This window comes from Pelophylax lessonae (assembly GCF_965119305.1).
Source record: "Pelophylax lessonae genome assembly, chromosome: 10".
Lineage (NCBI taxonomy): Eukaryota > Metazoa > Chordata > Amphibia > Anura > Ranidae > Pelophylax > Pelophylax lessonae.
Window position 1 is genome coordinate 138,543,677 of NC_138777.1, and position 576,716 is coordinate 139,120,392.

Genomic DNA, 576,716 nt, shown 5'->3' on the forward strand with positions numbered 1-576,716 from the left:
AGGTCTCCTTCCTTGTTTTAAAGCCCTCAATTGGATATCAGCAGTACTCTGCCTATTGGGGTCTTCATATAAGCTAGCGAGTTCCGCTAGGAATAAGGGATAGGAGTTGAGAAGAGGATCATCTTTCTCAAAGAGAGAGTCTGCCCAGGCCCGTGGATCACCCGTTAAATATGAGATAGTGGTACAGACTTTAATTTGATCAGTAGGGTAAATACGAGGTTTTAGCAAAAAAAGCAATTGACATGCGTTTTTGAATTCACGAAATTTTTTCCGATCACCTGTAAACACTAGAGGAGGGTTTATTTTAGGTTCAGGGGGCTGAGCAGCAGTAAGCTGTGAAAGACGGGTTATCTGCTGTCTCAGAGTCTGATTTTCATCTTTTACTTCAGTAAGAGCAAGTATTAATGCATTTACTTTTTGTGTTAATTGTATCACTTGAGTGGGTAATTCTGCTGAATCCATTTTTTGGGTTCGTTCAATCTGTAACGCTCCTGCATTTTTATAGTAAGCTGGATTTGCAGCTGCAGAATCTCCACTCAGTAGTCATGTAGAGATGAGTTGAATTACCAGATCCAACTCTCCAGACTCATCACTGTGGACCCGCCTGCTTCAGCATACAGATATACACACACTCAATAAGATGTTCCTGGAGTGATAGGATGTATATGACAGTATAGAGGTGATGTGCTGAAGGGACAGGGGTGAGCAGTGATAGCAATGATAAGCACTTGATAGTAATGTTCAGGAGAGTAGTAGACGGTAATAGGTAGGATGCAGATAGGTTAGTAATCATGTATGGTAATAGGTGGTAAGGACAGCAGATGATATACAGGAGAGACTAACCCAGTGCAAGGATAGATGGTAGTAGACTCAAGAGCTAGCAATCTATGTAACAGTGCAGATGATAGAATTAGTAATGCATAGATAGTAACAGTCCTTAATGTGCAGAAGTAGATAGTGTAAGTTTGTTATGGAGGAATCCCCTGTGGGGTACTTATCACTAGTAAGGTTAGTAAGTAGAGGGGTCCGGTAGTGAGGGAGTGATCCGGTAGCGAGATACGGTATCAGTATCGAGGTTCCGGTCTGTTCCAGGTAAAGAGAATAGCTGGAGGCTCTGGCAGCATAAGACAAGGCTTGTAAGCATGCGGTTTGAACGAACAACCTGAGAAAGAAAGCCGGCGATTGAAATAGCCGCTCAGAGCGGCGCTTAGTGATGATGTCATACGGCTTAAAGGTATATGCGTTCCACCTAACTAAAAAGGTGGGACGCAATATGAAAAGGAAAATGGGCAATAAGGGTACCAAAGGTACCAGAATCTTACATGTTTCTTGATTTGGGACTGCGATTTTCCAGCTTGGGTCTCTCAAAATGTCGATGGACATCCAACATCTTTCAGGACCCTGTGTTTGTGTGCCCTACACTGTGTCGTGCTGTACCCTACACTAATACTCCACTAGTGTATGGTAGCGCCCCGATGCAGAGACCAGGTTGGTCAGGACATTTGGGACAATAAAAGCGGGTGTCACGCCTAAATCCGCGCCTGCCACAGACACAACATCTTCTTTGGGGGTATCTTTGGGTAGGAGTACTCGGGACGACATGTGAAAAATGCCTCTCATGCAGCCGGCTCACTGCATCTGGAAGGGGAAGTTGGGCAGGCATGCCTCCTGGGTACAGGTAGGCAAGGATGATCTCTTCCTGGAATTCCCGGAAGGATCCAGTTCGTCCTGACGCCCTGTATAGGACAAAGGCGTTCAGCATAGCCAATTGGAATAAATAAACAGACACTTTTTTGTACCAGGATGTTGGCAAGATTCCAGGTTTAAAACACAGAATCCGAATTTATCTTTTCTTTTTTGTACCAGCGTCTGGTTTTACGGGCAACTAAATATGGCGCCAAAAGCTGGTCGTTAAGGTCCACCCTTCCCATATTAAGGTTATATTCGTGGACACAGAGGGGTTTCTCCATAACGCCAGTTGCCGTAGGGATTTGGATCGTCGTGTCTGCATGAAGGGAGGACAGAACATAAACATCCCGTGTGTCCCTCCACTTCACCGCAAGCAATTTGTCCGTTTTCAAACAGGCTCTCGCCCCCCGACTAAGACGGGATGTTACAAGCCATTGGGGGAAGCCCCGGCGATTAGGTCGCACGGCTCCACATGCGTCAATTTGTAATTCGAGCAGGTGACTAAATAGTGGCACGCTTGTGTAAAAGTTGTCCACGTACAAATGGTACCCCTTTCCGGATAAGGGTGACACCAAGTCCCAAACAATCTTGCCGCTGCTCCCTATGTAGTCTGGGCAGTTGGAGGGCTCCACACAGCTATCTTTTCCCTCATAGACCCGGAAACTAACTGTATAACCTGTGGCCCTGTCACACAGTTTATACAGCTTGACCCCGTACTTGGCACGCTTGCTGGGGAGGTACTGTTTCATAGCAAAGCGGCCAGTAAATTTAATCAGGGACTTGTCAACGCAGACAACTTGTTTGGGGGTGAACAAGGCTGCAAACCGCTGATTGAAGGGGTCTATGAGGGGCCGAATTTTGTGGAGCCGATCATATGCAGGGTCTCTCCGAGGACGACAGATTTCATTGTCGCTGAAATGCATAAATCGCAGAATTTGCTCATATCTCCCCCTGGACATGGAGGCAGAGTACATGCGCATATGGTGAAGTGGGCTAGTGGACCAATATAGCTGCAATTCACTCTGTTTGGTTGTGCCCATGTTGAGAGAAAGGCCCAGAAAGATTTTAAATTCGGAAACCGTTATTGATTTCCAGCCGAATGGTCTGGCAAGGGGCAAATTTGGGTTGGCGGCGATGAATTTGATTGATCCACAATAGATCTGAAAAGATCTTCCATGAAGAACAGCTCAAAAAGTTCAGGGGCGTAAAACCAACTGTCTCCACGTGGATTCCAGGTTGGGCAGTGAATGGGGGAAGTACTGGTGCTGTAGAATCAGTGGGTTTCCAATTGGGATATGCCAGCGCATCAGGGAGGGCACTATGGGCTCTACGGCCTGTCTTCGAAAATGCGGTGGCTGCGGGCCACTACTCGTGCTAGCCACCGCACCAGCTTCAACTGCACTTATGGGACTCGCCACGTCACCAAGTGATACTGCAGTGCTGGTTGTAGTAGGTCCAGGGTGTACTAGGCCGCTGGTGCTTGCCAGGTCACCAGAAGGATGAGCGGCACTAGTAACCACACTCTGCTCCATACGAGCACCCTGCGATTCCTGCATCTCAACAACTCCAGAATGGGGTCGGATACGCCTGGGTCTAACAGGGACCCATCCGTCGTCGGAGCTATTTGTCAGGGAGCTGCTGTCGTCATCTGGTTCGTATACTGATCCTGATTCTGCCAGTGTAGCTTCCCCATCGCTATCATCTGACATGGCCAGTATACTATATACCTCTTCACCACTGTACCAACATTTGGTCATTTTGGTAACTAAATTTACCGGTACAGTAGTGCGACTCACAGGTAGAGCTGCTGATGTTTGAGGAGGACTTCGATTTTGTGGGGATAACAGAGACTTGGTTTTACAGCTCTCATTAACTGGATGGCGACCATTCAGGGGTATTCCCTTTATCGCAGGGATAGAGAGGGTAAAAAAGGGGGAGGGGTATGTCTGTATATTAAGAACAGTATACAGGTAAATATGAGGGATGATATTAATAATGGAGCTATGGATGAGGCAGAATCCCTATGGGTAGAGCTTCAAAGGGAAGGCACGGTGGGGAAGGTAATATTGGGCGTATGCTATAGGCCCCCCAACCAGAGGGAGGAGGGTGAGGCGGACCTCATGTTACAGATAAGATTGGCAGCAAGGATGGGAAATGTCATTATAATGGGGGACTTTAATTATCCAGATATAGACTGGGCAGAAGGAACCGCGCACTCAGCCAAGGCTAGGCAGTTCCTAAATGTTTTGCAGGACAATTTCATGGGTCAGATGGTGAATGCACCGACAAGAAACAATGCGGTACTTGACCTACTGATTACCAACAATACAGACCTGCTCACGGATATAGAAATACGGGACAACTTAGGGAACAGTGACCATAGGTCAATTGGTTTCAGTATTAATTACAGTAATAGGAAACACAAGAGTAATATAAGGACACTGAATTTAAAAAGAGCCAATTTCCCAAAACTGCGCTCGCTGCTAGAAAATATCAAATGGGATAGAACCCTGGGAACAAAGAACACGGAGGAAAAATGGGAGTGCTTCAACAGCATACTTAACAAGGGGGTGGGCCAGTGCATTCCAAAGGGAAATAAATTTAAAAGAGCAAAACTAAACCCTGGGTGGCTAAACTCCAACATAAAAATGTATATTAGAGCTAAAGAAAAGGCCTTCAAAAAATACAAGACTGAGGGGTCATTGGCAGCATTTAAGCACTACAAAGAGTGTAATAAGAAATGTAACAACGAAATCAGGGCGGTGTCACGGAACCATGAACCAGACGTACAACAACAGATAAGTGAAAATAAGAAGGCTTTATTGAAAAACAAGCTGTAAAGCAGAAGTCCAAACGGATGGCGAAACCGAGGCAGAGTCCTTGCGAAGCCAGAGGTCAGGAACCAGGAGGGTAGTCAGACGAAGCCGAGATCAGGAACCAGCAGGGTAGTCAGACGAAGCCAGGATCAGGAACCAGCAGGGTAGTCAGACGAAGCCAGGATCAGGAACCAGCAGGGTAGTCAGACGAAGCCAGGATCAGGAACCAGCAGGGTAGTCAGACGAAGCCAGGATCAGGGACCAGAAGCAGCAGCAGTCTTAGAAGCATGTGAACACAGGAGGACCAAGCAAGGAACTGAAGCCACAGACCTCCTATATATATGAGCTAGGCATCCAGCTCCTCCCAGTGTGAAGGAGGAGCCGCAGGGTGGGAGGCTACAAGAAACCCAGAAACCAAGATGGCCGCCAGCACATGTCAAACGAAGGAGAACAGCAAGAAGGTAAGACCATGACAGGCGGCTAAAATAGAACACGAGAGACATATAGCGGAGGAGAGTAAAAAGAACCCCAAGAAGTTCTTTAAGTATATAAACAGTAGGAAAGCGAGGCCAGAGCACATTGGCCCCATAAAAGATGATAAAGGAAAAATGGCCACTGAGGACAGAGAAAAGGCGGAAGTGTTAAATAATGTATTCTCTTCAGTCTTCACAAAGGAATCGGGGGGGCTACACGAACCTTGCTTGTAAGGCCGAACTAAATTATACACCTCAGGAAGTGCCGCCATGGCTAACAGAGGATAGACTTAGAGCTAAACTAGAGAAACTTAACATAAATAAATCCCCGGAACCGGATGGCTTGCACCCGAGGGTTCTTAATGAGCTCAGCCAGGTGATTGCCAGACCATTATTCTTGATCTTTAAGGATAGTTTACAGACGGGTATGGTGCCAGCTGATTGGAAAAAAGCCAACGTGGTACCAATATTTAAAAAGGGGCCGAGATATATCCCGGGTAACTATAGGCCGGTCAGCCTAACATCAGTAGTCTGCAAAATTTTGGAGGGGATGTTAAGGGACCACATACAAGACGTTAGTAATGAAAACGGTATTATAAGTAGTAATCAGCACGGATTCATGAAAAATCGTTCGTGCCAAACCAATCTATTAACCTTCTACGATGAAGTGAGCTGCCACCTAGATAAAGGAAAGCCTGTGGATGTGGTGTATCTGCACTTTGCAAAGGCCTTTGACACCGTTCCCCACAAACGCTTACTGTACAAACTAAGGAAGGTAGGTATGGACCATAAGGTGAGTACCTGGATAGAGAACTGGCTCCAGGGGAGAGTACAGAGGGTGGTGATTAATGGGGAGTACTCGGATTGGGCGGGTGTGGAAAGTGGGGTCCCCCAGGGTTCTGTCCTGGGACCAATCCTGTTTAATTTATTCATAAATGATCTAGAGGAGGGGATATCCAGTACAATCTCAGTATTTGCGGATGATACTAAATTAGGCATGCCAATATCTTCTATGCAGGATGTGGAAACCTTGCAAACGGACCTGAACAAAATAACGGGGTGGGCAACTACATGGCAGATGAGATTTAATGTTGAAAAATGTAAAGTAATGCACTTGGGGGCCAGAAACCAGAAAGCAAGCTACTCACTAGGGGGGAACCTCTGGGTGAGTCTAGGATGGAAAAGGACTTGGGGGTACTGGTAGACAACAGGCTTGGCAGTGGCATGCAATGCCAAGCCGCCGCAAGCAAAGCCAACAGAATACTGGGATGTATAAAAAAGGGGATTCCCTCCAGAAATAAAGAGATTATTCTCCCGCTCTACAAGACTCTGGTCCGGCCACATCTGGAGTATGCTGTCCAGTTCTGGGCACCGGTCCTCAGGAAGGATGTGCTGGAACTGGAGAAAGTCCAGAGAAGGGCAACAAAAATAATTAGGGGAATGGAGGACATCAGCTATGAGGAAAGACTACAAGCACTGAACCTATTCTCTCTGGAGAAGAGACGATTGAGGGGGGATATGATATCAATGTACAAATACTGTACTGGTGACCCGAGCATAAGGAACAAACTATTCAGAGAAAGGAGATACAATAAGACACGTGGCCACGCACTAAAACTTGAGGAAAGGCGGTTTAACCTTAAAGTGCGTAAGGGGTTCTTCAATGTAAGAGCGGTAAGGATGTGGAATTCTCTTCCACAAGCAGTCGTATCAGCAGGGAGCATTGATAGTTTCAAAAAACTATTAGATGGGCACCTTAAAGACCACAACATACAGGGGTATACAATGTACGGTTAAAAGCAAACACACACACACATCATAGGTTGAACTGGATGGACTGATGTCTTTTTTCAACCTCACTAACTATGTAACTATGTAACTATGTACACTTGCCTGGGTGAAAGGGTTAAACGCAGGTGCTGGCCGGAATCAGTGCTGATTGTGCAAACACCGTGTTTTGGGAACCCTAAACTATGGGGACGCTAGTATAGTTCTGATCAGATCAGATATTGATCTGTTCAAACACTATACTAGTAATGGAAGTGTATGTGAGTGTGTGTGTGTGTGTGTGTGTGTGTGTGTGTGTGTGTGTGTGTGGTAATCAAGGGGTAATTTCTAACTATGCGCCGGGGATCTGCGCTTTTTTAGACTGCCACTAACACTAGCTAATGTCACCTGTGTCACTTATAATAGTGTTCAGAAAAAAAACTGTACACTATAAATGTGACACTGTGACAGGGCACGGAAGGGGTTAACTGAGGGTGATCAGAGGGGGATCAGGGGGTTAAATCTTTATTGGGGGGTGGCGGGGACCCTAAACCTCCTTTGGGATAGAAACTAACTCGCTAGCGCAAACTCAAGTCACAAACACACTAATACAAAATACAGTAAAAACAGTATATTACGTGTGTATTAGTGTGCAATGTGACAGGGAGCAAGGAGTTAACTGGATGTGATCAGAGGGGGATCAGGGGGTTAAATCTTTATTGAGAGGGGGTGGCGGGTATCCTAAGGATAAAAGGAATGGTGGCAAGCGCTAAACCTGGTCACAAGTCACACTTATACGGGTATATAGAAAATGCTATATACTGTATACAGTGGGTGTTGGGACAGGGGGTGTAGGGGTGATCAGGGGGGGATAAGGGGGTTAAATCTTTATTGGGGGGTGGCGGGGACCCTAAACCTCCTTTGGGACAGAAACTAACTCGCTAGCGCTAATTCAGGTCACAAACACACTAATACAAAATACAAAAACACAGTATATTACCTTTGTATTAGTGTGCAATGTGACAGGGGGGAAGGGGTTAACTGGGGGTGATCAGGGGGTGATCAGGGGGGATCAGGGGTTTAAATGTTTATTGCGGGGGTGGCGGGTATTTTAAGTGAAAAAGGGAGGGCCGCAAGCGCTACACCTGTTCACAAATCACACTTATACGGGTATACAGGAAAATGCTATATACTGTATACGGTGTGTGTTGTGACAGGGGGTGTAGGGGTGATCAGGGGGGATCAGGGGGTTAAATCTTAATTGGGGGGGGTGGCGGGGACCATAAACCTCCTTCGGGACAGAAACTAATTCGCTAGCGCTAATTCAGGTCACAAACACACTAATACAAAATACACAGTATATTACCTTTGTATTAGTGTGCAATGTGACAGGGGGGAAGGGGTTAACTGGGGCTGATCAGGGGGGGGTCAGGGGATTAAATCTTTATTGGGGGGTGGCGGGTATTTTAAGTGAAAAAGGGGGGGTCGCAAGCGCTACACCTGGTCACAAATCACACTTATACAGGTATATAGGAAAATGCTATATGCTGTATACAGTGTGTGTTGTGACAGGGGGTGTAGGGGTTAACTGGAGGGGAGGGCAATCGGGGGTTAAATGTGCCTATCTAATTGTAAAAGTGTGTGCTTGCGCAGTTACTCACAGTTAGATGTGCTCTCCTCTCACGCTTGATCCAAAAAGGATCATGGGAGGGGAGGACACATCTTTTCTGAGCCTGTGTTTACATTTAACAGGCTCAGCATGGATTCTAATTGGGCAGGACCAATCTACAGGTCCAGGCTAAAAATTATTGGCCTGGACCTGATGACTGATCGGTTCTGAACCCAATCGAGTCATCAGCGGTGGTGGGGGGTCGCGGGAGCGCGCACAGGAACGGCGGGAAGTGCCGACGTAGACCTACGTTACTCTGCCTGGCCGGGGCTGACTGCCGACGTAGATAGTTGTGCGGCGGTCGGCAAGTGGTTAAGTTAATACTTTGTAGCGCCACCTTTTGCTGCGATTACAGCTGTAAGTCGCTTGGAGTATGTCTCTATCAGTTTTGCACATCGTGAGACAGCAGTTTTCAGTTCTTTCCACAGATTCTCGATTGGATTCAGGTCTGGACTTTGACTTGGCCATTCTTACACCTGGATATGTTTATTTGTGAACCATTCCATTGTAGATTTTGCTTTATGTTTTGGATCATTGTCTTGTTGGAAGACAAATCTCCGTCCCAGTCTCAGGTCTTTTGCAGACTCCATCAGGTTTTCTCCCAGAATGGTCCTGTATTTGGCTCCATCCATCTTCCCATCAATTTGAACCATCTTCCCTGTCCCTGCTGAAGAAAAGCAGGCCCAAACCATGATGCTGCCACCACCATGTTTGACAGTGGGGATTGTGTGTTCAGGGTGATGAGCTGTGTTGCTTTTACACCAAACATAACGTTTTGCATTGTTGCCAAAAAGTTTGATTTTGGTTTCATCTGACCAGAGCACCTTCTTCCACGTTTGGTGTGTCTCCCAGATGGCTTGTGGCAAACTTTAAACAACACTTTTTATGGATATCTTTAAGAAATGGCTTTCTTTTTGCCACTCTTCCATAAAGTCCAGATTTGTGCAGCATACGACTGATTGTTATCCTATTGACAGTCTCCCACCTCAGCTGTAGATCTCTGCATTTCATCCAGAGTGATCATGGGCCTCTTGGCTGCATCTCTGATCAGTCTTCTGCTTGTATGAGCTGAAAGTTTAGAGGGACGGCCAGGTCTTCGTAGATTTGCAGTGGTCTGATACTCCTTCCATTTCAATATTATCGCTTGCACAGTGCTCCTAGGGATGTTTAAAACTTGGGAAGTCTTTTTGTATCCAAATCCGGCTTTAAACTTCTCCACAACAGTATCTCAGGCCTGCCTGGTGTGTTCCTTGTCTTTCATGATGCTCTCTGCGCTTTAAACGGACCTCTGAGACTATCACAGTGCAGGTGCATTTATACAGAGACTTGATTACACACAGGTGGATTCTATTTATCATCATTATTCATTTAGGTCAACATTGGATCATTCAGAGATCCTCACTGAACTTCTGGAGATAGTTTGCTGCACTGAAAGTAAAGGGGTTTAATAATTTTGCACACCCAATTTTTCACTTTTTTATTTGTTAACAAAGTTTGAAATATCCAATAAATTTTCGTTCCACTTCATGATTGTGTCCCACTTGTTGTTGATTCTTCACAAAAAATTACAGTATTATATCTTTATGTTTAAAGCCTGAAATGTGGCAAAAGGTCGCAAAGTTCAAGGGGGCCGAATATTTTCGCAAGTCACTGTATATTAGCTGAAATCTTGCTGTGACTTAGGCTCCATGTACACGGGACGTTGTAAATGGCCGTTTAGGAGCAGTTGGGCATTTTTTTAGAAGCCCCTGAACCCATCTACATTTTATCTTATCTGTCCATGTACACAGGGTCGTTTACAGTCATTTGCAGGCAGTTGAGTTCAGGGACGTTTTTTGGAACGCAATTATTTGCGTTCGAACGTGTGTTTCCCGGCGTTTCAAACGCGGCTGAACATGTCCAAACGTGACCGAACGTGATGAACATACGTTCAGCCACGTTATACGTTTTTTTTGCCTCCATTCAAAATCAATGGTTCCCTATGGGAGCCTATTGATTTGAATGGTAGTCGCACCGCAAGTCGGATCAGGATGATCCAACTTGCGGCGCGACTTGCGCTGTGAGAATCTTAAGGGGGAACTCCACGCCAAAAATGGGAAAAAAACGGCGTGGGGGTCCCCCCCAGGTTCCAAACCAGGCCCTTCGGGTCCGGCATGGAATTTGAGGGTAGCCCCACACCGAAAAAACGGCGTGGGGTCCCCCCCAAAATCCATACCAGACCCTTATCTGAGCATGCAGCCCGGTAGGGCAGGAAGGGGGAGAGGACGAGCGAGCGGCCCCACCCCCCCCTGGACCATACCAGGCCACATGCCCTCAACATGGGGGGGTGTTGGTGCTTTTGGGCAGGGGGAGCTCTGCACCCCCCACCTCAAAGCACCTTACCCCCATGTTGATGAGGACAAGGGCCTCTTCCCCACAACCCTGGCCGGTGGTTGTGGGGGTCTGCGGACAGGGGGCTCATCGGAATCTGGAAGCCCCCTTTAACAAGGGGGCCCCCCAGATCCCGGACGCCCTCCCTATGTGAATGGCTTCTGGTATTGTCTGTCTGCCCGTCTTGTAGCGGTCGGGGGCCTGAGTCTGTGTGTAGTGAGGGGGGCCAAGGGATCTAGGGTAGATGACAGTAAACTGTTGTAGACAGATTTGGCCGTGTTGGGGCAGGAAAGGGATGATATTGTGTTGAAGAGACAACTGTAGCAGAAAAAAGAAGGGTTAAGATTGCAAAGGTTTCTAAGGGTAATTGTTCGGTAGTTGGAAGGTAAGGAGGAGGACAAGGAGAGACTGAAACTAATGAGGTGGTGATCAGAGAGGGGGAATGGAATGTTGGAGAGGTTGCGAGGAGTGCATAGGTAGGAGAACATGAGGTCAAGGCTGTTGCCATTAGAGTGTGTAGAAGCATGTGTCCATTGTTTTAGGTCAAAAGAGGAGGTTAAGCTAAAAGTTTAGAATTCGCAGGAGTGTTAACATTTACAGGGATGTTGAAGACTCCAAGAATGATTGTGGGAATTTCAGAAGAGAGAAAGTAGGGTAGCCAGGCAGAGAAGTCATCAAGGAAGCCTGATACTGGTCCAGGAGGCCAATAGATCACAGCAATTCTCAACGAAACTGGAGAAAATAGACGAATACAGTGCGTTTCACATGAGGAGAGAGACGGGGTGGATGAAGAACCTGAAAAGTGCTTTGAGGGGAAGGCAGAATTCCAACCCCACCTCCTTTCCGTCCACTAGGCCTGGGAGAGTCCACAGGAGGCCACCATGGGAGAGGGCAGCAGGAGAAGGAGAGTCAGATTCTTGAAGCCAGGTCTAAGTAATTGCAAGCAGGTTGAAGGAGTTTGTAATAAATAGGTCATGGACAGAGGTGAGTTTGTTGCAAACAGAGTAGGCATTCCAGAGGGCACGGGAGAAGGGGAGGTTGGCTCTAGGCAGAAGAGGAATAGAAACCAGGTTGTGTGGATTTCAGCTGGTGTCAGAGGATAGGGGGTTACGGTTATGTTTGCCAAAGGTAAATGATGGGGGTCCAGGATTTGGGGAAATATCTCCAGAGGTTAGGAGAAGCAGAAGGGTGAGGGAGGTGATATGGGAGTATGATTTATGAGGGGGGACACATCTCAGTGTCCTATAGGTTTTATATGTGTGTTGGTTTAGAAACAGCAGGAGTTGATGAGTGCAGTATAAAGGTGAGGATAGGAGTGAGGGTGATATATACAAGCTGTGGGGGGGAGAAGAGGGGTAAAGGAGAGAAAGTTTTAGGAGAGAGGATACAAACATGAGAAAGAGAATTAGGGATTGCATAATACAGGGTGGTGAGATTGAGAAGTAGACTGAATGTGAGATGTAAAAGTTGTATAGAGACTCAGGTCACCTGTAGACTGTAGTCTGTTGGCTTGCAGTTGTATGCTTTGTGCATTCGCTGAAGTGCTGAGCCGAAGTGTAATACTTAATCCAATATTAATACTTTATCCAAGATGATAGTTGCCAATGCAATCCCCGCCTGTGCATCCCCTAGAAAGGGCTTAGATTTATACTGAGTTGGGTGGAGGTATTGCCAATTAATCAATTAGGATTGCATAGGAGGGACACGTGGCTAACAGAATAAACTTCTCACACCAAAGACAGACTAAAAGAAATAGCAAGAGAGCAGAATGGCAGAGTAATAAAGATAAGGACAGCTCGTAATTTAGGTATGGACAAGAGAAAGCAAAATAAACATCAGTGTTCTATGGACAGAGGTAAAGATTTTGAAAGCAGCATAGATTACCTGTGGAGGGATAGAGAAGAGCTTTTTAGATAGTGCTGAGCCAAAGTGTAATACTTAATCCAATATTAATACTTTATCCAAGATGATAGTTACCAATGCAATGCCCGCCTGTGCAACCCCCTGCCTGTGCATCACCTAGAAAGGGCTTAGATTTATACTGAGTTGGGTGGAGGTATTGCCAATTAATCAATTAGGATTGCATAGGAGGGACATGTGGCTAGCAGAATAAACTTCTCACACCAAAGACAGACTACAAGAAATAGCAAGAGAGCAGAATGGCAGAGTAATAAAGATAAGGACAGCTCATAATTTAGGAATAGACAAGAGAAAGCAAAATAAACATCAGTGTTCTATGGACAGAGGTAAAGATTTTGAAAGCAGCATAGATTACCTCAGGGGCATACCAAGGGGTTGGCAAGATTGGCGCCCGCCAAGGGCGCAGGCCGAGGGGAGGGGCGCAAAAAAATTGCCAGTGTTAGCAGTGATTTTTGTGCCCTCCACTCGGCCAGGGCCCCCAGGCAACCCTTGAGCCCGTACCACCGCTCAGCACGGTGAGACTCCTTCAACCTCCTCTCCCAGGCAAAGCTGACTGGGGGACCCCCCCCTGTTATGGAAATTTTTCTACTCACCTCACTTATCTACCTAATAATCAGTCTAATAAATCTAATAAGTGATTATAACCTTTTTTGTCTATAAAAGAATCTAGCCAATGCTGTTGAGGCTATTACTATTAGAATAAATAATGAATGATAACTGCTAAAAAATAAAGATCTAATTTATTTTACAGAAAATAAACTTTAGATGAATCAATTATGACATAGATGATAAAATCTTAAAAACAGTGATCTTTACAAATAGTGTTGCAAATGGACAAAGTTACACAGAATAATACACAAGACATAGGCGTCATCTCACACAGAGAAGCTGTACCTTAGGTTACCATCTTGTCCAAAATGTTGGAAGGGCAGGAAGAGAGGATTTTTACCTTACACAGGAACCATACATACCTCCATGTGTCTCGGCCAGATTCAGGAGAAAGAGGCAGAATGAGCCTCCAGCCTGGGCTTATATTGACAGATAACTATCCCTCAGCCAAGATGACCCCCACACTTAGTATACCATTTTTGGTCAAGGATTTCCTGCTCCTCAACCCCCCCCCCCCTGAGCATACCATTTTATGGTCAAGGATTTCCTGCTCCTCAACCCCTCCCTTCCCAATACAGTCAATAAACCAGATGGTCAGTATCTTAAAGAATGTTAATTCGTCTTCCTTTATGGTTCACCCAGCCCCCGGCTAGATTTGATGATGGGGGAAGGAATGGGGAAATTACTTACACTCCTAGTGAAACCAAACCTCCCCTCCCCCTTAGCAAACATATGTTCTCAGTAGAAGAGAATTGGCACAGCTGTGTATGGCATCCATTTTGTGTATCAGAATGTCCACACAGCATTTCACTGTTAGTCATATTAATAATCAGAACAATGTCCATTTCAGGTAAAAAAGAAAACATTAGAATTCAATAATTCTATTACATTTCCCCCTGAAGTTCATAACTTTGAACTTAAAATTTTGTACCCACCCACAACAGCCCAGAAGGTCCAACCACCACTGCGGCCTCCACTTCTTTTCTTGAACACAACAAAACTCTTTATCTGTTCCTATGAACACATCAACATAGACTTGAGACTGAAAAGTCATAGAAATCCTGGTCTCTCTGAGAACTCACATCCGGACCATGAGTGCATGAGCAACGATGTTTACTCACTCCTCTGCCTTGGAAGAGTGGAACTCCAACATCAATGGCGGGATCCTGACATCTTTTTACCCTGTAATAGGGGAATGTTGTGTGATGTTTGCAAAGATTGGCACTTTTCAACATGGTTAAGCAAAGTTCAGTCTTGCACCTTTGTCTCAAGCTATGGCATGGTGATAGTTGTTGCTTCTTCAGGTGTGGTTAGGAAGGCCTCCGGACAGTTGTGCATGAATACAAAAAGGGAGAATGTCAGAATACAGTTATGGGGGGGGTGTCAAGATTGTTGCAGTTGTGTGGCCATTAAGGATTATTTCTTATAAGAAGAGTTGAGCGGACACCTGGATGTCCGTGTTCGGCGGGTTCGGCCGAACTTGAAAAAAAAGTCCGGGTCCGTGTCCCGGACTTTTGCCGAACTTTTCCTGGACACCGAACCCCATTGAAGTCAATGGGGACCCGAACTTTCAGGTACTAAAATGGCTCTAAAACACCAATGGAAAGGGCTAGAGTGCTGCAAATGGCAGCAAAACGTAGTTAAGAGCATGGCAAGTGCTCTGCAAACAAATGTGGATAGGGAAATAACTTAAAACAACAAAAAAAAACAGAAAAAAAAAACAATGTTCTTCATCGGTGAAGGACGAGGCCCATATTGAGTAGGAGGGAGGTTGATGTGGTGGTGGATGTGGCAGTGTCATAGGCGTGCGCACAGGGTGTGCCGGGTGTACCTGGGCACACCCTAATCACCTAGGGCACATTAGCATTATCGCTCTGTTTGCCAGTGAGGAGATGGGAAAGATCTCCCTCGGACCTGCTCTGCTCTATTTCACTTTGCCAGCAGGGAGAGTAATGTATCGGGGCCATGTACATGTAGGCAAACACATGCATGTGTATTTAAACTTTGGGGTGCACACCCTAATGCAATAGGCTGCGCACACCTATGGGCGGTGTAGGTGGAAGCGGCAGTGGAGGAGGACCAGGGCCGAATTAAGAGCATCATGGGCTTGGTGCTGAGGATTTTGAAGGGCCTTAAGGGCCGTGCCTTGGCATGCACCCAGAGGAGGAAGGGTGCAGCCATGCACGCCTAATTCAACATGGGATGCTGTCTCTGAAGCCCATAAACACATCCATGCATCGGCAACTGTCCCTCCTTGTCCGGCCTTCGTGCTGTGTGGGGAGGTTCTGAGGGAGCTGCCTGGGGAAGCGAGCATAGAAGCCAGACTTCTGTGTTTACAAGTGACAGAAGAGCGGTAACAGTGAATATGGCCAACCCGGGGCCTATATTAAGGTAGGGGCCTGGAGCTGCAGCTCCAATAGCCCCTACGTTAATCTGGCCCTGAGGAGGACGAGGTAGCCAACACTGCTTTTTTTCAGAAATTTTAAATGAGGGTACACCCCAAAAGAGTGAGAAAGAGCAAAAATAGAGCAATGGCTGGGTAAGGTCGGTATCCATCGCTATTCTGCACAAGGTACGGAAAAGTCCCGTGGGATCCATGCCTGGTTCATTTTAATGAATGTGAGCTTGTCCACATTGTTTCTGGACAGGCGGCTGCGCTTGTCTGTGATAACGCCCCCAGCCGTGCTAAATACCCGTTCAGATAATACACTGGCTGCAGGGCACGCCAGCACCTCCAAGGCGTAAAGGGCAAGCTCAGGCCATGTGCCCAATTTGGAGACCCAGAAGTTGAAGGGGGCAGACCCGTCATTCACTACATGTAGGCGTGTGCACACATACTGCTCCACCATGTTGGTGAAATGCTGGCTCCTGCTAAGACGTTCCATATGAGCTGCTGGTGCTGCTGTTTGTTGTGGCGTGCTGACAAAGCTTTTCCACATTTCGGCCATGCTAACCCAGCCTTCTGAGGTGCTGGCGGTGCCCTGGTTGCATTGGCGACCTCTTCCTCCTCCTCCTTCTCTGCCTTGTGCTTCCACTGTGGCCCCGCTGTCAGGTGGGAATGCCAGCAGCATCGCGTCTACCAGCGTGCGCTTGTACTCGCGCATCTTGCGATCGCGCTCCAGTGAGTGAATTAAGGACGGTACGTTGTCCTTGTAACGGGGATCCAGCAGCGTGGCCACCCAGTAATCAGCACAAGTTAGAATGTGGGCAACTCGGCGGTCGTTGTGGAGACACTGCAGCATGTAATCGCTCATGTGTGCCAGGCTGCCCAGAGGCAACGAAAGGCTGTCCTCTGTGGGAGGTGTATCGTCTGTGTCCTCTGTATCCCCCCAGCCACGCACCAGTGATGGCCATGAGCTGGCCTGGGTGCCACCCTGCTGTGAACATGGTTCCATCTCCTCCTCCATCTCCTCATCCTCCTCATCCTCCAGAACTGTGCCCCTGCTGGACATTTGTGTCCCTGGTGTTTGTGTGTGCAGGAACCCACCCTCGGAGCCCCTTGCGAATGACTGCCCTGAAAGCCTTGGAAATGTTACCTCTTCTTCCTTCTCCTCCTCCTCCTCATCCTGTGCCACATCCTCTTCCATCATCGCCCGAATTGTTTTTTCAAGGAGGCATAGAAGTGGGATAGTTAAGCTGACAACGGCGTCATCAGCACTGGCCATGTTGGTGGAGTACTCAAAACAGCGCAACAAGGCACACAGGTCTCGCATGGAGGCCCAGTTATTGGTGGTGCTTGCACAGTCTTTCCAGCATGTGCAAGGTGGAGTTCCACCTTGTGGGCACGTCACATATGAGGCGGTGAGCGGAAAGGCCCGAAGTTACGCTGCAGCGCTGACAGGCGAGCAGCAGCAGGGTGGGAACGCCGAAAGTGTGCACAGACGGCCCGCACTTTCTGCAGCAGCTCTGACATATCGGGGTAGTTTTTAAGGAACCTCTGCACCACCAAATTCAGCACATGCGCCAGGCAAGGGATGTGCGTCAAACCGGCTAGGCCCAGAGCTGCTATGAGATTTTGCCCGTTATCGCACACCACCAGGCTGGGCTTGAGGCTCGCTGGCAGCAACCACTCATTTGTCTGCTGTTCCATGCTCCTCCACAACTCCTGCGCGGTGTGTGGTTTTTCCCCCAAACAGGCAAGTTTTAAAACTGCCTGCTGTCGTTTACCCCTGGCCGTGCTGAAGTTGGTGGTGAAGGTGTTACGCTGACTGGATGAGGAGGCGGTAGAGGATGAGGAAGCGGAGTAGGAGGAGTTAGGAACAGGAGGCAAACTGAAGCGCCCTGCAATCCTCGGTGGTGAAAGGACATGCGCCAAATTGCTATCTGCCTCAGGCCCATCCGCCACTGCATTTACCCAGTGTGCTGTTAGGGAGATATAACGCCCCTGACCGTGCTTACTGGTCCACGTATCGGTAGTTAGGTGGACCTTGGCACAGATGGCGTTGCGCAGTGCACACCTGATTTTTTCCCCCACTTGGTTGTGCAGGGAAGGGATGGCTTGCCTGGAAAAGTAGTGGCGGCTGGGCACGACGTACTGTGGGACAGCCACCGACATAAGGTTTTTAAAACTGTGCGTCTCCACCAGACGGAATGACAGCATTTCAAAGGCCAAGAATTTTGAAATGCTGGCATTTAGGGCCAGGGATCACGGGTGGGTAGGGGGGTACTTCCTCTTCCTCTCAAGTGTTTGGTTGATGGAAAGCTGAACGCTTCCACGGGACATTGTGGAGATGGTTGGTGACCCAGGTGGTGGTGTTGCTGACAGATCGTCTGTTTGCGGGGTGGCAGGTGCCGGTATCACTACAGATGTGGATGGAGCGGCCGAGACTGCAGCAGAAGAGGAAGCAGGATGAGCCAGAGACGTTTCTTGGTTTTGAAGGTGTCCACTGCAGCTCGTGCTTTGCACTTAGATGCCTGATCATGCAGGTTGTGCTCAGGTTGAGAAGGTTTATGCCTCGCTTCAGGCTCTGATTGCACAGGGTGCAAACCACTCGTGTCCTGTCATCAGCACATTTTCTAAAGAACTTCCACGCTAGAGAACTCCTTTGAGCTGGCTTTGCTGCGCTCGTTCCCTTGCTGCGTTGGGGAGTAGCAGGCGTAGTGTCTAGGGCACGGCCGCTCCGCTTCTGCACCCTGCTCCCTCTTCTGCTGTGCTGGTGGCTCTGTGCGACCACCGCCTCTTCCTCCAAACTACTCAGGTCACCTGCATGACCTTCATTCCATGTGGGGTCGAGGACCTCATCGTCCTCCACATAATCTTCCACCCAGTCTTCACTCCTGCCCTCCTTGTCGGTCTCAACAATTCTGAACGCCGCAGCAGTTGGCACATGCATTTCGTCATCATCGGAGACGTGCTGCGATGGTCCTTGCATGTACTCATCTTGAGAAATAAGTGGTTGGGCATCGCTGCACTCAATCTCTTCCACTTCTGGGGCAGGGCTAGGTGGATGGCCCTGGGAAACCCTGCTGACAGAGTCCTCAAAAAGAAGAAGAGACTGCTGCATGACTTGGGGCTCAGACTGCTTGCCTGATTTGCAAGGGGGTGAGGTGAAAGACGGTTGGACATCGGCTGCAGGTGCCAACTCTGACCTTTCTGCAGTAGACTGGGTGGGAGACAATGTGAAGGAACTGGAGGCACTGTCAGCAGCAAACCAATCTACTATCGCCTCTACTTCTTCTGGCCTCATCACTTCTAGAGGCGTATGATGCCCTACCAAATACTGCTGCAGGTTCTGTCGCCTACTCACACTTGAGGAAGGTGTTTTACTTGTGTGTGTAGCTGGCACAGATCGACCACGTCCTCTCCTTGCAACAGGAGCTCTACCAGCAGCACCACGACCCAGGCCACGGCCCCTATTTGACGGTCTCCTCATATTTCTGTAATTTATGATCTTGCCCTAGAAAGGTGTTTATTGAATAGCGGAACAAAACAACAACAGTATCGCACGGGTGTATCTCACAGTCAAATATGCAAACTATGCCGCAATTTAATGTTTTTTACCCCAAAAGGGTGTATATTGAATAGCGGAATAGGAAAAAGGATAAAAAACTGTATCTCACACGTACAAACACAGACTAGGCCCCGATTAAAATTTTTTGTTCCCTAAAGGGAGGATGAGGAAGAGGAGTAGGAGGAGTTGGGAACAGGAGGCAAACTGAAGCGCCCTGCAATCCTTGGCGGTGGAAGGAGATGTGCCAAACAAATTTAAAAGGTGTATCTCACACGTACCGATACAGACTATGCCGTAATTTAATTTTTTACACTCCAAAAGGGTGTATATTGAATAGCGGAATAGGAAAACTTTTATAATACGGTGTATCTCACACGTACAAACACAAACTAGGCCACGATTACAATTTTTTGTACCCTAAAGGCAGGATGAGGAAGAGGAGTTGGGAACAGGAGGCAAACTGAAGCGCCCTGCAATCCTCGGCGGTAGAAGGAGATGCGCCAAACAAATTTAAAAAGGGACTTTGAGACTGGGGACAGGAACGGTCGACTGCTGGCCTTCTTGGCCAGCCCCGTTCCGGACCCGGTTGCTATCCCTGTAATTGTTGATCATTTAGGTCAATCCCTCTCGTCCACAGATGCAATTATTGGTGCCTTTCATAGATTTTATTCGGACCTTTATACCTCTTGGGCCCACTATACCCCTCCCGAACTCTATGCCTATGTAGATTCTATTCCTTTTCAAACTCTTAGCGTGGACCAGAGTACTAGTCTTGATGCTCCCTTCACATTGGAAGAGGTGGAGGTGGCCCTTAAGTCCTTTCCGAAGGATAAGACTCCGGGCCCTGATGGCTTCCCAGTGGAATGGTATTTACATCACGGGAGCTGTTATTGCCACGGCTTTTGGTGCTCTTTAAAAAGATATTTGATGGTGGCTCCCTCCCCCCCTCGCTGCGGGAGGCCCTTATAGTCTTAATCCCTAAACCCAACAAGGACCCACTGTATTGTGACTCCTACCGGCCCATAGCGCTTATTAATGTCGAGCTTAAAATCCTTACCAAAATTCTTGCGTTACGGCTTAATAAGGTGATTAGTTCTATAGTGGGGATAGATCAGACCGGTTTTATTCCAGGGCGCTCGGCATACTCGAATATTCATTGGTTGTTTACTAATCTGCAGGCTCCGAATCCTTCTCAGTTGCCTAGGGTGGTTCTCTCACTCGACACACAGAAGCCTTTCGACTCTGTGGAGTGGCCATATCTGTTCTATGTACTTGAGAGATTTGGCTTTGGGAAGAATTTCCTGGCCTGGCTTAGGATCCTATATGCACAACCTCTGGCCCGTATTCGGGTGAACGGGGTGGTGTCTAGTCCCTTGCACATACATAGGGGTACACGGCAGGGCTGCCCATTATCCCCCTTGCTTTTTGCGCTTGCCATAGAACCTTTGGCCCAGCTGTTAAGAACCTCCACGGATATCCGTGGGATGTGTGTGGGGTCCCTGGAGGAGAGAGTCTCTCTTTATGCCGATGACATGTTGTTATATTTAACTGATCCGCAAACGTCTCTTATGAAGGTTCTTCAACTTATCCAACATTACGGTTTTTTCTCTGGTTTTCGGGTCAACTGGTCTAAATCTAGCCTGTTTCTGGTAAATATGGACACTCCTCTCTCTCTGCCGGAGGGCTGCCCCTTAAAATTTACATTTTCCTTCCGATACCTGGGAGTTCAGGTCCAGCAGCCCATATCCTTATTAGTGTTGAGCGAACACGGACTGTATTATTACACGGACTGTACCGGATAATTGGATTTTTGTTACCCGGACACGGACCCGAAAACTTTACTGTATCTTCAGGTTTAAAATCCGTGTTCGGTAATTTTATTTCCTGTTTTGTATGTAATGGCGCGCTTTTAATGGCGGGCTTTCAACAGCCAATCAACAAGTGTTTAACTGGGGTGCGCCATCACAGCCATGCCTACTAATGTATTAGGAGCTGTAATTGGCCATCTGAAGCATGTGACCCATGTCTTTATAAGCTCGAGAGACACAGCGCGGTGCGTCATTCTGCTGTAGTGTAGGTAGAGAGCACACATCATACGTGCTGGCTGCTGCTGATTAGGGACAGGCAGGGAAAAATTGTGCCCAAAAAGAATGCAGGGACAGGTCGGAGTGTAGGCAGGGAAAGATATTTGAGCATTTTAGGGACAGGCTGGAGAGATTAGGCACGGACAGATAGGAGACACAGGACAGAACAATCGTCCGTTAGCGATCAACATCGATTTTGCTGTGTGGGGGGTGGTGCAGTGAACAATCTTTTTGCCCTCACTTGAGCCCACTGAGGAGGAGGAGGAGGAGGGAGAAACAAATATATTTTTATCAGTCTGTTGTGTGCAGCGTTCAGCTATATTTTACTACAGATTGCTGTTCTAATCTGCTATTTAAAAATTACAAATTTAAAGGGGAATTTTTTTAAGAGCACTTGCCATGCTCTTATCTACATTTTGCTGCCATTTGCAGCACTCTAGCCCTTTCCATTGGTTTTTTAGAGCCATTTTAGTGCCTGAAAGTTCGGGTCCCCATTGACTTCAATGGGGTTCGGTGTCCGGGTAAAGTTCGAAAAAAGTCCGGGACACGGACCCGGACTTTTTTTTCAAGTTCGGCCGAACTCGCCGAACACGGACATCCAGGTGTCCGCTCAACTCTAATCCTTTTAAACAATAATCTTCTTCCCTGTCTGAATATGTTTAGGTCTAAGTTGGAACACTGGAAGCATCTGCCACTAACTCTGACCGGTAGGGTTAATTTGTTCAAAATGGTTATGTTACCCAAATTTTTGTACATCTTGGCCAATTCCCCGATATTTGTGCCAAATAAGTTTTTAAGGAACTCGACTCCCTTATTTCAGGTTTCTTGTGGTACCCAAAAGCGCCCAGACTTTCCATTGCTACGTTACAGCAACCGGTAGACTTGGGGGGTCTTGCCCTCCCGAACTTACGCTTATATTACTATGCAGCGCAATTGGTGCACATTTATGGTTGGCTCTTCCCTCAGAGAGGCAGTGCGGCTACAGCTGTCGAAGCTGCGGTGGTTTCCTCATATGAGACACTCGCTAATCTTATTTACAGGCGCAGTGTTGCGACCTCTGAGGGTACAGCTCTTTTGACGTCTTCTTTGAAGATCTATATCAGATGCGAGACACTGTTGGCGGTGTCTCCGGGCCACTTTTCTCCAAATCAGCCCTTGTGGTGTAATCCTAGTTTGGCTCACTTCTCCGCGTCCCAAGATGCGGCGCAGTGGGCGGAGCGGGGCCTGAAGTATGCCCACTAACTGTTTGAAGAGGGGATTTTTAGTTCAATCTGGTTTTATTAAGAAAAAGGAGTTTTACAGAATATGGGTGAAAGCTAAGGAGCAAGGAGCAAACAGAAAAAATTCACAGCCATGTCACACAATGAATTTCAAGTAAGTGCTTAGTACAAACAATATCAATCAGTGTTGAGACGAAACAGAAACTACCAAGTCCATTGGAGTACGATTGTATCGCAACTTGATAAACAGCAGCTTGGTGTAACATGGGTCAACATAAACAAGGGAAAGAGCAAATAAAGGATAACACTGTTAGAGACACCGCCACATCTGGTGTCGCATTAGAAAATGGTGTAAAGTTTGGGAGGCGATAGTAAATACTCAGGTTTTACGCTGCGAAGCACCCAAAAACAACAAGGGAGCACAAAAAGGATAGCCATATGGTGCCAGTGGTATAGCCAAAGAGGTAGAGAGAGGGGAGGTGGGGTAAAGCAGGAGAGCGAAAACAGAGATAAGTCAAGAGGGTGAGGAAGACAGAGAAGATCATGAGGGACCGCCCACGTCCCACTACTGTTCCCCATCACCCGGCATTACAGGCGCTTCTATTCAGGACTGAAAGGCCTCCGAACACCGAAACACGTCCCAAGACATCCATGCAGCAGAGAACCGTTCCTCTTTGCCCCCTTCTCGCGCCAGCAGGTTTTCCATGTCTCTAAGCTTGTCTAGTTCCAAAGCCCACTCAAGTTTAGAAGGCACGTGCTGGGTCCTCCAGTGTCTGGGTATTATTGTCCGTACAGCCGCCAAGAAAAAACGCAGAACGTCTCTCTTGATCGACCGGAAGGAGCCGGGTAACAAGGACAACAAGGCCAACTGCGGTGTCGCGGATACTGTAGTTGCCTGGAGCCTGCAGTAAAGAGCAATAATTCCAGTCCACAATGCATGGATCTGTGGGCATTCCCACCAAATATGAAGGAGCGTCCCCCTAGATGACGTGCATCGCCAGCATTGGTCCGACTGAAGTGGATCAATATAGGTAATCGAGGAAGGGCACCTGTACCATCTGCTCACGAGTTTGAACCCCTTCTCCTGAACTTGCGTAGCAGGAGACAGCGAGTGAGTCAGCGCGAAGCATTTGTACCAGTCGGTAGATGAAAGTGCTCGTCCCAGGTCCCTGTCCCAGGCAGCAGTATAAGTCGGCAGGTCAGGGCGAAGGGCACGTAGGAGTAATGAATATAAGAGAGATACCGTGTGCGTGGGGGGAACATCCTGGAGTAGGATAGAGTCAAACTCCAAAGGGTCTCCCCTAACAGCAGTCAGTGGGGGCAGGGAGCGTATATAGGAGAGAGCCTGGCCACGCTGCAGCCAGCTCACAAGAGCACCGTCGGATGTAGTGGAAGTAGGAGTCGTCAACAAGGACGAGTCAGTTCGGAGAATTTGGGAAACACGTCGATGGTCCGTCGCAGTCCAGGGTCAAAATCTAGAACACGAGGCTGCCGGGGGGAACGCCGGGGTGCCAAAGAAGGGCGTCATGGGGCCCTGAGGACCTGAGAGACGGCCCGATTTATTCAGGCAATCCCAAGTCCGCAGGGTCTGGCCCGTTAACATGTTGAAAGAGGAAACGTGACCACGAAGATGCACCGGAGTCCAGGGAAGTGCCCTGAGATCAAAGGGGGCAAGAAGACGTTCAAGTTGCACCCACAGTTTAGTGGGGGCATTGTAAAACCAATCCACCAAGCGTGTCAGGGTCGCCACGCGGTGGTAGAGAGTGAAGTCCGGGATACGGGTGCCCCCTCTAGACTTCGGAAGGGTGAGAGTCGCATACTTTAGGCGGGGTCGGCTATGAAGCCATACAAATCTCGAAAGCGCTCTACGCAGCTTGTCAAACAAGGAGGCAGGTATGTGAACAGGAAGCGCTTGGAAGAGGTACAAAAAGCGAGGTAGAACATCCATTTTCAGAACATTGATCCTCCCAAACCAAGACAAGTGTTTCATGGAGTAGGTAGACAGGTCAGACAGTGTTTTAGTGAGGAGTGGAACAAAATTGTCAGTGAAGAGGCGCGTCGGGTCAGAAGGCAGATTGACGCCCAAGTAGCGAACGGAGGAGGATCCCGTCTTAAAGGGGTATGTGTCCGAGATACGCTTAAGAGTCGATTTAGGCAGGGAGATATTTAATATCTCCGATTTAGAGTGATTAACTTTAAAGTTGCTCACAAGGCCAAAGTCGCGGAACTCGGCCAAGATCGCAGGGAGGGACTTTTGAGGAGAAGTGACGTAGAGCAGTAAATCATCTGCGAATAGCGCTAGTTTTGAATGTATGGGGCCAATGGTCAGTCCGCAGACATTGGGGTTGTCACGAATAGCAACGGCCAGATGTTCCATTACTAGGACATGGAGGAGCGGAGACAGGGGGCAACCCTGGCGCGTACCGTTGTGGATGCTGAAGGTAGGAGACAAGGAGCCGTTAATCTGGAGCCTAGCGGAAGGTGACTTGTAGAGGGCCATAATTCTAGCCAGCATCAGCAGGCCGAGACCGATTTGTTCCAGGGTAAGACGCAGAAAATGCCAGTCAACACGGTCAAAGGCCTTCTCCGCGTCCACTGTCAGCAGGCACAAAGGTATATCGTGGGAGCGGGCATAATCAGTAAGCAGGAGGGTTTTCAAGGTATTGTCCCTAGCTTCTCGGCCTTGGACAAAGCCCACCTGGTCCATATGAATAAGGTCTGGCAATAACGGTTTCAATCGGGTCGCTAGGATCTTAGCATAAAGTTTAAGGTCGATTCCAATTAAAGAGATAGGTCTGTAATTGGCACACGATGCGGGGTCCCTCCCCGGCTTTGGAATTAGAGATATGTGGGCCTCTAACGTTTGAGGAGGAAAATCCGAGCCGTCAGGAATCGAGTTAAAGACCCGAGCCAGAAAAGGGGCCAGCAGAGTGCTGAACACCTTATAAAATTTGGCAGTAAAGCCGTCGGGACCAGGACTTTTGCCGGAAGGGATAGATGCAATAGCTGCCACAACCTCGTCGACTGAGATCGCCGTTTCCAGGTCCGAGACGGTCTCAGCAGGCAGGCACGGGAGGGCAGTCGCCGACACATACGCAGCTTTGTCCTCGAGGGAGGCTCCCGCGGCACCCTGGGGCAGGGACGCAGACAAATGGTAAAGCGACTGATAGTAAGTCGCAAAGGATTGACCAATCAGCTTCGGGGTCATCACCAGGGACCCTGTTGGGTCACGAATCCGGTCAATAAATGTAGAGGCAGCGCGTGGGTGGAGTGCGCCAGCCAATGGTCGACCACATTTGTCTTGAGACTTGTATCTGTGTAGAGCCAACTTCTGGTCGTACGTGCGGGCGGAGGCCACATATAGGTCTCTAAGTTGGGACCGAGCCGTAGAGAGGTCGGCTAGAGTGGCAGAAGAGGGGGTCCGGCTATGCTTTGTTTCTAGATCGCGTAGCTTTAGAGTCGCGGCCGTGATAGAGGCCGACCTTTCCTTTTTAAGACGGGAACCCATCTGGATAAAGGAACCCCGCAGCACTGCTTTGAGCGCTTCCCATTGCAGAGTGAGGGACGTAGGGTCCTCAGCGTGGTCTAAGTAGAAATTGTTAATGACAGTGGAAATCGCGTCCACGCAGCCCGCAGTCGCCAGTATAGAGTCATTAAGCCTCCAGGTCCATTCTCTCATCGGAGTGTCCGGGGGGGAAAGCGTGAGGAAAATCGGGGAGTGGTCGGACCAGACCAACGTCCCAATGTCTACCTCGGGGGACCAGTCAAGACAGGCATGGTCCACGAAGAAATAGTCTATCCGGCTGTACGACTGATGGGCAGACGAAAAGTGAGTGTAGGTCCTAGAGGTCGGGTGGAGGATTCGCCATACATCAACGATGTGCAAGTCATGAAGGACACGCTTCAGGGCACGCAACTTCGTATAGGAAAGAGCTGAACGAGAGGAAGAGGTATCTAGTGTAGGGTCTAATGGAAGGTTGAAGTCGCCGCCTAGGAGGATCCTCCCCTCCGCAAACCCCGCGAGTAGCTCAAGGTACCGCAAGGCCCAGGCAACCTGATTAGCGTTAGGTAAGTAGAAGTTAGCAACCGTGTATGTCGTCCCCCAGAGAGCAAACTTAACCAGCACGTACCTTCCCTGTGGGTCTGCAACATGGTCAATCATGATGACAGGCAGGGATTTATGAAAGGCCACAGACACCCCTTTGGACTTCTGAAGCAGGTTAGAACTGTGTATCCATCGGTTGTAGTACCTGTTGGAACAAGCAGGGACAGAATCGGAGCAGAAATGCGTCTCTTGGAGTAGCAGGATATTGACATGGCGCTTATGCATATGGTATAGGGTTTGGCCCCTCTTAGAAGCAACATTGAGGCCCTGTACATTATAGGAGCCTAGGATCAAACGGGGGCGAGTACTTATTTTGTGGGCCATAGTAGGACGCGGGCGGGTAGGCAGAGGAGAGGAGGCCTCCAGGGGAATGGAAGCCGCGATCAGAAAGAAGGAAGGACAGCAGAAGAAGAAAAAACAAAGAAGAGAAAAAAAAAAGGGGGGGGAGAAGACACAGGAACAGTGAATATAGAAAGGGAGTGGGAGAGGAAAGAAGAAAAAAAAAAAAAAGGGGGAAGAGCAAGAAAAGAAGAAGTAAAAAGAGAAAAAAAAAGGGGGGAAGGGGGGGGTGTAAGACTAAGTAGTACACTGAGTAGTAGACAAGGGGGACTCCAGGAGGGGAACCAAGGAAACTATGGTGCCTGAGTACAGGACACCGCGCGTAACACACGATACGAGCACAGAACCGTGCTCAACCTATGGGGGGGTGGAAGTGTGAAGAGGGAGATAGAAGCACATGAGCGGGTCCGGCAACCCAGCAGATTTAAACAAAAAATCAATTATGTGTACACCGAAGAAGAACATCCACATTAGAGCTCAATACGGGGATATTGGTAAGGACGCAAAATTGCGACCGTCAGGGGAGAAAGCAATAAAATCATAAAACATGTTAGAACAACAATATAAGAGCAATTGAAACATTAAGCTGTGGGCTAGGATCTATCAGAATCATGGAGCGTCAGGCGACCCCCCCAAACCCCAGCTGGACTGGACAACAGCAAGGGGCAGGGGTAAGGTCACACCGAGCCAGTAAGTACATGAAGCCGTGGGGCAGCGAGCATTAAACAGAGAAAAAGGAAAAATTGTCACGAATTAGAGGAAGCATTAACATTGTATAACAATACCAATAACATGAAACATAAGAGACAACTCAAGAGCTGGCGGACCCCAAAATCTGTGGCGTGAACGGTCACATAGCAACCCCCTCAAACCCCAGCCATTCATAGCAATAGCAAAGGGAAGAAGCAAAGTCAGACCAAGACGGATGAGGCCGGTAGCTGTGGAGAGAAGCATGTTATAGCAGGAGAGGGGAAGCAGGGGGTCAACAAATAGGGTCCGGTCGCACTAGCACAGTCAGCGTGGAGTGCGGTATATGCAGTCATCAAGCTTCCGGAGACTGAGGGCGGCTAGGCCTGTGCCTGGGTAAGGCAGATCTTGAGCGGGAGCGAACAACTTCTCTGAGGAAGGGGACCAGATGACTGTGGTCGCGTCCATTCAACTGGAGGATCCAGCCAATTCGGAATGTCCACCGGAGCATGACCCAGGAAGAAGAAGAAGTCGGGTAGTTGATCAGGATCCGCTAACACGAACTTCCGGGAGTTGAAAGTCACTTTGATGCTGAAGGGGTGCCCCCATGTGTAAGTGGCCCCAATTTGACGTAACAAGTCCAGTAAGGGAAGGACCACTCTTCGCATATGTAGTGTATTGCGGGATAGGTCGGGGTAGAGGTGAATGGAGGAGCCATCGAAGTCAAGAGATCCCAGCTGCCAAGCCTTTCTCATAATTTCTTCCTTTAGGGTATAGTAGTGAACCCTACATAACACATCACGGGGACGGCCTTCTCCCCTACCTCCCGGACCCCCCACTCTGTGCACCCTGTCCAGTTCGATGGCCGTGGTCGGGGCTCTACCGAGAATCTGATTGAGAATGGCAGTCACTGTGGGTTTAAGATCCGTACCAGAGGTGGCCTCAGGGAGGCCCTAAATCCTTATGTTGTTCCTGCGACTCCTGTTTTCGCTGTCATCTATGCGGAGTTGTTGCTGGCGCAGGCGGTGGAGGTGGTCCCGGGAAGCAGTCTCCAAAGCCGTAATGCGGGACTCATGGGCTTCCTGAGTAGCGGTGACAGCGGCAACAGTGGAGTCCGTAGCGGAGACCTGCTGGCGGATCGCATTCAAGTCAGCATGCAGCGAGAGCTCCATTTTAGAGGCCCAGGATTCGAAGTCCGACCGGAAGGCAGAGAGAAGTGAGGCCGCCTCCGACCTGAGGGCTCCCCCACAATCCCTGGAGTCAGGGCCCCCATTCATTGAAGAAGAGCTGGGCAGGGGAGGCGAGGATGAGGATGCTGCTGGAGAAGGAGGCCGCACCGCGCCTCCCGTGGCCCCATCAGGAGGAGTAGGCAGAGATGGCGGAGGGGGAGGTTTGGTTTTACCCACTGTGCGACTGGGCGCCATCTTATCAGGTCTGGGGGAGCAGGGTTCTGGTAGCGCTGTGCGCAGCAGGTAACGTTGTATGGAGCTCTGTTGAAGGTCTGCAGGGTCAGCGAGGTGGGAGCTGCCCGCAGACATGCGTATAGTAGGTGTAATTTGGCTAAAAGGTAACTGCTGGAGCCGGACAGTCCCGTGGCTCAGCACCGCATTACAAGCGTCTTCAAATCAGTTACAAGAAGATGCACATGGGCTGTAAGGTCACGGGCATATAGTGCAAGTTTATTAATGTAGGAAAAAATTTGATCAAAGCAATCCACAGCAAAAAGGGATCAAAAGGACAGGGGAACTGTTGCAGGGATTTGTAATATAGTCAGTGAGGGCCTGGTGCAATACTCTGCAGCTGTGAGTATAGGGATTTGCAAGAAAGTCAGTGAGGGCCTGGAGCAATACTCTGCAGCTATGAGTATGTAGCTGGAAGACTGCACAGCAGCAGACAGGCACTTGGCAGGCTGATGGATATGCTGCAGGAGTTGTGAGGGACACTCAACAGGGCTGAAGGATAGCAGGCAAATAAGGATGGAAGTGGACAGGGGTCAGCCAACAGTCCACAGAACCCCCCAACTCACAGAGTCCGCAAAGCAGCAAAATCAGAGCCCAGACTGTATCCCCCCTCAGCACTGGAGGTCTGTAGCAGCAGAGTATGATCCCAGCAGCTTCCCAAGGAGGATGAGGATGGGACCCCAGATATCCCTCCGTAGCAGGGGGGTACCCCAGGACTCCTAGGTGCAGATGATGGATGCAGGGGGGGCCGGCAAGATGGCGGGCAGCGGCGGCCAGGGGCCCTGGGAAAACGGATGGCGGAGGTCCCCAGACTTAGGGCAGGCCAGGCAGACAGTGAGGGGCGTCCTGGGGGGGGGAGACTGGGAGGATGGAGAGGGCTGTACCGCTTACCGTCCCCGGCGGCAGATCGCAGAGGTCAGCTAGGCCGCAATGGCGCGGGTAGGCCAATATGCGGATGGACGGCTCCCCAGTCACCGGCGGCGGTCAGAGAAGGTGTGGATGCCGCGATCGGGTGGTCAGGAACGGGGATGATGGTGGATTCGGCCGTGTCCCGCACGGAGCTCCCTCTTCATGCGGCCATCTTGGCCAACGTCCGGACACGCCCCCCCTGAAGAGGGGATTTTTAAGACATTCTCCCAGTTCTGGATGGACTTTCGGATACCCGGCTCCTGGCACTATCGTTATCTCCAGTTGCGACATGCGGCCTTAGCCCAATTTGGGCCTGGCACTGTCTCACTCTGCAACTCTCCTATGGAAAAGGAGTTGTTGCGGGATGAGCACACTAAATTAACTAGCTCCTACTATGGTGTTCTCATTGGTAGTGTGCCGTCTCGATTGGAGGCTATCAGGGCCGGGTGGACGAGAGACATCCCGGATCTTTCGGAAGATGACTGGGGGACTGGGGGATTGCTGGAGGTATATTTTAAGACTCCCATATCTGCCAGGGAACGTTTGATACAACTACGCATTTTTCATAGAACGTATTACACACCTTATCGGTTGTTTTTGATGAAACAGAGGTCCACTCCAGAGTGTCACAAATGCAGTGGAGATCGGGGGGATTTACTACATATGCTGTGGAGCTGTCCAACTATCAGACCTTTTTGGCCTCAGGTTACGCACTTCCTCTCGGCATCCCTGGGCCTCCCTAACATCTGCAGCCCTATGCGGTGCGTACTGGGGATTCTCGGGGATGTTGATCTCCGCTCTCACCAAAAGCAGTTTCTTAGACTTTTGTTGTATTATGCCAGGAAAACTGTGGTGATGCAGTGGGTACGTACGGACAGGATTCCACTTGACCTCTGGAAGAATCGAATTAACCAGGTCCTACCTCTATATAAAATGACTTATGAAGCCAGGGGCTGTCCAAAAAAAATTCTGAAGATTTGGGGGGCCTGGGTTGACCTGGCGGACACGTGTGGCTCTACACTGGTCTAATTGTGGGAATGTGCGGGCACGGTGGGGTCCGGTCTGCGACTACACTCCGCTTGGGAGAAGGGATACAACTCTGACCACCATTTGCTCTTACTGCTGAGTTTTTTAGTCTTATGTTGAATAAGCAAAATGTGTTGTAACAATGCTCTTTGCATTCATTTACGCATGTTCATGGATCTGTATTGTCACATTTATTCGTGGTCTACTCTACCTATATTGGATCTATGAGAAATCCTGCAGATATTGTGTACAGTATTTTTCTGTAATGTAACTATGCTGATGTATTACCTTGCTGTTAAATTGATAAAATGAATAAAAAGAAGTTTAAAAAAAAAAAAAAAAAAAAATTACTTTGAACCCCCAAACATTATATATTTCTTTAAAGCAGAGGCCCTATAGAATAAAATGGTGGATATTGCAAATTTTTTTGTCACATGGTATTTGCCCACAGATTTTCCAAACGCAATTTCTGCAAAAAAAATATTTTTTTTTTAACTTGCACAAATACACTATGTAATTCCAATTTGTTTGGTAAAATTTAAAAGATGATCTTATGCCGAGTACATAGATACCAAACATGACATGCTTTAAAAATTGCGCACGCCTGTGCAGCGGCAACAGTGTACGTACATTTTTAAGCCTTTAAAAGTCTTTACAGGTTACCACTTTAGACTTACAGAGGAGGTCTACTACAAGAATTACTGCACTCGACCTGGCGTTCGCGGCGATACCTCACATGCATGCTGCAATTGCGGTTTACATATGACACTAGACCAACGCTTGCGTGCGCCATTGCCCGCAAGCACGGGGGGACAGGGGAGGCTTGATTTTTTTTTTTTTTTGCTTTTTTATGTTATTTTGACACCTTTCCTTTCATTTTTTTTTTTTTTTATAATTTTTATTGTTATCACAGTGAATTTAAATATCCCCTATGATAGCAATCTGTAGTAACAGGTACTCTTTTTTAAAAAAAATTGGGGTCTTTTAGACTCTAGATCTCTCCTCTGACCTTAACGCATCTGACCACACCAAAATTGGTGTGATAAAATACTTTCCCAATTTCCCAATGGCCCTGTTTATTTCTGGCAAAACAGAAGTCATGAAAAGCTCATAGCTTCTGGTATCTTAGGCCATAGAGATGATTGGAGCCATTCTCATCTCCAATTAGCTCTATGGTTAGATAATTGAACCACCGGCTGCACTCTCTGGTTAACCGGTGGGACAGGAGAGCCCGAGAAAAACCACAGAAGGCAGCGGAAGGCGGCGGTGGGGGGGGGAGTCCCTTCCCACTGCATCTAAAAGCAGTCTAGCGGCCAATTATCCACTAGGATTGCTTTTACATGTAAGCCGACCGCTGGCTGTAAAAAACAATACCAAGATGATGCCTAAATCTGCAGGCATCATCCGGGTATAACCACTCAAAGTCCAGCAATGTACCAGTACATTGCTGGTCCTTGTTTGGCATATAAGTGTAGGTTTTTTTTTTTTTCAGGCAGCCTGTGGGCTGAATGAAAAAAAAGAGAACCTATCAAAAATCAGCACAGGAATAATGTGTAGTATTACCCACCATTAACCGCCCAAACATCCACCCACTTAATTTAATGATGGGTATACACGACACTATTCCATGTATACCAAAATAGGATTTTAACTGCAGTGCTGAAATCAGAAAATCACCTCAGCTGCTGCCAGCAAAGGTATCCATATATGCTGAGCGCAAACACTGTTTGTGTCAGAATATATAAAATCAATGTGGCAGCCGACAAGTACCTGCAAGAGAAACAGGTCACAAAAGAATGAAAAACAAAGTACAGTAAAAGTACAGTAGGAAGAGTAGAAGAACATATAAAATGACTGACACAACAACTGTTTTTGGATCCTTTTATTTTTCTTTCTAACTGTTGTTTCTTGATTTGGGACTGCGATTTTCCAGCTTGGGTCTCTCAAAATGTCGATGGACATCCAACATCTTTCGAGACCCTGTGTTTGTGTGCCCTACACTGTGTCGTGCTGTACCCTACACTAATACTCCACTAGTGTATGGTAGCGCCCCGATGCAGAGACCAGGTTGGTCAGGACATTTGGGACAATAGAAGCGGGTGTCACGCCTAAATCCGCGCCTGCCACAGACACGACATCTTCTTTGGGGGTATCTTTGGGTAGGAGTACTCGGGACGACATGTTAAAAATGCCTCTCATGCAGCCGGCTCACTGCATCTGGAAGGGGTAGTTGGGCAGGCATGCCTCCTGGGTACAGGTAGGCAAGGATGATCTCTTCCTGGAATTCCCGGAAGGATCCAGTTCGTCCTGACGCCCTGCATAGGACAAAGGCGTTCAGCATAGCCAATTGGAATAAATAAACAGACACTTTTTTGTACCAGCGTCTGGTTTTACGGGCAACTAAATACGGCGCCAAAAGCTGGTCGTTAAGGTCCACCCCTCCCATATTAAGGTTATATTTGTGGACACAGAGGGGTTTCTCCATAACCCCAGTTGCCGTAGGGATTTGGATCGTCGTGTCTGCATGAAGGGAGGACAGAACATAAACATCCCGTGTGTCCCTCCACTTCACCGCAAGCAATTTGTCCGTTTTCAAGCAGGCTCTCGCCCCCCGACTAAGACGGGATGTTACAAGCCATTGGGGGAAGCCCCGGCGATTAGGTCGCACGGCTCCACATGCGCCAATTTGTAATTCAAGCAGGTGACTAAATAGTGGCCAGCTTGTGTAAAAGTTGTCCACGTACAAATGGTACCCCTTTCCGGATAAGGGTGACACCAAGTCCCAAACAATCTTGCCGCTGCTCCCTATGTAGTCTGGGCAGTTGGGGGGCTCCACACAGCTATCTTTTCCCTCATAGACCCGGAAACTAACTGTATAACCTGTGGCCCTGTCACACAGTTTATACAGCTTGACCCCGTACTTGGCACGCTTGCTGGGGAGGTACTGTTTCATAGCAAAGCGGCCAGTAAATTTAATCAGGGACTTGTCAACGCAGACAACTTGTTCGGGGGTGAACAAGGCTGCAAACCGCTGATTGAAGTGGTCTATGAGGGGCCGAATTTTGTGGAGCCGATCATATGCAGGGTCTCTCCGAGGACGACAGATTTCATTGTCGCTGAAATGCATAAATCGCAGAATTTGCTCATATCTCCCCCTGGACATGGAGGCAGAGTACATGCGCATATGGTGAAGTGGGCTAGTGGACCAATATAGCCGCAAATCACTCTGGTTGTGCCCATGTTGAGAGAAAGGCCCAGAAAGATTTTAAATTCGGAAACCGTTATTGATTTCCAGCCGAATGGTCTGGCAAGGGGCAAATTTGGGTTGGCGGCAATGAATTGTTGTGCATATAAATTTGATTGATCCACAATAGATCATAAAAGATCTTCCGTGAAGAACAGCTCAAAAAGTTCAGGGGCGTAAAACCAACTGTCTCTACGTGGATTCCAGGTTGGGCAGTGAATGGGGGAAGTACTGGTGCTGTAGAATCAGTGGGTTTCCAATTGGGATATGCCAGCGCATCAGGGAGGGCACTATGGGCTCTACGGGCCTGTCTTCGAATACGCAGTGGCTGCGGGCCACTACTCGTGCTAGCCACCGCACCAGCTTCAACTGCACTTATGGGACTCGCCACGTCACCAAGGGATACTGCAGTGCTGGTTGTAGTAGGTCCAGGGTGTACTAGGCCGCTGGTGCTTGCCAGGTGTAAGATTCCGGTACCTCCGGTACCCTTAATCACCACTTTCCTTTGTAATGCGTCCCACCTTTCTCTTCAGGTGGTACGCATATACCTTTAAGAACGATGATGTCACTGCTGAGCGCCGCAGAGCGGCTATTTCAACCGCCGGCGGTCTCACTCACATTGTTCGTTCAACCTGCCTTGCTATCCACATGCTTTCAAGCGTGTCTCTCGATCGGAACCTCCAGCTATTCCCTTTACCTGGAGCAGACCGTAACCTCGCTACTGATCCCTGTATCTCGCTACCGGATCATTCCCCATCTACGGGACCTCTCTAAATTACTAACATTACAAGTGATAAGTTCCCCGCAGGGGAACCCTTCATAACCTTATTGCACTATCTACCTATGCACATTAAGGACTGTTACTACCTATCCATACTATCTTATCATCTGCACTGTTACATAGATTGCTAGCTCTTGAGCCTACTACCATCTATCATCTGCACTGCTGCATAGATTGCTAGCTCTCCTGTCTACTACTATCTATCCTTGCACTGGGTTAGTCTATCCTGTATTTGTCATCTGCTGTCCTCACCACCTGTTAGCATACTCGATACTAACCTATCTGCACTCCTAAATACCATCTTGAACTCTCCTATACAAACCTATCAAGTGATTACCATCCTTGTCACTGTTCACACCTGTCCCTTCAGCACATTAACATCATACTATCATATACATTCTATCACTCCAGGAACATCTCATTGAGTGTGTATATATCTGTATGTTGAAGCTGACAGGCCCACGGTGATGAGTCCTGGAGAGTTGGATCTGGTATTCAACACATCTCTACATGACTACTGAGTGGAGATTTTGCAGCTGCAAATCCAGCCTATACTAAAAACGCAGGAGCGTTACAGATTGAACGAACCTTAAAAATGGATTCAGCAGAATTACCCACTCAAGTGACACAATTAATACAACAAGTAAAAGCGTTAATACTTGCTCTGACTGACGTACAAGAAAAGAATCAGACTCTGACACAGCAGGTAACCCAGCTCCTCTAGTGTTTACAGGTGATCGGAAAAAATTTTGTGAATTCAAAAACGCATGTCAATTGCTTTTTTTGTTAAAACCTCGTACATACCCCACTGATCAAATAAAAGTCTGTAGCGTTATTTCATACCTGACGGGTGATCCACGGGCCTGGGCAGACTCTCTCTTTGAGAGTAATGATCAGATTCTCAACACCTATTCCTTATTCCTAGCGGAACTCGCTAGTTTATACGATGACCCCAATAGGCAGAGTACTGCTGATATTCAGTTGAGGGCCTTAAAACAAGGAAGGAGACCTGTAGAAGACTTTGTATCTGAGTTCAAAAGATGGACCCTTGATTCAGGGTGGAATGACACATCTTTGCGAACTCAATTCAGACTCGGGTTATCGGAAGCTGTTAAAGACGAGCTCGCCCGAGCGGATTTACCTGGCACCTTGGAGGCCTTGATACAACTTAGTATCAACATCGACAGACGACTGCGAGAAAGAAGGGCTGAAAAGATGGGAATGCTATTGTCTAGTCCTTCTCAGATTTCGGCCGTTGACCCTACTCCCATGGATGTAGGAACCATACGCCCACCTTTAACGACTACTGAACGAGCTAGAAGAACATCCAGAAATCTCTGCATGTACTGCGCATCCTCGGATCATTTCATAAACACCTGTCCCCTTGTCCGCAAAAAAGAGGGTGAGTGTTCACATGTCTTGCTGGGAGGATTAACGACTTCCTTCTCTAACCCCTATCTTTTTGTTAATTTAATATTACAGTGGGACCAAACTAGGTTTACCACCAAGGCTATGGTCGACACTGGATCTTGTGGAAACTATATTGATACACGCTTTGTTACCTTAAATAAAATACCTATTATTTCAAAATCTAAGCCTGTTTCTGTTAGTTTCATTAATGGTATTCCACTGTCTTCTGGTCCAATCACCAACCAGACTCAGGCACTCCTTGCCACTACCAACGAATCACATGTGGAGACCATCACCTTTGACATACTATCCTCACCCCATTTTCCTATTATTTTGGGACTTCCCTGGTTACACACACACCAACCAATCATAGATTGGAAAAAACGGACTTTGGTTTTCCCTTCTCACTATTGTGAGAATACGTGTAACCTCCCATCTTATGGGGAGATTCTATCTGTGGTGTCAGATGAAATTCCACCACTATGCTATCAGGATCTGTCCGAAGTGTTCCTTGAGAAAAATGCTCAAGTGTTGCCTCCCCATAGGGATTACGATTGCACTATCGATCTACTCCCTAACAGCAAATTGCCTTTCGGTCATGTTTATACCCTTTCACAGGATGAACTTTCTCATCTCAAGGAATACTTCTTCCACTGCTGCAGGACTTTTCTTTGTCCGCAATAAGGATTCCAGTCTCAGGCCTATTATCGATTATAGGCAATTAAACACGATTACGATAAAGGATCGCTATCCTTTGCCGCTCATCCCTGAACTTATTGAACAGGTGCGTGGGGCTAGTTATTTCACCAAATTAGACCTGAAAGGGGCATACAACCTAATCTGAATCCGTGACGGGGATGAGTGGAACACAGCATTCAGAACCAGATGCGGACTATTCGAATACCTTGTGATGCCATTCGGGCTATGTAATGCTCCCGCAGCTTTCCAAAGATTCATAAACGACATCTTTAGAGACTTACTTGATGTCTGTGTTGTAGTATACCTAGACAATATACTTATTTATTCTCGATCTATGCCTGAACACATAAAACATGTAAGACTTGTCTTGTCCAGAGTGCTCTCACACAGACTATATGTGAAATTAAAAAAATGTCTATTTCATAAAGAAGAAAAATTATTTCTAGGATACTTCATATCCAAAACTGGAATTAAGATGGATATGAGTAAGATATCCTGTATTCTAGACTGGCCTATACCAACAACTCGTAAGGCCCTACAGCGATTCCTTGGATTCTCGAACTTCTATAGGAAGTTCATCAAGAACTTCTCCGCTATTGTGAGACCTCTCACACAACTGACAAGTATAAAAAAAACATTCAAATGGTCAGAAGAAGCAAATCAAGCTTTCTGCTTGTTAAAATCAAGCTTTACTTCTGCTCCCATACTACGCCATCCAGACCCATCCCTCCAATATATTCTAGAGGTAGATGCGTCAAATATGGCAGTAGGAGCAGTTCTCTCCCAACGACCAACAAACACTTCATCACTCCACCCAGTTGCTTTCTTTTCAAAATCACTAAGCAGCCCAGAGGTGAATTACTCAGTGGGTGAAAAGGAGTTGCTTGCCATAAAACTGGCACTGGAGAATTGGCGACATCTGCTCGAAGGTACCCAGTTACCAATACTCATATATACAGATCATAAAAACCTTCAATACCTCCAGACAGTGGCGTAGCGTGGGGGGTGCAGGGGGGGGCCAGCCGCACCGGGCGCAACATCTGGGGGGGCGCATCTGCAGTGTCACTCTGTCTGTCTGACTTTGACATACACAGTTCACACACTGTCTGCGGCTGCCTCCTTCTTTAGGCTGGGAGATGTCCAGAGCGGCCGCCCTATGGCTGAAAATGGCGGGTCGGGCGGGGCTGGACTGTGCCCCGCCTATGCCGCCTCTCCTCACTGCTCAGTCAGTTTAGCAGCGAGTGAGTCAGCAGCCTGGCGCTGGTCTGTCTGCATTGAAAGGGGGCACGATGATCTCTCTGCATTGAAGGGGGGCATGCTGGTCATTCTGCATTGAAATGGGGCACGCTGGTCATTCTGCATTGAAAGGGGGCACGCTAGTCACTCTGCATTGAAAGGGGGCACGCTGGTCACTCTGCATTGAAATAGGGCACACTTGTCTCTCTGCATTGAAAGGAGGCACGCTGGTCATTCTGCATTGAAAGGGGGCACGCTGGTCTCTCTGTATTGAGGGGGGCACGCTGGTCATTCAAACTTGTATTCAGATGCATTTTACTTTAATTACATCAGTATTTTCATAACAAACAATACATGTGGTTAGGGGGTAAGGTTTTTTTAACTAATCTAGTGGAAGAGACTCGAGTGCTAAAATCCCACAAGTTAGGGGGCGCAAATTACTTGCCCTGCCCCGGGTGCTGACAACCCACGCTACGCCACTGCCTCCAGACTAACAAGACTCTCTCCCACCGGCAGGTACGATGGTCATTATTCTTTTTAAGATTTAATTTCCTAGTGACCTACACGCCTGCAGACAAAAATAAAAAAGCGGATGCGCTATCACGATTAACCGAAGATAACTGCGCCGAAATCCCTTCCATTCCCATAATACCCTATGAACGCATTATTGGTGTTGTCCGTTCCTTGAAGGAACAGATTTTGCACAGTATAAGAATGGATTCACCTCCACCACAACTAAGTACTGATGCAGAAGGCTTCCTCTATTACAATGACAAATTCTACATACCCCCTACTATGCGCACCAAGATTTTGGAGTTATCGCATGATGTGCCCATGGCAGGACATATGGGTATAACGAAAACCTTTAATTTGCTCACCAGGCAGTTTTGGTGGCCTGATATGAAGACGTCTGTACAAAAATTTGTTTCTTCATGTGACATCTGTGCAAGGTCCAAAATTGACACTACAAAACCATCTGGACTACTTTGCAGTCTACCAATACCCCAGGTTCCATGGGAAGTTGTATCCTTAGATTTCATAGTAGAACTACCACCCTCTAAAGGATTTAATACCATCCTAGTGTCAGTGGACCACTTGACAAAGATGGCACATTTCATTGCTATCCGTAGACTACCTTCATCTAAACAAACAGCAGAACTACTGATGAAACATGTGTTTAAGTTGCATGGAATTCCAAAAACTCTTTTGTCCGACCGTGGTTCACAATTCATCTCTAAATTTTGGCAAGCACTTTGTTAAATTTTACGCATTGAGCGAAAGCTCACTTCTCCCTACCATCCTCAGACCAACGGACAGACTGAAAGAGTCAACCAGTGCATTGAGCAATATCTACGTTGCTACACATCATACTTGCAGGATGATTGGGTGGATCTCCTTCCTCTAGCAGAATTTGCTTACAACAACGCAACCCACAGTACCACGAAGCAAAGTCCGTTCTACTTGAACTATGGGTTTCATCCAACTCTTCTTCCACCACGCATCCTGCCCTCGAGTAACCCAGTAGCCTCGGATTACCTTACCCAAATAAAAGACTCTTTGGGCTTACTCAATACCACAATATCACACGCTCACAGTCAACAAAAAAAGTACTACCACCTTCGTAGAAGACCTTCTCCTCAGTATGCTATTGGGGACCTTGTTTGGCTATCGACAAAGAACTTAAGATTAAAAATCCCTAGCAAGAAGCTTGGACCTTTATTTTTGGGACCCTTCCCAATTAAAAAACTTATCGGAAAAGCTGCAATACAGCTCACCCTACCAGCAGATCTCAAGATCCATCCCATCTTCCATGTGTCGCTACGGAAGCCCCATGTTCCTAACCAAGGAATAAGGCCTACCATCTTGCCTCCACCTCCAATACAAGTTGAAGGCGGAGAAGAGTATGAGATCAAGGAAATTTTGGATTCTCGCATCCATAGAGGAAGACTCCAGTATCTCATAAGATGGAAGAACTATGGACCCCAAGACGACACCTGGCTAGATACCCCTGATATTCATGCGCCTAGACTTATACGGAACTTTCACTCGAAACACCCAGAGAAACCTGTCCTATAGGCCTTCCGGAGCCGGCCTTAAGGGGGGGGTACTGTAAGATTCCGGTACCTCCGGTACCCTTAATCACCACTTTCCTCTGTAATGCGTCCCACCTTTCTCTTCAGGTGGTACGCATATACCTTTAAGAACGATGATGTCACTGCTGAGCGCCGCATAGCGGCTATTTCAACCGCCGGCGGTCTCACTCACATTGTTCGTTCAACCTGCCTTGCTATCCACATGCTTTCAAGCCTGTCTCTCGATCGGAACCTCCAGCTATTCCCTTTACCTGGAGCAGACCGGAACCTCGCTACTGATCCCTGTATCTCGCTACCGGATCATTCCCTATCTACTGGACCTCTCTAAACTACTAACATTACAAGTGATAAGTACCCTGCAGGGGAACCCTTCATAACCTTATTGCACTATCTACCTATGCACATTAAGGACTGTTACTACCTATCCATACTATCTTATCATCTGCACTGTTACATAGATTGCTAGCTCTTCAGCCTACTACCATCTATCATTTGCACTGCTGCATAGATTGCTAGCTCTCCTGTCTACTACTATCTATCCTTGCACTGGGTTAGTCTATCCTGTATTTGTCATCTGCTGTCCTCACCACCTGTTAGCATACTCGATACTAACCTATCTGCACTCCTAAATACCATCTTGAACTCTCCTATACAAACCTATCAAGTGATTACCATCCTTGTCACTGTTCACACCTGTCCCTTCAGCACATCACCTTCTTACTATCATATACATCCTATCACTCCAGGAACATCTCATTGAGTGTGTATATATCTGTATGTTGAAGCTGACAGGCCCACGGTGATGAGTCCTGGAGAGTTGGATCTGGTATTCAACACATCTCTACATGACTACTGAGTGGAGATTTTGCAGCTGCAAATACAGCCTATACTAAAAACGCAGGAGCGTTACACCAGGTCACCAGAAGGATGAGCGGCACTAGTAACCACACTCTGCTCCATACGAGCACCCTGCGATTCCTGCATCTCAACAACTCCAGAATGGGGTCGGGTACGCCTGGGTCTAACAGGGACCCATCCGTCGTCGGAGCTATTTGTCAGGGAGCTGCTGCCGTCATCTGGTTCGTATACTGAACCTGATTCTGCCAGTGTAGCTTCGCCATCGCTATCATCTGACATGGCCAGTATACTATATACCTCTTCACCACTGTACCAACATCTGGTCATTTTGGTAACTAAATTTACCGGTACAGTAGTGCGACTCACAGGTAATAAAAGCACCTGGTTATCAAGGAATATTTCAAGTTCTACCAAAAAGAAAAAAAACTGCTAATGCTAGCAGTGATCAGGCCTGACTCTGCTAACACAGCGGTTTTGTGTGTTGTGTTTTTTTGTAAGTGATTGATTACTACACTTGCCTGGGTGAAAGGGTTAAACGCAGGTGCTGGCCGGAATCAGTGCTGATTGTGCAAACACCGCGTTTTGGGTACCCTAAACTATGGGGACGCTAGTATAGTTCAGATCAGATATTGATCTGTTCAAACACTATACCAGTAATGGAAGTGTATGTGAGTGTGTGTGTGTGTGGTAATCAAGGGGTTATTTCTAACTATGCGCCGGGGATCTGCCACTAACACTAGCTAATGTCACCTGTGTCACTTATAATAGTGATCAGAAAAAAAACTGTACACTATAAAAGTGACACTGTGACAGGGCACGGAAGGGGTTAACTGAAGGTGATCAGAGGGGGATCAGGGGGTTAAATCTTTATTGGGGGGGGAGTGGCGGGGACCCTAAATCTCCTTTGGGATAGAAACTAACTCGCTAGCGCAAACTCAAGTCACAATCACACTAATACAAAATACAGTAAAAACAGTATATTACGTGTGTATTAGTGTGAAATGTGACAGGGGGGAAGGAGTTAACTGGATGTGATCAGGGGGGATCAGGGGGTTAAATCTTTATTGGGAGGGGTGGCGGGTATCCTAAGGATAAAAGGAATGGTGGCAAGCGCTAAACCTGGTCACAAGTCACACTTATACGGGTATATAGAAAATGCTATATACTGTATACAGTGGGTGTTGGGACAGGGGGTGTAGGGGTGATCAGGGGGGGATCAGGGGGTTAAATCTTTATTGGGGGGTGGCGGGGACCCTAAACCTCCTTTGGGACAGAAACTAACTCGCTAGCGCTAATTCAGGTTTACAAACACACTAATACAAAATACAAAAACACAGTATATTACAGTTGTATTAGTGTGCAATGTGACAGGGGGGAAGGGGTTAACTGGGGGTGATCAGGGGGTGATCAGGGGGGATCAGGGGTTTAAATGTTTATTGGGGGGGTGGCGGGTATTTTAAGTGAAAAAGGGAGGGCCGCAAGCGCTACACCTGTTCACAAATCACACTTATACGGGTATACAGGAAAATGCTATATACTGTATACGGTGTGTGTTGTGACAGGGGGTGTAGGGGTAATCAGGGGGGATCAGGGGGTTAGATCTTTATTGGGGGGTGGCGGGGACCATAAACCTCCTTCGGGACAGAAACTAAGTCGCTAGCGCTAATTCAGGTCACAAACACACTAATACAAAATACAAAGACACAGTATATTACCTTTGTATTAGTGTGCAATGTGACAGGGGGGAAGGGGTTAACTGGGGCTGATCAGGGGAGGATCAGGGGGTTAAATCTTTATTGGGGGGTGGCGGGTATTTTAAGTGAAAAAGGGGGGGTCGCAAGCGCTACACCTGGTCACAAATCACACTTATACAGGTATATAAGGAAAATGCTATATGCTGTATACAGTGTGTGTTGTGACAGGGGTGTAGGGGTTAACTGGGGGGAGGGCAATCGGGGGTTGAATGTGCCTATCTAATTGTAAAAGTGTGTGCTTGCGCAGTTACTCACAGTTAGATGTGCTCTCCTCTCACGCTGGATCCAAAAAGGATCCTGGGAAGGGAGGACACATCTTTTCTGAGCCTGTGTTTACATTTAACAGGCTCAGCATGGATTCTAATTGGGCAGGACCGATCTACAGGTCCAGGCTAAAAATTATTGGCCTGGACCTGATGACTGATCGGTTCTGAACCCAATCGAGTCATCAGCGGTGGCGGGGGTCGCGGGAGCGTGCACAGGAACGGCGGGAAGTGCCGACGTAGACCTACGTTACTCTGCCTGGCCGGGGCTGACTGCCGACGTAGATAGTCGTGCGGCGGTCGGCAAGTGGTTAAATTAATACTTTGTAGCACCACCTTTTGCTGCGATTACAGCTGTAAGTCGCTTGGGGTATGTCTATATCAGTTTTGCACATCGTGAGACAGCAGTTTTCAGTTCTTTCCACAGATTCTCGATTGGATTCAGGTCTGGACTTTGACTTGGCCATTCTAACACCTGGATTTGTTTATTTGTGAACCATTCCATTGTAGATTTTGCTTTATGTTTTGGATCATTGTCTTGTTGGAAGACAAATCTCCGTCCCAGTCTCAGGTCTTTTGCAGACTCCATCAGGTTTTCTCCAAGAATGGTCCTGTATTTGGCTCCATCCATCTTCCCATCAATTTGAACCATCTTCCCTGTCCCTGCTGAAGAAAAGCAGGCCCAAACCATGATGCTGCCACCACCATGTTTGACAGTGGGGATGGTGTGTTCAGGGTGATGAGCTGTGTTGCTTTTACGCCAAACATAACGTTTTGCATTGTTGCCAAAAAGTTCGATTTTGGTTTCATCTAACCAGAGCACCTTCTTCCACGTTTGGTGTGTCTCCCAGGTGGCTTGTGGCAAACTTTAAACAACACTTTTTATGGATATCTTTAAGAAATAGCTTTCTTTTTGCCACTCTTCCATAAAGGCCAGATTTGTGCAGCATACGACTGATTGTTGTCCTATGGACAGTCTCCCACCTCAGCTGTAGATCTCTGCATTTCATCCAGAGTGATCATGGGCCTCTTGGCTGCATCTCTGATCAGTCTTCTGCTTGTATGAGCTGAAAGTTTAGAGGGACGGCCAGGTCTTCGTAGATTTGCAGTGGTCTGATACTCCTTCCATTTCAATATTATCGCTTGCACAGTGCTCCTTGGGATGTTTAAAACTTCTGTAACTTTTTGTATCCAAATCCGGCTTTAAACTTCTCCACAACAGTATCTCAGGCCTGCCTGGTGTGTTCCTTGTCCTTCATGATGCTCTCTGCACTTTAAACAGACCTCTGAGACTATCACAGTGCAGGTGCATTTATACAGAGACTTGATTACACACAGGTGGATTCTATTTATCATCATTAGTCATTTAGGTCAACATTGGATCATTCAGAGATCCTCACTGAACTTCTGGAGATAGTTTGCTGCACTAAAAGTAAAGGGGTTTAATAATTTTGCACGCCCAATTTTTCACTTTTTTATTTGTTAACAAAGTTTGAAATATCCAATAAATTTTCGTTCCACTTCATGATTGTGTCCCACTTGTTGTTGTTTCTTAACAAAAAATTACAGTATTATATCTTTATGTTTGAAGCCTGAAATGTGGCAAAAGGTCGCAAAGTTCAAGGGGGACGAATATTTTCGCAAGGCACTGTATATTAGCTGAAATCTTGCTGTGACTTAGGCTCCATGTACATGGGACGTTGTAAATGGCCGTTTAGGAGCAGTTGGGCATTTTTTTTAGAAGCCCCTGAACCCATCTACATTTTATCTTATCTGTCCATGTACACAGGGTCGTTTACAGTCATTTGCAGGCAGTTGAGTTCAGGGACGTTTTTTGGAACGCAATTATTTGCGTTTGAACGTGTGTTTTCCGGCGTTTCAAACGCAGAAACGCGGCTGAACATGACCAAACGTGACCGAACGTGATGAACATACGTTCAGCCACGTTATGCGTTTTTTCTGCCTCCATTCAAAATCAATGGTTCCCTATGGGAGCCTATTGATTTGAATGGAAGTCGCACCGCAAGTCGGATCGGGATGATCCAACTTGCGGCGCGACTTGCGCTGTGAGAATCTTAAGGGGGAACTCCACGCCAAAAATGGGAAAAAACGGTGTGGGGGTCCCCCCCAGGTTCCAAACCAGGCCCTTCGGGTCCGGCATGGAATTTGAGGGTAGCCCCACACCGAAAAAACGGCGTGGGGTCCCCCCCAAAATCCATACCAGACCCTTATCCGAGCATGCAGCCCGGTAGGGCAGGAAGGGGGAGAGGACGAGCGAGCGGCCCCACCCCCCCCTGGACCATACCAGGCCACATGCCCTCAACATGGGGGGGGTGTTGGTGCTTTTGGGCAGGGGGAGCTCTGCACCCCCCACCTCAAAGCACCTTAACCCCATGTTGATGAGGACAAGGGCCTCTTCCCCACAACCCTGGCCGGTGGTTGTGGGGGTCTGCGGACAGGGGGCTCATCGGAATCTGGAAGCCCCCTTTAACAAGGGGGCCCCCCAGATCCCAGACCCCCTCCCTATGTGAATGGCTTCTGGTATTGTCTGTCTGCCAGTCTTGTAGCGGTCGGGGGCCTGAGTCTGTGTGTAGTGAGGGGGGCCAAGGGATCTAGGGTAGATGACAATGAACTGTTGTAGACAGAAGTGGCCGTGTTGGGGCAGGAAAGGGATGATATTGTGTTGAAGAGACAATCTGTAGCAGAAAAAAGAAGGGTTAAGATTGCAAAGGTTTCTAAGGGTAATTGTTCGGTAGTTGGAAGGTAAGGAGGAGGACAAGGAGAGACTGAAACTAATGAGGTGGTGATCAGAGAGGGGGAATGGAATGTTGGAGAGGTTGCGAGGAGTGCATAGGTAGGAGAACATGAGGTCAAGGCTGTTGCCATTAGAGTGTGTAGAAGCATGTGTCCATTGTTTTAGGTCAAAAGAGGAGGTTAAGCTCAAAAGTTTAGAATTCGCAGGAGTGTTAACATTTACAGGGATGTTGAAGACTCCAAGAATGATTGTGGGAATTTCAGAAGAGAGAAAGTAGGGTAGTGTAACGCTCCTGCGTTTTTAGTATAGGCTGGATTTGCAGCTGCAAAATCTCCACTCAGTAGTCATGTAGAGATGTGTTGAATACCAGATCCAACTCTCCAGGACTCATCACCGTGGGCCTGTCAGCTTCAACATACAGATATATACACACTCAATGAGATGTTCCTGGAGTGATAGGATGTATATGATAGTATGAAGGTGATGTGCTGAAGGGACAGGTGTGAACAGTGACAAGGATGGTAATCACTTGATAGGTTTGTATAGGAGAGTTCAAGATGGTATTTAGGAGTGCAGATAGGTTAGTATCGAGTATGCTAACAGGTGGTGAGGACAGCAGATGACAAATACAGGATAGACTAACCCAATGCAAGGATAGATAGTAGTAGACAGGAGAGCTAGCAATCTATGCAGCAGTGCAGATGATAGATGGTAGTAGGCTCAAGAGCTAGCAATCTATGTAACAGTGCAGATGATAGGATAGTATAGATAGGTAGTAACAGTCCTTAATGTGCATAGGTAGATAGTGCAATAAGGTTATGGAAGGTTCCCCTGCGGGGTACTTATCACTTGTAATGTTAGTAGTTTAGAGAGGTCCAGTAGATAAGGAATGATCCGGTAGCGAGATACAGGGATCAGTAGCGAGGTTCCGGTCTGCTCCAGGTAAAGGGAATAGCTGGAGGTTCCGATCGAGAGACAGGCTTGAAAGCATGTGGATAGCAAGGCAGGTTGAACGAACAATGTGAGTGAGACCGCCGGCGGTTGAAATAGCCGCTCTGCGGCGCTCAGCAGTGACATCATCGTTCTTGAAGGTATATGCGTACCACCTGAAGAGAAAGGTGGGACGCATTACAGAGAAAAGTGGTGATTAAGGGTACCGGAGGTACCGGAATCTTACAGTACCCCCCCCTTAAGGCCGGCTCCGGAAGGCCTATAGGACAGGTTTCTCTGGGTGTTTCGAGTGAAAGTTCCATATAAGTCTAGGCGCATGAATATCAGAGGTATCTAGCCAGGTGTCGTCTTGGGGTCCATAGTTCTTCCATCTTATGAGATACTGGAGTCTTCCTCTATGGATGCGAGAATCCAAAATTTCCTTGATCTCATACTCTTCTCCGCCTTAAACTTGTATTGGAGGTGGAGGCAAGATGGTAGACCTTATTCCTTGGTTAGGAACATGGGGCTTCAGTAGCGACACATGGAAGATGGGATGGATCTTGAGATCTGCTGGTAGGGTGAGCTGTACTGCAGCTTTTCCGATAAGTTTTTTAATTGGGAAGGGTCCCAAAAATAAAGGTCCAAGCTTTTTGCTAGGGATTTTTAATCTTAAGTTCTTTGTCGATAGCCAAACAAGGTCCCCAATAGCATACTGAGGAGAAGGTCTTCTACGAAGGTCGTAGTACTTTTGTTGACTGTGAGCGTGTGATATAGTGGTATTGAGTAAGCCCAAAGAGTCTTTTATTTGGGTAAGGTAATCCGAGGCTACTGGGTTACTCGATGGCAGGATGCGTGGTGGGAGAAGAGTGGGATGAAACCCATAGTTCAAGTAGAACAGACTTTGCTTCGTGGTACTGTGGGTTGCGTTGTTGTAAGCAAATTCTGCTAGAGGAAGGTGATCCACCCAATCATCCTGCAAGTATGATGTGTAGCAACGTAGATATTGCTCAATGCACTGGTTGACTCTTTCAGTCTGTCCGTTGGTCTGAGGATGGTAGGGAGAAGTGAGCTTTCGCTCAATGCGTAAAATTTGACAAAGTGCTTGCCAAAATTTAGAGATGAATTGTGAACCACGGTCGGACAAAAGAGTTTTTGGAATTCCATGCAGCTTAAACACATGTTTCATCAGTAGTTCTGCTGTTTGTTTAGATGAAGGTAGTCTACAGATAGCAATGAAATGTGCCATCTTTGTCAAGTGGTCCACTGACACTAGGATGGTATTAAATCCTTTAGAGGGTGGTAGTTCTACTATGAAATCTAAGGATACAACTTCCCATGGAACCCGGGGTATTGGTAGACTACAAAGTAGTCCAGATGGTTTTGTAGTGTCAATTTTGGACCTTGCACAGATGTCACATGAAGAAACAAATTTTTGTACAGACGTCTTCATATCAGGCCACCAAAACTGCCTGGTGAGCAAATTAAAGGTTTTCGTTATACCCATATGTCCTGCCATGGGCACATCATGCGATAACTCCAAAATCTTGGTGCGCATAGTAGGGGGTATGTAGAGTTTGTCATTGTAATAGAGGAAGCCTTCTGCATCAGTACTTAGTTGTGGTGGAGGTGAATCCATTCTTATACTGTGCAAAATCTGTTCCTTCAAGGAACGGACAACACCAATAATGCGTTCATAGGGTATTATGGGAATGGAAGGGATTTCGGCGCAGTTATCTTCGGTTAATCGAAGCATCCGCTTTTTTATTTTTGTCTGCAGGCGTGTAGGTCACTAGGAAATTAAATCTTAAAAAGAATAATGACCATCGTACCTGCCGGTGGGAGAGAGTCTTGTTAGTCTGGAGGTATTGAAGGTTTTTATGATCTGTATATATGAGTATTGGTAACTGGGTACCTTCGAGCAGATGTCGCCAATTCTCCAGTGCCAGTTTTATGGCAAGCAACTCCTTTTCACCCACTGGGTAATTTACCTCTGGGCTGCTTAGTGATTTTGAAAAGAAAGCAACTGGGTGGAGTGATGAAGTGTTTGTTGGTCGTTGGGAGAGAACTGCTCCTACTGCCATATTTGACGCATCTACCTCTAGAATATATTGGAGGGATGGGTCTGGATGGCGTAGTATGGGAGCAGAAGTAAAGCTTGATTTTAACAAGCAGAAAGCTTGATTTGCTTCTTCTGACCATTTGAATGTTTTTTTTATACTTGTCAGTTGTGTGAGAGGTCTCACAATAGCGGAAAAGTTCTTGATGAACTTCCTATAGAAGTTCGAGAATCCAAGGAATCGCTGTAGGGCCTTACGAGTTGTTGGTATAGGCCAGTCTAGAATACAGGATATTTTACTCATATCCATCTTAATTCCAGTTTTGGATATGAAGTATCCTAGAAATAATATTTCTTCTTTATGAAATAGACATTTTTTTAATTTCACATATAATCTGTGTGAGAGCAGTCTGGACAACACAAGTCTTACATGTTTTATATGTTCAGGCATAGATCGAGAATAAATAAGTATATCGTCTAGGTATACTACAACACAGACATCAAGTAAGTCTCTAAAGATGTTTTTTATGAATCTTTGGAAAGCTGCGGGAGCATTACATAGACCGAATGGCATCACAAGGTATTCGAATAGTCCGTATCTGGTTCTGAATGCTGTTTTCCACTCATCCCCGTCACGGATTCGGATTAGGTTGTATGCCCCTTTCAGGTCTAATTTGGTGAAATAAGTAGCCCCACGCACCTGTTCAATAAGTTCAGGGATGAGCGGCAAAGGATAGCGATCCTTTATCGTAATCGTGTTTAATTGCCTATAATCGATAATAGGCCTGAGACTGGAATCCTTATTGCGGACAAAGAAAAGTCCTGCAGCAGTGGAAGAAGTAGAGGGTCTAATGAACCCTTTTGTCAAATTCTCATCCAAGTATTCCTTGAGATGAGAAAGTTCATCCTGTGAAAGGGGATAAACATGACCGAAAGGCAATTTGCTGTTAGGGAGTAGATCGATAGTGCAATCGTAATCCCTATGGGGAGGCAACACTTGAGCATTTTTCTCAAGGAACACTTCGGACAGATCCTGATAGCATAGTGGTGCAATTTCATCTGACACCACAGACAGAATCTTCCCATAAGATGGGAGGTTACACGTATTCTCACAATAGTGAGAAGGGAAAACCAAAGTCAGTTTTTTCCAATCTATGATTGGTTGGTGTGTGTGTAACCAGGGAAGTCCCAAAATAATAGGAAAATGGGGTGAGGATAGTATGTCAAAGGTGATGGTCTCCACATGTGATTCGTTGGTAGTGGCAAGGAGTGCCTGAGTCTGGTTGGTGATTGGACCAGAAGACAGTGGAATACCATTAATGAAACTAACAGAAACAGGCTTAGATTTTGAAATAATAGGTATTTTATTTAAGGTAACAAAGCGTGTATCAATATAGTTTCCACAAGATCCAGTGTCGACCATAGCCTTGGTGGTGATCCTAGTTTGGTCCCACTGTAATATTAAATGAACAAAAAGATAGGGGTTAGAAAAGGAAGTCGTTAATCCTCCCAGCAAGACATGTGAACACTCACCCTCTTTTTTGCGGACAAGGGGACAGGTGTTTATGAAATGATCCGAGGATGCGCAGTACATGCAGAGATTTCTGGATGTTCTTCTAGCTCGTTCATTAGTCGTTAAAGGTGGGCGTATGGTTCCTACATCCATGGGAGTAGGGTCAACGGCCGAAATCTGAGAAGGACTAGACAATGGCATTCCCATCTTTTCAGCCCTTCTTTCTCGCAGTTGTCTGTCGATGTTGATACTAAGTTGTATCAAGGCCTCCAAGGTGCCAGGTAAATCCGCTCGGGCGAGCTCATCTTTAACAGCTTCAGATAACCCGAGTCTGAATTGAGTTCGCAAAGATGTGTCATTCCACCCTGAATCAAGGGTCCATCTTTTGAACTCAGATACAAAGTCTTCTACAGGTCTCCTTCCTTGTTTTAAGGCCCTCAACTGAATATCAGCAGTACTCTGCCTATTGGGGTCATCGTATAACTTAGCGAGTTCCGCTAGGAATAAGGAATAAGTGTTGAGAATCTGATCATTTTTCTCAAAGAGAGAGTCTGCCCAGGCCCGTGGATCACCCATCAAGTATGAAATAACGGTACAGACTTTTATTTGATCAGTGGGGTATGTACGAGGTTTTAACAAAAAAAGCAATTGACATGCGTTTTTGAATTCACAAATTTTTTTCCGATCACCTGTAAACACTAGAGGAGGGTTTATTTTAGGTTCAGGAGGCTGAACAGCAGTAAGCCGTGAGAGCTGGGTTACCTGCTGTGTCAGAGTCTGATTCTTTTCTTGTACGTCAGTCAGAGCAAGTATTAACACTTTTACTTGTTGTGTTAATTGTGTCACTTGAGTGGGTAATTCTGCTGAATCCATTTTTATGGTTCGTTCAATCTGTAACGCTCCTGCGTTTTTAGTATAGGCTGGATTTGCAGCTGCAAAATCTCCACTCAGTAGTCATGTAGAGATGTGTTGAATACCAGATCCAACTCTCCAGGACTCATCACCGTGGGCCTGTCAGCTTCAACATACAGCTATATACACACTCAATGAGATGTTCCTGGAGTGATAGGATGTATATGATAGTATGAAGGTGATTGTAACGCTCCTGCGTTTTATGTATAATGTGGATTTACAGCTGCAGAAATATTCCACTTCAGTAGTCATGTAGAGAAACGCTGAGACACCAATCCCAACTCCCAAGACTCATCATGTGTGGATAGTCTCAATTCAGCAAGTAAATACACACACTCAATAAGATGTTCCTAGAGTGACTTATATGTATAGTAATATAGTGATGATAGGCTGAAGAGACAGGTTGGGTAGAGATGGTAGATGACAGACACTTGAAAGGAATGTTCTTGAAAGTAAGATAGTAGCAGATGGGATGCAGATAGGTTTAGCAATCATGTATGGTAGCAGATGATAGAGTAGCAGGTGAACATACAGGATAGACCAACCCAGTGCAAGAGCAGTGTAATGTTCCGGTACCTTTGGTACCCTAAATTACACTTTCCACAAGTGTATGCGCCCCACCATTTACTTTTGGAAAGGTGCGCATACACCTTTAAGACTGGAGCTGTCATCACCCAGCGCCGGACTAGATGGCTATTTAAAGCGCCGGTTCTCACTCACATGTGTTCGTTCAAACACCTTTACCTGGATGCTAACCTTGCTTGAAGCTTCCATGCTTGCAAGCTTACTTCGCTGACGGAACCTCGCTGCGCTGATCCCTGTATCCCGCTACTGGATCATCCGCCTCTCCTGAAACACCCTTCGGCTGTATCGCTAATAGTGCTAAGTACCCCGCAGGGGAATTCTCTATAAACTTATACTAAGCTTACACTATCTAGCTCTGCATAGTAAAGACTGTTTATCACATCTGCATAACTAGATTGCTAGCTCTTGAGACTACTGCTACTTTTCTGCACTGGGTTGATCTCTTTTGTATGTCCACCTGCTATTCTGTCATCTGCTACCATACAACATTGCTAAACCTTCCTGCATCCATCTGCTACTGTCTCACCTTCAAGTGTCTATCACCTACCACCTCCACTCAACCTATCCCTCAACCTTCATCATTGTGTTACCACATACATAAAGTCATTCTAGGAACCAGCTTGCTAATTGTGTGTATTTACTGGCTGAAATAAGACCTTCCACACATGATGAGTCATTGAGGTTGGTAATGGTATCTCAGCATATCTCTTACATGACTACTGACGTGGAACTATTTCTGCAGCTGAAAATCCACACCATATAAGAAACGCAGAATCGTTACAGATTGAATGAACCCAAAAATGGATTCAGCAGAAATAACCACTCAGGTGACACAATTAAAACAGCAAGTATCTGCGTTAATACACGTACTTGCTGAATTAAAAGAAGACAATCAGGCTCTGTCGCAGCAGGTAATTAGACTGACACAACTTACCTCTGCTCAGTCCCCTGAACCCAAGATAAATCCCCCTTTGGTATTTACAGGCGATCGCAAAAAAATTCGCGAATTTAAAAACGCATGTGAGTTAATTTTTTTGCTAAAACCTCGTACCTACCTTACTGATCACATTAAGGTTTGTACTATTATTTCTTACCTATCAAGCGATCCTCGAGCCTTGGCAGATTCTCTTTTTGAGAAAAACGACCAGCTTCTCAACTCCTATGCCTTGTTCCTGGCAGAGCTCACTAGCCTATATGATGACCCCAATAGGCAGAGTACTGCTGATCTTCAGTTAAGATCCTTGAAACAAGGAAGGAGGCCTGTGGAAGACTTTGTCGCAGAGTTCAAGAGATGGACCCTTGATTCAGAATGGAATGATGCATCTCTGAAAACCCAATTTAGGCTTGGCCTATCAGAAGCCGTTAAGGACGAGCTCGCCCGAGCGGATCTGCCAAAAACCCTGGATGCATTAATACAACTCAGTATTACCATAGATAGAAGACTACGAGAAAGAAAGGCTGAAAAGATGGGAATGCCATTATCCGTTTCCTCTCGGAGTCTGGCCGTTCCTATGGAGGTAGGAACCATACGCCCACTGCTATCAACTATGGAAAAAGCCAAAAGACGAAATGAAAATCTCTGCTTGTACTGTGCATCCCCGGATCACAAGATAAACGTCTGTCCCCTAGACTACAAAAAGAAGGGTGAGTGTTCACATGTCTCTCTAGGAGGATTGACAACTTCATTCACTAACCCCTACATTTCTGTTTTTTTGACATTACAGTGGGACCAGAACAGGATTACTACTAAGGCCATGATTGACACAGGATCTTGTGGAAATTATATGGATATATGTTTTGCTGCTTTAAATAAAATTCCTATTATTTCTAAACTCAAACCTGTCTCAGTAAGTCTTATTACCGGTGTTCCGTTATCCTCTGGTCCGATCACCGATCAGACACAAGCACTTCTAGTCACTATTAACGAGTCTCATAGGGAGACTTCTACCTTTGATTTAATACCATCACCCCACTTTCCCATTGTGTTGGGACTTCCCTGGTTGCACACACACCAACCAACCATAGATTGGAAGAAACGGTCCTTGACCTTCCCTTCTTGTTATTGCGAGGAAACGTGTAACCTCCCGTTTTCCGGGAAGATTCTGTCTGTGGTGACAGATGAGATTGCACCACTATGTTATCAGGATCTTTCTGAGGTTTTTCTTGAGAAAAATGCTCAAGCATTACCTCCTCATCGAGACTATGATTGTAGCATTGATCTACTCCCAAATAGCAAATTGCCGTTCGGTCATGTTTATCCTCTTTCACAGGATGAACTTGCCCATCTCAAAACCTATTTGGATGAGAACTTGGAAAAAGGTTTTATTAGACCTTCCACTTCTTCCACAGCAGCAGGACTCTTTTTTGTTCGCAATAAAGATTCAAGTCTCAGACCTATCATCGACTACAGGAAATTGAATGCTATCACAATAAAAGATCGCTATCCTCTACCGCTTATCCCTGAGCTCATTGAGCAGGTGCGTGGAGCTATCTATTTTTCAAAATTAGACCTGAAAGGAGCATACAATCTCATTCGAATCCGTGATGGACACGAGTGGAAGACTGCATTCAGAACTAGATACGGATTGTTCGAATATCTTGTGATGCCATTTGGCCTATGCAATGCCCCTGCAGTTTTCCAACGATTTATAAACGATATTTTTAAAGACTTACTAGATGTCTGTGTTGTGGTATATCTGGACGATATACTTATATATTCACGGACCCTGTCTGAACACATAAGACATGTAAGACTTGTATTATCGAGATTGCTTGCACATAATCTTTATGTGAAGCTGAAGAAATGCTTGTTCCATAAAGATGAGGTACTCTTTCTAGGCTACATCATATCCAAAACAGGAATCGAGATGGACATGAGTAAAATATCCTGCATTCAGGATTGGCCTACACCAACTACACGCAAGGCGCTACAGCGATTCCTGGGATTTTCAAATTTCTACAGGAAGTTCATAAAAAACTTTTCTGCTTTTGTGAGACCCCTCACACAGCTCACTAGCATAAAAATACCATTTAAATGGTCAGAAGAAGCAAATAAGGCTTTCCACTTGTTAAAGACAAGGTTTACTTCCGCTCCCATATTACGCCATCCAGACCCATCCCTCCAATACATTCTGGAGGTAGATGCGTCAAACATGGCAGTAGGAGCAATACTCTCCCACCGACCTACCCACACTTCACCACTTCATCCAGTCGCTTTTTTTTCTAAATCCCTGAGCAGTCCCGAGATAAATTACCCCGTGGGTGAAAAGGAACTGCTTGCTATAAAATTGGCTCTGGAGAATTGGCGACATTTACTCGAAGGCACCCAACTACCAATAATTATATACACGGACCATAAAAACCTCCAATATCTTCAGACTAGCAAAACTCTCTCGCATCGACAGGTACGATGGTCACTATTCTTTCTAAGGTTTAACTTCCTTGTGACCTACACACCTGCAGATAAGAACAAAAAGGCGGATGCACTATCACGACTAACTGAAGAAAACTACTTTGAAATCCCTTCCGTTCCTATAATACCTCACAAACGCATTATTGGAGTTGTCCGTTCCTTAAAGGAAGAGGTTCTGCATGGTATAAGTTTGGATTCACCCCCACCACAACTAAATACTGATGCAGAAGGCTTCCTCTACTACAACGACAAACTTTACATACCACCTACCCTACGCACCAAGATCTTGGAATTATCGCATGATGTGCCTATGGCAGGACATATGGGTATGACAAAGACTTTCAATTTGATTTCTCGACAATTCTGGTGGCCTGACATGAAAACATCTATACAAAAATTCGTCTCTTCATGCAATGTCTTTGCCAGGTCCAAAATTGACACTACGAGACCATCCGGTCTACTATGCAGTCTACCAATACCCCAAACTCCATGGGAGGTTCTGTCATTGGACTTCATCGTAGAATTGCCTCCTTCCAAAGGATTTAATACCATCTTGGTGTCAGTGGACCATCTGACAAAGATGGCACATTTGATTGCTATTCGCAGACTACCTTCGTCCAAACAAACGGCAGAACTCCTGATGAAACATGTCTTCAGATTACATGGTATCCCAAAAACTCTTTTGTCTGACCGTGGATCCCAATTTATTTCTAAATTCTGGCAAGAACTATGTCACATACTACGGATTGAGCGGAAGCTCACTTCTCCTTACCATCCGCAGACCAACGGACAGACTGAAAGAGTCAACCAATGCATCGAGCAGTATTTACGTTGTTACACTTCTTACCAACAGGATGATTGGTTGGATCTTCTCCCCCTGGCAGAATTTGCCTACAACAACGCAACTCACAGTACAACCAAGCAGAGTCCGTTCTACTTGAACTATGGGTTCCATCCCTCTATTCTCCCTCCACGCATCCTTCCTTCAAATAACCCAGTAGCCTCAGACTATCTTACCCAAATAAAGGATTCTCTGGGTTTACTAAATACTACCATTGCACACGCTCACAGTCAACAAAAGAAGTACTATGATCTTCGTAGAAGACCTTCTCCACAGTATACTATCGGGGACTGAAGATCCCTAGCAAAAAGCTTGGACCTCTGTTCTTGGGACCTTTCCCAATCAAGAAACTTATTGGAAAAGCTGCAGTGCAGCTTACATTGCCAATGGACCTAAAAATCCATCCCATTTTCCATGTGTCGCTACTAAAACCCCATGTTCCGAACCAAGGAATAAGGCCTAATATTCCACCTCCCCCTCCTGTACAAGTTGAAGGTGGAGAAGAATACGAGATAAAAGAGATTCTGGATTCTCGTATCTACAGAAGAAGACTTCAGTACTTGGTTAGATGGAAGAACTATGGGCCCCAAGACGACACCTGGCTAAACACCTCTGACATACATGCCCCTAGATTAATCCGCAATTTTCATGCGAGATACCCAGACAAACCAGCTCCAGAGGCCTTCAGGAGCAGGCCTTAAGGGGGGGGGTATTGTAATGTTCCGGTACCTTTGGTACCCTAAATTACACTTTCCACAAGTGTATGCGCCCCACCATTTACTTTTGGAAAGGTGCGCATACACCTTTAAGACTGGAGCTGTCATCACCCAGCGCCGGACTAGATGGCTATTTAAAGCGCCGGTTCTCACTCACATGTGTTCGTTCAAACACCTTTACCTGGATGCTAACCTTGCTTGAAGCTTCCCTGCTTGCAAGCTTACTTCGCTGACGGAACCTCGCTGCGCTGATCCCTGTATCCCGCTACTGGATCATCCGCCTCTCCTGAAACACCCTTCGGCTGTATCGCTAATAGTGCTAAGTACCCCGCAGGGGAATTCTCTATAAACTTATACTAAGCTTACACTATCTAGCTCTGCATAGTAAAGACTGTTTATCACATCTGCATAACTAGATTGCTAGCTCTTGAGACTACTGCTACTTTTCTGCACTGGGTTGATCTCTTTTGTATGTCCACCTGCTATTCTGTCATCTGCTACCATACAACATTGCTAAACCTTCCTGCATCCATCTGCTACTGTCTCACCTTCAAGTGTCTATCACCTACCACCTCCACTCAACCTATCCCTCAACCTTCATCATTGTGTTACCACATACATAAAGTCATTCTAGGAACCAGCTTGCTAATTGTGTGTATTTACTGGCTGAAATAAGACCTTCCACACATGAGTCATTGAGGTTGGGAATGGTATCTCAGCATATCTCTTACATGACTACTGACGTGGAACTATTTCTGCAGCTGAAAATCCACACCATATAAGAAACGCAGAAGCGTTACAAGCAGATGGTATTAGGCTCAAGAGCTAGCAATCTTAGTTAATGCAGATGTAGTAATAGTCCTTAGTATGCAGAGCTAGATAGTGTAAGCTTTAGTATGAAGGTTATAGAGGTTTCCCCTGTGGGGTACTTATCACTAGTAGCAATGTAGTAGAGGAGAGGTTCGGCAAGAGCGGATGATCCGGTAACGGGATACAGGGATCAGCAGCGTGGTTCCGATAGCGAGGTATGCTTGCAAGCATGAGAGCTTCAAGACAGATTATGCGGCGTTGAACGAACATGTGAGTGAGACCGCCGGAGGTTGAAATAGCCGCTCCAGCGGCGCTCAGTGATGACAGCATCGGTCTTAAAGGTGTATGCTCACCTTACCAAAAGAGAATGGTGGGGCGCATACACTTAGGAAAAGTGGAATTAGGGTACCAAAGGTACCAGAACATTACAGTGATGTGCTGAAGGGACAGGTGTGAACAGTGACAAGGATGGTAATCACTTGATAGGTTTGTATAGGAGAGTTCAAGATGGTATTTAGGAGTGCAGATAGGTTAGTATCGAGTATGCTAACAGGTGGTGAGGACAGCAGATGACAAATACAGGATAGACTAACCCAGTGCAAGGATAGATAGTAGTAGACAGGAGAGCTAGCAATCTATGCAGCAGTGCAGATGATAGATGGTAGTAGGCTCAAGAGCTAGCAATCTATGTAACAGTGCAGATGATAGGATAGTATGGATAGGTAGTAACAGTCCTTAATGTGCATAGGTAGATAGTGCAATAAGGTTATGGAAGGTTCCCCTGCGGTGTACTTATCACTTGTAATGTTAGTAGTTTAGAGAGGTCCAGTAGATAAGGAATGATCCGGTAGCGAGATACAGGGATCAGTAGTGAGGTTCCGGTCTGCTCCAGGTAAAGGGAATAGCTGGAGGTTCCGATCGAGAGACAGGCTTGAAAGCATGTGGATAGCAAGGCAGGTTGAACGAACAATGTGAGTGAGACCGCCGGCGGTTGAAATAGCCGCTCTGCGGCGCTCAGCAGTGACATCATCGTTCTTAAAGGTATATGCGTACCACCTGAAGAGAAAGGTGGGACGCATTACAGAGAAAAGTGGTGATTAAGGGTACCGGAGGTACCGGAATCTTACAGGTAGCCAGGCAGAGAAGTCATCAAGGAAGCCTGATACTGGTCCAGGAGGCCGATAGATCACAGCAATTCTCAACGAAACTGGAGAAAATACACGAATACAGTGCGCTTCAAATGAGGAGAGAGACAGAGAAGGGGTGGATGAAGAACCTGAAAAGTTGCTTTGAGGGGAAGGCAGAATTCCAACCCCACCTCCTTTCCGTCCACTAGGCCTGGAAGAGTGAGTCCACAGGAGGCCACCATGGGAGAGGGCAGCAGGAGAAGGACAGTCAGATTCTTGAAGCCAGGTCTAAGTAATTGCAAACAGGTTGAAGGAGTTTGTAATAAATAGGTCATGGACAGAGGTGAGTTTGTTGCAAACAGAGTAGGCATTCCAGAGGGCACAGGAGAAGGGGAGGTTGGCTCTAGGCAGAAGAGGAATAGCCAGATTGTGTGGATTTCGGCTGGTGTCAGAGGATAGGGGGTGACGGTTATGTTTGCCAAAGGTAAATGATGGGGGTCCAGGATTTGGGGAAATATCTCCAGAGGTTAGGAGAAGCAGAAGGGTGAGGGAGGTGATATAGGAGTATGATTTATGAGGGGGGACACATCTCAGTGTCCTATAGGTTTTATATGTGTGTTGGTTCAGAAACAGCAGGAGTTGATGAGTGCAGTATAAAGGTGAGGATAGGAGTGAGGGTGATATATATACAAGCTGTGGGGGGGGGGAGAAGAGAGGTAAAGGAGAGAAAGTTTTAGGAGAGAGGATACAAACATGAGAAGGAGAATTAGGGATTGCATAATACAGGGTGGTGAGATTGAGAAGTAGACTGAATGTGAGTGGTAAAAGTTGTATAGAGACTCAGGTCACCTGTAGACTGTAGTCTGTTGGCTTGCAGTTGTATGCTTTGTGCATTCGCTGAAGTGCTGAGCCGAAGTGTAATACTTAATTCAATATTAATACTTTATCCAAGATGATAGTTGCCAATGCAATCCCCGCCTGTGCATCCCCTAGAAAGGGCTTAGATTTATACTGAGTTTGGTGGAGGTATTGCCAATTAATCAATTAGGATTGCATAGGAGGGACACGTGGCTAACAGAATAAACTTCTCACACCAAAGACAGACTACAAAAAATAGCAAGAGAGCAGAATGGCAGAGTAATAAAGATAAGGACAGCTCATAATTTGGGTATAGACAAGAGAAAGAAAAATAAACATCAGTGTTCTATGGACAGAGGTAAAGATTTTGAAGGCAGCATAGATTACCTGTGGAGGGATAGAGAAGAGCTTTTTAGATAGTGCTGAGCCTGAAGTGTAATACTTAATCCAATATTAATACTTTATCCAAGATGATAGTTGCCAATGCAATCCCCGCCTGTGCAACCCATTGCCTGTGCATCCCCTAGAAAGGGCTTAGATTTATACTGAGTTGGGTGGAGGTATTGCCAATTAATCAATTAGGATTGCATAGGAGGGACACGTGGCTAACAGAATAAACTTCTCACACCAAAGACAGACTAAAAGAAATAGCAAGAGAGCAGAATGGCAGAGTAATAAAGATAAGGACAGCTCGTAATTTAGGTATGGACAAGAGAAAGCAAAATAAACTACAGTGTTCTATGGACAGAGGTAAAGATTTTGAAAGCAGCATAGATTACCTGTGGAGGGATAGAGAAGAGCTTTTTAGATAGTGCTAAGCCAAAGTGTAATACTTAATCCAATATTAATACTTTATCCAAGATGATAGTTACCAATGCAATGCCCGCCTGTGCAACCCCCTGCCTGTGCATCACCTAGAAAGGGCTTAGATTTATACTGAGTTGGGTGGAGGTATTGCCAATTAATCAATTAGGATTGCATAGGAGGGACATGTGGCTAACAGAATAAACTTCTCACACCAAAGACAGACTACAAGAAATAGCAAGAGAGCAGAATGGCAGAGTAATAAAGATAAGGACAGCTCATAATTTAGGAATAGACAAGAGAAAGCAAAATAAACATCAGTGTTCTATGGACAGAGGTAAAGATTTTGAAAGCAGCATAGATTACCTGTGGAGGGATAGAGAAGAGCTTTTTAGATAGTGCTGCGCCAAAGTGTAATACTTAATCCAATATTAATACTTTATCCAAGATGATAGTTACCAATGCAATGCCCGCCTGTGCAACCCCCTGCCTGTGCATCACCTAGAAAGGGCTTAGATTTATACTGAGTTGGGTGGAGGTATTGCCAATTAATCAATTAGGATTGCATAGGATGGACATGTGGCTAACAGAATAAACTTCTCACACCAAAGACAGACTACAAAAAATAGCAAGAGAGCAGAATGGCAGAGTAATAAAGATAAGGACAGCTCATAATTTGGGTATAGACAAGAGAAAGATAAATAAACATCAGTGTTCTATGGACAGAGGTAAAGATTTTGAAGGCAGCATAGATTACCAGTGGAGGGATAGAGAAGAGCTTTTTAGATAGTGCTGAGCCAAATTGTAATACTTAATCCAATATTAATACTTTATCCAAGATGATAGTTACCAATGCAATGCCCGCCTGTGCAACCCCCTGCCTGTGCATCACCTAGAAAGGGCTTAGATTTATTCTGAGTTGGGTGGAGGTATTGCCAATTAATCAATTAGGATTGCATAGGAGGGACACGTGGCTAACAGAATAAACTTCTCACACCAAAGACAGACTAAAAGAAATAGCAAGAGAGCAGAATGGCAGAGTAATAAAGATAAGGACAGCTCGTAATTTAGGTATGGACAAGAGAAAGCAAAATAAACTACAGTGTTCTATGGACAGAGGTAAAGATTTTGAAAGCAGCATAGATTACCTGTGGAGGGATAGAGAAGAGCTTTTTAGATAGTGCTGAGCCAAAGTGTAATACTTAATCCAATATTAATACTTTATCCAAGATGATAGTTACCAATGCAATGCCCGCCTGTGCAACCCCCTGCCTGTGCATCACCTAGAAAGGGCTTAGATTTATACTGAGTTGGGTGGAGGTATTGCCAAGTAATCAATTAGGATTGCATAGGAGGGATACGTGGCTAACAGAATAAACTTCTCACACCAAAGACAGACTACAAGAAATAGCAAGAGAGCAGAATGGCAGAGTAATAAAGATAAGGACAGCTCATAATTTAGGAATAGACAAGAGAAAGCAAAATAAACATCAGTGTTCTATGGACAGAGGTAAAGATTTTGAAAGCAGCATAGATTACCTCAAGGGCATACCAAGGGGTTGGCAAGATTGGCGCCCGCCAAGGGCGCAGGCCGAGGGGAGGGGCGCAAAAAAATTGCCAGTGTTAGCAGTGATTTTTGTGCCCTCCACTCAGCCAGGGCCCCCAGGCAGCATGCGGCTCCAACCCTTGAGCCCTTACCACCACTCAGCACGGTGAGACTCCTTCAACCTCCTCTCCCAGGCAAAGCTGACTGGGGGACCCCCCCTGTTAGGGAAATTTTTCTACTCACCTCACTTATCTACCTAATAATCAGTCTAATAAATCTAATAAGTGATTATAACCTTTTTTGTCTATAAAAGAATCTAGCCAATGCTGTTGAGGCTATTACTATTAGAATAAATAATGAATGATAACTGCTAAAAAATAAAGATCTAATTTATTTTACAGAAAATAAACTTTAGATGAATTAATTATGACATAGATGATAAAATCTTAAAAACAGTGATCTTTACAAATAGTGTTGCAAATGGACAAAGTTACACAGAATAATACACAAGACATAGGCGTCATCTCACACAGAGAAGCTGTACCTTAGGTTACCATCTTGTCCAAAATGTTGGAAGGGCAGGAAGAGAGGATTTTTACCTTACACAGGAACCATACATACCTCCATGTGTCTTGGCCAGATTCAGGAGAAAGAGGCAGAATGAGCCTCCAGCCTGGGCTTATATTGACAGATAACTATCCCTCAGCCAAGAAGACCCCCACCCTTAAGTATACCATTTTTGGTCAAGGATTTCATGCTCCTCAACCCCCCCCCCTTGAGCATACCATTTTATGGTCAAGGATTTCCTGCTCCTCAACCCCTCCCTTCCCAATACAGTCAATAAAACAGATGGTCAGCATCTTAAAGAATGTTAATTCGTCTTCCTTTATGATTAACACAGCCCCCAGCTAGGTTTGATGATGGGGGAAGGAATGGGGAAATTACTTGGTCAATACATTTTAAACACTCCTAGTGAAACCAAACCTCCCCTCCCCCTTAGCAAACATATGTTCTAAGTAGAAGAGAATTGGCACAGCTGTGTATGGCATCCATTTTGTGTATCAGAATGTCCACATAGCATTTCACTGTTAGTCATATTAATAATCAGAATAATGTCCATTTCAGGTCAAAAAAAAACATTAGAATTCAATAATTCTATTACATTTCCCCCTGAAGTTCATAAATTTGAACTTAAAATTTTGTACCCACCCACAACAGCCCAGAAGGTCCAACCCCCCCACCACCACCAGTGCGGCCTCCACTTCTTTTCTTGAACACAACAAAACTCTTTATCTGTTCCTATGAACACATCAACATAGACTTGAGACTGAAAAGTCATAGAAATCCTGGTCTCTCTGAGAACTCACATCCGGACCATGAGTGCATGAGCAACGATGTTTACTCACTCCTCTGCCTTGGAAGAGTGGAACTTCAACATCGATGGCGGGATCCTGACATCTTTTAACCCTGTAATAGGGGAATGTTGTGTGATGTTTGCAAAGATTGGATCGGACCGCGAGATGGCACTTTTCAACATGGTTAAACAAAGTTCAGTCTTGCACCTTTGTCTCAAGCTATGGCATGGTGATAGTTGTTGCTTCTTCAGGTGTGGTAGGGAAGGCCTCCGGACAGTTGTGCATGAATACAAAAAGGGAGAATGTCAGAATACAGTTATGGGGGGGGGGGTGTTAGGATTGTTGCAGTTGTGTGGCCATTAAGGATTATTTCTTATAAGTAGAGTTTAGAGCGGACACCTGGATGTCCGTGTTCGGCGGGTTCGGCCGAACTTGAAAAAAAAGTCCGGGTCCGTGTCCTGGACTTTTGCCGAACTTTTCCCGGACACCGAACCCCATTGAAGTCAATGGGGACCCGAACTTTCAGGCACTAAAATGGCTCTAAAACACCAATGGAAAGGGCTAGAGTGCTGCAAATGGCAGCAAAACGTAGTTAAGAGCATGGCAAGTGCTCTGCAAACAAATGTGGATAGGGAAATAACTTAAAACAACAAAAAAAAACAGAAAAATAAAACATTGTTCTTCATCTGTGAAGGACGAGGCCCATATGGAGTAGGAGGGAGGTTGAGGTGGTGGTGGATGTGGCGGTGTCATAGGTGTGCGCACAGGGTGTGCCGGTTGTACCTGGGCACACCCTAATCACCTAGGGCACATTAGCATTATCGCTCTGTTTGCCAGTGAGGAGATGGGAAAGATCTCCCTCGGACCTGCTCTGCTCTATTTCACTTTGCCAGCAGGGAGAGTAATGTATCGGGGCCATGTACATGTAGGCAAACACATGCATGTGTATTTAAACTTTGGGGTGCACACCCTAATGCAATAGGCTGCGCACACCTATGGGCGGTGTAGGTGGAAGCGGCAGTGGAGGAGGACCAGGGCCGGATTAAGAGCATCATGGGCTTGGTGCTGAGGATTTTGAAGGGCCTTAAGGGCCGTGCCTTGGCATGCACCCAGAGGAGGAAGGGTGCAGCCATGCATGCCTAATTCAACATGGGATGCTGTCTCTGAAGCCCATAAACACATCCATGCATCGGCAACTGTCCCTCCTTGTCCGGCCTTCGTGCTGTGTGGGGAGGTTCTGAGGGAGCTGCCTGGGGAAGCGAGCATAGAAGCCAGACTTCTGTGTTTACAAGTGACAGAAGAGCGGTAACAGTGAATATGGCCAACCCGGGGCCTATATTAAGGTAGGGGCCTGGAGCTGCAGCTCCAATAGCCCCTACGTTGATCTGGCCCTGAGGAGGACGAGGTAGCCAACACTGCTTTTTTTCAGAAATTTTAAATGAGGGTACACCCCAAAAGAGTGAGAAAGAGCAAAAATAGAACAATGGCTGGGTAAGGTCGGTATCCATCGCTATTCTGCACAAGGTACGGAAAAGTCCCGTGGGATCCATGCCTGGTTCATTTTAATGAACGTGAGCTTGTCCACATTGTCTCTGGACAGGCGGCTGTGCTTGTCTGTGATAACGCCCCCAGCTAAATACCCGTTCAGATAATACACTGGCTGCAGGGCACTCCAGCACCTCCAAGGCGTAAAGGGCAAGCTCAGGCCATGTGCCCAATTTGGAGACCCAGAAGTTGAAGGGGGCAGACCCGTCAGTCACTACATGTAGGTGTGTGCACACATACTGCTCCACCATGTTGGTGAAATGCTGGCTCCTGCTAAGACGTTCCATATGAGCTGCTGGTGCTGATCTTTGTTGTGGTGTGCTGACAAATCTTTTCCACATTTCGGCCATGCTAACCCTGCCTTCTGAGGTGCTGGCGGTGCCCTGGTTGCGTTGGTGACCTCTTCCTCCTCCTCCTCCTCCTCCTCCTCCTCTGCCTTGTGCTTCCACTGTGGCCCCGCTGTCAGGTGGGAATGCCAGCAGCATCGCGTCTACCAGCGTGCGCTTGTACTCGCGCATCTTGCGATCGCGCTCCAGTGAGTGAATTAAGGACGGTACGTTGTCCTTGTAACGGGGATCCAGCAGCGTGGCCACCCAGTAATCAGCACAAGTTAGAATGTGGGCAAATCGGCGGTCGTTGTGGAGACACTGCAGCATGTAATCGCTCATGTGTGCCAGGCTGCCCAGAGGCAACGAAAGGCTGTCCTCTGTGGGAGGTGTATCGTCTGTGTCCTCTGTATCCCCCCAGCCACGCACCAGTGATGGCCATGAGCTGGCCTGGGTGCCACCCTGCTGTGAACATGGTTCCATCTCCTCCTCCATCTCCTCCTTCTCATCCTCCTCATCCTCCAGAACTGTGCCCCTGCTGGACAATTGTGTCCCTGGCGTTTGTGTGTGCAGGAACCCACCCTCGGAGCCCCTTGCGAATGACTGCCCTGAAAGCCTTGGAAATGTTACCTCTTCATCCTCCTCCTCCTCCTCCTTATCCTGTGCCACATCCTCTTCCATCATCGCCCGAATTGTTTTTTCAAGGAGGCATAGAAGTGGGATAGTTAAGCTGACAACGGCGTCATCGGCACTGGCCATGTTGGTGGAGTACTCAAAACAGCGCAACAAGGCACACAGGTCTCGCATGGAGGCCCAGTTATTGGTGGTGAAGTGGTGCTGTTCCGCAGAGCGACTCACGCGTGCATGCTGCAGCTGAAACTCCACTATGGCCTGCTGCTGCTCGCACAGTCTTTCCAGCATGTGCAAGGTGGAGTTCCACCTTGTGGGCACGTCACATATGAGGCGGTGAGCGGGAAGGCCCGAGGTTAAGCTGCCGCGCTGACAGGCGAGCAGCAGCAGGGGGAGAACGCCAAAATTGTGCACAGACGGCCCGCACTTTCTGCAGCAGCTCTGACATATCGGGGTAGTTTTTAAGGAACCTCTGCACCACCAAATTCAGCACATGCGCCAGGCAAGGGATGTGCGTCAAACCGGCTAGGCCCAGAGCTGCTATGAGATTTCGCCCGTTATCGCACACCACCAGGCCGGGCTTGAGGCTCGCTGGCAGCAACCACTTATTTGTCTGCTGTTCCATGCTCCTCCACAACTCCTGCGCGGTGTGTGGTTTTTCCCCCAAACAGGCAAGTTTTAAAACTGCCTGCTGTCGTTTACCCCTGGCCGTGCTGAAGTTGGTGGTGAAGGTGTTACGCTGACCGGATGAGGAGGCGGTAGAGGATGAGGAAGCGGAGTAGGAGGAGTTAGGAACAGGCGGCAAACTGAAGCGCCCTGCAATCCTCGGTGGTGGAAGGACATGCGCCAAATTGCTATCCGCCTCAGGCCCATCCGCCACTGCATTTACCCAGTGTGCCGTTAGGGAGATATAATGCCCCGGACCGTGCTTACTGGTCCACGTATCGGTAGTTAGGTGGACCTTGGCACAGATGGCGTTGCGCAGTGCACACCTGATTTTTTCCCCCACTTGGTTGTGCAGGGAAGGGATGGCTTGCCTGGAAAAGTAGTGGCGGCTGGGCACGACGTACTGTGGGACAGCCACCGACATAAGGTTTTTAAAACTGTGCGTCACCACCAGACGGAATGACAGCATTTCAAAGAATTTTGAAATGCTGGCATTCAGGGCCAGGGATCATGGGTGGGTAGGGGGGTACTACCTCTTCCTCTCAAGTGTTTGGTTGATGGAAAGCTGAACGTTTCCACGAGACATTGTGGAGATGGTTGGTGACCCAGGTGGTGGTGTTGCTGACAGATCGTCTGTTTGCGGGGTGGCAGGTGCCGGTATCACTACAGATGTGGATGGAGCGGCCGAGACTGCAGCAGAAGAGGAAGCAGGATGTTTCTTGGTTTTGAAGGTGTCTACTCCACTGCAGCTCATGCTTTGCACTTAGATGCCTGATCATGCAGGTTGTGCTCAGGTTGAGAAGGTTTATGCCTCGCTTCAGGCTCTGATTGCACAGGGTGCAAACCACTCGTGTCCTGTCATCAGCACATTTTCTAAAGAACTTCCACGCTAGAGAACTCCTTTGAGCTGGCTTTGCTGCGCTCGTTCCCTTGCTGCATTGGGCAGTAGCAGGCGTAGTGTCTAGGGCACGGCCGCTCCGCTTCTGCACCCTGCTCCCTCTTCTGCTGTGCTGGTGGCACTGTGCGACCACCGCCTCTTCCTCCAAACTACTCAGGTCACCTGCATGACCTTCATTCCATGTGGGGTCGAGGACCTCATCGTCCTCCACATCATCTTCCACCCAGTCTTCACCCCTGCCCTCCTTGTCTGTCTCCACAATTCTGAGTGCCGCAGCAGTTGGCACCTGCGTTTCGTCATCATCTGAGACGTGCTGCGATGGTCCTTGCATGTACTCATCTTGAGAAATAAGTGGTTGGGCATCGCTGCACTCAATCTCTTCCACTTCTGGGGCAGGGCTAGGTGGATGGCCCTGGGAAACCCTGCTGACAGAGTCCTCAAAAAGAAGAAGAGACTGCTGCATGACTTGGGGCTCAGACTGCTTGCCTGATTTGCAAGGGGGTGAGGTGAAAGACGGTTGGACATCGGCTGCAGGTGCCAACTCTGACCTTTCTGCAGTAGACTGGGTGGGAGACAATGTGAAGGAACTGGAGGCACTGTCAGCAGCAAACCAATCTACTATCGCCTCTACTTCTTCTGGCCTCATCACTTCTAGAGGCGTATGGTGCCCTACCAAATACTGCTGCAGGTTCTGTCACCTACTCACACTTGAGGAAGGTGTTTCACTTGTGCGTGTAGCTGGCACAGATCGACCATGTCCTCTCCTTGCAACAGGAGCTCTACCAGCAGCACCACGACCCAGGCCACGGCCCCTATTTGACGGTCTCCTCATATTTCTGTAATTTATGATCTTGCCCTAGAAAGGTGTTTATTGAATAGCGGAACAAAACAACAACAGTATCGCACGGGTGTATCTCACAGTCAAATATGCAAACTATGCCGCAATTTAATATTTTTTACCCCAAAAGGGTGTATATTGAATAGCGAAAAAGGATAAAAAAACGGTGTATCTCACACGTACAAACACAGACTAGGCCCCGATTAAAATTTTTTGTACCCTAAAGGGAGGATGAGGAAGAGGAGTAGGAGGAGTTGGGAACAGGAGGCAAACTGAAGCGCCCTGCAATCCTTGGCGGTGGAAGGAGATGCGCCAAACAAATTTAAAAGGCGTATCTCACACGTACCAATACAGACTATGCTGTAATTTAATTTTTTACACTCCAAAAGGGTGTATATTGAATAGCGGAATAGGAAAACTTTTATAATACGGTGTATCTCACACGTACAAACACAGACTAGGCCCCGATTACAATTTTTTGTACCCTAAAGGCAGGATGAGGAAGAGGAGAAGGAGGAGTTGGGAACAGGAGGCAAACTGAAGCACCCTGCAATCCTCTGCGGTAGAAGGAGATGCGCCAAACAAATTTAAAAAGGTGTATCTCACATGTACCGATACAGACTATCCCGCAATTTAATTTTTTACACTCAAACAGGGTGTATATTGAATAGCAGAATAGGACAAATTTTACAAAACTGTGTATCTCACACGTACAAACACAAACTAAGCCCCGATTACAATTTTTGTACCCTAAAGGCAGGATGAGGAAGAGGAGTAGGAGGAGTTGGGAACAGGAGGCAAACTGAAGCGCCCTGCAATCCTCGGCGGTAGAAGGAGATGCGCCAAACAAATTTAATAAGGTGTATCTCACATGTACCGATACAGACTATCACGCAATTTAATTTTTTACACTCAAACAGCGTGTATATTGAATAGCGGAATAGGACAAATTTTACAAAATGGTGTATCTCACACGTACAAACACAAACTAGGCCCCGATTACTATTTTTTGTACCCTAAAGGCAGGATGAGGAGTAGGAGGAGTTCGGAACAGGCAGGAGGCAGACTGAAGCACCCTCAAATCCTCGGCAGTATGAGATGCGCCCCAAAAATTGGAAAGGTGTATCTCACACGTACCGACACAGACTATCCCGCAATTTAATTGTTTATGCCCAAAGGTTTTGATTGAATAGCGGAATAGAAAATATGATATTAAAAGGTGTATGTATCTCACACGTACCAACACAGACTATCCCGCAATTTAATTGTTTTTACCCAAAGGTGTAGATTAAATAGCGGAATAGAAAATATTGTCAAAAAAAAGGTGTATGTATCTCACACGTACAGAACCAGACTAGGCCCCGATTACTATTTTTTGTACCCCCAAAGGCAGGATGAGGAGTAGGAGGAGTTCGGAACAGGCAGCACCCTCAAATCCTTGGCAGTATGAGATGCGCCCCAAAAATTGGAAAGGTGTATCTCACGCGTACCGACACAGACTATCCCACAATTTAATTGTTTATACCCAAAGGTGTCGATTGAATAGCGGAATAGAAAATATTATCAAAAAAAAGGTGTATGTATCTCACACGTACAGAACCAGACTAGGCCCCAATTACTATATTTTGTACCCCCAAAGGCAGGATGAGGAGTAGGAGGAGTTCGGAACAGGCAGCACCCTCAAATCCTCTGAAGTATGAGATGCACCCCAAAAATTGGAAAGGTGTATCTCACATGTACCGACACAGACTATCCCGCAATTTAATTGTTTATACCCAAAGGTTTTGATTGAATAGCGGAATAGAAAATATGATATCAAAAGGTGTATGTATCTCACACGTACAGACCCAGACTAGGCCCAAATTACAGTTTTTTGTACCCCCAAAGGCAGGATGAGGAGTAGGAGGAGTTCGGAACAGGCAGCACCCTCAAATCCTCGGAAGTATGAGATGCACCCCAAAAATTGGAAAGGTGTATCTCACACGTACCGACACAGACTATCCCGCAATTTAATTGTTTATACCCAAAGGTTTTGATTGAATAGCGGAATAGAAAATATGATACACAAAATTGGCCAGGGATATAACTGCACAGCATGAAGCAGATATCCTACAGAATGACCTGGACAAAATTACGGAGTGGGCAACGACATGGCAAATGAGGTTTAATGTGGAGAAGTGTAAGGTTTTGCACTTGGGAACCAAAAACATAAAAACACAATACACGTTAGGAGGGGAACCCTTGGGGGAATCAAAAATGGAGAAGGATCTTGGAGTCTTAGTTGATGATAGATTAGGCAACAGCATGCAATGCCAAGCGGCAGCTTCCAAAGCCAACAGAATATTAGCATGCATAAAGAAAGGGATGTATTCCAGAGATAAGACTATAATCCTTCCACTTTATAAAACTCTGGTCCGACCGCATCTGGAGTATTCTGTCCAGTTCTGGTCGCCAGTCCTCAGGAGGGATGTGTTGGAGCTGGAGAAAGTCCAGAGAAGGGCAACTAAACTGATTAGGGGGTTGGAGGACCTTACCTATGAAGAGCGGCTGCAATCGCTCGATTTATTTTCCCTGGAGAAAAGACGTCTGAGAGGGGACATGATAGCAATTTATAAATATCTTAATGGGGATCTCAGCTTAGAAGAAAAGCTGTTCATTCGAAGGAATTGCATGAGGACTCGAGGACATACAATGCGATTAGAGGAGAAGCGTTTTAACCTCAGGCAACGTGGGGGGTTCTTTACTGTTAGGGCTACAAGATTGTGGAATTGTCTACCACAAGAGGTGGTTTCTGCGGGTAGTATGGTGACTTTCAAAAGACTCTTAGACTTACATCTCAAGGATCAGGAGATTGAGGGCTATGTTAGATGATTACAGTCACACACACCTACACAGGTTGAACTGGATGGACTATTGTCTTTATTCAACCTCACCTACTATGTAACTATGTATGTAAAAGGTGTATGTATCTCACACGTACAGACCCAGACTAGGCCCAAATTACTATTTTTTGTACCCCCAAAGGCAGGATGAGGAGTAGGAGGAGTTCGGAACAGGCAGCACCCTCAAATCCTTGGAAGTATGAGATGCGCCCCAAAAATTGGAAAGGTGTATCTCACACGTACCGACACAGACTATCCCGCAATTTAATTGTTTATACCCAATGGTTTTGATTGAATAGCGAAATAGAAAATATTATCAAAAAAAAAAGGTGTATGTACTCACACGTACAGAACCAGACTAGAGCCCAATTACTATTTTTTGTACCCCTAAAGGCAGGATGAGGAGTAGGAGGAGTTTGGAACAGGCAGCACCCTCAAATCCTCGGAAGTATGAGATGCACCCCAAAAATTGGAAAGGTGTATCTCACACGTACCGACACAGACTATCCCGCAATTTAATTGTTTATACCCAAAGGTTTTGATTGAATAGCGGAATAGAAAATATGATGTCAAAAGGTGTATGTATCTCACACGTACAGACCCAGACTAGGCCCCAATTACTATTTTTTGTACCCCCAAAGGCAGGATGAGGAGTAGGAGGAGTTCGGAACAGGCAGCACCCTCAAATCCTCGGCAGTATGAGATGCGCCCCAAAAATTGGAAAGGTGTATCTCACACGTACCGACACAGACTATCCCGCAATTTAATTGTTTATACCCAAAGGTGTAGATTGAATAGCGGAATAGAAAATATTATAAAAAAAAAAGGTGTATGTATCTCACACGTACAGAACCAGACTATGCCCCAATTACTATTTTTTGTACCCCCAAAGGCAGGATGAGGAGTAGGAGGAGTTCGGAACAGGCAGCACCCTCAAATCCTCGGAAGTATGAGATGCACCCCAAAAATTGGAAAGGTGTATCTCACACGTACCGACACAGACTATCCCGCAATTTAATTGTTTATACCCAAAGGTTTTGATTGAATAGCGGAATAGAAAATATGATATCAAAAGGTGTATGTATCTCACACGTACAGACCCAGACTAGGCCCAAATTACTATTTTTTGTACCCCCAAAGGCAGGATGAGGAGTAGGAGGAGTTCGGAACAGGCAGCACCCTCAAATCCTTGGAAGTATGAGATGCGCCTCAAAAATTGGAAAGGTGTATCTCACACGTACCGACACAGACTATCCCGCAATTTAATTGTTTATACCCAATGGTTTTGATTGAATAGCGGAATAGAAAATATTATCAAAAAAAAAGGTGTATGTACTCACACGTACAGAACCAGACTAGGCCCCAATTACTATTTTTTGTACCCCTAAAGGCAGGATGAGGAGTAGGAGGAGTTTGGAACAGGCAGCACCCTCAAATCCTCGGAAGTATGAGATGCACCCCAAAAATTGGAAAGGTGTATCTCACACGTACCGACACAGAATATCCCGCAATTTAATTGTTTATACCCAAAGGTTTTGATTGAATAGCGGAATAGAAAATATGATGTCAAAAGGTGTATGTATCTCACACGTACAGACCCAGACTAGGCCCCAATTACTATTTTTTGTACCCCCAAAGGCAGGATGAGGAGTAGGAGGAGTTCGGAACAGGCAGCACCCTCAAATCCTCGGCAGTATGAGATGCGCCCCAAAAATTGGAAAGGTGTATCTCACACGTACCGACACAGACTATCCCGCAATTTAATTGTTTATACCCAAAGGTGTAGATTGAATAGCGGAATAGAAAATATTATAAAAAAAAAAAGGTGTATGTATCTCACACGTACAGAACCAGACTATGCCCCAATTACTATTTTTTGTACCCCCAAAGGCAGGATGAGGAGTAGGAGGAGTTCGGAACAGGCAGCACCCTCAAATCCTCTGAAGTATGAGATGCACCCCAAAAATTGGAAAGGTGTATCTCACACGTACCGACACAGACTATCCCGCAATTTAATTGTTTATACCCAAAGGTTTTGATTGAATAGCGGAATAGAAAATATGATATCAAAAGGTGTATGTATCTCACACGTACAGACCCAAACTAGGCCCAAATTACAATTTTTTGTACCCCCAAAGGCAGGATGAGGAGTAGGAGGAGTTCAGAAAAGGCAGCACCCTCAAATCCTCGGCAGTATGAGATGCACCCCAAAAATTGGAAAGGTGTATCTCACACTTACCGACACAGACTATCCCGCAATTTAATTGTTTATACCCAAAGGTTTTGATTGAATAGCGGAATAGAAAATATGATATCAAAAGGTGTATGTATCTCACACGTAGAGACCCAGACTAGGCCCCAATTACTATTTTTTGTACCCCCAAAGGCAGGATGAGGAGTAGGAGGAGTTCGGAACAGGCAGCACCCTCAAATCCTCGGCAGTATGAGATGCGCCCCAAAAATTGGAAAGGTGTATCTCACACGTACCGACACAGACTATCCCGCAATTTAATTGTTTATACCCAAAGGTGTAGATTGAATAGCGGAATAGAAAATATTATAAAAAAAAAAGGTGTATGTATCTCACACGTACAGAACCAGACTATGCCCCAATTACTATTTTTTGTACCCCCAAAGGCAGGATGAGGAGTAGGAGGAGTTCGGAACAGGCAGCACCCTCAAATCCTCTGAAGTATGAGATGCACCCCAAAAATTGGAAAGGTGTATCTCACACGTACCGACACAGACTATCCCGCAATTTAATTGTTTATACCCAAAGGTTTTGATTGAATAGCGGAATAGAAAATATGATATCAAAAGGTGTATGTATCTCACACGTACAGACCCAGACTAGGCCCAAATTACAATTTTTTGTACCCCCAAAGGCAGGATGAGGAGTAGGAGGAGTTCAGAAAAGGCAGCACCCTCAAATCCTCGGCAGTATGAGATGCACCCCAAAAATTGGAAAGGTGTATCTCACACTTACCGACACAGACTATCCCGCAATTTAATTGTTTATACCCAAAGGTTTTGATTGAATAGCGGAATAGAAAATATGATATCAAAAGGTGTATGTATCTCACACGTAGAGACCCAGACTAGGCCCAAATTACTATTTTTTGTATCCCCAAAGGCAGGATGAGGAGTAGGAGGAGTTCGGAACAGGCAGCACCCTCAAATCCTCGGCAGTATGAGATGCGCCCCAAAAATTGGAAAGGTGTATCTCACACGTACCGACACAGACTATCCCGCAATTTAATTGTTTATACCCAAAGGTGTAGATTGAATAGCGGAATAGAAAATATTATATTATCAAAAAAAAGGTGTATGTATCTCACACGTACAGAACCAGACTAGGCCCCAATTACTATTTTTTGTACCACCAAAGGCAGGATGAGGAGTAGGAGGAGTTCGGAACAGGCAGCACCCTCAAATACTCGGCAGTATGAGATGCACCCCAAAAATTGGAAAGGTGTATCTCACACGTACCGACACAGACTATCCCGCAATTTAATTGTTTATACCCAAAGATTTTTATTGAATAGCGGAATAGAAAATATGATATCAAAAGGTGTATGTATCTCACACGTAGAGACCCAGACTAGGCCCAAATTACTATTTTTTGTACCCCCAAAGGCAGGATGAGGAGTAGGAGGAGTTCGGAACAGGCAGCACCCTCAAATCCTCGGCAGTATGAGATGCACCCCAAAAATTGGAAAGGTGTATCTCACACGTACCGACACAGACTATCCCGCAATTTAATTGTTTATACCCAAAGGTTTTGATTGAATAGCGGAATAGAAAATATTATCAAAAAAAGGTGTATGTATCTCAAACGTACAGAACCAGACTAGGCCCCAATTACTATTTTTTGTACACCCAAAGGCAGGATGAAGAGTAGGAGGAGTTCGGAACAGGCAGCACCCTCAAATCCTCGGAAGTATGAGATTCCCCCCAAAAATTGGAAAGGTGTATCTGTCGGGGTTATTGGGGGTTGATTCAAATAATAATAGGTAAAAAGAAAAATGATTTTAAAAGCCATGTATATTTCATATTATGCATATAAGAGATTATGAACAGGATGGCGTCCATCTTGTTTTTAAGGTGAAACAAAGTTCATATATACTTGTTAAACAAAATGTCTCTCACAGGCTTACAAAGGGTCTATGGTTTCAACAGAGATCTTTGTACTTTTTATGTAATCGTAAATAATATTTCTTTTGACATATTTATCAGATAAGACTCAGTCAGTCTGACGCTATGTTAAGGGGGGATATCTCAGTCTGTCTATAAGTATATAACAATGGACAATACCCCAGTATATTCTAGCAGACCATATAAGTTTTAGAAAACATCATCATATGTAAGATGTATATTAACGATAATACATTGTATTCTTATTAATATAGAAGTGTGAACTTGATACTAATATAATATTAGATATATAATATATATATATATATAAGTATACTTTTCTATGATGTATAAGGACTTGTGCGTCCTAAAAACCAATTACTTCATTTTAAGGTATGTGGTAGGAGTGTTTATATAAGCGTTGTTTTAGAATAGACTAAGTAATAGATCTTCCAACCTAGACTAGATTTCTGACAGTCTTTGGCATGGTCAAATAAGCAATGGCTTCTCACTAGCTAGAGGTCAGTAGGTCATCAGATAACATGGTGGAAATTATGCCGAATACAAAATCTAATGAACGGTACGATACTGCCCTCTGGAGGCGAAATACCAGATGCAGTCTTGAGATAATTTCAGATTTCCCATATAAAAATATTATATTGTGTTAAATAATATAATTATTGAAATGGCATTACTTGCCAAGGTGAATGATGGAGATACAGGTGGACATTTATGTATGTACTGGGAGTCTGGACAAAGTTTTATGTTGTGTTATATGATTAATCTCACATATAGAGAAATCATCATTTAATTTTATTATCCAAGGTATAGGGTTAATTATTTAAAGAGGTGTGTCTCTGACCTCACCAGTTTAGGTATAGAATATCCCATCCAATAGGGATAATGTTTCATCCCTCTGGGTTTAACTTATGGTAATTTTTATAGCTCTTTGTTCTTACCATATAAAAGACCAACCCAGATGAGAGAGAGACACATTACACTGCCCATCAGACAATACACTTACATCACACACACTATTACATTCCTCAATAGACTCATCCAGACATACTCCATATTTGTCCATCATTCATCTGAAACTTGAAGGGAATCCACCATCTTAAGAAAGGCGTCCATCTTAGGACTTTGGTAACGCCCAATTGAAGCCAGCGGCCATCTTAAGTGTGGTAATTATGCCTTGCTGTATTATTTGATTTTATTCAACTATTGTTTATTCTTTCCTTATAAGTTTTATATTGCATATTTAAGGGTAATGAGATTACAATTCCAGCCATATAAGCCATGGTAGATTTTTCTCTAAAAAGCTGATTTTTGTTTTTATACATTTTTATTAATATCAGATTCAGTGCATTATTTGCAATTTTAAGTCTTCCGTTTTGCATGGCTTATTCTCACTCATCTGCAGTGACGTGACTTTCGGCTATGCATTGCGCAGACCATTGTAGTCTGATTATATAGAACATTTATTTATGGCTTATGCTATACCTGGGAAGAAATGGTAATCTTGCTTTCGTTTTACTTTCACTTTCACTTTGTTTCAGTTTCACTTTCATTATTGAGCTAAACATCACATTGCATTGATTATTTGAAGTTAGTATTTTTTCTGTAGAGTTATCTTTTTGTGTCATTTCTTGTTTGATCATATATTGTGTTTACATGTCTTGAGAATAAATATTTTATATATATTCCACACTGTAGACTGTACTCACTAAGATTAATATATGCTTTTAAAAAGAAATTAATCAATTAAAAAGAATTCACGACATTGATTTATGGCAATAGGTGAAGACTCTCCTTTTTCACAGATCTTTGCTTATTAACCATAAATAAATACACTGCTATATTCAGAGCAGTATAAATATTCTGACATAAGTACGAGCGCGAGATATTTATTATTAAATATTCTTACATATAATGGAGGCACTGCTGAGATAATTATTGATTTCTTACATATGCCAATCATAAATATTGATCAGGTGACATAATCAATAACTTTGAAAAAAAAAAATTTAATTTTTTATTTTATTAATTGTGAATGTGATAGAAATGCTTTAAAAATGTCCACAGCAGGTAAATGTTCACGCTGCCAACTCTGGCAAGGTGTCAGTCCCTAGTGGTAATGCCACAACCCCAGTAGATTTGGCACAGATCATAAATGTGTGGAAACACCTCTCTGAGTCTGAAATGATGGAATATGTAAATGCTGGTTTGAGTCATATATCAAAATCCTTAAACGTCGGGCCAAATATGGGCATCTGACATGGGTAGAGGACAACCTGTATGTATGAACTCTCCAATAGCTTATCTAACACCAAAAGACGTCGGGAAGTGTAATTACATACTTTTGGTTATGGCCAATCTTACTGTATCTTTATGAGGAACTGCACCAGAAGGCTCAGCAAAAAGGAGTTTAGTAAAGTTCCAATCTCAACTCCAAATAAATGAGAGAATGAGATTAGGAACCTCCTTGAGCAGGTAAAATTAACCTCTATTGGGACACATGAGTTAAGAGAATGTAGCGTGAAACTGCAAAATAAAGTAGAACTGTGGCAGAAGTTTTATAAAAAGTAAACTGTAATGAAAGTAACCATTTGAAAGTGAAATGTAAATGATTAATGTAATAATTAGGAAGTTTTAAGCAAGGAAAAATGTTTTTCTAGCAAAAAGTTGCAGAGTAACCAGCAGTGGAAAATAAATTAAAAAAATAAATAAATAAATAAAAATGTAACAGTTCAAGTCATGACAGGAACTCATAAGTAAATACCTAGCAGAGTTCCAAAAGGTCATGGTGTAAATGCATAAGGGTAATGCTAAATTAGTCCTGCATTATAAATATGAAATAATTATTCATAGACCCAGATATGATTCCCAGTCTGTTGGTTATGACCCAGACAAGGGGGGGAATCAGGCAAAGAGTCCATGTCCTACCCCAGCCACATTCCTAATATAGGAGGGCAGAAATTGGGCAGCCATGTATAAATAGGTATGAGTCATATCAGGTCACTGCAAAAAGACTAGCACCCCTAAAAAGACACCATGCACCTCCAGTTTTTTTTTGTTTTTTTTTTAAGTTTTTTAAAAAGAGTACTGTCCTGATTTTGTCATGAAAAGATCCTTAGATATTATTGATCATCCTGAGGCCTATGAAAACAACTGTCTGTGCTGTGCCTGCAGGATGTCATTTAAAAATACAGCCCATACAAAAACTTTACTGCTGCTAGAGCTGTTATCTACAATTTAAAATGTACACAACACCAAAGCCCCATTGAATTTTTTTTGCTGTACTCAAAAGTGCTTAACACCCTTCAATGAAGGAGCTGAGTACAACCATCAGGAATTTAATCCCTGTGCTTTGAGGCATTGCCCATGTACATAAAAATAATAGGTTTGGCAAAGGAGCAAGATTTAAATTAAGTTAGTAACAGGTGATATGCCACCTAGGCCCCAAGGGGACACCGGATACCTTAAGGAGGACACCGGACATCCTATTAACAAGGGGGGGGGACACCCACAAATAAATAGGGATTTGCCCCATCCTAGGGCTCCCCAAAATCCTCTGAAAAATTAAGTGACGTTAAGGCCCAGACCTCACGCCAGAACAGAATAAATGGTTCTGATGGGGATCTGTCCCATATGTCTGTACCCGAGAGACATAGGCACCGCAGGAGGCGGGGCCAATAATTCAATTCTGTAAATAAGTTTTCAACATAATAAAAGCCAAATTGATCAGCTGATCACTTGGTTCACTCAGGGCACTGTAGCCCAGAACTAACACAATTCCTCTTTAGGAACAAATTCTATGGCCAGCCAAAGGCGATAAAATCTTTAAATGCCCAAATGGCAGGAATCAGAAGGGATACACTGAATAGAGGTATAGGATACAGAGGTTCTAACACCATTTTATTCCAGATCACAGCATTGAGGATCCTGAAATCCCTGTCAGGGGGGATCTTGGTTGTAACTTCATCCCTCTGACTCAAACAGGTCGCTTAAAGCGGACACATTTTCAAATCAATCGCCAATGACGGTGATACCAAGGAGGATCAAACCCTTATGACGTAATGCAGTCAAGAGGTTAAAGGTTGTATACGGTAACCAAGAAGGAATCCTCAATGCCAGGTAGTTTGTTGCCTACAATAAATTGCATTGATGCCCCATAGGGGGAGATATATTTTTTTTTCTCCTAAGTAGTAGGTAAATTGTAAACAAAATATTGTATCATTGTACAATTGTCCAATGCTTAGTATCCATGACAATAAATACAATCCCCATGTTAATAAGCCCCAGAAGTCAGTCGCCCTAGGAAAGGTCGCATATATAGTCTCACCTTCCCTGGTGTCATATAAAAGGACTGATCATACGGTGGATTAAAGGAGAACTCTGAGAAAGCTTAGGGTACCTACATCGCATTGAAATGTCAATTGATAAGAATGTATATTCATACTATATATTTCATCTAATAGGAAGAGATTAACATTCCATGCCAGGTCGTTGATTGGTACAGACGATGATGTTTGCCAAAGACACAGCGATCGGGTGGATCATCTCTCCTTAAAGCCCAGCTCTGGATGGAACACCTCATTGAATTGGGTCCCTCTTCAGGAATCAAGCTGCGAGACGCCCCAGATTCTTGTTGACGGAGAGGAAGATTTGTTTCAACAGATCTTTGTGCATTTGATCCGAGGAAATCCATTGAGAGGAATCGCACTACCTCCTGTTTTCAATTGAAGGAGCTGTGAGAATGGTGCATTGCACATGTGAGCAAACCTTATTCTGGGTGTATGACACTCTAGACCATGCTGAAACCATTCATTATCCAACCAATATCCAAGGTTGAACGTCCAAACAGATTTCTCAGATTCCTGATTGCAAACATTGTTTTACTGCACTTTGAATGGTAGTTGCCAATGCCATTGCAGCAGTTAATTTCTGTCTCCATTAAGACTTTACAAGCTGATGTTGCAGATTTTCAGGAACATTTGTGTTTCTTTACCAGGAGATCAGAATTTAAAGAGACTAATAAGGAACAGTTTGTGACATAGCTAACACTAGCAAAGTCGCTACGAACTGACATTTTGAACTGATTTTTTTTTTCTCATTTCTCATTTTTTTTACCGCTGTACTTAAGAGTTATGAACAATTCCCAATATGAACTTTTCTCTTACAAAAAGAGAACAAGACATTTTTTTTCCACTACTCCTTAAAAAGCTTTCTTTCCAGATAGGCCTAAGTTGCTCACTTGTCTACTGGGAAGAAAGGGGGGGATATGTCGGGGTTATTGGGGGTTGATTAAAATAATAATAGGTAAAAAGAAAAATGATTTTAAAAGCCATGTATATTTCATATTATGCATATAAGAGATTCTGAACAGGATGGCGTCCATCTTGTTTTTAAGGTGAAACAAAGTTCATATATACTTGTTAAACAAAATGTCTCTCACAGGCTTACAAAGGGTCTATGGTTTCAACAGAGATCTTTGTATTTTTTATGTAATCGTAAATAATATTTCTTTTGACATATTTATCAGATAAGACTCAGTCAGTCTGACGCTATGTTAAGGGGGGATATCTCAGTCTGTCTATAAGTATATAACAATGGACAATACCCCAGTATATTCTAGCAGACATTTAAAGATGAACTATATAAGTTTTAGAAAACATCATCATATGTAAGATGTATATTAATGATAATACATTGTATTCTTATTAATATAGAAGTGTGAACTTGATACTTATATAATATTAGATATATAATATATATATATAAGTATACTTTTCTATGATGTGTAAGGACTTGTGCGTCTTAAAAACCAATTACTTCATTTTAAGGTATGTGGTAGGAGTGTTTATATAAGCGTTGTTTTAGAATAGACTAAGTAATAGATCTTCCAACCTAGACTAGATTTCTGACAGTCTTTGGCATGGTCAAATAAGCAATGGCTTCTCACTAGCTAGAGGTCAGTAGGTCATCAGATAACATGGTGGAAATTATGCCGAATACAAAATCTAATGAACGGTACGATACTGCCCTCTGGAGGCGAAATACCAGATGCAGTCTTGAGATAATTTCAGATTTCCCATATAAAAATATTATATTGTGTTAAATAATATAATTATTGAAATGGCATTACTTGCCAAGGTGAATGATGGAGATACAGGTGGACATTTATGTATGTACTGGGAGTCTGGACAAAGTTTTATGTTGTGTTATATGATTAATCTCACATATAGAGAAATCATCATTTAATTTTATTATCCAAGGTATAGGGTTAATTATTTAAAGAGGTGTGTCTCTGACCTCACCAGTTTAGGTATAGAATATCCCATCCAATAGGGATAATGTTTCATCCCTCTGGGTTTAACTTATGGTAATTTTTATAGCTCTTTGTTCTTACCATATAAAAGACCAACCCAGATGAGAGAGAGACACATTACACTGCCCATCAGACAATACACTTACATCACACACACTATTACATTCCTCAATAGACTCATCCAGACATACTCCATATTTGTCCATCATTCATCTGAAACTTGAAGGGAATCCACCATCTTAAGAAAGGCGTCCATCTTAGGACTTTGGTAACGCCCAATTGAAGCCAGCGGCCATCTTAAGTGTGGTTATTATGCCTTGCTGTATTATTTGATTTTATTCAACTATTGTTTATTCTTTCCTTATATGTTTTATATTGCATATTTAAGGGTAATGAGATTACAATTCCAGCCGTATAAGCCATGGTAGATTTTTCTCTAAAAAGCTGATTTTTGTTTTTATACATTTTTATTAATATCAGATTCAGTGCATTATTTGCAATTTTAAGTCTTCCGTTTTGCATGGCTTATTCTCACTCATCTGCAGTGACGTGACTTTCGGCTATGCATTGCGCAGACTATTGTAGTCTGATTATATAGAACATTTATTTATGGCTTATGCTATACCTGGGAAGAAATGGTAATCTTGCTTTCGTTTTACTTTCACTTTCACTTTGTTTCAGTTTCACTTTCATTATTGAGCTAAACATCACATTGCATTGATTATTTGAAGTTAGTATTTTTTCTGTAGAGTTATCTTTTTGTGTCATTTCTTGTTTGATCATATATTGTGTTTACATGTCTTGAGAATAAATATTTTATATATATTCCACACTGTAGACTGTACTCACTAAGATTAATATATGCTTTTAAAAAGAAATTAATCAATTAAAAAGAATTCACGACATTGATTTATGGCAATAGGTGAAGACTCTCCTTTTTCACAGATCTTTGCTTATTAACCATAAATAAATACACTGCTATATTCAGAGCAGTATAAATATTCTGACATAAGTACGAGCGCAAGATATTTATTATTAAATATTCTTACATATCTCACACGTACCGACACAGACTATCCAGCAATTTAATTGTTTATACCCAAAGGTTTTGATTGAATAGTGGAATAGAAAATATTATCAAAAAAAAGGTGTATGTATCTCACACGTACAGACCCAGACTAGGCCCAAATTACTATTTTTTGTACCCCCAAAGGCAGGATGAGGAGTAGGAGGAGTTCGGAACAGGCAGCACCCTCAAATCCTCGGAAGTATGAGATGCACCCCAAAAATTGGAAAGGTGTATCTCACACGTACCGACACAGACTATCCCGCAATTTAATTGTTTATACCCAAAGGTTTTGATTGAATAGCGGAATAGAAAATATGATATCAAAAGGTGTATGTATCTCACACGTACAGACCCAGACTAGGCCCCAATTACAATTTTTTGTACCCCCAAAGGCAGGATGAGGAGTAGGAGGAGTTCGGAACAGGCAGCACCCTCAAATCCTCGGCAGTTTGAGATGCGCCCCAAAAATTGGAAAGGTGTATCTCACACGTACCGACACAGACTATCCGGCAATTTAATTGTTTATACCCAATGGTGTAGATTGAATAGCGGAATAGAAAAATTATCAAAAAAAAAGGTGTATGTATCTCACACGTACAGAACCAGACTAGGCCCCAATTACTATTTTTTGTACCCCTAAAGGCAGGATGAGGAGTAAGAGGAGTTCGGAACAGGCAGCACCCTCAAATCCTCGGCAGTATGAGATGCACCCCAAAAATTGGAAAGGTGTATCTCACACGTACCGACACAGACTATACCGCAATTTAATTGTTTATACCAAAAGGTTTTTATTGAATTGCGGAATAGAAAATATGATATCAAAAGGTGTATGTATCTCACACGTAGAGACCCAGACTAGGCCCAAATTACTATTTTTTGTACGACCCAAAGGCAGGATGAGGAGTAGGAGGAGTTCGGAACAGGCAGCACCCTCAAATCCTCGGCAGTATGAGATGCGCCCCAAAAATTGGAAAGGTGTATCTCACACGTACCGACACAGACTATCCCGCAATTTAATTGTTTATACCCAAAGGTTTTGATTGAATAGCGGAATAGAAAATATTATCAAAAAAAAGGTGTATGTATCTCACACGTACAGAACCAGACTAGGCCCCAATTACTATTTTTTGTACCCCCAAAGGCAGGATGAGGAGAAGGAGGAGTTCGGAACAGGCAGCACCCACAAATCCTCGGAAGTATGAGATGCACCACAAAAATTGGAAAGGTGTATCTCACACGTACCGACACAGACTATCCCGCAATTTAATTGTTTATACCCAAAGGTGTAGATTGAATAGCGGAATAGAAAATATTATCAAAAAAAAGGTGTATGTATCTCACACGTACAGAACCAGACTAGGCCCCAATTACTATTTTTTGTACCCCCAAAGGCAGGATGAGGAGAAGGAGGAGTTCGGAACAGGCAGCACCCACAAATCCTCGGAAGTATGAGATGCACCACAAAAATTGGAAAGGTGTATCTCACACGTACCGACACAGACTATCCCGCAATTTATTTGTTTATACCCAAAGGTTTTGATTGAATAGCGGAATAGAAAATATGATATCAAAAGGTGTATGTATCTCACACGTACAGACCCAGACTAGGGCCAAATTACTATTTTTTGTACCACCAAAGGCAGGATGAGGAGTAGGAGGAGTTCGGAACAGGCAGCACCCTCAAATCCTCGGAAGTATGAGATGCACCCCAAAAAATTGGAAAGGTGTATTTCACACGTACCGACACAGACTATCCCGCAATTGAATTGTTTATACCCAAAGGTTTTGATTGAATAGCGGAATAGAAAATATTATAAAAAAAAAGGTGTATGTATCTCACACGTACAGAACCAGACTAGGCCCCAATTACTATTTTTTGTACCCCCAAAGGCAGGATGAGGAGTAGGAGGAGTTCGGAACAGGCAGCACCCTCAAATCCTCGGAAGTATGAGATTCCCCCCAAAAATTGGAAAGGTGTATCTCACACGTACCGACACAGACTATCCAGCAATTTAATTGTTTATACCCAAAGGTTTTTATTGAATAGTGGAAATGAAAATATTATCAAAAAAAAGGTGTATGTATCTCACACATACAGACCCAGACTAGGCCCAAATTACTATTTTCTGTACCCCCAAAGGCAGGATGAGCAGTAGGAGGAGTTCGGAACAGGCAGCACCCTCAAATCCTCGGAAGTATGAGATGCACCCCAAAAATTGGAAAGGTGTATCTCACACGTACTGACACAGACTATCCCGCAATTTAATTGTTTATACCCAAAGGCTTTGATTGAATAGCGGAATAGAAAATATGATATCAAAAGGTGTATGTATCTCACACGTAGAGACCCAGACTAGGCCCCAATTACTATTTTTTGTACCCCCAAAGGCAGGATGAGGAGTAGGAGGAGTTCGGAACAGGCAGCACCCTCAAATCCTCGGAAGTATGAGATGCACCCCAAAAATTGGAAAGGTGTATCTCACACGTACCGACACAGACTATCCCGCAATTTAATTGTTTATACCCAAACGTTTTGATTGAATAGCGGAATAGAAAATATGATATCAAAAGGTGTATGTATCTCACACGTACAGACCCAGACTAGGCCCCAATTACTATTTTTTGTACCCCCAAAGGCAGGATGAGGAGTAGGAGGAGTTCGGAACAGGCAGCACCCTCAAATCCTCGGAAGTATGAGATGCACCCCAAAAATTGGAAAGGTGTATCTCACACATACCTACACAGACTATCCCGCAATTTAATTGTTTATACCCAAAGGTTTTGATTGAATATCAAAATAGAAAATATGATATCAAAAGGTATCTCACACGTACAGACCCAGACTAGGCCCAAATTACTATTTTTTGTACCCCCAAAGGCAGGATGAGGAGTAGGAGGAGTTCGGAACAGGCAGCACCCTCAAATCCTCGGAAGTATGAGCTGCGCCCCAAAAATTGGAAAGTTGTATCTCACACGTACCGACAGAGACTATCCCGCAATTTAATTGTTTAGACCCAAAGGTTTTGATTGAATAGCGGAATAGAAAATATTATCCAAAAAAAAGGTGTATGTATCTCACACGTACAGAACCAGACTAGGCCCAAATTACTATTTTTTGTACCCCCAAAGGCAGGATGAGGAGTAGGAGGAGTTCGGAACAGGCTAGCACCCTCAAATCCTCGGAAGTATGAGATGCACCCCAAAAACTGGAAAGGTGTATCTCACACAACCGACACAGACTATCCCGCAATTTAATTGTTTATACCCAAAGGTTTTGATTGAATAGAGGAATAGAAAATATGATATCAAAAGGTGTGTGTATCTCACACGTACAGACCCAGACTAGGCCCAAATTACTAGTTTTTTGTACCCCCAAAGGCAGGATGAGGAGTAGGAGGAGTTCGGAACAGGCAGCACCCTCAAATCCTCGGAAGTATGAGATGCACCCCAAAAATTGGAAAGGTGTATCTCACACGTACCGACACAGACTATCCCGCAATTTAATTGTTTATACCCAAAGGCTTTGATTGAATAGCGGAATAGAAAATATGATATCAAAAGGTGTATGTATCTCACACGTAGAGACCCAGACTAGGCCCCAATTACTATTTTTTGTACCACCAAAGGCAGGATGAGGAGAAGGAGGAGTTCGGAACAGGCAGCACCCACAAATCCTCGGAAGTATGAGATGCACCACAAAAATTGGAAAGGTGTATCTCACACGTACCGACACAGACTATCCCGCAATTTAATTGTTTATACCCAAAGGTTTTGATTGAATAGTGGAATAGAAAATATTATCAAAAAAAAGGTGTATGTATCTCACACGTACAGACCCAGACTAGGCCCAAATTACTATTTTTTGTACCCCCAAAGGCAGGATGAGGAGTAGGAGGAGTTCGGAACAGGCAGCACCCTCAAATCCTCGGAAGTATGAGATGCACCCCAAAAATTGGAAAGGTGTATCTCACACGTACCGACACAGACTATCCCGCAATTTAATTGTTTATACCCAAAGGTTTTGATTGAATAGCGGAATAGAAAATATGATATCAAAAGGTGTATGTATCTCACACGTACAGACCCAGACTAGGCCCCAATTACAATTTTTTGTACCCCCAAAGGCAGGATGAGGAGTAGGAGGAGTTCGGAACAGGCAGCACCCTCAAATCCTCGGCAGTTTGAGATGCGCCCCAAAAATTGGAAAGGTGTATCTCACACGTACCGACACAGACTATCCGGCAATTTAATTGTTTATACCCAATGGTGTAGATTGAATAGCGGAATAGAAAAATTATCAAAAAAAAAGGTGTATGTATCTCACACGTACAGAACCAGACTAGGCCCCAATTACTATTTTTTGTACCCCTAAAGGCAGGATGAGGAGTAAGAGGAGTTCGGAACAGGCAGCACCCTCAAATCCTCGGCAGTATGAGATGCACCCCAAAAATTGGAAAGGTGTATCTCACACGTACCGACACAGACTATACCGCAATTTAATTGTTTATACCAAAAGGTTTTTATTGAATTGCGGAATAGAAAATATGATATCAAAAGGTGTATGTATCTCACACGTAGAGACCCAGACTAGGCCCAAATTACTATTTTTTGTACGACCCAAAGGCAGGATGAGGAGTAGGAGGAGTTCGGAACAGGCAGCACCCTCAAATCCTCGGCAGTATGAGATGCGCCCCAAAAATTGGAAAGGTGTATCTCACACGTACCGACACAGACTATCCCGCAATTTAATTGTTTATACCCAAAGGTTTTGATTGAATAGCGGAATAGAAAATATTATCAAAAAAAAGGTGTATGTATCTCACACGTACAGAACCAGACTAGGCCCCAATTACTATTTTTTGTACCCCCAAAGGCAGGATGAGGAGAAGGAGGAGTTCGGAACAGGCAGCACCCACAAATCCTCGGAAGTATGAGATGCACCACAAAAATTGGAAAGGTGTATCTCACACGTACCGACACAGACTATCCCGCAATTTAATTGTTTATACCCAAAGGTGTAGATTGAATAGCGGAATAGAAAATATTATCAAAAAAAAGGTGTATGTATCTCACACGTACAGAACCAGACTAGGCCCCAATTACTATTTTTTGTACCCCCAAAGGCAGGATGAGGAGAAGGAGGAGTTCGGAACAGGCAGCACCCACAAATCCTCGGAAGTATGAGATGCACCACAAAAATTGGAAAGGTGTATCTCACACGTACCGACACAGACTATCCCGCAATTTATTTGTTTATACCCAAAGGTTTTGATTGAATAGCGGAATAGAAAATATGATATCAAAAGGTGTATGTATCTCACACGTACAGACCCAGACTAGGGCCAAATTACTATTTTTTGTACCACCAAAGGCAGGATGAGGAGTAGGAGGAGTTCGGAACAGGCAGCACCCTCAAATCCTCGGAAGTATGAGATGCACCCCAAAAAATTGGAAAGGTGTATTTCACACGTACCGACACAGACTATCCCGCAATTGAATTGTTTATACCCAAAGGTTTTGATTGAATAGCGGAATAGAAAATATTATAAAAAAAAAGGTGTATGTATCTCACACGTACAGAACCAGACTAGGCCCCAATTACTATTTTTTGTACCCCCAAAGGCAGGATGAGGAGTAGGAGGAGTTCGGAACAGGCAGCACCCTCAAATCCTCGGAAGTATGAGATTCCCCCCAAAAATTGGAAAGGTGTATCTCACACGTACCGACACAGACTATCCAGCAATTTAATTGTTTATACCCAAAGGTTTTTATTGAATAGTGGAAATGAAAATATTATCAAAAAAAAGGTGTATGTATCTCACACATACAGACCCAGACTAGGCCCAAATTACTATTTTCTGTACCCCCAAAGGCAGGATGAGCAGTAGGAGGAGTTCGGAACAGGCAGCACCCTCAAATCCTCGGAAGTATGAGATGCACCCCAAAAATTGGAAAGGTGTATCTCACACGTACTGACACAGACTATCCCGCAATTTAATTGTTTATACCCAAAGGCTTTGATTGAATAGCGGAATAGAAAATATGATATCAAAAGGTGTATGTATCTCACACGTAGAGACCCAGACTAGGCCCCAATTACTATTTTTTGTACCCCCAAAGGCAGGATGAGGAGTAGGAGGAGTTCGGAACAGGCAGCACCCTCAAATCCTCGGAAGTATGAGATGCACCCCAAAAATTGGAAAGGTGTATCTCACACGTACCGACACAGACTATCCCGCAATTTAATTGTTTATACCCAAACGTTTTGATTGAATAGCGGAATAGAAAATATGATATCAAAAGGTGTATGTATCTCACACGTACAGACCCAGACTAGGCCCCAATTACTATTTTTTGTACCCCCAAAGGCAGGATGAGGAGTAGGAGGAGTTCGGAACAGGCAGCACCCTCAAATCCTCGGAAGTATGAGATGCACCCCAAAAATTGGAAAGGTGTATCTCACACATACCTACACAGACTATCCCGCAATTTAATTGTTTATACCCAAAGGTTTTGATTGAATATCAAAATAGAAAATATGATATCAAAAGGTATCTCACACGTACAGACCCAGACTAGGCCCAAATTACTATTTTTTGTACCCCCAAAGGCAGGATGAGGAGTAGGAGGAGTTCGGAACAGGCAGCACCCTCAAATCCTCGGAAGTATGAGCTGCGCCCCAAAAATTGGAAAGTTGTATCTCACACGTACCGACAGAGACTATCCCGCAATTTAATTGTTTAGACCCAAAGGTTTTGATTGAATAGCGGAATAGAAAATATTATCCAAAAAAAAGGTGTATGTATCTCACACGTACAGAACCAGACTAGGCCCAAATTACTATTTTTTGTACCCCCAAAGGCAGGATGAGGAGTAGGAGGAGTTCGGAACAGGCTAGCACCCTCAAATCCTCGGAAGTATGAGATGCACCCCAAAAACTGGAAAGGTGTATCTCACACAACCGACACAGACTATCCCGCAATTTAATTGTTTATACCCAAAGGTTTTGATTGAATAGAGGAATAGAAAATATGATATCAAAAGGTGTGTGTATCTCACACGTACAGACCCAGACTAGGCCCAAATTACTAGTTTTTTGTACCCCCAAAGGCAGGATGAGGAGTAGGAGGAGTTCGGAACAGGCAGCACCCTCAAATCCTCGGAAGTATGAGATGCACCCCAAAAATTGGAAAGGTGTATCTCACACGTACCGACACAGACTATCCCGCAATTTAATTGTTTATACCCAAAGGCTTTGATTGAATAGCGGAATAGAAAATATGATATCAAAAGGTGTATGTATCTCACACGTAGAGACCCAGACTAGGCCCCAATTACTATTTTTTGTACCACCAAAGGCAGGATGAGGAGAAGGAGGAGTTCGGAACAGGCAGCACCCACAAATCCTCGGAAGTATGAGATGCACCACAAAAATTGGAAAGGTGTATCTCACACGTACCGACACAGACTATCCCGCAATTTAATTGTTTATACCCAAAGGTGTAGATTGAATAGCGGAATAGAAAATATTATCAAAAAAAAGGTGTATGTATCTCACACGTACAGAACCAGACTAGGCCCCAATTACTATTTTTTGTACCCCCAAAGGCAGGATGAGGAGAAGGAGGAGTTCGGAACAGGCAGCACCCACAAATCCTCGGAAGTATGAGATGCACCACAAAAATTGGAAAGGTGTATCTCACACGTACCAACACAGACTATCCCGCAATTTATTTGTTTATACCCAAAGGTTTTGATTGAATAGCGGAATAGAAAATATGATATCAAAAGGTGTATGTATCTCACACGTACAGACCCAGACTAGGGCCAAATTACTATTTTTTGTACCACCAAAGGCAGGATGAGGAGTAGGAGGAGTTCGGAACAGGCAGCACCCTCAAATCCTCGGAAGTATGAGATGCACCCCAAAAAATTGGAAAGGTGTATTTCACACGTACCGACACAGACTATCCCGCAATTGAATTGTTTATACCCAAAGGTTTTGATTGAATAGCGGAATAGAAAATATTATAAAAAAAAAGGTGTATGTATCTCACACGTACAGAACCAGACTAGGCCCCAATTACTATTTTTTGTACCCCCAAAGGCAGGATGAGGAGTAGGAGGAGTTCGGAACAGGCAGCACCCTCAAATCCTCGGAAGTATGAGATTCCCCCCAAAAATTGGAAAGGTGTATCTCACACGTACCGACACAGACTATCCAGCAATTTAATTGTTTATACCCAAAGGTTTTTATTGAATAGTGGAAATGAAAATATTATCAAAAAAAAGGTGTATGTATCTCACACATACAGACCCAGACTAGGCCCAAATTACTATTTTCTGTACCCCCAAAGGCAGGATGAGCAGTAGGAGGAGTTCGGAACAGGCAGCACCCTCAAATCCTCGGAAGTATGAGATGCACCCCAAAAATTGGAAAGGTGTATCTCACACGTACTGACACAGACTATCCCGCAATTTAATTGTTTATACCCAAAGGCTTTGATTGAATAGCGGAATAGAAAATATGATATCAAAAGGTGTATGTATCTCACACGTAGAGACCCAGACTAGGCCCCAATTACTATTTTTTGTACCCCCAAAGGCAGGATGAGGAGTAGGAGGAGTTCGGAACAGGCAGCACCCTCAAATCCTCGGAAGTATGAGATGCACCCCAAAAATTGGAAAGGTGTATCTCACACGTACCGACACAGACTATCCCGCAATTTAATTGTTTATACCCAAACGTTTTGATTGAATAGCGGAATAGAAAATATGATATCAAAAGGTGTATGTATCTCACACGTACAGACCCAGACTAGGCCCCAATTACTATTTTTTGTACCCCCAAAGGCAGGATGAGGAGTAGGAGGAGTTCGGAACAGGCAGCACCCTCAAATCCTCGGAAGTATGAGATGCACCCCAAAAATTGGAAAGGTGTATCTCACACATACCTACACAGACTATCCCGCAATTTAATTGTTTATACCCAAAGGTTTTGATTGAATATCAAAATAGAAAATATGATATCAAAAGGTATCTCACACGTACAGACCCAGACTAGGCCCAAATTACTATTTTTTGTACCCCCAAAGGCAGGATGAGGAGTAGGAGGAGTTCGGAACAGGCAGCACCCTCAAATCCTCGGAAGTATGAGCTGCGCCCCAAAAATTGGAAAGTTGTATCTCACACGTACCGACAGAGACTATCCCGCAATTTAATTGTTTAGACCCAAAGGTTTTGATTGAATAGCGGAATAGAAAATATTATCCAAAAAAAAGGTGTATGTATCTCACACGTACAGAACCAGACTAGGCCCAAATTACTATTTTTTGTACCCCCAAAGGCAGGATGAGGAGTAGGAGGAGTTCGGAACAGGCTAGCACCCTCAAATCCTCGGAAGTATGAGATGCACCCCAAAAACTGGAAAGGTGTATCTCACACAACCGACACAGACTATCCCGCAATTTAATTGTTTATACCCAAAGGTTTTGATTGAATAGCGGAATAGAAAATATGATATCAAAAGGTGTATGTATCTCACACGTACAGACCCAGACTAGGCCCCAATTACTATTTTTTGTACCCCCAAAGGCAGGATGAGGAGTAGGAGGAGTTCGGAACAGGCAGCACCCTCAAATCCTCGGAAGTATGAGATGCACCCCAAAAATTGGAAAGGTGTATCTCACACATACCGACACAGACTATCCCACAATTTAATTGTTTATACCCAAAGGTTTTGATTGAATAGCGGAATAGAAAATATTATAAAAAAAAGGTGTATGTATCTCACACGTACAGAACCAGATTAGGCCCCAATTACTATTTTTTTGTACCCCCAAAGGCAGGATGAGGAGTAGGAGGAGTTCGGAACAGGCAGCACCCTCAAATCCTCGGAAGTATGAGATGCCCCCCAAAAATTGGAAAGGTGTATCTCACACGTACCGACACAGACTATCCCGCAATTTAATTGTTTATACTCAAAGGTTTTGATTGAATAGCGGAATAGAAAATATTATCAAAAAAAAGGTGTATGTATCTCACACGTACAGAACCAGACTAGGCCCCAATTACTATTTTTTGTACCCCCAAAGGCAGGATGAGGAGTAGGAGGTGTTCGGAACAGGCAGCACCCTCAAATCCTCGGAAGTATGAGATGCACCCCAAAAATTGGAAAGGTGTATCTCACACGTACCGACACAGACTATCCCGCAATTTAATTGTTTATACCCAAAGGTTTTGATTGAATAGCGGAATAGAAAATATGATATCAAAAGGTGTATGTATCTCACATGTACAGACCCAGACTAGGCCCAAATTACTATTTTTTGTACCCCCAAAGGCAGGATGAGGAGTAGGAGGAGTTCGGAACAGGCAGCACCCTCAAATCCTCGGAAGTATGAGATGCGTCCCAAAAATTGGAAAGGTGTATCTCACACGTACCGACACAGACTATCCCACAATTTAATTGTTTATACCCAAAGGTTTTGATTGAATAGCGGAATAGAAAATATTATCAAAAAAAAGGTGTATGTATCTCACACGTACAGAACCAAACTAGGCCCCAATTACTATTTTTTTGTACCCCCAAAGACAGGATGAGGAGTAGGAGGAGTTCGGAACAGGCAGCACCCTCAAATCCTCGGAAGTATGAGATGCACCCCAAAAATTGGAAAGGTGTATCTCACACGTACCGACACAGACTATCCCACAATTTAATTGTTTATACCCAAAGGTTTTGATTGAATAGCGGAATAGAAAATATTATCAAAAAAAAGGTGTATGTATCTCACACGTACAGAACCAAACTAGGCCCCAATTACTATTTTTTTGTACCCCCAAAGACAGGATGAGGAGTAGGAGGAGTTCGGAACAGGCAGCACCCTCAAATCCTCGGAAGTATGAGATGCACCCCAAAAATTGGAAAGGTGTATCTCACACGTACCGACACAGACTATCCCGCAAATTAATTGTTTATACCCAAAGGTTTTGATTGAATAGCGGAATAGAAAATATGATATCAAAAGGTGTATGTATCTCACACGTACAGACCCAGACTAGGCCCCAATTACTATTTTTTGTACCCCCAAAGGCAGGATGAGGAGTAGGAGGAGTTCGGAACAGGCAGCACCCTCAAATCCTCGGAAGTATGAGATGCACCCCAAAAATTGGAAAGGTGTATCTCACACATACCGACACAGACTATCCCACAATTTAATTGTTTATACCCAAAGGTTTTGATTGAATAGCGGAATAGAAAATATTATAAAAAAAAGGTGTATGTATCTCACACGTACAGAACCAGATTAGGCCCCAATTACTATTTTTTTGTACCCCCAAAGGCAGGATGAGGAGTAGGAGGAGTTCGGAACAGGCAGCACCCTCAAATCCTCGGAAGTATGAGATGCCCCCCAAAAATTGGAAAGGTGTATCTCACACGTACCGACACAGACTATCCCGCAATTTAATTGTTTATACTCAAAGGTTTTGATTGAATAGCGGAATAGAAAATATTATCAAAAAAAAGGTGTATGTATCTCACACGTACAGAACCAGACTAGGCCCCAATTACTATTTTTTGTACCCCCAAAGGCAGGATGAGGAGTAGGAGGTGTTCGGAACAGGCAGCACCCTCAAATCCTCGGAAGTATGAGATGCACCCCAAAAATTGGAAAGGTGTATCTCACACGTACCGACACAGACTATCCCGCAATTTAATTGTTTATACCCAAAGGTTTTGATTGAATAGCGGAATAGAAAATATGATATCAAAAGGTGTATGTATCTCACATGTACAGACCCAGACTAGGCCCAAATTACTATTTTTTGTACCCCCAAAGGCAGGATGAGGAGTAGGAGGAGTTCGGAACAGGCAGCACCCTCAAATCCTCGGAAGTATGAGATGCGTCCCAAAAATTGGAAAGGTGTATCTCACACGTACCGACACAGACTATCCCACAATTTAATTGTTTATACCCAAAGGTTTTGATTGAATAGCGGAATAGAAAATATTATCAAAAAAAAGGTGTATGTATCTCACACGTACAGAACCAAACTAGGCCCCAATTACTATTTTTTTGTACCCCCAAAGACAGGATGAGGAGTAGGAAGAGTTCGGAACAGGCAGCACCCTCAAATCCTCGGAAGTATGAGATGCACCCCAAAAATTGGAAAGGTGTATCTCACACGTACCGACACAGACTATCCCACAATTTAATTGTTTATACCCAAAGGTTTTGATTGAATAGCGGAATAGAAAATATTATCAAAAAAAAGGTGTATGTATCTCACACGTACAGAACCAAACTAGGCCCCAATTACTATTTTTTTGTACCCCCAAAGACAGGATGAGGAGTAGGAGGAGTTCGGAACAGGCAGCACCCTCAAATCCTCGGAAGTATGAGATGCACCCCAAAAATTGGAAAGGTGTATCTCACACGTACCGACACAGACTATCCCGCAAATTAATTGTTTATACCCAAAGGTTTTGATTGAATAGCGGAATAGAAAATATGATATCAAAAGGTGTATGTATCTCACACGTACAGACCAAGACTAGGCCCAAATTACTATTTTTTGTACCCCCAAAGGCAGGATGAGGAGTAGGAGGAGTTCGGAACAGGCAGCACCCTCAAATCCTCGGAAGTATGAGATGCGCCCCAAAAATTGGAAAGGTGTATCTCACACGTACCGACACAGACTATCCCGCAATTTAATTGTTTATACCCAAAGGTTTTGATTGAATAGCGGAATGGAAAATATTATCAAAAAAAGGTGTATGTATCTCACACGTACAGAACCAGACTAGGCCCCAATTACTATTTTTTGTACGCCCAAAGGCAGGATGAGGAGTAGGAGGAGTTCGGAACAGGCAGCACCCTCAAATCCTCGGAAGTATGAGATGCACCCCAAAAATTGGAAAGGTGTATCTCACACGTACCGACACAGACTATCCCGCAATTTAATTGTTTATACCCAAAGGTTTTGATTGAATAGAGGAATAGAAAATATGATATCAAAAGGTGTGTGTATCTCACACGTACAGACCCAGACTAGGCCCAAATTACTAGTTTTTTGTACCCCCAAAGGCAGGATGAGGAGTAGGAGGAGTTCGGAACAGGCAGCACCCTCAAATCCTCGGAAGTATGAGATGCACCCCAAAAATTGGAAAGGTGTATCTCACACGTACCGACACAGACTATCCCGCAATTTAATTGTTTATACCCAAAGGCTTTGATTGAATAGCGGAATAGAAAATATGATATCAAAAGGTGTATGTATCTCACACGTAGAGACCCAGACTAGGCCCCAATTACTATTTTTTGTACCACCAAAGGCAGGATGAGGAGTAGGAGGAGTTCGGAACAGGCAGCACCCTCAAATCCTCGGAAGTATGAGATGCACCCCAAAAATTGGAAAGGTGTATCTCACACATACCGACACAGACTATCCCGCAATTTAATTGTTTATACCCAAAGGTTTTGATTGAATATCAAAATAGAAAATATGATATCAAAAGGTATCTCACACGTACAGACCCAGACTAGGCCCAAATTACTATTTTTTGTACCCCCAAAGGCAGGATGAGGAGTAGGAGGAGTTCGGAACAGGCAGCATCCTCAAATCCTCGGAAGTATGAGCTGCGCCCCAAAAGTTGGAAAAGGTGTATCTCACACGTACCGACACAGACTATCCCGCAATTTAATTGTTTATACCCAAAGGTTTTGATTGAATAGCGGAATAGAAAATATTATCCAAAAAAAAGGTGTATGTATCTCACACGTACAGAACCAGACTAGGCCCCAATTACTATTTTTTGTACCCCCAAAGGCAGGATGAGGAGTAGGAGGAGTTCGGAAAAGGCAGCACCGTCAAAACCTCGGAAGTATGAGATGCCCCCCAAAAATTGGAAAGGTGTATCTCACACGTACCGACACAGACTATCCCGCAATTTAATTGTTTATACCCAAAGGTTTTGATTGAATAGCGGAATAGAAAATATTATCAAAAAAAAGGTGTATGTATCTCACACGTACAGACCCAGACTAGGCCCAAATTACTATTTTTTGTACCCCCAAAGGCAGGATTAGGAGTAGGAGTTCGGAACAGGCAGCACCCTCAAATCCTCGGAAGTATGAGATGCACCCCAAAAATTGGAAAGGTGTATCTGACACGTACCGACACAGACTATCCCGCAATTTAATTGTTTATACCCAAAGGTTTTGATTGAATAGCGGAATAGAAAATATGATATAAAATTGGTGATTTATCAATAGCACATGTGAACAGCAGTGTATTATATCAGTCAGGTCTGCTGCAGGCTATGGAGGGGAAAAAAAAAATTCCCCTTTTAAGTTTGTAATTTTTAACTAGATTAGTACAGACTATGCCACAATTTAATATTTTTTAACCCAAGGGTGTATATTGAATAGTGGAATAGAAAAAAGTGTATAACTTTTGAAATCACTTAATAATAGCACATGTGAACACAGCAGTGTATTATCACAGTCAGCACAGCAGCACTGAAGGAAAAACGCTACACACAGTGACTGATAAAAAAGACTTTTCTCCCTCCTCCTCAATGGGCAAAAAAGATTGTGTTCACTGCACCCCACACACAGCAAAATCGATGTGGACCAGCTCTGCTGCAGGCTATGGAGGGAAAAAAAAGAAATTCCCCTTTTAAGTTTGTAATTTTTAACTAGATTAGTACAGACTATGCCACAATTTAATTTTTTTAACCCAAGGGTGTGTATTGAATAGTGGAATAGAAAAAAGTGTATAACTTTTGAAATCACTCAATAATCACTGCACCCCACACACAGCAAAATCCATGTGGACCACTGACACCTGCCTATCTCCAGCCTGTCCCTAAAAGGATTGATAAGATCGGTCACTGCAAACCCCTCCCTCCTCCCCACACAGCAAAATCGATTGTAGAACACTGACCCTAAAAATCAGCAGCCTCGCCCTAAAATGCCCTACAACTCGCCCTGCCTAAAACACTCTGACCTGTCCCTCAATTCTATTCGGACACAAATGATTTTTGCCTGTCTGTCCCTAATCAGCAGCCAGCACGTATGATGTGTGCTCTGTCCCTGAACTACAGCATAATGACGCAGCGGCGCTCCGTCTCAAACTTGTAAAGACTTGGTCACATGCTTCAGATGGTCAATCACAGCTACTAGTACATTTGTAGGCATGGCTGGGATGGCTTAAGGCACACCAGTTAAAGGCTTGTTGATTGGCTGTTGAAATCCCACCATGAAAAGCGCGCCAATGCATACAAAACCCGGAAATAAAATGACCGAACACGGATTTTTACCCGAACATACAGTAAAGTTTTCGGGTCCGTGTTCGGGTAACAAAAATCCAATTATTCGGTACGAATAATACGAATAATACAGTCCATGTTCGCTCAACCCTACTTATAAGGACTATGATGTTAACAGGTAAAGCTCAGACTAAAGCAGTAGGCAGGTTGAGGATGTAAAATATAATAACATAAGACCTGGATTTACAGGGATACTCTTTTTTCATTGGTTGTTAAATATGGTTCTGTGGGTTCCCACCTTACTCTTGAAGCTGAGTCAGGAAGAATGTCATAATTCACATCAAAAAAATTATATGACTGGTGTCTTATTATCTAAGAGAATAGAAGATAGAAACCAAAAGAACAATTTAGAGAGCATAATATTAAACTAGGAAAGGGAAGAAAGATAGGCAAGTAATGAAAAATGAGTAAAAAGGATGAAGGGAAGAAAGATATGTAAGTAATAAAAAATTAGCAAAAAGGATAATACAAATAAAAATAAAAAATAAAAATAAAAAATATGTAAAAACTACAGATTTTATGCTGCTCCAACTAAGATTTTTATTTACCACATTCAACTTTGGATAGTTACAGAGCATTGAATCTGTATTAAAAGAAAAAAAGGAATTCACTAATACATAGTTGCCCTGAAATCTATTGTTGACTGCACTGAAAAAGGAGAAAAAAAACGAAAAACAAAAAGCATTGCAGCAACTACTATACAAAAAGGGCAACTCCTTTCCCTCACTAGTGATCAGCAGTGTGAATTTGCAGGTCAGGTACACAGATAGTAAGGAGAGAGTAACAAAAAGTTGATCAAAAAACTTTTAGAATTTAGGTAAACCTGACTGCACTTAATTACTCCAATTTAGAGGCTTCTCCCAAAAACAAAAATTCAAAAATGTAGTTTGTTTTTTTTCCCTGTAACTTTATATTGTTTTAGGGTCCTCTATTAAATTCCCACAATACCCCACATCGGTCTCCTAATAGTTACCCAAATCAGGACAGCAAAAGGGTGGAGTTCACTAAAGCTGTGGCCCTAGGACTGTATATACCCATTAAAAAACTTAACCTGAGATATTTGGAATTATCTATTTTGATCTCAAGATATCACCCAAATCATCCACTCCTCCTAAGGCATCCTGATCTCCAGCTCCCTTGTTACCTCCTCCCAGGCTCACTATCAGGACTGCTCCAGAATCTATATAACTCCATACTCCAGTATGTCCAGCCAGCTCCTACCCCCGTCCACCACTAGGTGATCCCTGAAAACTCATTTATTCAGGGAAGCCTACTCTGCTTCCACCAAGAACTTTACCTCAGCCAACTCCATCTGATCATTTCCCCCTGCAGCTATTATCTTTTTGTACAACCGCCTCCCCTTGGATCATTAACCCCTTAAGTAGGGCCCTTCTAATAATGCATGGCAGAAACTGCGGGCGCTATTCAAATCTTGTTGCCCAAAGTCTAACTACCAAACTTTTAACTCTGCCCCAAATCCCAAAGGCAGTTTCTGTAAGTGTAAAGGGGTGTCATGTTTGATATAATAAAAAATTCTCTGGGGTAAGAGGGGTACGTCCTGGTGTTCCTGCTATATCCATGCCAAGGACAAGAGAGAAGATGTGCAATAGATCCCCGAGGTAGTGTACCCCGCTGAGTACAATTTAACCTGATGCTGAACACAGTGCATCACTAGACATTTGATAGCAGTACCAGTGCAATGATCTCCAATAATTTTAACTTTGTTTAGGGCAGGTTGGGACAATACCTTGGCATCCATGACACATGACCCCTTCCTTTTCCAGCATTGCTGACTCATGATTCTGTCCTATTTCTTTTGACATAACACAACACTTTCCTTTCTCCAGCACCCGTCAACATCAATCATCTGAGGTTGTCCAGACTCATAAACCATCAGAACATAATGGACTCTGGGGTGTAACACTGTGGAGTCAGATAGGATAGTACCCAAATTGACCAAGGTATACGCACGATGTTCAGTCCCCGCAATCAGGGACAAGAACAGTGCAAATCTGGTTTTGACATCCACCAATCCATATGACTCATAGTAAACTTGGATACTGCCTGTCTTTGCAAAGTGGAAATTGTCCCACTGAGGAAGAGGCAAACACTTTTCCTGGGGTCCTGGAACACCTCTCATTGTACCTGGGTGCTGGACAGAGTAAGTGGGATTTCCTAACCCCTTCACCAACATGTAGCTCCAGACTCCCCAATGTGTTCCTGAGTACCTTCTGGTCGATAGTGTTTAAAGCACCTAGTGCCATGCCTCCAGCTCCTGCAGTCTCCATTAAACCTCTCTTTAACCAAACTATGGGAATAGTCTGACTACCCAGATTGAAATTAACATTTCAACATGTACACCTGATTCTTTACAAAGGCTGTACACCTTGTGACCCATTTGTCAATCTGGTAATCAGACAATGTTATCCTTCACCCATACAACATAAACTGCGTACACTATTCTGATAGGACTCATATGGAATGCAGGAGCATAGTACAGCACTGGGGCACTGGTCTTACTGGCATGCAGGACACAGAATACTAGTTAAGGTACACAAGGAGTCTAGGACAGGAAGGACACCTATGGGCCCCCCACTAGGGAGAATACAGCATGCCCACACATATAACAAAAGTGAGGGCCCTTTGAACGGTCAATGCACAAAGTCCGAAGCTGGCAACACACCATACAATTCGCATACAATTTTCCCATACAATGCTTCTTCAGAGTCATCAAAACCATACAATATGAGGCCAGACCTAAACACTCTCAAATTGGATGCAACCAGGCAGGCCCTTGTACCACATATCCAAAGGTAAATCTAAAGGAAACTGAACAAAAAAAATTGCATAATGTGTATCCAGCTCAAGGAACTTCTGCTACTGGGCACAAACGACCAAAAGCCACATAAAAACAAACACACAGGAAACTTTAAGAGCAGATAGTTGCATGGTGTCACTGGGCAGGAAATAACCTTGAAATACACTTGGGGACACACAGAGAGACTGCTAGGAATACAAAATTACATTAGCCCTGAGGCAATGAGATAAGTTTGAAAAGAAAGGACTGGCTGGGTGTGTAACTAATTCAATTAACAGCAGGATGTGAACCAGTCTTAACCACTTGCCGACTGCCTAACGGCGATTTATGTCGGCAGTCAGCCCCTCACAGGCAAAGTGACATAGATCTACGTCGCTAGCCTGTGAGGGTCTAGGAAGCGAGCGCGCGCCCCCGGAGGCACGCTCCCGCTCCCGCGTGGTCACGGACCCTCCCGAGCGTGTGACCGTCGGACCCGATGTCCGCCGGTCACTCTGCGATCGCCGCGGCAGAGGGAGAAAGTCAGGTGGCTAGTGTAAACAAGCCGCCTGTCATTCTCCCCTGTGTAGAAACAATGATCACACGGTTCTACTATGTAGGACCATTGATCATTGTTCCTACAGCCCAAGCCACAGCCAATCACAGTTAGAATCACGCCCCTAGGGACACACACAGCCCCTCCCTCTCAAAAAAGTTAACCCCTTCACTGCCAGTAATTTTACAGTAATTTTACAGTAACAGTGCATATGTATAGCACTGATTACTGTAGAAATGTCACTGGTAACCCCAAAAGTGTCAAAAATGTCAGTCAAGGGTCCAATCTGTCCGCCCCAATGTTGCAGTCCCGCAAAATAATCGCAGGTCGCCGCCATTACGCGTTAAAAAAAAACAACAAAAATGACAAATATCTTTCCCTTTGTTAGTAAACGCGATAACTTTTGCGCAAACCAATCAAAATACGCTTTTTGCGATTTTTTTTTTTACCAAACATATGTAGCATAAAACAAATTGGCCAAAAATGTTAAAAAATTTTGATTTTTACATTTTTTTTGGGGAATTTCATATAAAAAAATGTGAAAAATATTGCTATTTTTGCAAAATTGACGCTCATTTTTTGTTTATAGCGCATGATCAAAAAATCGCACAGGTGATCAAATACCACCAAAAGAAAGCTCTGTTTGTGGGAAAAAAAGGACGTCAAATTAGTTCAGGTACATCATCGCACGACCGTGCAATTGTCCGTTAAAGTCACGCAGTGCCGAATCGCAAAATACCCCCTGGTCAGGAAGGGGGTAAAATCTTCCGGGGCTTAACTGGTTAAACACAAGTATATCAGGTATAACAGCAGACCCTTACAAGTTAGATCCATGGAGCTACAAGTACCAGCATAGCTACTGATCTTTGGGCATAGAGGAAACATATCTGTAACAGATCTATTCAAACTCTGGACAATTCCAAAATACCCTTACCAATAAATGCAGTAACACTGACAGATATTCATAACACTTCTTCAACCTAATATAGGTGTTTAGAGCAGGGCCGGCGCTACCTATAGGCAAGGTAGGCGGCGGCCTAGAGCGCACATCCCTCTTTGCCTTCCTCGCTCTCCTCTCTCTCCCCCTCTCTGCCTTCCGCACTTGTGGAGAAGGAGCAGCATACCTTGAATCCCAAGCCAGCGGAGTGGAGGTGGAGCTGGCTGTCAAATTGATGCTGTGATGTCGGGAAGGGCGGGGCCAATATGCGGGGCTCCACCCGTTTGTCCCCTGTATAGTCTAGACAAAACAGCGGTGGGTGGTTGGTGGGCGGAGAAGAAGGTGGCCTGGAGCTGTCAAATGCACTCTCTGATGTCAGGAAGGGTGGGGCCGATATGTGGGGCTCCGCCCCTTTGTCCCCTGCAACAGTGGTTGGTGGGTGGTTGGTGGGAGGAGAAGAAGGTGGAGGGGGCGGGTCCAACTACTGCCTATGCATCTATAGCTGTGTATAATTTGCTGGTGAAGGGGCGTGGTTTGTGAGTGAGTGGCGTGCTGAAGAGAGAAGTCAGTGTATAGTCAGAGCAGCCACGTGACTTGTAGCCGAGTGTGTCACCTGTTTGACCCTCACCGCCAGGAGCCGACTACCATCTACTACAACTTCCCCGTCTGCAGTAAATACCATAGGGGAGCTCTCAGCATGGTCTTGCCTTGGGTTTAAAGATATTTAGCTGGCAGACTGCAATGCCCAGCGTGCCCACTGTAGTGATCCTGAAGAACTGCAATGTCCAGCATGCCCACTGTTGTGATCCTGAGGAACTGCAATGCCCAGCATGTCCACTGTAGGGATCCTGAGAAACTGCAATGCCCAGCATGCCCACGACAGTGATCCTGAGGAACTGCAATGCCCAGCATGATGCTGGGCATTGCAGGCTGATTGCATGGCTGATCGTTAATGGACAATTACTTAAGTGCACATCCAGCCCCCTAGTAACTAGCTCTGATGAAACCGATGTAAGGTCGGTGAAACTAGTCAGCGGCAGCGTCAGATGGATTTCCTCAACTGAACCTACCTCCCTGGTACACTCCAGACCCCCAAACACCGGCTTAACCTCGGCTTTCTTTGCATACTGCTCGCCATACCGGATTTGACGTGGGGCCGGCATACACAGACCCACACATCGCTACTCTGAAGGAGGCTTGAGACACGCATTGAATGAAAGTGCCGACGGAGGACTGTAAGAGCCGGCGGGGTCATGTTACCCAGTATCGAGGTATGAACTTTGTTTTCACCTAGCCCGCACTCACCACGGTGCACGCCGCCCCTCCTGCCCAGCACGGATGAGTACATCTTGTTACATCTTATTACATCCCTGCATACTTCTGTGGCTCGGCATCTAATGACTCTGCGGACAGGCTGCATTACATTTATTTTCAATAGCGGTTTTCCCTGTAAGGGAGTGCACTTTCCACGGGCCGGTGGCACCCTCAAGTAACACCATCATCAATTGTACTTCCACCATCATTCCTGGAAATTTCCTTTTATCAAGTTACAATCATACAAGCCTATTACCGGATAACCAGACATTCTTCATTTATATTCCGGATTTTTCCCAAGTGGAGTTCACATTACTTTCCAGGCCTGTTGATCCTGCCATTGCATTCCAGTCTTATGTCCTTTCACTCACAGGATAATTATCTGCTGTGCCATTGACCACCTCAGGACCTGAGAATTGTTCCATCGTCCATTCTACATGATAGGTTTGCTTCATGTGGCGCACCGCATGATTCCTTATATGTTCACGGTTCAGTTGATGTTTATCCACTGTTTCATGTGTTTTTAATTGATTTTATTATGTCTTGTTTTCACTCATGTGATATGTTCCTTCACCAGGCATAAGTGCCCAATAAACACAATTCTATTTTTTCACCAATTCTTTGTATCTCTGTCATTATCATTGTATATCTGGGGTACCTATATTTGATCACCCTTTCTTGTGAACTGGTTTAGGATCCACTTCTTTGGGTCCATCCAATTCACAACCCCTGATTTTTTCAGATAGCGCACCCCACAACCCTGCACTCCCCTGCATTCTGTGCATTACACACTTCTGATCCCTGCCACCTACACCGTATACATGGGCAGGGGAAAGGGGGTTCAGTCAGGGGCAGAGACAAGGGGGGAGGGGGGCGGCAAAATTAGATTTTGCCTAGGGTGTCAAAAGTCCTTGCACCGGCCCTGGTTTAGAGTGACAATTATCCACTGCAGTCCTAATCAAATTCTCATCTATAGAAACTAAGTAAGACTGAAGATGACCAATCATATTGTCAGAGGAAATATGGGATAGCAGACTTGAACTAGTTGGTTTTGCTTATCAGTTGAGGAAAGAAACTCATTAATACCAGCCCCATCTAAATAAACCTAAAAAAAACAAAAACTTATTTTTATATAAAGTTGTCTCTGAAGGCTGTGATCTCCTTTGGTTATGAAAGCCATGAAACCCAATTATTGAATCTGAAGGATAAAACACCAATAATTTAGAACTACAAATAAAAATTACATTTTTTCTTCCTCCTAAAAATAAACTGATGGTTAAGTACATGTGACAAAAAATTAGCATATGAAACACCCAATTATACAATACATTACATTCCGTAAAGAAAGACCTAAGTTGTTTTGGAACAGTGCACTTTTTCAAATACCAAAAATTGTTGAGCTGAAACGAATTACCACGTGGATTTTGTTTATGGTATACCATTAATTCCCCAAAAAAAAATTTTTCACCATGGTCAAAAATGAGCAGCTCGTTAAAAAAAATTTAGGTGGTACCATTTATTCACAAATCATAATACCTCACCACAATGACACTCTTTAGAACTGTCTCTCTGGAAAACAAAACACATGTTAGTGAATACACATCTCCATTCACTATTACAGAGATCTCACCTTTTACTTTAATGCAGTTAATTTACATGACAATACACTCACAGATCTATCCAGAAAGGAGGGGGTTGTGGGCTGTCAGCAGCTGTGATAACAAACTTCAGGGACATCTCTCCCTTTTTGTCAGCTGCTGAAAGGTGACAATTCAGATCAGCGCTTGAACACTTTGCTGACAAGGACTGGGCAATTGCAAGACAAGGCCCAAGTCCTAACAATTGCTTATTGTCCCCCTGTTCATAACTACCTCAACTTTGGGGTTGTGACTTGTGTGACAGTTTCTGCTTGTCCCTACATTGGAGTGTTGCTTGGAAAGATTTCTCAGCAAAAAAACATTCACTTGCTCTGCCCTGTTCACTGACTCTAGCATCCATATACTCCAAGCATCTCTTTCATTTGGGCATGTCATCTTTTTATGATGAGCATACCACAGCTCCAATTTAGCCAATTTCAATGGATACTGAGGTAACCTAGGGAAGATAGCATCTGGTTTTAGTTTTATCTTAACAGGGGGGCCAGTGGATCATAATTTCCGTGTTCTCCTCTTTAGATTTGTGTTTTTGGATAAATCACTGGGCAAGCTCTCTGCAAAACTTGTGTCTGGTTCCAATTTACATAGGGCGATGATGCTATCCCAGGTTTCTACCATTTGGTGTTGGTCAGGATCTGAAGGGATATTTACTTCCACTCCATCCTCAGTAAATTGTATTTGTGCTTTCATTTGGGAGAGCAAATCTTTTCCTTGTGTAGCGGGGTTAAAAATGCTTAAAGATACTGTTTGATATGTGAGAAGGAACTAGGCTCCCTCTAGTGGTAGCTGCATGGAATTTCCCGGGCTGTGACTTCCTTTTGGTGAGATGAAGAAACTACATCTCCCATGCTGCTTTGCAAGATCCAGGGTGCACGGTTGCACCACACGGCACTATGGGGGAAGTTATTTAAAAGAAGAGAGAGGCTAAGCCAGGGGGGGCGCCTTTCTGCGCTGGACTCTGAGGAACCAGCGAGCGAGAGTGGAGGACGGATGCTGGATATTGGGCCAAAGCCTCTTAGCCTGGAGGGACGACGTTGAACCGTCCCATCTCAAGCACGAGGCACATTCCTGGAGGTCATACTGCTGTTTGCAGAGACCGGAAGTCATCCGTCAGAAAGACCTCACGCGGCTGGCATATAGCCAAAGGACTGAGACCGCAGTGGAGCGCGCGAAGGAGAAACTTCTGTTGGTGAGAGGGCACATGCCCAATAACTGACTTTATCTGCCAAAGAGATAGCCTTATCTACAGATAGCGGTAGCGCAACAGGAGGTGATAAACCCTGGGGTTTATCAGTAGGAGACTCATAGACAAACAATAATATCTAAAAAGGAGTCGCCAGAGGCTTACCGCTTTCGCAGAAGCTATTGTTCAGTTACACAGACACCCTGCGGTGACAACTAACAGCTTGCTGTTTTTTTTCTCTCTCTCTTGATCTTCATTCCTAATTTGGATTACAAATGAGCTCTATTCAATAACCTTGCTAGCGAAGATCAACAAGAAAGAAGAGAACTCTGGGGGAGGGACTCAGATAGGCCTACCTATCTGGTACTGTGTCTAGCCTTAATGAAGGAGGAGTGTGGGGGTATTTATTTTATCTTTTTAAAGTTGTTTTAAGTAACCTTTTATGGGCTTGTATGGTATTGTATCTCCCTTACTCAATTTGATACATAGTAAACTAAGTTTTGATTAATTACAATCCTGTGTGTTGTTCCATTGTGTCACCCAGAAGAACTACTGTTAAAGAAGGTAACAAGGTACTGTTGCATATTGAAGTATTGTATTCCAATCTGTGTATCCATTTGATAGTCCAGTCCTATTCTGGGTCAGTTGTGCCTGAGGAGGGATCGAGCCAATTTGATTGGGTTGTTAGGCAGGGAGTAGACCCAATAACATAATCAGCAGCTCCTGCGGGGGTGGTGCTACACGTGGGGGCTCGTCCGGGATTTCTACAGTCCTGCAACACAACCCTCTCAGCCACACAATCCCCTCCCACGCAGAAATGGATCCTGCCGCTGCTGCTGAGTGGTGCAAGGAAGAGAATGTCATAGTGGAAAATGGCCTGGTGGTTGAAATCAAGGGAGAAGCCTGGACTGAAGAAAAGCTCCTCCCTGTTTTAAGGGCACTATCCACAGACAGGAAATTCTGGGTGATTGACATAAAAACCGACACCACTGTCCCACACACGTATGCACTGTGTGAGTGGAGGAAAGGGGTCCCTGATTATTTCAACGGAAACAGTGTAAAAACTACTGACCAAACAGAACTTTTCCTGATACATCCAGGAGTTCCTACTGCGGGTCCCTCATCCACCACTCCTGGGGTATCCAGCCAAGAAAAAGGTGTCCAAGAAGGGCATCCTGAGTCATCACCTTTGTCGACTTTTAGCTCAGAACTGTGTGCTGTTCTTGGGGAGATTGTAGCAAAATGTAGTAGGGACTCCTCGAGCTATCTGATGACTGGATATAGGAAGCTCCGGACATTCTCTGGGAAACAGCCTGTGCCTTCAGCAGAAGATGGGTTCGAAGAGTGGTTAGATACCGCCACTCAGGCTTTGGAGGAATGGGAGGTACCAGAACAGCACAAGAAGCAGAGAATCACAGAGAGTTTAAGGGGACCTGCATTAGAGGCTGTACGTAATCTAAAGCTTAGCAAGAAGAACTGCACTGCACAGGATTATTTGGACATTCTGCAAGATGTGTTTGGTCGGACGGAGAACACGGCTAAACTTCTCTACCAGTTGGACCACTGTTATCAAGAAGAGGGGGAGAAGTTGTCCGAATTCATTAAACGTCTGGATAGGATTATCCACCAGATCCTGTTAAAGAAAGGAATAGACCCCCGGAAAATAGATGAGACTCGTGCACGACAGGTTCTGAAAGGGGCTCAACCTTTAGATCCCATTGCCATACTGTTACGAACTCGTCAAGATGGCGTCATTCTAGAATACCCCGACCTGATTCGAATGGTCAGAGAGGAAGAGGTCATGTTGGACAACAAGAAGAAAAGTCGGCAGTTTGACTCAACTGCCCGGGTTGGAGTGATAAGTGTGGAAGAGGGTGACTCTCAAGTTGAACTCCTAAAGACCCAAGTGTCTCAGTTGATAGAAATGGTGTCCATCCTGACTGGTCAGGTATCCACTCTACCCAAGGGGAGTATATCGGAGAGGCCAGATGAACCTGTTAGTCTCAGCACAGATCCAGAGCCACGGCCTGCAAGATTGTTAACTTGTTTCAACTGCGGGGGAGTTGGGCATGTTAGAAGGGTATGTCCCAGCTCAGGAAAGGTTGCCACGAAACCTCGCGAGCCAGAGGGAAACTTCAGAGGACACCGGTGAAGGAGTCAACCGGGTGTCCGCCAGTTTTAAGGGACTCCAGGAGTGGTGCAGGATCAGGGAAACCGAGTCAGGGGGTCAGGCCCAAATACAACATCCCCAGTTCTAGACTCCGGGTTACTGAGGGAAGGAAAATCAATGCACACCAGGTTCAGCGGGGGCCCAGATCAAGGAAGAAAAAGGAGAAGAGGGCCAGGGTACAGAGGACTGAATCAGACAACAAGGCTACATCAAGAGAATTCCCAACTAACTTGGTCGGGCCCTCCCCAGTGGTCTCGGTTCAGGTAGAAGGAATTTACACAAGAGCCCTCCTTGACACAAGGGCCCAGGTGACTCTTTTGTATAGAGACTTCTATGATAAACATCTTACCCATCTACCTTTGCAGAAGTTGGAAGATCTGGAGATATGGGGTATCGGGACCCAAAGTTTTCCCTATGACGGGTATCTGCCAATCAAGTTGACCTTTGATCCATCAGTGGCTGGTGAAGCGGAAACCTTCGACACCTTAGCGGTGGTCTGTCCTCGTCCACCAGGGGCCAACAAAAGCTCTCTCATCGTAGGAACAAACACTGACCTGGTAAGGCGCCTTCTGATACAACTGGTCCAGGGACAAGATGCTCAGGCGCCAAGGATCCATCCCATGCTACGGCAGGCCTACCAACGATTAGTGTTGGAGCAAGAGACCCCCGCAGAAGGAGTTGGACGACTCTGGAAGCTGGACAGAGCGGAAAAGGTCTTACAGCCAGGAGAGGTGGCCTGTTTTAAGGCTTCTGTTAAACTCACATGGCAACAGCGGGGTCCTTTCATTATCTTTGAATCAGGTCAAAAGGAGAGACAGAGAGGGATAGAAGTGATCCCTGAGGTGATCCCTTTGAAGGTGTTACAGGAAAACCGTGGAAGGGTTTTAGTGAGTGTCAGAAACACCTCTATTACACCGGTGAAGGTACCGGCCAGAGTGCTCCTGGGCCAAGTCAACCCGGCTACCCCAGTTGCCCCCATTGATTTCAAAGAAAAGGAACAGGGTGAAGCGGTTATAGAGGAGCTCTGCTCTGGAAATGCTGCCCTCCCGCCGGAATGGGTGAAGAGGGCCAAGGCACAACTTGCTCGATGGAGGGAAATATTCTCTAAGGACGAGTTTGACGTGGGATGTGCCAGGAGTGCCACTCATAAGATCCGCCTGAGTGAGGACAAGCCTTTCAGGGAGAGAGTCCGGCGAGTCCCCTTAGGTGACTTAGAAGATCTACGTCAACAGCTGGCAGAGCTCAAAAAGATCGGGATTATCCGAGAATCCAGGAGCCCGTATGCTTCCCCGATAGTGGTAGTCCGGAAGAAAAATGGATCTCTGAGGCTTTGTATCGACTACCGAACGCTGAACAGAAGAACCATCCCAGACCAGTATACCACTCCTCGAATCGAAGATGCCCTACAGAGTCTGTCAGGGGCGAAGTGGTTCAGTGTGATGGACTTAAAGAGTGGGTATTATCAGATCCCCATGCACCCTGAAGATCGGGAGAAAACAGCCTTCATCACCCCTGTGGGGTTCTTTGAGTTCAATCGCATGCCTCAGGGGTTGTCCGGGGCCCCTGCTACCTTCCAAAGGCTGATGGAAAGGACCGTTGGAGATATGAATTTGATAGAGGTACTGGTATACTTGGATGATGTTATCGTGTTTGGCAGAACTTTGGAAGAACACGAGGAGAGGTTGGAAAAGGTCTTGAAGAGGCTACATGAAGAAGGTCTGAAACTTTCTCCTGAGAAGTGCTAATTCTATCAGTCCTCGGTCCATTACCTGGGCCATATCGTGTCTGAAGAAGGGGTGGCCACTGACCCGGACAAGCTGGATGCTGTTGCTTCCTGGCCGAGACCCACAAATGTGACCGAACTCCGGTCATTCTTGGGCTTTTGCTCCTATTACAGGAGGTTTGTGGAGGGGTTCGCCCAGATTGCCCGACCCCTAAATGAGCTCCTGAAGAATGAAGAAGATGATGTCCCTGAGTTGGTAAAGCCAGTGAAGTCCACCATGGGACCCCGGAAGGCTAAGGAATCCATCCAGGATCAGTGGACCCCGGAATGCGAAGGGGCCTTTGTCCAGCTGAAGAAAACCCTAACCACTGCCCCTGTGTTGGCCTATGCGGACCCCACAAAACCATATGAACTGCATGTTGATGCCAGCCGAGATGGGCTGGGGGGGGTACTTTATCAGGAGCATGAGGGTCATCTGCGACCTGTTGCCTATGTGAGCAGAAGCCTACTGCCTGCTGAAAGGAATTATCCTACCCACAAACTTGAATTCTTGGCCTTGAAGTGGGCAGTGGTTGACAAATTGAAAGACTACCTGTACGGAGCTGAATTCATTGTCAAGACAGATAATAATCCCCTCACCTATCTGTTGACTACGGCCAAGCTGGATGCAACAGGACACCGATGGTTGGCTGCCCTCTCTAGCTTCAATTTTAGCCTGAAGTATCGGCCAGGAATCGGAAATAGGGATGCAGATGCCCTATCCAGAAGGTTGCATGCTCCACAGGAACCTGCGGAAGAATGGACTCATTTGGCTCCAGAAGGGGTGCGTGCCTTATATCAGGGAACTGAATTTCGATCCCGAGGAGGGTCAAGAGCAGAAGAGATTGGGGTTTCGGCTATCGGAGTACCCAAATGCTACTGTCAGGTGACCCAGGTTGAAGGGGAGGGTTTGCCCCGGCTGTCCAAAAGGGACTTGCGGAAGGAGCAGTTGGAAGACCCTTTGGGAAAACTTCTCTTGGAAGCCTTGGAGATCCAGAGCCTTGAGTTGCTTCTAACTGACTCCCCTCAGGGGGCCCGTCTGTTACATAGAGAGTGGACCCGGTTACAGATCAGAGAAGGAGTGGCCTACCGGAGAGGTCCATCTGAAGATCTGGAGGAGAAGTGGCAACTGTTCTTACCAGTTAAATACAGAGAGGGAGTTCTGGCCGCTCTTCATGATAGTCATGGCCATCTGGGGCCCGAAAGAACCTTTCAGCTTGTCAGGGACAGGTTCTACTGGCCTTGTATGAGGGCCGAAGTTGAAGGATACTGTCATTCTTGTGTCCGGTGCATACAGAGGAAGACTCTGCCACGTCAAGCAGCCCCAATGGGCCATCTACAAAGTCAGGGACCCATGGAGCTGGTGTGCATTGATTTCCTTTGCTTAGAGCCTGATATGAGTGGCCAGGGGAATGTCCTTGTGGTAACAGACCATTTTACCAGATATGCTCAAGCATTCCCAACAAGGGATCAGAAGGCCTCAACGGTAGCCAAAGTTCTTGTAGAGAAGTTCTTTGTACATTATGGGTTACCACAACGCCTCCATTCTGATCTGGGAAGGGACTTCGAAAGCAGACTGATCAAGAGACTGTTAGATATGTTAGGCATTCAAAAGACTAGAACCACTCCCTACCATCCACAGGGGGATGCCCAGCCTGAACGATTTAACAGGACTCTTTTGGATATGTTGGGGACTTTGAGCTCAGAGAAGAAACAGCATTGGGGCAAGCATGTAGCTGCCATTGTGCATGCCTACAACAGCACTGTCAGTGATGCTACTGGATATTCCCCTTATCGGCTGATGTTTGGAAGGGAGGCTCGGTTGCCAGTGGATTTGGCCTTTGGCATTTCGCCTGATCATACCTCTTCAGCATCGCATAGAGGATATGTGGACCGACTGCGGAAGAGTCTGAAAGCGGCCTATGACAAGGCTCAGGCCACATCTGATCAACGTGGACTGCGGAATAAAAGAAATTTCGACCTAAAGGTTCGGATCCATGACCTGCAACCAGGGGACAGGGTTTTGTTGAGAAACTTGGGTGTCCCGGGAAAACACAAGTTGGCAGACCGCTGGAAGTCCCAACCTTATGTTATCTGCAAGCAACTGCCAAACCTTCCTGTGTATCAAATTCGGCCTGAAGGAAGTGTGGGTCCATTGAAGGCTTGGCATCGGAACCATTTGCTGCCTCTCTCTGAAGCGGTTCGTATGCCCCCTGTGGAAGACTTGTCAGAGGCCCCTTCGACTTCTCGCCGGTCCAGACCAGTTACCAGATCTCAGACGACGCTCCCAGATGAGGGAGAGGGAAGTTCTCCATCTGAAGATTTGGAAGATGAAGAGGAGGTACCCGACTGGTTGTGGTCATCTCAGTTGCCAGAACCCACACCTGCCTCCCTGTCTTCATCTGACTTGGCTGATAGAGGAGCCCTTCGGGCAGAAGCCCCTGAATTCATACCCTTTCATATGCTTCCAGAAGAAGCAGCTGAGGATGAAGATCCTGAGGAGGAGGTTGCACCCTTCTCTGAAGAAGAACTGACCGCTCTTGAACCATCAGGTTCCTCTGTGTTGGAACATGAGGAGGTGGACATTGAAGAATCCTCAGAAGTGCCTGATCCTAGTACCTCTGAGAGCATGCCTCCACGGAAACAGAGGGAAAGGAGAGTCATTCACCCACCTAAGAGACTGACCTATGATCAATTGGGTGAATGTTCGGAAGAAGCTGTTTTTACCTCCAAAAGATCTCCTGACCAGCCTAGCTCTTCCACTGTAGATTTGGTGGGGGACAACCCTAGCTCACCCCCAGGCACATCTGTACAAGCCACCCAAGTTTCGGGGGTCTATGAGAGATCATGAGAACAAAGTATTGAAGTAGAAAACGTTTGCATTTAAGTTTGTACATAAGGATATTGGGTTTGGCCATTATAATAAGCACAGTTTTTGATGTTCACAGTTTGGTTTACTTTGTGAGTTAATGTTTGTGCACATTTTGTTGCTCTGACCTCACTATATGTTTTTTTTTTTCCTTTTCTCACCTTTTGATTTTTTTTTTTATTTACAACACAAACTTTAAGATGTAAGTGTTTAAGAAATTGCAAATGCACATGTGCTTTTTAAAGGAGCACTATATAAAAGCACTAGAAATTAGCACTATATTAACACTGTAGAAATCACCTATTTGTTTATTAATTGCACTTTATTGTTTTACTGTTTGCACTATTTACAGAATACAAACTTGGAAATATTCAGATTGATTTATTTCAGCGAAATGTTAATGTTTTGTTGTATAATGCCAACCTATGCACTAGGGTACATACTGTTGACCTCTTTGGGGACCAAAGTTTCTCAAGTGGGGGGAGTGTGTAGCGGGGTTAAAAATGCTTAAAGATACTGTTTGATATGTGAGAAGGAACTAGGCTCCCTCTAGTGGTAGCTGCATGGAATTTCCCGGGCTGTGACTTCCTTTTGGTGAGATGAAGAAACTACATCTCGCATGCTGCTTTGCAAGATCCAGGGTGCACGGTTGCACCACACGGCACTATGGGGGAAGTTATTTAAAGGAAGAGAGAGGCTAAGCCAGGGGGGGGCGCCTTTCTGCGCTGGACTCTGAGGAACCAGCGAGCGAGAGTGGAGGACGGATGCTGGATATTGGGCCAAAGCCTCTTAGCCTGGAGGGACGACGTTGAACCGTCCCATCTCAAGCACGAGGCACATTCCTGGAGGTCATACTGCTGTTTGCAGAGACCGGAAGTCATCCGTCAGAAAGACCTCGCGCGGCTGGCATATAGCCAAAGGACTGAGACCGCAGTGGAGCGCGCGAAGGAGAAACTTCTGTTGGTGAGAGGGCACATGCCCAATAACTGACTTTATCTGCCAAAGAGATAGCCTTATCTACAGATAGCGGTAGCGCAACAGGAGGTGATAAACCCTGGGGTTTATCAGTAGGAGACTCATAGACAAACAATAATATCTAAAAAGGAGTCGCCAGAGGCTTACCGCTTTCGCAGAAGCTATTGTTCAGTTACACAGACACCCTGCGGTGACAACTAACAGCTTGCTGTTTTTTTTCTCTCTCTCTTGATCTTCATTCCTAATTTGGATTACAAATGAGCTCTATTCAATAACCTTGCTAGCGAAGATCAACAAGAAAGAAGAGAACTCTGGGGGAGGGACTCAGATAGGCCTACCTATCTGGTACTGTGTCTAGCCTTAATGAAGGAGGAGTGTGGGGGTATTTATTTTATCTTTTTAAAGTTGTTTTAAGTAACCTTTTATGGGCTTGTATGGTATTGTATCTCCCTTACTCAATTTGATACATAGTAAACTAAGTTTTGATTAATTACAATCCTGTGTGTTGTTCCATTGTGTCACCCAGAAGAACTACTGTTAAAGAAGGTAACAAGGTACTGTTGCATATTGAAGTATTGTATTCCAATCTGTGTATCCATTTGATAGTCCAGTCCTATTCTGGGTCAGTTGTGCCTGAGGAGGGATCGAGCCAATTTGATTGGGTTGTTAGGCAGGGAGTAGACCCAATAACATAATCAGCAGCTCCTGCGGGGGTGGTGCTACACTAGAAAATTGCAAGGAACTGAATCGCTCAAGAGCAGGGAGGCTTCAGTTTGAAAGGATCCAATTCGAACTTTGGTGGGAGTGGTTTCCAGTAGGGGATATGATATACCCCCTAGACCAAAGTATCAAAATAGAGATAGCCTTAGTGGGTGTGATAACAGGAGGCCTCCAATCCTAAATAGATAGATAAAAGAACCAAGGAACCTGATCCCCAACCTCAAGGGTAAGAGGATACTGGTAACTGGGAATAAAATTAGTGGATATGTTGAGGAGGACTCCTGGTAGGTGAGCATAAAACAGTTACTACATATGTAGAAAAAACATCATTTATTAAATTTACAAGTCATAAACAAACATAAAATGAACAGGCATATAAAAAGGAAACACCATTTCTATGATACATTCAGTGCAACAGTCCAAATAGGTCTCACATGTGCCCTGGGACAGGGCTGACGCGTTTCGCCCTTGGGTGGGCTTTCTCAAAGACCATAGCCAGTCCCGGGTGGACTAATACAAAGAGACAAAAATGTAACATTAAGTTTACCATTATAGCAACATCCTATTATCTCAGTACTCAAGTACCTACTAATCATCACTTTTATTACATCAAAAGTACAATGTATGCTCACCACATGAATAGAGAAAATTGAGGATAGTTGCTGGCGACCAGGGGGTTCCACATACAGCCCGATGCACGGCCCCACACTCGCGTACAAAAGAGGCAGCAAACTGGGTATCTCCAGCCCCGAAAGGGGCAAGGAAAATTGTCCCAAAAGATGGGGTGTCGAGCCCCGCCCCTTAATCTGGAGGAGATCAAAGATTATGACCTCGGGGGAAGGAGGCCAGCCAACAAAGGGTTACAGTTATCCCCTGTAGAACAACGGGGTGGCTCAATGGGCTCTGAAAAATAAAGAATAAACATGCCATAGTAGGTCTAATATTGACCAAAAGTTCCCCTCCTCACCCTCATTACACTCTGTCCGACCATGCGGTAAAGGTGAAGAGATGGAAAGCAGTATCCCATAAGTGATGAACAAGTGAGACACCAACAGGACAAGCCATATGCCTCAGAGCACGTCCAAACCATTGGATCCCAACTAGGGAAACAGGGTCCGTCTCTATCAAAGGTTTCAGTAGTGTGCCTGTCTCACTCCTTCACCACAGAGCATATCACAAGTTGCCAGAAAAGAAAAGAGGCCCGCCAGTGTGAATAGATCAGAAAGAATGGAGGGGGGGATAGAAATACACCAATATAAGTGAAGAGACCATCTCCATAGAGCAGCAAAAGGGGGAAGAAGAAAACCAGGCAAGCATGTCCATCTAACCAATCACCAGAAGGGGGAGAGAGAGAGCAGAGACAGCATATAGATACCACAATCGAGACCCAAGGAGCATACTGCAACCAAGCCAAAATCCGATGCCCAAAGGGAGCCCTGAGCAGAGATGACACCAGTCCCCACTTACCTGTTAGCACGCACGGCCAAACCAAGACGCCACCACCGCCGCATACAAGCGGAGGCTAGAGCACCGTGGCCCGACCGTGCGTACCCTCCTCCTAAAGTAGGCCGGGCTCCACCGGAAGTGATCACTGCCACTTCCGGTGCGGGCGCTGAGTGATGGACAGGCGCGCTGCGCGTGACGTAATCACGCACCGCGCGCCACCATCGTCACAGGCCGACGGCCGGCCTGGAAGTGGAGGGTCACGGGGACATCCCACTACCCGGGCTTTGCGCCCGAGCAACCCACCGCTCAAGGGACCTCCCACCGCCGCCCCACAGGCAGCAAGGCGGTGATCCGCACCAGCCGCAGCATAGAATCCCCAGGCATCCAGCGAATCCATCCTCAATTATAGCAGCCCAGGGGAGGTGTGCGCCCCCAGGGTATTAAAAAAAGCATCAGAATACATATTAAAGGCCAATCAATACGACCACATAAATACATAATTATAAGGAAACAAAACCTCAATAATTATAATAAGTAACAAGCATCAAAAATACCATGAACATAAACAGAAACAATATATTAGGGAATTTGGAGTATAAACACCATACCTGCCCCCAATGGTTGGAGTGACCCTGAAAGAGATTTAGGGGGCATCAAAAGAGCTCAGTAAGAAAGATATACGGGCACTTTTAGAGGGGATCCTGAGCATATGGGTAAATTCACAATCACAGATCAAGTAAGGAAAGGTTGATAAGAAATGGAGGAGTTAAGTCCTGGGGGCTGAGTAGCTCGCAGGTCATAAATCCATCTCGCCTCACATTGGAGGACCTTCTGATCAATGTTGCCCCCCCCCGAACATTTGGTTTAATGACCTCCAGTACAGAGAATTTGATTACCTCTGGGTTAAAATTGTGATACACCCCCACATGTTTACATATGGGGGTATAAACCAACCCCACGTCCAGATAGTAAAGGTGGTCTCCAATGCGGGAAGACAAAGGACGTTTCATCTTCCCCACATAGAAGGAGCCACATATACAAAATGCAATATAGACCACTGCTTCTGTCTCACAATTTGCAAACCCCCTCAGTCTATGCTCGGATCCATTAGGGAGCCTACATGTAGGTCCCTCCAGGATCCATGGGCACACGTCACATCTCCCACAGGGATAGGTACCCCACCGACGGTGGTCCTCCATCCCCCGCGTTTCGTCATAGTGACTGTGGACCATGGAATCTCTCAGTGACCTCGACCTTCTATAGACTATCTCAGGGTAATGCCGCACATATTTCGAGACAGTCCTGTCCTCAGTCAGGAAGTGCCAGTTCTGTGAGATAATAGATCTTATAGCCATGTGGTGACTGTGGTAGTTAGTGACTAACTTAGTTGTTCCTTCCCTAGACCAACTCCTCTAATTGTATTTTGAATGGGAAGATTTACCTCACTGGATTTCAAAACTGAACGAGCTGGCCCGGTGTCTACTAAACAATTTAGGGTCTGATTATTTAATGGCATTTGTACATAAGCACTTCCTTTCTCATTTGTTGAGATTACAGGTAACACCAGGAGCTCTCCACATCACTTAGGGTCTCTTACAGATTCCCTTTTAGGTCGTGGTGGCCTAATTTGTCTTGGAGCTCTACACTCCCTCTTCAAGTGTCCGGGTCTGTTGCAGTTGAAGCAGACAGGCTTCCTTTTTGGTTTTAGGCCGAGATCTGCACTGTTCAATTGATCAGTGACAATGCAGATCCTTTGAGGTTTCAGTGACTCCCAATCAGCTATATTTCTTTCAATAGCAGTTGCAAGTGACAACAAAGAGGAGAGGGGCTTATCTCTCCAGTCTGAATCAGTTTTTGAGTACTTTGCTAATAAGGCCTGGGCGATAGCATAAGGCCCCAATCCTGACAATTCCGCATCTTCTCCCTGTTTATTACTCTCACTACTCTGGGCATTTGGCTCTAGTAGCTTCTCCTGCCTGTCGCTATTCCTCAGCGCCATTTGGTCTGCTTTTTTTCTTAACTCCCACAGTAAAATATTCACATCATCAGCCCTGTTCATGGATTCTACCATCCATGCACTCCAAGCATCCCTTTCATTTGGGCATATCATCTTCCTGTGGTGACTATGCCCCAAGGCCTCCCAGGCTTTAGGCTTAAAAGTCCCTCTTTTAGAATACTTCTTCCCAGTCCAGCGATCCCAATCTTGAATATATTTTACAACCCAAGGCCCATATTTATCAATCATCTCTTCCTTCGGGGTCAAGTGGTAGGGTTCACCACAGTTAGACGCCCTCTTTGAAGCAATTTTATTACCCATCCTTATGGATTATGGACCCTGAGTTGATTTCCCAACCTTAAGCGGTTGCCCCCCAGAGGTAGCTAATCTCTGGCCAATGATTGGGTTGACAGGTTCCGCCCCTGTCACCGTTGCCGATTTTTCACTACTTGCCAGAACAGAAATTTCCCTATCCTAACTATAGTCCTTCAAACCGACCTGGAGACTCCCCGAACTCGTTAATAGTTCAAATCTCCCCTGTGGACTTTTCCGAAGTATTAAAAAAAAATGCTTAGGACACTGGGTTGGCCGGAAGCGGTCATGTGAGGCTGTGCTCTGAGAGCCTCGCAAGAAAACTCCCTCCCTATCATGGTACCCATCCGAGAGCCGGGCAGGAGAACGGCATGCTAAGGCGGCGGTGAGATGTGAATGCCGCGGACCCGCTACCCTACACTCCCGCTAGCTGAGCCGAGTGACCGGGCAACTCATAGACTCAGAAACATACCTGCCCACCCACAGGCTACCCGCTAGCGGCCAAAGCGAGATCGGAGCCGCAGGACGAGTGGCTTGGCTGGCGTTCCGAGGTGCAGGGCAGCGTGATACACGGGAGCCGGCACCTGTCAGACTTAGAGACAGCGGTGATTCAGATTGGTGCATGCGGGTCTGCCTTCCCGAGTACCGGGTGCACTGTCAGTGGAGCCGCTGATCTGAAACACTCCCCGGCCCCGTTCTGGTTCGACTACTGCTGAGGATTGCGGGAGCTGGAGGGAGTCTGTGGAGTGACCCATAGCAGGAACAGCGTGCTAAAAAAGAGTGCTTAGAGTGAGCCCCAGGAGGAAGCCCAACGGTGGGCTGGTGCAGGGGAAGGAGGAAGGTAGCCGCATTGCCTTACCTCTGCTCTCTAAGTCTCCCGACCGCCCGACCTATAAAAAGGAGCCGGTAAGGAATACATATACAGAAATAGAGGATCCCCAGAAGAGCAATATCGGAGGAGAGACCCTCTGCTGGAACCGTGAGTGAATACCTTCTATTGCCATTTAAGTCCATATACATCAGTAATAACTGACTGATAGAGATATATCCAGTGCCATACAGATATACGGACATATTGGGGACAAAAGCGGGAAAGGGATAGAAGAGGAGGAGACTGGTGATCCGGGAAATAAAATCAATTCCCCTTACCAGCGGAGGAGTGCGGGAGAGCAAAGGAGGAAAGTTATCATGGGAGTGACAAAGTGGAGTTGGGGAGCATAAAGTGTGGAGGTTGGAGGCATATACAGCTGGATAGAGGACCCCAGAAGACTGAAGGAGCCCAGGGGGGCCAGTTAGCTACAGACCATATCACTGACGCCCAAAGGATTTGGAGTTAGTATGACCCTTACAAAAAAACGGAAGGTTAAAAAAAATACTGGGAAAACACAAGGGAAACCAGAGGGAGAGATTAGGAAATTTCTCTCTGCTAGCCTAAAAACAACAATAGCAAGTAGTATGGTGGAGCCAGTGGACACACAGACAGACTGGGACTCGAGTGACATCATAGACTCTGGGGCTACGTCACCCCTAGAAGAGAGAGCCCAGGGCGTTAACTCTAATTCCCAGAAAGAGCAGACTGTGCATAACCAGAATGCCCAATGGGCAGGGCAAATGGCGGAATTTAGAGCTATGCTTAGTACGCTCCCAACCAAAAAGGACATGGAACAACTAGTAAGCCGAGTAGAGGAGACCCATAAAAAGGAAATTCTGCTTATTAAAAACGAGATCCCAGTACTATCCACTAATCAAAGAAAAGAAGCTTAGTACGCTCCCAACCAAAAAGGACATGGAACAACTAGTAAGCCGAGTAGAGGAGACCCATAAAAAGGAAATTCTGCTTATTAAAAACGAGATCCCAGTACTATCCACTAATCAAAGAAAAGAAGAGGTAGAAATTGCTGCAATAAAGGAACGGCTAACAGTTTTGGAGAGGAATGCAGAGCAACAGGAGGAAAAAGAGGCTAGGTTACAGTTACAGATCGAAGATATGGAAAATCGAAGTCGTCGCAATAACTTAAGAATCCGAGGTCTAACAGAATCACTCAAAAATACACAGCTGGAAGAATCAGTAAACAATCTATTTAAGGATATTCTGGGGGCAAGTTATCCTGGTAAAATAGAATTTGACAGAATACATAGGGTTCCCGGCCCAATGAAGAGAGATCAGGAAAGACCAAGGGATGTAATATGCAAATTGCATTATTATGCTCAAAAAGACCTAATACTGAGATCGGCTCGGGACACCAGAGAATGGAAAATGGAAGGAATGACCATTCAGGTCTTTTCAGATATCTCCAAAGGGACTCTAAAAAGAAGAGCCATACTGAAACCCATTTTGGAAGTGGCTAAGCGAAAGGGATGTACTTATAGATGGGGTTTCCCCTTCACAGTAACATTTAACAGAGAGGGCCGCTTCTTCACGCTACGTAATTTTCAAGACAGGACGGCTTTCTTTGACTTTCTGGGGATCCCGGCGATAGAGATCCCAAACTGGCTGGGGAAAATTAACGGAAAACCGCTCAGAGATCTAACACAATTCCGGGAGGTAGAGGGGAGGAGAGAGGGCAGGGATTAGAATCTTGGGGATTTAGCTTGGAGATGGGGGTGATCAGGACCTTTGGGGGGTCCTAGAGATTAATAAGGATGAAGGACGCAACCCTGTTGGTATGTGGGAAGGGCTGGGGATGAAGGGAAAAGGTCTCTACATCTAAGCCCCTCTCTGTACACCATGTGGTGACGAGGTTTCCCCTTTCTTTTTTTTTTTTTTTTTCTTCACTAAGAGCACAGTGAAATTTAGGGGTATAATCTCCCCTACTGAAGGAATTTACTCACCGGAGTTTTAACAGAAATGTGTAACGCACAATTTTTTTTTTTTTTTTTCTTTTTTTTTTTTTTTTTGCACTAAGAGCACAGGGAAATTTAGGGGCATAATACCCCCTACTGAATGAACCCACATGTGTAACACACAATTTTTTTTTTTCTTTCTTTTCTATCGCACGGTGAAGTTTAGGAGTAAAATACACCAGACTAAGTTAAGACACTTAAAATGTTGATTCTAAATTTGTATTTATGGTTTGTGGTCCTGGTTTTTTTTTTTTTTTTTTGAGTTTTAGGGGATAGTGAAGTACTGAACCCAACATAGAACATGCCAATAGGGATGGAAGGAAACATCAGAGACCTGAGACTTCAAACTATCTCCCCAGGTTTTTTTAGACCCTGGAAGCTCAGCAGAACTTAGCAGGAAAGGGGGGACAGAGAGACCCAGTAATATAATGAGAAAATAAGAGTGGGTTAGTAAGGTTAAAGGTGAAAAACATACATGAGGTATGCTATACTCTGCATGGCCCCCCTACTCCTCCAGTTTTTAATATTTTATCCCCTTTTATAAAATTTTTTTTTTTTTTTTTCTCACGATGAAATTTAAAGGGTATAATACCCCATACTAGGAATTTTTCCTTCTTTTTTTTTCTCCCTCTTTTTTTCTCTCTCTTGCACGGTGAAGTTTAGGAGTAAAATACACCCGACTAAGCTAAGACACTTAAAATGTTGATTGTAAAATTGTATTTATGGTTTGTGGTCTGGGTTTTTTTTTTTTTTTTTTCTTCTTTGCACGATGAAATTTAAAGGGTATAATAACCCATACTAGGAATTTTTCCTTCTTTTTTTCTCCCTCTTTTTTTTTTTTTTTTCCTCTCTCATGCACGGTGAAGTTTAGGAGTAAAATACACCCGACTAAGCTAAGACACTTAAAATGTTGATTGTAAAATTGTATTTATGGTTTGTGGTCTGGGTTTTTTTTTTTTTTTTCTTCTTTGCACGATGAAATTTAAAGGGTATAATACCCCATACTAGGAATTTTTCCTTCTTTTTTTTCTCCCTCTTTTTTTTTTTTTTTTCTCTCTCTTGCACGTGAAGTTTAGGAGTAAAATACACCCGACTAAGCTAAGACACTTAAAATGTTGATTGTAAAATTGTATTTATGGTTTGTGGTCTAGGTTTTTTTTTTTTTTTTTTTATTATTTTATTTTAGGGGAAGGTATGGTTAGACATCAAGGCTCTAAGATACTCATAGAGATGTAGGAGAGGAGTATCTCAGGGCACTATAAAGCTAGGGGTTAGATATATAGAGGAGATAGAGAAGGTTGAGAGAACCGGAAGAAAGGGATGGGAAAAGAAAGCATAAGTATACAAAAAAGAATAGGGAGGGAGAAGCGGGGTCAGAGGGGAGTGCCTCAGGTAATTCCCTGTAAAAAGTTTAGAACACACAGGTGGCAGTAAAATGCCGTGTGTTGGAAGGATTTAATAATCCGACCTGGGGATCCGACCGGGAAGAGCTATTAGTTCTATCTGGCAAGGAGTGATCCACAGGGAAGGGCACAGGAGTGAATGAAATAGTGTGAGGTGTCTGGATAAAAGAGTGAGTAAGTGATTAGTGAGTATTGAGAGTGGGCTACGGAAGTGTCGGTTTTTTCCTTTTTTTTTTTTTTTTCTCCTCTCTTCCCCCCTACCCCCCTCATAAGCCTCCGCTCACGCAGAGTACGTTTATAGCTGTAAATGGAGAATATAAAGATCGTTTCAATTAATGCAAAGGGCCTAAATACGCCCGAAAAAAGGCGAATATTAATATCAGAACTTAAAAGAGCGAAGACGAATATAGTGTTTATACAGGAGACGCACTTTAAATCGGAGAATTTACCTTATTTAAAAAATAATGCATTTCCATATATATACCATTCAACGTATATACAGTCAAAGTCAAGAGGGGTATCAATTTCAATTGATAGTAAGACTCCCTGGCAGCTGGAAGAGAAGCTTTGTGACGACAGTGGCAGATTTCTATTTTTAAAAGGGAAAATAGGAGAAATGCAGATGACACTGGCAACTCTATACTCTCCCAATAAGCAACAAGATAGATTTGTTGCCAAAACATTGAAGGCACTTAGAGAATTTACTCAAGGCCAATTGATATTGGGAGGAGATTTCAACACACCACTGTCTCCACTGGTGGATGCCTCCAGATCCAAGCCTACCTCCTCTGCAGGGATGTGCCGGCGGATGAGGAAGAACATACATATGGAACAATTGATAAATGTCTGGCGCCTCCAGCATCCAACTGAAAAGGAGTACATATTTTTTTCGTACCCGCACGGGACTTACTCGAGAATAGATTTTTTCCTAGTACCACATGCCCATCTCCTGGCGGTAAAACACACCGACATCGATAACATCTCATGGTCAGACCATGCAATGGTGTCGATGATCTATAATATATCTACAGTTAAATCAACTAAACAAAGATTCTGGAAATTAAATGAAAGTCTGTTACAGATAGAGGATATAAGGTCAGAGGTACAAAAAGAACTTAAAGATTACTTTGAACTTAATGATCTACCCGGCTGTGCGATAAGCACATTATGGGAAGCACATAAATCAGTGATAAGAGGAACCCTAATTAAGCACGGTGCAAGACTAAAAAGGGAAAGGAATAAACAATTACTAGCATTACTAGAGAAACTTAAAATATTGGAAACAGAACATAAAAAAAGAAAGGAAAATATAGTAGAAGGGGAGTTGACTCTGGTAAGAAAGCAAATACGTGACTTAATGCATTTCAAAGCTAAAGCCGCGATTCAAATATCAAAGAAAACCATGTAAGAATCAGGGAACAAATGTGGAAAAGTTCTAGCAAGATCGGTCCACACTCAAAAAGTAAGATCTTATATCCCACAAATTGTCTCTCCAGAAGGAGTTAAAAAAATATTGCCGGATCAAATAACGGAAGAATTCAGGAATTTTTACTCATTGCTATATAATTTGCCGGAAATAGGAAAATCGCAAAAGGAAATGGATGATTATATGGTACAATCAGGATTACCGAAGCTGTTTGAAGAAGATAAAGAGGACCTGGAAAGGCATATCTCACAGAAGGAAATAGAACAGATTATAAAAAGTATGAAAAGTGGTAAAGCGCCAGGTCCAGATGGCTTGACACCACAGTATTTCCATGTATTGGCCCCCATTTTGGGGCCATACATGGAGAGACTGTTTAATGAGAGAGGCCCAGAGGGGACGTTTTCCAGGGATACACTAACGGCTTATATAACGTTAATATTGAAAGAGGGTAAAGACCCTTCGAACTGCGGAAGTTACAGGCCCATTTCGCTCCTGAATACGGACTTAAAAATTTTTACAAAAATCTTAGCGGTAAGGATGGCAAAGGTACTCCCTAAAATAATACACTTAGATCAAGTTGGCTTCATGGCGGCGAGGGAAGCAAAAGACAGCACTACAAGAGTCCTTAATTTAATTCATATAGTTACCAAAGCAGAAACACCCTGCATCATACTGAGCACCGACGCAGAAAAGGCCTTTGACAGAGTTGAATGGACCTTTATGCAGTCGGTGCTCAAGTATATAGGAGTAGGCGAAATAATGCGGGAAAGAATATTTAGGGTTTACTCTAACCCTACCGCAAGAGTAAAAGCAAATGGGGTGTTGTCAGAACCCTTGAATATAAAAAATGGCACAAGACAGGGGTGTCCATTATCCCCCCTGTTATTTGTGCTGACACTAGAACCTTTCCTGAATAAAGTCAGACTGAATCAGGATATAAAAGGAGTCATGGTAGGTAAGGAACATTATAAGACTGCAGCATACGCAGATGATTTATTGTTCACATTGATAGAACCAGAAATATCGCTGCCAGTACTCCTAGAGGAAATTAAACAGCATGGAGTACTATCAAATTTTAAAATAAACTATAGGAAATCTGAAGCAATGGGTGTGGGAATATCAAAAGCAAAAAAGGATAGAATAAAGAGCAATTTTGGATTTTCATGGGTGGAGAAAGCAGTGAAATATCTAGGGACTTACATATCCGTAAATTTAGCCCAGATCTATGAACTGAATTTCACCCCCCTGATTGGAGAGACAAAGAAAATTTTGGAACAATGGAGGGGAGGGCTTCAGTCATGGTTTGGAAGAGGAAATTTAATTAAAATGAATATCCTGCCGAAATTTTTATATATTATGAGAGCGCTACCAGTCAAAATCCCTAATAGTTTTTTTAAAACAGTGCAGGGTGTGTTTGGTGGATATATCTGGGCGGGTAAAAAACCACGTATAGCACGTAACACCCTAACACTTCCCAAAAATATGGGTGGATTAGGTGTACCTGACCTGCGCAGATACTACCATGCCATCCATTTAAATAGAATATTGGACTGGTGGCAACATCGGGAAACGAAAAGATGGGTCCAATTGGAACAAGCACAAACGATGGTCTCACTAAAGAGAGCAATCTGGTGCTATAAGATACTCCCTAAACCCTTGAAGATACACCCCTTGATAGGGAACACAATAAGAATAGGGTTTCAACAGACAATGAGACAAAACTTAACTTCAACGGAATCCCCATTGTATCCGATCCTGGGAAACCCCAAATTCCCACCAGGCTTAGAGAGACAGCACTTTAAAAAACTATGGGAAACAGGACAAGATGGTATTAAAACTTTTGCGAGCCAACAGGTGTGGCCTTCAATCGGGAGACTAACAGATGAGGAGGGACCATATAGGCTACTCCTATGGGAGGCACTCCAATTGCGACACTTTTTGGAGTCGCTGCCGGAGTTAACAAAATTTAAGAAACCACTGACACATTTTGAAAAACTATGTGAGAAAGTAGGAGGCATAGATCGCCCATTATCCATTTTATACAAAATGTTAAATACTCCATTGGACCAACCGAATCTGAAATGGTTGGAAAAATGGAAGGTGGATCTAAATATTGATATAACGGACACACAGAAACAGAGGATGTTCAGGGCAATATTTGGACCAACTAAATGCACTAAAATCCAGGAAATAAATTATAAAATCTTGACTAGGTGGTATAATACACCAGACAAGCTGCATAGGTGGTACATCCAAGAATCAGATAGGTGCTGGAGATGTGGAGAAGGGGAAGGCACAATATACCACATCTTCTGGAATTGCCCAGAGATAAAGAAATTTTGGCTAGAGATTGGTGATATAGTCCAAAAAGTAACAGACTTTAAAATTGAGGGAGAAGCCGCCTTTTGTCTCTTACAAATAGTAGGGCAGACAGAGAGGAAATACACAAGATCAGTACTGCCACATATGATGAATGCTGCAAGAGCATGCATTCCCCAATATTGGAGAAAAAGACAAGCCCCTTCGGTGGTTGAGTGGGTAAGAAAATTAGAACACATTAATAAAATGGAGGATCTAGTGCTCTCCGCACAACATAAACAGGAACAATATAAAAAGACATGGGGAACATGGAACTTATTTATATCCTCGGAGGCGGGCAAACAACTGTGGGCACCATTATCTCAGAACGCGGAAGTTACGTGAGAGGGAAGGCGTCCTCTACTCTGTTGAGGGGGGAGGAGATGTGAGGGAGGGGAGGAGAACTATTTGGAATGTTCCCCTCCGGGTCCTTTTTTTTTTTTTTTTTTTGTTGTTTTTGTTTTTGTTTTTTGGTTGTTGTGGGGTATGTGTGGTGTTTGATAGCAAGTATGAATGAGGGGTGAATGGGGGAAGGGGGGGGGTATTATAGAAAAGTGGAGGGACAAGGAAGGGAATGAACAGATAGGAAGAAGAAGGGGGAACAAGGCAAGATCCGGAGCTAAGGGTCATTTAAATTAAAAAAGCATAACGAAGTAAAGGGAGGTAAGGATTGAACGAGTAGGAATGGAGAAAGGGACTTGCTGTCTTAACAATATCTTGCCTTAGTTGAAGATTGGATAAATGACTATATATTAATGAATTGGAAATCTCTAGAGGATTCTAGTAGACCTCAGTGATGATAAAATTGATGTGGATAATGTCTTTGTAACCCACTGATTTAATATGGTGTTATATATGCTGTAATGAGTTCTCTGAAAATGCAAAATAAAATGATAAATATAAAAAAAAAAAAAAAATGCTTAATGTACAACTATTATTTTGGTTATCTCAAGAAAGGTTAGTATAAACTTGGATAATCAGAACCCTTTGAGTGCTTGGAGAACATAGGGTAGTTAATAAGGGCACAATTATTTTCAAAAATTATTTGAGGCAGTTATGATATAAACAGTTTTCACAGGTCTAATTACAAAGCTTACAATCCCCAATTAGTAGATTACAAGGAAAGATAGTTTCATACACATCAAGATCAGTGTGACTTAGGCCCACAGTTGCATTTCAATCACGAAGATTGGGAAGCGTCTTGACCTAATCTCATTCAAGGCTCAACTGAAACTGCTTTTTTGGCAGAAAAACACAGATTGTATAGCCACTGCCTCCAAGCGTCCAATCCGAACCCTTATCATTCACACTTGCACCCTCCTGCAATGAGGCGCAACTGAGCAGTTAGGATGTTTTCTCATTCACTCTCAGTACAATTTTATTTTAATTATACTGTTCATATCAGTCTCATCAAGGTATTAGTACAGACAATAGGAGAAAAAAAGAAAGGCAAAAAAAAATGAAAGTTCTTTTAAGAGCTTGCTACTAGTCTGACACAGAGGTGACAAACAAAGACAATTAGCACTTCATAGATCAGCTCTGTTTTCCATATAAATATTTACTTCAAGCTCCTCACACTGGGCACCATCTGTTATGGAAAATTTTCTACTCACCTCATTTATCTACTTAATAATCAGTCTAATAAATCTAATAAGTGATTATAACCTTTTTTGTCTATAAAATAATGTAGCCAATGCTGTTGAGGCTATTACTATTAGAATAAATAATACATGATAACTGCTAAAAAATAAAGATCTAATTTATTTTACAGAAAAGAAACTTTAGATGAATCAATTACGACATAGATGATAAAATCTTAAAAACAGTGATCTTTACAAATAGTGTTGCAAATGGACAAAGTTACACAGAATAATACACAAGACATAGGCATCATCTCACACAGAGAAGCTGTACCTTAGGTTACCATCTTGTCCAAAATGTTGGAAGGGCAGGAAGAGAGGATTTTTACCTTACACAGGAACCATACATACCACTATGTGTCTCGGTCAGATTCAGGAGAAAGAGGCAGAATGAGCCTCCAGCCTGGGCTTATATTGACAGATAACTATCCCTCAGTCAAGACGACCCTCACCATTAGTATACGATTTATGGTCAAGGATTTCCTGCTCCTCAACCCCCCCCCCCCCCCTGAGCATACCATTTTATGATCAAGGATTTCCTGCTCCTCAACCCCTCCCTTCCCAATACAGTCAATAAACCAGATGGTCAGCATCTTAAAGAATGTTTATTCGTCTTCCTTTATGGTTCACCCAGCCCCCGGCTAGGTTTGATGATGGGGGAAGGAATGGGGAAATTACTTGGTCAATACATTTTAAACACTCCTAGTGAAACCAAACCCCCCTCCCCCTTAGCAAACATATGTTCTCAGTAGAAGAGGAATTGGCACAGCTGTGTATGGCATCCATTTTGTGTATCAGAATGTCCACACAGCATTTCACTGTTAGTCATATTAATAATCAGAATAATGTCCATTTCAGGTAAAAAAAACATTAGAATTCAATAATTCTATTACACCCCTCTCTCTCTCTGTCACCCCCTTCTCTCTCTCTCTGTCACTCCCCTCTCTATCTCTCTGTCACCCCCTCTCTCTCTCTCTCTCTCTCTGTCACCCCCTCTTCCTCTGTCACATTCACTCTCTCTCTCTATCTCTCTATCACCCCCTCTCTCTTTGTCACCCCCTCTCTCTTTCTGTCACCCCCCTCTTTCTCTCTCTGTCACGCCCTCTCTTCCTCTCTCTGTCACCCCCCTCTCTGTCTCTGTCACCCCCCCTCTGTCTCTGACACCCCCTCTCTCTCGGTCACCCCCTCGCTCTCTGTCACCCTCTCACTTTCTTTCTGTCACCCCCTCTCTTTCTCTCTGTCACCCCTTCTCTCTCTCTCTGTCACCCCCCTCTCTCTCACTCTGTCACCCCACTCTCTCTCTCCGTCACCCCCTCTCTCTCTGTCATCCCCTCTCTCTCTCTGCCACCCCTCTCTCTCTATGTCACCCCCCCTCTCTCTCTCTCTGTCTCCCCCCTCTCTCTCTCTGTCACCCCCCTCTCTTACTCTTTCTGTCACACCCCCGCTCTCTCTCTGTCACCCCCTCTTTCTCTCTCTCTGTCATCCCCTCTCTCTCTTTAACCCCCCTCTCGCTGTCACTCTCTCTCTGTCTCTCTGTCACCCCACCCCCTCTCTCTCTCTCTCTCTCTCTCTCTGTCACCCCTCTCTCTCTCTCTACATTATCCTCTACATTATCTATCCTGTTTGCCAATGTCCTGTAGCTCCCTGGAGAGTGCCAAAACTATGGAAGCTGCTATCTCCTGTAGGTCATGCTTAGTGGGAAAGTCAGCCATCATGTCACGTACAGCCCCCTCCTTTGCGGCTGTCCGGGCCCTGAGGCACCGCTGACCATAATTGGGAGTCCACCTGAGGTAGCTATCTGGGGATATAATCGGGGATACAGGTCGAGGGGGCCGCCTCTGTTGTGTCCCCAGCAGATGAGGCTTGCGGCAGAGCGACCGTCTTTGTTGAGGCCTGGCCGGCAGAGTTAGTGCGCGATGGTGCTATCTTGGAGATCGCCGCCAGAGACTGGCCGGGTGCCAGCGGAGAAAACAGTGGGTAATATCGCTCTGAGGGATGTTGCGGTCTCCCAGCATGAACAATGGGCAGCTCGGCTGGTGGTTATAGGTAGTTCCCTGTCTCGATCCATGCAGAGCTCCTGTAACAGCGTATTCACTCCGCCATTGCTAGGACACGCCCCCATCCCCAGTCTTTCTAATGAAGACTGGGATGAAGCATGCTCCTCCTATCTTTATGCATCCCCTGCTGTTAATAATAAATTGACTCAATTATATAGAATTTATCAGTCCTACTTGACCCCAGTCAGATTACATGCAATGCATCGTATACCTTCCTCAAACTGTATGAGATGTAATTGTCCCAATTCAGATTTTACTCATGTTATCTGGATATGCCCAGTGATAGCCCACTACTGGTGAAAGATTACAGATATCTTGTCTAAAATACTGTCTATACCAATACCTTTAACCCCCGAGGTATAACTCCTAGGTATCCTTGATAAGAAACTTTGGCCAGGGTATACAAGAATATTCCTGAGAGAAACACTCTTTCTGGCCCGCAAGGCCATAGTAATTAAATTGATACAACAGAAACCTCCCTCAGTGAAGCACTGGATACAGTCTGTAAACCAGATTCTTCCATACAAAAAATTGTTGTTTGAACACAGAGAATGTCCAAAAAAATATAACAAAATCGGGGATATTTGGAGCACTTGTACCTTGACTGTATAGAAAAATATTGCATTGGAAAGTAATTACTCTACCCTGGCCCTGTACCTGATAATGACTTGAATACATTTATTTGACTATATTTGCATCTACTGCCTTATGATGTTCACATGTCTGATCCACTTACTGTTTGTTTGGTCTTGACGGTTGCGAGACAAGAGTTCACTGCTACAACACAATGTAATACAGAATTCTACGTAACTGCTTTTGCATATTACTTTACCTAGTAATGTTGTGTATACATCTCTTGCAATAAAAAGTGTTAAAAAAAATAAAAATATTTGTGTCATTCTCAAAACTTTTGGCCACGGCTGTACTATTATAGCTGGGATGCTAAACCTTTTAAAGAGCAAGGGTCACTTAAGAGATTTGGTAACAAGTGAGCCACAATGAAATTAAATAGTTCAGAATTAAGATTTTTTTATTTTGAATAGCATACTGAATATTATCCTCCTGCAACTGCTGAATGTTGGCAGGAGGGAGAGGAGGAGAAATCCTGCTTCGAGCAGTTGCAGGAGGAAAATGATTCCTGTAAATACCGTCCCCCCTGGCAGGGTGCACCAAACCCGCAGGATATAATGAAGGTCTAACCCGTAGGAAAGCTACACGTGCACTGCTCTGCACCCACGGATCAGTGTAACAGCAGCCTAATAGTTGTTAATGTAGAACTATAGGCAAAAATGTTTTTTTTTTTTCATTTTGGATAGAGTAGGGAGGGTTATAACTCCTGTCAGATTTTTTCCCCCCATCTGTGTCTCTTCCCCCCCCCCTCTTTCTTTCTCTCTCCCTCCATTACTTTTTATTTATTTCCTTCTTTCTCCCTCCATCCCTCTTTGTTCTCTCCCCCACCTCTTTCTCTTTCCATCCCTCTTTTTCCCTCCCTCCCCCCTTCTTTCTCTCTCAACCTCTGTCCCTCTTTCTTTCCTTCTCTTTTGCTTTCTCTCTCTCTCTCTCTCCATCCCTTTTTCTTTCTCCCTCCATCTTTTTTTTTCTCCCTCCACCCCTCTTTTTTTTATCTCTCTCTTCCTCCCTATTTCTTCTTTCATTCCCTTTGCCTTTCTATTCTCTTTCTTTCTGACAGTTTTTTTCATAGTAGAGATGGTAAAATGGGGACATACTAAAAGGAATGACAGAAGGGAATGCCCATACAAATGGGAAGCAAAATATAAACTCATTTGCAGGCAAATATGAGAAGCTCAGAAATGTATTCTTTCCCACAGGTGTTCCCCCACGTAGAGTAGCAGATTGTAAGATTAAAATTATTTGGGATTATAGCTGTTTTCTATGGAATGACATATAAATGATAGTATGGAATGCCCTTAGAGCAGGGGTCCTCAAACTTTTTAAACAGGGGGCCAGTTCACTGTCCCACGGACACTGTTGGGGGCCGGACTATAAATTGAAAAAAATATGAACAAATTCCTATGCACATGTTTTATTTGTAGTGCACAAAAAACAGGAAAAACAATACAATATTTAAAACCATGGCCTCAGGAACTAATGTGCAAGCAGTGGCATGGGGATTTCACACCCCGGACCGGTAAAGCCATGACCCGATGTCCCACAACGGGTGATCGCAGGACTCCGGGGTCAGTGGGACTGGGGGGGGGGGTGTAAGATCACCTAACAGATTTTCAGTAAAGTTGAACTTACACTTACCTGTGGACATGGTACAGGGGTTGTCAGAGGCTGTGGACATGGTACAGGGGGGAGATGGTTAGAGGCTGCGGACATGGTACAGGGGGGAGATGGTTAGAGGCTGTGGACATGGTACAGGGGTTGTCAGAGGCTGTGGACATGGTACAGGGGGAGATGGTTAGAGGCTGCGGACATGGTACAGGGGGAGATGGTCAGAGGCTGCGGACATGGTACAGGGGGAGATGGTCAGAGGCTGCGGACATGGTACAGGGGGGAGATGTCTGAGGCTGCGGACATGGTACACGGGGGAGATGTCTGAGGCTGCGGACATGGTACAGGGGGGAGATGTCTGAGGCTGCGGACATGGTACAGGGGGAGATGGTCAGAGGCTGCGGACATGGTACAGGGGGAGATGGTCAGAGGCTGCGGACATGGTACAGGGGGGAGATGGTCAGAGGCTGTGGACATGGTACAGGGGGAGATTGTCAGAGGCTGCGGACATGGTACAGGGGGCAGATGGTCAGAGGCTGTGGACATGGTACAGGGGGAGATGGTCAGAGGGTGCGGACATGGTACAGGGGGAGATGGTTAGAGGCTGCGGACATGGTACAGGGGGGGAGATGATCAGAGGCTGCGGACATGGTACAGGGGGAGATGGTCAGAGGCTGCGGACATGGTACAGGGGGAGACGGTCAGAGGCTGCGGACATGGTACAGGGGGAGATGGTCAGAGGCTGCGGACATGGTACAGGGGGAGACGGTCAGAGGCTGCGGACATGGTACAGGGGGAGATGGTCAGAGGCTGCGGACATGGTACAGGGGGAGATGGTTAGAGGCTGCGGACATGGTACAGGGGGGAGATGGTTAGAGGCTGTGGACATGGTACAGGGGTTGTCAGAGGCTGTGGACATGGTACAGGGGGAGATGGTTAGAGGCTGCGGACATGGTACAGGGGGAGATGGTCAGAGGCTGCGGACATGGTACAGGGGGAGATGGTCAGAGGCTGCGGACATGGTACAGGGGGGAGATGTCTGAGGCTGCGGACATGGTACACGGGGGAGATGTCTGAGGCTGCGGACATGGTACAGGGGGGAGATGTCTGAGGCTGCGGACATGGTACAGGGGGAGATGGTCAGAGGCTGCGGACATGGTACAGGGGGAGATGGTCAGAGGCTGCGGACATGGTACAGGGGGGAGATGGTCAGAGGCTGTGGACATGGTACAGGGGGAGATTGTCAGAGGCTGCGGACATGGTACAGGGGGCAGATGGTCAGAGTCTGTGGACATGGTACAGGGGGAGATGGTCAGAGGCTGCGGACATGGTACAGGGGGAGATGGTTAGAGGCTGCGGACATGGTACAGGGGGGGAGATGATCAGAGGCTGCGGACATGGTACAGGGGGAGATGGTCAGAGGCTGCGGACATGGTACAGGGGGAGATGGTCAGAGGCTGCGGACATGGTACAGGGGGAGACGGTCAGAGGCTGCGGACATGGTACAGGGGGAGATGGTCAGAGGCTGCGGACATGGTACAGGGGGAGATGGTCAGAGGCTGCGGACATGGTACAGGGGGAGATGGTTAGAGGCTGCAGACATGGTACAGGGGGAGATGGTTAGAGGCTGCGGACATGGTATAGGGGGAGATGGTCAGATGCTGCGGACATGGTAAAGGGGGAGATGGTCAGAGGCTGCAGACATGGTACAGGGGGAGATGGTCAGAGGCTGCGGACATGGTACAGGGGGAGATGGTCAGAGGCTGCGGACATGGTACAGGGGGAGATGGTCAGAGGCTGTGGACATGGTACAGGGGGAGATGGTCAGAGGCTGCGGACATGTTACAGGGGGAGATGGTCAGAGGCTGCGGACATGGTACAGGGGGAGATGGTCAGAGGCTGCGGACATGGTACAGGGGGAGGTGGTCAGAGGCTGTGGAGGGGTCTTACCTGGCCGTGATGAGAGGCACGCGCCACTGCTGGGCCACTGCAGTTCTTTACTTCAGATTTAAAAATGGCGCCCCGCCGGCGCCATTACGTCACTGCTGACAGGAGGAGGCAGGACCGATTACTTGCCGAGAAGAGACAGGACGGAGAGGAGGCGGGGCGGAGGCGGGAAGAAGTGCTTAGCTGGGAGGAGGCAGGACGGAGAGAAGACATCCTCGGGTCTGAGAGGAGGCAGGGCGGAGGCGGGACGAACTGCTTAGCTGGGAGGAGGCGGGACGGAGGTCGAGCATAATTGTAATAATGCAGAGCTGGCTGATTAAATTTTTTCTCTACCTCCGTTCCGTCTCCTCCCAGCTAAGCAATCTGTCCCGCCTCCTCTCAGACCCGAGGATGTCTTCTCTCCGTCCTGCCTCCTCTCAGCTAAGGAGCCGATTTCCTGCACTCGCAAAAAAAAAGCAGAGAGCGGCCATTTTGATCATAGGTTAGGCAGCCTCGGCGGGCCGGGTTCCGGACCCTGGCGGGCCGTATGCGGCCCGCGGGCCGTAGTTTGAGGACCCCTGCCTTAGAGTATAATGAGAAGCAAGTTGTGACCTGGAGTTAAAATTGTTAGACATATCAAACCAATCCTTGATAGGACATTCTCTCCACGTTTAGAGATTATGATTAATTTTGAGATGAAGTGGGATTAGCATTGTTTTCTATGGAATGACAAAGGTGAATGACAGAATGGAATGCCCATAGAGTATAATGGGGAGCATAATATGAACTAATTTGCAGGCAAATCTGAGAAGGACAGCAATTTCACCTTTCCCACAGGTGTTCCCCAAGTAGAGTAGCAGATAGTAAGATTGACATTATTTGGGATTATAGCTGTTTTCTATGGAACGACAGATAAATAGTAAAAAGGAATGCCCATAGAGTATTATTGGGAAGCAAGGTGTGACCTGGAGTCAGAACCATTAGACATATCAGAACAATATTTAGCAGACATACTCTCCACACTCAGTGGTGATGTTCAAAAGGGGGATAAACAGGGATTATCATTGTTTTCTATGGCATGGAAGCGGTGAATGACAGAAGAGAATGCCCATAGAGTATAATGGGAAGCAAAATATGAACTCATTTGCAGGCAAATCTGGGAAGCTCAGCAATATCACCTTTCCCACAGGTATTCCTCGGGTAGAGTAGCAGTTTGTAAGATTAAAGTTATTTGGGATTATAGCTGTTTTCTATGGAATGACAGATAAATGATAGAATGGAATGCCCTTTGAGAATAATGGAAAGAAAGATATGACCTGGAGTCAAAACCGTTAGACATATCAAACCAATCTTTAGCAGACATTCACTCCACATTCAAAGATTATGATTAATTTTGAAGCGAAGTGGGATTTTTATTGTTTTATTGTTTTCTACTCTCCACACTCTATTATTTGGGATTATAGCTGTTTTCTATAGAACGACAGATAAATAGTAAAAAGGAATGCCCATAGAGTATTATTGGGAAGCAAGGTGTGACCTGGAGTCAGAACCATTAGACATATCAGAACAATATTTAGCAGACATACTCTCCACACTCAGTGGTGATGTTCAAAAGGGGGATAAACAGGGATTATCATTGTTTTTTATGGAATGGAAGCGGTGAATGACAGAAGAGAATGCCCATAGAGCAGTGATGGCAAACCTTGGCACCCCAGATGTTTTGGAACTACATTTCCCATAATGCCCAACTACACTGCAGAGTGCATGAGCATCATGGGAAATGTAGTTCCAAAACATCTGGGGTGCCAAGGTTTGCCATCACTGCCATAGAGTATAATGGGAAGCAAAATATGAACTCATTTGCAGGCAAATCTGGGAAGCTCAGCAATATCACCTTTCCCACAGGTATTCCTTGGGTAGAGTAGCAGTTTGTAAGATTAAAGTTATTTGGGATTATAGCTGTTTTCTATGGAATGACAGATATATGATAGAATGGAATGCCCTTTGAGAATAATGGAAAGAAAGATGTGACCTGGAGTCAAAACCGTTAGACATATCAAACCAATCTTTAGCAGACATTCACTCCACATTCAGAGATTATGATTAATTTTGAAGCGAAGTGGGATTTTTATTGTTTTCTATGGAATGGCAAGGGTAAATGACAGAAGGGAATGCCCATAGTGTATAATGGGGAGCAAAATATGAACTAATTTGCATGCAAATCTGAGAAGCACAGCAAATTCACATTTCCCACAGGTGTTCCAAAAGTAGAGTAGCAGATCGTAAGATTGACATTATTTGGGATTATAGCTGTTTTCTAAGGAATGACATAAAAATGATAGAAAGGAATGCCCATAGAGTATAATGGGAAACAAGGTGTGACCTAGAGTCAAAACCATCAGACATATCCGATCAATCTCTAGCAGAAACACTCTCCACGTTCAATGGTGATGTTGAGGAGGCGGGCCGGAGGCGGGACGAAGTGCTTAGCTGGGAGGAGGCAGGACGGAGAGAAGACATCCTCGGGTCTGAGAGGAGGCAGGGCGGAGGCGGGACGAACTGCTTAGCTGGGAGGAGGCGGGACGGAGGTCGAGCATAATTGTAATAATGCAGAGCTGGCTGATTAATTTTTTTCTCTACCTCCGTTCCGTCTCCTCCCAGCTAAGCAATCCGTCCCGCCTCCTCTCAGACCCGAGGATGTCTTCTCTCCGTCCCGCCTCCTCTCAGCTAAGGAGCCGATTTCCTGCACTCGCAAAAAAAAAAGCAGAGAGCGGTCGTTTTGATCATAGGTTAGGCAGCCTCAGCGGGCCGGGTTCCAGACCCTGGGGGGCCGTATGCGGCCCGCCGGCCGTAGTTTGAGGACCCCTGCCTTAGAGTATAATGAGAAGCAAGTTGTGACCTGGAGTCAAAATTGTTAGACATATCAAACCAATCCTTGATAGGACATTCTCTCCACGTTTAGAGATTATGATTAATTTTGAGATGAAGTGGGATTAGCATTGTTTTCTATGGAATGACAAAGGTGAATGACAGAATGGAATGCCCATAGAGTATAATGGGGAGCATAATATGAACTAATTTGCAGGCAAATCTGAGAAGGACAGCAATATCACCTTTCCCACAGGTGTTCCCCAAGTAGAGTAGCAGATAGTAAGATTGTGTAAGATTCTGGTACCTTCGGTACCCTTATAGGTCATTTCCTTCTTCATATTGCATCCCACCTTTTCAGCTAGGTGGAACGCATATACCTTTAAGCCGCATGACGTCATCACTAAGCGCCGCTCTGAGCGGCTATTTCAATCGCCGGCTTCTCTCTCACAAATTGTTCGTTCAAACCGCATGGTATACAGCCTTGTCTTACGCTGCCGGAGCCTCCAGCTATTGCCATACCTGGATAGACCGGAACCTCGCTATTGATCCCGTATCTCGCTACCTGATCATTCACTCATTACCGGACCCTTCAGCTTACTAATCTAACTAGTGATAAGTACCCCACAGGGGATTCCTTCCTATCAAACTTACACTATCTACTTCTGCATACTAAGGACTGTTACTATCTATGCATTACTATTCCTATCATCTGCACTGTTACATAGATTGCTAGCTCTTGAGTCTACTACCATCTATATCCTTGCACTAAGTTAGCCTCTCTTGTACACTCCATCTGCTGTCCCCTACCACCTGTTATTGCACATGATTGCTAACCTATCTACCATCATCTACTACTCTCCTGAACATTACTATTGAGTACTCATCATTGCTATCACAACTCACGCCTGTCCTTTCAGCACATCACCTCTATACTATCATATACAACCTATCACTCCAGGAACATCTTATTGAGTGTTTGTATATTGTATGCTGAAGCAGGCTGGCCACAATGATGAGTCTGGAGAGTTGGACATGGTGATTCAACACATCTCTACATGACTACTGAGTGGAGATTCTGCAGCTGCAAATCCAACTCTCTAAACAAACGCTAGAGCGTTACAGATTGAACGAACCTTTAAAAAATGGATTCAGCAGAATTAGCCACTCAAGTGATACAATTAACACAAAAGGTAGATGCAATAATCCTTGCTCTTGCTGAAGTAAAAAATGAAAATCAGACTTTAAGACAGCAGATAGCCCGTGTTTCACAACTCACTGCTGCTCAACCTCGTGAGCCTAAAATAAACCCTCCTCTAGTGTTTACAGGTGATCGGAAAAAATTTCATGAATTTAAAAACGCATGTCAATTGCTTTTTAATTTAAAACCTCGTACTTATACTACAGACCAAATTAAAGTCTGTACTACTATTTCATATTTATCGGCTGATCCACGGGCTTGGGCAGACTCTCTCTTTGAGAAAGAGGACCCTCTTCTCAACTCCTATCCTTTGTTCATAGCGGAACTCGCTAGCTTATATGAAGACCCCAATAGGCAGAGTACTGCTGATAGCCAATTGAGGGCTTTAAAACAAGGAAGGAGACCTGTTGAAGACTTCATAGCAGAGTTCAAAAGATGGACCCTTGATTCTGGGTGGAATGATGCATCTCTGCGAACTCAGTTCAGACTCGGGTTATCAGAAGCCGTTAAAGACGAGCTCGCCCGAGCGGATTTACCTGGCACTTTGGATGCCTTAATACAGCTCAGCATCAATATTGACAGGCGACTGTGAGAAAGAAAGGCTGAGAAGATGGGAATGCCATTGTCCAGTCCTTCTCGGGTTTCGCCCGTTGACCCTACTCCTATGGAGGTAGGAACGATACGCCCACCTTTATCGACTACTGAACGAGCCAGGAGAAGATCCGAAAACCTCTGCATGTACTGCGCCTCCTCGGATCATTTGATAAGCGTCTGTCCCCTTGTCCGCAAAAAAGACGGTGAGTGTTCACATGTCTTGCTGGGGGGTTTAACGACTTCCTTTTCTAATCCCTATCTCTTTATTCATTTGACACTACAGTGGGACCAAATTAGGATCACCACCAAGGCTATGATCGACACAGGATCTTGTGGGAACTACATCAATACTCGTTTTGTTACCTTAAATAAAATACCTATTATTTCAAAACCTAAACCTGTCTCTGTTAGTTTCATTAATGGTATCCCGTTATCTTCTGGTCCAATCACCAATCAGACACAAGCACTCCTTGTTACTGCTAACGAGTCTCATGCGGAGACAACCACTTTTGATGTATTACCTTCACCACATTTTCCCATTATTTTGGGACTTCCCTGGTTACACATACATCAACCAACCATTGATTGGAAGACACGGACTCTAACCTTCCCTTCTCACTATTGCGAGATCACGTGTAACCTCCAATCATATAAAAAAATCCTGTCTATGGTGTCAGATGAAATTACACCACCACCATGCTACCAGGATCTGTCAGAAGTCTTCCTTGAGAAAAACACTCAAGTGTTGCCTCCCCATAGGGACTATGATTGTTCTATTGATCTACTCCCTAATAGCAAATTACCTTTCGGTCATGTTTATCCTCTTTCTCAGGATGAACTTTCTCATCTCAAGGAATACTTGGATGAGAATTTAGCGAAAGGGTTCATCAGACCCTCTACTTCTTCCACAGCTGCAGGACTTTTCTTTGTCCGCAATAAGGATTCAAGTCTTAAGCCTATTATTGACTATAGGCAATTAAATACCATTATGATAAAGGATCGCTATCCTTTACCTCTCATTCCTGAACTCATTGAACAAGTGCGCGGAGCAACCTACTTCTCTAAATTGGACCTAAAAGGGGCATACAACCTAATCCGAATCCGTTACGGGGATGAGTGGAAAACAGCATTCAGAACCAGATACGGATTATTCGAATATCTTGTGATGCCTTTCGGGTTGTGTAATGCTCCCGCAGCTTTTCAGCGGTTCATAAATGACATCTTCAGAGACTTACTTGATGTTTGTGTTGTGGTATATCTGGATGATATACTCATTTATTCTCAATCTTTGTCTGAACATATAAAACATGTAAGACTTGTGTTGTCCAGATTACTCGCACACAATTTATACGTAAAATTAAAAAAATGCCTATTTCATAAAGAAGAAGTACTATTCCTAGGATACATCATATCTAAGAATGCAATCAAAATGGATATGAGCAAGATATCGTGTATTCTGGATTGGCCTGTACCAACAACTCGTAAAGCATTACAACGATTCCTTGGATTCTCAAACTTCTATAGGAAGTTCATCAAGAACATCTCTGCTATTGTGAGACCTCTCACACAACTTACAAGTGTAAAGAAACCATTTAAATGGTCTGAAGAAGCCAATGGAGCTTTCCGCTTGTTAAAATCAAGCTTCACTTCCGCTCCCATACTACGCCATCCAGACCCATCCCTCCAATATGTACTGGAGGTAGATGCGTCAAATATGGCAGTAGGAGCAGTTCTCTCCCAACGACCAACAAATACTTCACCACTTCACCCAGTTGCTTTCTTCTCTAAATCATTAAGCAACCCAGAGGTGAATTACCCAGTGGGTGAAAAAGAGTTGCTTGCCATAAAACTGGCACTAGAGAATTGGTGACATCTACTTGAAGGTACTCGATTGCCAATACTCATATATACAGATCATAAAAATCTCCAATACCTTCAGACTAACAAGACCCTTTCCCACCGGCAGGTACGTTGGTCACTATTCTTCCTAGGATTCAACTTCCTAGTGACCTACACGCCTGCAGACAAAAACAAAAAAGCGGATGCGCTATCACGATTAACCGAAGATAACTGCGCCGAAATCCCTTCATTTCCTATAATACCCTATGATCGTATTGTTGGTGTTGTTCGCTCCCTGAAGGAAGAGATTCTGCACAGTATAGGACTGGATTCACCTCCACCACAACTAAGTGCTGATGCAGAAGGCTTCCTCTACTTTAACGACAAACTCTACATACCTCCTAGTATGCGTACCAAGATCTTGGAATTATCACATGACGTACCTATGGCAGGACATATGGGTATGACTAAGACATTTAATTTGCTCACCAGGCAGTTTTGGTGGCCTGATATGAAAACGTCTGTACAAAAGTTTGTTTCCTCATGTGACATCTGTGCAAGGTCCAAAATTGACACTACAAAACCATCTGGTCTACTTTGCAGTCTACCAATACCCCAGGTTCCATGGGAAGTTGTATCCTTGGACTTTATAGTAGAATTACCACCTTCCAGGGGATTTAATACCATTCTAGTGTCAGTGGACCATCTGACAAAGATGGCACATTTCATTTCTATTCGCAGACTACCTTCATCTAAACAAACAGCGGAATTACTAGTGAAACATGTGTTCAAGCTACATGGAATTCCAAAGACTCTTCTATCTGACCGAGGTTCACAGTTCATCTCCAAGTTCTGGCAAGCTCTATGTCATATACTACGTATTGAGCGAAAACTCACTTCTCCTTACCATCCTCAGACCAACGGACAAACTGAAAGAGTCAACCAGTGCATTGAACAATACCTAAGTTGCTACACCTCATACCTACAGGATGATTGGGTGGACCTCCTCCCTCTGGCAGAATTTGCTTATAACAATGCAACCCACAGTACTACTAAGCAGAGTCCGTTCTACTTAAACTATGGGTTTCATCCAACACTTCTTCCACCACGCATCCTTCCATCAAGTAACCCAGTAGCCTCAGATTATCTTACCCAAATAAAAGACTCTCTGGGTTTACTTAACACCACCATCTCACATGCTCATAGCCAACAAAAAAGGTATTACGACCTTCGTAGAAAACCTTCTCCTCAATACGCTATTGGGGATCTCGTTTGGCTATCTACAAAAAATTTGAGGTTAAAGATACCCAGTAAAAAGCTTGGACCTCTATTTCTCGGACCTTTTCCAATTAAAAAGCTCATTGGAAGAGCTGCAGTGCAACTCACTTTACCGGCAGATCTTAGAATACATCCCATCTTTCACGTGTCGTTACTGAAACCACATGTTCCCAACCAAGGAATAAGGCCTACCATCTCGCCTCCACCTCCAGTACAAGTTGAAGGCGGAGAGGAATTTGAGATTAGGGAGATTTTGGATTCTCGTATCCACAGAGGAAAACTCCAATATCTCATAAGATGGAAGAACTATGGACCCCAAGACGACACCTGGTTGGATACTTCTGACGTTCACGCACCCAGGCTTATACGAAGGTTTCACTCCAAATACCCGGAGAGACCAGTGCTATAGGCCTTCCGGAGCCGGCCTTAAGGGGGGGGGGTACTGTAAGATTCTGGTACCTTCGGTACCCTTATAGGTCATTTCCTTCTTCATATTGCGTCCCACCTTTTCAGCTAGTTGGAACGCATATACCTTTAAGCCGCATGACGTCATCACTAAGCGCCGCTCTGAGCGGCTATTTCAATCACCGGCTTCTCTCTCACAAATTGTTCGTTCAAACCGTATGGTATACAGCCTTGTCTTACGCTGCCGGAGCCTCCAGCTATTGCCATACCTGGATAGACCGGAACCTCGCTATTGATCCCGTATCTCGCTACCCGATCATTCACTCATTACCGGACCCTTCAGCTTACTAATCTAACTAGTGATAAGTACCCCACAGGGGATTCCTTCCTATCAAACTTACACTATCTACTTCTGCATACTAAGGACTGTTACTATCTATGCATTACTATTCCTATCATCTGCACTGTTACATAGATTGCTAGCTCTTGAGTCTACTACCATCTATATCCTTGCACTAAGTTAGCCTCTCTTGTACACTCCATCTGCTGTCCCCTACCACCTGTTATTGCACATGATTGCTAACCTATCTACCATCATCTACTACTCTCCTGAACATTACTATTGAGTACTCATCATTGCTATCACAACTCACGCCTGTCCTTTCAGCACATCACCTCTATACTATCATATACAACCTATCACTCCAGGAACATCTTATTGAGTGTTTGTATATTGTATGCTGAAGCAGGCTGGCCACAATGATGAGTCTGGAGAGTTGGACATGGTGATTCAACACATCTCTACATGACTACTGAGTGGAGATTCTGCAGCCGCAAATCCAACTCTCTAAACAAACACTAGAGCGTTACAGATTGACATTATTTGGGATTATAGCTGTTTTCTATAGAACGACAGATAAATAGTAAAAAGGAATGCCCATAGAGTATTATTGGGAAGCAAGGTGTGACCTGGAGTCAGAACCATTAGACATATCAGAACAATATTTAGCAGACATACTCTCCACACTCAGTGGTGATGTTCAAAAGGGGGATAAACAGGGATTATCATTGTTTTCTATGGAATGGAAGCGGTGAATGACAGAAGAGAATGCCCATAGAGTATAATGGGAAGCAAAATATGAACTCATTTGCAGGCAAATCTGGGAAGCTCAGCAATATCACCTTTCCCACAGGTATTCCTCGGGTAGAGTAGCAGTTTGTAAGAATAAAGTTATTTGGGATTATAGCTGTTTTCTATGGAATGACAGATAAATGATAGAATGGAATGTCCTTTGAGAATAATGGAAAGAAAGATGTGACCTGGAGTCAAAACCGTTAGACATATCAAACCAATCTTTAGCAGACATTCACTCCACATTCAGAGATTATGATTAATTTTGAAGCGAAGTGGGATTTTTATTGTTTTCTATGGAATGGCAAGGGTAAATGACAGAAGGGAATGCCCATAGTGTATAATGGGGAGCAAAATATGAACTAATTTGCATGCAAATCTGAGAAGCACAGGAAATTCACATTTCCCACAGGTGTTCCCCAAGTAGAGTAGCAGATCGTAAGATTGACATTATTTGGGATTATAGCTGTTTTCTAATGAATGACATAAAAATGATAGAAAGGAATGCCCATAGAGTATAATGGGAAACAAGGTGTGACCTAGAGTCAAAACCATTAGACATATCCGATCAATCTTTAGCAGAAACACTCTCCACGTTCAATGGTGATGTTTAATATTGAGATGAAGTGGGATTATCATTGTTTTCTATGGAATGACAAAAGTGAATGACCAAAGGGAATGGCCATAGAGTATAATGGGAAAAAAGATGTATCCTGGAGTCAAAACCATTAGACATATCGGATCAATCCTTAGCAGAAATACTCTCTGCGTTCAGTGGTGATGTTTAATATTGAGATGAAGTGGGATTAGCATTGCTTTCTATGGAATGACAAGGGTGAAGGACAGAAGAGAATGCCCATTGAGTATAATGGGAAACAAAATATAAATTTCACCTTTCCCACAGGTATTCCTCAAGTAGAGTAGTAAATTATAAAATGGAAATAATATCGTATTATTATTGTTTTCTATGGAATGACAAAGGTGAATGTCAAAGGGGAATGACCATAGAGCATATTGCGAACCAAGATTTGACCTTGAGTCAGAACCATTCAACGTACCAAATAAATTCTTGGCACACGTATTCTCCACTTTTAGTGGAGATGTTTAATAATGAGATGAAGGCGGGATTATTATTGTTTTCTATGGAATGACAAGGATGAATGACAGAAGGGAATGCCCATAGAGTATAATGGGAAGAAAGATGTCACCTGGAGTCAAGACCATTACACATATCAGATCAGTCCTTAGCAGAAATACTCTCCACCTTCAGTAGTGATGTTTAATATTGAGATCAAGATTAGCATTGCTTTCTATGGAATGACAAGGGTGAATGACAGATGGGAATGCCCATAGAGTATAATAGGAAGCAAATATGAACTAGATTTCAGGCAAATCTGAGAAGCACATCAATTTCACCTTTCCCACAGGTGTTCCCCAAGTACAGTAGTAGATTATGAAATGGAAATAATATTGGATTATTATTGTTTTCTATGGAATGACAAGGGTGAATGACAGAAGGGAATGCCCATAGGGTATAATGGGAAGCAAAATATAAACAAATTTTCAGGCAAATCTGGGAAGCACAGCAATTTCCCCTTTCCCGCAGGTGTTCCCCAAGTAGAGTAGCAGATAGTAAGATTGACATTATTTGGAATTTTAGCTGTTTTCTAAGGAATTACATAAAAATGATCGAAAGGAATGCCCATAGAGTATAATGGGAAACAAAGTGTGAACTGGAGTCAGAACCATTACACATATCCAATCCAATCTTTAGCAGATATACTCTCCACAATGAGTGGTGATGTTAAAAAGGGAGATTAAGAGGGATTATGATTGTTTTCTATGGAATGACAAAAGTGAATGCCAAAAAGGAAATGCCCATAGAGTATAATGGGAACCAAGATGTGACCTGGAGTCAGAACCATTCAATGTACCAAATAAATTCTTGGCAGACGTATTCTTCACTTTCAGTGGAGAGGTTTAATAATGAGATGAAGGTGGGATTATTATTGTTTTCTAGGGAATGACAAGGATGAATGACAGAAGGGAATGCCCTTAGAGTATTATGGGAAGCAAAATATGAACTAATTTGCAGTCCAAGCTCAGCAATTTCACCTTTCCCACAGGTGTTCCTCAGGTAGAGTAGCAGATTGTAAAATTGACATTATTTGGGATTATAGTTGTTTTCTAAGGAATGTCAGATAAATGATAGTATGGAATGCCCATAGAGAATAAATGGGAAGCAAGTTGTGACCTGGAGTCAAAACCGTTAGATGTATCAGACCAATCTTTAGCAGACATTCACTCCACATTCAGAGATTATGATTAATTTTGAAGTGAAGTGGAATTAGCATTGTTTTCTATGGAATGGCAAGGGTGAATTACTGAAGGGAATGCCCATGGAGTATAATGGGGAGCAAAATACAAAATAATATGCAGGCAAATCTGAGAAGCACAGCAATTTCTCCTTTCCCACAGGTGTACCCCAAGTAGAGTAGCAGATTGTAAGATTGACATTATTTGGGATTATAGCTGTTTTCTAAGGAATTACATAAAAATGTTAGAAAGGAATGCCCATTGAGTATAATGGAAAGCAAGATGTGACCTGATGTCAAAACCGTTAGACATATCAAGCCAGTCTTTAGCAGACATTCTCTCTATGTTCAGAGATTATGATTAATTTTGAAGTGAAGTGGGATTATTATTGTTTTCTATGGAATAGCAAGGATGAATGACAGAAGGGGATGCCTATAGAGTATAATGGGAAGCAAGGTGTGACCTGGAGTCAGAACCATTAGACATATCAGATCAATCTTTAGCAGACATTCTCTCCACACTCAGTGATGATGTTCAAAAGGGAGATTAAAAGGGATTATTATTGTTTTCACCACTTCACCTCAAAATTAATCATAATCTCTGAATGTGGAGAGAATGTCTGCTAAAGATTGGTTTGATATATCTAATGGTTTTGACTCCAGGTAACAGCTTGCTTCCCATTATTCTCTATGGGCATTCCATACTATCATTTATCTGTCTTGCCATAGAAAACAGCTATAATCCCAATCTTACAATCTGCTACTCTACTTGGTGAACACCTGTGGGGAAGGTGAAGTTGCTGAGCTTCCCAGATTTGCCTACAAATTAGTTCATATTTTGCTTCCCATTATACTGTATGGGCATTCCTCTTTGCCATTCACCTTTGTCATTCCATAGAAAAAAATAATAATCCAATATTATTTCCATTTTATAATCTACTACTGTACTTGGGGAACACCTGTGGGAAAGGTAAAAATTGCTGTGCTTCTCAGATTTGCCTGAAATCTAGTTCATATTTTGCTTCCTATTATAGTCTATGGACATTCCCTTCTGTCATTCACCCTTATCATTACATTAGAAAGCAATGCTAACCCACTTCATCTCAATATTAAACATCACCACTGAATGTGGAGAGTATTTCTGCTAAGGATTGATCTGATAGGTCTAATGTTTTTAATTTCCAATAATTTTTATTAAGGTTTTATGAAAGAGTAAACAAAATTCACAACAGTGCAAAGTATGCCCACAGGGCTCGATCAAACATAACGAAAACGGCTTAGCAATTGCAAGACATGGATTAGAGAAATACAAATATATACATTGCAAAGTATAAAAAATATCAATTAACCAAGGTATTGGAAGATTGGAAAAGAAAGAAATTTGGACTTTATTGGCACCAGTATTAAAAATGTATATTTTTATTGGGAAATTACAGGAAACATTTTTATCAAAGACAGAAAAGGAATATAAAAAATAACAGACATACAATTTACATACAATAAAATCAGGCGGCAAAGCCTCAAAACGCTGTGCAATAAAATCGCACAGCCTACTAGGTAATTTATAATTGTAACAACAATCACATATATCACAAAGTAACCTGTATTCATAAGTCGGCCATAGAGAGGGATGGTAACCGTCTCTGGAGGTCGTCTGTACAATATAAATAAACAGATGTTGAGTTAAATCCCAGTTGCCCTACATGTTTCGCTTAAAGCGGAGTTCCAGCCATTTACTCACCTGTCCAACGGTCCAGCGATGCGGCCGCCGGAAGCCTCAATCCTCTCCCTCGGCGCCGGCATCACTGCTGTGGGCACCCGGCTGTTACAGTTTGCGGCTTCACAGCCGGGTACCCACTGCCCATGCGCGAGTCGCGCTGCGCACCGTGATTGGCCGGCAATCTTCTGGGACCTCTGACGTGTCCCTGAAGATTGCAGGGAGGGAGGGGGAGAGGAGAACTTCCGCTCAGGGCGCCGCGGCGCTCCGAGTGGAAGTGGGAGCGGGTACCTGTCAAAACTAGGTACCCCCCCCCCCCCCAAAAAATGACATGCCAAATGTGGCATGTCGGGGGGTCAGGACTCCCTAAAGCGGAAGTTCCACTTTTGGGTGGAACTCCGCTTTAACATAGTAAGCTTCCTCTGGAGCACGTGGTGTAAGCAAACATCTGAAAGGAGGTTCAGGTGATAAAACTTTATAATGGACTGAGCCTGGTAGGCTACAAAGAATAACGAGGGGGTAGGTACGTTGTAGTTGGAGCAAACTGCCTAATACATATGCCAAGAATAACATGGAATTTAGTTCATCATATGACATTTGCAGACATTTGCTCCAGGCCCAACGACCACAAATATCCCCCCCGGATGGCGGCAAATGTCTGCCTGTACATACCAGGGTCTATAGGCATATGAGGTGTACCCACCTCGCCTTCCTCTGTTTGGACTTGAAGGCCTCTGGGTCTTCTCCCATCTGGCCCTTCTATTATTTCGTTATTGGGTGTCCGTGATTCTACCAGGATCTATGTCATATGATGAACTAAATTCCATGTTATTCTTGGCATATGTATTAGGCAGTTTGCTCCAACTACAATGTACCTACCCCCTCGTTATTCTTTGTAGCCTACCAGGCTCAGTCCATTATAAAGTTTTATCACCTGAACCTCCTTTCAGATGTTTGCTTACACCACGTGCTCCAGAGGAAGCTTACTATGTTAAGCGAAACATGTAGGGCAACTGGGATTTAACTCAACATCTGTTTATTTATATTGTACAGACGACCTCCAGAGACGGTTACCATCCCTCTCTATGGCCGACTTATGAATACAGGTTACTTTGTGATATATGTGATTGTTGTTACAATTATAAATTACCTAGTAGGCTGTGCGATTTTATTGCACAGCGTTTTGAGGCTTTGCCGCCTGATTTTATTGTATGTAAATTGTATGTCTGTTATTTTTTATATTCCTTTTCTGTCTTTGATAAAAATGTTTCCTGTGATTTCCCAATAAAAATATACATTTTTAATACTGGTGCCAATAAAGTCCAAATTTCTTTCTTTTCCAATCTTCCAATCCCATTATTAAGGATGTGGCACCCGTAATTATCCCTTTGCGCCTAGGCACCCTGCGACCTAGGAGCGCATATATAAACTATTTGATAATTAACCAAGGTAATCCATAGAATGGTGACTCAAGTCAGAATAGGTATGCTGCCTCCAATCCGCCACACCGGTGGGCAACGGGCCCGGCTCCCCCCCCCACCCGGCGCCCCTCACGGGAACACACTGCGCCTGGGAAGGAAGCGGCCCCCACCCATTTGCCATCGGTCAGTGCACTGAGAAGAGTAGAAGTTTCAAAGGGAGAATAAGGAGAGAAAAGAGAAAAAAATAAATAAATTAAAAGAAAGGGAAAGGAAAAGAAGAAAATAGAGAAAGAAGAAAAAGGAAAAAGATCAGTAGCGGCATATATAAAGGGGTCAGCATTCAGGTTCGTCCCCCCTCCCCCCCAATCAGGGGCACTAGCAATCCCCATCGCCCGACACGGGCAACGACACTCCTCTGTCATGGAGAGCCGGCCAGATATCGAAGCCAAGGGTCCCAGGTCTTATCAAACATACGCATCTTGTCATTAAGCAGCGCCACCATCCGTTCATTTATCATGATCCAGGTCAGCTTGGCTTTGAGCAGCTCAAGTGGTATAACAGGAGTGCGCCAGGAGCGAGCGATAGCAATTTTAGCGGCTGTGAATATAAAAGCTATAAGGCGTTTAGTATGTTTAGACTCCCCCTCTATCTGTCCTCCTAAATGAGCTTGTTGGGGAGATTTCACCAGGTTAACCTGGTTTGTAGGTGCAAATCCAAAAACGTCTCACTTTTGGGCAGGTCCACCAGGTGTGGATTACAGTGCCCGCTTGTCCGCACCCCCTGAAACAACTGGGGGACGCTGTAGGAACCGCCGCCGCCAACCTGACCGGGACCATGTACCATCGGAGGAACACCTTGTAATTAGCTTCTATTAGGGAAGTATTGAGTATAGACTTATGCCTCGTACACACGTACCGATTGTCGGCCGTAAATATTCGGCCGACGACCGATCGGCCGATTGTATGCTTGTTAGTATGATGCTTCCGACAGCGCATTTTCGGCCAAACAGAATCTGTCGTGCAGGCATTAAAATTTTTGTTGGCCAACACCAGAACGGCCGATTGTTCGCCAGTCAGTACAGAATTCATCCGACACACATCTCCAAATCGGAACACGCATGATCGGAACCAAATAACGTCCCGGAAGAATATTCTCAAGTAAACTAAACATTTTATCCAGAAAGAACTTTCGGCTCGCGGCAGTCCAAAAAATATGTGAAATGCGGAGCACATGCTCATCTTGATAAATGTGAGAAGAAGGAAGATGCTGCAATACTTTACAAATAAAAAGGCATGTGTTCTGTTATGATGAAGATAATGCTTTGTCTATTCTATATGTTGTATCAAATTTTAGAATTAAATATTTTAAACTCTTCACCATTATCTTTGTATTTTGACTGCAAAGATCTAACTATTGATATGTCCCTTTATTCTTTTATGAATTAATGTATAAAACATATATTGCTGGTTATGCACAATATTCAACATGTTAGCAAATTAAGATATGCCATTTTTAAATTTCAATCTTATTTATTTTTGTAAATCAGAAAAAACAAACAGAAAACATTAAGGCTTGGTTTCCACTAGTGCGACTTGCGGTGCGACTTGACACATGTCAAGTCGCACAGCAAGTCAAAACCCATTGTTTTCAATGGGGCCGTTTCCACTGCCGCGACTTCAGTTGCGGCGACTTCAAAAGTAGATCGTGCACTACTTTTGAGCCGCCTTCAATGCGACTTCCCTCTATATATGAGGGACAAGTCTCACTGAAGCCGCAGTTTACTTTCGCTACAAAGTCGTGCTAGAAGTAGCACGACTTCGTAGCCTCACTAGTGGAAACCGAGGCTAATACTCTCCGTATTATAAAAATAAACATAAAAAAGGTCCATTTGGACTAATATAACTTATTAAATTAGAAACGGGTAAAATAAATAACAGGGTACAAAAATTATAATTGACTATAAGTATAGTCATGCTGCCATGAGGGCATGTTGGCATCATGTTGCCCATATTGCCACTGACTGCCATGTGGCAGTTGGCGAGGTGGTGGCTGGTGTTGTGGAGGTGGAGGTGGAGGGCATGGGTGCTCATCGCACACGTGTGTGTGCTCCTTCAGGCAGCCCCTTTCGGCCTTATGCAGCACCTCCAATATGAGTTTTTGAGCGAATTGGCGCTGTAGTAACTCCACTTGCCCTAATGTTTTGCCTGTCAAATTCCCGAAGGATTCATGGGCTTCAGGCTTTGTTCGGAGGGCTATGGTGGCCTCACTTATAAATTGGGTGGTGATCTCATCAACATGTTTTTTTTTTTTGCCTCCGTTTGGCAGGAGGTTGAAATGAAACCGAGGGCTCCACAGCCTCCTGGCTGCCACCTGCCTCCTCCTCAGTGATACTTCCCTGTTGATGAAATGAACAATTGATTAGAATGTTATAGTGTATATAAAAATTCATGTTTGTTATATTATTGTGAACAAATAGCAGACTTTACATACAGTGGCGTATCTAGGGTCTCCAGTGCCCTTGTTGAGGAGCTGTATTTGGCAACAACCCCCCCCCCCCCCCCCGCCCCCAAGATCAATGTAAAAATGTAACCACCAAAAAAAATCTAAAAGGGAATAAAAAGTTTCTGATTTGTCCCTTGTTTGCCCAGTGTAGAGCTCTCTAGTGGGCAATCATTGTCTCAGGTGTGAACAACAAGAAAGAGAGGGGTGAGAGATAGAGAGAGGGAGAGAAAGAGGGGGTGTGAGAGAGAGAGGAGGGGGGTTGCAGAGAGAGAGGGGCCTGAACTTGCAGAGGGCTTGATGTATGGCATTGAGGGTGAAGCGGTGCAGGGAAACAGGAATAAGGAAGCCACCTGCCTTGCTGACCCGGAGTGAGAGACCAGAGACATGGAAGCAAGGATGGATGTATCATTTGCAGGAGCTGTTCGTTTGTTAGATTTCCAAAAAAAAGGTTGAGCCGGAGGAATGCTGAGGCTACAGCAGTGTTTGTAAGACCGGATGTGTGCTGGGGATGCAGCAGTGTTTGTAAGACCGGAGGTGTGCTGAGGCTACAGCAGTGTTTGTTAAGACCGGAGGTGTGCTGGGGATGCAGTGAGAGGCAGTCTCAGTCTCCTGGTCTGTTGGCTCAGCTGCTCTCAATGTTTTACACCTGCATGAAGCTGCTCTCAATGTTTTACACCTGCATGAAGCTGCTCTCAATGTTTTACACCTGCATGAAGCAGCTCTCAATGTTTTACACCTGGATGAAGCTGCTCTCAATGTTTTAAACCTGGATGAAGCCGCATGCAAACTGGGGGTTCTGGGGTGTGCAGGCAGAGTGGAGTTTTTAAAAATCACTAAAACAATGGCAATGTTTTTGCGCCCCCCCCCCCTTGGCCTGCGCCCCTGGCGGTTGCCTGTCTTGCCAACCCCTTGCTATGCCCCTGTTTACATAAAGGGTCAATTATGGTTTTGCTTATAATTTTGTTACATGATTACATTTTTAGCAGACAATATATTGTGAAATGCCATACCTGAGTCAAAGTCTCCTCCAGGATATCTTCCTCCTGGCTGGGCTCAACTGAGGCCTCTGCCGATGTAGAAGGTAGCGTTCAAAGGGATTCCTCCGTGTCTGCCAGAAATCGCAGGTTTTCAAAGTACCACAGCCGTGGTACAAGGACATCCTCTGCAGCAGCTCCAGACCTTGTGGCTTTGTCAATTTTGTTAAGCTCACGTCTGTAAGCAGTCCTAATACTGTTTATTTTTTTTTTTTGATGTACACTATATCTGCCTTGGGATATACGGGCTTGTAGAAGGCCACTAGGTGTTGATAGGCCTCTTCCTTAATGTGCCTATTTTTGTAGGCTTTGGATTTTACTTGCCACAAACAGGGCAGTTGTCTGTACTCCTCGATGAACTGTTGCAAAAAGTCGTGGCTGGTGAAATTGTCCACCATAATGCAGTACAGTACATGCCTGCAAGACACAACACAACACAAAACATAGTAAAAGAGCATGTATTTTGGGACATAATAAAGATATTCCCAATAAAAGCTGTATAGGGCCAAAAACACACACTTTTGAATCAATAGTCGTACCTTTGTTTGCGGTGAAGAGTCGTGATTCGCCGATCGCTCGTGCTCCAACAAACGATATGTCTGATAGCGAATCGTTGACCGAAAGATCTGGCGTCCTTTAAATACAGCGCATGCGTCAACTCCCCCTCCAGTGGCGGGCTTGTGCAGGGGCGTGTACGTGCCGAAGATCAGGCTGCATGCGACACACACACCTGAGGTGGTGGAACAATCTTTGCCAAGAAACATGTCTCAAAGATCTGAGAGTTCAACAAGTGTGGGCCGAAGTGGTTGGGCCACCAAAAAAAACAAAGCTACACCCATTACCAAGGGGGAAATGGTGGAGATGGTTGGAATACTTGAAAGGCAGGACTATGATGGCAGGTTGGATAATTATGAGAGGCCCAATGCCAGAAAAGACCGCATTCTGGACAAGGTGGTGGCCTGTTTAAAGAGAAAGTACGGTGTGGAGCGATCCAAAGACCAAATCAGGAAAAGATGGTCTGATCTAAAACATCGTGAGCAAGAACAGCTTGGGCACATACATCGTAGTCTTAAAAAAAGTAAGTATTTTTTTTGAACATGCAATATGTTTTGGGTCAATTTGGTGTATGTTGTATTAACATGTCTAGATTCTAATGTCTATATAAAAAGTACTATTACTAATTTTATTGGTCATGTCGTGATTAGATCGATCTATTGATGATTTTTTGGTATATTACATTAAAAGACAGGAAGCCATAGTTAAAAATATATGCATTGTATTGCAACGAATGTTCTTTCTTGGCACTAATTTTCTCTGCAAACATTCCTATTATTCCCATATTATTATTCTAACCTTTAAATAGGAGAAAAAAGAAAATTAAAAGCTAAAGAATGGGAAAGGAGGAGGAGAGGTGCAGCGACTTTGGCAGCTCCATCTACAGTGGAGGAAGAAGCAGAGGACATGGGCCCAGATGCTGGCACACATTCTCCAAAAGGTAATTGGTTCCTATGCACAGTCAAACATTAATGTACCATATTTTTCAGAGATAACCATGTACATGTGTTAATATTTGTTAATAAAATAGCTATCAAGCAGGGCACCATGTCCTATCAAATTTACCGTATTTTTCGCCGTATAAGAAGCACTTTTTCTTCCCCAAAACTGGGGGGAAAAGTTGGTGCGTCTTATACGGCAAATGAACATTTTTCCTGCTGCCTGTGCTGAGTCCTGACGTCCAATGGGGGCGGTGCCGGTGCGTGCGTCAGTCACGCACCGTCACCGCCCGATCTCCTTCTCCTCTTCCCGGACCGAGAGAGCCGCCGATAGAGCCGCCGAGAGAGCCGCAGAGAGAGCCGCCGTCAAAGAACGAAGACAGAAGAGGACGAGAGGAGCAGCGCCGTGGACGGTTCCAGGAATCCCGCCGCCGTCAGAAGAAGAGGACGAGAGGAGCAGCGCAGGCAGCCCAGGAGAGCAGGTAAGTGAGCCGACCTGTGCCATGCCTGTACCACCACCTGTGCCATGCCTAAACCACACCTGTGCCATGCTTAAACCACCACCTGTGCCATGCCTAAACCACCACCTGTGCCATGCCTAAACCACCACCTGTGCCATGCTTAAACCACCACCTGTGCCATGCCTAAACCACCACCTGTGCCATGCCTAAACCACCACCTGTGCCATGCTTAAACCACCACCTGTGCCATGCCTAAACCACCACCTGTGCCATGCCTAAACCACCACCTATGCCAAGCCTAAACCACCACCTGTGCCAAGCCTAAACAACCACCTGTGTCATGCCTAAACCACCACCCGTGCCATGCCTAAACCACCACCTGTGCCATGCCTAAAACATCACACCTGTGCCATGCCTAAACCACCACCTGTGCCATGCCTAAACCACCACCTGTGCCAAGCCTAAACCACCACCTGTGCCATCCCTAAACCACCACCTGTGCCATGCCTAAACCACCACCTGTGCCATGCCTAAACCACCACCTGTGCCATCCCTAAAACATCACCTGTGCCATGCCTAAACCACCACCTATGCCAAGCCTAAACCACCACCTGTGCCAAGCCTAAACCACCACCTGTGCCATCCCTAAATCACCACCTGTGCCATGCCTAAACCACCACCTGTGCCATCCCTAAACCACCACCTGTGCCATGCCTAAACCACCACCTGTGCCATGCCTAAACCACCACCTGTGCCATGCCTAAAAAATCACCTGTGCCATGCCTAAACCACCACCTGTGCCATGCCTAAACCACCACCTGTGCCAAGCCTAAACCACCACCTGTGCCATGCCTAAACCACCACCTGTGCCATCCCTAAAACATCACCTGTGCCATGCCTAAACCACCACCTATGCCAAGCCTAAACCACCACCTGTGCCAAGCCTAAACCACCACCTGTGCCATCCCTAAACCACCACCTGTGCCATGCCTAAACCACCACCTGTGCCATGCCTAAAACATCACCTGTGCCATGCCTAAACCACCACCTATGCCAAGCCTAAACCACCACCTGTGCCAAGCCTAAACCACCACCTGTGCCATCCCTAAACCACCACCTGTGCCATGCCTAAACCACCACCTGTGCCATCCCTAAAACATCACCTGTACCATGCCTAAACCACCACCTATGCCAAGCCTAAACCACCACCTGTGCCAAGCCTAAACCACCACCTGTGCCATCCCTAAACCACCACCTGTGCCATGCCTAAACCACCACCTGTGCCATCCCTAAACCACCACCTGTGCCATGCCTAAACCACCACCTGTTCTATGCCTAAAACATCACCTGTGCCATGCCTAAACCACCACCTGTGCCATGCCTAAACCACCACCTATGCCAAGCCTAAACCACCACCTGTGCCAAGCCTAAACCACCACCTGTGCCATCCCTAAACCACCACCTGTGCCATGCCTAAACCACCACCTGTGCCATGCCTAAAACATCACCTGTGCCATGCCTAAACCACCACCTATGCCAAGCCTAAACCACCACCTGTGCCAAGCCTAAACCACCACCTGTGCCATCCCTAAACCACCACCTGTGCCATGCCTAAACCACCACCTGTGCCATGCCTAAACCACCACCTATGCCAAGCCTAAACCACCACCTGTGCCAAGCCTAAACCACCACCTGTGCCATGCCTAAACCACCACCTGTGCCATGCCTAAACCACCACCTGTGCCATGCCTAAAACATCACCTGTGCCATGCCTAAACCACCACCTGTGCCATGCCTAAACCACCACCTGTGCCATGCCTAAACCACCACCTATGCCAAGCCTATACCACCACCTGTGCCAAGCCTAAACCACCACCTGTGCCATCCCTAAACCACCACCTGTGCCATGCCTAAAACATCACCTGTGCCATGCCTAAACCACCACCTGTGCCATGCCTAAACCACCACCTGTGCCATGCCTATACCCTCACCTGTGCCATGCCTGTACCCTCACCTGTGCCATGCCTGTACCCACACCTGTGCCATGCCTGTACCATGCCTATGCCATGCCTATACCATCACCTGTTGATATAAAATATTTTACTGCAGTATTTGGTTCAGAATCTTTTTTTTCTAGATTTTCCTCCTTTAAAATTGGGTGCGTCTTATATGCCGGTGCGTCTTATACGGCGAAAAATACAGTACCTCTTGTGACTTTTATTATATGCCAAATTTTTTGTATTATGTAGATCAAGACATTCTTCCAGAGTGCATAATGGTGGAGCCAACAAGTGTGCAGCCACCACAGCAACATGAAGGTTGGTAGGCACAGATTTTTGGGTAGTGGGATAATAGAAATAGTTTTGCGCACCTGATTCACATTTTACCTAAAACATATGTTTTTGATGTTTGCAGGTTTCTAGGCCCCTTGCACACGGGGCATGAGCTAAAACATGTGTCAAAGATTGTTTGGACGCCAGAAAAACCAGCTGTAAATACGTGCTTTCAGTAGTTTGTAGAATTAGCGTAATCACACGTTTTGCCATGTTGCTTTTTTCAGCGTTATTTTCAGCCTCCATTTCTAAACAATAGTTCCCTATGGGAGCCTCTTTATTTGAATGGAAGTCGCACCGTAAGTGGGATCAGGATGAGCTGAGATTATTGAGATGTGAGATTATTGAGGGGGAACTACACTCAAAAATTAGATAAACCGCCGTGGGTGTCCCCCCCCCAAGTTCCCAAGCAGGCCCTTTGTGTGTGGTATGGAGTTTGAGGGTAGGCCCACACCAAAAAGATGGTGTGGGTTACCCCCAAAATCCATACAAGACCCTTATCCAAGCATGCAGCTTGGCAGGCCAGGAAAGCGGAGGGGACGAGCAAGCGGACCAAAACCCCCCTGGACCACACCAGGCCACATGCCCTCAACATGGGGGGTCTTGTTGCTTTGGGCCAGGGGGGGGCTCTGCACCCCACACCCAAAAGCACCTTGCTCCCATGTTGATGAGGACAAGGGCCTCATCCCCACAACCCTGTCTGGTGGTTCTGGGCCATGCGGCCAGGAGGTTCATAGGAATTTGGAAGCACACTTTAACAAGGGGTGGCCCCCAGATCCCGGACCCCACTCCCTATGTGAATGGGTATGGGGTACATAGTACCCCTACACATTCACCCCATAAAAGGAAGTGTATGTGAATAACGACAGGAGATGTTTCTGAAATGTTCTTAAATATCTTCATCCGGTCTTCTCCACTCTGCTCTATAGATCTTCTCCTCTCCACTCTTCTGCTGTCCAATCTTCTGCTCTTATGTTGTCTGCTATTTTGCCTTAGGCTCTTCTTCTTCCTCCTGTCCTCCTCCGATGCTGTTGCCGTTGATTCTGCCCGTCTCTGGTCTCTGCAGCTTAATATATATACATTACGGCCATGACCTCTCAATGACGTCATCATGCGTTCACACCCCTAATGAATATATAGTAAGCTCCGGAGACCGGCAGAATCATCGGCAACAGCATCGGAGGAGGACAGGAGGAAGAAGAAGAGCCTAGGGCAAAAGAGCATAAGAACAGGGTAGGTATTAACTCGAGAGTAATTTAAGATAAACTGGACACCAAATGTTTCTATATTATGACCTCATCTAGGTGATTCACATTTGCAATGTTTTTTTTTTTTTTTATACAGATCATGTTTTACATAGTTGCACTCTTGCAAAATTGACAACTGAGGCTCTACAATGCTGCTCAGAGCTTGAAAAAATTAAGGAGACTGCAACAGCATTACAGAATAAAATGCGAGACTTCGTGGACATGATTAGCAAATTTAAAAAAAAATATTTTAAACGTTTTATGTGTTTTTATTGGAATGTTCCTGTTTTTACCCATTTCGTATTGTATTTTATGGCATATTTATTGCACTCAGCTGTTAAGGGTGTACCCAAGTTTTGTAAAAGCACTTTACAACACCCTAACCCTAACCCTAACCCTGTGAATGTTTTTTACTAAAAAATGTTTACATTCAACAATGTGTGTTAGATTCTTTATTTGACTTTCGTTGGGGGGGCCCAGGTCTAAAGCTGTGTAAAGAAGCACAAAATGTATGATGGCTGTCCTAGTCACATATTTGCATGTTAATGAAAGCAGTTTTGACACTGCCATATGCGAGATGCTGGGGGTGTCAATGAAATGTTAAAGACCCCCCCAGTTTTATCGCATATCACAGTGCGATCTGACATTTCGCACAGGATCGGATCACACAAGTGTGAACGCCTATGCGATCCAATCCTGATGCGGCTGAATAAATGCATCATGTGCGACTTTTGTGCGAGTGCAGTGCGAATTTAGCCATACAAACTGTATGCCTGATTTTGCCCAGAACATCCAATCGCATGTATAAAGGAGCAGTGCGCTCCGATATTACATGCGATCAGATGTGCAGTGTGAATTGAGCCATACACTTTGTATGGCTACATTCGCACTGAACCCGCACACAAGTCGCACATGACCAGTTATTTCTGCTGTATCTGGATTGGATCGCACAGTGCTTCACACTTGTGGAATACAATCCTGTGCAAAATGTAAGTGGCGGGTCACCCTTATGCGATGCAGGAAGGCTGCAAAGTCGCAGCCTTCCCGCATCGCATAAGTGTGACTCAACACTCAAGGTACTAGCAGTCCTAGGATTCAATATGGCATTGATATTGCCAGTAGCAATCAGTGTAGGGAGATCAGTGTAATCTATAGTGTATTGCTGGTTCTTTGGTCTAGTTCCCTTTACATTACCTATATATAACACTTTGAGCTCAACAATGAGCAAGTTTCACATAACACTGACATATCCTAACATTGGTGGGCAGTGAGAAGGATGTCATAAATGAACACAACATAACAGGTGTAGGTACGTTGTTAATACCCTAATGTATTATAAGAAATATATAGTATGGGCACCTTCTGGACAATGACCACCAATGTAAGCTGACATTAGATGAACCTTGGGTGTGACCTAGTTCTCAATGTGAGAGGGTTTGTGGAAATTTAATGGGGTGCAGAAGGCCCTTGTATTTAAACCACTGGGTAAAAAATAACACATGGCCATCATCACTTTGGATCAGCTGGGGAGAGACTACAGTAAAGAAAAACACTGATAAATGTATTAACCCTTCTAAAGTCACACATATATAACACATGATTAACCCAAAAAATGATGTTTGGGATATGTGCCCAAATGATTAGAATACACAATACAGAATCATTGCAATTTTGGTTTAATTTGTAGAAAAATATTATATGTCTGACATTTATCTTGTGTCTGGCAGATATTATAACATTAATGGGTGTCTGGCAGTGATTCCTGCCAGGACACAGCTCCTCTCCCCACAAAAAATTCCAGATATTCCTGGCGGATCTGACGGGCTCTTTGTGATGCCAATCCGGAACGTCCAACTTCCATTGAGGTCATGGACTCCACTTGCTCACGGGGTTGTGCCTCTCCACTTGTCCCTGGCATAGCAGGGTCAGTATCCAGTTGCTGCATTCCTGCGTAGAAAGTTGTGTAAAATGCAGCAACAGAGGACCACGTGATCTACTTTGTAGAGTGCCAGGTGTATGGACGTCAGGAATATCCGGGAAACGGTTGGCCATTATCCCGAAGGCATTCTCCACAACTCTGCGAGCTCTGGACAACCGGTAGTTGTAGATCCTTTGCCCGGGGGTGAGGTTCCTCTGAGGGTAGGGCTTCATTCCCAAGCGCAAAAGCATCATCTGCTATAAAAACAAAGCTCATGCCCTCAATGGTTTGCTCCCTGGATGGCAAGTTCAGAGTGCCGTTATGAAGACGACGAGCGAACTCCATCTGCTCAATAGCTCCCCCATCTGAATTGCGGCCATTTTTGCCAATATCCAAAAAGATAAACTCATAGTTAGCATTAACTATGGCTAGCATGACAATACTAAAAAAACCTTTATAATTATAAAAAAAATGCGCCGGAATTCGGAGGGGGGACAATGCGGACATGCTTCCCATCTATAGCACCCCCACAATTGGGAAAATTCCACTTTTCCAGAAATTGAGCAGAAATCTCCAGCCATTGCTCTGCGTTTGAAGGAAACTGTGGGGGGAACAAAAAACAAGATTTAGTGCTTGAGCACATCACATTATTAATTACACACACAGTTGTCTGTTAAATGCTTATGCAACTTTAATAAGATATAAACAACAGGAAGCCAATTGTTTGGATTTGGGGATGTAACATCTACATACATTTATTTTACACCTCCTAATGTTATTATATTGTAACTCACTAGCTAGAGCAAGGATTCTCAAACTACGGTCCTCCAGCTGTTGCAGAACTACACATCCCATGAGGCATTGTAAATCGCTGACATTCACAGACATGACTAGGCATGATGGGAATTGTAGTTCCTGAACAACTGGAGGGCCATAGTTTGAAGACCTCTGAGCTAGAGCTTTGGTATATGCTGACTTTTAGATTTAGCATGTGGGTTGGGGGATGGGTAAGTAAAACTATGCATTTATACATCAATAAGGGCTTGTGGTCAGTGAAGGTTTTAACATCATTACATAAACATACACAATCATAGGTGGGAATGGATGGACTGATGTGTTTAAGATAAATCATAAACTAGGTACTAAAACATTGGCCAAGAAATAATTGTTTCAGGGAAAGTCATAAAATGACACAGATTCAATATACTGTTAACAGGCAATGCGTTTAGGGACACATAGGAGAGAATGCTGGGGTGGTTAGTGGGTAATTTTACAAATGGTTAAGATAATATACATCTTTACTACTATGTGCATGTGGACAGAGGGTAGTTACAAAATAATGGCCTCTGTAAATTGCTGTACATCCAAAAACATCATAATTCGGGTGAGATGACTAATACATGTAATGTAATGTAAAAAATGAAACGTACCTTGATATAGTCCTTCTGCAAGAACTTGATGATAGCAGAGCAGGTCTCAGGGATGATGATACCAAGAGCTTGGGGGGAGATGCCTGTGGTGAACTTGAGATCCTGCAGGCTTCTCCCTGTTGCAAGATATCTCAAAGTCGCAATTAACCTTTGCTCAGGAGTAATTGCAACCCGCATACACGTATCCTGCTTGATAATATAGGGGGACACCAGGGCAAGAAGATGGTGAAAGATGGGATCTGTCATCCTCAAATAATTCCTGAAGTCATCAGGATTATTTTCCTGGAGCTCCCTCAGCAAGGACATGTGGGAAAATTGATCACGGTTAAGCAACCAATTTTTCGTCCAGGAGGTCCGCTTCTTCTTCCTCTTGCTCATAACTCGCCTCAGAGCCAAAACTCCAACACTAACTACAGCAAGGGTCGAATCCTCGGTCTACATAATTAATTCTCGAACGATGTCTCGGAAAATAGCGAAATGTCGTCAACCAAACAAATGCTACCGAAATCAGCGCGAGATGCCCAGAAGGGTCACGGCAAAACACTCACTTCCTCTTTTGTAGCGGCGGACGTGCGTCGAACGTGCGTTGAACGTAGTGACGTCATTTTCTGTCGGCCGACAAAAGTCTAGGGCAAGTCTAGAGCACTTTTCAACAGACAACAACAGACACGACAGCCCTGGACAAAAGACGGCCGATCGGTCGGGCAACGATCGGTACGTGTGTACGAGGCATTAGAGTTGTATTGTGCTAAGGAATTCCATTCAGTGCGCTCCAAGTTCTCATTTAGGTCCTCCTCCCAGCGGAGCATATATGGAAGTTTAGTATCATCGCCATGCAGTACGTTGTAAATCGTGGATATATAAATTTTTTGCTTATCCACCGTACGACAGAGGAACTCCATTTGTGTGGAGGTAGTGATGTCGCTCATGCGCTTGAGGGAGGCTACAAAATGAGAAATCTGGGTATAGAGGTAAAATTCCCGGTCTGGGAGGGAATACTTCTCCTGCAGCTGGGGTCTGGTAAGCAATCCACGGTGATCGCACAAATCAGCCAGCCGGAGAAGTCCCTTATTCGTCCACCATTCGAATGCAGAGGGACAGAGGCCCGGGGGAAACAATGGATTGCCCAGTAGGGGCGCCAAGGGCACGTGGGGGGATTTAAAATTGTGGCTTCTAGAAAGCCTATCCCATATACCTAAGGAAAAGGACAATGTAGGACAAAGTATACCCGGCCTGTCCTTGGCCCATAACCACATCACGTGGTGTATCGGGGCCTGCAAATGGGCCGATTCCAATCGCATTCAGATGGGGGGAGGATCTCGGGAGTGAAAACGGACTAGATGGGCGAGTTGTGCCGCATAATAATATTTGCCCAAATCCGGGACCCCCAGGCCCCCTCTAAGCTTCGGGGTGAAAAGGGTACGTCTGTCCCCCCACACAAAGCTGACAATCGCCCCCTGAAAATCCCTAAGATCCGACATGTTGAGCATTACAGGTAAAGTGCGAAACAAATATAACAGTCTAGGCAATACATTCATTTTGACCAAATTCAACCTACCGAACCCCAACGGGGATTAGCCGTCCAACGAGCAAGGTCCTCCCGCAGTTTTTTGTATAAAGGTGGGTAGTTGTGTGTGTAGAGAGTAGCAATGGATGTCGTGAGATGAATCCCAAGATATGGTAGCAACCGTTCCTGCCAGGTGAAGGCAAAGTTAGCCTTCAGAGCCAAGTGTGTGGCTTCATCCAGTGTCAAGTTCAAAGCCTGGGACTTAGAGGGATTAACCCTAAGACCAGAGAGAGATGCGAACACCTCTAAATCTCTAAGCAGGTTAGGGATAGTTATCAACGGGGACGAAATGTACATCAAGATATCGTCTGCAAAAAGGGCACACTTGTGCTCCAGCTCCACTCCTCCACACGGTATGCCCCGGATATTTGGATTGAGACGAATCTTGATGGCCAGCGGCTCTAAGGCCAAAATGAAGAGGAGAGGTGACAAGGGGCACCCCTGGCGCGTGCCCCTACGAATCGACAGGAAGTCAGATCCGTAGCCCTTTATAGACAACCTTGCAATAGGGTCATCATACAACGTTCGAACAAGGGTGAGGAAGTTGCGTCCGAAGCCAAATTGCTCCAAAGTCTGCAAAAGGTAATCCCAGGACAGGGAGTCAAACGCCTTGTGTAAGTCCAAGGACAACAGCATGCCCTTCCTACGTCTCATGCCATCCCAATTAGATTTAAGGGCCGAAATAACATTGATTGCACGTCTAGTTTGGTCTGGCGCTTGCCAGTGTTGGGGGTAACTAGTTACAAAGTAACTAATTACAGTAACTACATTACTTTTTTTGGTAACTAAGTAAAGTAACTAGTTACAATACTAATATTGGTATTTAAAAAAGAATAGCGCGCAAATGCAAAAGAAATTACTACCAAATCTGAAGACAATCCATAAATAAAAATGGGGATTTGGTCCCACCATATGGCCATATCGTGCTCAAGCCCATTACTGCGTCAAAGTACCCCATTATCAGTGGGTCCTACACTATCCATGAAAAAGAGATGAATCCAGCCTTTCTAACCCTTGGAGATAATACTCCTTGCTGGGAAAGATGTGCAAATGCACTACAGGGGACTCCTCCTATATCCACTTGATGGTGGACACTGATTGAGTACAGGTGTGTGGGGGGGGGGGTGGGGAGGGTTGCTCAACCTCGATAGTCTGGTCAGACCGAATACATAATAAACAGGCAAAAAATTTGGGGGAGCATACCCATGTATTTCTAAAGCTGCTGCAGCTATGAACCAAAAGACATGTATATTTAAAAAAGAATAGCGCGCAAATGCAAAATAAATTACTACCAAATCTGAAGACATTTGCACATCTTTACCAGCAAGGAGTATTATCTCCAAGGGTTAGAAAGGCTGGATTCATCTCTTTTTCATGGATAGTGTAGGACCCACTGATAATGGGGTACTTTGACGCAGTAGTGGGCTTGAGCACGATATGGCCATATGGTGGGACCAAATCCCCATTTTTATTTATGGATTGTCTTCAGATTTGGTAGTAATTTCTTTTGCATTTGCGCGCTATTCTTTTTTAAATATACATGTCTTTTGGTTCATAGCTGCAGCAGCTTTAGAAATACATGGGTATGCTCCCCCAAATTTTTTGCCTGTTTACTAATATTGGTAACTACACTACTTTACTAGGCTATAGAAAGTAACTACACTACTTTACTAGGCTATAGGAAGTAACTACACTACTTTACTAGACTATAGGAACGCGCTTTCCTGCGTTACCCAAGCCGTGCGATACAATCGTTATTTCGAAGAATAGAGAGGGATGAAGTTTATGACTTTTTGTTGCACTTGATGTTTTATTCTGTTTTTTCAGGTTTTGTTCTCATGTTTCCCAAAGCCTGTGTTTATACAATAAACTCTATGCAGAAAGAGTGTCATGTATCTTCTTCTACACGGTCAATTAAGAAAGAGGAAAGTAAAGTAATAAGTAGTGAAGTTACTTTTCAAATGCAGTAACTAGTAAAGTAATCTCATTACAATTTACAGAAGTAACTAGTAACTAGTTACATTTTTTGAGTAACTACCCCAACACTGGCGCTTGCCTACCAGGGACAAAACCGGTTTGGTCAGGGTGTATATAATCCACCAAGAAGGAATTTAATCTAGTGGCCAGCACTTTTGTCATAATCTTGAGATCCACATTGATAAGCGAGATAGGCCTATAATTAAGACAATCTAGTTTGGTCTGGCGCTTGCCTACCAGGGACAAAACCGCTTTGGTCAGGGTGTATATAATCCGCCAAGAAGGAATTTAATCTAGTCGCCAGCACTTTCGTCATAATCTTGAGATCCACATTGAGAAGCGAGATAGGCCTATAATTACGACAATCTCCGTGGTCCCTGCCCGGTTTAGGGATAACATGGATATACGCGTTATTTTCATATTAAGGAATTGATACCCCTTTCCTAATGGAGTTGAAGTAAGCACAGAGATGGGGGGCGAAGGAACTCGTTAAACTTTTCATAGTAGTGTTCGGAAAACCCGTCGGGACCGGGCGCCTTAGTAGGGTTAATGGTTTTAATAGCAGCCAATACCTCAGAGTCCGAGAACTCCCTTTCCATAATATCCACATGGGGGGAGGACAGCCGAGGTAAAGGGATATCCCGAAAAAAGTCGTCGAATAGGGACTGGCGAAGCGGTTGCGGTTGAGAGTAGAGTTTGGAGTAAAAATTATAAAATTCAAGGTCTAATGTTTTTAAATCCAGGTCACATCTTTCTTCCCATTATACTCTATGGCATTCCCTTCTGTCATTCATCCTTGTCATTCCATAGAAAACAATAATAATCCCGCATTCATCTCATTATTAAACATCTCCACTGAAAGTGGAGAATACATCTGCCAATAATTTTTTTGGTACATTAAATGGTTCTGACTCCAGGTCACATCTTGGTTCCCATTATACTCTATGGGCATTCCCTTTTTGTCATTCACTTTTGTCATTCCATAGAAAACAATGATAATCCCTCTTAATGTCCCTTTTTAACATCACCACTCATTGTGGAGAGTATATCTGCGAAAGATTGGATTTGATATGTGTAATGGTACCGACTTCAGGTCACACCTTGTTTCCCATTATACTCTATGGGAATTCCGTTCTATAATTTTTATGTCATTCAGTGCTGGGACAAGGTCATCCAGTGCCCAGGGCGAACATGCCAGACTGCGCCCCCCCGGGTTGTGCATGACCAATCATTTTACCCATGCCTGATAACCACACCTGATAATTACACCTATGTATAGAGTGCAAAGGTCAGGACTGAATAATTTACCCCTATGAGGCATTTCATATATGCATGCATACATACATACATACATACATACATACATACAAACACTCAATATATACATTAAACCACCAACTTATGTACCTGTCTGACCCAAATGTCTTCCCTGAAATTTTTCCATAATAAACGTTTAAAACTCAACTTCAGGAAAAAAACAAAAAATCAACCCTTGCAATAGGGCCTGAAAAGTCCTAGTATATTTTTAAGACTAGCATGTAAAAAAAAAAATGGTTTGATATTCTCATTGTGTGTATGGGACTTTTTTATTCTAGGAGCAGAGGATTAGGGTAAAACAACTTAGTCCCTGTTCACACTGGTGTGATGCGGGAAACCTTGCTATTCAGTGCCGGTTCCCACATTGCACCAGAATTGCACAGTGGTTTACACTGAGATCTGCAAATCTCTGGGGGGTGTCAATGTAAAGGTAATGATGACACTTTCAGATTGGTTCGCAGATCGCAGTGTGAAATGGTGCAGGAATTGGATCACATAGGTGTGAACACCCATGCAATTCGATTCCAATGCTAACCAAAAAAAGGGCCCTGCTCCATTTTTGTGCAAATGGGATGCGATTTCAGCCAAAAAGTTTGTATGGCTGAAATCACATTGCACAGACATCGCATATGATCTGCACAACAATGTGGTGCAAATCACATGCAATGTCTGGCATTGCAATAGTGTGATTCGGCACTTAAACTGGCACACATGCATAGGTTTTCAGTGGGCTGAATTGAAAAAAAAAACACTTACAGATTCATCCATCCACACAAGAGGTGGATGAAGAAATCCCCTCCACGAGACGTATTCTGACGCTGGGGACTCTTCTCTGTCAGAATACACTGATCAGCATTGCAGCTGATTGGCTGCAAGCTGCTGATCGAACAAGGTTTTCCAGCAGGCTCCCATTCTACAGAAGCTCCCATTCTGACAGGTGGCTTTTGTCTAACAGGCAAGGCCACACATAGATCATAATTCAGCTGGTCCCTGCTGAACCGTTCAAATTTTGATCCATGTGTACCCAGCTTTACCTTACTCCTTGCTCCAGTAGGCTCTCTCCAGTGCTGTGACTGGTCCTCGGGAGCTCCTGAGTAAACTGTGACTGGCTGTGGTCACACTCCAGTCTCATCATACCATACAGGGTTAATGTTCCTGTATGGTATGTGATGAGACTTTGGGTAGTAGAGGAGAGCACTGCAGCTGGCTGGAGAAAGTATACATGAGGCTATTTCCCCCAGCACTGCTGGAGTTGGGCTGCACCACATCACTTGTTTATGATAAAATCTTTCAGTGGCGGCTGGTGAATTGGGGGTGCAGGGGCGCGGCCCCCCCATCCATGCATCCGGCCCCCTAATCTACATGCGGGGCGCCGGACGCATAAAGTTCAGTGGGGCATGTTTTTTAAACATGTGACTAGAGCCAGAGGCTCTCACAGGCTAAAAAAAAAGGGTGGGCTCGGAGCGCAGAGCCCACCCACTTGTGTGACAATAGCGAATGAATATTCGCTATTGTCACACTGATCCGCGGGTCCTGAGACCTGTTTCCTGATTGGCTAAAAGTAGAAGCCGTGCCATTGGGCATGGGGGAGGAGACACATCTACTGAGGGGAAAGAAGCCGAAGCTGAAGCTGCCGCTGAGAGTGAGTGAGCCGTGGGGGGGTCTGGGGTCCTGGTGTGGTCCTGGTGTGCGGCCTGGTGGGGGCCGGGGAGGGGGGTGTATGGTGCAGTCCTTCTGCCGCCCCCTGGCCCAAGGAGCATCAGCCGCCACTGAAATCTTTGAATAGGTTATGAATATACTGGGACTTTTCAGGCTCTAAATACTGTAGATGTATTCCCCATACACACTATATCTTATTAACCACTTAAGCCCCGGAAGATTTTACCCCCTTCCTGACCAGACCCCTTTTTTCAACTTGGCACTTTGTGACTTTAACTGACAGTTCTGCGGTCATGCGATGTGGTACCCAAACGAAATTTATGTCCTTTTTTTCCCACAAACAGAGCTTTCTTTTGGTGGTATTTGATCACCTCTGCGCTTTTTATTTTTTGCGATATTAATAAAAAAAGAGCGAAAATTTTGCAAAAAAATTACATTTTCAACTTTGTCTTTTAAAAAATATCCAATATACTCAATTTATGTCTTTTTTTTTTTTTGGCCAAAATATATTTAGCTACATGTCTTTGACAAAAAAAAATTCAATGAGCGTATTTTTATTGGTTTGCGCAAAAGTTATAGCGTCTACAAACTATGGTGTAAATACTGAAATTTACGCAGCTTTAATTTCTGACTGCCTATCTCATTTCATGAAGTGCTAAAATGGCAGGGCAGTACAAACCCCCCACCCCCCAAACTACCACTTTTTGGAAAGTAGACATCCTAAGGAATGTTCTGAGAGGCATGTTGAGCTCATTGAATATTTCATTTTTTTTGTCACAGGTGTTTGAAAAATGACTAAAAAAAAAATATTTTTTTTTTTTTTTACACAAAGTTGTCATTGAAATGATATATTGCTCACACATGCCATGGGAATATGTGTAATTACACCCCAAAATATATTCTGCTGCTTCTCCTGAGTACAGGGATACCACATATGTGAGACTTTTTGGGAGCCTAGCTGTGTACGGGAGCCCGAAAACAAATCACCACCATCAGAATTTCAAAGGGCGTACATTTTTCATTGCATTTTCTCACTACCTATAACGGTTTAGGAGGCCCTGAAATGTCAAGATACCACAAAACCCCCCCAAATGACCCCATTTTGGAAAGTAGACACCCCAAGCTGTTTGCTGAGAGGCATGATGAGTCCATGGAATATTTTATATTTTGCCACAAGTTTTGGAAATATTAAAATTTTTTTTTTTTTATTTATTTTTTTTACACGTTGTCACTAAAAGATAAATTTCTCACACATGACATGGGTATATGTGGAATGACACCCCAAAATACATTCTGCCGCTTCTCCTGAGTATGGAGATGCCCCATGTGTGAGACTTTTTGGGAGCCTAGCTGTGTACAGGACCGCAAAAACCAATCAACACTCTCAGGTTTTCTAATGGCGTAAATTGTGCATGTCACCTCTGCACTACCTGTCACAGTTTCGGAGGCCCTAAAATTCCAAGATAGCACAAACCCCCCCCCAAATGACCCCATTTTGGAAAGTAGACACCCCAAGCTATTTGCTGAGAGGCATGGTGAGTCCATGGAATATTTTATATTTTGCCACAAGTTCCGGGAAATATATATATATATATATATATATATATATATATATATATATATATATATATATATTTTTCTTTTTACACAAAGTTGTCAGTAAATGATATATAGCCATGGGTATATGTGAAATGACACCCCAAAATACATTCTGCTGCTTCTCCAGAGTACAGGGATACCCCATGTGTGAGACTTTTTTGCAGTCTAGCCGAGTACAGGACCCCGAAAACCAATCTCCACTTTCCAAGGGCGTAAATTGTTGATTTCACTCCTGACTACCTATCACAGTTACGGAGGCCATGAAATGCCAAGACAGCACAACCCCCCCCCCCCCCAAATGACCCCTTTTCGGAAAGTAGACACCCTAAGCTATTTGCAGAGAGGCATGTTGAGTGTTTTGCAGATCTCACTTTTTGTCACAAAGTTTTGGAATTTGAAAAAAGAGGAAAAAAAATGCATTTTCCTGTTTTTTCTCCATTTTCCAAAAAAAAAATGAGAGCTGCAAAATACTCACCATGCCTCTCAGCAAATAGATTGTCTACTTTGCAAAATGGGGTCATTTGGGGGGGGGGGGGGGGGTTTGTGCCATCTTGGCTTTTTATGGACTTCAAAAGTGTGATAGGTAGTAAGGAGTGAGATCAACAATTTATGCCCTTAGAAAGCCAGAAGGTGCGGATTGGTTTTCCGGGTCCTGTACGCAGCTAGACTGCCAAAAAGTCTCACACATGGGGTATCCCTGTACTCAGGAGAAGCAGCAGAATGTACTTTGGGGTGTCATTTCACATATACCCATGGCATGTGTGAGCATTATATCATTTACTGACAACTTTGTGTAAAAAAACAAAAAAAACAAAAATAATAATAATTTTCCCGAAACTTGTGGCAAAATATAAACTATTCCATGGACTCACTATGCTTCTCAGCCAATAGCTTGAAGTGTCTACTTTTCAAAATGGGGTCATTTGGGGGGGTTTTGTGCTATCTTGAAATTTCAGGGCCTCTGAAACTGTGACAGGTAGTCAGGGGTAAAATCAGCAATTTACGCCATTAGAAAACCTGAAGATGGGGATTGGTTTTTGGGGTCGCGTACACAGCTAGGCTGCCAAAAAGTCTCACACATGTGGTATCCCTGTACTCAGGAGAAGCAAACTAATGTATTTTGGGGTGTCATTTCACATATTCCCATGGCATGCGTGAGCAATATATCATTTAGTGACTACTTTCTGTAAAAAACAACAACAAAAAAAAAATAATTTTCCCGAAACTTGTGGCAAAATATAAAATACTCCATGGACTCCCCATGCCTCTCAGCAAATAGCTTTGGGTGTCTACTCTTCGAAAAGGGGTCATTTGGGGGGTGTTTGAACTGTCCCGGCATTTTATGCTCAATCTTATCCACACATCACCCACTCTTCTAACCACTTGAAAACCAAGCCTTTTCTGTGCCTTTTTGTTTACATGAAAAAATATTTTTTTTTTACTAGAAAATTACTTTGAACCCCCAAACATTTTATATTTCTTTAAAGCAGAGGCCCTATAGAATAAAATGGTGGATGTTGCAAATTTTTCACACAGTATTCACACAGTATTTGCGCACAGATTTTCCAAACTCAATTTTTGCGAAAAAAATACATTTTTTTTTAATTTATTGCACAAATACACTATATAATTCCAATTTTTTTGGTAAAATTTAAAAGATGATCTTATGCCGAGTACATAGATACCAAACATGACATGCTTTAAAAATTGCGCACGCCTGCGCAGCAGCAACAAAGAACGTACATTTTTAAAAACCTTTAAAAGTCTCTACAGACTCACTGAATTTAATGATGGGTATACACGACACTATCCACGTATACCAAAATAGGATTTTAACTGCAGTGCTGAAATCAGAAAATCACCACAGCTGCTGCCAGCAAAGGTATCCATATACCTGCAAGAGAAACAGGTCACAAAAGAATGAAAAAAAAAACATAGTTCATTAAAAGTACAGTAGGAAGAGTAGAAGAACATATAAAATGACTGACACCACAACAGTTTTTGGATCCTTTTATTTTTTTTTTCTAACTGTTTCTTGATTTGGGACTGCGATCTTCCAGCTTGGGTCTCTCAAAATGTCGATGGACATCCAACATCTTTCGAGACCCTGTGTCGTGCTGTACCCTACATTAATACTCCACTAGTGTATGGTAGCGCTCGAAACATTCCCCGATGCAGAGTCCAGGTTGGTCAGGACATTTGGGACAATAATAGCGGGTGTCACGCCTACATCCGCACCTGCTAAAGACACGACATCTTTTTTGGGGGTATCTTTGGGTAGGGGTACTCGGGAGGACATAAGAAAAATGTCTCTCATGCAGCCGGCTCACTGCATCTGGAAGGGGAAGTTGGGCAGACATGCCTCCTGGGTACAGGTAGGCAAGGATGATCGCTTCCTGGAATTCCCGGAAGCATCCAGTTCGTCCTGACGCCCTGTATAGGACAAAGGCGTTCAGCGTCTGGCTTTACGGGCAACTAAATACGGCGCCAAAAGCTGGTCGTTAAGGTCCACACCTCCCATATTAAGGTTATATTCGTGGACACAGAGGGGTTTCTCCATAACGCCAGTTGCCGTAGGGATTTGGATCATCGTGTCTGCGTGAAGGGAGGACAGAACATAAACATCCCGTGTATCCTTCCACTTCACCGCAAGCAATTTGTCCGTTTTCAAGCAGGCTCTCGCCCCCCCGACTAAGACGGGAATTTACAAGCCGTTGGGGGAAGCCCCGGCGATTAGGTCGCACGTTGCCACATGCGCCAATTTGTAAATCGAGAAGGTGACTAAATAGTGGCACGCTTGTGTAAAAGTTGTCCACGTACAAATAGTAGCCCCTTTCCGGATAAGGGTGACACCAAGTCCCAAACAATCTTACCGCTGCTCCCTATGTAGTCCCTATGTATCTTCCATATCCGCTGCGAGGATCAGTGAGAGGTCGAGCCGGATTTGTATGGTGTTGCTGCATACGATTTCCATTGGTGTTGGTGCATAGTGTAGCTTCCTGCTGTGCTAGAGTGGTTACGGGACCAGCTGGGATGAGGTGCCAGTCTCTCGAGTGCATCCACCGTTGAATATCTTTGATTTATGCCTACACTATACTGAGCTCTGGTAAGCCTGGTGTGAGCCCTTTGCATGTAGCACTTAATGTGGTTACAGACACATTGATTTGGTGGAGGATTCCTTTCTACACTGGACACTTTCTGCCTGCTCACTATTACTCTATTGGGACATTATTGTCAGATGGACTTATATTGAATGTCATTATTCTTTTGGCTCATTATTTTTTATTTATTTGATATCATATCAAGCAGTATCAATTTAGCGCAGCTCTTTTCTATTTATTGATCTGATATGTCTAATGGTTTTGACTCCAGGTCACATCTTTCTTCCCATTATACTGTATGGGCATTCCCTTCTGTCATTTATCCGTAATTCCTTGAAAAACGGCTATAATCGCAAATGATCTCAATGTTACAATCTACTACTCTATCTGAGGAACATCTGTGGGAAAAGATAGCTTGCCATGTTTTTCAGATTTTTCTGCAAATGAGTTCATATTTTGCTTCCCATTATACTCTATGGGCATTCCCTTCTGCAATTCAGCTTTGTCATTCCATAAAAAACAATAATAATCCAACCTAATCTGAATTTTATACATCGCCAATGATATTAAAAAGTATGTTTGTTCACATCTTTTGGAATTGCCCAGAGATGAAGAAATTTTGGTCAGAGATTGGGGAAATAGTCCAAGAAGTAACAGACTTTAAAATCGAGGGAGAGGCCGCCTTCTGCCTTTTACAGATATCTGGGCAGACAGAGAGGAAATACGCAAGATCAGTATTACCACACATGATGATGCTGCGAGAGCATGCATTCCCCAACATTGGAGAAAAAAACAAGCCCCTTCATTGCTTGAATGGGTAAGAAAACTAGAGCACATTAATAAAATGGAGGACCTAGTGCTTTCTTCACAACACAAAAAGGAGCAATATAAAAAGACTTGGAGAACATGGAATTTATTTATAGCTTCGGATAGAGGCAAACAATTGCTGGTACCATCATCTCAAAATGTAGAAGGAGTCCCTGGTTCCAGTTGAGGGAGAGGGGAGATGTAGGGGAGGGGAGAAGAATTAAGTTATATGTCTCTGCCTTCTTTTTTTTTTTTTCTCGTTGTGGTTGATGTTGGTATGGGAGTGCGAGATGAGTGATAGGGGGTATGAATGGGGGGTTTGAGGGAGGGGGGGTAAATTAGATAAATAAAAGGGGCAAGGAAGAGAATGAACAGATAGAAAGAAGAAAGGGAAACAAGGACAAGAGCAAAGGCTAAGGGTCCCTTAAATAAAAGCATAATGAAGTAAAGAAAGGGCAAGGATTGAATAAGTGGGAACAGAGAGGGAGACTTGATGTTTTAACAATATCTTGCCTTAGCGGATTATGTGACAAAGGACCATATACTAATAGTTGTAAATCTCGGGAGGATTCTATTAGACCCAGGAGATGAGAAAACTGCTGTGGATAATGTCTTTGTAAATTTAAGATGGTGTTATATACTCTGTAATGACTTCTTTAAAAACTTAAATAAAACGATAAATAAAAAAAAAAAAAATAAAAAAGTATGTTTGTTAAAGATGTATTTGATATGTCTAAATGTTCTGTCACTAATTGAAATTTTTTTTACCATTGTTGTCTATGGGCCAGGGCCGGATTAAGAGCATCATGGGCTTGGTGCTGAGGATTTTGAAGGGCCTTAAGGGCCGTGCCTTGGCATGCACCCAGAGGCGGAAGGGTGCAGCCATGCATGCCTAATTCAACATGGGATGCTGTCTCTGAAGCCCGTAAACACATCCATGCATCGGCAACTTTCCCTCCTTGTCCGGCCTTCATGCTGTGTGGGGAGGTTCTGAGGGAGCTGCCTGGGGAAGCGAGCATAGAAGCCAGACTTCTGTGTTTACAAGTGACAGAGAGCGGTAACAGTGAATATGGCCAACCCGGGGCCTATATTAAGGTAGGGTCCTGGAGCTGCAGCTCCAATAGCCCCTATGTTAATCTGGCCCTGCTATGGGCATTCCATTTTGTTCCATTATTCTCTATGGACATTCCATCTCCATGTTAAAGTCCATGGGCATTCCTTTCTGTCATTCCTTTTAGTATGTCCCTTAAAATGGCATTATATGTGGAAGACAGATAGCGCTGAAGGTCTCTACTACAGTTCAAAGATAGTTGTTTCAATTTGACATAGATGGCCCCTTTAATTGTTATTGCAAACCAACTGTTCTGTCTGCAACCCCATTGTGTTAATTTGATTAATTAAATAAATTAATTTATTAATTAACACAGTGGGGTTGCAGATAGAACAGACCCGTGACCAGTGGCGCCAGACGCATGGAGTTCAATGGGGCTTTTTTTTTTAGCATCACCTGATTAGAGCCAGAGGCTCTAATAGGGCGATGCAAACGGGTGGACCCGGGGCGCAGAGCCTGGCCAATGAGGGAGCTACAGTCACTACATTGAAAGGGGCATGTATGCTGGTCACTACATTGAAAGGGGCATGTATTCTGGTCACTACATTGAAAGGGGCATGTACGCTGGTCACTACATTGGAATGGGCATGTACGCTGGTCACTACATTGAAAGGGGGCATGTACGCTGGTCACTACATTGAAAGGGGGCATGTATGCTGGTCACTGCATTGAAGGGGGCATGTACGCTGGTCACTGCATTGAAGGGGGCATGTACGCTGGTCACTGCATTGAAGGGGGCATGTACGCTGGTCACTGCATTGAAAGGGGGCATGTACGCTGGTCTCTGCATTGAAGGGGGCATGTGTGCTGGTCACTGCATTGAAAGGGGGCATGTACGCTGGTCACTGCATTGAAAGGGGGCATGCACGCTGGTCACTTTATTGAAAGGGGGCATGCACGCTGGTCACTGCATTAAAAAGGGGGCATGTACGCTGGTCACTGCATTGAAAGGGGCATGTACGCTGGTCTCTGCATTGAAAGGGGGCATGTATGCTGGTCACTGCATTGAAGGGGGCATGTACGCTGGTCACTGCATTGAAAGGGGCATGTACACTGGTCACTACATTGAAAGGGGCATGTATGCTGGTCACTGTTTTGAAGGGGGCACGCTGGTCACTGTTTTGAAGGGGGCACACTGGTCACTGTGCATTGAAAGGGGGCACGCTGGTCACTGTGCATTGAAAGGGGGGTCACTGTGCATTGAAAGGGGGCATGCTGGTCTCTGCATTGAAAGGGGGCACGCTGGTCTCTCTGCATTGAAAGGGGGCACGCTGGTCTCTCTGCATTGAAAGGGCGCATGCTGGTCTCTCTGCATTGAAAGGGGGCACGCTGGTCTCTCTGCATTGAAAGGGGGCATGCTGGTCTCTCTGCATTGAAAGGGGGCACACTGGTCTCTCTGCATTGAAAGGGGGCACACTATACCCTTTTACACTTTTGCGACCTCAAAGTCACGCAATTTTTTACAGCGTTTTTTGACGCAAAGCAATGCCTATTACATTTTTCTGTTTGCGCCCCCCCCCAAAAAAAATTTTGAGCACCAGCCGCCACTGCCCATGACCCTACTTTCATATTTCTTTGATTCTTCCCTCTCTCCTGTCAATATAAATATTGGCAATAAAAGCCTAAACGTCAGGGCCTGAGTGCTCTCTCTCTGTAATCCTAGTTCGTCAGAAGTAGGCAAGGACAGAGCAAGAAAAATACATTTTGGACGTTTCTTTAAATTAAATAATTATACTGTGACCACCCTTTGTTTTAAAAATTGGCGCTCCTATAGTCAAACCACGTTGCCGCCCGTATAGAACGTAAACTACAATTCCCAACAGCCACTTGGCTCCGCCCGCGCATGCGCTTTTCATGCAGATCCCGCCATTTTGTGAAACAGTGGGTAGGAGAGATTAAGCGGTGAGCTGGATATTGCAAGGCGTGTATGTTCTAAAGTCTCTTCTCTGCCGTTTGTCTTGGGTCGGTCGAATTTGACTAGAAGCCAGAAAAAAAGAGAGAAAAAGTCGCTCTAGGGAGGTAAGGCGAGCATGATAGTCAATTTGCAGGAGCTTTCTCCGGCCTCTAGGTGTCACGATGGGGCTCCGGTTCGGGCGGCTGACGGAGATGTTTGTCTCCCTCTATCGTTATTGTAATTTGGCAAAAAATATCTGGAGCTCAAGTCGGGGAATACTTTCTCTGGAACTGACCGTTCCGGCTTATGAATAGGTTGCTGTGGGACCGTTTCGGTTTGGGCGGGACGGACAAGAATCGGCCACTGCTGTAGGCCTGTCCTCCATTTTCTGTACAGACGCTTCGTCTAACAGTTTCATTAGATTGTCGTGGACTAAATTCTGATTGTTTCCGTACATTCTCGGACATATAAGTTTGGTTTTCTTATTGCCATCTCTTTGTAAGTGGGTGTAATGTGGATTCCGGACTGTCTTCCCGCTTCTTTTCTATCTATGTGATTCTATGCAGTGCGTGTGTTCAGATAAACAAAAAAGTAATCTCGAGCATAGATTTTAATATTGTATAATATAAAAAGTAGAGCCAGTGTAGTAGCAAAATATATATATTTGGCAACTTTAACATTGCATAGTTTTCTTAGTGTTGTATATGTTTAAACTCGTGTTTGGTGTTTTAGGAACATAAAAAATGTGCACATTTTATTCGTTGCTTGTATGTAATTTGTGGTTACAAGAATATAGACTCCTGTGTGAAAAACGAACATGGGTATATTTTTTTTCTTGTTGAGGCTTGCTCATATTGGCCATCCAAAAGTAAAGATTAATTCTAGGTATGGAAATTGTTTTTATAGTTAAAGTGATTGTAAAGTCTTGTTTGTTTTTTTTTTTTATAAAAAAAAAAAAAAAAACTTACATGCTCTGTGCAGTAATTTTGCAGCCTAGATTCTCTTCTCGGGTAACTCTTAAGCTCTCCTAGCCTCTCCCTCCTGTTAAGTGCCCCCAAAGCAAGCAGCTTGCTATGGGGCAGCCATGTCGCTGCTCCATGTATCTATTTAAACACAGTGCCCCGGCCCAATGTTCTGTTGAAATAGCCAACTCTTTGAAATCCTCCAATTACATCACTTCCGGTGACTCTCCAGCAGCAGCTTTTGACGAGTTGGCTCTACTGCCCATGCGCACGCTTGTACCCTACAGAATAACCGTAATCCTGTTGGATCTTCCAATCACCATGCTGGTGGCTGTTGGAGAACTTGACAAGTTCTTGCGCATGCACACTGCGGCCATTGAAAGATCCAACAGGGTTTCTGTTCTGTTGGGTATAAGTACACGCATGGGCAGTAGAGACAACTCGTCAAAAATCAGCTGCTGGAGGCTCCAGAAGTGACATAATTGGATATTTCGAATTGGCTATTTCAACAGAACATCAGCCCTGCCCTCCTCTCCCTCTCTCCCTCTCCTGTTTGACAGACTTTGACAGCAGTGAGAGCCAATGGCACCGCTGCTGTGCCTCAGCCAATCAGGAGGTATAGTTCCAGACGGCTGAGGCACTCATGGACATCGCTGGATAGTGGGGGTTCAGGTAAGTGTTAGGGGGCTGGTGCAGATTTTTTATTTTTTTTTTTTAATCTGAATGCATAGGATGCAATAAAGTGGATGTAAATCATTACATATACCCAGTGAAGTGAACAACCCCAGATGAGGCAAATCTCCCAACATAAGTTTTTTTTTTTTTTTTTTTTTATATATATATATATATATATATATATATATATATATATCTGCTGTCTTCAGCTTTCTATATTCTTTAGAAGGTGCACATTGTGTTGCCAAATTTTGTTTCCTCATTCAGCAGTAGGATGGAGTCTAGGCATACACTGTGTGGAAGCTGATTGGAGGAAAGGCCCACACCACCTCTACATAGAGGAGTGAAGAAACTTGCAGAGCTGTACTGTGAAGAGACAAGCTGTTAGCTTATCTGTCTCTTAACCACTTGCCGAACGCCGCCCGACTATATACGGCGGCGGTCAGCCCCTCCCAGGCAAAGTGACGTAACGGTACGTCACTAGCCTGGGAGCCAATAGGGGGCAAGCGTGCGCCGCCGGAAGGCGCGCCCCCGCTCGTTCCCTAAGCAGCCCACGCGTGTGACCTGCTGACCCGATGTCCGCTGGTCACTCGCGATCGTCGGGTGGAGAGGGAGAAAGGCAGACGGCTAATGTAAACAAAGCAGCCTGTCATTCTCCCCTGTGTAAAAGCACAGATCATACGGTCCTGCTATGTAGGACCATTGATCTCTGCTGTTACACACAGCCACATCCAATCACAGTTAGAAGCTTACACACTTAACCCCTCCCTCTCCAAAAAGTTAACCTCTTCCCTCCCAGTGTCATTTTTACAGTAACAGTGCATATGTATAGTGTCCATGTCAGTCAAGGGTCCGATCTGTCCGCCGCAATGTCGCAGTCTAGCAAAAAAATCGCAGATCGCCGCCATTACTCGTAAAAAAAAAAATAAAAATAAAAATGACAAAAATCTTTCCCTTAGTAAACGCAATAACTTTTGCGCAAACCAATCAAAATACGCTTTCTGCGTTTTTTTTTTTTTTTACCCAAACATGTAGCAGAAAACAAATTGGCCTAAAATGTTAAAAAATATTGATTTTTTTCTTTACATTTTTTGGGGGGAATTTCATATAAAAAAAAATGTGAAAAATAGTTATTTTTGCAAAATTGTCGCTCTTTTTTCGTTTATAGCGCATGATCAAAAAATCGCACAGATGATCAAATACCACCAAAAGAAAGCTCTGTTCGTGGGGAAAAAAAGGATGTCAATTTCATTTGGGTACAGCATCGCACGACTGTGCAATTGTCCGTTAAAGTCACGCAGTGCCAAATCGCAAAATAGGCCCTGGTCAGGAAGGGGGTAAAATCTTCCGGGGCTTAAGTGGTTAAGTCCCTTCCCTGATATAAATATTCAGCAGATTTTATCTCCTGTGTTGGAGAGCTTGTCCGAAGTTATCCTGCTGGTAAAAGAGCAGCAGAAAGACACTGACTTGGGGATTTTGAGAGAGATAGGTAAACACTACAGATATGCAAAGTTTACATCCACTTTAACCACTTGCCTACAATGCACTTTCACCCCCTTCCTGCCCAGACCGATTTTCAGCTTTCAGCGCTCTCACACTTTGACAATTACTCAGTCATGCAACACTGTACACATAAAAAATTTGTGTCCTTTTCTTTACACAAATAGAACTTTCTTTTGATGGTATTTAATCACTACTGGGTTTTTTATTTTTTGTGCTATAAATAAAAAAAGACTGAAAATATCGTGAAAAAACACATTTTTCTTTGTTTTTGTCATAAAATTTTGCAAATTTAGTAATTTTTCTTCACAAATTTTGGCCAAAATTTATACTGCTACTTATCTTTGGTAAAAATAACCCAAATAAGTATATATTATTTGGTCTTTGTGAAAGTTATAGAGTCCACAAGCTATGGTGCTATTCATTGAAAATTGATCACACTTGATCACACCTGATGTATTGAAGGCCTATCATTTCTTGTGACACTAAAAGGTCAGGAAAGTACAAATACCCCCCAAATGACCCCTTTTTGGAAAGTAGACATTCCAAGGTATTTAATAAGGGGCATGGTGAGTTTTTTGAAGTTGTAATTTTTTCCCACAATTCTTTGCAAAATGATTTTTTTTTTTTTTTTTTTTACAAATTGACGTATTAACAGGTTATTTCTCTCACACAGCATATGTATACTTGGAACTACACCCCAAAACACATTCTACTACTCCTCCTGAGTATGGCGATACCACATGTGAGACTTTTTCACAGCCTGGCCACATACAGAGGCCTAATATCCAAGTAGCACCGTCCGGCATTCTAGGAGCATAAATTACACATATTTCCTGACAACCTATCACACTTTTGAAGGCCCTGGAGCACCAGTACAATGGAAACCCCCATAAAATGACCCCATTTTGGAAAGCAAACACCCCAACGTATAATTTTTGAGGCATAATGAGTCTTTTGAACGTGTCATTTTTTTCCCACAAGTTTTTGGAAAATGTGGAAAGAAAATGAAAATGCATTTTTTTTTTTTTACACAAAGTTGTCCATTTATGAAATATTTCCAACACATAGCATGTACATAGCAAAAATTGCACCCCAAAATACATTCTGCTATTCCTCCCAAGTATGGCGATACCACATGTGTAACACTTTTACACAGCCTAGCCACATACAGAGTCCTAACATCCAAGTAGCACTTTACACAAAGTTGTCCATTTATCCACTTTAAGACTGGGCCTATTTTTGACACTTGGTGTTTACAAGCTATAATCATTTTTTTTGCTGGAAAACTACTTAGAACCCCCAAACATTATATATTTTTTTTTAGCAGAGACCCTAGAGAATTAAATGTAGATTGTTGTAATATTTTTCATCACACCATATTTGAGCAACAGTCTTCCAAATGCAATTTTTTTGAAAAATATTCACTTTTTTGAATTAAAATATAAGAAAACAGTAAATTTAGCCCGATTTTTTTTTTTTTTTTTTTTCCATAATGTGAAAGATAATGTTACGCCGAGTAATTAGATACCCAACATGTCATGCTTCAAAATTGCGCACGCTCACGGAATGGCGCCAAACATTGGTACTTAAAAATCCCCATAGGCAACATTTTAAAAATTTCTACAGGTTACTAGCTTAGAGTTACAGAGGAGGTCTAGGGCTCAAATTATTGCTCTCGCTCGAACGATCGCGGCAATACCTCACATGTGTGGTTTGAACACTGTTTACATATGTGGGCGGGACTTGTGTATGCATTTGCTTCTGCGCGTGAGCTAACGGGGACAGGGCGCTTTCATTTTTTTTTTTCCTATTTATTTTATTTATTATTTTATTTTACATAGTTTAAAAAAAGTTTTGATCATTTTTATTCCTATTACAAGGAATGTAAACATCCCTTGTAATAGAAATAGGCATGACAGGTCCTCTTTGTTGTGAGATCTGGGGTCAAAAAGACCTCACAACTACACTAAAAAAGAAAAAAAAAAATTGTTGTAAAAGTAAAAAACAAAAACAAAAAAAAACGTCCTTTTAAACTGGTTGCTAGGCAACGACTTTTGACGTAGCCATCTTGCCCTCACTCGACTTCCTTTCTCTGAGGATCCGGGACCGGATAGTTTTCCCTGCTGCCGGAGGGGCTTGTGGGCTCCTCTATTGTGATCAGCTGTGTCTTGGGAACACAGCCGATCACGTGGGAAACAGCCATGTCCATTGGCTGTTTCCCCCCTGCCGGTGACGGGCTGTGTCCTGGGGGCAGTGCAGGGCGGCGCGCACACGATCGCGCGCCTGCCCTGCTGAAAGTGCCGCCGTCGTATGACGGCGGTCCAGAACAATGGTCGCACCGCCGTAATATGACGGCGGGCGGCAAGCGGTTAAGAAAAAAAAAACAGGATGGAGTGGAGAGGGATTAGGACACCTGTCAGGTTTTATAGCTGCCTGTCTACCCCCCCCCCCCCCCTCATAGGGAAGATTCATCATCTGTTTTGGTTTATCATTATAATAGTGCAAGTAAGAAAATCCCACATTTTGGGTTGCTCCCAGAAAAGTAATAGAGGGGATATCTTGGATATCTTCCACTAGTTCTGGCGACCTGGTGGTCCCCTTTAATTTGTAGTGTTTTCCTCTCATTTCCTGTTTTGGCTATGGGGCAGGAAGAGGAGTTAAATCTTCCCACTGAAACAGAGGGCAAACAGAAATCTTACAGGGGTTATAACCCTCCCTTACTCTTTCCAAAATTAAGGAAAAAAAGTTTTGCCTATAGTTTTACTTTAAGAATGCAGAATGTCAGCCAGTCAGCACAGAGACCTAGAAGCAAGTGGAGATCACTGGAGTAGCGGTGTTTACTGCATTGATTTCCAGCGGCATCGGCTAGGTGGGGAATATACTTAATGTTGCTGTATAAGATTAAAAGCTATGTATGTATAATGTGCATAAAATATCCATACCTGCAATTCATTTTTTTTTTTTTTTTTCAAATATAAATTTTATTAACATCCAGAGAATGGGCACATCATTACAGAAATCAACAAATAAAATAATCAGCAATGATAGACACCTTCCAACTCTCAGATTACATACAACTTTCACACAACTGGGTGAGAAAGGAAAAACGCCCCAAATAGTCAATAGGAGGAGCCCACTCCGGATCATTTTGTTAAGAAGACAAATCTGAAGGTGAAGGTAGGAGTATACAGAAAGTTAAGTACGGGAGAGAGAGGAAAAAAAATGGGGGTGGGGGGGTGGAGGAGGGAAAGGGTAAGAAGCTACAGAGCTGAAGGCCCCTGTCTACGGTCTCAACTACAGGCGATATCGCTGGATCCAAAGAACCCCAACTGTCAGGGTACAGAGCTATGTACTAAGCAGGGCGATTCCCTCCCTAGAGGCAATAAACAAATCCCAAAGTCTCCATCTCTCCGCATGTTTATCGCTTTTGTGCTGAGCTGTCGCAGTAAGATCCTCCATTTTGTTAATTTCCTCATCTTTTCGGAGCCAGAGAGCCATTTTTGGGGAGGCAGTTTTCTTCCAATAAAGGGGTATGCATGCCCTAGCAGTGTTCAACATATGGTGGATAATTGACTTTGTATGTACTAACCGGGACATTCGAAACGTAATAGAAAGAAGACCGGGTCGTCTGGGATTACCTGCTCCGTGAACATTGAAATAATCGTTCATGCATGAAGAAAGGGATGTATTCCAGAGATAAGACTATAATCCTTCCACTTTATAAAACTCTGGTCCGAACGCATCTGGAGTATTCTGTCCAGTTCTGGTCGTCAGTCCTCAAAAGGGATGTGTTGGAGCTGGAGAGGGTCCAGAGAAGGGCAACTAAACTAATTAGGGGATTGGAGGACCTTGATTATGAGGAGCGTCTGCAATCGCTTGATTTATTCTCCCTGGAGAAGAGACGCCTGAGGGGGGACATGATAGCAATTTTTAAATATCTCAATGGGGATCTAGGCTTAGAAAAAAAGCTGTTCAGTCGAAGGGATTGCATGAGGACTCGGGGGCATACAATGTGATTAGAGGAGAAGCGTTTTAACCTCAGGCAACGTGGGGGGTTCTTTACTGTTAGGGCTACAAGATTGTGGAATTCTCTACCACAAGAGGTGGTTTCTGCATGTAGTATGGTGGCTTTCAAAAGACTATTAGACGTACATCTCAAGGATCAGAACATTCAGGGGTATGTGAGATGATTACAGCCACACACACCTACACAGGTTGAACTGGATGGACTATTGTCTTTATTCAACCTCACCTACTATGTAACTATGTAACTTAGTTCCAAAAGTGCGTCAGTTTGGGACAAGACCAGAATACTTGGGGCATTGTGACCCTGGCTCCTTTGGCATCTCCAGTACCTGTCCGATGTGTCACGGAAGAAGTCATGTAATGCACTAGGAGTAAAATAAAAAATAAAAAAATACAGAGGGCGCACCACCTAGAAACTGTTTTTCTTAAAAACTGTATATTGTTAAAAACATGTATACGTCGTACTCACAAAAATGGATGGAACATTGGCATAAAATAGAGATAGTGAATCCACCAAGGAGGTCCACTGGGTATGCAGGTACAGACCGTATAGAGATGTGGAACCTCTAAGCCCCGGTTCACACTTATGCGATGCGGGAAGGCTGCGAATCCGCAGCCTGTTCCCGCGTAGCAAACGCACCCCCAGCAGTTCACACTGCCATATGCGATACGCTGGGGGTGTCAATGTAATCTTAATGACACCCCAGTTTGATTGCATGTCGCTGTGCGATCCGATCCTGATGCGGCTGCAAAAAAGGGTCCTGTGCGGGTTTGCTGCGGGTGCGGTGCGAATTTAGCCATACAAAGTGTATGGCTAAACTTGCACCGCACAGCCGATCGCATGTAATGAAGGAGCAGTGCGCTCCGACATTACATGCAAACGCCGCAGCCGCATGAGTGTGAACCGGCTCTAAATGCGGCTTACCCCCTTTCTCAGCTCTGACCTCAGCTTAACTATTCATGCACAGCTTGCTTTTTGGTTATGATCTCTGATATGCAAAGATAATCATATGGTACAGGTAGCCAGGTACCATGTGATTCCTTTGGGCCAATCTCAGATCACAACAATAAGCAAGCTTTTCGTGAATGAAAAGCTAATCATGACATGTTTACATTGGTCATAGCGATCATATGATACCAATTATAGCAATCACATACAATTACTGGTAACTTTAATCCGCTGTGACCGGTGAACACAGTGGTCACAGGATGGGCCAGCTGCGTGCTCATAACCTGGAGCAAGCACAATCCTGTACATGTGATGATGCCTACCTGTGCCGGCCTGCTGGGGTATAATTACTGTGGCGGGTCAAGAAGTGGTTAAACGAAATGTTCAGCATTCTGAATGTTTGTTTTTTTTTCGTCACCTAGAAAAACATTTGTTATAACCAGAATATAAGCAAATGGTCCTAAAATTAGTCTGGGTTATAAGAGGCTGTTGGTTAACCAGACCTTTTGCTGCTCCATCATACTGCTGAAGTTTACTTGCTCGTTACCCTCAGAGCCCATTCACACTAGCACGACTTGTGAGGCGACTTGTGTAGCCCCAGGTCGCTTGACATAACAAAAGCAATGTTAATCAATCAGTGCCGTCTTAATTGGCACTACTGAAGTCGCTCCAACTTCAGAAAAGGGTCTTGTACTACTTTGAGGCGACCTGTGATCCGACTGTCCCATATACTTCAATGGGAGTCGCCTCCTTATCTTAATTGAAGCGACTTGTTATCAGACTTTCCAGTAAGAAGAAAGAGATTAGCCAGGCATTCCCCACAGACAAAGTCGCCTGTCTCTTCAAAGTAGTGCACAAGTCTCTTTCAAGTCACGGGGCGACTTTCTGGTCGTGGTAGTGTGAACCGGCTCTCAAACTACAGAAACAAAGATTCTATTTTCTTTTTTTTGATGTTTGGAAGAGTTATGTACACAAAGCTTCATGTTTTATTAGGTGGTTTCACGGTGTTTAGTCATCCTGTTTTTTTGTTGTGCACTTCTGTGCCTGTATGGTGTAGACTTCCTTAAAAAAACAAGCATTAAATAAACCTTATGAGATGATGGGATGCTTGTGCTGTTTAAGTGTTTGCAAGTAGCTTTTAGGTAATTATCCACACATTCCAGTTTGTTTCCCAAGCTCTTAAAGGTTGAGGCTGATCTCCAGCTTTACTGTCTCTTTAAAAAGTTTGTTTGAGCCAAGCTGGCTGAAACAAACTGTTTCCTACAGTTAGTCTGGGTACACACGGGCCGAAAACAGTCAGTTAACCACTTCAATACAGGGCACTTTCCTCCCTTCCTGCCCAGGCCAATTTTCCCCTTTTAGCGCTTTTGCATTTTGAATGACAATTGCGCGGTCATGCAACACTGTACCTACACCAAATTTGTCATTTTCCCCCCACAAATAGAGCTTTCTTTTGGTGGTATTTGATCACCTCTGGGTTTTTTCCTTTTTGCTAAACAAATAAAAAAAGACCGAAAAGTTTGAAGAAGAAAAAAAATTTTTTTGTTTGTTATACAATTTTGTAAATACGTTTTTTCCTGCACTGATGGGGCAGCACTGATGGGCGGATGGGCAATAATGGGCACTGGTGGGCGACACTGAAAGATGGCAATGATGGGCACTGGTGGGCGACACTGAAAGATGGCAATGATGGGCACTTGTGGGCAGCACTGATAGGGAGGGCACTGGCGGGCAGCACTGATGGGGAGGGCAATGGGGGGCTCCCTGAGCCCTGATTGCCATCCCTGGTGGGCATCCCTGGTGGCCATAGTGGGCATCCCTGGGGTCATAGTGGGTCATCAATGATCTGATTACCAGTGCCGAAACCCCCCCCCCCCCGTCAGGGGAGCCGCCGATCAGCGCTCCTTTACTCGTGCCTGTCAGGCACGAACTAAGGAAAGCCGATCAACGGCTGTTCCTGTTTACTATGTGACCAGCCGTGATTGGACACGGCTGGTCACATGGTAAAGAGCTATGTTAGTAGTCTCTTTACCGAGATCGGAGATGCAGGGTGTCAGGCTGACACCTCGTATCGCCGCTCTGCGTGCCCCCGGGGGGCGCCCAGAGCTGTATTATCCTGCCGACGTCATATGACGTCCGGTCAGTATAATACAACCACATTCCCGCCGTCAATCTGCTATAGGGCGGGCGGGAAGTGGTTAAGGAAGAGAGCCAACCTCCATCCCACTGTCCTCAAAGAAGCCTGTTTTGCTGGCCCGAGCATGCTGGAAACCAGCATCCGATCAGCACTCTCAGCCAGCTGTAATTGCTACTCAGTGTTTTTTCCTGGGGGGTACAGTCCCCAGGAAGTCCCCGTCAGAATACAATAGCTCAGAGGGGCAGGCCGCTGCACTACCATCCCTTGTGTTGGTACGGCAATCTGTTTTTTTTTTTTTTTTTCCTGTCATTCAGACCGTTGATTTGAACAAAAAAAAAAACACCTTAGGTGCACCCACTGAACTCTCTCTGTAAACTATGTAACCTTAACAGTATACAGTCTTGTGTTCTGGATGTGGACTTCCCCTTTCTGCACCCCATTTTGCAGCCTTTCATATGCAACTTTTGTATTCTCTGAATACAAAGCTTTCCATAATTGGTTGAGGCGGAGATGACGTAACCCACCTGCCTCAGCCAATAAGAAGAAAGCTTTGTATTCAGGGGATACAAAGTTATCTATGAATGGCTAAGCACTGCTCAACCTAACAGTTTTGTTCTAGGTGTGGAATGAGATGCTCATGTCCTACAAGGTACGTGATTTTGTGGCCCCGGCGACCTGTTCCCACTGTGAATTAACACGGCAGGATCTGGCAATTATTCCCGACACGCAGAAAGGTGGTCTGCCAATGTAAACAAGGCAGATCACCATTCTGTTAGTAGGGAAGACAGAGATCCTGTGATTTTTCTAAGTTTCAATACATGCTTATTGAGATTTTTTTTTTTTTTACCAAAAAATATATAGCAGAATACATATTGGCCTAAAGTTATGAAAAAAATTTGATTTCGTTCATTATCGAACACAGCTCCTCATCTTCATGACTGTATGGGTTATACTGCCCCCTACAGGAGTAGAACACTAGGCAGACAAAAACTTAACTACGCATATGGGACAGTCCCAGGGGGTATACTCTCACTCTCTGCTATAGATATTCAGTTTTTCTCAAATCGCCTTTCAGGACAGCACCTGGAGATCGTAGCTCCACCCAAACCCCAGAAAGCACTGCAGTCTTTAAATCCCTCCTCTTCCGCCATGCCTTAAGTTATTGTGTTTCCTCTGCCATGGTGGAAGTGCTGCAGGAACCAGTTAGGGGGGCTGCGCTCTCTCCAGATGGAGAAAGGGTTGGCTTTTTTTTTTTCTCTGTGATGACCATCCCAGCACCCCCACCCAGGGGAGAGAGGTCCTACGGAGTCCCCGGCTCTTCCATCTCAGGCGAGCAGTACCGCTTCAGGGGTCCCGCCTGTGAGCCCAGGTTCTGTGGGTTTGGCTGGCTAGGCAGTCCAGGCGGGGAGCTGTTTCGGTGCCCCCGTATGTCAGTCCTGGGTCCCGGCCGGCGAGCGTGTTGTTCTCAGTAGGCGAGACTTCTGGCGGGGGCGTGGCGGCTGTGGTTTCCGGCCGCTGGAAGCAGGGGGCAGGTCGAGCGGTCGGTGCTTCCAGTCTCGCGGCGAAGGGACGTTTGAAGCGGGAATCTTGAATAGACAGTTTCTGTCCCTTTTTTTTTTTTTTACTGCACACTCTTAACGACAAGGAGGGGAGGGCTGCAGCATTGGCGGAAGCAGGTGCCATGAGCATCGGCCAGTGCCAGGTAAGGGGGAAACAACGGTGCCTCTATCTTCACTATTGGCCTTTTTTGTTGTGTATTGTTGATCCTCCTGTGGGAGTCCTGCGCTGTAAGTGCTGGGATTACAGGTCTCGGCTTAAAGCTTAGACTGGGGGAGTTTCTGTTGTATGGTGTTTGCTGGCACAGGTGAAGGTGGTGGTAGTCTGTTCACTGTTGATTTCTATTCGGCAGCTGTTAGGTGACTGTTTGGTTTTTTTATTTAGTCCTGATTTTAGGTCAAGGCCACAGTTAAAATGAAGGGGTCTCCATCAGTACAAAGGAAGTATCCTGCTTGTAAAAACCCCCTGAGAGACTCTTGGCCAAAGCCACTGTGTAACAGTGTTAATTTCATCAACTAAAACGTTTTCGTCGACTAAATTAACACAATTTTAGTCGACTAAAATACGATTAAAACTAAATTCAGATGACTAAAATACGACTAAAATTAAAATGGCATTTTAGTCAAAAGACTATAACTAAAACTAAATCGAAATTTGCTGCCAAAATTAACACTGGTGCATGCTCAAAGCTTAATACCATAAATAATAACATATTAGATTTTTAACTCCAGGACCAGCAGTAGTATAAAATGAGTTTGGAAATTGTAGAGAAATGCTTAAATAATGCATTACAAATTACAATTGAACTACACCCATTCGATTATAGATGACTAAAATGAGTTTTAGTCGACTAAAATGTAGGACATTTTAGTCTACTAAATACGACTAAAACGAAAACACTTGCAGAAGACTAAAATGGGACTAAAACTAAAATGCCATTTTAGTCCTAAGACTAAAACTAAATTGAAAATTGCTGCCAAAATTAACACTGCTGTGTAAAGCTTTTTTATATATTCTGACACAGCGTTTTGCGCTCAGCCTATATGGATACCTCTGATGGCAGCGCTGTGGTAGGTTGATTTCACAGCTGCAGCTAAAATACCTTTTAGGTATTTGTGGAATATTGTCATGTATACCCACCATTAAAGCGGAGTTCCACCCTAAAATTATACTTCCATCTCCCATCCGGGTCACCTGAAAAACAAATGGATAATCGCAATTTTTTTTTTTTTACTTTGTTTAGAAGAAAATATACTCGCCTTACTTCCTCTTCCTCCCCTCAGCGGCCACGGCGATTTGTCACTTCCTGGCTTGCAATGATTCCTGGGAGCTGAACGTCATCGCTCCCAGAAATCAATGCGCTTGCACCGGCCCCAACGTCCGTTCCGGTGCAGGCGCCGTCATACCTTGCTAAACAGCTTCTGGGCATGCCCAGAAGCTGTGCAGGGATGACGCTGTGGCACCAGAAGTGGCGGCGGGGCCGGTGCAGTGCATTGTGGGACCGAAGACGGAAGAGGACACAGAAGAGGATCGCGCTGGCTTCAAGCTGCCCACACCTGAGATGGCAGCGCTGGACAGTACATTTTCAAGGTAAGTATTTATTCTAAAAGGTAAGTGCAACCCAGGACAGATCAGAGGCTAGCCATTGTGGAATGCACTAGCCCTGACTGTCCCGGGGTAATTTTTATAAAAAAAAAACTTTCCCAGGGTGGAACTCCGCTTTAAATAAGTGAGTTTGGATGTTTGGGCGGTAAATGGTGTGTATGCTACACAATTTTCCTGTGGTGATTTCTGTTAGGTTCTCTTTTTTTTTTCGTTCAGCCCACAGGCTGCATGAAAGAAAAAAAAAAACTTACACTATATGCCAACCAAGGACCAGCAATGTACTGGTATGTTGCTGGACTTTGAGTGGTTATACCAGGATGATGCCTGCAGATTTAGGCATCATCTTCGTATCATTTTTTACAGCCAGCGGTTGGCTTGCATGTAAAAGCAATCCTAGCAGATAATTGTCCGCTAGACTGCTTTTACATGCAGTGGGAGGGGACTCCCAATCCCCCTCCCCTCCTCATTCTAGGGGATATTTAAATTCACTGTGATAAAAATAAAAATGATTAAAAAAAAAAAAGTGAAAGCAAAGGTGTCAAAATAACATAAAAAAGCAAAAAAAAAAAAAAAAATCAAGTCCCCCCAGTGCTTGCGCGCAAATGCGCACGTAAGCATTGGTCTGCCATATGTAAACCACAATTGCGCCATGTATGTGAGGTATCGCAGCGAACGCCAGGTCGAGGGCAGGAATTCTTGCAGTAGACGTCCTCTGTAAGTCCAAAGTGGTAACCTGTAAAGGCTTTTAAAACCGTACGTAGTTTGTTGCGCAGTGTCGAGTTGAAAAAAGTGGCCTGGTCATTAAGCATCCCGGAGTCCCTGTGATGCTTGTGCAACGTTTTGGGGGTACAGACATGCTTGTGGGGGCCGCAATCGGTGTAAAACCGCGGGGCCGCCATTTCAGGTGTGGACAGCCTGTTTGACCTCATTGTAAGGGCAGCAACCATCTTCTGTAATGCTTAGGCGCCCTTCGTGCGCCATCTTTAGTGTGGGCAATGTGTTTCCTCAATGTGCTCAGCGGCCATTTTCTCTGAGCCTCCCCCATAGACTTACATTGGCAACCATTTTCTTGTGGCTCAGAACTATGTTCTGCCTCTAGTGGCGTGACATAATTTCCTTCTCCTGGCACACAGATCGAGCTGGTAGCGTGGGTACAGTATAGCACACTTCTGGGGAATTTTTTGCTGTTTTTTCTGGTTTATATCTCTGCTGGCAGTTATTATTTTTCAGTGCTTAGTAGCACGTGCTAGTTATTCATTGCAGTGCATTGCGGTGGGAACCGCAGTTATCGCCGATTTAAAGGGCCAGCGCCATTTAATCTCCAAGTGTTCTGATGGAGTCCCAGGATAGCAAATTCCCCCAGCTCTGGTGGAGGGTTCAGGTACTCCTGAATCCTCTGCAATAGTCTAACTTACTGCTGCACTTACGACTTTAGCTTCCAAAGTGGATCTGTTGATGTCTGAGCGGGCTTCTAAGAAAAGGCCCAGGCTTTCTCAGTCTTCTGATTCAGAGCCAGATATGGTTGCCACGGACAGTGTACCCCCTGAAGGGTCTCAGTCCTCTGTCGGATGGGGAGGTGGAGAATTCCCCCTCCTGGTCCGCAAGAGAACACGCTGCGATGTCTGCGCTCATTAGCTCTTTTAAAGACACGCTACATTTAGAAGGTGAGCCCAACCTGCCGGGTAAGCTGTCTTCCTTTGGGACCCGCAAAGCACAGAAGTCGGTTCAGGTGTTTCCCTGTCCCGCTGAGTTTCACTAAACCGTGAATGAACAATGGCGCAATTTAAAGCACAATTTTGTGGTTCCTAAGCGGTTTCAGTACCGTTATCCCTTTGCGTCTCCAGTGGATTTGCGCTGGACTGTGACCACACTGTGTCCAGGTTAAATAAAGCCACTTTGATGCCCGTGGAGGATTCTCCGGTGTTTTGAGATACGGCGGATAGGCGGGTGCAGTCTCTTACCCGCCACTCCTATATGGTAGCAGGTTCTTGATGAAACCCGTGTTCGCCTCAGTAATGGTCTCTCGGGCTGTGGTGGAGTGGACTAAGGTGCTAAGACGCACCCTTGTGGCTGATTCCTCCCCTCCTGCTACTCTGGAGATGGTGGACCAAATTATTCAGTCGCAGTGACGATCCGTCGCATTGTGTGGTTGAAAAGCTGGTTTGCCGACCAGTCTTCCAAGAATCTGACATCCCTTATGCAGGGAATCGCCTTTTTGGGGACTCCCTGGACGAATTGGTGAAGGGGGTCACTGGGGGTAAAAGCACGCTGCTGCCCCAGGTGTACAGGGGCAAGTCTTTCCACGGTAAACGGGGCCCTTCCTTTAAACCTAACCAGGGGTCCTTTCGTGCCTTCAATGCACAAGACAAGGGCAAATCCTTCCAAGGCCTCTGGTGGCCAGAAGAAGCCTTGGGCGGGCAAGTCAAAAGCCGCCCACACTGGCACATCGGCCCAGTCCGCCTCGACCCAAAGGGGCACCCTCACCCGTTTCAGGGGTGGGGAGACGTCTGCGCTGTTTTCCCGAACCTTGGCTGGCTAAGATTCAGGACAAATGGGTTCAGGAACTCATTTGTTCAGGGTACAAGATCGATCACGCCCAGCAGACATATTCTTTCCCTCAAACATTTGACCCCAGATCGTTTCCAAGATCTCCAATGGGCGGTTCGGGATCTCCTCGCCCAGGGGGTGATCGTCCCGGTGCCACATCGGGACAAGTTTCGAGGGTTTTTACTCGAATCTGTTCACCGTGCCAAGAAAGGAGGGCAAGGTGCGTCCAATTCTGGACCTAAAGTTTCTGAACCGCTTTGTGCGGGTTCAAAAGTTCCACATGGAATCCCTCGGTGGTGGCTTCCCTGAGTCCAGGAGATTTCCTAGCTTCCATCGACCTCAAGGATGCATATTTACACATCCCCATCTACGTAGGTCATCAGAGGTACCTCCGATTCGCAATCGCAGAGGAGCACTATCAGTTTGTGGTGTTGCCTTTCATTCTCGCTTCGGCTCCAAGGGTGTTTACCAAAGTGTTGGCTCCTGTCTTGGCCCTGTTGCGGGCGCAGGGGATTGCAATCCTTGGGTATCTGGACGATCTCCTGTTAAGGTCGAGTTCCCAGTGCCGCTCTGTTGCGCGATCTGTCAACCACGGTTCAGATGCTCCAGGAGTTCGGGTGGACCATCAATTTTCAGAAGTCTACATTGTCTCCTTCTGTTCGCCTCCCTTACCTGGGGATGGTTCTGGCCCAGGCAAAAGTCTTCCTGCCGGAGGACAAACTCCGGACTCTACAGAATGAGGTCGGGTCCCTCCGGGACAACGAGTCCTCATCGCTCAGGACCTGCATGCGGTCCCTGGGATTGGTGGTGTCAGCCTTCGAGGCGATACCATTTGCACAGTTCCACGCACGATCTCTGCAAGCGGAGATTCTGGCCAGGTGGGACAGATGTCCTCATTCCTCGGAAAGGAGGATCTCTTTGAGCCACCAAGTCAGAACGGATCTTCTGTGGTGGCTCCAGTCTCTGGCTCTGACCGAAGGGAAATCCTTCCGTGCCTTGGAATCGGTATCGCCTGATTTATGCCTCCCCCCCGATTCAGTTGTTGTCCGGGTTCCTTCGCAGGTTGGTCTCGGAAACAGAGGTTGGTGATTCTAGTGGCCCCTGGACTGGCCGCGCCGGTCTTGGTACGCGGACATCATGCAACTGGTCGTCGAGCCTCCCTTGCGGCTCCTGTTACAAGGCGATCTGCTGTCTCAGGGGCCGATCTTCCATCCTGCTTTACAGTCACTGACTTTAACGGCATGGCTGTTGAAAGCCAGGTCTTGAGAGACCGGGGTCTCTCGTCGGCGGTCATTCCTACCCTACTCAAGGCTAGGAAGGCCTCGTCCGGTAAGATTCATTATCGTACCTGGAAGGCTTATTTCGCCTGGTGTGAATAGCAGGGTGTCCATCCTTGCTCCTTTTCGTTGGCGAGGGTGTTAGCCTTCCTGCAATCTGGTGTGGACCAGCGTCTTGTGTTGACAACTATTAGGGTCAGTTATCTGTGCTGGCCATTCTTTTCCAGCGCCCATTGGCGTCAAATTCCTTGATCCGCACCTTTTCAAACGGGTGCGTCATCTGGCTCCCCCTAGGAGGACACCCTTGCCTCCTTGGGACTTGCATTTGATTCTGTCCGTTTTGCAACGTCCTCCATTCGAGAACATCCGGGAGATTCCTCTGCCTGCGCTGTCACGGAAGGTCTCCTTTCTGGTGGCGATCACATCTGCTTGCAGAGTGTCGGAGTTGGCGGCCCCGTCTTGCCGCTCCCCCTACCTGGTTGTTCATAGGGATAAGGTGGTCTTGCGACCTCATCAATCTTTCCTTCCAAAGGTGGAGTCCGATTTTCATCTCAACGAGGACATTGTCTTGCCTTCGCTGTGTGCGAATCCTAAGCATCCTAAAGAGTTTGCCTTGCATTCCTTGGATATAGTCCGGGCGATCAGGGTTTTCCCTTTCGTCTACTGAATCCTTCAGAAAGTCGGATTCTCTTTGTCCTTCCTGAGGGACCTCGGAAGGGTATGGCTGCGTCTGCGGCAACCATTTCTAAATGGATCAGACAGACGATAGCACAGGCTTATTCGCTTAGGGAACTGGTTCCGCCATTCCCTGTCACGGCGCACTCTACCAGAGTGGTGAGTGCGTCTCTTGGGCCTCCTGCCATCAGGCGTCGGTGTCCCAGGTGTGCAAAGCGGCAACCTGGTCGTCCGTGCACACCTTTTACAAAATTTTACAAACTTGATGTTTTGGCATCGGCAGATGCCTCCTTTGGCTGCAAAGTTCTGAGTGTGGCAGTGCCTTAAGGGGAGACATGGCATTTTTTTCGCCTGTACCCTCCTGTTGGGGTTTTTTACCCCTTGGTTATTTTGCTTTCCTGGGTTTGTTCGCTCCTGTTGAGCTTTCCTGTTACCCAGTGTTTTAACTTTCTGGTTCAGATAAGGTTCTTTTCTCTGACCTGGGTGCTGCGTTGCCTTTTTTAGATGGTTGTTTCCCACCCCTCACATCTACACTGCTTTGGGACATCCCAGTAGTGAAGACTGTGTATGAGTGGGCGGCGACTGTCAGAGGACGTAAGAGAAAATAGAATTTTTGTAAGCACTTACTGTAAAATTATTTTCTGAGTCCTCGGACAGTCGCCGCCCCCCACCCCTCTTTTGGGGTTCATGGACTATCTACTGCTTGCTACCAAACTGAATTTGGAATGCTGCTAGCAGGGGGTATTGGACCAGAGGGGCAGCCCCCTGTAGGTGTGTCTATGCAAAGTTTTTGTGAATGTTTCCAACAAAATCTTCTGCCTAGCTTGCTCCTGTGGATAAGACCAATACCCAGTAGTGAAGACTGTATGAGTGGGTGGCGACTGTCAGAGGACTCAGAATATAATTTTACGGTAAGTTCTTACAAAAATTCTATTTTTCTCTTTTATTCATTGACGGACACAGCACCCACCCCTTCTGTGGATTTGGCTTTCTTCTAATTCTGCTTGACTTTCTTCTGACACTGCTTGTAACAACGGAAAGTGTCAATAGCTGAGAGTGGGTGTATATCCCCTGGGACTCCGCATAGGCATAGTCAAGCTTTTTCCTGCCTAGTGTCCTACTCTGACTCAGGAGCTGTGTCTGTCAATGAACATCAGAGAAATGGATTTTAAAGTAAGTCAAAAATTCCTTTTGTTTTAGTAAAAATAAACTGCTAAATATCTTTCTCAGCAGTATATAGCAGTCTTGTAAAACAAAGCAGAGAAGATGGCGCTTCTAAGTGCAGTAGTAAAACACTTTACCACTTCCTGCAAACCGGCGTACCTGTACGTCGGCTTGAAGTGGTTATACCATACCATTTTTTTTTTTTTAATTTTTTTTTTTATAGAGCAAGCGGTCGACTTTCTGGTGATAACCGATGCGGGTTATCCCAGCGAGCTGGAGGAGACGTCCCCACCGCTGCTCTGCCCGGGTCTCCAGTCCCTCCGGGAAACCCGAGCAAACAGCCATCACCTCGCCGGCTGATTAGAGTCTGGTCTCTAATCATGTAACATGGAAACAACGTCACTTCCGGTTTATTCTGCTGCCAACGGTGCCAATTTAAAAAAACTGACAATATTCAAAAATGCAGATTTGGGCGTTTTTAAAATACTTTGAAGAGCAGTGGAGGGGTTTAAGATCCCTCCATAATGAGTACTTGTCACTGCTATTTATTGTCACAAGGGATGTAAAGTTTAAATTCCTTGTGACAGCAAAAAATGTGATCAAATGTATTTATTTTTAAGGAAGTGTTAAAAATAAAAAAAATAGGGAAACAATAAATTTTAAAGCATCCCCGTGAGCTTGCGCACATGAGAACGCATACATAAGTTGTGCCCGCAAATGTAAAATGTGTTCAAATCACACATGTGAGGTATCGTCAGAGCGAGAGCAATAATTCTAGCAAAAGACCTCTGTAACTCTAAACTGTTAACCCTTAAAAATGTTTAAAGCGTCGCGTATGGAGATTTTTAAGTACCGTAGTTTGTCAACATTCCACGAGTGTGCGCAATTTTAAACCATAACATGTTTGGGTATCTATTTACTCGGCGTGACTATCTTTTACAATATACAGAAAAATTGGGCTAAATTTACTGTTTTTTAGTTTTTTCAAATTCGGTGAAGTGTATTTTTTCCAAAATTGCGTTGGAAAGACTGCGGCGCAAATACTGCGTGATAAATTTTTTTTAACACTGCCATTTTTAACACTTTGCTAAAAAAATATGTATAATGTTTGGGGGTTCTAAGTAATTTTCTAGAGAAAAATACTGATTTTAACTTGTAAACAACACGTTAGAAATCGGCCTGGTCCTTAAGTGGTTAATGTGCCAGCGGTTTAGACATTAATGGCTGTGTGTAGAGCTACTTTGAGGGGATGGCAAATTTGCACGGTTATCCAAGCTGTACACTCACTACTTTACATTTAACCCCCTGATCCCCCCTGATCACCCCTACACCCCCTGCCACAACGCACACTGTATACAGTATATAGCATTTTCTATATACCCGTATAAATGTGACTTGTGACCAGGTTTAGCGCTTGCCACCGTTCCTTTTATCCTTAGGATACCCGCCAGCCCCTTCCAATAAAGATTTAACCCCCTGATCCCCCCCCCGATCACATCCAGTTAACCCCTTCCCCCCTGTCACATTGCACACTAATACACACATAATATACTGTTTTTACTGTATTTTGTATTAGTGGGATTGTGACTTGAGGTTGCGCTAGCGAGTTTCTATCCCTAAGGAGGTTTAGGGTCCCCGGCTCATAGTTAGAAGTAACCCCTTGATTACCACACACACACGCGCACACACACACACTTCCATTACTAGTATAGTGTTTGAACAGATCAATATCTGATCTGATCAGAACTATACTAGCGCCCCCATAGTTTAGGGTTCCCAAAACGCAGTTTGCACGGTCAGCACTGATTCCTGCCAGCACCTGCTTTTAACCCTTTCACCCAGTAATCAATAGGCCTGATCCCTGCTAGCATTAGCAGTTTTTTTTGGTAGCGCTTGAAATAGTCCTTGACAACCAGGTGCTTTTATTACCTGTGAGTCAACACCACTGTACAGGTAAATTTAGTTACCAAAATGACCAAACGTTGGTACAGTGGTGAAGAGGCTTCTAGTATGCTGGCGGTGTCATCTGATAGCGATGGGGAAGCTACAATGATCAAATTAGTGTCAGTATACGAACCAGATGACAGCAGCGGCTCCCTGACAGATACCTCAGACGACAGATGGGTCCCTGTTAGACCCAGGCGTACCCGACCCCCATTCTGGAGTTGTTGAGATGCAGGAATTGCAGGGTGCTCGTATGGAGCAGAGTGTGGTTACTTGTGCCGCTCATTTTTCTGGCGACCTGGCAAGCGCCAGCTGCCTAGTACACCCTGGACCTAGTACAACCAGCACTGCAGTAACACCTGGTGACGTGGCGAGTCCCCTAAGTGCAGTTGAAGCTGGTGCGGTGGCTAGCACGAGTAGTGGCCCGCAGCCACCGCGTATTCGAAAACAGGCCCGTAGAGCCCATAGTGCCCTCCCTGATGCGCTGGCATATCCCAATTGGCAACCCACTGATTCTACAGCGCCAGTACTTCCCCCATTCACCGCCCAACCTGGAATCCACGTGGAGACAGCTGGTTTTACGCCCCTGAACTTTTTTGAGCTGTTCTTCACGGAAGATCTTTACAGATCTATTGTGGATCAATCAAATTTATATGCACAACAATTCCTCGCCGCCAACCCAAATTCGCCCCTTGCCAGACCATTGGGCTGGAAACCTATAACGGTTCCCGATTTTAAAATCTTTCTGGGCCTTTCCCTCCACATGGGCATAACTAAACAGAGTGAATTGCGGCTATATTGGTCCACTAGCCCAGTTCACCATATGCGCATGTACTCTGCCTCCATGTCCAGGGCGAGATACGAGCAAATTCTGCGATTTATGCATTTCAGCGACAATGAACTCTGTCGTCCTCGGAGAGACCCTGAATATGATCGGCTCCACAAAATTCGGCCCCTCATAGAACACTTCAATCAGCGGTTTACAGCCTTGTTTACCCCCGAACAAGTTGTCTGCGTTGACGAGTCCCTGATTAAATTTACTGGCCGCCTTGCTATGAAACAGTACCTCCCCAGCAAGCGTGCCAAGTACAGGGGGCAAACTGTATAAATTGTGTGACAGGGCCACAGGTTATACAGTTAGTTTCCGGGTCTATGAGGGAAAAGATGATTATAACAAAAAAAAAAATTAAAGAATAGTGTCCAACTGAATGGAAAAACTATTAATCACAATAGTGAAAGGGAAGATAGTGTCCAATTGATAAAGTCCCAAAAACAGATTGATCTGAAATCAAATCCAAAATCATGCAAGATGATCCAAAAGGGGGGGGGGGGGTTTCTTCCCATGACACCAAGGGTATGTGAAGGAAGGGGCACACCTCAGTGATGAAATAAAAGCAGCAGCTTACCAGATTTCCATGGCTGATCAACTTAATGACTCAGCCTCTCCCAGCTATATAATCAAGGCCACTGGAGATCTGATGTTACATGGATGCTTTATTCCAAAATAAACCACTTCTCAGGATTCATGGGATCAAAGCAGGAAAGGAGCACTTCTCAGTATTTCTCATCGATCATAAATTGAAATATGAAAGGAAAAAGAAAGCGAGGCCCATAGCGTGATCCCGTTTAAAAATAACAATCTTGTTTAATAAAAAAGGTACTCACAATATAACATAGGCTTCCAGGCATGTATACAATAGTTGTACAAGGGATGGATATGCAGCGTCCCGCAGACTGTCCCAGGTAGCACAGTAGTAGAGGCCGGCGAAAGATTCAAGGGGCGTGTGGACGTTGCGTCTGGAGTCGCCAACGTTTCGTCTCAATAGACTTCGTCTGGGCGTGACCCCAGACGCAACTCACACGCCTAAATACCCCAAAGTTTCAACTTACTGGCCGTGAGGTCCGCGGTAGAGAGTCCGCCATTGGTCGTGGCAAACGAGCGTCTCCTAATCCTCAACAGGTGGACTCGACGCTCGTCAGCCAATCAGGGAGTCTCCCAATCCGCGATGAGCGGATGAGACGCCCGTCTGCCAATCCGGGATCGGCGGAAGTGACATTCGTCACCCCCGGCAGAAGTGACGCGTCACCCGCCGGCCAATCAAAGACCGGCGGAAGTGACGCCTGCCCCCTCCGGCTGGGTGCCATGGTGACGGGCATACCACGGAAGCCAGACGACCAGGAAGTGGAGACAGGACATGCAATACATCGCTCCTACGTCTATAAAAACAGATTCCACTTAAAAACTCAAAGCATTCCCGCAACTATAGATCTCTCTTAGCGTGGGACTACAATAATGCAATGACATACAAAAAAGGGGGGGTGCGCACATTTAGTGATTCATAAAAGGTCCCAGCAGCATGATTGTTGAATCATACCACAAAAAAGAATACAACAATAAAATAAAATTATTCTCATAATAAAATCACATGTTTCATAATAATTGATTATAATGAAATAAAAAGGTAATGTGTCCATTTGATGATGATTGTAATTAGAAATAAGGATAATGTGTCTATTTACATCCAGCTGTAAGAGGTGCCATCTAGTGGTCAAAAAAGAGTGTGACATTTAAACACCCAAATATAAACTAAAAACTTGTGATCAAAAAAATTAAAATTCACAAAAATATATAAGGGAATAAACCTTATAAAAAAGAATAATTTATATGATAAAAAAGTGAAAATGAATTACCAAAAGTGAGATATAAACAAGATCAGTGACGATCACACAAAAGAGCCATATAAAATGCTACGTGGAGAGTGGCCAGTGACGGCCTAATCATATAAAGTGCGAATGTGCAGAAAAAATAAATACAGTTGGATGTATGTCATTATAATAGTGACATATAGACACAAGATCATAAAGATCAAATGGCAAAAATACTTTTTTAGGCATTTAAATATAGACAATTTTAAACATAAAAAATTAGAAATTAAAAAGATAAATTATATTAAAAATCAGCTATTGTTGATAAAAGCATTAACATCCCATTCCACATTCAACCCATAGGGAGTATAAGTTTTGAGGATATATATCCAGCGAGTCTCCATTTTTGATATCTCTCGCCTAATGTTGGATCCTCTCCAATGAGGTAGAAACTTGTCTATCCCTATAAATAGTGTATTTTTAGGGTTGTTGTGGTGACACTGGTCATAGTGTTTGGATACACTATGACCTGGGAAGCCCTTCCTAATATTGCCAGCATGTTCTCCCAGCCTCACTTGCAATTTCCTCGTGGTGCGGCCTACGTACTGTTGTCCACACTTGCATTGAAGCATATAAACAACATTAGTGGACGAGCAAGTAATAAGTGACTCAATCTTATATTCTCGTCCTGTTGCCGAGGATGTAAATTTCTCAATTTTCCTTCCCTTGAACGAATTGAGCGTGCAAATTTTGCATCTGTGGCACGGATAGAAACCTTTGAAGTCGCCAAAGAAAGTGGGTTGGATAGGTCTTTCGATAACATTTTGGGCTATTTTGTGTCTCAAGGAAGGTACACCCCTGAAAATAATCTTGGGATGTTCAGATAGTAAAGGGCCCAGAATCCGGTCATTTTTTAAAACCGGCCAGTGTTTTTTGATGATTTTCTTAATAAGAAAATGTTGGGTAGAGTAGGAAGTGACAAACGAATTCTTGAAACCTTCCCTGTCATTTCCCTTCAATTTTGGGCGCAGTAAGGATGCCCTGTCTACAGCTACTACATCTTTGATGGTAGTATCCAATTGGTTGGCATCATATCCCTTTTCTATAAATTTAGCCTTAAGGGAATTAGCTTGAAGTAGGAAGTCCTCCTGTCGGGTACAGTTTCTGCGTAACCGCAGAAACTGGCCTTTTGGGACTGCGTTAAGCCATGCTTGATGGTGGCAGCTGTCACGTGGAATGAAGCTGTTCCGATCTGTTTTCTTGAAATGAGTGGTGGTTATAATTTTGTCACCCTGTACCACTAAATTCAAGTCAAGAAATGTAATGTTAGTAGAGCTACTGGTATGATCCAGTTTGATGCCTCTATTATTAACATTTAAACAAGCAATAAAGGAGTCAAGTGATAGGGCACTGCCATCCCATAGGAGGAGGATGTCGTCAATATACCTCCGCCACAGAATTAGCTGCGGCGGTCGGTTCGCATGGACGACATCCTCCTCCCACTTGGCCATAAAGAGATTGGCCAAGCTGGGGGCAAATTTAGCCCCCATCGCGACTCCCCTATTCTGTAAATAGAAGGTGTTATTGAACCAGAAGAGGTTATGTGACATAGCGAACTTAATCATGTCAATCACAAAGCTCTTTTGTTCCTGAAGCAAAGGGCTCCAAAGATCCAAATAATATTTTACAGCTTCTAGTCCCTGTTCGTGGTCTATTATGGTATATAGCGACGCTACGTCGGCTGTAGCCATAATGTACCCTTCTTTCCAGGAGACTTCCTGCAAAATGTTTAATACATGAGTGGTGTCCTTGAGATAAGATGGAATCTGTTTAACCAAGGGCTGTAAAAACTCGTCTGCGTATTTGCCAATCCTGGAGCACAGGGAATCGATCCCGCTAATTATGGGGCGTCCTGGAGGCTTAGTAGGGTTTTTATGTACCTTGGGTAAAAAATAAATAACGGGCAAACGAGGGGCTGAAGGGATTAAAAATAATTTCTCCTTTTTAGTCAGAATCCCCTCCTCATGTGCTTTATTCACCAAAGATTGTAGTTCTTTTTTGTATCTTATAGTAGGATTGGAGGCAAGGACCTTGTAGGTGTCACTATCATTTAAGATATTCCTCATCTCAGAGATATAGTCATCTTTATCCAAAACGACTATGCCGCCCCCCTTGTCGGCGGGGCGGATAACAATATCTTTATTATTACAGAGGGTTTGAAGTCCTAGGTGGAATTCATTCCTATTTGGGGGTCTTTTAACTCTGATCTTCTCTATATCCTTAGAGACCAAATCTTTAAAGACCTGAACAGAGGGGGCAATTTTACCAGGAGGGTTGAATAAGGACGCATTGGCCAAGGATGTATGCACATACCTATGGTCAGTGTTATTTAAAGTACGGGTGGGATTGGAGATAATATATCTCTGAATGTTCAGTTTCCTGACATATTTTTGCACGTCCATGAATGCGCTAAATTTATTCAGCGCCTTTGGAGGTGCAAACTTTAATCAGCGATGGAGGACGGCTTGTTCCTTGTCAGAGAACTGAGCCTTAGAAAGATTAAATATACCAGGATCTTTTATATTCTCCTCCTCCTTTTTCTTCCTTGTCCTCCTCCCCCCTCTGGTCCCTCTCTTTGTTCTATATATCTCTTGTTTCCACCTCCCCTGTGAAAATCCCCTTGTTGGTAGTTATCCTCCCGTGGGAGGTCAAACGACGGATAGTTAGACCGGGGGGTGTTTCTAGATGGATAATACCCATTAGAGGGTCTTCTGTCTGACCACCCGTTATTAGGGGTCTCACTAGGGTGGTGGGTGATGACCCTTTCTCCAGTGTTTACAGGGGAATCCCAACCTCCATTATCCAACGGGGTAAACCGGTTATGAAGGGGGATTTCGGACCTCCTTGGTGTTATATAATCTGCATTAGGCCCTCTGTAGTAATAATTATTACCATTGCCTCCCCTGTTATGGGGTGGGTTTCTGGGTGTTGCAAAATCTCCATGGGACCCTCTATAGTTGGTATTATTACCACCTCTATTATGAGGTGGATTTCTGAGGGGTTGTTGAAAATTACTTGAATTGTTCCCTCTTTGTTTAGGGGGTCCCTGTTTTGCCTGAGGAGGTTTTTTTCCCCTACCCCCTTGTTGTGGCCTGGGGGGAGGGGGAAGGGGGGCTGAAGGAATGGAATACTCTGTTTGTATTTCCATTTCTTCCTCTGGGGAATTGGTATTCCCAGAGCCCTCAAGATTTCTCAGTGTTTGCCACTTAAAAACAGTATTATTTTTATAATCCTGTAAATCCCTATTGTATTCTTTTCTTTTTGTTTTTTTGTTCAATCGTTTTTTTCTAGATGTTTTTTGAGTGTTTCAGATCTCTTCTTATATTCCTCATCTGTTTTAAGATCAGCGAGGGACGTTTTTAAAGTCTCTATTTCCTCATTGATCTTAACTAGTTTGCATTTCTTTCTACTGACGAAGAATTGGATAAATCTGACTCCTGCCTCATTAAAGTATTGAAACCAGCCATCAATGTCTGGTTCATCACTTTGGGGGTTGACCTCCCATCTGAGGCTACGGGGGACCATCTTATCCACCACGTACTTCTCTAGAAATGCGATATCCCAATTAGTGTGGGTTTCTGCGGTCATTAGATTTTTTAGACTTAAAAAACGTCCAGCAAGGTCATCTGAAACGACCCCGCTACCGTCAAAAACATCGCCCACATCTAGAACATACTTACTCCTATAATCAAAAATGTCTGAGTCAACAGCCATTATATAGGGGATATAAATGATAAGCAGCAGAAATAGGTGTCAGTAATACCAAAATATAAATCAAATACAAGAAAAATTTCCGCGCTAATGAAATGAAAAAAAATTGATAAATGTTAGCAGCCAACACAAAATCAACCAACAATGACTCAAATAGATATTAAAACATAAAGTGTAGCGCTAAAAACAATAAATGATTATAACAAAAAAAAAATTAAATTATTAATGTATGTAGGAGTGACACCCGTCATTGTCCCAAATGTCCTGACCAACCTGGTCTCTGCATCGGGGGATGTTTTGAGCGCTACCATACACTAGTGGAGTATTAGTGTAGGGTACAGCACGTCACAGTGTAGGGCACACAAACACAGGGTCTCGAAAGATGTTGGATGTCCATCGACATTTTGAGAGACCCAAGCTGGAAGATCGCAGTCCCAAATCAAGACATCAAGAAACAGAAAAATAAAAGGATCAAAAAACTGTTGTCAGTCATTTTATATGTTCTTCTACTCTTCCTACTGTACTTTTTTAAATGTACTTTTTGTTTTTTCATTCTTTTGTGATCTGTTTCTCTTGCAGGTACTCGTCGGCTACCACGCATTGATTTTATATATTCTGACACAAACAGTGTTTGCGCTCAGCATATATGGATACCTTTGCTGATAGCAGCTGTGGTGATTTTCTGATTTCAGCACTGCAGTTAAAATCCTATTTTGGTATACGCGGATAGTGTCGCGTATACCCATCATTAAATTCAGTGGGTGGTTGTTTGGGCGGTTAATGAGTAATACTACGCATTATTCCTGTGCTGATTTCTGATAGGTTCTCTTTTTTCCGTTCAGCCCACAGGCTGCATGAGAAAAAAAAAAACCTATATGCCAAACAAGGACCAGCAATGTACTGGTACGTTGCTGGACTTTGAGTGGTTATACCAGGATGATGCCTGCAGATTTAGGCATCATCTTGGTATCGTTTTTTACAGCCAGAGGTCGGCTTACATGTAAAAGCAATCCTAGCAGGTAATTGGCCGCTAGACTGCTTTTACATGCAGTGGGAGGGGCCTCTCCCCCCACCGCCGCCTTCCGCAGCCTTCCATGGTTTTTCTCGGGCTCTCCTGTCCTACCGGTTAACCCGAGAGTGGAGCCGGTGGTTCAATTATCTAACCATAGAGCTAATTGGAGATTAGAATGGCTCCAATCATCTCTATGGCCTAAGATACCGGAAGCTACAAGCATTTCATGACTTCTTTTTCGCCAGAAATAAACAGGGCCATTGGGAAAGTATTTTATCACACCAATTTTGGTGTGGTCAGATGCGTTAAGGTCAGAGGAGAGATCTAGAGTCTAAAAGACCCCAATTTTTAAAAAGAGTGCCTGTCACTACAGATTGCTATCATAGGGGATATTTAAATTCACTGTGATAACAATAAAAATGATTTAAAAAAAAAAAATTAAAGGAAAGGTGTCAAAATAATATAAAGCAAAAAAAAAAAATTGAGCCCCCCCCCCTTTCCCCCCGTGCTTGCGCGCAATGGCACACGCAAGCGTTGGTCTAGTGTCATATGTAAACAGCAATTGCAGCATGCATGTGAGGTATCGCCGCGATCGCCAGATCGAGTGCAGTAATTCTTGCAGTAGACCTCCTCTGTAAGTCTAAAGTGGTAACCTGTAGAGACTTTTAAAGGTTTCTAAAAATGTACGTACTTTGTTGCCGCTGCGCAATTTTTAAAGCCTGTCATGTTTGGTGTCTATGTACTCGGCATAAGATCATCTTTTAAATTTTACCAAAAAAATTGGAATTATATAGTGCAATAAATGTAAAAAAAATTTATTTTTTTTGCAAAAATTGCGTTTGGAAAATCTGTGCGCAAATACCGTGTGACAAAAAAATTTGCAACATCCACCATTTTATTCTATAGGGCCTCTGCTTTAAGGAAATATATAATGTTTGGGGGTTCAAAGTAATTTTCTAGTAAAAAAATTTTTTTTCATTTAAACAAAAAGGCACAGAAAAGGCTTGGTTTTCAAGTGGTTAGAAGAGTGGGTGATGTGTGGATAAGATTGAGCATAAAATGCCGGGACAGTTCAAACACCCCCCAAATGACCCCTTTTTGAAAAGTAGACACCCAAAGCTATTTTCTGAGAGGCATGGTGAGTCCATGGAGTATTTTATATTTTGCCACAAGTTTCGGGAAAATTATTTATTTATTTATTTTTTTTTGTTTTTTTACAGAAAGTTGTCACTAAATGATATATTGCTCACGCATGCCATGGGAATATGTGAAATGACACCCCAAAATACATTCTTTTGCTTCTCCTGAGTACAGGGATAACACATGTGAGACTTTTTGGGAGCCTAGCTGTGTACGCGACCCCGAAAACCAGTCCACATCTTCAGGTTTTCTAATGGCGTAAATTGCTGATTTTTTCACTGCGCTACCTGTCACAGTTTCAGAGGCCCTGAAATTTCAAGATAGCACAAACCCCCCCCCAAATGACCCCATTTTGCAAAGTAGACACTCCAAGCTATTGGCTGAGAAGCACCTTCTGGCTTTCTAAGAGCGTAAATTTTTGATCTCACTCCTTACTACCTATTACACTTTTGAAGTCCATAAAAAGCCAAGATGGCACAAAACCCCCCCCAAATGACCCAATTTTGCGGAAAATGAAGAAAAACAGGAAAATGCATTTTTTTCCCTCTTTTTTTTCAATTTCCAAAACTTTGTGACAAAAAGTGAGATCTGCAAAACGCTCAACATGCCTCTCTGTAAATAGCTTAGGGTGTCTACTTTCCGAAAAGGGGTCATTTTGGAGGGGGGGGGGGGCGGTTGTGCTGTCTTGGCATTTCATGGCCTCCAAAACTGTGATAGGTAGTCAGGAGTGAAATCAACAATTTACGCCCTTGGAAAGCCTGAAAGTGGAGGTTGGTTTTCGGGGTCCTGTACTCGGCAAGACTGCAAAAAAGTCTCACACATGGGGTATCCCTGTACTCAGGAGAAGCAGCAGAATGTATTTTGGGGTGTCATTCCACATATACCCATGTCATGTGTGAGAAATTTTATCTTTTAGTGACAACGTTGTGTAAAAAAATAAAATAAAAAAAAATAAAATTGTAATTTTCCCAAAACTTGTGGCAAAATATAAAATATTCCATGGACTCACCATGCCTCTCAGCAAACAGCTTGGGGTGTCTACTTTCCAAAATGGGGTCAGTTGGGGGGCTTTTGTGGTATCTTGACATTTCAGGGCCTCCTAAACCGTTATGGTTAGATTAGAAAATGCAATGAAAAATGTACGCCCTTTGAAATTCTGATGGTGGTGATTTGTTTTCGGGGTCCCGTACACAGCTAGGCTCCCAAAAAGTCTCACATATGTGGTATCCCTGTACTCAGGAGAAGCAGCAGAATATATTTTGGGGTGTAATTACACATATACCCATGGCATGTGTGAGCAATATATCATTTCAATGACAACTTTGTGTAAAAAAAAAAAAAAAAGAAAAAAAAATTTTTTTTAGTCATTTTTCAAACACCTGTGACAAAAAAATGAAATATTCAATGAGCTCAACATGCCTCTCAGAACATTCCTTAGGATGTCTACTAGAGCTGCACGATTCTGGCCAAAATGAGAATCACGATTTTTTAGCTTGGAATAAAGATCACGATTCTCTCACGATTCTCTGTGTAACAAAAAAAATTGGGATAACTTTACTGTTACGTTTTTTTTTTTTTTTTTTTATTCATTAAAGTCTATTAATTGCGTTTGAAAGACTGCTGCGCAAATACAGTGTGACATAAAATATTACAACAATCGCCATTTTATTCTGTAGGGTCTCTGCTAAAAAAATATATAAAATGTTTGGGGGTTCTAAGTACTTTTCTAGCAAAAAAACTGATTTTAACTTGCAAGCAACAATTGTCAGAAAAAGGTCTAGTCTTTAAGAGGTTAAACTTCCTTTCTCCCTGGCAGAGGGAAGGAAAAGATACAATGTAATCATTTTGTTTATAGTTACTGGGAGACTGCTGATATGTTTGCCAGGAGGCTTTTTTTATTTTTTTCCACAGCTGTTCTCTCTGCTATGTAGCTATGCAAAGAATCGAGCTAATGTCAGGTTTAGATCGTCGGGGGGGTGAATCGAGATCGCGATTTTCATACGATTAATCGTGCAGCTCTAATGTCTACTTTCCAAAAAGTGGTAGTTTGAGGGTGTTTTGTACTGCCCTGCCATTTTAGCACTTCATGAAATGAGATAGGCAGTCAGAAATTAAAGCCACGTAAATTTCAGTATTTACACCATAGTTTGTAGACGCTATAACTTTTGCGCAAACCAATAAAAATACGCTCATTGATTTTTTTTTTTTTTTTTTTGTCAGACATGTAGCTAAATATATTTTGGCCAAAAAAATGACAAATTGAGTATATTGGATATTTTTTAAAAGACAAAGTTGAAAATTGTCATTTTTTTGCAAAATTTTCGCTCTTTTTTTATTAATATCGCTAAAAATAAAAAGCGCAGAGGCGATCAAATACCTCCAAAAGAAAGCTCTGTCTGTGGGGAAAAAAAGGACGTAAATTTCGTTTAGGTACAGCATTGCATGACCGCGTAATTATCAGTTAAAGTCACGAAGTGCCAAGTTGAAAAAAGGGGTCTGGTCTTTAAGCTGCAAAATCCTCCGGTGGTAAAGTGGTTAAGTAGCAGAGCTGTTAATCAGTTTCTGCTGCTTTGGTGTTAACCACTTCTGAACCGAAAGATTTTCGCCCTTAATGACCAGGCCATTTTTTGCGATTCGGCACTGCGTTACTTTGACAGACAATTGCGCTGTTTTGCGACGCCGTACCCAAATAAAATTGATGTCCTTTTTCTCTTACGTCCTCCGACAGTCGCTGCCCATTCACACAGTCTTCACTAATGGGGTATTGCTTCCTCTCCACAGGAGTTTCTAGGCATAAAACTTGTAAAATAACAATTTATCTACATAGTCACACCCATGGGGGCTGTCCTTCTAGTCCAATACCCCCCCCTGCAATAGCCATCCCAATTCAGTTTGTCTTCTGCCTAGCTTAGGAGTGGATAGGCTTCCCTGTGCTGAGGCTACAGTCTCAGCCTTCCTCTTTTTTTCTTTTATGATTTTATTTTCTGAAAATGTAATTTTTCTTTAAATTGCTAGCTGTTTATTTTTCAGCGCTAGTTAGTTGGATCTTCGGAGTCTTGGTTCTCCAGGACAGAGGGTCATATGGAATCCCAGCCCGCCATCGAGCGTTTCGCAGGCTATGTGTTCGCCCTGGCCTCGCAAACGACCCATCCCTGTCCATCAGGGATGCAGCCATGTGAGGTGGCTACCTCACTGGACACAGCATAGGTTTGTCCATGCACTACTAGTGTCCTGCGTTTCTGGCTGGTGGCACTCCCCTGCCATCTGGGGGTGGGAGGTTTCCCGCTTGTTATGAGGCACCCCACGCCATCGGGTACAGGTAAGTACATTCTGTGTGGGGCCTCTGTCTGGGGTCGGCAGTCCTGTGTCTGTGGTGTCCCCTATGTCTGTGCATTTTGGGCTTTCTTTTCCCGGTCCCTGCGGTGGTTTTTATTTTCTCACAGCAGCGCTGTGTGGGGGATTGGGGGGTCCCTCTCCTAAGGTCACTTTAGGGTGCTGGAGGTGCAGACACATGCGGTGACCGCTGCGGGGTTAAAAAACCGCTGGTCCGCCATTTTAAGTGTGGGCAGCATGTCTGGCTTCATTATGGGCGTTCATGCAGCATGCTATGTAGTGATTTTGGCGCCTTGCGGCGCCATCTTGCGTGTTGCATGCGATCGTTTCAGAGCACATGTCGGCGGCCATCTTGCCAAAGCCTCCCATTAGTTTTCAATAGGCATCCATTTTCCCTTGAGAAGAATGAATAGTGCGCTAACCTAATATATGAATGAAAATCAATAAACATAACATTTAGTTATTAGCACGTATCAAAATAAGTGCAAAACATATGAAATCTTGTGAATAAGTCTGTGTTGATCAATAGAACAATACTGAGAAAAAAACACAAGTCTCTCAAAAATTGTGAGGTGTAATAAACTTCAAAGCTGAAAAAGGTGTTCTGTGCCAAATAAACGTGCCACTCTGTAAACGTGATCGTATTCTCATATAGGATCCTTAACTTTTGTCAAGGTGGCCCCTTACCGCAGAAAACCTTTAAAGAAAGCTTCCAAGTAATGGACTTTCTATGGCGTTGATGTGATGACACTTTATGGTAAAGATGGGTGCTTACCAGAAATCAGGGAGACTTGAGCATGGACTGCTGTAGAACAGGGAATTCCGCGAGGAAGCCTGAAAGCTGGTCCGCTTTGCAGTAGTGAGATTCCAGCAATGTGAGGAGCAGGTTCCACAGAACAGGTACCCAATGTAAAGAAAAGGGACTGATAGTGCATTACCTTCAATACTTTTTATTGAGAAAAATGATGGCTACTTACATCAATCAGGACGAACAAATGCAAAACAAGCTCAAGAGCATGCACGGCCGCCTGCAGAACGGTCCGTGACGTGGGATGTCGCAGCTAGCCCCCTCCGACGCGTTTCCACTTAGGAGTGATATTCCGCTGTTTTAACCGATCCTGGGAGACCCACAAGGGTATGAAGGAGGAGGAAGGGATTAACCACTTTACCACCGGAGGATTTTGCTGTCTTCCGTCCAGGCCACTTTTTGCGATTCGGCGCTGTGCGACTTTAACTGGCAATTGCGCGGTCGTGCGACGCCGTACCCAAACAAAATTTACGTCCTTTTTTTCCCACAAACAGAGCTTTCTTTTGGTGGTATTTGATCACTTGTGCGATTTTTACTTTTTGCGCTATAAACAAAAAAAGAGCGTTTATTTTGAAATAATAACAATATTTTTCACATTTTTATATGAAATTCCCCCCAAAAAAAATGTAAAAATCAAAATTTTTTTAAATTTTTGGCCAATTTGTTTTATGCTACCTATGTTTAGTAAAAAAAATCGCAATAAGCATATTTTGATTGGTTTGCGCAAAAGTTATTGCGTTTACTAACTAAGGGAAAGATTTCTGTCATTTTTGGTGTTTTTTTTTAACGCGTAATGGCGGTGATCTGCGATTTTTTTTTTTTTTTTTTTTTTTTTTGCGGGACTGCGACATTGCGGCGGACAGATCGGACCCTTGACTTACATTTTTGACACTTTTGGGGGTACCAGTGACATTTCTACAGTAATCAGTGCTATATATATATATATGCACTGTTACTGTAAAAATGACACTGGCAGGGAAGGGGTTAATTTTATTGGAGAGGGAGGGGTTAATGTATGCCTGGTGCTTACTGACGTGTGGGGGGGGGGGTTGACTGTGTGACAGAAGGACAGATCGGATGTCCAGCTATGCTGAACACTCCGATCTGTCAGTCCCTGTCACTATGGAGATCCGCCCGCTGTGTTTACACACAGCGGGCGGATCTCCAGACTCGATCCCCGACGATCGGGGCAGAGCAGCGGCAATCGCCGCTGCTCCTCCCCTGGCCCGACTCCCGCTGTGAATGAACACATCGGGAGCGAGCCTCCGGCGGCGCGCGAGCGCCGCCCACAAGGGGCGGAGTCCAGCGACGTAGGTCTACGTCGCTGGACGGGATCGCGGCACTTTGCCGCAGTAGCCTCCATGTGAGCGGGGCTAAAGTGGTTAAACGGCAAAAAAAGGAGGGAAGAAAAACTCCCCTCTGTATTAGAGCGCCTCGCATTTCCTTACTCTTATTCTGGAATTCCTGTATACATCCTGCCGTTCGTACTGCGGAACTCAAGGCACAGGAACTAAGTGTTCCCCAGCCTGGGGAATCATTCATAGGACAAACCAGCTCACTCAAGCTGATTGGATGAATAACCAAGCTAATAGGAAGACCAGAAAAACGGACTAAGAAAAATCTATGAAAAAAACACCTACCCTGGGCGCTATTTGCTGCATCCTTCTTATAACAAATGCTAGTTAAATGTGCAAAACAAATACAGTGACAGCATAAATTTAATATAATAAAATGTGTATCTAAAAAATATTAAACATTTTTGGATTATGTTAAAAGATTAAAATATAGGTAGATAAAAAGGATCAAGCCCTTATCTAATAAAATGGCGACAGAAAATGCCCATTCTCAAATTCTATTAATTTCACAATTAAAAACAGATCTACCATAATTTATTATAAAATGTTAAAAGCAAGGTTAAAATTAATACTTAATGGATAGAGGAAATTCAGGAAAATGGGTGCGTTAAGAATGTATCTACTCTTTATTGGTTATTAATGTGGGCATTAATGTCCCAGTCTATGTTCATTCCCCATGGTTGATGACCCTTCAATTCGTGGATCCAGAAAGTTTATCTCCTTGAGATACTCCTTTTTAAATTGCTACCTCTCCAACGTGGAGAGTAGCTTTCAATGGCTATAATCTCCAATTTTGAATGGTTTCTTCTGTGACAGCGGTCATGATGCAGAGACAAACTATGATTTGGGAATCCATTATGGATGTTTGTAAGGTGTTCCCCAATTCTGATGCTGGGAGTACGAATAGTTCTCCCAACGTATTATAGGCCACATTCACAAGTAAGGAGATAAATCACTCCTTTGGTGTGACATGTTATGCAGCTTTTTATGGGGTAACTCCTCTGTGTGACCTTTGAGGTGAAGGTTTTTGTTCTTATGGTTTTTGCTTCTTTGCAAACCCGACACCTTTTGCATGGAAAAAACTTTTCAGATTTTCAAACATTTTAGGAACAATTGGTTTCTCAATTGGATTGGGAGCTATCATATCCTTCAGATTCTTGGTCCTTTGGAAAATGATTGGAGGTTTTTCGGGGAGTGAGGGTCCCAGCAATTTGTCCCCCCTTAATATGTCCCAATATTTCCGAAAAGTTCGGTTAATCCATCTGTAACCAGTCGAAAAGGTGGTAATAACGCAAGATCCAAGTTTGAATATGCCTTTATCTTCCTTCTGTTTAGGGACAATCAAATCTTTTTGTTGGAGGGAACTAGCTTGTTCAATTTCCTTATCTAAAGTTTTGGAATTAAAATCTTTTTCCAGAAATCCTTTCTTTAAGGATTTTGCTTTGTGTATGGTAATCTTTGATATCTGTGCAATTGCGGCGGATTCTTTTAAACTGGCTCTTGGGAACGGCTGAAATCCAGGTTGGATGATGGCAACTATCTAAAGCAGTGTTTCTCAACTCCGTTCCTCAGGGCACACGAACAGGCCAGGTTTGCAAGAAAACTGAAATACATCACAGGTGATATAATTTGCTGCTCAGTGATTGCAGTATTCTAGTCTGCATCTCCCCAAGGTAATACCTAAAATCTGGACTGTTAGTGTGCCCTGAGGACCGGAGTTGAGAAACACTGATCTAAAGATATGAAGCCATTCTTGTCCGTGGATTTAAAATGTGTTTTGGTAAAAAATTTTGACCCATTCCTAAAAATAACCAGATCTAAAAAATTGATGGATTCTGAACTGAATTGATATGTCAAACGGGACACAGTGTTCCTAGAAAAGTACATCGAAAAAAGGATGGTACCCAGGAGTCTAAGATGGAACATAAGCCCAGACCAAGGAGACAATGAACTTCTTGAATGGTCCCAATTTTTCAATGGGGCAGGCCTTAGCCTTCTTAATTTTCTCATTGATAAGAAAAGGAGAAAAACGATTAGGCTAAATAAAGAAATTTTAGAAATTAAAGAAAAATTAGCCCCTTCCACCCAAGAAGAGGCGTACAAAGTATACACACAGGAATTAAGAGAAATTCTTGCGATGGAGGAGGAAGAGCAAAAGATCAAAAAAAGAAAAAAATACTTTCGGGACTTGGAAGACTACAAGTCCACACACATCTTTAAAATGGCAATTAAACTCTGGAGATAACTCTAGTCCAACGTTGAATGGATCTACCACCCCAAAGGGGGAGACCGTAACCGAAGGGTCCTCTCAAGAGAGTCAAGTGGACACACAAAGACCTCAACAGTACAAACAAGGGGGTCATAACACCAAAACGAGGGGTTCACACCAAAAATTCAAACCTGTTATGTTTATTGATTTTCATTCATATATTAGGTTAGCGCACTATTCATTCTTCTCATTTACCAATATTCAATTATCTAGTGCTGCTTTCCGTCTTTAGCACCTATAATTTGCGCCCCTTTCACTTTTACCATTAATCCATTTTCCCTTGGCCTGCAGCCTAATTCAGCCTCCAGCGGTGACATCACTTCCTTCTTTCTCACAGAGGCAACCGAAGGAGCTGGTAACACACTGTGGGGTTCTGTCCTGCTGTTCTTTTCCTGTCCTTCTTTGTGCAATCTTCCTGGTCAGTTTTTGTCCCTGCGGGAGGTCTGTGTCTCAGTCTTTACAGCGGTGCGCTGCGGGGTCCGCAGTGCTCTTAAAGGGCCAGTTTACAAAAAAAAAAAAACTTTTTTTATTTCTGTTATGGAATCCCAGGACAGCAAATTCCCTCCAGCTTTGGTGGGGGATTCAGTATCCTCTGAATCCTCTAACCAGATTAATTTAGCGGCTATTGTGGCAACTTTGGTGTCAAAAATAGATGTGCTGATGCCTGAACGTGCTGCTAGGAAAAGGCCTAGGATTTCCTTTTCTTCTGATTCTGAGTGTGACATGGTTGCTGTAGGTAGCGTGGCCCTTTCGGGGTCTCGCTCTTCTCAGGACCCGCAAGAGTCTGAGGGGGAGGCGGAGGTCGCAGGGGTGGATGACCCCCCCCCCCCCCCCCCCCGGGGTCGCCCGAGGAACGCTCAGCTATGTATGAGTTGATCCTAGCAGTAAAGGAAACACTACATTTGGAGGATGAGCCCACCCCTCTGGGCGTTGTGTCCTCTTTTGGTACATACAGGACCCGCAAGATGGTGCAGGTTTTTCCTTGCCCCGCAGAATTTCACCATAAGGTGAATGAGCTATGGCGTATCTTAAAACACACCTTCGTGGTGCCTAAGAAGTTTCAACTTCTCTACCCTTTTGCGGCCACTACGGCTGCGCGCTGGTGTGTGCCTCCTCAAGTGGATCACACGGTGGCCAGATTGAACAAGGCTACCTTGGTCCCCACCGAGGACTCCCCGGTGTTTAGGGACCCTACTGATAGGAGGCTGGAATCTCTTGCCCGACATTCCTACATGGTGGCGGGTTCCATGCTCAAGCCTATTTCTCTTACGTCCTCCGACAGTCGCCACCTCCTCTAAGTCATCACTATTGGGTATTGACTTCCGCTCCGCAGGAGTAGCTAGGCATAAGACTTAGTCAAAAAGAACAAAGGCATTTGCATATACACACCCATGGGGGCTGTCCCACTAGGTCAATACCCTCCTGCAGTGACCACTCCCAACTCAGTTTCTTTCTGCCTAGCGTCAGGAGTAGTTAGGCTTTCCTGTGCTGGGGCTACAGTCTCAGCCTATCTAATCCTTTTTTTATTTGATTTTCTTTTGAAAATGTCAGTTTTTTTCTTACTTTACTAGCTGTTTATTTTGTCAGCTTTAGCTTTAGTCGATTCTTCGGATGAAGATGGATTCATGCGGTGCTGGGATTCGGACTGAACACCCTGGTTCTCCAGGGCAGAGGGTCAGATGGACCCCCAGCCCGCCATTGAGCGTTCAGCCCTGGTTCGTCCTGGCATTATGAACGACCCATCCCTGCTCTCAGCAGGGATGCAGCCGTGAGGTGGATACCTCACTGGACACATCTGCGATACTGCAGTGTAATGTACCTGGCGAACGGCACTCCGTCAGATGAGGACAGCGGCTTTCCGTTCTGAGAGGCTCCCCACGCCATCTGGTACAGGTAAGTACTTCTGTGTGGGGTGGCAGTCCTGTGTTGCTGTGTGTCCCCCATGTCTGTGCTTGTGTGACTCCCTGATGCGGTCCCTGCGGGGATCGCTTGTACATGCACTGCGGTGCTGTGTGTTTTTGGGGGTCCCCTTCCCTGTGTCCCTTCGGTGCTTGTGGGGGTGCAGACTGTGTGCGTGGTGGCCGCAGCGGGGTAAAACCGCGCGGTCTGCCATTTTAGGTATGGGCAAGCACGTTTGCCTTCACTATGGGCAATACTACATGCTGTTTTGGCGCCATCCGACACCATTTTGCGGTGGCAGAACGATCGTTCCGACCGCATGTTTGGCGGCCATTTTGCCGGAGCCTTCCTTTCAGTCCTATGGGGCAGCCATTTTACCTGAGTCATGCAGCTTATAGTTCAGCCTACTCTGACAGCACTTCCTTTTCCTCTGAAGCAGGAAATCAGTGGTAACTCTCTGCAGGGCTCTGCAGGCTATCTCTCTCATTACCTTCTGTATTATCATTTCTGGCTCAGTTTTCTTCTCCTGTTTGGGGGTCTTTGTCACTGTATCTGTAGTGGTGGGCTGTGCACTCCGCAGCGGTCTTAAAGGGGCAGTACCGAATTTATTGCACGGTTTTCTCCTACGAGCAATGGATTCTCAGGACAGCAAATTCCCCCCAGCTCTGGTAGAGGACCCCAAGTCTCCTTTGGCCCCTCTAAAACCTGATTTGGCCGCTGTAGTGGCGACCTTGGTGTCAAATATGGAAATGCTGATGGCTGAACGTGCTGCTAGAAAGAGGCCCAGGTTGTCTCTCTCTTCGGATTCAGATGGTGATATGGCTGCTGCAGCGAGCGTGCCCTTTTCAGGGTCTCGCTCATCCTTAGACCCGCTGGGGTCTGAGGGGGAGGTGGAGGGGGTTGATACCTCCTCCCCGGGGTCGCCTGAAGAGCGCGTGACCATGGATGAATTGATAGTTTCTGTAAAGGAAGCACTACATTTGGAGGATGAGCCCAGTCCTCCGGCTATCGTGTCCTCATTTGGGACACACAGGACCCGCAAGTCGGCGCAGGTTTTTCCCTGCCCTGCTGAGTTTCATTACACTGTTAATGAAATGTGGCGCACTTTAAAACGTCCATTCCCGGTACCTAGTCGGTTCAAATTGCTTCATCCCTTTGCACCGGCTATGGAATCACGATGGTGTGTGCCTCCACAGGTGGATCACACTGTGGCCGTGTAAACAAGGCTACCTTGGTTCCTTCTGAGGATACCCCAGTTTTTTGGGATCCCACGGACCGGCGGTTGGAGTCTCTAGCCCGCCATTCCTATATGGTGGCGGGCTCGTTGCTCAGACCCATTTTCGCGTCCGTATTGGTGGCTCAGGCGGTGGCTGATTGGACTAAGGTGCTTAGGAGCAACCTCTTGTCTGATGCTGTTCCGCCTGCCCGGCTGGATATGGTGGATCAAATTCACCATGGAATCATGTATCTGTGTGATGCGGCCTTAAATGAGGCCCCTTTTAGTAGCGCGCCTATCTAGTGTATCTGTGCTTAACCGGCGACTGATATGGCTGAAGAGCTGGTCGGCTGACCAGTCCTTGCGGAAAACAGTTGCTGATTTTCCCTATGCTGGCTCTCGCCTTTTTGGCGAGGCGTTGGATACCCTGGTAAAAGGCGTCACAGGGGGCAAGAGCACTTTGCTGCCCCAGAACCCGAAGAACAAGTCCTTTCGAGGCAAGCGGGGTTCTGCGCCTAGATCCACTCAGGGGTCCTTTCGTGCCTTTTGGAACCAATCCAAGGGCAAGCCCTTCAAGGCCCAGGGCAGTCAGAAGAAGCCCTGAGCGGGCAAGCAGAAGTCAGGCAATGCCGGCTCGGCGGGTCAGTCCGCCTCTGCCTGAAGGGGCGCCCTCACCCATTTCAGGAGTCGGGGGACGTTTGCGCGGTTTCCTCCAACCTTGGCTGCTCCGGATTTCGGACAGATGGGTTCTGGAAATCATTCGATTGGGGTACAAGATCGAATTCCTTTCCCGGCCGGCGAACAGATTCTTTCCCTCAAATCTTCATTTGCCTCCGGGGCGTTTGCAGGACCTGCTCCAAGCGGTACAGGACCTTCTTGCTCAGGGGGTGATTGTCCCGGTGCCTCATCGGGACAGGTTTCAAGGGTTTTATTCAAATCTGTTCACTGTGCCCAGAAAGGAGGGCAAAGTGCGTCCTATTCTGGACCTGAAAGCGCTGAACCGCTTCGTGCGCGTTCGGAAGTTCCGTATGGAGTCTCTCCGTTCGGTGGTGGCCTCCTTGAGTCCAGGAGAATTCCTGGCCTCAATAAATCTAAAAGATGCGTACCTGCACATCCCCATTTTCGAGGGTCATCATCGGTACCTTCGTTTTGCTATCGCAGAGGAACACTACCAGTTTGTGGCGTTACCTTTCGGTCTCGCTTCGGCACCAAGAGTTTTTACCAAAGTGTTGGCGCCGGTTCTGGGCCTGCTGAGGGCCCAAGGTATTGCGGTCTTGGGTTACCTGCACGATCTACTTCTGAGATCACGTGCCAGCCAGGACCTTGTGCGCGATCTGTCCACCGCGGTACAGACGCTCCAGGAGTTTGGATGGACCATCAACGTTCAGAAATCGACGTCTCCATCGCTTCGTCTTCCCTATCTGGGAATGATTCTGGACTCTGCTCAGGCAAAGGTGTTCTTGCCGGAGGACAAGCTCCGGACCCTGCAGGACGGGATCAGGTCCCTCATGGACAACCCGTCCTCGTCACTCGGGACCTGCATGCGGGGCCTGGGGTTGATGGTATCGGCCTTCGAGGCGATACCCTTTGCTCAGTTTCACACGCGGGCTCTCCAGGCGGAGATCCTGGCCAGGTGGGACAGACTGCCTCAGTCTCTGGATCTGAGTGTCTCCTTGAGTCGTCAGACCAGATTGGCTCTTCTGTGGTGGCTCCAGTCCCCGTCGGTGGCGGAAGGCAAGTCCTTCCGTCCGTTGGTGTGGACGGTGATTACCACGGATGCCAGCCTGTCGGGCTGGGGTGGAATCCTGAGCAACCTTTCTGCCCAGGGCACGTGGTCGGAGGAGGAGTCCTCCCTCCCGATAAATGTGCTGGAATTGCGAGCGATCAAACTGTCTCTTCCAGTGGTCGGACCGTCTTCGGGGCCGTCCTGTCCGGGTACAGACGGACAATGCTACCGCGGTGGCTTACATCAACCACCAAGGGGGCACCAGGAGTGCCCAGGCAGCCCGGGAGGTGACCGACATTCTGTCTTGGGCCGAGATTCATGTCCCGGCGATCTCAGCAGTTCACATTCCGGGTGTGGAGAATTGGCAGGCCGACTATCTGAGCCGCCAGACCCTGGATCAGGGGGAATGGTCCCTACACCCGGAGGTCTTCCAAATGCTGTGTGCGAGGTGGGGATCCTCGGACGTGGATCTGTTCGCATCTCGACTAAATCGAAAGGTGGAAAGGTTCGTGGCAAGAACGCGCGATCTGCTGGTGGACGCCTCGGATGCGTTGGTAGCCCCTTGGCATCAGTATCGTCTGTATGCCTTTCCTCCGATTCAGTTGCTCTCCAGGTTCCTCCGCAGGTAACCCTCGGAACCGCACCTGGTGATTCTGGTGGCGCCGGACTGGCCACGCCGGTCCTGGTACGCCGACGTTGTTCACCTGGCAGTGGCGCCTCCGTGGCGACTGCCAATGTGGGAAGATCTCCTATCTCAGGGTCCGATCTTCCATCCTGCTTTACAGTCGCTGGCTTTAACGGCTTGGCTGTTGATACCCAGGTCCTGAAGGACAGGGGTCTCTCCCCTGAGGTCATCCCTACCCTTGTCAAGGCTAGGAAAACTTCCTCTGGTAAAATCTATTACCGTACTTGGAAGGCCTATTTCGCCTGGTGTGAGTCCAGGGGGTTCTCCCCTCGCTCATACTCTGTGTCGAGAGTGTTGGCCTTCCTCCAGTCTGGTGTGGACCAGCGCCTGGCGCTGGCCACGATCAAGGGCCAGGTGTCCGCACTGGCTATTCTTTTCCAACGCCCTGTGGCGTCCCGTTCTCTGGTTCGCACCTTCATTCAAGGTGTGCGACATTTGGCTCCTCCCAGGAAGGAGCCCTTACCTCCATGGGACTTGAACTTGGTTCTGTCCGTGTTACAGCGTGCTCCCTTTGAAAACATCCAGGAGATGTCGTTGCCTCTGCTGTCTAAGAAGGTTGCCTTTTTGGCGGCGATCACTTCGGCTCGCAGGGTGTCAAAACTGGCAGCGTTATCTTGCCGTTCTCCGTACTTGGTGATTCACCGGGATAAGGTGGTCTTGCGTCCGCATCCCTCCTTTCTTCCTAAGGTGGTCTCTGAGTTCCACCTTAATGAGGACATTGTCCTGCCTTCGCTTTGTACGAAGCCTAAGCATCCTAAGGAGGTTGCTCTGCATTCCTTGGATGTTGTCAGGGCGATCAGGGTTTACCTGTCGTCTACGGAATCTTTTCGAAAGACGGATTCCCTCTTTGTCCTTCCTGAGGGACCTCGGAAGGGTATGGCTGCATCTGCAGCAACTATTGCCAAATGGATCAGACGGACCTTTGAACAGGCTTATGCCTTGAAGGAACGGGTTCCACCCTTCCCTGTTAAGGCACACTCTACCAGATCTGTGAGTGCGTCCTGGGCCTATTGGCATTGGGCCTCGGTGGCCCAGGTGTGCAAGGCTGCGACTTGGTCGTCGGTGCACACTTTTTCCAAATTCTACAAAGTAGATGTTCTGGTATCAGCTGATGCCTCCTTTGGCCGCAAGGTTCTCAGTAAGGCAGTGCCATGAAGGACCCTTGTTTTGTTATGGGTTCCTGGCTGCTGGTATTTGCTTTCCTGGGCTGTTGCTCCTGTTGAGCATTGTTTTCTGTTGCCCAGCAGGTTCTCTTACTGTGCATGTAAGGTTCCTTTCTCTGATGTGGGTACTGCGTTGCCTTTTCTACGGTTGCGTCTCCCACCCCTCATGTCTATACTGCTTTGGGACATCCCAACAGTGATGACTTAGAGGCGGCGGCGACGACTATTCGAGGACGTAAGGGAAAACTGAATTTTTGTAAAATTCCTTTCTCTGAGTCCTCCGACAGTTGCCGCCCCGCCCCTCTTTTGGGGTTCTTGTTACCTACTGCTATGCTACCAAACTGAGTTGGGAGTGTCTGCAGGGGGGTATTGACCAGATGGGACAGCTCCCATGGGTGTGTATATGCAAATGCCTTTGTTCTTTTGACTAAGTCTTTATGCCTAGCTACTCCTGCGGAGCGGAAGTCAATACCCAACAGTGATGACTTGGAGGCGGCGACGACTGTCGGAGGACTCAGAGAGGAATTTTACAGGTAAGATTTTACAAAAATTCAGTTTTTGCCTGGTGTGAGTCCAGGGGTTTCTCTCCCCGCTCATACTCAGTGGCGAGAGTTTTGGCTTTCCTTCAATCGGGTGTAGACCAGCACCTTGCGTTGGCCACGTTTTAAGGGCCAGGTATCTGCACTGGCTGTTCTTTTCCAGCGCCCTGTGGCGTCTAATTCCTTGATTCGCACCTTTATTCAGGGTGTGCATCACTTGGACCCTCCCAGAAGGGAGCCCTTTCCTCCATGGGACTTGAACTTGGTTCTGTCCATGTTGCAACTCTCCCTGTTTGAAAACATCAGGGAGATCTCGTTACCTCTGCTGTCTAAAAAGGTTGCTTTTTTTGTGGCGATCACTTCGGCTCGCAGAGTGTCTGAGTTGGCGGCGGCGTCCTTCCGTTCCCCTTACCTGGTGGTTCATAGGGATAAGGTGGTCTTGCGACCTAATCAGTCTTTTCTTCCAAAGGTGGTTTCGGATTTTCACCTCAATGAGGACATTGTCTTGCCTTCGCTTTGTGCGAACCCTAAACATCCAAAAGAGGTTGCTTTGCATTGGTTAAAATGCTGGTCTGCAGATCAGACCTCGAAGGCCTTTTTTGATCTACCTTTTCAAGGTGATCGCCTGTTTGGGGCTACCCTTGATGACATTATCAAAGGTCTTACAGGGGGTAAGAGTACCTTTCTCCCACAGGTTAACAAGGGTAAGGACACTCGTCGTAGATGGGGTCCCTCCCTTTTCAGCACAGTTTTTTTTTTCGTCCCTCAGGGTCAATTGATAAGGGATTGAAGTCTTTCAAGGCCCCCTCGGGGAGCTCCAAGCGACCTTGGTCTGGAAAACAGAAGTCTGGTTTCTCCAGACCTGCAGATAAGACTCCTTTGGTTTGAAGCTGCACCCTAACCTGTATCTGTGGTGGTGGGGGGGGGGGGGGGGGCGTCTTTTTCGGTTTCTAGACCTGTGGCTATCCCGGATACAAGACGTGGTTTTCAGGAGGTCATTCTGTCCGGTTACAAGATCGTGTTTCGATCCGTCCCTCCGGTAAGTTCTTTGCTTCCAGTGTGCTCTTACAGGACCTGTTACAACAAGGAGTAATAGTTCCAACTTCGGAACGTTTTCAGGGCTTTTACTCAATCCTATTTATGGTCGCCAGGAAGGAAGGCAAGGTGCGTCCAGTGCTGGACTTAAAGGCACTGAATTGCTTTGTGCGAGTTCAGAAATTCAAGATTAAATCCATTCACACGGTGGTGGCTTCCCTACATCAGGGGGATTTCCTGGCCTCCATAGTAATCGGAGATGCCTACCTTCACATCCCAATTTGTCCAAGACATCAACAGTTTCTGCGTTTTGCCGTGGGAGAGGATCACTTTTAGTTTGTGGTGTTAACCTTTGGTCTTGCCTTGGCTCCTTGGGTTTTCACAAAGGTGTTGGCTCCAGTCCTGGTGGTGTTAAGCCAGAGGGGGATATTAGTCCTGGGTTACCTGGACGATCTAAAGGAGAGAAAAGGAAGCGCCTTCTAAGTGCAGCTGAACAATCTTTTTAATGGGGTAATAAAAACACTCACAAGGTAAGCTTATTTAATAAAAGCATGTAGAGACATGTCTCCTGGGGGTTCTGGATGGCGGTATTCACGCTGGTCCTATAGGCTTCAGCGTTCCTCAGTGCTAATCGAAGCTTCCGCAGTCCGTGGAACGTACAGGGACACCGCTCAGGTTGACACTGACGTCGCCTCCGAAACGCCGTATAGAGAGCATGGAAAACGGCAACACGTTTACGGAGCTACGCTCCTTTTTCAGGCCGTGTGGCGCCATGACAGAGTTGGGCTTATACGCCCAGTGTGGAGGGAAAAAACTGGTGGCTGGTGAGGTCCAAAAAAAAAAAAAAACGGTCGCTGTTAGAGTCCAAAAAACTTTGCTCATAAGAAGTGAAGATCTTTTGAGGAATAACTATACATAGACAAATGTGTATGAGATGGATAAGTGAAATGATGGCTATATTTAAGACTGTTTGTATATAGAAATAAAATAAAAATGTATGCAGTTGTAAATATAAATATCCAGCTATTTAGTTGGATATGTAATCCACTCTGAGACAGATATGTGTTAGAGTTTTAAATGTGGTACAAATCAGACTCCGAGATCAATATTTTTAAAAGACCTAAAACACTGTTTTGCAAATCTTCAGACCGGATTGGTATATAATATTCATGATAGACTTCCTTATTAATAGGCAGGTAGCTTGATACAAGCGCCCTGTGCCTGCTGTCACTTATGCTGGCCATACACAAACTAAATTTTTTTTAGAAAATTTTTAAAAACATTCATCCGATTTCCTCATTCATTCATTAGTGGGGTCTGTTCGGTGTTCGTTGTCAACCACAGGGACAGGAAAATTTGAAGGAGCAGAATAGAAAACTTTTCCATTAAACGAATCTTCAAATAGTGTATGTGGTTTTTGCTCAGAAGTTATATTCATTTTAAAATTGAATGTTAAAAGCAAATGGAATTTTCATTATTCAATGAATATACAAATTTTGTACAAATATAGATGCAAACATTTTTGTCCAAAAATCCAATACATGTATGGGCAGCAGAAGACATTTAGTAGCAGCAGCATGCTTTTTTTTTTAATCCTGTCATGAAGGGGTTAAAAAAAAAATAGCCCTTTATAGTAAAAAAAAAACAGCAGATAATTGCTACTGTAATATAATTAGAATTTCTACTGTGAAACAGTGAAAGTTTTCTCTTGTATCATGTGTATGTATATGTAATAAATATGCCCAGAAGTCGGATATGCAGGATATTTTAACTGGGAGTCAGAAATGAAGCTATATGAAGGGTGGAGGGGGGAAAATAACATTTTTATATTTAAAGAAGTACTAAAAGCTGAGACTTTTTTTTTTTTCATGGATATAATAATTTAAAATCTAATGCACAATACTAGTATACTAGTAAACTTTTTATTTCAATGTAATTGTAATACCTTATATTAGGGATGCACCGAATAATCGGCGGCCGAACATTATTCGGCCGAAAATAGAAAAAATAGCACTTTCGGTGTTCGGCCGAATAAGTCAAAAGGCCGAATAATTTTGTGCCGAATAATAGGGCTGAACGATAGTCGATATGATATTGACTATCGTTCTGTGGCCGTAGGCGATATTCATATCGCCGAGGTCACGATATTTACAGGGGGAAGGGACTCGGAGGAGGACAGGAGGACTCTCAGACTTCCGTGAAGCCGGGACACTTCAGCGGTGAGCATACATTACATTAATCACTCGTGTACTGCAGCCCGCCCCACACATTCAGTGAGTCTTACTCTCCTCCCTAGTTTTTTCAATGGCACATTCAGGAAGCCAATCACGCCGTGATTAGCTGCACAGCGAACCAATCACGCGTTCCTGCACACCTGATTGGTTCCGCTGTGCCGCTACTCACGGCGTGATTGGCTTCCTGAATGTGCCATTGAGAAAACTAGGGAGGAGAGTAAGACTCACTGAATGTGTGGGGCGGGCTGCAGTGCACGAGTGAGTAATGTATGTATGCGGCTGTGCTCCTTTCCAGGCTACTACTAGTCCACCTTCAGCCTCCTACTACCACCACTATGAGAGACTGTCTGTCACGGTATAATCTGATCGAGTCCACACTGACACTGACTGACTGTCACTGAGTAATTGATGTTACCACATTAACCCTGACCTGCCCAGCGCCCTGTATCTGCAATTAAAATTTATAAGGCTGCCTGCATGCTTCCTGATTTCCATTCCCAGCATCCTTCCCAATCCCTACAGTGTCACTAACATTAACCCTATGGTACAAGGCTGCAGTGTGCACTGAATCCCATTCCCTACAGTAACATTTAGGGAGAGAGAGAGAGAGAGGACAAGAGAGAGAGACATGAGAGGACAAAAGAGAGAGAGGACAAGAGAGGGAGAGAGAGAGACACGAGAGGACAAGAGAGAGGACAAAAAATTGGAAAAATAAATGGAAAAAATGCAAAACACCGCGTTCGGTATTCGGCCTTCAGCCTTCGGCCAAACATTTTATTATTATTCGGCTTCGGCCAAGAATTTCATTTCGGTGCATCCCTACCTTATATCGCCTCTAGTCTATCGGCCTCCACCTTCTGGGTTCAAATGCTCATCTTCCCTTCACAGAGCTCTTAAAGTGTAAACGCTGGATTATTATTTATTATTATTATTTTTTTAACAATCTTGTGATACTTGCCCTCTCTGTGTAATGATTTTGCACAAAGCAGCACTTCTGCGCCCCCCCCACGGCACTTCTGGCCCCTCCTGCCTTTAAAGTGCCCCTAAAGGAAGCAGCAAAGTATAGTACTGTACAGAGTGTCCCTATAGCATGGTAAAAAAAATCTGTCTTTAGAATCACTTGGTTCCTTCTCTTGCCCAGGACAGGACTACATTTCCCATTAGGCATTGCTCCTCACACATTCACAAGTTCTCTGCCATCTACATACAGTGCTTTGCGAAAGTATTTGGCCCCCTTGAACTTTTCGACCTTTTGCCACATTTTAGGCTTTAAACAAAGATATATAAAACTGTAATTTTTTGTGAAGAATCAACAAGTGGGACACAATCATGAAGTGGAACGAAATTTATTGGATATTTCAAACTTTTTTAACAAATAAAAAACGGAAAAAATTGGGCGTGCAAAATTATTCAGCCCCCTTAAGTTAATACTTTGTAGCGCCACCTTTTGCTGCGATTACAGCTGTAAGTTGCTTGGGGTTTGTCTCCATCAGTTTTGCTCATCGAGAGACTGAAATTTTTGCCCATTCCTCCTTGAAAAACAGCTCAAGCTCAGTGAGGTTGGATGGAGAGCGTTTGTGAACAGCAGTTTTCAGTTCTTTCCACAGATTCTCGATTGGATTCAGGTCTGGACTTTGACTTGGCCATTCGAACACCTGGATATGTTTATTTGTGAACCATTCCATTGTAGATTTTGCTTTGTTTTGGATCATTGTCTTGTTGGAAGACAAATCTCCGTCCCAGTCTCAGGTCTTTTGCAGACTCCATCAGGTTTTCTTCCAGAATGGTCCTGTATTTGGCTCCATCCATCTTCCCATCAATTTTAACCATCTTCCCTGTCCCTGCTGAAGAAAAACGGGCCCAAACCATGATGCTGCCACCACCATGTTTGACAGTGGGGATGGTGTGTTCAGGGTGATGAGCTGTGTTGCTTTTACGCCAAACATAACGTTTTGCATTGTTGCCAAAATGTTTGATTTTGGTTTCATCTGACCAGAGCACCTTCTTCCACGTGTTTGGTGCGTCTCCCAGGTGGCTTGTGGCAAACTTTAAACGACACTTTTTATGGATTTCTTTAAAAAATGGCTTTCTTCTTGCCACTCTTCCATAAAGGCCAGATTTGTGCAGTATACGACTGATTGTTGTCCTATGGACAGAGTCTACCACCTCCAGCTTTAGATCTCTGCAGTTCATCCAGAGTGATCATGGGCCACTTGGCTGCATCTCTGATCAGTCTTCTCCTTGTATGAGCTGAAAGTTTAGAGGGACGGCCAGGTCTTCGTAGATTTGCAGTAGTCTGATACTCCTATTTCAATATTATCGCTTGCACAGTGCTCCTTGGGATTTTGTATCCAAATCTGGCTTTAAACTTCTCCCCAACAGTATCACGGACCTGCCTGGTGTGTTCCTTGTTCTTCATGATGCTCTCTGCGCTTTAACCACTTCCCGCCCGCCCTATAGGCAATTGACGGCGGGAATGTGGTTGTATTATCCTGACCGGACGTCATATGACGTCGGCAGGATAATATAGCTCTGGGCGCAGAGCGGCGATCGGGGATGCGAGGTGTCAGCCTGACACCCTGCATCTCCGATCTCAGTAAAGGGACTACTGACGTAGCTCTTTTCCATGTGACTAGCCGCATCATCTATGGCCTGGTCACATAGTAAACAGGAACAGCCGTTGATCGGCTTTCCTTAGTTCGTGCCTGACAGGCACGAGTAAAGGAACGCCGATCGGCGGCGGCACTGGTAATCGGATCATTGATTACCAGTGCAGACCCTCGGGGGGGGGGGGTGCCACTATGGCCACCAGGGATGCCCACTATGGCCACCAGGGATGCCCACTATGGCCACCAGGGATGGCAATCAGGTGTATTCTATTTATTATCATTAGTCATTTAGGTCAACATTGGATCATTCAGAGATCCTCTCTGAACTTCTGGAGAGAGTTTGCTGCACTGAAAGTAAAGGGGCTGAATAATTTTGCACGCCCAATTTTTCATTTTTTTTAACAAAGTTTGAAATATCCAATAAATTTCGTTCCACTTGTTTATTCTTCACAAAAAATTAGTTTTATATCTTTGTTTGAAGCCTAGAATGTGGCAAAAGGTCGCAAAGTTCAAGGGGGCCGAATACTTCTGCAAGGCACTGTACATGTATGGATGGTGTACTGAGCTGTATGTGCGTTGCACTGTAGTTTCTGATATATAAACAAATGCATTCTGTATGCAGGACAACTAATCCGCTGACCGATTACGAAAATAGTTGACAACTATTTTCATAATCGATTAGTTGTTGATTAATCAATGAGTTGTTTTAGCCCTAAAAATGATTAAAAATAAAAGAATATAATAACCGAGATATAGATAAAATAGATCATGAATGGCAAAAAACGAAAAATAAGAAAGAATTGAAAATATTAATGATGATGTATAGGTGGCAAGTACGCCTGTTTACCAACCATCAGCTGTGGTGGCAGCAATATATTTAGTTTTATTATTTTTTAATGAGTAATACAATGCTTGCTGACTATATATAGCAGAAGCATTATTGTCACCTTAGATTGCTTATTACCTACTTTATAATGAACTACAGGCAGAGGAATGTAAATCCAAAGAATAAGGCAGGCCATAGATGATGCACTTTTTTCAACCTTCTACTGAGTTATTGTGTTCTGACAGAGGGGAGTGTTCTTTGCCATCAGAATACAATGATCAGTGTTGCCAGCTATAGCTGTCAGCACTGAACCAGTGAAAAAAGAGGGCAGGCTGGTTGAACAGAGTTCAATCAAGAGATCATCTTTTGTAGAACTAGCCTGCCCTGTAGATGGATCAAAATTCGGATGGTCCCTATTGAACCAGATCAAATTCAGTCCATCTATTGCTGGCTTTAGCCTACTGGACGAAGCCCGCCTAATTTGTAAGGGACATATTTTAAAATGAAAAGCTTTAGTGGAAGTAAAAAGGGGAAAGAAAATTCCTACTTGCAGCCGGTAAATTTATAATGAAAAGTTCATTTTTAATTGCCTTTCTTTTGAATAAGTAATTTTTTTGTCTTGCAGTTGGTAAAAATGGAAGGAGATTTGGCAGAAGCCATTGTTGAAGACTCTGAGACATTCATGAAAAGAAAGGAAACAAAGACTTATCAGAGGCGACGAGATGGTGTTGCTGATGATGATGGCTGTGTTATAGTGCATAGCCAGTCAGATGGAAGTGAAATACCCCATGATGTTAATAGCAATGTTCAAATGGTTATGATGGAGCAACTTGATCCTGCAATTCTTCAGATGAAAACAGAAGTAATGGAAGGTGTAGTGTCTCAAGAAGGGGAAGCTACTGTAGATGATACACAAATTATAACTTTGCAAGTTGTAAATATGGAGGAACAGCCAATAAATCTAGGAGAACTTCAGCTTGTGCAGGTACCTGTAGCTGTTCCCGTTGCTGCCACCTCTGTTGGGGAACTTCATGCCGCTTATGAAAATGAGGTAGCTAAAGAAGGCCTTCAAGAAGGGGAACCTATGATCTGTCACACGTTGCCTCTTCCAGAAGGTTTCCAAGTTGTTAAGGTTGGGGCAAATGGTGAAGTGGAAACGCTTGAACAGGCTGAGCTTCAGCCACAGGAAGAATCTACCTGGCAGAAGGATCCAGATTATGCACCACCTGTCAAAAAGACCAAGAAGATGAAGAAAAGTAAACTTCGATATACAGAAGAAGGAAAGGATGTTGATGTGTCTGTTTATGATTTTGAAGAAGAACAACAGGAGGGTTTGCTCTCAGATGTTAATGCTGAAAAAGTGGTTGGAAATATGAAGCCTCCAAAACCAACAAAAATTAAAAAGAAAGGTACTTGGATTATTATGACTTGAAAATTCTTACTATGTTTTGGTAAACATCCTAACTATAGCTAGAAGTCCTGACGACTTTGCTGGTGGGTGCTTGTAGGTTTGGAGGTAAAGTACAACGGAGCACTTGAGCGCTATGATCGTTCATTGAGTCTTCCTGTCAGTGTGAAACTGTTTGGCAGTATGATGTAAGGCCAGATAGCGCACACTGACAGTCTGCAGGAGACCTGCATGGCTTCAGCGATCTGCGGATCGCTGGTGCAATGCTTTCTAGACTCCTTAAAAACCTGGTAATCTCAAACCATGCAGAGCATATTAATAATGTTCATATAAAAGAACATCTGGGTAGCAGTGACCATAATATGATTTCATTTAATGTTGGCTGTATGCAAAAAACGCATACAAAAAAAATAAAATCACTTAACTTTTAAGAGAGCAAATTTTCCAAGGATGAGGGCTGCTCTCCGGGACTTAGACTGGGAGTGTGAATATTGACATCGATGAACACAGAACAGAAATGGGAATTTTTCAAAAAGACTATGCAAACTCACTTCAAAGTATATTCCCATGGGCCCTCCCGCTCCTCCCGCTCCTGGTAATGACAGCCCAGCTGCTTCTCAGCTGCATCGGTTGTCTTTACAAGTCAGCCGGACCGTCGGCTATGTACACTGGTACCAGGGTGATGCCTCTAGCTGCAGAGATCACCATGGTACAAGCACTTTCCCTAAATAGAAGTGGACCGGCTCGCTGGGACGTGACGACCTGGCACGCCCTGAGTAGCAACATTTCCCGTGGCTGGCAGCACCCCCCTGCGGCGTTCCTTTGGGGGGGGGTGTAACTGTCCTGGTGGGGTCTTTTGTTAACCACTTTACTACCAGTCACGTAACCTCTACGTGATCAGACTTTGCGGGGTTATACCGGGATGATGCCTCTAGCTAGAGGCATCATCCCGGTACCGTTGTTTGAAGCCGACGGTCGGCTTTCCGTCGGTAACGATCGATGCGGCTCGGGAGCCGCTCGATCGTTACCCGGGGGGGCGGGAGGGGACGTCCCCCCCCTCCCGCCGCCTTCCGCGGCTTTGCTCGGGGCTACCGTCCCACTGGGAGCCCCGAGCACCCAGCCGGCACGTCCGCCGGCTGGATGGAGTCCCGATGAATGCCGGAAACGGCATCGATCGGGTCTCCGATGACGTAACCCGGAGGCGGCGTCCATGACGTCACGTCCGGGTTACTGTGCTGCAAAAGGCGGCAGATTTGAAAAACGGCTGTATGCAAAAATGCCGTTTTCGGCGTTTTGCATACAGGGAAGTGTAGTGGAGGGGTCTAGGGTCTTTTAGACCCTCGATCCCTCCATAAAGAGTACCTGTCACGACATATTGCTGTCACCAGGGATGTTTACATTGCTTGTGACAGCAATAAAAGTGATCAGATTTTTTTTTTTTTAAAAACCTGTAATAAAGTTTAAAAAAAAAGAAAAAATAAATAGGAAAAAAAAAAAAAAAAAAAATTTAGCCGTCCCCGTTAGCTCGCGCACAAAAAAAAACGTATACGCAAGTCGAGCCGCAAATGAAATCGCTGTTCAAACCACACATGTGAGGTATCGCCGCGATCGCCAGAGCGTGGGCAATAATTAAAAAAAAAGAGCTACACTCTAACTCTAAACTGGTAACCGTTAAATAAATTTAAAGCGTCGCAGATTGAGATCTCTATTGACCGTAGTTTGTCGCCATCCCACGGGGGGGCGCAATTTTAAACCGTAACATGTTTGGTATCTATTTACTCGGCGTGACATCATCTTTCACAATATACAAAAAAAATGGGCTAACTTTACTGTTTAGTATTTTTTAAATGCAGTGAAATGTGATTTTTCAAATTTTTTCCAAAAAAATGGCGTTTTAAAGACCGCTGCGCAAATACCGCGTGACAAAAAATTTTGCAATGACCGACATTTTATTCTCCAGAGTCTTTGCTAAAAAAATATATATAATGTTTGGGGGTTCTAAGTAGTTTTCTAGGAAAAAATACTGGTTTTAACTTGTGAACAAAAAGTGTCCGAAATAGGGCTGGGGCTAAAGTGGTTAAGGACCTTCAGGTGCCACTTGTCTGGGGATCGCCATTTTGCTGTAGATTCGTGCTCCTTATTTTCCATTGACAAAGTATGGGCAGCCATTTTCTGTTCCCCGTAGGAATTCATGAGGCGGCCATTTTCTTGTAGTCCAGATGGCTGGACAGGCAGCAAGCATTGCACTTTTGATCTAGCAATTACCCAGGCATTTCTTTCCCGTTTCCTGTGTCAGAACTTTCTTTGTTTCACAGAACGTTCCTGCAAGCCTCCTAAGCGGTTGGGTGAGTAATGTTTTTGAGGTTCCCTGTAGGTTTTCTGTACTCTATAAGATTTTACTGGATTGGGATTTGTGATACTGCTAGTGTGACGGTGGGACCGTGATTTGCGATCTTTTTAAAGTGACACTGCCATTATTTTTAATCAGTTAAAAATAGAGTCCCAGGACAATGTTTCACCTGCAGACCCACTCAGTGTGGCTGCAGGACCCTCTGGGTTGCAGTCTGTATGCTTTTACAGCAATCCTGGAAAGCCTGGTGTCAAAGGTAGATTTTGCGTTCAAAAGTATTGATTGCCGCAAACTTCCGTTGCCTTCACTTCCATTGGTGGTATCCTCAGATTCTGGGGCAGATATGGCCGCCACAGATGTTCCCCATCCTGATGGATCTGTGTCCTCGCATTCAGGTGGAGGACCTGTCCTCTTCATCCGTCGTGCGGGAAACTTTAAAAAATGGCAGATGCATCTACAGCGTCGGGTACACAGGTGTCTTTTGGCTCCTGCAAAGCCCAGAAGTCAGGCAAGGTGTTTCCTTGTCCGGAGCTCTTTGACGATATTGTAAATGAACAATGGCAGCGCATCAAGCACATACTAGTAGTGCCCAAGCACTTTAAATACTGTTACCCCTTTGCGGAGGCAGTTTCACTCGATGGACCGTGCCACCAAAGGTGGATCACCCAGTTTCCAGATTGAATAAGTCTGTTTCCGGTGGAGGTATCCCCGATTTTTACAGACCCAGTGGATAGACGGGTGGAGTCTGTCCCGCCATCTACATGTTTGCGGGTCCATACTAAAACCAATCTTTGTGAACGTTCTGGTGTCAGACTGTCACTGAGTGGGTGAAGTTACTTAAGGTGAGCTTAGAATCTGAACAGCTCCCCCTGGCGCTGATTGAACTCCTGGACCAATTGGCTCAAGCCATTGTGCTCATGTGAGTGGTCAGGGTGTCTGCAGTGGGGATTGCCATTAGACGCATGGTGTGATTAAAAAGCTGGTTGGCGGACCAGACCCCTAAGAAGGCATTGACTGACCTTCCCTTTACGGGAGAGAGGTTGTTTGGATCTTCTCTGGATGAACTGATCAAAGGGCTTACGGGTGGGAAGAGTACTCTTTGCCCTCAATCCTCTAAGGGCAAGGCACCATGTCATAGGCGGGGACCTTCTTCACTGCTCATAGGCTGCTTTTTCATACCTCCAGGTCTCAAGAAAAAGGAAAGCCGTTCAGGTCTAATGGGGGTTCCAAGAAGCCATGGTCAGGTAAAATAAAGACCGGCCAGTCCGGTTCTGCAGACAAATAGATTGGGGGGACGTCTTTGCTTCTTTGCGGAACCATGGACTTCCCTAATTCAGGACAAATGGGTTCACAAACTGATACGATTAGGGTACAAGATTGAATTCCGGTCTCGACCGTCGGACAGGTTTTCCCCGTCCAATCTGCATCTTTCTCCAGACTGGTTAAGGGATCTACGAGAGGTGGAACAAGATCTGCTTTCACAAAGTGTGATTGTGCCAGTTCCCTCTCAGGAACGCTTTCAAGGGTTTTATTCAAACCTGTTTACTGTGCCCAGAAAAGAGGGCAAGGTGCATCCAATCCTGGATCTCAAGGCTCTTAACCGCTTTGTGCGGGTTCAGAAGTTTGGATGAAATACATCTGCATGGTGCTGGTGTCCCTAAACCAGGGAGAATTCGTGGCCTCCATAGATATTAAGGATGCATGTCTACACATCCCTATCTACGCTGGGCATCAGCGGTTTCTACGCTTTGCCATAGCAGAGGAGCATTATCAATTTGTGGTGTTACCCTTTGGTCTTGCCTCCGCTCCCAGGATTTTTACCAAGGTATTGTCCCTGGTGATGGCATTGCTTGGCCAACGGGGGATTGTGGTACTGAGGTATCTGCACGATCTCCTATTGAGAGCGGACTCTCATTCAGCTCTGTTGGGCGATCTGTCGATCACTGTTGGAACCCTGCAAGAGTTCGGGTGCAATATCAATTTCAAGAAATCTGCCCTGATAACTTCATGGAGACTGGATTATCTGAGCCTGACTCTGGATTCTGCCTTGGCGAGGGTTTTTCTTCCCCCTGGACAAGCTGCAGAAGTTGCAGGGGGATATTCGGTTGCTGTTGCCAAACAATCTGTGTCTCCAGATTTGCATGCGGGCCTTGGGTCTGATGGTATCAACCTTTGAGGTGGTTAATTTTGCTCAGTTTCACACAAGACCTTTACAAAGGGAGATTCTTGGCAAATGGAACACGGATACGAAGTTCTTGGACAATTTTTTCGGTTGAGCCACAACAGTCTTCTCTGTTGTGGCTTCAGTCGCCAGCACTAAGCCAGGGCAAGTCCTTTCTGCCATTGTTTTGGACGGTAGTGACCACGAACGCCAGCCTGTCAGGCTGGGGCGAGGTGCCTGAAAGCTCTGTGCCCAGGGAACCTGGACGGTAGAAGAGTCAAAACTACCGATCAATGTTTTGGAGCTCAGCACAATAAAGCTTTGTCTGAGCCAATGGTCGACTCGTCTGCAAGATTGTCCGGTTCGGATTCAATCAGACAACACCACAGCTGTGGCTTGCATCAATCATTGGGACACCAAGAGTGTCTTGGTGGCCAGGGAGGTGGCCAAGATTCTAGCTTGAGCAGAAAAGTTTGTTCCAGCCCTCTCTCCATTCCAGGTGTGGAGAACTGGCAAGCGGATTACCCGAGTCGTCAGGTGTTGGATCAAGGGGAATAGTCCCTACACCCGGAGGTGTTTCATCTCCTGTGTGTCCAGTGGGGGAACCCCCGAGGTCGATCTGTTTGCTTCTCGTCTCAACAGGAAGGTTGAGAGGTTCGTAGCCAGGTCTCGGGATCCTCCTGGCAGATGCCACAGACGCACTGGTGGCATCTTGGGGTTAATATTGGCTGATTTACGCCTTCCCTCTGCTGAAAGGCAAGGCTTCTACGCTGGATAGAGGTGGAAGGGATTCCGGTTGTTCTGGTGACCCCAGACTGGCCTCACCGGTCTTGGTACACAGACCTAGTAAGGTTGGTCGCCGATGCTCCGTGGAGACTTCTTTCAGGGAGGATCTGCTGTCTCAAGGCCTGATCTTCCATCCTACTTTTACAGTTGCTGGCTTTAACGGCATGGCTGTTGAAAGCCAGGTGTAGAGAGAGAGAGAGGTCTTTCTTACTCTGTGATTCCTACACCATTGAAGGTCAGGAAGTCTACTTCCAGAAAAAGATCTATCCTCGAACATGGAAATTGTGCATTTCATGGTGTGAATCGCTGGAGGTGCACCCTCGCTTGTTCTCAGTAGCTAGGGTCTTGGCCTTTCTACTAAAAGGGGTTGAACAGCGGTTGGCTTTGGGCACCATCAAAGGTCAAGTGTCGGCTTTGGCTATTTATTTTCAATGCCCACTAGCTACGCATGCCTTGATTTACACTTTCATTCAGGAAGAAGCCATATTGCTCCTCTGAGACTATCTCTGCTTCCTCCATGGGATCTGAATTTGGTATTATCTGTTCTTCAAAGGCCTCCTATTGAGAACATTAGGGAGATTTCTCTGCTTTCTTTGTCTCAGAAGGTTGCCTTTTTGGTGGCTATCGCTTCTGCCCACAGAGTGTCTGAATTGGCGGCGTTGTCATGCCGTTCACCATATTTGGTGTTCCACAAAGATAAGGTGGTACTCCGACCTATCAGTCTTTTTTTTTCCTAAGATGGTTTCTGATTTTTCATTTGCATGAATACATTGTGCTGCCTAACCTCCTTTCCCAAGCATCCCAAGGAAATTGCCTTGAATTCTTTGGATGTGGTTTGGGCGATCAGGGTTTACCTGGCAGCTACTGAGTCTTTCAGAAAATCAGATGCTCTTTTTTTTGTCCTTACCGAGGGACCTCGTAAAGGATTGGCTGCATCTGCTGCGACCATATCCAGATGGATCAGGCAGACGGTTGTTCAGGCTTATTCATTGAAGGGTCAGGTTCCTGCTTTCCCTTTTTTGAAGGCACATTCTACTAGGGTGCTGATTGCCTCTTGGGCTTTTCGCCATCAGGCGTCAAGAGTTGCAAGTTTGCAAGGCGGCAATTTGCAGCATTACTCTTTGGTCTAGCCTCCACCCCCAGGGTCTTTACCAAGGTGCTGGCCCCAGTGTTGGCCCTACTGTGCCAATGGGGGATTTTGGTGCCGGGGTACCTGGATGATCTCCCATTGAGGGCGTACTCTCATTCAGCGCTGTTGGGCGACTTGACGATCACTGTCCGAAGACTGCAAAAGTTCGGTTGGGACATCCATTTGAAAAAAATCTGCCCTCATACCTTCATTGAGACTGGATTATCTGGGCCAGAGTCGAGATTCCATTTTGGCGAGGGTCTTTTTTCCCCCCGGACAAGTTGCAAAAGTTGCAGGGGGCAATCTGTTTGCTGTTGGCAAACTGTCCTCTCTGCGGACTTGCATGCGGGCCTTGGGTCTGATGGTATCAACCTTCAAGGCAGTTCAGTTTGCTCAGTTCCACACGAGACCCTTACAAAGGGAGATTCTTGTCAAGTGGAACAAGGATCCAAAATCATTGGACACTTTGATTTGGTTGAGTCACAACACAGTCTGCTCTCTTATGGTGGCTTTACTCATCAGCACTACGCCAAGGCAAGTCCTTCCTTCCGTTGTTTCGAATGGTGGTAACCACGGATGCCAGCCTGTTAGGCTGAGGAGGCTCTGGGCCCAGGGCTCCTGGACAGTGGAAGAGTCCAAGCTGCCGATAAATATCTTCGAGCTCGGGGCGTGGCCTGGATGTGAGACTGAGAGAACTTGCTGTGCTCCTGACTTTATCCTGCCAGTTATTTGGGCTCCCTTTTCGTTCCTCTGCACCCTTTTTTTTTTTATCACCCTGGGTTCCAGAAAGGCCAGCGGTACCCCTCGGGCTCCTCCGCAGTCACCCGGGAAGCTGCATTCCTCCAAGTCTCCCACAGGCACCCACTGTCCTCCAGGTCCATCGGTGGCCATCTTGGACACAAGACCCTCTATACTCACCATGTCTGCCGGCACACAGACAGATGCGGGATCGTGTGGGTCGGCGGATCCATCTCCATCGGACATCCTGGGGGCGATTAAAGCCTGCAAAGACACCCTCACCGTCAAAATGGATTACCTGGCCACTGCATTGGCCTCATCAGGCATGATCTGGACAAATTCAGATCACGGATAGAGGCGAAAAGGCCGCATCTCACAACTAGAAGACACCTCCAGATTGGACTCCAGGGACCTGCATGCTCTGTAGATACAGGTTAAAGCGCTCCAGGAGAAAAACATTGACACAGAGAAACTGCCTCCAGCGGAACAATATCCGCATTCTGGGCCTGCCAGAGTGGGCAGACGGTGCCAGGCCTGCAGAGTTCAAGGTAACTTTCCTGACCACCCTGCTGGAACTTCCCGCTATGCCTCCCACCTTTTGTGGTGGAAAGGGCCCACAGGATCCCCCTGGCAGGCCTTTCCTCCTCAAATTACTTAATTACCGGGACTGCATCCTGGCAGCAGCATGGGCAAAGCAAGACCTCTGCTATGAGAATGCCAAGAGCCTCCTGTTCCCCGATTATTCGCTGGAGGTTCAGCAGAGGTGCCACTCTTTCACGGATGTCCGTAAGAGACTTCAGGATCAAGGCCTCAAATTTAGCCTCTTGTACGCTAACAAACTCTGAGTGGTCAACGGTGACCGACCCAAATTCTTTAACATCCCCGGAGTCTGCGGCCTCTTGGCTGGATGGTTGCTGAGTCCCCCCTCTACAGTGGAGTCTCCTGCCTGCATGGAGCCTCCGGTCGGGTCACAGCAAGTATGAGGGCATAGCCCCATGTTCTCCAGTTTTCTTTTTCTTTTTAATTTTCCAGCCTTTCTCTTTCTATTTTGTTTATTGATGCTCTGACCTCCTGTCTATTGGACCTATAGCCTCTAAGTGGCACTATGCCCCCAGTACATACCCTGGATTTAGATTATCTAATGCCGTACACTTTTCCAGCCTATACCATTGGGTGCTCACTACACTGGAGCCAAGCTGTGAAGCCAAGCCCACAGTGTATTTCCCCTCTTATTTTTGCTTCCGGACTACCTTGTGCTAAGCACTTCCCAGTTTTCATTGGCTTCCCCCCCATTCTTTCTTGCCCCTACCTTTAATACTCTTCACTCTGACACGTGCCTGTGAGAACTGAGACCATTTACCCATGGGCGCATTTTCCTGGTTTACATAGTTTTACATAGTCTGGTTGAAAAAAGACACAAGTCCATCCGCTTCAACCAAAAAAAAAAAAATATTGAAAACCCAACCATACAATCCCATATACACAATCCTATACCTGCTGTTGATCCAGAGGAAGGCGAAAATAAACCCCAGCAAAGCATGATCCAATTTGCTACAGCAGGGGAAAAAAAAATCCTTCCTGATGCCCCCGAGATGCAATCCGATATTCTCTGGATCAAATTTACCTAAAAAAAAATGTAATACCCATTTACAGTATTCTGTCCAGTTCTGGTTGCCAGTCCTCATGAGGGATGTGTTGGAGCTGGAGAGAGTCCAGAGAAGGGCAACTAAACTAATTAGGGGATTGGAGGACCTTAATTATGAAGAGTGTCTGCAATCGCTTGATTTATTCTCCCTGGAGAAGAGACGCCTGAGAGGGGACATGATGGCAATTTATAAATCTCAATGGTGATCTCGGGATAGAAAAAAAGCTATTCAGTCGAAGGGATTGCGTGAGGACTCGAGGGCATACAATGCGATTAGAGGAGAAGCGTTTTAACCTCAGTCAACGTGGGGGGTTCTTTACTGTTAAGGCTACAAGATTGTGGAATTCTCTACCACAAGAGGTGGTTTCTGTGGGAAGTATGGTGGCTTTCAAAAGACTCTTAGACTTGCATCTCAAGGATCAGAACATCCAGGGGTATGAGAGATGATTACGGCCACACACACCTTCACAGGTTGAACTGGATGGACTATTGTCTTTATTCAACATCACCTACTATGTAACTATATGATGTACACCTAGGAAAGAATCCAGACCTTTTTTTAAAGCAATCTAGTGAGCTAGCCTGAACCACCTCTGGAGGGAGTCTATTCCACATTTTCACAGCTCTTACGGTGAAGAAACCTTCCCATATTTGGAGACGAAATCTGTTTTCCTCTAGACGTAAAGCGTGCCCCCTTGTCCTCTGTGTTGACCTTAAAGTAAACAACTCAACACAGTTCACTATATGGACCATTTATTTATACATGTTGATCATATCCCCCCCCCCTTAATCTCCTCTTCTCAAGAGTGAATACATTCAGTTCCTCTAATCTTTTCTCATAGCTGAGGTCCTCCATGCATCTTATCAGTTTGGTTGCCCTTCTCTGCACTTTCTCCAGTTCCCTTATATCCTTTTTAAGAACTGGTGCCAAAAACTGAACTGCATATTCCAGATGAGGTCTTATTAATGAGTTGTACAGGGGCAAAATAATGCCTCTGTTAATACAAGAAAGGACTTTGCTTGCTTTGGAAACCGCAGCTGGGCATTGCATGCTATTATTAAGCTTATGATCTACCAGAACACCCAGATCCTTCTCCGCTATGGATTCCCCCTGTTCCACTTCACCTAGTATGTATGATGCATGCATATTCTTAGCCCAAAATTGCATAACTTTACATTTATCAACCTTAAACCTCATTTGCCACATAGTTGCCCAATGAAACAGTGCATTGAGGTCAGCTTGTAAATTGGACACATCCTGTAAAGAAGTTAATCCACTGCAAAGCTTGGTGTCCTCTGCAAAGACTGAAATGCTACTTTTAATCCCAGACCCTATATCCTTTTATAAAGATATTAAAAAGTAAGGGTCCCAACACTGAACCTTGGGGTACGCCACTGATAACTTTAGACCATTCAGAGTAAGAATCATTAACCACTACTCTCTGAATTCTATCTTTTAGCCAATTTTCTATCCAATTACAAACTGATCTTTCCAAGCCAGTAGACTTTACCTTACATATTAGCCGTGTGTGGGGAACTGTGTCAAACGCTTTTGCAAAATCCAAGTATTCTACGTCCACAGCCCACCCCTCTGTCCAATGTTTTACTTACCACCTCATAAAAGTAATCAGGTGTGTTTGACAACTTCTGTCTCTCATGAATCCATGCTGTCTGTTGCTTAAAATATTTTTTTTCCAGCAAGAACTCATCTATGTGGTCTTTTATTAAACTCTCCAATATCTTCCCGACTATAAAAGTTAAACTAACAGGTCTATAGTTACTTGGGAAAGACTTTGATATCTTTTTAAATATAGGCACCACATTGGCCCTACGCCAATCAAGTGGTACTATTCCAGTCCTTAACCAGTCCCAAAAATTAGAAACAAAGGCTTTGAAATAAACAGAGCTCAGTTCTTAGGATGCATGGGTGGATGCCATCTGGTCCAGGCCCTTTATGCAACCGTATTCTGTCTAAATATTTCTGGACCATATCACTTTTGAGCCATTGTGGATCATTTGGGGCTGTGTCAATACCGTCCTCATTATGGTCATGAGCTCCCCCATGCTCCTTTGTATATACAGAGCTGAAGAAAGTATTTAATAAATGTGCCTTCTCTTTGTCCCCAGTCACCCACTCCTGATTATTTTGTAAAGGGCCTACATGCTCAGACCTAAACTTTTTACTGTTAATATATTTGAACAATTTTTTGGGGTTTGTCCTATCTTTTGCAATCTGTCATTCATTTAGAAATTTTGCATCCATGATTTCCTTTTTACATCTTCTGTTATATTCTTTGTAACAATTAAACAATGATGGTGTCCCCTCATTTTGATATATTTTTTAAAAGCTCCTTTCTTTTTATCTATAGCTTTTTTAACTTTGGCTGTGAGCCACATAGGTTTTATTTTTAGCCTTTTAAACTTATTACCCATGGGAATATATTTTGCAGTGAGTTTGCATAGTCTTTTTGAAAAATTCCCATTTCTGTTCTGTGCTCATCGATGCCAATATTCCCTCCCAGTCTAAATCCTGGAGAGCAGCCCTCATCCTTGGAAAATTGCTCTCTTAAAGTTAAGTGTTTTTGTATTTCCTGTATGCATTTTTTGCTTACAGCGAACATTAAATGAAATCATGTTATGGTCACTGCTACCCAGATGTTTTTATATGAACATGAATAAGCTCTGCATGGTTTGAAATTACCAGGTCCAACAGAGCATAATTTCTAGTGGGGGCCTCAATAAACTGCAACATAAAATTGTCTTGTAATGGGTTTATAAATTTGTACCCTTTAACTGTTCCAGCAGTGCCATTACTCCAGTCAATGTCTGAGTAGTTAAATCCCCCATTATTAACACTGTCCCAGCCCTTGCAGCCCTTTCTATCTGTCCCAGGAGCTGAGTCTCCACCTCCTCATTAATACTGGGAGGTCTATAACAAACTCCAATGATAATCTTTGTTTTACGCAGACCCATGTATATTTCAACCCATACTGCTTCAGATTCAGCACACTCTCTCCATCAACTAGGTCATCTTTAACACTCTCACTTTGAGATCACTTCTCACATAGAGACAAACGCCACCACCCCTCCGTTTTACCCTGTCTTTCCGAAAGCGAGCATAGCCAGGAATATTAATAGCCCAGTCATGTGAAGAATGAAGCCAAGATTCAGCAATACCAATTAAGTCCTAGTTCTCCTCGTGCACCAGAGCTTATTTTGCTTGGCAGACATCTGGCATTGGTGAACAAACACTTAAGATCATTGTCCCATTTTGCACACTTATTTTGAACATTTTTAATTTTGGTAGAAATAGTACAATTTTCAATGTTTTTTTGTAACATGGGAACCTTCTTATCCTCTGCCATAACTCTCCCCCCATCTTTCCCCATTACACCTACCAATAGGGGCTGACCCCTGTCTGACCTGTCTGCCCCATTATTATCCAATTCACCCTCCCCCCCCTCAATCCTAGTTTTAAACTCTTCCAGCCTTCCCATAAACCTCTCCCCCAGCACAACAGACCCCCTTCCATTTAGGTGCAAACCATCTTTAGCATATAGGTTGCACCTCAATTACCCAAATCCCTCCTTCTTACACCAGGTCTTTAGCCATGCATTCAGCTCTCTAATCCTCCCCCTGCCTTTCCTGTGTTGCGCATGGCACAGGCAATATTTCAGAGACTATCACCTTGGAGGTCCTTCCCTTCAACTTGCAGCCTAGTTCATTAAATTGGTTCTTAGGGAGCCTCCACCTTCCATATATTCTGTCATTGGTTCCAATGTGGACCAAGACAGCTGGGTCATGCCCAGCCCCTCCCATTAATTTATCAACCTGGTCCACCACATGCCGAACCCTGGCTCCAGGGAGACAGCAGACCATTTGGTTGAGGCGATCCTGGCGACAAATTATTCTATCAGTCAAAAAATATCCTGTAAGATGAAACCCAAGGAAGGGCCTCCTACACGGAAAAAGCGGGGGAATGGGATGTTTCTGATGCTCTTATGTAAACAGTACAGACATGTAGTCAAATGTTAAAGTAAAGCAGAAGATGTAGATGGATTAAAAAGATATATCCTTTATTAACACATATAGATCACATATAAAATTTACAAAATTGTATACGGCATATATACATTTCTCCAGATGCCTGCTAAAGAAAAAAGAGCAGATCAAACTTCAATTTGTGCCATGCACATGTGCTGGGGAACTGAAACTTAGACCCAAATACCCCTACGCGTTTCGACTAAGTCGTCTTCCTCAGGGGGAAAGATGGTCCAGAGTTCCTCAGAACATATATCTAAACATACGATGTAGAAAAGAGATTTACATTAACTGGCATATTAAGTATCAAAATTATGTAAAAAGGCCATTATGTATTATACACTTACATTTAGTATTGGTAATTGCACTTAGAAGGTCTGCACATGTAGCATATTCTGCAGGTCTCCCCTCAAGGACCCCCAAGAAGGGAAAGAGCCAGATCCAAATCAGGAGACCACAAGGGGCAGGAGCAATGAAAGGCCGAAGCCGAGCCTGGTGGAGACATGGCAGGGTGGCAAGGGAGAGGGGAGAAGGGGAAAGAGAGAAAGATGAAGTGAAAAGAAAAGGAAAATAAAAAAAGAAAGAATAAGTAGGAGAAAAGGGAAAAATGTATATTAGACTATACAGAGAGAAAAAAAAAAAATCCAAATTTTTTCCAAAAATAGTTCGCCGGAAGTGACCTCATCACAGGAGCCGGAAATGGTCCGGCGGCCATCTTGGAACGGGGCAAACCAGTGGAAAGAATGCCACGCCGACACAGTATCCGGTGTGTGACCACCGGAAAAGAGGGACCCAACCCCAAAGGGGGGAACCCCCGACACCTCCCGAAGGAGGGCGGGGCCACATGTGTCGGGTGGTCCCTAGAATGGAGGAGGAAATCCCAAGAAGAAGATCCGAGAGCGGGAGAGTGCAGACATGCGCAGTCCATAATCTGATACTAAGAGACTCGTACAGAGGAATCTGGATGAACAGGGAAAAGAAAATAAATAAAATAAAAAAAATAATAGTACATAATGAATAAATGCACAAATTACAATGAACACAAACAAAAAATGGGACACTTGCAATGGACACAGGGGAAAAACCTAAAAAGGAAAAGATGTATTTCTGAAATAACTAAAAATACATGGGTACAGATAAATACATATGAAGGGGAGAAAGAGGGAGAAACATGGTCATTGTACAATTACATGAGATGTTCAGATCGGCCAGATACAAAACCATCTAGAAAAGGTTTAAAGCTGATGATTTCATTCAGCCCGGGAATGTGTTAGCCTTTAAAGAGTGTATCCATCGCGCTTCTTTTTGTAGGAGCGACTTGTTCCAGTCGCCCCCCCCTTTCAATTTGTTCAGGTGTCATAGCCTCAAGTGCCCAAAAAGTAAGTTTAGGCATATGGTAGCCATGATTATTAGCAATATGTTTACCTATAGTGGTGTATGGGTCCCCTATCTCCGCAGAAGTCACATGTTCTTTTATCCTTCTCCAAAATTCCCTTTTTGTCTTGCCTATGTAGAAGGCTCCACATGGGCAATTTAAAAGGTAAATAATGCCTACTGAGGGGCAGTTGACATGATGTTTCAAACTGTGTTTTTGACCATTGGGTAATATGTGAGATCTGGAATTTTTGAGAAAGGGGCACCATTGACACCCACCACAGGGATATGTTCCCTTAGCCTTCCCTATATCTTCTACCGAGATGAAAGAGGAAAAGGAACTTGAAACTAGTTTATCTCTCAGATGTAGGTCTTCTGAACGTTATTAGTGGCTTGGGGGGTAACAGTTGTGCGATTTTTTTTTTTTATCGGCTTGCAAAAGATGCCAAAAATTAGAAAGGTGCTTACGAATGATATTGTGTTGAGAATTGTAAGTAGTGATAAAACGCAAAGGTTGCTTAATGGTCATGTTGTCCATTGCCCTATTTTTTAAAAGAGAGGGTCTATCCTTGGAGGCCGCCTTATTGTTAGCCTTGCGTAAACAGTTTTTTGAATAACTATGTAGTAGGCGGTTTCGTAGCTGAAAAGCTGCCTGTCTGAATTTGTCATTGTCACTGCAATTACGACGCAGCCTCAGAAACTGTGAGTAAGGTATAGACTGAGAGGTTTGGGATGAAAACTGTCCGCTCTCAGAATAGTGTTGCCTGCCGACGGTTTTCTGAACAGATCACTGGTCAGAAAACCATCGGGGGCAACTTCTATCATTACATCCAAAAAAAGATATTTTTTCCAAACTATATGACATGGTAAATGACAAATTGAAGTGATTTGAGTTCATGGCAGTAAGACATTCCTGGAGAAGGGGGAGTGGTCCATCCCACAAAACAAAAACGTCATCTATGTAACGCAACCATAAAATAAAATGTTGGGAAAAACGAGAAAACTCATCCGAGTGGAGGAGCTGACATTCCCACTCCCCCAGGTACAAATTGGCGTAGGATGGGGCACAACAATTCCCCATCGCTACGCCCTGTACCTGGAGGAAGTGGGAACCATCAAAAGAAAAAACATTGTGGGAAAGGATGTAACGTAATAAATCCAAAACAAACTGGAATTCACCGACAGGGTGAGTGGTGCTTTGACTGAAGAAGTCTCGAATGACCTCGAGGCCCTTGGAGTGGGGGATGGAAGAATATAGGGCCTCCACGTCGAAGGAGACCAGATGGGTACCCCTAGAGACGTGGAGGCCATCTATACAGGATAAGAAGTGACCCGTGTCCTTGACATAGGAAGGAAGACCTATGACAAAGGGGCGGAGGAATGAATCCACATAAATGCTGGCATTTTCGAATATACTCGAATTGCCCGAAATAATAGGTCTGCCTGTAGGAGAAGTGAGAGACTTATGAACTTTAGGAAGTGCATAAAAACACGGTAGTCTAGGATGTCGATTATTGATGAAATCATATGTGTCCTTGGTAATTACTCTATTTGATAAACCTTTCTCTATTATTTTATACAATTTGTTATAGAAGTGTGTGATTAAATCCATACTAATAGAGCAATACCATTCTTGATTGTTTAGTATTTTAAGACACATAGTTTTATACTGTTCCACATCCATGACCACCGTGTTTCCGCCCTTGTCTGCTGGTTTTATAATTATAGACTTGTCTTTAGCCAAAGAATCGAGAGCCTGATGATGTTCAAGGGGCATGTTCAAATCTGATGTTGAAGTTTTTATTGCCTCAATAGCTTTAGTTACACACTGAAGGAAGGCCGCTACATTTGGATTGGAGTAAACAGAAGGAAATTTCTGTGACTTCCTTTTTAGAGGATTTTTGACCTGTTCCAAAGACACGGATGTGGAAGGGATATCCAGGAGACCCTCAAGGTCAATACGGTCTATGAGGTCCCGTGGATCACCCTCCTCATGTAATAATGTTAGATCTCTCAGGGCTCGCTTCTCCTGAGCAGTGAGACGCTCAGGGGAAGCGTCCCGAGTTTCCGAAGTTTTGGTGTATGGTAATTGTAAAATGATCTTACGAGCAAAAAGTTGCAAATCCTTGATAACTGAAAATTTGTCAATATTCTGCGATGTACAGAAATTAAGTCCCAAGGACAAAACAGAGATCTCCTCAGTCGTCAATTCCCGTGTAGAAAGATTAATTACCTTTTAGTCTTTTCCCATGGTAGAGCTTATCTCTGGAACATACAAGAGATGAAAACAAATATGAGGCCAGAGGCAGGATCCTTTGGTCACACCTTCCTCATCTTTTTCCTCACAAAAACACCGTCCCAATGTGAATGAATCCACAAATCGTAAAAGGGGTCTTTATCACTTGGAGTCCTCTCTTGACTCTAGTTTCAAGAGACGGACCACTGACCCAGACAATTCTCACTCTCTTTTAACTTATGACACATCTAATATACCTAATGTAGGTTCCACAAATGCACTTACACAAGTTTCTTCATCAGAAGCACAACTTCTTGGTTCCCGTGACTTGGGAGCAACCCCCAAAATACGGGTAGACACCCCAGCACCTTCCCTTATGTCCACACCGGCTTTTTCCCACCTCACCACTGCGCACAAGCCTCACAAAGGACACAGGCAAATAGATACATATATGATACAGACACAACAGAACAAGAAAGACTAAAGGTAATTAATCTTTCTACACGGGAATTGACGACTGAGGAGATCTGTTTTGTCCTTGGGACTTAATTTCTGTACATCGCAGAATATTGACAAATTTTCAGTTATCAAGGATTTGCAACTTTTTGCTCGTAAGATCATTTTACAATTACCATACACCAAAACTTCGGAAACTCGGGACGCTTCCCCTGAGCGTCTCACTGCTCAGGAGAAGCGAGCCCTGAGAGATCTAACATTATTACATGAGGAGGGTGATCCACGGGACCTCATAGACCGTATTGACCTTGAGGGTCTCCTGGATATCCCTTCCACATCCGTGTCTTTGGAACAGGTCAAAAATCCTCTAAAAAGGAAGTCACAGAAATTTCCTTCTGTTTACTCCAATCCAAATGTAGCGGCCTTCCTTCAGTGTGTAACTAAAGCTATTGAGGCAATAAAATCTTCCTCAACATCAGATTTGAACATGCCCCTTGAACATCATCAGGCTCTCGATTCTTTGGCTAGAGACAAGTCTATAATTATAAAACCAGCAGACAAGGGCGGAAACACGGTGGTCATGGATGTGGAACAGTATAAAACTATGTGTCTTAAAATACTAAACAATCAAGAATGGTATTGCTCTATTAGTATGGATTTAATCACACACTTCTATAACAAATTGTATAAAATAATAGAGAAAGGTTTATCAAATGGAGTAATTACCAAGGACACATATGATTTCATCAATAATCGACATCCTAGACTACCGTGTTTTTATGCACTTCCTAAAGTTCATAAGTCTCTCACTTCTCCTACAGGCAGACCTATTATTTCGGGCAATTCGAGTATATTCGAAAATGCCAGCATTTATGTGGATTCATTCCTCCGCCCCTTTGTCATAGGTCTTCCTTCCTATGTCAAGGACACGGGTCACTTCTTATCCTGTATAGATGGCCTCCACGTCTCTAGGGGTACCTATCTGGTCTCCTTCGACGTGGAGGCCCTATATTCTTCCATCGCCCACTCCAAGGGCCTCGAGGTCATTCGAGACTTCTTCAGTCAAAGCACCACTCACCCTGTCGGTGAATTCCAGTTTGTTTTGGATTTATTACGTTACATCCTTTCCCACAATGTTTTTTCTTTTGATGGTTCCCACTTCCTCCAGGTACAAGGCGTAGCGATGGGGACTTGTTGTGCCCCATCCTACGCCAATTTTTACCTGGGGGAGTGGGAACGTCAGCTCCTCCACTCGGATGAGTTTTCTCGTTTTTTTCCCAACATTTTATTTTATGGTTGCGTTACATAGATGACGTTATTGTTTTGTGGGATGGACCACTCCCCCTTCTCCAGGAATGTCTTACTGCCATGAACTCAAATCACTTCAATTTCATTTACCATGTCATATAGTTTGGAAAAAATATCTTTTTTGGATGTAATGATAGAAGTTGCCCCCGATGGTTTTCTGACCAGTGATCTGTTCAGAAAACCGTCGGCAGGCAACACTATTCTGAGAGCGGACAGTTTTCATCCCAAACCTCTCATTCAATCTATACCTTACTCACAGTTTCTGAGGCTGTGTCGTAATTGCAGTGACAATGACAAATTCAGACAGGCAGCTTTTCAGCTACGAAACCGCCTACTACATAGGGGTTATTCAAAAAACTGTTTACGCAAGGCTAACAATAAGGCGGCCTCCAAGGATAGACCCTCTCTTTTAAAAAATGGGGCAATGGACAACATGACCATTAAGCAACCTTTGCGTTTTATCACTACTTACAATTCTCAACACAATATCATTCGTAAGCACCTTTCTAATTTTTGGCATCTTTTGCAAGCCGATAAAAAAAAATCGCACAACTGTTACCCCCCAAGCCACTAATAACGTTCAGAAGACCTACATCTCTGAGAGATAAACTAGTTTCAAGTTCCTTTTCCTCTTCCATCTCGGTGGAAGATATAGGGAAGGCTAAGGGAACATATCCCTGTGGTGGGTGTCAATGGTGCCCCTTTCTCAAAAATTCCAGATCTCACATATTACCCAATGGTCAAAAACACAGTTTGAAACATCATGTCAATTGCCTCTCAGTAGGCATTATTTACCTTTTAAATTGCCCATGTGGAGCCTTCTACATAGGCAAGACAAAAAGGGAATTTTTGGAGAAGGATAAAAGAACATGTGACTTCTGCGGAGATAGGGGACCCATACACCACTATAGGTAAACATATTGCTAATAATCATGGCTACCTTATGCCTAAACTTACTTTTTGGGCACTTGAGGCTATGACACCTGAACAAATTGAAAGGGGGGGGCGACTGGAACAAGTCGCTCCTACAAAAAGAAGCGCGATGGATACACTCTTTAAAGGCTAACACATTCCCCGGGCTGAATGAAATCATCAGCTTTAAACCTTTTCTAGATGGTTTTGTATCTGGCCGATCTGAACATCTCATGTAATTGTACAATGACCATGTTTCTCCCTCTTTCTCCCCTTCATATGTATTTATCTGTACCCTTGTATTTTTAGTTATTTCAGCAATACATCTTCTTTTCCTTTTTATGTTTTTCCCCTGTGTCCATTGCAAGTGTCCCATTTTTTGTTTGTGTTCATTGTAATTTGTGCATTTATTCATTATGTACTATTTTTTTATTTTATTTATTTTCTTTTCCCTGTTCATCCAGATTCCTCTGTACGAGTCTTAGTATCAGATTATGGACTGCGCATGTCTGCACTCTCCCGCTCTCGGATCTTCTTCTTGGGATTTCCTCCTCCATTCTAGGGACCACCCGGCACATGTGGCCCCGCCCTCCTTCGGGGGGTGTCGGGGCTAGGAGGTTCCCCCCTTTGGGGTTGGGTCCCTCTTTTCCGGTGGTCACACACAGGATACTGTGTCAGCGTGGCATTCTTTCCCCTGGTTTGCCCCGTTCCAAGATGGCCGCCGGACCATTTCCGGCTCCTGTGATGAGGTCACTTCCGGCCTGCCGGGCCGGATGTGTACCTCCGCCATGATGGGGACTCCATCGGAGACCAGCTAGCCCCGTTGTCGGTAACACATGACCGCCTCGGCTCGGAGCGATCCGGGGGATGTCTGCTACGGGGGGCAGGTGGGGTTTTCTCCACCAGTGGGCGATGGCTGAAGGCGTTCACCTTGGTGGCGGCATGGCGGGATTGGTATACTGCAGCGAGAGGTGGGTCCCTTTTTTCCCTTATATACCTGACTTCTCGGCTCAGGTGCTCATTCCCTACTTTCTGTGGGGAGGTACATTTGTCGAGCTCCAAAAGCAGGTATGTTTTATTTTGATCTTTTGTTCTATTTATTTATGCTGATCTTGGCAATTCTAAATACACATATATATATTTTTCCCTTGTTGACTTACCCCCTCTTTGCATCTACTTCCCTCTTCATTCAATCCTTTTTTTTTTTTTCCGATCTCTCCCTAGTTTGGAGATCGATGTTACTGTTACTTTTTCTTGAGGAGTGATTTTTCCTCCTCTTGCTTTTTAACATTTTTTTGTTTGGCTTCTTTTCTTCTACATACAGTCATCCCCTTGTCCTTTTCTGTGCTCGGGACTATTGACTGACAACTGAAGCAGGTATTTGGACCTACAAGTCCTATATATTCATATTTTCCTCTTAAATATATATATATATATATATATATATATATATATATATATATATATATAATATATTTTTGAACTATTTTTGGAAAAAAATTTGGATTTTTTTTTTTTTTTCCTCTGTATAGTCTAATATACATTTTTCCCTTTTCTCCTACTTATTCTTTCTTTTTCTTTTTTATTTTCCTTTTCTTTTCCTTTCCTTTTCACTTCATCTTTCTCTCTTTCCCCTTCTCCCCTCTCCCTTGCCACCCCGCCATGTCTCCACCAGGCTCGGCTTCGGCCTTTCATTGCTCCTGCCCCTTGTGGTCTCCTGATTTGGATCTGGCTCTTTCCCTTCTTGGGGGTCCTTGAGGGGAGACCTGCAGAATATGCTACATGTGCAGACCTTCTAAGTGCAATTACCAATACTAAATGTAAGTGTATAATACATAATGGCCTTTTTACATAATTTTGATACTTAATATGCCAGTTAATGTAAATCTCTTTTCTACATCATATGTTTAGATATATGTTCTGAGGAACTCTGGACCATCTTTCCCCCTGAGGAAGACGACTTAGTCGAAACGCGTAGGGGTATTTGGGTCTAAGTTTCAGTTCCCCAGCACATGTGCATGGCACAAATTGAAGTTTGATCTGCTCTTTTGTCTTTTGCAGGCATCTGGAGAAATGTATATATGCCGTATACAATTTTGTAAATTTTATGTGATCTATATGTGTTAATAAAGGAGATATCTTTTTAATCCATCTACATCTTCTGCTTTACTTTAACATTTGACTACATGTCTGTACTGTTTACGTAAGAGCATCAGAAACATCCCATTCCCCCGCTTTTTCCGTGTAGGAGGCCCTTCCTTGGGTTTCATCTTACAGGATATTTTTTGTGAAACAATTTCGGGATGGATGCACCCCCACCACTTATACCTTTTTTACTGAGCTTTTCTTCTTTATTCTATCAGTCCTTCTGATTATAGAACCCCCCCATTTACCCCACTAGCCACCTGCTCTGTTAGCAGAGGACCCCCTTCAAGGTTGTCAGTTCTGCCCAGTGTTGCAATTTGCTCCTCCAGATCTCTAATGCGAGTTTCCAGAAGGACAACCTGCTCACAACTGTCGTAGCGGTATCCATCCTGGAGAGGTTGCTCCTTTATTGTATAAATGCGGCACACTGTGCACTGCACAAAACCTTCAATCTTGCTAGCACACATTTTCCCAGTTACAACAATAATAAAACTAACTGAAAATTTTCAGATGTTACTTACAGGTCTGAAGACTCCTGTTCAAATCTCCTGTTTAAACTCTGGCTTTTAACTCACCACTTAGTCAAGTTCCACTTGTCAGAGTTCCAGCAAGCAAAAAGGTGACAAGCTAAAGGATGAGCAAGCTCAAATGAGTCCAGCAGAAATTTAAATAGCACCTGTGACCAATTAACCACTCCCCTTAATTAGTAGTCTGAAGGAAAGAAAGGGAGAGAAAAAAAGGCTATTTAAAAAAAAAAAAAAAAGTGACAGAAAAAAGAGTAACAAAAAAAGGGAACCCCCCCCCCAAAAAAAAAACTGCAAGGAAAGAGCCCCTTAAAATGCAAACAGTCACCAGCAGTCAAAATCAAAACTGTTTATCACTCTCCACTCAAATTTCTCACTCTTCAGCCTCCAAACAGCAAATCCGCGAAGCTGGTGTACTTTGATGCCTATTCACCCTTGTACACGAATTGGGGACAACGATGTCCTCCTCAGGTGAAGAGTGAACCGTGACTGGAGGCTAGGTGGATTTTGTAGTACATCCTGCCCTGCAGGTTTAGCTCATAGCTTCTATTTGTTTTGGGTATAGACCGCTTCCTGGTCTCCCTCATGTGTTTCTGGGGGGCACCAGGAAATAGTAGGGTAAGCACGTTTTCTTAAGTCGTTGATTCTGCAAGAGACTCATCTGGTGGGCAGCAAGCTGCAATCCTTGAAAAAACCTTGGGTACAGAGAGGGCGTTTCTAACTATGCTAGGGGTTTTTCAATATTAATACACAAATCGCTCCCGTGCAAGGTGGTGGTAGTCCACATGGACCCTCAGGGCAGGTATGTGGTATTGGTACTTTATGGCAGCGGAAATACCAAAAATTTATTGTGGTTGGTGTTTGTTCCCCCGCCCTTTAAACTTGGTCCTATATGCTATCTTGGAGAGGATTTCCCCTTATTGTCCTGAAAAAATAATCATGCTGGGTTATTTTAATGCCATCCTCTCTCCAGATCTGGATAGGCCTATGCCTCCCAAATCCTTTACTGGAGAGCTGCTCAACTGGGCACTGGCGGTGGGTGTGGCAGAGGTCTGGAGATGGAAAATACCCCTCTAAGAAAGCTTTCTCCTGCTTCTCCACCTCCAAGACGTCCTCCAGAATAGATTACTTATTTGCTAACCCTGCTCTGCTGGCTGATTTAGAGGACGTCGGGTACCTGCCCAAGTGACCTTTCTGATCATAGCCCCTTGTTTGTCAACGCTGCGCTCTGGCTGTTCTCGCAGCGGCTCCATGTGGCGTCTAGGTTCCCACTGGATCTCACAACCTGACATCTCTGTTCAAACTCCACCAGTGCTGAAGGAATTCTGGGACCCTAATGTTGGGATAGCCTCTCCCGGTATGGTCTGGGATGCTTTCAAGGCCTTCACAAGAGGTCATTTTATGTCTGCAATTAGGGCGGTCAGGGTGCAGCAGACCGCTAACCACGGCCGCTTTGGAAAAGGTAATTGAGGATGCTTCTGCCCAGTATGGGTTGGACCCCTCTGTTGCTAATTTTGAAGGGTTGCAGGCTTAAAAGCGTGATTTGCACATGCATTTGGCTGAGGTCCCACGCTTGGCGCTATATCATGCAAAATAAAATGTCTTTGACCAGGGTGGCCAGAATGGCAGGTTGCTGGTGATAATATCTCAGCATGATGTACCTCTTACTCCAATCCCGGAACAAACTTCTCCCACGGGGGGGGGGCATCACTTCTCCAGTGGCGATACTCGATGCATTCCGAGACTACTATTGCAACTTGTATACCACTACACTTCCCTCTGACCACTGTCCCGAGAGTCTACGGTCCTTCCTTGATCCGATAGCCCTGGGCTGGCTCTCTGACCTAGAGATATCCTGCCTGGTCCGCCCGATCACCACTGACGAGGTCCTTGCTTTGCTTACTTCAATATCTGGGGGGTAAGGCTCCTGGTCCCATTGATGGCCTCCTTGTATATTATATACTAATCTTCAAGCACAGCATGCTAACCATGGCACTAGGGTGGTCGCTTCTCTCAATATTGAGAAGGCATTTGACTCGGTGGAATGGCCCTTCCTGTGGGAGATTCTTAGGAGGATGGGATTCCCTCTGTTAGTTATTCGCTAGCTGCAGACGATATATAGTTCGCCGACGGCTGACATTCGTCTGGTGGGGGGTTTGTCTAATGCTTTTGCCCTTTCTCGGGGTACGTGAAGGTTGCCCACTCTCTCTGGCTCTTTTGCCATTGCCATGGAACCGGTGGCTGAGGCACTTTGCGTCTTGCCACACATTAAAGGATTACAAATGGCATGGCTGGAGGAGAGGGTAGCCCTGTATGCAGACAATCTCCTGCTGTTTTTAATGCTGACTCCTCCCTCAAAGGTGCAGTGTAGACCCTAGATTAATTTTTGAGAGTGATGGGACTAAGGGTCAACTGGTCCAAGTCAGTTGTTCGCGATTGACCTGGAGGCCCGACGGGTAGCACCACCGGTTCGGTTGCAGTGGGTGGACAAGTTCACCTATCTTGGGTTATGCATTTCACGGGAAGTGTCGGAATTTATCCCTCTCAATCTAGATCCGGTTGTCGCGGCTGTGAAGGCATGGGAGAGCCTACCGCTTTCTCTTCTAGGACGCATTAATCTACTCAAAATGAAGATATTGCCAAAATGTACTTACCTATTGCGTAATTCACCACAGTGGATACTGAAGTCATTCTTCTCCAACCTAAATATAATTTCTCTTCCTTTTTGTGGGACCCATGTCCTCCCAGATATAGATTCTCCACTCTCATGCGCCCCTCTTCACAGGGTGGCTTGGCGCACAGACTGCCAAAAATATTTTATACCATCTCAATTGGTCACCGCCACTTGGTGGCTTGCACCTGATGTTTCCAAGTCTGCGGTGGTTGTGGAGGCCGCGGTGCTGGGGTCCATGGCGGCGTTGTCGAAGTTGCTTTTTCACGGTCCCAAGGCTCCGTATGCCTTGACTCCCTCCATGAAAACGACCCTGCGAGCCTGGAAATTTTGACTACTGCTTGAAGCGTACCCAGGCACTGCAGTCTCCCCCAATGCCCCCTTATGGTATAATCCCACCTCGCCACATTTATTTAAAATTCCAGACCTTGTGTGAAACAACTATAGTATTAAAAGGGTCTCGGATGTCACCTTGGATCTCTCTCATTTATTTAGATATTTACAGTTGTCCCATGGGGAGACGCAGATGGTGCAGCCAGGTCTTGAAAGGGTATTAAGCTATGAGTGCTCGGAGCGGTCGGTTTCCATTCTGTATGCACATCTCCTCCGAGTTTCATCTCCTGAGCTCTCTGACCTGTGCCAACGTTGGGTCGGGGATGTTCCGGATTTGGATTCGGAGGACTGGGTGAACGTGTGGGACTTCCCATTCAAAATTCTTGTTTCTCTCAGAGACCACCTCATACAGTATAAGATTGCCCATGGGGTGTACCTTACCCCCTACCGTCTTTATAAAATGCATGCCTCTTTCCTCGGAATGCTGGAGATGTGGCCAGGACCCGGTGATTTCCTCCACATTTTTTTGGGCCTGCTCGGGGCTTACCACATACTGGTCACAAGTAATTTCGGTGATAAATGATGTTTCTCTGTCACTCATTGACAGACGCAGGATTCATATCTTGATATCTGTAGGGTATTGCTGCCCCTTACAGGAGTAAGACACTAGGCAGAAAAAAAAGTTCTGGCTACACCTATGGGCAGTCCCAGGGGGTATACCCTCTCTCTCCCTGCTAAAGGGATGTACGTTTTTTTTTGCCTAGTCAGGAGTAAGGACCTAAGTTCCTTGCTGGGATCTCTGGTCCTGGCAAGCTTTTTAGATAATTCTTTTTTAGCTAGCTTTTTTCTCCGGTTTATTCCTGTGAGATCTACAAGCAATTATGCCGGATCTGGGCGACAAGCTGGATGTTGAGATCCAGTGGTCACCCCAGTCGGCCTTCGAGCGCGTGCAGGCCCTAGCTCCGTGCTGGGTCGGCCGCGACAGTCCCACTGAACAGGGACTGGCCCGCAAGTTAAACGTCCCGCCAGGTCACATACGACCGGTCTGCGACCGAGTCGCAGCGTTCCTATTGGCCGACATACCCTGGGACGGTCGAACCCCCATTTCTCTGGGTTCCCCTGTGCACCCCCCCACCTGTGGTGCCCCTCTTCCTCCCCCACCCTCCAACCCTTCCCCCCTCGGGGGGGGGTGTTATCTGTCGCAAAGTGTGGGGTGGCTGGCTGCTCATGCAGGCGGCTAAGGGGGTGGGGGGTCCCGACGGTGCGGACGGCTGTTGTGCGGGGAGGGGGTTCCCTCCTGGCTCCCCGGGGCCTACCTGCCGATCTATCGCCATTTTCTTGTAGCCTCCTCGTGTTGTACAGAGCGGCGGCCATCTTGGTACACCCAGCTCATTTTTTTCCTCAGCTGGGCTTCAGTGGGAGTTCCTGGAGGCGTGTGAGGGGGTGGAGCCCCTCCCTAGACCCGGGCACATCGCTCTAAATGCATTTCTATTGGTGAAGACCAGTGTTAATTTTGGCAGCAAATTTCAATTTAGTTTTAGTCTTAGGACTAAAATGGCATTTTAGGTTTAGTCCCATTTTAGTCTTCTGCAAGTGTTTTAGTTTTAGTCGTATTTAGTCGGCTAAAAATCCAGTACATTTTAGCCGATTAACACATCTTACATTTTAGTCAAAACATGGACCATCAACGTACAGAAGTCGACCTTGTCTCCTTCGGTTCGTCTTCCCTATCTGGGAATGGTTCTGGACTCTGCTCAAGCAAAGGTGTTCTTGCCGGGGGACAAGCTCCGGACTTTGCAGGGCGAGATCAGGTCCCTCAGGGACAGGCCGTCCTCGTCACTCAGGACCTGCATGCGGTCCCTGGGGTTGGTGTCAGCCTTCGAGGCAATACCTTTTGCGAAGTTCCACACACGGTCTCTTCAAGCGGAGATCCTGGCCAGGTGGGACAGACTACCTCAGTCCTTGGATCTGAGTGTCTCATTGAGTCGCCGGACCAGAATGAATCTTCTGTGGTGGCTTCAGTCCCCGGCTGTGTCGGAAGGAAAATCCTTCCGTCCGCTGCTGTGGACGGTGATTACCATGGATGCCAGCCTGTCGGGCTGGGGTGGAGTCCTGGGCACCCTGTCTGCCCAGGGCACTTGGTCGGGGGAGGAATCCTCCCTCCCGATCAACATATTGGAATTAAGAGCGATCAAACTCTGTCTGTTCCAGTGGTCGGATCGACTTCGGGGCCGTCCGGTTCGGGTACAGACGGACAATGCTACCGCGGTAACTTACATCAACCACCAAGGGGGCAACAGGAGTGCCCGGGCGGCCCGGGAGGTGACCGACATTCTGTCTTGGGCCGAGACTCACATTCCGGGTGTGGAGAATTGGCAGGCCGATTACCTGAGCCGCCAGACCCTGGATCAGGGGGAATGGTCCCTACACCCGGGGGTCTTCCAAATGCTGTGTGCGAAGTGGGGATCCCCGGACGTGGATCTGTTCGTGTCTCGGCTGAACCACAAGGTGGAAAGGTTCGTGGCAAGAACGCGCGATCCTCTGGCAGACGCCTCGGGTGCGTTGGTGGCCCCTTGGCATCAGTATCGTCTGATGTATGCCTTTCCTCCGATTCAGTTGTTGTCCAGGTTCCTTCGCAGGTTAGCCTCGGAACCGCACCTGGTGATTCTGGTGGCGCCGGACTGGCAACGCCGGTCCGGGTACGCCGATGTTGTTCACCTGGCAGTGGCGCCTCCTTGGAGGCTGCCCATGCGGGAAGATCTACTGTCTCAGGGTGCGATCTTCCATCCTGCTTTACAGTCGCTGGCTTTAACGGCCTGGCTGTTGAAACCCAGGTCCTGAGAGACAGGGGTCTCTCCCCTGAGGTCATTCATACTCTGATCAAGGCCAGGAAAACCTCCTCTGGTAAAATCTATTACCGTACCTGGAAAGCTTATTTCGCCTGGTGTAAGTCCAGGGGGTTCTCCCCTCGCTCGTACTCGGTTTTCGAGAGTGTTGGCTTTCCTCCAGTCTGGGGTGGACCAGCGCCTGGCGCTGGCCACGATAAAGGGCCAGGTGTCTGCTCTGGCTATTCTTTTCCAACGCCCTGTGGCGTCTCATTCCTTAATTCGCACCTTCATTCAAGGTGTGCAACATTTGGCTCCTCCCAGGAGGGAGCCTTTACCTCCATGGGACTTGAACTTGGTTCTGTCCGTGTTACAGCGTTCTCCCTTTGAAAACATCCGGGAGATATCGTTGTCTCTGCTGTCTAAGAAGGTTGCCTTTGTAGTGGCAATCACTTCGGCTCAAAGAGTATCGGAAACTGGCGGTGTTGTCTTGCCGCCCTCCTTACTTGGTAATTCACAAGGATAAGGTGGTCTTGCGACCACATCCATATTTTCTTCCTAAGGTGGTATCTGAGTTTCACCTTAATGAAGACATTGTCCTGCCTTCGCTTTGTACGCAGCCTAAGCATCCCAAGGAGGTTGCATTGCATTCCTTGGATGTTGTCAGGGTGATCAGGGTTTACCTGTCGTCCACTGAATCCTTTCGGAAGACGGATTTCCTCTTTGTCCTTCCTGAGGGACCTCGGAAGGGCATGGCTGCGTCTGCAGCGACCATTGCCAAATGGATCAGACAGACCATTGAACAGGCCTATGCTTTGAAGGAACGGGTTCCACCCTTCCCTGTTAAGGCGCACTCTACCAGATCTTTGAGTGCGTCCTGGGCCTACTGGCATCGAGCCTCGGTGGCCCAGGTGTGCAAGGCTTCGTTGTCGGTGCACACCTTTTCCAAATTCTATAAGGTGGATGTTCTGGCATCAGCTGATGCCTCCTTTGGCCGCAAAGTTCTCAGTGTGGCAGTGCCATGAGGGACCCTTGTTTTTGTTGTGGGTCCCTGACTGTTGGGGTTGTTATCCCCTGGGTTATTTGCTTTCCTGTGTGGTTGCTCCTGTTGAGCCTTTTCTGTTGCCCATAAGGTTCTCTTACGCACAGTGTAAGGTTCCTTTCTCTGATGTGGGTACTGGTGTTGCATTTTCTACGGTTGCGTCTCCCACCCCTCATGTCTACACTGCTTTGGGACATCCCAATAGTGATGACTTAGAGGTGGCTGCGACTGTCGGAGGACGTAAGAGAAAACTGAATTTTTGTAAAATCTTACCTGTTAAATTCCTTTCTCTGAGTCCTCCGACAGTCGCCGCCCCCGCCCCTCTTTTGGGGTTTTTTCTTGTACACTTACTGCTATGCTACCAAACTGAGTTGGGAGTGTCTGCAGGGGGGTATTGACCAGTGGGACAGCCCCCATGGGTGTGTATATGCAAATGTCTTTGTTCTTTTGACTAAGTCTTATGCCTAGCTATTCCTGCAGAGCGGAAGTCAATACTCAATAGTGATGACTTAGAGGTGGCGGCGACTGTCGGAGGACTCAGAGAAAGGAATTTTATAGGTAAGATTTTACAAAAATTCATTTTTTTGTCTTACCTTAAAATCCATTTCTCTGTTCATTGACGAACACAGTACCCGCCCCTCTTTGGAGTTGGGTTGTTTTTTCTTCTGACACTGCTTGTTACAAAACTGAATACCTATAGCGGGAAGTGTATACCCCCAGAGACTGCCCCATAGGCTTACCCAAGCTTTTCTCTGGCTAATGTCCTACTCCTGTAGGGGGCAGCATAACATATGTTCGTGAAGATGAAGAGCTGTGTCCGTCAATGAACATCTGAGAAATTGATTTTACGGTAAGTCAAAAATCCCATTTCTTTTCAGCGGCAGGAACTGGGAGAGTAGTCATCTTGAGTGGCCCTGCCAGAGCCCAGACTTAAACCCGATTGAACATCCCTGGAGAGATCTGAAAATGGCTGTGCAACAACACTTCCCATCCAACCTGATGGAGCTTGAGAGGTCCTGCAAAGAAGAATGGGAGAAACTGGGCATAATGGGTGTGCCACGCTTATAGCACCATATTCAAAAAGACTTGAGGCTGTAATTGGTGCCAAAGATGCTATAACTAAGTATTGCGCAAAGGCTGTGATTACTTATGTGAATTTTTTTTTTTTTTTTTTTTTTCTCTTACGTCCTCTGACAGATGCAGCCACTTCATAGTTTCCTCACAAATGGACAATGTGCCCTCTACAGGAGTAAGACTAGGCATTGAAACTCGTAGAAAAACTTTTCACTAGATGCCCTCTTAGGGGCTTTACTTTCAGACATTACCCCAGACACATCGTGCTTACTAATCAGTGTCTTGCTGCCTAGTGTTAGGAGTAGGACCTAAGTTTCCCTGCTGGGACTCCGGTCTCAGTTTTTTATTGGTTTAGGTTTATTTTTCTTTACTCACTATCGCTAGCTAGTGTCAGGGGGATCCTCCTGGTGAACTACAAACAGCTGGCCTGGGGTTTCGCACTGGATAATCTAGATCCCTATGGTCTCCCAGCCTGGCCAACGAGCGTGAGCAGGTTGTGGTCCGCCCAGGCCTCGCAACTACGGTGCCCCGATGGGTGGGGATGAGCCTGCGAACAGAGGCTTTCGCTGGGACGCATCACCCTGGAACGCCCTGAGTGCAGCGTATCCTTCTTGGCTGGCTGCACCCCCACTCAGGGTGGGAAGCGAGCTGCCTCGGAGCGGAGCCTGCAGTCCATGGTATAATGAGTAATACAACCCCTGGGACAGTCATCTGTGGGGGAGATCTGGGCCAACTCCTGGAGATGGCAGAGCTGCGGTCTCTGTAAGATCCCACTCTCCTGTCAGTACGGGTCCTGCCCTCCCTGCTCCTGATGGGGGTGCTATAGCGGCGTCTAAAGCCTGGGGGGAGGGGTATATAGCTACTACTACCTTTTCCTAGGGGGTTCCCTGTGATGGATTCCCATGGTGGCCTTGTTCCCTGGGCTCCTGATCGCTGGCGCTGTTCGGCCGCCATTTTGGGTGTGGGCAGCCAGGTTGCATCATTGTAAGGGCAGCAGCCATTTTCTGCTTTTCTGTGTGTTGGTGCCGTTTTCGGGCGCCACCTTGGATGTGGGCAGGCTGCCCTGTATGGGCAGCGGCCTTTTTCCTTGTGCCTTTCCTATGGAACCATGTTGTTGTGGTTCAGGGGGGTTCAGCCTCTAGTGATTTTGGTCCCAGCATTTTTTCACTGCCTGCATACAGCGTGGAGAGCGGTAGCTGATTCAGTTCTCTGGCACAGTAAGGGGGTCTTTGGTTCTATTGGAGCATTCTTCAGACACATTTAGCTTCTATCAGTGTGCCTGCTAGCTAAAGGTGGACTCCAGCGGTAGCGTGATATAGCAGTGCGGACTGCACTCAAGGATTTAAAGGGCCAGTATATGCCTATATGGAGTCCCAGAGTAAAAATTCCCCTACTAATCTTGTTTGTGCATCTGGGACGTCCGGATCGCCTTCCCTAGCCTCTGTCTGCAGCCATAGATACTCTGGCATCCAAAGTAGATCTTGTCATGTCACAAGTTGCTATTCAAACAAGGCCAATGCCCTCAGTCTTCTGATTCAGTGCCTGATGTGGTTGCCACAGACACTGCCCTTCCTGAGGGGTCCCTGTCCTCACACTCAGACGGTGAGGAGGATGAGTCCTCTGGTCCAGCTGCGGCATGGGACTGCGCTCTGGTAGATGCACTGGTTCGCTCAGTCAGGGAGACTTTGCAAATTGATGAGCCCATAGAGTCAGGTAAGCAGGTTGTCTTTGGCTCCCGCAAAGCCCAGAAGTTGGGTCAGGTTTTTCCCCTTGTCTCGAGGCGTTTCACGATATTGTGAATGAGCAATGGCGGCGTATTAAGCACTTGCTGGCGGTGCCAAAGTGCTTTCAACGCCGTTACCCCTTCGCAGACTGTTTCCAATTGCTGGACAGTGTCCCCTAAGGTAGACCACACTTTCCCGGTTGAATAAGTCCACGGTAGTGCCCATGGAGGACTCCCCGGTGTTTAAGGACCCGGTGGACAGGTGCATGAATCGCTTTCCTGCCACCTACACTTGGTGGTGGGCTCGCTCCTCAAGCCTGTGTTCGCCTCTGTACTGGTTTCTCAGACTGTTGTGAAATGGATTAAGGTGCTTAAAAGGCAACTTGCTGGCTGAGTCAGTTCCTCCAACTCTCATTGAGCTCACGGACCAGATGGTTCAGGCCATGGTCTATCGGTGTGATGCGGCCCTGGACAAGGCTCCCCTGGTCGCTAGAGTGTCTGTGGTGGGGATTGCCTTTCGTCGCATGGTGTGGCTAAAGAGCTGGTTGGCGGATCAGGCTTCTAAGAAGGCCGTGTCTGATCTTCCCTTTTTGGGGGAACACCCTTTTTGGTGACTCCTTGGATGAGTTAATCAAGGGTCTAACTGGGGGTAAGAGTACTCTTCTCCCCCAGTCTGCAAATAAGGCACCCCAAGGTAAGCGGGGACCTTCCTTCAAGGCTCACTGGGGGCTTTTTTGTGCCTCAGGGGCACAGGAAAAGAACACTGTTAAGAGCCTCCGGAGGGGACAAGAAGGCTTGGTCAGATGAGCCTGAGACTAGCCAGTCCAGTTCGGCGGACGATTCCTCCTTTGCCTGAAGGGTCACCCTCAACCATTTCGGGGGTGGGGGGACATCTGCGTTGCCTTCCGGAGCCCTGGACGTCTCTGGTTCAGGACTCATGGGTTCACAAACTAATTAGTTCAGGGTTCCAGACTGTATCTCGCTCTCGCCCTCGAGTGATTCTTTCCACCATGTCTCCGTTTATCTCCGGATCATTTGCGGGATCCCATGGAGGTGGTGCAGGCTCCACTTGCGCAGGCAGTGGTGGTGTTGGTTCCTCGGCAGAAAAGGTTTTCGGGTTTTTTTTATTCACCCTGGTTTCCGGTGTCCGGGAATCATGAATCTTCACCGAGGTTTTGACCTGGGTGTTAGACTTGTTCCCGCACAAAGGGATTGCGATCCTCGGGTATATGGACGATTTCCTGTTGAGAGCGGGTTTTCACCCGACCCTGTTAGGCAATCTGTCGATCTCAGTGTCCTTGAGCTTGGGGCGTTCCTGCTCTGCCTGCTCCATTGGACGCCTCGGCTGCACGGTCTCCTGTTTCAGGTGCAGTCCCGACGCTGCCACGGCTGTGGCTTTCATCGGTCGTCAATGGGCACCATGAGTGCCCAGGCGGCCAGGGAGGTGGCCAAGGCACACGTTTCGGCTCTCTCCGTGGTTCACATTCCAAGAGTGGTGAACTGGCTGGCAGATTACCTGAGTCGTCGGGTTTTGGATCAGGAGGAATGGTACCTGTTTCCGGCTGTTTTTCGCTTCCTATGTGCCCGATGGGGCACTCCGGAGGTGGATCTGTTCGCTTCTCGTCTAAACAGCAAGGTAGACAGGTTTGTGGCCAGGGCTCGAGATCCTCTGGCCGTCGCCTCAGATGCACTGGTAGTGCCTTGATGCATTCTCACTCCTTTCGGTGGCGGGGTTTTAGCTTTCTGCTGATAGGGAGTGGCGCAACGTTTTGGCTTTTGGCTCAGTAAAAGGTCAGGTGTCGACCTTAGCCTTTTACTTCCAAACGACCCTTGGCGACTAACTCCTTCTCACCTTTTTCCGAGGGGTGCGTCATCTGGCTCCACAGAGGGGATCCCCTTTACCTCTGTGGGATCTTTTCTTCGGTTTTGTCTGTTCTCCTCCGACCTCCCTTTGATCATATCAGAGATAGCTCTCTGCCTTAGCCACCAGAAAGGCAACCTTCTGGGACAGCAATCACCTCTGCTCGCGGGGTGTCTTAGTTGGCGGCTGTCTTGCTGTTCGCCTTCTCTGGCCATTCATAGGGATTAGGTTGTTCTGCCACCCAATCAATCTTCCCCCCTATGGTGGTGTCTGCCTTCCACCTCGTTGAAGGTGTTGTTTTGCCTTCGCTTTTGCCAAGCATTCCTAGGAATTTGCTTTGCAATCACTGGATATGGTTCGGGCGATCAGGGTTTACCTGTCTGTCACGGAATCTTTCTGCCACGGACGTCTGATTCCCTGTATGTCCTTCCTGAGGGGCCTCGTAAGGGTGTGGCTGAGTCTGCTGCAACCATTTTCAAATCGATCAGGCAGACTTTTGTTCAGGCCTATTCACTACAAGGTCAGGTACCTCCTTTCCCGGTGAGGGCACATTCTACTACTAGAGCTTTGAGTGTCTCTTGGGCGTTTGTTGGTTGCGTTTCTTGCCACCCCTCATGCCTACACTGCTTTGGGATGTCCCATTTGTGAGGAAACTATGAAGTGGCTGTGTCTGTCAGAGGACGTAAGAAAATAGAATTTTTGTAATAACTTACCGTAAAATTATTTTCTCTGAGTCCTCTGACAGATGCAGCCCCCGCCCCTCTATTTTTGGGTTGGTTGTCTTTTCACTGCTTGCTACGAAACTGATTAGTAAGCACAATGTGTCTGTGGTAATGTCTGAAGGGACAGCCCCTAAGGGTGTGTCTAGTGAAAAGACACATCCTATGAGTTTCACGGCCATGTCTTACTCCTGTAGAGGGCGCATTGCCCATTTGTTAGGAAACTATGAAGTGGCTGCGTCTGTCAAAGTTTTATGGTAAGTTCTTACAAAAATTATATATTTTTTTTTTTTTTTTTTAATAAATTTGCAAAGATTTCAAACAAACTTCTTTCACGTTGTCATTATGGGTATTGTTTGTAGAATTTTAAAGAAAATAATGAATTTAATATATTTTGGATTAAGGCTTTAGCATAACAAAATGTGGAAAAAGTGAAGCGCTGTGAATGCTTTCCGGATTCACTGTAAGTATGCATCTTAAAGTCAGGTAAGGGCCCTTTCACACTGGTGTGCTTAGTGCGTTTTCAATGTGTTTTTGGTGCATTTTCTGGATTCCTGACTCCCAGTGAAACTTGTACATATTACTCAAAGAACGTACCAAAAATGCAGGTGTTTTTGTTGCATTCCTATTAAATTACAACGGAAGAGGCTGCATGCAGGACTTTTCAAATCGCAGTGCACCGATGTGAACCGTTGCGTAAGATTAAAGGAATAATTTTGATGCATTAGTAGCTATGTTGCGTTGGAAAGGTGCATTTTAGCATGGCAATGGTGTACAGGTGTAAAAGGGCCCAAAATCCTAAAGTCTTATCTGAAATTACTGTTTCAGGAACTGTTCTTTTAATACCTTCTGCCAATTTATAGTAGTAAAAGTATAGTTGGAAGGGTCTGCTTTTGCTTGTGTCTATTTCCTTTAAATCCTTTTGCTGTGGATGATAGTTTTTCATCAAACTGGCAATTTGTGGATCATCATTCGGCTGGTTCAGTAGCGACCTGCCGAATTTCAATCCTTGTATGGGGGGGGGACAAGTTGTACAGAAGTCGATCAATCAGCATCAGTTGGATACAATCAGCATGTTGGATAAATGCCACTTTATCGGTGCTGCTGGCAGTGCTGATCAGTTTATTATGACGGTGGGGAAGTCTCTCTACCGTCGGAACACAATAGCTTCGCAGGGAGGATTCCTATATCTGCATCAAGTGTGTGGATGGGGGAATCTGGGCATTTTTTTTTTTTTTTTGCTGCTAAAACCATCTATGGACTACTTTTAGTTTGATTCAACAAAAAGCTGTCTAGGTTTGATTTACAGGTCTTTAGCAAATTGCTGAATATAAATATGGTCTACTATAAAGAGTAAACCCTTTATTCCTAAAGTAATAAAATTGAATAAAGTGTTTTTGTGAGATAGACAGCAAACTACAGTGGATGTCATTTTCTTATTTGTTATTCAGGTGTTAAGAAAACCTTCCAATGTGAACTGTGTAGCTATACTTGCCCCAGACGCTCAAATCTTGATCGCCACATGAAGAGTCATACTGATGAGCGACCTCATAAGTGCCACCTTTGTGGAAGAGCTTTCAGGACTGTTACTTTGCTTAGAAACCACCTGAATACTCACACAGGTTAGTTTCTGGATTGGTATTCATCACACTGAAGTGACGCTTAATTGTTTGTTTTCTGATTTATGTGTATTCCGACTGATTTGTGTATTTTATGTGTCGCATTTATCTATTTTGTTTTTTTATGCTGTTAAAAAAATTGAACAGTAATTTTGTCAGCCATGTAAATTTTATTTTCTTTTTGCATAAACTTTAATATTACCCCCCCCCCCCAAAGTTACGTTATGAATTTTTGAATTGTTCTGTTTTTATAAAATCAAACTTTCCATTAAAATTAAAGTTCTGCTTTTTGCCATTTTCTGCTCCCCAAATACAAATGACTTTAAAAAAAGCTATTAATCAATAAATGGTTACTCCCCAAAAATAGATTACCTTGGCCTTGGCTTTCAACTCTTTCGGTAGGCACAGGTGACCAGAATACAACCCATTGCAGGAGTTCACTTCCCCCTTGATTTTTTAATAGTAATGAGTTTGGGCGTGTTCATACCAGGATCCAAAATCATGTGTATTCATTCACCAGGAAGCAATCACACGTAGGGGGCAGTCCTCTGCTGCCAGGTTGTTCTAAACCCCACAGCTTCATGTATGTGTGGCTGCAGGGCAGGGAATGCCCTGACAGCACATAAATGACTTGTATGGGTGACTGCTCCCGAACAGGCTCACATGTGTGGGTTCTGATCCAGTCTGAACACTGTAAAGAAATAAAGGGTATGTCGCCTCTCCTTACTTGGTCAGGGTTCCCTATGTACAGCTGCCTTCAATTCAAGTAAATACTTAAATAGAATGAAGATGTATATAGTGAGGCGCTGCTACTTGTTAATGCACCAAAATAAAAACTGCACTAAATGTTGCTGCATACAATCATACAATATAAAATAAATGTAAATGGAATAATATATATATATATATATATATTTAAAGTGCTTGTGATCAAAGATCTTAACGTAACATCAAGGTGATAGTAATACTGTGCAATGTATACTAAATGTATACATATGATGTGCAACAAACCATATATACAATAATAAACGTAGTGCTATATAAAGGTGCAGATAAATTGATGTAAGTGCTCAGTGTTTCTTCAAAATAATAATAAAAATAAACAATAGATGATCAATTTATGTCCATAAAACAGTTGTGCCAAGTGATGTGTGTTCTTAATTTCCACGCTGGTGCAAATGTTGCTGATCCACCACCTAGTGAACATTTGGCCACTTGCCTAATAATCCTGGCCTACCCTTAGGAGGAATTGCTTTCCAAAGTGAGGAATACTACAGGCACTATAGATCCTAAGCGGCCTGAGTGCTTCTGTTCACTAGGTGGTGGATGAACAACATTTGCACCAGCATGGAAATTAAGAACACACATTACTTGGCACAACTGTTTTATGGACATAAATTATTGATCATCTATTGTTTTAATATTATTGTGAAGAAACACTGAGCACTTGCATCACTCTGTAATAGTGATATTGGGCGGTATATGTAATTTATCTGCAACTTTATATAGCACTACATTATTGTATATTTGTTGCACATCATATGTATACATTTAGTATTTACATATTGTACGTCTAGTATACGTTGTATTACTATCACCTTGATGTTACGTTAATATCTTTTGATCACACTGAATTCAGTACTGATTGCACTATATATATATATATATATATATATATATATATATATATATATATATATAATTTTATATGATTGTATGCAGCAACATTTAGCACAGTTTTTATTTTGGTGCATTAACAAGTAGCAGGGCCTCACTTTATACATCTTCACCTTAGTCCGAACACGCCTGAGCTCAACACAGATTTGTGAGTACTCGGGTCTGTGTGGAGACAAAAAGAAATAGAGTAACTGTGCCTTCTTGAAGTGTTGGGAGCCAGGGCTGGTTTCCTAATCATTGGCCTTTTTACAGCCATTTAAGTTTGGAGGGTAGGGGGCTGCCAAAAAGAGCAGACCTTTCATTTTCCATGAAAGATCCACTTAATTCCATAATTGCATAAATCTCATGGTTATTACTGTCCTGTGTGACTGTTTTTTGCTTGGTTTTGTCATTGCATGGTTAAAAAACTTATGGTAACTTATTTATATATTAAAGGTACCAGGCCTCATAAATGCCCAGATTGTGATATGGCCTTTGTAACCAGTGGTGAATTAGTCAGACATCGCCGTTATAAGCATACACATGAGAAGCCATTTAAGTGTTCCATGTGTGATTATGCCAGTGTTGAGGTAAGTAGAAATATTTTTTCCGCTTAGGTGACTAGCATTATTAACTAATATAATTTGGAGTTGAACTTTATCACAGTGGTCACAGTAACTTCCATAGTTATTGTCAATGTTGTTACAAGAAACTTCATTGTACCTGTGTGAATAAAGCTTTCTGCACAGTAATTATTCTTGGACAATCAATGCTGAATATTCTCTAAAGTATTGCATCTGGAAATGTGCAAATTAGGAGTTTAATTGTTGCATATAGTGATGCACTCCGATGCTTTATCCAGGGCTGAAACAACTAATAGATTAATCGGCAACTAATTGATTATGAAAATAGTTGTCAACTATTTTTGTAATTGATTAATCGGTCAGCCGATTAGTTGTCCTGCATACAGAATGGATTATTTTTTTTTACATATCGGAAAATACAGTTCAACGCACATACAGCTCAGTACACCGTCCGTACATGTATGTAGATGGCTGAGAACTTGTGAATGTGTGAGGAGCAATACCTCATGGGAAATGTAGTCCTGGGCAAGAGAAGGAACCAAGTGATTCTAAAGGCAGAGTTTTTTTTACCTTGCTATAGGGACACTATACAGTACTATACTTTGCTGCTTTCTATAGAGGCACTTTGAAGGCAGGAGGGACCAGGAGTGCCATTGGGGGGGGGGGGGGTGCAGAAGAAGAGAATCAGTGCTGCTCTGTGCAAAATCATTACACAGAGAGGGTAAGGCTCCATGTACACGGGACGTTGTTAAAAGTCCCTTTGAATGCTGGAATTTTTAGGACGTTTGACACGTCCGTTCGGTCGCGTTTAGCGGGCGTTTGCGTTTAGAAGCGTTCCTAGAGGTCAAAAAAATTATTCCCCTTTAAAATGGAAAAACGCTAAACGCGGGTCATCGCGTTCGGACGCGTTCAGACGCGTTTGTGCGTTTGAAACGCCGGGAAACACACGTTCGAACGCAAATAATTGTGTTCTAAAAACAGTCCCTGAACGCAACTGCCTGCAAATGACTGTAAACGACCTGGTGTACATGGACAGATAAGATAAAATGTAGATGGGTTCAGGGGCTTCTGAAAAAAACGCCCAACTGCTCTAAAACGGCCATTTCCAGCGTCCCGTGTACATGGAGCCGAAGTATGACAAGATTGTTTAAAAAGAAATCCAACGTTTGCAATCACTTTAAGGGCTCTGTGCAGGGAAGATGAGCATCTGAACCCAGAGAAGGTGGAGGCCAATAGACTAGAGGTGATATAAGGCATTACAATTACATTTAAAGTAAAAGTTTACTAGTATTGTGCATTATATTTAAAATTATTATATCCATGAATAAAAAAGTCTCAGCTTTTAGTACTACTTTAGTATAAAAATGTTAATTTCTCTTACGTCCTCCGACAGTCGCCGCCCCTCATATAGTCATCACCAATGGGTATTGACTTTCGCTCCGCAGGAGTAGCTAGGCATAAGACATGTTAAAAAACAAAAGCATTTAACATAGACACACCCATAGGGGCTGTCCCACTGGTCAATACCCCCCTGCAGTAAGCCATCCCAACTCAGTTTGTCTCTGCCTAGCGTTAGGAGTAGATAGGCTTCCCTGTGCTGGGGCTACAGTCTCAGCCTTCTAATCTTTTCTTTTGATTTTTATTTGTAAGAATGTCATTTTTTTCTTTGCTTTACTAGCTGTTTCTTTTGTCAGCTTTAGTCGGATCTTCGGATGAAGATGGATTTTGCGGAGCTGGGAATCGGACAGGCCGCCCTGGCTCCCCAGGGCCCTGATGGATCCCCAGCCCGCCATCGAGCGTTCAGCTATGTGTTCGCCCTGGCACTAAGAACGACACATCCCTGTTCGCAGCAGGAATGCAGCCTGTGAGGTGGCTACCTCACTGGACACATCTGCGGTTCATTGCTGCAGTGTCCTGCGTTTGGCTGACGGCATTCCTTGTCATCTGAGGACAGAGGCTTTCCTTTTCATAGAGGCACCCCACGCCATCCGGTACAGGTAAGTACTTTCTGTGTGGGGCCTCTGTCTGGAGTGGCAGTCCTGTGTTGATGTGTGTTCCCCCATGTCTGTGCGTTTGTGGGACTCCCTGATGCGATCCCTGCGGGGGTCTTTTTTACTGCACTGCTGGCGCGGTGTGGGTTTGGGGGCCCCTCTCCTGTGTCACTTCGGTGTGTTGGAGGTGCAGACTGTGTGTGCGGCGGCCGCAGCGGGTAAAAACCGCGCAGTCCGCCATTTTAGGTGTGGGCAGCATGTCTGGCTTCACTGTGGGCTTTTGCAACAGCTTGCTATGTAGTGGTTTTGGCGCCATACGGCGCGTGGCAGAACGATCGTTCCGAGCACATGTCGGCGCCCAGCTTGCCGAAGCCTCCCATTGATTCCTATGGGCAGCCATTTTCCCTTAGCCTTGCAGCATATAGTTCAGCCTCTGGTGACCTCACTTCCTTTTTCTCTGGAGCAGCGATCGTTGTGGTAACACTCTGTGGGGCTCTGCAGACTCTCTCTCATATTTCTGTTTTATCCCTTCTGGCTCAGTTTTGTCCCTTTTGGGGGGTCTGTGTACACAGTGTGTCCGCAGCGCTCTTAAAGGGCCAGTACCTTTTTATTCAGTAATGGAATCTCAGGACAGCAAATTCCTACCAGCCTTGGTGGGGGACCCCAGTTCTGCTGAACCCCCTGTTATACCTAATTTGGCCGCTGTGGTGGCGACTTAAGTGTCCAAAATGGAGGTGCTGATGGCTGAACGAGCTGCTAGAAAAAGGCCTAGAATATCTTTCTCCTCTGATTCCGATGGTGATGTGGCTGGCGGGCCCTTTTTAGGGTCTCGCTTGTCCCTGGACCCGCTGGGGTCTTAGGGGGAGGCAGAGGTGGAGGGGGTAGATGATTCTCCCCCGGGGCCGCCTGAAGAACGCGCAGCTATGGATGCGTTGTTAAAGAAACACTACATTTGGAGGATGAGCCCAATCCTCCGGGCATTGTGTCCTCTTTTGGTACACATAGGACCCGCAAGTCGGCGCAGGTTTTTTCCCTGCCCCGCTGAGTTTCATCACACGGTAAATGAACAATGGCGCAGTTTGAAACGCCCCTTCACGGTGCCTAAACGGTTTCAACTGCTCTACCCCTTTGTGCCTTCTACGGATTCACACTGGTGTGTGGCTCCCCAGGTGGATCACACTGTGGCCGTGTTAAACAAGGCTACTTTGGTTCCCACTGAGGATACCCCAGTGTTCCGGGATCCTACGGACAGGAGGTTGGAGTCTCTTGCCCGCCATGCCTACATGGTGGCGGGTTCCATGCTAAAACCTATTTTCACTGCTCAGGCGGTGGCGGATTGGACTAAGGTGCTTAGACGCACACTAGTGTCTGAGTCTGCCCCACCTGCTACGCTGGACATGGTGGACCAAATTCATCAAGGGGTCATGTATTTGTGCGATGCGGCCTTGAATGAGGCCCTTTGGCTGCACGCCTGTCTAGTGTCGCAGTACTTAATCGTCGACTGATCTGGCTGAAGAGCTGGTCGGCTGACCAGACGTCACGGAAAACGGAGGCTGATTTTCCCTGTGCAGGGTCTCGCCTTTTTGGCGAGGCTTTAGATACTTTGGTGAAAGGAGTCACTGGGGGCAAAAGCACTCTGCTGCCCCAGAATCCGAAGAACAAGCCTTTTCGTGGCAAGCGGGGTCCCGCCTTTAGTCCCAATCAGGGGTCCTTTCCTGCCTTCAAGCCACAAAACAAGGGCAAACCTTTCAAGGGCCAAGGTGGCCAGAAAAAAGCCCTGGGCAGGCAAGCAGAAGTCTGGCCATGCCAGTGCTCAATCCGTCTCTGCCTGAAGGGACGTCCTCACCCGTTTCAGGGGTGGGGGGACGTTTGCGCGGTTTCCTCCAACCTTGGCTGATCCGGACAGGTGGGTTCAGGAAATCATTCGATCAGGATACAAGATCGAATTCCTTTCACGGCCGGCGGACAGATTATTTCCCTCAAATCTTCATTTGACCCCAGGGCGCCTACAGCACCTTCATCATGCGGTGCAGGTCCTCCTTGCCCAGGGGGTGATTGTCCCAGTGCCTCATCGGGACAGGTTTCGGGGGTTTTACTTGAATCTGTTCACTTTTCCCAGAAAGGAGGGCAAGGTGCGTCCGATCCTGGACTTGAAAGCTCTGAACCGCTTTGTGCGCGTTCGGAAGTTCCGTATGGAATCCCTCCGCTCGGTGGTGGCCTCCCTGAGTCCAGGGGAATTCCTGGCCTTTATCGACCTAAAGGATGCGTATCTGCACATCCCCATTTTCGAGGGTCATCAGAGGTACCTCCGGTTTGCCATAGCGGAGGACCACTATCAGTTCGTAGCGTTACCTTTCGGTCTCGCTTCGGCTCCAAGGGTCTTTACCAAAGTGCTGGTGCCTGTTGAGGGCACAGGGTATTGCGGTCTTGGGATATCTGGACGATCTCCTGTTAAGATCGAGTGCCAGTCAGAGCCTGTTGCGCGATCTTTCGACTACGGTACAGACGCTCCAGGAGTTCAGTTGGACCATCAACGTTGAGAAGTCGACTTTGTCTCCTTCGGTTCGTCTTCCCTATTTGGGAATGGTTCTGGACTCTGCTCAAGCGAAGGTATTTCTGCCGGAGGACAAGCTCCGGACCCTTCAGAACGGGATCAGGTCCCTCAGGGACAATGACTCCTCATTGCTCAGGGCCTGTATGCGGTGCCTGGGGTTTATGGTGGCAGCCTTCGAGGCAATACCATTTGCTCAGTTTCACACACAGTCTCTCCAAGTGGAGATCCTGGCCAGGTGGGACAACTACCTCAGTCCTTGGATCTGAGTGTCTCGTTGAGTCGCCGGACCAGAATGGATCTTCTGTGGTGGCTTCAGTCCCCGGCTGTGTCGGAAGGGAAGTCCTTCCGTCTGTTACTGTGGACAGTGATTACCACGGATGCCAGCCTGTCGGGCTGGGGTGGAGTCCTGGGCAACCTGTCTGCCCGGGGCACTTGGTCGGAGGAGGAGTCCTCCCTTCCAATCAACATCTTGGAATTGAGAGCGATCAAACTGTGTCTCTTCCAGTGGTCGGATCGACTTCAGGGCCGTCCTGTACGGGTACAGATGGACAATGCTACCGCGGTGGCTTACATCAACCACCAAGGGGGCACCAGGAGGGCCCGGGAGGTGACCGACATTCTGTCTTGGGCCGAGGCTCTTGTCCCAGCGATTTCGGCAGTTCACATTCCGGGTGTGGAGAATTGGCAGGCAGATTATCTGAGCCGCCAGACCCTGGACCAGGGGTAATGGTCCCTACACCCGGAGGTCTTCCAAATGCTGTGTGCGAAGTGGGGATCCCCGGACGTGGATCTGTTCGCGTCTCGGCTAAACCACAAGGTGGAAAGGAACGCGCGATCCTCTGGCGGACGCCTCGGATGCGCTGGTGGCCCCTTGGCATCAGTATCGTCTGATGTATGCCTTTCCTCCGATTCAGTTGTTGTCCAGGTTCCTTCGCAGGTTGGCCTCGGAACCGAACTTGGTGATTCTGGTGGCACCGGACTGGCCATGCCGGTCCTGGTACGCGGACATCGTTCACCTAGCAGTCGCCCCTCCTTGGCGGCTGCCAATGCGAGAATATCTACTGTCTCAGGGACCGATCTTCCATCCTGCTTTACATTCACTGGTTTTAACGGCCTGGCTGTTGAAAGCCAGGTCCTGAGAGACCGGGGTCTCTCCCCAGAGGTCATTCCTACCTTAATCAAGGCTAGAAAAGCCTCTTCTGGTAAATTATTACCGTACCTGGAAAGCTTGCTTTGCCTGGTGTGAGTCCAGGGGGTTTCTCCTCGCTCATACTCTGTGACGAGAGTGTTGGCTTTCCTCCAGTCTGGTGTGGACCAGCGCCTGGCGCTGGCCACGATAAAGGGCCAGGTATCTGCACTGGCTGTTCTTTTTCAACGCCCTGGCGTCTCATTCCTTAATTCGCACCTTCATTCAAGGTGTGCGACATTTGGTCCCTCCCCGGAGGGAGCCTTTACCTCCATGGGACTTGAACTTGGTTCTGTCCGTGTTGCAGCGTTCTCCCTTTGAAAACATCCGGGAGATGTCGTTGCCTCTGCTGTCTACGAAGGTTGCCTTTTTAGTGGCGATCACTTTGGCTCGCAGAGTGTCGGAGTTGGCGGCGTTGTCTTGCCGCTCTCCTTACCTGGTGGTTCATAAGGATAAGGTGGTCTTGCAACCTAACTCGTCATTTCTACCTAAGGTGGTGTCTGACTTTCACCTTAATGAGGACATTGTTTTGCCTTCGCTCTGTGCGAAGCCTAAGCATCCTAAGGAGGTTGCCTTGCATTCCTTGGATGTTGTCCGGGCGATCAAGGTTTACCTGTCGTCCACTGAATCCTTTCGGAAATCGGATTCCCTTTTTTTGTCCTTCCTGAGGGACCTCGGAAGGGCATGGCTGCGTCTGCGGCGACCATTGCCAAATTGGATCAGACAGACGATTGTTCAGGCCTATGCTTTGTTAAGTCGCACTCTACCAGATCTAAGAGTACGTCCTGGGCCTACCCCGGCATCAGGCTTCAGTGGCCCAGGTGTGCAAGGCTGCGACTTGGTCGTCGGTGCACACCTTTTCAAAATTCTATAAGATTCATGTTCTGGCATCAGCTGATGCCTCCTTTGGCCGCAAAGTTCTCTGTGCGGCAGTGCCATAGGGGACACCTGTTTTTTTTGTGGGTCCCTGGCTGTTGGGGTTGTTTTTCCCCTGCGTTATTTGTTTTCCTGGGTTGTTGCTCCTGTTGAGCCTTTTCTGTTGCCCAGATGGTTCTCTAACGGTGCGTGTAAGGTTCCTTTCTCTGATGTGGGTACTGTTGCCTTTTATACGGTTGCGTCTCCCACCCCTCATGTCTTCACTGCTTTGGTACTTCCCATCGGTGATGACTATATGAGGGGCGGCGACTGCCGGAGGACGTAAGAGAAAAGTGAATTTTTGTAAAATCTTACCGTAAAATTCCTTTCTCTGAGTCCTCCGACAGTCGCCGACAGTCGCCGCCCCGCCCCTCTTTTGGGGTTTTCTTGTACACTTACTGCTATGCTACCAAACTGAGTTGGGATGGCTTACTGCAGGGGGGTATTGACCAGTGGGACAGCCCCCATGGGTGTGTCTGTTAAATGCTTTTGTTTTTTAACAAATCTTATGCCTAGCTACTCCTGCGGAGCGGAAGTCAATACCCATTGGTGATGACTATATGAGGGGCGGCGACTGTCGGAGGACTCAGAGAAAGGAATTTTACGGTAAGATTTTACAAAAATTCTGTTTCCCCCCCCCTCAACCCTTTATATAGATTCATGTCTGACTCCAAGTTAAAATATCCTGTATACCCGACTTCTGAGCATATTTTTTTTATATACATACACATGATACAAGATATAATACTTTCACTGTTTCACAGTAGAAATTATAATTATTACAGTAGCGATATCTAATTTTTTTTTTACTATAAAGGGCTATTTTATTTATTTTTGAACCCCATCACGACAGGTGATAAAAAAAATAAAAGCATGCTGCTGCTACTAAATGTCTTCTGCTGCCCATACATCTGTTGAATGTTTGGGCAAAAATATTTCCATCTATATTTTTACAAAAATATGTATATTCGTTGAATGGACGAATGTTGTTTGAAAATTCCACTTGCTTTTAACATTAAATTTTAAAATGAATATAACTTCTGAGCAAAAACCACATACACTATTTGAAGATTTGTTTGATCAAGAAGTTTTCTATTCTGCTCCTTCAAATTTTCTTGTCACTGTGGTTGACGAGGAACCCCGAATAGACCCCACTAATGGTTAGAAATATCGGATGAATATCTTAAAAATTTTTAAAAAAATTTAGTTTCTGTATGGCCATCATAAGGGTCCTTTCACACAGTGCGGTCCATTCTCTGCTCAGCGGGCGATTGATCCGCCGATCCCCGCTGATGAGGCGGATGACAGCTCAGTTTCCGCTCTGTGTGCAGAGATGGAGCTGTCAGATCCCTGCTGTCCTCTATGGGGGAATCAGATGAGAACGGACCGCCTATCTGTTCTCATCCGATCTGAACAGATGGAAAATAGGATTTCCATCCATCTGGATTTCACGGATAGGATCGGAATCGGATAGCAGCGGTGTCAGCGGAGATGTCCCTGCTGACATCCACTGCCCTATAGGGATGCATGGAGCATCCAATCAGGTCCGCTGAAAAACTGACAGGCGGATCTAAACGGATCTTTCGTGTGAAAGGATCCTTAGTGACAGCAGGCGCTGGGACTTGTATCATGAATATTATATACCAATCCAGTCTGAAAATTTGCAAAACAGTGTTTTAGGTTTTTTAAAAATATTGATCTCCAAGGATGATATGTACCACATTTAAACCTCTAGTAATACATATATCTGTCTCAGAGTGGATTAAATATCCAACTATATAGCTGGACATTTATTTTTACCACTGCATATACGTAGATATTCAAGAATATTAACTAAATTATACACCAAACTTTTTTTTTTTTTTTTTTTTAGGTTTTTATCCAATTAGTAGATTAATCGAAACAATAATCGACCAACTAAATGAAAATAAAATCGTTAGTTGCAGCCCTAGCTTTATCAATATTTTACAATGGTAATCCAACATGTGTGACCACATCTATAAAAGAGGCTCCCCTGTCTGCTGTGTTCTATGTGTGGAATACTTTATGAGCTGTAGGACTTCCAACAGTTCAGATATATCTCAGATCTTCATGTACAGTGAGGGGAAAAAGTATTTGATCCCCTGCTGATTTTGTATCTTTGCCCACTGACAAATGATCAGTCTGTAAATTTTAACTGTAGGTTTAACTGTGAGAAACCGAATAACAAAAATATCCAGAAAAAACGCATTTCAAAAAAGTTTTAACCACTTGCCGACTGGTCACGTTGACTATACAGCTGCAAAGTGGCTCGATACCGTCCAGCGACGTAGACCTACGTCGCTGGACTCCTCCCTTTGGGGGCGGCGCGCGCACCGCAGTAGGCTCGCTCCCGCTGTATTCAGTCAAAGCGGGAGTCGGGCCAGGGGAGGAGCAGCGGTGGTCACCGCCGCTCTTCCCCGATCGTCGGGGATCGAGTGTGGAGATCCGCCCGCTTGTGTAAAAGTGACAAACAGTGACAGATTGCAGGATTCAGCATAGCTGAACCTGCGATCTGTGCCTGTGTCACACAGTCCCCCCCCCCCCCCCCCCACAAACGTTAGTAAGCACCAGGCATACATTAACCCCTCCCTGTAAGTTAACCCCTTCCCTGCCAGAGTCATTTTTACAGTAACAGTGCATATTTATAGCACTAATTACTGTAGTAATGTCACTGGTACCCCCAAAAGTGTAAAAAATGTCAGTTAGGGGTCCGATCTGTCCGCCGCAATGTCGAGTGCCGCAAAAAAAAAAAAAAAAACGCAGATCGCCGCCATTACTAGTTAAAAGAAAAAACCAATAAAAATTACATACATTTCCCGTAGTTAGTAGCTGCGATAACTTTTGCGCAAACCAATCAAAACACGCAAATTGGCCTAAAATGTTAAATTTTGATTTTTACAATTTTTTGGGGGGAATTTCATATAAAAAAATGTGAAAAATATTGTTTTTTCAAAATTGTTGCTCTGTTTTTGTTTATAGCACAAAAAGTAAAAATCACACAGGGGATCAAATACCACCAAAAGAAAGCTCTATTTGTGGGGAAAAAAAGGCATAAATTTAATTTGGGTACAGCATCGCACGGCCGCGCAATTGTCCGTTAAAGTAATGCAGTGCCGAATCGCAAAATATGGCCTGGTCAGGAATGGGGTAAAATCTTCTGGTCTTAAAGCGGTTAAAAATACGCTCATTGAGAATTTTTTTGTCAAAGACATGTAGCTAAATACATTTTGGCCTAAATGACAAAAATGTAATGGATATTTTTTAACTGTCAAAGTAGAAAAATATTATTTTTTTCAAAATTGACGCTTTTTTTATTAATATCGCAAAAAATGAAAATCGCACAGGTGATCAAATACCACCAAAAGAAAGCTGTTTGTGGGAAAAAAGGATGTAAATTTCGTTTGGGTATGGCGTTGCATGACCGCGCAATTGTCAGTTAAAGTCGCACAGTGCCGAATCGCAAAAAGTGGCCTGGACGCAGGACAGCAAAATCCTCCAGTGGTAAAGTGGTTAAATTGATTTGCATTTTAATGAGTGAAAAAGGGTATTTGATCCAATATCGGTCAACGAGATTTCTGGCTCCCAGGTGTCTTCTATACAGGTAACGATCTGAGATTAGGAACACTCTCTTAAAGGGAGTGCTCCTAATCTCAGCTTGTTACCTGTATAAAAGACACCTGTCCACATAAGCAATAAATCAATCGGATTACAATCTTTTTACCATGGTCAAGACCAAAGAGCTGTCCAAGGATGTCAGGGATAAGATTTTAGACCTACACAAGGCTGGAATGGGCTACAAGACCATTCCCAAACAGCTTGGTTAGAGGGTGACAACATTTGGTGCGATCATTTTTGCAAATGGAATAAACCCAAAATAACTGTCAATCTCCCTCCGGTTTGGGGCTCCATGCAAGATCTCACCTTGTGGGGAGTTTCAATGATCATGAGAACAGTGAGGAATCAGCCCAGAACTACACAGGAGAATCTTGCCAATGCTCTCAAGGCCAAGCTAGGACAATAGTCACCAAGAAAACAATTGGTAACGCTCTACGCCGTGAAGGAATGAAATCCTGCAGTGCCTGCAAGATCCCCCTGCTCAATAAAGCACATGTACAGGCCCGTTTGAAGTTTGCTAATGAACATCTGAATGATTCAGAGGAGAACTGGGTAGAAGTGTTGTCAGATGAGACCAAAATCAAGCTCTTTGGCATTAACTCAACTCAGTGTTTGGAGGAGGAGGAATGCTGCCTAAAATGGAGGTTGGAAACATTATGCTTTGGGGGTGTTTTTCTGTTAAGGAGACAGGACAACTTCAATGCATCAAAAGGACGATGGATGTGGCCATGTACTATCAAATCTTGGGTGAGAACCTCCTTCCCTCAGCCAGGGCATTGAAAAAGGGGTCGTGAATGGGTATTCAGCATGACAATGACCCAAATCACATGACCAACGCAACAAAGGAGTGGCTCAAGAAGAAGCACATTAACCAATTACAGACTGCCTACCGCAGATTTACTGCGGCAAGCTGCCGCTCCTGGGCAAAGCAACGTAGGTATACGTCACTTGCTCTCAGGAGTCTAGGGAGCGAGCGCGCGTCACCAGAGGCATGCTCCCGGTTGTCATCGGGGAAGCCCATGCGTGTGTCAGACGGCTCCGATTGCCGCCTGACACCCGCAATTATTCCCCGCTGAGAGAGGGCGGTCAGCTGTTGTAACCACAGCCTACCGTCCTTCTCCCTGCAATGATCATAGAGCCCATGTGATCCTTCTCTATAGGATCACATGTCTCTATGGTCATTTCAGAAGCCCCACAGTTAGAATCACTCCCCTAGGCTCACATTTAACCCCTTGATCACCCTTAATGTTAACCCCTTCCCTGCCAGTGTCATTATATTAACGGTGCATATTTTTAGAACTGATTACTGTAGTAATGTCACTGTTCCCTCCAAAAGTGTCAAAAATATCAGTCAGGGGTCCGATCTGTGCGCCGCAATGTCGCAGTCCCACAATCAATCGCAGATTGCTGCCATTACTAGTATAAATAAATAAATAAATAAATGAATAAAAGTGACATGTATAGCAGAATGTGAAAATGTTTTTTTTTTTTTTTTTTCAAAATTGTCACACTTTTTTTGTTTATAACGCAAAAAAAGGTTATTAAATACCACCAAAAGAAAGCTCTATTTGTGGGGAAAAAAGACGACAATTTTATTTGGGTACAGCGTCGCACGACCGCGCAATTGTCTGTTAAAGTAACGCAGTGCCGAATCGCAAAATAGGGCCTGGTCATTAAGGGGGCAATTCCTTCCGGCCTTAAAGTGGTTAATGCCCTGGAGTGACCTAGCCAGTCTCCAGACCTTAATCCCATACAAAATATGTGGAGGGAGCTGAGGGTTCAAGTTACCAAACGTCAGCCTCAAAACCTTAATGACTATAGGAGTGGGATAAAATCCCTCCTGAGATGTGTGCAAACCTGGTGGCCAACTACAAGAAATGTCTGACCTCTGTGATTGCCAACAAGGGTTTTGCCACCAAGTACTTAGTCATGTTTTGCGAAAGGACCTATTTTACTCCTTAAAATGCAAAACGATTTGTAACTTTTTTTAAATGCATTTTTCTGGATATTTTTGTTCTGTCTCTCACTGTTAAAAATAAAACCTACCAATAAAATTATAGAATGATCATTTCTTTGTCAGTAGGAAAATGTACAAAATCAGCAGGGGATCAAATTACTTTTTTCCTTCACTGTTTTGACCTAACAGCTCCTCTCTGCATGCAGTGATTGGCAATCACTTGACACGGTTTCTGGTGGTATGCAACTCATAACGTCCATGGCATATAGTTTATGCACCTGCCAATATACAATGAGAGATCTATCTCTCTGTAAGAAGATTGGGTGATTTACACAAATAATACGGACATTAAAGCGGAGTTCCGGCCACAAAATCGAAATAACCCCCCATCTGCCTCCCACGCCTCCACATACACTGGGGCTGTTTGCGTGGTCTGGTCACCTGCCTGGGAATGGGGGCAGGGCACTAACTGGCGATGGGGGCCCCAGGGGGTGCGCCGCGGGCGATCGGACGATTGACTATGCGGGGGGGGGGGGGGTGGGGGTTGTATCTGGTGGGGACTCCTGCCAGGGCCCCCCATCCTGCCTAGATCTGTCTTGGGGCCTAGTCTCCCGATTCTGGGTCCCTGCATGCCCCGTGGTGCTGCCGTATTGTTGTAGCCTGTGTATTCCTATACACGGTTGCCATGTTTGTGTAGTCCGCCGGCCATTTTCTTGTGGTTTGCCATTGCAAATAGCGGGGGCTATGACAGTGAAGCCCTGTAGGCAGCAAGTGAATTGTTCACCGGTGGTGGACCCGCCTGTTTCCAGATTAAACAAGGCAATCATTATTTCGGTTGAGGAGTCCTGTTAATGACCCGGCTGCCTGAAGGGTGGAGGCTGTGTCCCGCACGATGTACACTTTAGCTGGTTTGGCAATGAGGCCGGTATTCACTATTGCCCTAGTGTCACAAACTCTGACCAAGTAAGCTAAGCTCCTACGCCGTGACCTCGAGGGAGAACAGCTCCTCCCTGCCTTTGACAAGCTGGCGGACCAGCTGGTCCAGGGGCTGCAATTTCTGTAATGCCTCTTTGGATGCAGCTCCTCTGATGGCTTGTCCCTCTGCTTTGGTGCTTGTCCTTCGGTGGGTCTTTTGGCTCAAATACTGGTCTGCGCACCAGACTTCTAAGGCCTTGACTGATCTTCCCTTTCAAGGCAATCGCGTGTTTGGAGCTACCCTGGATGACCTCATTAAAGGTCTCACAGGGAGGAAGAGTACCTTTCTTCTGCAGGTTTCTAAGGGCAAGGAGTCTCGTTGTAGATGTGGACCTTCTTGGCTCATAAGTTTTCTCTATCGTTCATTGGCAGACGCAGCTCCATATCTTCTTGACCATTGGGTTATGCTGCTCCCTACAGGAGTAGGACAATATGCAGGAAAAAACTTTACCACTCCAATGGGGCAGTCCATGCAGGCATACACCCAACACACTCTGCTATAGCCCTCGGTTTGCTTCGTCCTAGTTTAGGAGTAGGACCTAGTTCCCTGCTGGGACTTCGGTCTTAGCTGTTTGTTTTTTGGAACTTTTTTTGTAAGACTTTATTTTTTAGTTGGTGTTCCTGAGAGAACTACAAGCAACAGTCAGCTTGGTTTCGGACTGGATATCCTAGATCCTTACGGTCTCCCAGCCTGGCCAGTAAGCGTGAGCAGGTTAAAGTCCAGCACTAGGCCTCGCCACGACAGAGCCCCGATGGACGGGGGCGGGCCGGAGAGTGAAACACCTCACTGGGACGCACACGACTTGGGATGCCCGGAGTCCCAGCATACCCCTGGCCGTCAGCACCCCCACCCCGGGTGGAGAGGTAGTCTGTTCAGAGTGGCGCCCACCTGATGCCGTGGTATGGTAAGCTTTCCTCCAATTCTGTGGTGGATGTAGGCCCCCCTCCCTTAAAAAGTTGGACCCTCGGCTCCCCTGGCCTCTCGGTGATACCAGGCCCCCCTCGGTTGTCCCCTCCCAACATAAGTTCCTGCTTCTGGGGGGCGGATGTATTGTGGCCGCTGCTGCAGTTCTGGGAGGGAGCGAGGGAGTCCTGGTGGGGTCTTCTCCTGGGGGGGACCCCCCCGATGTCTTCTGTCGACCCCCATGGGGGTCCTGGAGACCGCATGGCACGTGGGGGCTGCCATTTTGCTTTAGGCTTCCTGCTCTGCATCAATGTAAAACGTTTTCTCATTGAGATGCATGGGCGGCCATGTTTTGGTAGTTCCTTATAGGAATGCATAGGGCGGCCATTTTCTTGAAGTCCTTGATTGCTGGACAGCAAGGGAGAAGCTAGGGGCTCTAGGCATGACCCAGGTGCTTTTCTGTTTCCTGTGTTAGATCGTTTCTATTCTCTGCACAGAACGTTCCTGAAGCCTCCAGACTGGTGGTATGTTCCTGGGGTCCCTATAGGTATTCCTCACCCTGCTGTAGGCTGTGATAGGGCTGGGACTTGTGGTACCACTGGTGCAGCGGTGCAGATCTTGTGTTTTGCGACTTTTCTTAAAGTGACACTGCTTTTTTTATACTCAGTGCTAATGGAGTCCCAGGACCAAATCTTGCCTACAGACACCCTCGGTGCAGTTGTGGGACCCTCCAGGTCGCAGCCCCTGTCTGCTTTTACAGCAGTTTTTGAAAGCTTCGTGTCCAAAAGTGGACTTATTTTTCAAAGATGCCTCTAGCCAAAAGTGCCCTTTGCCTTCACCTCCCTCTGTAGTATCTTCAGATTCTGAGGTAGATGTGGCCGCCGCAGACGAATACCATCCTGGTGGATCTGTGTCTTGTAGTGTCGGTGCGTGAAACCTTAAAAATGGCAGATGAGTCTACAGTGTCTGGCAGGCAAATATCTTTTGGCACCCGCAAATCCCAGAAGTCGGGCAAGGTGTTTTCTTGTCCGGAACTTTTTGATAACATTGTCAATGAACAGTGGGGGCGCATTAAACGTTGGTGGTGCCTAAGCGCTTTAAAAGGCGTTACCCATTCGTGGATGCGGTTTCCACTAGGTGGACCGTGCCACCGAAGGTGGGATCATCCAGTACTTTGGTCCCGGTGGAAAAGTTCCGGTATTTAAAGTCCCAGTGGATAGACGGATTGAGTCTCTGTCCCGCCATTTGCATGTGTTAGCGTGCTCAATACTGAAACCGGTCTTTGTGATCACTCTGGTGTCACAGACCGTCACAGAATGGGCAATGTTACTAAAAGGTGACATGGAAATGGAGCAGCTCTCACCGGGCCTGATGGAGCGAACGGACCAAAGAGTGTCTGCGGTGGGGATTGCTAGGAGACTCATGGTGTGGCTGAAAAGCTGCACTGCGGACCAGGCTTCCAAAAAGGCTCTTTCTGACCTTCCCTTTACGGGGGACAGGTTGTTTTGGATCATCCCTGGTTGATGTACTATAAATATAACCGCGCTAATAAACGAAAAACGAAGCTGCAGCTAAAAGTGGGGTAACACCTGGGCAAGAATAAACAAAGTAAAATCTGCGCTATTAATTACTAAATGTATAAATATACAACCAATACGTGAGTGTCCACACTTAATAAACAATATAGTGCCAAAACCAAATGAATATGTAAAAATAAATATATAAACATATGTGCACACTAATAATGAAACAGTAAAGTGACAAAGTCAAAGAAGTTAATAATAAAAAAATATAACACAAAATAACACAAAATGATTAAGGGTAATGAAAGTCCCAAAAACACTCAGTGTATAAAGATATAAAGTCCTCCACCACAGCGATAGGTTAAGGTTCTCCTCTACAGTGCATCTGTCAATAAGGCATGCCAGTGCGCTTACCAGATAATGGTAATAAATACACCAATCAGCATGATACACCAATCCGCATAAATTTCAGATGGGTCCAAATGGAGGAGCCGGGATGGGTCAGGTAAAGCCAGGGACCGTCACTGGGTTCCACCATATGCCACATTTAGACCATATATGGCATAAGCAGCAACCATCCAGGGGTTAAAATAGAAGGAATAAAAGAGCTAGAAAATGTGCATCTGCTCACCGATGAAGTATTTCACAGAACTTTCAGGACCACTCAAGCAGGGCTTCAGAATTCACGAACCAGCGCAAATCTTGTCCACAGCATAGGAATGCTTTCAGTTCTGGGTTTCTTGTAGAGGACTTGTATCTAGATATCCATCCTCGGGGTTCGATAACTTTCGGTTGGTCTCAAGCGCCCAAAAGGGCCCAAGTTAATAAAAGGCCTTACGGGTGGGAAGAGTACTCTTCTACCCCAATCCACCAAGGGCAAGGCACCGCGTAATAGATGGGGGCCTTCATGTACTGCTCATAGGTGGCCCTTTTGTACCTCCGGGTTGCAGGAGAACAGGCCTATCAAATCCTCGTCTGCATGAAGGGACGCCCTTACCTGTTTCTGGGGTGGGGGGACGTTTTCGCTTCTTTCCAGAACCATGGACTTCCTTGATTCAGGACAAATGGGTCCAAGAACTGATCCGATTGGCTTACAAGATCAATACCGGTCTCGACCGTTAAGACAGGTTCTTCCCGTCCAATCTATGCCTATCTCCAGACCGGTTAAGGGATTAAGAGTGGCGGTACAAGATCTGCTGTCGCAAGGGGCGATTGTGCCGATTCCTTCTCGGGAACGCTTTTAGGGGTTCTATTCAAACATATTTACTGTGCCCAGGAAAGAAGGCAAAGTATGTCCAATCCTAGACCTCAAGGCTCTGAACCACTTTGTGCTGGTGCAGAAGTTTCGAATGGAGGCCATTCGCACAGTAGTGACGTGTCTACACCAAGGAGACTTTTTGGCCTCCATAGATATCAAGGACACATACCTACACATCCCTATTTATGCTGGACACCAGTGTTTTTTCGCTTCGCTGTAGGCGAGGAGCATTTTCAATTCGTGACGTTACCCTTTGGTCTCTCCTCCACCCCCCCCAGGGTCTTCACCAAAGTGTTGACTCTGGTATTGGCATTACTGCGACAACTGGGGATTATGGTACTGGGGTACCTGGATGATCTCCTATTAAGAGCAGACTCTCATTCAGCCCTGTTGGGCGACTTGATAATTACTGTACGGACTGATCCTTGTGGTACCTCAGCGGTAGCGAGGTGCAAGGGGTTTTTTTCTTTAAAAAAAAGAAACTTATTACAGTGGAGCTCCGATTTAACCATGGAGCCCCTGGAACGTGTTTCAACGCCTGACCCACTCTTTGAAGCCCTCTGGGTCTCAGTCTGCCCTGGTGGCCAGGACGGCGGACCTGCAGTCACTTGTCAAAGGTTTATATGGCCCTGCAAAGGTGTCTTAACAAGAAGCGCCCCCCACCTTCACCTGTATCCTCTGCCTCCTCAGAGTCTGAGGTGGATTTGCCTGCCGCGGACGCGAGTCCACCCACTGGGTCTACGCCCACGCACCTGGAGTGCTCTAACAGTGAGGATGAATCCTCTTCAACTGCAGCCGCGCATGAAAAGGCGCTGGTGGAGGCACTGATTGTGTCAGTGAGGGAAACTTTAAAGTTGGAGGACTCGGCTAATGCGGAGTCGGCGACGCCGGTGCAGTTTGGCACCTGCAGATCTTCCAAGGTAACTAAGGTGTTCCCCTTTGCTGCCTATTTTGACCAGATTGTCGCTAGTCAATGGGGAATCCCTAAAACGCATGGTTGGAATACCTAAGCGTTTCGCTAGGCCATACCCTTTTGAGGAATTTCTCCTGAAGAAGCTGACGGTTCCACTGCGGGTGGACTCTATCTGGTTTCCAGGTTAAAGGGCCTTACAGGAGGTAAGAGTACTTTACTTCCGCAGGGTACTAGGGGAAAGGAACCTCGTTGTATACATAGTCCTTTTTTCTCGGCTCACAAGCAGCCCTTTCGTCCGACTGGATCTCAGGGAAAGGGTTCAAGACCCACCCGTACTTTAGTGAGCAGTTCCAAGAGACCTTGCAATGGGAAGTCAAAAGCGGGCCCTATTGGTTCCGCCGACAAGCCTTCCTCAGCCTGAAGGGACACCCTTACCCGTATCTAGGGTGCGGGGGGGGGGGGGGGGCGTCTTTGGTTCTTTACGGACCCGTGGACCCTGCTCATTCAGGACAAATGGGTCCACGAGTTGATTTGGTTCATTTACAAGATCAAGTTTCGGTCCTTGCCTCCGACAAGGTTCTTTCCTTTCAAATTACGCCTGTCTCACAATCAGCTGTAGGGCCTCTACGGGGCAGTGCTGGACTTGTTAGCACAAGGAGTCATTGTGTCGGTTCCAGAGTCTGAACATTTTCAAGGTTTTTATTGAAATCGGTTTACTGTTCCCAGGAAGGAAGGCAAGGTCTGCCTGATTTTAGATCTCAAGGCTCTGAACCACTTTGTGCGGGTTCAGAAATTTTGCATGGAGTCCATTCACACAGTAGTGGCATCCCTACATCAAGGGGATTGTTTGGCCTCTCTCGATATCAAGGACGCTTACCTTCATATTCCAATATATGTCGGGCACCAGCGTTTTCCTCGCTTTGCAGTGGGCGAGTAGCACTATCAGTTTGTGGCATTACCCTGTGGTCCCGCCTCAGCTCCTCGGGTGTTCACAAAAGTGTTGGCCTTGCTCAGGCAGAAGGGAGATAGCAGTACTAGGCTACCTAGACGATCTGCTTCTGCATGCAGAGTCTTCATCGTCTCTAGAAGTCGATTTGGACATCACTGTGCAAACTCTATAAGCGTTTTGATGCTGAATTTTTAAAAAATCGGCTCTGACTCCGTCCACCAAGCTGGACTACTTGGGTCTGACGCTGGATTCAGCCTCGGCCCAGGTGTTTTTTCCACAGGTGAAACTACTGAAGTTGCAGGATGCGGTTCGGCTTCTGTTGTCCAATCTTCAGTCGTCGCTCAGGACTTTCATGCAAGTGCTTGGTCTGATGGTCTCCACCTACAAAGCGGTTCCATTTGCTCAGTTCCCTACCAGACCTCTGTAAAGAGAGATTCTTGCCAAATGGAAAAAGGATCCGCAGTTGCTAGACAATCTACTGTTGAGCCGGCGTACGATAGAGTCTCTGATATGGTGGCTCCACTCTCCGGTGCTTCGCCTGGGGAAGTCCTTTCTTCCCCTGTATTGGACAGTGATTTCCGCGGATGCCAGTCTGTCCGTGTGGGGAGGTGTCTTGTGAGTATACTCGGTTCAGGGTTTTTCGACTCGAGAGGAGCCCAGTCTGTCGATCAACATCCTGGTGATTTGGGCGATCGGGCTTTGTCTGGACAGATCACCTGCAGGGATACCGGGTGAGGTTACAATCAGACGATGCTATGACTGTGGCATATGTCAATCATGTCAATCATTAAGGGGGCACAAGAAGTGCCTTGGCGGCCCGGGAAGTAGCTGGCATCCTAAGGTGGGCAAAACTATATGTTCCGGCACATTCTGGGGGTAGAGAATTGGCAAAATCTCAGTTGGCAGTGGGTACTGCATAAGCCTCCTTTTGTAAATATTCGCAAACTTCATATGCTCACTTTGTCGCAGAAAGTGGCCTTTTTGGTCGCTAATACTTCTGCGCGTAGGGTGTCGGAATTGGCTACGTTGTCCTGTCTGTCGCCTTACTTGGTGCTTCACAGGGTCAAAGGGGTGTTACGACCCTGTCAGGCTTTCCTAAGGTTGTCTCTGGGTTTCATTTGAATGAAGATATTGTGTTGCCGTCTTTCTGTCCTAAGCCGAAAGACCCTAAGGGAATTGCTCTACACTCCCTGGATTTAGTTAGTCACCGCCAGGTACACCCGAATTGCCCTAAGTCGATTTGGAAATACGATTTGGTTTGTTCTTACAGATGGATCTCATAAGGGGCAGGCCGCACCTGCTGCGACTTTCAGATGGATCAGGCAGATAGTGTTGTAGGCCTATTCCATTAAGGGTGAGGTTCCTACTTTCCTGGTGAAGGCGCATTCTACGAGAGCGCTGAGTGCCTCTTGGACTTTTCGTCCATCAGGCGTCGCTGCTGCCAGTTTGCAAGGCGGCAAATTGGTCGTCTGTGCATATGTTTAAAAAATTCTACAAAGTAGATGTGTTGACATCTTCAGATGCTTCCTTTTGGCTGCAAGGTTTTGCAGGCTGCTGTTTAAGACAACTGTTTTTTTTTTTTAGGTTTCTCTTCGAGGGTGTGTTGTGTTTTCAGGGTGAGCTCCAGTTGTTCCGGATTGAGCTCCATGTAACCTGGTAGGCTACTTTTATGCTTTGGGGAGTTACGTTTGCGTTGTCTTCCCACCCCTCATAAATGTACTGCTTTGGGACATCCCTATAGTCTCTGACTAGGTGGAGCTGCGTCTGTCGATGAACGATAGAGAGAACTGGATTTTTGTAAGAACTTATCGTAAAATCCTTTTCTCTAAAGTTCGATAGACTGGGCACCCACCCCTCTACTTCTGAGTGAATGGGGTTTTTTTCTATTCTAAACACTGCTTGCAACTAAGCTGTTTGATGAAAGCAGGGTGTGTGGAGAGCCCCCATAGGTGTAGTTAAGCTTTTTTCCTGCCTAGTGGCTATACCTGATAGGAGAAGCATAACCCCATAGTCTGACTAGATGGAGCTGTTTCTGTCGAACTTCAGAACCCCTGCCAGTGTTAAGTGTTTTTTCTCATGCATGTAAGCTGATACATTCTGCTGGAGAGTTTGTGTTGTAAAAAACAAGATTTGCTGGCTGGATTACCAGATGAGAATTGGAGAGCCTTGAGAGAGAAACTAATGCAGCCATCATATATAAGAATTGGTAAGCTGCAATATAATGTTGCCTTATGGGTGTAATAAAGCTTCAAGACCAACCTACTCGCTGAAGCCTTAACTTACAATATGCATGTACACATTATGTACAATAAATATTTCTACTGTAACACTGCTTGTTCCATGTCAGTGATTCAAAAATTTAGGAGAGTGTAAGGATTATAACCCCAGAGCAAACACTTTCAGAAACAAATCTTTAATGGCACCTCCAGTATTTCTAGCTTGTCTGTTTCCTTAAGCAAATGTATTACCTTAAATCTGTATGTGCATGAACATTTGGATAATTTAAATGCCTTGAGAGGATGCATTAGGTTTGTCATTTTGTTTTTGTTTTTTTTAGGTAAGCAAGCTGAAAAGACACATCCGTTCACACACTGGGGAGCGTCCTTTTCAATGCAGCCTGTGCAGCTATGCTAGCAGGGACACCTACAAACTGAAGAGGCACATGAGAACTCATTCTGGTATTTTCTTTATTTTTGCTTTAACTGGTTTGAATTTAAGGTAAAGTGAATTTATGCTCTGCCTGCACACTTAGAGGTTGTACACCTCAGGGAAAAAAAAAAAAAAAAAAAACCCTGAAAGACAAAGGCATAATGAGCTAGTATGCATTGCATACTAGCTCATTATGTAATACCTTAGAACGAAGCCTCCGCAGCCCCGCACGCTCACCGGTGACAAGGCCCACAGCCATCTTCCAGGTTCTCGTCCTCCGGCCATGTGATTGGCCAGAAGTGCCATGACGTCGCTCCCACGCATGTGTACAAGAGCTGCCGTGCTCTGCACAGGGCACTGAAGGAACGGCACAGGCGGCTGTTCCTTCAGAGCGCATGCGCCAATGATGTCACTGGCTGCATGCAAAGTAAATATCTCCTAAACGGTGCATGTTTAGGAGATATTTACAGTACCTATAGATACAAGTTACAGAGGAAGCTTTACTTCCTCTTTAAGTATTTACATATTTTGACCAAGCAGTAAAAGCAGCATAAAGGCCACTTTTACCTTTACCTATAGGCCTCATGGAGAGAATAGTCTGTTATAGGTAACAGAGGCAAAGAGACTTATCTCTAATCATCTTCCAGGATAGCTACCTAAGAGATATGTGCTCCCTTCAACAGAAAACACAAGTCAAGAGGTTAAATGCCTCTTCCACATCCTTCACCCTTGGTTTCATTGTGTTTCTGAATGTCCATCGAAATTTTTTCTTTTGTTTCCCAGGGTCTGACAATTGTGGTTATCGCCCGCATCCTTTCCTCAGTGTGGTCAAATCCCATTCTCTCAGCGTTGTCCTGCCTCTTTGCCTGAGGGCTTCCTTTCTGCTAAACTGGACCTTGTCCCTTATGAAGTGTTGGGGTCAACTCTGGTGGCATGCTGGCTTTTCATCTGCATGTTCCTTTTCACTACACTGCAGCTCTCCCTGTATTCCGACCATGAATAAAGAAGGCAATCATTTTTACAAGTAAGATCTGGATTGTCCTTCGCTACTGGGTCTTTGCAGTCAGCGGTAAACCTAGACCTTTTGAGTGCATGTTGGGTTATGCCTGTGAAGGGTTTATCACTTGTGTTTAGTTTAACTACTTTCTGTTTCTAGTTCTTACCTGTATGTCCTAGGGAATAAGTGGTTAGCTGCACCCATAATCCTTTTTTTTTCTCCCCGGTTTGCAAAGTCAGTGATGTTCTTGTGTAAAACTGATCGAGCGACTATACAGTCACCTGATCAATTTTACATGGCGTGTAAGGCCCACCGCCATTCCTGAGCCATTGGGGAGCCCGGAAACCAGACCACCACATGAAGATGCAAGTAAAATAAAGCAGTTTATTAGGGCAACAACAATAAACTCACAGCTGGAGTGAGGAGTGAAATCAGGAACAGCTAGGGTTAAGTCCAGAAGCAGGTAGTCATCCAACCCAGGGTTGAGTCCCAGTAGCAGGTAGTCTGCTGATGTTGGGTCATCTGCCGGTGCAGGATCGAGGTCAGGAAAGTCATCAGCCAAGCCAGGTCATGCATGGAGGAACTCTGAGAACAGAGGACTTCTAGCAGGTGATGCAACTTTGAGCACAAACACAAGGGCAAGGACTGCAAGCTTTCAGGTGATTACATATATATATATATATATATATATATATATATATATATATATTTATTCAGGTGCGCAAAATCATCCCTGAGCGACGCCCAGGCAGCAGGCAAGTGATGATGCAACAGAGTTTATAAGAGACAGAAGTCTGCACATGTCCAACAGGAAGACAAGGGTAAGACCTTGACACTGTTACACTAGCTTAGGCCAACTGAATACAGATGAAAAGTAGGAACATCCTTTCCCTCACCACCTCTGTGACAAATGAAGCCGAAAGTGACATGTGTTGCATCAATTTGCTTGTTTACTAGCAATTACCGGCTAGGCAGGCATCTAATCAAATTGATTTGCCATTGATCAACTGCTTATGGACAGACAAGAGACCAGAGGTTTAATCGAAGCCAGATCTCTAAGTAAAGAGTACCTATCACTGCCCATGCTGTAACAATAAATGTTTATCCCTTATAGCCAAAAAACAAAAATCCAAGAAGTATTTAAGCGTTTTACCCCCAACACTTCATAACTCTATATATATATATATATATATATATATATATATATATATATATATATATATATATATATATATATATATGTGTGTATATATATATATATATATATATATATATATATGTATATATATAACAGTATATTCTCGAGTATAAGCCGAGGCCCCTAATTTTACCACAAAAAAATGAGAAAAATGATTGACTTGAGTATAAGCCTAGGGTGGGAAATGCAGCAGCTACTGGATCACCACGAGACCCCAAACAGGGGCTGCGGGCATGGTACAGGGCTGTGGGCATGGTACAGGAGAATGCAGCGCTGCGGGCATGGTACAGGAGAATGCAGGGCTGCGGGCATCGTACAGGTGTAACATGCCCGCAGCACTGCATCTCTTGTAGTATGCCCGCAGCCCCGCATAATGGCAGGTAGTGTGGCTGTGGAGGAATCTCTCCTGTTCCAGAGGCGCCTTAGATTTAAAAATGGCGCCACCTGGGAATAGCCAAATGTGTATGGCCTTTCCCGAGCGGCGCATGCGCGGTGACATGTTGGTGCCGGGCAGCGCCATTTTTAAATCTAAGGCGCCTCGGAACACGTCGGGCCAGCCAGGGACATTTTTTTTTTTTTTTTTTTAATGACTCCAGTATAAGCCAAGGGACGTTTTCAGCACAAAAAAATGTGCTAAAAAACTCGGCTTATATTTGAGTATATACGGTGTGTGTATGTATATGTGTATATAATACACACACAGGGCTTTTTTTCCTCATAAAAGGTGCAGGAACTCACCCCCCCCCCCCCCCCACATCTTTCTAGGTCACGCCCCTACCGCCCCCCAGGACCGCCCTTTTAGAGAGCAGGGAACCAAGTATAATTTAGGGGCTATACAAGTTATTTGTATGGAATTTAAATAAAAAGCAATGCAGTAAAATGTGCATAAAACTAGAAAACGATAGAAGTCCTCCCAACTTGTGATCTGGAGTATCCCACTATTCCCTTCTCCCATCCCTTATTTATACAATAAAATATAAATCTACAAACCCCTGGATTGATTGACGGAGCCAAGAAGTATAGTGATGGACTGTGAATGTCAAAGTTGCTAATGGTAACCGGGGTGGACCCGAAAGTGTACAAATCAGCAATCCTTAAGGGGGCAGTGCTACAAAAGTTTTGCACACCTGTTGTTGCAGGGTTCACACGATAAGCAGAACATACGCGGCGGTTGCTGGCGGACAGAGACTGTAGGGTGGCCTCCAGTGATAGAGATCCTGAAAGAAAAGAACTGACCAGGCCCAAATACTGCACCTTTAAAAAAAAAAAGTTTTACATGCCTGTTGCAGGGTTCACACGATGAGCAGAACACATATGACAGTTGCAGGCAGACAGACTGTAGGGGGCCTCCAATTATAGAGATTCTGAAAGAAACGGCAAAAAAATATTACTAACTCACTCTTCACTTTCTAAACTCAGACCAGATAAAATAAAATAAAAAAGTGTAAAAGTTTTACATACCTGTTGCAGGGTTCAACACGATGAGCAGAAAGAACACTTACGACAGTTGCTGGCGGACAGACTGTAGGGGGGCCTCCAATTCTGGAGATCCTGGAAGAAACCAAAAATATTAATTGCAGAGCTGACTTTTCCACATAGCCCTACAGCATGACATAACTTCTGATCAGCCCCCAAACCCTGCAGCTCCAGAATTCTGGCCAGGCCCAAACACTGCCACAGTCCAATCCAGCAAAGAGACAGCCGTAATCCAGTCCATCAAAGAGACAGCCCAGATCGGTCCAGGAAAGAGACAGCCCAGTCCAACAGTTAACAGGAGGCTAGTAAGGATACAGCCTGGCTATAGCTGCACAAACCATCCACGATCACCCTGTGGCCCACCACACCGATGCTGGCTCACACATGGAGTTGAATGGCACCAAAACGAGCTTCTGGTCAGTCTGCAATGAGGCGCGGGGCGGAGTACAGTTACCTGGGGCCGAGGCACGGGCCTATAGTTACCCGGGATATATCTCGGCCCTTTTTTAAATATTGGTACCACTTTGGCTTTTTTTCCAATCAGCTGACACCATACCCGTCTGTAGACTATCCTTAAAGATCAGGAATAATGGCCCTGGCTGAGCTCTTTAAGAACCCTCGGGTGCAAGCCATCCAGTCCCGGTGATTTATTTTATGTTCAGTTTCTCTAGTTTAGTTCTAAGTCTATCTTCTGTTAGCCATGGTGATACTTCCTGAGGTGTATTCTTTAGTTTAGCCTTACAAGCTGGGTTAGTGTAGCCCCCCGATTCTTTTGTGAAGACTGAAGAGAAGAAATTATTTAACACTTCGGCCTTTTCTCTGTCCTCTGTGGCATATTTCCCTTGTCGTCTTTTATGGGGCCAATGTGTTCTGGCCTCGCTTTCTTACTGTTTATATACCTAAAGAATTTCTTGGGGTTCTTTTTTACTCTCTTCTGCTATATGTCTCTCGTGTTCTATTTTAGCCGCCTTGATTTCGTTCTTTACATTTCTTATTACACTCTTTGTAATGCTTGAATGCTGCCAATGACCCCTCAGTCTTGTATTTTTTTAAGGCCTTTTCTTTAGTATTAATATGCATTTTTATGTTGGAGTTTAGCCACCCAGGGTTTAGTTTTGCTCTTTTAAATTTATTTCCCTTTGGAATGCACTGGCCAATCCCTTTGTTTAGTATGCTCTTGAAGCACTCCCATTTTTCCTCCATGTTCTTTGTTCCCAGGGTTCTATCCCATTTGATATTTTCTAGCAGAGAGCACAGTTTTGGGAAATTGGTACTTTTGAAATTCAGTGTCCTTATATTACCCTTGTGTTTCCTATTACTATGATAAATACTGAATCTAATTGACCTGTGGTCACTGTTTCCTAAGTGGCCCGTATTTCTATATCCATGATCAGGTCTGTATTGTTGGTAATCAGTAGGTCAAAACAGCATTGTTTCTTGTCGGTGCGTGCGGCCACTACACACTTTAGAGCATCAAGATTGGGAAATTTACCTGTTGGTCTACCCCATTTTTTTCCGCATCAGATCTTGGACATTATTGTGGAATTTTATGCTTTGTAGGAGTGGACAATTTTTTATATTTTTATTACATACATTGGATTGATTGGGACATACATAGTGCAATATGATTGATTCCATCTGTATAATAGGATTGATTTGTTTCACATCAGTTTCTATCCTTCTTATTTATGTCACTGGGATATTATATTTTGGATTTATTGAAATTGATTATTGTGGCATTTTTATGTTTATAAGAGTGGATACATTTTTTTGCACAGTTATTTTTACGCATAATAGTAACAAATTTTGGATTAATTGGGATATTCACAGTTCAGCACGATTTATTTTTCACATTATTGAGACATTTTGCAATATATTTATTTGTTTCACATTTGCATCCAATTAAAATATATATATATATATATATATATATATATATATATATATATATATTGGGACATCTTGCAATATATTTGTTTCACATTTTAATTTATATATATATATATATATATATATATATATATATATATATATATATATATATAATATATATATATTGGGACACTCTTTATATATCTGGACTTATTTGAAATTGATTTTTAGCATTTTCTTCACCTTGTCGATACATGATTTTTTTTAGGAATAATAGAAGTGTTCCTTCCAACTATTCAAAATTATTATCCACTTGTTTATTTTGACGACATTGAAACATTTTGTCACATATTGAGACATTTGTTTTTCATTATCACTACATATATCAACACTTGCACCTATTATAGAAAATTCTATAAATCTTAACACATTCAGCATCATTTGGAGCCATTAATTTTACTATACAACACAACATATAGATTTGTCCATCTGCACGGGTGTAGTTTTATCGTTTTAAGAATTAGCGTTGAATATTGTTTCACTATCACTACACAGTTTTAGTCAGTAATATTCACCATTCTTAACCCATTCAGCTTTCATTGGAATATTATATATATTTTTTATTTTTTGTCCATCTGTACGGATGCAGTTCATCGATTTTTATGAATTAGCGCCAATTTTTTTTAGGTTTTTTTGTATCCTGTGTGGCTGTTTCCTAGCTTCCTATCTCTACTTTCTCACCCTCTGGTACTCCGCGACACTCACTGACAATCCCAGACACTCGCAGGTTCTCGCAGACGCTCGCAGGTACTCATAGACCCATAGGAAGGGCTGCTTGCGTCTGCTCTGACTATTTCTAGATGGATGAGACAGACAGTGGTGCAGGCTTATTCAATTAAGGGTCAGGTTCCACCTTTCCCTGTTAAGGCGCATTCTACTCGGGCGCTTAGTGTTTCCTGGGCTTTTCGCCATTAGGCATCTGTGCTATAGGTTTGCAAGGCGGCTACCTGGTCCTCTGTTCACACTTTCACAAAGTTTTACCAGATGGCTGTGCTGGCATCTGCAGATGCCTCTTTTGGCCGCAAAGTTATGCAGGCTGCAGTGTAACGGTGTTTTGGTCTCCCTTGAGGGTGTTTTTAATGTTTTTCAGGTGGCTCTTATCTTGTTGTTCTGATGAGTCCTATGTTGCCTGGTTGGCTATAGTTTAACCTTGGGACTTATTTTTCAGCTGTTCCCACCCCTCTTTTTATGGCACTGCTTTGGGACGTCCCTACTGATATGAAGATCAGAAACTGCATCCGTCAAGGAACGAAAATTGTATTTTTTTTTTCTTACCATATAATCCCCTTCTCTTAACCACTGCCCGTCAATCAACGTAGCCCTACGTCGGCTGCAAGAAGTGGTACTGGGGTAATGCCTGCAGCTAGAAGCATCATCCCGGTACCATTTATTTTAGTGCCGGCGGTTGGCTTTCTGGTGATAAAGGCCGATGCTGCTCGGGAGAGCCGCTCAGTCATTACCACAGCGAGCAAGAGGGGACACCCCCCACCCCTGCTGCCTTCCGCAACTCTGCCCGGGTCTCCTGTCCTACCGGGAGATCCGAGCAACCAGGCGGCACCTCCTCTGGCTGGTTGGAGTCCCGAACGAAGCCGCAAAGGCTTTGACACCGTTAGGGGGGCGGGGTCCCTGGGTTATTACCCCTGGCCTCACGGTTGCATCTTCAGTTTTAGCTACCTGGTCTTAAGCCTCGTACCCACGCTACGAATTTCCGCCGACCGGTCATCCGTCTTTTGTCCAGAGTGCGTGTCCGTTGGTTGGAATGTGCTCTAGACTGCACACGAATTTTCCCGTACGACAGAATTCTACTTCAGAAGTGATGTAATTTTTTGGATTGCTTTGTATGTGTTCTTTCTCTCTGAGCATGCCTAGTCTTGCTCATAAGATTTTTCCAGGGTCTAAATCTGTACTAATGAGACAAAAATCGGACGTGTGTTGACGGAGGACAAAAATTTTATAGCCTGCACATCAGGATTTTGTCAGCCGAAAAGTCTGAGTCGACTGTCGAAAGCACCATACTAACAATCCGAAAATCGGCAGATCGGTCGTTGGACGAATTTTCCCTTCCGAATTTCTTATCGTGTATACGGGGCTTTAGGAGTGGCCACACAGCTCCCTGCTGGGACCCTTGGTCCTAACTTTTAAACGTCTTAAAGGGAAGCTTTTTATTTTTTGTTGTTGCTGAATCCAGTTCCTGTGGAATGCCGGCTGGGTTTCGGACTGGCTATAAAAGAGCCTTATGGCTCCCAGTTTGTGCCAGCGAGCGCTTGTAGACCGTAGCTCTGCGCTGGGTCTCCATAGCCACTACAGTCCCACGGATGGGGATTGGCCTGTGGGTGAAACACCCCGCTGGGACGCACAAACCTTTCATTCCGGCATTGCAGCGTGCCCCTTGGCCGACAGCGCCCTCACTGCGGTGCTGAGGCAGTCCGTCAGACCTCTTCCTACCCTGGACTCCGGACCCCCCGTACACTTTTAGTGGGGGGGGGGTGGAGGGAAAGGGGTGATTCCCCCCCTCCTCCCCCCTCCCCTTTGTAAGTGACCTCCGGTGCTATACCGGGTAGTGGGGGGGGGGTACATGGTTGCGCCTCCTACTGGTAACTTTTACGGGGGGTTTCATCTGCCGGGATGACCTTCGCCAGGGCCCCCAGGCCTGTAACTAGGGTAGGCCTCACTAGGCCCGAGATCACGTGCTCATTGGCGTGAAGCTGCCATTTTGCCGTGGCCTGCAGCCTTAACAGGCCTCAGCAGCCTGCCTGGGTATCCCTATCACTGTAATGCCGGTGGCCATTTTGCTGCAGCCTGAGACAAAACAGCACAATAGCTTCTGGCTCTTGTGGGCGGGGGGGCGTTTCCTTCTACTTTCATTTCTCCATGCTGCTGATGAACCTTGCTGTGTTCTCCATGTGGTAACTACTCTAAAGGAGTTTCATTACCCTGGCCTTCACCTTTTCATCTTTAGAGGGGTTTCAGGCTTTTAAGGGGCTTAGGTTTATCCCCCGGAGTAGCGCTGCGTGCATCGCGATCGCCTCTTAAAGGCACAGTGCACGCCAGTAGTGGCGGATTTGCTCTGACCTGTGGTGCCTTTGTAACCTCACTTAGCCTCAGGGGCGTTAATATTTGGCGATTGGGCACGGATTGCTCCCTCTTAGGCCATTGCTGCTGTTTTTAGGAGAAGCTTCTGTTTAACCCTTTGCGGTGCAGGTTCCAGTGTTTCCCTGTCAGCTGCTTACATTCCTACTGTGCAATCCTACTGACATGGATTCCCCAAGTTTGTCTGCGACCCCCGATATATCGTTGGGGCCCGCTTCTAATGCTCATGATGTGACTGGTGAACCAAAATCCTCTGCCCCCAGCACCTCCAAGCAGACCCCTTCTGCTTGAATGGGCGCCCCCACCCACTTCAGGGGTGGGGGGACGTCTCAGTTTCTTCCCGAATCCTTGGACCTCACTGTTGCACTACAGGTGGGTCCACGAGGTAATTCTGTCCGGGGACAAGATGGTTTCGTTCCCGTTCGCCAGATAGATTTTTTCCCTCCAATCTTCAGCTGTCCCCAGACCACCTTGCGGGTCTGCAGGAAGCGGTTTCGGGATATGCTGTCACAAGGTGTCATTGTACCAGTTCCTTATCTGGAATGCTTTTGAGGGTTCTATTCAAACCTGTTTACCGTTCCACGGAAGGAGGGAAAATTACGTCCAATTTTGGACCTCAAAACTTTGAACTGCTTTGTGCGCGTCCAGAACCTTTGCATGGAGTCCCTGCGGTCAGTGGTAACGTTCTTGCATCAGGGGGTCCTACTGGCCTCGATCGATATCAAGGATGCCTATCTCCAGGTACCTGTTTGCCAGGGTCATCGATTCCTCCGCTTCGCGGTGGGCAAGGACCATTTTCAATTTGTGACGTTACCATTTGGTCTCGCCTCTGCTCCCAGGGTCTTCCCCAAGGTGTTAGCCCCTATCCTGGCTCTGCTACGACAGAGAGGAATAGAAATTCCTGGGGTACCTGGATGATCTTCCCTGAACTGACTTGTCTGTGACATTGGAACAGGATTTAGAGGTGACCATTCACACTCTAAAGCAGTTCGGTTGGAATCTCAACCTTCAGAAATCTTCCCTGGTTCCAACAACCAGACTGGAGTATCTAGGGATGATCCGAGATTCAGCTTCGGCAAAGGTATTTCTACCTCATGTGGAGTTACAGAAGTTAAGGGAAGCGATTCTGTCGCTGCTGGCTTGCGGCCCGGTGTCTCTCAGATCATCTATGCAGGTGCTGAATTTTTTAGAGATGACCTTTCTCCTGGACTGAGATTATGATGTATATATTGTTGGGATGGGGTGGACGGTAAGCATAATTTTTTGAACTCTGAGAAAACTACACGATAAAAGGCTTCCAAATATGGTCCTTTGGAGTGAGAGGGATAAAAGACAGATGGAGGCTGAAAGGGACGTATGTTGTATAGAGGGAAACGTGTACATACTGGGTAAGTAATAAGAGATCCATGTCAGAATCCAAGTCTGAGATGGGAAAAAGTATCTTCGTATACACTAAAACTATCATATAATGAAGGAATATGAGATGGCTGCAAACAATTATCAGACTGGTTGGAGGAAATTAATGGTGGGGGAAGAGGGTCTACGTGTTTCCTTGTTTACCCAATCCTACACTTGAAAAAAGAGCGTGCATGCCCTCTGTGAGCTTGGCGCATGCTCTGAAGCGCGTCGTGTCATCTCCAAGCTCCGGTGACGTCACAGTGCGTACGCTGCGTTCCATCTTGGTTCCCGCACATCAGCCGAACCTGGAAGACGCCCGGCCGGCCTTCCCGGCTCCATCTCTTCGGCCGCTACCATCCTTCTTGGGACACTGGACCCTACAGCCTATTTCCGCTGACCACCGGAGTGATTTTAAGCCTTTGATTCTCTACTATGCGAGTTACTAATAGTGTGCTTTCCTTTAATACATCAATACTGCACTTAGAGGTGCTCCGTGTGTCCTTTTATCTGCTCTCTCCCACAGAACTGATTTCCCTGTGTTGCGGAGCTAGCCCTTAATGCAGTCCTAGATATCAGCCCTACTAGCACACGGATTCCTTTTTTGGACTTATATTTATCACTATGGACTTGAATACCTCTTACAGTTTTTCATGTATATGATTGTTACTTAAACTCCACCTTTGTAATTTGTATTTAGTATTTATTATCCTATTGTCCGATTTATATATTGATCATATCCGACCCCCCGGCAGAGCTACCCCAGAGCGCTTGCTTTCTTTTCTACCATCTATGCAGGTGCTGGCCCTGATAGTGTCCGCCTTCGAGGCCGTACCATAAGCTCAGACCCACACAAGACTTTTGCAACAGGAGATCCTTGTCAAATGGGATAAGTATCCTCTATCCCTGGACAGTCTGATTTGTTTGAGTCAGAGATCCAAGGACTCCCTGTATTGGTGGCTCAGCTCTCTGAATCTTCTCCACAGAAAATCCTTCCTTCGAGTATTCTGGACGGTGGTGACGACAGATGCCTGTCTGACCGTTTGGGGGGGAGGGCAGGGCACCCTGAATGTTCAAGGGACCTGAACGTTAGAGTCCAAGCTCCCGACCAAAGTTCTGGAACTGAGAGCAATCAAGTTGAGCCTGTTCCACTGGACGGACAATCTCAAGGGGTGTCCCGTCAGAGTCCAGTCCGACAATGTCACGGCCGTGGCCTATGTCAATCATCAAGGGGGCACCAGGAGTGCCCTGGCGGCTCTGGAGGTAGCTGAGATCCTGCGCTGGGCAGAGGACTATGTCCTAGCCCTATCCGCCGTGTACATTCCCGGCGTAGACAATTGGCAGGCGGACTACCTGAGTCGCCAAACCCTGGATCAGGGAGAGTGGTCCCTGCATCCACACGTGTTCCACCAGCTGTGTCTCCGGTGGGGGACCCCGGATGTGGACCTGTTTGTCTCCAGACAAAATAGAAAAGTTTCAAAGTTTGTGGCTCGGTCCAGAGATCCTCTGGCCGATGCAGTAAACACCCTGGTGGCTCCCTGGAGCCAGTATGGGCTAATTTATGCGTTCTTCCGCTGAAACTTTTATCTCGCCTGCTACGCAGGGTCGAGTTGGAGGGGATTCCGGTAATTCTGGTGGCTCCAGATTGGCCCCAGAGATCCTGGTACGCCGACGTGATTTGGCTGAATGTCGCAGGTCCGTGGACACTTCCTCTGCGGGAAGATCTTCTGTCTCAGGGTCTGATCTTCCATCCTGCTTTACAGTTGCTGGCTTTAACGGCTTGGCTGTTGAGAGCAAGGTGTTAAAGGATCGGGGTCTGTCCGATTTGGTGATCCCTACCTTACTCAAGGCTAGGAAGTCCTCTTCTCGGAAGATTTATGATCGTACGTGGAAAGCGTACATTGCTTGGTGCGAATCGCTGAAGCTACATTCTAGATCATTTGCTATCAGCAGGATCCTGACCTTTCTACATATAGGGGGTTGAAAGTGTCGGATCTTGGCCTTGGCTGTGTACTTCCAGCGCCCTTTGGCTACGCACTCTTTGATACGTACGTTTCTTCAGGGAGATCGCCATTTGGGAGGGCTCAGTTACCTCCTTGGGACCTTAATTTGGTTCTATCGGTCCTTCAGAAATCTTCTTTCGAGAACATAAGACACATTTCCTTGCTCGCCTTGTCACAGAAAGTTGCCTTTTTGGTGGCTATCACCTCTGCGTGCAGGGTTTCTGGACTAGTGCCGCTATCTTGCCACTCTCCTTATCTGGTAATACACAGGGATAAGGTAGTGTTAATCCGTCGTTTCTTCCTAAGTTGGACTCTGTTTGTGAATACGGATGGACCCCGTAGGGCAGGGGTCTTCAAACTTTGTCCCTCCAGTTGTTCAGGAACTACAATTCCCATCGTGCCTAGTCACGTCTGTGAATGTCAGAGTTTTACAATGCCTCAAGGGATGTGTAGTTCCACAACAGCTGCAGGGCCGTAGTTTGAGGACCCCTGCAGTAGGGGGTCAGGCTGCGTCTGCGGCGACCATCTCTCGATGGATCAGACAAACTGTGGTGAAGGCGTATTCTCTTAAGGGCAAGGTTCCTCCTTTAACCTGTCACGGCTCACTCTACGCGTGCTTTGAGTACCTCTTGGGCTTTCCGCCATTAGGCGTCAGTGATGCAGGTTTGCAAGGCGGCCACTTGGTCGCCTGTACATACGTTCACCAAGTTTTACAGAGTGGATGTGTTTGCAAGGTTTTGCAGGCCGCCATTTAGGGAGTCTACTTTTCCTTCCCCTTTTATGGTTTTGTTACAATTTTACAAAGTTGTTGCTTGTTGGGCTCCATGTTATATAGTTGGCTATGTTAGCCGTGGGAATTGCATTCTTTTAAGTTTGACCTTTCCCCACCCCTCAGTGGCTACTGCTTTTGGACGTCCCATCAGTCTATGATTTAAAGCAGCAGCTACGTCCGTCGGTGGACGAAAGAGAAAATGGGATTTTTTACTTACCGTAAAATCCATTTCTCTGAGTCCACCAACGGACGTAGCTCCCACCCCTCTTTTCTCTGAAGAGTTGGGTTTTGGTTATTATTCACTGCTTGCAACTAAACTGAAGATGCAACGGTGAGGCCAGGAGTAATAACCCAGGGACCCCGCCCCCCTGGGCATGTCAAAGCCTTTGGCTCTACCTGGTCACTCCTGGTGGGAGGGGCTTATTACCCATCTTTCTATGATTTAAAGCAGCAGCTACGTTCGTTGGACTTTGGAGTTTATAAGTTCTTAGAAAAATAAATTTTTTTCCAAGAAAGGCATTTGAAAGACCGCTGCGCAAATAGCGCGTGACAAAAAATATTGCAACGACCACCATTTTATGAGTCTTTGCTAAAAATAAAAAATAAAAATATATATGTTTGGGGGTCGTAAGTAATTAGCTAAAAATACAGATTTTAACCACTTTACCACCGGAGGATTTTGCTGTCTTACGTCCAGGCCACTTTTTGCGATTCGGCACTGTGCGCCTTTAACTGACAATTACGCGGTCGTGCGACGCCGTACCCAAACGAAATTTACGTCCTTTTTTTCCCACAAACAGAGGTTTCTTTTGGTGGTATTTGATCACCTGTGCGATTTTTTTTATTTTTTTTTTTTTTTTTTACTTTTTGCGCTATAAACAAAAAAAAGAGCGTAAATTTTGAAAAAATTAACTATTTGTCACATTTTTTTTATATGAAATCCCCCCCCCCCAAAAAAAAATGTAAAAATCTAAATTTTTTTTAAATTTTTGGCCAGTTTTTCTGCTACCTATGTTTGGTAAAAAAAAAAATCACAATAAGCGTATTTTGATTGGTCTGCGCAAAAGTTATTACGTTTACTATGGGTAAGATTTCTGTCATTTTTGGTGTTTTTTTTTTTTTTTTAACGAGTAATGGCGGCGATTTTTTTTTTTTTGGGAGGGACTGCGACATTGCGACGGACCGATCAGACCCTTTACTGACATTTTTGACACTTTTAGGGGTACCAGTGACATTTCTATAGTAATCAGTGCTATAAATATGCACTGTTACTGTAAAAATGACACTGGCAGGGAATGGGGTTAATTTTATTGGAGAGGGAGGGGTTAATGTATGCCTGGTGCTTACTGACGTGTGTGGGGGAAGGTGACTGAGTGACACAGGACAGATCGCCGTGTGTGGGGGGAGGTGACTGAGTGACACAGGACAGATCGCATGTTCAGCTATGCTGAACCCTGCAATCTGTCACTGTTTGTCACTTAGATCCGCCCGCTTTGTTTACACAAGCGGGCGGATCTCCAGACTCGATTCCCCGACAATCGGGGAAGAGCGGCGGTGATCACCACTGGCCTGACTCCCGCTGTTTTCAGTCGCAAAAATCATTCGCCAGTGTTAGCAGATTTGTGCGCCCATCCGCTCAACCTGCGCCCCTGGCACCCCCAGGCAGCGCGCGGCTCCATCAAGGAACCGCACGCACAGTACACAGGACAGGGGAGCACCTCCCCCTCGCGGTCTCCCCTGGCTTACGGTTGGGATAGCTATGTAGAGTCCGTACCTTCAGCCTTCTGCCATCTAGTTCCCCAGCTCCGCCCCTCCAGCCAGTCAGAGATCCGTACATCCAGCCTTCTGCCATCTAGTTCCCCAGCTCTGCCCCTCCAGCCAGTCAGAGATCCGTACATCCCGCCTTCTGCCATCTAGTTTCCCAGCTCCGCCCCTCCAGCCAGTCCGAGATCCGTACATCCAGCCTTCTGCCATCTAGTTCCCCAGCTCCGCCCCTCCAGCCAGTCAGAGATCCGTACATCCAGCCTTCTGCCATCTAGTTCCCCAGCTCCGCCCCTCCAGCCAGTCAGAGATCCGTACATCCCGCCTTCTGCCATCTAGTTCCCCAGCTCCGCCCCTCCAGCCAGTTAGAGATCCGTACATCCAGCCTTCTGCAATCTAGTTCCCCAGCTCCACCCCGCCAGCCATTCGGAACTCTGCCCCTCCTGAAATCTACCTCCTCCTAACTCCGCCCCTCCAGCCTTTTGCAATCGACCTCCTCCTAACCCCGCCCCTCCAACCGCTTGGAACTCTGCCCATCCAGCCTTCTGCAATCCAGCTCCGCCTCTCCAGCCGATCAGAACTCCCCTCCAGCTTTCTCTGCTCCAGTGCCTCCCATTCTCCCTCCATGGAATCAGGGCTGGCCCATTAATTACAGGTTCTGGTAAGTGTATTCTAAAATTGTTTTTTTAATTTTACTAAATACTCACTGCCAGAGATAGAGAGACATATAAATCTATTTATCACAGACTTATAAATGTAGTTATTAATAAGTCACTGATCTGACAAACTTTTTTTTATACAACTATTTAAAATGATATTTATGTGTAAATTTTGTCCTGCTATAACCGAGACAGACATTGTACAACATGATTTAATCTGTGAGCTCTGGAAAAATCAGCCCCGCAGTGAATATGAGAAGCACCATAGGAAAGTATTGAGCGTAATCCGCTTCCATCTTTTCTGCTGATGGAGCTGTAATATCACAATCTACTGGGCACAGAGCGAGGGGAAGAATATGAAAAAGTACATCAGGACTATCTATCAGGTGGGGCAGCAGGGGCGTACCAAGGGGTTGGCGAGACCAGTGCCCACCAGGGGCGCAGGCCGAGGGGGGGGGGGGGGGAATCAATTGGCAGTGTTAGCAGATTTTTGCGCCCTCTGCTCAGCCTGCATCCCTGGCACCCTCAGGCAGCGTGCGGCTCCATCAAGGAACCGCACGCACAGTACACGGGGAGCACCTCCCCCTTTGCGGTCTGCATACACTCCGTACGTAGCGCATCTCGCAACCCTGCACTCTTTATGTAGTAAAAGGACCCCAAGACCCCTCCTCTGCACTTAAAAGCATTCAAAACGCCAAGTTTTGGCTGTTTTGAATATTATCATTTTTTTTCAAATCTAGGGACTTTAAGGCTTCAGTAACCGGAAGTGATTTCATGACATTGCTTTCAGGTTTCTACATGGAAGACCCGATCAGAGCCGAATCCAGCTGTGTTTGGGCCTTTGGCGCATACTCCTCACCTCCATACACTCCGCACTCCTCTCCTGCACATTCTACCCACCTCCATACACTCCATACTCCTCTCCTGTACATACTACCCACCTCCATACACTCCATACTCCTCTCCTGTACATACTTCCCACCTCCATACACTCTGCACTCCTCTCCTGCACATACTACCCACCTCCATACACTCCATACTCCTCTCCTGTACATACTACCCACCTCCATACACTCCGCACTCCTCTCCTGTACATACTACCCACCTCCATACACTCCACACTCCTCTCCTGTACATACTACCCACCTCCATACACTCCACACTCCTCTCCTGTACATACTACCCACCTCCATACACTGTGTACTCCTCTCCTGTATATACTACCTACCTCCATACACTCCTCTCCTGTACATACTACCCACCTCCATACACTCCGCACTCCTCTCCTGTACATACTACCCACCTCCATACACACCGCACTCCTCTCCTGCACATACTACCCACCTCCATACACTGTGTACTCCTCTCCTGTATATACTACCTACCTCCATACACTCTGCACTCCTCTCCTGTATATACTACCTACCTCCATACACTCTGCACTCCTCTCCTGTATATACTACCTACCTCCATACACTCTGCACTCCTCTCCTGTACATACTACCGACCTCCATACACTCCGCACTCCTCTCCTGTACATACTACCCACCTCCATACACACCGCACTCCTCTCCTGCATATACTACCCACCTCCATACACTGTGTACTCCTCTCCTGTATATACTACCTACCTCCATACACTCTGCACTCCTCTCCTGTACATACTACCCACCTCCATACACTCCGCACTCCTCTCCTGTACATACTACCCACCTCCATACACTCCACACCCCTCTCCTGTACATACTACCAACCTCTTTACACTCCACACCCCTCTCCTGTACAGACTACCCACCTCCATGCACTCCTCTCCTGTACATACTCCCCACCTCCATACACTCCTCTCCTGTACATACTCCCCACCTTCATACACTCCACACTTCTCTCCTGTACATACTACCCACCTCCATACACTCCACACTCCTCTCCTGTACATACTCCCCACCTTCATACACTACACACTCCTCTCCTGTAAATACTACCCACCTCCATACACTCTCCACTCCTCTCCTGTACATACTACCCACCACCATACACTCCACACTCCTTTCCTGTACATACTATCCACCACCATACACTCCACACTCCTCTCCCGTACATACTCCCCACCTTCATACACTACACACTCCTCTCCTGCACATACTACCCACCTCCATACACTCCACACCCCTCTCCTGCACAATATGCCCACCGCCGTACACTCCGCACTCTACACTCCCTATTCAACATTGACGCATTCTGCACTATGTAAGGCATCTCAGACTCTATTAAGTTATACCCCTTTAAGCCACGCCCAATGTTTAGTGCAATTTAAGCCACACCCACTTTTCCCCGTGGGGGGGGGGGAGCGCCAATACAGCTCCTCGCCAAGGGCACTGGAGACCCTAGGTACGCCTCCGCACCCCAATCCTGGGATTTCCCATCATTCATTTAATTTTCTGGGTTCTCATACTTGCACCACCTGGACATACTTTGATACACAATATCCTCTGATTATGTCATTACCCTTGCTACTAGCACATACAATTTTATACTCTGACATATCAGTTATATAGTTCTCAGTTGCAATGGTAGAACCCAGTGAAATACATTTCCTTCCCCTACCTTTTCATCTTCCATACATCGTTGTTGCCCCTCTTTTATTATTCGATCACATTAAGACAAGCACATTTTGTCACCTTTTTCTAGGTTTGGACTGGCTATTATTAATTGATACATTGTATCTCCCACACTCTGATACTCGTTTACCTTTCTAGCTTCCTCACTTCGCGGTCATCCCTTTTGGATCACTCTGATCACATTCATACAAGCACATTCTGCGATTTTAGTTCACTTTCTTTTGGGTTTGGCTTGGTCTTTACACTAGCCTTGTGCTATACATTCATATCCTTTCTGACTACTACTAAGTGATACTTATACTCTGATATAAAATACCTACGGTACATCTTTCTATTCAGTGCTGCGTTATGAAACATGCTCAGACATTATTTACCACAAGTGTCCTCGCCTGGCTTCCCGTCTCATTGCCGTGGACTCATGTTCCTTCAGCTCCCGGGTCAGACAATTAGCGCCCCCAACAAATAGCAATGTTGCTTTCACCAGTGAAATATGGCTCCATGTAAGTATGGTTTCCCCACTTGTGTCATACAATTGTTGAAAATCCATACTTGCTGATTTATCCCCAACATCTATTGGTTTTTGACATTACATACAAGTCTTTTATTCCTTTGACAGGTTCACCTGTATATACTCCTGATGAGTGGGCTACAGCTCGAGTTTTCTACTATGTTGTACATTATATTTAAGACAATTTTGTGTGTATCCTGCTCGCTCCATGATATGATTTTTTATATCAATATTGCTGTTGGAATCTTGCCATGCCATATTTTGTACTCTATCTGTTGGTCAATGCATGTTTTTGCTTACATGTTTTTTACTCATTAAAATCTACTTTTATGCATCAGTGACACATGCATCCACTTCAATTAAAGTCCCATCTAGGCCATTTTTCTTGCTTGATTTAGGGATAGAAGTGGATGTAATGGACAACATCAGACCATTTCCCAGTTTTTACAGGGGAGGGTATTGCATCTGACACTGCTTTGATACAAAAATGACATCCTATAGCAGGGAGAGAAGGGGTATACCCCCTGGGACTGCCCATAGGCGTAGCAGGAACTTTTTTCTGCCTAGTGTTCTACTTCTGTAGGGGGCAGTATAACCCTACTAATATGAAGATCAGAAACTGTGTCCGTCAATGAACTTAAGAGAATATGATTTTACAGTAATACAAAAATACAAACTTTTTATTTTTGTTTTAATTATGTGCTAGTTCCTTATCTAGATTTTCAAAGGGTTAGTTCACCTTTAAAAAAACGTACTATGTTCCAGTTACATGGGTCCATATTAACAAATGTGCAGTACCTTTCATTTTCTTTAGTCCCTGCAAAGCTTTTCCTATTGATCACCAGTACTTCAAAATCTGCATTTCGATTTCGGTTATCTGTACCTCTTACACTAGGTACAGATACAATTCTCCTCTGTGTGTCTTCCTGAATCACAGGATGCCTTGTCCTGTTATCTCGTGCTCTCTCCCTGTGTGCTTTGCACTCCTCTGTGACGCCCTCCACCCCTCCAGCACCAGAATAGCAAGGCTTGTTCACAAAGTACATAACACTGTTTCGCTCCTTTCCTACACCTCTGTAATGCCCCCCTCCTTCCCCCTAGGCATTGGAAGGAGCTGCCCTGTGTGTTTACTTGCTTTTCTACACAGGCAATTACAAAGTCATTTTACAATGTGAAGTAGTAGTGGTGAGAAACAGGGAAGAAAAAGAAGAGGATAGAACAAAAACACATACAGGTGTATGTATATATCATAGATGCATACATACATACATACATACATACATACATACATTTAGAGAGCGAGCTATATACTGCAAAAAAAATAAAGGAACACTTTGAAAACACATCAGATCTCAATGGGGAAACATATCATGCTGGATATCTATACTGATATGGACTGGGTAATGTGTTAAGAATAAAAGGATGACACATGGAAATTAAAATGATCAACCTACAGAGGGCTGAATTCAAAGACATCTCGAACATAAGAGAAAAAATGATGCAGCAGGCTAGTCAATTTTGCTGAAATCTACGGCAACTCAAAATGATACTCAGTAGTTTGTTTGGCCCCCTATGTGCTTGTATGCATGCCTGACAACATTGGGCATGTTCCTAATGAGAGGACATTCCTAATGAGAGGACTGATAGTGTCCTACGTTATTTCCTCCCAGATCGGGACCAGGGCATCACTAAGCTCCTGAACAGACTAAGGTGCAACCTGGCAGCGTCGGATGGACTGAAACAATGTCCCAGAGGTGTTTTATTGGATTTGGGTCAGGCATGTTTGGGGGCCATTCAATGGTATTCCTTCATCCTCCAGGAACTGCCTGCATTCTCTCACCACATGAGGCTGGGCATTGTCGTTCACCAGGAGGAACACAGGACCCACTGCACCAGTGTAGGGGCTGACAATGGGTCCAAAGATTTCACCCTGTTACCTAATGGCAGTTAGGGTGCCCTTGTCTAGCCTGTAGAGGCCCATGCTTTAAAGCAACATGGGTTAGAAGAGACAAGAAAAAAAAAAACAAATCCCATGTGTTTTAAGTGTATACGTAGGCAGGGGCGAACTGACTGATTGGACACTTGGGTCGTGGTCCAAGGGCCCGGCTAAAGAAGGGGACCCGCTGCCTGCTGGAACGAAGGGTCCTTGCTTTATTGGTCCCGGGGGTCAATGTAGCGTGGAAGGGGCTGTAATAAGACCTCTCATGGTGCGCTGTTCCTCGCTGGCCCCTCTAGTCTACCCCAGATGCTTGTACATGACATCTGGGACGGCGGAGAAGAAAGGAGGGGCCAGCGGGGAGCAGCGTGCCATGAGAGTAGGGATGCAGTAGGGAAAATTAGCCTATCCCATTTCGGCCGATAATGTGTTAACATTGCCGAAATGAATATGGCTGCCGTGAGGAAGGAGGAGGGCGCAGGGCAGGTTTTAAAAGTCCCGCCTCTGGCCGGCCGCCCGCCTCTCAATGACGTCCCTACTACTACGATCTGTGTATGAATAAAGGGACATACCAGGCGGGAGGGCGGGGCGAGCGACCGCTAATAGATATAACTATGTGATTCTTCCCTTCACTTCCCTGTCAGCGGGACTGTGTGTGAATGAGAACTGACCTGACACCGGGCGGGGGGAGCGGCCGCTAATAGCTTTAACTATGTGAGCCGTCACTTCCCTGTCAGGCATGTATCTCCGCTGACAGGGAAGTGAAGGCTCACACAGTTATAGTTATTAGCGGCCGCTCCCCCCGCCCGGTGTCCGGTCAGTTCTCATTCACACACAGTCCCGCTGACTGGGAAGTGAAGGGAAGAATCACATAGTTATATCTATTAGCTGCCACTCGCCCCGCCCTCCCGCCCGGTGTGTCACTTCAATCATACACAGATCGTAGTAGTGACATCACCGGGAGGTGGGCCGCCGGCCAGAGGCGCTTCTTTTGAATGAAGGACACCCGAGGAGGGACGCTGAGCCAGAGAGAGGGAGGGTGTACGGCCGAGGGGGACGCTGAGGCAGTGGGGGGGGGGAGATGGGGGGAGAGCTGAGGCAGCTTACCAATGGTATTTGCATTATGAAGCATGAGGGGTTAATGTATTGTCACTGCTGGTCATTGATGCATTAGTGACCGACCAGTGGCAGTTAATTAACCCCTTTGTGCTGCATTAGTGCACCCAGTATCAGTGTTAACCACTTAAGCCCCGGAAGATTTTACCCCCTTCCTGACCAGGGGGTATTTTGCGATTCGGCACTGCGTGACTTTAACGGACAATTGCGCGGTCGTACGACGCTGTACCTAAACGAATTTGACGTCCTTTTTTTCCCACAAACAGAGCTTTCTTTTGGTGGTATTTGATCACCTGTGCGATTTTTTGATCACGCACTATAAACAAAAAAAGAGCGTCAATTTTGCAAAAATAACAATATTTTTCACATTTTTTTATATGAAATTCCCCCCCAAAAAAAAGTAAAAATCAAAATTACTTAAAATTTTCGGCCAATTTGTTTTATGCTACATATGTTTGGTAAAAAAAATCGCAAAAAGCGTATTTTGATTGGTTTGCTCAAAAGTTATCGCGTTTACTAACAAAGGGAAAGATTTTTGTCATTTTTGTTGTTTTTTTTTTAACGCGTAATGGCGGCGATCTGCGATTTTTTTTTTTTTTTGCGGTACTGCGACATTGGGGCGGACAGATCGGACCCTTGACTGACATTTGTGACACTTTTGGGGTTACCAGTGACATTTCTACAGTAATCAGTGCTATACATATGCACTTTTACTGTAAAAATACACTGGTTGTGAAGGGGTTAACTTTATTTGGAAGGGAGGGGCTGTGTGTATCCCTAGGGGCGTGCTTTCTACTGTGATTGGCTGTGGCTTGAGCTGTAAGGACACTGATCAACGGATCTACATACTAGATCCGTTTTATCAGTGTCTTTACAGCGAGGAGAATGACAGGCAGCTTGTTTACACAAGCTGCCTGACATTCTCCCTCTCCCCCGCCGATCGCCGAGTGACCGGCGGACATCGGGTCCGCTGGTCACACGCGCGGGGGGGTCCGTGACCACGCCTCCGGGGGTGCGCGCTCGCTCCCTAGACCCTCACAAGCTAGTGACGTAGCCCTACGTCACTTTGCCTGTGAGGGGCTGACTGCCGACGTAGATCGGCGTTAGGCAGTCGGCAAGTGGTTAATTAACACTGGTTGCACTGATACTGGGTGCACTAATGCAGCACAAAGGGGTTAATTAACTGCCACTAATAGATGAGTGACCAGCAGTGGCAATACATTAACCCCCTCATGCTGCATAATACAAATACCATTGGTAATTAAATTAACCTCTTGCCAACCCATCATATACTGTGACAGGGTGGCAGCGACAGGTGTACGTCGCTACCTGTTTTTGGTGTATGCCGCTCTTCTATCTATTTTAAAAAAATTTTGGGGAAAAAGTCATTTTTGGTTTCGGTTTTTGGCCAAGGGCATCCTGCATTTTCGGTTTCGGCCCAGAATTTTCAATTTGCGGTGCATCCTTACGTGAGAGGTCTCATTTTTACAGGCATATCGAGAGAGAGGAGTCTAGAGATGCAGTGCTAATTCTGGAGGATCACAATGTTTGGATCTTCTATCCTGCTTTACAGTTGCTGGCTTTGACTGTTGAAATCCGGGTGCTGAAAGATAGAGGTTTGCCTGGGTCGGGGATCCCGACACTGCTGAAGGCTACCTTTTAGAAAGATTTACAATCGTACGTGGAAAGCGTTAATTTCGTGATAGGAGTCTATCGGGGTTCACTTTGTTCCTTTTCGGTGCCTTGGATTTTGACCTTCCTTCAGCGAGGTAGTGAGCAAAAGTTGGCCTTGAGTATCAAGTGCCAGGTGTCTGCCTTGGTCTTCTTTCAGAGACCCCCTAGCCACGCATTCATTGGTGCGTAGTTTAAATTAGGGGTTTGGCACCTGACTCTGCCAGTGCGGGGTCCTCTACCTCCGTGAGATTTTACCTTGGTGCCCGCAGCTCTCCAAAAGCCTCCCTTTTAAAATATTCGGGAGATTCCCCTGCTTATGCGGTCTCAGACGGTAGATTTTTTGGTGGCCATTACCTCTGCTCTCGGTGTCAGAACTGGCTGCCTTATCTTGTCGTACCCTTTATCTGGTAGCCCACAAAGATAAGGTGCTTCTTCGTCCATGCTCGTCATTCCTGCCTAAGGTGGTCTCTGACTTCCATTTGAATGAAGACATTGCGTTGCCTTCCCTTTGTCCCAAGCCCACTCATCCCAGGTAATTTGAATTGCATACCCTGGATGTGGTTTGTGCGATTTGGGTGTATCTGGCGGCTATGGAGTCTTTTCAGAGGTCAGACTCACTGTTTGTAATCATGGGTGCGTCATGTAATCATGGACGCGTCAAGAAAAGGGCTGTCTGCGTCTTCTGCGACCATTTCCAGATGGATCAGACAGGGACTATTCTATCAAGGGTCTGGTTCCTCCTTTCCTTGTAACAGTGCACTCTACTCGGGCATTTAGTGCTTCTTAGTCATTCCGTCATCAGGCGTCAGTGGCCCAGGTTTGCTAGGTGGCCACTTAGTCATTGGTTCACACTTTCACTAAATTATAGAAAGTGGGTGATTTTGCATCTGCGGATGCTTTCTTTGGCTTGCAAGGTTTTACGGGCTGATGTTCAGAGGCTCTGTTCCTCTTTGGGCATGTATTGTTCAGGTTGGGCTCCAGTTTTTTTGTTGCGCTCCTGTTACCTGGTTGGCTCCTTGTGTTTAGCCTTGGGATTTTTGTTGCCCCCAACCCTCCTGTTTGGTGCTGCTTGGGGACGTCCCTATAGTTCTGAATATGGAGCGCTATGTCCGCCAGTGAATGAAAGAGAAAATTGGATTTTTGTACTTACCGTAAAATCCATTTTTCTGAGTTCATTGATGGACCCTGCACCCACCCCTCTATGGCGTTTTTATACTTTTGACAGGCCTTTAGCATACTAAACTGAAGGCCTATAGCAGAGAGGGGGATGTATACCAGCTAGGAATGCCCAAAGGCGTAGCCGTCTTTTTTTTTTTTTTTTTTTTTCCTGCCTAGTGTCCTCCTTCTGTAGGGGGCATTATAACCCTATGGTTCTGAATATGGAGCGCTGTTTCGGTCAATGAACTCAGAGAAATTGATTTTTATGGCAAGTACAAAAAATCCTATTTTTTTTTTAAGTGTAAATTGGATATCTGAGGTATTTTTAACCCCAGATCTCACATTTAAGATGCCCTGTCATGCTTATTTCTATTACAAGGGATGTTTGCAATCCTTGTATTAGGAATAAAAGTGATCAAAAAATATTTTTTTTAAAGGGACAGTGTAAAATAACGAAAAATAACAATAAAAAATGAAAGAGCCCCATCCCTCCGGGCTCATGCGCAGAAGCGAATACACGAGTTGCTCCCATATATGTAAACAGTGTTCAAATCACACGTGTGAATTTTGGCTGCGATTGTTGGAGCGAGAGCAATAATTCTAGCACAAGACCTCCTGTGTAACTCTAGAAACCTGTAAACAATTTGAAAGCATCGCCTATGAAGATTTTTAAGTACCTTAGTTTGTCCTTTTTCCGTGAGCGGGCGCAATTTTTAAGCATGACATGTGGGGTATCAATGTACTTAGCATAACATCTTTCATGTTATACAAAAAAATTGGGAAACTTTAGTGTTTTTTAATTCAACAAAGTGTATTTTTTTCAAAACAAATTGCGTTTTTAAGACCGCTGCAGAAATATGGTGTGATACTAAGTATTGCAGTGATCTCCAATGCAATAATGCAACAATGCAAAAAAAGATATATGTTTGGGGGGGGGGTTGTTCTAGCAAAAAATACTGATTTGAACTAACTGGTCCTTAAGTGATTAATAAACCGTTGAACAAATATTGTATGGCATAAAAAATTGCAGCAGCTATTTTATTCTCCAGTGACTTTGCTTTAAAAAAATTATATAGTAGTATGTTTAGAAGTTCTTAGCAATTTTCTAGCAAAAGTTGATTTTTACATGTATAGTATGTAAGAAATGTCACAATTTGCCTGTGTTTGAACTGATTAAATAGAATATGTCCCAGGAGTCACTAGCTGCTGCAACAGTTTGTCTAAGATTTGTGATACCAGTGGTAATGACACATTTTTACTGCATTTTTTATTTATTTATTTTGTGCAGGCGAGAAGCCATATGAATGCTACATTTGTCATGCTCGCTTTACACAGAGTGGAACAATGAAAATGCATATATTGCAGAAACATACTGAGAATGTAGCCAAATTTCACTGTCCTCATTGTGATACAGTTATTGCAAGAAAAAGTGATTTAGGTGAGTAATTCTTTAGTGATCTTGTTTTTGAGGATTTTGTGTGTTTTGCGTTTCATGGATTAATTATTAAATTGTGTAGTTTGTTAAACGAGAAGGCTTGGGCCCCTTTCTCACTTGTGCAACCTGAAAGTCGCGAGACTTTGATGCAATGCCTGTGTAATCTTGAGGTCTATGGACTTCAAAGCAATGCCTGTGTAATCTTGAGGTCTATGGACTTCAAAACCGTCGGACCAAAGTAATGCAGGGACTACTTTGAAATCGCACAGACATGAACTGTACTCATTGGAAATCATTGGATACGACTTGTCTTGCGACTTTGCAGTCACAGGACAAGTCGCACAAGTGTGAAAGGGACCTTAAGCAAATTGTTTTTTAAATATTTATTATTTAATTTCTTAACAGTTGGTATAAATATTTTAGAACACACGTAGATTTTTCACAGCTGAACTGCATGCAGATATAAAAGACACAATTCCAGTTCTGTATTGAACCACTCCAGCTCAGATTTTACCCCCTTAATGACAAGGCCATTTTTTGAGATTCAGGACTGCGTTAATTTAACGAAAAATTGCAGTCGTGCGACGTTGTACCCAAATACAATTGATGCCCTTTTTTTCCCACATATATAGCTTTCTTATGGTGGTGTTTGATCACCTCTGCGGTTTTTAGATTTTGCGCTATAAACAAAAAAGTGCGACAATTTTGGAAAGAAAAAACACAATTGTTTACTTTCTGCTATTAAACATTCCCAAAAAAATTAAAAAATCACATTTTTCAGTTTAGGCCAATTTGTATTCTGCTACATATTTTTGGTAAAAAATTTCCCAAAACGCGTATTTTAATTGTTTTGCACAAAAGTAATAACGTTTACAAACTACTGTATAGATTTTTGGACTTTTTTTTTTTTTTTAACGGGACTGCGACATTGCGGCGGACAGATCGGACCCCTAACTGACATTTTTGACACTTTTTGGGGACCAGTGACTATTAATGTAATCATTGCTAAATATTATGCACTGTTACTGTATAAATGACACTGGCAGGGAAGGGATTAATACTGGGGATGGTCAAAGGGGTTAATGTATGCCTAAAAAATGCTTACTGACTGGGGGGGGGGGGGGGGAGGGCTCTGTGACAGGCACAGAGAGATTGGGGTTTCAGCTTACCTGAAACTCCTGATCTCTCTCTGCCTGTGTGACAGAAGACCTGCCTGCTTTGTTTACATCTCTCTGACGATCGTGGGAGGCTGGCGGCGATAACTAGAAAGTTAAGTCTGATGTAATAAGCAGACTCCTTTCCACCATTGCAAAATTACTTAGGTTCATATTAGAAAACAAACTGCGCGCGGACTAAAGCTGACCATAGATTATCCAATTTTCTTTAGTTGCCTTTAGTTTTACTGTCAAATACAGTTGTATTCAAAATTATTCAACTCCCAATGCTGTAAAGGGTTTTAGGGAATTTAGTGTACATTTGTAATTGTATTCAGAATGAAATCCTGCAAGGACTTCTTAACCACTTCCATACAGAGCAGTTGGACACCCTTCCTGCCCAGACCAATTTTCAGCTTTCAGCACTCTCACACTTTGAATGACAATTGCTCAGTCATGCTACACTGTAACCAAACAAAATTTTTATCATTTTTTTCACACAAATAGAGCTTTCTTTTGGTGGTATTTGATCACAACTGGGGTTTTTTTTTTTTTCGTGATATATGCAAAAAAGAGCAAAAATTTTGGAAAAAACACTTTTTTTAGTTTCAATTATAAAATTTTGCAAAAAATAAATTTTTCTTCATACATTTGGGCCAAAATGTATACTGCTACATGTCTCTGGTAAAATTAACCCAAATTAGTGTATATTATTTAGTCTGTGTGAAAGTTATTGAGTCTAGAAGCTATGGTACCAATTACTGAAAATTGATCACACCAGATGTACTGACTGCCTATCTCCTTTCTTGAGGCCCTGAAATGTGAGGACAGTACAAATACCCCCCAAATGACCCCTTTTTGTAAAGTAGACAGTCCAAGGTATTTAGTAAGAGGCATGGTGGGTTTTTTGAAGTTGTAATTTTTTCCCACAATTCTTGGGAAAATGAAGAAAACATTTTTTTTTCTTTTTTTCCCCACAAAGTTGTCAATTTATAAGCTATTTCTAACACATAGCATGTACACAGCAAAAATTACACCCAAAAATACATTCTGCTACTCCTTCCGAGTATGGTGATACCACATGTGTGAGACTTTTACACAGCCTGGCCACAAAAAGACTCCACGTCCAAGAAGCACCTTCAGGCGTTCTAGGAGCATAAATACACATAAAACTTTCTTACTACCTATCACACTTTTCAAGGCCCTAGAGCACCAATACAATGGAAAAGTCCACAAAATTACCCCATTTTGGAAAGAAAACACTCCAACGTATATTCTATGAGGCATTATGGGTCGTTTGAACGTGTCATTTTTTTCCACAAGTTTTTGGAAAATGTGGGAAACAAATGAAAACCTTTTTTTTTTTTTTTTTTTTTTTTTACACAAAGTTGTCAATTTATAGGATATTTCTAACACATAGCATGTAAATAGCAAAAATTACACCCCAAAATACATTCTGCCACTCCTCCTGAGTATGGCAATACCACATGTGTGAGACTTTTTCACAGCCTAGCCATATAGAGGGGCCTAACATCCAAGGAGCATCATCATGCATCCTAGCCACTTGCCTAGGCCTATTTTTGACATTTGGTGTTTACAAGCTAAAATCAGTTGTTTTGCTAGAAAACTGCTTAGAACCCCCAAACATATATTTTTTTTTAGCAGAGACCCTAGAGAATAAAATGGAGATTATTGCAATATTTTTTATTACACCGTATTTGCGCAGCGGTCTTCCAAACGCAATTTTTTGGGAAAAAATTCACTTTTTTTAATTAAAAAATAAGAAACCAGTAAAGTTAGCCCAATTTTTTTCCATAATGTGAAAGATAATGTTACGCCGAGTAAATAGATACCCAGCATGTCATGTTTCAAAATTGCGCACGCTCACGGAATGGCGACAAACTTTGGTACTTAAAAATCCCCATAGGCGACAATTTAAAAATTTCTACAGGTTGCCATCTTTGAGTTACAGAGGAGGTCTAGGGCTCAAATTATTCCCCTTGCTCTAACGATCGCGGCGATACCTCACGTGTGGTTTGAACACCGTTTACATATGTGGGCGGGGTTTCTGTATGCGTTTGCTTCTGCGCGCGAGCTCACGGGGACAGGGCGCTTTAATTTTTTTTTTTTTTTTACTATTTTATTTATTATTTTTTATTTTTACACCGTTTAAAAAAAAAAAAAAATCATTTTTATTTCTATTAAAAGGAATGCTAACATTCCTCGTAATAGAAATAGGCATGCCAGGACCTCTTTTTTGTGAGATCTGGGGTCAAAAAGTCCTCAGATCTCACAAGTACACTAAAAGATAGAAAAAAAAAAAATGATTATATAAAATGAAATTAAAGAAAAAAAAAAAAAGGACCTTTAAACCGGTTGCTAGGCAACAACATTTTCCATAGCTCCGGTCCTCCAAGACCATAGAGTCAAGTGAGGGCAAGCTTGCCCTCACTCGACATCCTGTCTGTGAGGATCTGGGACCGGATCGTTTTCCCCGCTGCCGGCGGGTCCGGTAAGCGGGGAAAAGGACCTGAACGCGGCGGGAGGGGGGGGGGGGGGGGGCGCCTCTTCCGCCATCCCGGAAGGGTGATCCCACGGTGAATCCGCTGCTGGGACCACCCTTATCGGAAAGCCAACCGTCCACCGTTTAAAAAAATACCAGGGTTATGGCAGCTATCTGCTGCCATAACCCCGGTATTTAGGTTTAAACGGAGGACGTATATAAGCCTTTTTGGACTTGGACATGGTGGCTGTATGAAGGGTGACAGGTACTCGGGTACTTTGTTGGGCAGGTGACAGGTACTCTGGTACTGATGAGCAGGTGGCAGGTACTCGGGTACTCCGATAGGCAGGTGACAGGTACTCGGGTACTCTGATGGGCAGGTGACAGGCAGGTGATAGGTACTGATGAGTAGTACTGATACGGATAGGTGATACTGTACTGATGGGTACTGATGATCAGTACTGATACGTGATGGGTACTGATGAGTAGTGATGGGTACTGATGAGCAGGCGGCAAGTACTCGGGTACTTCAGGCGTCAGGTACTCTGAGCAGGTGGAAGGTACTCCGATGGGTAGGTGACAGGTACTCAGGTACTCTGATGACGGGTACTCCGTTGACAGGTACTCAAAGTACCCGAGTACCCGTCATTAGAGTACCCGAGTACCCGTCATTAGAGTACCCGAGTACCCGTGATCAGAGTACCCGAGTACCCGTCATCTGAGTACCTGATGGGCTGGTGACAGGTACTCGGGTACTTTGATGGGCTAGTGACAGGTTCTCTTTATTGGGGGGGGGCAATCAGTGTGTTTGGGGTGCACTGTAATTGGTAACTAGCTGTTACCACACTCTCTTCCTCACACAGGATCAGTGTGTGAGGAGGAGAACACGGTGACAGCTAGTTACCGTGATCTCTGTTGACATTTGTGACCGGCTGTGATTGGACATAGCCGGTCACGTGGTAAAGAGCCAATTTCATTGGCTCTTTACCTAGATCGGGGATCGTCTCTGTCCGAGGGACGAGCCTCGTCCCCGATCGCTGCTCTGCGCGCCCCCGGGGGCGTGCATTGCAGAGAGAACGAGCGGCTCTTGCTGGAGCCGCTCATGTGATCGGCTGTGATTGACACAGCCGATCACATGGTAAACAGCCAATTTCTATTGGCTGTTTACCTTGATCAGGGATGGGCTATGTCCGAGGGACGAGCCTCACCCCCGATCGCCGCGCTGCGCGCCCCCGGGGGCGCGCAGTAGAGGGGAGATCCGGGCGGCGTCATATGACGGCGGCCCGGATCCTTACAACCACTTTGCCGATGTCATTTTACATGACTCTGTATGGAAGTGGTTAAAGAACCATATGCAACAAAAATTACATCAATTGGTTTTGTAATACAGTAGTAAATGTTTCTTTTGTGAATTCTTCATTGACACAATTATTCAACCCCTTAAAGACTACCACTCTGAAGAACAGAGGTTCATTGAAGTGTTTTCAATCAGGTATTGAAAACACCTGTGGATGTCAGGGAGCAGCAATAAAGCCTAATGAGCACCAATTATGCAGCTTTAAAATGACTGTGATACTCAGCTCCTTCTAGACATTTACTGGTGTGGCTGCAAACATGGTGAAGTCAAGAGAATGGTCCAGGAAGACAAGAGAAGAGGTGATTACTCTTCACAGGAAGGGCAATGGCTATAAGAAGATTGCAAAGATGTTAAACATACCAAGAGACACCATAGAAAGCATCATTCGCAAATTCAAGGCAAAGGGCACTGTTGAAACGCTACCTGGTCGTGGCAGAAAGAAGATGCTGACTTCGACTGCCGTGCGCTACCTGAAGCGTAGAGTGGAAAAAAGTCCCCGTGTGACTGCTGAGGAACTGAGAAAAGATTTGTCAGATGTGGGTACTGAAGTTTCTGCTCAGACAATACGGCGCACACTGCGTAATGAAGGCCTCCATGCCAGAACTCCCAGGCGCACCCCCTTGCTGTCTCCAAAGAATAAGAAGAGTCGACTGCAGTATGCCAAAAGTCATGTGGACAAACCACAGAAGTTTTGGGATAGTGTTCTGTGGACTGATGAAACAAAATTAGAACTGTTTGGGCCCATGGATCAACGCTATGTTTGGAGGAGGAAGAACAAGGCCTATGAAGAAAAGAACACCTTGCCTACTGTGAAGCATGGCGGGGGGGTCAATCATGCTTTGGGGCTGTTTTGCTTCTGCAGGTACAGGGAAGCTTCAGCGTGTGCAAGGTACCATGAATTCTCTTCAGTACCACGAGATATTGGATGACCATGTGATGCAGTCCGTCACAAACCTGAGGCTTGGGAGACGTTAGACCTTTCAACAGGACAATGATCCCAAGCATACCTCCAAGTCCACTAGAGCATGGTTGCCGATTAAAGGCTGGAACATTTTGGAGTGGCCATCAGGCACCAGACTTAAATCTGATTAAGAACCTCTGGTGGGACTTAAAGAAAGCAGTTGCAGTGCACAAGCCTAAGAATGTGACTGAACTGGAGGCTTTTGTCCATGACGAATGGGCGAAGATACCCGTAGATCGCTGCAAGACACTTGTGTCAAGCTATGCTTCACGTTTAAAAGCTGTTATAACTGTAAAAGGATGTTGTACTAAGTACTAAGATTGAATGTCACTTGGGGGTTGAATAAAACTGATAATGTGAGCACAGAAAAGACATTTTGTGGTTATTTCATTATAAATGTTATGTTATATTTGTCTGACCTACACGTGCCTCTTTGATTTAATTGTAAGCAGGATGACTGAATGATCAAAATCAATGTCAAACTGGCCAAAACAATCAATTTCAGTGGGGGTTGAATCATTTTGAACACAACTGTATGTAGTGCGAAGCCTGTCTGATTGCATAAAGTTTTTAGGTTTGACCTCATATTGTATGGTTTTGGTAAACCTAAAGTAAAATTGTACAAGAAGATTATAGAATATATGGCCAGCCTGAGTGTAATACATGTTACAAAATGTATTGAAACAATGACATTTAGCAACTCGCATAAGGATAAATGTAAAATGCTTTTCTCTATTGTCCATTGACAGACGCAGATCATATGCTTCTTCGCTATTGGGTTATTCGCCATCTACACGAGTAGACTAGGCAGTGAAAAGTTTTCACTTGACACGCCTATAGGGGCTATCCCTTAGGACATAACCCCAGACACACTGTGCTCTTAAATCCGTTTTCTTGCTGCCTAGTGGAGGAGTAGGACCTAGGTTTCCTGCTGGGACTACAGTCTCAGTCTTTATATTCTTTTCAGAATGTTTATTTTTATTTCTCTTTACTCACTATTGCTAGCTAGTGTCAGGGGGATCCTCCTGGTGAACTACAAGCGACAGCCGGCTGCAGTTTCACACTGGATAATCTAGATCCTTATGGTCTCCCAGCCTATCCAACGAGCGTGAGCAGGTTGTGGTCCATCCAGGCCTCGCCACAAGGGAGCCCCGGTGGATGGGGTGAGCCTGCGAGCGGATGCATCGCTGGGACGCATCGACCTGGAACGCCCTTAAGCTGGATACACACTATCCAACTTTTGTGGTTAGATTTTCTTCAGATTTACCTTTTCTATGTAGTGCAAGGGCCTGCCAGATTGCATACAAATTGAAAGTGTTTAGGTTTGACCTCATAATATGGTTTTGGTAAGTCTAAAGGAAAAAGTCTTCAGAAAATCTTATAGTGTGTATGGACCTTTAGTTGCAGCGTACCTCTTTTGGCTGGCAGCACCCCCCACTAAGGGTGGGAGGTGAGCTGCTCGGAGCAGAGTCCACCTGGTATGGTGAGTGATGCAACGCCCCCCGTGTCCCTGAAGCAGACCTCTGAGGGGGTAATGTGGGGCCATTCCTGAGGAACAGGGCTGTGTGTGAAAGATCCCCCAGGCCTATCCGGACAGGCCCTGCCCTCCCTGCTCCCGCTGGGGGCGCTATTGTCGAAGTCTGACGCCTGGGGGGGGGGGGGGTTAATGTTACCTTGTCCTGGGGGGGGGGGTCCCTTTAGGGGGATTCCCGAGGTGGCCTGGGTCCTGAGCGCATGGCAGCGCTGTCGGCCGCCATTTTAAGTCTGAGCATAGGCTCTCTCTGTGTAAGGGCAGTGGCCATTTTCCCTTAGCTTCCTATAATTTACTATTGGCACTATTTTATTGTAGCCTGAGGCTACATAGGCAGTGTGCGGCCTCTAGTGAAGATATGTCACTTCTTGTCAGACGTTTTCATACTGAAGATTACACTGCAGAAAAGCTACTTCTCAGAGGTGGTAAAGTTAGGGGTTTTGTTCCTTTGGGCATTTCTCAGGCAAAGGAGCAGTGCACTCTTTTTTTTCTAAAACTGATAAATGAAGTTCCAAAGTGAAAATTCCCCCTAAGACTTTTTTTAGTGCACGTGCCGGACCGTCCGGATCGCAGTCTCTCATGTCTCTGTTGGCAGCTTTGAAATATCTGGTGTCAAAGGTGGACTTTGTGATAGAACAAGTCGCTAACCAGGAAGGGCCACTGCCTTCTCAGTCCTCTGATTCAGAGCCTGATATAGTCGCCACATACAATCCCACCCCTGAGGGATCCCTGTCCTCGCAGTCAGATGGTAAGGAGGATATGTCCTCCTTGGCTGCAGCGCGGGAATGCGCTGGGGTGGAAGCACGGATTCATTCAGTAAGGGAAACATTGCAAATGGATATTGAGCCCACACAGTCAGGACAGCGGGTAGTTTTTTGTCCCCTGCAAAGCCCAGAGGTCGGGTCGTCCCTTGTCCCAAAGACTTTCACGATATTGTGAATGAGCAATGGTGGCGCATTAAGCACGTGCTAGTGGTGCAAAAGCGCTTTAAACGCAGTTATCCCTTTGCGGACTCAGTCTCAATTAAGGTGGATCACCCTGTTTCCAGAACAAATCTACTGTGGTACCTGTGGAAGACTCCCCAGTGTTTACAGACCCGGTGGACAGATGGGTGGAATCCCTTTCCCGCCACCTGCATTTGCAGGCGGGCTCGATACTTAAACCTGTATTTGCATCCGTCCTGGTTTCTCAGACGGTTACAGGATGGGTTGAAGTGCTTAGGGGTAACTTGAACGCTGAGACAGTTCCCCCGACTCTTGAGATTGTGTACCTGTTTGCTGCCGCTCTGGACGTGGCTCCTCTGGTGCCAGAGTGTCAGCGGTGGGGATTGCCATGCATGTACTGTGTGGCTGCGGAGCTGGTCGGCAGATCAGGCGTATAAGAAGGCCTTAACTGATCTCCCATTTTTGGGTGAACGCCTGTTTGGGTACTCCTTGGGTGAGTTAATCAAAGGGCTAATGGGGGTAAGAGTTCTCTGCTACCCCAATCCTCTGCTACCCCAATCCTCAAAAGGCAAGGCACCTCACAGTAAGAGGGGACCCTCTTTCACGACTCACAGGCAGTTTTTTCGTGCCTCAAGGGCGCAAGAAAAAAGGTATACCGTTCAGAGCCTCTGGAGGAGACAGGAAGGCTTGGTCGGGTAAGCCCAAAGACTAGCCAGTCTGGTTCGGCGGACAAATCCTCTTCTGCATGAAGGGGCGTCCTCCCCCGATTCTGGGGGGGGAGGGGGTTACATCTGCGTTACTTTCAGGAACCCTGGAGGTTTGATCAGGGCAAATGGGTTCACAAACTGATGTGTTCAGGGTACAAGATCGAATTTCAGTCTCATCCAGCAGGCAGATTGTTTCCATCAAATCTCCGTCTGTCTCCAGAACGATTGAAGGATCTCAGGGAGGCAGTGTAGGCTCTCCTTGCACAGGGAGTGATTGTGCCGTCCCATTAGCAGGACAGTTTTCGGGGTTTTTATTGCTTGAGGTAATTGTAGCCGTATTAGTGCACTTGCGACAGAGACAATTGAGTACTGTCCGTGATACTTTTTTTTATTTGCACGAACATACAATTTTTCTTCAAACCTGTTCAAAGTGCCCAGAAAGAAGGGCAAGGTGCATCCAATTCTGGACTTCAGACCACTGCACCGCTTTGTGCGGGTGCAGAAATTTCAGATGGAAGCCATTTGGTCGGTGGTAGCATCTTTACATCCAGGGGACTTTCGGGCCTCCGTCGATATAAAAGATGCACATCCCCATCTACTGGCGTCATCAGGGCAAGTTCTCGTCAGACCCTGTTGGGCGACCTGTCTGTCACGGTTCAGACCCTTCAGGAGTTCAGGTGAACCATCAACTTCAAAAAGTCTGCGCTGACCCCGTCAGTGCGCTTGAATTACCTGGGCATGATTTTGGTCTCCTCTCTGACCAGGGAAAAAAACTTCAGACTTTGCAGAGCAAAATCAGGTTGCTGATGGACACTGATCTCTCCTCCCTGCAGACTTGTATGAGGTCTCTGGGGCTGAAGGTGTTGACCTTCGAGGCGGTCCCGTTTGCTCAATTTTACACAAGACCTCTACAAAAAGAGATTCTTGTCAAGTGAGGCAAGGATCCGCAGTCCTTAGACATATAGTTCATGATATGTCTAAGCTGTCTCCTGAGGTCGGAGCTCTCGTGGTGGTTTCAGTCACCCGCTCTGAGCCAGGGCAGGTCCTTTCTACCACTGCTGTGGACGGTGGTCACCACGGGTGCCAGCCTGTTGAGCTGGGGTGGTGTGCTGGACAACCTCTGTGCCCAGGGCAGCTGGTCAACGGAGGAATCCTTCATACCAATAAATGTCCTGGAGTCGTCCAATGGAAAAGGCTCAAGCTCTGCCTGTTCCATTGGACGACTCGGCTGCACGGTCTTACGGTTTGGGTACAATCAGACAATTCCACGGCCGTGGCTTATATCAATCATCAAGGGGGCACCAAGGGTGTCCGGGCAGCCAGGGAAGTGGCCGAGGTTCTGACTTGGGCCGAGGACCATTTTCCGGCTCTTTCCACGGTTCACATTCCCGTTGTGGAGAATTGGCAGGCGGATTTCCTGAGTCGTCAGGTTCTGGATCAGGGAGAATGGTCCCTGCATCTGGAGGTTTTTCACCTCCTGTGTGCCCAATGGGGAACTCAGGAGGTGGATCTATCTGTGTCTCGTCTGAACAAAAAGGTACAGAGGTTTGTGGCCAGGGCTCGAGACCCGCTGGCCGACGCCACAGACGTATTGGTGGTACCTTGGCGCCAATATCGGCTGATTTATGCCTTTCCTCCGATACATGTTGCCGAGGTTCCTCCGCAGGTTGGCGGTGGAAAAGGTGACGGGGATTCTGGTAGCTCCAGACTGGCCTCGCCGGTCTTGGTACACAGATCTGGTAAGATGGTCGTCGAGCCTCCTTGGCGGCTTCCTCTGAGAGAGGATCTGCTGTCTCAAGGGTTGATCTTCCATCCTGCTTTACGGTCGCTGGCTTTAATGGCATGGCTTTTGAAGGCCAGGTTTTGAGACAGAGAGGTCTCTCTGATTCTGTGATTCCTACCCTGTTGAGGGGTAGAAAGGCGACTTCCAGGAAGATTTCTCATCGTACTTAGATGATGTATATTTCCTGGTTCGAATCGCAAAAATTGCATCCTCGTTGGTTTTTGGTGTCAAGGGTTTTGGCTTTCTTGCAGAAAGAAGTTGAGCAACGTTTCACTTTAGGCACGATTAAAGGACAAGTGTCGGCCTTAGCCATTTATGTTTAACGCCTGTTTGCGACTAATTGCTTGGTCCGCACCTTTATTCAAGGGGTGCGTCATCTGGCTCCTCCAAGAAGATCCCCCTTTGCCTCCATGGGATCTGAATTTGGTTTTGTCTGTTCAACAGCCTCCTTTTGAAAATATTAGGGACATATTTCTGCCTTTGTTGTCTCAGAAGGTCAACTTACTGGTGGCTATCACTTCTGCCCGCAGAGTGTCTGAGTTGGCGGCGCTTTCCTGTCCACCTTATTTGGTCGTTCATAGAGATAAGGTTGTTCTCCGACCTAATCAATGTTTTTTTCTAAGGTGGTGTCTGCTTTCCACCTCAACAAAGATATATTGTTTTTCCTTTGCTCTGTCCTACGCCTAAGCATCCCAAGTAATTTACTTACATTCTCTGGATGTGGTTTGGGCGATCAGGGATTACCTGTCAGCCACAGAGCCTTTTAGGACATTGGATTCTCTGTTTGTCTTTACTGTGGGATATCGTAAGTGTTCGGCTGCTGCGATCATATCCATTTGGGTCAGGCAGACAGTGGTTCAGGCCTATTCATTGAAGGGTCAGGTTCCTCCTTTCCCTGTGAAGGTGCATTCAACTAGAGTGCTGAGTGCCTCTTAGGCTTTTCGCCATCAGGCATCTGTTGATCAAGTGTGTAGAGCGGTGGCTTGGTCATCTGTACATACTCTTACAAATTTCTACAAAGTTAATTTGATGCCTTCCTCAGATGCCTCCTTTGGCCGCAAGGTTTTGCAGGCTGCTGTTTTAAGCGACTTGTTTTTTCTCCTTTACAGGGTTAAATTTTTGTTTTGGGGGTAAGCACCTGTTGGTACGGTTTGAGCTTTTGTAACCCAGTTGGCTAAGTTTTTAGCCTTGGAAACAGTTTTGATTGTGTTCTTCCCACCCCTCATGGCTATACTGCTTTGGGACGTCCCAATAGTGAAGAAGCATACGATCTGCGTCTGTCAATGGACGATAGAGAAAACTGGATTTTTGTAAGAACTTAATGTAAAATCCTTCTCTGTAGTCCCTTGACAGACGCAGAACCCGCCCCTCTATTTTGGGGATGGTTGTTTCGTTTTTTCACTGCTTGCTACGAAAGATTTGAGAGCACAGTGTGTCTGGGGTTATGTCATGAGGGACAGCCCCTATAGGCGTGTCGAGTGAAAACTTTTCACTGCCTAGTCTACTCCTGTAGATGGCGCAGAACCCAATAGTGAAGAAGCATACAATCTGGCACTGTCAATGGACTTTAGAGAAAAGGATTTTATGGTAAGTTCTTAAAAAAATCCAGTTTTCATCACAATCAGGGAAGGGGTCTCATCCATAAGGGGCATCGGTGAATAAGTGGAGTAGGAACAATGACAGGATTGACAGCTATAGTACTTGGGAAGATGGCAAGAGGGTGCCAATCGAAGTGCAGAGGATAAAGGAAGTAAATTTACACAAAGGAACTGGCAACTCGGATAGTATAAAGATCATTTGTATATAGTCCTATGAAAGTTTTTTTCTCGGGTCAGTCTGCCGCTGTAGCTTATTGATCCAAGGGGCTAGTACTGCAGCAGGGAAGTGGTGCTTTGGTGTCATAGGAGACCAGGCAGCCTTGGGGAGGAACCAGTAAGCAGCACGCAAGGGCTGGTGGAGTGCACCTGAAGCTGGGTTTGGAAAAAGGCAGGAAATGCCTCAAAAGATGTAGCCCCGCCCACTTATGTCACTTCCGGTTCATTTCCCTTGGTTTCAGGTTTGCTCCACCAATGTCTGTGTGCTTTTTTCTGGTTCTTTCCCAAGGCTGCCTGGTCTCCTTGGACACCATACCACCATTTCCTAGCGACGGTGTTAACCCCTTGGATCTGGAAACTTCAGCGGTAGATCTACCCGAGACAAAACCTCCATAGGAATATGTACAAGCAATCTTTGAACTATCCTAGTGAGTTCCCATTTAGTTTGTGTGAATTTGCCTCCTTTTCCCACTCTACTGCACTTACACTGGCATCCTCTTGTTATCTTCCCAGTTATTACAGGTCTCTCTCCTTCCAATGTTTCTACTCCACCTGTTCACTAATATCCCTGGATGAGACCCCTCCCTGAGAGTGATGGAAGGCATTTTACATTCATCCTAATGCGAGTTGCTGATTTCCATTGTGTTTTTTTTTCCCCCCCTAATATTTCTATTTATAATTTGTAATTTACAAACCTCAAACAGAAACTGAAATGGGTAGATTTGCAAAGCTTGTATCTAGCCCATTACCAATGTTTCCTTTTACTGCGTTGAAAGGTTTTTGTACTGAATATCATGCAGTTTTAATCACAAATTAAAAACCGGGGTTATGGCTGCAGCTAGATGCCATAACCCCGGTATTGTGTTTCCCCTTATTCTGCCAGCTTTCCAATAAAAGTGATCCCAGCAGCGGAGTAAGGACCTCCCAAAGGGTTGTCCACTTCTTCTTCTGCAACCATTTCCAGATGGATCAGACTTTCGTTCAGGTTTATTGTATTAGGGGTCAGGTTCCTCCTTTCCCGGTTTAGGCGCACTCTTCTAGGGCACTTAGTGTCTCCTGGGCTTTTCGTCAAGTGTCAGTGACGCAGGTCTGCAAGGCGGCCACCTGGTCCTCGGTGCACACTTTTACAATGTTTTTGAGGGTGTATTGTTTTTCAGGTAAGCTCCAGTGGTTTATGGTTGTGTTGTTACCTGGTTTGCTATGGTTAGCCTTGGGAATTTGTTTTTCTTTTTTGTTTTCCCACCCCTCATGTTTAACCACTTCCATACCAAGCCAATTCTGGCACTCCGCTCTTGAATCACTCCAGGCAAGGTGACCTGCCTGGAGTGAACCCTGCAGAGTTTCAGATGGTTAATGTTAGATCCTCCTGGGGTCAGTGGTCTCAGTGATGCTCTGCCTTCCCCCAATCTTTGCTCATCACTAGGGAGGGCTCTTCCCCCCTCGACCTTGTGGAGTGTCCAGGGGTGGTTAATTTAAACTGGCAGGTCACCTAATTGAGGTGAGGTGATTGGCACAGGTGGGGTGTAATGGCTAGTCACCATGTATCTGTGCAGCTGGGCGTCAGCCTGGGAGTGTTGTGTGTCATGGGGGGGGGGGGGTAGAGTCCCCAGCAGGCTCCTTGATATCCAGAGCCTCCTTCACCATGATGTGGACAGTGGTGACCACGGACGCCAGCCTGTCCAGGTGGGGGTCCTGGGCACTGATTCAGCCCAGGGGTTTTGGTCCCTGGAGGAGTCCAGTCTGCCGATCAACTTCCTGGAAATTCGAGCAATCAGGCTTTGCCTGTCTGATAGAGGAATTGTCTGCAGGGGTCTCCGGTAAGGATTCAATCGGACAACGGCACAACTGTGGCATATATCAATCATCAAGGGGGCTCCAGAAATGGCCCAGCAGCAAAAGAAGTGGCTGGTATTCTACAGTGGGCGGAATGCTTTGTTCCGGCGCTATTGGCAGTGCACAGTCCAGTGGTGGAAAATTGGCAGGCGGACTAACTCAATCATCAGGCACTGTCTGGGCGTCCCTACACCCTGAAGTTTTCCAGCAATTGTGCCTTCGGTGGGGTCCATCAGATGTGCCTCTCGCCTCAACCAGAAATTTCCGAGATTCGTTGCAAGGTTTTGGGATCCTCTGGCAGATGCTCTGGTGGCCCCTTGGGGCAGGTATCGTCTGATTTATGCATTTACTCCAATACAACTTCTGCCGAGACTTCTGCGCAGAATCAAGGCATTAGGGATTCCAGTGATTCTGGTGGGCCTTGTACGTGGGCCTTGTAAGAGTGGTAGCCGATGCCCCTTGGCGGCTTCCTCTCAGGGAAGATCTTCTGTCTCAAGGACCGATCTTCCATCCTGCTTTATAGTTGCTGGCTTTAACGGCCTAGCCATTGAAAGCCAGGTACTGAAGGATAAGGCTTTGTCAGAATTAGTGATTCCTACCCTGTTAAAAGCTACTTCTCGAAAAATATACCATTTCGTTTGGAAATCGTGTATTACTTGGTGAGAGTCTCAGGGGATTTTTCCCCGCTTCTTTTTGGTATCCCATCTTCTGGAGCTTCTACAAAAATACATTTGGCAACTAATTTCTTGGTTCACACATTCGTACAGGGAGCTTGCCATTTGGCTCCTCCGGTGCGGTCCCTAGTTCCTCCATGGGACCTTACCTAGTATGGTCAGGCCTTACAAAGACAGCCTTTTGAGAATATTTGTGAAATTCCTTTACTTATCTTGTCACAGAAAGTGGCTTTCTTGGTGGCTATTATTTCTGCACGCAGGGTCTCAGCTGGCTGCGTTGGTGGTTCACAGGGACAAAGTGGTGCTTCGCCGCCTTCCTAAGGTAATGTCAGGGTTTCACTTGAATGAGGACATTGTGTTGCCTTCGTTATGCCCTAAGCCAAAGCACCCGAAGACGCTTGGTATGTATTCTTTGGACGTGGTTCGGGGCCATCAGGGTGTTCCTGATGGTGACTGAGTCCATTCGGAAATCACGTCACATTTCTTGTTTATTCTTACGGAAGGTCCTCGTAAGGGACAGGCTGCGTCTGCAGCGATCATTTCCAGATGGATCAGGCGGGCGGTGGTGCAGACCTATTCAATTAAGGGTCAGGTTCCTCCTATCCCTGTTAAGGCACATTCCACGAGGGCGCTCAGTGCCTCCTGGGCCTTCCGTCATCAGGCGTCGGTGGTTCAGGTTTGCAAAGCGGCCACCTGGGCGTCTGTACACGCATACACGAAGTTTTATAAAGTGGATATTTTTGCATCTGCAGATGCTGCAAGGTTTTGCAGGCTGCTGTGGCAGAGACTTCTGCCACTTGAGGGTGTTTTTTTTTTTTCTGGTAGGTAAGCTCTGGTTATTCCTGGTTGAGCTTCTGGTTTACCTGGTTAGCTAAGTTTAGCCCTGTTGGGAATAGTTTACTGCTGTGTTTGTTTCCCACCCCTCATGCTGATACTGCTTTGGGACGTCCCATCCGGCAAATAAAGATCTGATGCTGTGTCCGTCAATGAACGAAAGAAAACTGGATTTCTCTTACGTCCTCCGACAGTCGCCGCCTCTTCATATTCGTCACATATGGGGTATTAGAATTTGCTCCGAAGGAGTAGCTAGGCAACAGAATATGTTAACAATAAAGCTTTAACATATCCCACCCTCAAGGGGTGGTCCCCTCAGTCAATACCCTCCTACTTCCTGCAACCATATCTCAGTTTTAATGTCTAGCTTGTCAGGAGTGGCTGGCTCTCTCTGTGCTGGGACTTTTTGTCCCAGACTCTTTCTTCTTTTTGATATTTTGTTTGAGTTTTCTCTCTACCTTTACTTAGCTGTTCTTTTTGTCAGCATTAGTTAGTTCTTCGGACGAAGAGGATCATGCGGACTGGGTCTCGGGCTGATCCCCCTGGTCGCAGGTCGTGGGTCAGTGGCTTCCCAGTCTGCCATCGAGCGTTCAGCCAGGTAACGCTCCTGGCACGGTGAACGACCCATCCCTGTTCGGTGCAGGGATGATTGGTGAGGTGGCTACCTCACCGGACGCTGTGCGGTTTCTGAACCGCCATTGTGTGCGTCTTGAATTGCGACTCTCCCTGCCTCATGTGCAGCGGCTTGTTCGCCTGTGCGGGTTCCCCACGCCATGTGAGGTAAGTGTATCTATGTGGGGACCTGTCTGTCTGGGGGGGGTCTCAGTCTGGGACTGTGTAACCTGCCTTTAATCACACTGCTTGTCTCCCTATCTCTCGGCTGCATGCTGTGGGCTGCAAGGGGGGGGGAGCTGTATGACACTGAGTATGTCAGGCTGGGCAGTGTGAGGAGCTGTGTGCTGTGGGGCATGTTTTTAATGGCATGTTGGGGCATATACAGCGATCGCTGCGGCGATCTAACATGTATCCATGTAATGGGATAATATTGTGTGTGATTTTATGCACTGTGGAGCGGCGATTTCGGCGCCAAACGACGCCATTTTACCGGCGCCCGCTCCGGCCGCATGGTTTACATGCACGGCGGCCATTTTCTTGTAGCCTCCATAGGCTTACATAGAGCGCCCTGGCAGCATCACTTCCTCTCTCCTGGAAGCACCGATCGAGGCAGCAGCAGCAGCGGAGTCTCCTCAGGTTTTATCCTTCTATTCCTGTGTTCCATTGCCTGTATTCAGTCTGTATATTCCCTGTGGGGGTCTCATTGTGCCTGAGTGTGGTGCGGTGGGCTGCGCTTGCCGCGCTTGCTGTAAGGGGGCAGTTAACCCTTGGTTGTCTGGCATACAGGGGCAATGGATTCTCAGGAGGGCAAGTTCCCCACAGTATTGGTGGAAAGCCAGGGGACCGCTGTTTTCCCCCCCAGGGGGGGATTTAGCCACTATTGTGGCTGGCCTTGCTGCACAGGTGCAAATGCTGGTGGCTGCTCAATCTACTAAACGGCCCAGAGTTGCTCTGTCCTCTGATTCTGAGGGTGAAGGTGATGGGGCTGTTCTGGCGGGGACCCCCCTATCGGGGTCCCGCTCCTCTCTTGATCTAGTGGGGTCTGAGGTAGAGGCTGAAGTTGAGGGGGTTGATAATTCTCCCCCTGGCTCGCCTGAAGAGCTTGCAATCATGGATGAGTTGATTGCTTCCATTAAGCAGACGCTACGTTTGCAGGACGAGGTGTGTCCCCCAGCTGCCTTGGCGGCTTATGGGACGCAGAGAAAACGCAGGACGCCGCAGGTTTTTCCCTGCAATGCTGATTTTCAGCGCGCTGTTAAGGACCAATGGCGCGATTTGCGCAAGCCTTTTGCGGTACCAAGTAAATTTAAGCTGCGTTATCCTTTCTCGCCTGCCACTGATGAACGGTGGTGTGTGCCTCCGCCAGTGGATCATGCTATTGCGGTTTTGAACAAAGCCACTGCGATCCCTGCAGAGGGATCCCCTGTTTTCCGTGATGCCACGGATAGGAGACTGGAGTCTCTTGCCCGTCATACTTATTCTGTTACGGGTTCTATGCTTAAGGCTCTGTTTGCTTCTCTCATGGCGGCCCAGGCGATCGCAAGTTGGACGCAGATGCTTAGGCGCGTCCTAGTGGCCGATTCGGCCTCGGCGGCGACCCTGGATATGGTGGATCAGATCCACCAGGGTGTCATGTATCTGTGTGATGCGGACCTGGACCTGATTCCGTTGGCCGCGCGTGTGCACAGCGTGGCGGTGTTGTCTCGCCGCCTGGTTTGGTTGAAATGTTGGTCGGTGGACCAATCTTCACGTAAAACCTTAGCCAATCTGCCTTATGATGGGTCTCGCCTTTTTGGGGAGTCCCTGGATGTGTTGATTAAGGGGATTACCGGGGGTAAGAGCACTCTCTTGCCCCATTTCCCCAAGGCTAAGGGGGCTTCTGGGAAGAAGCATGCTCATTTTCGGCCCCCTCAGGGGTCCTTTCGTGCCTTTCGGCCGCACTACAAGGGAAAACCGTTCAAGGGCCAGGGCTCTCAGAAGAAACCCTGGTCTGGGAAACAGAAGTCCGGCCAATCCGGACCTGCGGCCCATAACAGTTCGGCCTGAAGGGGCGCCCTCACCCAGTTTTGGGGTGGGGGGACGCTTGCTCGGTTTTCTTCAGCCCTGGTTGGCCCGTGTGCGGGACAGATGGGTTCTGGAAATCGTTCGATCTGGTTACAAGATCGAGTTTCTCTCTCGGCCAGAGAGCAGATTTTTTCCCTCAAATCTACAACTGTCTCCAGAGCGCCTGCGGGATCTGCACCTGGCGGTGCGGGACCTGAGGGCTCAGGGAGTGGTGGTTCCGGTGCCTCATCGGGACAGATTTCGGGGGTTTTATTCCAATCTGTTCACCGTGCCCAGAAAGGAGGGCAAGGTTCGTCCAATTCTGGACTTGAAAGCTCTGAACCGCTCTGTGCGGGTTCGCAAGTTCCGCATGGAATCCCTGCGCTCGGTGGTGGCTGCCCTGGTTCCGGGGGAATTCATGGCCTCCATCGATTTGAAGGATGCGTATCTTCACATCCCCATATTCGAGGGTCATCAGAGATACCTTCGATTTGCCATTGCGGAGGATCACTACCAGTTCGTGGCGTTGCCCTTTGGGCTCGCCTCGGCTCCGCGGGTCTTCACCAAGGTGCTTGCACCGGTTCTGGCATTATTGAGAACCCAGGGCATTTCTGTCCTGGGGTATCTGGACGACATTCTGATTCGGTCTGCGACCAGTCATGGTCTGGAGAAGGACCTGTCTGTCACGATGCAAACTCTGCAGGAGTTCGGTTGGACGATAAATGTTCCAAAGTCGACACTGAGTCCGTCGGTTCGTCTTCCCTATCTGGGAATGATACTGGACTCGGTGCAGGCGAAGGTCTTCCTGCCGGAAGACAATCTCAGGACTCTTCAGGAGGAAGTCAGGTCCCTCAGGGACGTTCCGAACTTGTCTCTGCAGACGTGTATGAGATGTCTGGGATTGATGGTCTCGGCTTTCGAGGCGATTCCTTTCGCGCAGTTTCACACGCGGGGTCTCCAGGCGGAGATCTTGTCCAAGTGGGACGGGCGACCTCAATCTCTGGATCTTCAGATCTCGTTGAGTCATCGCACCAGGGAAAACCTTCTGTGGTGGCTCCAGTCCCCGTTGGTGTCCGGGGGCAAGTCGTTTCGTCCGATCTCGTGGACGATAATCACCACGGATGCCAGCCTGTCGGGCTGGGGTGGTGTTCTGGGCGTTCTGTCCGCCCAGGGGACCTGGTCGGAGGGGGAGTCTTCCCTCCCGATCAACATTCTGGAATTGCGTGCGATAAGGCTCTGTCTTCATCGCTGGACGGACCGGCTGCAGGGCTGCCCGGTTCGGGTGCAGACGGACAATGCCACGGCGGTGGCCTACATCAACCACCAAGGGGGCACCAGGAGTGCCCGAGCGGCTCGAGAAGTGGCCGACATTCTGTCTTGGGCCGAGACTCATGTCCCGGCGATAACGGCGGTTCACATTCCGGGAGTGGAGAACTGGCAGGCGGACTATCTGAGTCGCCAGACCCTGGATCAGGGGGAATGGTCTCTCCACCCGGCTGTCTTCCAGATGTTGTGCGCGAAGTGGGGTCTTCCGGATGTGGACCTGTTCGCGTCTCGCCTCAGCTACAAGGTGAAGAGGTTCGTGGCAAGGACGCGCGACCCTCGGGCAGACGCGTCGGACGCGTTAGTGGCCCCGTGGCATCAGTACAGGCTGATGTACGCGTTTCCACCGATTCAGTTGCTGTCCCGGTTCCTTCGCAGGTTACACTCGGAACGCAGCACGGTGATTCTTGTGGCACCGGACTGGCCTCGCCGGTCCTGGTACGCAGACCTCGTGAATCTGGCGGTCGACGCCCCCTGGCGTCTGCCTCTTCGGGACGATCTACTGTCTCAAGGACCGATTTACCATCCTGCTTTACAGTCGCTGGCTTTGACGGCCTGGCTGTTGAGACCGAGGTCCTGAAGGAGAAGGGTCTCTCTCCAGAGGTTGTTCATACCTTGATCAACGCGAGGAAGTCTTCCTCGGGAAAGGTTTATTACCGTACTTGGAAGGCCTATTTTGCCTGGTGTGAGTCCAGGGGGTTTTCACCCCGCACGTACTCGGTTTCCCGTGTGCTGTCTTTCCTTCAGACGGGTGTCGATCAGCGTTTGGCGCTGGCTACGATAAAGGGTCAGGTGTCTGCGCTGGCCGTTCTGTTTCAACGTCCCGTGGCTTCCAACTCCTTGGTTGGCACTTTTATTCAGGGTGTGCGGCATCTGGTTCCTCCTAGGAGGGATCCTTTGCCCCCTTGGGACTTGAATCTAGTCCTGTCTGTGTTACAACGTGCTCCTTTTGAACAGATCAGGGAGATCTCGTTGTCTATGTTGTCCAAAAAGGTCGCCTTTTTGGTGGCGATCACTTCGGCTCGCAGAGTGTCGGAGCTGGCGGCTTTGTCCTGCAAGTCTCCGTATCTGGTTGTTCATTTGGATAAGGTGGTCTTGCGACCTAATCCTTCTTTTCTGCCGAAACGAGTTTCGGAATTCCATCTTAACGAGGATATTGTTTTGCCTTCGTTGTGCACGAAGCCTAAACATCCAAAGGAGGTGAGATTGCATTCTCTGGATGTTGTTCGGGCGATTAGGGTTTACCTTAAATCGACTGAGTCTTTTCGAAAGACGGACTCCTTGTTTGTTCTTCCAGAGGGTCCTCGGAAGGGCATGGCGGCTTCCGCCTCTACCATTGCCAAATGGATCAGGCAGACCATTGAACAGGCCTATGCCTTGCAGGGGAAGGTTCCCCCTGTGCCTGTGAAGGCGCACTCTACTAGATCTCTGAGTACGTCTTGGGCCTGTCGTCATGGGGCTTCTGTAGCCCAGGTGTGTAAGGCGGCGACTTGGTCGACCGTACACACTTTCACAAAATTCTACAAAGTAGATGTTCAGGCATCGGCGGATGCTTCCTTTGGCCGCAAGGTTCTTAGTGCGGCTGTTCCCTAGGGTCCCTTGTTGGGGACTCCTGGCTGTTGGGATAAGTTTTGTATCCCCTGGTTTTTTGTCTTTTCCTGGGTTGTTGCTCCTGTTGAGCACTTATTTTTGCTGTTGCCCAGCTGGTTTCCTTCCTTTGGTAAGGTTCCTTTCTTTGATGTGGAGACTGCGTTGCCTTTCGGCGCGGATGCGTTTCCCACCCCTCATGTTTGCACTGCTTTGGGACGTCCCCATATGTGACGAATATGAAGAGGCGGCGACTGTCGGAGGACGTAAGAGAAAACGGAATTTTTGTAAAATCTTACCTGTAAAATTCCTTTCTCTGAGTCCTCCGACAGTCGCCGCCCCCGCCCCTCTTTTGGGGTTTGAATGTATACTCTACTGCTATTCCACTAAAACTGAGATATGGTTGCAGGAAGTAGGAGGGTATTGACTGAGGGGACCACCCCTTGAGGGTGGGATATGTTAAAGCTTTATTGTTAACATATTCTGTTGCCTAGCTACTCCTTCGGAGCAAAGTCTAATACCCCATATGTGACGAATATGAAGAGGCGGCGACTGTCGGAGGACTCAGAGAAAGGAATTTTACAGGTAAGATTTTACAAAAATTCCGTTTTTTGTCTTACCGTAAAATCCTTTTTCTCTGATGATCATTGACGGACACAGCGCCCACTCCTCTGTGGAGTTGGGTTATGTGTTCTTCTGACACTGCTTATTACAAAACTGAGATCCTAGAGCAGGGGTCTGCCCCATAGGTGTAGCTAAGCTTTGTTGACCCTTTTCCGCCTAGTGTCCTACTCCTAGAAAGAGCAGCTTAACCCATCCATCAAATTAAGTTATGACGCTGTGTCCGTCAATGAACATCCGAGAAAAGGATTGTACGGTAAAACAAAAATCCAGTTTCTCTTACGTCCTCCGACAGTCGCCGCCACCTCTAAGTCATCACTATTGGGTATTGACTTCCGCTCCGCAGGAGTAGCTAGGCATAAGACTTGGTCAAAAGAACAAAGACATTTGCATATACACACCCATGGGGGCTGTCCCACTGGTCAATACCCCCCCTGCAGTGAACACTCCCAACTCAGTTTGTTTCTGCCTAGCGTCAGGAGTGGCTACCTCACTGGACACATCTGCAATATGGCAGTGTAATGTCCTTGACAAAACGGCATTCCCTGTCAGATGAGGACAGCGGCTTTCCGTTCTGAGAGGCACCTCACGCCATCTGGTACAGGTAAGTACTTCTTCTGTGTGATGCCTCTGTCTGGGGTGGCAGTCCTGTGCTGCTGTGTCCCCCATGTCTGTGCCGGTGTGGGGTTCCCTGTTGCGATCCCTGTGGGGGTCGTCTTTATACATGCGCTGCGGTATATATTTGGGGGCCCCTTCCCGTGAGTCACTTCGGTGTGTGTTTGGGGGTGCAAACGTGTGTGTGGCGGCCGCAGCGGGGAAAAACCGCGCGGTCCGCCATCTTTACTTTGGGCAAGCATGTTTTGGCTTCACTGTGGACTGATTTACATGCTTTTTGGCGCCATCTTGCGTGTGGCAGAACGCTCATTCCATGCACATGTCGGCGGCCATTTTCCCAGAAGTCTCCCATTCAGTTCTATGGGCAGCCATTTTCCCTGGGTTATTTGCAGCTTATAGTTCAGCCTCTTATGACCTCACTTCCTTTTCCTCTGAAGCAGCGATCTATGTGGTAACACTCTGTGGGGCTCTGCAGACTGTCTCTTCCATAACCTTCTGTTTTGTCATTTCTGGATCAGTTTTCTTCTCCTTTTGGGGTAGTTTGTCACTGTACATATAGCGTTGGGCTGCGCACTCCGCATCGGTTTTAAAGGGACAGTACCCTTTTATTGCACTGTTATTTTTACCTTGGGCAATGGAATCTCAGGACAGTAAATTCCCTACAGATCTGGTGGGGAACCCCAGTCCTGCTGTGGCCCCTGTTATGCCTGATTTGGCCGCTGTAGTGGCGTCTTTAGTGTCCAAATTGGAGGTGCTGATGGCTGAACGTGCTGCTAGGAAGAGGCCCAGATTATCTCTCTCCTCTGATTCAGATGGTGATGTGGCTGCTGCGGCGGGCGTGCCCTTTTCAGGTTCTCGCTCATCCGTAGACCCTCTGGGGTCTGAGGGGAGGTGGAGGGGGTTGACGATTCTCCCCCGGGGTCGCCTGAAGAACACTGTTACACTGTTAATGAATTGTGGCGCACTTTAAAACGTCCATTTATGGTACCTAGTCGGTTTAAGTGACTTTATCCCTTTGCACCGGCTACGGAATCTCAATGGTGTGTGCCTCCACAGGTGGATCACACTGTGGCCGTATTGAACAAGGCTACCTTGATTCCAACTGAGGAGACCCCGGTTTTTCGGGATCCCACGGACAGAAGGTTGGAGTCTCTAGCCCGCCATTCCTATACGGTGGCGGGTTCCTTGCTCAAACCTGTTTTCGCGTCCGTTCTGGTGGCTCAGGCGGTGGCTGATTGGACTAAGGTGCCAAGGGCAAGCCCTTCAAGGGCCAAGGTAGCCAGAAGAAGCCCTGGACAGGCAAACAGAAGTCTGGCAGTGCTGGTGTGGCGGGTCAATCCGTCTCTGCCTGGAGGGGCGCCCTCACCCCTTTCAGGGGTGGGGGGACGTTTGCGCGGTTTCCTCCAACCTTGGCTGCTCCGAATTCCGGACAGGTGGGTTCAGGAAATCATACGATCAGGGTACAAGATCGAATTCCTTTCCCGGCCAGCGGACAGATTTTTCCCCCTCAAATCTTCGTTTGTCCCCATGGCGACTGCAGGGCCTGCATCGAGCGGTGCAGGACCTCCTTGCCCAGGGGGTGATTGTCCCGGTGCCTCATCAGGACAGGTTTCGGGGGTTTTATTCCAATCTGTTCACTGTGCCCAGAAAGGAGGGCAAGGTGCGTCCTATTCTGGACCTGAAAGCACTGAACCGCTTCATGCACGTTCGAAAGTTCCGTATGGAATCTCTCCGTTCGGTGGGGAATTCCTGACCTCTATAGACCTGAAGGATGCGTACCTACACATCCCCATTTTCGAGGGTCACCAGAGGTATCTTCGGTTCGCAATAGCGGAGGACCACTATCAGTTTGTGGCGTTACCTTTTGGTCTCGCTTCGGCTCCAAGGGTCTTTACCAAAGTGTTGGCACCTGTTCTGGGCCTGCTAAGGGCACAGGGCATTGCGGACTATGGATATCTGGACGATCTCCTGTTACGATTGAGTGTCATCCAGGACCTATTGCGCGATCTGTCCACCACGGTACAGACGCTTCAGGAGTTCGGATGGACCATCAACGTTCAGAAGTTGACCTTGTCTCCTTCGGTTTGTCTTCCCTATCTGGGAATGGTTCTGGACTCTGCTCAAGCAAAGGTGTTCTTGCCGGAGGACAAGCTCCAAACTTTGCAGGACGAGATCAGGTCCCTCAGGGACAGGCCGTCCTCGTCACTCAGGACCTGCATGCGGTCCCTGGGTTTGGTGTCAGCCTTCGAGGCGATACCTTTTGCTCAGTTCCACACACGGTCTCTTCAAGCGGAGATCCTGGCCAGGTGGGACAGACTACCTCAGTCCTTGGATCTGAGTGTCTCATTGAGTCGCCGGACCAGAATGGATCTTCTGTGGTGGCTTCAGTCCCTGGCTGTGTCAGAAGGAAAATCCTTCCATCCGCTGCTGTGGACGGCGATTACCACCGATGCCAGCCTGTCGGGCTGGGGTGGAGTCCTGGTCACCCTGTCTGCCCAGGGCACATGTCTGGGGAAGAATCCTCCCTTCCGATCAGCATATTGGAATGGAGAGCGATCATACTCTCTCTTCCAGTGGTCGGATCGACTTCGGGGCGGTCCGGTTTGGGTACAGACGGACAATGCTACCGCGGTGGCTTACATCAACCATCAAGGGGGCACCGGGCGGCCCGGGAGGTGACCGACATTCTGTCTTGGGCCGCGACTCATGTCCCGGCGATTTCAGTGGTTCACATGCCGGGTGTGGAGAATTGGCAGGCCGATTACCTGAGCCGCCAGACCCTGGATCAGGGGGAATGGTCCCTACACCCGGAGGTCTTCCAAATGCTGTGTGCGAAGTGGGGATCCCCGGACGTGGATCTGTTCGCGTCTCGGCTAAACCACAAGGTGGGAAGGTTCGTGGCAAGAACGCGCGATCCTCTGGCAGACGCCTCGGATGCGTTGGTGGCCCCTTGGCATCATTATCGTCTGATGTATGTCTTTCCTCCGATTCAGTTGTTGTCCAGGCTCCTTCGCAGGTTAGCCTCGGAACCGCACCTGGTGATTCTGGTGGCGCTGGACTGGCCATGCCGGTCCTGGTACGTCGACGTTGTTCACCTGGCAGTGGCGCCTCCTTGGAGGCTGCCAATGCGGGAAGATCTACTGTCTCAGGGTCCGATCTTCATCCTGCTTTACAGTCGCTGGCTTTAACGGCCTGGCTGTTGAAACCCAGGTCCTGAGAGACAGGGGTCTCTCCCCTGAGGTCATTCCTACTCTGATCAAGGCCAGGAAAACCTCCTCTGGTAAATTCTATTACCGTACCTGGAAAGCTTATTTCGCCTGGTGTGAGTCCAGGGGGTTCTCCCCTCGCTCGTACTCTGTGTCGAGAGTGTTGGCTTTTCTCCAGTCTGGGGTTGACCAGCGCTGGCCACGATAAAGGGCCAGGTGTCTGCACTGGCTATTCTTTTCCAACGCCCTGTGGCGTCTCATTCCTTAATTCGCATTTTCATTCAAGGTGTGCGACATTTGGCTCCTAACAGGAGGGAGCCTTTACCTCCATGGGACTTGAACTTGGTTCTGTCCATGTTACAGCGTTCTCCCTTTGAAAACATCCGGGAGATATCGTTGTCTCTGCTGTCTAAGAAGGTTGCCTTTTTAGTGGCGATCACTTCCGCTCGCAGAGTATCGGAACTGGCGGTGTTGTCTTGCCGCTCTCCTTACTTGGTAATTCACAAGGATAAGGTGGTCTTGCGACCACATCCATCTTTTCTTCCTAAGGTGGTATCGGAGTTTCACCTTAATGAGGACATTGTCCTGCCTTCGCTTTGTACGAAGCCGAAGCATCCCAAGGAGGTTGCATTGCATTCATTGGATGTTGTCAGGGCGATCAGGGTTTACCTGTCGTCCACTGAATCCATTCGGAAAACGGATTCCCTTTTTGTCCTTCCTGAGGGACCTCGGAAGGGCATGGCTGCGTCTGCAGCGACCATTGCCAAATGGATCAGACAGACCATTGAACAGGCCTATGCTTTGAAGGAACGAGTTCCACCCTTCCCTGTTAAGGCGCACTCTACCAGATCTTTGAGTGCGTCCTGGGCCTACTGGCATCGACCCTCTTGGCCCAGGTGTGCAAGGCTGCGTATTGGTCGTCGGTGAACACCTTTTCCAAATTCTATAAGGTGGGTGTTCTGGCATCAGCTGATGCCTCCTTTGGCCGCAAGGTTCTCAGTGCGGCAGTGCCATAAGGGACCCTTGTTTTTTTGTGGGTGCCTGACTGTTGGGGTTGTTTATCCCCCGGGTTATTTGCTTTCCTGGGCTGTTGCTCCTGTTGAGCTTTTTCTGTTGCCCAGAAGGTTCTCTTACTGTGCGTGTAAGGTTCCTTTCTCTGATGTGGGTACTGCATTGCCTTTTCTACAGTTGCGTCTCCCACCCCTCATGTCTACACTGCTTTGGGACATCCCAATAGTGATGACTTAGAGGTGGCGGCGACTGTCGGAGGACGTAAGAGATAACGGAATTTTTGTAAAATCTTACCTGTAAAATTCCTTTCTCTGAGTCCTCCGACAGTCACCGCCCCGCCCCTCTTTTGGGGTTTTTTCTTGTACACTTACTGCTATGCTACCAAACTGAGTTGGGAGTGTTCACTGCAGGGGGGTATTGACCAGTGGGACAGCCCCCATGGGTGTGTATATGCAAATGTCTTTGTTCTTGTGACTAAGTCTTATGCCTAGCTACTCCTGCGGAGCGGAAGTCAATACCCAATAGTGATGGCTTGGAGGTGGCGGCGGCTGTCGGAGGACTCGGAGAAAGGAATTTTACAGGTAAGATTTAACACAAATTCAGTTTTTCTCTATCGTTCATTGACAGACGCAGCTCCATATCTTCTTGACCATTGGGTTATGCTTCCCCCTTACAGGAGTAGAACACTAGGCAGGAAAAAACCTTACCACACCTATGGGGCAGTCCCTGCAGGCATACACCCACACACTCTGCTATAGCCTTCAGTTTGTTTCTGCTTAGTTTAGGAGTAGGGCCCAGTTCCCTGCTGGGACTTCGGTTTTAGCTGTTTGTTTTTAGGAACCTTTTTTGTATGACTTTATTTTTTTAGTTAGTGTTCCTGGTAGAACTACAAGCAACAGCCGGCTGGGTTTAGGACTGGATATCCTAGATCCTTAAAGCGGAGTTCTGGCCACAAAAACATTTTTTACCTAAAAGTGCCCCCCCAATCCTAAGCTATCCCCAATAACACTAATACTATTCCCAGAGTACAGTAAATGAATATAGATAAAATGTTACCTTTTAAAATTGTTTGAAGAGCACAGCCATCTCTGGTGTAGGCGTCTGAAGCCGCTGTTTCCACCGCGGTGTCCTTCTTTCTGGTTTCAGCTACCCAGAATGCCCATCGCAATCTCGCGCATGCAGAGTAGCGACCGGCCATTCCCATTGCAATCTCCACTGGGATTGATGACGCTCCTCTCCCAGCCAGGACCCAATGCAAAGGAGGAAGTGACGTCGGGGGCCGCGGCCACATGAGGAGGAAGAGGAAGGAAGGTAAGTTAATTTTCATTGAAAACCAGGTAAGTGAAACAAAACAAATATATTATCCAGTTCTTTTTCAGTTTTTTTTTTTACTCTACCTGATGCTGCAAGTGAAACTCCTCGCTGGGATGCACACGACCTGGGATGCCCTGAGTCGCAGCGTACCCCCTGGCCGTTACCACCCCCACCCCAGGTGGAGAGGTAGTCTGTTCAGAGTGGCGCCCACCTGATGCTGTGCTATGGGAAGTGTCCCCCCAATTCTCTGGTGGTCTCAGGGTGGACGTGGCCCCCTCCCTGGGAAAGTCGGACCCTCAGGTATCCTTCGGTTCCCTTAGCCTCTCGGTGATACCAGGCCCCCCTTGGCTGTCCCCTCCCCCCACAAGCAGGTTCCTTCCTCTGGTGGGCGGATGTATTGCGGCCGTTCTGCAGGGGGGGGGGCGGTTTGTCCTGGTGGGGTCTCCTCCTGGGGGCCCCCCCCGATGCCTTCTGTTTGACCCCTCTGGGGGTCCTGAAGACCGCATGGCATGCCGTGGGGGCTGCCATTGTGCTGTAGTCTTTCTGCTCTGCATCAATCTAAAACGTTCTCATTGAAATGCGTGGGCAGCCATGTTTTGGTAGTTCCCCCATAGGAATGCATGGGGCGGACATTTTCTTGAAATCCACGATCGCTGGACAGCAAGGGAGAAGCTAGGGGCTCGAGGCATGACCCAGGTGCTTTTCTGTTTCCTGTGTCAGATCGTTTTTATTTTCTGCACAGAGCGTTCCTGAAGCCTCTTTGGTGGTATGTCCCTGGGGTCCCTGTAGGTATTCCTCACCCTGCTGAAGGCTGTGTTAGGGCTGGGACTTGTGGTACCGCTGGTGAAGCAGTGTGGATCGTGTTTTTTATTTTTTTTTTTTGTGACCTGCTTTTTTTTTTATACTCCTACTCAGTGCTAATGGAGTCCCAGGACCAAATCTCACCTACAAGACCCCCTCAGTGTGGTTGCGGCACCCTCCAGGTCACAGCCCCTGTCTGCTTTTACAGCAGTTTTGGAAAGCCTGGTGTCAAGTGGATTTAGTTTTAAAAAAAATGCCACTAGCCGAAAGCTCTCTATGCCTTCTGCAGTATCCTCAAATTCTGAGGTAGATGTGGCCGCCGCGGATGCATACCATCCTGGTGGATCTGTGTCTTTGCATTCTGACGGCCAGGAGGACATTTCCTCATCAGCTGCCATGCGGGAAAGCGCGCTAGTGGAGGCACTTAGTGTCAGTGCGGGAAACCTTAAAAATGGTGCATGAGTCTACAGCGTGAGGGACACGGGTTTCTTTTGGCACCCGCAAATTCCAAAAGTCGGGCAAGGTTTTTCCATGTCCAGAACTTTTTGACAACATTTTCAATGAACAGTGGGGGCGCATCAAAGAAATGTTAGTGGTGCCTAAGTGCTTTTAAAGGAGTTACCCCTACGCGGATGCGGTTTCTACTAGGTAAACAGTGCCACCAAAGGTGGATCATCCAGTTTCCAGACTAAACAAGTCTACTGTGGTCCCGATGAAGGATTCCCCGGTATTTACAGACCCCCGTGGATAGACGGATTGAGTCTCTGTCCCGCCATTTGCATGTGTTAGCAGGCTCCATACTAAAACTGGTCTTTGTGATCATTCTGGTGTCACAGAATGGGTGAAGTTGCTAAAAGGTGACTTGGAAACGGAGCTTCTCTCACCGGGCCGGATAGAGCTAACGGAGCAATTGGTTCAAGACTGTCTGTATATATGTGATGTGTCGCTGGATGTGGCTGCACTGATAACCAGAGTGTCTGCAGTGGGGATTGGTATTAGACGCACGGTGTAGCTGAGAAGCTGGTCTGTGGACCATGCTTCCAAAAAGTCTTTCTGACCTTCCCTTTATGGGGGGACAGGTTGTTTGGATCCTCACTGGACACCCGTAAAAAGAGTACTCTTTTACCCCAATCCACCAATGGCAAGGCACCGCGTAATAGACGGGGGCCTTCGTTTACTGCTTATAGGCGGCCTTTCATGCCTCAGATTTGCAGGAGAAAGGAGCTAAGCAATTCAGGTCTTCTGGGGGTTCCATGAAGACTTGGTCAGATAAGCCGAAAACAGACTAATCTGGATCTGCTGACAAATTCTCATCTACATGAAGGGACGCCCTCACCCATTTCTGGGGTGGGGGGGACATCTTGGCTTCTTTCTGGAACCATGGTCTTCTTGATTCAGAAGAAATTGGTCCAGGAACTGATCTGATCAGGTTACAAGATTGAATTCCAGTCCTGACCGCCGGACAGGTTCGTCCTGTCCAATCTACGCCCATCTCCAGACCGGTTAAGGGATCTAAGAGAGGCGGTACAAGATCTGCTGTCGCAAGGGGTTATTGTGCCGGTTCCTTCTCGGGAAGGCTTTCGGGGGTTCTATTCAAACCTGTTTACTGTGCACAGGAAAGAAGGCAAAGTACGTCCAATCCTGGACCTCCTCTGAACCGCTTTGTGCAGGTATAGAAGTTTTGAATGCAGCCCATTCGCACGGTAGTGGCTTCTCTACACCAAGGAGACTGTTTGGCTTCCATAGATATCAAGGACGCATATCTACACATCCTATTTACGCTGGACACCAGCGTTTTCTTCGCTTTGCTGTAGGTAAAGAGCATTATCAATTTGTGGCATTACTCTTTGGATTTTGTCTCCACCCCCAGCGTCTTCACCAAAGTGGTGGCATTTCTGCGACAACAGGGGATTACGGTACTGGGGTACCTACCTGGATGATCTTTTAAGAGCAGACTCCCATTCAGCCCTGTTGGGCAACTTGACAGTTACTGTACGGGCTCTGCAAGAGTTCGGTTGGAACATCAATTTGAAAAAATCGGCCCTGATACCATCCTTAAGACTGGATTATCTGGGCCTGACTCTGTTAGCCAGCAACCTCTCTGCAGACTTGCATGCGTGCCTTGGGTCTGATGTGGTCAACCTTCGAGGTGGTTCAGTTTGCTCCGTTCCACAGGAGACCCTTACAAACAAAAATTCTTCTCAAATGGAACAAAGACCTTGGACACTATGATTCAAAAGCACAAGGACTGCCTTATTATGGTTATTCACTCGTTAGCACTACGACAGGGCAAGTCCTTTCTTCCACTGTATTGGACTGTGGTAACCACTGTCCGGCTGGAAGGAGTGCTGGGGAAGCTCTGTGTCCAGGTATCCATGTATCCTGGACCATAGAAGAGTCCAGACTTCCGATCAATATTCTGGAGCTCAGAGCGATAAAGCTTTACCTGAGTCACTGGACAACTCCTTTACAGGGTTGTCAAGTTCAGATTCAATCGGACAAAGCCATGGCTGTGGCTTACATCATTCATCAAGTGGGCACCAAGAGTGTCTTGGCGGCCCAAGAGGTGGCCCGAGATGCTGGATTGGGCAGAAAAGTTTGTTCCAGCTCCTTCTGCAGTACACATACCAGGTGTGGAAAACTTGCGAACGGATTACCGGAGTCGTCAGGTGTTGGATCAGGGGGAGTGGTCCCTGCACCCGAAGGTGTTTCACCTCCTGTGTGTCTGGTGGGGGACACCCGATGTCAACCTGTTTGCTTCTCGACTCAACAAGAAGGTTCAGAAGTTTGTAGCCAGGTCGAGGGATCCTCTGGCCAACACCATGGACCCACTGGTGGTTCCTTGGGGTCAGTATTGGCTGATATATGCTTGTCCTCCACTAAAACTCATGCGGAGGCTTCTGCGCCGAATAGAAGTAGAAGGAATTTCAGTCATTCTGGTGGCCCCAACCTGGCCTTGCCGGTCTTGGTACGCAGATCTGGTAAGGTTGGTCGCCGATGCTCCTTGGAGACTTCCTCTCAGGAAAGATCTGCTGTCTCAAGAGTCGATCTTCCATCCTGCTTTGCAGTCGCTGGCTTTAACGGCGTTGCTGTTGAAAGCCAAGTATTGAAGGACAGAGGTCTTTCTGGTTCTATGATTTCTACACCGTTGAAGGCCAGGAAGTCTACTTCCAGGAAGATTTATCATCGTACATGGAAATCGTACATCTCATGGTGTGAATCGCTGAAGTTGCATCCTGTTTTCGGTGCCTAGGATTTTGACCTCTCTTCAAAATGGGGTTGAACAGCGGTTGGCTTTGGGCACTATCAAAGGCGAAGTGTCAGCTTTGGCTGTATTCTTCCAACGCCCTTTAGCAAGGCATGCCTTGATTTGCACTTTTATACAAGGGGTTCGCCATATGGCTCCTCCGAGGCGAGGCGTTCCACGCTACTTTCGTGGGACCCTAATTTGGGAGATTCCTCTGCTTACGCTGTCACAGAAGGTTGCTTTTTTGGTGGATATTACTTCTGCCAGCAGAGTATCTGAATTGGCGGCTCTGTCCTGCCGTTCGCCTTATTTGGTGGTCCACAGAGATACAGGGGTACTTCGACTTCATCAGTCGTTTCTTCCTAAGGTGGTTTCTGATTTTTCATCTGAATGAAGACATTGTGCTGCCTTCAACCTGTCCTAAGCCCAAGCATCCCAAGGAAATTGCTTTGCATTCTTTGGATGTGGTTCAGGCAATTAGTTTTCCTGGCGGCTACTGAATCTTTCAGGAAATCAGACTTTATCCTCACCAAAGGACCTCAAAAAGGATTGGCTGCATCTGCTGCGACCATATCCAGATGGATCAGGCAGACGGTGGGTCAGGCTTATTCGCTGAAGGGTCAAGTTCCTCCTTTCCCTGTGAAGGCGCCTTCTACTAGGGCGCTGCGTGTTTCTTGGTCTTTTCGCCATCTGGCGTCAGTGATGCAAGTTTGCAAGGCGGCAACTTGGTCATCAGTGCACACGTTCACAAAATTCTACAAGGTGGATTTGTTGGCATCCTCAAATTCCTCTTTTGGCCGCAAGGTATTGCAGACTGCTGTTTAAAATAGAAACCATTCTCTTGAGGGTGTATGTTGTTTTTAGGTGAGCTCTGTTTGTTCCTGGTTGAGCTCCATGTTACCTGGTTGGCTAAGTTTAGCCTTTGGGGGAATTACGTTCGTTCTTTGCTTTTTTCCCACAAACAATAGAGAACTAGATTTGTCTTACTGTAAAATCCTTTTCTCTGTAGTTCATTGACAGACGCAGCACCGCCCCTATTATTATAAGTGGCATGGGTTTTTTTCTTGTAAACGCTGCTTGCAACAAAACTGAGGGCTATAGCAGAGTGTGTGGGTGTATGCCTGTAGGGACTGCCCCATAGGCATGGTAAAGTTTTTTTTTTCCTGCCTAGTGTCCTACTCCTGTTGGGGGCAACAAAACCCAATGGTCAAGAAGATATGGAGCTGCGTCTGTCAATGAACTTCAGAGAAGGATTTTACAGTAAGACAAAACAATTTTTTTTGCTTGAAAATTACTCATAACCCCCAAATATATATATAATATTTTTTTTAGCCAAGACCCTAGAGAATAAAATGGCGGTCATTGCAACTTTTTATGTCGCAACGTCACATTTGCACAGCAAATTTTTTTGGCACGTTTTATGTCACATTTGCGCAGCAATTTTTCAAACGTGTACGTTTTATGAATTAAAAAAAAAAAACACTAAAGTTAGCCAATTTTTTTTGTATATTGTGATGATTCGCCGAGTAAATAGATAACGACCAACATGTCACGCTTTAAAATTGCACACACTCGTGGAATAGCGCTAAACCTCCGTACTTAAACTCCATAGGCAACACTTTAACATTTTTGATAGGTTACCAGATTAAAGTTACGAAGGAGGCCTTGGACTTGAATTTTCTCTCGATCTAACGTTTGGGGCGATACTTCACATGTATGGATTGAACACCATTTACATATGTGGTTGTGATGTACGTATGCGTTTCCTTCTGTGTGCGGGGAAGGGGGCACTTTAATTTTTTGTTTTATTTATTACTTTCCCTTTTTAATCACTTTTTTCCCTATTACATGGAATGTAAACATCCCTTGTAATAGGAATAGTGCATGACAGGTCCTCTTTATGGAGAGATCTGGGGTCCATAAGACCTCAGATCTCTCCTACAGGCTGGAAAGCCTGAAATAAAAGAAAAAGAAAAAAAAAATCGGCTATCCAGCCGAGATAACAGCAGTATTCCCAACTGCCAGGTCGGACGTGACATTAAAACGTTGTGCCAGGGCCTTCGAGAGTCAGAGACTGCAGGGGACCATCTGGTCCTCGGTATTCCCTATGGTCTACTTCTGCCGCTGGCGGATTCCTTCTTCGGCTTGCCGATCGTATGGGCGAATCAGTAGAAGCATCAGAGGGTGCTGGGTGGGGACGTAAGAACGATCAAGCGTCTTAACAGCCACTATGATTGTTCTTACTGTGTGGGGAATCGCTGGCTAGAAAAATGGATATCTAAATGCTATACTAGATATGCGAGTAAAATCAGGGCAACACTGTGGATATATAAACTAAATTTTTTGTGCCGTGAGAACACAATTTAAAAAAAAAAAAAGTAATAATGTGCAAAAATTGTGCTAATTAAAGTGCAAAAATTGAATATTGAGTGTTTTGATTAAATCAAGCGGCTGCTAGCACTATAAATGCTTCCACTTCACATCTAAGATCAATAGTAAAGAGAAGTGCAGCACCACTTAAAAATATATGAATGTTAAATGTGCAACCTTAGTAAGTGCAAATAAAGTATGAAAGTGCCATACATCGATATACACAATCACAATTCATATGAATATTAATCGTGCATAAAAATATTGTTCCTTAAAATCGCACAAGATAGATATGTAAAACGCCAATTCGAATATTCAAGCTTATGTAAAAATACCAAAACCTCAAATATATAAAATTAAATGTGCAAAAATGTCAAGATGTGGACTACAAAAGACAGAAAGTGCTGGTGCTTGAGAATGAAACTTTAGAATTCAAAAATCCTCCACCACATACAATTGACCGATCACCTCATGTTCTGACCCGTGTTATCAGTGGGTCAGAACAAGCTGTTCCCAGAAAGGGATATAATCTTGTGGATGATAATCAGCCAGTATCTTGTGAAATGCGATCCTCCGCACTCACTGTCCTTAGCGATTTCTCCAATTGGAGACAAAAAATAGGGACAAATCTAGTGCTTTCTGTATATTTAGCTTTATAGGGGCAAAAATACAATAGATATCCAACTCACATTTTCAGGTACAATCAGCTGTGCCGGCTTGATAATACGATCCTCTCAATACTGAGATGCAGAGGGAGGAGACATCTGATAGCAGGCTCCAACCCCCTACATGCTTTACGTCATGTGATTGACTTCATCAGTAGGGGTGGAGTCCAGGGAGCTGGAGGGGTGCCTTCGGGGGCTCCCAGAAGCTCCACACCCACCATTTTCTTGTAGCCCATGTGCTGCATAGGATCAGCGGCCATGTTTCTGTAGCCCGGCAGCTATTTTGAGATCAATCCCCATTAAAATCAATAGCGGCCATGATTTTGGAGTCCCTAGAGGCGTGGAGCCCCTTCCTATTCCCTAGTGCTTTTTTCTTCTGATCGAGATCGCTGCAGACACGTGCTATACAGACATCCTGGGCCTTCCTGGTGCATCTTTGGCTTGGGTGGTGAGTCTGGGGTGGGGGGTGTCTCTCTCTGCTGAGGGTCTTCAGTGCTTTGTGCCTGACCTCTTGGGGGTGCCGCTTTAGCGCAGCGGGACGTTCCTTAACCACTTGCTTACAGTGCACCTTCACCCCCTTCCTGCCCAGGCCAATTTTCAACTTTCAGCGCTCTCACACTTTGACAATTGCGCGGTTATGCTACACTGTACCCATATGAAATTTTTATCGTTTTTTTTTCCATCCAAATAGAGCTTTCTTTTGGTGGTACTTAATCACCTCTGGGTTTTTTATTTGTTACAAAGAAAAAAGAAAAGACAGAAAATTTTGAAGAAAAAAAAGTTTTTCTTTTTTTCTGTGAGTAAATTTTGAAAATACATTTTTCTCCTTCACTGAGGTTGCACTGATGAGGTGGCACTGATGAGGTGGCACTGATGAGGTGGCACTGAGGTGGCACTGATGGGCGGCACTGATGGGCACTGAGGTGGTACTGATGAGGTACTAATATGCCGCACTGATAGGCGGCACTGATGGGCACTGAGAGGTGGCACTGGTGGGCACTGAGGGGCGGCACTGACGGGCAGCACTGATGGGTAGCCACATCAGTGCCCATAGTGCTGCCAGTCAGTGCCCATCAATGCCTAGATGAGCAGACACTAATGGGCACTGACTGGCAGCACTATGGGCACTGATGGCGGGCACTGATATGGCACTTTATTTCACGTTTGTACAATCAGGGTACTGGTGATCAGTACCCTGATTTCTTTTCCCTGTGTACCCTATGAAGAGGAGCCGCTGATTGGCTCTCCTCGCCTCACACACAGACAGTGTGAACCTGAGGAGAGCCGAATAACGTCACTTCCTTATTTACATGTGACCAGCTGTGATTGGACACAGCCGATCACATGGGTAAAGAGTCACTTTTTTTTTAAACTTTTTTTTTTTTTTTCTGCGGGTTCCCCTGGTGCAACATGGACCCTGTGGAACACGTTTCCCCACCTGATGCCCTATGTCGGCGGTCCTGGAATCCTTTGTGTCTCGGGTGGAGGCGGCCTTTAGGGGGCGAAGTACTAAAAAAATGCCCCCTGTCTACCCATGCCTCAACTGATTGGTCAGATACTGAATCTGGTTCAGCCACCGCAGACGTGGGTCTCTTTACCAGGTCTACTGCCTTGCGCCCTTTCTCCTCTGATAGTGAGGATGACACCTCTCCCTCCGCCAAGAAAAGGCGCTGGTGGATGCACTAGTTGTATCTGTGTGTGAGACCCTAAAAATAGAGGACGCATCTGCGACTGACTTATGTTTGGCACTCACAAGCCATCCAGAGCTGCAATGGTTTTCCCCTTTCCCGCTTATTTTGACAACATGGTCAAAAAAGAGTGGGGCTGCCCAAAGCGTCCCCCCTGGGGTGCCCAAGCGGATTGCTACACACTACCCTTTTGAGGAGTCCCTTTATAAAGAAGTGAACTGTGCCACTTAAGGTGGACCCTCTGGTCTCCAGACTGAATAAAGCTACTGTGATTCCAGTGGAGGATTCCCCGTCCTTTAAGGATCTGGCGGATAGAAAGGCGGAGTCTGTGGCTCGCAATATGTACTCTCTGGCGGGGTCTGCACTCAGACCGGTGTTTACTATTGCCCTTGTGTCACAAACCTTGACTGAATGGGCTAGGTTACTACGCCTTGACCTGGACGGGGAACATCTTCCCCCTGTCTTTGCGGAGCTGGCGGACCAGTTGATTCAGGGGCTGCAATTTTTGTGATGCCTCGCTGGATGTGGCTCCACTATTGGCGCAAATATCGGTGTCGTCGGTGGTCATTCGGTGTATTCTTCTGTCAATGTTTTTTTGCTGCTGTGATGAGCTAAGGAGGAGGTAGAATCCCTATGGGTAGAACTTCAGAGAAGGCACTATGGGGACAGTAATATTGGGCGTATGTTATAGGCCCCCCAACCAGAGGGAGGAGGGGGAGGCGGACCTCCTTTCACAGATTGGATTAGCAGCAAGGATGTTAAATGTAATTATAATAGGGGAATTTAATTATCCAGATATATAGACTGGGAAGAAGGAACCACGCATTCATCCAAGGCTCGGCAGTTTCTAAATGTTTTGCAGGATAATTTCATGGGTCAGATGGTGAACGCACCGACAAACCATGCGGTACTTAACCTACTGATTACCAACAATACAGACCTGATCACGGATATAGAAATACGGGCAACTTGGGAAACAGTGACCATAGGTCAATTAGTTTCAGTATTAATCATAGTTATAAGAAACACATGGGTAATATAGGGACACTGAATTTCAAAATAGCCAACTTCCCAAAACTGTGCTCTTTGCTAGAAAATATCAAATGGGATAGAACCCTAGAAACAAAGAACACGGAGGAAAAGTGGGAGTGCTTCAAGAACATACTAAACAAAGGGATTGGCCAGTGAACTCCAAAAGGGAATACATATAAAAGATCAAAAGCAAACCCTGGGTGGCTAAACAGGCATATTAATACCAAATCAAAGGCTTTCAAAAAATACAAGGCTGAGGGGTCATTGGCAGCATTCCAACAGTATAAAGAGTGCAATAAGAAATGTAAAGGCGAATACAAGGTGGCTAAAATAGAACACAAGAGACATATAGCAGAATAGAGTAAAAAAAAAAAACCCAAGAAATTCCAATCTATTAACCTTTTACGATTTAAGTGAGTTGCCATCTAGATAAAGGAAGGCCTGTGGATGTGGTGTATCTGGACTTTGCAAAGGCATTTGACACAGTTTCCCACAAACGCTTACTGTACAAACTAAGGTACGTAGGTATGGACCATTGGGTAATTACCTAAATAGAGAACTGGCTCCAGGGGAGAGTCCAGAGGGTGGTGATAAATGGGGAATATTCTAATTGGGCAGGTGTGGAAAGGGGGGTCCCCCAAGGATTTGTCCTGGGACCAATCCTGTTTAATTTATTCATAAATTATCTAGAGGAGGGGATATCTAGCACAATCTCGGTATTTGCGAATGATACTAAACTAAGTAGGGCAATAACTTTTATACATGATGTGGAGACCTTACAAGCAGACCTGAACAAAATAATGGGGTGGGCAACCACATGGCAGGTGAGGTTTAATGTTGAAAAATGTAAGGTAATGCACTTGGGCATCAGAAACACGGACACAAGCTACTTACTAGGGGGGGTACCTCTGGGTGAATCTAAGATGGAAAAGGACCTGGGGGTCCTAGTGGACATGCAAAGCCAATGGAATACTGGCATGTGTAAAAAAGGGGATTCACTCCAGAAAGAGATTATTCTCCCATTCTACAAGACTCTGGTACTGCCACATCTGGAGTATGTCGTCCAGTTCTGGGCACCGGTCCTCAGAAAGAATGCGCTGGTACTGGAGAGAGTCCAGAGAAGGGCAACAAAAATAATTAGAGGAATGGAGGCTCTAAGCTATGAGGAAAGACTGCAAGCATTGAACTTATTTTCTCTGGAACAGAGATGCTTGAGAGGGGATACGATATCAATGTACAAATACTGTACTGGTGACCCTAGCATAAGGAACTAATTTTTCAGAGAAAGGGAATACAATAAGACATGTGGCCACTCACTAAAACTAGAGGAAAAACCTTTTAACCTTAAAATATGTGGGGGTTCTTTATCTTCAGAGCAGTGGGGATGTGGAACTCTCTTCCACAAGCAGTGGTATCAGCAGGGAGCATCGATTTGTTTCAAAAAATTATTAGTTACCTTAAAGACCCCAACATACAGGAGTATACAATGTACGGTTAACATCAAACACACACACACATCATAGGTTGAACTGGATGGACTAAAGTCTTTTTTCAACCTCACTATGTAACTACAGTTGTGTTCAAAATTATTCAACCCCCAATGCTGTAAAGGGTTTTAGGGAATTTAGTGTACATTTGTAATTGTATTCAGAATGAAATCCTACAAGGACTTCTTAAAGAACCATATGCAACTAAAATGACATCAATTGGTTTTGTAATACAGTAATAAATGTTTCTTTTGTGAATTCATCATTGACACAATTATACAACCCCTTAAAGACTACCACTCTGAAGAACAGAGGTTCATTGAAGTGTTTTCAATCAGGTATTGAAAACACCTGTGGATGTCAGGGAGCAGCAATAAAGCCTAATAAGCACCAATTAGGCAGCTTTAAAATGACTGTGATACTCAGCTCCTTCTAGACATTTACTGGTGTGGTTACAAACATGGTGAAGTCAAGAGAATGGTCCAGGAAGACAAGAGAAGAGGTGATTACTCTTCACAGGAAGGGCAATGGCTATAAGAAGATTACAAAGATGTTAAACATACCAAGAGACACCATAGGAAGCATCATTCGCAAATTCAAGGCAAAGGGCACTGTTGAAACGCTACCTGGTCGTGGCAGAAAGAAGATGCTGACTTTGACTGCTGTGCGCTACCTGAAGCGTAGAGTGGAGAAAAGTCCCCGTGTGACTGCTGAGGAACTGAGAAAAGATTTGTCAGATGTGGGTACTGAAGTTTCTGCTCAGACAATAGGGCGCACACTGCGTAATGAAAGCCTCCATGCCAGAACTCCCAGGCGCACCCCCTTGCTGTCTCCAAAGAATAAGAAGAGTCGACTGCAGTATGCCAAGTCATGTGGACAAACCACAGAAGTTTTGGGATAGTGTTCTGTGGACTGATGAAACAAAATTAGAACTGTTTGGGCCCATGGATCAACGCTATGTTTGGAGGAGGAACAAGAAGGCCTATGAAGAAAATAACATCTTGCCTACTGTGAGGCATGGCGGGGGGGGGGGGGGGGGTCAATCATGCTTTGGGGCTGTTTTGCTTCTGCAGGTACAGGGAAGCTTCAGCGTGTGCAAGGTACCATGAATTCTCTTCAGTACCAGGAGATATTGGATGACAATGTGATGCAGTCCATCACAAACCTGAGGCTTGGGAGACGTTGGACCTTTCAACTGGACAATGATCCCAAGCATACCTCCAAGTCCACTAGAGCATGGATGCAGATTAAAGGCTGGAACATTTTGGAGTGGCCATCAGTCACCAGACTTAAATCCGATTGAGAACCTCTGGTGGGACTTAAAGAAAGCAGTTGCAGTGCACAAGCCTAAGAATGTGACTGAACTGGAGGCTTTTGCCCATGACGAATGGGCGAAGATACCCATAGATCGCTGCAAGACACTTTAGTTTAAAAGCTGTTATAACTGTAAAAGGATGTTGTACTAAGATTGAATGTCACTTGGGGGTTGAATAAAACTGATAATGATGTGAGCACAGAAAAGACATTTGTGGTTATTTCATTATAAATGTTATGTTATATTTGTCTGACCTACACGTGCCTCTTTGATTTAATTGTAAGTAGGATGACTGAATGATCAAAATCAATGTCAAACTGGCCAAAACATTCAATTTCATTGGGGGTTGAATAATTTTGAACACAACTGTATGTGTAACTATAAACCATGTCTATGCAAATAGGCAAGGATAAGTAAGGAAATTCTCAACTTCCATAAATCAACAAACACTCAAGATCGTTTATTGACGCTAACCTGAAGATACGAGTAATACAATTTGTGCAAAAATATATATATGTATTTAATAAAAATAAGTGCAGAATGTCAAAAATATAACTGGTAATAAACCCAAAATGTGGAACAAAATTCAATAATATGTATCATACAGGTAATATGAGAAATGCAATCAAAGGATATTATTACAGAATATCAAAGTAACCAAAACCCATAATTTCTGGAATGCGATTATCGGCAACACCTATATCAGGGGCCGATATGCACTTTCCCCGATATATCGGAATAGGCCTTTTGATTTGCCGATATTTTCGTGACGTCATTGCGTATGTTGCGCCTCCACGCTGGACATCTCTTAGGCCGCCTCCCTCTGCCTCCTTAGTGTCTTACCCGCTGCGGCCTGGGGTTATTTCTCTTATCCATCGCCAGGAAAATCAGTAGCACTGTGCAGCACATGCAAAAACAATGTGAGCATGGGATCAATAACTGCAAAAATCAAAAATACGTTTAATCTTTGGGCCCATCCAAGAGTTCATCATATTGAATTGTATCATTCAGGACAGAAAAAAAACAAAATGAATCACAAGGTGAATCATCCCTATCCCAGGCAACAATAACAGATATGTTTCATAAAAAAAAAACAGGTGGCAAAAATCTGATGGAAGATCACAACTGCTGGACAGAGTAATCACAGATGATGGTCACTGATAACCAGCCAATTACAATAGTGTCTGACTCTGAATTTAAGCGGTTGATGTCCATAGTTGAGCCAAGGTAAACACTGAAGAGTGAAAAGTTTTCTCGAACTGAAATGCTGCAAAAGATTCACCAAAAGGTCGTTTACAAAGTTAATACTATGCTGCAACCAGAGAATGCTGGCAACTCACTCTCATTCACGACGGACTGCTGGTCAGGACAAACCGAATCACTAATGAGTCTTACATGCCACTACATTGACAGCGGATGGACAAGAAGGCATTTGGTGTTGAATGCAAAAGTGATGCAAGGATCCCACACTGGGGAGTACATTAAAGAAATGTTTCTAGGCATGCTAGAAGAATGGGGAATCGGCAAAGACCGAGTGATGCTTCTGCTGCGAAACAGTGGAGCGAACATGGTTAAAGGTATAAGACTTACTGAAGTGTCAGACCTCAGTTGCATGGCACACACCCTCCAACTGGTGGTAAATGATGGTCTGTCACACCAGAAAGCTTTACTGGACATTATTACCATGCTGAAGAAGTGCGCAGGCCATTTCCACCATTCTGTTCTTGCCAAGCAGCGACGGGTGCATTCAGGAAGGCCTTGGCCTACCCAAAAACAACCTGATACAGGCTGTTCCAACACGATGGAACTCAATGCTACACATGTAGCAGAAGCGAGCTCTCACTATATATTCTGGTGAATATGGACTTTGAGGACATTCTTGCCCTACTGCAGATCAGTGGGACATAGTAGGCAACATTATAGACGCTCGTTCCCATTGAGAAAGTGACACTGGCGGTGAGTCATTACGACTCATCTGTTTCATAGTTACATATTACATAGTAGGTGAGGTTGAATAAAGACAATAGTCCATCCAGTTCAACCTGTTTAGGTGTGTGTGACTGTAATCATCTAACATAGCCCTCAATCTCCTGATCCTTGAGATGTAAGTCTAAGAGTCTTTTGAAAGTCACCATACTACCCGCAGAAACCACCTCTTGTGGTAGACAATTCCACAATCTTGTAGCCCTAACAGTAAAGAACCCCCCACGTTGCCTGAGGTTAAAACGCTTCTCCTCTAATCGCATTGTATGTCCTCGAGTCCTCATGCAATTCCTTCGAATGAACAGCTTTTCTTCTAAGCTGAGATCCCCATTAAGATATTTATAAATTGCTATCATGTCCCCTCTCAGACGTCTTTTCTCCAGGGAAAATAAATCGAGCGATTGCAGCCGCTCTTCATAGGTAAGGTCCTCCAACCCCCTAATCAGTTTAGTTGCCCTTCTCTGGACTTTCTCCAGCTCCAACACATCCCTCCTGAGGACTGGCGACCAGAACTGGACAGAATACTCCAGATGCGGTCGGACCAGAGTTTTATAAAGTGGAAGGATTATAGTCTTATCTCTGGAATACATCCCTTTCTTTATGCATGCTAATATTCTGTTGGCTTTGGAAGCTGCCGCTTGGCATTGCATGCTGTTGCCTAATCTATCATCAACTAAGACTCCCAGATCTTTCTCCATTTTTGATTCCCATGTGATCCCATGTGTGAGAGTCCTGAAGATGCTTCTTCATCAGAATGAATGAATCAACACGTGGCATCAAAGCATGTAGGCAGGCCATGAGGGACAGCCTCACCAAAAGGTTTGAGAAGCATGAGGAGAATAAAATTGTTGTGCTTCCATGTCTTTTGGATCCTCTATACAAGAACCATCCTTTCTCTTTTGATAATGCATTGGCTAAGGCAAAGCAATGGCTGACAGAAGATATTCAACAGGAGGTGCAGGCGGTTCCTCCTGACGAAAAGAAAAGTCAAGGACAAGAAGAGAAGGTTTCTGATGTGGAAGAGCAGGATGCAGGCGAAAAATGTCCCAAAAGACAGAAGAGAAAATTCATTGTGGTCAAATAGATGCAATGTTCAGCGTTTTATTGGGGCCTCATGCAGAGGATTCATCAGAATCGGCAATAATGAGCCTGGATGATGAACTTCATTTCTATTTGGAGGAACCAGTAGTTGACAGAAGAAGTGATCCTCTTCAGTGGTGGAAAGAAAATGAGGCACACTACAAAAGACTTGCTTCTCATGCTAGAAGATACCTTTCTGCTCCTCCTTCCTCGGTACCAAGTGAGCGTGTGTTTAGTGAAGTGGCAGCAATTTATGAAAAGAAAAGCCGTTTAACTGGTGAACATACTAAAAAGTTATGCTTTCTGCACTATAATCTACTTAACTGGGAGTATTGATTTGAAAGTGTAGCTAGTCTATAGTAGTGTCTGTCCATCAGTCCACTGAGTCTGTCCAATCCACTGTCTAGCTTGTGTCTATTTTTTTTTTTTTTTCTAACAGTTTTGCAATGACTGCGCTGCAGTCAGTGCAAAAGTGATAGAAAAAAATAGACATAGACAGTGGATTGGAGTCAGTGCCAGTGGATACTGCTGCAGTAGAACGCCAGTCACTGCTGCAATAATTTTAAATCACTACTGCAGTAGTGATTTAAAATTATTCCAGTGAGTGAGTGCCCTACTGCAGCAGTAGTACACAGTCCAATCCACTGTGTAGCTGTTGCCTTGCTTTTCTTGTAGCAGTATTGCACTGACTGCAGTAGTTGCAGTGCGTGCCATACTGCAGTGAGTCCTTCACTGACTCCAGTGCAATCCACTGTGACATGTGTAGCTTTTGCCTTGCTTTTCTTCTAACAGTATTGCACTGACTGCAGTAGTTGCAGTGAGTGCCATACTGAAGTGCAGATAGTAGTCGTCTGACTCCAGTTCAATCCACTGTGACGTGTAGCTGCCTTGCTTTTCTTCTAGCAGTATTGCACTGACTGCACTGCAGTAGTTGTAGTGAGTGCCATACTGCACACAGAGGTAGTCCTCCACTGACTCCAGTCCACTGTGACGTGTAGCTGTGGCCTTGCTCTTTTTATAGCAGTTGTGAAGTGTGTATGTGTATTTTATCATGTAGCTGTTGCCTATTTTTTTCCTAGCAGTTTTGCGCTAACTGCACTGCAGTAGTGAATTAAAATTTTTATATTGCAGAGAGTCCACTACTGCAGCCTTTTATTATACATAATGCACAATCAAATGATGTGAAATGCTAATGCCCAACTCCTTACAATTGAAGTTTTCCTGTCAGTTTTTATGCAGTTAAGGTGTGAAGAACGAGCACTTAATGTTAAAAATGTTTATAAATAAAGATTAACATGTTAGTTAAGAGATCTGTGTCGAAATTTTTTTTTGGGAAACTTTTACTTGTGTGAAAATATCGGCCGATACCGAAATGCGATCAGCAAAATATTGATATCGACAACAAAAAAACGGTATCGGTCACTCGCTAATAAATACCCAATATTAGAAAATAGACCGATCATACTGCAGTTAGAACGATCTAAATTCAAATCTTGATGCTATAAGGATAGTAATGGTTGAGTCCGATGCATATGGCAAGCAAATTGCCTATAGAAAATATAGAAATGTATACTTTACCAAACACTTCTATGTCTGTTGCCTTAGATGTCATTTTTTAATAGTCTGCCTCAGCTTCAAATTTCTCCCATCAGTGTGTCAGAACCTCATCCGATCATCCTACTTCCTTCCTGATCTTTTCCAGTTCTATCTCGTCTCTGACTTACATTAAACTTTTATCCAATGGAAATGTACGCGTGGATTTTGGTTTCCACATGAAAATACATCAGATAGGGCCTCATCCTCTATATGGCTCTACCTTGCCATTATCAATAGGGGGCACTGTTTGTATAATAATTTGGGGAAAATAGTTTAACCACTTGCCGACCGTTTGCCGCATATATACTGAGGCAGGGTGGCTCTCCTGTGCAAACCGACATAGGGGTACATCTGTCGCGCGCGGGAAGCTAGGGGGTGAGCGTGCGCCTGAGCAATCCCGCCCCTACTCGGCAGCGGGGAAGCTGATGCATGTGTCAGACGGCTCAGATTGCCGTCTGACACCCGCGATCGCTCCCCGCTGAGAGAAAAGGACGGTTGGCAGTTGTAAACACAGCCGACCGTCCTTCTCCCTGAAAGGATCAGAGCTCATGTGATCCTTCTATATAGGATCACATGTCTCTATGGTCATTTCACAAGCCACGCCTCCCCACAGTTAGAATCACTCAGGCTCACATTTAACCCATTGATCACCCATCGGGTTAACCCCTTCCCTGCCAGTGTCGTCATTACAGTAACCGTGCACATTTTTAGTACTGATTACGTCACTGGTACCCCCAAAAGTGTCAATGTCAGGGGTCCGATCTGTCCGACCCAATGTCGCAGTCCCGCAAAAAATCGCAGATTGCTGTCATTACTAGTAAAAAAAATAAAATAAGAAAATGACCTAAATCTTTCTCGTAGTTAGTAGACTCGATAACTTTTGCGCAAACCAATCAAAAGACACTTATTGCGATATTTTTTTTTTTTTTAACAAAAAATTTGTAATGGAAAACGAATGGGCCTGAAATGTTAAATTTAGATTTATTTATTTATTTTTTTTTTTAATGAGAATGTCATATAGCAGAATGTGAAAAATATAATTTTTTTTTTCTCAAAATTATCGCTTTTTTTCTTTATAGCTCAAAAAATTAAATTCGCACAGGTGATCAAATACCACCAAACGAAAGCTCTATTTGTGGGGGAAAAAAGGACATCGATTTTATTTGGGTACAGCGTCGCACGACCGCGCAATTGTCCGTTAAAGTAATGCAGTGCAGAATCGCAAAATATGGCCTGGTCATTAAGGGGGCAAATCCTTCTAGTCTTAAAGTGGTTAGTTCAACTATTTTTTTCAAAGATAACCTTCTGACCTAAGTCTTGGAGAAAAACTTAAATACTAGTATGTTATCTACTATGTCTCTTCCGGTCAAGAATAGGTCTCTTGTATAATCTATATTGCCTGTAAAGGATTTAAAACCACTGCAATTAACATTCCTTGTAAGTGAAGCAACTTAAAAATGGAATTCATATACCACTCAGCTCTTTCCACAAAAAAAAAAAAAAAAAGTTATACATATCACCCTACTCTATATATTTAAAGCTTATACCTACTATATCAATGGTAACACACATATAATTCAAGGAGTATCTCCCCCCAATATATAATGAATATCGGTTGAATATTATAACAGTATATGTATAAAAAATTCCTAGAACTTATTCAATTAAGTAGGCCTATGTATATGCTTCATATAATACGACGTACTGTATTTTCCGGCGTATAAGACGACCCCCCTAATTTTCAAGTTAAAACATAGGTTTTGGGCTATACTTGCCGTATAAGACTACCCCCCCCCTTCCGAAACAAGGCAACACCATTGAGAAACGTCAGATTTCTCATAGATCTCCAAGGTACCCCAAGTACTGTAATACATATAATCTCTCATAATATCTCCAAGGTACCCCAAGTATAAGTATTACCAGTAGATGTAATGTCAAGACCTGTAATGTCAAGACCTGTTTAACCTGGAAAGGAGCTTGGACATTACCCATCAGGCGCTGGCAGGGGCCAGCATAGAGGACGGAGGAATAGAGGAGACACAAGCAGCAGAGGCACGCAGCACGCAGCTGTTAGGAATGTTAGTGGGAGGAGTGTCAGGGAGGCCAGTCCTGAGTTGGTACACCCTAACATGTTTGCCGAGTTGCAGGTTGAGGGGATATCAACTCAGGGATGGCGGTGCTGGAGCATGCGCCCTCCCCCGGCTGCCAGGGGAGGGACGGCTCCAGGAAGAAGGGGGGCCGTAAATCAGGTAAGGTTAGAAAGGTTGTGGTAGTTTGGGACTCAATTAGCAAGAGGACAGAGAGGGCAATCTGTAGAAAAGATCTCGTTAACCGAACAGTTGTTTACCGGGCGCCCGCGTTCGGCATATCGCAGATCTGGCAGACAGATTGTTGTGCGGGGCTGGGGATGACCCAGCGGTCATGGTGCATGTGGGCACTAATGACAAAGTTAAAGGTAGGTGGAGGATCTGTTAGCTCACATCTTGTCAGGAGGCAATCACGATATTACAGCCCTTCAGTTGCTAACCCCCCTTTCTAGATAGTGAATTCACCCCCGTCTGGCCGGGAGTTATGACGACACACAGCACTCAAACTTAGCGCAGTCACAACTAATTTTATTGCAGGTGAAGCTCATATTTAAAGCATGCTTGAGCGGGAAAAAACTGATCCAAACTGGTTTACAATTCATCAGTCAATAGTACATATCAGACAGAATAGTACATAAAAGGGCCTTTGCTTTCGCCATGCATTTGTGTCAATATGAGGTGTTCCCATATCTGAATTTGTGTCCTGTGAGAGTCGCCCCGTCTGCATTCAGTTGTCATGTGTTATTGTAAGCAATTGTTTATGGTGGTGTCAGTCTCTATGCAAAATGTCTTGTAATCTAAATGCTAAGCCTTAACTCGTTAAGTGTCTGAATGAATGGAAAAGTGTTGAACATGTCAATGTCTTTTCATCTATATGCAAAATACAGCTGTCTGCTGTCCAAGGTTGTTATGAATAGGTGCTAGTCTGGCTTGTTAAATCTGTAATTGCAGGGGGCCACAGTCTATCGTAGAATGAGCATAAACTGAAATATATATCTGAAATATCATAAGGCATATTAATACAATCTTTCAGGATCCTAAAGAATGATTTCAGGGACTTGGGTAATTGAGGAAAAGGACCTCCAAGGTGGTTTTCTCTGAAATACTGCATGTACCTCGAGCCACACAGGAGAGGCAGGAGATTAGGGAACTTAACAAGTGACTGAGGAATTGGTGTAGGAAGGAGGGGTTTGGGTTCCTGGAGAACTGGGCTGACTTCTCAGTCGGCTACCGGCTCTTTAGTAAGGATGGGCTGCACCTTAATGGGGGCGGTACAGCTCTTTTGGGGAGAAAGATGGCCACCATGTTGGAGGAGCTTTTAAACTAGGAGACGGGGGGGAGGGCTCAGAAGTAGAATCAGTCAGGAGGGAACAAAGGACTGAAGACAGTTGTAGGGTCAGCAGCGACAGTAGGTCCACAACATCAATCAGTAGGTCTGTGCGGGAGACCCGCAGACCAAGCAGGAATAAACATAACCACCAATCACGTTTAACTTCCGTAAAACTAAGAGGTGTATATGCTAAGCCAGGAGCCTAGCTAATAAAATGGATGAGTTGGAAATGTTCGTACATGAGGAGGACATAGACCTAGTGGGAATAACGGAGACTTGGTTCGACCCCTCACATGACTGGCTGGCAAATATCCAAGGGTATTCAGTGTACCGGAAGGACAGGGTAGGAAAAAGAGGGGGAGGGGTATGTCTCTGTCAAGAACAATGTAAAGGTGATAGAGAGGAGTGACATTACGGAAGGGATGAGTATGGAGTTAGAATCCGTATGGGTAGAACTCCATAGGGAAGGAGAAAAGGGAAAAGTAATTGTGGGGGTTTGCTATAGGCCACCTAAACAAGGGGAGGAGGTAGAGCAGGAAATTTTAGCACTTTTGGGTAAAGTGGCAAAGCTAGGATCAGTCATCATATTGGGGGACTTCAATTATCCCGACATTGACTGGGGAGAGGGGACTACCCACTCACATAAGGGCCGTCTATTCACGGAAACCTTACAGGATAATTACATGTCACAGTTGGTGGATTCTCCTACTAGAGAAAACGCAATCCTGGATCTATTGATCACTAATGACCCAGACCTAATTTTGGAGGTAGGGGTCCAGGACAACCTGGGCTCTAGCGATCACAGGATGATCACATTTAGCATAAATAACAATATAGCAAGGCAAGTGGGGAGCATAAGAACCCTTAACTTCAGAAGGGCAGACTTTCCAAAATTGTACTCGTTGATGGAAAGGATAAACTGGGACCGAACCCTGGGATCCCTGACCACAGAGGAAAAATGGGAATGCTTTAGGAACATATTAAGCAAAGGCATCTTGCAGTGCATTCCTGTGGGAAATAAATTAAGAGACAAAGCCAAACCTGGCTGGCTAAACCGTAATGTTAAAAAACTTATTAGGGGAAAAAAATTGTCCTTCAGGAAATATAAATCGGAAGGCACAGTATTGGCTTTCGACCAATACAAGGAGGCAAATAAGAAGTGTAAACACGAAATCAAGATGGCTAAAATAGACTTTGAGAGACAAATAGCGGAGAATAGTAAAAAAAACCCAAAGAAATTCTTTAAGTATATCAACAGCAAAAAAACTAGGGCAGAGCATATTGCACACATAATTAACGATGATGGGAGGATGGTTACTGAGGACACTGAAAAAGCAACCGTGCTGAATGCTTTTTTCTCGTCAGTCTTTACACAAGAAACGGAGGGGTCCACTGACCATGACTGTATGGTTAGTAGTAATACACAGGACTTGCCACTATGGCTAACAGAGGGTGAAATCAGGGAAAGGCTGGATAAACTTAACACAAACAAATCACCAGGCCCGGATGGCGTACATCCGAGAATTCTCAAGGAACTCAGTAAGGTTATATCCAGACCACTGTTCCTGATCTTTGCGGACAGTATTAGGACAGGAGATGTACCAGGGGAGTGGAGGAAAGCAAACGTGATTCCGATATTCAAAAAGGGTCAGAGGCATATACCGGGAAATTATAGGCCTGTCAGTCTGACATCAGTAGTATGTAAACTTCTGGAGGGGATGATAAGGGACTATATCGTAGAGTTTGCTAAGGACAACAGCATCATCAGTAGTAACCAGCACGGGTTTACAAATGGGCGCTCTTGTCAAACCAATCTCAACATTCTACGAGGAGGTGAGCTGTGAGCTAGATAGGGGCAGACCAGTGGATGTGGTGTACCTAGATTTTGCTAAGGCATTTGATACAGTTCCCCATAGGCGCGTAATTTATAAAATAAGGTCTGCAGGTATCGACAGCAGGGTTTGCTCTTGGATACGGAACTGGCTAAAAGGGCGTGTCCAAAGGGTGGTAATAAACAGCGCATACTCAGACTGGTCTGAGGTAGTAAGCGGGGTCCCCCAAGGATCAGTCCTAGGACCAACCTTGTTCAATTTATTCATAAACAGCATTGAGGACGGGATCAGTAGTTCAATATCAGTTTTTGCAGATGACAGAAAATTAGGCAGGGCAATAACAGCACAGCATGAAGCAGATATCCTACAGAATGACCTAGACAAAATAACGGAATGGGCAATGACTTGGCAAATGAGGTTTAACGTGGAGAAGTGTAAGGTTTTGCACTTGGGGACTAGAAACATAAAAGCACAATACACGTTAGGAGGGGAACCCCTGGGAGAATCAAAAATGGAGAAGGATCTGGGAGTCTTGGTTGATGATAGACTATGCAACAGCATGCAATGTCAAGAGGCAGCTGCCAAGGCTAGCAGAATATTAGCATGCATAAAGAAAGGGATGTATTCCAGAGATCTGGTCGCCAGTCCTCAGATGGGATGTGTTTGAGCTGGAGAGGGTCCAGAGAAGGGCAACTAAACTAATTAGGGGATTGGAGGACCTTGATTATGAGGAGCGTCTGCAATCGCTTGATTTATTCTCCCTGGAGAAGAGACGCCTGAGGGGGGCCATGATAGCAATTTTTAAATATCTCAACAGGGAGCTAGGCTTAGAAAAAAAGCTGTTCAGTCGAAGGGATTGCATGAGGACTCGGGGACATACAATGCGATTAGAGGAGAAGCGTTTTAACCTCAGGCAACGTGGGGGGTTCTTTACTGTTAGGGCTACAAGATTGTGGAATTCTCTACCACAAGAGGTGGTTTCTGCAGGTAGTATGGTGGCTTTCAAAAGACTACTAGACGTACATCTCAAGGATCAGAACATTCAGGGGTATGCGAGATGATTACAGCCACACACACCTACACAGGTTGAACTGGATGGACTATTGTCTTTATTCAACCTCACTTACTATGTAACTATGTAAGACGCTGGCTGTGTGGGAATCCTTTACCGGTATACCGTATGTACCGTAGCTTTGGCTACATACAGTATACCACGCTGAGCCAATCACAGTGAGTGATGTATTCTATTATTGAATGCAAAGCCTACTCGGATTGGCAGAGTCAGAGAGGCGGGCTGTTAGTCCGCCAATCCGAGCAGGCTTTGCATTCAATAATAGAATACATCGATCTCCCTGATTGGCTCAGCGCTGTACACTGTATGTAGCCTGAGCTACGGTACATATGGTATACCGGTACAGGATTCCCACACAGCCAGCGTCTTGAGAGATTACATCTACCATTAATACTTAGAGATATTCTACTCGGCGTATAAGGCGACCCTATTTTTGGGAGATTTTTTTGAGGTTCAAAAGTAGTCTTATACTCCAGAAAATACAGTAATAATAATTTTGCTAATATAATTACAACAAATAGTAATGTTTCCTCAAGCAGATTTTTAAGGCTACATGGAGTACACGGGACGTTGTAAATGGCCGTTTAGGAGCAGTTGGGCATTTTTTTCAGAAGCCCCTGAACCCACCTGCATGTTATCTTATCTGTCCATGTACACAGGGTCGTTTACAGTCATTTGCAGGCAGTTGAGTTCAGGGACGTTTTTTGGAAAGCAATTATTTGCGTTCGAACGTCTGTTTCCCGGCGTTTCAAATGCAAAAACGGGACCGAACGCGACTAAACGCGATTAAGTACTTTCAGCCACGTTATAAGTTTTTCTTTTCTTCCATTCAAAATCAATGGTTCCCTATGGGAGCCTATTGATTTGAATGGAAGTCGCACCGCAAGTCGGATCAGGATGATCCGACTTGCGGTGCGACTTGTGCTGTGAGAATCTTGAGGGGGAACTCCACGCTAAAAAATGGGAAAAAAAAAGACCAGAGCAGGGGGAGAAGACTGGATGAAGATTTTTTAATAAACGTGCCAAAACGTCTCCTGTCGTTTACATACACTGCCTTTTATGGGGTGAATGGGTAGGGGTACAGTGTACCCCATACCCATTCACATAGGGAGGAGGTCCGGGATCTGGGGGGCCCCCTTGTTAAAGGGGGCTTCCAGATTCCGATGAGCCCCCTGCCCGCAGACCCCCACAACCACCGGCCAGGGTTGTGGGGATGAGGCCCTTGTCCTCATCAACATGGGGGCAAGGTGCTTTGGGGTGGGGGGTGCAGAGCTCCCCCTGCCCCAAAGCACCAACACCCCACCATGTTGAGGGCATGTGGCCTGGTATGGTGCAGGGGGGGTGGGGCCGCTCGCTCGTCCCCTCCCTCTTCCTGCCCTACTGGGCCGCTCGCTCGGATAAGGGTCTGGTATGGATTTTTTTTTCGACGATGGGCTACCCTCAAATTCCATACCAGACCCGAAGGGCCTGGTTTGGAACCTGGGGGGGACCCCCACGCTGTTTTTTTGCCATTTTTGGCATGGAGTTCCCCCTTAAGATTCTCACAGCGCAAGTCGCATCATCCTGATCCGACTTGCGGTGCCACTTCCATTCAAATCAATAGGGTCCCATAGGGAACCATTGATTTTGAATGGAGGCAGAAAAAATGCTGCTAAAAGCAACGTGGTCAAACGTGCAATAACTCAAATGGGAAAAGCTACTGAAAGCATGTTTTAACAGCTGCTTTTTCCCGGCGTCAGAACTAGCTTTGCAGCACATTTTTTCTAACGTCCCGTGTACATGGAGCCTAAATGAGCCCTAAAAAAAGAAACATTTCTGATCGCTTGTTCATTGCTTAAATCCAGACAAGAATGACATCACTCTTATATCCCAGCCTTGCACCATGGCTAGTCCTGATCTTGGCGTGTTGTCTGGGCCCCTTTAATTTATTGGCCCGAGAAGGTCTTTGCTAAGCCTCTAAAACTCTCTAAGAATCTTTACCCAAGGACAATGAACTCACATTCACCTCATGACAAAATGGCTGCCCAATATAACAATATGTATAAAATAATATGTATTGGCCTCATACGATTCTTTTTAGCCCCAATAGTTCTGACACTTGGCTAAAATGCTGGTCTGCGGATCAGACTTCCATGAAGGCCTTGTCTGATCTACCTTTTTAAGGTGATCGCTTGTTTGGGGACACCCTTGATGACATCAAAGGTCTTCCAAGGGGTAAGAGTATCTTTCTCCCACAGGCTAACAAGGGTAAGGACCCTCGTCGTAGATGGGGTCCCTCCTTTTCAGCACATAATTTTTTCATTCCTCAGGGTCAAGTGATAATGGATCAAGGGCCTTTAAGGCTTCCTTGGGTGGCTCCAAGCGACCCTGGTCTGGCAAATCGAAATCGGTTTTCTCTAGACCTGCGGGAAAGACCCCTTTGGCCTGAAGGTGCGTCCTCACCCGTATCTGGGGTGGGGGGACGCCTTTGCCAGTTCCCGGAACCTGTGACTATCCCGGATACACGACAAGTGGGTACATGAGGTCATACGGTCGGGTTACAAGATTTCTATCTGTCCCTCTGGTAAGGTTCTTCCCTTCCAATGTACGACTGTCCCCGGATCGCTTGCAGGCTCTCTTTGGGGCGGTACAGGGCCTGTTACAACAAGGTTCCGAATTCAGAACGTTTTCAGGGCTTTAACACAATCCTGTTTACGGTCCCCAAGAAAGAAGGCAAGGTGCATCCACTTCTGGACTTACAGTGCCTTGCGAAAGTATTCGGCCCCCTTGAACTTTGCGACCTTTTGCCACATTTCAAGCTTCAAACATAAAGATATAAAACAGTAATTTTTTGTGAAGAATGAACAAGTGGGAAACAATCATGAAGTGGAACGAAATTTATTGGATATTTCAAACTTTGTTAACAAATACAAAACTGAAAAATTGGGCGTGCAAAATTATTCAGCCCCTTTACTTTCAGTGCAGCAAACTCTCTCCAGAAGTTCAGTGAGGATCTCTGAATGATCCAATGTTGACCTAAATGACTAATGATGATAAATAGAATCCACCTGTGTGTAATCAAGTCTCTGTATAAATGCACCTGCACTGTGATAGTCTCAGAGGTCCGTTTAAAGCGCAGAGAGCATCATGAAGAACATGGAACACACCAAGCAGGTTCGAGATACTGTTGTGGAGAAGTTTAAAGCCGGATTTGGATACAAAAAGATTTCCCAAGCTTTAAACATCCCAAGGAGCACTGTGCAAGCGATAATATTGAAATGAAAGGAGTATCAGACCACTGCAAATCTACGAAGACCTGTCCGTCCCTCTAAACTTTCAGCTCATACAAGGAGAAGACTGATCAGAGATGCAGCCAAGAGGCCCATGATCACTCTGGATGAACTGCAGAGATCTACAGCAGAGGTGGGAGACTCTGTCCATAGGACAACAGTCGTATGCTGCACAAATCTGGCCTTTATGGAAGAGTGGCAAGAAGAAAGCCATTTCTTAAAGATATCCATAAAAAGTGTCGTTTAAAGTTTGCCACAAGCCACCTGGGAGACACACCATACGTGGAAGAAGGTGCTCTGGTCAGATGAAACCAAAATCGAACTTTTTGACAACAATGCAAAACGTTTTGTTTGGCGTAAAAGCAACACAGCTCATCACCCTGAGCACACCATCCCCACTGTCAAACATGGTGGTGGCAGCATCATGGTTTTGGCCTGCTTTTCTTCAGCAGGGACAGGGAAGATGGTTAAAATTGATGGGAAGATGGATGGAGCCAAATACAGGACCATTCTGGAAGAAAACCCGATGGAGTCTGCAAAAGACCTAAGACTGGGACGGAGATTTCTCTTCCAACAAGACAATGATCCAAAACATAAAGCAAAATCTACAATGGAATGATTCACAAACATATCCAGGTGTTAGAATGGCCAAGTCAAAGTCCAGACCTGAATCCAATCGAGAATCTGTGGAAAGAACTGAAAACTGCTGTTCACAAACGCTCTCCATCCAACCTCACTGAGCTCGAGCTTTTTTGCAAGGAGGAATGGGCAAAAATTAGTCTTTCGATGTGCAAAACTGATAGACACATACCCCAAGCGACTTACAGCTGTAATCGCAGCCAAAGGTGGCGCTACCAAGTATTAACTTAAGGAGGCTGAATAATTTTGCATGCCCAATTTTTCAGTTTTTTTATTTGTTAAAGTTTAAAATATCAAAAAAAAAAATTCGTTCCACTTCATGATTGTATCCCACTTGTTGATTCTTCACAAAAAATTACAGTTTTATATCTTTGTTTAAAGCCTAAAATGTGACAAAAGGTCGCAAAGTTCAAGGGGGCCGAATACTTTTGCATGGCACTCTAAAAGCATTAAATTCCTTCATGCGAATTCAAAAATTTAAGATGGAATCAGATCGCACGGTGGTGGCTTCCTACATCAGGGGGAATTCCTGGCCTCCATAGACATCAAAGATGCCTACCTCCACATCCCAATATGTGCAGGACATCAACGGCTTCTGCATTTTGCCTTGGGAGAGGATCCCTATCAGTTTGTGGCGTTACTCTATGGTCTCGGCTCTGCTCCTTGGGTCTTCACAAAGGTCTTGGCTCCAGTGCTGGGATTGTTACGCAAGCGGGGGATATCGGTTCTGGGTTACCTGGACTATCTACTTCTCCATGCAGAGTCTCCCTCAGCGTTGGTGACAAACTTGGAGGTCACCATGAGAACTCTGGAGGAATTGGGTGGATTCTGAACCTTCAGAAGTCGTCCCTGGTCCCTTCCATGAGACTGGATTATCTGGGCCTGACTTTGGACTCGTCCACAGCCAGTGTGTTTCTTCCTCTGGACAAACTCCAGACTGCAATTCAGCTATTGCTGTCCAGCAAATGGTCGTCCCTTCATACTTGTATGAGAGTTCTGGGACTGATGGTGTCGTCCTTCGAGGCGGTCTCTTTTGCTCTGTTCCACATGCGAATCCTCCAGAATGAAATCCTTCTCAAATGGAACAAAGATCCAAATTCCCTGGACAACCGGATCCAGCTGAGCCAGATGACCAGGGGGTCTCTGATATGGTGGCTTTGGTCCCCGGCGCTCAAACTAGGAAAATCCTTCCTCCCCCTATATTGGACAATTGTCACCATGGATGCCAATCTGTCCATTTGGGGAGGTGTTCTCGGCAAGCTTTCTGCTTAAGGAGTCTGGTCCCTGGACCCAGGTTACCGATCAATGTTCTGGAGCTGACAGCGATCAGGCTTTGCCTAATCCACTGGACGGAGTACCTTTGGGGCAGTGCAGTGCGCATTCAATCGGACAATGCCACGGCCGTGGCTTATATCAATCACCAAGGGGGCACCAGAAGTGTCCTTGCGGCCTTGGAGGTGGCAGGCATCCTTCGATGGGCAGAACGCTTTGTTCCGGCTCTCTCCGCTGTTCACATTTCAGGAGTGGAAAATTGGCAGGCGGATTACCTCCGTCGACAGACTTTGGATCAAGGGGAATAGTCTCTCCATCCAGAGGTGTTCCAGAAGTTGTGCTTTAGTTGCGACACTCCCGAAGTAGATCTGTTGGTGTCTCGGATCAACAGGAAAGTGCAGAGGTTTGTGGCCCGCTCTCGTGACCCTCTGGCAGATGCCACAAATGCACTGGTGGCTCTGTGGGATTGGTATCAGCTGATGTATGCTTTTCCTCATCTCAAGATGCTGCCAAAGCTTCTTCGTAGGATCGAGGCGGAAGGGATTCCGGTCATCCTTGTGGCTCCGGACTGGCCTCGCCGAGCTTGGTACACCGACCTTGTCAGGCTAGTCGCAGTCGTTCCTTGGATACTTCCTCTCTCAGGGAGGATCTACTGTCTTAAGGGCCAATCTTCCATCCTGCTTTACAGTCGCTGGCTTTGACGACTTGGCTGTTGAAAGCCAGGGGCTGAAGGATAGGGGATTGTCTGCTTCAGTGATTCCCCACTCTGCTTAAAGCGAGAAAAGCGACTTCTAGAAAGATCTCTCATCGTACGTCGAAGTCATATTTTGCGTGGTGTGAGTTTCTTGGGGTTCCCCCTCGCTCTTACTCGGTGGCTCGGATCTTAGCCTTCCTTTGACGGGGAGTTGATCAAAAATTGTCCTTTGGCACAATCAAGGGTCAGGTCTCGGCCTTGGCATTTTTCTTCCAAAGGCTGTTGGCCACCTATTCCCTGGTACCTAACTTTATCCAGGAGGTGCGACACTTGGCACCTCCGGTGCCACCACCGTTGCCACCGTGGGACCTTAATTTGGTGCTGGCGGTTCTCCAGAAACATTCTTTTGAAAAAATTTGAGAGACTCCCTTGCTTACCTTATCCCAGAAGGTGGCTATTTCTTCTGCATGCAGGGTGTCTGAACTGGCGGCGTTGTCCTGTCATCTTCCCTATGTGGTGGTTCACAGGGATAAAGTGGTGCTTCGTCCGGATCCGTCCTTCCTTCCGAAGGTGGTTTCCAGTTTCCACCTAAATGAGGATATTGTGCTACCTCCTTGTGTCCTAAACTTAAACATCCTAAGGAATTTGCACTATATACTTTGGATGTGGTTCGGGCAATCAGGGTGTACTTGGGTGACTACGGAGTCTTTCCGAAAGTCAGATTCACTTTGTTCTCACAGATGGACCAAAGAAAGGGCTGCCTGCGTCTGCTGCAACTATTTCAAGATTGATTAGACAAACTGTTGTGCAGGCTTATTCAATTAAGAGTCAGGTTCCACCTTTCCCTGTTTGGGCGCATTCTACTCGGGCGCTTAGTGCTTCCTGGGCCTTTCGCCATCAGGCATCTGTGGTTCAGGTTTGCAAGGCGGCTACCGGGTCGTCTGTTCATACATTCACAAAGTTTTACAAGGTGGATGTGCTGGCATATGCGGATGCCCCTTTTGGCCACAAAGTTTTGCAGGCTGCCGTTTTAAAGGGTGTTTTTTAGTCTCCCTTGAGGGTGTTGAATGTTTTTTTTCAGGTGGGTTTCTTGTTGTTCTGAGTCCTATGTTGCCTGGTTGGCTATGGTTCAGCTTTGGGGAATTGTTTTTCTGCTGTTCCCACCCCTCATTTCTCTTACGTCCTCCGACAGTCGCCACCCACTCATACAGTCTTCACCAATGGGGTATTGACTTCATCTCCACAGGAGTAACTAGGCGTAAGATTTGTTAAAAAAAACAAAGCATTTACATAGACACACCTATGGGGGCAGTCCCACTGGTCCAATACCCCCCTGCAATCAGCCATCCCAACTCAGTTTGTCTTCTACCTAGTTGAGGAGTAAGATAGCCTTCCCTGTGCTGGGGCTACAGTCTCAGCCTTCTTCTATTTTATGATTTTATTTACTGCAAATGTGTTTTTTTCTTTGCATTACTAGCTTTTTATTTTGTCAGCGTGCGTTAGTCAGATCTTCAGATGAAGACATCGTTTTGAGGCGCTGGGAGTCGGACTAGTCGTCCTGCTTCTCCAGGACAGAGGGCCAGATGGAATCCCAGCCCGCCATCGAGCGTTTAGCAGGCTATGTGTTTGCCCTGGCCTCGCAAATGACCCATGCCTGTCCTCAGACCAAAAAAGGAAAGGGGTTCCCCTAGGGGTGGGACTTTTTAGGCACCAAAGTATAAGACAATCAATTATATAAAATCAATTCTTTATTTTATTAGATCATACAAAAAAATATAAAAACATAGGGCAAGCTATAGAATACTTCACAGCTAACAGTCGGATTAAAGACCACACGACCCCTGGGTTTGAACCCGACGCGTTTCGGAGTCTCTTGGAACTCCTTCCTCAGGGGTACCCTTGGAGGGTGGTCTGTGGGTGATCAATACAAGACAAATTAGTTTAAATATTTAACATATAAGTCTATACATACATTAAGCAAAGTGTTTTAACAATGACTTACATAATCCACTGTGGTGGTAAGTATGAATGGCCTGCCTGCACAGTTTAAAAACAAATGGTCAGCATATCACTGTTGTCCATAGAGAGTGCCGTTTTTAAGATGAAAAAGGTTTTTGCCAGGATCCTAGGTATTCAGAGTTTATGTGCCAACCAGTCTCAGTTGGAGGCTGGGTAGGAGTAGCTGGAACCCCAAAAAGACAGCAGATCTGCTGAATAGAGATCGCATGATTATTGCAAAGGTTAGTTTAAAGAATAGGCATGTATATTACGCCGGCAGAAACAACGGGGGGGGGGGGGGGGAGGGGAAAGGGGGAAGGAATAGACAAATAACCTCCAGCCTTATCTGCTTTCAATAGGGCATATCAAGACATAAAAATAAGTATGAAATTGTATGGAACAAAATCAAAATAGATATAAGCAGTATATATATATATATATATATAGTGCCAAGTGGTAGGACACTAACCATGGGGAGATTCCAATTAGTTAAAAGGAGGCTGGAGGGTTCCATTAAGCGCAATATACATAGCCAATTTTAAACAAGCTGATAAAGATGAATCAGCGGTATCTAGATAGACCTAATAAAGATGGGGTTTCTTTCTTACCTTTGGTAGAGCAGAAAAACGTTCACAGAGGGAGGGAGTCCCTCACAAGACCTGTGTGTCCGGCAAAAAGAGCAAGCAGCTCTGATGGCAGGTACACAGGGCTTAAATAGCGTGGTAATCAGCTGAAACATATTTCAGCTCGATTACACGCATCCAGCTGAGCGCCGTCAGGGTTCCCTGGAACGTAGGGGCCGGACACGCCCCCTGCCGGATATCTGGCGGAAGCGTGAGCGGCCGATGCGTTCCACCGACACGGAACACTACCCATCTGCGTGGACCGCAGATCAGTGTGTTAGGCGTGCATCGCTAACCTCATATGGAGGTAGAGATGGAATGATGAACGTCTAATGTGCGGGCGCCACTAGGTGGCGACCGCCTTGCCGTGCCGGGCTATTCCTAACGCACATCTAGAGACAATCATTGTCTCAGACATTTAAACTCTGAATCCTAGTGGAAAAAATTGGTTATATTATTGAAAAAAAGAGAAACAATTTATATATACACAGACTGCCTTGGAGTTTATAAACCTTATAATTGGATACATATTTTATTAATACACAAAAAACGGACTTAACTCCTGATTGGACAATTCATGAATATACTGCAACATTTGTGTACAATAGCGCTAGGGTATAGGAGCAGAGTATTTACAAAGCGCATGTATATAAATTAAACATTTATATACAAGAAATTACAAAAACATTCTTTAAAGTAAAAACAAAGAACAATAACAAAGAATTAATAAAGTAGACATAGTGGTAGGGGAATGAAGAGAGAAAAGAGCGGAAAACGCATAATTATAGTGATGATGATCACTAATGTGTAAATAAGAAAAAAAGGAAAAAATATGAAAACAATATCATGGGATATATAAGGTGCAGTTGGTCTAGTTGCCTGTCCTCAGGGATGCAGCCTGTGAGGTGGCTACCTCACTCGGAAGTCTCATCCATGGTTCTCCGTGTACTGTTAGCGTCCTGCGTTTTTTGGCTGACGGCACCCGTGCCATCTGAGGGTGGGCGGTTTCCCGTGCAATGTGAGGCACCCCACGCCATCGAGTACAGGTAAGTACATTCTGTGTGGGGCCTCTGTCTGGGGCTGGCAGTCCTGTGTGTCTGTGTTATCCCCTTTAGTCGACTCTTCGGACGAAGATGGTCATGCGGTGCTGGGATTCGGACTGGCCGCCCTGGTTCACCAGGGCACAGAGGGTCAGATGGACCCCCAGCCCGCCATCGAGCGTTCAGCTATGGTTCGCCCTGGCATTATGAACGACCCATCCCTGTTCGCTACAAGGATGCAGCTATGAGGTGGCTACCTCACCGGACGCATGTGCGGCTCACCAGTGCAATGTCCCTAGCAAACGGCACTCCCTGTCAGATGAGGACAGTGGCTTTCCGTTCTGTGAGGCTCCTCACGCCATCGGGTGCAGGTAAGTGCTTCTGTGTGGGGTGGCAGTCCTGGTTGCTGTGTCCCCCATGTCTGTGCCTTGTGTGACCCCCTGCTGCGATCCCTGCGGGGTTCGTTTGTACATGCGCTGCGGCGCTGTGTGTGTTGAGGGGTCCCCTTCCCTGGGTCACTTAAGTGTTTGGGGGTGCAGACTGTGTATGGGCCGCGGCGGGGTAACTCCGCGCGGTCCGCCATTTTTTACACACTGGGCAAGCATGTGAGCTCCTCTATGGGTGCATCTACATGCTGAATTGGTGCCAATCGCCGCCATTTTTGCGGTGACCGGTCGGTCCGGCCGCATGTCGACGTCCATGTTGGTGGAGCCTCCCATACGTTTTCTATGGGGCAGCCATTTTCCCTGGGTCATGCAGCAGATTAGTTCAGCCTACTTTCACAGCACTTCCTCTTTCCTCTGAAGCAGGACAGCGGTGGCAACGCTCTGCGGGGGCTCTGCAGGTTATTGCTCTCAATATTTCTCTGTACTGTCGCTTCTGGCTCAGTTTTGTCTCCTTCCTGTTTGGGGGTCTTTTTTCTCTTTTATAGCTGGAGCGGTGGGCTGCGTACTCGCAGCGCTTTTAAGGGGACAGCACCTTATTCTTGCACTGTCCTATTTTTTCTCACCTGAGCATGGATTCTCAGGATAGCAAATTTCCACCAGCCCTGGTGGAGGCCCCCAGTTCTCCTGTGCCCCCTCTGAGACCTGATTTAGCCACTGCAGTGGCGACTTTAGTGTCCAATAGGAAAGTGCTGATGGCTGAACGTGCTGCTCGTCAGGATCCCAGATGGTCCCTCTCCTCTGATTCAGATGGTGATATGGCCGCTGCGGCTGCGGGCGTGCCCTTTTCAGGGTCCCGCTCATGCTTGGACCCCTTGGGGTCTGAGGGGGAAGCGTTGATGGAAAGGGTTGTTGTCCCCCTCCCCTGTCCAGAAGAATTCCATGACACTGTTAATGCACAGTGGTGCACGTTACAACGTCCATTCCTGGTACCTAGTCGGTTTGGGTTGCGCTATCCCTTTGATCAGGCTACGGAATCACGATGGTGTGTGCCACCACGGGTGGATCACGCTGTGGCCGTGCTGAACGCATCTACCTTAGTCCCTGGTGAGGATGCCCCGGTTTTCCGGGATCCCACAGACCGGCGGTTGGAGTCCCTATCTCGCCATCCCTATACGGTGGCGGGTTCGTTGCTCAAACCTGTTTTCGCGTCCGTTCTGGTGGCTCAGGCGCTGCTGATTGGACTAAGATGCTTAAGCGCAATCTTGTGTCTGCTGGTGTTGCACCTGCCCGGCTGGAATTGGTGGATCAAATCCTCAGAGGTATAATGTACTTGTGTGATGCAGCCTTGGCTGAGGCCCCCCTTGGTGGCTCGCCTCTCTAGTGTCGCGGTGCTTCAACGGCGACTGTTATGGCTGCAGGGCTGGTCGCCCAACCAGGCCTCGAGGGTAACGGTTGCTGACCTTCCCTATGCTGGCTCTCGCCTTTTTGGCGAGGCTTTGGACACCGTTTTCAGACGTCTCGGGGGGGCATGAGCTCTATGCTGCCCCAGAACCTGATGTCCAAGTCCTTTCGAGGCAGGCGGGGTTCTGCGTCTGGTTCTACTAGGGGGTCCTTTCGTGCCTTTCGGGCCCATCCCAAGGGCAGGACCTTCCAGGCCCAGGGCACCCGGAAGAAGCCCTGGGCAGGTGAGCAGGAGTCCGGCAACGCCGGCTCGGCGGGTCCGTCCGCTTCTACCTGAAGGGGCGCCCTCACCCGTTTTCAGGGGTGGGGGGACGTTTGCACGATTTCCTCTGGCCTTGGCTGATCCGGCTATCGGACTGGTGGGTCTAGGAAATTGTTCGATTGGGTTTCCGGATCGAATTCCTTTCCCGGCCGGGGGACAGATTTCTTCCCTCCTATCTTCCTCTGCTGCAGGACTTGCATAAAACGGTGTTGGCCCTGCTTGCTCAGGGGTTGTTTGTCCCGGTACCTCATCTGGACGGGTTTCGGGGGGTTTATTGGAATCTGTTCACTGTGCCCAAGAAGGAGGGCAAAGTGCGTCCTGTTCTGGAGAGCGCTGAAGTTCGGAAGTTTCAATTGGAGTCTCTCCGTTCGGTTGTGGTCTCCTTGGGCCCAGGCGAATTCCTGGTTTCAATGGAGCTGCAGGATGCGTGCCTGGGCATCCCTATTTTCGAGGTACATCAGGGGTACGATCAGAGACACATTGTCATCCCTGCTGAGGAAGTCCACGCCCATCTCGGACGTAACGTGTACAGGGATTGGTCTATCTGATCCATGGCCTTAACCAGGAAGTAATACAGCACGGTCCCAGCACGCTGCAGGCTCTGCATACTGTTACTCGCTTTTATATGTCGGATATCATGTAAGTGCGATTCTTTTGCTTATGAGCTAATTAAATGATACATACAGAGAGCACTAGATCCCTTTTTCTTTTATTTCATGGCTTGGGGGATGCACCCCGGATTGGTGCTTATCCTTGACATTATACTGCGGTAAAGGATTGCTTCTGCGGCATCTGATGTTTGAGACCTTGGAGCTGTGTTCCCTGATTCTTTTGAGAGATATGTGTTTTGACCCTGTAGGGTCGCGTTAAGGTGAGAGGCAGAGATTGCTTGGTGGAGGGAAGCTGCAAGCACGGAAGTCACATTTACTGTGCGTTTTTTCACCGAACCACAAGTGGACTACCTTTCCTTTCTTGCATATCTTCAAACTATGGACTGTCTCTCGCAATACTTATATCAATATCATTGTGCATTTTTATGTTGATTTGGTCTCTGTGGAATATCTATCAGAGGATTTTAGACTGCGCTGCACTACTATTTTATACATCAGTGGTACCTTCGGTTTGCTGTCACAGGGGATCACTACCTGTTTGTGGCGTTACCCTTCGGTCTCATTTCGACACCCAGGGTGTTTACCAGGATGTTGGCTCCGGTCCTGGGTCTACTGGATCTGCTTCTGGAATCGCGTGCCAGTCTGACCCTTGTGCGCGGTCTGTTCTTCGCGGTGCAAACGCTCCAGCTCCAGGGGTTTGAATGGGTCGTCAATGTTCAAAATTCAACATTGTCTCCGCCGCTTCGCCTTCCCTAGCGGAAAATGGTTCTGACCTCTGCTCAGGTACAGGTGTTCTTGCCGGAGGCCTAGCTCCGGATTTTGCGGGACGGACTCAGGTCCCTCAGGGACAGTCCGTCCTCGTCACTCAGGACCTACATGCGGGGCCTGGGGTTGATGATGTCGGCCTTCAGGGCGATTCCCTTTGCCCTGTTCCAAGCACGGGCTCTCCAGTCGGAGATCCTGGCCAGGTGGGACAGACTTCCTCAGTCTTTGGATCTGGGTGTCTCCCTGTGTCGCCAGATCAGATTGGCTCTTCTATGGTGGATCCAGTCCCCGTTGGTGGCGGAAGGCAAGCCTTTCCATCCGTTGGTGCGGACAGTGGTTGCCACGGACGCCGGCCTGTCGGGCTGGGGTGGAGTCCTGGGCAACCTGTCTGCCCGGGGCACTTGGTCGGAGGAGGAGTCCTTCCTCCCGATGGCTGTGCTGGAGCTACGAGCGTTAAAACTTGTCTCTTCCAGTGGTCGGAGCGTCTCCGGGGCCTTCCTGTCTGCGTACAGACGGACGATGTTACCGCGGTGGCTTACATCAGCCACCAGGGGGGCACCAATTTCCTCGGCGGCCCGGGGGGTAACCGACATTCTGTGTGGGGCCGAGGATCGTGTCCTGGCGATCTCGGCAATTCACACTCCGGGTGTGCGATTTTGGCAGGCCGACTGTCTGAGCCGCCAGACCCTGGACCAGGGGGTATGGTCCCTACACCCGGAGGTCTTTCAGATGCTGTGTGCGAGGTGGGGATCCCCAGATGTGGATCTGTTCGCATCCCGGCTAAGTCGAAGGGTGAAAAGGTTCGTGGCAAGAACGCGCAATGCGTTGGCAGTTGCCTCGGATGCGTTGGTGGCCCCTTGGCGTCAGTGTCGTCTGATGTACGCCTTTCCTCCGATTCAGTTGTTATCCCGGTTCCTTCACGGATTGGTCTCGGAACCGCACATGGTGATTCTGGTGGCGCCGGACTGGTCTCACCGGTCCTGGTGCGCCGACGTTGTTCACCTGGCTGTGGTGCCTTCGCGGTGTCTGCCCATGCGGGGAGATCTCCTGTCTCAAGGTCCGATCTTCCATCTTGCTTACAGTAGCTGGCTTGACGGCCTGGCTGTTGAGACCCATGTCTTGAAGGACAAGGGTCTATCCCCTGAGGTTACCCTTATCAAGGCTGGGAAATCCTCCTCTGGTTAGATCTATTACTGTGCCTGGAAAGCTTTTTTCGCCTGGTGCGATTCCAGGGGGTTCTCCCCTCGTTCTTGATCTATGTCGAATATTGGCTTTCCTCCAGTCTGGAGTGGATCAGCGCTTGGCCACGATAAAGGGCCAGGTGTCTGCACTGGCTGTCTTTTTCCAGCGCCCTGTGGCGTCTAATTCCTTGATTCGCACCTTCATTCAAGGTGTGTGGCATTTGGCTCCTCCCCAGGAAGGAGCCTTTACCTCCATGGGATTTGAACTTGGTTCTGTCTGTGTTTCAATGGGCTCCCTTTGAAAGTATCAGGGAGATCTCTTTGACTCTGCTGTCAAGAAGGTCGTCTTTTTGGTGGCGATCACTTTGGCTCGCAGGGTGTCGGAGCTGGCGGCGTTGTCTTGCCGCTCCCCTTACTTGGTGATCCATGGGAAAAGGTGGTGTTGAGAACACCTCCGTCTTTTCTTCCCAAGGTGGTCCCTGAATTTCACCTTGATGTAAACATTTTTCTGCCTTCGCTTTGCGCGAAGCCTATGCATCCGAAGGAGATTGCCTTGCAGTCTTTGGATGTTGTCCGGGCGATCAGGGTTTACCTGTCGTCTACAGAATCCTTTCGTAAGACGGATTCCCAGTTTGTTCTTCCTGAGGGATCTCGGGAGGGCATGGCTGCGTCCGCAGCAACTATTGCCTAATGGATCTGACAGACCATTGAGCAGGCTTGTGCTTGAAGGGTTGGGTTCCACCCTTCCCTGTTAAGGCGTACTCTACTAGATCTGTGAGCACATTCTGTGCTTGTTGGCATAGGGCCTCGGTGGCCCTGGTGTCCTAGTCTGCGACTTGGTCGCTGGTGCACACATTCTCAAATTTCTACAAAGTAGACGTTCTGGCATCAGCTGATGCTTCCTTGGCCGCAAAGTTCTCAGTGCGGCAGTGCCATGTAGGACCCTTGTTTTTTTATGGGTCCCTGGCTGTTGGTATTTGCTTTCCTGGGCGGTTGTTCCTGTTGAGCATTGTTTTTTTTCTGTTTCCCAGTGGGTTCTCTTACAGTGTTTTTAAGGTTCCTTTCTCTGATATGGGTACGGCGTTGCCTCTTCTACGGTTGCGTTTCCCACCCCTCATGTCTATACTGCTTTGGGACATCCCAATAGTGATGACTTGGAGGAGGCGGCGACTGACGGAGGACGTAAGAGAAAACTGAATTTTTGTAAAATCTTACCTGTAAAATTCCTTTCTCTGAGTCCTCCGACAGTCGCCGCCCCCGCCCCTCTATGGGGTTCTTGTTACTTACTGCTATGCTACCAAACTAAGTTGGGAGTGGACACTGCAGGGGGTATTGACCAGATGGGACAGCCCCCAGGGGTGTATACATGCAAATGCCTTTTGTTTTTAACGAAGTCTATATGCCTAGCTACTCCTGCGGAGCAGATGACAATACCCAATAGTGATGACTTAGAGGAGGCGGCGACTGTCGGAGGACTCAGAGAAAGGAATTTTACAGGTAAGATTTTACAAAAATTCCGTTTTTTTTTTTTACATGCATTCTCAGGACAACAAATTTCCCACAGCCCTGGTGGGGGATTCAGATTCCCCTGAATCCTCCGCTCTGTCTACTTTGTCTGCTGCAGTAGCGACTTTGGTGTCCAAAGTGCAGATTCTGATGACTGAACGTGCAGCCAGAAAAAGGCCTCGTTTTTCCTTGTCTTCTGAATCTGATATGTTTGCCGTAGGTGGCATGCCCCTTGAAAGGTCTCGCTCTTCTCAGTCTGAGGGGGAGGCGGAGGTTGCAGGGGTGGATGATTCCCACACTGGGGCGGCCGAGGACCGCACAGCTATGGATGCGCTAATTCTTGCCATTAAAGAAACACTACATTTAGAGGATGAGCCCAATCCTCCGAGCATTGTGTCCTCTTTTGGTACACACAGGACCCGCAAGGCGGCGCGGGTGTTCCCTTGCCCCGCTGAGTTTCACGCTACTGTGAATGATCAATGGCGTCATTTCAAACGCACCTTTGTGGTGCCAAAGAGGTTTCAACTCCTTTATCCCTTTGCATCTCTTACGGATTCGCGCTGGTGTGTGGCCCCTCAGGTGGATCACACTGTGGCCAGATTGAACAAGGCCACTCTGGTACCCACCGAAGATTCTCCGGTGTTTAGGGATCCTACGGATAGGAGAATGGAATCCCTTGCCCGCCATGCCTACATGGTGGCGGGTTCCCTGCTAAAGCCTATTTTCGCCTCTGTCATGGCGGCTCAGGCTGTGGCAGACTGGACCAAGGTGCTAAGACGCAGCCTCGTGGCTGATTCCGCTCCTCCTACTACCGTGGCGATGGTGGACCAGATCTATCAAAGAGTCATGTATTTGTGTGATGCTGCCTTGAATGAGGCCCCATTAGCTGCACGCCTGTCCAGTGTCGCGGTGATTAACTGTCGCCTGATATGGTTGAAAAGCTGGTCGGCTGACCAGACTTCGAGAAAAATGGTGGCTGACATCCCCTATGCGGGGTCTCGTCTGTTTGGGGAATCCCTGGATGAATTTGTTAAAGGGGTCACTGGGGGCAAGAGCACTCTGCTGCCCCAGAATCCTAAAGGCAAGTTTTTCCGCGGTAAGCGGGGCCCCTCCTTTAAACCAAATCAGGGGTCCCAGTCTGCCTCTGCCTGATGGGGCGCCCTCACCCGTTTCAGGGGTGGGGGGACGTTTGCGCGGTTTCCTCCAACCTTGGCTGCTCCGAATTCCGGACAGGTGGGTTCAGGACATCATTAGATCGGGTTACAAGATCGAATTCCTTTCGCAGCCGGCGGACAGATTCTTTCCCTCATATCTTCATTTGATCCCAGGGCGGTTACAGGACCTGCATCAGGCGGTGCAAGATCATCTCGCCCAGGGGGTGGTCGTCCCGATGCCTCATCAGGACAGATTTCCGGGGTTTTACTCGAATCTGTTCACCGTGCCCAGATAGGAGCGCAAGGTGCGTCCTATTCTGGACTTAAAAGCTCTGAACCGCTTTGTACGCGTTCGGAAGTTCAGCATGAAATTGCTCCGCTCGGTGTTAGCCTCCCTGAGTCCAGGCTAGTTCCTGGCCTCCATCGACCTGAAGGATGCGTATCTACACATCCCCATTTTCGAGGGTCATCAGAGGTACCTCCGATTCGCTATCGCGTAGGAATACTATCAGTTTGTGGCGTTACCTTTCGGTCTTGCTTCGGCTCCAAGGGTGTTTACCAAAGTGCTGTCTCCCGTTCTGGGCCTGTTGCGGGCTCAGGGCATTGCGGTCTTTGGACATCTGGATGATCTCCTGTTAAGATCGAGTGCCAGCCAGAGCCTGCTGCGCGATCTGTCCATTACGGTGCAGACGCTTCAGGAGTTCGGATGGACCATCAACGTTCAGAAGTCGACCTTGTCTCCTTCGGTTCGTCTCCCATATTTGGCAATGGTTCTGGACTCTGCTCAAGTGAAGGTGTTTCTGCCGGAGGACAAGCTCCGGGCCCTACAGAACGAGGTCAGAGCCCTCCGGGACAACGAATCCTCGTCACTCAGGACCTGTATGTGGGCCCTGGGGTTGATGGTGTCAGCCTTCGAGGTGATACCGTTCGCACAGTTTCACACAAGGTCTCTCCAAGCTGAGATCCTGAACAGATGGGACAGACTCCCGCAGTCCTTGGATCTGAGAGTGTCTCTGTGTCACCAAACCAGAGTGGATCTTCTGTGGTGGCTTCAGTCCCCGGCGGTGGCGGACGAAAAATCCTTCCGGCCGTTACTGTGGACGGTACTTACCACAGATGCCAGCCTATCGGGCTGGGGTGGAGTCCTGGGCAACCTGTCTGCCCAGGGCACTTGGTCGGTGGGGGTGGGAGTCCTCCCTACCCATAAACATATTGGAATTGAGAGCGATCAGGCTGTGTCTGCTCCATTGGTCGGATCGTCTTCAGGGCCGTCCTGTACGGGTGCAGACGGACTATGCCACTGCGGTGGCTTACATCAATCACCAAGGGGGCACCAGGAGTGCCCGGGCGGCCCAGGAAGTGACCAGTATTCTGTCTTGGGCCGAGACTCATGTCCCGGCAATATCGGCAGTTCACATTCCGGGTGTAGAGAATTGGCAAGCCGATTATCTGAGCCGCCAGACCCTGGACCAGGGGGAATGGTCCCTGCACCCGCAGGTGTTTCAAATGCTGTGTGCGAAGTGGGGATCCCCAGATGTTGATCTGTTTGCATCTCGGCTAAACCACAAGGTGGAAAGTTTCGTGGCAAGAATGCGCGATCCTCTGGCAGACGCCTCGGATGCGCTGGTGGTGCCTTGGCGTCAGTATTTGATATATGCCTTTCCTTCCGATTCAGTTGTTCAGGTTCCTTCGCAGGTTAGCCTCGGAACCGCACTTGGTGATTCTGGTACGCGGACATCGTTCACCTGGCCGTCGAGCCTCCATGGCGGCTGCCAATGCAAGAAGATCTACTGTCTCAGGGGCCGATCTTCCATCCTGCTTTACAGTCGCTGGCTTTAACGGCATGGCTGTTGAAAGCCAGGTCCTGAGAGACAGGGGTCTCTCCTCGGAGGTCATTCCTACCTTGATCAAGGCTAGAAAAGCCTCGTCTGGTAAGATTTATTACCGTACATGGAAAGATTATTTTGCCTGGTGTAAGTCCAGGGGCTTCTCTCCTCGTTCATACTCGGTGGCGAGAGTGTTGGCTTTCCTTCAGTCTGGTGTGGACCAGCGCCTTGCGTTGGCCACAATTAAGGGCCAGGTATCTGCACTGGCTGTCCTTTTTCAGCGCCCCGTGGCGTCTGATTCCTTGATTCGCACCTTCCTTCAAGGTGTGTGTCACTTGGCCCCTCCTCAAAGGGAGCCCTTACCTCCATTGGACTTGAACTTGGTTCTGTCCATGTTACAACTTTCCCCCGTTTGAAAACATCAGGGAAATCTCGTTAACCCTGCTGTCTAACAAGGTTGCCTTTCTTGTGGCGCTCACTTCTGCTCGCAGGGTGTCGGAGTCAGCAGCCTTGTCTTGCCGCTCCCTTTACCTGGTAGTTCATAGTGATAAGGTGGTCTTGCGACCTAACCCGTCCTTTCTTCCAAAGGTGGTTTCTGATTTTCACCTTAATGAGGACATTGTTTTGCCTTCGCTCTGTGCGAATCCTAAGCATCCTAAGGAGGTTGCTTTGCATTCCTTGGATGTTGTCAGGGCGATCATGGTTTACCTGTTGTCGACTGAATCCTTTTCGGAAATCGGATTCTCTTTGTTCTTCCTGAGGGACCTCAGAAGGGTATGACTGCGTCTGCGGCGATCATTTCAAAATGGATCAGACAGACAATTGTACAGGCCTATTCGGTTAAGGAACGGGTACCGCCCTTCCTGGTCAAGGCGCACTCTACCAGGGCGGTGAGTGCGTCCTGGGCTTTCCGACGTCAGGCTTCGTTAGTCCAGGTGTGCAAGGCTGCGACTTGGTCGTCAGTGCACACTTTTTCCATATTCTACAAAATTGATGTTCTGGCATCAGCTGATGCCTCCTTTGGCCGCAAGGTTCTCAGTGACGTAAAGGGACCCTAGTTTTGTTTCGGGTCTCTGGCTGTTGGGGTTGTTTATCCCCTTGGTTATTTGCTTTCCTGGGTTGTTGCTCCTGTTGAGCTTTTTCTGTTACCCAGAAGGTTACCTTTCTGTTCACGTAAGGTTCCTTTCTCTGACGTGGGTACTGCGTTGCCTTTCTGACGGTTGTGTTTCCCACCCCCTCATGTCTACACTGCTTTGGGACATCCCCATTGGTGAAGACTGTATGAGTGGGCGGCGACTGTCGGAGGACGTAAGAGAAAACTGAATTTTTGTAAAATCTTACCGTAAAATTCCTTTCTCTGAGTCCTCCGACAGTCGCCGGCCCTCTATTGGGGTTTTTATACACTTAACTGCTTGCTACCAAACTGAGTTGGGATAGCTGATTGCAGGGGGGTATTGGACCAGTGGGACAGCCCCCATAGGTGTGTCTATGTAAATGCTTTGTTTTTTAACAAGTTTTATGCCTAGTTACTCCTGTGGAGATGAAGTCAATACCCCATTGGTGAAGACTGTGTGAGTGGGTGGCGACTGTCGGAGGACTCAGAGAAAGGAATTTTACGGTAAGATTTTACAAAATCTTGGGTCTTCCCTACTGTTAAGAAGAACAGAGACTGCGTCTGTCAAATGAACGATAGAGAAAATGGGATTTTTGTCTTACCGTAAAATCCTTTTCTCTGATGCTCATTGACGGATGCAGTACCCGTCCCTCTATTTTTTTAGTTGGGTTGGTATTTTTTTTCTCTGACACTGCTTTGTTACAAAACTGACATCCTATAGCAGGAAGGGGGGGAGAGTATATCGCCTGGGACTGCCCAAAGGCATAGCCAGAATTTTTTTTCTGCCTAGTGTCCTACTGTAGGGGTCAGTATAACCCTACTGTTATGAAGAACAGAGACTGCGTCTGTCAATGAACTTTAGAGAAATTTTACGGTAATACAAAAATCCAATTTTTACTCCTACATCCTGTTTATCAGTAATAAAAAGGGATTCAATTGGGCTTTAACTCTGTGTTAAACCCAAAACCATACTCTTTATTATGTGTAGCTCACCAATTCTAACATGTTTTGGCTTCATATACATATATAATATATATATATATATATATATATATATATATATATATATATATATTTTTTTTTTAGGCTTTCTATTTTCACCTGGTGATCCTGCCAGTATTAACTGTTGTTTTTCAGAAAGACAAGCTGTCCAGCAGTAGTGTCAGTTAAAGGTTTCTTACAAACCATTTACCACTGACAAGGATGCTTATAGTGTTCATCTTTCATTTGTATATTTAAAACCAAAAGGAACTGTTGCTGTAACAGCATAAAAAAGGGTGAGCTGGAGTCTCGCTTCAGCTTGTTTAGTTTATGTAACCCTGTTAGTGCATCAAACACTCCCCTCCCCCATAGTACATGCTGTGGCTGTCAATCACAGGCTGTGTGCAGGAGTAGTCTTCTCTCATCAATTCTCTTGTTAAGATAACATTGGAACAAGAGAGAAATCCTACTCAGTGCTTTGGATCGACACATAGTACATAGTATAGAACAGTGATTCTTAGCCTGGGTTCAATCGAACCCCAGGGGTTCGGTGGGTCAGTCTCGAGGGTTCGCAACACCCTCCACTAGTACCACTTTGCTGTCAGGGACTATTTCTCCAGATTCGGGCATGTCCTTCCGCTCCTGCTCTGCTCACACTCGCAGCTCTCTCTGCCCCTGTCTCACTCTCACTGCTGGCTGTGCAGCTTGGCTCTCGGCCGAATCCAATCCAGTCGGAGCCGGCGTCGCCCACTGTGGAGTGGTGGGGGGAGGGCGAGACAGGCCAGGCGTGCGGTGCGGAGAGTGACTGTCTGTGGGAGGGACTAACCCGTGCGGCCGCCCAGCACAGCGCGGGAGAGAACCACCAGGCCAGGCAGCAGCAGAAGAAGCCGGCAGGGGAGAGGCCAGAGAGCCAGTGGTGACGGTGGTGCTGCAGCCTGCAGGAGGAAAACCTAGCCTTTGATCGGGAGTCGGGACACAGGTGAAAAAAAGGTAGGACTGGAGTAGTACTGGCTGTACTAGTCTAGTGACTGACTGTCTGACTGACTGTGTAAGAACACTGAGAATACTATGTAAAGGGGATCTATTTTATGGGGAACCTGGCCTGCTGTAAGGGGGGAGATCTAAATGGGGGACTGGGCCTCACCTCACCCTGGCCTGCTGTAAGGGGGATCTATATGGGGGACATGATCCCCCATATAGATCCCCCCTTACAGTAGGCCAGGGTGAGGTGAGGTCCCCCATATAGATCCCCCCTACAACAGGCCAGGGTGAGGTTAGGTCACTCTGGGGTCCCCCATATAGATCCCCCCCTTACAGCAGGCCAGGGTGAGGTTAGGTCACTCTGGGGTCCCCCATATAGATCCCCCCCCTACAGCAGGCCAGGGTCTGGACCTCACCCTGGCCTGCTGTAAGGGGGGATCTATATGGGGGACCTGGGATCTATATGGGGGACCTCACCCTGGCCTGCTGTAAGGGGGGATCTATATGGGGGACCTGGGATCTATATGGGGGACCTCACCCTGGCCTGCTGAAAGGGGGGATCTATATGGGGGACCAGGGTCCCAGGGCCAGGGTGAGGTCCCGTCCCCCATATAGATCTCCCCCCTTACAGCAGGCCAGGGTGAGGTGAGGTCCTGTCCCCCATATAGATCCCCCCTTACAGCAGGCCAGGGTGAGGTGACATGAGACATGATAATGACATGAGTGGCACTTGCCAAGATAAAGCCACGCATTTCTGAACTGGCCAAAAGTAATGGAACAATTGGCTGTTCAGCTGTTCCATGGCCAGGTGTATTTTATTCCCTCATTATCCCATTTACAAGGAGCAGATAAAAGGTCTAGAGTCCATTTCAAGTGTGCTATTTGCATTTGGAATCTGTTGCTTTCAACTCTCAATATGAGATCCAAAGAGCTGTCACTATCAGTGAAGCAAGACATCATTAGGCTGAAAAAACAAAACAAACCCATCAGAGAGATAGCAAAAACATTAGGTGTAGCCAAATCAACTGTTTGGAACATCCTTAAAAAGAAAGAACGCACCAGTGAGCTCAGCAACAACAAAAGACCACGGAAAACAACTGTGGTGGATGACCAAAGAATTCTTTCCCTGGTGAAGAAAACACCCTTCACAACAGTTGGCCAGATCAAGAACACTCTCCAGGAGGTAGGTGTATGTGTGTCAAAGTCAACAATCAAGAGAAGACTTCACCAGAGTGAATACAGAGGGTTCACCACAAGATGTAAACCATTGGTGAGCCTCAAAAACAGGAAGGCCAGATTAGAGTTTGCCAAACAACATCTAAAAAAGCCTTCACAGTTCTGGAACAACATCCTATGGACAGATGAGACCAAGATTAACTTGTACCAGAGTAATGGGAAGAGAAGAGTATGGAGAAGGAACAGAACTGCTCATGATCCAAAGCATACCACCTCATCAGTGAAGCATGGTGGTGGTAGTGTCATGGCGTGGGCATGTATGGCTGCCAATGGAACTGGTTCTCTTGTATTTATTGATGATATGACTGCTGACAAAAGCAGCAGGATGAATTCTGAAGTGTTTCGGGCAATATTATCTGCTCATATTCAGCCAAATGCTTCAGAACTCATTGGACGGCACTTCACAGTGCAGATGGACAATGACCAGAAGCATACTGCAAAAGCAACCAAAGAGTTTAAGGTAAAAAAGAGGAATGCTATGCAATGGCCAAGTCAATCACCTGACCTGAATCCGAATGAGCATGCATTTCACCTGCTGAAGACAAAACTGAGAGAAAATGCCCCAAGAACAAGCAGGAACTGAAGACAGTTGCAGTAGAGGCCTGGCAGAGCATCACCAGGGATGAAACTCCGCTTCTGGTGATATCTATGCGTTCCAGACTTCAGGCTGTAATTGACTGCAAAGGATTTGCAACCAAGTATTAAAAAGTGAGTTTGATTTATGATTGTTAATCTGTCCCATTACTTTTGGTCCCTTAAAAAGTGGGAGGCACATGTACAAACTGTTGTAATTCCTACACCGTTCACTTGATTTGGATGTAAATACCCTCAAATTAAATCTGAAAGTCTGCAGTTAAAGCACATGTTGTTTCATTTCAAATGCATTGTGGTGGTGTATAGAGCCAAAAAGATTAGAATTGTGTCCATGTCCCAATATTTATGGACCTGACTGTACCTATGTTTTGAATTTGAAAAAATCATATTTTATTTTTCCAATTAAGAAGGGTTCGGTGAATGCGCATATGAAACTGGTGGGGTTCAGTACCCCCCAACAAGGTTAAGAACCACTGGTATAGAAGGATGTACTTTGTGTTTTTATATCGAAGGTTTACAGACCTACGAAAAAAAAAAGCACAGGAGCCAAAGTGCACTTTACAACTATATTTTGGCTTGAGTTGTGCATTCATCTGTATATTTGGGTATGGACACTGTACAGTGGAATTGTATAAATAGATACATTAAAATAGGGTGCTTCACATTTATCCATTGCAGAGTAAAACAATATTTGTTTTCATAGTTTAGAAATTACTCATTTGATTAAACAGGGTTTAAGTATTCATTTAATTCTTGTTAGGCTCCTTGTACACTAGGCGTAAAAAAAAAAAAAAATAGTCCATGTGGAAGAAGAAAAATGCTCACAGAGCGTTTTTTTGTACATAGTTTAGAAGAATTTAGTGGGTTTTTTTTCTGCCAGAAAACTCCAATGAAATGCAAACCAAATGTTTTTTTTTTTTTTTGTGTTTTTTTTTTTTTTTTTTGTTTTTTTTCCTGCCTCTTAACGTTAAGCTTAAAATATGCCTGTAATCATCCAAATGTGCATGGACGCATAGGATTACATTGAGATGCTTCTACAGGCAAAACACAACTCCTGTAGAGGCAGCGATTTTAGTTTAGTGTGCATGGACCCTCAATGAAAAGTGTATAAGGGTAATATAAAGGCTGCTCTTGTCTGGCTGTCTTTTGGTTGCAGTTTTGGGCGATTAACCCAGATTAGAAAGTCAGTTAAATCAACAAAAAAGTCAGCATGAATTCAGGATTCCTGATCCTTCTACTTGTAGTGACTTACTGATCGATTTTTTAGGATAGGTTGGAAATAACCTCTATATTCTACCATTACTGGTTTCCTTTAAAATTAAGTAGTTAATTTTGTGTTTAATGTATTTATGTGATGCCATGTGGATATAATTCGATTAGTATTTTAATATATATATATATATATATATTTATATATTTTTTTTTTTTTTTTGTTCATGAAAGGGGTTCACTTGAGAAAACAACATTCTTTTATTGAGCAAGGCAAGAAGTGTCGCTACTGTGATACAGTCTTTCATGAGCGATATGCCCTGATTCAACACCAGAAGTCTCACAAAAATGAAAAGCGATTCAAATGCGACCAGTGTGAATATGCTTGCAGACAGGTAACACCCTCTTGTTGTTGAAAGCTGTGAATCCTAAACTTTATTCCAAAATTCTTGGACTCTAGTTTTGGAACTGAAAATAACACACTTTGATCCTTCAGTGCACAGCAAATGGTTATATTAAGCAGTTTATGTGATGGTATGTTCACAATAGATGACTGCATTTCTGCCCATTCAACATTTCTACTTTTAAAGTGATTCTAAAGGTGGTATTTAAAGAAAAAAAAAAAAGGTATGCTTACCTGCTCTGTGCAATGAGTTGTGCAGAGCAGCCCATCCTCTTCTTTTGTTTGTTCCCCCCTGTCAAGTGCCTGCAATAGCATTCTTTTTGCTATGGAGGTACTCGAGCAGGCTCACTCCCCTAGACACACATCTGTGAATGAACGTTATCCATTGACCCACAGAACGTGTCTCGGCCCGCCACCCCCAAGTTTTCTTGTCATTGGCTCATTGGCTCATTGGCTTTCATTGACCACAGCAGGAGCCAGCGACTCCCGCTGCTATGTAAGCCAATGAGGAGAGAGACACCTGGGGGAGATGCTGCTCTCAAGTACATTGCTATATCAGGGTCAGGTAAGTATAAGGGGGGCTGCACACAAGTTTTCTGTATCGTTCTTCGACAGACGCAGCTCCATCTAGTCAGACTATAGGGTTATGCTCCTATCAGGAGTAGGCACTAGGCAGGAAAAAAAGCTTAACCACACCTATGGGGGTTGTACCTGCAGGCATAACCCCACATACCCTGCTATCATCAGTTTGTTTCTGCTTAGTTTAAGGAATAGGACCTAGCTTTCTGCTGGGACTTCGGTCTTTGCTATTACAGGAAAGTTTGTTAGTTTGTGATTTCTTTTTATTTTTTTTTTTATTTTCACAAATTCGTTCCTGAGGACCAAGAACCAGAGGAACTACAAGCAACAGCCGGCTGAGGTTTTGCACTGGATAATCTAGGGGCCCCTGGGCAGGGACCTTCCAATGTGGGGGTCCTGGAAGACCGCAATGGCGAGCCCTGGGGGCTGCCATTTTGCTGTGGATCATGATTTTTATATTTCCATTAGTTTATATGGGCAGCCATTTTTTAGAATTCCCCATTGAGAATGCATGAGCGGCCATTTTCCTGAGGTCCATAGGCTGGACAGGCATGCGGCATGGTTGTTTAAAATATAGAGCCTGAGTTTTCTCTTCCTCTTCCTGTACAGTTAGTGTCAGTTTCGTTTTTGCACATATCGTGCTGAAAGTCTCCTCTGTGGTCTGGTAATGTTTTCCTTGGGTTCGCTGTGGGTGTTTCTTTATTCACTCTATTATCTTATAATAACCAAGGATTGTGAGCCTGCACTTAAAGCAATGGGACCACGATTTTGGAGGTCTTAAAAAGAGACACTGCCCAATTAGTTTAAAAAGTGTAACATGGAGTCCCAGGATAATATTTCTTTATCGTTCATTGACGGACACAGTTCTCTCTGATTCATATCAGTAGGGTTATACTGCCCCCTACGGGAGAAGGACACTAGGCAGGAAAAAGTTCTGGCTACGCCCATGGCCAGTCCAGGAGGGTACACTCTCTCTTCCTGCATAGGATGTCCGTTTTAATCTGCCTAGTCAGGAGTAAGGGCCTAGTTCCTTGCTGGGATCTCTGGTCCTGGCATATAAAGTATTTTTTTAGCTAGCCTTTTTTTCTCTGGAACTTTTTTCCCTGTGAGATCTTCAAGCAATTATGCCGGGCTGGACAACAGACTGGACCCCCATATCCAGTGGTCACCTCAGTCTGGCCAGCGAGCACATGCAGGCCTTAGCTCTGCGCTGGTTCGGCCGCGACATAGTCCCACTGGACAGGGACTTGCTCTGTGAGTTAAACGTCTCACTAGGACGCACACGACAGGGTCTAGGCTGATGTCGCAGCGTTCCTATTTGGCCAACAGCCCCCCTACTCCGGTGGTGTGGGGTCCTGTCAAGAGATGGCACCCGCCTGTGTTCCCTGTATGGTGAGTAAATGCCCCCCCCGGCGGATTTTGGGGTGGACTGCGGCCCTCTCCCTGGGGTGGTCGGACCCCCCGCACTCCTGGGTTTCCCTCTGCCCTATTGTGACCCCTCTCTTTTACATCCCCCCCTGCCCCCCCACGTGGGGGACTGTTTGGGCCTAGTGTGCAGGCCGCATGGGGGGCCAGGCGAGTGTGCGCTGTCCACGGTGCCCAATGATCATGCGGGGGGGCCTTGCTGGGGTTCTTCTGAAGTGGATGGTGCGGATGGGCATTTGGGGGCCCTGAATACCGCGATTTTTGTGTGGGGGCCGCCATTTTGTTGTAGCCTCTGTCTGCTTCTATGGAGGCAGCCATCTTGGTACACCCATTTTCGGCCATTTTGCTGGAGATATTTTTTGCAGTGAAGGCCGGTGGAAGTGCCTGAAGTACAGTGAGTCTTGAGGGTGGTCTCTCCCTCTCAGTGGGGGTTCGTTAGCACATGCCTGACCTCCGGGGGGGCGCTGTGGGGCCGTTTAAAAAAAAAAAAAAAGTTGCTGGCAGGTTCAGTATGGACCCTGCGGCCATTTTTTCCCACCTGACCCCCTCACGGAGGCCGCAGGGCCTTCCGGATTTCCACTGTCCGTCTATGCCTTTTCGGCAGTTCGGGACGCATTTGGGCCCGGGGGGTGGTGTTAGGTGCGCTAAAACGTTTCTTCACCTACCCCTGCCTCTTCTGATGTCTCGGAGTCTGAGTCTGGCTCAGGCGCCGCAGGCGTGGGCCTGACGTGGGCCTCCTTGCCGTGTCTGTTACCTCGCGCCCTTTCTCCTCGGATGATAATGACATCACCTCCCCTGCCGCGTCAGGCGCTGGTGGACGCACTGGCTGTTTTCGATGCGTGGCACCCTGCAATTTGGGGGTCAAAGCGACGGCTGCGCCTAGGGCGCAGGTGGCATCTGGCACTCACATGCCACCCGGAGCTGCTCATGTTGTTGGCTGCTCATGTAGGAGTGGAACCGTCTGAGACGTTCCCCTGGGGTGTCTAAGCGGCCATTAGCTGTTGCCCTTTTGGGGGACGTACAATCACTAGCTGAATGGGACTACCGTTGTTCCGGTGGAGGAATTCCCATCCTTTAAGGACTGCACTGGGAACAGTGTTAATGTTTGCCCTTGCCACGCAGACTCTGCCTGATGGACGGAGTCCCAACACCGCAATTTGGTGTGGGGCATGTCCTTCTTGCTCTGCGGGAGCTGTTGGACCAGGACCAGCTGGCGCAGGGGCTGCATTTTTTTTGCGATGCCGCGCTGGTCGAGGCTCCCTTGTATAACACCTTGTCGTTTTTGGCGGTGATTGACCGGAGTCTACTTGACCAGAGTGTTGGTCTGCGGATCAAACTTCTAAGAAGGTCTTAATGGATCTCCCTTTTCAGGGGGATCGCCTGTTTGGTGCTGCCCTGGATGACACAGGCTGTCAGGGGTGAGGGCCTTTGTTGCAGTCGGGGTTCCCTTTCGGCTCAAACAGTTTCTTCGTCCCTCCGGGACGGTCGATGTGGCGAAGTCCTTCCAGACTTCCGCGTGGGTTCCAGACGACCCTGGTCTGGCGTACATGGGTTTGGTTTTTTCCAAACCTGCTGCCAAGGCCTACGTGGCCTGAAGGTGCTTCCTCTCCCATCTAGTGGGTTGAGGACCTGCAGCTGGCCCGCATCCCAGGCTGACTGGGTTCATGAGGTCATGCGGTCCAGTTGCAAGATCGAGTTTCGATCCGGTTATTTCCGGTAAGGTTTTTTTCCCTTCCAATGTGCAGCTGTCTGTGGGGCAGTTCAGGCTCTGGTTCAACAAGCTGGACCTTCTGGTCTTTTGTTGGTTTCGTGCAGATCACAAATTCAAGTTGGTATTGGTTCGCACTGTGGTGGCTTCTCTACATAAGGGGGCTTCCTGGCCTACATAGACATCAAGGCGCCTACCTTCACGTCCCGTTATGTTCTGGACAGCTACGTTTTCTCCGTTTTTTGCAGTGGGGAAGGATCTCTTGGTTTGTGGCATTACCCTTTGGTCTCGCTTATGCTGCTAGGGTCTTCACGGCGGTGTTGGCTCCGGCCCTGGTGCTGTTGCAGCAGCGGGGCGTATCGGCCCTGGTTTCCTGGCCGCTCTGCTTCTCCGTTTGGAGTCCCCTACGGTGCTGACAACAAAGTTGGTTGCCACCGTGGGAACTCTGGTGGAGTTCAGGTGGGTTCTGAGCCTTCAGAAATCATCCCTGGTCCTTTCCATGAGACTGGATTTTCTGAGTCTGACTTTGGACTTGTCCTCAGTCAGGGTGTTTCTCCCTCCGGGGTCAAAACTCTTGGCACTTTAGACTGCAGTCGACTGCTGCTGTTCCACACATGGTGTTCTCTTTGGACCTGCATGCGAGTTCTGGGACTGATGGTGTGTTTTTCAAGACTGTCCCTTTTGCTCAATCCCTCTGGGGATCCCCCAGGAGGCACTCTTTCTCGAAGGCGACTGGAGTCCAAACTCTCTGGACTTGCGGATTTGGCTGGGCCGGGTGCCCGGGGAGTCTTGCTCTGGAATCCTTCCTCGTCAGGTTTTCTGCTTCGGGAGTATGGTCCCTGGAGGATCCAGGTTACCACTTATTGTCCTGGGGCTGAGAGCGTTCCAGCTTTGTCTAGTTCACTGAATCAGGCACCTGCAGCTGTCCGGTGCACTTTCAATTGACTACGCCGCGACCGTGGCTTGTGCCATTCACCATGGGGGCACCATAAGTGCCCTTGCTGCCTTAGAAGTGATGTTTCTTTGTTCAGCAGAGCGCCTTGTTCCGGCTCTATCCGCTGTTCCCTTTCCAGGGGGGAAATAACACAATTGGTAGGCGGTTTGCCTCAGTCGACTAGCCCTGGATGCAGGGCAATGGTCCCTTCGTCTGGATTCGTTCCAGCAGTTGTGCCTTCGTTTGGGGGCACTCCGGACATGGGCCTGTTGGCATCGCATCTACAGGATAGTGCAGAGGTCGTGGCCCGCTCCCGGGTGCAATGGTGGCCTCATGGGTTATGTCATGGGCAAGAACATTCGCTAGGTTCAACATGTTCAATGCTGAGATGTTTGACGTGGTCACCTCTGCAAGGCTGACGCCGGCATGGTCGTGCAAGAGTGCTCGCGGATGGGCCAGGTCAGTGTCAGCTGCTGTCTGCCTTTCCTCCTCTCCTGTTGCTGCTGGCAGGATTTCGGTCATTCTCATGGCTCCGGACTTGGCTCGCCGAGCTTGGTACGCCGACCTGGTCAGGCTTGCCGATGACGCTCCTTGGGTTTTCTTCTCTCCGGGGCCGATCTCCCTCCCGGCTTTACGTTCGACAGCTTGCGGGCTTGGCTGTTGTAAGCCAGGTGTCAAAGGACGGGGGGTTTTCTGCTTCAGTGATTCCCACCCTGCGTAAAGCTTTGAAAGCGTCTTCTATGATGATTTTTTTTCATCATATGAGAAAGTCGCATATTGCGTGGTGTGAGTCTTCTTGGGCTCACTCTTGCTCAGTGGCTTCCTTCAACGGATTGATCAAAAGTTGGCCTTGAGTACTGTCCAAGGGTCAGGTTTCGGTTCTGATAATTTTTATCCCACAGGCCGTTGGCCGCCCGTTCCCTGGTACGTAACTTTTTCCAGGGGGTGCGACACTTGGTTCTTTCGGTGCGACCTCCGTCGCCAACTGGGGACCTTGGTTGGTGCAGTCGGTTCTTCCAGACCCTCCTTTGCGAGTATCGTGGGTATCCCCTGCTTACCTTATTGTAGAAGGTGGCCTTGGTTGCTGTCACTCTGCACACGGGGTGTCAGCACTGGAGACATTGTCCTGTCATTCTCCCTATCCGTTGGTTCATGGGGCCAGGTGGTACTTCGTCCGGATCCATCCTTCCCTCCGAAGGTGGTTTCTAGTATTCACTTGCACAGGGCCATTGTGTTGCCATCTTGTGTCCTGAGCCCCCTCATCCTACAGAATGTGCGCTGCATACTCTGGATGGAGTTCGGCACTCGAGGGGTACTTGGCCACTACTGAGTCTTCCCGTAGTCAGGTTTGCTCTCTGTGCTCATGGATGGCCCAAGGACAGGACTGCCTGTGTCTGCTGCGACTATTTCCATGTGAATCGGACAGTGGGTGGTGTAGGCTTCTTTATTTATGGGTCAGGTCCTACCTTTCCCTGTTTTGGCGCTTTCTACTTGGGCGCCTAGTGCTTCCTGGGCTTTTTGCCATACAGGCATCTGTGCTTCAGGTTGTAAGACTACCTGGTCGTTTGTTTACACCTTTGCTACGTTTTATGAGGTGGATGTGTTGGCATCTGCAGATGCCTCTTTTCGGGCCGCAAGGTTTTTTGCTGGCTTCTGTTTGGAGGGCTTTTGGCCATCCTTGAGGGCTTTTACTGTTTGTTTTCAGGTGGGCCTCATCTTTTGTTCTGATGAGTCCTGTGTTGCCTGGTTGGCTGTTCTTGGCCTTGGGGACTTGTTCTTTTCTGCTTTTCCCACCCCTCATTTTATGGCACTGCTTTGGGACGTCCCTACTGATATGAATCGGAGAGAACTGCGTCCGTCAATGAACGATAGAGAAAACTGGGTTTTTGACTTACCGTAAAATCCTTTTCTCTTGTTCATTGACGGACGCAGTACCCGCCCCTCTATTTTGAGTTGGGTTGGTGTTACTTTCTGACACTGCTTTGATACAGAAAGAGAGAGGGTGTACCCTCCGGGACTGCCCATAGGCGTAGCCAGAACTTTTTCCTGCCTAGTGTCCTACTCCTGTAGGGGGCAGTATAACCCTACTGATATGAATCGGAGAACTGCGTCCGTCAATGAACTTAAGAGAAAAAGATTTTCTCTTAAGTTCGTTCAGGTCTTCTGGGGGTTCCAAGAAGCTGTGGTCGGGAAAAGCAAAGACTGGCCAATCTGGACCTGCAGACAAGTCCTCGTCTACATGAAGGGGCGCCCTCACCCAATTATGGGGTGGGGGGATGTCTTTGTTTCTTTCTCGAACCCTGGACTTCATTGATTCAGGACAAATGGGTTCAGGAACTGATCCGATCTGGGTACAAGATCGAATCAGGTCTCGCCCGTTGGACAGGTTCTTTCCGTCCAATCTTTGACTATCCCCAGTCCGGTTAAAGGACTTGTGAGGGGCAGTACACAATTTTCTGTTGCAAGGAGTGATTGTACCGGTTCCTTTTCAGGAACGTTTTCAAGGGTTTTATTCAAACTTCTTCACCGTGCTCAGGAAGGAAGGCAATGTGCGTCCCATCCTGGATCTCAAGGACCTGAACCGCTTTGTGCGGGTACAAAAGTTTCAGATGGAATCCATCCGCACTGTGGTGGCGTTGCTGAACCAGGGAGACTTCTTAGCCTCCATAGATATCAAGGACGCATATCTACACATCCCTATTTACACTGGACACCAGCGTTTTTTTCACTTTGCGGTTGCAGAGGAGCATTATCAATTTGTGTAGGTACCCTTTGGTCTTGCCTAAGCTCCCAGAGTGTTTACCAAAGTCTTAGCGCCGGTATTGGCATTGCTGCGCCAGCGGGGGATTGCGGTACTGGGGTACCTAGAAGATCTCCTTTTGAGAGCGTACTCTCCTTCAGTCTTGTTGGGGGGATCGGACGGTCACTGTCGGAACTCTGCAGGATTTCGGTTGGAACATCAATTTCAAGAAATCCACGCAGACACCTGTCTAGATACTGGATTATCTGGGCTTGACTCTGGATTCAGCCCTGGCCAAGGTGTTTCTTCCCCACGGATAAGCTGCAAAAGTTGTAGGAGGCGATTCGGTGGTTGTTGGCGAATCTGTCCTCTCTTCATACCAGACCTTTGCAAAGGAGGATTCTTGTCAAATGGAACAAGGATCCAAAGTCCTTTGGGGTCTTTGATTCGGTTAAGCCACAACACAAGGTCTGCTCTGTTGTGGTGGATCCAGTTTTCAGCATTATGCCAGGGCAAGTCCTTCCTTCCATTGTTTTGGACGGTGGTGACCACGGACGCCAGGCTATCGTGCTCGGTGGGGCAGGGTTCTAGGGAAGCTCTGTGCCCAGGGTACCTGGACGAAGGAAGAGTCGAAACTACGATAAATGTTTTGGAGCTCAGAGCAATAAAGCCTTGTCTGAGCCATTGGATGGCTCTTCTGCAAGATTGTCCGGTTCGGATTCAATCAGACAACACCACAGCTGTGGCTTACATCAATCACAAGAGGGGCACCAAGTGTCTTGTCAGCCGAAGAGGTGGCAGAGATTCTATCCTGGGCAGAAAAGTTTATTTCAGCCTTCTCTGCTGTACACATTCCAGATGTGGAGAACTGGCAAGCAAGATTACCCGAGTCGTCAGGTGTTGGATCAAGGGGAGTGGTCCCTGTACCCGGAGGCATTTCATCTCCTGTGTGTTTGGTGGGGGGACTCCCGAGGTAGATCTGTTTTGCTTTTCACCTAAACAAGAAGGTTCAGAGATTTGTAGCCAGGTCTCGAAATCTTCTGGTCGATGTCACTGTTGCTCTGGAGGCCCCTTGGGGTCTATATCGGCTAATTTATGCCTTTCCTCCCTCAAAACTCCTGCCGAGGCTTCTGTGCAGGATAGAGGTGGTAGGGATGGCTCCAGACTCTGGTGTCTCCGGACTGGCCTCGCTGGTCTTGGTATGCAGACCTAGTAAGGTTAGTCGCCGATTCTCCTTGGAGACTTCCTCTCAGGGAAGATCCGTTGTCTCAAGGTCCAATCTTTAATCCTGCTTTCCAGTCGCTGGCTTTTAACGGCATGGCTGTTGAAAGTCAGGTGTTGAGAGATAGAGGTCTTTCTGATTCTGTGATTCCTACTCTGTTGAAGGCTAGGAAGTAGACTTCAAGGAAAATACATCATCGTACTTGGAAATCGTATATTTCATGGTGTGAATCACTGAAGGTGCACCCTTGCTTGTTTTTGATATCTAGGGTCTTGGCCTTTTTGCAGAAAGGAGTTGAACAGCACTTGTCTTTGGGCACTATCAAAGGCCTAGTGGTCGGCTTTGGTTATATATTTCCAACTCCTGTTAGCTAAGCATACTTTGATTCGTACCTTTATACAGGGAGTGCGCCATATGGCTCTCCTGACAAGGTCCCCCCTTCCTCCGTGGGATCTCAATTTGGTATTATCTGTTCTTCAAAAGCCTCCTTTTGAGAACATTCTGGAGATTTCTCTGCTTTTGTTGTTCCAGAAGGTTGCTTTCTTGGTGGCTATCACTTCTGCTCGCAGAGTATTTGAACTGGCGGCATTGTCCTGCCGGTCACCTCTAAGGAATGTGCATTGCACTCTTTGGATGTGGTTCGGGCAATCAGAGTCTATCTGGAGACCACTGAGTCTCTTAGAAGATCAGATGCTCTTTTTTTATCCTTACTGAAGGATCTAGTAAGGGATTGGCTGCGTCTGAGGCCACCATATCCAGATGAATCAGGCAGACGGTAGTTCAGGCTTATTCACTGAAGGGTGAGGTTCCTCCTTTCCCGGTGAAGCAGCATTCTACGAGAGTGCTGAATGCCTCTTGGGCTTTTCGCCATCAGGCGTAGGTGCTGCAAGTCTGCAAGGCGGCAACTTGGTCGTCTGTGTATATGTTTACAAAATTCAACAAAGTAGATTTGTTGGCCTCTTTGGATGCTTCCTTTGGCCACAAAGTTTTGCAGGCTGCTGTTTAAAGAGAACTGTTTTTGTTTTTGTTTTTTTCTTGAGGGTGTATTGTGTTTTCAGGGTGAGCTCCAGTTGTTCCTCGTTGAGCTCCATGTTACCTGGTTGGCTAAGTTTAGCCTTTGAGGAGTTACGTTTCCACGTGTGTTGTTTTCCCACCAGTCATGAATATACTGCTTTGGGACATCCCTATAGTCTGACTAGATGGAGCTGCGTCTGTCGATGGACGATAGAGAAAACTGGATTTTTGTAAGAGCGTACTGTAAAATCCTTTTCTCTGAGTTCGACAGACGCAGCACCTGCCCCTCTTCTAAGTGAATGGGTTTTTTTCTATTCTAAACACTGCTTGCAACTAAACTGTTTGATAGCAGGGTGTGTGGGGTTATGCCTGCAGGTACAGCCCCCATTGGTGTGGTTAAGCTTTTTACCTGCCTAGTACCAATCCCTGATAGGAGGAGCATAACCCTATAGTCTGACTAGATGGAGCTGTGTCTGTCGATGAACTTGAACAAAAAGTCCTTTTTTGTTTCCTTTTAAAGCGGTTGTAAACCCTAAAAAATAAAAAAAAAAACCTGCAAGACAAAGGCATAATGGGCTAGTATGCATCGCATACTAGCCCATTATGTGTAACTTGCCTTAGAACGGACCCCCGGACATCGCTGCAGGCACTGCCATGATCCCTCGCCGTCTCTTCCGGGTTCGGCGGCTCCAGCGCGGTGATTGGCCGGAAGAGACGGCTCCGGCGCGATGATTGGCCGGAGCCGCGGGAGTGATTTTCCGGCCAGCTCCCGGCAAATTAATTGACGGTCCCCCCGGACCTTCAGAGCGCATGCGCCGCTTGCACGAGCGGCTGCATGCACTGTAAATATCTCCTAAACCATGCCGGTTTAGGAGATATTATTTGTAGCTACAGGTAAGCCTTATTATAGGCTTACCTGTAGGTAAAAGTGTCAAAAAGCGGGATACTACCGCTTTAATGCATAGAATGAATTGAGATTAAAAAAAAAAATGCCTTTAGAGGTAAAATATGTTAATTTTCATAGGAGAAGAAAGGTACATATCAATGCAATCAGACTGAATGAACAGTGCCTTAGTAAGGAAAATTGAGGATGGCAGAAAGCTAAGCAGCGTGACATGGGCGCAAGTTACAAAGAGTATGGACAAGCCCATACAGACAAACCTATGATCTAAAAAAAAAAAAAAAAAAAAGTAAGCGCTGAATAACTTTAGAAGCGGCTAGCATAAGCAAAGCTGAATATACAGCCTCCAAAAAAACATAAAATGGCAAGTAGTGTGCCGCGCTTCACAGTGATAAATGAATGTCCGTGTATTAAATAAGTGAAGTCCCATTAGTGATCAATTGATGTGACCAGGAAGGTCCTTTGAGACTGAAGGACCTACTATGAAAGTGCAGTGTGCCAAACCACTCACCAGAGAGTGAGTGAAATACAGCATTCAGTCACACAGACCTAAAGTGCTCCATGTTGCTCATACTCCGTGGTGCCCCTCAACCATTTAATGCACTTACCAGAGGGCAAGTAATCCCAAGCCTTGAAATGCTGTTATGAGGTTAGGTGATATCCTATCCAGAACTGTAGACGACTAAGTCACAACAAATGGTCTTGATCGTAGATATAGTTGCCTCAATGCCTTTAGTACCACTTTAATGTGATAAAAACATGGGGAAAATGTGCATGTATTACATGTGGGGGTTCCCCCCCGGCATACACATTACCAACCAAGCCCACACTTTTAGTAGGTGTGATGTAATTGAAGTGCAAAACATTTTTGTCTTGCATTTTATTTGGAATTTCTTGTTTTAATTACATTTGTTTAAATCCTGCAGGAGCGTCATATGATCATGCATAAACGAACCCACACTGGAGAGAAACCTTATGCTTGTAGCCATTGTGATAAAACATTCCGCCAGAAACAGCTCCTGGACATGCACTTTAAAAGATATCATGACCCCAGCTTTGTTCCTGCTGCATTTGTTTGTTCTAAGTGTGGTAAAACATTTACACGTAGGGTAAGTTTGTTTTTGCTTTATCCCCATCACAATGTTTAAACGTTTGAATCTGCTTTTAGCTAACCGAAATTTATGCTGCTTTACTGAATAGTTTTATTTTTATAGAAAAAAAAGTGTGCACTGTGAAAGGACTGCTCTTTACAGTAACAAACACATGCAAACTCGTAGAGAAATGGAGGCATTTGATATTTACCCGCTTGCCGCCAGACTATATTAAATTGGTGCCTAGGCAGGAGCTCTTTCTCTCGTACAGGGTGGACGTCATTCGACGTCCTCCCAGGATAACGCCTTGCGTGTACCCCACGGGATGACTGATCAATGTACCTGTCCACTGCCGGTACTAGGCTTGTGACGGTATCAGATTTTCATGCTGCGATTAATTGATTAAGGTTTTGCCACGGTATACGGTATTATCACGGTATTCAATTATTAAACTTAAATTATTAAATTTCTACCTCACTTGAATTTCATTGCTAAATTTAGGGACTTTGGTTCACTTATGCACATTATTATATAGTCAGTAAGTACAGACTCTGTGAACCAGGCCTAAAATAAGCCATCAAGCAGTGTCTAGCCTACGTGGTGATGACTGGTCCTGGCGCTCCGCTCCGATCCAATGGCCTGGTCATTAAGGTGGCAAATCCTTGTGGTCAAGAAGTGGTTAAACTTGGAGGACCGGTGTTATTTATAAATTACTTTACTATTGCTTTAGGCCTGGTTCACATGTATGCGGGTTGGCGGTTCACATGTTTGCGGGTTGGCGGCCCACATTTGCACAGGCATAGCAGCCCATTGATTTGAACGGGCTGCTATGCCTTCATTTTCCGCAGAAAAAAGGTGCATGCAGCATTTTTCTAATATTCAGTGGCCTTGAAATCCATCCTGTTTTTGCACCATGTGACTAACTTGCAGTTCCTGCTCTGGCAAGCTTTCTGCGTTTTTTTATATACGTGGGCCCAGCATTTAAAAACACAGTTTGCGTGTGCAGCAACTGCAGGTAAGTCGCATGGTGCAAAAGGATAGATTTCACGGCCACTGCATTTTTTAAAATTCTGCATGCACCTTTTTTCAGCCGAAAACACAGGCATAGCAGTTTAAGCCCATTCTAATCAATGGGCTGCTATGCCTGTGCAAATGTGGTGCCCCAACCCGCATACATGTGAACCAGGCCTAAAGCAATAGTAAAGTCATTTATGGATAAAAACACTGGTCCTCCTGCAGGTTTAACCACTTCTGGACCGCAAGGATTTGCCCCCTTAATGACCAGGCCATCGGATCAGAGCGCCAGGACCAGTCATCACCAGGTAGGCCAGACACTGCTTGATGGCTATATAATAATGTAATGTGGGCTGCTATGGCTGTGTGTGTGTGTGTATGTATGTGGGTGTGTGTGTATATGTATATTTATATATATATATATTATGCTGCTATGCCCATGTATGTATGCATGTTTGTGTGTGTGTGTATATCTCTATCATATATATATATATATATATATATAATATCTATCTAGATTTATCGATCTAATTCTATCTATCTTATTCTATCTGCAGAGACTTGCTTGTATTAGGCAGTGTTTGTTTCTGTCTGTGTCTGAGCCCTGGAAGAAGCATGTGGGTGTGTGCTGGGAGCTGTCTGATTGGTTACAGGGAGGAGCTAAGTCTCTCACTCTAGGATCCTGTTACCAGAGCTGTTTCTATTGAGTGAGTGAACTGTTGAGTGAGTGAATGAGTAATCCAGCTCACTGAAATGTATCAATTCAAAAGTCAGACTTGATGAGCAGATAAACACAGTATTTTAAAAATGCCACAATAACAATACCGGGGGTATGCAATACCGCGATATATCGAATTACCGAAAACCGGCATATCTCTAGCCGGTACCATGTGATCGCTGTTACCAATCACAACAGATCCAATGACCATTTTGAATGGCTTCCATTCAGGCCATTTATTGTGTTCTATTGTGTTGATCTCTGTGATTGGTCACAGTGATCACATGGCGCTTACTGGGCCAGTCACAGGCCATGCGGTTATTCTGTTGTGGATGGCTGTTATGCAGCCTCAGTGGCTATGTTTTTGGAGTTTCCCTTTGAAGTCAATACTGCTGCCATTTTCTTGTAGCCTGTTGGAGAAGGTGATGGGGCGGTGGGCCTCTAGTGGCAGTGACAGCTCTTCCTTTCTGATCGCAGCATGGAAAGCAGCTTGGCGCTCTGTATTCTGCTCGGAGTAGGAGGCAGACATGGGAGTAAGTCACACATGTGCAAGTCCCAAGCAAGTTTCAAGTCTTAACCTTCAAGTCTCAAGCAAGTCCCAAGTTACTGTGGTGAAAAGAAAGCAAGCCACGTCGAGTCCCTGCTAGAAGTCAAGCCAAGTCATTTATTTTGGTCAAGTCACAAATCAAGTCAAAATACTGATCCACCCCAATTTTCACCTTTAAAGCGAAGTTCCAGGCCTCAGAAAAGTTCATTTCATAATGGATAGCCTCTGAACTGTCCCAGGTCGCACTAACCTTTTAGAAGTAATACTTAACGTTGAAAATTTCTTGTTCAGCGCTGCCATCTCAGGTGTGGGCAGCTGAAGCCAGGGCGTCCTCTTCGGTGTCCTCTTAGTCCCAGAATGCGCCTGCACTGGTCCCGGTCGTCAGTTCCGGTGCAGGCGCGTCATTCCTGCACAGCTTCTGGGCATGCCCAGAAGCTGTGCAGGCGCGTCATTCCTGCACAGCTTCTGAGCATGCCCAGAAGCTGTTTAGCAGGGAATGGTGCAGGTGCATTGACTCCTGGGAGCGCAGAGAGAGGAAGTAGAAGGAAGGTAAGTATACTTTCTTCAAAAACAAGGTAAGTAAAGAAAAAAAATCTGGACTATCCATTTCTTTGCAGGTGAATGTCAGCAAGCGGATGGCCCAAAGTCGTTTTTGAGGCCGGAACTCCACTTTAAATCGGTTAATAGTCAGTGGTCAGGAAAGGTTTTGTTTTATTTTCAACATTAACAAAACTGCTTAGTGCTTTTTTCTTGGCATATTAAAAAAAAAACTTTGAATGCCCAAACAGCTCAAAATCCTTCGTCCGGTCATGTTTCAACACCACAGTCACTAAAAACATGTTAAGTATTTCCATTGTTAAACAGCCAGTGTCCTAAAAATCAGAACACACTGAGGTGTTTTAAGTGACTGTGGTGTCATAACCGGCACATTACTTTTGCTTTAACACATCTTGAGAAAAATGCAAATATTTAATAACTTAAAGTAAAGTCATTTCGAGTCATATGTCTCAAGTCAAAGTTAAGTCTCAAGTCATGAATACCAAGTCAAAGTCAAGTCGAGTCTTTTATTAATTTTAGTCAAGCAAGTCTCAAGTCCTCAAACTGGTGACTTAAGTCTGACTTAAGTCAAGTCATGTGACTCAAGTCCCCCACCTCTGGCAGGTGGTGGTGAGTCCCTGCAGGTATAGAACTCCTTAATCTGCCATAGCAGCGCCGCTGGTGTGCTGGGACTTGCAGTACCACAGTGTTAGCGGTTTAAGGGGGGTTTTTCATGACAATTTTTTCCATATTAAGGGTGGCCTCCAGATTTACCATGGAGTCCCTGGAGCAGGTATCGCCACTCGATCCTCTCTCAGAAGCTTCAGAACCCTTTGGTTCTCAGTCTACCCTTGTGGCCATGACGGCGGTCCTACATTCACTTGTGTCAAAGGGATTGATATAGTTACATAGTTAATCAGGTTGAAAAAAGTCCATCTTGCTCAACCAATAAAAAAAAAAAAAAAAAAAACAGTAATGGAAACACAACCATACAATCTCATATACACAATCCTATACCCGCAGTTGATCCAGAGGAAGGCAGAAAAAAACCCCAGCAAAGCATGATCCAATTTGCTACAGCAGGGGAAACCAATTCCTTCCTGATCACCCGAGTGGCAATCTGATATTCCCTGGATTAACTTAACCTATAAATATTAGTGCCCACTTAAATTAAGTCCACACAGGAAAGAATCCAGGCCTTTTTTAAAGCAATCTAGTGAGCTAGCCAGAACCACCTCTGGAGGGAGTCTATTCCACATTTTCACAGCTCTTACGGTGAAGAAACCTTTCCGTATTTGGAGACGAAATCTGTTTTCCTCTAGTTGTAAAGAGTGCCCCCTTGTCCTCTGTGTTGACTTTAAAGTTAACAACTCAACACCATGGCCTTTAAAAAGCGGCCTAGCAATATGCGCCCCCCCGCCTTCACCTGTATCTTCTGCCTCCACAAACTCTGAGGTGAATTTGGTTGCCGTGGACGCGAGTCAACCCACTAGGTTGGTGTCCATGCACCCTGAAGGCTCCTGACAGTGAGGATGGTTCCTCTTCCACTACGTCCGCACATGAAAAGGCACTTGTGGAGGCACTGATTGTATCCGTATGAGAAACTTTCAAATTGAAGGACACAGCTGATGCTGCATCGTTTGAGCCAGTGCAATTTGGCACCCGTAGACCATCCAAGCTTACTAAGGTGTTCCCTTTTGCTGCCTATTTTGAGGAGATTGTCGCTAGTCAGTGGGGATCCCCAAAACGCAGGGTTGGAATACCTAAGTGCCTATCACTAGGCGATATCCCTTTGGGGAGTCTCTTGAAGAAGCTGATGGTTCCACCGGCAGTGGATTCTTATGTATCCAGATTGAATAAGACCACGTTTCTTCCAGTTGAAGATTCCCTGTCTTTTAAGGACCCTGTGGAAAAGAGAGCCTGAGGCTTTGGTCTGATACCTTTTCACCGTGGGGGGTTCAATTTTGAGGCCAGTGTTTGCTATAACCTTGGTCTCCCAGGCCTTAACGGAATGGGCAAAACACTTCCCCCGGGATATGGAAGGGGGTCAACATCCTCCGGAGATGGCTGATCAGTTGATACAGAGAATACAGTACACCTGTGATGCATTCTTGGATGCGGACCTTTTGGCTGGCAGAGTTTCTGTGACTGCGGTGATCCTCCCCTGCTTGATTTGGTTGACCAGGCTTCCGAAAAGGTGCTGACTGATCTACCGTTTGTAAGAGACTGTTTGTTTGTTCGGTGCTTCTATGGAAAAGATCATTGAAGGTCTTACGGAGGGTAAGAGTACTCTGCTTCCACAGGTTGCCAAGAGCATCGAGCCTCGTCGTAAACGTCCCTACTTCTCGGCTCATAAATGGCCCTTTGATCCTGCGGGCTCGTAGGACAAGGGACAAAAGTCTACCCGTCACTTTGCGGGGTGCTGCAAGAGGCCCTGGGCTTGCAAATCAAAAGCGGGTTCCACTAGTTTCGCAGACAAGCCCTCCTCTGCCTTAAGAGGCGCCCTCACCCGTGTCTGGGATGAGGGGACATCTTTGCTTCTTTCCAAACCCGTGGACCGCTCATTCAAGACAAATGGATCCACGAGTTCGGTTACAAGATCGAGTTTCGGTCCTTGTCTCTGGCAAGGTTATTTTGTCTGTCCCCGAATCTGCTGCAGGGCCTTTACGGTGCAGGATCTGCTTTCACAGAGACTAATTGTCCCGTTTTTAAGGGATTTTATTCAAATCTATTTACTTTTCCCAGGAAGGAAGGGCAAGGTTTGTCCGATCTTGAATCTCAAGGACCTGAATCGCTTTGTGTGGGTTCAGAAATTTTGGATGGTGGCATCCCTTCATCAAGGGGATTTCTGTATCATCCATTGACAGACGCAGCTCTTATGCTTCTTTACCCTTGGGTTATGCGCCATCTACAGGATTAGATTAGGCATTGAAGAAAATTTCACCTGACACGGCCATAGGGGCTGTCCCCCACGACATAACACTAGACACACGGTGCTCTCAAACCAGTTTCTTACTGCCTAATGAAAGAGTAGGACCTAGGTTTCCTGCTAGGACTTCGGTCTCAGTTTTTTATTCTTTTACGTCCTCCGACAGTCGCCGCCGCCTCTAAGTCATCACTGTTGGGTATTAACTTCCGCTCCGCAGGAGTAGCTTGGCATAAAGACTTAGTCAGAAAAACAAAGGCATTTGCATATACACACCCATGGGGGCTGTCCCATCTGGTCAATACCCCCCTGCAGTGACCACTCCCAACTCCGTTTCTTTCTGCCTAGCGTCAGGAGTAGTTAGGATTCCCTGTGCTGGGGCTATAGTCTCAGCCTAACTTATCTTTTCTTTGATTTTCTTTGAAAATGTCAGTTTTTTCTTACTTTACTAGCTGTTAATTTTGTCAGCTTTTAGTTTTTAGTCGACTCTTTGGAAGAAAATGAATCATGGGGTGCTGGGATTCTGACTGACCGCCCTGGATCTCCAGGGCAGAGGGTCAGATGGACCCCCAGCCCGCCATCGAGCGTTCAGCCGTGGTTCATCCTGGCACTATGAACAACCCATCCCTGCTCGCAGCATGGATGCAGCCGTGAGGTGGCTACCTCACAGGACACATCTGCGATGCTGCAGTGTCATGTCCCTGGCTAACGGCACTCCCTGTCAGATGAGGACAGCGGCTTTCCGTTCTGAGAGGCGCCCCACGCCATCTGGTACAGGTAAGTACTTCTGTGTGGGACCTCTGTCTGGGATGGCAGTCCTGTGTTGCTGTGTCCCCCATGTCTGTGCCTGTGTGACTCCCTGATGCGGTCCCTGCGGGGATCGCTTGTGCATGCTCTGCGGTATGTTTTTGGGGGTCCCCTTCCCTGTGTCACTTCGGTGCTTGTTGAGGGTGCAGACTGTGTGTGTGGCGGCCGCAGCGGGGTAAAACCGTGCGGTCCGCCATTTTAGGAGTGGCAGGCATGTTTGGCTTCTCTATGGGCAAAACTACATGCTGTTTTTGGCGCCACCCGGCGCCATTATGCGTTGACAGAACGATCGTTCCGACCGCATGTCCGGCGACCATTTTGCCGGAGCCTGCCATGCAATCCTATGGGGCAGCCATTTTCTCTGAGTCATGCAGCCTATAAGTACTCTGACAGCACTTCCTTTTCCACTGAAGCAGGACATCGGTGCAACACTCTGCGGGGCTCTGCAGGTTATCTCTCTCAATATTTTTCTGTAATTGTCGCTTCTGGCCCAGTTTTTTCTTCTCCTGTTTGGGGGTCTTTGTCGCTGTAGCGGTGGGCTGTGCACTCCGCAGCGGTCTTACAGGGGCAGTACCAATTTTCTTGCACTGTTTTGTGACCTTGAGCAATGGATTCTCAGGACAGCAAATTCCCCCCAGCTCTGGTGGGGGTCCCCAGTTCCCCTGTGGCCCCTCTGAGACCTGATTTGGCCGCTGTAGTGGCGACCTTGGTGTCAAATATGGAAATGCTGATGGCTGAACGTGCTGCTAAAAGAGGCCCAGATTGTCTCTCTCCTCTGATTCAGATGGTGATATGGCTGCTGCGAGCGTGCCTTTTTCAGGGTCTCGCTCATCCTTGGACCCGCTGGGGTCTGAGGGGGAGGCAGAAGTGGAAGGGGTTGATACCTCCTCCCCGGGGTCACCTGAAGAGCGGGCAACCATGGATGAACTAATTGTTACTGTTAAGGAAACACTGCATTTAGAGGATGAGCCCAGTCCTCCGGGCATTGTGTCCTCTTTTGGGACACACAGGACCCGCAAGTCGGCGCAGGTTTTTCCCTGCCCCGCTGAGTTTCATTACACTGTAAATGAAATGTGGCGCACGTTAAAACATCCATTCCTGGTGCCTAGTCGGGTTCAAATTGCTTTATCCCTTTGCTCCGGCTACAGCAAAAGAAAGGGGTTCCCCTAAGGGGTTGGGACTTTTAAGGCACTCAAGGTAGTATGAAAAGAATGAGTATAGAATTTTTTAAGAAAAAATATCAAAATTTTTTATTAAATAACAATAGGAGTCTAAAAACAACAAATATTGAACACATACATAGAATGTACACGGGCAGAAAATGCAATACAGTACAGCTATAGAGACGTGCAATAGGGTTCACGAGCAAATACCCAACGCGTTTCGAACCTATTCGCTTCTTCTTCAGGGGTAATATGAAAAATTGCACACGAATTTTTGCATAGTCCTCTGTCTGTATGTGAACAATTCTGCATGCATAAATTAAAACCAATTCGGCAGACTCGGCACTCTCCCTGTGTGTCCACTAGGTGGTATATGTGGTGAACGGGTTTCTGTAAGGTCAGAGAGACCTGTATCTAGAGGGGTAGACCACTCTCAGTTTGCATAGAACTCACAAGGTCCCATCCATAGGAAACTGTGTGTGGCTGGAGTCCAAACAACAGGCTCAGGTATCAATGAAAAATGGGAAGGCTGTTGCCTACACCATTAAACAGGGATCCAGGAGAGCCGAGCCGAAGTATGACCGTGTCAGAGGCACGGTGGAGTAGGAGTTTGCTCCGGCTACGGAATCGCGATGGAGTGTGCCTCCACAGGTGGACCACACTGTGGCCGTGTTAAACAAGGCTACCTTGGTTCCTTCTGAGGATACCCCGGTTTTTCGGGATCCCACGGACCGGCGGTTGGAGTCTCTAGCCCGCCATTCCTATACGGTGGCGGGCTCGTTGCTCAGACCCATTTTCACGTCCGTTTTGGTGGCTCAGGCGGTGGCTGATTGGATTAAGGTGCTTAGGAGCAACCTCGTGTCTGATGATGTTCCGCCTGCCCGGCTGGAAATGGTTGATTAAATCCATCAAGGAATCATGTATCTGTGTGATGCGGCCTTAAATGAGGCCCCTTTAGTAGCACGCCTATCTAGTGTCTCGGTACTTAACCGGCAACTGATTTGGCTGAAGAGCTGGTCGGCTGACCAGTCCTCGCGGAAAACAGTTGCTGATTTTCCCTATGCTGGTTCTCGCCTTTTTGGCGAGGCGTTGGATACCCTGGTGAAAGGAGTCACGGGGGGCAAGAGGACTTTGCTGCCCCAGAACCCGAAGAACAAGTCCTTTCGTGGCAAGCGGGGTTCTGCGCCTAGATCCACTCAGTGGTCCTTTCGTGCCTTTCGGAACCAATCTAAGGGCAAGCCCTTCAAGGCCCAGGGCGCCCAGAAGAAGCCCTGGGCGGGCAAGCAGAAGTCAGGCAATGCTGGCTCGGCGCGTCAGTCCGCCTCTGCCTGAAGGGGCGCCCTCACCCATTTCAGGGTGGGGGGACGTTTGCGTGGTTTCCTCCAACCTTGGCTGCTCCGGATTTCGGACAGGTGGGTTCTGGAAATCATTCGATCGGGGTACAAGATCGAATTCCTTTCCCGGCCGGCGGACAGATTCTTTCCCTCAAATCTTCATTTGCCTCCGGGGCGTCTGCAGGACCTGCACCAAGCGGTACAGGACCTGCTTGCTCAGGGGGTGATTGTCCCGGTGCCTCATCGGGACAGGTTTCGGGGTTTTTATTCAAATCTGTTCACTGTGCCCAGAAAGGAGGGCAAAGTGCGTTCTATTCTGGACCTGAAAGCGCTGAACCGCTTCATGCGCGTTCGGAAGTTCCGTATAGAGTCTCTCCGTTCGGTGGTGGCCTCCTTGAGCCCAGGGGAATTCCTGGCCTCGATAGATCTGAAAGATGCATACCTGCACATCCCCATTTTCGAGGGTCATCAGCGGTACCTTCGGTTTGCTATCGCAGAAAACTACTATCAGTTTGTGGCGTTACCTTTCGGTCTCGCTTCGGCTCCAAGGGTCTTTACCAAAGTGCTGGCGCCGGTTCTGGGCCTACTAAGGGCACAGGGCATTGCGGTCTTGGGTTACCTGGACGATCTACTTCTGGGATTGAGTGTCCGCCAGGACCTAGTGTGCGATCTGTCTACCACAGTGCAGATGCTGCAGGAGTTCGGATGGACCATCAATGTTCAGAAATCGACGTCTCCATCGCTTCGTCTTCCCTATCTGGGAATGATTCTGGACTCTGCTCAGACAAAGGTGTTCTTGCCAGAGGACAAGCTTCGGACCTTGCAGGACGAGCTCAGGTCCCTCAGGGACAACCCGTCCTGGGGTTGATGGTTTCGGCCTTCGAGGCGATACCCTTTGCCCAGTTTCACACGCGGTCTCTCCAGGCGGAGATCCTGGCTAGGTGGGACAGACTGCCTCAGTCCCTGGATCTGAGTGTCTCATTGAGTCGTCAGACCAGATTGGCTCTTCTGTGGTGGCTCCAGTCCTCGACGGTGGTGGAAGGCAAGTCCTTCCGTCCGTTGTTGTGGACGGTGATTAACACGGATGCCAGCCTGTCGGGCTGGGGTGGAGTCCTGGGCAACCTTTCTGCCCAGGGCACTTGGTCGGAGGAGGAATCCTCCCTCCCGATTAAATGTGCTGGAATTGCGAGCGATAAAACTCTGTCTCTTCCAGTGGTCAGACCGTCTTGGGGGCTGTCCTGTTCGGGTACAGACGGACAATGCTACCGCGGTGGCTTAAATCAACCACCAAGGGGGCACCGGTAGGGCCCGGGAGGTGACCGACATTCTGTCTTGGGCCGAGACTCATGTCCCCGCAATCTCGGCGGCTCACATTCCGGGTGTGGAGAATAGGCAGGCCGACTATCTGAGCCGCCAGACCCTGGACCAGGGGGAATGGTCCCTACACCCGGAGATCTTCCAAAGGCTGTGTGCGAAGTGGGAATCCTCGGACGTGAATCTGTTCGCATCTCGGCTAAACCACAAGGTGGAAAGGTTTGTGGCAAGAACGCGCGATCCTCTGGCGGACGCCTCGGATGCGTTGGTGGCCCCTTGGCATCAGTATCGTCTGATGTATGCCTTTCCTCCGATTCAGTTGCTATCCAGGTTCCGCCGCAGGTTAACCTCGGAACCGCACCTGGTGATTCTGGTGGCGCCAGACTGGCCACGCTGGTCCTGGTACGCCGACATTGTTCACCTGGCAGTGGCGCCTCCGTGGCGGCTGCCAATGCGGGAAGATCTCCTATCTCAGGGTCCGATCTTCCATCCTGCTTTACAGTCGCTGGCTTTAATGGCTTGGCTCTTGAGACCCAGGTCCTGAAGGACAGGGGTCTCTCCCCTGAGGTCATCCCTACCCTTGTCAAGGCGAGGAAAACTTCCTCTGGTAAAATCTATTACCGTACTTGGAAGGCCTATTTAGCCTGGTGTGAGTCCAGGGGGTTCTCCCCTCGCTCGTACTCGGTGTCGAGAGTGTTGGCCTTCCTCCAGTCGGGGGTGGACCAGCGCCTGTCGCTGGCCACGATAAAAGGCCAGGTGTCTGCACTAGTTATTCTTTTCCAACGCCCTGTGGCGTCTCATTCCCTGGTTCGCACCTTCATTCAAGGTGTGCGACATTTGGCTCCTCCCAGGAAGGAGCCCTTACCTCCATGGGACTTGAACTTGGTTCTGTCCGTGTTACAGCGTGCTACCTTTGAAAACATAAGGGAGATAACGTTGCCTCTGCTGTCTAAAAAGGTTGCCTTTTTTGGTGGCGATCACTTCAGCTCGCAGGGTATCGGAACTGGCAGCGTTTTCTTGCCGTTCTCCGTATTTGGTGATTCACAAGGATAAGGTGGTTTTGCGTCCGCATCCCTCCTTCCTTCCCAAGGTGGTCTCTGAGTTCCACCTTAATGAGGACATTGTCCTGCCTTCGCTTTGTACGAAGCCTAAGCATCCTAAGGAGGTTGCTCGGCATTCCTTGGATGTTTTCAGGGCGATCAGGGTTTACCTGTCTACGGAATCCTTTCGGAAGACGGATTCCCTCTTTGTCCTTCCTGAGGGACCTCGGAAGGGCATGGCTGTATCTGCAGCAACTATTGCCAAATGGATCAGACGGACCTTTGAACAGGCTTATGCCTTGAAGGAACGGGTTCCACCCTTCCCTGTTAAGGCGCACTCTACCAGATCTGTGAGTGCGTCCTGGGCCTATTGGCAGCGGGCCTCGGTGGCCCAGGTGTGCAAGGCTGCGACTTGGTTGTTGGTGCACACTTTTTCCAAATTCTACAAAGTAGATGTTTTAGCATCAGCTGATGCCTCTTTTGGCCGCAAGGTTCTCAGTGCGGCAGTGCCATGAAGGACCCTTGTTTTTTTTATGGGTCCATGGCTGTTGGTATTTGCTTTCCTGGGCTTTTGCTCCTGTTGAGCATTGTTTTCTGTTGCCCAGCAGGTTCTCTTACTGTGCATGTAAGGTTCCTTTCTCTGATGTGGGTACTGCGTTGCCTTTTCTACGGTTGCGTCTCCCACCCCTCTTGTCTATACTGCTTTGGGACATCCCAACAGTGATGACTTGGAGGAGGCGGCGACTGTCGGAGGACGTAAGAGAAAACGTAATTTTTGTAAAATCTTACCTGTAAAATTCCTTTCTCTGAGTCCGCCGACAGTCGCCGCCCCCGCCCCTCTTTTGGGGTTCTTATTACCTACTGCTATGCTACCAAACTGAGTTGGGAGTGGTCACTGCAGGGGGGTATTGACCGGATGGGACAGCCCCCATGGGTGTGTATATGCAAATGCCTTTGTTCTTTTGACTAAGTCTTTATGCCTAGCTACTCCTGCGGAGCGGAAGTCAATACCCAACAGTGATGACTTAGAGGCGGCGGTGACTGTCGGAGGACTCAGAGAAAGGAATTTTACAGGTAAGATTTTACAAAAATTCAGTTTTTTCCTGCACTCACTATCGCTAGCTAGTGACAGTGGGATCCTCCTGGTGAACTACAAGCGATAGCCGACTGCGGTTTTGCACTGGATAATCTAGATCCTTACGGTCTCCCAGCCTGGCCAATGAGCGTGAGCAGGTTATGGTCCGCCCAGGCCTCGCCACGACGGAGGCTCGTGGATGGGGACGAGCCTACGAGCGGATGCCTCGCCGGGACGCATCGACCTGGAACGTCCTCAGTCGCAGCGTACCACTTTTGGCTGGCAGCACCCCCACTCAGGGTGGGAGCCCGGACACGGATATTTTGCCTTCTACCCCTGTTATCCAAGTCCTCAAAATGTCTGTTCATGTGTATGAGGTGGAGGGCATGGGATGATAAGTTTCAATGTGTTCCACTGCTCTGTCTCTCTTACCATCGGCCCTTTCATTTTCAGTGGTCCTATCAGATAATGTTAGAATTTCAGCCTTAAGGTCTGTAATGGCCAGGGAAAACTTATTTTTCATGTCTGCAGCAATTTTGTGCATTTCAAATAGCTGTAGGGGATGATTCTCCTGCTCAGTATCCCTTACCAGATCCTCGGATTTGGGGAGAGAGTCCTCACTGTGTTCCCCCTTGTGTCTCGCCGGCGCCATCTTGGGAAACGGCCCGCTCTGAGGCTGAGAGCGCAAGATGTCCGAGTTACGACGGGATCCGGGGGCTGAAGAGGACCGGCTGCCATTTTTCTGTCCCTTCAGAAAATGTAGTAAACCTTAGAGAATGAAATGAATGCAATCCTTCACATTTTAAGGACTGATAAGCTGCAATATATATTTATTTTATTTCTTTGGATGGTTTGGATGGGTGTGGTTAGATATGCTTTAAATCCAGGTACCCCACATATAAATATAAAACATCATCTCACACTTGTTCTTCATATATCCTTAAGTTTGTATTTAGGTAAGTTTTTATACTTATCTTTCATTGTATTTTGTATGCATATATTGCATGTATTCTTGTATTTAAAGTTATTTTAAGAAAGGTTGTTCTACAATATATATTTTTTTTTCTGTAGAATACAATGTCAAGACATTCAGATAATTGCACTGGCCCTGATGGTACTGAAGGTGAAAATGGAGGAGATGGGGAGTCAATGCACAAGAAAGGGAAACGTGGGCGAAAAAGGAAAATGCGTTCCAAGAAAGAAGGTTCAACTGATAGTGGTAAGAATAAGTCGCGCCAATTTATATGGATTCCACGTTTAAATATGGTGAAGGTCATGTAAGGTTTATTCACTGTAACCAAGCAAACTTTAGTTTTTATCTGGTGAGCAACTCACGTCTAACTATTTGGTTGGTATGTAATTGCCAACGTTATAGGACTGCAATTTGAAAAAAATACTTGTTTAAATACTAATATTTCATAGATTAACCACTTTAAGACCAGAAGGATTTGCCCCCTTAATGACCAGTCACTATTTTGTGATTAAAAAAAAAAAAAAAAAAAAAAAAAATTTTTACATTCTGCTGACATTCTCAAAAAAAAAGGAAAAAATTCAAAATTTTTAATATTGTAGGCCAATTTGTTTTCTGCTACATATTTGAGATAAAAATCGCAATAAGCGTATTTTGATTGGTTTGCGCAAAAGTTATCGCGTCTACTAACTACGGGAAAGATTTGTCATTTTTATTTATTTTTTTTTGTTTTGTTTTTTTTTTTTTTTTACTAATGGCGGCAATCTGCGATTTTTTTTTTTTTTTTTTTTTTCACGAGACTGCGACATTGCAGGGGACAGATCAGACCTTTGACTGATATTTTTGACACTTTTTGGGGGACCAGTGACATTATTACAGTAGTTAGTGCTAAAAATATGCACTGTTATTGTAATAATGACACTGGCAGGGAAGGGGTTAACATTATGGGTGATTAAGTGGTTAAATGTGAGCCTAGAGGAGTGATTTTAACGGGGGGGGGCTTCTGAAATGACTACAGAGACATGTGATCCTATATAGAAGGATCACATGGGCTCTATGGTCATTGCAGGGAGAAGAACGGTCATCTGTGTTTACAACAGCTGACCGTTCTTCTCTCTCAAGCTGGGAACGATTGCGGGTGTCAGGCGGCAATCGGAGCCGTCTGACACACACATCGGCTTACCCGCCTCCTGAGAGTGAGCGATGTAGACCTATGTCGCTTCGCCCAGAAGCGGCTGCCTGCCGCAGTAAATCTGCGGTAGGTGGCCGTAAAGTGGTTAATTACATGCAGTTATAAGAAGAGTGTGGCTTCCCTTTCAAGCTCTTCGGCCTTTACGTATGTTGCACTTTATGGAAATTTACTTGCGTTACTATGCATTGAGAGGTGTTTTGAAGTACAGAGGTCTCATACGACTGGACCTTGGCTCGAGTAGCAGTGGTTCCGTCTGGAGTCGTACCCCCCTTGTTCCTGGTATGGTTCACACACTTTTCCCGTTGTTGTGCCATATTTTTTGGGGGGGCCTGTGTGAATCTCTATACCAGAAGCCATGTTTGTGTAGTCTGTGCAGCCAGGTTTGGTTGGTATGGCGTGCATTAGGAGCAGCAGCCATGACAGTGGAACCTCTAGGCTGGGTGGCGATTTTGGCTGTGGGGGCTCCTTCTTTTTCCCTCGGGGTTGACTCCTGGGTTTCCTTTTCCCCTGGATGCAGCACGTGGATACTGGCAATCTTTGGTGCAGACCTGTGCTAGTCTGGTGGGCTACTCAGCCTTTTCCCCTGGCGTTAACTCCTGGGTTTTCTATTCCCTTGGATGCCGCATGTGGATGCTGAGCTATTTCTGGTGCAGACCAGTGCTACTTTGGTGGGGTGGTGAGTCTGTTGGGGTTTTTCCCCCTCTTTCTGCTACAGATTGTGGGGTGCTCTGCTTTCTGGTGCCTGACGGTCTTACCGTTGCGGTAGGGGTATCCCATAGCGGTGCTAGACACTTTTTGTGGTGGTTTCCCCCCTTTTACTTTATGGAGTCTCAGGAGCATGTTTCCCCACCTAACCCCCCTCACGAAGGCAGCAGGTCCAGTGGGGTCCCAGCCATCCATTGATGCACTGACTGCTGTCCTGGGGTCCTTTGTTTCTTGGAAGAAGGTGGCCTTTGGGCGGCGGGCTATCAAAAAGCAGCTCCCGCTCTCTCCTGCCTCATCTGTCTCGTCATATCCTGAATCTGACTCTGCCGCCACAGACGTGGCCCACCCTGTGGGGTTTGTAGCAATGCTCCCTGATTTTATCAGATAGAGGGAATGATTTCCTCTACATCTGTAGCTGCGCACGAGAAGGTGCTAGTTGACGCAGTGATTACATCTGTGCAGGAAATTTAAAAATAGAGCCTGCAGATGAGATTGCGATGGAGGTGCCTGTTCCCTTTGGCACCTACAAGCCATATCCGCACGTCAAGTGTTCTTATTCCCCCTATTTTGACAAGCTTGTCTATAAAGATTGGGAGTGTCCAAAATGCCCCTTTGTGGTTCCTAAGCACTTTGAGGTGATGTTCCCCTTTGAAGAGTCCCTTCTCAAGAAGATGAGATTGTCAAGGCTCCTCCAGCATGAAGGTGCGCCCTAACACACGTCTAGGGTGGAAGGAAAGTCTTTGCTTGTTTCTCAACCCGTGGACTATCTTAGTAAACACCACATGGATCCAGGAAGTGGTACTCTCCGGTTACAAGATAGTTTCGTTCTTTCCGTCCAATGTGCGTCTGTCCCCAGACCAAGTGCAAGCTTTCTTTGGGGCGGTGCAGGCCCTGTTGCTTTAGAGAGTGATTGTCCTGGTTCTGGCATCGGGGATTTTCTAGCCTCTATCGACATCCGATAATTGCACATTCCAATATGTGCCCGACACCAGCATTTCCCCTGCTTTGCTGTGGGAGAGGAGCACTATCAGTTTGTGGCCTTTTGTCTCGCCTATCTCCTGGGGTCTTCATGAAGGTGTTGGCCCCAGTTCAGGCATTGCTACGTCAGCGGGGGATTGCTGTGCTACCTGGATGACCTCGTTCATTAACGGACATAGCTCTTCATCTTCTTGACTACGGGGGTTATATTGCCCCCTACAGGAGTAAGACACTAGGCAGGAAAGATCTTGACCACGCCAATGGGGCAGTCCCAGGGGGTATACTCCTACACTCTGCAATAAGTATTCAGTTTTCTCTTACGTCCTCCCACAGTCGCCGCCCATTCACACAGTCTTCACTTATGGGGTATTGAGTTCATCTCCACAGGAGTTTCTAGGCGTAAGACTTGTAAAAACAATAAATCTACATAGTCACACCCATGGGGGCTGTCCTTCTATTCCAATACCCCCCTGCAATAGCCAACCCAATTCAGTTTTTCTTCTACCTAGATTAGGAGTGGATAGGCTTCCCTGTGCTGGGGCTACAGTCTCAGCCTTCCTCTTTTTCGTTATGATTTATTTTCTGGAAATGTCATTTTTCTTTACATTGCTAGCTGTTTCTTTTGTCAGCGATAGTTTAGTTAGATCTTCGTTTGAAGACGGCGTTGCGGAGCTGGGAATCGGACTGACCGTCCTGGTTCTCCAGGACAGAGGGTCGGATGGAATCCCAGCCCGCCATCGAGCGTTTCGCGGTCTATGTGTTCACCCTGGCCTCAAACGACCCATCCCTGTCCGTCCGGGATGCAGCCATGTGAGGTGGCTACCTCACTGGACACAGCATAGGTTCGTCCGTGCATTCATAGTGTCCTGCGTTTTTGGCTGGCGGCACTCCCCTGCCATCTGAGGGTGGGCGGTTTCCTGCTTGATCTGAGGCACCCCACGCCATCGGTACGGGTAAGTACACTCTATGTGGGGCCTCAGTCTGGGGTCGGCAGTCCATGTGTGTCTGTGGTGTTCCCTGTGTCTGTGCCTTTTTTGGGCTCCCTGTTCCAGTCCCTGCGGGGGCGCTTTTCTCTCACAGCTGCGCTGTGTGGGGTTTTTGGGGGTCCCTATCCTACATATCACTTTGGGTGCTTGAGGATGCAGACATTGGCGGCGACCGCTGCGTGGTAACGCACCGCCGGTCCGCCATTTTTTAATGTGGGCAGCATGTCTGGCTTTGCTGTGGGCACTCTTGCAGCATGCTATGTAGTGTATTTTCGCGCCATCTTGTGTGTAGCAATGCGATCGTTCCGAGCACATGTCGGCGGCCATCTTCCCGAAGCCTCCCATTAGTTTACATAGGCATCCATTTACCCTTGGCCTGCAGCCTGGCTCAGCCTCCAGCGGTGACATCCTTTTTCACAGGAGAGTCGGAAGGAGCTGGTAACACGTTGTGGGGTTCTGTCCTGCGTTTCTTTTTCCTGCCTTGCCTTGTGTGCCTTGCCTGGTCAGTTTTGTCCCTGTGGGGGTTCTGTATATCACAGTCTTATAGCCGTGTGCTGGGGAGGGCTCCGCAGCGCACTTAAAGGGCCAGGTTCAAAAAAACAAACAAAAAACTTTTTCTTTTCTGCTATGGAATCACAGGACAGCAAATTCCCGCCAGCCTTGGTGGGGGATTCAGGGTCATCTGCGTCCTCTAACCAGACTAATTTGGCTGCTATTGTGGCAACTTTGGCGCCAAAAATGGATGTGCTGATGTCTGAACGTGCTGCTAGGAAAAGGCCTAGGATTTCCTTTTCTTCTGATTCTGAGTGTGACATGGTTGCTGTAGGTAGCGTGGCCCTTTCAGGGTCTCGCTCTTCTCAGGACCCGCAAGAGTCTGAGGGGGAGGCAGGGGACGCAGGGGTGGATAACTCCCCACCCCCCCCCCCCCGGGTCACCCGAGGAACGCGCAGCTATGGATGAGTTTATCCTAGCAGTGAAGGAAACACTACATTTGGAGGATGAGCCTACTCCTCCGGGCGTTGTGTCCTCTTTTGGAACACACAGGGACCCGCAAGACGGCACAAATTTTTCCTTGCCCCGCGGAATTTCATAAGGTGACTGAGCTATGGCGTAATTTGAGCTATGGCGTAATTTGAAGCACAACTTCATGGTGCCTAAGAAGTTTCAACTTCTCTAACCTTTTGCGGCTACTACGGCTGCGCGCTGGTGTGTGCCTTCTCAAGTGGATCACACGGTGGCCAGGTTGAACAAGTCTACCCTGTTGCCCACTGAGGACTCCCCGGTGTTTCGGGATCCTACTGATAGGAGACTGGAGTCTCTTGCCCGTCATTCCTACACGGTGGCGGGTTCCATGCTCAAGCCGATTTTTGCCTCTGTGATGGTGGCTCAGGCTGTGGCGGATTGGACCACGGTACTCAAGCGCACCCTCGTGGCCGACTCTGCCCCTGCCACTACTGTGGTCATGGTGGAGCAGATTCATCATGGGGTCATGTATTTGTGCGATGCGGCTCTGAATGAGGCCCCATTGGCAATACGCCTGTCCAGTGTCGCTGTGGTTAACCGTCGATTAATCTGGTTGAAGTGCTGGTCGGCTGACCAGAAGTCCAGGAAGACGGTGGCTGACATCCCCTATGCGGGGTCTTGCCTTTTTGGGGAATCCTTGGACGAATTGGTTAAGGGTGTCCCTGGGGGTAAGAGCACTCTGCTGCCCCAGAATCTCAAGGGCAAGTTTTTCCGTGGTAAGCGGGGCCCATCCTTTAAACCTACTCAAGGGTCCTTTCATGCCTTCAGGGCGCAGGACAAGGGGAAAGCCTTCAAGGGCCAAGGTGGCCAGAAGCCCTGGTTGGGTAAACAAAAATCCGGCCAGGCCGGTGCGGCGGCTCAGTCCGCCTCTGCCTGAAGGGGCGCCCTCTTTTCTACAACCTTGGCTGCTCCGAATCGCGGACACTTGGGTTCAGGAAATCATTCGGTCAGGGTACAAGATCGAATTTCTTTCAAGGCCGGCAAACAGATTCTTTCTCTCAAATCTTCATTTGACCCCAGGGCGGTTACAGGATCTGCATCAGGTGGTGCAGGATCTTCTCGCTCAGGGGGTGGTTGTCCCGGTGCCTCATCGGGACAGGTTTCGGGGTTACTATTCGAATCTGTTCACTGTGCCCAGAAAGGAGGGCAAAGTGCGTCCGATTGTGGACTTAAAATCGCTGAACCGCTTCGTGTGCGTTAAAAAAATTCCGCATGGAATCACTCCGTTCAGTGGTGGCCTCCCTGAATTCGGGAGAGTTCCTGGCTTCCATAGACCTGAAGGATGCGTATCTGCATATCCCCAATTTCGAGGGTCATCAGAGGTACCTCCGCTTTGCTATCGCGGAGGACCATTATCAGTTTGTGGCGTTGCCTTTCGGTCTCGCTTCGGCTCCAAGGGTCTTTACCAAGTCTTGGCGCCTGTTGCGGGCACAGGGCATCGCGGTCTTGGGATATCTGGCCGATCTCCTTTTAAGATCGAGTGCCAGTCAGGACCTGCTGCGTGATCTGTCCACTACGGTCCAGGCGCTTCAGGAGTTCGGTTGGACGATCAACGTTCAGAAGTCGACCTTGTCGCCTTTGGTTCGTCTCCAGTATCTGGGGATGTTTCTGGACTCTGCTCAAGCAAAGGTGTTCTTGCCGGAGGACAAGCTCCGGACTCTGCAGAACGAGGTCCGGTCCCTCAGGGACAACGACTCCTCGTCACTCAGGACCTGTATGCGGTCCCTGGGGTTGATGGTGTCAGCCTTCGAGGAGATACCATTTGCCCAGTTTCACACGAGATCTCTCCAGGCGGAGATCCTCGCCAGGTAGGACAGACTGCCTCAGTCCTTGGACCTGAGGGTGTCTCTGAGTCACCAGACCAGGATGGATCTCTTGTGGTGGCTTCAGTCCCCGGCGGTGTCGGACAGGAAAATCCTTCTGGCCAATTCTGTGGACGGTAGTGACCACGGATGCCAGCCTGTCGGGCTGGAGAGGCATCCTGGGCAACCTGTCTGCCCAGGGCACCTGGTCGAAGGAGTAATCCTCCCTTCCGATAAACATTTTGGAATTGAGAGCAATCAGGCTGTGCCTGCTCCATTGGTCGGAACGCCTCAAGGGCCGTCCTGTGCGGGTTCAGACGGACAATGCCACTGCGGTGGCTTACATCAACCACCAAGGGGGCACCAGGAGTGCCCGGGCGGCCCAGGAGGTAACCGGTTTTCGGTCTTGGGCCGAGACTCATGTCCCGGCGTTGTCGGCAGTTCACATTCCGGGTGTGGAGAACTGGCAGGCCGACTATCTGAGCCACCAGACCTTGGACCAGGGGGAATGGTCCCTACACCCCGAGGGGTTTTGAATGCTGTGTGCGAAGTGGGGATCCCCGGATGTGGATCTGTTAGTCTCGGCTGAACCACAAGGTGGAAAGGTTCGTGGCAAGAACGCGCGATCCTCTGGCAGACGCCTCGGATGCGCTGGTGGTGCCCCGGCGTCAGTATCGTCTGATATATGCCTTTCCTCCGATTCAGTTGTCCAGGTTCCTTTGCAGGTTGGCCTCGGAAACCAGCAGTGGTGATTCTGGTGGCGCCGGACTGGCCACGCCGATCCTGGTACGCAGACATCGTTCACCTGACCGTGGAGCCTCTGTGGCGGCTGCCAATGCGAGAAGATCTGCTGTCCCAGGGACCGATCTTCCATTCTGCTTTACAGTCGCTGGCTTTAACGGCCTGGCTGTTGAAAGCCAGGTCCTGAGATACAGGGGTCTCTCCTCAGAGGTTATTCCTACTTTGATCAAGGCTAGGAAAGCCTCTTCTGGTAGGATTTATTACCGTACTTGGAAAGCTTATTTTGCCTGGTGTGAGTCCAGGGGTTTATCTCCTCATTCTTACTCGGTGTCGAGTGTTAGCTTTCCTCCAGACTGGGGTGGACCAGCGCCTTGCGCTGGCCACGATTAAAGGTCAGGTCTCTGCCCTGGCTGTTCTTTTCCAGCGCCCTGTGGCGTCTCATTCCTTAATTCGCACCTTTATTCAAGGTGTGCGGCACTTGGCCCCTCCTAGGAAGGAGCCTTTACCTCCATGGGACTTGAACTTGGTTCTGTCCGTGTTACAGAGTTCCCCGTTTGAAAACATCAGGGAAATCTCGGTTGCCTATGCTATCAAAAAAGGTGGCTTTCTTGGTGGTGATCACCTCTGCTCGCAGGGTGTCAGAGTTGGCGGCCTTGTCTTGCCGCTCACCTTACCTGGTGGTTCATAGGGATAGGGTGGTCTTGCGACCTAACCCGTCCTTTCTTCCAAAGGTGGTTTCGGATTTTCACCTCAATGAGGACATTGTTTTACCTTCGCTTTGCGCGTATCCCAAGCATCCTAAGGAGGTTGCTTTGCATGCCTTGGATGTTGTCCAGGCGATCAGGGTCTACCTGTCGTCGACTGAATCCTTTCGGAAATCAGATTCTTTGTTTGTCCTTCCTGAGGGACCTCGGAAGGGTTTGGCTGCATCTGCAGCAACCATTGCCAAATGGATAAGACAGACCATTATACAGGCCTATTAGTTGCGGGAACGGGTTCCTCCCTTCCCTGTCAAGGCGCACTCTACAAGGTCGATGAGTATGTCTTGGGCCTATCGGCATCAGGCCTCGGTGTGCAAGGCTGCAACTTGGTCGTCGGCGCACACTTTCTCAAAATTCTACAAAATTGATGTTCTGGCATCAGCTGATGTATCTTTTGGCCACAAAGTGCTCTGTTCCTTAGGGAACCCTAGTTTTATCCGGGTTCCTGGCTGTTGGGGTTTTTTCCCCTTTGGTTATTTGTTTTCCTGGGTTGTTGCTCATGTTGAGCCTTTGTATTTGTTACCCAGAAGGTTACCTTCTTGTACATGTAAGGTTCCTTTCTCTGACGTGGGTACTACGTTGCCTTTCTGGCGGTTGCGTTGCCCACCCCTCATGTCTACACTGCTTTGGGACATCCCCATAAGTGAAGACTGTGTGAATGGGCGGTGACTGTCAGAGGACGTAAGAGAAAACTGAATTTTTGTAAAATCTTACCGTAAAATTCCTTTCTCTGAGTCCTCCGACAGTCGCCTCCCCCGCCCCTCTTTTTGGGGTCTTTTTTATACACTTTCACTGCTTGCGACCAAACTGAATTGGGTTGGCTATTGCAGGGGGGTATTGGACTAGTAGGACAGCCCCCATGGGTGTGACTATGTAGATTTATTGTTCTTTTACCAGTCTTATGCCTAGAAACTCCTGTGGAGATGAAGTCAATACCCCATAAGTGAAGACTGTGTGAATGGGCGGCGACTGTCGGACTCAGAGAAAGGAATTTTATGGTAAGATTTTATAAAAATTCCGTTTTTTTTTTTCCTGCCCAGTCAGGAGTAAGGACCTAGTTCCTTGCTGGGATCTCTGATCCTGGCAATGTTTTCTTTTTAAATGGAATTTCTCTTTCGCTCATTGACGAGCACCGCTCCAGAATCTTCTTAACCACGGGGTTATGCTGCCCCCTTCCGAAGTAGGACACTAAGCAGGAAAAAACTTTACCACGCCTATGAGGCAGTCCTATGGGATATACTCCTACTTCCTGCTGTAAGCCCTCAGTTATTTGTGCCTAGTCAGGAGTAAGGACTTAGTTCCTTGCTGAGATCTCTGGTCCTAGCATTTTTGTCTTTTTTTTAAAAAGATTTTCTCTATCGTTCATTGACAGATGCAGCTCCATATTCTTCTTGACCATTGGGTTATGCTGCCCTCAACAGAAGTAGGACACTAGGCAGGAAAAAGCTTTACCACGCCTATGGGGCCGGCCCTGCAGGCATACACCCACAGACTCTGCTATAGCCTTCAGTTTGTTTCTACTTAGTTTGGGAGTAGGGCCTACTTCCCTGCCAGGACTTTGGTCTTAGCTTTTTTTTTTTTTTTTTGGGAACCTTTTTGTAAGACTTATTTTTTTAGGTACTGTTCCTGTGAGAACTACAAGCAACAGCTGACTGGGTTTCAGACTGGATATACTAGATCCTTAAGGTCTCCCAGCTTGGCCAGCGAGCGTGAGCAGGTTATGGTCCAGCACTAGGCCTCGCCACGACAGAGCGGACGCACATAACCTGGGATGCCCTGAGACGCAGTGTACCCCCTGGCCGTCAGCACCCCCACCCCGGGTGGAGAGGTAGTCTGTTCGGAGTGGTGCCCACCTGATACCGTGGTATGGTAAGTGTCCCCCCATTTCTCTGGCAGTCTCGGGGCAGATGTATTGCGGCCGCTGCAGCGGTTCTGCGCGGGGGGGGGGAGTTTTATCCTGGCGGGGTCTCCTCCTGTGGACCCCCGATGCCACTGTCTGATGACCCCCCCTCTCTCCCCCTGGGGGGTACTGGAGACTGCATGGCACGATGTGAGGGCCACCATTTTGCTGTAGTTTTTTGCTCTGCATCAATGTAAAAGTTTCTCAATGAAATGCGTGGGTGGCCATGTTTTGGTAGTTCCCCATAGGAATGCATGTGGCGGCCATTTTCTTGAAGTCCACAATTGCTGGACAGCAAGGGAGAAGCTAGGGTCTCTAGGCATGACCCAGGTGTTATTCTGTTCCTGTGTCAGATCGTTTCTCATCTCTGCACAGAACGTTCCTCATCTCTGCACAGAACGTTCCTGTAGCCTCCAAACCATTTTGGTGGTATGTTCCTGGGGACCCTGTAGGTATTCCTCACTCACCCTGCTACAGGCTGTGTTAGGGCTGGGATTTGTGGTACCGCTGGTGCAGCGGTGTGTATCACGTCTTTTGCAACTTTTCTTAAAGTGACACTGCTTTTTTTTGTACTCAGTGATTATCGGGTCCCAGGACCAAATATCGCCTACAGACCCTCCGGGTTGCAGCCCCTGTCTGCTTTAACAGCAGTTTTGGAAATCCTGTTGTCAAGTGGATTTCGTTTAAAAAAATGCCACTAGCCAAAAGCGTCCTATGCCTTCACCTGCCTCTATAATATCCTCAGATTCTGAGGTAGATGTGGTCACCGCGGACGCATACCACTCTGGTGGATCTGCGTGTTCGCATTCTAAAAGCGAGGAGTATATATCCTCATCAGCTGCCGCATGGGAAAGCATGCTGGTGGAAGCACTTATTGTCAGTGCGGGAAACCTTAAAGATTGCGGATTCTACACCGTTAGGAATGCAGGTGTCTTTTGGCACTCGCAAGTCGGGCAAGGTTTCTCTATCTTTCATCAGACAGACGCAGCTCCATATCTTCTTTAGACCATTGGGTTATGCTCCTCCAATCAGGGATAAGCACTAGGCAGGAAAAAGATTTAAAACGCCTGTCCCTGCAGGCATAACCCCACACATTCTGCTACAGCCTCTAGTTTTCTGCCTAGTTGGAGGAATAGGACCTAGTTCCCTGCTGGGACTTCGGTCTTGGTTATAATAGGGAAATTTGATATTTTGTGATTTTTTTTTTTTTTTTACTAGTTGGAGTTCCTGGAGAACTATAAGCAACAGACGGCCGGTTTCGGACTGGATATTCTAGATCCTTATGGTCTTTCAGCCTGTCCAACGAGCGTGAGCAGGTTATAGTCCAGAACTAGGCCTCGCCTCGACAGAGCCCCGATGGATGGGGACGAGCCTACGAGTGGACAAGTCTAGCTGGGGCGCGATCGACCTGGAACGCCCTGAGTCACAGCGTACCCCCTGGCTGGCAGCACCCCCACCCCGGGTGGGAGGTGATCTGCGTAGTGGCGCCCACCTGGTACCGTGGTATGGTAATACTGTCTCCCCCCCCCCCCCCCCCCCCAATAATCTGGAGGTCTCGGGGTGGACGTGGGCCCCCTCCCTAGAATAATCGGCCCTTCGGGGCTCCCTCGGTTCCCCTGGCCTCTGGGATTTTAGGCCTTTTCCCTCCACTTTTCTCCTACCCATTATAGGTCCTACTTCCGGGGGGGGGGGGGGTAAAAATTGCGGCCGCAGCGGCTTTTTTTGGGGGTGGCCTTGTCCTGGTGGGGTCCCTGCCTAGGAACCCTCTGATCCCTCATGTCTGGGACCCTTTTGGAGGGTCCGGGAGACCACATGGCACGCTGTGGGGGCTGCCATTTTGCAGTGTATTCATGCTTTCTGTTCTCCCATTGAAATGCATGGGTAGCCATTTTTCTCTTATGTCCCCTGACAGTCGCCGCTCGTTCAGTTAACCTGCACTAGTGGGTAATGGACAGGAGCAGGCCAGGAAGTAAAAGGTTAACAAACAAAAGCCTTTACACATCACATCTCTAGGGGGCTGTTCCTCAGCTATTACCCATGAGCCACTAGGAGCTGCACTCCAGTTTTATGCTGCCTAGCGTCAGGAGTAGGCTAGCTCTTCCATGATGGGACCTAGCGTCTGTTTCTTTGTTTTTTCTTTTGAAATTAGCTTTTTATTTTCTCTCACTATCGTTAGTCAGGGAATTTTCCTGGAGGACTACAAGCGACAGCAGAGCTGGGCCCCGCACTGGATAATATAGCTCATTATGGAGTCGCAGGTCACTGGTGCGCCCTGGCCTCGCAACGACAGTGCCCCTCGGGATGGGGACGAGCCTGCAGAGGTCCATCTTCACCGGGGGGTGTCTCAACTCTGGAATGACCGTGTGTTGCTAGCATCCCTCCTTGGCTGACAGCACCCCCACTCAGGGTGGGAGGTCTCCCGTGTCAGACCTCCCGAGCTGTGCCCGCATTCTGGACTGGTGAGTACTACTACCCCCTTGTCCCTGGGACTAGGACCTGTAGGGGGGTTCTGTGGGCCCACTCTTAGGGGATGGCAGTGCTGGTGGTCTCTGTGATATCCCTCTTCTGGCCAGCATGGTAAGTTTCCCTCCCTGGCCCTGTTGAGGGCGCTGTGCGGTGCACTGGCTGTACCTGGGGGGCATGGGGGACTCTGTAGCGTCCAGGTGTTCTCTCTGCAGTTCCCTGTGGCAGCCAGATAGTGATTGTGGACTTTATTTGGCGCCTTTTAGCGTGGCCGCCATCTTGGGTCAGGGCAGGCTGGCTGGGCTCTTTGTAAGGGCAGCAGCCATTTTAGCTCCCTGTTCTGGTGCTGATCGGGCGCCATCTTGGGTGTGTGCAAACACCTAGTAAGGGCGGCAGCCATTTTGCCTGTGATTTCTCCCATTTGACTTTCATTAGGCACCGTTTTTTGTGGCTCAGGGCGGGCATAGGCCTCTAGGGGTTGAGGTTACTTCCTACCTCCTCTCCTTTTCACTGAGCAGCGTATGGAAAACACTGACACTGTGGGGGATTTTTACTGTTTTCTCGGGCATTTATCATGTTTATCTCTGGTGGCTATCACCTTCTCTGAAGGGGCTCCACAGGTAGTGCAAGTTGCGGTGGGGGTCCGCGGGAACCGCCGTTTTTGAAGGGCCAGCGTCCCATTAATTTTAAATTACAATAATGGACTCCCAGGGTAACTTTTTCCCCACAGACCTGGTTGTGGCTTCAGGTACTCCTGAATCCTCTTCCATGGCTTCATTATATGCTGCTTTTGCGACTTTGGCGTCCAAAGTGGATCTGCTGCTGTTTCGAAGCGCTTATCACAAACGGCCTATGCCCTCGCAGTCTTCTGACTCAGAGCCCAATTAGGTTGCCACAGACAACTTTACATCTTGATGATGCACCCTCCCTGTCGGGTAAGCAGGTTTACTTCCGGTCCCACACAGCCCAGCAGTCGGGTCAGGTTTTTTCCCCCTGTCCCGAGGAGTTTAACAAAACTGAACGACCAGTGGCGTCGCATTACGCATATGCTGACAGTACCTAAGCGGTTTCATACCGTTATCTTTTTGCGGATCCTGTTGATAACCGTTGGACGGTGTCACCTACGATGGACCTCACTGTTTCTAGAAAATCCACTTTACTGCCGTGGAGGACTGCCCGGTGTTTCAGGATCCGGCAGATAGGCGTGGGGTACGCCTTCCTGCCATATCTACTTGATGGCGGGCTCCCTGCTCACATCTGTGTTCGCTTCGGGGATGGTTTCCCAAGCTATCGCAGAATGGACCAGGGCACTATGACGTTAGAGACGGAGTCAGTATCTCCGGCTGCCCTGGTTATGGTGGCTCAAGTGACCCAGGCCGTGATGTCCTGGTGTGCCACGGCCCTGAATGAGGCCCCTTTGGTCACACGGCTGTCTGCGGTCAGGGTTGTGATCTGCCGCCTTGTGTTGCTAAGAAGCTGGTCGGCTGACCACGCCCCCACAAAGACTGTTTGATGTCCCTTATGTGGGTAATCGCCATTTTGGGGACACTCTAGATGAGTTCATTAAAGGGCTTACGGGGGGCAAGAGTACTTTTGCCCCAGGCCTCTGTGGGTAAATCCCCCCGCGCTAGACGGGGCCCTTCCGTTAAGGCTCATCGTGGGTCTTTTCGTGCCTTCGGGGCACAGGATAAAGGGAAGTCCTTCACGTTCTCAGGTGGTAACGAGAAGTCATGGTCAGGTAAGATCAAGGGCAGTCAGGCTGGTTCGTCGGCCCAGTCCACCTCTGCCTGGGGGGGGACGCCATCCCCTGTTTTCAAGGGTGGGGGGGACGTCTGTGTTGCTTTCAGGAACCTTGGTTGTCCAGAATTCAGGACAGAAGGATTCACAAAATGATTTGTTTAGGGTACAGGATCAAGTTTCGATCTCGTCCCGCAGACAGGTTCTTTCCATCAAATCTCCATCTGACTCCCGCTCGCTTCAGAGTTCTCATGGGGGCGATACAAGATTTGCTCGCCCAAGAAGTCATTGTGCCAGTGCCTTCACGGTACAGGTTTCGCGGTTTTTACTCCAACCTGTTCACGGTGCCCAGAAGATAGGGCAAGGCGCGTCAGATTCTGGACCTGGAGTCTTTGAACCGCTTTGTGCGGGTACGGAGGTTCCGGATGGAATCCGTCAGGTAGGTGGTGGCGTCGTGAGTCCAGGGGACTTCCTGGCCTCCATCGCCTTGACGGATGTGTATCTGCGCATCAGAGCTGTGTCCGCTTCGCGGTGGCAGAGAAACATTACCAGTTTGTGGCATTGCCCTTTGGTCTCGCTTCGGCTCCCAGGGTATTCACCAAGGTTTTTGGCTCCGGTGCTGGCTTTACTGCTTTTCAGGGGGATTGAGGTTCTCAGTTATTTGGATGTCGTCCTATTATGGTCGAGCTCGTGTGCGACTTTGTCGAGCGATCTGTCGGTCACGATTCCAACACTCCTGGGGTTCGGGTGGACCGTGGACTCCAGACGTAGATCTGTTCGCGTCCCATCTCACCTATAGGGTGGGAAGGTTTGTGGCCAGAACCCGCGATCCTCTTTGGGATGCCACAGACGCGTTGGTGGTGCCCTGGCACCAGTGTCAGCTGATTTTATGCCTTCCCTCCGATTCAACTGGTATCCAGGTTCCTCCACAGGTTGCCGTCGGAAACGGATTCTGGTCATTCTGGTGGCCCCAGACTGGCCGCGTTGGTCTTGGTATGCAGACGTCGTGCAGATGGTCGTCGAGCCTCCCTGCCGGCTTCCGCTGTGAGACGATTTACTGTCTCGAGGGCCAATCTTCCATCCTGCTTTGCAGTCTCTGGCTTTGACAGCGTGGCTGGTGTAGGCAAAGTCTTGAGGGACAAGGGTCTCTCGAGTGCTGTTATTTCTACCTTATTGACGGCTCAGTATGCTACCTCTTGTAGTATTTACCATCGCACCTGGAGGGCGTATATTGCCTGGTGCGTGTCGCAGGGGTTTCATCCCCGCTCCTCTTCGGTGGCGAGGGTTTTGGCCTTCCTATAGAAAGGTGTAGATCAGCGTTTGGCGCTGGCCACATTTGAAGGTCAGTTTTCGGCCTTGGCCTTTTTTTCCAGCAACCCTTGGTGACTAATTCCTTGATTCGCACCTTTTATTCAGGGGGTGCGACATCTGGCTCCTTTGCCGCCATGGGACCCGAACTTGGTTTTGTCCGTTCGGTGTTGTCCCGCCATCAAGTAGATATGGCAGGAAGGCGTACCCCACGCCTATCTGCCGGATCCTGAAACACCGGGCAGTCCTCCCGTTTGTGCCTGTGTTGTCCCAGAAAGTTGCTTTTCTGGTGGCTGTGAGCTCTGCTCGCAGGGTGTCTGAGTTGCCGGCTCTGTTTTCCCACTTGCCTTATCTGGTTGTTCATAGGGACAAAGGGGTCTTGCGACCCAATCCCTCTTTTCTTCCCAAGGTGGTATCTGCTTTCCACCTCTACGAAGTTGTTGTCTTGTCTTCGCTTTGGGCAAAACCAGAGCATCCCAAGGATGTTGCCTTTTCCTTGGGGGTGGTTCGGGCGGTCGGGGTTTTCCCTGTCCGCCACAGAGTCTTTTCGGAGGTCTGACTCCCTGTTTGTTCTTCCTGAAGGGGTCCTCGGAAGGGTGCGGCAGCGTCCGCATCAAACATGTCTATCTGCATCAGGCGGGCGATTGTTCATGCCTGTTCAATCCAGGGTCAGGTTCCTCTTTTTCCCTGTCCGGGCTCGTTCTGATTGAGCTGTCCGTGCCTTTTGGGCGTTTCGCCATCAGGCTTCTGTGACTCAGGTGTGCACAGCGGCGGCTAGTCGTCTGTGCAACTTTTCACAGGATTTTACACACATGCTGTAATGGCATCCTCGGATGCTTCCTTTGGCCACGCAGTTTTGTGCGTGGCGGTTGTTTTGCAGAGACATGTTTTCTGTCTCTTCTTGGGGTGTCTTTGTCCAGGGTTGGCTTTTGTTGAGCCTTTGTTGCCCTGTTGGCTCAGTTTGTTTTGACTCTGGTCTGGTTGCATGTTGCCTTTTCTTTGGTTGCGTCTTCTCACCCCTCATGCCTACACTGCTTTGGGACATCCCACTAGTGAAGGCTAACTGAATGGGCGGCGACTGTCAGAGGACGTAAGAGAAAATAGAATTTCTCTTACGTCCTCCGACAGTCGCCGCCTCCTCTAAGTCATCACAATTGGGTATTGTCCACCTATCCGTAGAAATAGTTAGGCATATAGACTTAGTCAAAAGGCATTAGCATGTACACACCCACGGGGGCTGTCCCATCTGGTCAATACCCCCCCTGCATCACCACTCCCAACTCAGTTTTAGTTTGCCTAGCAATCAGGAATAGTCAGGCCCCCTTGTGCTGGGGCTTCAGTCTCAGCCTTCCTATATCTTTCATTTGATTTTCTTTGAAAAATGTCAGTTTTTTTCTCTCACTTTACTAGCTGTTTGTTTTGTCAGCTTTAGAGTTAGTTATTCTTCGGATGAAGATGGATCATGCGGTGCTGGGATTCGGACTGGCCGCCCTTGTTCTCCAGGGCACAGAGGGTCAGATGGACCCCCAGCCCGCCATCAAGCGTTCAGCTATGGTTCGCCCTGGCATTATGAACGACCCATCCCTGTTCGCTGCAGGGATGCAGCCGTGAGGTGGCTACCTCACAGGACTCGTCTGCGCTGCAGCAGCTTCATGTCCCTGGCTCACGGCACTCCCTGTCAGGAGAGGACAGAGGTTTATCCGTGCATAGAGGCTCCCCCACGCCATCGGGTACAGGTAAGTACTTTTCTGTGTGGGGCCTCTGTCTGGGGTGGCAGTCTGTGTTGCTGTGTGTCCCCATGTCTGTGCCTGTGTGACTCCCTGTGCGATCCCTGCGGGGTTCGTTTTGTGCAAATTGTATGTTTTTTGCTGGGGGTCCCTGTCCCTGTGTCACCTTAGGTGCATGTTCGGGGTGCAGACGTGCGTGTTGTGCGGCGACCGCTGCGGGGGTATGTTCGCGCGGTCCGCCATGTTTTTTACTGCACATGGATATGGCCCCTCTGGGGCGAGTATACAGATCGTTTTGGCGCCCTCTGCCGCCATTTTTGTGGGCTGTAGAACGATCGGGTCGGCCGCATGTCGGCGGCCATCTTAGTGAAGCCTCAATGCATTTCCTATGGGCAGCCATTTTCCCTTAGGTCTGGCTTATAGCCAGCCCCTTCCAGCAGCATTTCCTTTTCCTCTCAGGCAGCAAATGACACAGGTAGCAACGATCTGCGGGCTCTGCACTGCATCTCTCTGTCTTCTTCTGCATACTGCTTCTGGCTCAGTTTCTTTCTCCTTTTGGGGGTCTTCATAGCTGTGACAGTAGAGGTGGGCTGTGCACTCCGCAGCGCTATTTAAGGGGACGGTACATCATTTTTTGCACTGTAATTTTTTCTTGTCTTAAGCCATGGATTCTCAGGAAAGCAAGTTTCCTCCAGCTTTAGTGGGGGGCCCCAGTTCTCCTGTGGCTCCGCTGCGACCTGATTTAGCTGCTGTAGTTGCGACTTTAGTGGCAAATATGGAAATGCTGATGTCTGAACGGGCTGCGAGAAAACGGCCCAGGCTGTCTCTCTCTTCTGATTCAGATGGGGATATGGCTGCTGCTGCAAGCGTGCCCTTTTCAGGGTCCCGCTCATCCTTGGACCCACCGGGGTCTGAGGGGGAGGCTGAAATTGAGGGTGTTGACACATCCTCCCCAGGGTCGCCTGAAGAACGGGCGACCATGGATGAGTTGATTGTTTCTGTAAAAGAAACCTTGCATTTGGAGGATGAGCCCAATCCTCCAGGCGTGGTGTCCTCCTTTGGGACGCACAGGGCCCACAAGTCTGTGCAGGTTTTTCCCTGCCCAGCTGAATTTCATTACACTGTTAATGAAATGTGGCACACGTTAAAACGTCCATTCGTGGTACCTAGTCGGTTCAAATTGCTTTATCCTTTTGCGCCGGCTACGGAATCGCGATGGTGTGTGCCTCCACAGGTAGATCACACTGTGGCCGTACTGAACAAGGCTACCTTGGTTCCTACTAAGGATACTCCGGTTTTCCGGGATCCCACGGACCGGTGGTTGGAGTCTCTAGCCCGCCATTCCTATACGGTGGCGGGTTCGTTGCTCAAACCCGTTTTCGCGTCTGTTATGGTGGCTCAGGCGGAAGCTGATTGGATCAAGGTGTTTAGAAGCAACCTAGTGTCTGACGACGTGCCGCCTGCCCGACTGGAAATGGTGGACCAGATCCACCAAGGAGTCATGTATTTGTGTGATGCAGCCTTAAATGAGGCCCCCTTGGTGGCTCGCCTCTCGAGTGTCGCGGTGCTTAACCGGCGACTGATATGGCTGAAGAGCTGGTCGGCTGACCAGTCCTCACTGAAAACAGTTGCTGATTTTCCCTATGCTGGCTCTCGCCTTTTTGGCGTTGGATACCCTGGTGAAAGGCGTCACGGGGGGCAAGAGCACTGTTACCCCAGAACCCGAAGAACAAGTCCTTCCGAGGCAAGCGAGGTTCTGCGCCTAGATCCACTCAGGGGTCCTTTCGTGCCTTTCGGAACCAATCCAAGGGCAAGCCCTTCAAGGCCCAGAGCAACCAGAAGAAGCCCTGGGCGGGTAAGCAGAAGACCGGCAACGCTGGCTCGGCGGGACAATCCGCCTCTGCCTTAAGGGGCGCACTCACCCATTTCAGGGGTGGGGGGACGTTTGCGCGGTTTCCTTCAACCTTGGCTGCTCCGGGTATCGGACAGGTGGGTCCAGGAAATCGTTTGATCAGGTTACAAGATCGAATTCCTTTCCAGGCCGGCGGACAGATTCTTTCCCTCCAATCTTCGTCTGCTTCCGGGGCGTCTGCAGGATTTGCATCAGGCGGTGCAGGACCTGCTTGCTCAGGGAGTGATTGTACCGGTGCCTCACCGGGACAGGTTTCGGGGGTTTTATTCGAATCTGTTCACTGTGCCCAGGAAGGAGGGCAAAGTGCGTCCTATTCTGGACCTGAAAGCGATGAACCGTGTTCGAAAGTTTCGAATGGAGTCTCTCCGTTCGGTTGTGGCCTCCTTGAGTCCGGGAGAATTCCTGGCTTCGATAGATCTGAAGGATGCGTACCTGCACATCCCCATTTTCGAGGGTCATCAGCGGTACCTTCGGTTTGCTATCGCAGAGGACCACTTCCAGTTTGTGGCGTTACCTTTCGGTCTCGCTTCGGCTCCAAGGGTCTTCACCAAGGTGTTGGCACCGGTTCTGGGCCTGCCCAGGGCATTGCGGTCCTGGGGTACCTGGACGATCTGCTTCTGAGATTGAGGGCCAGCCAGGACCTTGTGCGCGACCTGTCCATCACGGTACAGACGCTTCAGGAGTTTGGATGGACCATCAACGTTCAGAAATCAGCGTGGTCTCCGTCGCCTCGCCTTCCCTATCTGGGAATGGTTCTGGACTCTGCTCAGGCAAAGGTGTTCTTGCCGGAGGACAAGCTCCGGACTTTGCGGGACGAACTTAGGTCCCTCAGGGACAATCCGTCCTCGTCACTCAGGACCTGCATGCGGGGCCTGGGGTTGATGGTGTCGGCCTTCGAGGCGATTCCCTTTGCCCAGTTCCACACGCGGGCTCTCCAGACGGAGATCCTGGCCAGGTGGGACAGACCTCCTCAGTCCTTGGATCTGGTGGTGTCCTTGAGTCGCCAGACCAGATTGGCTCTTCTGTGGTGATCCAGTCCCCAGCGGTGGCGGAAGGCAAGTCCTTCCGCCCGGTGGTGTGGACAGTGGTTACCACGGACGTCGGCACTTGGTCATAGGAGGAATCCTCCCTCCCGATAAATGTGCTGGAACTAAGAGCAATAAAACTCTGTCTCTTCCAGTGGTCGGACCGTCTCCAGGGCCTGCCTGTTCGTGTACAGACGGACAATGCTACCGCGGTGGCTTACATCAACCACCAAGGGGGCACCAGGAGTGCTCGAGCGGCCCGGGAGGTGACCGACATTCTCTCTTGGGCCGAGACTCATGTCCCGGCGATCTCGGCAGTTCACATTCCGGGTGTGGACAATTGGCAGGCCGACTATCTGAGCCTCCAGACCCTGGACCAGGGGGAATGGTCCCTGCACCCGGAGGTCTTTCAGATGCTGTGTGCGAAGTAGGGATCCCCAGATGTGGATCTGTTCGCACCCCGGCTAAACCGAAAGCTGGAAAACTTCGTGGCAAGAGCGCGCGATCCGTTGGCGCACGCCTCGGATGCGTTGGTGGCCCCTTGGCATCAGTATCGTCTGATGTACGCCTTTCCTCCGATTCAGTTACTATCCCGGTTCCTTCGCAGATTGGCCTCGGAACCGCACATGGTGATTCTGGTGGCACCGGACTAGCCTCGCCGGTCCTGGTACGCCGACGTTGTTCACCTGGCAGTGGCACCTTCGTGGCGCCTGCCTCTGCGGGAAGATCTTCTGTCTCAAGGTCCAATCTTCCACCCTGCTTTACGGTCGCTGGCTTTAACGGCTTGGCTGTTGAGACCCAGGTCTTGAAGGAAAAGGGTCTATATCCTGAGGTTATTCCTACCCTGATCAAGGCTAGGAAATCTTCCTCTGGTAAGATCTATTACCGTACCTGGAAGGCCTACTTCACCTGGTGTGAGTCCAGGGGGTTTTCCCCCTCGTTCTTACTCGGTGTCGAGGATCTTGGCTTTCCTCCAGTCTGGAGTGGATCAGCGCCTGGCGCTGGCAACAATAAAGGGCCAGGTGTCAGCACTGGCGGTCCTTTTCCAACGCCCTGTGGCGTCTCATTCCTTGGTGTGCACCTTCATTCAAGGTGTGCGACATTTGGCTCCTCCTAGAAAGGAGCCTTTACCTCCATGGGACTTGAATTTGGTCCTGTCCGCTTTGTAGCGTGCTCCCTTCGAGAATATCAGGGAGATATCGTTGCCTCTGCTGTCGAAAAAGGTTGCTTTTCTTGTGGCGATCACTTCGGCTCGTAGAGTGTCGGAACTGGCGGCATTGTCTTCCCCTTACTTGATAATTCACAGGGATAAGGTGGTTTTGTGACCACCCCCATCCTTCCTTCCCAAGGTGATCTCTGATTATCACCTTAATGAGGACATTGTCCTGCCTTCGCTTTGTACGAAGCCTAAACATCCGAAGGAGATTGCCTTGCATTCCTTGGATGTTGTTAGGGCGATCAGGTACCTGAAGTCTACGGAATCCTTTCGGAAGACGGATTCCCTCTTTGTCCTTCCTGAGGGACCTCGGAAGGGCATGGCTGCGTCCGTAGCAACTATTGCCAAATGGATCAGACAGACCATTGGGCAGGCTTACGCCTTGAAGGAACGGATTCCGCCCTTCCCTGTTAAGGCGCACTCTACCAGGTCTTTGAGTACTTCCTGGGCCTATTGGCATCGGGCCTCGGTGGCCCAGGTGTGCAAGGCGGCGACTTGGTCGTTGGTGCACACTTTTTCCAAGTTCTACAAAGTAGACATTCTGGCATCAGCTGATGCTTCCTTTGGCCGCAAAGTTCTCAGTGCGGCTGTGCCATGATGGACCCTTGGTTTTTTCCTGGGTCCTTGGCTGTTGGCATTTGCTTTCCTGGGCTGTTGCTTATGTTGAGCATTGTTTGTTGTTGTTGCCCAGTTGGTCTTTACAGTGCGTGTAAGATTCCTTTCTCTGATGTGGGTACTGCGTTGCCTTTTCTACGGCTGCGTCTCCCACCCCTCATGTCTATACTGCTTTGGGACATCCCAATTGTGATGACTTAGAGGAGGCGGCGACTGTCGGAGGACGTAAGAGAAAACGGAATTTTTGTAAAATCTTACCTGTAAAATTCCTTTCTCTGAGTCCTCCGACAGTCGCCGCCCCCGCCCCTCTTTTTGGGGTTCTTATTACCTACTGCTATGCTAGCAAACGGAGTTGGGAGTGGTGATGCAGGGGGGGTATTGACCAGATGGGACAGCCCCCGTGGGTGTGTACATGCTAATGCCTTTTGTCTTTTGACTAAGTCTATATGCCTAGCTATTCCTACGGATAGGTGGACAATACCCAATTGTGATGACTAAGAGGAGGCGGCGACTGTCGGAGGACTCAGAGAAAGGAATTTTACAGGTAAGATTTTACAAAAATTCCGTTATTTGTAAGAACTTACCGTAAAATTCTTTTCTCTGAGTCCTCTGACAAAAGGAGCTGACGAAGGTCTGACGAAGGAGCTGAGCTCCGAAACATGTAACCGCCCACCACCCGCTCTATTGGACACCAGTCGCTGCGTCCACATCCTGCCTTCAGGAAATCTCATGCCAACCAGGCTGAGACACAGACGAAAGGACGCATCTACAGGAAGTGGATCACCGGATGTCCCCATTGCAACCACCCAGCACAGCGGATAGGAAGATTTCAGACAGATCTTTGCTATGCCCATGTCATACTTACCAAATGTGAGTTCTTTTATGCTTTTAACCTAATAAATACTCAGAGCCTACTGCACTTAGAGGCGCCTTGTCTTTTTATGTTTATCACTTTCAGAGCAGCTTCTCCTCTCCAGTGCTGCCGAAGTGCAGTGTCTCACCTAAAGCCTGCTGTATTCCACGGAAGCGCCCATACAACAAACCCTTTTCTCTGTGTTATGTGTAAAGGCTTTTGTTAACCTTTTACTGCCTAGCCTGCTCCTGCAGAGGAGGCCATTACCCACTAGTGAAGGCTAACTGAACGGGTGGCGACTGTCAGAGGACTCAGAGAAAAGAATTTTATGGTAAGTTCTTTCAAAAATCATATTTTTCTTCCCCATAGGAATGCATGGAGCGGCCATTTTCTTGTACTCCACAATGCTGGACAGGCGAACGGCATGTAACATACGAAATCTGTGTATGACAGGCTGTGCTCATTTCCTGTAATGGAACGTCCCCCCCCCCCCCCAAGAACATGCTGGCAGTCTCCTTAGCGGTCTCATAACGTTTTCTGGGGTCCCCTGTAGGTTTTACTCACCCACTCTATCGGCTTGTATTTGATTGGTACTGGGTATACCGCTAATTTAGCGGTGGGATCGCGATTTAGCGACTTTTAAAGTGACACTGTATTATTTTCATATCAGTGTAATATGGAGTCCCAGGGTACTATTTCACCTACAGACCCCCTAGGAGTGGTTCGCAGTTGTCTTTTGGCTTCTGCAAATCCCAAAAATCAGTGTGTTCCCTTGTCCAGAGCTTTTTGACGATATTGTCAATGAACAATGGCGCATAAGCTCATGTTAGTGATGCCTAGGCGCTTTAAACACTGTTATCCTTTTGTTTATGCAGTGTCCACTGGGTGGACCGTGCCACCTAAGGTGGATCACCCGGTTTCCAGGCTTAATAAGTCTACTGTGGTTCCAGTGGAAAAATCCCCGGTCTTCGTGGACCCTGTGGATAGGCGAGTGGAGTCTCTCTCCCGCCATCTGCATGTGCTTGTGGGTTCCATTTTAAAACCGATATTTGTGAATGTCATGGGGTCACAGATGGTTACTGAATGGGTGCAGTTGCTAAGAGGTAACTTGGAAGTTGAATAGCTCCCCACAGCGGTGCTGGAACTAATGCGCACCAGGTGGCTCAAGCCCTGGTGTTCATGCGTGATGCGTCTCTGTATGCGGCTCCCCTAGTGGCCAGAGTGTCGGCAGTGGGGATTGCTATTTAGACGCATTGTGTGGTTGAAAAGCTGGTCTGCGGACCAGGCTTCCAGAAAGGCTTTGACAGATCTTCCCTATTTGGGGGAGAGGTTGTTTGGATCCTCTCTGGACGAGTTGATCAAAGGCCTTACGGGGGGGAAGAGTGCTCTTCTCCTCAGTCCTCTAAGGGCAAAGCACCATGTCATAGACGGTGGCCTTCCTTCACTGCTCATAAGTGGCTTTTTCGTACCTCCAGGTCGCAAGAAAAAGGGAAGCAGTTCAAGTCTTCTGGAAATTCCAAGAAGCCATGGTCAGGTAAATCAAAGACTGGCCAGTCCAGATCTGCGGACAAATCCTCGTCTGCATGAAGGGGCTCTCTCATCCGCTTCTGGGGTGGGGGGGGACAACTTTGCTTCTTTCCGGAACCTTGGACTTCCTTGATTCAGGACAAATGGGTTCACAAACAGATCTGATCAGGGTACAAGATCAAATTAAGAGGCATGGTCTCCAGAGAGAGAGATGTCTTTTTGCCCCTGTACAAATCATTAGTAAGACCTCATCTGGAATATGCAGTTCAGTTTTGGGCACCAGTTCTTATAAAGGATATCTGTGAATTGGAGAAAGTGCAGAGAAGGGCAACCAAACTGATAAGAGGCATGGAGGACCTCAGCTATGAGAAAAGATTAGAGGAACTAAATTTATTCTCTCTTGAGAAGAGGAGATTGAGGGGGGATATGATCAACATGTATAAATACATAAGGGGACCATATAGTGAACTTGGTGTTGAGTTGTTTGCTTTAAGGTCAACACAGAGGACAAGGGGGCACTCTTTACATCTAGAGGAAAACGGATTTCGTCTCCAAATATGGAAAGGTTTCTTCGCCGTAAGAGCTGTGAAAATGTGGAATAGACTCCCTCCAGAGGTGGTTCTGGCTAGCTCACTAGACTGCTTTAAAAAAGGTCTGGATTCTTTCCTACGTGTACATAATATAAATGGGTATTCAAATTTTTTATAGGTAAATGTTGATCCAGGGAATATCCGATTGCCTCTCGGGGGATCAGGAAGGAATTTTTTTTTCCCCTGCTCTAGCAAATTGGATCAAGCTTTGCTGGGGTTTATTTTTGCCTTCCTCTGGATCAACAACGGGTATAGGATTTTGTATATGGGATTGTATGGTTGGGTTATCAATACTGTTTTTTTTCTTTTTATTGGTTGAACCAGATGAACTTGTCTTTTTTCAACCTGAGTAACTATGTAAATTCCAGTCTCGTCCGTCTGACAGATTTTTCCTGTCCAACGTGCGCGCCTCTCCAGACCGGTTAAGCGATCTACCGGAGACGATACAGGATATGCTGTCGCAAGGGGTGATTGTACTAGTTCCTCCTCAGGAACGCTTTCAAGGGTTTTATTCAAACCTCTTTACTGTGACCAGAAAAGAGGGCAAAGTGCGTCCAATTCTGGATCTCAAGGCTCTGAACCGATTTGTGCAGGTACAGAGGTTTCGCAGGAAATCCATTTGAACGGTAGTGGCGTCACTACACCAGGGAGACTTTTTGTCCTCCATAGATATCAAAGACGCATATCTACACATCCCTATCTACGCTGGTCACCAGCGGTTTCTATGCTTTGCCGTAGCCAATGAACATTATCAATTTGTGACGTTACCCTTTGGTCTCACCTCCGCTCCCAGGGTGTTTACCAAAGTACTGGCCCCGGTGTTGACATTGTTGCGCCAACGAGGGATTGCGGTACTGGGGTATCGGAACGATCTCCTATTGAGAGCAGACTCTCATTCAGCCCTGTCAGCTCCCTGCAGGAGTTCGGGTGGACCATCAATTTCAAGAAATCCACCCTGATACCTTCCTTGAGACTAAATTATCTGTGCCTGACTCTGAATTCAGCCTAGCGAGGGTCTTTCCTCCCCCAGGCAAAGCTGCAGAAGTTGCAGGGGGCGAGCCGGTTGTTGGCAAACAATCTGTCCCCTCTGCAAACTTTCATGCAGACCTTGGGTCTGATGGTATCAACCTTTTGAGGCAGTTCAGTTTGCTCAGTTCCATGCCAGACCTTTGCAAAGAGAGATTCTGGTCAAATGGAACAAGGATCCAATGTCCTTTAGACACTTTGATTCAGTTGAGCCACAACACAAGATCTGCTCTGTTATGGTGGCTTCACTCTCCCAAGTCCTTCCTCTAATTGTTTTGGACGGTGGTAACCGCGGACGCCAGCCTGTTGGGCTGGGGCAGGGTACTGGGGAAGTTCTGTGCCCAGGGAACCTGGACAGTGGAAGAGTCCAATCAACTGATAAATGTTTTGGAGCTCAGAGCAATAAAGCTTTGTCTGAGGCACTGGATGACTCGGCTGCAAGATTGTCCAGTTCGGATTCAGTCAGACGATACCATGGCTGTGGCTTACATCAATCACCAGGGGAGCACCAAGAGTGTCTTGGCGGCCAGGGAGGTGGCTGAAATTTTGGCCTGGGCGGAACCGTTTTTCCCAGCCCTCTCTGCTGTGCACATCCCAGCTGTGGAGAATTGGCAAGCGGATTACCGGAGTCGTCAGGTGTTGTATCAAGGGGAGTGTTCCCTATACCCTGAGGTGTTTCATCTGTGTGTTAGGTGGGGGCACCGAGGTCGATCTGTTTGCTTCTTGTCTTAACAAGAAGGTGCAGAGGTTCGTAGCCAGATCTCAAGATCCTCTGACCGAAACTACAGATGCACTGGTGGCTCCTTGGGGTCTGTATCAGATGATTTATGCCTTTCCACTGCTGAAATTTATGCCGAGGCTTCTATGCAGAATAGAGGTGGAAGGGATTCCGGTCATTCTAGCGGCTCCAGACTGGCCTTGCCTGTCTTGCTAAGCAGACCTAGTAAGGTTGGTCGCCAATGCTCCTTGGAGACCTCCTCTCAGGGAAGATCTGCTGCATCAATGTCCGATCTCCCATCCTGCTTTACAGTCGCTGGCTTTAACGGCATGGCTGTTGAAAGCCAGGTGTTGAGGGATAGAGGTCTTTTGGACTCTGTGATTCCTATGCTTTTTTGAAGGCTAGGAAGTTGACCTCCAGGAAGATATATCATTCTATGTGGAAATCGTACATTTCATGGTGCGAATCGCTGAAGGTGCACCCTCGCTCGTTTTTGGTTGCTAGGATTTTGGCCTTTTTGCAGAAAGGGGTTGAACAGCGGTTGGCTTTGGGCACTATCAAAGGCTAAGTGTCGGCCTTGGCGATATATTTTCAACGCCTGTTAGCTATGGATGCCTTGATTCATACTTTAATTTAGGGAGTGCGTGATATGGCTCCTTCGAGGCGGTCCCCGCTACCTTCGTGGGATCTAAATCTGGTCTTCCAAAGCCTCCTTTTGAGAACATTCTGGAGATTCCTCTGCCTTCATTGTCTCAGAAGTTTGCCTTTTTGGTGGCTATCACTTCTGCCCGCAGGGTGTCTGAATTGGTGGGGTTGTCCTGCCGTTCACCTTATCTGGTGGTTCACATAGCTAAAGTGGTACTCCGATCAAATCAATCTTTTCTCCCTAAAGTGGTTTCTCATTTTCATTTGAATGAAGACATTGTGCTGCCTTCACTCTGTCCCAAGCATCCTAAGGAAATTGCCTTGCATTCTTTGGATCGGGCGATCAGGGTTTATCTGGCATAACCCAATGGTCTAAAGAAAATATGGAGCGTCTGTCGATGAACTACAGAGAGAAGGATTTTACAGTAAGTACAAAAAACATTTTTTTCCCTGTCCGGAACTTTTTGACAACATTGTCAATGAACAGTGGGCGCATCAAACAAATGTTAGTGGTGCCTAAGTGTTTTTAAAAGGGTCTACCCCTTCGCAGATGCGGTATTTAACTAGGTGGACAGTGCCACTAAAAGTGGATCATCCAGTTTGTAGACTAAAAAAGTCTACTGCGGTCCCGGTGGAAGAGTCCCCGGTATTTACAGACCCTGTGGATAGACGGATTGAGTCTCTGTCCGGCCATTTGCATGTGTTAGCAGGCTCAATACTAAAACCGGTCTTTGTGATCACTCAGGTGTCACAGGCCATCACAGAATGGGCGAAGTTGCTGAAAGGTGACTTGGAAACAGAGCAGCTCTCACCGGGCCTGATAGAGCGAACGGACCAAATGGTCCAAGCCCTTCTGTATATATGTGATGCGTTGCTGGATGCGGGTCCACTGGTAGCCAGAGTGTCTGCGGTGGGGATTGCTATTAGACGCATGGTGTGGCTAAAAAGCTGGTCTGGGGACCAGGCTTCCAAAAAAGGCTCTTTCTGACCTTCCCTTTACGGGGGACAGGTTGTTTGGATGCTCCCTGGATAAGTTGATCAAAGACCTTATGGGTAGGAACAGTACTCTTCTACCCCAATCCACCAAGGGCAAGGCACCACGTAATAGACGTGGGCCTTCTTAAACTGCTCATAGGCGGCCCTTTCGTACCTCCGGGTCACAGGAGAAAGGAGCTAAGCCATTTAGGTCTTCTGGGGGTTCCAAGAAGACATGGTCGGGTAAGCTGAGAACAGGCCAATCTGGATCTGCGAACAAATCCTTGTCTGCATGAAGGGACGCCCTCACCCGTTTCTGGGGTGGGGGGAGGGACTTCTTCGCTTCTTTCCGGAACTATGGACTTCTTTGATTCAGGACAAAGGTCCATGAACTGATCCGATAATGTTACAAGATCGAATTCCCGTTTCGACTGTCGGACAGATCCTTCCTGTCCAATCTATGCCTATCTCCAGACTGGTTAAGGGATCTACGAGAGGCGGTACAAGATCTGCTGTAGCAAGGGGTGATTGTGCCGATTCCTTCTCTGGAACGCTTCCAGGGACTCTATTCAAGCCTGTTTACTGTGCCCAAAAAAGAAGGCAAAGTACGTCCAATCCTGGACCTCAAGGCTCTGAACCACCCTGTGCGGATATAGAGGTTTTGAATGGAGTCCTCCATTCGCACGGTAATGGCGTCTCTACACCAAGGAGACTTTTTGGCCTCCATAGATATCAAGGACGCATATCTACACATCCCCATTTGCGCTGGACGTCAGCGTTTTCTTCGCTTTGCTGTAGTAGAAGAGCATTATCAATTTGTGGCTTTACCCTGTGGTCTTCCCTCCGCTGCCAGGGCTTTCACCAAAGCGTTGGCTTCGGTGTTGGCATTACTGCGACGATGGGGGATTATTGTACTGGGGTACCTGGACGATCTCCTATTTAGAGCAGACGCACATTCAGCCCTGTTGAGCGACTTGACAAATACTGTACGGACTCTGCAAAAGATTGGTTGGAACATCAATTTAAAAAAATATGCCCCGATACCATCCTTACGACTGGATTATCTGGCCCTGACTTTTGGGTTTTTCTTCACCCGGACAAGCTGCAAAAGTTGCAGGGGGCGATTTTGTTTGCTCTTAGCCAGCAATCTGTCCTCTGCGGACTTGCTTGCGGTCCTTGGGTCAGATGGTGTCATCCTTCAAGATGGTTCAGTTTTCTCAGTTCCACACGAGACTTTTACAAAGGGAGATTCTTGTCAAATGGACCAAAGATGCAAAGTCCTTGGACACTATGATTCGATTGAGTCACAACACAAGGACTGCCCTATTTTTGTGGCTTCACTCGTTAGCGCTACGCCAGGGCAAGTCCTTTCTTCCACTGTATTGGACTGTGGTAACCTGTGGGATGAGTGCTGGGGAAGCTCTGTGTCCAGGAGTCCTGGACAATAGAGTCCAGACTTCCGATCAATATTCTGGAACTCAGGGCGATAAAGCTTTGCCTGAGTAACTGGACAAATCGTTTAGAGGGTTGTCCAGTCTGGATTCAATCTCACAATGCCACGGCCGTGGCTTATATCAATCATCAAGGTGGCACCAAGAGTGTTATGGCAGCCTGGGAGGTGGCCGCGAGTTCTGGCTTGGGCGGAACAGTTTGTTCCAGCCCTCTCTGCTGTACACATCCCAAGTGTGGAGAACTGGCAAGCGGGTTACCTGAGTCGTCAGGTGTTGGATCAAGGGGAATGGTCCACCTCCCTGGCCGCCAAGGCACCTAGAATATCTTGGCAGCCAGGGAGGTGGCCGAGATTCTGGTTTGGGCGGATAAATTTGTTCCAGCCTCCTCTGCTGTACACATCCCAGGTGTGGAGAACTGGCAAGCGGGTTACCTCAGTTGTCAGGTGTTGGATCAGGGGAAGTGGTCCCTGCCCCCGGAGATGTTTCACCTCTTGTGTGTACTGTACTTGTGGTTCCTTGGTTTCTTGGGGTCAGTATCTGCTGATCCATGCGTTCCCTCCGCTGAAACTCCTGCCGAGGCTTCTGAGCAAAATAGAGGTGGTAGGGATTCTGGTGGCCCCAAACTGGCCTCGCCAGGCTTGGTACGCAGATCTGGTAAGGTTGGTCGTTGATGCTCCTTGTAGACTTCCTCTCAGGGAAGATCTGCTGTCTCAAGGGCCAATCTTCCATACTGCTTTACAGTCGCTTGCTTTAACGGCGTGGCTGTTGAAAGCCAAGTGTTGAAGTATAGAGGTCTATCTGATTTTGTGATTCCTACACTGTTGAAGGCCAGGAAGTCTACTTTTCAGAAAGATCTATCATTGTATGTGGAAATCGTACATCTCATGGTGTGAATCGCTGAAGGTGCATCCTCGCCTTTTTTCGGTGGCTAGGATTTTGACCTTTCTTCAAAAAGGGGTTGAACAGCGGTTGGCTTTGTGCACTATCAAAGGCCAAGTGTCTGCTTTGGCTATGTTTTTCCAATGCCCTTTAGCTATGCATGCCTTGATTCGCACTTTTATACAAGGGGTTCGCTATATGTCTCCTCCGAGGCGATCCTCGCTACTTCCGTGGGATCTTTATTTTTTGTCTGTTCTTCAAAAACCTCCCTTTGAGAACATTAGGGAGATTCCTTTGCTTACACTGTCTCAGAAGGTTGCCTTTTTTTGGTGGCTATTACTTCTGTATATGAATGCCCAAGCATCCTAAGGAAATTTCTTTGGATGTTGTTCGGGGAATTGGAGTTTACCTGGCGGCTACTGAATAGTTCAGGAAATCGGACTGCTTCTCCGGCTTTTCGCCATCAGGCGTCAGTAATGCAAGTTTGCAAGGCGGTAACTTGGTCGTCAGTGCACAAAATTCTACAAGGTAGATGTGTGGGCATCCTCGGATGCCTCTTTTGGACGCAAGGTTTTGCAGACTGCTGTCTAAAAGAGAAAATATTCTCTTTGAGGGTGTATGTTTTCAGGTGATCTCCTCCAGTTGTTACTGGTTGAGCTCCATTTTACCTGGTTGGCCAAGCTTATCCTTTGGGGAATTTACGTTCTTTGCGTTTTTTCCCACCCCTCATCCAAATACTGCCCTGGGACGTCCCAATGGTCAAGAAGAATATGGAGCTGTGTCTGGTCAATTAACGATGGAGAAATCTGGATTTTTTTTTTTTTTTTTTTTTGCCTTACCATAAAATCTTTTTCTCTGAAGTTCATTGACAGATGCAGCACCCGCCCCTCTAATTGAGTGGGACTGGGTTTTTTTTCTTCTAAACACTGCTTGCAACAAAACTGCCCCAAAGCATGGTAAAGCTTTTTCCCACCTCGTGTCCTACTCCTGTAGGGGGCAGCATAACCCAATGGTCAATAAGAATATGGAGCTGCGTCTGTCAATGAACTTCAGAGAAAAGGATTTTATGGTAGGTCAAAAATCCATTTTTTTTTTCTTCTCATTACTTTCTGTTTCTGTAAAAACTACAATCAACTGCTGTACTGGGCGACAAACTTGATATTCCAGATCCTTATGGTCTCCCCAGGCCAGCGAGCACGACCTGACCTCAGCTCTGCGCTAGGTTGGCCGCGACATAACCCCACTGGGCGGGGGCTGGCCGGGGAGTTAAACATCTCGCGAGGACGCATAGACCTGGTCACGACCTGAGTCGCAACGTGCCTCTGGCCTGCAGCACCCCAATTCCAATGGTCCTGTGGTCTGTGTGCCCACCCGGTTTCCATGGTGTGTTAAGTAGTGTCCCCCCTTCCACTGGTGGCCTTTTGGCGTGGACATGGGCCCCTCCCTGAGATAAGTGTCAAAAAAATATATCAACAAGGAACAAATCCTCAGTGTTTAAAATAAGTGTAAGAGTGTAAAAAGAAAGGCAAAAAAGCGTGTGCACATCCGTGTATGCCACTAGATGGCGCACTTGCAATACGACCTGTATATGGGCTGTTACAGCTTTGGGGTTTGTTGTCTGCTTCTGATGGACTGATGATCTTTATGCTCCAACAGAGATACAACCCCATAGTTTGTAAAGGCGGTGATATAAGAGAACAGTGTAGACTCGTTGTGCTGATCTGGATCCGCGTTCCACGGCCCTCAGCTCCGTAACCGGAAGTGACGTTCAGACTCCGCCCTACGCGCTTCGTCAGAAGGACGTCTACTGGAGCGGCGTCAACTAGGCGTACTCCCGGCTAAAGGTAAATATAAAACTCATTTATTTATTAAATAGAAAAAGGAAAAGATAAAAAATATTAAACACCGTATTTGAACTTAACATGCCATATTTTTTAAGTTCAAATACGGTGTTTTTTAATATTGTTTATCTTTTTTCCTTTTTATATTTAATAAATGAGTTTTATATTTAACTTTTTTCACATACTTGTAATCATTTTTGTATTACTCGTTGGTATAGTCTGATCGGAAATGATGATTGTAGCCGTTCCCTTACATATCCTTTTATAAGCTGTGAGAGAAGTATAATGGCTTCTTCCCGATTCCAAGGGAGCTCAAAGATGGCGCTGAGGAAAACTCCTCGGTTGCTAGGATACAGGCGGCTACAAAACAGCCGGGAGTACACCTAGTTGACGCCGCTTCAGTAGACATCCTTCTGACGAAATGCGTAGGGCAGAGTCTGAACGTCACACGTTACTTCCGGTTACGGAGTTGAGGGCCGTGGACCGCGGAAGCTTCCCGGCGCACGCTATACTGAATCCAGATCAGCCCAAGGAGTGAGTCTACACTGTTCTCTTATATCACTGCCTTGGAATTTTTACAAACTATGGGGTTGTATCTCTGTTGGAGCATATAGATCATCAGTACATCAGAAGCAGAAAACAAACCCCAAAGTTGTAACAGCCCATCGGCCCATATACAGGTCGTATTGCAAGTGTGGCATACACGGATGTGCACACGCTTTTTTGCCTTTCTTTTTACACTTACACTTTTTATTTTAATCACTGAGGATTTGTTCCTTGTTGATATATTTTTTTTGACACTTATTTGAGTTGGTGATAGAAAAGCTCAGTAATTTATCACTACACAAGTGATCTTTACACATTATTTTGGAGGATATATTCACTATCCCTTTAGGATTTGCTTTGAGTTTTGTTTACAATATGTGCACTCATTTTTACTGTTTTTAACTTGCACTTTTAATTTAATAAAATATTTTAAGCACTCTCTATTATTGATTATCGCACTTTGATTGACCCACAATATCACACTTGCATATATTAAGTTGGGTGGCACCGTGAGATATACTCACTTTTTTCACCATTAATTATTGGCACTGCATACCACCCTATATGTTGACCTTTGAGTCATATCTATAGGTAGCGCCTGTACCAGCCTTCACGCACTTTTATTCACTTCTCACCCCAGGGGTGAGAAACCCCAGGGGTCGGTTGGTGGCAGCTTACACCTAATTTTATGGTATTTTATATCCTCTATATATTTATTGTAACTCCATAGCGCTGGTCACCCCCATTTGTTACATGGATGGACTACTGTCTTTATTCAACCTCATCTACTATGTATGTAAATGGATAGAAACCCTCCCAGACACCTTGTTATAAAAAACACACAGACAACGTTGTCACACTAGGCACATTCAAACGGGCCCAACTCCCTCCTGTATGCATAGCACTGGTGCACAGCCTGATACCCTGGTAGTATATTAAAGGTTAATGAGGATTAGATCGACTATACCATTTCAGGGATATTCCCTATTACTATGGAATATCTACTGGTTCCTCAGATAAAATTTACAATTCAGAAAAGACGATTCGCTTGTATAGTAGGGTCAAAATAAGTGTTTAGCATTTAGCTAGTCCCAAGTACACAAAGCAGAAATGCCTCCTATGGATGTAAGCTGTTGCAAATCATCGAGAGGTGCTAAATCCCAAGCTGCTAGTGAAGCATGTATCCAATCCGCTTGAGCGAATCAAAGTACGCCTTCCAGTCTACAGATTATCCAGCCTATGCACATCCCAATTCCAAGCTTATGTGCGAGCTAGGAAGATTTGCAGGCACGTATGCCGCTAAGGGAACACAACCCACTCAAAGGGGCAGTTGAAAAACAATGGTAATAAAGGATGGGAGTGAACAGGGGTGCCCGGAAGCTCTCAGCACTATTCAGCACCCAAAGAGTCTCCTAATTCCTAGAAGTCCATTTCACATTCAGAAAGTGGCTAGATGCTTGTGCAAGGTCAGGCGTACTTGTGATCAAGCACTGTACTGGAGTCGCGTGTCTGTATTCACCAAACCTCCTTCAGAGTTCATAGCTGGCATGTGGCGGAACTGGCTAGTGCGGCCGGTGGAACACATGTTGGAGCGTGAAGCCCTCTGTTGCTAAAGAGGCACCTGAAGGAGGGAGTAGCAGACAGCACTGGTGAGAGACTGCCAGAAGAGGATGTAAGGGACCTTCCTGTGCATTATTGTAGAGACGTTAACTATATCCTCTTTTTCTCCTCTCACCTTTCAGGGTGGCAAACATGTGAGAGATGAGAGGCTCCACCCTACAGCAGGAAACACAATCAGTTCACAGTGGTTAAAAGGCCCCACCTTACCCCTTGTCCCTCAGTCAGTATTGATTGTGTTTCTCCTACAGCAAAACATTTTTTTGGGGCTGATACCAGTGTCAGGCTTAGTCCCTGGTAGTTCCCATGCTATCCCTCAGTGGGGCCTGTAGCCAAGTTACTATGGGGCAGGAGGAGTGATCTGTTTATCTCCTCTTTTCTTACAGAATCCCCAGGTGGAACCCAGGAGGCCTCTGATAAAGTACCCCCTGTATCTGCTAGCACTAGCTCCTCTACAAAATGTGGTAATTGCGGGCAGAGACTGCCCAGATCTCACGCCAAGCCCTTTTGTTACAGGTGTAGTAACAAACTGGCTGGTAAGGAGGCCTCAGCCTGATGGAAGATTTCCTTAAATCTATGCAGGAGGAAAGTTTTAGCCACTATCCAGTCCTTCTGCACCTCTGTATCTTTCCCCCAGGTAACAGAACCGCGTGAGCTAACCCCTAAAGAGGGCCCTTCTTCTCAGAGTTTACTTTCCAAGGCAGGCCCATCTGCTTTTCTACCTGGTTCGCAGGGTCTCCCCCCTGCTCAAGCAAGGGAAGAGGAAGACCTAGGGAATGCAGAAAGTCAGGCTAAGTCTCAGCTTAGCTCTGGGGAGGAGGTTGATGTGGACACAGATAGTGATGTAGAAGAGACCAAATTGAACATAAATCGATTTGGACTGGAAAATCTCGAGGGACTCCTTCAAGCTGTTTATGCTACAGACGAAATCCCAGAACCCCCCCCAAGGAAAACTCGGCACAGGATAAGATGTATAATGGACTGGTTAAAAACCAATCCAAGAAATTGCCTGTTCACCAATCCTTGAAAGATTTAATTCTTCAAGAATGGCAGTTTCCTGAAAGAGGTCTGGTTAGTCCAAAGACCTACAAAAGGAGATTCCCCTTTGAGGAAGAGGTGCAAATATTCAAAGAGTCCAAAATTGGACGACATCCTGTCTCAAGTGACTAAGAGGTCTGACCTCTCTTTTGAGGACACGGAATATCAGAGATGTCATGGACCAGAAGTCAGAATCTCTGTTGAAGAAAGCCTGGGATGCCAACTCATTCACTATGGCTCCAGCACTGGCTGCACCCTGCATGGCTAGGAATGCAGATTTTTTGATAGAAAAGCTTACAAAGCACCTTTCACAGGGAAATAAGTCCCAGGACCTGCGGGATTCCCTTTGTTATAAGGAAAGCTGTCGCCGATGCAGCAGTGGAGTCAATGCTAGCCTCAGCTAAGACCGGAGCTCTCATTAATTCAGCTAGGAAAGCCATTTGGGTCAAAGCTTGGGAAGGCAACCTTTCTTCAGAGGTGAAGCTCTGTGGGCTACATTTTGAAGGATCCTTTCTGTTTGGCTCAGGCCTGGATGAAGTATTGTCCAGATCCTCTGAGAAAGGGAAGACATTTCCTAGCAAACCCAAAAGAGAGATATAGGAAATTATTTTTTGTCCCCCGATTCCCCCCCCCCCCCCCGGGGCAAAGTCAACAGAGAGCCAAGAAAGAGCCCAATAAGAAGCGGGGCTTTGGTAGAGGTAGGCAAAGAAATCATTTGCTCTTCCCCTCTCCAGGCTCAAGCGCCAAAGATCCTAAGTGACGCCAGAGTCAAAGTGGGGGGCAGACTGTCTCATTTCATTTCTCAATGGGAGGAAATTTCAGTCAGTCCATACATTTATCACCTCATTCATGAAGGTTACCACCTAGAATTTTCATCCATGCCTCCACTAGAAGTGACTTTAAAGCGGAGTTCCGGGCACAAAATCGATATTTTTTTTTTTGTGCCCGTCCGCTTGTTCCCCTTCACCTGAAAAGGAATTGGATAGTTGGTTTTTTTTTTTTATTTACTCACCTTGTAATTGAAGATCGAATATACTCACCTAGTCTTCACTTCCTCCCTCAGCGCCGCGGCTCCGCCGTCGCTTCCTGGCTTGCACTGATTCCTGGGAGCTGAACGTCATCGCTCCCAGGAATCAATGCGACGGCACCGGCCCCGCTCGTCACTTCCGGGCGACGCCGCATTCCCCTGCTAAACAGCTTTCTGGGCATGCCCAGAAGCTGTGGAGGAATGCGGCGCCGCACCGGAAGTGACGAGAGGGGCCGGTGCAGGCGCTTTCTGGGAGAAGAAGACGCCGAAGAGGACCGCGCCGGCTTCAGCTGCCCACAAGAGAGATGGAAACACTGTGGAAGAAATTTTATAAGTATTTCTTCTAAAAGGTAAGTGCGAACCGGGACAGATCAGAGGCTAGCCATTGTGGAATGTACTAGCCCTGACTGTCCCGGGGGTATGTTTGTTGAAAAATCATTTCTGTGCCCGGAACTCCGCTTTAACTCATCCTCCAAAGGATGTACTAAAAAGAAGAGCCCTTTTGTATGGGATTCAAGAACTGGCAGAACAACTAGTGATAGTTCCCATGCCAGAAAACCAGCTTTAGCAAGGCGTTTACTCCCACGTGTTGGTTGTACCCAAACCCTCGGGAAAATACCGCCTTATCATAAACCTCAGAAACTTAAACAGGTTCCTAGAGTACAAGAAGTTTTCAATGGAAGGTATTTATACAGTCCGCAAAAACCTGTTGAAAATAGATGTTTATGACGACTCTGGGTCTCAGGGATGCATACCTGCATGTTCCAATTCATCCGGAACACCAGGCCTTTCTGAGATTTTCGGTGGTCACCGAGGAGGGGACTGCACATTGGCAGTTCAGGGCACTCCCCTTTGGTCTAGCAGCCAGTCCAAGGATTTTTACCAAGATCCTGGCAGAGGCGGTGGCCTATCTTCATCTCCATGGAATAGCTTTGATTCCTTACATGGACGATCTACTGATTTTTGGTCCATCAGTGGACCAAGTGAGATCCAACACCCAGAGGGGTGTTGACAGTCCTACAGACGCTAGGCTGGTTGATCAGCATAGAAAAGTCATCCCTGGAGCCTGCCCAGGTTCAGACCTATTTAGGGTACCAGATAGACTCACAGGTACAAAGTATTTTCCTTCCAAGGGAAAAGGTGGAGAAGGTAGTCTCTTCAGTAAAAAGGTTGGTGGTCGCCCCCTTGTTCTCCAGTAGAGAGTTCTGGGGCTCATGTCAGCCAGCATCTCAGTGGTAACTTGGGCACAGCTACATTCAAGCGACCTTCTATTCTTCCATCTTTCTTCCTGGGACAAAAAGGTAGAGTCCCTGGATGAAAGGGTAATTCTCACCCCTCAGGTAAAAACCTCCCTGTAGTGGTGGTCAAAACCAAGCAATTTAGAAAAGGGCAGACATTGGGGTCAGTGGAGCCCTCTGAAGGTCACCACAGACTCAAGCACCTGGAGGTGGGGGGCTCATCTATAGGGAGCCCAAGCCCAGGGCATCTGGGACAAGGAAGTAGCCCAGGTATCCTCCAACTTCAGAGAACTCAGAGCAGTGGGCGAAGCCCTAAAAGCTTTCAGGAGTTCCATATCAGGCATGGAAATTCAGGTCTGCTCCAAAAATGCTACAACAGTAGATTACCTGAATCACCAAGGGGGTACCAGGTCCAGACCCCTGTTGGTACTAGCCCAGGAAATCCTAGGCTGGGCCGAAGGAAGAGTGATCTCCCTGTCGGCCATTCATATAAAAGGGGAAAGCAACTGGGAAGTAGATTTCCTCAGTCGCCATCCAATAAGACAAGGAGAATAGGAGCTAAATTCCAAGGTATTTCTCACACAAGTCCAAAAATTTGGCTGCCCAGAAGTAAACCTATTTGCCAGCCTACAAAACAGGTAAAGAGATTCTTTTCCCTTTCACAGGAAAGAGGGATGTTGGGCCTGGATGCTCTGGCCCAGACATGGCAGTTCGTGTTAGCCTATGTCTTTCTCCCTCTAACTCTTATTCCTTAAGTTTTACAGAAGCTCAGTCGTTCCCCTGGCATTCGCCTCCTCCTGATTGCGCCATGGTGGCCAAGGAGGGCATGGTTTGCGACCCTGAAGACGTTATCGGTAGCACCTCCTTGGAAGCTTCCAAACCTCCCAGACCTGCTGTTGCAGGGACCAGTTTGGTACCCCAGGCCGGAAATCTTCCAGTTGATGGCCTGGTTAGTGAGCGCCAGATCCTTAGATTAAAGGGCTACTCAGACAGAGTGATAGACGTACGCCTCCTGATCAGGAAACCAGTAAAGAGGAAAACATTTTGTACTTTGCGTAGGCAGAAGCAAATTTCTTCCGCCTCTGTCCCCATAATCTTGGATTTCCTACAAGATGGGGTCGAGAAGGGTGTGTGGCGGTTAACACCCTTCGGGTACAAATCGCAGCTCTCTGTTTTTTCTAGACGCAAAACTTGCAAAAGAACCTTTTAGTTAAAATATTTTTGATGGCCAGGGATAGAGCTACCCCTGTTACTAGAGACTGGTTCCCTCCTTGGGACCTGACTAGGGTTCTAGAGGTGTTATCTAGAAGGCCCTTTGAACCTATAGAAGAGGTTCCCTTTAAGTTTTTGTCCCTAAAACTAGCCTTCCTATTAGCTGTCACGACAGCCAGAATGGTAGGGGACTTACAAGGTCTTTCAATTAAAGAACCATTTATGTTGATCTTCCCAGATAGGATTATCCTCAGGCCAGATCCTCTATATCCTCAGGCCAGATCCTCTATATCTGCCCAAAGTAGAATCTTCCTTTCACAGGAAGCAGGAAATAATTTTACCATCCTTTTGTGACAATTCTAGGAATGAAAAAGAAATGACATTTCATTGTTTAGATGTGAGGAGATGCCTCCTCACTTATTTACAGAGGACCATGGAGTTTAGGAGATCTAATCGCCTTTTGATTCTCTTCTCTAGGCCATGAAAAGGGCTGCAGGCATCAAAACCTTTTAGTCTCTAGAGGAATTAGGCAAGCCATTACCATGTTTTATGAGGTTTCAGGTCTTCCTGCGCCAGCAAAGCTGAAAGCACACTCAACAAGAGCACTGGCAACAGTAGGAGCTTCCTGGGAACAGATTCGCAGTGCAGCCACCTGGTCCAGCCATGTCGCTTTTCTGAAGCACTACCAAGTGGAGGTGCTGTCTCAGCAAGACCTAGCCTTTGGCAGAAAGGTACTACAGGTGGTGGTCCCACCCTAAGGTAGGCCTGTTTATTATCCTCTCACGTGTTTGCCATCCTGGAAGGTGAGAGGAGAAAACTGCCCGTTAGACTTACTGGTAACTGTTTCTACGAACCGTCCAGGACAGCAGGCCTACTTCCTGCCCTGTTAAAAGGGTAAGGAAAGAATGTAAACAATAGGTGGTAAGTACCTAAGTGATTATACATCCCTTGTGAATCGGTTGGTGAACTACTTTTTTATAACTGCGGGACAAGGGTCAAGGGTGGGGCCTTTAAACAGCTGTGAACTGAGTGTGTTTCCTGTAGGGTGGAGCCTCTCATCTCTCACGTGTTTGCCACCCTGGAAGGTTCGTAGAAACACTGTTACTGGTAAGTCTTAACAGACGGTTTTTTAACTACTTGCTGACCGGGCCATAGCTTATTGACAGCTACAGCGCGGTTGGCTTATTCTGGGAGGGCATACAATGATGTCCTCCCAGAACGGCGCTTGCCGTGTGCACACGGGAGTGTCCATGCTCGCCGGGTCCAGTGGACTCGGCGCATCATGGAACGTGGTAAAGGGCCAATGACAGGAGTGATCAGTTGCCACCTCAGTGCTCCTCCATGGCTCATCCATTCCACATCCATGCCAAGTCAGTGCTCATTTGTGCAATATCCATGCCATGTCAGTGCTCGTCTTTGCCATGTCAGTGCTCGTCTTTGCCATGTCAGTGCTCGTCTTTGCCATGTCAGTGCTTGTCTTTGCCATGCCAGTGCTCGTCTTTGCCATGCCAGTGCTCGTCTTTGCCATGCCAGTGCTCGTCTTTGCCATGCCAGTGCTCGTCTTTGCCATGCCAGTGCTCGTCTTTGCCATGCCAGTGCTCGTCTTTGCCATGCCAGTGCTCGGCCGTGCCAGTGCTCGGCCGTGCCAGTGCTCGGCCGTGCCAGTGCTCGGCCGTGCCAGTGCTCGGCCGTGCCAGTGTTCGGCCGTGCCAGTGTTCGGCCGTGCCAGTGTTCGGCCGTGCCAGTGCTCGTCCGTGCCATGCCAGTGCTCGTCCGTGCCATGCCAGTGCTCGTCCGTGCCATGCCAGTGTTTGGCCATGCCAGTGCTCGGCCATGCCAGTGCTCGGCCATGCCAGTGCTCGGCCATGCCATGCCAGTGCTTGTCCGTGCCATGCCGGTGCTTGTCCGTGCCTTGCCGGTGCTTGTCCGTGCTTGTCCGTGCCATGTCCGTGCTTGTCCGTGCCTTGTCGGTGCTCGTCCGTGCCATGTCGGTGCTCGTCCGTGCCATGTCGGTGCTATTCCGCGCCACACCCATGCCACGTCAGTGCTTGTCCGTGCCATGCCAGTGCTTGTCCGTGCCATGCCAGTGCTTGTCCGTGCCATGCCAGTGCTTGTCCGTGCCATGCCAGTGCTTGTCCGTGCCATGCCAGTGCTTGTCCGTGCCATGCCAGTGCTTGTCCGTGCCATGCCAGTGCTTGTCCGTGCCATGCCAGTGCTTGTCCGTGCCATGCCAGTGCTTGTCCGTGCCATGCCAGTGCTTGTCCGTGCCATGCCAGTGCTTGTCCGTGCCATGCCAGTGCTTGTCCGTGCCATGCCAGTGCTTGTCCGTGCCATGCCAGTGCTTGTCCGTGCCATGCCAGTGCTTGTCCGTGCCATGCCAGTGCTTGTCCGTGCCATGCCAGTGCCTGTCCGTGCCATGCCAGTGCCTGTCCGTGCCATGCCAGTGCCTGTCCGTGCCATGCCAGTGCTTGTCCGTGCCATGCCAGTGCTCGTCCGTGCCATGCCAGTGCCTGTCTGTGCCTTGTCAGTGCTAGTCCGCTCCACAACCATGCCACGTCAGTGTTCATCCGCGCCGCGCCCATGCCACATCAGTGTCACTACAGTGTTTATCAGTGCAGTGCTTCTTAAAAGTGTAATGGGTAGTCAGGAAATGACAGTGCTCCCTGAATGTTGGGCCTCTGTATGTGGCTAGGCTGTGTAAAAGTCTCACAAATGGTATCGCCATATTCAGGAGCAGCAGAATGTATTCTGGGGTGTTAATTTTGCTATGTGTTCGACCTATCTAAATGGACGACTTTGTGTAAAAAAAAAAAAAGTTATTTTATGTTCACATTTTCCAAAAACTTGCGGAAAAAAAACACGTTCAAAAGACTCATAATGCCTCCTGGAATGTGTTGGGGTGTTTGCTTTCCTAAATGGGGTCATTTTGTGGGTGTTTTCATTGTCCTGGTGCTCAAGGGACTTCAAAAGTGTGATGGGATACAGGGTATTATATGTGTAATTTATGCTCCTAGAACATCTCGCGGTGCTACTTCGATGTTGGGCCTCTTCATGTGGCCAGGCTGTGTAAAAGTCTCACACATGTGGTATCTCCATACTCAGGAGGAGTAGCAGAATGCATCCTGAGGTGTATTTGCAAGTATGCCTATACAGTGTGTGAGAAATAACTTATAATATGACAATTTTGTGAGGGAAAAAAAATAAATCTTCATTTTGCAAAGAATTGTGGGGAAAAAATGACATTAAAAAACTCACCATACCTCTTACTAAATACCTTAGAATGTCTACTTTCCAAAAAGGGTTCATTTGAGGGGTATTTGTACTTTCCTGACTTGTTAGTGTCTCAAGAAATGAGATCGCCGTCAGTACATAAAGTGTGATCAATTTTCAATGATTGGCACCATAGTTTGTAGACTCTATAACCTTAGAACAAATAATATATACTTATTTGGATTTTTTCTTAACCAAAGAAATGTAGCGGCATAACTTTTAGCTAAAATTTATGAAGAAAAATTAGTAAAGTTGCTAAATGTTAAAACCGAAACAAAGGAAAATGTACTTTCTCAAGTCCTCCGACAGTCGCCGCCTCCTCTAAGTCATCACTATTGGGTATTGACTTCCGCTCCGCGGGAGTAGCTAGGCATAAGACTTAGTCAAAAGAACAAAGCCATTTAGCATAGACACACCCATGGGGGCTGTCCCACTGGTCAACACCCCCCTGCAGTGATCCCTCCCAACTCACTTTGTTTCTGCCTAGCGTCAGGAGTAGTTAGGTTTCCCTGTGCTGGGGCTACAGTCTTAGCCTTTCTAATCCTTTTTTTTTCTTTGATTTTCTTTGAAAATGTCAGTTTTTTCTTTGATGTACTAGCTGTTTATTTTGTCAGCTTTAGTTTTAGTCGGATCTTCGGATGAAGATGTATTCTTGCGGAGCTGGGAATCGGACTGACTGCCCTGGTTCTCCAGGGCAGAGGGTGAGAGGGACCCCCAGCCCGCCATCGAGCGTTCAGCCATGTGTTCGTCCTGGCATTATGAACGACCCATCCCTGCTTGCAGCAGGGATGCAGCCTGTGAGGTGGCTACCTCACTGGACACATCTGCGGTGCTGCAGTGTCCTATCCTTGGCTAACGGCATTCCCTGTCAGATGAGGACAGCGGCTTTCCGTTCATAGAGGCACCCCACGCCGTCCGATACAGGTAAGTACTTTCTGTGTGGGGCCTCTGTCTGGGATGGCAGTCCTGTGTTGCTGTGTATTCCCCATGTCTGTGCCTGTGTGGGGCTCCCTAATGCGATCCCTGCGGGGGTCTCCTTTTACATGCGCTGCGGTGCTAAGTAGTTTTGGGGGCCCCTTCCCCTGTGTCACTGCAGTGTTTTTGGGGGTGCAGACTGTGTGTGCGGCGGCTGCAGCGGGTAAAAACCGCGCGGTCTGCCATTTTAAGTATGGGCAAGCATGTCTGGCTTCACTGTGGGCTTGACTGCATGCTGTTTTGGCGCCATCTTGTGTGTGGCAGAACGATCATTCCGAGCACATGTTCGTCGCCATCTTGCCGAAGCCTCCCATTCAGTTATATGGGCAGCCATTTTCCCTGGGTCTTGCAGCTTATAGCTCAGCCTCTGACCTCACTTCCTTTTCCTCTGAAGCAGCGATCGGTGTGGTGACACTCTGTGGGGGCTCTGCAGACTGTCTCTTCCATAACTGTTTTGTCCTTCCTGGCTCAGTTTTGTCTCCTTTTGGGGGTCTGTGTTCCCTTTGCATATAGCGGTGGGCTGCGCACTCCGCAGCGATCTTAAAGGGCCAGTACCTTTTTATTGCACTTTTTTGTGTAACTTGGGCAATGGAATCTCAGGACAGCAAATTCCCTCCAGCCTTGGTGGGGGACCCCAGTCCTACTGTACCCCCTATTATACCTGATTTGGCCTCCGTAGTGGAGTCTTTGGTGTCCAAAATGGAGGTGCTGATAGCTGAACGAGCTGCTAGGAAAAGGCCTATATTATCTATCTCTGATTCAGATGGTGATGAGGCTGCTGTGGCGGGCGTGCCCTTTTCAGGGTCTCGCTCATCCCTGGACCCACTGGGGTCGGAGGTGGAGGGGGTTGATGATTCCCCAGGGGTCGCCTGAAGAACGCGCGACTATGGATGAGTTGATTTCTTCTGTGAAAGAAACACCACATTTGGAGGATGAGCCCACTCCTCCGGGCATTGTCTTCATTTGGTACACACAGGACCCGCAAGTCGGCGCAGGTTTTTCCCTGCCCCGCTGAATTTTATTACACTGTGAATGAACTGTGGCAAAATTTAAAACGTCCATTCACGGTACCTAGTCGGTTTAAACTGCTTTATCCCTTTGTGCCGGCTACGGACTCGCGCTGGTGTGTGCCTCCACAGGTGGATCACACTGTGGCCGTCTTAAACAAGGTTACCTTGATTCCCACTGAGGACACCCCGGTGTTCCGGGATCCCACGGACAGGAGGTTGGAGTCTCTTGCCCGCCATTCCTACACAGTAGCGGGTTCCTTGCTCAAACCTATTTTCGCGTCCGTTCTGGTGGCTCAGGCGGTGGCGGATTGGACTAAGGTGCTTAGACGCAACCTCGTGTCTGATTCTGCCCCACCTGCCACGCTGGCCATGGTGGATCAAATTCACCAGTTATGTATTTGTGCAATGCGGCCTTGAATGTGAGGCCCCTTTGGCTGCACGCCTGTCGAGTGTCACGGTGCTTAACCGTCGACTGGTTTGGCTGAAGAGCTGGTCGGCTGACCAGACATCACGGAAAACAGTGGCTGATTTTCCCTATGCAGGTTCTCGCCTTTTTGGCGAGGCGTTGGATACCTTGGTAAAAGGCGTCACGGGGGGCAAGAGCACGATGCTGCCCCAGAACCCGAAGAACAAGTCCTTTCGTGGCAAGCGGGTTCCGCCTCTCGACCCAGTCAAGGGTCCTTTCGTGCCTTTAGGAATCAATCCAAAGGCAAGCCCTTCAAGGGCCAAGGTAGCCAGAAGAAGCCCTGGGCGGGCAAGCAGAAGTCCGGCAATGCCGGTGCGGCGGGTCAATCCGCCTCTGCCTGAAGGGCCGCCCTCACCCATTTCAGGGGCGGGGGGACATTTGCGCAGTTTCCTCCAACCTTGGCTGCTCCGAGTTCCGGACAGGTGGGTTCAGGAAATCATTCGATCAGGGTACAAGATCGAATTTCTTTCCTGGCCGGCGGACAGATTCTTTCCCTCGATTCTTCATTTGACCCCAGGGCGCCTACAGGACCTGCATCAAGCGGTGCAGGACCTCCTTGCCCAGGGGGTGATTGTCCCGGTGCCTCATCTGGACAGGTTTCGGGGGTTTTATTCCAATCTGTTTACTGTGCCCAGAAAGGAGGGCAAGGTACGTCCTATTCTGGACCTGAAAGCGCTGAACCGCTTCGTGCGCGTTCGGAAGTTCTGTATGGAATCTCTCCGCTCGGTGGTGGCCTCCCTGAGCCCGGGGGAATTCCTGGCCTCTATAGACCTGAAGGATGCGTACCTATACATCCCCGTTTTCGAGGGTCACCAGAGGTACCGTCGGTTCGCAATAGCGGAGGACCACTATCAGTTTGTAGCGTTACCTTTCGGTCTTGCTTCGGCTCTAAGGGTCTTTACCAAAGTGCTGGCGCCTGTTCTTGGCCTTCTAAGGGCACAGGGCATTGCGGTCTTGGGATATCTGGACGATCTCCTCTTAAGATCGAGTGCCAGCCAGAACCTACTGCGCGATCTGTCCACCACGGTACAGAAGCTCAAGGAGTTCAGATGGACCATCAACATACAGAAGTCGACCTTGTCTCCTTCGGTTCGTCTTCCCTATCTGGGAATGATCCTAGGCTCTGCTCAGGCAAAGGTGTTCTTACCGGAGGACAAGCTCCAGTGGTGGCTCCAGTCCCCGGCTGTGTCAGAAGGAAAATCCTTCCGTCCGTTACTGTGGACGGTGATTACCACGGATGCCAGCCTGTCGGGCTGGGGTGGAGTCCTGGGCAACCTGTCTGCCCAGGGCACTTGGTCGGGGGAGGAATCCTCCCTTCCGATCAATATATTGGAATTGAGAGCGATCAAGCTCTCTTCCAGTGGTCGGATCGGCTTGGGGCCGTCCTGTTCGGGTACAGACGGACAATGCTACCACAGTGGCTTACCTCAACCAAGGGGGCACCAGGAGTGCCCGGGAGGTGACCAACATTCTGTCTTGGGCCGAGACTCATGTCCCGGCGATTTCAGCAGTTCACATTCCGGGTGTGGAGAATTGGCAGGCTGACTATCTGAGCCGCCAGACCCTGGACCAAGGGGAATGGTTCCTGCACCCGGAGGTCTTCCAAATGCTGTGTGTGAAGTGGGGATCCCCGGATGTGGATCTGTTAGCGTCTCGGCTAAATCGCAAGTTGGAAAGGTTCGTGGCAAGAACGCGCGATCTTCTGACAGACGCCTCGGATGCGTTGGCGGCCCCTTGGCATCAGTATCGTCTGATGTATGCCTTTCCTCCGATTCAGTTGTTGTCCAGGTTCCTTCGCAGGTTAGCCTCGGAACCGCACTTGGTAATTCTGGTAGCGCCGGACTGGCCACGCCGGTCCTAGTATGCCGACGTTGTTCACCTGGCAGTGGCGCCTCCTTGGCGGCTGCCGATGCGGGAAGATCTACTGTCTCAGGGACCGATCTTCCATCCTGCTTTACAGTCGCTGGCTTTAACGGCTTGGCTGTTGAAAAGCAGGTCCTGAGAAACAGGGGTCTCTCCCCAGGGGTCATTCCTACTCTAATCAAGGCTAGGTAAGCCTCATCTGGTAAGATTTATTACCGTACCTGGAAAGCTTATTTCGCCTGGTGTGAGTCCAGGGGGTTCTCCCCTCGCTCGTACTCGGTGTCGAGAGTGTTGGCTTTTCTCCAGACTGGTGTGGACCAGCGCCTGGCGCTGGCCTCGATAAAAGGGCCAGGTATCTGCACTGGCTATTCTTTTCCAACGCCCTGTGGCATCTCAATCCTTGATCCGCACCTTTATCCAAGGTGTGCGACATTTGGCCCCTCCCCGGAGGTCGCCTTTACCTCCATGGGACTTGAACTTAGTTCTGTCCGTGTTACAGCGTTCTCCCTTTGAAAACATCCGGGAGATATCGTTACCTCTGCTGTCTAAGAAGGTTGCTTTTTTGGTGGCGATCACTTCGGCTCGCAGGGTGTCGGAGTTGGCGGCGTTGTCTTGGTGGTCTTGCGACCTAACTCTTCCTTTCTTCCTAAAGTGGTGTCTGATTTTCACCTGAATGAGGACATTGTGTTGCCTTAGCTCTGTGCGAAGCCCAAACATCCCAAGGAGGTTGCATTGCATTCCTTGGATGTTGTCAGGGCGATCAGGGTTTACCTGGCGTCCACTGAATCCTTTCGGAAATCGGGTTCCCTCTTTGTCCTTCCTGAGGGATCTCGGAAGGGCATGGCTGCATCTGCGGCGACCATTGCCAAATGGATCAGACAGAAGATTGTACAGGCCTATGCTTTGAAGGAACGGGTTCCACCCTTCCCTGTTAAGGCGCACTCTACCAGATCGATGAGTACGTCCTGGGCCTACCGGCATCAGGCTTCGGTGGCCCAGGTGTGCAAGGCTGCGACTTGGTTGTCGGTGCACACCTTTTCCAAATTCTATAAGATTGATGTTCTGGCATCAGCTGATGCCTCCTTTGGCCGCAAGGTTCTCAGTGCGGCAGTGCCATAGGGGACCCTTGTGTTTTTGTGGGTCCCTGGCTGTTGGGGTGTTTATCCCCTGGATATTTTGTTTTCCTGGGTTGTTGCTCCTGTTGAGCCTTTTCTATTGCCCAGAAGGTTCTCTTACTGTGCGTGTAAGGTTCCTTTCTCTGATGTGGGTACTGCGTTGCCTTTTCTACGGTTGCGTCTCCCACCCCTCATGTCTACACTGCTTTGGGACATCCCAATAGTGATGACTTAGAGGAGGTGGCGACTGTCGGAGGACGTAAGAGAAAATGGAATTTTTGTAAAATCTTACCGTAAAATTAATTTCTCCGAGTCCTCCGACAGTCGCCGCCCCCGCCCCTCTTTTGGGGTTTTTTCTTGTACACCTACTGCTATTCTACCAAACTGAGTTGGGAGGGATCACTGCAGGGGGGTACTGACCAGTGGGACAGCCCCCATGGGTGTGGCTGCGGAGCGGATGTCAATACCCAATAGTGATGACTTAGAGGAGGCGGCGACTGTCTGAGGACTCAGAGAAAGGAATTTTATGGTAAGATTTTACAAAAATTCAGTTTTTCTCTTACGTCCTCTGACAGTGGCCGCCGCTCTTAATTCCTTACGATTGGGTAATGACTGTGCACTCTAGGAGTAAGCTAGGCAGTTATTAAACAGTTAATAACAGGTTTTTTAACCCCTTTACCACCGGAGGATTTTGCTGTCTTACGTCCAGGCCACTTTTTGCGATTCGGCGATGTGCGAATATAACTGACATTTGCGTGGGCGTTTGACGCCATACCCAATTGAAATTTACGTCCTTTTTTTTTCCCACAAACAGAGGTTTCTTTTGGTGGTATTAGATCACCTGTACTATTTTTACTTTTTGCGCTATAAACAAAAAAAGAGCGTTTATTTTGAAAAAATAAACAATATTTTTAACATTTTTTTAATATGAAGTTCCCCCCCAAAAAAATTTAAAAATCAAATTTTTTTTAAATTTTTGGCCAATTTGTTTTCTGCTACTTATGTTTGGTAAAAAAAATCACAATAAGCGTATTTTGATTGGTTTGCGCAAAAGTTTTTGTGTTTACTAAGGGAAAGATTTCTGTCATTTTTGGTGTTTTTTTTTTTTTAAACGAGTAATGGCGGCGATCTGCGTCTTTTTTTTTTTTTTTTTTTTTTTGCGGGACTGCGACATTGTGGCGGACAGATCGGACCCTTGACTGACATTTTTGACACTTTTGGGGGTACCAGTGACATTACTGCAGTAATCAGTGCTATATATATGCACTGTTACTGTAAAAATGACACTGGCAGGGAAGGGGTTAATTTTATTGGAGAGGGAGGGGTTAATGTATACCTGGTGCTTACTGACGTGTGGGGGGAGGTGACTGTGAGTCAGGGACAGATCGCATGTTCAGCTATGCTGAACCATGCTATCTGTCCCTGCCTGTCACTTAGGAGATCCGCCCGCTCTGTTTACACAAGTGGGCGGATCTCCACACTCGATTCCCCGACGATCGGGGAAGAGCAGCGGCGATCGCCGCTCCTCCCCTGGCCTGACTCCCGCTGTGAATGAAAACAGCAGGAGCGCGCCTCCGGCGGCGCGTGAGCGCCACCTACAGGGGGAGGAGTCCAGCGACGTAGGTCTACGTCGCTGGACGATAACGAACCACTTTGCCGCAGTACAGTCAATGTGACTGGTCGGCAAGTGGTTAACCAGACACACCTCTAGGGGGCTGTCCTACAGACATTATCCCTCAGCTACTTCCTGTATCTAATCAGTTTTCTGCTGCCTAGCTCAGGAGTAGGCTAGGTTTCCCTGGCTGAGACTTGGGTCTCAGCTTTTTTCTTCTTTTTGTTTTCTCTCTACAAAAGTGTTTTTCTTTTAAAAAGATAGCTTTTTATTTTCTCCTTCGCTTAGTCAGACTTTAGAAGACTACAGCGTTTGCAGAGCTGGGCCTCGCACTGGTTGTTGTAGAACCTTATGGACTCCCAGCCTGCCACCGAGCGTTAGCAGGTTATTGGTACGCCCAGGCCTCGCAAACAACCGTGTCCCTGGCGTCAGGGATGAGCCTGCAAAGTTGCTATCTTCGCTGGGATGTCTCCACTGCGGTACGCCCGCGTGTTGCTAGCGTCTCCTTCGGCTGACGGCACCCCCACTCAGGGTGGGAGGTTTCCTGTCGCAGAGCGGTGCCCACATTCACTGGACAGTTGAGTACCATGTCTACCCCTCTGTCTCTGAACGATGTTTGTTGGGGTGTGTATGTGGGCCCTCTGTTTGGGGATGACAGTTCAGGTAAGGGTTCTGTGATATCCCCCTCATGGCTGTAGGATGCCCCTCATGGCTGTAGGTGTGGCCCCTGTGTCCATTCCCTGTCCCTGCGGGGGCGCTGTCGCGGTTTGACCCCGGTGTGTGGGGGTCTCCTACGTCCCGGGGTGCTTGTGGTGCTCTGTGGGGGCCAGTGCATGGTGTTTTGGGGCCGCAATTAGCGCTAATCCGCACGGCCGCCATTTTGGGTGTGGGCAGGCTGTTCGGCCTCATAGTGTGGGCAGCAGCCATTTTCTGTCATCCTTTTGGCGCCGATCGGGCGCTATATTTAGTTTGGGCATGTCCTTTGTGGGCAGCGGCCGTTTTGCCAGGGCTTTTCTCCCATAGACTTCTATTAGCAACCATTTTCTTGTGGGTCAGGGCTGGCTTTGCCTCTAGGGGCGTGAGGTCACTTCCTCTTTCTTCCCTTCAGATCCTCAGCAGCACGCAAGTATAACACACACTGTGGGGGGGCATTTTACTGGTTTCTCTGGCCTGGATTCCTGCTAGTACTCATTATTACAGACTCCTGTAGCAAGGGACAAGGTCTCCATTTGCGGTGGGGGCTGCGGTAATCGCCGATTCAAAGGGCCAGCATCACTTAAATTATGTATTGCTATTATGGAGTCCCAGGATAGCAAATTCCCCACAGACCTGGTGGGTGGTTCTGGTACTCCTGAATCCGCTTCCATAAGCCTCTCTATCTGTTGTACTTGTGACTTTAGCGTCAAAAGTGGATTTGCTGATGTCTGACCGGTTTTCTAAAAAAATGGCTTATGCCCTCTGTCTTCTGATTCAGAGCCAGATTTAGTTGCCATAGACAACGTCCCCCCTGAGGGGTCCCTGTCCTCTGTAGGATTTGGAGGAGAAGGATTCGTCCTCTAGGTCAGCGCCGGTCCGCGCTGCGGTGGACGCGCTTATCAGCTCTGTTAAGGAAACATAAAATTTGGATGATAAGCCCCCCCCTGTCGGGTAAGCGTTTTTCCAAAAAAGGCCCAAAAATCGGGTCAGATTTTACCTTGTCCCGAGGAGTTTCACGAAACAGTGAATGACCAATGGCGCCGTATCAAACATATGGTTGTGGTGCCCAAGAGATTTCAGTACCGTTATCCTTTTGCGGATCCGGTGGATTCTCGCTGGACTGTGGCTCCTGAGGTGGACCACACTGTTTTCCAGGTTAAATAAAGTCACTTTAATAAACAGGCAAAAAATTTCAGATTTGGTAGTAATTTCTTTTGCATTTGCGCGCTATTCTTTTTTAATATAAAGTCACTTTAATGCCCGTGGGGGATTCCCCGGCTCGGAAAGCGGTTTCCGGAACGATTTATCATCGCACCTGAAAAGCCTATTTTGCTTGGTGTGATTTGCGGGATTTTCACCCGCGTGCCTTCTCAGTAACGAAGGTCTTGGCCTTCCTGCGGGAAGGGGTAGATCAGCGTTTACGCTGGCCTAGATTGTGGGCCAGTTGTCTGCTTTGCCTGTTCTTTTCCAGCGCCCCCTGGCGACCAATCCGTTGCTTCGCACTTTCATTCAGGGGGTGCGTCATTTGGCTCCCCCAAGGAAGGCTCCGGTGCCTCCTTGGGTCTAGCTTTTGGTGTTTTCAGTTTTGCAATGACCTCCTTTTGAGGACGTCAGAGATATTCCTCTGCCTGTTTTATCCCAGAAGGTTGCCTTCTTGGTCGCTATCACACCTGCTCGCAGAGTGTCCGAGATGGCAGCCTTGTCTTGCCGTTCACCTTACCTGGTGCTACATAGGGTCAAGGTAGTCTTGCGACTAGTCGTTTTTTGCCCAAGGTGGTCTCTTCCTTCCACCTTAATGCAGATATTGTTCTGCCTTCGCTCTGTGCTAAGCCTGAGCATCCTAAAGAAATGGCCTTGCATTCTTTAGATGTGGTATGGGCTATTAGGTTTTACCTATCTGTCATGGAGAAAATCTGATTCCTTGTTTGTTCTTCCTGAGGGACCTCGGAAGGACTTAGCTGCGTCCGCAGCGACCATTTCAAAATGGATCAGACAGATTGTGGTTCAGGCCTATTCCGTTAAGGGTCAGGTTCCTCCTTTCCCTGTGAAGGCTAATTCCACCCGGGCCATTGGTGCCTCTTGGGCTTTTCGCCGTCAGGCTTCTGTGGCTCAGGTGTGTAAGGCAGAGACTTGGTAGTCTGTGCACACCTTTGCAAAGTTTTACAAACTTGCTGTTTTGACATCCTCGGATGCTTCTTTTGGCCGCAAAGGTTGTAAGTACGGTAGTTGTTTGAAGAGTTTTTGGCTCTTCTCTGGTTTTTTGTGGTCCTGGTTTTTTTCCAGTTCCTTTTTAAAGGGCAATGTTTTTTTGCCTGGAGTGGCCTTGGTTACCTCTTAAAGGTTGCATTTTTTTCCCCACCCTCACACCTTGGTACTGCTTTGGGACATCCCAATCGTAATCAAGAGCTGCGACGACTGTCAGAGGACGTAAGAGAAAATATCATTTTTGTAAAATCTTACCGTAAAATTATTTTCTCTTGAGTCCTCTGACAGTCGTCGCCCCGCCCCTCTGGTGTCTATTATTATAGATATGGGGTTGTTTGTCTTGCGGTACTGCTTGCTACGAAACTGATTAGATACAGGAAGTAGCTGAGGGATGTAGATACAGGAAGTAGCTGAGGGATGTCTGTAGGACAGCCCCCTAGAGGTGTGTCTGGTTAAAGAACCTGTTGTTAACTGTTTAATAACTGCCTAGCTTACTCCTAGAGTGCACAGCCATTACCCAATCGTAAGGAATTAAGAACGGCGGCGACTGTCGGAGGACTCGTAGAAAATAATTTTACGGTGAGATTTTACAAAAACTCTATTTTTTTTACAAAGTTTTCGGTCTTTTTTTTTTTTTTTCATTTATAGCGCAAAAAAATAGCGGTGATTAAATACCACCAAAAGAAAGCTCTATTTTTGTGAAAAAAGGGGGAACATTTTATATGGGTACAGTGTTGCATTCAAAGTGTGAGAGCACTGAACTCTGAAAATTGGTCTGGTTAGGAAGGGGGTTTAAGTGACTAGTGGGTAAGTGGCTCATTTTAAACACAAAAGAATTCTATTCTTGCAGTTTATATGTGACATATATACCTTGCCCCCCTCCTATCGAAATAAAACAATTGTTTGTTTTCTTAAGACGAGAATGCTGAACCAGATCTTGATGATGAAGATGAAGAAGAGGAGGAAGATGATGAGCTGCCAGTTGAGATAGAAGGGGAACATGAGCATAATGCAGAACAGTCTCTTATTCCAATGCCTCCACCTGCAAAAAAACGTAGAGGAAGACCTCCTGGAAAAACTAACCAACACAAACAAAGTAAGTTTTGTTCTAAAACATTTTTTCTCCCAATTCCCTCCCTCTCCCCCCTTTTTTTGTTTCCTTATTGAGTGATGCTACCTCAGATGTAGGCTTTGAACTTCTGAAAAAAGCCTTGCCAGTGTTTTAGGTAGGTGTTTGGCACCTCTGTAAAAGTTTGCACAAGCATTATAGAAAAAAAACGGGCATAGTGAATACATCTTGGATTTTTTTCTGGCTGTAGCTCTGTGGGATGTCATATTTTTGAGAGATGCCAGAATATCATGTCATTACAGCATGAAGTTTGTGTTACATAATTCAGTAGAGAGGTAAAGTGCTTTTTTGGATTAAATATTTTATGATGCATTTAATTATATTGCCCATAGTTATGATTTAGGTTGAAGTGTATCTTAGGGCAATTAGCTTTTTTCTAGTGTGAATATAGTAGAAAGTAATAAAAACACCCCATTTTGGCCATCTGTTTCCCGTTGTGATATTTTTCTTCCTGTCATTTAGACACATCAGGAAGTGATAGGAAATGTTTCCAAGGTGAGAGAAATGTGCACAGATGTACCCATTGGAAGATTTCCCTTCTATTTATTTCTTGTGAAAGTTCAATGTATTTAAATGCCCATTTATCTTTCGTTCATTGACGGACACACGGTCCTATCTTCATTTGACGGATGGGTTATGCTGCTCTTCTTAGGAGTAGGACTGTAGGCGGAAAAGAGTTAACTAAGTTAACAGAGCATAACTACGTCTATGGGGAAGTCCCAGGTGGTATACTCCCACTTCCTGCTCTAGGGTCTCAGTTTTTTTTCTTCCTAGTCAGGAGTAAGGACCTAGTTCCCTGCTTGGGATTCTGGTCCTGGACCTAAGATGTAGTAATCACTTCCTCTGTAGTTGTCCCTGAACAATTCCTCCGACGGCGTTGAGGGCGGGATACCAAACAGGATGATAAAGGCCCTCCAGGACCGCCATTTCCATAAACACCCAGCCAATCATGGACTGGTATTGGAGAAATGCTAAGAAATTGAAACAAATCTGGGAGTTGGTCATGCCACCTTAAAACAAACGTCTTTTTATCTCGTATAACCACTAAATGAAATGGGTGGCCCCAGTGGTAGGTGGCCTTTATCCTGTGTATCTCCTCTAACAGGGGCTTCAGCATAGCCCTCATCCGCAGGGTGTTATGGGAGAGATCTGGTAAAAATCACAATTGGGTGCCATCAAAGTCCCATGGACCCTGGTTCCAGGCGCGCCTTATAATCTCCTCCTTGAATGCGTAAAAATGGATTCTGATTAAAACATCGCGTGGATATTCCCTTCCTGCACTGCGTGGGGCTTTAACCCTATGAACCCTATCTATTTCGATAGGTTCTGTGAGCGAACGCTCCATTAACCCATTCATAATCTTCACCACGCATTCCTTAAGATCAGGGCCCATAACAGACTCCGGAAGACCTCTAAGTCTAATATTGTTTCTGCGGTTACAATTTTTATTGTCGTCTTAAGTTGTAAAATGGTAATCTGTTTTTGTAACAATAACTGTGAATGCTCTAATTCATATATTCTAGAGTCAGATAGGGACTGCGCCTCCTCCACCAGACTAACCCTGCCATTCACCTGATCCACTTTTGTCTTAATGGAGTTAATTTCATCTTTTAGGTTACTCACGATTGTGGTCGCCATGTCACTGATGTCTTGCTTAGTTGAAATGCGGGATACAAACTCCTTCCATTCTGTGACAGGCAAATATTGAGGTGATAGGGTTTGAGGGGCCTGTATCGCTCCAGGCTCTTCCATGGCTGAGTCTTGAGGAAGGGAGTCCTGTGTGGGGAGAAGAGTCTCTCATCTGGTCCGTGATTGTTTTAGGCACTTTTTTTGCTGTGAAGCAGGGCCTGTGGGTCCAGTGGTCGGGGGTCGCGTCGGCGCCATCTTAGCAGCAATTGTAGAGCTTTGTGTAGCGGCAGGACGTCTTAAGTAAGTAGAAATGTCCGATCGCTTCCCCGTAACCTCCGATTGTGCTGTAATTTGGGTAGCCGGCATGTATGCTACACTTGCGGGGGCCGGGACGCTGACTGCTGAGGCACATGCACCGCTCCGACTCACGGAGCTCCGGCTTGCTGCGTGCTCACAGCGCCATCACCTAGCCACACCCCTCTCAGGGGTTCTGTTTTGTTTTTCAGGTGGGTCTCATCTTCTTGTTTCGATGAGTCCTCTGTTCTTCTGGTTGGCTCTGTTTTGGCCTTCTGAATTGGGTTCTTCTGTTATCCCACCCCTCATTTATGGCACTGATTTGGGACGTCCCTACGGATATCAAGATATGGATTCTGCGTCTGTCAATGAGCGACAGAGAAAAATGGATTTTTGACTTACCATAAAATCCTTTTCTCTTAAGAAGCTCATTGACAGACGCAGTACCCGCCCCTCTGTTTGAGTTGGGTTGGTATGATTTCTCTGACACTGCTTTGTTACATAACTGACATCCTATAGCAGGGAGAGAGAGAGTATACCCCCTGGGACTGCCCATAGGTGTAGCCAGAACTTTTTTTCTGCCTAGTGTCCTACTCCTGTAGGGGGCATTAATACCCTATGGATATAAAGATCAAGATATGGATTCTGCGTCTGTCAATGAGCTTAAGAGAAAAGGATTTTACGGCAAGTCAAAAATCCGTTTTTTTAGCACTGATTACTGTAGTGATGTCATTGGTTCCCCAAAAAGTGTCAGAAATATCAGTTAGAGGTCTGCTGCTATGTCACAGTCCCGCTAAAAATCGCAGATGGCCGCCATTACTAGTAAAAAATTTTAAAAAAGACAAATCTTTCCCCTAGTTTGTAGACACAATAACTTTTGAGCAAACCATTTAAAATGCGCTTACTGGGAATTTTTTTTTTTTACCAGAAATATGTAGCAGAATACAAATTGGCCTAAAATGATGAAAAAATTTGATTTTTACATTTTGGGGAGGGGAGAGATGTTATATAGTAGAAAGTGAAAAATATATATTTCTCTGGCATCCTCTGACCGTCGCCTCCCCTCATATAGTCTTCACCATTGGGTATTGACCTTTTATCCACAGGAGAAAGCTAGGCATAAAACTTGTTAAAAACACAAACAATTTGCATAGACACACCTGTAGGGGGCTTTCCCACTGGTCAAATACCCCCCTGCTATCAGCATTCCCAACTCTGTCTTTTGCCTAGTTAGGAATAAGATAGGCTTCCCTGTGCTGGGGCTACAGTCTCAGCCTTTTCTTCTGTTTTCTTACATTTTATTTTATGCGAAGTGTGTTTTCTTTGCACTGTTAGCTTTTTTATTTGTTTCCTGCGCTAGTTAGTCAGAACTTCGTAAGACTACAGCGTTTGCGGAGCTGGGAATCGCACTGGTTGTACTAGAGCCTTACGGAATCCCAGCCCGCCATTGAGAGTTTAGCAGGCTATGCGTACGCCCTGGCCTCGCAAAGGACCTGTCCCTGTCCTCAGGGACAAAAGCCCGCAAAGTGGCCACTTCGCGAGGATGTCTCAACTGCGTCCTCCCGCGTGTTGCTAGAATCCTGTTTTGGCTGACGGCACCCCCACCACCAGGGGTAGGAGGCTTCCCTTCGCAGAGAGGCACCCACGCCTTCGTTGGATCGCTTATTAGAAGGGTATGGCTGCGTCTGCGGCAACCATTTTGAAATGGATCAGACAGACGATTGTACAGGCCTATTCAATTAGGGAACCGGTGCCGCCCTTCCCTGTCAAGGCGCACTCTACCAGAGCGGTGAGTGCGTCCTGGGCCTTCTGGCATCAGGCTTCGGTGGCCCAGGTGTGCAAGGCAGCAACTTGGTCGTCCGTGCACACCTTTTCCAAATTTTACAAACTTGACGTTTTGGCATCGGCAGATGCCTCCTTTGGCCTCAAAGTCCTGCGCGGCCGTGCTTTGAGGGGGACATGGCGTTTACCTGTCCCTGTCTGTTGGGGTTGTTTCCCCCTTTGTTAATTTGCTTTCCTGGGTTTGTTGCTCCTGTTGAGCTTTCTTGTTACCCAGAGTTTATCTTTCTGGTTCAGATAAGGTTCCTTTCTCTGACCTGGGTGCTGCGTTGCCTTTGTGATGGTTGCGCTTCCCACCCCTCATGTCTACACTGCTTTGGGACATCCCATTGGTTAAGACTATATGAGGGGCGGCGACTGTCAGGGGATGTAAGAGAGAGCTGAATTTTTGTAAAATCTAACCGTAAAATTCCTTTCTCTGAGTCCTCTGACAGTCGCCGCCCCCGCCTCTCTTTTGTGGGGTTTTTGGACTATCTACTGCTTGCTACCAAACTGAGTTGGGAATGCTGATAGCAGGGGGGTATTGGACCAGTGGGACAGCCCCCTACAGGTGTGTCTAGAGTGGGAGTTTTTTCATAACCACAAGCAGGTAATCGCCCTCTTAAATTATAAGTTGGTCAGCTTCTGCCCTCCATCCAGACCTGCAGCTCCTCCCTCCACTGGCAGGAGACCCAGGAGTGGACACAGGCTTCTGCCCTGCCGAAGGTTTGATTGTGTAGGGGAGGCAGATATTAAAAGGGGCCAGTGATGTACCAGAGGAAAGGGAGGCCATGACTGCAAAAGGCACTATGGGGGGGGTAGCTGTGATTGCTATGGACACTGTGATATAAAGGGGAGTGCACTGTAAAGGGGCACTGTGATGTGAAGTAAACTGTACTGTAAAGGGATTGGGGGGGAAGGGGGTGATATGAAGGGGAACGGAGGACACTGTGGGACTGCTTTAAAGAGGGAACTGCCTAACAGGGGGATTGTGGACCCTGATATAAAGTTAGACTGTGGTGTAAAGGGGGGGGGAGGTTGTGATGTGAGCATGTGCTGAGGACAGGCTATATGAACAGGCTATATGAACAGGCTATATGAACTTTCATTCCCTGGAAAAATTCACTGACTAAAAACTACCTGGTACCAAAAAGGTTGGGGACTGCTGCTGTAATGCACTCCCAAGAAAGATTTTACAGGTAAGGCAAAAATTCTATTTTTGGCTTTAGATACATTTTAAGTCCTATTAATACTGCTATTATCTCACCTTTATCATTTTTGTATATTAATATGAGTTCACATTTCAGCTGCAACTGTAATTGAAGTGGACGATCAATCAACAGGGAACATTGAAAACATCATAGTTCAAGTGAAGAAGGAGTCTGATATGGAAGCAGTTGGTGTGATAGGTCCTCCACCTCCTCCCACAGTGGAAGCTCCAAATGGCGACCTTACTCCAGAGATGATTTTGAGCATGATGGATCGGTGATGATGGATAGTTTCACAGCTTTTCTGATTTAAGCTCATCAGGGCTGTGTTTAAAGCTCATGTATTTTATGGGGATTTTTTTTCTGTTTTGGTTGCTTCATCTTCATTTTACAAGATCTATTTTACCAAGCCTATAGAGTGGTGGCTGGGGCAAACTCATTGAGTGACCAAAAATGGAAATCATGGACATATTTGGGGTTGTTTGTAACTTATTGATGTTTCAAGGGACTCCTTTCTTATTCACTGTTGCCTGTTACAGCTCAGCAGTGACAAGTAAAGTCCTCTCCACCTTTCATAGGCTGCACATTTTAGCCAATATTTTCTATTTTAAATGGTAATAGGCATATGTAATATGTATGAGCTTTAGAGAAGAAAAGACATTTAAGTTATATGTTGCCTACTACTTAAATTGTAAAACTGTCATTGTATTAGAAAACATTGATTTCTACTAAAAACCTACCCTTTTCAAGATTCACTGGTCCCCTACAAAAAAATGTTAGGAAAAGGACTGTTTGTGTGCATATATATTCATAAATGTATACACACATACTTGTACCTTTTTCATACACATTCTGTTTAAAAGTGTTTTTTTTCCTTGTTGTGCAAGATCTGACTATGTAAATAACTTTTAAAAAAAAACCAAAAAAAAAAAACAAAAAAAAAAACCATTGTAACGTTTTTCTATGAAACGTCATAGTTGTGCAAAGAAGTCGCGGGAAATGTTATTTTAAATGGGGAATTTAACTATTATGAGCGAATGCATAAGTTAAGTTAGGAACACAATAAGTTTTTATCACCACATTTTGAAATCATTAGCTTTCTTTCGTACTTATAAAGTTGCAGAGTGTTCAAGTTCAACTTGACCATAGGTACAATGATGTAATCTAATTTTTATACCTCCTTTTTTCCTTTTTTTTTTTTTTTTTTTATGCACATGATTTGTGCTGCCAATGACAATGTATATATTCTATCATAATGGCTACTTTTTTTATATAAAATTAGAGGTTACCCACTCTAAGATGGTAAACAACCTGCTAATGCTGACCAGACGTGATCTTTCCAGATCAGCAGGAGTCGTTAATTAATAGCAGTTTGTTATAGACAAAAAAGCAACCCCCGATAATTGCAGCAGATTTTTGAGCCAAATCTGTATTGTGGTTAAAAAAAATGGTTAAAGGATAAGTTCACCTTTTTAGAGCATGTTGCATGTTAAGCAAATATGCAGGGTGTAACATGTCATATACTCCTATGCACCTGCCAACTGCCACCAGCATTGCCCACACTGTGACAGTGGGTGGGGGATCGTCTCCCTGCACCCACTGTCATTTTATGAAAACAGCGAAACTCCTCCAACACATCCACGTCATTCATTTTCAGCATTCTACTAAGAAAAGAAAAAAACGGGTGTACCGACAACCGCGGCTGCAGAGCGACTTGTAGTTTGAATAGGTTGTGAAAGCGCTGCTCATCACTCGTAGTTCATTTAGTCTTCCTCTTGCTTTGTAGCTTAAAGCCGGTATGGGCAAAAGCAATCAGAAGACTGAAAGAGCCTGCCATTGCACCCGTGATCTGCTGATGATGGGTGCCATGCTCTTCAGGCTCTAGTAAAAAAAAGAAAATGCATATTTTATTTTTTACCTGCAAGAATATGTGCATTTAATTTTTTTTTTTTTTTAAAGGTCAACTTATCCTTTAAACACAGTAGCACCCTTGTGGCAGTCTCTTTTCTCAGGTCCAAGCAGCTGATTGGAAGGGATTCCTCATTTGTCAAAACTGACAGTTGGGGGGGGGGGGGGTGTCACTCTATTTCATGTGGGAAACCTCTTTTTCTTTCACCTAAGGATATACCACCGACCAAGAACTGTCAGCTTAGATCTTTGGATAGTTTAAAGCCTTTTGTACTTGCTGTCTTGTGTGATATTTTGATTATATTAAGAGGCCAACATTTATGGGCAAAAAGTAGTATTTCTGATATGCGAATGTACCACTGTATAGCTAATAAATTAATGTAGGTTTACTTTGTGTTGTGATGACCTTTTAATAATTGCGTTTGCTGGCTTATGTTCGTAAATAACATTTATTTTTAAATGTCTATTCTTTCCCTTCATATGGTAATTTTTTTTTAAATTTTGTTTTGGATAGAATAGGGAAGGGTAAGTACCAATCAGAACCGGTTTTGTGGACTATGCCCTCTCTGGAAATTCAGTCCCTTCCTGTTCCAGTGACCGTGAGTGACCAGAAAAGAAATTGAGGGGAAAAGTCTCCAATTTGGACAGAGACAAGAGAATGTAATTTATATTGCTATATTTATATTGCAGGCGAAGTTCTCAGCACAGCCAGAAAACTGACCACAATGTGCTTTCTCTTTTCGCCTTCCAGGACGGCCCAAACATGAGAGATAGGCTCCTCCCCACAGGAAACACAATCAATTAACAGTTGTTAAAAGGCCCCACCCTTCCCTCTGTCCCTCAGTTTAGATTGTGTTTCTTCCTACAGCGGAACGTTTGTTGTTTTCACTTGACCTGCAGACTTTTGTAGTCCTATGGTACCCCTGTGAGCCAGGTTCAGCAAAGCCATTGAGAGTAGAGCTCTACCTGCCACCCCTCCCGGGTTTCTCACAGGTCGCCCCCATGCCTACAAGCCGTCGGTCACCTGGGTGCCCCTCTAGGCTTGTCTCCGGCGCCAGCAGCTCTCCTCCACAGAAGGTTTTTTGGAAGCCGCCGGACGGGCGCCTCAAGCCGCTTCTTTGAAACCGCAACTTCCAGGATGCAGCAGCGGAAGACAAAGTGTGGAGGAGACGCTGGATCCGCTTACTAGCGGGAAAGCAGACTCCCAGGCTACAAGAGCCCGGACAGCTGAAGGGGAAATGATGCCCTCCACAACTACCCTCCGGAGAAGGAGGTGGAAGGCCGATCAAGTCACAGCCAAACCCATGGTTTTGAACCGGGTAAAAGTGCTGGAACATATCCTTGCATGTTATTAAAGACTACTGGGGCTGAGTCCCGTTTCCCGGACCTTAGTCGGACTTACTTAGTGTCCTTTCTATGGTCCATGTATAATAAAAGAAAAGAGGGGGAAGGCAACCCACCTCATGTGATGCATCCGGACAGCTGAAAGCAAGGACGCCTACTGCAACCCACCTCATGTGAGAGGAAGGGGAAGGTCGATTTAGGTGGCTGCAGGTAAGCCCAGTCGGAACCAGGTAAGTGCTGTGTTTCCTTGACTGTTTGGGACTAATACCAGCATTAAGCAATCCTTGGTAAGTGCCCATATGTTCCCTCAGCGGGACCTGTAGCCAAAAAGATTTACTGTGAACAGGAAGAGTGATCTGGTAGTGGTTTCCTCTTCTCCTGTGAATTCCCCAGATGGGATATTAAGCTAGAGCCATGCTTCCCGTGGGGGAGCATGTAGCCAGCTTACTATGAGCAGGAAGAGCGACCTGGTGGTGGTCTCCGCTTCCCCTGCGAAATCCCCAGATGGCATATTAAGCTAGAGCCATGCTCCCCGTGGGGGAGCATGCAGCCGGCTTACTATGAGCAGGAAGAGTGACCTGGTGGTGGTCTCCTCTTCCCCTGCGAAATCCCAAGATGGCATATTAAGCTAGAGCCATGCTCCCCGTGGGGGAGCATGTAGCCGGCTTACTATGAGCAGGAAGAGCGACCTGGTGGTGGTCTCCTCTTCCCCTGCGAAATCCCCAGATGGCATATTAAGCTAGAGCCTTGCTGCCCGTGGGGGAGCATGTAGCCGGCTTACTATGAGCAGGAAGAACGACCTGGTGGTGGTCTTCTCTTCCCATGCGAAATCCCCAGATGGGATATTAAGCTGGCTGATGAGGAGGCATCAGGCTTAATATAAGAGTCCTCCTTCCAAGGGATAGAAAAGCCATGCTTCCCTCGGGGGAGCAAGAAGAGCGACCTGGGGTGGTCTCCTCTTCCCCTGCGCAATCCCCAGATGGGATATTAAGCTAGCTGATAAGGAGGTCTCAGGTTTAGTATAAACACTTTCTCCCTCTGGGAGCATGTAGCCGACTTACTATGAGCAGGAAGAGCGATCTGGTGTTGGTTTTCTCTTCCCTTACGAAATCCCCAGGTGGGATATTAAGCTGGCTGGTAAAGAGGCCTCAGGTTTAATGTGAGTTTCCCCCTTCCATGTGTTCAGGAGGACAGTAAGCAAACCTGGGGCCGTGGTAATCCTAGGGAGCTTAGCAGCAGATCCCTAATCACACCAAAGACTGCAACTGGACCTTTGCCAAAAAAGCTTCCTGACTAAATCAGAAAGTGCTGTGAGTTTTTTTTAACTCTGAGAACGGTGTGGCACTTGTATGGACTTTTTTGGTTTGTATGCAGTCAGGCAGATCCTTGCACTACATGGAGAAGATAAATCTGAAAGTAATCTAACAACGAGGGTTGTATTGTGTGTATCCAGCCTTAGAATTCTTATAGGCTACTGCTACCACTAAGCAAGCTACTCATTCCTAAGGGATTAAAAACAGACTTGGCTTTGGTGTGTAAGGCTACATCTACACTGGTACCAAGCCAAAAGTCATGCGACTGGCAGTGCGATTTGCAGTGCGACTTGGATACGCCTTTTTTTTTTATGCAATTTTTGATCTAATATTGCAGTTTCTGACTAGAGGGCGTGTCAGGCTGGTGCAGGCACCTTTTATTGTTAAGAGTCGCTGCAGCCTTAAGTCGCACAGGACCAGGGAAGGTCGCATGACAAGTCGCACCAGTAGAATAAAACTTAAGGGGTGGGACCCCTAGTGTTTGAACTACTACCCATCCCGGGTCAAACTAGATGCATTACTGTATGCAACTCTAGTTGATAAAATTATTGTTAAGTACAAAAGTCTCTGTACAAACAGCTATATATATATGGTGTTTTGTCCAGTCTCTTAAGGGGCTGATTGTCTTCAAACAAAAAGTTATGTCCAGCCCTTCATGTGAAGAGACTGAAGTAATTGATCCCCAGACCTGTGCTCGTTAACCGCTTCCATACAGAGCAGTTAGACCCCCTTCCTGCCCAGACCAATTTTCAGCTTTCAGCACTCTCACACTTTGAATGACAATTGCTCAGTCATGCTACACTGTAACCAAACAAAATTTTTATCATTTTTTTCACACAAATAGAGCTTTCTTTTGGTGGTATTTGATCACAACTGGGTTTTTTTTTCGTGATCTAAGCAAAAAAAGAGCAAAAATTTTGCAAAAAAAACACTTTTTTTTAGTTTCTATTATAAAATTTTGCAAAAAATTAATTTTTCTTCATACATTTGGGCCAAAATTTATACTGCTACATATCTCTGGTAAAATTAACACAAATTAGTGTATATTATTTAGTCTGTGTGAAAGTTATTGAGTCTAGAAGCTATGGTACCAATTACTGAAAATTGATCACACCAGATGTACTGATGGCCTATCTCCTTTCTTGAGGCCCTGAAATGTCAGGACAGTACAAATACCCCCAAATGACCCCTTTTTGTAAAGTAGACAGTCCAAGGTATTTAGTAAGAGGCATGGTGAGTTTTTTGAAGTTATAATTTTTTCCCACAATTCTTGGGAAAATGAAAAAAACATATTTTTTTTCTTTTTTTTTTTTCCCAAAACGTTGTCAATTTATAAGCTATTTCTAACACATAGCATGTACACAGCAAAAATGACACCCCAAAATTCATTCTGCTACTCCTGAGTATGGTGATACCACATGTGTGAGACTTTTACACAGCCTGGCCACAAAAAGAGACTCCACGTCCAAGTAGCACCATAAGGCGTTTTAGGAGCATAAATACACATAAAACTTTCTTACTACCTATCACACTTTTCAAGGCCCTAGAGCACCAATACAATGGAAAAGTCCACAAAATGACCCCATTTTGGAAAGCAAACACTCCAATGTATATTCTATGAGGCATTATGGGTCCTTTGAACATGTCATTTTTTTCCACAAGTTTTTGGAAAATGTGGGGAAAAAAATAAAAACTTTTTTTTTTTTTACACAAAGTTGTCAATTTATAGGATATTCCTAACACATAGCATGTACATAGCAAAAATGACACCCCAAAATACATTCTGCCACTCCTCCTGAGTATGGCAATACCACATGTGTGAGACTTTTTCACAGCCTAGCCATATAGAGGGGCCCAACATCCAAGGAGCATCATCATGCATCCTAGCCACTTGCCTAGGCCTATTTTTGACATTTGGTGTTTACAAGCTAAAATCAGTTGTTTTTGCTAGAAAACTACTTGGAACCCCAAAACATTATATATTTTTTTTAGCAGAGACCCTAGAGAATAAAATGGAGATTATTGCAATATTTTTTATCACACCGTATTTGCGCAGCGGTCTTCCAAACACAATTTTTTGGGAAAAAATTCACTTTTTTTAATTAAAAAATAAGAAACCAGTAAAGTTAGCCCAATTGTTTTCCATAATGTGAAAGATAATGTTACGCCGAGTAAATAGATACCCAACATGTCATGCTTCAAAATTGCGCACGCTCACAGAATGGTGACAAACTTTGGTACTTAAAAATCCCCATAGGTGACATTTTAAAAATTTCTACAGGTTGCTATCTTAGAGTTACAGAGGAGGTCTAGGGCTCAAATTCTTGCTCTTGCTCTAACTATCGCGACGATACCTCACATGTGTAGTTTGAACACTGTTTACATATGTTGGCGGGGTTTCCGTATGCGTTCGCTTCTGCGCGCGAGCTTGCGGGGACAGGGCGCTTTAATTTTTTTTTTTTTTTTTTTTACTATTTATTTTATTTATTATTTTTTATTTTTACACTTTTTTTTAAAAAAAAAAATTGATCATTTTTATTTCTATTACAAGAAATGTAAGCATTACTTGTAATAGAAAAAGGCACGACAGGACCTCTTTTTTGTGAGATCTGGGGTCAAAAAGTCCTCAGATCTCACAAGTACACTAAAAGATAGAAAAAATATAAAAAAATTTAACAAAATGAAAAAAAAAAAAGGGACCTTTAAACTGGTTGCTAGGCAACGACGTTTGCCGTAGCTCCGGTCCTCCAAGACCATAGAGTCCAGTGAGGGCAAGCCTGCCCTCACCCGACATCCTGTCTGTGAGGATCTGGGACCGGATCGTTTCCCCGCTGCCGGCGGGTCCGGTAAGCGGGGAAAAGGACCAGAATGCGGGGGGGGGGCACCTCTTCCGCCACCCCGGAAGGGTGATCCCGCGGCGAATCCGCCGCTGGGACCACACTTATCGCAAACCAACCGTCCACCGTTTAAAAAAAATACCAGGGTTATGGCAGCTATCTGCTGCCATAACACCGGTATTTAGGTTTAAACGGAGGACGTATATAAACCTTTTTGGACTTAGACATGGTGGCTGTATGAAGGGTGACAGGTACTCGGGTACTTTGCTGGGCAGGTGACAGGTACTCTGGTACTGATGAGCAAGTGGCAGGTACTCGAGTACTCCGATAGGCAGGTGACAGGTACTCGGGTACTCTTATGGGCAGGTGACAGGCAGGTGATAGGTACTGATGAGTAGTACTGATACTGATAGGTGATACTGATACTGTACTGATGGGTACGGATGATCAGTACTGATACTAATAGGTGATAGGTACTGATGAGTAGTGATGGGTACTGATGAGCAGGTGGCAAGTACTCGGGTACTTCAGGTGTCAGGTACTCTGATGAGCAGGTGGAAGGTACTCGGGTACTCTGATGACGGGTACTCCGGTGACAGGTACTCGGGTACTCCGGTGACGGGTACTCAAAGTACCGGAGTACCTGTCATCAGAGTACCCGAGTACCTGTCATCAGAGTACCCGAGTACCCGTCAGCAGAGTACCCGTCATCAGAGTACCCGAGTACCCGTCATCAGAGTACCCGAGTACCCGTCATCAGAGTACCCGAGTACCCGTCATCAGAGTACCTGATGGGCTGGTGACAGGTACTCGGGTACTTTGATGGGCTAGTGACAGGTGCTCTTTATTGGGGGGGGGGGGCAATCAGTGTGTTTGGGGTGCACTGTACTTGGTAACTAGCTGTTACCACAATCTCCTCCTCACACAGGATCAGTGTGTGAGGAGAACACGGTGATAGCTAGTTACCGTGTTCTCTGATGACATTTGTGACCGGCTGTGATTGGACACAGCCCGTCACGTGGTAAAGAGGCAATTTCATTGGCTCTTTACCTAGATCGGGGATGGGCTCTGTCCGAGGGACGAGCCTCGTCCCCGATCGCCGCGCTGCGCGACCCCGGGGGGCGCGAATTAAGGAAGGAACGAGCGGCTCGCGCTGGAGCCGCTCATGTGATCGGCTGTGATTGACACAGCCGATCACGTGGTAAACAGCCAATTTCATTGGCTGTTTACCTTGATCGGGGTTGAGCTCAGTCCGAGGGACGGGGGCGTGCAGTAGCGGGGAGATCGGGGCGCCGTCATATGACGTCCGCCCGGATCGAGAGAGGATTTGTGCCGACGTCTTTTTACATGACGCGGTACGGAAGGGGTTAAGATCTCACACGCAAAAAAAAAAAAAAAACTTGTCTTTTTTTTGGCATGGTTTGGTGGCTTCTTACAAATACACTATGCGGAAGCTCATTGGTGTCTTTGAAGTTTTGGTGGTCGACTATCAAAAAACACGCAGCCTGGGTTGTCTAAGTTCGACTATATGGTGTCTTTTTCTACTAAAAATGCTCCACATGGAAAATTGGGGATGTCTGCGGTTAAAACCTATTACACCTTTTTTTTCTTCAGCATATCAGAAATGCACTACATTGTTGGTAGCAACATTTCTGTTGGTTACTTGGGGGTAACCTGACTATTAAGTCAGAAATGCACAAGGGCCAGAGTCAGGTCTATTATAACTGCACTGGTGCTAACAAAAAGGAGCAACTTTAAAGCGATTGTTAGTAACCTCGGCGACACGGCAGTACTTGGTTTCTATTCAGAAATACGCAACCGTATGTTTGGAAGTGGCTTTTCAAAGTATAATTTCGGACAGTACATAAACTCTGGAGGTTTATGGTAACATTTCAGTCACACGGCTATACCATGTGACCATTTAGAAATGCACGGCATAAAAGACACAATATTGCAAATTTTGTTGTAACTTTTGTTGCCTGCCTAGTACATGCCTGTACCATGTTACCATGCAATTCGCACACCATTCAAATATGGATAGTCAAGCTGTACCTGGTTGCTAATCAGATATTTACAACTTTGTTAACAATGTTTTGCCACCATATGACTACATCTGGTGGCCAAGTATAAACGCACAACAGGGACATGGCTAGTGTCCTGGGTACCCTGTTGACTATCAAAAAATCCACGACATGGATGTATAGTGGTGTTTGGACATATTGTTCCTCAGAAATGAGGAAACTTAAAATTTCCTTCTGGTATGTTGGTTATATGAAGGTACCTGGTCAGGTATCAGCGATACGCAACATGGGAGTTGGTGTCCCTTCTGTCCTTATATGGACTTATGAAGTTAATGTTGTGTCCTGCCTGATCTAGTCTATCTAGCGGTGCCTCAGATATACGCATGTATGTCTACATCCTTTTTTCTCTGGGGTAGTGCGTCAGTAACGCACAATCGGTAATCTTCTATACGTGTGATATTATTTGTACATATATCACCTTTTATCACAGACCTTATATCCCCAGGGAAATGGAAGGCTCAGAAGCTTTGACTGCAGAAGCTTCAGATACCACAAGACACAGTCCTTTTTCTTATTAGGTCATACCAGAGGTCTTCCTCTGCTTAAAAACCTGGTAAGGTCATAAGACCCTAAAAGAGGGATAAAATATCCTCCTCTGGCCTTTAGGAACTCTGTGCATGGGAGTTTATAACTTCAGCCAGAAGGGTAAGGGACGGGGTAGTCTAAAGTGTCAGTATCAGGACCTGTCTGACCCGTATGCCCTACACTGTAGTTTTACGTCTTGGGAAGTATCCCTCCGGGGTACCCTACGGTATTAAAAGAGCTCAGCTCCTTTTCCGCTTAATTGCGGACAGATCTATAAGGAGTTAGTTTATAGCCTGATCTCTACAATAGGGCAAAAATATTAATTTATCTAGCTCCTGTCTGCTTAATGGTGGACAGATCTATAAGGTTGAACCTATAGAAGAGGTTCCCTTTTTACGTTTTGGTCCTCAAAACTAGCTTCCTGTAACTGTCACTTCAGCCAGAAGTGTAGGGGATTCATAAGATCTTTCTGGAAAAAGATCTTTTACGTTTTATCTTCCCAGATAGAAGTATTCGCAGGCCAGATCCCTTAGACCTGCCCAAGGTAACCTCTTCCTTTACAGGAAGCAAGTAAGATTTTACCATCCTTGGGTGGTAACCCGAAGAATGCAAGATAAATGGAATTTCACGGATTAGATGTGAGGAGCCGCCTCCTCAATTAATTATGGAGGACCAGGGGATTTGGGAGTTCCAATCATCCGATGATCCTCTACCCTGGACCAATAGGACTGCGGGCCTAAAAGCTTTCAGTCCCTGGGTGGTTTGGATAAGCCATTAAATGGCTTATGAAGTTTCAGGTGCTCCGGCATTAGCATGCTAAAAGCACACTCGACAAGAAGTCCTAAATACATCCTGGGCCGAAAAAACTGGAGCATCTGGAGAACAGATCCGCAATACGGCCACCTGGTCCAGACATAGCACGGCTCTGAAGAATTACCGTGTAGAAGTACTGTCTCAACTTGACCTAGCCTTTGGCCGGAAGGTCTTATAGGCAGTGGTCCCACCCTAAAGTAGGCCGATGGGTAATCTAGTATCCTCTCATGTTTGGGCCGTCCTGGAAGGCGAAGAGAGAAAACTTACCGTTAGTTTACCGGTAACTGCTTTTCTACTGAGCCTTCCAGGACGGCCAGCCCTGTTAAAAGGGTGCAAGTAAGAGTAAACTTAGGTGGTAACTACCTATAGAATTTTTGGAACACTTCCCTCGAAAATGGTTGTGGAAGATACTTTTTTACAACTGAGAGACAGAGGGAAGGGTGGGGCCTTTTAACAACTGTTAATTGATTGTGTTTCCTGTGGGGAGGAGCCTATCATCTCTCATGTTTGGGCCGTCCTGGAAGGCTCAGTAGAAAAGCCGTTACCGGTAAACTAACGGTAAGTTTTCATGCCTAGCATGGTCAGTTTTTATTAGGAAAGCAGAATGACTAGCAGGCACACAAGGTTTTTCACGCAAAGGAAGCAATACAAAGAGAACAGAATACATTTCATACAAGTACATGGTACAGCAGGCACATGTCAAGAATATGAAATGTTGGGTTAACATATTTTTTAATATATTTTTTTAAACACCAGGGCTTTTTCGCTATCGTCCATTGACAGACGCAGCTATCATACTTATCCATTGAGTTATGCTGCCCCCTACAGGAATAGTTCTAGGCAGGAAAAAAAAGTAATTCTCCACGCCCACGGGGCTGTCCCTATAGGCATAACCCCACACCCTCTTCTCCAGCAAACCAGTTTTTCTGCCTAGAGAAGGAGTAAGACCTAGGTTTCCTGCTGGGACTTCGGTCTCAGTTTTTCTATTCTTTCAGAATATTTTTGATTTATTTCTCTTTTCTCACTTTGCTAGTTATTGTTCAGGGGAATCCACCTAGTGATCTACAAGCAATTCCGGCTGGGGTTTCGCACTGGATAATCTAGATCCTTAAGGTCTCCCCAGTCTGGCCTACAAGCGTGAGCAGGTTATAGTCTCGCACTAGGCCTCGCCACGACGGAGCACCTTTCTGGATGGGGACGAGCCTGCGAGTGGATGTCTCGCTGGGATGCGTCGACCTGGAACGCCCTGAGTCGCAGCATACCCCTCGGCTGGCAGCACCCCCACTCCAGGAGGGAGGTGGTTATGCCCGGAGCGGAGCCTACCCGGTCCATAGTATGGTGAGTCTTGGGGGGATGTGGGCATTCTCCTGGGGATAATAGGACCTGGACTTCATAAAACATCCCCCTGGCCTGTCAGGTTACCTGGCCTTGTGCCCTGTCCCCTTTTCCCACCCCCTTGGTGGTGCTGTAGGTGGGGCGCCTGGCATCCTGGGGGGGTGGCAATGGTACCTTTTTACTTGCTGGTGTTATATTCTCTGTGTTGTGAAAGACACAGGACTCTGATCTGGAACTACGAATGTTTATTCAGGACTCACTGTACACTCCAACATGCATGACAGCTCAGTATATCATTGCATCTCTTGCATGTCTCTAAGATGGCCACTCTGCCCCTTGACCCTTGTCATCACTCCTGGGTGGAGCCAGCCTTAAAGTAACAGTACATGTGAAACCCTTCAGGTAGAACACCTTCCATCCATCCCTAAAAAAACAAAACAAAAAAACACAACAAAACGAGAACAGGCTTAAACAGTAACTAAAACAGTAACTAATAATTGTCCAATACAGTCCTCCAACTCAGGAGATTTACATGGCTTCTTCTGCGTCCGGATGTGAGAACAACTTCCAGGGACGCTACGGCTGGGTAACAGGAATGACCTCAAGCCACTTTGAATGGGCATCAATAATGATCAAAAAGGTGTGTCCTCTGATCTGGCCTGCAAAGTCCAAGTGTAGGCGAAACCAGGGAACCGTGGGCCAAGTCCAGGGCTGGACGCACCCACGAGGAGGGTCTCTTGCAGTTTGTGCACATCCAGCACACGCATTCACATATGTCGTTATTTGAGTCTAGGTTTGGCTACCACACAGCCTCTGGCCTTTTGTTTCATATGTGTGCCCCCGGGATGACCAGTATGTAGCAAGTCCAGAATGTGTCTCCGGAGGGTCTGTGGAACGATCACTCGGTCTCCCCATAAAACACAGTTGCCAGCCACAGTTAATTCCAGACGCCTACGGAAGGTAAGGTTCATAATCCTGTGTGACAGTTGCAGGCCAACCGTACCGTACCCAGGAGATTATGGTCTTAAGGAAGGTATCCTTGGCTGTATGGGCTGATACCTCCCCAGAAGACAGAAAGGACAGGCTGGTGTAACGACCACTCTTGACTGGTGGAGAAGAGTCTGTTAATGTCCTTGTCAGACGGGACATGGAGTCCGCATTGGCATCATGGCTGCGATACTGGATTTTGTAGCTATATGCTCCCAAGAATAGGGCATAGCGTTGAAGACGGGCCGCAGCCATCTGGGAGATGCCTTTTGTCAGGTCTGAAGGAGTGGTTTATGATCAGTCAGTATGGTGAATTCCCTACCATACAGGCAAAGATGAAACTTCTTAATTGCCCATATGAGCGCTAGAGCCTCTTTGTCATTGTGAGAGTAATTGCTTTCTGCTTTTGTCAAGGACCTGGAGGCGAATGCCACTGGTTTCTCCTGACCTATCTGGTAAAATGTGAGATAGCACAGCCCCTAGACCATAGGGTGAGGCATCACAAGCCAAGGTGAGAGGCCTTTGGAGGTCATAGTGCACGAGCATGCGTGACGCCAACAGCTTAGAAACTTCAAAAGTACGTTGGCATGCAGCCGACCAGTTCCATCTGGAGTGTTTCTCCAAAAGCTTGTTCAACGGAAACCAAGTGTGTGCTAGATCTGGCAGGAATTTGTGGTAATAGTTCAGCAAGTCCAGGTATGATCGCAGCTGTTGGACGTTGGTTGGGGCTGGAGCTTTTACTAAAGCATCAACTTTGGCTTCCGTGGTGTGTATACCCTCTGCATCCACAAGGTGGCCACAAAACTCCAATTTAGGTACCATGAATTGGCATTTCGCCAAGTTCACTTTTAGACCCTGCTCTTGGAGTCTCGCCAACACAAGCTCCACGTTACACTTGTGTTCCTGGTCCGTCAGGCCCATGATGAGCATGTCATCTTAACTGGCACTGTGTGAAAGGAATGTCCGCCAAAATCTCATCCATTTTGCGTTGCCAAATGGTGGGGGCGGAGTCTACACCAAACACCATCCGATTGTATTCATACAGTCCCTTGTGAGTGTTGATGGTTAGAAACTTGCGGGACGAAGGGTTGACCTCAAACTGTAAATAAGCTTGCCTGAGATCAAGCTTGGTGAACTTTTGACCTCCTGCAAGAGAGGCAAAAATGTCATCTACTCTGGGTAGGGGATACTGGTCTATCTCCAGTTAAGAATTTAGTGCCATGCGGAAATCGCCACAAATGCGTAAGTCCCCATTCGCTTTCTTTACTGGTACAACTGGTGATGCCCACTCGCTGTGCTCTACCTTTGAGATGACACCTTGTTCCTCCAGCCGGCTTAGTTCAGCTTCCACACCTGCTCGGAGTGCAAAAGGTACCGTCCAAGCTTTGAAGAACCTAGGCTGGGCGTTGGGTTTCAGCCTGAGTCTCACACAGCCATGCTTTGTTTTCCCCAAATGGTTATCAAAGACTTGTGGGAATCTCTGTTTCAGGGATTCCACCCATCCCTCTTTATCTCCTGATGGGATGGTTACGGTGTTGCAGGGGTTTATGGCGATGTCTGGCATGCCAAAGTGAGCAATCCAGTCTCTCCCAAAGAGGGGGTCCCCCCCATGTTCAAGGATATATAATGGCATTCTCTTCGCCTGACCCTTGTAGGATACCTGTACTTTCACGTACCCCAGTGGGTGGAGTATCTGCTTTGAGTATGTCTGCAGTTTGATTGGTGTTGGATGGACAGTTATTCGGATCAGAAATTTTCTCCATTGTTTCTGGGTGATAACTGAAACTGCTGCTCCTGTGTCTACATCCATCTTGAGTTTCTTTCCTTCCACGGTTACCTCTACAGTCATCGCAGAGGGTGCTGAATGCATATGATGTATGTCCAATCTGTGGAGCACTTCCTCATCCTCTGATTCCGATGACGATGTATATCTTCCCACCATATATGCCTTTGTCCTGGTTTTCAGAGGTTGTTTATTTCGCACCATCTTACTACGGCAGACTCATTTCAGATGGCCTGCCTTACCACAATTATGACAGAGCTGATCCTCAAACTGGCAGACTTTGTGATCATGGTCTGTATTCCCACAACGGTAGCAAGCTGACTCCCGGCTTGGTGAGGGTTTATAGTTTGCTGCTGTTGGCTTGACTGCTGTTCTGAAAACTTCCTCTTTAACCACTTCCCTTCTGCTCTGGGGGTTCAATGCCTCTGTATCTTTCACAGCCATTTCCATCACTGAAGCTATCTCAATTGCCTTTGTAAGGGTAAAGTCTTTCTCTGTTAAGTCTCTTTTGGCTAGACTCACTATTTAGTCCCATGACAAACTTATCCCTCAGTACTCCCCAAAAGAACAGGTTGTCGCTAGTCTGCGAAGGGCGAGCACATAAGCCTTAATATCTTCACCCGGCTGCCACTGATAGAACCGGAATCTTTCTGCAATCTCTAGTGGTTTAGGCTGGAAATGATTCCCTAACAGTGTCAGGAGCTCTGCCAAAGTCTTAGTTGCTGGCTTTTCAGGGAAAAGGAGATCCCTAAGAGTGTCATATGTCCTAGCACCAACCACTGTCAGAAATACTGCTACTTGCCTGTTGCCTGGGATGGCATTTGCACAAAAATACTGTTAGTCTCTCAATCCAGGAACTCCAGGTTGTCTGTTCTCCATCAAATTCACTTAATGTCCCGATCAATGACCTTTTCCTGCTGGGCTCTGTGGGTGTTTGTATCCAGCTGACAATCCAGAGTTTTTTTTCTTTTCTTTTCTCACACGAATAGTAACCTTGTAAATCCCATCCTTGTCGCCACTGTTATATTCTCCGTGTTGTGAGAGACACAGGACTCTGATCTGGAACAACGGATGTTTATTCAGGACTCACTGTACACTCCAACATGCATGACAGGACAGCTCAGTATATCAATGCATCTCTTACATGTCTCTAAGATGGCCACTCTGCCCCTTGACCCATGTCATCACTCCTGGGTGGAGCCAGCCTTAAAGTAACAGTACATGTGAAACCCTTCAGGTATAACAGCTGGGTGTGGTTGAAGATCCTTGAGGCCTTCATATTGGGGGTCCCTGACCGCATGGCATGCCGTGAGCGCCGCCATCTTTAGTGAGTAGGCAATGTAAAATATTTTTCCCATGACTTGTATGGGGCAGCCTTTTTTCCCTGTGCTTCCTATTGATTTGCATTGGCAGCCATTTTTGTGTAGCCCTATGGAGCTACACAGGCAGCGTCACCTTTCGCATACCAGAATGATGTCATATCCTGTGACTCCCTCTTCCTGCTGCACAGTCCGATTCAGGAGGTTTCCTCTGAAGGTGGTAAATACTGGGGTCTTTGTGAGCATATCCCTGCACACACTGCGGTTGGTATATATTTAAGGGGGACTCCGCAGACTGCGGCGATTGGCAGTGGGAACCGCAATCTGCATTTTTAACCACTTGCCGACCAGCCGCTGCAGATGTATGGCGGCAGGTCGGCTCTCCCAGGCAAAGTCCCGTGCATGTACGGCGCCCGCCTGGGAGGAGCCAGGGGGTGAGCGCACGCCGCCGGCACGCTCCCACCCCCGCTGGGAAGCTGGCACGAGTGTCAGGTGGCTCCGATTTTTTTTTTTTTTTTTTTTTAAAGCCCGTAGCGTGTGAAACACACTCAAAAGACTTCACCCGGTGCATAAAAAAGTGCACACACACAAACGTGAGGAACACAAAAAGTGCACAGGGTGTGCGAACAAATGGTCTTCCCTCCGAAGAGGTAGGACCCGAACCTCGATCCCCCGGGGCGCAAGACTCCTGACAGGGATTTGAGGTACTCATGGTCTGTCTGGCCGAAACCAGACTGACCCCGTTCTTCAGGGGGACTGCCGAAACAGCCCCCACCGAGTACTAAGTGGGGCTCCCCCGAAGGGAGACCCCATGAGAGAGGGCGGACCAAGCCAAAAGGCCATATCCACCCCCTCCCAAGACTCAAGGTAGGGCCCGAGGACCCACACCCTACAAGTCGTGCAAAGTGAAAAAAGGTGATAGAAAAGTGACAAACCACAAAGAAAAGGCACACACAAACAAAAAGGTGGGGGAGGGGAAGTGGAGAGGTGAATTAGTGCCCTTGTGAAAAATACAAAGGCAGGCCTTCCGGCCGGAATAAAAATTCCTCTGGTCGAAGCCAAAAGGCCTTGCCCAAGAGGCAGGTGCTTAAAAAAGTGTGCGTAGGTGCAGTGACCATGGTGCCGAAAAACTCAAGGCGAGCTGCCCCTCACCAGTGAGAATTAAGGCACCCCTGGGCTGCCACCCCAGGGGCACATACACTACGGGCTTTTTCTACCCCGGCCCAAAGGCCAGACCAAGCGTAGCCCTATCCTACCAGGAGGCATCAGAACTTTGGACAGCTTAGGGAGAACCTGCCTTCAACTGGGGACAAGCCTTTTGCAAGGCCAGATTCAACCCAGGAGGAAAGGCTCCCCCACCGCCACCGCCGTTCCTTACCAATCACATCCAGGAGCAGTACTAACTGGCCGCAGATCCAGTTTTCTCGCTCCCTTCAAACTGGTAGGGGCGGACCCATTCAAATCAGAAGGCAACGGACCCATCCGGCTTTCTCTGACAGTGCCTACTTCCCGGTCCCCCAGTGACGTCTGGAGCGCCCCGGTTCATTTCAGCCCCTGCCGATACTAACCATCAGGGTCCATACCAACTGATAAGAACAGATACTACACTTGATCTTAGCCAAAAGGCCGAGAAGCGATCAGGTGTCAGGTGGCTCCGATGGCCGTCTTGACACCAGCGATCTCTCCCCACTGACCGAGAAGGACGGACGGCTGATGTAAACACAGCTGCCAGTCCTTCTCCTTGACATGATCACAGAGACCATGTGATCCTGCTATATAGGATCGCATGTCTCTAAGGTCATCTCACAAGCCCAACCCCCCCACAGTTAGAATCACTCCCCTAGGCTTACATTTAACCCCTTGATCACCCATAGTATTAACCCCTTCCCATATTTTTTGCACTGATTACTGTAGTAATGTCACTGGTACCCCCAAAAAATGTCAGGGGTCCGATATGTCCACCGCAATGTCGCAGTCCCGCAAAAAAAATGCAGATCGCCGCCATCACTAGTAAAAAAATAAAAAAATACTCTAAAAATGACATAAATCTGTCCTAGTTAGTAAACGCAATAACTTTTGCGCAAACCAATCAAAATACGCTTATTGCGATTTTTTTTTTTTTTTTTTTTTACCTAAAATATGTAGCAGAAAACAAATTGGCCTAAAATGTTAAAAAAAATTGATTTTCTCTTACGTCCTCTGACAGTCGCCGCCTCCTCTAAGTCATCACTATTGGGTATTGACTTCCGCTCCGCAGGAGTAGCTAGGCATAAGACTTAGTCAAAAGAACAAAGCATTTAGCATAGACACACCCATGGGGGCTGTCCCACTGGTCAATACCCCCCTGCAGTGATCCCTCCCAACTCAGTTTGTTTCTGCCTAGCGTCAGGAGTAGTTAGGCTTCCCTGTGCTGGGGCTACAGTCTCAGCTTTTCTAATCTTTTTTTCTTTGATTTTCTTTGAAAATAGCAGTTTTTTCTTTGATTTACTAGCTGTTTATTTTGTCAGCTTTAGTTTTAGTCGGATCTTCGGATGAAGATAGATTCTTGCGGAGCTGGGAATCGGACTGACCTCCCTGGTTCTCCAGGGCAGAGGGTCAGAGGGACCCCCAGCCCGCCATCGAGCGTTCAGCCATGTGTTCGTCCTGGCATTATGAATGACCCATCCCTGCTCGCAGCAGGGATGCAGCCTGTGAGGTGGCTACCTCACTGGACACATCTGCGGTGTTGCAGTGTCCTATCCTTGGCTAACGGCATTCCCTGTCAGATGAGGACAGCGGCTTTCCGTTCATAGAGGCACCCCACGCCGTTTGGTACAGGTAAGTACTTTGTGTGGGGCCTCTGTCTGGGGTGGCAGTCCTGTGTTGCTGTGTGTTCCCCATGTCTGTGCCTGTGTGGGGCTCCCTGATGCGATCCCTGCGGGGGTCTCCTTTTTACATGCGCTGCAGTGCTGTGTGGTTTTGGGGGCCCCTTCCCCTGTCACTGCGGTGTTTTGGGGGTGCAGACTGTGTGTGTGGCGGCCGCAGCGGGTAAAAACCACACGGTCCACCATTTTAGGTATGGGCAAGCATGTCTGGCTTCACTGTGGGCTTAACTACATGCTGTTTTGGCGCCATGCGGCGCGTGGCAGAACGATCGTTCCGAGCACATGTTCGGCGGCCATTTTGCCGAAGCCTCCCATTCAGTTCTATGGGCAGCCATTTTCCCTGGGTCTTGCAGCTTATAGTTCAGCCTCTGATGACCTCACTTCCTTTTCCTCTGAAGCAGCGATCGATGTGGTAACACTGTGGGGGCTCTGCAGACTGTCTCTTCCATAGCTCCTAGTTTTGTCCTTCCTGGCTCAGTTTTGTCTCCTTTTGGGGGTCTGTGTTCACTGTGCATATAGCGGTGGGCTGCGCACTCCGCAGGGATCTTAAAGGGCCAGTACCTTTTCTTGTACTTTTTTACTGTAAATTGGGCATTGGAATCTCAGGACAGCAAATTCCCTCCAGCCCTGGTGGGGGACCCCAATCCTGCTGTACCCCCTGTTATACCTGATTTGGCCGCCGTAGTGGCGTCTTTAGTGTCCAAAATGGAGGTGCTGATGGCTGAACGTGCTGCAAGGAAAAGGCCTAGATTATCTCCTCTGATTCAGATGGTGATGTGGCTGCTGTGGCGGGCGTGCCCTTTTTCGGGGCCTCGCTCATCCCTGGACCCACTGGGGTCTGAGGCGGAGGTGGAGGGGGTTGATGATTCTCCCCCGGGGTCGCCTGAAGAACGCGCAACTATGGATGAGTTGATCTCTTCTGTAAAAAAGACACTAAATTTGGAGGATGAGCCCACTCCTCCGGGCATTGATTGTGTCATCGTTTGGTACACATAGGACCTGCAAGTCGGCGCAGGATTTTCCCTGCCCCGCTGAATTTCATTACACTGTGAATGAACTGTGGCGCAATTTAAAACGTCCATTCACGGTACCTAGTCGGTTTAAACTGCTTTCTCTGTCGCTCATTGACAGACGTAGTCCTCCTTGATTAATATAAACTCGGGTTATACTGCCCTCTACAGGAGTAGGACTAGACAGGAAAGAAAACGTTCTGGCCACACCCTAGGGGCAGTCCCAGAGGGTATATCCTCTCACTTCCTGCTACAGCAAATCAGTTTTTTCTGTCTAGTTAGGAGTAAGGACCTAGATTCCTTGCTAGGATCTTCGGTCCTGGCAGGATTTTTTTAGAAATACTTTTTTTAGACAATTTTTTTTTTCTCCAGTGTTCCTGTGAGATCTTCAAGCAAGTACGCTGAAACTGGGCGACGGGCTGGATGTTGAGATCCAGTGGTCACCCCAGTTCAGCCTACTGACCTCCCTGGTTCTCCAGGGCAGAGGGTCAGAGGGACCCCCAGCCCGCCATCGAGCGTTCAGCCATGTGTTCGTCCTGGCATTATGAATGACCCATCCCTGCTCGCAGCAGGGATGCAGCTCCGCGCTGGGTCAGCCGCGACATAGTCCCACTGGACGGGGAATGACCCTGCGAGTTAAACGTCTCGCCTGGACGCCAATGACCAACAGAGTCACGGCGTCCGTATTGGTCGACAGCCCCCCCACCCCGGTGGAGAGGGGTTCTGTCAGGAGTTGGCGCCCGCCTGGTTCCGGTATGGTGAGTAGAATGTTCCCCCTCTCCCCCTGTCGGGTTTGTTGGTGGACGCGGGCCCCTCTCTGGGATGGTCGGACACTCAGTTTCTGGGTCCCCCCTCTATCCTATAACAGGTCACAGATCCCCCAATTTTAGTGTGATTTTTGTGAATAGAAACCAGGAGGCTTGGTTTGGGAGCTGACTAAAGTCACTATATGACTGTAAGGGTGACTGAAGTCAGTGGCAGACTACTAAAAGGCATTACTATTGAGGTATAGAGGTATCCTACCTGTCATAGTGTGTACACAGGCCGATGCCTATGCCTGAGTTACTGCAGCCACAGGTCGCCATCCCTCCAGAAAGCCGGTCACTTCCACAGGCCGCACAGCCTCCCGCAGGCCGAGGACACCTCCCACAGGCCGAATGCACACATCCCGCAGGCCGCTGCTAACTTGCAAGCCGCCGCTATCCTAAACTGGCCGCCGCCATTTTCCTGCAGATCGCACGAGGCCGCCATATTGGCGTAGCCTCGTGTCTCCAGCATGGGGGCGGCCATGTTTGAGGTGACCAAACACCTCGTGGAGTAATTGGGAGGCGCCGGAAGGCGTGTAAAGGGGCGGAGCCGCCTCCTTTGCCCAGGGAAAGCAAGCCAAAGACTTCCTGTCTGTAACAGGCAGTGCTGGAAACAGGTTGATAAGAAACTTCTGTGCATCACGTGAGCCTTGGGGTCTCTCTCTCTCTTTCTGAGGGGTCCAAGCAGGTAGACTGAGGGGCGCTATTGCGCTGGGGGACTAAGTTAAAAAAAAAAAAAGATGTTTTTTTCTTGCAATTTTTTTGTTTGCTGGCAAGTGTCTTGTTACATGAACCCTGCCACACATGTATCCCCACCTAATCCCCTCAGGGTGGCCGCAGGACCCTCCAGTACCCCACTTGTGATGATGCATTATCAGCAGTTTTGGAGTCTTTGGTATCCCGGGTGGAGGTAGCCTGTCAGGGACGGGGGTCAAGAAGAGCGACCCCCGCCTACCCCTATGTCATCTGATACCTCAGATACGGTTTCTTAGCTGGTCATTGCAGTCCCTTTTCTGGGGTTGTTGTCTCAGGTACGGTCTCCTCAGACATTAAGGAGGACGCTTCTGCCTCCGCCATAGCACAAGAAGCGTTGGTGGAAGCACTAGTTGTGTCTGTCCGGGAAACCTTAAATCTTGAGGTTACACTGGCAGAGGTAGCTGAGACTCATATTCCTTTTTTGGTACTAGCAAGCCTACCAAAATGGTGAAGGGTTTCCCTTGCCCAAATAGGGTCGTCCGTAAATGAGCCCTGCGATTTCCAAACGCATGGCTAGGCGCTATCATTTTGAGGAATCCCTCATTACAAAGATGGACGGTACCACCAATAGTGGACTCACCGATTTCCAGACTAAATAAAGCCACTGTTATCCCGTTGGATTGACAGAATGGGCCCCACCCATCTCTAGGGTGGGGGGACGTCTTTACCGGTTTCCGGATCCAGGGCTTTCCAGAATCCCGGATAAAGGGGTTCGCAAGGTCATATGGTCGGGATACAAGATCGAGTTTCGATCACTTCCACCGGTGCGATTCTTCCCTTCCAATAGTCGACATCCCCGGGTCGCTTAAAAGCTTTGCGGGGGACAGCTTGATACAACAAGCAGTGGTAGTTCCCATTCCTTGGAGGAGTTCTAGTCGAACTTGTTCACAATGCCCAGGAAAAAGGGCTAGGTGCGTCCAATTCTGGTCTTGGAAGAGATGGAGTTCATCCATACAGTGGTGGCCTCCCTGCATCAGGTGGAATTTCCTGGCGTCCATAGACATTTAGGATGCCTATCCTTATATCCCCATCTTCGCAGGACATCAGCGTTTTCGTTGCTTTTCCCAAAGATCATCCCTGGTTCCCACCAGGAGACTGAACTATCTGGGCCTAATTTTGGATACATCCTTGGCAAGAGTGTTTCTCCATGCGGAGAAACTCCGGAAGATTCAGTCAATGATTCGGATGTTGCTGTCCTTCAACTGGCTGGGATTGATGGTCGCCTCCTTAGAGGCAGTACCGTTTGCCCAGTCTCATACCCGAATTCTCCAAAGAGGAGATTCTTCTCATATGGAATCGGAATCCCGATTCCCTGGACAATCGGATTCGATTGAGTGAGCGGACCAGGGAGGCTCTGGTCCGGTGGCTTCGGTCTCCGATGCTCAGCCAGGGGAAGTCATTTCTTCTGATAAATTCCATGTTACTGATAAATGTGTTGGAACTGAGAGCGATCAGACTTTGTCTGATTTACTGGACCGAGCAGCTCCAGGGCAGCCCGGTTCGGATCCAATCGGACTATGCCACGGTCATGACTTAGGTCGATCACCAAGGGGCACCAAGAGTGCCCTGGCGGCCATAGAAGTGGCCAATATTCTTATTGGGGGAACAGTTGTTCCAGTTCTCTCCGCGATATTTATCACGGGGGTGGACAGGCAGATTATTTCAGCCGTCAGATTCTGGATCAAGAGGAACAGTCTCTTCATCCAGAGGTATTTCACCAGCTGTCCCTTCATTGGGGCACCCCGGATATGGATCTGTTGGTAGGTTGGCTCAACAGGGCTCGCACCCGCGATCCTCTAGCGGACGCAGCAGACGCGCTGAGCGGCCTGTAAAGGCAGTATCAGCTACTATATGTCTTCCCCCCTCTCAAATTGCTGCTGAGATTTCTCTGCAGGATAGAGGTGGAGGGAACTCCAGTTATCCTGGAAATTCCGAGCTGGCCTCGTCAAGCCGGGTACGCCGACTTGGACAGGCTAGTCGTGGACGCTCCTTGGAGACTTCCTCTCAGGGAGGATCTGCGGTCTCCAGGACCGATCTTCCATCGTGCTTTACAGTCGCTGGTTTTAATGGCCTGGCTATTGAGACCCAGGTACTGAAGGACAGAGGGTTGTCAGCTTCAGTTATTCCTACTCGAATTAAAGCAAGGAAAGCGACTTCCAGCAAAGTCTATTATCGCACATGGAAGACTTATATCGCGTGGTGTGAATCTTTGGAATTTCCCTCACGTACCTATTCGGTGACCCGAATCTTGGCTTTTCTGCAAAAGGGGGTAGAGCATAAACTATCCTTGAGCACTATCAAGGGTCAGGTGTCAGCATTAGCAATCTTCTTTCAGAAGCCTTGGGCTTACTCATTCCTTGGTGTCCAGGGGGTGCGGCACTTGGCTCCGCCAGTGCGCGCGCCCTTACCGCCCTGGGATCTTAATTTGGTGTTTGTCGGTTCTTCAGAAACCTCCCTTTGAAAATATCAGGGAGATTCCCTTGCTTACATTATCCCAGAAGGTGGTCTTCTTGGTGGCTATCACTTCTGCACGCAGGGTGTCAGAACTGGCTGCATTATCATGCCATTCCCCATATCTAGTGGTTCATAGGGATAAGGTAGTTCTTCATCCGAAGCCATCCTTTCTTCCTAAGGTGGTTTCAGATTTTCATCTGAATGAAGATATTGTGCTACCTTCCTTGTGTCCTAAGCCCAATCATCCTCAGGAATATGCGTTGCATTCCTTGGATGTGGTTCGGGCAATCAGGGTATACCTGAAGACTACGGAATCGTTCCGTAAGACGGATTCACTTTTTGTGATCACGGATGGCCCCAGAAAGGGGTTGCCTGCATCTGCCGTGACTATCTCCAAATGGATTAGACAGACGGTGGTACAGGCTTATTCTATTAAGGGTCGGAATCCTCCGTTCCCTGTTAAGGCGCACTCTATTCGGGCGCTTAGTGTTTCCTGGGCCTTCCACCATCAGGCGTCAGGGGTCCAGGTTTTCAAGGCGATTACTTGATCGTCGGTTCATACCTTTACAAAAATTTTATAAAGTTCATGTGATGGCATCGTCGGATGCCTCATTTGGCCGCAAGGTTTTGCAGGCCGCAATTTGAGGAGACCGTTGGTCTACCTCAAGGGTTTGTTGGGTTTTTTCACTTAGGTCTCATCTTTTTGCTCAATGAGTCCTTGATGCTTCTGGTTGGCTCCGGTAGAGCCTTCTGGATTTTGATTTCTGTTATCCCACCCCTCATTTGTGGCACTGCTTTGGGACGTCCCAAGTTGATATTAATCAAGGAGGACTACGTCTGTCAATGAGCGACAGAGAAAAATGGATTTTTGTAAAATCTTACCGTAAAATCCTTTTCTCTTAAGCTCAATGACAGATGTAGTACCCGCCCCTCTAATTTTGAGTTGGGTTGGGTTAAATTCTCTAAACACTGCTTTGTGACATAACTGATTTGCTGTAGCAGGAAGTGAGAGGATATACCCTCTGGGACTGCCCCTAGGGTGTGGCCAGAACGTTTTCTTTCCTGTCTAGTCCTACTCCTGTAGAGGGCAGTATAACCCGAGTTGATATTAATCAAGGAGGACTACGTCTGTCAATGAGCTTAAGAGAAAAGGATTTTACGGTAAGATTTTACAAAAATCCATTTTTATCCCTTTGCGCCGGCTACGGACACGCGCTGGTGTGTGCCTCCACAGGTGGATCACACTGTGGCCGTCTTAAACAAGGCTACCTTGATTCCCACTGAGGACACCCGGTGTTCCGGGATCCCACGGACAGGAGGTTGGAGTCTCTTGCCCGCCATTCCTACATGGTGGCAGGTTCCTTGCTCAAACCTATTTTCGCGTCCGTCCTGGTGGATCAGGCGGTGGCGGATTGCACTTGCTCAGGGGGTGGTTGTCCCGGTGCCTCATCGGGACAGGTTTCGGGGGTTTTATTCCAATCTGTTCACTGTGCCCAGAAAGGAGGGCAAGGTACGTCCTATTCTGGACCTGAAATCGCTGAACTGCTTTGTGCGCGTTCGGAAGTTCCATATGGAATCTCCGCTCAGTGGTGGCCTCCCTGAGCCCAGGGGAATTCCTGGCCTCTATAGACCTGAAGGATGAGTACCTACACATCCCCATTTTCGAGGGTCACCAGAGGTACCTTCGGTTCGCTATCGCGGAGGACCACTATCAGTTTGTGGCGTTACCTTTCGGTCTCGCTTCGGCTCCAAGGGTCTTCACCAAAGTGCTGGCGAATGTTCTGGGCCTGCTAAGGGCACAGGGCATTGCGGTCTTGGGGTATCTGGACGATCTCTTAAGATCGAGTGTCAACCAGAACCTACTGCGCGATCTGTCCATCACGGTACAGACGCTCCAGGAGTTCGGATGGACCATCAACGTACAGAAGTCGTCCTTGTCTCCTTCGGTTCGTCTTCCCTATCTGGGAATGATCCTGGACTCTGCTCAGGCAAAGGTGTTCTTGCCGGAGGACGAGATCAGGTCCCTCAGGGACAAACCATCCTCGTCACTCAGGACCTGCATGCGGTCCCTAGGGTTGATGGTATCGGCCTTCGAGGCGATACCCTTCACTAAGTTTCACACACAGTGTCTTCAAGCACAGTGTCTCCAGGAGATCCTGGCCAGGTGGGACAGACTACCTCAGTCCTTGGATCTGAGTGTCTCTTTGAGTCGCCCAACCAGAATGGATCTTCTGTGGTGGAGTCCTGGGCAACCTGTCTGCCCAGGGCACTTGGTCGGAGGAGGAATCCTCCCTTTCCGATCAACATTTTGGAATTGAGAGCGATCAAACTCTGTCTCTTCCAGTGGTCGGACCGACTTCGGGGCCGTCCTGTTCGGGTACAGACGGACAATGCTACTGCGGTGGCTTACATCAACCACCAAGGGGGCACCAGGAGTGCCCGGACGGCCCAGGAGGTGACCGACATTCTGTCTTGGGCCGAGACTCATGTCCCGGCGATTTCAGCAGTTCACATTCCAGGTGTGGAGAATTGGCTGCCGACTATCTGAGCCGCCAGACCCTGGACCAGGGGGAATGGTCCCTGCACCCGGAGGTCTTCCAAATGCTGTGTGCGAAGTGGGGATGCCCGACGTGGATCTGTTCGCGTCTCGGCTAAACCACAAGGTGGAAAGGTTTGTGGCAAGAACGCGCGATCCTCTGGAAACGCCTCGGATGCGTTGGTGGCCCCTTGGCATCAGTATCGTCTGATGTATGCCTTTCCCCTGATTCAGTTGTTGTCCAGGTTCCTTCGCAGGTTAGCCTCGGAACCGCACTTGGTGATTCTGGTAGCTCCGGACTGGCCGCGCCGGTCCTGGCACGACGACGTTGTTCACCTGGCAGTGGCGCCTCCTTGGCGGCTGCCAATGTGGGAAGATCTACTGTCTCAGGGACCGATCTTCCATCCTGCTTTACAGTCGCTGGCTTTAATGGCCTGGTTGTTGAGACCCAGGTCCTGAAAGACGGGGGTCTCTCCTCAGAGGTCACTCCTACTCTAATCAAGGCTAGGAAAACCTCTTCTGGTAAAATCTATTACTGTACCTGGAAAGCTTATTTCGCCTGGTGTGAGTCCAGGGGGTTCTCCCCTCGCTCGTACTCGGTGTCGATTGTTGGCTTTTCTCCAGACTGGTGTGGACCAGTCTTTATTCAAGGTGTGCGACATTTGGCCCCTCCCCGGAGGGAGCCTTTACCTCCATGGGACTTGAACTTGGTTCTGTCCGCGTTACAACGTTCTCCCTTTGAAAACATCCGGGAGATATCGTTACCTCTGCTGTCTAAGAAAGTTGCTTTTTTAGTGGCGATCACTTCGGCTCTCAGGGTGTCGGAGTTGGCGGCGTTGTCTTGCCGCTCTCCTTACTTGGTGATTCACAAGGATAAGGTGGTCTTGCGACCTCATTCCTCTTTTCTCCCTAAGGTGGTCTCTGAGTTCCACCTTAATGAGGACATTGTTTTGCCTTCGCTCTGTGCGAAGTCGAAGCATCCTAAGGAGGTTGCATTGCATTCCTTGGATGTTGTCCGGGTGATCAGGGTTTACCTGTCGTCCATTGAATCCTTTCGGAAATCGGATTCCCTCTTTTTCCTTCCTGAGGGACCTCTGAAGGGCATGGCTGCGTCGACAGCGACCATTGCCAAATGGATCAGACGATTGAACAGGCCTATGATTTGAAGGAACGGGTTCCACCCTTCCCTGTTTAGGCGCACTCTACCAGATCTTTGAGTACGTCCTGGGCCTACTGGCATCGAGCCTCGGTGGCCCAGGTGTGCAAGGCTGCGACTTGGTCGTCGGTGCACACCTTTTCCAAATTCTATAAGGTGGATGTTCTGGCATCAGCTGATGCCTCTTTTGGCCGCAAAGTTCTCAGTGCGGCAGTGCCATAGGGGACCCTTGTTTTTTTGTGGGTCCCTGGCTGTTGGGGTGTTTATCCCCTGGATATTTTTTTTCCTGGGTTGTTGCTCCTGTTGAGCCTTTTCTATTGCCCAGAAGGTTCTCCTACTGTGCGTGTAAGGTTCCTTTCTCTGATGTGGGTACTGCGTTGCCTTTTCTACGGTTGCGTCTCCCACCCCTCATGTCTACACTGCTTTAGGACATCCCAATAGTGATGACTTAGAGGTGGCGGCGACTGTCTGAGGACGTAAGAGAAAACTGAATTTTTGTAAAATCTTACCGTAAAATTCCTTTCTCTGAGTCCTCCGACAGTCGCCACCCCCGCCCCTCTTTTGGGGTATTTTCTTGTACACCTGCTATTCTACCAAACTGAGTTGGGAGGGATCACTGCAGGGGGGTATTGACCAGTGGGACAGCCCCAATGGGTGTGTCTATGCTAAATGCTTTGTTCTTTTGACTAAGTCTTATGCTTAGCTAATCCTGCGGAGCGGAAGTCAATACCCAATAGTGATGACTTTGAGGAGGCGGCGACTGTCGGAGGACTCAGAGAAAGGAATTTTACGGTAAGATTTTACAAAAATTCTAATTTTACATTTTGGGGGGGGGGGCATGATATTGTAAATGACCAATGGCGGTGCATCAAGCACGTGCTGGTAGTGCCTAAGCGCTTTTAACACGGTTATCTCTTTGCTGAGGCGGTTTTCAACCACTGGTCGGTACCGCCCAAGGTGGATCATCCGCTTTCCAGGTTGAACAAATCTACTATAGTGCCTGTGGAAGATTCCCCGATTTTTACGGATTCCATGGACAGGCGGGAGGAATCCCTTTCCCACCATCTTCATGTGTTGGCGGCTTCTATTCTAAAACCATTTTTTTGTGTCTGTTTTAGTATCACAGACGGTTACGGAATAGGTGAATGTTCTGAAGGGGAACTTGGATTCTGACAAGCTAATGGATCCTGACCAGCTAATTGAACTTATGGACCAGATGGCCCAGGCCCTGGTGTTCCTATGTGATGCGTTCTTGGATGAGGCTCCCCTGGTGGCCAGAGTGTCGGCTGTGGGGAGTTTGGCTGAAGAGCTGTTCGGCTGACCAGACTTCGAAGAAAGCCCCGACAGACCTTCCTTTTCTGGGAGAGAGGTTATTTGGCTGGATGAGGTGATCGAGGGTCTGACTGGTGGGAGGAGTACTATTCTTCCTCAATTCTCCAAAGGTAAAGCACCCTGTACTAAGCGGGAGCCTTCCTTTACCATGCATAGATTTTTTTTTCGTGCCTCCGGGGCGCAAGAAAAAGGTAAGCCGTTCAGAGCTTCTGGAGGGACTAAGAAGCACTCGGGCAAGCCCAAGACCAGTCAGCCCAGTTCTGTGGACAAATTCTCTTCAGCATGTAGGGGCGCCCTCACCCACAACCTCAATGTTTCTATTCAAAACTTTTAACGGTGCCTAGAAAGGAGGGCAAGGTGCGTCAAATCCTGGATCTCAAGGCTCTGAACTGCTTTGTGTGGGTGCAGAAGTTTCAAATGGAGTTCATTTGGTTGGTGGTGGCATCCTTGAATCAGGTATTTTGTGGCCTCCATCGACATCAAAGATGCGTATTTGCACGTCCCCATCTTCGAGGGACATCAGCGATTCCTCCGTTTTGCGGTGGCAGAGGAGCAATTTAAATTTGTGTCGTTACCCTTTGGTCTCGCCTCCGCTCCCAGAGTTTTTACCAGTGTTGGGGGTAACGAGTTACAATGTAACACATTACGTTAACTGTTACTTTTTTTTGATAACGTAGTAACGTAACGCGTTACATTCATAACATCTGTAACTATGTTATTTTACTCGGCATGAGTAACGGGCTTTCCTGCGTTACCCAAGCCGGGAGGCAGGAGAACTGAGGAGAGCGGGGGATTGTGTGGAGGTGGCCGAGGACTCGGAGGAGGTGGGAGGACTGAGGAGAGCGGGGGATTGTGTGGCTGCGGCCCAGGACTCTGAGGAGGCAGGAGGACTGAGGAGAGCGGGGGATTGTGTGGCGGCGGCCGAGGACTCGGAGGAGGCGGGAGGACTGACGAGAAGACGCCCGCCACTGCAGGTAAGTGCACTGGTCTCTCTGGCTTGGTCACTCTGGCATTTAAATGGGCACGCCGTGGTCACTCTGGCATTGAAAGGGGGCACGCTGTGGTCACTCTGGCATTGAAAGGGGGCACGCTGTGGTCATATATATATATATATATATATATATATATATATATATATATATATCAATAAATATTGTATTGTTTTTTTTGTACACTACAAATAAATATGCGCATTGGAATTTGTTCATATTTTTTTCAAAAGTAAAGTAATAAGTAGTGAAGTTACTTTTTAAATGCATTAACTAGTAAAGTAATCTCATTACAATTTACAGAAGTAACTAGTTACATTTTTTGAGTAACTACCCCAACACTGGTTTTTACCAAGGTCCTGGACCCAGTGCTGGCCTTGTTACGTCAGAGAGGAATTGCGATTTTGGGATATCTGGACGATCTCCTGTTACGATCAGACTCTCGGATCTCTTGGGTAAAATCTCCATTACAGTTCAGACCCTTTAGGAATTTGGGTGGACAATCAATTTTGAAAAATGTCTATCTGCTCTGATGCCATCCATACGAATCACTTATCTGGGGCTGACTCTCTACTCTGCCCTGGCGAGGGTTTTTCTTCCTTGGAAAAGCTTCAGAAGTTGCAAAAGGGTGATCAGGTTGCTGATGGAAACCGATCTGTCTTCCCTACGGACTTGCGTGAGGGCCCTGGGTCTGATGGTATCGACATTCAAGGCGGTCTCGTTTGCTCAGTCTCACTCGAGGCCTCTGCAAAAAGATTCTTGCAAAATGGAACAGTGTTCCTCGGTTGTTGGACCAGAAGATTTGTTTGAGCCATCTCATGAGGTCGGCTCTATCCTGTTGGATCCAGTCGCCAACTCTGTGTCAGGGCAAGTCCTTCCTGCCGCTGTTCTGGATGGTGGTCACCACAGACGCCAGCCTGTCAGGCTGCGGTGGAGTGCTGGGGAAGCTTTTTGCCCAGGGGACTTGGTCCACAGAAGAGTCCTTCTTGCCAATCAATATTCTGGAGCTCAGAGCGATCAAGCTTTGCCTGTTCCACTGGACGAGTCGGCTACGTGGGTCTTTGGTTCGGATACAATCGGACAATGCCACGGCCGTGGCTTACATCAATCATCAAGGGGGCACCAAGAGTGTCCTGGCGGCCACGGAGGTGGCCGAGATTTTGGTTTGGGTAGAAGACGATGTTCCGGCTCTTTCTGCAGTCCACATTCCGGGTTTGGAGAATTGGCAGGCGGATTACCTGAGTCGTTAGGTGCTGAATCAAGGGTAATGGTCCATTCATCCAGAGGTGTTTCATCTCCTGTGTGTCCGGTGGGGGACTCCGAAGGTGGATCTGTTTGAGTCTCGCCTCAACAGAACAGTCCAGCGGTTTGTGTCCAGGTCTTGGGATCCTCTGGCTAATGCCATAGACGCTTTGGTGGCTCCTTGGAGCCAGTATCGGCTCATTTAGGCCTTCCCTCCACTTGTACTCCTGCTGACGTTTCTTCGCAGGGTGGCCAGTCATTGTGGTGGCACCAAATGGTCCTTGATCCTCCATGGAGACTTCCTCTGTGGGATGATCTGCTGTCTCAGGGACCGCTCTTCCATCCTGCTTTATGGTTGCTGGCTTTAATGGCGTTCAGAGGAAGGGGTGTTGGGCGCTTGCGCCAGAAGGGTGGACACCAGTGTGGAACAGCCAGATGGTCAGGGGCTGTAACGGACCAGACTTCACTAATATTGCTGAGATTCAGGGCAGCTCTGGCAGGCAAAGAACGGAAAATCCCGCTGGCAACAGAAGAGGAAAAAACAGGCGCCGCTGAATGTAGCAACAAATTTATTACATGACAATAATAAGTAGTAACTCACATTATAGTGTTCTCAAATCCATGTTCCATAGTGTGGCCGCTTCCTGTGTTTAATCCTCCACATCCCAACTGGCCCGCAGCCGGGAGATGACGATACAGGAAGCTTCACAGAGGAGCTGGTTAGAGCGGAAGCTGCGGTGACGTAACGCATTTCGGAGCATGCGCACTCAGCTCTTTCATCAGACTTAAACAGAAATATCCATAAGGGCGGTTATATGGGGACATGCACCGGAAATTACCACGGCGAATGTCAACAGGGCAACTAATACAATACTAATACAGATTACACATATAATATTAAAATGTGCAAGGATTTGTGATTAAAAGAAAAATGCTTAAAAACAACCTGCTTAAAAACAAAGTACTTGAAAACAATACATGTCTAAGAATGAATATATGCGAAGTGTCCTTAATAAAAATGCATAAGTTATGTGAATGACGAATGAGAGTAAATGAAAATAAAATTAAAAATTAAAACTAAGAAATGAAAATAAGAATGAAAATAAAAATGAAAATAAAAAGTAAGGATGAAAATAAACATAAAAATAAAAGTAAAAATGAAAATAAAAATAAATATAAAAATAAAAGTAAAAATAAAAGTAAAAATTCTAAAAATGAAAATAAAAAATATAAAAATAAGAGTAGAGACGAGGATAAGAATAAAAATAGACATAACTCATAATAGTAAGAATAAATAAAAAGGAGGGGAGGATAAACAAAAATTAGAAGAAAAAGTAAAAATAGAAATAGAACAATGTCCATATTCCGCTAAAAGTTGGATAATACTCAGTTAGTTTAAAAATTTAAAAGATGTAGATGACTCACAGAATGGTATTGATGTCTAATTCTTCGTGAAGTCCCCCGGGTGAGAGGACATTAAGGGCATATATCCAATATGTTTCCCTTTGACAGAGTCTCTTAAACCTCTCTGCTTCCGGGGGACCTTTTGGAATGGACTCTATCACCCAGACACCTAAGCCACAGGTCCACTTGGCATGATGATGAAGGAAATGTCTAGGGACGCTCTGTATGTCTTTACCTTCTTGGCCAAAGCGTGCTCGCAGCGCCCGTATGGTCCTGCCAACATAATGCAGACCACACGGGCATACCAAGCAATACACTACGAAATCCGAAGAGCAGGTATGGAACTCATTTATCCAATACCTGGTCCCCTTGACGACAAATTCTTTTTGGCCCTGTTTGACAAATTGACAAGTCAGGCATAACGGTTTTCGGCATTGATACATACCAGTGATGTTGAAAAAGGAAAGAGACGGTGAAAGGAACTTTTTGGATTTAAGTTTACTAGGAGCAATCTTTGTTTTGATACTAGGTGCCTTCCTATATGAAAAAGTAGGTTTTATGGGTAGTTGTGATTTTAAATGGGGATCCTGGAGCAACGACGTACAATGTTTTTTACTACTCGTTCCATCTGCCGGTGGTGATCACAACTACCCATAAAACCTACTTTTTCATATAGGAAGGCACCTAGTATCAAAACAAAGATTGCCCCTATTAAACTTAACCGCGTCCATACAGAGCAGTTAGACCCCCTTCCTGCCCAGACCAATTTTCAGCTTTCAGCACTCTCACACTTTGAATGACAATTGCTCAGTCATGCTACACTGTAACCAAACAAAATTTTTATCATTTTTTTCACACAAATAGAGCTTTCTTTTGGTGGTATTTGATCACAACTGGGGTTTTTTTTTGTGATATAAGCAAAAAAAGAGCAAAAATTTTGCAAAAAAAACTTTTTTTAGTTTCTATTATAAAATTTTGCAAAAAATTAATATTTCTTCATACATTTGGGCCAAAATTTATACTGCTACATATTTCTGGTAAAATGAACCCAAATTAGTGTATATTATTTAGTCTGTGTGAAAGTTATTGAGTCTAGAAGCTATGGTACCAATTACTGAAAATTGATCACACCAGATGTACTGATGGCCTATCTCCTTTCTTGAGGCCCTGAAATGTCAGGACAGTACAAATACCCCCCAAATGACCCCTTTTTGTAAAGTAGACAGTCCAAGGTATTTAGTAAGAGGCATGGTGAGTTTTTTGAAGTTATAATTTTTTCCCACAATTCTTGGGAAAATGAAGAAAAATTATTTTTTCTTTTTTTTCACAAAACGTCAATTTATAAGCTATTTCTAACACATAGCATGTACACAGCAAAAATGACACCCCAAAATTCATTCTGCTACTCCTTCTGAGTATGGTGATACCACATGTGTGAGACTTTTACACAGCCTGGCCACAAAAAGAGACTCCACGTCCAAGTAGCACCATAAGGTGTTTTAGGAGCATAAATACACATAAAACTTTCTTACTACCTATCACACTTTTCAAGGCCCTATACAATGGAAAAGTCCACAAAATTACCCCATTTTGGAAAGCAAACACTCCAACGTATATTCTATGAGGCATTATGGGTCCTTTGAACATGTAATTTTTTTCCACAAGTTTTTTTGGAAAATGTGGGAAAAAAAATAAAAACTTTTTTTTTTTTTTACACAAAGTTGTCAATTTATAGGATATTCCTAACACATAGCATGTACATAGCAAAAATGACACCCCAAAATACATTCTGCCACTCCTGAGTATAGCAATACCACATGTGTGAGACTTTTTCACAGCCTAGCCATATAGAGGGGCCCAACATCCAAGGAGCATCATCATGCATCCTAGCCACTTGCCTAGGCCTATTTTTGACATTTGGTGTTTACAAGCTAAAATCAGTTGTTTTTGCTAGAAAACTACTTAGAACGCCAAAACATTATATATATTTTTTTAGCAGAGACCCTAGAGAATAAAATGGAGATTATTGCAATATTTTTTATCACACCGTATTTGCGCAGCGGTCTTCCAAACGCAATTTTTTGGGAAAAAATTCACTTTTTTGAATTAAAAAATAAGAAACCAGTAAAGTTAGCCCAATTGTTTTCCATAATGTGAAAGATAATGTTACGCCGAGTAAATTGATACCCAACATGTCATGCTTCAAAATTGCGCACGCTCACAGAATGGTGACAAACTTTGGTACTTAAAAATCCCCATAGGCGACACTTTAAAAATTTCTACAGGTTGCTATCTTAGAGTTACAGAGGAGGTCTAGGGCTCAAATTATTGCTCTTGCTCTAACGATCGCGACGATACCTCACATGTGTAGTTTGAACACTGTTTACATATGTGGGCGGGGTTTCCGTATGCATTTGCTTCTGTGCGCGAGCTCGCGGGGACAGGGCGCTTAAATTTTTTTTTTTTTTTTTTTTTACTATTTTATTTATTATTTTTTATTTTTACACTGTTTTTTTTTTAAAAAAAATTGATCTTTTTTATTTCTATTACAAGAAATGTAAACATTACTTGTAATAGAAAAAGGCACGACAGGACCTCTTTTTTGTGAGTTCTGGGGTCAAAAAGTCCTCAGATCTCACAAGTATACTAAAAGATAGAAAAAATAAAAAAAAAATTAAATAAAATGAAAAAAAAAAGGGACCTTTAAACTGGTTGCTAGGCAACGACGTTTGCCGTAGCTCCGGTCCTCCAAGACCATAGAGTCGAGTGAGGGCAAGCTTGCCCTCACTCGACATCCTGTCTGTGAGGATCTGGGACCGGATCGTTTCCCCGCTGCCGGCGGGTCCGGTAAGCGGGGAAAAGGACCAGAATGCGGCGGGGGGGGGCACCTCTTCCGCCACCCCGGAAGGGTGATCCCGCGGCGAATCCGCTGCTGGGACCACCCTTATCGGAAAGCCAACCGTCCACCGTTTAAAAAAATACCAGGGTTATGGCAGCTATCTGCTGCCATAACACCGGTATTTAGGTTTAAACGGAGAACGTATATAAACCTTTTTGGACTTAGACATGGTGGCTGTATGAAGGGCGACAGGTACTCGGGTACTTTGCTGGGCAGGTGACAGGTACTCGAGTACTCCGATAGGCAGATGACAGGTACTCGGGTACTCTTATGGGCAGGTGACAGGCAGGTGATAGGTACTGATGAGTAGTACTGATACTGATAGGTGATACTGTACTGATGGGTACGGATGATCAGTACTGATACTGATAGGTACTGATGGGTACTGATGAGTAGTGATGGGTACTGATGAGCAGGTGGCAAGTACTCGGGTACTTCAGGTGTCGGGTACTCTGATGAGCAGGTGGAAGGTACTCAGGTACTCTGATGGGTAGGTGACAGGTACTCGGGTACTCTGATGGGTAGGTGACGGGTTCTCGGGTACTCCGATGACGGGTACTCCGGTGACGGGTACTCAAAGTACCCGAGTACCTGTCATCAGAGTACCCGAGTACCTGTCATCAGACTACCCGAGTACCTGTCATCAGACTACCCGAGTACCTGTCATCAGAGTACCCGAGTACCTGTCATCAGCCCACCTGATGGGCTGGTGACAGGTACTCGGGTACTTTGATGGGCTAGTGACGGGTGCTTTTTATTGGGGGGGGGCAATCAGTGTGGTTGGGGTGCACTGTACTTGGTAACTAGCTGTTACCACAATCTCCTCCTCACACAGGATCAGTGTGTGAGGAGGAGAACACGGTGACAGCTAGTTACCGTGTTCTCTGATGACATTTGTGACCGGCTGTGATTGGACACAGCCGGTCACGTGGTAAAGAGCCAATTTCATTGGCTCTTTACCTAGATCGGGGATGGGCTCTGTCCGAGGGACGAGCCTCGTCCCCGATCGCCGCGATGCGCGCCCCCGGGGAAAGGAACGAGCGGCTCGCGCTGGAGCCGCTCATGTGATCGGCTGTGATTGACACAGCCGATCACGTGGTAAACAGCCAATTTTATTGGCGGTTTACCTTGATCGGGGTTGGGCTCAGTCCGAGGGACGAGCCTCATCCCCGATCGCCGCGCTGCGCGCCCCCGGGGGCGCGCAGTAGCGGGGAGATCCGGGCGACGTCATATGACGGCGGCTCGGATCGCTAAAGCCTTGTTGCCGACGTCATTTTACAATGACTCGGTATTGAAGTGGTTAAATCCAAAAAGTTCCTTTCACCGTCTTTTTATTTTTATGTTTATTTTTATTTTCATTTTCATCCTTTTTTATTTTTATTTCTTAGTTTTATTTTTATATTTATTTTTAATTTTATTTTCATTTACCGCATAAGCCGAGTTTTTCAACACATTTTTTTTGTGCTGCAAATGTCCCCCTCGGCTTATACTCAACAAAAAAAAAAAAAGTTCCCGGCCGCTCCGACGTGTTTAAGATTTAAAAATGGCGCCGCCCGGCGTATACGTGTCACCGCGCATGCGCCGCCACCGCTCGGGACAGGCCGGGAACAGCCGAACGTATAACAGCTTTCCCGAGCGGCGGCGCGTGCGCAATGACGTGTCGGCACTGGGCGGCGACATTTTTAAAATGAAGGCGCCTCTGGAACAGGTAAGTGAAACACAGTCCGCACTAGTATGCCCGCAACCCCGCATCCTCTTGTACCATGCTTGCCACCCTGCATTCTCCTGTACCATGCCAGCCACCCTGCATTCTCCTGTACCATGCCAGCCACCCTGCATTCTCCTGTACCATGCCAGCCACCCTGCATTCTCCTGTACCATGCCTGCCACCCTGCATTCTCCTGTACCATGCCTGCCACCCTGAATTCTCCTGTACCATGCCTGCCACCCTGAATTCTCCTGTACCATGCCTGCCACCTTGCATTCTCCTGTACCATGCCTGCCACCTTGCATTCTCCTGTACCATGCCAGTCACCCTGCATTCTCCTGTACCATGCCAGCCACCCTGCATTCTCCTGTACCATGCCAGCCACCCTGCATTCTCCTGTACCATGCCAGCCACCCTGCATTCTCCTGTACCATGCCAGCCACCCTGCATTCTCCTGTACCATGCCAGCCACCCTGCATTCTCCTGTACCATGCCAGCCACCCTGCATTCTCCTGTACCATGCCTGACACCCTGCATTCTCCTGTACCATGCCTGACACCCTGCATTCTCCTGTACCATGCCCGCCACCCTGCATTCTCACCCTAGGCTTATACTGGAGTCAATCATTTTTCCCATCTTTTTGTGGTAGAAGTAGGGGCCTTGGCTTATACTCGGGTCGGCTTATACTCGAGTATATACGGTACTCTCCTTTCGTCATTCACATAACTTATGCATTTTATCAAGGACACTTTGCATATATTCATTCTTAGACATGTATTGTTTTCAAGTACTTTGTTTTTAAGCAGGTTGTTTTTGAGGAATCTTTTCTTTTAATCACAATTCCTTGCACATTTTAATATTATACAGTGGGTACGGAAAGTGTTCAGACCCCCTTAAATTTTTCACTCTTTGTTATATTGCAGCCATTTGCTAAAATCATTTAAGTTCATTCTTCTTCCTCATGAATGTACACACAGCTCCCCATATTGACGGAAAAACACAGAATTGTTGACATTGTTGCAGATTTATTAAAAAAGAAAAACTGAAATATCACATGGTCCTAAGTATTCAGACCCTTTGCTGTGACACTCATATATTTAACTCAGGTGCTTTCCATTTCTTCTGATCATCCTTGAGATGGTTCTACACCTTCATTTGATTCCAGCTGTGTTTGATTATACTGATTGGACTTGATTAGGAAAGCCACACACCTGTCTATATAAGACCTTCCAGATCACAATGCATGTCAGAGCAAATGAGAATCATGAGGTCAAAGGAACTGCCTGAAGAGCTCATAGACAGAATTGTGGCAAGGCACAGATCTGGCCAAGGTTACAAAAAGATTTCTGCTGCACTTAAGGTTCCTAAGAGCACAGTGGCCTCCATAATCCTCAAATGGAAGACGTTTGGGAGGACCAGAACCCTTCCTAGAGCTGGCCGTCCGGCCAAACTGAGCTATCGGGGGAGAAGAGCCTTGGTGAGAGAGGTAAAGAAGAACCCAAAGATCACTGTGGCTGAGCTCCAGAGATGCAGTCAGGAGATGGGAGAAAGTTGTAGAAAGTCAACCATCACTGCAGCCCTCCACCAGTCGGGGCTTTATGGCAGAGTGGCCCGACGGAAGCCTCTCCTCAGTGTAAGACACATGAAAGCCCGCATGGAGTTTGCTAAAAAAAAACACCTGAAGGATTTCAAGATGGTGAGAAATAAGAGTCTCTGGTCTGATGAGACCAAAATAGAACTTTTTGGCCTTAATTCTAAGCGGTATGTGTGGAGAAAACCAGGCACTGCTCATCACCTGTCCAATACAGTCCCAACAGTGAAGCATGGTGGTGGCAGCATCATGCTGTGGGGGTGTTTTTCAGCTGCAGGGACAGGACGACTGGTTGCAATCGAGGGAAAGATGAATGTGGCCAAGTACAGGGATATCCTGCACAAAAACCTTCTCCAGAGTGCTCTGGACCTCAGACTGGGCCGAAGGTTTACCTTCCAACAAGACAATGACCCTAAGCACACAGCTAAAATAACGAAGGAGTGGCTTCACAACAACTCCGTGACTGTTCTTGAATGGCCCAGCCAGAGCCCTGACTTAAACCCAATTGAGCATCTCTGGAGAGACCTAAAAATGGCTGTCCACCAACGTTTACCATCCAACCTGACAGAACTGGAGAGGATCTGCAAGGAGGAATGGCAGAGGGTCCCCAAATCCAGGTGTGAAAGACTTGTTGCATCTTTCCCAAAAAGACTCCTGGCTGTATTCGATCAAAAGGGGGCTTCTACTAAATACTGAGCAAAGGGTCTGAGTACTTAGGACCATGTGATATTTCAGTTTTTCTTTTTTAATAAATCTGCAACAATGTCAACAATTCTGTGTTTTTCTGTCAGTATGGGGTGCTATGTGTACATTCATGAGGAAGAAGAATGAACCTAAATGATTTTAGCAAATGGCTGCAATATAACAAAGAGTGAAAAATTTAAGGGGGTCTGAATACTTTCCGTACCCACTGTATGTGTAATCTGTATTAGAGTGTATAGCATTATGGCAATTTCCGCCTTTGTTTTTGTTGCCCTGTTGGCATTCGCCATGGTAATTTCCGGTGCATGTCCCCATATAACCGCCCTTGTGGATAGTTCTGTTTACGTCTGATGAAGGAGCTGAGTGCGCATGCTCCGAAACGCGTTACGTCACTTCCGGTTAGCTTGCGGTTCACCGCAGCTTCCGCTCTAACCAGCTCCTCTGTGAAGCTTCCTGTATCGTCATCTCCTGGCTGCGGGCCAGTCGGGACATGGAGGATTGAACACAGGAAGCGGCCACACTATGGAACATGGATTTGAGAACACTATAATGTGAGTTACTACTTATTATTGTCATGTAATAAATTTGTTGCTACATTCAGCGGCGCCTGTTTTTTCCTCTTCTGGCTTTAATGGTGTGGCTGTTGAAAGCAAGGTGTTGAGGGATGGAGGCCTTTCTGACTCGGTGATTCCTACACTTTTGAAGGCCAGGAAATAGACGTCCAGGAAATCTATCATCGTACGTGGAAATCATAAATTTCATGGTGTGTATCACTGCACCTTCGCTTGTTTTCTATAGCTAGGGTTTTGGCCTTTTTTCAAAATGGAGTTGAGCAGCGATTGGCTTTGGGCACTATCAAGGGCCAAGTGTCGGCCTTGGCGATTTACTTCCAATGTCCGTTGGCTACTAATAGCTTGATTCGGACCTTGATTCAGGGGTGCGTCATCTGGCTCCTCCGAGGAGATCCCCGTTGCCTCGGTGGGATCTCAACCTAGTTTTGTCTGTTCTTCAAAAGCCTCCCTTTGAGAATATTAGGGAGATTTCTCTGCTTTCTTGTCGCAGAAGTTTGCCTTTCTGGTGGCTATTACTTCTGCTCGCAGAGTGTCTCAGTTGGCGGTGCTGTCCTGTCGTTTGCCTTATTTGGTGGTCCACAGAGATAAAGTGGTACTCCGACCTAATACGTCTTTCCTTCCTAAGGTGGTGTCAGATTTTTATCTCAATGAAGACATTGTGTTGGTTTTCTTATGTCCTAAGCCTAAGTATCCTAAGGAAATTGCCTTGCACTCTCAATGTGGTGCGATAAGGGTTTATCTGACGGTAACTGAGTCTTTTAGGGGATTGGACTCGCTCTTTGTGCTTACTGAAGGAACTCGAAAAGGTTTGGCTGCATCTGCTGCGCCCATATCCAGATAGATAAGGCAGAATATTGTTCATGCATTTTCACTCAAGGGTCAGGTTCCTCCTTTCCCTGTGAAGGCTCATTCTACTAGAGCGCTTAGTGCCTCTTGGGCTTTTCGCCATCAGGCCTCAGTAGTGCAAGTTTGTAAAGCAGCGATTTGGTCATCTGTGCACACTTTTACAAAATTCTACAAGGTTAATGTGTATTGGCATGTTCAGATGCTTCCTTTGGCCGCAAGGATTTGCAGGCTGCTGTTTCATAAGAGATTAGTTTTATTTCTCTAGGGTTTTTTTTCTCCTGGGTAAGCTCCTGTTCTTGGTTGAGCTTCATGTTACCCAGTTGGTTAAGTTTTTAGCCTTTGGAGTTTACTATCTGGTTGCGTTCTTCCCACCCCTCAAGCCTACACTGCTTTGGGACGTCCCAATGGAGAAGTATGAGAGCTGCGTCTGTCAATGGATGATAAAGAAAACGATTTTTGTAGGAACTTACCGTAAAATCCTTTTCTCTGAAGTCCATTGACAGACGCAGCGCCCTCCCCTCTGATATGGGGATGATTTTTGTATCTTTACTGCTTACAACGAAACTGGTTTGCTGGAGCAGAGGGTGTGGGGTTATGCCTATGGGGACAGCCCCGTGGGCATGGAGAATTACTTTTTTCTCTTACGTCCTCCGACAGTCGCCGCCTCTTCATATTCGTCACATATGGGGTATTAGACTTTGCTCCGAAGGAGTAGCTAGGCAACAGAATATGTTAACATTAAAGCTTTTAACACATCCCACCCTCAAGGGGTGGTCCCCTCAGTCAATACCCTCCTACTTCCTGCAACCATATCTCAGTTTTAATGTCTAGCTTGTCAGGAGTGGCTGGCTCTCTCTGTGCTGGGGCTTTGTGCCCCAGACTCTTTCTTCTTTTTTGATTTTTTGTTTGAGTTTTCTCTCTACCTTTACTTAGCTGTTCTTTTTGTCAGCTTTAGTTAGTTCTTCGGATGAAGAGGATCATGCGGGCTGGGTCTTGGGCTGATTCCCCTGGTCGCAGGTCGTGGGTCAGTGGCTTCCCAGCCTGCCATCGAGCGTTCAGCCAGGTAACGCTCCTGGCACAGTGAACGACCCATCCCTGTTCGGTGCAGGGATGATTGGTGAGGTGGCTACCTCACTGGACGCTGTGTGGTTTCTTAACCCCCATTCTGTGCGTCTTGTATGCGACTCTCCCTGCCTCATGTGCAGCGGCTTGTTCGCCTGTGCGGGTCCCCCACGCCACTGTGAGGTAAGTGTATTTATGTGGGGACCTGTCTGTCTGGGGGGGTGTCAGTCTGGGACTGTGTAACCTGCCTCTATTCACACTGTTTTGTCTCCCTATCTCTCGGCTGCATGCTGTGGGCTGCAAGGGGGGGGGGAGCTGTGTGACACTGTGTGTGTCAGCCTTGTCAGTGTGAGAAGCTGTGTGCTGTGGGGCATGTTTTGTGGCATGTTTGGGCATTATACAGCGATCGCTGCGGCGATCTGACATGTTTTTTTATACAGACATGTGTGCATTACTGTACTGTGGAGCGGCGGTTTCGGCGCCAAACGGCGCCATTTTGCCTACACTCGCTCCGGCCGCATGTTCTACATGCATGGCGGCCATTTTCTTGTAGCCTCCCATAGGCTTTCATAGAGCGCCCTGGCAGCATCACTTCCTCTTTTCCAGGAACACCGATCGAGGCAGCAGCAGCGGCGAGGGTCTCCTCAGGTTATATCCTTCCTATCCATTGCCTGTGTCAGTTTTATTGTCCCTGTGGGGGTCTCATTGTGCTTGTGTGTGGTGCGGTGGGCTGCGCTCGCCGCGCGTGTTAAAGGGGCAGTTAACCCTTTATTATCCGGCATTTGTTATAGGGGCAATGGATTCTCAGGAGGGCAAATTTTCTACCGCCTTGGTGGAAAGCCAGGGGACCGCTGTTTCCCCCCCAGGGGGGGATTTAGCCACTATTGTGGCTGGCCTTGCTGCTCAGGTGCAGATGCTGGTGGCTGCTCAATCTACTAAAAGACCCAGAGTTGCTCTTTCCTCTGATTCTGAGGGTGAAGGTGATGGGGCTGTTATGGCGGGGGCCTCCTTATCGGGGTCCCGCTCCTTCCTGGATCTAGTGGGGTCCGAGGTGGAGGCTGAAGTTGAAGGGGTTGATAATTCTCCCCCTGGCTCGCCTGAAGAGCTTGCAATCATGGATGAATTGATTGCTTCCATAAAGCAAACGCTGCGTTTGCAGGATGAAGTGTGTCCCCCCGCTGCCTTGGCGGCTTATGGGACGCAGAGAAAACGCAGGACGCCGCAGGTTTTTCCCTGCAATGATGATTTTCAGCGCGCTGTTAAGGAACAATGGCGCAATCTGCGCAAACCTTTTGCTGTACCAAGTAGGTTCAAGCTGCGTTATCCTTTCTCGCCTTCCACTGATGAAAGGTGGTGTGTGCCTCCCCCAGTGGATCACGCAATTGCGGTTTTAAACAAATCCACTGCGATTCCTGCAGAGGATTCCCCTGTGTTCCGTGATGCCACGGATAGGAGATTGGAGTCTCTTGCCCGTCATACTTATTCTGTTACGGGTTCTATGCTTAAGGCTCTTTTTGCTTCTCTCATGGCGGCCCAGGCGATCGCAAGTTGGACGCAGATGCTTAGGCGCGTCCTAGTGGCAGATTCGGCCTCGCCGGCGACCCTGGATATGGTGGATCAAATCCACCAGGGTGTCATGTATCTGTGTGATGCGGACTTGGACCTAGTTCCGTTGGCTGCACGTGTGCACAGCGTGGCGGTGTTGTCTCGCCGCCTGGTTTGGTTGAAATGTTGGTCGGTGGACCAGTCTTCACGTAAGACCTTAGCCAATCTGCCTTATGATGGGTCTCGCCTTTTTGGGGAGTCCTTGGATGTGTTGATTAAGGGGATCACCGGAGGTAAGAGCACTCTCTTGCCCCATTTCCCCAAGGCTAAGGGGGCTTCTGGGAAGAAGCATGCTAATTTTCGGCCCCCTCAGGGGTCCTTTCGTGCCTTTCGGTCGCACTACAAGGGCAAACCGTTCAAAGGTCAAGGCTCTCAGAAGAAGCCCTGGTCTGGTAAACAGAAGTCCGGTCAATCCGGATCCGCAGCCCATAACAGTGCGGCCTGAAGGGGCGCCCTCACCCAGTTTTGGGGTGGGGGGACGCTTGCTCGGTTTTCTTCAGCCCTGGTTGGCCCGCGTGCGGGACAGATGGGTTCAGGAGATCGTTCGATCTGGTTACAAGATCGAGTTTCTCTCTCGGCCGGAGAGCAGATTTTTTCCCTCAAATCTTCAACTGTCTCCAGAGCGTTTACGGGACCTGCACCTGGCGGTGCGGGACCTGAGGGCTCAGGGAGTGGTAGTTCTGGTGCCTCATCGGGACAGATTTCGGGGGTTCTATTCCAATCTGTTCACCGTGCCCAGAAAGGAGGGCAAGGTTTGTCCAATTCTGGACTTGAAGGCTCTGAACCGCTCTGTGCGGGTTCGCAAGTTCCGCATGGAATCCCTGCGGTCGTTGGTGGCTGCCCTGGTTCCGGGGGAATTCATGGCCTCCATCGATTTGAAGGATGCGTATCTTCACATCCCCATTTTCGAGGGTCACCAGAGGTACCTTCGATTTGCCATTGCGGAGGATCACTACCAGTTCGTGGCGTTGCCTTTTGGTCTCGCCTCGGCTCCGCGGGTCTTCACCAAGGTGCTTGCACCGGTTCTGGCATTATTGAGGGCCCAGGGCATTTCTGTCCTGGGGTATCTGGACGACATTCTGGTTCGGTCTGCGACCAGCCAGGGTTTGGAGAAGGACTTGTCTGTCACGATGCAAACTCTGCGGGAGTTTGGTTGGACGATAAATTTTCCAAAGTCGACGCTGAGTCCGTCGGTTCGTCTTCCCTACCTGGGAATGATTCTGGACTCGGTGCAGACGAAGGTCTTCCTGCCGGAAGACAAACTCAGAACTCTTCAGGAGGAAGTCAGGTCCCTCAGGGACGTTCCGCACTCGTCTCTGCGGACGTGCATGAGATGTCTGGGATTGATGGTCTCGGCCTTCGAGGCGATTCCCTTTGCCCAGTTTCACACGCGGGGTCTCCAAGCGGAGGTCCTGTCCATGTGGGACGGGCGACCTCAATCTCTGGATCTTCAAATCTCGTTGAGTCATCGCACCAGAAGAGACCTTCTGTGGTGGCTCCAGTCCCCGATGGTGTCCGGGGGCAAGTCGTTTCTTCCTATCTCGTGGACGGTAATCACCACGGATGCCAGCCTGTCGGGCTATGGGGGTGTTCTGGGCGTTCTGTCCGCCCAGGGGACTTGGTCGGAGGGGGAGTCCTCCCTTCCGATCAACATTCTGGAATTGCGTGCGATAAATCTCTGTCTTCATCGCTGGACGGACCGGCTGCAGGGCTGCCCGGTTCGGGTGCAGACGGACAATGCCACGGCGGTGGCCTACATCAACCACCAAGGGGGCACCAGGAGTGCCCGAGCGGCTCGAGAAGTGGCCGACATTCTGTCTTGGGCCGAGGCTCATGTCCCGGCGATAACGGCGGTTCACATTCCGGGGGTGGAGAACTGGCAGGCGGACCCTGAGTCGCCAGACCCTGGATCAGGGGGAATGGTCTCTCCACCCGGCTGTCTTCCAGATGTTGTGCGCGAAGTGGGGTCTTCCAGATGTGGACCTGTTCGTGTCTCGTCTCAACAACAAGGTGAGAAGGTTCGTGGCAAGGACGCGCGACCCTCGGGCAGACGCGTCGGACGCGTTAGTGGCCCCGTGGCATCAGTACAGGCTGATATACGCATTTCCACCGATTCAGTTGCTGTCCAGGTTCCTTCGCAGGTTACACTCAGAACGCAGCACGGTGATTCTTGTGGCACCGGACTGGCCTCGCTGGTCCTGGTACGCAGACCTCGTGAATCTGGCGGTCGACGCCCCGTGGCGTCTGCCTCTTCGAGACGATCTCCTGTCTCAAGGACCGATATACCATCCTGCTTTACAGTCGCTGGCTTTGACGGCCTGGCTGTTGAGACCGAGGTCCTGAGGGAGAAGGGTCTCTCCCCAGAGGTCGTTCATACCTTGATCAACGCGAGGAAGTCTTCCTCGGGGAAGGTTTATTACCGTACTTGGAAGGCCTATTTTGCTTGGTATGAGTCCAGGGGATTTTCTCCCCGCACGTACTCGGTTTCCCGAGTGCTGTCCTTCCTTCAAACGGGTGTAGATCAGCGTTTGGCGCTGGCTACGATAAAGGGTCCGGTGTCTGCGCTGGCCGTTCTGTTTCAACGTCCCGTGGCTTCCAACTCCTTGGTTGGCACTTTTGTTCAGGGTGTGCGGCATCTGGTTCCTCCTAGGAGGGATCCTCTGCCCCCTTGGGACTTGAATCTCGTTCTGTCTGTGTTGCAACGTGCTCCTTTTGAACAGATCAGGGAGATCTCGTTGTCTATGTTGTCCAAAAAGGTCGCCTTTTTGGTGGCGATCACTTCGGCTCGCAGAGTGTCGGAGCTGGCAGCTTTGTCCTGCAAGTCTCCGTATCTGGTTGTTCATTTGGATAAGGTGGTCTTGCGACCTAATCCTTCTTTTCTTCCGAAACGAGTTTCGGAATTCCATCTTAATGAGGATATTGTCTTGCCTTCGCTGTGCGCAAAGCCAAAACATCCAAAGGAGGTGAGATTACATTCTCTGGATGTTGTTCGGGCGATAAGGGTTTACCTTAAATCGACTGAGTCTTTTCGAAAGACGGATTCCTTGTTTGTTCTTCCAGAGGGTCCTCGGAAGGGCATGGCGGCGTCGGCCTCTACCATCGCCAAATGGATCAGGCAGACCATTGAACAGGCCTATGCTTTGCAGGGGAAGGTTCCCCCTGTGCCTGTGAAGGCGCACTCTACTAGATCTCTGAGTACGTCTTGGGCCTGTCGTCATGGGGCTTCTGTAGCCCAGGTGTGTAAGGCGGCGACTTGGTCGACCGTGCACACTTTCACAAAATTCTACAAAGTAGATGTTCAGGCATCTGCGGATGCTTCCTTTGGCCGCAAGGTTCTTAGTGCGGCGATTCCCTAGGGTCCCTTGTGGGGACCACTGGCTGTTGGGATAAGTTTTTTATCCCCTGGTTATTTGTCTTTTCCTGGGTTGTTGCTCCTGTTGAGCACCTGTTTTTTCCTGTTGCCCAGCTGGGTTCCTTCCTTTGGTAAGGTTCCTTTCTTTGATACGGAGACTGCGTTGCCTTTTCGGCGCAGATGCGTTTCCCACCCCTCATGTTTGCACTGCTTTGGGACGTCCCCATATGTGACGAATATGAAGAGGCGGCGACTGTCGGAGGACGTAAGAGAAAACGGAATTTTTGTAAAATCTTACCTGTAAAATTCCTTTCTCTGAGTCCTCCGACAGTCGCCGCCCCCGCCCCTCTTTTGGGGTTTGGTTGTATACTCTACTGCTATTCCACTAAAACTGAGATATGGTTGCAGGAAGTAGGAGGGTATTGACTGAGGGGACCACCCCTTGAGGGTGGGATGTGTTAAAAGCTTTAATGTTAACATATTCTGTTGCCTAGCTACTCCTTCGGAGCAAAGTCTAATACCCCATATGTGACGAATATGAAGAGGCGGCGACTGTCGGAGGACTCAGAGAAAGGAATTTTACAGGTAAGATTTTACAAAAATTCAGTTTTTCCTGCCTAGAACTTCTCCTACAGGGGGCAGCATAACCCAATGGATAAGCAGTATGAGAGCTGCGTCTGACAATGGACTTCAGAGAAAAGGATTTTACGGTAAGTTCTTACAAAAATCCAGTTATTTATGAATGGGAGAATAAAAAAAATCTAATTTCAATGCTTGGGTAAAAGTGTTTATCTTAATCATACAGGATTATGGGTTATTTGTTGCTACCTTCAAGTGATTGGACACTTTTGGAACATACCCATATAACCCTGCTCACTCTGCGAGGCTCCAGTTTTTTACTAGTTTCCTTTGGTGCTAAACCTGTTCGTATTTTTCTCTTTCATTAATTGATGGACACAGCGCTCCCATAAATCATAATGACTGAGTTATATTGTCTTCCCCAGGAGTAGGACTTGGCAGAACAAAAAAAGACTTGGCTACGCCTATGGGCCATCCTCCGCTGATGTATTACTCCCCTCTCTGCTCTAGGTAATCAGTTTTAATCTGTATAGTCAGGAGTAAGGATCTAGGCTCCTGACTGGGATCTCTGGTTCTAGCAATTATTTCTCCTTTCTTCCTCCTTGGGAGAGCAAATTTTCCAAGGATGAGGGATGCACTCTAAGACTTAGACTGGGAGCAAACATTGGCATCGATGAACAGAAATGGGAATTCTTAAAAAAAAAGGACTATATGCACTCACTGAAAAGTAGATTCAGATGGGCAAATACGTTTTTAAAATGCTAACAATAAAACCTATGTGGCTCACAGCCAAATTTAAAAAAGCTATAAAAAATAAAAGTGCTTTCTCTGTCGCTCATTGACAGACGCAGGACTCATATCTTGATATCCGTAGGACACTAGGCAGAAAAAAAGTTTTGGCTACGCCTATGGGCAGTCCCAGAGGGTATACCCTTTCACTTCCTGCTATAGGATGTCAGTTTGTTTCTGCCTAGTCAGGAGTAAGGACCTAAGTTCCTTGCTTGGATCTCTGGTCCTGGCAAGCTTTTTTAGATATTCCTTTTTTTAGCTAGTTTTTTTCTCCGGATTGTTCCTGTGAGATCTACAAACAATTAGGCGGATCTGGGCGACAGGCTGGATGTTGAGATCCAGTGGTCACCCCAGCCGGCCTACGAGCACGTGCAGGCCCTAGCTCCGCGCTGGGTCAGCCGCGACATAGTCCCACTGGACGGGGACTGGCCCACGAGTTAAACGTGTCGCCTGGTCGCATACAACTGGTCTTCGACCGAGTCGCAGCGTTCCTATTGGCCGACATCCCCCCCCACTATGGTGGCGAGGGGTTTCTGTCAGGAGTTCATGCCCGCCTGTTCCGGTATGGTGAGTAAATGTTCCCCCTTTTTTCCTCATGTCGGCTTCTGGGGTGGACGCGGGCACCTCCCTGGGACGGTCGCACCCCCAATTTTCCGGGTTCCCCTCTGTTCCACTGTGCACCCCCCACCTATGGTGCCTCCCTTCCTCCCTCCCTCCTGGGGGGTCTCTGTCGCTCCTGGGGATATGTGGGGAGACTGGATCTGCATGCAGGTCGCTGCGGGGGGGTGCCGCCGGTGCAGACGGCTGTTGTGCAGGGAGGATTCCTACCTTCATACCCCATTTTCTTGTAGCCTCCATATGCTTCACATGTCGGCGGCCATCTTGGTACACCCAGCTCGTTTTTCCTCAGAGCTGGTCTTCTGTGGGAGTTCCTGGAGGCGTGTGAGGGGGTGGAGCCCCTCCCTAGACCCGGGCACATCACTCTACAGGCCTTCCCTTTGTGAGGACAAGCACTGCTAAGAGTGATCCTGGGACTTCTGGTGCATCTTCCTGTGGGTGGTGAGACTTTGGGGGTCTTTCTCTCCCTCTCTGCGGGGGTTTCTAGGCACGGCTGCCTGGCCACTGGGGGGGCGCTGTAGCGCTGGGAGACTCGGAAGCCGAACCAGTCGCTGCTGACGCAGGTCTACCCCCTGGGGCTGCTATCTCACGCCCGTCTCCTCTGATAGTGAGGATGACCTTTCTGGCTCCGCTGTCGCGCAATATAAGGCGCTGGAGGAGGCAGCTGCGACTGTTACGCAGGTTGCCGTTGGCACTCACAAGCCCTCCAGGGTGACAAAGGTTTTTTCCTTTTCCCGCATGCCTAATGCGGATTGCTCGGCGATATCCATTTGAGTCCCTCATTAAAAGAGTGGACGGTGCCGCTTTATCCTCCTTTGGTGGATCTAGTTGATCATGGGGCATAGTCTGTATCTCGCACTATGTTCTCCCTGGCATGGTCTGCCTTCAGACCAATGTTTACAATTGCCCTGGTTTTGCAAACCTAACAGAATGGACCAGGTTCCTACGCTGTGACCTGGAGGGGAGAAACCTCCCCCCTGCCATGTCGGAGTTACTGGACCAGATGGTGCAGGGGCTGCGATTTGTTTGAGACGCTACACTAGATACTGCTCCAATGCTGGGGCGTTTTTCATTTCGGCGGTGGTCCTCCGGCGCATGCTGTGGCTGTAGTGCTGGTCGGCGGATCAGGCTTCTAAGACAGCCTTGACTGGTCCCCCTTTTTAGGGGGATCACCTGTTTGGTGTTACCCTGGTTGATATCATCAAAGGTCTCGCTGGGGGCAAGAGCACGTTTCTCCCACAGGCTACCAAGGGTAAGGACCCTCGTCGCAGACGGGGACCCCCCATTTCAGCTCACAAGCTGTTTTTTCGTTCCTCTGGAGCGGTCGACAAGGCTAAGCCCTTACGGACCTCACGAGGTCATGCGGTCGGGGTACAATATCGAGTTTCGAACGGTTCAGCCGGTGAGGTTATTCCCTTCCATTGTGAGGTTGTCCCCGGATTGCCTACGGGCTCTGTTGCGGGCTGTACAGGACTGGGTACAACTAGAGAACGTTTTTCTGGGTTTTTACTCACATCTTACTAGAATATGCAGAGAGATGTAACCTCGCGCTTATGGTAGATATTGTGCATAAATTAATGAATAATTAATATGTGACTGTGGGTATATAGCTGCTGCAATTAAAGTGCTAGTGCCTTTACAGTGATGAGAACAAAATATTACAGCGCTGCTATTAATATAAACTGCAAATTAAGCAAATGTGCAAACAAATTCAAATCAATTATACCAACAACCAATTCAATGGATCCATAAATATAAGTAATAAATAATAAAATTGTGTCCATATATTGCTATTCCAATGTATAAATAAGGTGTCCATTCAGTGCAAAAAAGGAAGTGCTTCTGTGCTCCACTTGATATAAAGTGACAGGTGCTCCCCCTGTGGTTCCCTACTTACCACAAGACGTTAGTATGCTGGCATAGTATATGAATCCTTGTGTGGTCACAGCTCCTTTTAAGACACAGCCTTGAATATTCACTTAGTGGGAGAGATCCTTAGAGATGTCCATTCTTAAATCGAGTCCCCTCTTAAGAAATAAAATGCCATCCATGGTGAAGTATGTATGTTAAACAATTTATTAAATAAAGAAATCTACTTACAACATAGATGAGATAAGCAAACAAAGCAGGGCACGGTGGTTCACTGCTCTCGCAGCGTGCGTTCCACCGGCCGGAAGTGATATCAAGGTACGCTCAGCCAATCGCTAGATGCGTTTCACCATCCAATCAGGGTGTCTTTTGTAGCTGTCCGTACAGAATTTATCTCGGCAAGGCACTCCTCCCATCCTTCCTACATGCAGTCGGCGGGGCTAATAACTACTTGCCTATATTGATAATACTCATATAAAATTATGATCCGCACATATCTGTAGATATGTCGCTTATAAAATATAAATTTTAAACAAAAATTTTTTACTAAATATATATACGCCCCAAACAAGATTATAAATGAGGTACACTGACCTCTAGTGGGCACTTCAATAATTACATATGGAGGAATGGCTTGCGCTCATACCATACATCATACCATCGATCTGCAGCAATTGTCATATTAAAACTATAAAGCAGCATAAATAAATACAGTGCATACATAAACATCCATCTTAAATAAATATCATTGGGCTATACAAATTTGCAACTAATACAGCATATATTGGACATTAAAACATATTTATTAAATAGTTAAAAAATGAAAAACTTTTAAAAATCATTAATAAAACAATGTCTAACTCCACGTTCAATCCTTTGGGTACCATACTATCCAGTTTATGTATCCACCTGGTTTCGTTCTGAGAGATAGATCTTTTCATATTGGTACCTCTCCAATGTTTCTCAATTTTGTCTATTCCACAGAATTTTAATTTGCTGGGATCTTTATTATGATGGAGTCTGAAGTGGTTGGATAAGCTGTGTTTTTTAAAACCTTTTTTAATATTAATATGCTCTCTCAATCTCACTTTTAGCTCTCTAATGGTCCTACCTACGTATTGGAGGCCACACTCGCACTCCAGCAAAAAGGTAACGTAAGTACTACTACAGGTGATGAATCTGTCTATTTTATACTGATGTTTCGTGGTGGCTGATCTAAAGTGCATTTCATTTGCGTTTTGGTGGGTGGATCTGGAACATTTTTAACAATTTTATCTTTTAAAATAGGGGGTCTTCTGTAAATGAATTGGGGCTTTGTTGGAAGAATGTTTTTATATACAGGATCCCTCATTAAAATAGGCCAATGGGTTCTGATGATATTCTCCAGCTGTTTGTATTGTTGATTAAACTCAGTGCAAAAGGCTAGTTGATAAGGTTTATTTTCTTTGATTTTGGGTTTCAGTAATTCTTTTCTGTCAGTATTAATAACTTTTTGTTGAATCTGGTTTAGTCCTGCAGGTTTGTATCCTTTATCCCTGAATCTCTCAGTGAAGCATATTGGATTGCGTGAGGTAATCCTGCTCTGATTGGCAATTTATCCTAATCCTTAGTAATTTCCCTTTGGGCACTGCAGATAACCATTTAGGATGGTGGCTACTATTAACGGGGATAAAACTGTTTCTATCGGTGGCTTTAAAATATGTTTTTGTGGCCATACGTTCATTTAATTTAAAAATAGTAAGATCCAAATAGTTGATTTCTGTGCTATCAGTGCTGGCCGTAAATGTAATATCATACTTATTGTTATTCATATATTTAATAAAATCCATTAATGTTTGTTGTGATCCTTCCCAAATAAAATATCATCAATATACCTTTTAAAACCTTTTAACTGGGGGTGTGTTCTTAGGTGGCGCGAATTTAAGCCCTAAACCAAGAAGTTTCAACTCTTCCTCATTAAAAACTGCACTGCTGAGATTGTAAATTCCTACTCCTAATTCTCTGTTTCTTTTTCCTTTTCCCTCCTCTGCATCCTCTTTTCTTTCTGTAATGTATTGTGTTTGTTGAGGGGGTCCGTGATGATGTCCCCTGGGTCGCCAGTAATAAGGGTTGCCCCTTGGTGGCATCGAGTCATTGTATTCAAGAACAGGGGAATATTTGGACCACTTCCTCCAGCCTTTGGCACAAAAGTCTCCATCCTACTTGAAAGATAGTAAGGATGTTTTAAATTATGTAGAGGATTTAGTGGTCACAGAAAATACAATTTTAGCGAGTGTAGATGTGAATTCATTCTACACAAATATAAAAAAAGACACCTTAGCAACAGTAGATTGGGCATTAAAGGAAGACAAGAAATGGCCTTCCTTACAAATTGATTTTATCACTGGCGGCTGGTGCTCAAAAGTTTTGGGGGGGGGCGCAAACAGAAAAATGTAATAGGCATTGCTTTGCGGCAAAAAACGCTGTAAAAATTGCATGACTTTGAGGTCGCAAAAGTGTGAAAGGGGCCTTCAGTAATTAAGGTATAGTGTGCCCTCTTGCAGAGAGACCAGCGTGCCCCCTTTCAATGCAGTGACCAGCGTACAATGCCCCCTTAGAATGCAGTGACCAGCGTACAATGTCCCCTTAGAATGTAGTGACCAGCGTACATGCCCCCTTAGAATGCAGTGACCAGCATACATGTCCCCTTAGAATGCAGTGACCAGCATACATGCCCCCTAAGAATGTAGTGACCAGCATACATGCCCCCTTAGAATGGAGTGACCAGCACACATGTCCCCTTAGAATGCAGTGACCAGCACACATGTCCCCTTAGAATGCAGTGACCAGCACACATGCCCCCTTAGAATGTAGTGACCAGCACACATGCCCCCTTAGAATGCAGTGACCAGCATACATGCCCCCTTAGAATGCAGTGACCAGCATACATGCCCCCTTAGAATGCAGTGACCAGCATACATGCCCCCTTAGAATGCAGTGACCAGCATACATGCCCCCTTAGAATGCAGTGACCAGCACACATGCCCCCTTAGAATGCAGTGACCAGCACACATGTCCCCTTAGAATCTAGTGACCAGCACACATGTCCCCTTAGAATGAAGTGACCAGCACACATGTCCCCTTTCAATACAGAGACCAGTGTGCGTGCGTGCCCCCTTCAATTCCCCCCCCCCCCAGACCAGTGCACTTACCTGGAACAGCTGCGGCAGCACCTTCTCTTCAGTGTCCCGGCGGCGGCATCAATCCTGATTCCCCCGGCGTCTCCACGAGTCCTCCCGCCTCGGCCAATGGCATTTGGTTTGCCTTGCGGCCAATCAGGAAGCGCGTATCGGATGCGCTCCCTGATTGGGCAGGAGGAGGATCCGTGTGACAATAGCAAATTTTCATTCGCTATTGTCACACAATGGGTGGGCTCGGGATGCACTGCTCTGCGCCCCGGGTCCACCCTTTGCATCGCCCTATTAGACCCTCTGGCTCTAATCAGGTGATGGGGAAAAAAAACCCATTGAGCTCCATGCGTCTGGCACCCCTGCATGCAGATTAGGGGGGCGGCGCCCCGAATGCACCGGCCGCCACTGGATTTTATACTAGAGATTTTAGAAATGGCAATGTGCAACAATTACTTTTGGCATTCAAAAAACGTTTTTAAACAAATTAAAGGCGTAGCAATGGGGGCCAAATACGCACCCACGGTGGCAAACCTATTTATGAACAAATGGGAAGCAGAATATATTTTTAAAAATCCCCCCCCCCCCCCCTAGTTAAAAGGTTTTAAAAGGTATATTGATGATATTTTAATTATTTGGGAAGGATCACAACAAACATTAATGGATTTTATTAAATATATGAATAACAATAAGTATATTTCATTTACGGACAGCACTAATAGCACAGAAATCAACTATTTGGATCTTACTATTTTTAAATTAAATGAACGTATGGCCACAAAAACATATTTTAAAGCCACCGATAGAAACAGTTTTATCCCCGTTAATAGTAGCCACCATCCTAAATGGTTACCTGCAGTGCCCAAAGGGTAATTACTAAGGATTAGGAGATATTGCCAATCAGAGCAGGATTACCTCACGCAATCCAATATGCTCATTGAGAGATTCAGGGATAAAGGATACAAACCTGCAGTACTAAACCAGATTCAACAAAAAGTTATTTATACTGACAGAAAAGAATTATTGAAACCCAAAATCAAAGAAAATAAACCTTATCAACTAGCCTTTTGCACAGAGTTTACTCATCAATACAAACAGCTGGAGAATATCATCAGAACCCATTGGCCTATTTTAATGAGGGTTCCCGTATATAAAAACATTCTTCCAACAAAGCCCCAATTCATTTACAGAAAACCCCCTATTTTAAAAGAGAAAATTGTTAAAAAATGTTCCAGATCCACCCACCAAAACAGTCACATTTTTGGACCAAAAATGATTTTTTAGATGCGGTAGGTGCCCGACATGTCGCACATGTAAACGCACTTTAGATCAGCCACCACGAAACGTCAGTATAAAATAGACAGATTCATCACCTGTAGTAGTACTTGTGTTACCTATTTGCTGGAGTGCGAGTGTGGCCTCCAATACGTAGGTAGGACCACTAGAGCGCTAAAAGTGAGATTGAGAGAGCATATTAATAATAATAAAAAAGGTTTTAAAAAACGCAGCTTATCCAACCACTTCAGACTCCATCATAATAAAGATCCCAGCAAATTAAAATTCTGTGGAATAGACAAAATTGAGAAACATTGGAGAGGTACCAATATGAAAAGATCTATCTCTCAGAACGAAACCCAGTGGATACATAAACTGGATAGTATGGTACCCAAAGGATTGAACATGGAGTTAGACATTAATTGTTTTAATGATTTTTAAAAGTTTTTTTCATTTTTTAACTATTTAATAAATCTGTTTTAATGTCCAATATATGTGTATTAGTTGCGAATTTGTATAGCCCAATGATATTTATTTAAGATGGATGTTTATGTATGCACTGTATTTATGCTGCTTTATAGTTGTAATATGACAATTGCTGCAGATCGATGGTAAGATGTATGGTATGAGCGCAAGCCATTCCTCCATATGTAATTATTGAAGTGCCCAAAAGAGGTCCGTGTACTTCATTTTATAATCTTGTTTGGGCCGTATATAGATTTAGTAAAAAAATGTTTAAAATTTATATTTTATAAGCGACATATCTACAGATATGTGCGGATCATAATTTTATATGAGTATTATCAATATCGGCAAGTAGTTATTAGCCCCCTTCGACTGTGGTAGGAAGGATGGGAGGAGTGTCTTGCCGAGATAAATTCTGTACGGACGCTCAGTACGTCAGCTACTGAAGACGCCCTGATTGGATGGCGAAACGCGTCTAGCGATTGGCTGAGCGTACCTTGACGTCACTTTGGCCAATGGAGCGCACGCTGCGAGAGCAGTGAACCACCGTGCCGTGCTTTGTTTGCTCATCTCATCTATGTTGGAAGTAGGTTTCTTTATTTAATAAATCGTTTTATATACATACTTCACCATGGATGGCATTTTATTTCTTACGAGAAGACTCTGGATTTAAGAATGGACATCTCTAAGGATCTCTCCCACTAAGTGAATATTCAAGGCTGTTTCTTAAAAGGAGCTGTCACCACACATGGATTCATATACTATGCCAGCATACTAACGTCTTTGGGTAAGTAGGGAACCACAGGGGGAGCACCTGTCACTTTTTATCAAGTGGAGCACAGAAGCACTTCCTTTTTTGCACTGAATGGACACCTTATTTATTTATGCATTGTAAAAGCACTATATGGACACAATTTTATTATTTATTACTTATTATATTTATGGATCCATTGAATTGTTTTTTTGGTATAATTGATTTGAATTTGTTTGCACATTTGCTTAATTTGCACATTTGTAGTTTATATTAATAGCAGCACTGTAATATTTTACTCACATCTGTTCGCAGTGCCCAGAAATGGTGGCCTCCCTGCATCGGGGGACCTTTTGGCCTCCATTGACATCAAATGTGCCTACCTTCACATTTCCGATTTGTGCAGGACACAGTTTTCTGCGCTCTGCAGTGGGAGAGGACCATTATCTGTTTGTGGCGTTACCCTTTGGTCTCGCCTCTGCTCCCCGGGTCTTCTTAAGGTTTTGGCTCGGGTTCTGGTGCTGTTGCGGCAACGGGGGATGTCGGTCCTGGGCTACCTGGATGACCTCCTCCGTGCGGAGTATCCGCAGGTTCTGATGGCAAATTTGGAGATCAGCATGACCTCTCTGGAAGAGTTCGGTTGGCTTGTGTGCCTGCTGTTGTCCCTGGTCCCCTCCAGGAGACAGGACTATCTGGGCCTTGCTTTGGCTGTGTCCTTGGCCAAGGTGTTTCTCCCTGTGAAAAATCTCCAGAAAATCCAAACAGCGACTCGGCTGTTGCTGTCCACCAAATGATCGTCCCTTTGGACCTGCTGGAGCGTTCTGGGACTGATGGTGGCGCCTTTTGAGGCGGTACCATTTGCTCAGTTCCATACGAGGACCCTCCAAAGGGAGATCTTCTCTAATGAAACGGGAATCACTATTCTCTGGACAATCTGTTCCAGCTGAGCGATCGGACCAGGGGTTCCCTGCTATGGTGGCGTCGGTCTCCGTTGCTCAGTCGAGAGAAATCCTTTCTTCCGATCTATTGGACGATTGTCACCACGGATGCCAGTCTATCCGGGTGGGGAGGGGTTCTCGGCAGGTTTTCTGCTCTGGGAATCTGGTCCCTGGAAGCATCCAGGTTGCCGATAACTCTATGGGAATTGAGTGTTCAGGCTTTGCCTGGTTCACTGGTCCGAGCATCTTCGGGGCTGTCCAGTGCAGGTTCAGTCAGACAATGCCACGTCCGTGGCTTATGTCACTCATGGAGGCACCAAGAGTGTCCTTGCGGCCTTGGAAGTGGCCGGCATCCTCGTGGGGCGGAACGCATGTTCCAGCTCTCTCCGCTGTTCACATTCCAGGCATAGAAAATTGGCAGGCGGATTTTCTCTCAGCCGACAGACCTTCGATCAAGGGGGATGGTCTCTTCATCCGGAGGTGTTTCATCAGTTGTGCCTTTGTTGGGGCACCCAGGATGTGGATCTGTTGGCGTCCCGGCGCAATAGGAGGGTGCAGGGGTTTGTAGGCCGCTCCCAAGATCCTCTGGCAGATGCCACAGACACTCTGGTGGCCCCGTGGGGGCGGTATCAGTTGCTGTGTGCCTTTCCTCCTCTCAAGTTGCGGCTGAGGCCTCTTCGCAGGATAGAGGTGGAGGAAATTCCGGTCATTCTTGTGGCCCCGGATTGGCCTCGTCACGCCTAGTACGCCGCCTTTGGTCAGGCTGGTCATAGACACTCCTTGGAGGCTTCCTCTCAGGGAGGATCTGCTGTCTCAGGGGCTGATCTTCCATCCTGCTTTACGGTCGCTGGCTTGAAGGCTTGGCTGTTGAAAGCCAGGTGCTGAAGCACAGGGGATTGTCTGCTTCAGTTATGCCTACTCTGCTTAAAGTGAGGAAAGCGACTTCTAGAATGATCTCTCATCGTGCATGGAAGTCTTATATTGCGTGGTTTGAGTACCTCGGGGGGGTTCCTCCACATTCTTACTCGGTGGCTCGGGTCTTGGCCTTCCTTCAATGGGGGGGTTGAGGGGAAGCTGGCTTTGAGTACTATCAAGGGTCAGATCTCGGCCTTGGCTATTTTCTCCCAGAGGCCACTGGCCAGTCTTTCCCTGGTGCGCACTTTCATCCAGGGGGTGCGGCACCTGGTTTCTCCGGTGCGCTCTTTCTTACCGCCCTGGGACCTTAATTTGGTGCTGTCGGTTCTCCAGGAACCTCTCTTTGAATGTACTAGGGAGATTCCCCTGCTTACCTTATCCCAGACGGTGGCGTTTTTGGTGGCTGTTACTTCTACATGCAGGGTGTCGGAACTGGCTGCGTTGTCCTTTTTGTTCCCCCTCTCTGGTGGTTCATGGGGCTTAAGTGGTTCTTTCCTAATGTGGTCTCCATTTTTACTTTAAATGAGGGTATTGTGTTGACTTCCCTGTGTCCTCAGCCCAGCCATCCTAAGGAATTTGCACACCTTGGATGTGGTTTGGGCGCTCAGGGTGTACCTGACCACTGCTGACCCTGTTCATACCTTTACTATGTTTTATACGGTTGTTGGGCTGGCATCTGCGGATGCCTCTTTTCGCCGCAAGGTTTTGCAGGCTGCTGTTTGAGGGGACCCTTGATCTACCTCGGGGGGGTTCTGTTTTTGGTTTTCAGGTGGGTCTCATCTTTTTGTTGCGATGAGTCCTGTGGTTCCTGGTTGGCTGTTTTTGGCCTTATGGGATGTTTTCTTCTGCTATCCCACCCCTCAATTGTGGCACTGCTTTGGGTTGTCCCTACGGATATCAAGATATGAGTCCTGCATCTGTCAATGAGCGACAGAGAAAACTTGATTTCTCTTACTACAACAGAGGGGGGCAAAGTGGGACTTTAACGGTGCAAAATGATGGAGAAAAATCTGAATTCTCAAAAATTGTACATTTTATTACACATAGGAGGTGAGGACAAAACAGTACATCAATATAAAATGATAAAATCAAGAAAATGCACTCGAAAATATCAACTCTACATGTTTCGCCATCTTCATAATAGCTTCTTCAGGAGTTTTCATAGACATTTCTCGAGAGTGAACATTTCTAGGTAACAAAAGGAAAAAAACATAAAAGACATAGCATGTGTATATACATAGGGCTTATCTCAATGGTCCTAAAGTTGAGTGCCCAATTGATTTACATATTAGACAGACAATGATACCAATAAAAGTACCTTAAGATGACCTGAACCCTTTCTTATGCCGAAGGTGGAGGCAATAAAGGTGACGCCACCCAAGCGAGCACAGAGGGGGAGGGGAACCGAGACATCCAACCTCTTAAAGTTGACCCATAGAGAGGGTGACAGCCAAGCTAGGAATGATGGGTAGAAATAATGAGACCAGAGCATGGAAATACACTTCAACCCAAGATTGCTATATCTCCAGTTGTATAGGACTAAATATCAGGTTGAAAAATTGCTAAAATATTCACCTGATTATAATGAATGTGCAGTTGATTCACTAGGTACCCCAATGTAAAAAAGCAGGAAGGGAAAACAAAGTTTCCTTAGTATCCCCAAATGGGAGGTATCCCTTAAAGAGAAAAATGGAGTTTATTAATAACAATGACAAACGCAATGCGGGTCTGTCAAGTTTTGAGGGTATGCGTACTTACCCAAAATTGGCAAAATTGGGCACATGGATTGTCATGCAGTATTCAAAGGTTCACCGCCTTTGTAATTGAACAAATTTTCCAATAGTACGCTCAAAATGAAAGAGACTGCACGGGAGGAGAAAGAAGAGAGAGGCATGGAAGGACATAGTCAGCATCTAATATACAAAAGATGTAAGGAGAGAAGCAGGGTTTAGAAGATTTCATTTACCGCAAATGGTCTCGAAGCTCATATGTCGTTCCCCGGTGGTCTAGTGTAATACTGACCATATTGCGCTGGCATTTATACACCCTCTCCACTCCCTCGGCGTCTGACGTCACCAAGGAAGTGAGAGCGAGGTATGCCCAGTGGTCCAATGGAGACCGAAGAGGAAGTGCGTCATCAAGACGCGACCGCATCACATTGTTCCGCCGGAACCGGAAGGTCGGGGATGGCAACATCCGGTCCGGACATAATGTATGCAGAGGAGGTAACAGATCGCCAGAGACAATCTGAAATGGATCCAAATGAAACTGACAGCATTATTAAAGGCCGGATTTCAAAAGATATATCCACAATGCCTGTATAATGTGGAAAATCTAAAGACACAAAAGGTCATAAAGAAGAAAATTAACCCAATTGGTAAATCAGTCAGTATTGTGATAGAAATGAAAATTAGAAAGAAGAGGTTTTGTGAAACTCCATTGAAGGACACCTGGGAGTTTGAAAGCGGTGCTGCTACTGACCAGGTTGGACCAATTTTCCTGGAAAATAAGTGTAGGGCACCGCGGGTGCCCATATGGGCAACAAAGACAGAGGCTGGAAATAGGCTCGGATCCAATGGGTCCCCCAATGTGCTCACCTTAGGGTCTGCCACCCACAGTCGCATCCACATGACGGCAGGGGTCAGGAAAAAATATCCAATGGGCAAATCACAAAATGTTCTTGTTCTTTGAAAGGTAGATGAACTACATCTGAAAAAATAAACATATAATTGTTGTAAGGCAATTTTACCGAAATATATGTCATGTGCCAATAAAGGCACCTAGAAAAAGGGGACTTTGTAACAAGGGTTCAAAATCCAAAATGCTGGCCAGCATCAGAAATCCTGTACTGAATCAGCAATAAATACAATTGACATTACCTAGCCAAGAAAGGGTTTGAAACTAATGGATTCATTTATACCAGGATACTGAATAGCCGATAAATTAAATATCCACTTGGTTTCACGTTGCAATAAATTTCTATCTACACTTCCACCTCTTTCATTGAGTGGGATGTGTTCCAAAGCAAAGAAGGTCATCATCCTATCATCAAAGCCATGGTATAAACCCATATGTCGGCTAATGGGACTTTCAAACTTTTTGTTCTTGACAAGTTTGACATTTTTATGATTTGGACAGGTTCTCTAAGCATGCTGTTGAGATTTTTTGAGGTGTTGAAAGTCAATGACTTCAATCTCAAATTTACCTACACTTATAGCCAAAGGTCTTTGGACTTTTTGGATATTACCATTTATGTAGATGAAGATGGCATTTTGGGTTCCACCCTCTTCCGTAAAACCACTGCAGGCAACACTATACTGAGGGCAGACAGTTCCCATCCTCAACCTTTGGTATCCAGTATACCATATAGCCAGTATTTAAGATTACGGCGTAATTGTACGAAATCTGAAGATTTCGAGAGAGAAGCCAAAAACTTACAGAGGAGACTTTTATGTAGAGGCTATAGTGGGGCCTGTTTGAAAAAATCTTATCATAGAGCGAAAAAATGGAACAGGACTGACTTGATTTTTGGCAAAAAGACAAAGAATAAAACCAATACTGATGGGGTACGTCTAATTACACGATATTCTGGTCAACATGACCAGGTACGGTCAATTCTTAAAAAATTTTGGTACCTCTTAGAGGCAGATGAAAAGGTATCTAAATTTATTGATGCCCGCCCCCAGATAACTTTTAACCACTTTCCCACCGGAGGATTTTGCAGCTTAAAGACCAGACCCCTTTTTTCAACTTGGCACTTCGTGACTTTAACTGATAATTGCTCGGTCATGCAATGCTGTACCTAAACGAAATTTACGTCCTTTTTTTCTCACAAACCGAGCTTTCTTTTGGTGGTATTTGATCGCCTCTGCGCTTTTTATTTTTTGCGATATTAATAAAAAAAGAGCGAAAATTTTGCAAAAAAATGACATTTTCAACTTTGTCTTTTAAAAAATATCCAATATACTCAATTTATGTCATTTTTTTTGCCAAAATATATTTAGCTACATGTCTTTGACAAAAAAAAAATCAATGAGCGTATTTTTATTGGTTTGCGCAAAAGTTATAGCGTCTACAAACTATGGTGTAAATAGTGAAATTTACGCAGCTTTAATTTCTGACTGCCAATCTCATTTCATGAAGTGCTAAAATGGCGGGGCAGTACAAAACCCCCCCAAACTACCACTTTTTGGAAAGTAGACATCCTAAGGAATGTCCTGACAGGCATGTTGAGCTCATTGAATATTTCATTTTTTTGTCACAGGTGTTTGAAAAATGACTAAAAAAAATTTTTTTTTTTTTTTTACACAAAGTTGTCATTGAAATGATATATTGCTCACACATGCCATGGGTATATGTGTAATTACACCCCAAAATATATTCTGCTGCTTCTCCTGAGTACAGGGATACCACATATGTGGGACTTTTTGGGAGCCTAGCTGTGTAGGGGTCCCCAAAAACAAATCACCACCATCAGAATTTCAAAGGGCGTACATTTTTCATTGCATTTTCTCACTACCTCTAACGGTTTAGGAGGCCCTGAAATGTCAAGATACCACAAAACCCCCCCAAATGACCCCATTTTGGAAAGTAGACACCCCAAGCTGTTTGCTGAGAGGCATGGTGAGTCCATGGAATATTTTATATTTTGCCACAAGTTTTGTGAAAATTACAATTTTTTTTTTTAATTTTTTTTTTTTACACAACGTTGTCACTAAAAGATAAATTTCTCACACATGACATGTGTATATGTGGAATGACACCCCAAAATACATTCTGCTGCTTCTCCTAAGTATGGGGATACCCCATGTGTGAGACTTTTTGGGAGCCTAGCTGTGTACAGGACCGCAAAAGCCAATCAACACTCTCAGGTTTTCTAATGGCGTAAATTGTTCATGTCATCTCTGCACTACCTGTCACAGTTTCGCAGGCCCTAAAATTCCAAGATAGCACAAAACCCCCCCAAATGACCCCATTTTGGAAAGTAGACACCCCAAGCTATTTGCTGAGAGGCATGGTGAGTCCATGGAATATTTTATATTTTGCCACAAGTTCCGGGAAATATATATATATATATATATTTTATTTTTTTTTACACAAAGTTGTCAGTAAATGATATATTGCTCACACATGCCATGGGTATATGTGAACTGACACCCCAAAATACATTCTGCTGCTTCTCCTGAGTACAGGGATACCCCATGTGTGAGACTTTTTTGCAGTCTAGCCGAGTACAGGACCCCGAAAACCAACCTCCACTTTCAGGCTTTCCAAGGGCGTAAATTGTTGATTTCACTCCTGACTACCTATCACAGTTTCGGAGGCCCTAAAATTCCAAGATAGCACAAAACCCCCCCAAATGACCCCATTTTGGAAAGTAGACACCCCAAGCTATTTGCTGAGAGGCATGGTGAGTCCATGGAATATTTTATATTTTGCCACAAGTTCCGGGAAATATATATATATATATATATATATATATATATATATATTTTTTTTTTACACAAAGTTGTCAGTAAATGATATATTGCTCACACATGCCATGGGTATATGTGAAATGACACCCCAAAATACATTCTGCTGCTTCTCCTGAGTACAGGGATACCCCATGTGTGAGACTTTTTTGCCGTCTAGCCGAGTACAGGACCCCGAAAACCAACCTCCACTTTCAGGCTTTCCAAGGGCGTAAATTGTTGATTTCACTCCTGACTACCTATCACAGTTTTGGAGGCCATGAAATGCCAAGACAGCACAACCCCCCCCCCAAATGACCCCTTTTCGGAAAGTAGACAACCTGAGCTATTTGCAGAGAGGCATGTTGAGTATTTTGCAGATCTCACTTTTTGTCACAAAGCTTTGGAAATTGAAAAAAGAGGAAAAAAAATGCATTTTCCTGTTTTTTCTTCATTTTCCAAAAAAAATTAGAGCTGCAAAATACTCACCATGCCTCTCAGCAAATAGATTGGAGTGTCTACTTTGCAAAATGGGGTAATTTGGGGGGGTTTTGTGCCATCTTGGCTTTTTATGGACTTCAAAAGTGTGATAGGTAGTAAGGAGTGAGATCAACAATTTACGCCCTTGGAAAGCCAAAAGGTGCGCATTGGTTTTCCGGGTCCTGTACGCGGCTAGACTGGCAAAAAGTCTCACACATGGGGTATCATTGTACTCAGGAGAAGCAGCAGAATGTATTTTGGGGTGTCATTTCACATAAACCCATGGCATGTGTGAGCAATATATCATTTACTGACAACTTTGTGTAAAAAAAAATAAAAAAATAAAAAAAAAATTTTTTCCCGAAACTTGTGGCAAAATATAAACTATTCCATGGACTCACCATGCTTCTCAGACAGTAGCTTGGAGTGTCTACTTTGCAAAATGGGGTCATTTGGGGGGGTTTTGTGCTATCTTGAAATTTCAGGGCCTCTGAAACTCTGACAGGTAGTCAGGGGTAAAATCAGCAATTTACGCCATTAGAAAACCTGAAGATGTGGACTGGTTGTCGGGGTCGCGTACACAGCTAGGCTCCCAAAAAGTCTCACACATGGGGTATCCCTGTACTCAGGAGAAGCAAAAGAATGTATTTTGGGGTGTCATTTCACATATTCCCATGGCATGCATGAGCAATATATCATTTAGTGACAACTTTCTGTAAAAAAACAACAACAAAAAAAATAATAATAATTTTCCCGAAACTTGTGGCAAAATATAAAATACTCCATGGACTCACCATGCATCTCAGAAAAAAGCTTTGGGTGTCTACTTTTCAAAAAGGGGTCATTTGGGGGGTGTTTGAACTGTCCCGGCATTTTATGCTCAATCTTAGCCACACATCACCCACTCTTCTAACCACTTGAAAATCAAGCCTTTTCTGTGCCTTTTTGTTTACATGAAAAAATATTTTTTTTTTACTAGAAAATTACTTTGAACCCCCAAACATTATATATTTTTTTAAAGCAGAGGCCCTATAGAATAAAATGGTGGATGTTGCAAATTTTTTTGTCACACGGTATTTGCGCACAGATTTTCCAAACGCAATTTTTGTGAAAAAAATACATTTTTTTTTAATTTATTGCACAAATACACTATATAATTCCAATTTTTTTGGTAAAATTTAAAAGATGATCTTATGCCGAGTTCATAGACACCTAACATGACATGCTTTAAAAATTGCGCATGCCTGCGCAGCGGCAAAAACATACGTACATTTTTAAAAACCTTTAAAAGTCTCTACAGGTTACCACGTTAGACTTACAGAGGAGGTCTACTGCAAGAATTACTGCACTCGATCTGGCGATCGCGGCGATACCTCACATGCATGCTGCAATTGCGGTTTACATATGACACTAGACCACCGCTTGCGTGCGCCATTGCGCGCAAGCACCGGGGGAAAGCTCAATTTTTTTTTTTTTTTTCTTATTTCTTTTGCTTTTTTATGTTATTTTGACACCTTTCCTTTCATTTTTTTTTTTTTTAAATCATTTTTATTGTTATCACAGTGAATTTAAATATCCCCCATGATAGCAATCTGTGGTGACAGGTACTCTTTTTTAAAAAAATTGGGGTCTTTTAGACTCTAGATCTCTCCTCTGACCTTAACGCATCTGACCACACCAAAATTGGTGTGATAAAATACTTTCCCAATTTCCCAATGGCCCTGCTTATTTCTGGCGAAACAGAAGTCATGAAATGCTCGTAGCCTCCGGCATCTTAGGCCATAGAGATGATTGGAGCCATTCTCATCTCCAATTAGCTCTATGGTTAGACAATTGAACCACCGGCTGCACTCTCGGGTTAACCGGTGGGACAGGAGAGCCCGAGAAAAACCACGGAAGGCTGCGGAAGGCGGCGGTGTGAGGGGGGGAGGCCCCTCCCACTGCATGTAAAAGCAGTCTAGCGGCCAATTACCTGCTAGGATTGCTTTTACATGTAAGCCGACCGCTGGCTGTAAAAAACGATACCAAGATGATGCCTAAATCTGCAGGCATCATCCTGGTATAACCACTCAAAGTCCAGCAACGTACCAGTACATTGCTGGTCCTTGTTTGGCATATAGGTTTTTTTTTTTTTCATGCAGCCTGTGGGCTGAACGGAAAAAAAGAGAACCTATCAGAAATCAGCACAGGAATAATGCGTAGTATTACTCATCATTAACCGCCCAAACAACCACCCACTGAATTTAATGATGGGTATACACGACACTATCCACGTATACCAAAATAGGATTTTAACTGCAGTGCTGAAATCAGAAAATCACCACAGCTGCTATCAGCAAAGGTATCCATATATGCTGAGCGCAAACACTGTTTGTGTCAGAATATATAAAATCAATGCGTGGTAGCCGACGAGTACCTGCTAGAGAAACAGGTCACAAAAGAATGAAAAAACAAAGGACATTAAAAAAAAGTACAGTAGGAAGAGTAGGACATATAAAATGACTGACACAACAAAAGTTTTTGGATTCTCATCATTAACCGCCCAAACAACCACCCACTGAATTTAATGATGGGTATACACGGCACTATCCACGTATACCAAAATAGGATTTTAACTGCAGTGCTGAAATCAGAAAATCACCACAGCTGCTATCAGCAAAGGTATCCATATATGCTGAGCGCAAACACTGTTTGTGTCAGAATATATAAAATCAATGCGTGGTAGCCGACGAGTACCTGCTAGAGAAACAGGTCACAAAAGAATGAAAAAACAAAGGACATTAAAAAAAAGTACAGTAGGAAGAGTAGGACATATAAAATGACTGACACAACAAAAGTTTTTGGATTCTCATCATTAACCGCCCAAACAACCACCCACTGAATTTAATGATGGGTATACACGGCGCTATCCACGTATACCAAAATAGGATTTTAACTGCAGTGCTGAAATCAGAAAATCACCACAGCTGCTATCAGCAAAGGTATCCATATATGCTGAGCGCAAACGCTGTTTGTGTCAGAATATATAAAATCAATGCGTGGTAGCCGACGAGGGACCTGCAAGAGAAACAGGTCACAAAAGAATGAAAAAACAAACTAAGGACATTGAAAAAAGTACAGTAGGAAGGAGAAGGACATATAAAATTACTGACACAACAACAGTTTTTGGATCCTTTTATTTTTCTAACTGTTTCTTGATTTGGGACTGCGATCTTCTGCGATCTTCTCTTCCAGCTTGGGTCTCTCAAAATGTCGATGGACATCCAACATCTTTCGAGACCCTGTGTTTATGTGCCCTACACTGTGTCGTGCTGTACCCTACGCTAATACTCCACTAGTGTATGGTAGCGCTCGAAACATTCCCCGATGCAGAGACCAGGTTGGTCAGGACATTTGGGACAATAATAACGGGTGTCACGCCTAAATCCGCGCCTGCTACAGACACGACCTCTTTTTTGGGGGTATCTTTGGGTAGGGGTACTCGGGAGGACATAAGGAAAATGCCTCTCATGCAGCCGGCTCACTGCATCTGGAAGGGGAAGTTGGGCAGGCATGCCTCCTGGGTACAGGTAGGCAAGGATGATCTCTTCCTGGAATTCCTGGAAAGATCCAGTTCGTCCTGACGCCCTGTATAGGACAAAGGCGTTCAGCATAGCCAATTGGTAAAGGTAAACAGACACTTTTTTGTACCAGCGTCTGGCTTTACGGGCAACTAAATACGGCGCCAAAAGCTGGTCGTTAAGGTCCACCCCTCCCATGTTAAGGTTATATTCGTGGACACAGAGGGGTTTCTCCACAACGCCAGTTGCCGTAGTGATTTGGATCGTCGTGTCTGCGTGAAGGGAGGACAGAACATAAACATCCCGTGTATCCTTCCACTTCACCGCAAGCAATTTGTCCGTTTTCAAGCAGGCTCTCGCCCCCCGACTAAGACGGGAATTTACAAGCCGTTGGGGGAAGCCCCGGCGATTAGGTCGCACGGTGCCACATGCGCCAATTTGTAAATCGAGAAGGTGACTAAATAGTGGCACGCTTGTATAAAAGTTGTCCACGTACAAATGGTACCCCTTTCCGGATAAGGGTGACACCAAGTCCCAAATGATCTTACCGCTGCTCCCTATGTAGTCTGGGCAGTTGGGGGGCTCCACACAGCTATCTTTTCCCTCATAGACCCGGAAACTAACTGTATAGCCTGTGGCCCTGTCACACAATTTATACAGTTTGACCCCGTACTTGGCACGCTTGCTGGGGAGGTACTGTTTCATAGCAAGGCGGCCAGTAAATTTAATCAGGGACTCGTCAACGCAGACAACTTGTTCGGGGGTAAACAAGGCTGCAAACCGCTGATTGAAGTGGTCTATGAGGGGCCGAATTTTGTGGAGCCGATCGTATTCAGGGTCTCCCCGAGGACGACAGATTTCATTGTCGCTGAAATGCATGAATCGCAGAATTTGCTCGTATCTCCCCCTGGACATGGAGGCAGAGTACATGCGCATATGGTGAACTGGGCTAGTGGACCAATATAGCCGCAATTCACTCTGTTTAGTTATGCCCATGTGGAGGGAAAGGCCCAGAAAGATCTTAAATTCGGAAACCGTTATAGGTTTCCAGCCGAATTGTCTGGCAAGGTGTGAATTTGGGTTGGCGGCGATGAACTGTTGTGCATATAAATTTGATTGATCCACAATCGATCTGTAAAGATCTTCCGTGAAGAACAGCTCATAAAAGTTTAGGGGCGTAAAACCAGCTGTCTCCACGTGGATTCCAGGTTGGGCGGTGAATGGGGGAAGTACTGGCGCTGTAGTATCGGTGGGTTGCCAATTAGGATATGCCAGCGCATCAGGGAGGGCACTATGGGCTCTACGGGCCTGTCTACGAATACGCGGTGGCTGTGGGCCACTACTTGTGCTAGCCACCGCACCAGCTTCAACTGCACTTAGGGGACTCGCCACGTCACCAGGTCTTACTGCAGTGCTGGTTGTACTAGGCCGCTGGCGCTTGCCAGGTCGCCAGAAAAATGAGCGGCACTAGTACCCACACTCTGCTCCATACGAGCACCCTGCGATTCCTGCATCTCAACAACTTCAGAATGGGGTCGGGTACGCCTGGGTCTAACAGGGACCCATCTGTCGTCGGAGCTATCTGTCAGGGAGCCGCTGCCGTCATCAGGTTCATATACTGACACTAATTCGGTCATTGTAGCTTCCCCTTCGCTATCAGATGACTCGGTCAGCATATAACTGAGAAGCTCTTCATCCCTGTACGAACGTTTGGTCATTTTGGTAACTAAATTTACTCGTACAGTGATGCGACTCACAGGTAATAAAAGCACCTGGTTGTCGAAGATTATTTCAAGCGCTACAAAAAAAAACTGCTAATGCTAGCAGGGATCAGGCCTGACTCTGCTAACACAGCGGTTTTGTGTCTTGTGTTTTTTTGCAAGTGACAGTAATCTATTGATTACTACACTTGCCTGGGTGAAAGGGTTAAACGCAGGTGCTGGCCGGAATCAGTACTGATCGTGCAAACACCGCGTTTTGGGAACCCTAAACTATGGGGGCGCTAGTATAGTTCTGATCAGATCAGATATTGATCTGTTCAAACACTATACTAGAAATGGAAGTGTAGGTGCGTGCGTGCGTGCGTGCGTGTGTGGCAATTAAGGGGTTACTTCTAAACTATGCGCTGGGGATCTGGGGGGGGTGGCGGGGACCCTAAACCTCCTTTGGGAAAGAAACTAGCTAGCTAGCGCAACCTCAAGTCACAATGACACCAATACAAAATACAGTAAAAACAGTATATTATGTGTGTATTAGTGCTAATGTGACAGAGGGTGTAGGGGTTAACGGGATGTGATCAGGGGGGGGATCAGGGGTTTAAATCTTTATTGGAAGGGGCTGGCGGGTATCCTAAGGATAAAAGGAACGGTGGCAAGCGCTAAACCTGGTCACAAGTCACACTTATACGGGTATATAGAAAATGCTATATACTGTATACAGTGTGTGTTATGGCAGGGGGTGTAGGGGTGATCAGGGGGGGATCAGGGGATTAAATCTTTATTGGGCGGGTGGCGGGGACCCTAAACCTCCTTGGGACACAAACTTAGTCGCCTGCGCTAATTCTGATCACAATCACACTAATACAAAAATACAAAAACACTGTATATTACGTTTGTATTAGTGCTGATGTGACAGAGGGTGTAGGGGTTAACTAGCGGTGATCAGGAGGGGATCAGGGGGGATCAGGGGCTTAAATCTTTATTAGGGGGGGGTGGTGGGTAATTCAAGTGGAAAAAGGGGGGTCGCAAGCGCTAGACCTGACCACAAATCACACTTATACGGGTATATAGCAAAATGCTATATACTGTATACGGTGTGTGTTATGGCAGGGGGTGTAGGGGTGATCAGGGGGGGGGGGTCAGGGGCTTAAATCTTTATTGGGCGGGTGGCGGGGACCCTAAACCTTCTTGGGACAGAAACTTAGTCGCCTGCGCTAATTCTGATCACAATGACACTAATACAAATATACAATAACACCGTATATTGCGTTTGTATTAGTGCTGATGTGACAGAGGGTGTAGGGGTTAACTAGCGGTGATCAGGGGGGGGTCAGGGGAGATCAGGGGCTCAAATCTTTATTAGGGGGGGGTGGGGGGTAATTCAAGTGGAAAAGGGGGGGTCGCAAGTGTTACACCTGTTCACAAATCACACTTATACAGGTATATAGGTATATGCTATATGCTGTATATAGTGTGTGTTGTGTCAGGTGCTGTAGGGGTTAATCGGGGGGGCGATCGGGGGTGAAATGTGCCTATCTAACTGTGTGTGGGTGTGCTTGGTGCAGTACTCACAGTAAGATGTGCTCTCCTCTCACGCTGGATCCAAAAAGACCGTTGTGGGGGGAGGGCACATCTCCTCTAAGCCTGTGTTTACATTTCACAGGCTTAGAGGGAGATCTGATTGGGCAGGACCGATCAACAGGTCCAGACCAAAAATGATTGGCCTGGACCTGATGACTGATCGGTTCTGAACCCAATCGAGCCATCGGTGTCGGCGGGCACGCGCGGGAGCGCGCACAGGACCGGCAGGAAGTAGCGACGTAGACCTACGTCACTCTGCCTGGCCGGGGCCGACTGCCGCAGTAAATATACTGTGCGCAGTCGGCAAGTGGTTAAAAGGTCTCGCTCCTTAAGGGACCAATTGGTTCATAGTCACTATGCTCCTTCAAACAAATGTAAAAAAACACTTACAGGCACATATTCCTGCAGAAAATGCAATTTCTGCAGATATCTGCCTAATTTAAGTGAAATTATTCTTCCCAATGGAAAATTGTATAGACCGAATTTCTATGCAAACTGTCAAACAGTAGGAATTGTCTATATAATGTATTGCAGTTGTAAAGCCTTCTACATAGGCAAAACATAAAGGCCTTTTTTTAATCGAATTCGTGACCATGTCAAACTTGTCAAGAACAAAAAGTTCGAAAGTCCCATTAGCCGACATATGGGTTTATACCATGGCTTTGATGATAGGATGATGACCTTCTTTGCTTTGGAACACATCCCACTCAATGAAAGAGGTGGAAGTGTAGATAGAAATTTATTGCAACGTGAAACCAAGTGGATATTTAATTTATCGGCTATTCAGTATCCTGGTATAAATGAATCCATTAGTTTCAAACCCTTTCTTGGCTAGGTAATGTCAATTGTATTTATTGCTGATTCAGTACAGGATTTCTGATGCTGGCCAGCATTTTGGATTTTGAACCCTTGTTACAAAGTCCCCTTTTTCAAGGTGCCTTTATTGGCACATGACATATATTTCGGTAAAATTGCCTTACAACAATTATATGTTTATTTTTTCAGATGTAGTTCATCTACCTTTCAAAGAACAAGAACATTTTGTGATTTGCCCATTGGATATTTTTTCCTGACCCCTGCCGTCATGTGGATGCGACTGTGGGTGGCAGACCCTAAGGTGAGCACATTGGGGGACCCATTGGATCCGAGCCTATTTCCAGCCTCTGTCTTTGTTGCCCATATGGGCACCAGCGGTGCCCTACACTTATTTTCCAGGAAAATTGGTCCAACCTGGTCAGTAGCAGCACCGCTTTCAAACTCCCAGGTGTCCTTCAATGGAGTTTCATAAAACCTCTTCTTTCTAATTTTCATTTCTATCACAATACTGATTGATTTCCTAATTGGGTTAATCTTCTTCTTTATGACCTTTTGTGTCTTTAGATTTTCCCCATTATACAGGCATTGTGGATATATCTTTTGAAATCCGGCCTTTAATAATGCTGTCAGTTTCATTTGGATCCATTTCAGATTGTCTCTGGCGATCTGTTACCTCCTCTGCATACATTATGTCCGGACCGGATGTTGCCATCCCCAACCTTCCGGTTCCGGCGGAACAATGTGATGCGGTCGCGTCTTGATGACGCACTTCCTCTTCGGTCTCCATTGGACCACTGGGTGTACCTCGCTCTCACTCCCTCGGTGACGTCAGACGCCGAGGGAGTGGAGAGGGTGTATAAATGCTGGCGCAATATGGTCAGTATTACACTAGACCACCGGGGAACGACATATGAGCTTCGAGACCATTTGCGGTAAATGAAATCTTCTAAACCCTGCTTCTCTCCTTACATCTTTTGTATATTAGATGCTGACTATGTCCTTCCATGCCTCTCTCTTCTTTCTCCTCCCGTGCAGTCTCTTTCATTTTGAGCGTACTATTGGAAAATTTGTTCAATTACAATGGCGGTGAACCTTTGAATACTGCATGACAATCCATGTGCCCAATTTTGCCAATTTTGGGTAAGTACGCATACCCTCAAAACTTGACAGACCCGCATTGCGTTTGTCATTGTTATTAATAAACTCCATTTCTCTAGCGCTCATCGACAGACGTAGTCCTCGGTGATACACCACCTTCGGGTTATGTTACCTCCGCAGGAGCAGGACTAGACAGGAAATTAAAAAGCTCTGGCCACACCCTAGGGGCAGTCCCAGAGGGTATATCCTCTCTCTCTCTGCCTCAGCAAATCAGTTATTTTCTGTCTAGTTAGGAGTAAGGACCTAGACACCTTGCTGGGATCTTAGGTCCTGGCAAGAATTTTTTCTTAAAGGATTTTTTTTTAGACAGCTTTTTTCTCCAGTGTTCCTGTGAGATCTTCAAGCAAGAAAGCTGAACTGGGCGACGGGCTGGATGTTGAGATCCGGTGGTCACCCCAGTTCAGCCTACGAGCGCGTGCAGGCCATAGCTCCGCGCTGGGTCGGCCGCGACAAAGTCCCATTAAAGGACTGTCCACGCGAGTTAAATGTCTCGCCGAAACGCCAAAGACCATGAGTCACGGCGTCCGTATCGGTCGACAGCCCTCCCGCCCCGGTGGAGAGGGGTACTGTCAGGAGTTGGTGCCCGCCTGGTTCCGGTATGGTGAGTAGTATGTTCCCCCTTTCCCCCTGACGGGTGTTGTGGTGAACGCGGGCCCCTCTCTGTATGGTAAGATAGAGTCCCTTTCTATCCTACAACATGACACAGATCCTCCTATTTTGAGTGTGATTTTATGTGTGCAAAAAAGCCAGGAGGCTTGGTTTGGGAGCTAACAATCTAATTGTATACATGTCTTAAAGATGTAATCTGTGGCATTCTGGGAATCTTATGGGTTAAGAATAAGCTACCTACCAGTCAGAAGCCACGGACATGTAGACTGCCTTCCTAATCAGATCTCCAGCTATTAGCAGGCCTCCCGAACGGCCATGCGGTCCGCCAGGGCCGGTACCGCCAACCACGCCATATCCCCATGCAGTGAGAGTGTTGTGTGCCCTGCAGCACACCGCTATTCAGTACGGGCCGCCATTTTGGCGGAGCCTCGTGTCTCCAGCATGGGGGCGGCCATGTTTGAGGTGATCCAAACACCTCGTGGAGCTTGGGGGAGGCGCCGGAAGGCGTACAGAGGGGCGGAGCCGCCTCCTTTCTTCCTGGGCAGCCAGCCAAAAGACTTCCTGTTTGTTAAGACAGCGCTGTAACCTGTTGCAGTTAAACTCTGAGCATCAAGTGGTGAGCCTGGGGGTCTATCTCTCTCTCTCTCTCGATCGATAGGGATCCCTAGCAGGTAACACTAAGGGGCTTTTGTGGCGCTGGGGGTCGAAAAAAAAAAAAAAAAGTTTTATTTTTGAATTATATTATCCAGGAAGTAACTGGAGTTATCATGGACCCTGCCACACATATTCCCCCACCTGTTTCCCTCGAGGGGGCCACGGGACCCGCCGGTGCACAGAGTATAGAGTCATTTACAGCAATTTTGGAGTCTATGGTGGCTCGGGTGGAGGCGGCCTGTCAGGGACGGGGGTCAAGGAAGCGACCCCCGCCTACCCCTATACCATCTGACACCTCTGACTCAGATTCAGAGGTGGTCACGGCAGTTGCAGGTTCCTCTGCAAGGGCTGTTATCCCAGGTAAAGCCCCCTCAGACAGTGAGGAGGACGCTTCTTCTCCTGCTATTATTCAGGAAGAAGCATTGGTGGACGCACTAGTTGTGGCAGTGCAGGAAACCTTAAAACTTGAGGCTTTACCGGCAGAGGCAACTGAAACAGAGATTCCTTTTGGTACTAATAAGCCCATCAAGACGATGAAGGCTTTTCCTGTACCTAAATGTTTCGGTAATCAGATTAAAGGAGAATGGGAGCATTCTAAACGTACCTTTACTATTTCCAAGCGTATTGCTAGACGCTATCCGTTTGAGGAATCCATCATTAAGAAATGGACGGTACCACCAGTCGTGGATCCGCCTATTGCCAGGCTGAATAAAGCCACGGTTATTCCAGTGGAGGACACTTCGTCCTTTAAGGATCCGGTGGATCGAAAGATGGAAGCAGAGTCCCGCACCATCTTCTCTCTGATAGGGTCAGCATTTAGACCAGTAATTGTTATTGGTCTAGTTTCCCAGACACTTACGGAATGGGCGAAAATGGTACGCCAAGATCTTAGGGGAAAAGATATTCCCCAGGAGACATATGATTTGATGGAACAGATTATACAAGGGCTACAGTTTATCTGTGACGCAGCCTTGGACACTACTCCCTTATTAGGGCATGCATCTAAGACAGCGGTGATCCTCAGACGTGTGCTGTGGTTAAAATGCTGGTCAGCTGACCTAGGTTCCAAGAAGACCTTGACAAATCTCCCCTTTCAGGGGAATCGTCTATTTGGGGCCAACCTAGATGAAATCATTAAGGATGCCACTGGGGGCAAGAGCACTTTTTTGCCACAGGCTGCTAAAGCTAAGGGACCTCGCAACAAGCGAGGACCTTTCTTTACCGCCCATAAAGGGCGCCTGGCTGGTACTAGCGGGAAAGGCAAGACTCCTCCAGGAGGGTTCAAGAAGGGCTGGTCGGACAAGCAAAGGACCAACCCAGCCAGACCCGAAGCAAAGGAGTACACAGCCTGAAGGTGCGCCCCCACCCGGTTTCAGGGTGGGGGGACGTTTTCACCGGTATTCAGGACATTAGATCGAGCATCAACCACTACTACCGGTGCGATTCTTCCCTTCCAACATTTAAGTACTACAGGAAGCGGTAATTACCGTTCCCTGAATAGATCTTTTCCTTTACCTTTTCCTAAGATTAGTCCCGATACCTCACAGGAATCGGATCTGGTTGACCAGATAGGCCAAGTGGCCTCTAGTCGGGTGACTTCGGTCCCTGAGGTTCAACCAGAAAAGATCACCTTTCCTGATAACTATCAGGTATCTGATAAATGTGTGGGAACAGAAAACGACCAGACTTTCTCGGATGGTCGGGGCCAGATACCTCTAGGGACGCCTGGTTCAGATCCAGTCAGCGCCAGTGGTCCTAGAAATTCTAGGCTGGCCTCCTCTAGCCGGCCTGGCCGACTTGGACATGTTAGTCGTAGACGTTCCGTGGGAACGTCGTCTCAGGGAGTGTCTGTGGTCTCAAGGACCAAATTACCATCATGCTTTACAGTCGCTGGGTTTAATGGCCTGGCCATTGAGACCCAAGTACTGAAGGACAGAGGTTTGTCAGCTTCAGTCATTCCTACCCTTATTAAAGCAAGGAAAGCGACTTCCAGCAAAGTCTATTATCACACATGGAAGACTTGTATTGCGTGGTGCGAATCTTTAGGATTTCCTCCACGTACCTATTCGGTAACTCGAATATTGGCTTTTTTGCAACAAGGGGTTGAGCAGAAGCTAGCCTTGAGCACCATCAAGGGTCAAGTTTCAGCATTAGCAATCTTCTTTCAGAAGCCTTTAGCTACCAAATCCTTGGTGCGGAATTTCATCCAGGGGGTGCGGCACCTGGCTCCTCCAGTCCGCGCGCCCTTACCGCCCTGGGATCTTAATTTGGTTTTGTCGGTTCTACAGAAACCTCCCTTTGAAAACATCAGGGAGATTCTCTTGCTTACTTTATCCCAGAAGGTGGCCTTCTTGGTGGCTATTACTTCTGCTCGCAGGGTGTCAGAACTGGCTGCATTATCATGCCAGTCACCATACCTAGTGATTCATAGGGATAAGGTAGTACTTCATCCTAAGCCATCTTTTCTTCCCAAGGTGGTTTCAGATTTTCATCTGAATGAAGATATTGTACTACCTTCCTTGTGTCCTCAGCCCAAGCATCATCGGGAACATGCGTTGCATTCCTTAGATGTGGTTCGGGCAATCAGGGTATACCTGAAAGCTACGGAATCATTCCGTAAGACGGATTCACTTTTTGTGATCACGGATGGCCCCAGAAAGGGTTTGCCTGCATCTGCCGCGACCATTGCCAAATGGATTAGACAAACGGTGGTACAGGCTTATTCTATTAAGGGTCAGAGTCCTCCGTTCCCTGTTAGGGCGCACTCCACTCGAGCGCTCAGTACTTCCTGGGCCTTTCGCCATCAGGCGTCAGTGGTCCAGGTATGTAAGGCGGCCACCTGGTCGTCGGTACATACCTTTACAAAATTCTATAAAATTGATGTGACGGCATCGGCGGATGCCTCATTTGGCCGCAAGGTTTTGCAGGCCGCAATTTGAGGAGACCGGTGGTCTACCTCGAGGGTTTTTTTCTGTTTGAAAATTTTTTTGTTGAGTCTCATCATTAAGGATGAGCATTGTAAACTTCTAGTTGGCACCGGTTGGGCCTTCTAGATTGGGATTTGATTTCCATTTTCCCACCCCTCAGTTGTGATACTGCTCTGGGACGTCCCGAAGGTGGTGTATCACCGAGGACTACGTCTGTCGATGAGCGCTAGAGAAAAATGGATTTTTGTAAAATCTTACCGTAAAATCCTTTTCTCTTAGCTCATCGACAGACGTAGTCCCCGCCCCTCTGTTTTGGAGTTGGGTTGGGTTAAATTCTCTAAGCACTGCTTTTTCACATAACTGATTTGCTGAGGCAGAGAGAGAGAGGATATACCCTCTGGGACTGCCCCTAGGGTGTGGCCAGAGCTTTTTAATTTCCTGTCTAGTCCTGCTCCTGCGGAGGTAACATAACCCGAAGGTGGTGTATCACCGAGGACTACGTCTGTCGATGAGCTAAGAGAAAAGGATTTTACGGTAAGATTTTACAAAAATCCATTTTTTTCTCTTTAAGGGATACCTCCCATTTGGGGATACTAAGGAAACTTTTTTTTCCCTTCCTGCTTTTTTACATTGGGGTACCTAGTGAATCAACTGCACATTCATTATAATCAGGTGAATATTTTAGCAATTTTTCAACCTGATATTTAGTCCTATACAACTGGAGATATAGCAATCTTGGGTTGAAGTGTATTTCCATGCTCTGGTCTCATTATTTCTACCCATCATTCCTAGCTTGGCTGTCACCCTCTCTATGGGTCAACTTTAAGAGGTTGGATGTCTCGGTTCCCCTCCCCCTCTGTGCTCGCTTGGTTGGCGTCACCTTTATTGCCTCCACCTTCGGCATAAGAAAGGGTTCAGGTCATCTTAAGGTACTTTTATTGGTATCATTGTCTGTCTAATATGTAAATCAATTGGGCACTCAACTTTAGGACCATTGAGATAAGCCCTATGTATATACACATGCTATGTCTTTTATGTTTTTTCCTTTTGTTACCTAGAAATGTTCACTCTCGAGAAATGTCTATGAAAACTCCTGAAGAAGCTATTATGAAGATGGCGAAACATGTAGAGTTGATATTTTCGAGTGCATTTTCTTGATTTTATCATTTTATATTGATGTACTGTTTTGTCCTCACCTCCTATGTGTAATAAAATGTACAATTTTTGAGAATTCAGATTTTTCTCCATCATTTTGCACCGTTAAAGTCCCACTTTGCCCCCCTCTATTGTAGCTACTTTAAACAAAGGGATGTGGTGCTTTCTACTTCATCTCTAGCAATATTTCTTTAAAATTTTTGATTTCTCTTACGTCCTCCGACAGTCGCCGCCACCTCTAAGTCATCACTATTGGGTATTGACTTCCGCTCCGCAGGAGTATCTAGGCATAAGACTTAGTCAAAAGAGCAAAGCATTTAGCATAGACACACCCATGGGGGCTGTCCCACTGGTCAATACCCCCCTGCAGGGATCCCTCCCAACTCAGTTTTTCTCTGCCTAGCGTCAGGAGTAGTTAGGCTTTCCCTGTGCTGGGGCTACAGTCTCAGCATTTCTAATCTTTTTTTATTTGATTTTCTTTGAAAATGTCAGTTTTTTCTTTGATTTACTAGCTGTTTATTTTGTCAGCTCTTCGGATGAAGATGGATTCTTGTGGAGCTGGGATTCGGACTGACCGCCCTGGTTCTCCAGGGCAGAGGGACCCCCAGCCCGCCACCGAGCGTTCAGCCATGTGTTCGTCCTGGCATTATGAACGACCCATCCCTGCTCGCAGCAGGGATGCAGCCTGTGAGGTGGCTACCTCACTGGACACATCTGCGGTGCTGCAGCGTCCTGTCCTTGGCAAATGGCATTCCCTGTCAGATGAGGACAGCGACTCTCCGTTCATAGAGGCACCCCACGCCATCTGGTACAGGTAAGTACTTCTGTGTGGGGCCTCTGTCTGGGGTGGCAGTCCTGTGTTGCTGTGTGTTCCCCATGTCTGTGCCTGTGTGGGGCTCCCTGATGCGATCCCTGCGGGGGTCTCTTGTACATGCGCTGCGGTGTGTTTTTGGGGGACCCTTCCCCTGTGTTCAGTGTTTTTTGGGGGTGCAGGCGGCCGCAGCGGGGTAAAACCGTGCGGTCCGCCATTTTTAGTATGGGCAAGCATGTCTGTGGGCTTCACTACATGCTGTTTTGGCGCCATCCGGCGCCATCTTGCGTGTGCCAGAACGATCGTTCAGAGCACATGTTCGGCGGCCATTTTGCCGTAGCCTCCCATTCAGTTCTATGGGCAGCCATTTTCAATGGGTCTTGCAGCTTATAGTTCAGCCTCTGATGACCTCACTTCCTTTTCCTCTGAAGCTGTGGGGACTCTGCAGACTGTCTCTTCCATAACTCTGTTTTTTCCTTCCTGGCTCAGTTTATTCTCCTTTTGGGGGTCTTTAGTCACTGTACATATAGCGGTGGGCTGCGCACTCCGCAGCGATTTTAAAGGGCCAGTACCTTTTATTGCACTGTGGTGTTCTAACTTGGGCAATGGAATCTCAGGACAGCAAATGCCCTCCAGCCCTAGTGGGGGACCTCAATCCCGCTGGGGCCCCTGTTATACCTGATTTGGCCGCCGTAGTGGCGTCTTTAGTGTCCAAACTGGAGGTGCTGATGGCTGAACGTGCTGCTCGGAAAAGGCCCAGATTATCTATCTCCTCTGATTCAGACGGTGATGTGGCTGCTGCAGCGGGCGTGCCCATTTCAGGGTCTCGCTCATCCCTGGACCCTCTGGGGTCTGAGGCGGAGGTGGAGGGGGTTGATGTTTCTCCCCCGGGGTCGCCTGAGGAACGCGCGACCATGGATGAGTTGATTTCTTCTGTGAAAGAAACACTGCACTTGGAGGATGAGCCCAATCCTCCGGGCATCGTGTCCTCTTTTGGCACACAGGACCCGCAAGTCGGCGCAGGTTTTTCCCTGCCTCGCTGAGTTTCATTAAACTGTGAATGAACTGTGGCGCACTTTAAAACGTCCATTCATGGTACCTAGTCGGTTTAAGTTGCTTTATCCCTTTGCGCCGGCTACGGAATCGCGATGGTGTGTGCCTCCACAGGTGGATCACACTGTTGCCGTGTTAAACAAGGCTACCTTGATTCCTACTGGGGAGACCCCGGTCTTTCGGGATCCCACGGACAAAAGGTTGGAGTCTCTAGCCCGCCATTCCTACACGGTGGCGGGTTCCTTGCTCAAACCTGTTTTCGCATCCGTTCTGGTGGCTCAGGCGGTGGCTGATTGGACTAAGGTGCTTAGATGCAACCTTGCGTCTGATTCTGCCCCGCCTGCCACGCTGGCTATGGTGGACCAAATTCACCAAGGAGTCATGTATTTGTGCGATGCAGCCTTAAATGAGGCCACTTTGGTAGCACGCCTATCTAGTGTTGCGGTGCTTAACCGTCGATTGATCTGGCTGAAGAGCTGGTAGGCTGACCAGACGTCACGGAAAACAGTTGCTGATTTTCCCTATGCTGGTTCTCGCCCTTTTTGGCAAGACGTTGGATACCTTGGTAAAGGGCGTCACGGAGGGCAAGAGCACGATGCTGCCCCAGAACCCCGAAGAACAAGTCTTTTCGTGGCAAGCCGGGTTCCGCCTCTCGACCCACTCAAGGGTCCTTTTGTGCCTTTAGGAATCAAACCAAGGGCCAAGGTAGCCAAAAGAAGCCCTGGGCGGGCAACCAGAAGTCCGGCAATGCCGGTGCGGCGGGTCAATCCGCCTCTGCCTGAAGGGGCACCCTCACCCATTTCTCGGGTGGGGGGACGTTTGCACGGTTTCCTCCAACCTTGGCTGCTCCGAATTCCGGACAGGTGGGTTCGGGAAATCATTCGATCAGGGTACAAGATCGAATTCCTTTCCCGGCCGGCGGACAGATTTTTTCCCTCAAATCTTCATTTGACCCCAGGGTGCCTGCAGGACCTGCATCAAGCGGTGCAGGACCTCCTTGCCCAGGGGGTGATAGTCCCGGTGCCTCATCGGGACAGGTTTCGGGGGTTTTATTCCAATCTGTTCACTGTGCCCAGAAAGGAGGGCAAGGTACGTCCTATTCTGGACCCGAAAGCGCTGAACCACTTTGTGCGCGTTCGGAAGTTCCGTATGGAATCTCTCCATTCGGTGGTGGCCTCCCTGAGCCCAGGGGAATTCCTGGCCTCTATAGACCTGAAGGATGCATACCTGCACATCCCCATTTTCGAGGGTCACCAGAGGTACCTTCGGTTCGCAATAGCGGAGGGCCACTATCAGTTTGTGGCGTTACCTTTCGGTCTCGCTTCGGCTCCAAGGGTCTTTACCAAAGTGCTGGCGCCTGTTCTGGGCCTGCTGAGGGCACAGGGCATTGCAGTCTTGGGGTATCTAGAAGATCTCCTCTTAAGATCGAGTGTCAGCCAGAACCTACTGCGCGATCTGTCCGCCACGGTGCAGACGCTCCAAGAGTTCGGTTGGACCATCAACGTACAGAAGTCGACCTTGTCTCCTTCGGTTCTTCTTCCCTATCTGGGAATGATCCTGGACTCTGCTCAGGCAAAGGTGTTCTTGCCGGAGGACAAGCTCCGGACCTTACAGGACGAGATCAGGTCCCTCAGGGACAATCCATCCTCGGCACTCAGGACCTGCATGCGGTTCCTAGGGTTGATGGTATCGGCCTTCGAGGCGATACCCTTTGCTCAGTTTAACACACGGTCTCTTCAAGCGGAGATCCTGGCCAGGTGGGACAGATTACCTCAGTCCTTGGATCTGAGTGTCTCATTGAGTCGCCGGACCAGAATGGATCTTCTGTGGTGGCTCCAGTCCCCGGCAGTGTCAGAAGGCAAATCCTTCCGTCCGTTACTGTGGACGGTGATTACCACGGATGCCAGCCTGTCGGGCTGGGGTGGAGTCCTGGGCAATCTGTCTGCCCATGGCACTTGGTCGGAGGAGGAATCCTCCCTCCCGATCAACATAATTGGAATTGAGAGCGATCAAGCTCTGTCTTTTCCAGTGGTCGGATCGACTTCGGGCCGTCCTGTTCGGGTACAGAAGGACAATGCCTCCGCGGTGGCTTACATCAACCACCAAGGGGGCACCAGGACTGCCCGGGAGGTGACCGACATTCTGTTTTGGGCCGAGACTTATGTCCCGGCGATTTCAGCAGTTCACATTCCGGGTGTGGAGAATTGGCAGGCCGACTATCTGAGCCGCCAGACCCTGGACCAGGGGGAATGGTCCCTACACCCGGAGGTCTGCCAAATGCTGTGTGCGAAGTGGGGATCCCCGGACGTGGATCCATCCTGCTTCACAGTCGCTGGCTTTAACGGCCTGGCTGTTGAGACCCAGGTCCTGAGAGACAGGGGGCTCTCCCCAGAGGTCATTCCTACTCTGATCATGGCTAGGAAAGCCTCATCTGGTAAAATCTATTACCGTACCTGGAAAGCTTATTTTGCCAGGTGCGAGTCCAGGGGGTTCTCCCCTCGCTCATACTCGGTGACAAGAGTGTTGGCTTTCCTCCAGTCTGGTGTGGACCAGCGCCTGGCGCTGGCCACGATTAAGGACCAGGTATCTGCACTGGCTATTCTTTTCCAACGCCCTGTGGCGTCTCATTCCTTGGTTCGCACCTCCTATTGAAGGTGTACGACATTTGGCCCCTCCCCGGAGTGAGCCTTTACCTCCATGGGACTTAGTTCTGTCCGCGTTGCAGTGTTCTCCCTTTGAAAACATCCAGGAGATATTGTTACCACTGCTCTCTAAGAAGGTTGCTTTTTTGGTGGCGATCACTTCGGTTCGCAGAGTGTCGGAGTTGGCGGCGTTGTCTTGCCGCTCTCCTTACTTGGTGATTCACAAGGATAAGGTGGTCTTGCGACCTCATTCGTCTTTTCTTCCTAAGGTGGTCTCTGAGTTCCACCTTAATGAGGACATTGTTCTGCCTTCGCTCTGTGCGAAGCCTAAGCATCCTAAGGAGGTTGCATTGCATTCCTTGGATGTTGTCAGGGCGATCAGGGTATACCTGTCGTCCACTGAGTCATCTCGGAAATCGGATTCCCTCTTTGTCCTTCCTGAGGGACCTCGGAAGGGCATGGCCGCGTCTGCGGCGACCATTGCCAAATGGATCAGACAGACCATTGAACAGGCCTATGCTTTGAAGGAACGGGTTCCACCCTTCCCTGTTAAGGCGCACTCGACCAGATCTTTGAGTGCGTCCTGGGCCTACTGGCATCGAGCCTCGGTGGCCCAGGTGTGCAAGGCTGCGACTTGGTCGTCGGTGCACACCTTTTCCAAATTCTATAAGGTGGATGTTCTGGCATCAGCTGATGCCTCCTTTGGCCCCAAAGTTCTCAGTGCGGCAGTGCCATAGGGGACCCTTGTTTTTTTGTGGGTGCCTGGCTGTTGGGGTGTTTATCCCCTGGATATTTGTTTTCCTGGGTTGTTGCTCCTGTTGAGCCTTTTCTATTGCCCAGAAGGTTCTCTTACTGTGCGTGTAAGATTCCTTTCTCTGTGGGTACTGCGTTGCCTTTTCTGCAGTTGCGTCTACCACCCCTCATGTCTACACTGCTTTGGGACATCCCAATAGTGATGACTTAGAGGAGGACGTAAGAGAAAATGGAATTTTTGTAAAATCTTACCGTAAAATTCCTTTCTCTGAGTCCTCCGACAGTCGCCGCCCCTCTTTTGGGTTTTTTTCTTGTACACCTACTGCTATTCTAACAAAATTAGTTGGGAGGGATCACTGCAGGGGGTATTGACCAGTGGGACAGCCCCCATGGGTGTGTCTATGCTAAATGCTTTGTTCTTTTGACTAAGTCTTATGCCTAGCTACTCCTGCGGAGCAGAAGTCAATACCCAATAGTGATGACTTAGAGGTGGCGGCGACTGTCGGAGGACTCAGAGAAAGGAATTTTACGGTAAGATTTTACAAAAATTCAGTTTTTTGACCTTCCGTAAAATCCTTTTCTCTTAAGCTCATTGACAGACGCAGTACCCGCCCCTCAGTTTGAGTTGGGTTGGTATGCTTTCTCTGACACTGCTTTGATACAAAACTGACATCCTATAGCAGGAAGTGAGAGGGTATACCCCCTGGGACTGCCCATAGGCGTAGCCAGAACTTTTTTCTGCCTAGTGTCCTACTCCTGTAGGGGGCATTATAACCCTACGGATATCAAGATATGAGTCCTGCGTCTGTCAATGAGCTTAAGAGAAAAGGATTTTACTGTAAGTCAAAAATCCATTTTTTTTTTTAAATAAAGGAACACGATCATTGTTTAATTGTTACAAAGAATATAACCGAATATGTAAAAAGGATATCAAGGACGCAAAAAATCAAAACGAAAGACAGATTGCAAAAGATAGGACAAACCCCCCAAAATTATTCAAATATAATAATAATTATATATTAATAATTATTAATAGTAAAAAGGTCAGGTCTGAGCATGTAAAATTATTATTTATAGCATAAAATAAATTATGAGGAGCGTTTACAAGCGCTCCATTTATTCTCCCTAGAGAAGAGACATCTGAGAGGGGACATAATGATTTACAAATACCTTAACGGTGATCTCAGCATAGAAAAAAACTATTCAGTTGCAAGGAGTGCAAGAGGACACAAGGCCATTCAATGCGATTAGAGGAGAAGCGGTTTAATCTCAGGCTACACAAAGGGTTTTTTACAGTAAGGGCAATAAGATTGTGGCACTCGCTTCCACAAATGGTAGTAACTGCGGGGAGTATGGCTATTTTTAAAAGACTCTTGGACATACATCTCCAAGATCAAAACGTTCAGGGGTATGGTTAATGAATACGTTTACACAAACCTACACAGGTTGAACTGGATGGACTATTGTCTTTATTCATCCTTAACTACTATGTAACTATGTAGGCCATTTACAAAATAATCTGGAGTGAGTGACTGGAGACAGAGAGAGGCAAATTTATGAAATGCTGGGGATGGTATTGACACAGCCCCAAATTATCCACAATGGCTCAAAAGTGATATGGTCCAGAAATATTTAGACACAAAGGTGGATAAAGCACCTGGACCAGATGGCATCAACCCATGCATCCTAAAAGAATTGAGCTCTGTTATTTCAAAGCCTTTGTTTCTAATTTTTAGGGACTCGTTAAGGACTGGGATCAGGCTTTGCCAAGTAACTATAGTCCAGTTAGTTTAACCGCTTTCGGACCGCCTGCCACAGAATATAGCAGAAAGTGAAAAATATTGTGGTTTTTTTTTTCAGAATTGTTGCTTTTTTTTTTCCTTTTGTTTATAGCGCAAAAATTTAAAATCGCAGAGGTGATCAAATATCACCAAAAGAAAGCTCTATTTGTGGGGGGAAAAAAGGACATCAATTTTATTTGGGTACAGTGTCGCATGACCGCGGCGCAATTGTCCGTTAAATTAATGCAGTGCCGAATTGTAAAAAATGGCCTGGTCATTAAGGTCGCAAATCCTTCCGGTCCAGAAGTAGTTAACTTCTATAGTCAGGCAGATACTGGAGAGTTAAATAAAAGACTACATAGATGAGTTCTTGCTGGAAAAAAATAGGGGTTGCTGTGAACGTAGTATAGTTGGATTTTGCAAAAGCGTTTGACACAGTTCCCTACACACGGCTAACGTGTAACGTAAAGATCTGTTTGTAAATGGATAGAAAACTGCCTAAAAGATGCAAGTCAGAGTAGTGGTTAATGATTCTAACTCTGAATGTTCTAAGGTTATCAGTGGTGTACCCCAAGGTTCAGTGTTGGGACCCTTACTTTTTAATATCTTTTTTAAATGATATAGAGTCTGGGATTAAAAGTACTGTTTCAGTCTTTGCAGATGACACCAAGCTATGCAGTGGAATAACTTCCTTGGAGGATGTCTCCAACCTCAATGCGGTGTTTTATTTTGCAACTATGTGGCAAATGAGGTTTAATGTTGATAAATTATAAAGTTATGCACTTGGGGGCTAAGAATATGCATGCATCATACATACTAGAATGAGTACAACTGGGGGAATCCATAGTGGAAAAATATCTGGGTGTTCTGGTAGATCATAAGTTTAATAGCATGCAATGCCCAGCTGCGGTTTCCAAAGCAAGCAAAGTCCTGTGTGTTAAGAGAGGCGTAGACTCCGGAAAGAGATAATTTTGCCCCTGTACAAATGATTAGTAAGACCTCATCTGGAATATGCAGTTCAGTTTTGGGTGCCCCAGTTCAGGAACCTATTGTAATTGTATGTGACAGGAAGTCATGATTTATATGCTGCTGTCTTCAGGTGATTGGACACTGGCAAAAGCTTTGCTGTGGTTCCCCTAATGCATCTTCATATAACCACACAAACTGTGGGACTCCAGGTTTTTTGCTAGTGTCATTTACAGGTAGGTGATGGATGACTTTTCCTATGGAGAAGTTTCTAAACCATTCTTTTTTTTTTTTTTTTTTTTTTCACTTCTTTGGCCGACACTTCTATCAAGATCTAACTGCTTTTTGCTTCAGAGCTTACTAGCAGTTTCCGCATTGTTTACCTCTAATTTAACTTTTGGAAACCAAACCCTACAGCAGTAGGGCCAGCCTATAATGTTTGCTTTAGCACTGTTTTCTGCGCTCACCTGGGAGCATGGAGTAAGTTGTCTAGTTCAAAACAGGGTGCTATACAATTCTGGGACTGTGATCCATTCCCTTCGCACCCAGACAACCCCTACAGGACTTTGGTGAATGAAGTTTGCTTCCCTCTGGGAACCTTGGAGTATAGATAAGGTAAGAGGATTTTCCAGTATTTGTATATATGGGGTGTTTTTCACTCTATTATATTTTCTCTATCGTTCATTGACCGACGCAGCCCTGTCTAGTCAGAGACTTTAGGGTTATGCTCCTCCTATCAGGAATAGGGACTAGGCAGGAAAAAAGCTTAACCACACCTATGGGGGCTGTCCCTGCATCATCAAACCATTTTGTTTCTGCCTAGTTTAAGGAATATGACCTAGCTTCCTGCTGGGTCTTCGGTCTTGGCTAATATATGAAAGTTTGTTTGTGATTTTTTTTATTTTCACTAGTTAGTTCCTGAGGACCAAGATCCAGAGGAACTACAAGCAACAGCTGGCTGAGGTTTCGCACTGGATACTCTAGATCCTTAAAGTCTCCCAGCCTGGCCAGTGAGCGTGAGCAGGATATAGTCCAGAACTAGGCCTCGCCGCGACAGTGCCCCGACGGATGGGGACAAGCCTGCGAGTGGACCGTCTCGCTGGGACGCGCACGACCTGGAACGCTCACAGCTTACCCTTGGCTGACAGCACCCCCTTTTTGGGTGGGAGGTGATCTGTTTCGGAATGGCGCCCACCTGGTACCATGGTATGGTGAGTAAATTGTCCTCCCAAAAACCCCTGGCTATCTCAGGGCAGATGTGGGCCCTTCCCTGGAATAGACGGACCTTAGGGGCCCCCTCGGTTCCCCTGGCACCTTGGAGGACTAGTCCTGTGTACCCCTCGGCATTCCCCTACCCCTAGCAGGCTTTTACCTTGGGGAGCAGTAATAATGCGGCCGTTGTGGTGCTTATTTGAGAAGGGGGGACCTGTCCTGTGTGGGCCCGTGGGCAGGGACATTCCGATGCCTATTGTTCTGGGCCCCCTTTTGGGTGTCCTGGAGACCGCATGGCGCGCCGTGGGGGCCACCATTTTGCTGTGATGATTTTTATATTCCCATTAGTTTTATTAGGGAAAGCCATTTTCTACAATTCCCTATTGAGAATACATGAGCAGCCATTTTGCTGAGGTCCATAGGCTGGACAGGCATGCTGCATAAGTGTTTAAAATATAGAGGCTGAGTTTCTCTGTCGCTCATTGACAGACGTAGTCCTCTTTGATTCTCATCAATAGGGTTATGCTGCCTCCGCAGGAGTAGGACTAGGCAGAAAGAAAAACGTTCTGGCTCCACCCTAGGGGCAGTCCCAGAGGGTATATCCTCCCTCTCTCTGCTACAGGATGTCAGTTTTTTTCTGTCTAGTCAGGAGTAAGGACCTAAGTTCCTTGCTGGGATCTCTGGTCCTGGCAAGATTTTTTAGAAAAATTTTTTCCTTTTAGGTAGTTTTTTGTCTCCAGTTTTCCTGTGAGATCTTCAAGCAAATCACGCCGGATCTGGGCGACGGGCTGGATGTTGAGATCTAGTGGTCACCCCAGCCGGCCTACGAGCGCGCGCAGACCTTAGCTCCGCGCTGGGTCGGCCGCGACACATTCAAGTAAGTATGCGGCGACGGGCGACGGGCTGGATGTTGAGATCCAGTGGTCACCCCGGTTCAGCCTACAAGCGCGTGCAGACCATAGCCCCACGCTGGGTCGGCCGCGACATAGTCCCATTGGACGGGGACTGACCCTGCGAGTTAAACATCTCGCTTGGATGCCAGGAACCAGAGAGTCAAGGCGTCCGTATTGGTCGACAGCCCCCCCACCCCGGTGGAGAGGGTACTGTGAAGAGAGGGTGCCGTCAGCCGGTATGGTGAGTAAATGTTCCCCCTTCCCCCCTGTGGGGTCTTTGGGATACGGGCCCCTCTGTGTATGGTCGGATCCTTTCTGACATTAAAGTTCCCCCTTGTAGTAAAATCACACAAATAAAGGTCCCCACACAGTCCTCAGCCCCCACCCCCCCCAATGTCACCTGTCACCCAACAGTCACCTCATCAGTGCCCAGAAATTGACACCCATAACGTTCACATGTGAGCGCAGCGATTCTGCCGCGATCCGGAAATCATTGCAAATTGCGGGACGCCTGTGCGTTGCCCGTTTTTTGCAATAGCACCCCAAACGCTGTGCGATGTTGCCGCCATTTCCGCCTGCCAAATCGCGGTAACATCGCGCAAACAACGCATGACGATTTCTGGATCGCGGGCAGAATCGCAGTGATTCTGCCCATGATCGCTACGCTCACATGTGAACGTAGCCTAAAGTTCACCGGTCACCAGAGACTGCCATCAGTACCGCCGTGCACCATCGCCCGTCACCTGTCACCCATCAGTGATCATCGCCCGTCACCTGTCACCCCATCAATCACCGTCACCTGTCACCCCATCAGTCATCGTCATCTGTCATCCCATCAATCATCGTCACTTGTCACCCCGTCAGTGATTGTCATCTGTCACCCCATCAATCATCGTCACTTGTCACCTCATCAATCATCATCACTTGTCACCTCATCAATCATCACCTGTCACCTCATCAATCAACATCACCTGTCACCTCATCAGTCATTGTCACCTGTCGCCCCATCAGTCATTGTCACCTGTCACCCCATCAGTCATTGTCACCTGTCACCCCATCAGTCATTGTCACCTGTCACCCCATCAGTCATTGTCACCTGTCACCCCATCAGTCATCGTCATCAGTCATCGTCACCTGTTTTCCATATACATGCAATCACTTACTGACCGCCTAACGACTATATGCGTCGGCCATTAAAAGCTAAATACTGGGGTTATGGCAGCAGATAGCCCCCATGACCCCGGTATTTTTTGAAACGACGGGCGGTCGGCTTTCAGATAATGGTGGTCCCAGTGGCGGATTCGCCGCGGAATTACCCTTACGGTGCAGGGGAAGAGGTGCCCCCCCCCCCTCCTGCCGCGTCCCAGACGTTTTCCCAGCTTACCGGACCCGCCGGCAGCGGGGAAAACTATCCGGTCCCGGATCCTCAGAGACAGGAAGTCGAGTGAGGGCAAGATGGCCCTCACTCGACTCTATGGTCTTGGAGGACCGGAGCTACGTCAAAAGACGTTGCCTAGCAACCGGTTTAAAGGGCCGCTTTTTTTTTCTTTTTTTTTTTTTTCCTCTTTCAACAATTTTTTTTTTTTTTTCTTTTTTAGTGTAGTTGTGAGGTGTGAGGTCTTTTTGACCCCAGATCTCACAATAAAGAGGACCTGTCATGCCTATTTCTATTACAAGGGATGTTTACATTCCTTGTAATAGGAATAAAAATGATCAAAACGTTTTTTTTTTTTTTAAACTGTGTAATAATAAATAAAATAAATAGGAAAAAAAAAATTAAAGCGCCCTGTCCCCGTTAGCTCGCTAGAAGCAAACGCATACGCAAGTCCCGCCCACATATGTAAACGGTGTTCAAACCATACATGTGAGGTATCGCCGCGATCGTTAGAGCGAGAGCAATAATTTGAGCCCTAGATCTCCTCTGTAACTCTAAGCTAGTAACCTGCAGAAATTTTTAAAATGTTGCCTATGGGGATTTTTAAGTACCAATGTTTGGCGCCATTCTGTGAGCATGCGCAATTTTGAAGCATGACATGTTGGGTATCTAATTACTCGGCATAACATTATCTTTCACATTATGGAAAAAAATGGGCTAAATTTACTGTTTTCTTATTTTTTAGTTCAAAAAAGTGAATTTTTTTCAAAAAAAATTGCATTTGGAAGACTGCTGCGCAAATATGGTGTGATAAAAAATATTGCAACGATCTCCATTTTATTCTCTAGGGTCTCTGCTAAAAAAAATATATATAATGTTTGGGGGTTCCAAGTAGTTTTCTAGCAAAAAAAATGATTTTAGCTTGTAAACACCAAGTGTCAAAAATAGGCCCAGTCTTAAAGTGGATAAATGGACAACTTTGTGAAAAGTGCTACTTGAATGTTAGGCATATGTATGTGGCCAGGCTTTGAAAAAGTGTTACACATGTGGTATCGCCATACTCAGGAGGAATAGCAGAATGTATTTTGGGGTGCAATTTTTGCTATGTACATGCTATGTGTTAGAAATATTGCATAAATGGACAGCTTTGTGTAAAAAAAAAAGGGTTTTCATTTTCTTTCCACATTTTCCAAAAACTTGTGGAAAAAAATGACATATTCAAAAGACTCATTATGCCTCAAAAATTATACGTTGGGCTGTTTGCTTTCCAAAATGGGGTCATTTTATGGGGGTTTCCATTGTCCTGGTGCTCCAGGGCCTTCAAAAGTACGATAGGTTGTCAGGAAATTATATGTAATTTGTGCTCCTAGAATGCCGGAAGGTGCTACTTGGATGTTAGGCCTCTGTATGTGGCCAGGCTGTGAAAAAGTCTCACATGTGGTATCGCCATACTCAGGAGGAGTAGTAGAATGTGTTTTGGGGTGTAGTTGCAAGTATACATATGCTGTGTGAGAGAAATAACCTGTTAATACGTCAATTTGTAAAAAAAAAAAAAAAAATCTTCATTTTGCAAAGAGTTGTGGGAAAAAATGACAACTTCAAAAAACTCACCATGCCCCTTATTAAATACCTTGGAATGTCTACTTTCCAAAAAGGGGTCATTTGGGGGGTATTTGTACTTTCCTGACTTTTTAGTGTCTCAAGAAATGAGATAGGCCTTCAGTACATCAGGTGTGGTCAAGTGTGATCAATTTTCAATGAATAACACCATAACTTGTGGACTCTAGAACTTTCACAAAGACCAAATAATATACACTTATTTGGGTTATTTTTACCAAAGATAAGTAGCAGTATAAATTTTGGCCAAAATTTGTGAAGAAAAATTACTCATTTGCTAAATTTTATGACAGAAACAAAGAGAAATGCGTTTTTTCACAATATTTTCAGTCTTTTTTTATTTAAAGCACAAAAAATAAAAAACCCAGTAGTGATTAAATACAATCAAAAGAAAGCTCTATTTGTGTGAAAAAAAGGACGCAAATTTTTTATGGGTACAGTGTTGCATGACTGAGTAATTGTCATTCAAAGTGTGAGAGCGCTGAAAGCTGAAAATCAGTCTGGGCAGGAAGGGGGTGAAAGTGCACTGTAGGCAAGTGGTTAAGGTAGATTTTGTCATTGCTAGCGCTGGCAGCTGCAAACGTCCTCCGCCCTCACCTCCATCTGCAGGGTCTCCGGACTCTGAGATAGACATGGCCGCCGCAGACCACCCTGAGGGGTCGGTGTTGTCGCATTCTGACGGTGAAGAGGACCTGTCATCAGCCGCCGCGTGGAAACACGCTTTTGTGGAAGCGTGGCTTCCACAGACCCGGGTACGCAGGTGTCTTTTGGCTCCTACAAATCCCGTAAATCGGGCAACGTGTTCCCTTGCCCAGAATTGTTTCATACTATTGTGGATGAACATTGGTGGTGCATTAAGCACATGTAAGTGGTGCCTAAGCGTTTTGCACGCCGTTACCCCTTTGCGGAGGCAGCGACTCTGGTACCGTTGGAAGAGTCTCCAACCTTTGTGAACCCCGTGGATAGACGGGTGGAATCCTTTTCCCACCATTTACACGTGGTAGCAGGTCACATATTAAAGACTACCTTTGTGAATGTTTTGGTAGCGCAGACTGCTACGGAATGGGTGAAGTTACTTAAAAGTAACTTGGAAACTGAACGTCTCCCCCCTACGGTGTTGGAACTACTGGACCAGTTGGCTCAAGCCCTGGTGTTCATGTGTGATGCATACCTGGATTCAGCTTCTTTGGTGGCCAGGGCATTGGCAGTGGGAAATGCTATTAGGCGCATGGTGTGGCTGAAAAGCTGGTCGGCGGACCAGGCTTCTAAAAAGGCCTTGACTGATATTCCCTTCTTAACAGAGAGGCTGTTTGGATCCTCTCTGGATGAGTTGATCAAAGGTATCATGGGGGTAAGAGCACTCATGTTCCCCAAGCCTCTAAGGGCAAGGTGCCACGTCCTAGGCGGGGGCCTTCCTTTAATGCTCATAAACGTCTTTTTCTTGCCTCTGGATCGCAAGAAAAAGGTAAATCATTCAGGTCTTCTGGGGGTTCCAAGAAGCCGTGGTCGGGGAAAGCCAATCTGGACCTGCAGACAAGTCCTCGTCTACATGAAGGGGTGCCCTCACCCGATTCTGGGGTGGGGGGATGTGTTTGTTTCTTTCTAGAACCCTGGATTCAGGAAAAATGGGTTCTCGAACTGATCCGATCTGGGCACAAGATCGAATTCTGGTCTCGCCCGTCGGACAGGTTCTTCCTGTCCAATCTTCAACTATTCCTATTCCGGTTAAGGGACTTGCGAGGGGCAGCACACGATTTGCTGTCACAAGGATTCATTGTACCGGTTCCTTTTCAGTAACATTTTGCCCAGGAAGGAAGGCAAGGTGCGTCCCATCCTGGATCTGAAGGCCCTGAACCGCTTCATGTGGGTAAAGAAGTTTCGGATGGAATCCATCCGCACGGTGGTGGCGTCACTGCACCAGGGAGACTTCTTAGCCTCCATACATATCAAGGATGCATATCTACACATCCCTATTTACCCTGGACACCAGCGGTTTCTTTGCTTTGCGGTCGTAGAGGAGCATTATCAATTTGTGGCGTTACCTTTGGTCTCGTCTCAGTCCAGACGTCCAGAGTGTTTACCAAGGTCTTAGCACCGGTCTTGGCATTGCTGCACCAGCGGGGGATTGCGGTACTGGGGTACCTACATGATCTCCTGTTGAGAGCGGACAATCCTTCAGTCTTGTTGGAGGATCTGACGGTCACTGGATTTCGGTTGGAACATCAATATTACGAAATCCGCACTGACACCCGTCTTGAGACTGGATTATCTGGGCTTGACTCTAGATTCAGCCTTGGCCAAGGTTTTTCGTCCCTGGACAAGCTGCAAAAGTTGCAGGGAGCGATTCGGTGGTTGTTTGCGAACAATCTGTCCTCTCCGAGTTTGCATGCGGGCGTTGGGTCTGATGGTATCAACCTTTGAGGCGGTTCCATTTCTCAGTTCCATACCAGACCTTTGACTCTTTGATTCGGTTAAGCCATAACAAAAGGTCTGCTCTGTTGTGGATCCAGTCTGCAGCACTATGCCAGGTCAAGTCCTTCCTTCAGTTGTTTTGGACGGTGTTGACCCTATCGGGCTGGGGCGGGGTGCTGTGGAAGCTCGTGCCCAGAGTACCTGGACGAGGGAAGGGTCGAAACTACCGATAAATGTTTTGGAGCTCAGAGCAATAAAGCTTTGTCTGACCCATTGGACGACTCGTCTGCAAGATTGTCTGGTTCGGATTCAATCAAACAACGCCATGGCTGTGGCTTAAATCAATCACCAGGGGGGCGCCAAGAGTGTCTTGGCAGCCAAAGAGGTGGAAGAGATTCTGGCCTGGCCAGAAAAATTTATTCCAGCCCTCTCTGCTGTACACATTCCAGGTGTGGCGAACCGGCAAGCAGATTACCTGAGTCGTCAGGTGTTGGATCAAGGGGAGTGGTCCCTGCACCCGGAGGTGTTTCATCTCCTGTGTGTTTGGTGGGGGACTCCCGAGGTAGATCTATTTGCTTCTTGCCTCAACAAGAAGGTTCAGAGATTCGTAGCCAGGTCTCGAGATCTTCTGGCCGACGCCACAGACACTCTGGTGGCCCCTTGGGGTCAGTGTTGGCTAATTTATGCCTTTCCTCCCTCAAAACTCCTGCCGTGGCTTCTGCGCAGGATAGAGGTGGCTCTGGACTGGCCTCACTGATCTTGGTACGCAGACCTAGTAAGTTTGGTCGCCGATGCTACATGGAGATTTCCTCTCAGAGAAGATCTGTTGTCTCAAGGTCCAATCTTCCATCCTGCTTTTATAGTCGCTGGCTTTAAGGGCGTGGCTGTTGAAAGCCAGGTGTTGAGAGATGGAGGTCTTTCTGACTCTGATTCCTACACTGTTGTAGGCTAGGAAGACGACTTCTAGGAAGATATATCCTTGTACGTGGAAATCGTATATTTCATGGTGTGAATCTTTGAAGGTGCACCCTCGCTTGTTTTCGATAGCTAGGGTCTTGGCCTTTCTGCAGAAAGGAGTTGAACAGTGGTTGGTTTTGGGCACTATCAAAGGCCAAGTGTCGGCTTTGGCTATATATTTCCAACGCCCATTAGCTACGCATGCTTTGTTTCGTACCTTTATACAGGGAGTGCACCATATGGCTCCTCCGAGAAGGTCCCCGCTACCTCTGTGAGACCTCAATCTGGTATTATCTGTTCTTCAAAAACCTCCTTTTGAGAACATTTGGGATATTTCTCTGCTTTCGTTATCCTAGCAGGTTGCCTTCTTGGTGGCTATCACTTCCGCTCCCAGAGTATCTGAACTGGCGGCATTGTCCTGCCACTCACCTTATCTGGTGGTATACAATCGATTCTTCCTAAGGTTGTTTCTGATTTTCATCTGAATGAAGACATTGTGTTGCCTTCACTCTGCCCTAAGCCCAAACATTCTAAGGAATTTGCCTTGCACTCTTTGGATGTGGTTCGGGCGACCAGGGTCTATCTAGAGACCACTGAGTCTTTTAGAAAATCAGTCGCTCTACTTAATGGGACCGATCTTAAGTGTAGAGGTATTTCTCTATTCTACAAATTCTTTAACCATCATACTGGGTACCGTAAAACTCTGAATAAGCTTAAGTGGGAAGCAGAATTAACAGACTCTTTATCCATTGTCCAGTGGCTGGAGGCATTTAAAGCTAAATCGAATAGTAGGTCCTCTGCATGTGTGGATCACTGGGACAATGCCCAAAAAATTCTGCATAGATACTATGACTCCTAAAAGGCTACATAAAAATTACTCTAAGAGTGTGGTTCCTGCGCTATCTCGGATAAGTAAGTAACCCTGATGCAGCATGCACAATAACTGATACCTTAAAACAGTCTACAATAAATTTGGGGGGGGGGGGGGTTTACTGCACTTTAAGGATGTTTGTTCTATTAAATAAAAGCTTACATCTATATGTAAGTATGATTCGGTTGACTTTTTTTTTTTTATATAACGAAATGTGTTAATTGAAAATGTAAAATCACTTTTATATAATATTCTATCAGATATTCTAAATAAATAAATACATAAAGTGCTTCTGTGTGCATCATGTGACTTGGAACATCATGTGACAAAATGTCATCAATCTTCCAAATTAATAAATAAATAGTATTGCAAAACCATAGAAAATATATATGTACCGTAAAGTGCTTAAGTATTAAATAAATATTACAGAATAAATATAAATCACAAGGTGCTTGAATGGCTCAAAGTGAATCCGTGCAAAAAATATATTTCTCTTACGTCCTCTGACAGTCGCTGCCCACTCATACAATCTGCATGTCTGGGTATTGGCCTTCTCCATAGGAGTAAGCTAGGCAGAAGATTTTGTAGAATATTCAGTATAGACACACCTGCAGGGGGCTGTCCCTCTGGTCCAATACCCCCAGCTAGCCTCATTCCCAATTAACTTGGCTGCTGCCTAGCTTAGGAGTAGGCTGGCTTTTACCTGGCTGGGGCTGCGGTCTCAGCCTTTTTTCTTCTTTTATTTCTCTTGAAAAGTGTGTTTTCTTTTAAAAAGATAGCTTTTCGTTTGTTCCTGCGCTTAGTCGGACTTCGGATGACTACAGCATTTGCGGAGCTGGGAATCGCACTGGTTATTTTAGAGCCTTATGGAATCCCAGCCTGCCATCGAGCGTTAGTAGGTTATGTGTACGTCCAGGCCTCGCAAACGACTATGTCCCTGACCTCAGGGTCTAGCCTGCGAAGTTGCCATTTTCGCTGGGATGTCTCAACTGCGGTACGCCATGTGTTGCTAGCGTCCCCTTTGGCTGACGGCACCACCACCCAGAGTGGGAGGCTTCCTGTCACAGAGCGGTACGCACTTTTTCGCTGGACCGGTGAGTACCATGCTACCCCTCTGTCTCTGACATTGTCTGTCGGGGGGGTGTATGTGGGCCCTCTCTTTTATGGGGATGGCAGTTCGGTATGGGTTCTGTAATGTCCCCCTCATGTCAGTTGGTGCGGTCCCTGTGTGTCCCTTCCTGGTCCCTGCGGGGGTGCTGTAGCGGCTCCGCCGCTGTAGGGGGGTGCGGGGGTCGCCTATGTCCCTGAGGTGCTTGTGCACCTATTTGGGGTACAGTACATAGTGTGTGGGGGCCGCAATCGGTGTGAAACCGCGAGCCGCCATTTTAGGTGTGGGCAGGCTGTGTCTGGCTTCATTGTGAGGGCAGCAGCCATTTTCTGCAATGCGCAATCTTTAGTGTGGGCACAGTGTCCTTATGTGGACAGCGGCCATTTTCCCAGAGCTTTCCCCATAGACTTGCATTAGCAACCATTTTTTTGTGGCTTAGGTCTGTCTACCTCTAGAGGAGTGAGGTCACTTCCTCTTTCTTTCACATGCAGATTGATTCAGCAGCGTGGGGCAAGTATAGCTCACTGTGGGGGAATTTTATTGTGTTTCCTGGCCTGCATTTCTGCCAGCATTCATTTTTGTGCAGTTTACTGTAGCACAGGACTTGCTCTTCATTGCGATGCATTTGTGGTGGGGACCGTGGAAATCGCTCGATTTAAAGGTCCAGTGTCATTTAAAATTGAGATTGCTATTATGGAGTCCCAGGATAGCAGATTCCCCCCCCCCAGATCTGGTGGAAGGTTCAGGTACTCCTGAATCCTCTGCTATAGTCTCACTTACTGCTGCGCTTGCGACTTTAGCATAAAAAGTGGATTTGTTGATGTCTGACCGGGCTTCTAAGAAAAGGCCTATGCCCTCTGTCTTCTGATACAGAGCCAGATTTGGTTGTCACGGACAGCGTACCCCCTGAAGGGTCTCAGTCGGATGGGAAGGAGGAGGATGTTATATTCTCCGTGTTGTGAGAGACACAGGACTCTGGTCTGGAACAACGGTTGTTTATTCAGGACTCACTGTACAGCATTACAGGACAGCTCTGCATATCAATACATCTCTACATGTGTCTAAAGATGGCCACTCTGCCCCTTGACCCTTGTCATCACTCCTGGGTGGAGCCAGCCTTAAAGTGACAGTACATGTGAAACCCTTCAGGTATAACACCTTCCATCCATACCTAAAAAAAAACAAAAAACAAAAAAAAAAAAAACAACAAAACAAGAACAGGCATAAAACAGTACTCATAATTGTCCAATACAGTCCTCCAACTCAGGAGATTTACATGGTTTCTTCCATGTCCGGATGTGAGAACAACTTCCAGGGAAGCTCCGGGGAGAAAATGGCAGCGGATCACTTTCGGCGGGCCCGTCGAAAGTCTCGTAACCGGTCTTGCATTTGAAACCGGTCAGGAGGGCGACAGTGTCGTTGAGGACGGGCACCCAGCGACTCGGGGCTGGAGGAAGCAGGGCTGGCCGGAATGGACACCGGCGGGGCCAAGAGGGGATTCCCTAGCTCAGAGGGTGAGCAGACCTCTGGTCCAGGGCTGGAGGGCTCTGTTGGAGCTGAGTTCAAAAGTTCAGAGTCTCCCCAAGCATCAGTCTCAATGCCTCCTGATCCGGTAGGAGCAGATCCTTGAGACACTGGAGGTGCAGCCGATGTCAGGGATTCGGGCAGCTGAGAACGAGGACGCAATTGGTCCGCATGCCTTCTGCAAATGGAACCATCTTCCAGGCAGACCCTATACATTTTGGGTCCCAAAGTCTCTGCGACGATAGCAGGAAGCCAACGAGTGTTGGAAGCGCCATAAGATCGGGCCCATACCTGTTGCTGGGCTGTAAACCGGGGAATCTCGTCGTGTTCGACCCTCTTGTCTTGGGACTGCCGTACATGTTCCTGGACCGTTTGAGGGCGGAGCATATCCAAAACAGTCCATGGCTGCCGACCCAAAAGAAGTTCAGCTGGAGTTTTCCCAGTGGTTGCATGTGGTGTGGTTCTGTAAGCAGAAAGGAAGGAGTCCAGCTGCTGGGGTGACAGGGACTGTTGTTTACTTGTAGCCACAGTAGCTTTGAAATAGCGTTTGAAGGTCTGTACAAACCTTTCTGCTTGACCATTTGTAGCCGGGTGGTAAGGTGCGGTCAACTTGTGTTTGATGTTGTGGGCAGTCAGGAAACCCTGAAACTCCTGGCTTGTGAATTGTGCACCGTTGTCTGTGACAATTTCTCTGGGGAATCCAAACGTAGCAGCGAGATGTAACAGTATGGAAATCGTCGCCTTAGTCGTTGGCTGAGTAACAGGAACGACCTCAGGCCACTTTGAATGGGCATCAATAATGATCAAAAAGGTGTGTCCTCTGATCGGGCCTGCAAAGTCCAAGTGTAGGCGAAACCAGGGAACCGTGGGCCAAGTCCAGGGCTGGACGCACCCTCGAGGAGGGTCTCTCGCAGTTTGTGCACATCCAGCACACGCATTCACATATGTCGTGATATCGGAGTCGAGGTTCGGCCACCACACATAGCCTCGGGCCTTTTGTTTCATACGTGTGCCCCCGGGATGACCAGTATGTAGCAATTCCAGAATGTGTCTCCGGAGGGTCTGTGGAACGATCACTCGGTCTCCCCACAAAACACAGTTGCCAGACACAGTTAATTCCAGACGCCTACGGAAGTAAGGCTCATAATCCTGTGTGACAGTTGCAGGCCAACCGTACCGTACCCAGGAGAGTATTGTCTTAAGGAAGGTATCCTTGGCTGTATGGGCTGCTACTTCCCCGGAAGACAGAAAGGACAGGCTGGTGTAACGACAACTCTTGACAGGTGGAGAAGAGTCTGTTAATGTCCTTGTCAGACGGGACATGGCGTCTGCATTAGCGTTGGCATCATGGCTGCGATACTGGATTTTGTAGCTATATGCTCCCAAGAATAGGGCATAGCGTTGAAGACGGGCTGCAGTCGTCTGGGAGATGCCTTTGTCAGGGCTAAAGATCTGAAGGAGTGGTTTATGATCAGTCAGTATGGTGAATTCCCTACCATACAGGTAAAGATGAAACTTCTTAATTGCCCATATGAGCGCCAGAGCCTCTTTGTCAATGTGAGAGTAATTGCTTTCTGCTTTTGTCAAGGACCTGGAGGCGAATGCCACAGGTTTCTCTGACCCATCTGGTAAAACGTGAGATAGTACAGCCCCTAGACCATAGGGTGAGGCATCACAAGCCAAGGTGAGAGGCCTTTGGAGGTCATAGTGCACGAGCATGCGTGACGCCAACAGCTTTCGCTTAGAAACTTCAAAAGCACGTTGGCATGCAGCCGACCAGTTCCATCTGGAGTGTTTCTCCAAAAGCTTGTTTAATGGAAACAAAGTGTGTGCTAGATCCGGCAGGAATTTGTGGTAATAGTTCAGCAAGCCCAGGTATGATCGCAGCTGCTGGACGTTGGTCGGGGCTGGAGCTTTTACTAAAGCATCAACTTTGGCTTCCGTGGTGTGTATACCCTCTGCATCCACAAGGTGGCCACAAAACTCCAATTTAGGTACCATGAATTGGCATTTCGCCAAGTTCACTTTTAGACCCTGCTCTTGGAGTCTGGCCAACACCAGCTCCACGTTACACTTGTGTTCCTGGTCCGTCAGGCCCGTGATGAGCATGTCATCTAACAGGCACTGTGTGAAAGGAATGTCCGCCAAAATCTCATCCATTTTGCGTTGCCAAATGGCTGGGGCGGAGGCTACCCCAAACACCATCCGATTGTATTCATACAGTCCCTTGTGAGTGTTGATTGTTAGAAACTTGCGGGACGAAGGGTGGACCTCAAACTGTAAATAAGCTTGCCTGAGATCAAGCTTGGTGAACTTTTGACCACCTGCAAGAGAGGCAAAAATGTCATCTACTCTGGGTAGGGGATACTGGTCTATCTCCAGTTGAGAATTTAGTGCCATGCGGAAATCGCCACAAATGCGTAAGTCCCCATTCGC

At 46.5% G+C, this 576,716-nt stretch overlaps 1 protein-coding gene across 3 annotated transcripts; it reads left to right on the top strand.

Moving 5' to 3' along the window:
• Positions 1-177,045: 177,045 nt before the first annotated feature.
• CTCF (CCCTC-binding factor) lies at positions 177,046-476,568 on the top strand. 3 transcript variants are annotated; one of them, XM_082270324.1, is made up of 11 exons: positions 177,046-177,140; positions 229,022-229,805; positions 265,309-265,479; positions 267,589-267,722; positions 289,035-289,155; positions 314,708-314,857; positions 391,906-392,066; positions 403,524-403,706; positions 417,235-417,382; positions 470,536-470,715; positions 475,797-476,568. In XM_082270324.1, exons 2-11 carry the CDS (start codon positions 229,031-229,033, stop codon positions 475,976-475,978), a joined length of 2,205 nt encoding a protein of 734 aa, XP_082126450.1. In that variant the 5' UTR covers positions 177,046-177,140; positions 229,022-229,030; the 3' UTR covers positions 475,979-476,568. The 3 variants fall into 3 exon arrangements, with proteins under 3 accessions (XP_082126450.1, XP_082126449.1, XP_082126448.1); XM_082270323.1 differs by having other exon boundaries at positions 177,049-177,117; XM_082270322.1 differs by having other exon boundaries at positions 177,084-177,234.
• The last annotated feature ends 100,148 nt before the right edge of the window (positions 476,569-576,716 follow it).

Coding starts and splice junctions, on each gene's coding strand:
- CTCF (XM_082270324.1), top strand. CDS start 229,031: ATGGAAGGAGATTTGGCAGAAGCCATTGTTGAAGACTCTGAGACATTC. Junction 289,156..314,707: donor GCACATGAGAACTCATTCTG/GTATTTTCTTTA, acceptor TATTTTGTGCAG/GCGAGAAGCCATATGAATGC. Junction 392,067..403,523: donor GTGAATATGCTTGCAGACAG/GTAACACCCTCT, acceptor TAAATCCTGCAG/GAGCGTCATATGATCATGCA.